The sequence below is a fragment of the Heterodontus francisci genome, chromosome 3 (genome assembly GCF_036365525.1).
Source record: "Heterodontus francisci isolate sHetFra1 chromosome 3, sHetFra1.hap1, whole genome shotgun sequence".
In the NCBI taxonomy this organism is placed as follows: Eukaryota; Metazoa; Chordata; class Chondrichthyes; order Heterodontiformes; family Heterodontidae; genus Heterodontus; species Heterodontus francisci.
In genome coordinates this window covers 118,715,387-119,187,486 of record NC_090373.1, presented here as the reverse complement: position 1 = coordinate 119,187,486, position 472,100 = coordinate 118,715,387, and the positions used below count along the sequence as shown (strand labels likewise).

The 472,100-nt window shown below is 43.6% G+C and overlaps 4 protein-coding genes across 13 annotated transcripts; 2 read left to right on the top strand and 2 right to left on the bottom strand.

Moving 5' to 3' along the window:
• The first annotated feature begins 32,050 nt into the window (after positions 1-32,050).
• On the top strand, positions 32,051-308,842 carry LOC137352748 (cytosolic carboxypeptidase 2-like). Of its 6 annotated transcripts, XM_068018516.1 has the most exons (28): positions 32,663-32,912; positions 56,725-56,814; positions 72,598-73,344; positions 83,513-83,674; positions 197,229-197,585; positions 200,035-200,158; positions 200,750-200,848; positions 206,019-206,122; positions 207,154-207,346; positions 217,571-217,725; positions 222,196-222,350; positions 230,543-230,729; positions 232,466-232,593; positions 246,472-246,545; positions 247,459-247,573; positions 257,489-257,632; positions 260,964-261,109; positions 262,618-262,716; positions 265,862-266,007; positions 271,718-271,788; positions 279,489-279,628; positions 280,858-281,005; positions 281,551-281,664; positions 291,100-291,153; positions 291,878-292,037; positions 304,516-304,609; positions 306,435-306,577; positions 306,814-308,842. In XM_068018516.1, exons 3-27 carry the CDS (start codon positions 73,080-73,082, stop codon positions 306,562-306,564), a joined length of 3,564 nt encoding a protein of 1,187 aa, XP_067874617.1. In that variant the 5' UTR covers positions 32,663-32,912; positions 56,725-56,814; positions 72,598-73,079; the 3' UTR covers positions 306,565-306,577; positions 306,814-308,842. The 6 variants fall into 6 exon arrangements, with proteins under 6 accessions (XP_067874634.1, XP_067874617.1, XP_067874623.1 ...); XM_068018533.1 differs by lacking the exons at positions 32,663-32,912; positions 56,725-56,814 and adding an exon at positions 32,051-32,103; XM_068018522.1 differs by lacking the exon at positions 56,725-56,814.
• Positions 308,843-325,059: 16,217 nt separating this feature from the next.
• On the bottom strand, positions 325,060-360,039 carry ccdc25 (coiled-coil domain containing 25). Of its 2 annotated transcripts, none has more exons than XM_068025725.1 (10): positions 359,817-360,039; positions 359,507-359,635; positions 334,786-334,833; positions 333,787-333,826; positions 333,524-333,575; positions 332,455-332,530; positions 329,362-329,465; positions 328,719-328,921; positions 327,331-327,376; positions 325,060-325,691 (listed from the first exon to the last, which is right to left on the bottom strand). In XM_068025725.1, the coding sequence occupies exons 2-10, from the start codon at positions 359,529-359,531 to the stop codon at positions 325,659-325,661; spliced, it is 627 nt and encodes a 208-aa protein (XP_067881826.1). In that variant the 5' UTR covers positions 359,532-359,635; positions 359,817-360,039; the 3' UTR covers positions 325,060-325,658. The 2 variants fall into 2 exon arrangements, with proteins under 2 accessions (XP_067881826.1, XP_067881834.1); XM_068025733.1 differs by having other exon boundaries at positions 359,939-360,030.
• A 147-nt stretch (positions 360,040-360,186) lies between these two features.
• On the top strand, positions 360,187-411,029 carry esco2 (establishment of sister chromatid cohesion N-acetyltransferase 2). Its single transcript, XM_068018505.1, has 12 exons — positions 360,187-360,373; positions 362,369-362,434; positions 363,059-364,112; positions 371,632-371,694; positions 374,541-374,616; positions 376,616-376,664; positions 384,027-384,171; positions 392,711-392,842; positions 400,748-400,837; positions 404,910-405,053; positions 407,395-407,579; positions 410,280-411,029. The coding sequence occupies exons 2-12, from the start codon at positions 362,382-362,384 to the stop codon at positions 410,410-410,412; spliced, it is 2,124 nt and encodes a 707-aa protein (XP_067874606.1). The 5' UTR covers positions 360,187-360,373; positions 362,369-362,381; the 3' UTR covers positions 410,413-411,029.
• A 4,826-nt stretch (positions 411,030-415,855) lies between these two features.
• Positions 415,856-447,163, bottom strand: pbk (PDZ binding kinase). Of its 4 annotated transcripts, none has more exons than XM_068025695.1 (8): positions 447,094-447,163; positions 435,341-435,453; positions 434,017-434,116; positions 431,179-431,321; positions 430,073-430,242; positions 421,650-421,779; positions 419,028-419,189; positions 415,856-416,157 (listed from the first exon to the last, which is right to left on the bottom strand). In XM_068025695.1, exons 2-8 carry the CDS (start codon positions 435,393-435,395, stop codon positions 415,946-415,948), a joined length of 972 nt encoding a protein of 323 aa, XP_067881796.1. In that variant the 5' UTR covers positions 435,396-435,453; positions 447,094-447,163; the 3' UTR covers positions 415,856-415,945. The 4 variants fall into 4 exon arrangements, with proteins under 4 accessions (XP_067881796.1, XP_067881804.1, XP_067881811.1 ...); XM_068025703.1 differs by having other exon boundaries at positions 435,341-435,455; positions 447,099-447,127; XM_068025710.1 differs by lacking the exon at positions 447,094-447,163 and adding an exon at positions 442,469-443,023.
• Positions 447,164-472,100: the final 24,937 nt, after the last annotated feature.

Here is a 472,100-nt window from a genome sequence, read left to right as displayed (position 1 = left end):
GATGAACGATCACTCTCCCAGCAGCCGGGGCCCTTTAGGCCTTGTGTGCACAGGGTACGACCGCCAAAGTCATCTACAGCTAAAGGGCAATCATATCAGCAGCCTTCCTACAGTCAGGCTGCGACCGCAGAAGTGGCACCGCGTAGGAGCATCCGCAAGCATTTCCAAAATGCACTGTGACACAAATGGGTCTGCACTGGTGAAACAACAATGTAGAAAGGCCGAAAACAAAATTGTCTTCATTAACATGTACGTTGCTTTTACTGTGTGAATGAAGTGTGACAGCATGTACTGATTGTGGCTCCTCCCATTACATCATTGGCCTTTCAGAACTGCTCATGTATGGAATAACCTCATTGCCATGCCAGTATCACTCATGTGTGTCTCCACGAATGCAGTAATATGGACAATGGCTCAGTATTCTTCTTCCAGTAATGGTGAATGCAAAGATGTTGCAGATGTGAACTGCTGCACAACAGGTGAACGAGGGTGCTGTGTGGTTTGCAGAGCCCACGGTGGTTCTGACAATGTGGAGAACCTTTGATCAATGAGGTGCTGCTGTGCATCCCTAGCTCACCGCTCGCCCTCTATGCAGTGCCTGGATGCTCTCTGTCCCCTCATGTGCCTTTCCTGCTGTAAGTCCTCAGAGTCCTCATCGTCCGAGGATGAGTCCTACTCATGTCTCTCCTCATCCTGAAAAGCCTTCCCCCATTGACTGTGTAGTTGTGCAGAGCACAGCAGACAGCAATGACGTGAGCTGTCCTTTCCGGTTCGTACTGCAAGGCACCACCCGATCTATCCAGGCAGCGGAATCGCATTTTCAGCATGCTGATCGCCTGCTCAATGGTGTCTCTTGTAGCTCCGTGGCTGGCATTGTTTCTCTCCTCTGCAGCAGTGCTGGGGTGTCTCACTGGTATCAGGAGCCATGTATGCAAGGGGTATCCCTTGTCTCCAAAAAGCCACCCCTCCATCTGAGCCAGTTCAGTGAACAGCAACGGCAGCTGGGACTATCGCAGGATGAAGGGATCATGGCAGCTGCCTGGAAAGCGGGTACAGATTTACATGAATCGTTTCCGGTGATCACATACGAGCAGCACATTGATTGAATGGAAGCCTTACGGTTTACGTATTCAACTGGTCACCCGGCAGGAGCCTTGAAGGCCACATGGGTGCAATCTATGACCCCTTGCACCTGTGGGAACCCCACAATGGAGCCGAAACTGGTGGTCCTCTGGGCCTGACTCTCAAGGTCCATTGTAAAGCAGATATAGTCACCAGCCCTCCGGTACAGGGCATCGGTGGCCTTCCTGATGCAACGGTGCACTGCTGACTGTGTGACCCCACAAAGGTCTCCGGTGGGCCCCTGAAATGAAGCAGAGGCATAAAAATCGAGAGCCGCTGTCACTTTGAGGGCCACAGGCATAGGATGGCCCCCGAAGACCCTCGGCTGCAGGTCATCATTCAGCAGGGCGTCGAGATGTGTCACCGCCTCTCTCGACATCCGCAGTTGCCTCTGACATTGGTGCTCTGACATCTGCAGGTATGTCATGAGGGACCTGTAGTGGCGAGCTCTCCTTGGGTGCCGCTGCTCATGACCGGGGGCCTCTATCTATGCTGCAACTGCCTGTTTTGCCTGTGGCGCATATGGATCCTCTCCAGAGGCACATCAATGAACATAGGGTGAACCTGACAGGACAGAGATTGATGTTGAGTGGTACATCGGGTGCTTTCATGCAGCAGCTATGTAGCATGGCATGGCATTTCCTATCTTAGCTCCCACTAAGAGTGGCACTGTATGATCACATAATTTTTGAACATGCTGCATCGATTGGCCCACCAGACATATAAGCTTCACAGGCCTACCGTTTCTGGCACTCTCCCTATATACAGGGTAACTCGAGTGCCATTGCTTCATCACTGACAGAGGCAATCAATAGCACAGAGTTGCCAACCATTACGGAGGGCAGAATCGCAGTGGCTCCCTACGCGTCTACAGACTGAGATCCCTGAATATCTGGACTTACCTTTGCTGGAAAAACCTTCTTCCTCTGATGACATGTTGGTTTTACTGTTCGTGAACGGGATGGCACGTGATGGCCGCTCATTCAATGTAAAATGTGGAAGTGTGCACTGAGAGGTGTCTGGCTACATAATCTGCAGAGGGAAGTACTGTTTTGAATATGGTAATTGGGGTGTCATCGCCAAACAGTGGCGGGGTGGGGGGGAGCCACACTGAGGTCCCCTCGCTGCCAGTAATATGCGGTGGGCCCTTCTCGACATCGGGGGTCGAAGCAGGCCTCTCCCTGCCGAATTTTACCGGCTCCCGCACTGTGACCCGCAGCAGCGAGGGGCCAGTAAAACTCTCCCCAATTCCTCAGGGTAAGATTTTCCCCTTGTGCTAGGTATAGCAAATTAATAGACACATTACAATTTCATTATACTGGGCACAGAGGAAATTTTCTAACATATCTAGTTCACATGAAATGAAATAAAATAGCTATGAACTCAGACTAATGCTATGCTAACTTTAGTAAAATAATTGTGATGAAAAGGTGGAGTAATATCAGGAGAAACCATCAATTAACTATTCCTCTGAATTCAGAGCTAATTGAAACATTTTTATCCCATCAAAAAGGTATGCTTAAAGGTCTTTTCCTACTAATTCTTTGCCACTTCCTCCTCCTTCAAGCAGTTTACCTTGTACATCCCTCTTCTTTAAAATCCTCACTCTCTTCTGGCCCCAAGCCCACCCAAGCTTCATCCTTTCTTTCCACAGTTTTGATTCCAATCCTTCACTATTCCTCTGCCTTCCTATTCTCCTATCACCAACCCTGACTTGTAGCCGCCTTTGATAAGCTCCACAGCTTGCTTCTGTGCCTCTTGCGGCATTCTCCAAACGACCCATCACTGCATCCTTACAAGATCCCAACTGCCCAATCGGCTTCCTCTCTTATTGACCAACATGTTGTTCCTGCCACCTTCAGGCTAGAGACTCTGCTCCAGGATCATATGAGACCCAGGAGATAAAATGGCCCAGGCATCACGTTGGCATGTGACTGCGAGTTGGTTGCTTGTTTCTGTCCTACACAACATATTTATGTCCCCAGTTAAAATTGGGGTAAAGTGTACACAGTTATACAATCATCGAGGTCTAAAAAATGAGAAGGAAGTGGAGGACCCATAGTCTCAGGACCAGTTAAAAGAAATCCTTGCTGCAATGCAGAAACAGATGACAGATTCTATTAGTGACTTCTAGGTCAGTGAATGCCACATCCACCCAATGCATTAACACTTCCCTCCACAATCCAGTGCCCATATAATTTCAGCAACATTGACCTCTGCACTAACCCAACTGCATGGATGCCTATCATTATTTGATAGCATTTTGTTCAACAACATCAAGAGAGGAAACTATTGAAATAATGTGTAACCAATTTCCTGACAGCTATTAGTGTACGTGGCTAGTTTTTTTTAAACCATAAATTCTATCCCCTTGATGACAGTGGATGCTTCCCCAGTGGCATAAGTAAATGAATTTTCTGGATGCCAGTAGCACCCAATCGGAATTTAAGTGGCAGTGTACAACGAAAGGTAATTGTGGTTTTCGGAGGCCAATAATCAGAGCCTTGGGATATCACTACATGGAAGAGTTGATCTTCAACAGCTTCCTTAATTTTTTTTTTATTCATTCATGGGATATGGGCATTGCTAGCTAGGCCAGCATTTATTGCCCATTCCTAATTGCCCTTGAGAAGGTGGTGGTGAGGTGAGCTGCTTTCGCAAACCTCTGCAGTCCTTGGGGTGTAGGTACACCAACAGTACTGTGAGGAAGGAAGTTCCAGGATTTTGACCAAGCGACAGTGAAGGAATGGCGATATAGTTCCAAGTCAGGATGGTGTATGGTTTGCAGGAGAACTTGCAGGTGGTGGTGTTCCCATGCATCTGCTGCCCTTGTCCTTCTAAGTGGTAGAGGTCGCGGGTTTGGAAGGTGCTGTCAGAGGAGGCTTGGTAAGTTTCTGCAGTATATCTTGTAGATGGTACACACTGCTGCCACTGTATGTCGGTGGTGAAGGGAGTGAATGTTGATGATCGTGAATGGGGTGACAATCAAACGGGCTGCTTTGTCCTGGATGGTGTTGAGCTTCTTGAGTGTTGTTGGAGCTGCACTCATCCAGGCAAGTGGAGAGTATTCCATCACACTCCTAACTTATGCCTTGTAGATGGTGGACAGGAATTTGGGAGACAGGAGGTGAGTTACTCGCTGCAGAATTCCTAGCCTCTGACCTGCTCTTCTGGCCACAGTATTTATGTGGCTGGTCCAGTTCAGTTTCTGGTCAATGATAACCCCCAGGATGTTGATAGTGGCGGATTCAGTGATGGTAATGCCATTGAACATGAAGGGGAGATGGTTAGATTCTCTCTTGTTTGAGATGTCATTGCCTGGCACTTGTGTGGCACAAATGTTACTTGCCACTTATCAGCCCAAGCCTGGATGCTGCCCAAGTCTTGCTGCATCTGGACACGGTTTGCTTCAGTATCTTAAGGAGCTGTGAATGGTGCTGAACATTGTGCAATCATCAGTGAACATCCCCACTTCTGACCTTTTGATGGAGAGAAGGTCATTTATGAAGTAGCTGTAAATGGTTGGGCCTAGGACACTACCCTGAGGAAATCCTGCAGTGATGTCCTGGGACTGAGATGATTAACCTTCAACAACCACAACCATCTTCCTTTGTGCTGGGTAAGATTCCAACCAGTGGAGAGTTTTTTCTCTGATTACCATTGACTCCAGTTTTGGCTCCTTGATGCCATACTCAGTCAAATGCTACTTGATGTCACTCTCACCTCACTTCTGGAGTTCAGCTCTTTTGTCCATGTTTGGAACAAGGCTGTAATGAGGTCAGGAGCTGAGTCACCCTGGTGGAACCCAACTGAGCGTCAGTGAGCTAGTTATTGCTGAGCAAATGCCGCTGCATAGCACTGTCAATGACCCCTTCCATCACTTTGCTGATGATTGAGAGTAGACTGATAGGGCGATAATTGGCCGAGTTGGATTTGTCCTGCTTTTTGTGGACAAATGACCTTCGCTCCATCATAATTCCAAAGTGGAGCTGTCCCCATACATTCCACCAGGTACATCTTTATTTAAAACTCCTCTGATAATGAAGCAGTCCAGGCCAGCCAACAGCATGTGGATAAATTCTGGGCTTGGGATGACCAGTGCTAAGTAATGTTCACAGTATGTAAGTGCCAGACAAAAGAAAGCACAGTCTCAGTCATCTCTCCCTGACCTTCAATAACATCACATTGTCAAGTCCTTCACTTTCAACCTCTTTGTGGTGGTGGGGGGTGGGTGGTCACCATTGACCAGAAATTTATGTTTGCCAAGCATATCAACACCATGGCTATTAGAGCCCTTTGAGCTGAGTGCACCTCTCTCCTCATAGCCTCTTCATCACCTACAAGACTTAAGTCAGGAGTGTAATGGAATATTCACTACTTGTTTGGAAGAATGCAACCAAAACAACACTCAAGAAGCTTGACATGCAGGATAAAGCAGTTCATTTGATTAGTTTTCCTGCCACTGGACTCAATTGTGTCCCCCTCCATCACTGGTGAATTATGATTGCAGAATGTGCATTCGCTTGGGGGCACTGCAGTAACTCACCGAGGTTACATGACAACGCCTCGCTTCCCTACCACAGGAAAAAGAGCAGCAATATTATGGGAACAGCATAATCTCCCAAGTCATGCACCATCCTGACTATATTATGTGTGTGTATATTCTTTATTGCTGGGTCAATTTCCTGAAATTCTGGGCCCAACATTATTGTGGGAGTGCCAACACGACAAGGGCTGTGGCAGTTCAAGAAGAAGGCCCGCCACCACTGTCTCAGCTGAATTAGGGATGGACAATAAATCTGGCCTTGTCATTGTGGGAGAATGGGGGCAGCAGAAACCAGTCTGGCAGAAGGTTTCAAATTGTCCTGTTGGCTTCTCTGCTGCCTGGAGATAAGTTGACACGTCTGCATCGCTCTCTGTCGGAGATAAATAGACAGGGAGCCTGCCAATAGCTAGTAACAAATATCTCTGACACCCATAAGCTGACTTTATTTCATCAATGATTGAAAACTGAGAAGACTGAGTATGCTGATTATCAATATTGTGACTTTGCCGCTATTATATCATATTCCTTCCTTTTGTCTCCAGGACCTTCACTCATAGAGCAAGTGGTGCAGGGCATCATGAGGACAATTTCTCAGAGGACTTCATTCCCTCTGAGGGTGCACCCTCACAGGCATACAGCCATACACCAGCACAGATGCTTGCACATCCGTGGGCCCACTTAAAGAGTTAGTTACATTTTCATCTGATGATTCACGACTCACAAATGAGCACAAGCAAACACTGATGCCAGGGACAGCTGTGGATAGTCCACATCGGAGTGGCACAATTCTCTCCAAGCCCTGCTCAGCTGGACACAGAGACTGAACCCCAGGGACTATCATTGAGAAGGAGAATACTAGAGATACATCAGCATCTCAGCCCGGTACTGACAGATGTGCCACGCACTCTGTCCATAATAATGGAGAGGATGGACGAGTCCAGATCAATCACTAGTGGATGGGTGACACAGGGAATAGCGAGAATGTCTGCCATGGAGAGAGAGGCTGCCTCAATGGAGCTTCAGGCACAACTCTCAAATGATTCTTTACAGACCATGACCAGAGCCCTGCAGACTTTGGATGCCAACTTATCTGCCACCTTAAACAAGATGACAGATGCTTTATTCATGGCCTTACAACATGTCACTAATCTGCACCAAGTTGGTCTCCAGGAGAATGGTAGCAATGATGTGACACTGGCCCAGGAGAGGGATGGTGGCATAAGAGGACATGAATGTGGAAACTTCATTCAAAACGCTCCCATTTCTCACTCATTGCCTCATTTCCAGCCCATACACAACATGTTGCCTCATCTCCCGATGGCTGAGTCAGTCTCTGCACAGGTACAGGTGAAGCAATCTTTGGCAGGGCACTCAAGGGCTCCGATACCCAGAGGTTATAGGCTAAAACCATCCCAGCAGTCAGAGCAGAGATATGAGCAGCCTGTCTCTACCTCTGCTGAAACCACAAGGGGTGCACCAAGTAGAAGCAGTAGAAAACATAAGTTGAAGAAATTGTAATTCACCAAGGTCATGTACATGGGTGTTGACAAAATGTTATGTCATTAAGGTTTGTTTAATAATGCCAAAGAAATTTTATTGATTACCACCACTTCCACCTCTTGCTCAAGATTGCATCCCAAGTGTCAACTGTGTACCTCCCTCCTGTGCATTTCTCTCTTGTGCACTTCTGTCCTGTGCATTTCTCTCCTGTTCATTTCTCTCCTGTGCACCTCCCCCCTGTGCAGCTCCGTCCTGTGAATTTCTCTCCTGTGCATTTCTCTCCTGTGCACCTCCCACCTGTGCATTTCTCTCCTGTGCATTTCTCTCCTGTGCACTTCCATCCTGTGCATTTCTCTCCTGTGCACCTCCCACCTGTGCATTTCTCTCCTGTGCACCTCCCTCCTGTGCATTTCTCTCCTGTGCAGCTCCCTCCTGTGCATTTCTCTCCTGTTCATTTCTCTCCTGTGCACCTCCCTCCTGTGCATTTCTCTCCTGTGCAACTCCCTCCTGTGCATTTCTCTCCTGTGCATTTCTCTCCTATGCACCTCCATCCTGTGCATTTCTCTCCTGTGCACCTCCCTCCTGTGCAGCTCCGTCCTGTGCATTTCTCTCCTGTGCACCTCCCTCCTGTGCACCTCCCTCCTGTGCAGCTCCGTCCTGTGCATTTCTCTCCTGTGCATTTCTCTCCTGTGCACCTCCCACCTGTGCATTTCTCTCCTGTGCATTTCTCTCCTGTGTACCTCCATCCTGTGCATTTCTCTCCTGTGCAGCTCCCTCCTGTGCATTTCTCTCCTGTTCATTTCTCTCCTGTGCACCTCCCTCCTGTGCATTTCTCTCCTGTGCACCTCCCTCCCGTGCATTTCTCTCCTGTGCATTTCTCTCCTGTGCACCTCCATCCTGTGCATTTCTCTCCTGTGCACCTCCCACCTGTGCATTTCTCTCCTGTGCACCTCCCTCCTGTGCATTTCTCTCCTGTGCACCTCCCTCCTGTGCAGCTCCCTCCTGTGCATTTCTCTCCTGTTCATTTCTCTCCTGTAGACCTCCCTCCTGTGCATTTTCTCCTGTGCACCTCCCTCCTGTGCATTTCTCTCCTGTGAACCTCCCTCCTGTGCAGCTCCCTCCTGGGCATTTCTCTCCTGTGCATTTCTCTCCTGTGTACCTCCCTCCTGTGCATTTCTCTCTTGTGCACTTCTGTCCTGTGCATTTCTCTCCTGTTCATTTCTCTCCTGTGTACCTCCCTCCTGTGCATTTCTCTCCTGTGCAACTCCCTCCTATGCACCATCCTCTTGTGCACAGGCTGATCCCAGCACAGCACATCATCACTGCTGTGTATGGTGATGGCCTTCCTCCACTGATGTGCTGACAGACACACCCATGCACCTCCCATCCTGATCTTGTCACTTTGAAAGTCCAAGGTTGAAAAAAAAACTGTATACAGTATACCGTATATGTGTTAACCAATCCCTTATGCATGGTTGGTACTTGTGCATCATCAACACTAACACAAAGAGAAGAAAACACAACAACTGGGAGCTCAGCGCAGTTGTGCATTCCAGCTGGGCACTCATATGACCAATCTCTCTCTCTCTCTCTCTCTGGCTTAGTTCTTGCATTTTAAATGGCTTTAAAGTATTTTTCATGGATAAATACAGAATATTTGCACTAGTCAAATACTACAGATGCAACTTTGTGTGTAAGATCACTTCGCAGAGAGGCTTTCAACCAAACGTTGACACTACAGGAGAGTTATGTTTGAGCTAACCCTTGGTCACAAGAAAAACAGTGTCCATGGTACAGGAGAGCTGAAAGTGTTTGCTTGGCCCTAGGGACCTGCCCAAGGATGTGAAAATAAATTGAAACCAACAACTCTGCCAAACGTTCGTCAGAGGGAACTGAGATGGCAGATGTAATAAGTGAGCTTGTATTCAGATGGGACAATGACAAGTTTAAATACTCACCTGAACCAATGCTGAAACTTGCCTTTGTTTCACTGGTTGATTTCCAAAGCCCCAGGAAACAGTTTTGCACAAGTTAAATTTAGAGCCAAGTTAAAAACAATTTACAAAGACCTCATTAACACTTCCTAAGGACATTAATTGCACCGTTAAGTAGCCTCTGCCAGCAATAAGTAAACCCCCACTTTGGTGAGCAAGTTTCTCACCAGCATCCAAACACACCTCTGTTAATCCCGGAAGTAAGCATTTTGGAGTTAGTTGCAGTCCCAATTGAGAATTTATCAATTTTAACCCCCCAACCCACCCATTCCTGAGGTTCAATTACGCCCCCCCCCCCACCCCCCACCACCAACCCTTGTAGTTTATGATGTTGTTTGAACCCTCAGTTTGCTTTTAATTCACCGATAACTATTCAATTTTGCCTAATGTGTTACATATTTGGCTACAGAACAAGTAAAAACCTAGCATTGCTCCCCAAAATGCAACCTAGTGTGATTAGGCAATACCACAATGGACTATTAACATCAATACTAATACCAGAATTTATTGAAGAACACTTGTTTTTAATAGTTCTGTAGATATTGCATTTAAACATATCTAGAAGTTTAACAATTAAACAAAATTAAATTAACTTCAGATGTTAGAGAGCAAAAAGCCAGGTTGAAGTTAAAAGCTAGTTGTTGGTTTCAATTTATTTTCACATCCTTGGGCAGGTCCCTAGGGCCAAGCAAACACTTTCAGCTCTCCCGTACCATGGACACTGTTTTTCTTGTGACCAAGGGTTAGCTCAAACATAACTCTCCAGTAGTGTCAACTTTTGGTTGAAAGCCTCTCTGCGAAGTGATCTTACACACAAAGTTGCATCTGTAGTATTTGCAAATATTCTGTATTTATCCATGAACAATACTTTAAAGCCATTTAAAATGCAAGAACTAAGCCAGAGACAGAGAGAGAGAGAGATTGGTCATATGAGTGCCCAGCTGGAATGCACAACTGCACTGAGCTCCCAGTTATTGTGTTTTCTTCTCCTTGTGTTAGTGTTGATGATACACAAGTACCAACCATGCATAAGGGATTGGTTAACACATAGTGTGGGTTCTATATTGATAACTATGCTGCACATGTACCACTAGGAATAATCTTACATAGGTCTGCTCTAGATGATTACTCTCTACAGACTCACACAGAGTAGAAGTCACATGGTATATTGCATCATTTCCCATACACTGTTGTACATGGAAAACATAACCACACCTTCTTAAAGGTGTACCACAACATCTCCCTTTTATCTAAATAAAAATTATCCCTGTAAATAAATAAACCGTAACTATATACAATTCAGCAAACAGTGGCAAATTGCAAATGTATATCGTACAAGGCTGTAAATACAAAACTCATGGATTCATAAGTCTCGATAACACAGTGGTAGTTTAATCGTATGCCCTAACTTGGTAACTGTATATCTGCTCTCAGATTGCTGAACAGTTTCACATGGGCTCTTCTCCTTGGAAGTAGTGTGTATAGACTTTGCTTGAGACTTGGTTTTAGATCTCGTCCTGATCGCAATGGAATCATGCAGTGATCCAGGATCATGAACTTCTCTGATCTGACCTCTGTTTCGTCTCACTGTTGTACCATTGGGTGTAATAACTTCATGTGAACATGGTTCTGGACAGATCTTGGAAACTTGTGCTGGACTCCACGTACCATTTGTAGGATAGTCTATTCTGACTTGCTGTTTTACTGACAGACTGGGTAACTCTCCACCTGCACAGCTGTCGTGTACATCCTTCATCCTCTCCTGTTTGTCCAAATATGCTTCTCAGACTTCTGGATTGTTGGAATGATGGTAGCTAGGCAGATCTGTTTGTACCTGTCTTCCGAACATCAATTCTGCCAATGAAATGGTAGAACTTAAAGGAGTTGCTGTAAGCTGCAGCATTGCTATATTTAAGTCTTGATTAGTCTTCCTGTTCTCAAGAATGAGAGACTTTACTGTGCAGATCATACTTTCCACTAAGCTATTAAATCTTGGGTAATGAGGTGAAGAAGTAATGTGGTCTATGCCCCATTTCTGACACAAATCAAGAACTGGCTTTCCAGTATATTGAGGCCCATTGTCGGCCCACTCTTTGGGTGCTCCAAACAGACTGAAGATTGCATTTAATGAGCTGGATTTTGTGCTCAGCCTGAAGGCAGGTCTTATGGCGGGACGCCCGTGGAATCGGAGCAGAATCGTCCACCATGGAACCCGATACCGTAATGCCAGGTTTCGACCTTCCCGAAACAGGATCGTACTTTAAATATGTTATATACTGTTTCGCATTGATTAGAACGTAATTCACCATGGTCCTACCATCCACTCACAATCTTTTGCTTGACATGCGGCACTCACATGCCTTCACTTTTTCATCTTCGAAAAGCTGGAGCCACTGAGGCAAGAGTCCTCGGTGCCTACAAAGGTGAGGAAGTAACGCCTTGCAATCCTGTTGAATTATTTTCAACATCGGACACTTTCACTAAGGTTAATCGGCAGATGTGAGGGGAGGTTGGAACTCTGCAAGTAAATACTGTTGCGGAGGTGGGGGGCGGGGGAGGGGAGAACTCTGCAAGTGGATACACTGTTTGAGGGGATGGGGAAGAACTGGGAAACTTTATAGATTGCTTTTGTCCGAGGTCCCTTTAGGCAACTCAAATGGTATTCTGATGGTCATGATGGCTTGCATTTATTTATAAGTTGTGCGGGCAACGTCAAGCCATAACATAGAGCGCATGCCGGAATACTGCTGAAGCAGGAATTAACACAAATCTCTGGCCAGTTAGGTGTACTTGACCTTTTTAAGGAATCCAACGTTACCAAGAGCACAGAGATGGGTATGATCCACCCTGTTTTCCTGTATCCCCGTGCTGTGATGAGGTATCTCCACCAGAGGCGGGCCCAAGAGGCAGGCACGGCTCAAGAGGAAGCTCCCAGACACAAGCAGCAGCAGCCACCAAGATGCAGACGAGCCCAGATAAGCCAGTGAGTCCATAGGACTCAGATGACATAACTGCAGATGTCTGAGTGCCAGTGCCAGAGACTGTGGATGACCAGAGAGCTTGTCACACACCTCTGTGCACTGCTGAATGATGATTTGCAACCAATGGGCTTTGACGGTCACCCTATGGCCGTTGCCCTCAAAATTAGTGTGGCCCTAAACATCTACGTTTCTGGATCATTCCAGGGGTCCACTGGTGATATGTGTGGGGTCTTTCAATCCACAGTGCACTGCTGCATCAAAGAGGTGACTGATACTCTGTTCTGGAGGGCCGGTGACTATGTCCACTATAGGACAGATCCTGAGAGTCAGGCCGAGAGGGGTAGTTGATTTGGGGCCATTGCGGGATTTCCACAGGTGCAAGGTGTCATCAATTGCATGCCTGTGGCCATTGAGGCTCCCATGGGCCAACCAGCTGCCTTCATAAACAGAAAGGGGTTTCATTCCATCAAGGTCCAAATAATGTGTGGCCACAGAAAGCGCTTCCTACAACTGTGTGCCCGCTAGCCGGGCAGCTGCCATGAGTCATAAATACTGTGCCAGTCCCAGGTGCCACTGCTTTTCACTCCCCCAGCTCACCTTCAGTGGATTCTCGGGGGTAAGGGTTACCTCTTGATATCATGGCTTCTGATGCCAGTGAGGAACCCCACCAATGATGCTGAAGGGCGTTACAATGCCTGCCATGGCTCCTCCCGAGCGACCATCAAGCAGGCCATCAGTATGCTGAAGATGCGGTTCCACTGCCTCGAGAGATCTGGTGGAGCCCTACAATATGCACCAGACAGGGTTGGGTGCATCATTGTTGTTTGCACAACATTGCAGTACAGAGGAGGAGACCTTGCAAGATGAAGAAGTAGGTGAGCGGGCCACATCCTTTGACGACGAGGACGCAGAGGGCACACAATGACAAGCACACATGGGAAATCAGAGAGCACTGATGGAGGCCCAACATGGTGAGCAGCTGCAAGGGAGGAAAGACAGAGACTGATAATTGAGCACTTCCAGAATCCGTGAACTTCAATAAATACATTTGAAAACACAACCCACTATCATACGTGTAGTCTGTAGTCCTCTGTCTCCGTAACATCTGTCTCTACAGCAGGACTGGCAGAAATAAACAGAGCCATTTCCCGTGTGACATCATTTGTGCAGTTACATCTCATGCATATTGGCATGGTAATGATGTCAATGTTCACACTGGTAATACCGTAAGGTTTATGATGTAATTGAAAGACACATAATCACTCCCTGGTGGAACGTGGTTTTCAGACAATAAAGGCTGATGATTGGCAGGAAAACATTTAACTAAAGTACACATGACATATCTGTCTCACAGGTTAATACCCATATGTGTCAAGTTGTCTTTTTAATATGTTCACGGGTGCTCCTTCGTAGTGTTACCTCACCACTGGCTGCAGGACTGGAGGCAGGCTGCTGATCAGGACACCCTTTGGCATGGGATGACTTCGGCGGTCATCCTCTGGGTGCCTGAAGCCTGGAGGGCTCTGGCTACCTGAAGAAATCCTGCACTAGTGCAAGACTGTCCTCAGGCGTCACGGCTGCTGGAGCTGGACTCTGGCAGAGGGGCAGAGGAGCCGGAGTCCAAACATGAATCCCCCAGAGGGAAGACCCCAGATGTGGAGCGCAGCCTCTCCTCCTCCCTCTCAAGGCTCATTGGAAACTCACTGCTCACCAGAGAAGGACAAGGAGCAGGAGACTTTCCATGCTGCTGGTCGTTCTCTTGCCCTGCCACTGCTGAATTAAAGACACGGCCAGGGTGAGGGTTTGCAGGTGATAGAGCATCTGTGGGATGTGGCTCTCCTCTCGATGGATGATGCATGCACTCATATGCCTGAGACATGGCAGCAGTCATGACATGGATGGACTCCTCCATCATCTGCTCATGGCTACGCATGGCCTCTGGCATCTCCGCAACATGTTGCCTTACCTCTCCCTGCAGCTTCAGCATGCCCTGTGCTGTCGACACCAGAGGCTCGTCATCAGCCTGGGGCTCAGCTCTCATAATGAGTCTAACTGTCATGGGTCTAAACTGGGCTAAGATAAAAATAAGGGAGACTGGTTTCACTTATGCAGTCAATAATCAGCAATCATTACGATATGACCTTCCTATCATTAGAATGGCTGTGTCATCCATGCACTTGTACACTTGTAGGCAAGCAGATCGCAGCAAGCTATATGGAACTGCAAAACTTACCTTGGCTGAGTGTAGGAGGTCATTGACCCTCTTCCTGCACTGGACCCAGTTACGATGGATGACCCCACAGCTGCTAATGTCCTCTGCAATCTCAGTCCAGGCTTGTTTGGTCAGGAGGGAGGACCTCTTCTTGTCATCGCTGGGGAAGAGGACCTGTTGCCTTTCCCTTGCAGCCTGGAGGAGAATCAGCAGGGAGGCATCACTGAACCATGGGGCCACCCTTGCTCTTATGTCTGCCATTTTGGTAATGGTGCCCAGGGAGATGTTTGCTGAGATGCAAAATGAATCCAAAGCGAAGCTGCAATGAACTGGTCCTGAATGCAAGGTGAGTAAATGCAGGGCTTGCAGCTTTTCAAAGATGGTGCCAGCACCTGATCCAATATCAGGAGATGCCATTCATGGCATCGCCAATGCTGCCCCTGCACGTGATTTGGGGGTGGGGGGGGGGGAAATGGCCGCCGTCACTCTGGTAAGTGGTTGCCCTCCATGTAATCGCAGCGGCGCAGCCGCGTATGCCACATGTGGGACGGCTGACAGTTTGCACACCTGCGGCACAGCCCAATGTGTGTGCCACAGTAGAACCAAACATGTCATGCATTTGACGAATAATGGGAAATTTGGAAATATGATCAGTTACAACCAGAAAATCACCACCGTGAATGTGCTTACATTTTTAAAAATATTTTTTGAGGACTCGTGTTTAAAACTTGTGGAAATGGATTCATTTGAAAGACTGAAGAGATTCCATAGCTGCTGGACTTTGTTTTCTTTTAAAAGGTCACTGGAAGGACTTGAGATTTTTTTAATAAACAAATCCTTACTGGAAGTCACATGCCTTAAGATAAGTAAACAGCAGGAGCCTTGGTGACTAGGGGAGTTGTTTACAGAAAAGTGACATGTCAAGATTTATGGTGGTCAAGAGTTGGTTTCGCTTTGGATATTGCTTTTTGTCAGTTGGGGGTAGGCATGCTAAGAGAGAAGCCACCACCTCTTTGAGAAACCCTGAGACTCCAATATGGGAAATAGAGAAAATGATGCTGCATTTCTCCTGAAAAGTCTGCCAGACTAATCCTCGACGTCGCCTGTGTGGATTGGACGCCAGACAAAAGGGCATTTCATATCTTATCCTTTTTTTCTTCAAGAATAAACAAGTATTTGGCCAAAGTATTTTTTGTCTTTTTTTGTAAAGAGATCTCTGCAGAGAAAACTTCTTTATTTTTTCTTTAACTGGTGTGTGTGTGTGCGTGCGTGTGTGTGTGCTTGTGTGTTGGGCTAATTTAGTAGGGAACTTTCATATTTCAACCTGTGTGTTAATAATCTTTGCATCTTTATTGAATAAATCTTGTTTTGTAATAAACTGATAATTTTGTTGTTTATTAAAGAAACCTGGTTGGTGGATTTTATTCAGAAACTAAAAATAGAGCATATAATTGGCCGTATCAGTAACTGGATAAAACATTTAAGTATATATTGTGACCCATGGAGAAGTGGAACTGGAGAAAGACAGTGCACTCCTCCAGCCTTGGTCATAACAATTGGCATTCCTGACTTTCCTTGATAATGGATTCGATTTTATCATTCATTCCAGGCCAATAGACTATCTCCCTGGCTAGTCTTCTGCTCCTATCAATTCCCATATGTTACTGGTGCAATTGATGGAATATATCAGCTCGGAACGATTCTGGAATAAGAACTTTGCTTGCCCTTGAAGTTGACTTCTTGGGAAATCCCAAGCTCATCCCTATAAGCCCAGAATGGTCTGATGTTCTCGTTCACATCATGGATAGAGTTTGGCCATCTTTCTATAATGATCCTCCACAGCTCTTGAAAAGTAGAATCTGTTGCCGTTTCAGCTTGCAATTGGCCACATTTCTGTTGTCCGAAATGTACCAATTTGATATGTAGAACATCTTCAAGTCTGACATCAGTCAAGGCAACTAGTAAATTGGTACATCCTCAGTATTTTCTGGGTTGGGTAACTTGCTGAGTATATTAGAGGTAACCATGAGTTTGCCTGCTTTGTATCTTACCTTGTTGTCATAACGCTGTATCTTGGTGAGTAAGCATTGCACTCTTGGTGGAGCTCTCATCAATGGCTTCTTCAAGATCATCATAAGTGGTTTGTGGTCTGTTTCTACTACAAATCTCTTCCTGAATAGGTAAGTATAGAAGCACATAACACCAAAGACTAAAGCTAACATTTCCCTTTTAATATTAGAATAATTGGCTTGAGCCAGTGCCATGCCCAGTTATGGCATATCCTATTCATAACTTTAAACATTGTTACAACCAGGTGAGAAAGAGGTCGAGGGTTCCTTCTCAGCCTTCACCTGGTCTTACTGTAACAGGGTTTAATTTTAAACACACCATGTTTTTAGCCACCCCTTAGTGAATCCTTGTTCACCGCTTCCCAATTATAAGGCAAAGAAACCAGCACAAACAGGCTTTCTTAGATTTAAAGAAGAAAAGTTGTAATTTATTAAACTTAAACTCTAATTCGGTTAGCACCTATGGATACATGCCACACCACACACTAGCGTGCATACGCGATACACACATGCAAATAGAGACAGAAAAGAGCAGAAGAAAAATAAAGCTTGAGGCAATATCTGAAGAGTTGTTGTTGCAGTTCTTTGAGCTCACTGTAGAGTCCTTGATTGTAGGTAGATCTTGCCTTTCGTTGGGGCCCAGTATTCTTCTTAAACCTTATTCACTGTAGGAGACTTTTTTCTCTTGGTTTCATGTGTCTTCATTGGATTCAGAGTCTTGTGAGAAAGAGATGGGAGCAGACAGGAGAGAGATCTTTTCAGTCCAGGAGCAAACAGCTTTCTGCCCAAACTATTTGTACAAATTCAAAAAACTCAAGTTGCCCAGCTGGTTAGTCATGTGACTAGCTGGTTTGCTCATGTCCGTTTGTGTATTCGGCCATCTTAACAGTCAACCTGGAACGTAAGCTCCCCCACCTTCAACACCTGGTGATCAAAAGTCCATTGTGGGTTGAAAATGTCAGGGAATAGCTGCTTTGCCCTTCCAAACAAAGTCTGTTAATATGCAAATGTCTTTTCCAGCCACGGCAAATCTGTTTAACAAGTCCTTTCTTAACTCCAATAACAGTTTAAAATCAATATTCATGACAAAATTAATATGCCTCATTCTTGGCAGGTGGGGGCCTCACATGACACCTCCACACCCATCAGAATGAAATGCGCTTTGAGAAAAGCGCACTTCATTAAAAGGGTCGAGAGAAAAGTGTAAGATACAGAAAAATCCATGCATTTCTCTCATTCCTTCCCAATCATTCATAAATCCATAATTTTTTTTTGTGAAGTTTCTCTTCTGTTTGCCCATTTCCATGGCTGCCTAGGGTCTTTGTTCCTGCTGAGGTCATTTTTTTTTAAAGAGTCAGTCGTGAGCAGGACTATCCTGAACTCACTTTCAGTGCTTTCCTGAATCTTGCAAAGGCTTTTGACTTCAGAGGATGGGTGGTTCGCTTTTTTTCTGACTGTGGGGGAGGATTCTTTGGTAATCTCGCTTTTGTTCCAGAGGACACTTGCCTGCAGGGTATTTGTGCCGACTCTACTGCACTCCCCTGCGACACTTCAACTTGGTGAGGCATCACCCTCACAGTTTCTATGCCCCCTAGAGGTCTTAATTTGTTTCTGCAGGTTCCTGTCAATGCTGTTAGCAACCCTGCTGGGGTGCTTCTAGTGTCTGCATTTACGTAGGAGGATGTGGGGTCTAACCTTTCACATTTTCCGGGGTTGGCTGACTGGACAGTAGAGTTTTCATCCGGGATTACTCCTGGACTTCCTTTAACCTGCCCTCTTGGTCACTTTTTCCCCTTCTCTTTCTAACCTTTTGCCAGCCTTGTGCCTGCCTGTCCCTTTTTGTTCTCAGCGGGGGTCCCTTACAGTTCACCAGCCCTCTGCTGGAGGGTCCTCCTAACACCGGTACAGGACTTAGGGGTGCAGGTTTCACTGTAGGTTGGGGTTTCCCCTCAACCTGGCACATGTGGCAACTCCTGCAGTACTCCACCACATCTTTATGGAATTTTGGCCAGTCAAACCACTGTCTGATGTGGGCTTTGGTCTTTCGTATACCAGCATGTACTGCTACTGTAGTCTCATGGGCCCTTCTTAATATTTCTGTCCGGTACCTCTGCCACACCACTAACTAGTGAACTACTGTTCACTCTTTGCCCTCAGGTCTGTGAGGAGAACATCAGTACCTCATTCTTTAAATAGTAACAGTCAGGGCAGCCTGTGCTAACTCTTGCAATACTGGATCAGCTCGTCGAGCCTCAGCTAGGGAAAATCCATTTAATTCATTCCCTGGGTCTCCTAACTTTCCAAAGAAAGTCTCAGACAGACAGACCTGGTCAGCTGCCTGCAGTGCCAATGCAGTCTTCTCTGGGGGAGCTGGTTTGATCATGGCCTGATCCACTACACATTCAGGGAAACTGCAGGGGTCCATCTCCTGCCACCGTCCTGTCTCTCTGACCTCCTGCGTTCTTTCTTTCACTACCGGGGTGGGGCGGGGGGGGGGTGGTGTCTACCACCTTCACCCTTGCTAGATCGTTACCTAGGAGCAGGTCAACGCTGTCCACAGGCAAACTAGGGACAACCCGATGGTCACCGGTCTCGAAACTAGGTCGCATTCCAGGTTCACCCAATGTACAAATACAGGCATATACTGCCCTCCAACACCATTCACCATCATTTTGGTATTCACTGCACTCTGGTAAAAGGGATCCAATGGCCCCTGTGTCCCTGAGAATCACTATGGGCTTGCTTGCTCCACACGAGGGGTATGGGGTTACTCTCCCTTCAGACACAAAACCCCGATAACCCTCAGGAACCCTACTAAATTTTCCTGCATTTGCAGCGGTAGACTCACTCTTACTGCAGTTAAAGCCACAGCTTGTTCTGCTGTGCTTTCCATCAGGTTCTCTTCTTCACTGAGCAGGTGGATCTAACCATCTTCAGCTGATTAACCCTATAGGTTTTCCCTTTAGTTTCCAGCAGTCAGCTCTTAAATGCCCTACTTTATTATAATGGAAGCACACAGGTCTCCAGGTATCCTCTTTATTTAAACCCATGAAAAGCATGCTGCTGGTTATTCAAATTGTCCATACACCCATGGGTTAAGAAACATGAACATCTTCCTTGTCAAAAACACAATGATTACGGACAGTAAAGTGAAGGGAACTGGGGTTTCAGTCTTCTCTCAATTCTGTCCATAACAGCCAGTGATAACGTTTTGGAGCCGAAAGCTATCGGGCGCCCTTTCTGCAATATACATGGCCCGAGGCCCTTCTGAGAAGCATCGACTTCTAGAGTGGTCACTTCTGCTGGGTCATAAAATTGAAAAACTGACACATCTTCAGGCTAAGCGATCTCACAAACAACGGATCAGATCTAGGCTCTGCAGTCCTGCCACATCCAAACGTGAATGGTGGTGGACAATTAAACAACTAACTGGAGGAGGAGGCACCACAAATATCCCCATCCTCAATGATGAGGGAGCCCAGCAGTTCAGTGTAAAAGACAAGGCTGAAGCATTTTCAGCCAGAAGTGCGGAGTGGATGATCCATCTCGGCCTCCTCCTAAAGTCCCCAGCATCACAGATGCCAGTCTTTAGCAAATCCGATTCACTCCACGTGATATCTAGAAACAGCTGAAGGCACTGGATACTGCAAAGGCTTGGGTCCCTGACAACATTCCGAGAATAGTAATAAAGACATGCGCTTCAGAACTAGCAGCGCTCCTAGACAAGCTGTTCAAGTACAGCTACAATACTGGCATCTATCCGGCAATGCGGAAAATTGCCCTGTCCACAAAAACTAGGACAAATCCAACCTGGCCAATTACCGCCCTACCAATCTATTCTCAATCATCAGTAAAGTGATGGAAAGGATCGTCAACAGTGCTATCAAGCAGCACTTGCTCAGCACAGTGGTGCAGTGGTTAGCACCGCAGCCTCATAGCTCCAGCAACCTGGGTTCAGTTCTGGGTACTGCCTGTGTGGAGTTTGCAAGTTCTCCCTGTGACTGTGTGGGTTTCCGCCAGGTGCTCTGGTTTTCTCCCACAGCCAAAGACTTGCAGGTTGTTAGGTAAATTGGCCATTGTAAATTGAACCTAGTGTAGGTAGGTGGTAGGAGAATGGTGGGGATTTGGTAGGGAATATGGGATTAATGTAGGATTAGTATAAATGGGTGGTTGTTGGTCGGCACAGACTCGATGAGCCAAAGGGCCTGTTTCAGTGCTGTATCTCTAAATAAATAAAAAAATTTTAAAAATCTGCTCACTGATGCTCAGTTTGGGTTCTACCAGGGCCACTCAGCTCCTGATCTCATTACAGCCTTGGTCCAAACATGGACAAAAGATCTGAACTCCAGAGGTGAGGTGAGAGTGACTGCCCTTGACATCAAGGCATCAAGGAACCCTAGCAAAACTGGATTCAATGGGAATCAGGGTAAAATTTTCTACTGGTTGGAGTCATATCTAGCACAAAGGAAGATGGTTGTGGTTGTTGGCGGTAGTGTCCTAGGTCCAACCATCTTCAGATGTTTCATCAATGACCTTCCCTCCATCATAGGGTCAGAAGGGGGCTGCTCACTGATAATTGCATGATGTTCAGCACCATTCGCGACTCCTCAGATACTGAAGCAGCCCGTGTCCAGATCCAGTAAGACCTGGACAACATCCAGGCTTGGGCTGAAAAGTGGCAAGTAACATTCACGAAACACAAGTGCCAGGCAATGACCATCCCAAACAAGAGAGAATCTAACCATCTTCTCTTGATGTTCAATGGCATTACCATCGCTGAATCCCCCACTATCAACAGCCTGGGGATTACCATTGACCAGAAACTGAACTGGACCAGCCACATAAATGCTGTGGCTACAGGAGCCTAGGAATTTTGCAGTGAGTAACTCACCTCCTGTCTCCTCAATGGCTGTCCACCATCTACAAGGCACAAGTCTGGAGTGTGATGGAATATGCTCCACTTGCGTGGATGGGTGCAGCTCCAAGAACTCTCAAGACGCTCGATGCCATCCAGGGCAAAGCAGCCTGCTTAACTGGCACCCCATCCACCACCTTCAACATGCACTCCCTTCATCACCGATGCAAAGTGGCAGCAATGTGTACCATCTACAAGATGCAGTGCAGCAACTCGCCAATACTCCTGCGACAGCACTTTCCAAACCCATGACCTCTATCACTTAGAAGGATAAGGGCAGCAGATGCATGGGAACACCACCACCTGCAAGTTCCCCTCCAAGCCATACACCATCCTGACTTGGAACTATATTGCTGTTCCTTCACTGTCGCTGGGTCAAAATCCTGGAACTCCCTTCCTAACAGCAATTCATCAGTATTGGTGTACCTACACCCCAAGGACTGCAGCAGTTCAAGAAAGCAACGCACCACCACCTTCTCAAGGGCAATTAGGAATGGGCAATAAATGTTGGCCTAGCCAATGATGCCCTCATCCCATGAACGAATAAAGAAAACAATGATTTCTTCAGTTTGTCAAACACAAACTGATGATCCTCCTGCCAAAGAAAAGGAATATCTTTCTTAAGTAGACCTCTAAGTGATGAAGCTTTTTGCACAAAATTTGGGATATACAGAGTTAAATATTTGAAAGACCCAAAAATATTTGGAGATTCTTCCTTGTCCCGAGGTATTGGCAGAGCACGAATATCTTTCAGTTTGCTGGGATCAGGTCGAATACCTTTACTTGAATAAATTGACCCAAAAGAATTGGTCTGGTGTATGTTAATCTTGCATGAGTGACTATTGAACACAAACCCCTCTCTCTTTGCTGCCTGCCTGAGACAGTGTTAATTTTGGTCATTGTCACATCATTGTGGGAACAGTGATGAAATATGTAATGAACTGGAAGAATTATGAAATAAAAGTTAACTCTTGAACTGAACAAAAATGGACACATTTGTGCTCCATGCAAGATGGAGTAGAGGTCAGGTGAACCCTCCTGTACTGTCAATAAACATGTTTGTCTATTGAAGATGAAACCCATTATCCACATCTGAATTAGCTTTAGGGAAAACACATTGAAATGTAAAACAGCCCATTTCGTGCTAACAACTCTTATCTGCAGGAATGGAGCTAACAAAGACTTTTACAGAGTGACTGACTCCGCAGCCAAGACTAAAATACTAGGTGTGATATAGCACCACATTTGCAGAATGGCCCACATTTAGACGCCATCATGTAACAACGGTTCCAATATACCTGAACATTGTATGAATCACCCAGGGGAAAGAACCCTTAATCACCTGACAGACACCCCAACCTGACAAGTTTCTGCCTGAAAAGGTATCTTTCTGGTGAGAGAGAGGGTAAACAGCGAGAGAAAACCTTTTCCAGCCAGAACATTTTTTGGTTATTGGGTAAAAATAAATACTTATCTATCTTTTATAAACCACGAGAAAACCTATCATTTGTCTATTTACTTGACCCTTAAAACACTCTGGGTCTGAAACACTATTTGTAAAAAATACTATCTCCAGTCAGTTGAGAGGTGAAAAGTGCAAGGCACACATAGAAACATAGGAACATTGGAGCAGGAGCAGGCCATTCAGCCCATCGAGCCTGCTCAGCTATTCAATGTTATCATGGCTGATCATCCACTTCAATGCCTTTTTCCCAGATTATCCCCTTATCCCTTTATGTCATTGGTATTTAGAAGTCTTTCAATCTCTACTTTAATCATACTCAATGACTGAGCTTCCACAGCCCTCTGGGGGTACAGAATTCCAAAGATTCACAAACCTCTGAGTAAAGAAATTTCTCCTCATCTCTGTCCTATGTGGCTTCCCTCTTATTTGGAAATTGTGTCCCTTGGTTCTAGACTCCACAACCAGGTGAAACATCTTACCAGCATCTACCCTGTCTATCCCTTTAAATATTTTGTAGGTTTCAATGAGATCACCCCTCTCATTCTTTGAAACTCAAGAGAATACAGGCCCGGTTTCCCCAATCTCTCTTCATAGGACAGCCCCGCCATCCCGGGAACAAGTCCGGTGAACCTTTGTTGCACTCTCTCTATGGAAATAATACCCTTCCTAAGGTAAGGGGACCAAAACTGCACACAGTGCTCCAGGTAGGGTCTAACCAAGGTCCTATACAACTGAAGCAAGACTTCACTATTCCTGTACTCAAATCCTCTTGTGATAAAGGCTAACATACCATTAGCCTTCTTAATTGCTTGTTGCACCTGCATGTTAGCTTTCTGTGACTTATTGACAGGGACACCCAAGTCCCTTTGTACATCTACACTTTCTAATCTCTTACCATTTAAGAAATACTCTGCACATCTTTCCTCCTGCCACATATTCCATATATTCCATCTGCCACATTCTTGCCCACTCACTAAGTCTGTCCAAATCCTCTTGAAGCCGCTTTGCATCTTCCTCACAACACACATTCTCACCTAGTTTTGTGTCATCCATGAACTTGGAAATATTCCATTTGGTCCCCACATCCAAAACATTGATATATATCGTGAACAGTTGGGGCCCAAGTACTAATCCATGAGGTACCCCACTAGTCACAGCCTGCCATCTCTCACCTGTCCATAACATCATGCTCTTGTTTGGTCTTCCCCACAGTAGCTATCTCGTTCACAATGCAAATGCATCCTGGTATTTGGCTGTTGTTGTGATCCATATGCTGTTGAAAAAGATCTTGGCTTATGGAAAGGCCAAAAGGAAGTCACTGAAAACAGTAACATTCAAATGGAGTGCGGAATGTGTTCAACACCTGGGAGTGTTTTGCCAGCTGAAACGACCAACACCCATTCTTCACATCAAGCTTGGAAATGTTCTTCCAGGGTGGTCATCTTCCCTGTTGGTAACTAATCCAATGTATTGTAAATAGGGTTAAGTCCCTACACACCTGTAGGCCTGCAATTGCTGGTCCAGTAGTCAGAACGTTATAGAATACTTGGGATATCCACGCTGACTGATTGTGTTGACAGTCTAGCATGATGGAACCCAAACACAGAATTACTTTTTTAAAATTCATTGCTGGGATATGGGCATCACTGGCTGGGCCAGCATTTATTGCCCATCCCCAATTGCCCTTGAGAAGGCAGAGGTGAGCTGAACCGCTACAGTCCATGTAGGGTAGGTACACCCACAGTGCTGATAGGAAGGGAGTTCCAGGATTTTGAACCAGCGACAGTGAAGGAATGGTGATATAGTTCCAAGTCAGGATGGTGTGTGGTTTGGAGGGGAACTTGCAGGTAGTGGTGTTCTCATGTATTTGCTGCCCTTGTCCTTCTAGCTGGTAGAGGTTGTGGGTTTGGAAGGTGCTGTCGAAGGAGCCTTGGTGCATTGCTAGAGTGCATCTTGTAGATGGTACACACTGCTGCCACTGTGTGTCTGTGGTGGAGGGAGTGAATGTTTGTAGAGAGGGTGCCTATCATGCGGGTTGCTTTGTCCTGGATGGTGTCGAGCTTCTTGAGTGTTGTTGAAGCTGCACCCATCCAGGCAAGTGGAGATTATTTCATCGCACTCCTGACCTGTGCCTAGTAGATGATGGACGGGCTTTGGGGAGTCAGCAGGTGGGTTACTCACCACAGGATTTCTAGCCTCTAACCTGTTCCTGTAGCCACTGTATTTATATGTCTACTCCAGTTCAGTTCCTGGTCAATGATAACCCCCTGGATGTTGATAGTGGGGGATTCAGCGATCGTAATGCCATTGAATGTCAAGGGGAGATGGTTAGATTCGCTCTTGTTTGGGATGGTCATTGCCTGGCACTTGTATGGCGCGAATGTTACTTGCCACTTATCAGCCCAATCCTAGATTGTCCAGGTCACGCTTCATTTCTATATGGACTGCTCAGTATCTGAGGAGTCATGAATGGTGCTGAACATTATGCAATCATCAGCGAACATCCCCACTTCTGACCTTATGATTGAGGGAAGGTCATTGATGAAACAGCTGAAGATGATTGGGCCCAGGACACTACCCTGAGGAATTCCTGCAGTGATGTCCTGGGGCTGAGAAGATTGATTTCCAACAACCACAACCATCTTCCTTTGCGCTAGGTATGACTCCAAACAGCGGACAGTTTTCTCCCGATTCCCATTGACTCCAGTTTTGCTTGGGCTCCTTATTTATTGACCCATTATAAACTGTAAGCTAGGTGTTTGTAGGTGTCACCATGGCTTGCCATGTCTTCGTGTACATATTCTTGAGAATTCACAGAGGGATTATGTTTGCACTCGCCCCTGTATCAACCTTTGCCCATATCAAATGTTTGCCTTCTTTCCCAGGACATATAATCTGTACAGATGCAAATGCTTCCAATGGTGTGATGGAGTCAATACATTCAGCAACATTCGTTGTGTGAAAAGTTTGTTCTCACATCCCGTGGAACCCTGATCATCATCATCATCATCTATATGGTCATTTCCATTTGCTACCTCATGGATTTGTCTTCTTTCATATTCAGCATGGTCCCTGTGCTTATTAGGCTGTGGCACCTTCTTGTTGTCCGCTTGACTCTTGTCACGATTCTCGTTCGCCCCATCAGGTTTGGCTCTCTTGGATTGTGGTTGCCAGTGCCCCTTTGTGCCACATGCTTGGCACACATTATAGAATGCTGGATAGCTCTTTGACTCATGTAGGAGTCCGCATCTCTCACATGATTTTCCAGACTTAGAACCTTTGGCCAAAGTACCAATCAATGCGGTAGAACACAAAGATTGCAAACTTTGTTGTCCTGTAATAATCACTTTGTACACGCGTCCGACTTTGACTTGTGCATCAATGGCGTAACCTTTAGTTTGCTCCAAGAGATCCTTCTGGTATGCCTCGATCGGCATTGACGCAATGACTAATTCAATGATTCACTCTGTGCGTTCTGTTTCTGAGAAGTTGCAGTCACGTTCCTTGTCTCGGTACCTGAGCACAAAATGGTCAATAGATTCATGTGGTTGCTGATGAAAAGGCAAGAACTCAAGACGGTGAAGACAGAAATTAAGCTTGCTCCTCAGTTGATCTTCCAGCATAGATCAAATCTTACTGAGATCTTTTATTCCCCATCTGTGAGCCCAGATTTATTCAGCCGGTGCAAACCTTCGTTGCCTATAGCGATGCAAATTTCACAGCTTGTTTGTCTGGCTCAGTTACATCCAAGTTGACGAACTGCAACTTGACTTGCTGTTTAAACAATTTAAACTCAAGACAAGATCAGTTGCTTTCCAATTAATGGATGGAAACTTGGTAGTCATCCTTACAATGCTTGTGAAAATATCAGCTTTCTCCACAGTTAAAAAAAACTTCCTTGATGTCAAGGAAAAAAAATTACTGCAGCAGCAATTTTTTTTAAATTTCCAAAATATACTTTATTCATAAAAATCTGTAAAAATTACATTCCCAAACAGTTTAAAACAGCATCAAGTCAAAAAATACAAACAGTGCAAAGGTGATCAGTTTCCTTCTATACAATCATGAGTTACCTCACAACTCTTCCATTTCATTGTCATGCCATATACATTTTTACATTTACAGCACACAAAATTTTCCCGATACAGTTCGAGGGGTTTCCCATGGATCCAGCCTGCAGTTCCACAAGTTACCACAGCCCAGTAGAACGTTTTTTTTAAGGCTTGGATTGCATGGCGCTGCCTCAAAGTTCATACACTTTCTGATCACCCCGTCCACAAATGGTGATCTTGGTGCAAAACAGCCCGACGACCAAAAAGACAGTAATGTATGTGTGTTATTTAAATGGAGAGAGATTGCAGAACTCTGCAGTACAGAGGGATCTGGGTGTCCTGGTACATGATTCACAAGAAGTTAGTATGCAGGTACAGCAAGCGATTCAGAAGGCAAATGAAATATTGTCATTTATTGCAAGGGGAACAGAATATAAAGGAAGTGAAGTTTTGCTACAGTTGTACAGGGTGCTGATGAGAACACATCTGCAGTACTGCATACAGTTTTGGTCTCCTTACTTAAGAAAGGATTTAATTGCATTAGAAGCAGTTCAGAGAAGCTTCACTCAACTGATTCATGGGATGAAAGGGTTATCTTATGAGGAAAGGTTGGACAGGTTGGACCTGTGTACAGTGGAGTTTAGAAGAATGAGGGGTGATCTTATTGAAACATATATCCTGAGGGCTACAGCTTTTCTATTCTTCCTGCCAAAGTGGACTAGTTCACATTTTCCCACATTATACTCCATGCTGAACCCCGGGGGTTATCATTGAGAAGGAGAGTACTAGTGGTGCATCAGCAACTTAGCCTATACTGACAGATGTGCCATGCACAGTCTCCACGGTAGCTAATGGATTGGTGGCACAGGGAGTTGCACGAATGTCTGCTGTGGAGAGACAGTCTGCTTCCATGGAGCTTCAAGCAAGGCTTTCAAATGATTCCATGTAGGCCATGACTATAGCCATGCAGACTTTGGATGTCAACTTTTCTTCCACCTTAAACAAGATGACAGATACCTTATCCATGGCCTTACAAATTGAAATTACTGGGTCAAGTGTGCATCAATTATTTTATTATAAAAGTACGTTTTGGCCTTTAGTGGTGTCTCAGACTGTTGTTTCCTGTGCTGCCTGAATTTCGATCTGATTGGTTGCAGATGGTGTCATTCTTGGATGCACTGTATATATATATACTGTATATAGTAACTGTAAATAATAACAAAGTGATTCTTGACGACGCAGCCGGCCGCTGACGTCATCCGACTGCATCAAGCTGCGCACATGTGCAAACAGGCTCCTGCTCTCTGCACGTGCGCAGCGTTCCGCGTTGCCAGGACTGGTTGGCGCATGCTCAGATGACATCATTCCGTAACGCGGGGAAGTGAGGGAGAGCGCGGGGGGAGGGGGAAGCGTGGAGAGTGCGGGGGAAGCGGGGAGAGCGCGGGGGGGAAGCGGAGTGAGCGCGGGGCGGCACAGTGGCGCTGTGGTTAGCACCGCAGCCTCACAGCTCCAGGGACCCGGGTTCAATTCTGGGTACTGTCTGTGTGGAGTTTGCAAGTTCTCCCTGTGTCTGCGTGGGTTTCCTTCGGGTACTCCGGTTTCCTCCCACCGCCAAAGACTTGCAGGTGATAGGTAAATTGGCTGTTATAAATTGTCCCTAGTGTAGGTAGGTGGTAGGGCATATGGGATTACTGTAGGGTTAGTATAAATGGATGGTTGTTGGTCGGCACAGACTCGGTGGGCCAAAGGGCCTGTTTCAGTGCTGTATCTCTAAAAAAAAAATCATTGATTTTCACCAAGCTGGTCTGCAGCAGACTGGTAGGAGTGATGTAGTGCTGGCCCAAGAAAGGGATGATGGTGAAAGGGGACATGAAAATGGAAACTCCACTCAAACTGCTCCCAGTTTTCACCCATTGCCAGCACCCCGCTTCAGCCAGTACCCAACAAGGTACCTCGTCTCCATACGGGATGCACCACATTCAAGCAGTAGCGAAGCGTAGGTTGAAGAAGTTGTAATTCACCAAGGGTAAGTACATGGGTGTTTGACAAAATGTTATGTTGTTAAGTTTTCTTTTATAATGCCACATAAAATTTAATGATTTCCACCACTTCCACAACTTGCCCATGATTGCATCCTGAGTGTCAACTCAAATCACCTTTTCACTTGTTTCATGATGACTGTCAATGCATGTCGGGACCCGTTGGACAGATGTGCAATGAGTGGATGAACAATTGAAGGACATGTTTCGTGTAAAGGGAGGAGGGCATGTTGGTGCTAGTGGTGGGAAATGGACCATGAAATTTCATTTGATATGTTTTACACTAAGTGAACCTTTGCGATATTAGAACATCCCTGGCAGCAATAGGAACATAGTAACACAGGAGCAGGAGTAGGCCATTCAGCCCATCGAGCCTGCTCCACCATTCAACACGATCATGGCTGATCATCCACTTCAAGGCCTTTTTCCCACACTATCCTCATATCCCCTTATGTCATTTGTATTTAGAAATCTGTAAATTTCTGCTTTAAAAATACTCAATGACTGAGCTTCCACAGCCCTCTGGCCTAGTGACAGGTGCACCATCTTTATTATCCTCCTCCTCTAAATTCTCCTCATATAAAGATGACTAATGAGCTCCTTTGTCTTCCTTCAATTGCAAACCTCCCTCCTGTGGATCTCTCTCCTGTGCATGTGCTGATCCCACCACAGTCGTCGTCATGGATGTGGATGGCAATGACCCTCCTCATCTGATGTGCTGTCATAAACATCCAAGTGCCTCCCATCCTGAGCTTATCAATTTGAAATCCTCCAAGGTTGAAAAAAGTTGTATTTACACAAGTACTCTCTGCCAGAGATTTGCCACAGGGGACTGAAGCAGCAGGTGCAGTAAGTGAGCTTTTATTCAGTTGCAACAATGACAAGTTTAAATATCCACCTGAACTGCTGCTGAAGCTTGCCTCTGTTCCTCATGTCAGTTTCCTAAGCCCGGGAAACACATCCTGCTCAAGTAAAATTTGGAGTCAAGTTAAAAATAATTTTAAAATACCTCATTAACATTTCCTTAAGGGCGTTAATTGTGCCAATAAATGCCCGCTTGCATCCAATTAGGAAATCCCCGACTTCGGTGAGTAGCTTTCTCCCTGACATTCAAATACACCTCTGTTAAATCTAAAAGTGGGCACATTGGAGCTGGGTTGTGCTTGCACTCTAAAAATCAATGATGGGGGAGCCCAGCTCATCAGTGCAAAAGACAAGGCTGAGCATTTGCATCCATCTTCAGCCGGAAGTGCCAAGTGAATGATTCATCTCGGCCTCCTCCTGAGGGTCCCAGCTTCAGACAGTCGTCAGACAACTCGATTCGCTTCACATGACAACAAGAAATGACTGAGAGCATAGGACAGAGCAATAGCTATGGACCTTGATAATAACCCTGCTGTAGTACTGAAGATGTGCTCCAGAACTAGCAATGCCTGTAGCCAAGCTATTCCAGTACAGCTGTAATACTGGTGTCTACTGAACACTGTGGAAAATTGCCCAGATATGTCCTATCCATAAAAATTACCGCCCCATCAGTCTACTCTCAATTGTCAGCAAAGTGATAGAAGGTGTCGTCAACACTTTTATCAACTGGCACCTACTCATTAATAATCTTCTCACCAATGCTCAGTTTGGGTTTTGTCAGGGCCACTTGGCACCAGACCTCATTACAGCCTTGGTCCAAACATGGACAAAGGAGCTGCATTCCAGAGGTGAGGTAAGAGTGACTGCCATTGACATCAAGTGTGCTATCAAGGAGCCTTAATAAAATTAAAGTCAATGGGAATCAGAGGGAAAATTCTCCATTGGCTGGATGCATACCTAGCACAAAGGAAGATGCTAGTGGTTGTGGTAGCTCACCTCATGACTCCCCAAAGTCTTTCTATTATCTACAAGGCACAAGTCTGGATTGTGATGGAATATTCCCTGCTTGCCTGGATGAGTGCAGCTCCAAAAACACTCAAGCAGTTTGACACCATCCAGGACAAAGAATTCTGTTTGTTTGGCAACCCATCCACCGCCTTAAACATTCACTCCCTCCACCACAGCGCATAGTGGCAGCAGTATGTACCATCTACAAGAAGCACTGCAGCAACACACCAATGCTGCTTTGCCAGCATCTTCTAAATCTGTGACCTCTACCAGCTAGAAGAACAAGGACAGAGAAATACAGAGAAATACCACCACCTGCAAGTTCCCCTCCATGTCACATACCATCCTGACTTGAAAATATATCCCTGTTCCTTCATTGTCACTAGGTCAAAATCCTGGAACTCTCTTCTCAACAACACAGTGGGTGTATCTACATGACAGAGACTGTAGCAGTTGAAGAAGGCAGCTTACCACCACCTTCTCAAGGGCAATTAGGGACGGACAATAAATGCTGGCCTTGCTAATGATGCTCACATCTCACGAACGAACAGAAATTTTTTTTACAGCGCATCCCTAGTTGCATTGAGAAGGTGATGGTAAGCCTTCTCCTTGAACTGTTGCAGTGCTTCTGATGATGGCACTCCCACAATGGTGTTAGCTAGGGAAGTAACTAAAGAGGATGCTTCCTTCAGGAAGTCCTATGGAAATATCCTAGACCCATGATAACTGGACTCTGCCAAGCACAATCTTTGGCAAAGCATGACGACATTGACCTTGGAAACATTTAGGATACCTTATTTCATAAACTTCCTCAATTCACAGAAAGATTAAATGGAATTGTCCCTTTCTGAATGTATTTACATGCTGCTCTTCACAGTATGGCCTTCAGTGCTGCATCTGGAAATATTCTATGACTTGGCATTGCTGAGGCCATGTTTCTCGTAGCAGTACAGCTTTAAGGTGAGCAACAGTCCTTTAGCAGATGCTGGTGAGATAAACTGCCCTTTGACTTCAATGCTTTACCAACATGTCATTTACTGAGCAGCTGCAGCACGGTGATACAATATAAAACAGTTGACTTTGCATAATGGCACGTGGTCGATCTTTAGTGCTACAGGCACACCCAAGTCAACTGTGTTCCCACTGCCAAGACGCTGGACAGCGTTATGTATTTAACAGCTATAGGCACCAGTAACTATTGATTTAATACAGATTGAACAATAGCATATTGCTGTTTGGATTTCAGCATAAAGCCAGTCATAGCTACGATACAAGAGGCACTCCAATTTACAGAAGAATAACTTTTAACTGCAAAGGATATTCAGTCCTAAATTGGGTAATTTTTCATTATTTCTTGAAATATATACTTGCCAGAAAGAATAACATTAAAAAATTATTATATATATTTTCTTAAAAATAACTATGAATTTTTCACTAAGTATAATTAAAGACAGTCACTGACAAATAGCTTCGCTGTTGTCGGTAGTCCCTCTTTTGCCAAATCCTGCAACCGTAAACAAATTGTTTCCATGGCACTGTGCTCCATATTTTTTGTGCTCTCCAGCAATGCTTTATTCCATTACAGAAGACAACCTCTCGCCTACTAAATGGTGTTCCTTACAGGCTGCCTCTTTAAGAAAGAGAATATTTAACCAGTCTGCCAATAAATCACACTGTAGTCTGCCTTTGCTCCATGGTGGCTATGAGACTTTAATGAATAAATCACTGGAACACCATGACAGTGGTTTGTTAATCATATACCCTGTGCATTACAGTCTCACTTGGTGAAGCTGAAAGTAGAGACGGTCTCAGTTCAAACAGTGTTTGATGCTTTTTCAAATGTTCAGTTTAATAAAGTCGCCAATTTGATTTCGAATGAAACAATTAATTCAAGACCAACAATGTTGTTGTTGTTGTTGCTATAGTCCCAGAGGACCATAGACATCTCTCTCCATTAGAGAGAGACAGTTGGTGATGTATAGCTTGAGGGTCACCACTCCTTAAGCTTGGGGTAAGGTGAGGAGGCACGCCTCCATGAACTACCACAGCCGGTATGGGGATTAAACCCATGCTGTTGGCGTCTTTCTGTATCACACTGTAGCTGTCTAACCAACTGAGCTAACCGACCCCCCCGAAACAAGCAATGTAAGTAAAAAAGAACTACCAGTACTTTTTTTTTACAGCACTTTATAACTTGGTGAATGATAATTAAAAATCTAAGATATCAGGTCAGCGCTAATGGCTTTTTTATTTTCCTACACCTTGTGATAATTTTGGTGTTAATTCAATTCAACTCAATTTTGATGATTCACTGAATGCCATAACTACATGTGAAATGCAAAACGGCAACTTTCAACTGGAAAATTTAGTGATACTTTGAATGGCAGGTTCATGAGCCACAGCTTTCTGTTGTGCATTGTGTCTTCAGTTTTTATACATTGCTGAAAGGCAGGAAACATGAATTGTTGAATTTTCAGAGACTTTTAATTTCTGTTTGATACTTTTCTGTTAGATAGATTTCATGAAGTAAAAATAAACTTAAACAAAATATTCTGCAGGCAAAATAGCATTGAAAGTTTTTGGGCTGGCATGGTTACAGTTGCTATGGTTTAGATCGCCAGCAGAAGCAAAAATTGAAAACATTATATGGTTCACGTGATTCCTAGATAACACAGTAAAGGACTTAAAAATATACTTTAGAATTTATGTACCTGATTTTAATAATAATAATGTGACAACAATAATAATGTGATAAGTGGGTAGAGACTCCTAATTCCATCCATGTAAGACCAGGGCCAGGATTTTACCAGCCCTCTCGATATTGACTGGGAGGCAGATGTCTGGTAAAATGGTGGTGGAAGGCATTGAGAGCGAAGCCCAACATCTTCCTGCCATCACAGGATATTTTGAAAGGCAGGAAAGGCAGTGGTTTGGCAACTGCTGACCAGAGGCCGGCAGCCAATTAAGGAAATTAACTGGGCTAGTAATGGGCATTTTACATCTCCGGCAGCATTTTAATGGTGTCGGAACGGCCTCCTGCCACATGGGGAGACTGCCAGGTACATTGAGGCGGCTTCCCAGTGGCTTCCTGGGGATGGGGGGGCAGGGGGTGGGGCCTTCCTTTCTAAATGTCCAATGGCCCGTGAAGGAGCCCCCTAGTAGCAATGGCCGTCCCTGTGGCTCCAGTGCTGCCACTGGAGGATTCACCCCACCAATCTCTGGGCCTGCCTGCCTGGCTCTGGCACATAAAGTTTCTTCCCTGTGTTCCAAGGGCACCTCAATAGGGAGGCGCCCTATCCCTCCTTTTGCGGCCTCAGCAGCAGCTACCATTATTGGTGGCACTGCCGAGGCTGCTGAGCTGCTGCCCCTTTGATTGGGTCAACAGTTCAGAGAAGCAGGCTGCCATCTTTAATGGGATTATGGTCCCGGAATCTTTTTAATTGGCTAAACAAAACAAAGAACAAAGATAATTACAGCACAGGAACAGGCCCTTCGGCCCTCCAAGCCTGCGCCGATCCAGATCCTCTCTCTAAACATGTCGCCTATTTTCTAAGGTTCTGTATCTCTTTTCTTCCTGCCCATTCATGTATCTGTCTAGATACATCTTAAAAGACTCCATCGTGCCCGCATCTACCACCTCCGCTGGCAATGCGTTCCAGGTGCCCACCACCCTCTGCGTAAAGAACTTTCCACGCATATCCCCCCTAAACATTTCCCCTTTCACTTTGAACTCGTGTCCTCTAGTAATTGAAACCCCCACTCTGGGAAAAAGCCTCTTGCTATCCACCCTGTCTATACCTCTCATGATTTTGTACACCTCAATCAGGTCCCCCCTCAACCTCCGTCTTTCTAATGAAAATAATCCTAATCTACTCAACCTCTCTTCATAGCTAGCGCCCTCCATACCAGGCAACATCCTGGTGAACCTCCTCTGCACCCTCTCCAAAGCATCCACATCCTTTTGATAATGTGGCGACCAGAACTGTACACAGTATTCCAAATGTGGCCGAACCAAAGTCCTATACAACTATAACATGACCTGCCAACTCTTGTACTCAATGCCCCGTCCGATGAAGGAAAGCATGCCGTATGCCTTCTTGACCACTCTATTTACCTGCGTTGCCACCTTCAGGGAACAGTGGACCTGAACACCCAAATCTCTCTGGACATCAATTTTCCCCAGGACTTTTCCATTTACTGTATAGTTCACTCTTGAATTGGATCTTCCAAAATGCATCACCTCGCATTTGCCCTGATTGAACTCCATCTGCCATTTCTCTGCCCAACTCTCCAATCTATCTATATTCTGCTGTATTCTCTGACAGTCCCCTTCACTATCTGCTACTCCACCAATCTTAGTGTCGTCTGCAAACTTGCTAATCAGTCCACCTATACTTTCCTCCAAATCATTAATGTATATCACAAACAACAGTGGTCCCAGCACGGATCCCTGTGGAACACCACTGGTCACACGTCTCAATTTTGAGAAACTCCCTTCTACTGCTACTCTCTGTCTCCTGTTGCCCAGCCAGTTCTTTATCCATCTAGCTAGTACACCTTGGACCCCAAGCGCCTTCACTTTCTCCATCAGCCTGCCATGGGGAACCTTATCAAACGCCTTACTGAAGTCCATGTATATGACATCGACAGCCCTTCCCTCATCAATCAACTTTGTCACTTCCTCAAAGAATTCTATTAAGTTGGTAAGACATGACCTTCCCTGCACAAAACCATGTTGCCTATCACTGATGAGCCCATTTTCTTCCAAATGGGAATAGATCCTATCCCTCAGTATCTTCTCCAGCAGCTTCCCTACCACTGACGTCAGGCTCACCGGTCTATAATTACCTGGATTATCCCTGCTACCCTTCTTAAACAAGGGGACAACATTAGCAATTCTCCAGTCCTCCGGGACCTCACCCGTGTTTAAGGATGCTGCAAAGATATCTGTTAAGGCCCCAGCTATTTCCTCTCTCGCTTCCCTCAGTAACCTGGGATAGATCCCATCCGGACCTGGGGACTTGTCCACCTTAATGCCCTTTAGAATACCCAACACTTCCTCCCTCCTTATGCCGACTTGACCTAGAGTAATCAAACATCTGTTCCTAACCTCAACATCCGTCATGTCCCTCTCCTCGGTGAATACCGATGCAAAGTACTCGTTTAGAATCTCACCCATTTTCTCTGAGTCCAAGCATAACATTCCTCCTTTGTCCTTTAGTGGGCCAATCCTTTCTCTAGTTACCCTCTTTCTCCTTATATATGAATAAAAGGCTTTGGGATTTTCCTTAACCCTGTTTGCTAAAGATATTTCATGACCCCTTTTAGCCCTCTTAATTCCTCGTTTCAGATTGGTCCTACATTCCCGATATTCTTTCAAAGCTTCGTCTTTCATCAGCCGCCTAGACCTTATGTATGCTTCCTTTTTCCTCTTAGCTAGTCTCACAATTTCACCTGTCATCCATGGTTCCCTAATCTTGCCATTTCTATCCCTCATTTTCACAGGAACATGTCTCTCCTGAACGCTATCAACCTCTCTTTAAAAGCCTCCCACATATCACATGTGGATTTACCTTCAAACAGCTGCTCCCAATCTACATTTCCCAGCTCCTGCCGAATTTTGGTATAGTTGGCCTTCCCCCAATTTAGCACTCTTCCTTTAGGACCACTCTCGTCTTTGTCCATGAGTATTTTAAAGCTTACGGAATTGTGATCCAGCTACTGCTGGAAAAATCTCCTCCACGATCCCATCGTTGACTAGCGCAGGCATTCTGCATTCTGCAAATGCAAAATCTGCATTTTGTCCCCATGGTGGGACCCACGGTATGCCAGCAAAATTCTGGCCTAGGTTTTATGAATTGGGGCTCCTGGTGCTGAGGTTTTTCTGCTGAGAGTGAATACCTCAGAGGTCAGCATTGCCGAAGATTTTTCCAAAATCCCATGAAGCATGCTGACCTCAATGCTTGAATTCCTAATATGCACTCCAGCACAGGAGTGTGAATCCGTAAAATGCCTTACTGGGATGCATAATATAAGCGATTAATGACAGTATTAACTCTACAAGTGCTTTCAAAAATAAAAAACCTGTTCCCCAAACCAGTGCTCAGATCAAAGCTTTTATGTTTTAAAGCTACAGATTTGAGGTAGAGCAAGTGGAATAAGCAAAATCCATGTATTGAGTACCATGCAAAAGGTGAAAAGAGAGGACATAGTACAATCCATGAGTTGAGGGATATGTAAATTGTGACAAGGAAGGATATATGCATAAGTATAGGCAGTATGTGGAGGAAGGCTGTGGAAGTGGCAGTGTGGGGAAAACAGAATTGTCCAAGGGACAATTTACCCCTCCCCCTCCAATCATCCCCATCTCCTTCTCTCCTTGCTCACAGACGTCTTGTTTAATTTGTCCTGTATTCTTGCTGCTTTCCCAGTAATGAATTAGGAACCAGCAGAATTTATTTTCAACTGATTAAAGCATTTATACGACACAGATACAATATAAACACGTAAAAGTGCTTCAAAAGGTAAAAACCTATTTCTCACTTCAGTGCTAGGAAATGGACTATTATCTTTTTAAGGGTAGGGAAAGTATGTAGGGGACAATAAGAATCAAACAAGGAAGACCACTAAAGGCAGTTAATGTGGAGGCCATAGGTATAAGTGGAGAAGGGGCAATGGAAAAGGGAAGTAGAAACGATTGTAGAGATAAAGGAGGAGGAGGAGGCAGAGTGGGGAAGATGATATAGAGTGAAGAAACGTGCAAACTAAAGGGCTACTAGTGAGGGATGGAGAAAATGGTGAGAGGATCTTATGCTCATCATCTCACAAACAGTGGAAGAGATGAAAACTTTATATATATGTACATTTCTTATCCGTCACAGCTTGTCGAATACAAGTTTCTATTCATTAAGAATTTCACTATGAAGCAGGCTTCAGCTACCAGTATGCATTTGTGTCTACAACTTGAATATTTTTCAATATGATTGACAGCAAGATTATCCATTTATGGAGCCAGCGCTATTGCTCTGCCTGCTTCAAGATACTACCAAGAAGCCTGAAACGGTATTATGGCAGGAGTTCATTTGAATTAGAATTGGTGAGCTGACAGGCAGCACCCCAATTGGGAGAGGGAAGTGACATTTCAAGCTTCCTATGCGGAGCTGAGCTGGAATTGACCATTAAAACGCTGGAGCAATCCTGGGGTTTGTGGGTGGGGTGGGGGCTTTTGGTGGGGTGAAGGGGACTGCGAGGTCGGCAATGGGGGAGAAGATATTTGCGGGACAAGGAGGAGCATTCGTGTATCTACTGACCCTGTCAGTTGCACCATGACTTCTGTCCCACTTTGAAGCAGACTGCAGCCGTCTCTTTAATTGTAGGAGCCCAATTTTAATATTTAAATGTGGCTCCCATCTGCTCCAGACAGGAACCCTGGTTGCTCATTTCAAGTCTTGCTAGAATATTGTGTTAGGTGGGCCTTTGGAACGATTTCAGCAGGCAATTTTTTTTTAAAAAAGCATTTTGTCCCTGTTCATACTGAAAATCAGGGCAGTAGCAAGATGAACATAAACACCCAGTCAAAGATTTTGCCTGTGATTTTTTTCCACCACTTGTTGGAGTCCTGAACCTTCAGTTATGTGGCATTTTTTTCTAAAATACCAGAAAAGCATAAGTTAAGGCCAGTGGAAAGGGCAGCTTTAATTTTTACGTCCTTATATATAAGATTCATATATTGAAATTATCTTTACATTCATTCACATTTAATAGACAAAAGAAGTGGTTAATTTCACTTATTAAACAGAATAGTGTCATTGCTATATATTCAGTCATATTCAGCAGTCCATAAAAAGGTCAGAGCTACAGGGAGAAGGCCAGGGAGCGGCACTAGGTAAACTGCTCTTTTGGAGTGCCGGCACAGACATGACGCATCGAATGGCCTCCTTCTGTGCTGTAACAATTTTGAAATTGTGACTCTGTGATTCTTACATGCGTATGTGGTCATCATGTTCATATCCCTTCATAGTAACAGTGTAGCATTACTTTGCTGGTCTTTTTCATGTTACATAACTTTTTGCAGACTTCCTGTCAGCTTCTCATTGTTTTCAACATTGGGTTCACCTGGTACCAGTTGGGCTGCCATGCTGGTTGCTGGCATCAAAACCAAATGTGTTTTTGTAGCATTACATCAACAAGGGCCCTCATATATCTATGAGTCATAAAGAAAAGGCTGTAAATTTGCAAAGGACTCACCACGCTGTGATAAGTTAACATTTTAGGTTCTGACACAGTTTCTCTTCTCTCAATGTCAACCTGTCTTTTCTTGTTTTAAATGCTGACAGACAGGTCATGTATTTACAGCAGTTTCTGTCTTGTTTTACATTTTGAATATTTGCAGGATTTTGTTTTTAATTTCCCTGTGAATGAAGCTCAGCAACTTTGGCAGTCAACTAGAACAGAAAGGTTTTCCTGCCTGCTGTGCACCTGACAGCTGGCTGAATGAAATTTTCAGCAGATATCGGGAAGCAGCTTGGACCCCCGAAGAAAGGGCACAATACTTAAAACAAAACAGATTAACCTCCTTGAAATCGCTTGTTTTCTTACTGACTCCATAAATTCCTGCAGTGTAAGTGCTGGAGACTGCTGGTAAAATGACCCCACTGGAAATGCCAGGATGGCTTCTCGGGGAATTTTCATCCTTTTATCTTTAAAAAAAAGTGAGATATGCTCACATATTTGTGTGTCGAGTGTGCTGTGGGACGACCTTAACAGCAGACCACCTTAAGGCGCTGTAAGTGAAGATCACCAGAAGATGTAATGTTGTGTCACACATGACCAATGAGTTGCGGTGGAGCCCAACAGAGCAAGACATGTTTAGATGTAACTTGTGCAGTAATTGTTTGCATATATATGTTCTAGTTAAGTTATAATAAAACACATGTTTATGGTGTAATATTACTTGTAGTCCTGTGAGTCTTACAATAGATCATACACCAAAGGATCAAGTAATACTACAGGCTGGCAACATTTGGGATATATCTTTTCTGAAGAATACACCAAGAACAAACAAAGAACAGCAGGCAGCCTACCTGGAGTGGCTGAAGATCCTAGACAGTAGGCAGCAGGAGACCCTACAAAACTGCAGCAAGCTAGGCTACAGACAGGACCCCAAGAGGTGTTGAAACTTTATGAGTACAGCAGGCAATTTGCCAGGAGACTGAAGCTTTCACCTATCTGGTAATGGGTAGAAAAATTTGAAAAGCAGTAGCTGAAGCTATTACTGTTTTACCTTTCTGGGTTTTTTTGCTTCATGGGTGGGGCCTAAGCCGAGAAGTGTGGGAAGAACTGGACAAAGCAAAAGCCTGGTTGTGGCAGCTGCTGGTACAGCAAACTCCAGCCCTCTTAAAAATAACTTCTGTTTTAAAAAAATGACAGCTTACAGTTTTAAAAAAATTGAACAGCTGTGTCAACATAAAGTTGATCCATCGATTTAAAAATAAAACCAAACTGTGTAAACAACGAAAGCTTAGTCTCTCACTCCTAAAAGGGGCAGGTCTGCAAAAAGGAATCTGTCTTAAAAAGGTAACAAAAAGAAGTGGGCCTGTGAAAAAGAATATCTGTGAAAAAGCCTGTAGTTAATAAAAATCAGGCTCATCAAGACAATGGCTTTCAGAAATCTGGTTATGGTCTGGAAGGTTCCTGAATTTAAACTGCTCTGACAGCAAATGGAGCTGTGCTTCCTGTATCAAGGGCTGAGTGAACCAGAGAAACAAGCTATGAAGAGTACGATCGCACTGGGCAATGAAGGTTTGCAATGGACCAGTACGTCAGGATTGTCAGCTGAGCATCAGAAGGACCCGAAAAAGCTATGGACATTCCTGGAGCAGTAACTCAAAGTGAAGGTAAATTTCCGAGTACGTAGGCTTGAGATATGACCTGCCAGCATAGGCAAGATGAGTTCACTAACCAGTTTGTTGTAAGGTACCGAGACAAAACGCAATATTTTGATTTCACAGATATTGAACTGTTGGAATGAGTTATAGAGCTGGTAATTGCATCCAGCCCACTAGAGGCCTTTCAAAAAAACCTGCTGGAAAAGAAGAAAGGGTACACCACAGGTACACTACTTAATGATGGAAGGAAATTTGAAGCCATCATGGCTGAGCGCCAACAGTTATGAGTGTTGGGGGTAGCTACTAAAATTGGTATGGTAACCAGGGCTCAGAAGTCTGCTACACCTATGGCAAATGTGGCCTGACAATTTGCAGTTGTCTGCCATACCAGCCCCAATGCAAGGCTTGCGGCATGCAAGGACATTGGGGAAGGCAGTGTAGAAGGCCGAGCTTAGATACTGCACACAGGAATGGTGGTAGATCACATGCAGAGAGGACGTCTGCAAGACAGGATGGCAAATGCAACAAAAGGTATGCCAACACACAACAAAAGCCCAAGCAGGTACATCAGGTCAGTAGGGAGACAGATTGTCAGAAGGACATGGGTGAAGAATGCACTCATGCTACAGGGAGCAAACATTCCACATAATTAATATGGATCAACATGTCAATACTATTACGCAATCTGAGGCATTCACCATGACTGGGACTGTGTGTCCACAGAAGAGTGGCAAGCATAAGCTCAGAGTGAAAATCAATAGCGGAGGCAGTGCAAATATTCTGCCCATCTGTATAGTGAAGGACACATACTTGAAATGAGAATCTATGGTGCAACCCACCACAGCTAGGCTGACTGCCTATAGTTGCTCTCCAATCAAGTGCATTGGAACAATAACCTTACAGTGCAGCTATGGAAGCACTGAATGGCTACCACAAATTCTTTATATTGTAGACACAACTGGACCAGCTGTCACAAGACTTCCAGTATGCTGAGATTTATGACTCATCACAATACGCAGTCAGCACTGCACTGGAATGTACAGAAGGTTGCAACGCAGATTGTATTGAGTTGTTAGACACCTGAAAATACTTTACCCAGACTGGGTTTGATGCAATCAGCGATTTCATGGGTGATGCCATATTGCCCATGAGGGAGCATGCAGTTCCTACTATTGATGCGCCAAGGAATTGCAGCATCCACATTCAAGAGAAGCTTAAAGTGGAGCCGAATGAGATAAACGCGACAGAGTTATCTGCCGAGGGCACCAGCATTCTGATTGGTTCAGCTCCATTACCTGTGTGCTGAAGAAAGATGGCAATCTCAGGATTTGCTTAAACCCACAATGACTGAATTTATCCCTCAAGAGATGCCCACATAAAATCCTGACCCTGGAGGAATTGAATCCTAAGTTCACTGGTGTTAAGTATTTTTCAAAGCTCAGTGTGAAGCATGGCTGCTGGTCTGTTCACTGTGTCAAGGGGCAGCTGCTCACAACTTTTAGAACGCCATTCGGGATATACTGTTTGGTCTGTGCATCAGCCAGGACATTTTCCAACAATACATGGATAATGGAAAATGTCCTGGGCTGTATCTGTGTAGCGAATGATATTACGGTGATGGGGCGGACCAAGGCAGAGCATGACCAAAACTTGCATTTGCTAATGCTGGCTGCTCATCGTTGAGGGCCTTGTGTTTAATAACAACAAGTGCCAGGTCAACATTGGACACATTAACTTCTTTGGGTCAATATATTCCACCACAGGAATACATCCAGAACTAGATAAAATTGAAGATGTCAGAGTCATGCCAACTTCCCAGGACCGGGAAGACCTACAACCGTGTCTATGGTTGTTCAAATCTTTGGCCCTGTATAGCTCCAATTTCGCTGAGCAAACAGCAGCATTTTGGGAACTGCTGCGTAAATATGCCCCTAACTTGTGGCAGGAAGACCACCAGCAGGTATTTGAGTCTTTAAAGTTAGCTCTGTCAAATCAAGACAGCGTGCTACAGTATTATGACCCGACCAAAGAGACCATGCTTGAGGTCGACATGTCCCAGAAGGGATTAGATGCCTGCATCATGCAGGAAGAAAAGCCAATTGCCTTCATGTTGAACAGTTTGTCACAAACCCAATCCAATTACTCTAATATCGAATGTGAAACGTTAGCTCTGGTTTTTGGTATCGTTAGGATTCACACTTACCTGTTCGGAAAACATTTTACCGTGGAGACTGAAGGTCCAGGGCTATGATTGTGATGTCCGATATAAACTGGGCTGCAAAATGGTCACATCGGATACCCTGAGCAGGTTGCCTAACCTGAATAAAGATGCAGATGTCTCGCTGGATTTGCACGTCCATGGTGTGGATACTGAGATTGAGGATGTCCTCCAGATCAACCGCGTGAGTTTTTGACCTCACAAATGTAAGCAACTAACAGATGAGATGGCACATGATACTACCTTATCGATGTTGCAGAAGGTGATTGTGGAATCACAGAGTCACAATACGTGACAATGCAGAAGGAGGTCATTTGGCCCATCGTGTCTGCACTGGCTCTCTGAAAGAGCAATTCCCTCAGTTCCATTCCCCTGCCTTCTCCCCATAACCCTGCAAATTTTTCCTTTTCATATAACTGTCTAATTCCCTTGTGAATGCTTCAATCAACCGTGTTCTCAGGCAGCGCATTGAACACTCGCTGCGTGAAAAAGTTTTTCCTCATGTCACTTTTGCCTCGCTTACCAAATAATTTAAACCCGTGCCCTTTCATTCTCGATTCTTTCATGAGTGGGAACAGTCTCTCTCCATCTACTCTGTCCAGACCCCTCATGATTTTGAATACCTCTATCAAATCACCTCTTAGCCTTCTCTTCTCCGAGGAAAACAGCCCTAACTTCTTCAATCTATCTTCATAATTGAAATTCCTCATCCCTGGAACCATTCTCATGAATCTTTTCTGTACTGTCTCCAATGCCCTCACATCTTTCCTAAAGTACGGCACCCAGAACTGGATGCAATACTCCAGCTGAGGCCGAACTAGTGTCTTATACAAATTCAACATAACTTCCTTGCTCTTGTACTCTGTGCCCCAATTAATAAAGCCCATGTTACTGTATGCTTTATTAACCACTTTCTCAACCTGTCCTGCCACCTTCAATGACTTTTGCACGTATACACACAGGTCCCTCTGTTCCTGCACCCCTTTAGAATTGTACCCTTTATTTTATTTTGTCTGTCCATGTTCTTCCTACCAAAATGAATCACCACATTTCTCTGCCTTGAATTTCATCTGCCACCTATCTGCCCATTCCACCAACTTCTCTATGTCCTTTTGAAGTTCTATACTATCCTCCTCACAGTTCACAATGCTTCCAAGTTTCGTATCAACTGCAAACTTTGAAATTGTGCCCTGTACACCAAGGTCTAGGTCATTAATATATATCAGGAACAGCAAGGGTCCTAACACCGATCCCTGGGGAACTCCACTACAAACCTCCCTCCAGCCTGAAAAGCATCCATTATCCACTACTCTTTGTTTCCTGTCACTCAGCCAATTTCGTATCCATGTTGCTTCCCTTTTATTCCATGAGCTATAAGTTTGCTCACAAGTCTGTTGTGTGGCACTGTATCAAACGTCTTTTGAAAGTCCATGTACACCACATCAACAGCATTGCCCTCATCAACCCTCTCTGTTATCTCCTCAGAAAACTCCAGCAGGTTAATTAAACATCATTTTCCCTTAAGAAATCCATGCTGGCTTTCCTTAATTAACTCACACGTATCCATGTGACTATTGATTATGTATTGTATTATTTTTTCTAGAAGTTTTCCCACCATCGAGGTTAAACTGACTGGTCTGTAGTTGCTGGGCTTATCTTGACACCCTTTTTTGAACAAGGGTGTAATGTTTGCAATTCTCCTTTATTCTGGCACCACCCCCGAGTCTAAGGAAGACTGAAAATTTATGGCCAATGCCTCTGTTATTTCCATCTTCACTTCCCTCAGTATCTTTGGATGCATCTCATCTGGTGCTAGTGCTTTATTCACTTTAAGTATAGTCAGCCTATCTAATACTACCTTTTTATCAATTTTAAACCCCTCTAGTGTCTGACTTAATTCCTCTTTCAACATTGCCTGTGTTGCCTCTGCTTCCTTGATAAAGACAGATGCAAAATATTAATTTAATACCTGAGCTGTGCCCTCTGCCTCCATGTATAAATCCCCTTTCTGGTCCCTAATCAGCCCAACTCCTCCTTATATCACCCTTTTACTATTTATATGCCTGGAGAAAACTTAGGGATTTCCTTTAATGCTAGCTGCCAGTCGCTTTTCATGCTCTCTCTTTGCTTCTCATTTGCTTTTTCACTTCCCCTCTGAACCTTCTATATTCAGCCCGGTTCTCAATATTATTTTCTACCTGGCATCTGTCATAAGCACACTTTTTCTTCTTTATCTTAATCTCTACCTCTTTTGTCATCCAGGGAGCTCTGGATTTGTTTGCCCTAATTTTCCCCTTCGTGGGAACATGACTTGACTGTGCCCAAACTACCTCTTCTTTGAAGGTAGCCCATTGTTCATCTACCAGTTTTCCTGCCAGCTTTTGACTCCAATTTATTCGCCCCAGCTCCATTCTTACCCTATTGAAGTTAGCCTTCCCCCAGTTAATTATTCTTACCCTGCATTGCTCTTTGTCCTTTTCCATAGTCAGCCTAAACCTCATGATACAATGATCACTATCCTCTAAATGCTCTCCTACTGATACTTGATCCACTTAGCCCGCCTCACTCCCAAGAACCAGGTCTAGCATTGCCTCCTTTCTCATTGGACTAGCAACATACTGTTGTAGAAAATATTCCTGAACACACTCGAGGAACTCTTGCCCCTCACTGCCCTTGCACTACTATTATCCCAGTCTGTGTTTGGATAATTAAAGTCCCCCATTATAACTACCCTATAATTTTTGCACCTTTCTGTAACTACCTTGCAAATTTGTTCCTCCCCGTCCTTCCCACTAGCTGGTGACCTATAGACAACACTGAGCAGTGTAACCACACCTTTTTTGTTACATAGCTTTAGCCCAAATTTATTCTGTCCTCGACCCCTCTGGGACATCCTTTTTCTCCAGCACTACAATGCTCTGCTTAATCAATACCACCACCCCTCCCCCTTTTTTCCCTTTCCTATCTTTCCTGAACACCTTCTATCCAGGAATATTTAACACACAGTCCTGCCCTTCTTTGAGCCAGGTCTCTGCTACAGCCACAACATCATATTTCCACATGGCAATCTCTGCCTGTATCTCACCAGTCTTATTAATCACACTCTGTGCATTCACATACATACACATTAACCATGATTCAGACTTTATTACTTTGTCCCTTACTCTGACCCTACCTAATACATTACGACTCCTCACTCTCGTGCAATCTATCTCCCCCAGTTTTCTGTGCACCTTGGTATTCCTCTCTGATACTTGCTCCTGGTTCCCACACCCCTGACAAGTTACCAGTTTTGCTTCCCTCCAATCTGATCTCCCTCTTAGGTTCCCATCCTCTTGATAATTTAATTTAAACACTCCCCAACAGCATGGGCAAATCTCCCTGCGAGGATATTTGTCCCAGTCCTGCTAAGATGCAACCTGTCCATCTTGTACAGGTCCCACCTGCCCCGGAACTGGTCTCAATGTGTCAGAAATCTGATGCCCTCCCTCTTACAACAGTTCTCCAGCCACGCGTTCAATCGCTCAATTCTCCTCTTCCTATGCTCACTTGCACATGGGACTGGGAATAATCCTGGGATTACTGCTTTTGAGTCCTGCTTTTTAATTTCCTTCCTACCTGCCTAAATCTACTTTCAGGACCTCATCCCCCTTCTTACCTATGTCATTGGTATCAATGTGGACCACGACCTCTAGCTGTTCACCCTCCCCCAGAAGAATGTCCTGCAGCTGCTCCATGACATTCTTGACCCTGGCACCAAGGAGTAAACACACCATCCTGGAGTCATATTTACTGCTGCAGAAACACCTGTTTGATCCCCTAACGAATCCCCTATCACTACTGGTCTTCCACTCTTCTTCTTCCCGTCCTGTGCAGCTGAGCCACCTGTGGTGCCACAAAGTTGGCTCTGACTGCACTCCTCTGAAGAACCATCACCCTCACCAATATCCAAAATGGAAAACAGATTAGTGAGTGAGATCATATCAGGGGACTCCTGCACTACCTGCCTGGTTCTCTTATACTGCCTGGCGGTCACCCATTCCCTAGCTACCTGAATTCTCCTAACCTGTGGTGTGACCACCTCCCTAAACATGCTATCCACATAGTCTTCCACCTCGCGGGTGCACATCAGTGACTCCAGCTGCCGCTCAAGTTCCGAAACCCGGAGCTCAAGCTTTTGCAGCTAGTACTACTTCCTGCAGATGTAGTTGTCTAGGACACATGGTGCGTCCATGACTTCCCACATGCCACAGGCTGTACATTCCACTCAGCAGAGCTGCTCTGCCGTACCTTAACTTTACAGACTATTTCTTACAAGTAGAATAGCTCACCAGGTACTCACCAACCAGCTCCTTCCACTGCACCAAAGCAAGAACCAAATACTGGAGGGTTAAAAAAGTAGCAACAAAAGTAGAAATATGGAGCACCTCCTCCCCCCTTCACCAAAATGGCACTCACCAAATTTGAATTTCCACACTCAGCTTGCAAGATGTATACCGTTTGTAGGCTGAACCCAGTCCTCTGTATTTATGTACTTTTGAAACTGAAACTACAGCAACCAGATTTGACTGGTCAGCTACTTAACTATCAGCTACTCTGCAGTAGAGACTGTTAATCCTGCCTAAGACTGTAAGAAACTTACTTTACTTTCTTAATCCTACTTTAGTTTCTTAACCTACTTTATCTCGAGGTTAAATCCCAGTTAAATGCTGAATGCAGTCCAGACTTTTATAAAGATAACAACACTTAAAGTCCCCACTCACCAAACTCAAATCTCCACACTCAGCTTGCAATTTGCACACCAGGTCTGACACCATACAGGTGTCAAATGTGTCAACCAAATCAACAGGAGGATTCCTTGATCCCATGTGAAGCACCTTCACATCCATGGGCAAAGATTGGCACAGATCTATTTCACCTTCAAGGTAATGTTGTCCTCCTTGTTAGAGATTACTTCACCAATTTTCCGATCATCAGGCAGCTACGAGATGCATCAAGTGCAGTGACTGCTGATATGGTCAGCCTATTTGGCATGCTGGAAAAAAGTATCTCCAATAATGGGTTGCAATTACAAGAAGACCATATGAAGACACGTGTGTCAGGTGGGGAGTCTGTGACATGACATCATTACCACATTATCGCATGGTGCCCATCATCAAATCGCTAACTTTAAAGTGTAGGCGGGACAAGATCTCAAGGTTGCAATGCTACACCTCTGAGCTACTCCATCGGAAATGGGCTTACCGTTGCCTGCAGCCTTGATGTTTGGAAGGCAGGTAGGAACTACCCTGCCCAGTCATCATCTCTCTAAATTTTCCACAGTAAAGGATATACTTCAGTATAAGCAAGGTGTTACGGACAGGTGGAAAGGGGTGTGGGTGGTTCCCACTATTCAACTCCCAACTGACCGCAATCGTATTTTGTTTAAAATGATGAGTTAGTCTCTGAGTATTTTTTAGGGTCAAATAAACAGACAAATGACAGGTTTTCTCGTAGGTTAAAAAAACAATTTATTCTTACACAATTCCTGAAATGGTCACAACCTCACCCATGCACACATTCACTCACACACATACACAAGAATAGATAGATAGAGTGGAAAAGAGTGAGTTCTTTAAAGAAAGGTAGGTGTATTTGGTTTATGGTAAACCTGTTGAATCTTCTAAGGAGGACATTCTCTTTTAAAGGTGCAGGCCTGGGTGTTTATAGTCTTGAACTTTTTGATGTGTTGTCTATTTCTGGTGGATAGGACTTCAGACTAGAGGTGGTGGTCATTTTCAGTTCTCTGCTGCAGCAAGTTGAAGTATAGAATTAGCATCAGGGCTTCTTCTATGTGCTGGTCCGATCTTTCAGCATTTGGCTGGACTGCTTTCTAAAGGTGTTGGCTTGATCTTCCCTCTCTCTCCAGAGGACTAACTTTTAAGGTCAAAATCAATCCCATTAGAGTTCCTGTTATTTGACACATGACCAGTATATGGAATCCATGGCTATCTATTGAAGTCTGAATGGGTACCATTCTGTTATGATGTGGCTACTTCACTCCTATTCATCCTGCTTTTGTTGTAAGACATTCATCCTGAGGGGAAAGGGGGTTACGTCAATGACATTCTTTGTCTCAGGAGAAGCCCATTCCATTCAGGAATGTCTCTTGATTGTTTCAGGATGGGCATAGTTGACACCTCTTAGTCTGGAATGTATCCTTTTGTCCTTTCGAGACAGTGAAGCAGTTGTTGAATACACAGGCCTTCTGACCTTTGCTGGCCATCTTTGCAGCACATTGTTCACTTTTTTTAAAGGAAAAGTCAATTTCAAAGAGTCCACATTGGATAAAGTTTGTATCTCAAAAGTTAGGAATATGATATGTCTTTATTAGGCATAACAAACTGAAGATGAATTAATTGCACAACAGGCACACAGGACCAGAATTAGCTTGATTGCGAGTAGGTCAGAGTCCTCAAACATTCATTGAGAACTTGGTATCCTACAGAGGCTGCGAGGATATGCGACCAGCCCAAATTGTGCAAAGTCCAGACACCCAATAGTGTGACTCTCGGATGGAACTGAATTCAACTCAGGGAGCTGTACAACAACACTGCATGTGGCAATGTCGCATCGTGGACACGTTCAAAGACAAAGTCTGAAGATGTACATACAGAGGCTACAAAATGTGTATAGTTAGCCCGAACCACAACATCATTGTTTATTATACTTATGTTTTTATCTTTGGAAAAAAGGGGGATATTATGGATGACCTTAAGAACAGACCACCTTAAGGAGCTGTAAGTAAAGATCACTGGAGGAAGTAATGTCGTGTCACACATGGCCAGTGAGCTGTGGGTGGAGCCCGACAGAGCAAGACATGTTTAGATATAGCGCTTGCAGTAACTGTCTCTATATATATGTTCCAGTTGAGTTATAATAAAACCCTCATTTACTTTGTAATATTACTTGTAGTCCTGTGAGTCTTAAAATAGATCACACACCAAAGATCAAGTAATAATAGTGGTCCAGATCATTATTGCATTTGCGATGACTAAAGAGTACCTGGAATCATAGACAACATTATTCGTGAGTTGGGGGAGGGCATAAGTCAGCAATTACATTGTTGTGAAGGCAGGAATTTCTGACTGGGCTGAATTACAATGGGATTCAATGGAGAGGTGCCCCTCCAATAATTCCATTCAGTTTCAGGGTGGACAGAATCTTTTCTGCACCCTCTCCAAGCCTTAATATCATTCCCGAAGTAAAACACCCAAAGCAGTGGGCATCATTTTCCTGGGTCAGTGGATTGCTAGGGTGCAACAAGTAGCAGGAAAAAATGGAAGAAAAATCATTACAGGATTGCACTCCAATTTTCTGACATTCACTGCATCCCTGATGGTCCTGTTGGAAACAAAATATCCCTTTAAAGTCGAACTGTGGCTGAACACATGATTTAGATTTAGCATTATTCCTTTGCTTTTGAAAAATTCAGTATGAGACCTTGATCTCAGTAACATTTAACAATTGATTTAAAACAAGCTGTTGCTACTACATTGAAGATTGCAATTGTTTGAATTGTTCTTGTGTTGCAAGATCTTTGCAAATTCATCAAGTACAATACACACTACGTATTACTCAAAGCAAAGCAAAACTGCAACAATTTTGCTTCTTAAATGTTATTCTACTGCTTGCCAAACTGATTGGTTGAGATAAATATTCCACCAGTTTTATTTTTTAAGTTTTTTACACAAAATGCTAAATTATGAGGATGGGCTGTAAAACAGAATTTATTTTATTCTTGAGGGGAGCCAAGTTACATCTTTTAAAATGTAGAAAGCTGTGAATAATGTAGATATTAAAAGTTATTTAACCTAAACAGAATAGAAATTTACAGAAGTAAAATACTGCTGAGGCTGGAAATCTGAAATAAAAATAGAAAATGTTAGAGATATTCATCAGATCAGGCAACATCTGTGGAGAAAGAAACAGAATTAATGTTTCAGGTCAATGGCCTTTCAGAATACAAAATCAACACGTCAACACGTCTCGAGTGAAACAATGTACAAAAGACTATTGTCAACATTGTCACCAATGACTCCGGACCTTATGAAGTCTCATGACATCAGATCAAACATAGGCAAGGAAACCTCCTGCTGATTACCACCTCTACTCCACCCCCCCCACCACCCCGCCACCACCCCCCAATCCCCGTTCCCCCCCCAACCCCCGTTCCCCCCACCCCCACTTCAGCTGATGAATCAGTACTCCTCCATGTTGAACACCACTTGGAAGAAGCACTGAGCATTACAAGGGTACAGAATGTGCTCTGGGTGGGGAATTTCAGTGTCCATTACCAAGAGTGGCTCAGTAGCCCCACTATTGATCGAGCTGGCTGAGTCTTAAAGGACATATCTGCCAGACTGGGCTCGCAGCAGCTTGTGAGAGAACCAACAAGAGAAAAAAATCTATTTGACCTTGTTGTCACCAAGCTACCTGTTGCAGATGCATCTGTTCATGATTCAATACTGTTCAGTATTAGTAGGAGTGACCACCCCACAGTACTTGTGGAGATGAAGTCCCATCTTCAAACCGAGGATCCCCTCTATTGTGATGTGTGGCACTACCATCATGCTAAATTCAGAACATGAGGCACTAATGAGGTGCTTTGTGCCATCAACAGCAGCATAACTGTATTCAACTACAATCTGTTGTATGATCGCCTTAAGAATGATGTCCCTTTAAGAACTCAGTATGTAAATGAGCTAAGTACCAGGATGTAGTCACGTAACTCAAAGCCAGAGTCACTCTGCAACTGTAATACCCAAACAAAGGTTCTGTAAATAGTTTGCTCTGTACTGTATATAATAGTTCAGCTGTTAATAAATCTGTTTGAGATCTTCAGCAAACTGGATGCCACGCATCTCATTTATGTTGCACCAGACAACATAAAGAACACATTACACAATCTACAACCTCATGGCCTGGCATATCCCTCTCTCTACCATTACTATCAAGCCAAAAAATACACCTAAAAATTAGATGCTGGTGAAGGTACAACACAGGACTACTTGCATGCCAAACAGCAGAAACGATCCCACACCAACAGATCCGATCAAAGCTCTGCAATTCTGTCACACCCAGTTGTGAATGGTGGTGGACAATTAAAAAACTAGCCAGAGGAGGAAGCCCCATAAATATGCCCATCCTGAATGATGGCAGAGCCCAGCACGTCAGTGCAAAAGACAAGGGTGAAACATTGGCAACCATCTTCAACGAGAAGTGCTGAGTGGATGATTCATCTTGACCTCCTTCTGAGCATCCCAACATCAGAGATGCTAGTCTTCAGACAATTCGATTCACTCCACATGATGTCAAGAAATGGCTGAAGGTACTGGATACAGCAAAGGCTATGGGCCCTGACAACATCTCGATGTAGTACTGAAGACGTGTGCTCCAGAACTGGGCACTTAACCAAGCTGTTCCAGTACAGCTACAACAGTGGCATCTACTTGACAATGTGGAAAATTGCCCAGGTATATCCTGTCCAAAGGAAAAGCAGGGCAAATCCAATCTGGCCAACTACCGTCCCATCGGTCTACCAACATTATCAGCAAAGTGATAGAAGGTGTCGCCGACAGTGCTATCAAACGGCAATTACTCAGAACAAGTCACTCATCAATATTCAGTTTGGGTTCTGCCAGGACCATTCAACTCCTGACCTCATTATGGCCTTGTACAAACATGGACAAAACAGCTGAGTTCAAGAGGTGAGATGAGAGTGACTACACTTGACGTCAAGGCAGCATTTGTCCATATGTGGCATCAAGGAGGCCTAGCAAAATTGAAGTCAATGGAAATCAGGGGGAAAAGCTCTCCATTGGTTGGAGTGATATCGAGCACAAAGGAAGATGGTTGGGGATTATGATAGCCAATCATCTCCGCCCCAGGACATTGCTGCAGAAGCTCCTGTGGGTAGTGTCCTAGACCCAACTGTCTTCAGATGCTTCATCAATGAGCTTCCCTCCATTATAAGGTCAGAAGTGGGGATGTTTGCTGATGATTGCACAATGTTCAGCACCATTCACAACTCCTCAGATACTGAAGCAGTCCGTGCCCATATGCAGCAAGATCCTGACAACATTCAGGCTTTGGCTGATAAGTGGCAAGTAACAATCACGCCACACAAGTGCCAGACAATGGCCATCTTAACCATTTCCCTTTGGCATTCAATGGAATTACCATTGCTGAATCCCCCACCATCATAAATGTTGCTTATCCTTTCTTAGGGGGTTAACATTGATCAGACACTTAACTGGACCAGCCATATAAATACTGTGGCTGTAAGGGCGGTCAGAGGCTGGGAATTCTGCGGCGAGTAGCCCACCTCCTGACTTCCCAAAGCCTGTCCACCATCTACAAAGCACAAATCAGGAGTGCGATGGAATACTCTCCACTTGCCTGGATGGGTGCAGCTCCAACAACACCCAAGAGGCTCAACACCATCCAGGACAAAGCAGCTCACTTAATTGGCACCCCATCCACCACCTTAAACATTCACTCTTTTCGCCACTGATGCACAGTGGCAGCAGTATGACCATATACAAGATGCATTGCAGCAACTCACCAAGGCTCCTTTAACCAGCACCTTTGAAGCTTGTGCCCTCTACCACCTAGAAGGACAAGGGCAGCAGTCACATGGAAACACCACCACCTGCAGGTCACCCTTCAAGGATCGGTACTTGGGCCCTAGCTGTTCACAATAGAAATCAATGACTTGGATGTGGGAACCAAATGTAATATTTCCAAGCTCGCGGAAGACATAAAACTAGGTGGGAATGTGTTTCGTGGGGAAGTTGCAAAGTGGCTTCAAGGGGATTTGGACAGACTTAGTGAGTGGGCAAAAACATGGCAGATGGAATATAATTTGGAAAAATGTGAGGTTATCCACTTTGTAGGAGGAATAGATGTGCAGAGTATTTCTTAAATGGTAAGAGATTAGAAAGTGTAGATGTATACATGCACGTGGGTGTCCTCGTCAATAAGTCACTGAAAGCCAGCATGCAGTTGCAGCAAGCAATTAAGAAGGCTAATGGTATGCTAGCCTTTATTGCAAGAGGATTTGAGTACAGGAGTGGTGAAGACTTGCTTCAGTTGTATAGAACCTTGGTTAGATTGTACCTGGAGTACTGTGTGCAGTTTTGTTCCCCTTACCTTAGGAAGGATATTATTGCCATAGAGGGAGTGCAACGAAGACTCACCAGACTTGTTCCATGAAGAGAGATTGGGGAAACTGGGCCTGTATTCTCTAGAGTTTTGAAGAATGAAAGGTGATCTCATTGAAACCTACAAAATACTTAAAGGCAGCATTTGACCGAGTATGGCATCAAGGAGCCCTAGCAAAACTGGAGTCAATGGGAATCAGGGGGAAAATTCTCTGCTGGTTGGAGTCATACCTAGCGCAAAGGAAGCTGGCTGTTGTTGTTGGAGGTCAATCATCTGAGCTCCAGGACATCACTGCAGGAGTTCCTCAGGGTAGTGTCCTAGGCCCAACCATCTTCAGCTGCTTCATCAATAACGTTCCTTCAATCATAAGGTCAGAAGTGGGGATGTTCGCTGATGATTGCACAATGTTCAGCACCATTCGCGACTCCTCAAATACTGAAGCAGTCCGTGTAGAAATGCAGCACGACCTGGAAAATATCCAGGCTTGGGCTGATTAGTGGCAAGTAACATTTGCGCCACACAAGTGCCGGGCAATGATCATCTCCAACAAGAGAGAATCTAACCATCTCCTCTTGACATTCAATGGCATTACCATCGCTGAATCCCCCACTATCAACATTCTAGGGGCTACCATTGACCAGAAACTGAACTGGAGTAGCCATATAAATACCGTGGCTACAAGAGCAGGTCAGAGGCTAGGAATCCTGAGGCGAGTAACTCATCTCCTGACTCCCCAAAGCCAGTCCACCATCTACAACGCACAAGTCAGGAGTGTGATGGAATACTCTCCACTTGCCTGGATGGGTGCAGCTCCAACAAAACTCAAGAAGCTCGACATCATCCAGAACAAAGCAGCCCGCTTGATTGGCACACCATCCACAAACATTCACTCCCCCCACCACCGATGCACAGTGGCAGCAGTGTGTACCATCTACAAGATGCACTGCAGCAATGCACCAAGGCTCCTTAGACAGCACCTTCCAAACCCGCGACCTCTACCAGCTCAAAGGACAAGAGCAGCAGATGCATGGGAACATCACCACCTGCAAGTTCCCGTCCAAGTCACACACCATCCTGACTTGGAACTATATCGCAGTTCCTTCACTGCCGCTGGGTCAAAATCCTGGAAATGCCTTCCTAACAGCATTGTAGGTGTACCTACCTCACATGGACTGCAACAGTTCAAAAAGGCAGCTCACCACCACCTTCTCAAGGGCAATTAGGGATGGGCAATAAATGCTGGCATAGCCAGTGATGCCCACCATCCCATGAGGGATGGACGGGGTAGATGCAGGAAAGATGTTTCCCCTGGTTGGGGAGTCTCGAACCAGGGGACAACAATTCAAAATAAGGGGGAAGCCACTTAGGACAGAGAGGAGGAGAAATTTCTTTACTCAGAGGGTTGTGAATCTTTGGAATTCTCTATCCCAGAGGGCTGTGGAAGCTCAGACAATGAGTATGTTTAAAGCAGAGATTGGCAGATTTCTAAATACAAATGACATAAGGTGATATGGGGAAAGTGTGGGAAAAAGGCATTGAAGTGGATGATCAGCCATGATCGTACTGAATGGTGAAACAGGCTCGATGGGCTGAAAGGCCTGCTCCTGCTCCTATTTTCCTATCTTCCTAAGACACACACCATTTTGGATTGGAACTATATTGCAGTTCCTTCACTGTCATTGATCAAAATCCTGGAACTCCCTTCCTAACAGCACTGTGGGTGTACCTACATCACATGGACTGCAGCGGTTCAAGAAGATGGTTCACTGCCACCTTCTCAAAGGCAATTAGGGATGGGCAATAATGCTGGCCATTCTAGTGACACTCACATCCAAGAACAAATTTTTTAAAAACTAGTTCGTATGTTCAATAGACTTCCAGTAGTTAATTGTTCCACAGCATATTTTAAATGAATTTTTAAATCTCTGGTTTATAAAAAGAACTGCGAATTATAGAAATAGCTGACAGTGTAGGACATTGATGATCAAATATTATGAAACATTAATGTTCCAGTCCTGTTGCGATCTTCTATGAGATACAATTGGTTTGGAAAAGGATAAACAACATTTAGGAACATATAAAACAATGATGGACAAGAAAAGACCCATTTGTCCATTCAACCTGTTCCACACAACTGTGATGCCTTGTGCAACATGATGGACTGAATTTTATGTGCCCGCTGCCAATTTTGGCAGTGGGCATAAAAATAACAGCCCACACAGGTCATGGAGTCATCGCAGTCTTCCGTGTTGTGGCTTATTTAAATAGCCGGGGCGGGCCGCCTCCCCCAATCACGTGGAGAGGGCGGGCTGTCTGCCCCTGGCAATTGTGTCAGCTGCCTGTGTGCAGGCGCTAACACCATTTTTAAAGGGCTACCGGCAAATTTAAATGTTTAAAGGTGAAGTGAATAAAAATAAATAAATACATTTATTTTGCCCTTCTCCCACCCCCAATAATAATTAAATTAATTATTTTCCTTCCGCTCCCACCTACCTTTACAATCTGACCTTCCCCCGCCAAACTGTACAAACTTTCAACTCCAACTCTTCCCACCATCCCCCACACCCATGACGTTACTTTGACCCCGTTTCCCCCCTCCCTCCCACTTCCGCACTGATAAACTTACTTCCTCCCCCCTCCCCACCAGTGTGGCGCCTCATTTCCCCGGATGGAGATCCGAAGGTGCGGGAGTGCTGGCAACCAGGCCGAAGATTGCAGTGGGAACTCAGGAGGCGACGTGAGTTTCATTAATTCATTCCTTTTAATTTATTTCAATATTCAAACTGCGGTTTCTTCTTTCCCAATCTTGTTTCCCTGTTCTACAAATTAATGTTGTCTAGAAATGGTCCAGTTGTAGGTCATTGCCTCAGGTAATGAGACAATCAAAATCAATCTCATCCATTGTCTTAATTTTTTTTTACAACTGCTTTAATTTCCAAATACATTGCATTTTGAAAAGCTTCACATATTCGATCTGCTCATTTTATAATGTTTGAAAATATATATATAATTATACAAAGTTATAATTCAAGATTCCATCATAAATTTAATAATGGGATATACAAGTTAATTATAGTACTTTTCAGTGCATTTCACCTTTAGCATCATGTCATTCATGAAGAAAAAGATAGCAAGTGAATGTGTGATGAGGAATTGCATCTTTCCTCATGTGGACAATATTGATTTAATATTTAATTAAATATTTAGGTGATATATTCTTTGCTGGATAACGCTTAGGCAACATTAATTTGTAGAACAGGGAAGTAAGATTGGGGAAGAGCTTAACATTTAGCTTAACATCCCTGAAAACACTAAAACTGATACACTCAAAACACAGAAAGATCAAGGCAGGGAAAGGCCATTTTCCATCTATCCACTATCGTGCTTTTCAAACAATAATATGTTTCTTTTCAAGGTTTCTGTACAGTCTTACCTTGAAGATGCCTAAACTTCTTGGAGTAGGTTGTCAAGTTAATTATCAACCGCTCCTTATAGAAACTATCTGATTTAATTTCCATTAAAAATCAATGAAGATGAAAATGAGGCACTTTTGATAACAGTGGCTGATCCACATGATCAGTTTTACGTCTGGACAATCTACTGCTTTGCCTCTACAACTTGCATCGGTAAACTCTTCAAATACCTAACTACCCTGTCAGCAAACTAATGTTTGCTTTCATCTTGTCTCAATCTACCTCCTCTCAACTTAACCTCATCTCCCCTCATTCAGCTGTCTTATACCGACGCAATGTACTCTTCTACATCTCTGAGCCTTATGACTTTTTTTACCCATCAATTATAGCCACCTACAGTCTTCTCCTTTTCAACAAGAATCCAAGACCCTTGCATCTATCCCCATAAATTAAATTCTCCAACACCCTTATTATTTTTGTACCTTATGTTGCGTCTTTTCCAGCTCAGCTCTATATCTTTTGTATGGGTTCCAATATTGCAATATTCCAGGTGGTGTTTTCCATATAACGGTAGGTTTGTTTTACTCTCTAATTCTCTTCCTATGAAAACAGATATCACAAAGGTCTTTAAAAGCTGATTTTCGGGCATTCAGAAGCCAATTTGTATAGTATGCATCCCGTCTCTAAAATAGATGTAAGAACCCTGAAGACTCAGGAAACAGTTAGATAAAACAATTTCAAGTTAGGCTATTTTAAGCCAACAAGTTTTGCTGTCGTTAGAACTAGATACATGAGTTAGAAATTAAGCAAAGACAAAGCTAAATAATAGAAATAGAGGAGAAACAGAATGGAGAAGAAGAGAATATTGGATATAATGGCAAAACAATTAAGTTAAAGCATTTAAAATTGTATCTTGATTTGAAATTATTTTTCAATGTGTATTTGTGTAAAGAGGTCAATGTTACAATAGTGTAAAATGCAGTTCCATGTGCTCTGATTTCATATACTTTTTACGATTAATATATGACGAATCGAGATAAAATACAACCATTATCCCATTTTTGCTAATCAGAAATGTTTATTGTATTTGATATGTAATAAATTGTAACCTGTACTGGGTGAACGTTTCCTCAATGTTCAAAGATGTAGCAAATTGTCAACGTGTTTATCAAGACTAAGAGCTAAAAATTCAATTGCCTCGAAAACGGAAGCGGGAATCATGATGCGTGATTAATCCTCACCGTTTCAAAGTAATGCAGCACACCTCAGCAGTGGGCTAAAATTCATATGTGGCTAGCACCACTTAAACCTAGCCTGCAGCAGATGCTGGAAGTCATTATGGAAGAGTTTAGGAGCAGAAAGAGGAGTGAAAATGGCCAGTAACCATGCCTCGAGCTTCTCCGATGCAGCACTGGAGGCCTTGGTGCAGGAGGTGAACAAGAGGACGTAGACCCTCTTCCCTCAGGGAACCAGGAGGCCCTCCAGACAGTTAGCCATTGCAGTCAATGCCAGTAGTCTAGCCCTAAGGACCTGGATGTAGAGCCGCAAAAGGTTCATGGCCTCACACGAGTGGTCAAGGTTAGTGCATGCATCTTCACATGCCATCTCCTTACAAATGAAACATTTATCTCATACATTGCTCCAATCACCACTCCATTATCTCACCTCGCAACAATCTCCATCAAGCACAACCCAACCCCAACATTGATTGCCTCACTTCGTCCTCAAACACCAAGCACTGCTATAAGCCATTACACACATCTCACAGCTTGCACACACTATTCAGCTGTGGCAGGCATATCACCCAAGCACATTGCACCACACACACTTCGCTCTGGATAAGGTTGCCTACATTCAAAAGCAGCAGCACCTAACTGGCAGGGGACAGGCACAACTGCATGCCCTCACCTCATGGAGGAGACGGTACTGGCAATCATTGGTGCCAGTGGCGGGGCTGAAACCATAGAGGGTGACATTATGTTCCTACCTAATCCTTCTCACATCCTACCTCTCCCTCATCCCACAACCTCTTTTGATTTACAAGCTGGTAGTGGTTTAAGCAAGGAGCTTTTCCTTTCCCCATGCCATTTCCTCGCCCTAATCCCACCCTTCTGCCTTTATCTTTCTAGATACCTAAAAGCTGCCACTTGGACAACAACTAGTGCAGGATCGTGAAGTGGAAGAGGAACAAGAGACTGAGGAAGAAAAAACATCACACTCACAGCCACCAATTCAGATACTGGCAATGTGCAAACTTTAGAGGGTCTTCTTCTTCTTCTTCTTCTTATGCAGTCCCTCAGGAACATGGATGATTTTCTTCCACTCCAGGGTTGTGGATCCTTAGTTGACTGAATAATCCAATTCTGGATCGCACACTGTGCCACAGGTCGTGCAGGTGGTGTTTGGTGAGGCAAGTGAATGGGATGCTTGGGTTTCCAAATGCTCCTGTTTAGAGGGTAGCATAGAGGTGGGATCTGTATGTGGTGAGTCAGCAGACACAAGTGGGCTGCAATCAGAGCAAGGAGAAAGGATAGCATGAGCTGTAGGGCGAGGTCACACATGAGCTCTGTTGCAGAGGACTCAGATGAGTACTTTAATGGAGTGGCCTACAGGAAAAGACTGATGGGCTTGCACAAAGAAATTTGTGGTGCATTGGAAAGACTGCTGTCATTGTCAAGGAGCAAGGAGGAGCCCAGCTTCAACTTGGCACAGGGCTTTGCACAGAGCTTGGGGCCCTTCCATTCCAGTGTGGAAATGGTGATTGTCATGCAGGCCCCCACCTGCCAAGAATGAGGCATATTAGTTTCACCACATGGACATTAAATTTCAAACTGTTGCTGGGAAGAAGAGAAGGTCTATTACAAGAGCTGCCAGACTGGCTGGAAAGACAGTTTTGCATATTGACAGACAGTACTTGAAAGGACAAAGGGGCTATTCCCTGCTCCAATTTAACCCACAATGGGCCTTTGATCACCAGGTATTGTGTGTAGAGGAGACATTCCAATGTCTGCTGGGACAAGACAATCCACAAGGGCCAGGACTGATTAGGCCAGCTGGTCACATGACTAACTAGGGCAGGTTTTTAAAAACTTGCCGCAGAGAATTTGAACTGAGAAAGCTCTTGGCTCCTGGATTGAAAAGAGCTTCTCCTGTCTGCTCCCATCTCTTTCTCACCAGCTTCGGAATCCATTGAAGATACATGGACCCCAAGGGAGAAAAGTCTCCTACTGTGAACAAAGTTTAAGAAGAATACTGGGCCCCAACGAAAAGCAGGAATTACCTACAATCAAGGACTCTACAGCGAGCTCGAAGAACCGCAACACCTCTTCAGATACTGTCTCAAACTTTTTCACTTTATTTTTCTTCTGCTCTTTTCTGTCCCTATTTGCATGTGTGTATCACGTGTGCATGCTAGTGTGGGCGCATCCTGTATCAGTAGGCGTTAACCAAATTAGAGTTTAAGTTTAGGTTTAAGTTTTAATAAATTTCACTTTTCTTCTTTAAACCTAAGAAAGCCTGCTTGTGCTTGTTTCTTTGCCTTATAATTGAAAAGTGGTGAACAAAGATTCACTAAGGGGGAGCTCAAAACATGGTGTGTTTAAAATTAAACCCTGCTACAGTAAGACCGGGTGAAGGCTGAGAGGGACCCCTAGACACTTTTCTCACCTGGTTGTAAGTGATAGAGTCATATAGTCATACAGGCTCTTCAGCACATTGTGTCTGTGCTGGCCATCAAGCACCTAACTATTCTAGTCCCATTTTCCAGCACTTGGCCCGTAGCCTTGTATGCTCTGGCATTTCAAGTGCTCATCTAAATACTTAAATGTTGTGAGGGTTCCTGCCTCGACCACCACTTCAGGCAGTGTATTCCAGATTCCAACCACCCTCTGGGTGAAAAAAATTTCCTCAAATCCCCTCTAAACCTTCTGCCTCTTACCTTAAATCTATGCCCCCTGGTTATTGACCCCTCTGCTAAGGGAAAAAGTCTCTTCCTATCTAACCTATCAATGCTCCTCATAATTTTGTATACCTCAATCATGTCCCCCCTCATCCTTCTTTGTTCTAAGGAAAAGAACCCTAGCCTTTTCAGTGGAAAGAGAAGCAGAATTAATGTTTCGGGACAGTGACCCTTCTTCGGAACTAGCAAATATTAGAAATGTCAAAGGTTATAAGCAAGTGAGCCAGGGGTGGGGCAAGAGATAACAAAGGAGAAGGTGTAGATTGGACAAGGCCACATAACTGACCAAGAGGTCATGGAGCAAAGGCAAACAATATGTCAATGGTGTGTTGAAAGACAAAGCATTAGTACAGATAGGGTGTTAACGAACTGAAGATTGAGCAGCAGCAAGTAAAAACATGAAAAAAAACAGTGGGTAAGCAAACTGAACAAACTACAATGAAATGAAATAAACAAAAGAAAAAAATTGTAAAAAATGTAAAAAAGAAAAAATAACGAAAAATAAAAGTAAAATGGGGGGCCCGTCATGCTCTGAAATTATTGAACTCAATGTTCAGTCCGGCAGGCTGTAGTGTGCCTAATCAGAAAATGAGATGCTGTTCCTCGAGCTTGCGTTGATGTGGCGAACATCAACAAACAGTGCGGAGTTTGCAAGTTCTCCCTGTGACCGCGTGGGTTTTCGCCGGGTGCTCCAGTTTCCTCCCACCGCCAAAGACTTGCAGGTGATAGGTAAAATGGCCATTGTAAATTGCCCCTAGTGTAGGTAGGGAATATGGGATTACTGTAGGGTTAGTATAAATGGGTGGTTCTTGGTCGGCACAGACTCAGTGGGCCAAAGGGCCTGTTTCAGTGCTGTATCTCTAAATAAAATAGTAAATAAAAAAACATCCTAGTGAATCTCCTCTGCACCCTCTCCAGTGCAATCACATCCTGCCTATAGTGTGGTGCCCAGAACTGTACACAGTACTCCAGCTGTGGCCTAACTAGCATTTTATACAGCTCCATCATAACCTCCCTGCTCTTATATTCTATGCCTCGGCTAATAAAGGCAAGGATCCCATATGCCTTCCTAACCACCTTATCTACCTGTGCTGCTGCCTTCAGTGATCTATGGACAAGTACACCAAAGTCTCTCTGACACTCTGTACTTCCTCCTCTGTTAGTCCTCCCAAAATGCATCACCTAAATGATCAACACCATGAGAAGACTTAAGGACCTAAACATGATGCAGTGCCTTGAAATAAAAGCAAAATACTGCAAATGCTGGAAGTCTGAAATAAAAACAAGAACTGCTGGAAATACTCAACAGGTCTGGCAGCATCTGTGGAGAGAGAAACAGAGTTAACGTTTCAGGTCAGTGACCCTTCTTCAGAACTGACAAACATTAGAAATGTAAAAGATTTTAAGCAAATAAAGTTGGGGGTGGGGCAAAAGATAACAAAAGAGGTGTTGATAGGACAAAGTCACAGAGAATAACTGACCAGAAGTTCATGCAACAAAGGCAAACGGTATGTTACTGGTGTGCTGAAAGACAAAGCGTTAGTACAGAGAGGGTGTGAATAGGCTGAAAAGCACAAAGCACTCCGAGCACAAACATTAAAAAAAATTTTAAAAACAGAAACAGTGGGTAGGCACAGTAGAAACAAACTAAACACACTAAAAAACCTAAAATAAAATAACCAAATAAAAAAGAAAAAAGAAAAAAATAACTATACATAAAAAGGGGAGGCCCGTGATGCTCTGAAATTGTTGAATTCAATGTTCAATCCGGCAGGCTGTAGTGTGCCTAATTGGTAAATGAGATGCTGTTCCTCGAGCTTGCGTTGATGTTCACTGGAACACTGCAGCAAAACCAGGACAGAGATGTGAGCATGACAGCAGGGGGGAGTGTTGAAACGGCAAGCAACCGGAAGCTCGGGGTCATGCTTTCGGACTGAGCAGAGGTGTTCCGCAAAGCAGTCACCCAATCTGGTCTCCCAATGTACAAGAGACCACATTGTGAGTAGTGAATACAGTGTACTAAATTGAAAGAAGTACAAGTAAATCATTGCTTCACCTGAAAGGAGTGTTTGGGGCCTTGGATAGTGAGGAGAGAGGAGGTAAATGGGCAGGTATTACACCTCCTGCGATTGCAGGGGAAGGTGCCATGGGAAGGGGACAAGGTGGTGGGGGTAGTGGAGGAGTGGACGAAGGTGCTGCGGAGGGAATTATCCCTTTGGAATACTGACAGGGGAAGGGAGGGGAAGATGCGTTTGGTAGTGGCATCACGCTGGATGTGGCGGAATTGACTGAGGATGATCCTTTGGATCTGGAGTTTAGTGGGGTGGAAAGTGAGGTTAAGGGGAACCCTGTCATGGTTCTGGGAGGGAGGGGAAGGGGTGAGGGTAAATAGGTAATGAGCCAGACACGGCTGAGGGCCCTGTCAACCACAGTGGGAGGGAATCCTCGGTTGAGGAAAAAGGAAGACATATCAGAAGCACTGTTCGTGGAAGGTTGCATCATCAGAGCAGATGCATCAGAGACGGAGAAACTGGGAGAATGGAATGGAGTCCTTACAGGAGGCAGGGTGTGAAGAAGTGTAGTCGAGGTAGCTGTGGGAATCGGTGGGCTTATAATGAATATTAGTAGACAGCCTATCCCCAGAGATGGAGACAGAGAAATCGAGGAAGGGAAGGGAAGTGTCGGGGATGGACCATGTGAAGGTGAGAGAAGGGTGGAAATTAGAATCAAAGTTGATAAAGTTTTCTAGTTCCGGGCGGGAGCAGGAAACGGCACCAAAACAGTCATCAATGTACTGGAAAAAGAGTTGAGGGAGGGGGCCTGAGTAGGACTGGAACAAGAAATGTTCGACATATCCCACAAAAAGACAGGCATAACTAGGACCCATGCGGGTACCCATAGCAACACCTTTTACTTGAAGGAAGTGAGTGGAGTTGAAGGAGAAGTTGTTCAATGTGAGAACAAGTTCAGCCAGGCGGAGGAGGGTGGTGGTGGATAGGACTGGTTGGGCCTCTGTTCAAGGAAGAAGCGGAGAGCCCTCAAACCGATCTGGTGGGGGATGGAGGTGTAGAGAGATTGGACGTCCATAGTGAAGAGGAGGTGGTTAGGGCCAGGAATGATGCAGTGCCTGATGGCCGATGGCCAATGTCTCAGCTTCCATTACAGCACAAACAGAAGTCACACAATTTCTCAGTGTTGCAGTGGAGGTAATGAAATTTCAAGCTCGTGCCATGCAAGCTCAGACTGCTGCCATCATGGCTGCAGATACCAGTGCTCAAAGGGGCTTGCAGGGATTCACAACAGTGCAGCAATCTGTGTTCCAGTAGATTACTAGGATTGCTGAAACGCCACAATAGGGGAATGGAAGTGGCTGTGTGGAGCAGGAATCTGCTATCCTCTCTCAGGATGACAGCATTCAAGTTTCCACCATTGCCACTCCACCAGTGCCCTTGTCAGCCAACCAGCCCAGACTTTCGCCATCCATGCTGAGATGGTACAATCCTAAGCCTGGCCTACTAGGCCCAGAGCTGCTTGAGGTTGTCCTGCAAGTTTATCTGCAGTCTTTTCCACTGAGTGTCAGCAGCCTTCCACCAGTCATGCTGTAGCCACTGAATAGTTCTTTGTAGGAGCACTAGGCCAGGCAAAGACACCCGCAAGCAGGGAGATGGTGGTGTAGTGGTAATGTCACTAAACTAATAATCCAGATGCCCAGGCTAATGCCTTGGGGACCTGGATTCAAATCCCACCACAGCAGCTGATGGAATTTAATTTCAACCAATTAATAAATTAAACTAATTAATAACAGAAAAATCTGGAGTTGAAAGCTATTCTTAGTAATGGTACCTTGAAACTATTATCAAGTTTTGTAAAAACCCATCTTATTCACTAATATCCTTTAAGGAAGGAAATCTGCTGTCCTTATGTGGTCTGGCCTGCATGTGACTTCAGACCCACAGCAATGTGGTTGACTCTTAACTGCCCTCTGAAATGGCCTAGTAAATCACTCAGTTCAAGGGAAATTAGGGATGGGCAACAAATACTGGTTTTGCTAGCAATGCCCACATCCCATGAAATAATTTTTTTTAAAAAGACAGGCCCTCAGGGAATGCACGAGGGTGAATAGTTGACTTTTGTATTGAATATTGGATGTTTTGTTGGATAAACTTAGTACGGAATTGATGTTTTGTGGTGGCTTTTATTCCAGCATTGTGGCCAAGAGGACACTATGATGGTCTGTCACGTAGGGATAATAAGACTTTTGTATCAGGGGAATTTGTGGTTGTGCTCACGGGAATCATAGTCAAATGACATGATCATGGACAGAATTCCTGGAAAGAAGACGCGCCAGTTGCCTCCTCCCTTCCTCTTTTCCTCCTGCTTCCCCTCCTCTCCCTCCACCTCATTCTCCTCCTCTACTTACTCCTGAGCTGCTCACCATATCCCTGTTGGCAAGGGCTGTGCCCTCATGATGGCCAGTTTGTGGAAGATACTGCAGATCACCACAAATGGGGACACACACACTCAGGCAAATACTCAGGGCTCTTCCAGTGTGGTCCAGGCTGTGGAACCATTGTTTTAGCACCCCAGTGGCCTGGTTTAGGATGTTTTATGTCGCAGCATGGCTCTCCAGAATGGCTCTCATTCTAAGCATGTTGGCCAGGTGTGGTTGTTTTATGAAGTGGAATCATGAGCCAGGTGTAAAGCAGATAGCCCTTTTTGTCCAGCAGCCACCCTCTGGTTTGACATGGTGGCCAAAAGACTGAGCTGATAATTGACTGTTGCAGAATGAGGTGAGGTAGAGTGACTGCCCTTGATAGCAAGGCTGCATTTGACTGAGTGTGGCATCAACGAGCCCGAACAAAATTGAAGTCATTGGGAATCAGGGGGAAAACACTGCACTGGTTGAAGTCATACATAGCACAAAGGAAGATGATTCTGGTTATTGGAGGCCAACCATCTCAGCCCCAAGACATCGCTGCAGGAGTTCCTCTGGGTAGTGACCTAGGCCCAACTATCTTCAGCTACTTCATCAATGATCTTCCCTCCATCATAAGAAGTGGGGATGTTCGCTGTTGAATAATTAATGTGGAAGTCAATACATGTGTACAAACAGTTCACAATTATCCTATTTCATTATGTACATAGCTTATACCTTATATAATTTTTCTATTTAAGGAAAGGGGGATGTTGTGATCTTGCCTTAATACTGATTAACATACTACTGAATATATAAATAGTTTGGTATACATCATTGCAGGAAGTGATGCAACTTAACATGTGATACATTAGTTAGAGCAGTGTTAGTCAGTAGATAGCACGTGTATTGAAGAGCTCTCCTAGAATCCAGATATTCTTCAATAAAGAATCCTTTGTTTAGTTTACCAATCATTTGGTACATTATGTTAGTAGCCAATAACACAACACTCTCTCTCTGCATGTAATTGTGATCCTCTCTCTCCCTACATGTATCTGTGATTTCCTCTGTCGTATGTGCGTGTTTATTCTTTCCCTGTCTCTATCCCTATGATTCTCTCTCTCTTTCCCTGTGTGATGGTCGTTCTCTGTAACTTTGTGTATCTGCGTTTCACTCCCTTTTTACGTGTCTCTGTTCAGGGTGAGTGCTGCGGGTTCTTAACTCTGGGGTGTTACTCTTGCTGATTTTCAGGCTCTTTTTTCCCAGAAATCTTCATCAGTCTGCAGGGAAAGTTTGTGATGCAGCAGATCCAGCATCATAACCTTTTTACAAGTGTTAACGGAATTTCAGATTTTTGTGTTAAAACATGGGAATCTGTTTTTTAAAAAACAAAAAAAGATTTCATGGATATTGAAACATTTAAAGATAGCTGAACTTTATGGATTTTTTTTTAAAAAAGAAAAAGGAAGGTCAACAAGAGGTTCCTGGTTTTGACCAGTAAACAAATACTGGGAAACCGGTGATTTCAAGTAAGCACCACAGGGGGGTTGACTTAAGAGCTATCTTTTGTTGTGACAACAGAAAATTTATGATTAGCATGAGACTTGCTTGGAAAACTATAGGCTGCAGGAAGATATTGATGGTCTGGTCAGATGGGCAGAAAAGTGGCAAATGGAATTCAACCCAGAGAAGTGTGAGTTGATGCATTTGGGAAGTCAAACAAGACAAAGGAATACACAATTAATGGGAAAATATTGAGAAGTGTAGAGGAAGTGAGGGACCTTGGAGTGAATGTCCATAGATCCCTGAAGCTAGCAGGACAGGTTGATAAGGTGGTTAAGAAGGCAGATAGAATCCTTTCCTTTATTAGCCGAGGTATAGAATAGAAGAGCAGGGAGGTTATGCTGGAACTGTATCACTCATTGGTTAGGCCACAACTTGAATACTGTGTACAGTTCTGGTCACCTTATTACAGGAAGGATGTAATTGCACTAGAGAGGGTACAGAGGAGATTTACGAGAATGTTGCCAGGACTGGAGAAATGCAGCTATGAGGAGAGGCTGGGGTTGTTCTCCTTGGAACAGAGGAGGCTGAGGGGAGATCTGACTGAAATGTACAAAATTTTAAGAGACATGGGTAGAGTGGAGGTGAAGGGCCTATTTACCTTAGCAGAGAGGTCAGTGACTAGGCGGCATAGATTTAAAGTGATTGGTCGAACAATTAGAGGGGAGATGAGGGAAATCTTTTTCACCCAGAGGGTGGTGAGGGTCTGGAACTCACTGCCTGAAAGGGTAGTTGAGGCAGAAACCCTCAACTCATTCCAAAGGAGTCTGGATATGCACCCCAAGTGCCGTAAGCTGCAGGGTTACAGACCAAATGCTGGAAGGTGGGATTAGAATGGGTGGATCAATTTTTCAGCCAGCACAGAAACAATGGGCCAAGTGCCTCTTTCTGTGCCTTAAACTTTCTATGATTCTAAGTAGTTTCATTTTTGAACTGTTAAAAGTCAGTGGACTTGGACTAAAGCAGGCAATAGGAATTTGAGATGAACCTGCCAGGAGTTCAGAAGAAAGCTATTACCTGTCTTTCAAGAATACCTGCAATTGAAAAGCAAACGCCTGTATGAAGTGGTACTCTTGCCTCCTGCATTTTTAAGAAACCCTGAACGGTTGCAGAAACCTTGCACCTTTAAAAAAAAAGGATTTTGCATCAACTAAAACCTCTGTTGCTGCACACCTGATGGAAGACCTATGTGAAGCTTTCTGCAGTTGAATTGCTTTGAATACCTACCCAAAGCAGATTGTTCATCAACCTCACCTGGAAAGACTCCTAGTGGCTGCTAACTATTCAACTTTAGGAAACCTCGACAAACCAAAGGACTTCCCTCCCTATCTTTTCAGTAAAAGTTATTTTGTTTTATTCCTTCTATTTCTTTGTAGCAGCTGTGAACAATAATCCCTTTTTTCCCGGTTAACCAGTTTTCGGATGTCTGAGAGTGTGTGTGAGGGCTAGGATAATAATACGGGGCTTTCATATTTCAATTCACATATATATATTTACTTCATTGTTGGTTAAGACTTGGTTTTATAATAAACAGATAATTTGTTATTGTTTATTAAAGAAACCTGGTTGGTGTGCTTTATTCGGCAGACAAATAGAGTATCTAATTGACTGTTTCGGTAAATGGGAAGATTTATCGATATGTTGTGACCTGTGGAGAAGTGGGACTGAATTAACAGTGCACTCCTGCTGCCTCAGTCGCAACACAGGAGCCAACATTGTGGTGTTGTTGGTTTTCAAAACAAGATGTTCCTGACTGTTTGAGGACCTCAGTGTACCTGAATGCAGTGACACCATCCCTTTACATACTATGGGATAATTTTGACATGGTGATAGTGTTAATAGAGTGATATCAGTTCAGCCACTCATTAAACATCACTTCTGAGATGACTTGAATGGAAATGAAAATGTCGAGAGATGTATAACAGGCAACTAAATTGATATCGTCCATTTCACACCAGCGCCAAAAGTAAAAATTACCCATGAAGTTTAACAGGAGAGCTTTGACACCTGGGCTGATTTCTGACCTCAGCGTGTATTTCACTGAATGACACCAAGCAATGGAAATGTTTACAACCTGTTTGTCAATATTTCTTCTCACTATTATATGAGGTGTTACATGAAGGCACATTCTTTCTTTGACTTCTTTATAGGCTAAAGTGACTACATCAAGATTAGGGAAGGGAAAAAAATAACTGACATAAATATTTTTATTTGGTTTCTGGAATTTTGGCAAGTATAGGGAGCCACTCTCCTTTTCTAACATTTTATAAACACACATGAGCTAGCTTTGCTGCAAATAGTGAAGCTGATGTCTGCTCCAATTTAGAACTTAATACCCATTGGTCCTATAAATGCTATACATTAATGTAAAACTATTAGCATTAATAGAGTAAAAAAAATTACTTGGTTATTAACGGCATCAACTAAACAAACATTAACAGCTGCAAAATAACCTCACTCTCAAGTGGCTCATATTAGATCAAGCTGATTGATGAGTATATTGGAACGGCACGCCAGACAGAACCGAGATTATGTAACCCCCATGAACAGATATGCTCTGTGTATTTCCAAGCTTGCAGCCCAAAGCTCTTATTGCACCAGAAAGAATGACTGTACTAATATTTACTTTGGAATTATATTTTTCAACCAAAGTTTTAAACAGCTGCTTGTTACTTGTTCCTACTGACAGAAAGTAAATGTTTTCTGAAAATTGTACTACCAATGCAACAGGTATGAACTTAATTCTTTGAGAATTAACCTACTTTTGAATTTGAAAAATTCCAGCATCCTCTGATAATGTCATCTTGAGCACCAGTTGACAGTCACACTTAGATAGTGATAGGACAGTACTTCTCAACCAGGTAGATAAGTGCATTGCCCTTGAAGAAACTGCCCCTCTCATGTACACAAAGAAGGAAAGGGCTAATGATTCAATTCCCCATACCCATGGATGTGTTGCAAGATTCAAACAAATAGCCCAGGTGATCTCATAATAGCAACTTTTATTGATATAGCAATTTTTAAAAAAACACCCCAAGGCAATTTACAGAAGGCCTTTTTTTTAAAAAAAAGAGCAGATACCGAACCACCGTGGAACAGTTAGAAAAGAAAAACCATTGGGTTGCCAGTGCTGCACTGATTCCTGACCTAAAAATGAGCCCACACAAATTTCTACCCCAGTGTTAAGCATTTCCAATTAATATTGCGGCTAGAAATGATTGGATAAAATCAGTGCAAAGTATTATCAGTGAAATAGCTGTTTCACATAGAGAATTTGAAGTAATTAGTAGGCACAGGAGGCTTTTAGCCCATCTCTTTGATCTGAATTGTCAGCTTAGTTGTTAGCATCTTCCACTCTGAGTCAGAAGATTGTGTGTTCAAGTGGTACTCAGGGCTTCATTTTATTCCTGGGGTTGTGCTGCATTGTTGGAGGTGTCCTTTCTTTCAATGAGACACTAAATTCCAGCCCACAGTGTATGCCGGTTCAGGAAGATATTGAAGATCCCATGGACTATTTGGAGGTGAGCACTAGGGTCTCCTGTTGTTCTAGCAAAGAATCCCCCCTCAGCCTACACCACCAAAAACAGATTAACTGGTCATTCATTTCCTTGTTGCATATAGGACCTTGTTGTATGTCCATATAACTTTGAACTCCTACACTTGAACAATGCGTTCTGATTAACGCCAGTACAAAATCCTTTAGAGTAACTGTAACTTATGTGGACATCTTGTACTGACACATATTCAGTCAGTTGGCAACAATAATTTTAGTAACAACTGCTAGAATGGCAATAAACAATGTTCCAGGCATTGAAAAACATTAAATGAGGTCTACAGTTGCTGTATATCTTGAGGCAGACTCTCCCAATGGCTTAGTTCGAAAATGCACTGCCTGGTGTTACACGTCATAACAAAGACCTGGATGAACCCAAGTTCAACCTCTGATATCTATAGAGTTTCCTGATCGAAGTTAGCGGAACATTTGGAGTACTATAACTAGTCTTGGCACCCCTGGGTAAAGGTCAGTAAAAATTAACAAGATTCCCCACTCCTGATTGTTATTATTCAAGGATACCTGCTGGAAAGTGAGTTGTTATGGAAATTAAGTGAGCACTGGATTGAGTTTGGCTGTAATGTCCTCCACAGTACTGAGATTCATTCTCTAAGCTACACATGAAGTGTGGTCACTTGGGTGAGAGATTAAATGCTACTTGTGCCCATGCAGCTATATGCAGCAAGAGTCAGCACTTTAGAGAGATGGGGAAAGAGGAGAAAATTAGGCAGTAGAAACAAACATTTTAGAAGGTACACATTAAGCATTAAAGGGCAAACTTCCTGAATTCATTCTGAAATTGAACTTTGCCCACATGAAGAACATATCAGAAATTGTGGCATTCTCCATTTGATTTTCTATCTGTTAATGGGGAATATGTTTCCTAATATGTGCACCCAGTAGGCAAGGCACTATAACCGGGAATACCGATTCGGAAAAGCAGCCCTTAAAGAATGAGCTACTAAAAAGTCTAAGTGGATGTTCCTATATTTGATCATTATTCCTTTATTTTCAAATAGGGTACGAGGCTGGGTGGCACAGTGGCGCAGTGGTTAGCACCGCAGCCTCACAGCTCCAGCAACCTGGGTTCAATTCTGGGTACTGCCTGTGTGGAGTTTGCAAGTTCTCCCTGTGTCTGAGTGGGTTTTCGCCGGGTGCTCCGGTTTCCTCCCACAGCCAAAGACTTGCAGGTTGGTAGGTAAATGGGCCATTATAAATTGCCCCTAGTATAGGTAGGTGGTAGGGAAATATAGGGATAGGTGGGGATGTGGTAGGAATATGGGCTTAGTGTAGGATTAGTATAAATGGGTGGTTGATGGTCGGCACAGACTCGGTGGGCCGAAGGGCCTGTTTCGGTGCTGTATCTCTAAATAAAAAAAAAGTATTACAGATAACACAGGAAACTTTGTAATCATGCAGAGTTTATATTTGTGTTCATTTAGCTAAGTGTCAATAGGGATTTTACAAACTTAGCTTGGAAAACATTGCTAAATACTCTTACTTTACCAGTTCCTTCATCAACTCTTGGGATTAGGTTCTTGCTGTTGTTAAGTAAAGCAATTTGCTAAAGTGATGGTAACAATAAACAACTAAATATTACAATTGATTTGCTTTTGCAGATTCTGGCAATATACCAGCAGCTGTCCATAGCTTGAGCTTACTTATGGAGGAGGTTTAACTGCTGAACAGAACAGTTTTTGCTGTAACCTGGGAAGTACTAAAGCACTGTAACAGAAAATCCAGATCATGCATTCATTTTGGATATGCTGCATGTTCCAAGGACAGACCAGAAGTTTACTTTTTTGTAAAGTATGACTAGTGTGTATTGTGTGAGTTCATGTATAAATACTTGAACTTTCAATGCTGATTTGTGCATTCAGACCATGACCTTTAGCAAGAAACTTGAAGAATCAAGGGAAAATTATTTTGAAGCAAAATAAACCACAAGCACAACTACCCAAGGAAATTAGAAAGTCAGTGCTGACAAAAACAGTATTAAAACTTCAAAGCAGCAAAACTTCATCAGGACACGTTCAAACTTATCATGTAGAAATGGGTTTTCTCTCTTTTAACTAGTCCATTTTGGAATGAATTCAACATTATGAATACTCAAAGATTAAGTAGGAGAGTTCTTTTGAATGATAATAGAAGTTCTCCTGATGAACTGTCTGTTTCTAAGGATGTTTTAGGCTTGAGGCCTAGAAATAGAAAACTCACCAGCCATAGTCATCTCTGTCTCATGCTGACTTCATGTTCGTGTCCAGTGGAAAAGGAAGAGTTTGCTAGACCTTGGATCATTCCAAGGGTGGAGGATGGTTTGTCAGAGGGTGAAGATGAAGAGCCCAAAAGAAAATCAAATATCAAAGGTACAGTAAATGATCAGCTAACTCAGTAGTTGCATGGTGAAGATGCTTACTACTATGCTGATGGATATGATTAATACTTTGAACACATTTGCCAAGTTCCCTGTTCTCATTCTAGCTATACTGTTGTTACGACCAAGGCAGGAGGAATGCACTGTTCATTCTAGTTCCACTTCTCCATTGAGTGACAACATATATTTAAATTTTCCCACTTATCAATACAGTCAATCATATACTCTATTTTTCCCAGAATAAAACACACTAATCAGGTTTCTTTAATGAACAACAAAATTATCAGTTTATTACAAAACAAGTCTTAACCTGTAATAAAGTAAAGCATAAACACACAGATTGAAATTTTTAAGTTCCTTTTTACCTTAGCCCCTCACACTCATACACAGACACACATTTATTTTTATTTAGAGATACAGCACTGAAACAGGCCCTTCAGCCCACCGAGTCTGTGCCGACCATCAACCACCCATTTATACTAATCCTACACTAATCCCATATTCCTACCACATCCCCACCTTCCCTATATTCCCCTACCTATACTAGGGGCAATTTATAATGGACAATTTACCTACCAACCTGCAAGTCTTTGGCTGTGGGAGGAAACCGGAGCACCTGGCGAAAACCCACGCGGTCACAGGGAGAACTTGCAAACTCCGCACAGGTAGTACCCAGAATTGAACCCGGGTCGCTGGAGCTGTGAGGCTGCAGTGCTAGCCACTGCGCCACTGTGCCGCCCCAAATATATATACACAGATATACATATACACAGATTAACTGGAAAAATAAAAGGAATTTTTGTTCAGAGCTCTGTTACAGACAAAAAAACACTTGGGCTGAATACTAGCAAATTCTTGAAGGAAACAGCAGTTGATCCGCAGGAGGTGGTGGAAGCAGGTATGATGATGACATTTAAGAGGCATCTTGACAAATACATAAATAGGATGGGAACAGAGGGATACGGTCCCCGGAAGTGCAGAAGGTTTTAGTTTAGGCAGGCATCAAGATCGGCGCAGGCTTGGAGGGCTGAATGGCCTGTTCCTGTGCTGCACTGTTCTTTGTTCTTTGAATTACGTTGTGTTTCAAAACTGGCATACAGTCTAGCCTCCAAGTACACATAGATAGGTCACTGGGATCTTTTGGAACAGTGCTTTTCAGGCAGCGTTGAGAATTAATTTAGCAGGCTTTTCTTTGAAGATAGATGAGATGAGTTGACACAATGGACTTCTCAGGGTCTTTTAGAGAGGTTCTGGAAAGCTGAGCTGGGGTTGTGGAATTTTTGCCTTCCTTGGGAATTCTCTTCTCCTTCTGCAGTCTTGACTCTTTCAACATTCAGCAAGAATCTGGTCTCTTCCTCCATGACACTTCTTCAGCAGGCTTGTCCTGTCAAGGGGCGCATGGCAGTCACTTCTCAGCCCACATCTTCTGCAGTTACCAGGGTTTCTGTTCTATTTTTAACTTGTGTCATGTGACAACCAGTAAACGTTGTTGCCAAACTAGTTCTTTCAGTGTCCTCTTGATAACCCTCTTGAAAAAAAACTGGTCCAGCATTTCTTCAGCTTGATTATGAATATCTAAAAAAAATATTTTTAACAAAAAGAGAAGCACTTTCTTAACACTGTGAATTAACAATCGGGTGGATATTGATACTAAAGAGTATAGTTTATAGCCTGTTAGATCTAGAACAGCTGAGAAGAAGATTTCCATTTGGCTGAGAATTACCTTCAAACCTCCAAGAAATGATTAGTTTGCAGTCATTTCAAACTATTACTTTTGCATTCTGAAACTAATAAAAATGATAAATTTGAAAAAAAAACTATTACAAACCCCTTAGCAGCAATTCAAACTTATTAATAACCAAAGATGTGCCATGTTCTTGATTATGTGTGGAATACTTGTTTTAATATATGAACATACGAATTAGGACCCGGAGTAGGCCATTCGGCCCTTCAAGCCTGCTCGTCCATTCAATAAGTTCGTGGCTGAACTGATTACTCCACATTTCCACCTGCACCTATAACCTTTCACCCCCTTGCTTATCAAGAATCTATCTACCTCTGCCTAAAAATATTCAAAGACTCTGCTTCCACTGCCTTTTGAGGAAGCTAATTTCAAAGCCTCATGACTCTCTGAGAGAAAAAATTTCTCCTCATCTCTGTCTTAAATGGGTGACCCCTTACTTTTAAACAGTGACTCCTAATTCTAGATTCTCCCACAAGGGCAACATCCTTTCTACATCCATCCTGTCAAGACCTCTCAGGATCTTATATGTTTCAATCAAGTCGCCTCTTACTCTTCTAAATTCCAGCAAATACCTCATAGGACAGCCTGCCCATTCCAGGTATTAGTCTAGTAAACCTTCTCTAAACTGCCTCCAACACATTTACATACTTCCTTAGATAAGGAGACCAGTACTGTACACAGTACTCGAGATGTGGTCTCACCAATGCCCTCTATAGCTGAAACATAACCTCCCTACTTTTGTATTCAATTCCCCTCGCGATAAACAATAACATTCTATTAGCTTTCCTAGTAAGTTGCTATACCTGCATACTAACCTTTTGCAATTCATGCACTAGGACACCCAGATGCCTCTGCATCTCAGAGCTCTGCAATCTCTCACCATTTAGATAATATGCTTCTTATTTATTCTTCCTGCCAAAGTGGACAATTTCACACTTTCCCACATTATATTCCATCTGCCAGGTCTTTGCCCACCTACTTAACCTATCTATATCCCTTTGTAGCTCCTTATGTCCTATTTACAAGTTACTTTCCTACGTACCTTTGTGTCGTCAGCAAATTTAGCAACCATACCTTTGGTCCCTTCATCTAAGTCATTTATATAAATTGTAAAAAGTTGAGGCCCCAGCACAGATCCCTGTGGCACACCAGTCGTTACATCTTGCCAACCAGAAAATGACCCATTTATGCCTACTCTCTGTTTCCTGTTAGCTAGCCAATCTTCTATCCATGCCAATATGTTACCTCCTACACCATGAGCTTTTATTTTCTGCAATAACCTTTGATGTGGCGCCTTATCAAATGCCTTCTGGAAATCTAAGTAAAATACATCCACGAGTTCCCGTTTATCCGCAGCAAATGTAACTCCCTCAAAGAACTCCAATAAATTGGTTAAACATGATTTCCCTTTCATTAAACCATGTTACTCTGCCTGAATACTTTTCACAAAAACATGTTGTCTCTGTCTGATTACCTTGAATTTTTCTAAATGCCCTGCTATAATGTCTTTAATAATAGCTTCTAACGTTTTCCCTCAGACAGATGTTAAGCTAACTGGCCTGTAGTTTCCTGTTTTCTGTTCCCCTCCCTTTTTGAATAATGGAGTTACATTTGCTATTTTCCAAACTAAACCTTCCCCAAATCTAGGGAATTTTGCAAAATTAAAACTAACGCATCAACTATCTCACGAGCCACTTCTTTGAACACTCTAGAATGAAGTATATCAGGACCCGAAGACTTGTCAGCCCGCAGCTCCAACAATTGTTTTCAGTACCACTTCCCTGGTGATTGTCATTTTCATGAGTTCCTCCCTCCCTTCCATTACCTGACTTATAGCTAATGCTGGGATGTTACTTGTATCCTCAATAGCGAAGACCAATGCAAAATATCTGTTCAATTCATCTGACATTTCCTTATTATTCATTATTAATTCCCCAGACTCAATTTCTATAGGACCAACACTCACTTTGTTAACTCTTTTCTTTTTTAAATATCTATAGAAACTCTTACTATCAGTCTTTATATTTCTAGCTAGCTTTCTCTCATACTCTAATTTTACCTTCCTTATCAATCTTTTAGTTATTCTTTGCTGTTTTTTTTATATTCTGTCCAATCTTCTGACCTGCCACCCATCTTTGCGCAATTATCGGCCTTATCTTTAAGTTTGATGCTATCTATTAACTATTTTAGTTAACCACAGATGGCGGGTCCCACCCTTGGAATTTTTCTTTCTCATTGAAATGTATCTATTCTGTGTTTTCTGAAATATCCCCTTAAATGTCTGTCACTGCATCTCTATTAACCTATCCCTTAATCTAATTTGCCAGTTCACTTTAACTAGCTCTGCTTTCATGCCCTCATAATTGCCCCTATTTACGTTTAAAATATTAGTCTTGGACCCACTCTTCTATCCCTCAAACTGAAAGTAAAATTCAATCATATTATGAATGCTGCTGCCTTGGGGTGCCTTAACTATGAGGTCATTAATTAATTCTATCCCGTTGCACAATAGCAGGTCTAGTATAGCCTGCTCTCTGGTTGTCTCCAGAATGTATTGTTCCAAGAAATTATCCAAAAAACATTCTATGTACTCATCATCTAGGCTAACTCTGCCCATCTGATTTTTCCAGTCTATATGTAGGTTAAAATCCCCCATAATTATCACTGTACCTTTCTGACAAGCTGCCATTATTTCTTCCTTTATACCCCGTCCTACAGTGTGGTTAATGTTCGGTGGCCTGTTGAGAAGGTTGGATAAAATCCACAATAGGGAGAATTGTACACAGGTTGCGGAGAGGATGAGATTAGTTGACTAAACAATGTTTGTGTTCCATTATTTCTTGTGGTCTTATGTGGCAATTAGAAAAAGAAAAAGTGGTTCATTTTCTAATGCTACCATGTCTCATGAGTGCTGGAAAACAGTCTTACCTGATGGTAGGTAAATAGTGGGGGACTGAGCTATACAGTCAGCTTCAGTTCTGATCGAGTTAGTTGACCTCAGCTGGAGTGCTACAATTGTCTACAGAGAGAAAAAGTTAGTAAAAGATTTTTACCCTTGACTCTTGTTGGAAAATGCCTCCACCCCCTCCACACTATATCCACAATGTCGCAGGCCACATCCTCAATCATACCAAAGCCTCCGAGATCCACTGACCTAGTGAATTGATATTAAGATTCTCACCTTCAAATTCCTCCATGATCACCCCAGCTGAACAATCACCTCCAATTATTTATTCATTCCTGCAGATACCCTCCACTGTACCAACATTAAACCTGCAACACCTGCTGAGATGTATCACCTGGTCGTAACAGTCCTGTACACTAAAAGCAGGACAAATCCAACCCGGCCAATTACTGCCTCATCTGTCTACTCTCAATCATCAGGAAAGTAATGGAACATGTCTTTGTCAATGCTATCAAGCGGCACTTGCTTAGCAATAACCTGCTAAGTGACGCTCAGTTTGGGTCCCGCCATGTCCATTCAGCTCCTGACCTCATTACAGCCTTGGTTCAAACATGGACTAAAGAGCTGAAAAACTATTTCCATTGGTCCATGACCTGGTAAATAGAAGATATGTTTTTAAGACCAGCACCAAAAAATGAAGAGAAAGGTTAGGAGGTTTATTTTTACAAAGAGGGTTGAAATGACCTACCAGAAACAATGATGGAAGCTTTTAAAAGTGAAGTGGATAAACACTGGGGTAAAAACAGTAAAAAGGATGTGAACAGGGCAAGGTAATGGAATTAACTGGATAACTGTTTCAGAAAACCAGAACAAGGATGATGGACATACAGGGGGAGGCAGTGGCAGAGTGGTATTGTCACTGGACTAGTAACCCAGAGACCCAATGGGTATTGCTCTGGGGACATGGGTTCAAATCCCACCGCAGCAGAAGGTGGAATTTGAATTCAATTCATAAATAATGATTGCCATGAAACCATTGTCGATTGTTGTAAAAACCCATCTGGTTCACTAATGTCCTTTAGGGGAAGGAAATCTGCTGTCCTTATCTGGTCTGGTCTACATGTGACTCCAGACCCACAGCAATGTGGTTGACTCTTACATGCCCTCTGAAATGGCCTAGCAAGCCACTCAGTTGTACCTAACCGCTACGGCCAATAAAAAGGAATGAAACCGGATGGACCACCCGGCATCAACCTAGGCACCGGAAACGACAACGGCAAACCCAGCCCCATCGACCCTGCAAAGTCCTCCTTACTAACATCTGGGGGCTTGTGCCAAAGTTGGGAGAGCTGTCCCACAGACTAGTCAAGCAACAGCCTGACATAGTCATACTCACGGAATCATACCTGACAGAAAACGTCCCAGACACTACCATCACCATCCCCAGGTATGTCCTGTCCCACCGGCAGGACACACCCAGCAGAGGTGGCGGCACAGTGGTCTACAGTAGGGAGGGAGTTGCCCTGGGAGTCGTCAACATCAACTCTGGACCCCATGAAGTCTCATGGCATCAGATCAAACATGGACAGGGAAACCTCCTGCTGATGACTGCCCTCCCTCAGCTGATGAGTCAGTACTCCTCCATGTTGAACAGCATTTGGAGGAAGCACTGAGGGTGGCAAGGGCACAAAATGTACTCTGGGTGGGGGACTTCAATGTCCATCACCAAGAGTGGCTCAGTAGCACCACTACTGACCGAGCTGGTCGAGTCCTAAAGGACATATCTGCTAGACTGGGTATGCGGCAAGTGGTGAGGGAACCAACAAGAGGGGAATACATACTTGACCTTGACCTCACCAATCTGCCTGCCGCAGATGCATCTGTCTATGACAGTATCGGTAGGAGTGACCACCGCACAGTCCTTGTAGAGACGATGTCCCGCCTTCACATTGAGGATACCCTGCATTGTGTTGTGTGGCACTACCACCGTGCTAAATGGGATAGATTTCAAACAGATCTAGCAATGGAAAACTGGGCATCCATGAGGTGCTGTTGGCCAGCAGCAGCAGCAGAATTGTACTCAACCACAATCTGTGACCTCATGGCCCAGCATATCCCCCACTCTACCATTACCATCAAGTCAGCAGACCAAAACTGCTTAAATGAAGAGTGCAGGAGCAGCACCAGGCATACCTCAAAATGAGGTGTCACCCTGGTGAAGCTACAACTCAGGACCATCTGCGTGCCAAACTGCGTAAGCAGCATGTGATCCCATAACCAACAGATCACATCTAAGCTCTGCAGTCCTGCCACATCCAGTCATGAATGGTGGTGGACAATTAAACAACAAACCGGAGGAGGTGGCTCCACAAATATCACCATCCTCAATGATGGGGGAGCCCAGCACATCAGTGCGAAAGATAAGGCTGAAGCATTTGCAACAATCTTCAGCCAGAAGTGCCGAGTTGATGATCCAGCTCAGCCTCCTCCTGATGTCTCCAGCATCACAGCTGCGAGACTTCAGCCAATTTGATTCACTCCGCGTGATACCAAGAAATGACTGAAGGCACTGGATACTGCAAAGGCTATGGGCCTTGACAATATTCCAGCAATAGTACTGAAGACCTGTGCTCCAGAACTTGCCGCGCACCTAGCCAAGCTGTTCCAATACAGCTACAACACTGGCATCTACCCTGCAATGTGGAAAATTTCCCAGGTATGTCCTGTACACAAAAAGCAGGACATGTCCATCCCGGCCAATTACCACCCCATCAGCCTACTGTCAATCATCAGTAAAGTGATGGAAGGTGGCATCAACAGCACCATCAAGTAGCACTTGCTTAGCAATAACCTGATGAGTGACGCTCAGTTTGGGGGCCACTCAGCTCCTGATCTCATTACAGCCTTGGTTCAAACATGGAGCTGAAATCAAGAGGTGAGGTGAGAGTGACTGCCCTTGACATCAAGGCAGCATTTGACCGAGTATGGAATCAAGGAGCCATAGCAAAACTGAAGTCAATGGGAATCAGGGGGAAAACCCTCCGCTGGTTGGAGTCACACCTAGCGCAAAGGAAGATGGCTGTGGTTGTTGGAGGTCAATCATCTGAGCTCCAGGACATCACTACAGGAATTCCTCAGGGAAGTGTCCTAGGTCCAACCATCTTCAGCTGCTTCATCAATGACCTTCCTTCAATCATAAGGTCAGAAGTGGGGATGTTCGCTGATGATTGCACAATGTTCAGCACCATTCATGACTCCTCGGATACTGAAGCAGTCCGTGTAGAAATGCAGCACGACCTGGACGATATCCAGGCTTGGCCTGATAAATGGCAAGTAACATTCGCACCACACAAGTGCCAAGCAATGACCATCTCCAACAAGAGAGAATCTAACCATCTCCCCTTGACATACAATGGCATTACCATCGCTGAATCCCCCACTATCAACATCCTAGAGGCTACCATTGACCAGAAACTGAACTGGAGTAGCCATATAAATACCGTGGCTACAAGAGCAGGTCAGAGGCTAGGAATCCTGAGGCGAGTAACTCACCTCCTGACTCCCCAAAGCCTGTCCACCATCTACAAGGCACAAGTCAGGAGTGTGATGGAATACTCTCCACTTGCCTGGATGGGTGCAGCTCCAACAAAACTCAAGAAGCTAGACACTGTCCAGGACAAAGCAGCTCGCTTGATTGGCACCCATCTACAACATTCAGTCCTTCCACCACTGACGCACAGTGGCAGCAGTGTGTACCATCTGCAAGATGCACTGCAGCAACGCACCAAGGCTCCTTAGACAGCACCTTCCAAACCCGCGACCTCTACCAACGGGAAGGACAAGGGAAGCAAATGCATGGGAACACCAACACCAGCAAGTTCCCCTCCAAGTCACACACCATCCTGATTTGGAACTATATCGCTGTTCCTTCACTGTCGCTGGGTTAAAATCCTGGAACTCCCTTCCTAACAGCATTGTGGGTGTACCTACCCCACATGGACTGCAGCTGTTCAAGAAGGCAGCTCACCACCACCTTCTCAAGGGCAATTGGGGATGGGCAATAAATGCTGGCCTGGACAGCGACCCCCACATCCCATGAATGAATAAAAAAAGGTCTGAAAATTCCTGTGATCCTGCTTTGCTGATGTAAATCCAAGCCTTTAACTTGGCTTTCTCCTCTTTTAGATGTTTATCAACTTGCTGTGCATTTGAAATATTTCCTGTTTTAAAATCTTTAATACATGATGCTAAAACTTACTGCCGCCGATAATAAAGTACAAAGCTTAACAGTTTGAATAATATCTAAATAAATGGTTTACTTCTTCCACTAAAATAACAGACAGACCAATGTCAAAGACCATTTGAATCATTTAAAGAAGAACTTGACTTCTGTAACGACTTGCATAACCTCAGGATTTCCCAAAATGCTTCACAGCCAGTTAAGTACTTTTGAAGCCAAATCACTTTTTTAATCTACGGAAATAAAGCAGCCAGTTTGCACGCAGCAAGGTCCCACCTCCAACAGTGAGATAAATGACTACATAATCTTTTCTTTTAGTCATGCTGGTTGAGAAATAAATATTGGCCAGGATACTGTTGATCCCCTCTGCTCTTCCTTGAAGAGTATACTAATCTAAATTATAACTTGGGAGTATCCATTTTTTTCTTCTATTCAGATTTTTAAGGTAACTCAGATGCAAACAGAATAGCTCTTTTTATATCCCAGAAAAGAGTAACTGAGAAATCCTGGATTTTGAATAATTGACCACTCAAATTTAAAAAAAGTATCATTAGTCATCGACGTAATGCACAGAAAATCATGGGAAGCTGCTGCACAAATTTTTGTATTCACTCCCAAAGATAATACTCTTTTACCCAAACTTTGAAGATGAAAATCTATTCCAGTGTTATAGGTAACAAATATCATTTTCCCTCTTACTCCTCCATTCTTGAAGCTAGTGACTTCTGCTGAGGTATAGCCTACTTCAGGCTGTTCATGTGTGAACTAGGGCAGTGTCAGTAAGCTCTTTCACCAAAGTGGGAGCACCATAAACAGGTCTAACCCTAAGCTTATTAACACATCCATATATTTGTAGTGCTGTCAGCAAGGGTCACTGGATAGCAAATCAGTGCCACTCCAGACCTGGGAATTCTGGTCAGTATTAACTCTCCATAGCCTTTGGGTGCTGACGCAAATTATAGTGCTCCCATTGTCACTTTAGCTAGTTGACAAGATTTCTTATTTGGTATGGTTCAGTGCCTCACAACATATTTATCCACTATGCAATTAGGACTTACATAAACCATTTATTGGTAAGTGTCCAGCATTGATGATTAGAATGGGAAAATGTAATTAAAGGGGTAATTTTCCTACTGGGTACTTCTACCAGGGATGGTCTCCTGCTGGCACTGCACATTAGAAATTCAGCCATTTGCTGCATGCAATTTTCCATTCATTTGGAACAGAATTGGACAATTATCCCTTAAGTGTAAACATATTTTCTGTTACAGACATGGCTTTCTGGAAAAAATCAGTCTCTGTTGGTAAATATATTTCACATGACAGGACTCGCATTATCTCCCAGAGAAGGAATCCACAAATTGAGTCCACGCTGACACAAAAAACAGGTCTCTACTCACAGATCAAGAAAAACGTGGCAATGTCCAAAACAGGTAACCCTAAGCTTATTAACACATCCATATATTTGTAGTGCTGTCAGCAAGGGTCACTGGATAGCATAGGCTATGGAGAGTTAATACTGACCAGCACCTGCAAAATATGGTTGTTAAAACAAATGCCTTTCATTAAATAAAATTACAGACACTTTTATTTGAGAAATACTGTGCATTACTTTACAATTTGCCCAGGCATGCGCCATGGAGAGGTCACTCCATAGTTGCCTCACAGCGACTGAAACAACACGGAAGGCAGCAGTTACGGGTTATAAGTCCAGATAAATTGGCGTAGAAACTGGGCGCCACGGGTTGCCTTTGTCGGTGGGAGAGGTCATTGCACCTCACTGGACAGCTACCGCCCGCCTCAAACCGGGCAGCCCCCGGTCAATAAGGTTCTGTCCCGCCACAGTCTGCCTGCTTCAATGGGTGCTTGGAGCTCAGGGTCATTGCCCGAAAGGTGGACTGATACACCGCACCAAACAACATGAAAAAAGGAAAGAAGGTACCAGCCCTTCGCTTTGCAAGCTGGAACGTCAGAACTATGTGTCCTGGCCTGTCGGAAGACCTTACACAAATCAACGATTCTCGGAAGACCGCCATCATTAACAACGAGCTCAGTAGACTCAATGTGGACATTGCAGCACTTCAGGAGACTCGCCTCCCCGCGAGTGGCTCTCTAGCAGAGCAAGACTACACCTTCTTCTGGCAGGGCAGGGATCCTGAAGAACCAAGACAGCATGGAGTGGGCTTCGCCATCAGAAACTCCTTGCTCAGCATGATAGAGCCTCCCTCAAATGGCTCGGAACGCATACTGTCCATCCGACTGCTCACCACCTCTGGTCCAGTACACCTACTCAGCATCTATGCTCCAACACTCTGTTCCACACCTGAAGCTAAAGACCAGTTCTATGAACAACTCCATAACATCATTAGCAGCATCCCCAACACCGAACACCTATTCCTGCTGGGGGACTTTAATGCCAGGGTTGGGGCCGACCATGACTCATGGCCCTCCTGCCTTGGGCGCTATGGCGTTGGAAGGATGAATGAGAACGGGCAGAGACTGCTTGAGTTGTGTACCTATCATAACCTCTGCATCACCAACTCGTTCTTTCACACTAAACCCTGTCACCAGGTTTCATGGAGGCACCCAAGATCACGTCGTTGGCACCAGCTAGACCTCATTGTCACAAGGCGAGCCGCCTTAAACAGTGTTCAAATCACACGCAGCTTCCACAGTGCGGACTGCGACACCGACCACTCCCTGGTGTGCAGCAAGGTTAGACTCAGACCAAAGAAGTTGCATCATTCCAAGCAGAAGGGCCACCCGCGCATCAACACGAGCAGAATTTCTCACCCACAGCTGTTACAAAAATTTCTAAATTCACTTGTAACAGCCCTTCAAAACACTCCCACAGGGGATGCTGAGACCAAGTGGGCCCACATCAGAGACGCCATCTATGAGTCAGCTTTGACCACCTACGGCAAAAGTGCGAAGAGAAATGCAGACTGGTTTCAATCTCATAATGAAGAGCTGGAACCTGTCATAGCCGCTAAGCGCATTGCACTTTTGAACTACAAGAAAGCCCCCAGCGATTTAACATCCGCAGCACTTAAAGCAGCCAGAAGTACTGCACAAAGAACAGCTAGGCGTTGCGCAAACGACTACTGGCAACACCTATGCAGTCATATTCAGCTGGCCTCAGACACCGGAAACATCAGAGGAATGTATGATGGCATGAAGAGAGCTCTTGGGCCAACCATCAAGAAGATCACCCCCCTCAAATCTAAATCGGGGGACATAATCACTGACCAACGCAAACAGATGGACCGCTGGGTTGAGCACTACCTAGAACTGTACTCCAGGGAGAATGCTGTCACTGAGACTGCCCTCAATGCAGCCCAGCCTCTACCAGTCATGGATGAGCTGGACATACAGCCAACCAAATCGGAACTCAGTGATGCCATTGATTCCCTAGCCAGCGGAAAAGCCCCTGGGAAGGACAGCATTACCCCTGAAATAATCAAGAGTGCCAAGCCTGCTATACTCTCAGCACTACATGAACTGCTATGCCTGTGCTGGGACGAGGGAGCAGTACCCCAGGACATGCGCGATGCCAACATCATCACCCTCTATAAAAACAAAGGTGACCGCGGTGACTGCAACAACTACCGTGGAATCTCCCTGCTCAGCATAGTGGGGAAAGTCTTTGCTCGAGTCGCTCTGAACAGGCTCCAGAAGCTGGCCGAGCGCGTCTACCCTGAGGCACAGTGTGGCTTTCGTGCAGAGAGATCGACTATTGACATGCTGTTCTCCCTTCGTCAGATACAGGAGAAATGCCGTGAACAACAGATGCCCCTCTACATTGCTTTCATTGATCTCACCAAAGCCTTTGACCTCGTCAGCAGACGTGGTCTCTTCAGACTACTAGAAAAGATCGGATGTCCACCAAAGCTACTAAGTATCATCACCTCATTCCATGACAATATGAAAGGCACAATTCAACATGGTGGCTCCTCATCAGAGCCCTTTCCTATCCTGAGTGGTGTGAAACAGGGCTGTGTTCTCGCACCCACACTTTTTGGGATTTTCTTCTCCCTGCTGCTTTCACATGCGTTCAAATCCTCTGAAGAAGGAATTTTCCTCCACACAAGATCAGGGGGCAGGTTGTTCAACCTTGCCCGTCTAAGAGCGAAGTCCAAAGTACGGAAAGTCCTCATCAGAGAACTCCTCTTTGCTGACGATGCTGCTTTAACATCTCACACTGAAGAATGCCTGCAGAGTCTCATTGACAGGTTTGCGTCTGCCTGCAATGAATTTGGCCTAACCATCAGCCTCAAGAAAACGAACATCATGGGGCAGGATGTCAGAAATGCTCCATCCATCAATATTGGCGACCACGCTCTGGAAGTGGTTCAAGAGTTCACCTACCTAGGCTCAACTATCACCAGTAACCTGTCTCTAGATGCAGAAATCAACAAGCGCATGGGTAAGGCTTCCACTGCTATGTTCAGACTGGCCAAGAGAGTGTGGGAAAATGGCGCACTGACACGGAACACAAAAGTCCGAGTGTATCAGGCCTGTGTCCTCAGTACCTTGCTCTACGGCAGCGAGGCCTGGACAACGTATGCCAGCCAAGAGCGACGTCTCAATTCATTCCATCTTCGCTGCCTTCGGAGAATACTTGGCATCAGGTGGCAGGACTATATCTCCAACACAGAAGTCCTTGAAGCGGCCAACATCCCCAGCTTATACACACTACTGAGTCAGCGGCGCTTGAGATGGCTTGGCCATGTGAGCCGCATGGAAGATGGCAGGATCCCCAAAGACACATTGTACAGCGAGCTCGCCACTGGTATCAGACCCACCGGCCGTCCATGTCTCCGTTATAAAGACGTCTGCAAACGCGACATGAAATCGTGTGACATTGATCACAAGTCGTGGGAGTCAGTTGCCAGCATTCGCCAGAGCTGGCGGGCAGCCATAAAGACAGGGCTAAATTGTGGCGAGTCGAAGAGACTTAGTAGTTGGCAGGAAAAAAGACAGAGGCGCAAGGGGAGAGCCAACTGTGCAACAGCCCCAACAAACAAATTTCTCTGCAGCACCTGTGGAAGAGCCTGTCACTCCAGAATTGGCCTTTATAGCCACTCCAGGCGCTGCTTCACAAACCACTGACCACCTCCAGGCGCGTATCCATTGTCTCTCGAGATAAGGAGGCCCAAAAAGAAAAAAAAGAAAAAAGACTTTACATCACATCTTTGGCATTGATTATTTCAAATATCTACAGAAAAGTTGTGAAAAGCCCTTGATGCTGGCTGGAATTTGAACCCCAAGATTTGAAAATGTCATGATGATAAAAATGTAATGAGTGGCACTATTGACACTAGTCAGATGCAGTCTTCTGAAAATAGACAATTTTAAAAGCAAATCCAATTTCCTAAAGGGAGCCAACTGTTAGTCCATTTTTCTAAATGGGCATAACTACAGATTAAAAGAAAAGAGAATAAATGGTTGAGTAAAGTGGTCCAGGTGCACCTATTGAAACTTATCTGTAATAAATGTAATTATTTTCAGGCACTCTTGGTGGGTTTATCTTTGAACCAAAACGAGTGGGTGTATTTGGTTCTATGTTGGAAAACACCAGATTTGCCAATGTAAACTGGGCCAGATGTGCATTCTTCAGGTGGACTGCATGTTACAAAACCTCTGGAAATAAATTTTCCACTCCCACAGCTAGTTCCACATCTGTTCACTTTAATATGTGTACTTTTACATTATGTTCTCCATTTCCAATCTGTCACAACAAAGCTAAACAGTTTCAGTGCTGATTTCTTTTCCTCACCGTGCATTATTCAAGTGCAAACATATAAATACCTGAAATATGTCCACTTACTGGCATATTTGAAATGCAACTCGTTTTGTTACTGTCTTGAACCGTTTAGGGAGAAGCAACCTGGGAATTGATATTTTGTAGTGAACTTTTACTACATTTAATATATGTTATTTACTTCACTTTTTAAGCAAAATCTCTAAGTTTACAGATAGTATCAAAAATAGAAGGCAAGACAAAGAATAAGAAATAATGCAGCAAGATTCAGAAGATTCCATTATCTTTTAGATAAATGAACCAGTATGTGGTAGGTGCAATTCCATGTGGATAGATGTAAAATAATTATGGAAGAAAGCTGTTTAAAAAAATCCGCAGCACAGCATGTTGATTGGGAAAGAGATTTAGGGGTCCTAACAGACAAATCATTGGCATAAATCATTCAGCATAACATTGATTGTTGCAAAACACACCAATTGTGTGTATTCTGGGAAGTCAATGCCTATTCCAACAATCTTGCACTTGAGTAGCTGATTCCAACACTTTACAGTTTCTGGATAATTATGTGATGTAAGATTCTTAAATTAACAAGAGAGACATAGAGAACTGAGCATGTTTTCATTGGAAAACATATCAAATGGAAATATGGATGAAATTTTCTCAGTACATTCTGGGAACCTCACCCACATCCGGCACTTATCCCTTATTCATTTGAGAATTTACTCAGAAACTTACCCCCATAATCCAAGTTTCTAAAAATACTGAGATGAATAAATAAAATAGTTGTAAGTAGGTTATTTCACGTGATCTGAAAGCACATAGCTACAGGGCAAATTTAAGAAGCTTCAAGATAGTGAAATTAGAAGGAATATTTTTGCTATAGGCCAGTAAATATGTGGAATAAACCCCCGGCTTAAGCAGTATTGTTAATTAATAACTTCCAAAGGAAAGGAATGAATTTCCAGTTAGGAATGGGATTGAGTTCTGTCAGAGCTGCTTTAGTACTAGCATTTATTTCATTTGGATTCCAAAAAAGTGGCATCCATGTCACCCTTCAGCATTTAGACAATTATTCTGACAGCAGATTCATCGGTCTTGATCTTCAAGCCAGGGTCAGGAACTCAATGCCCGGATAATTTCCGTGTCCTGACCCCACACCTCCACACCTCACGCAACACTATTTTTAAATGCTAATGGCGTGATTGGGCAGGAGGTGAGCTCGGGGCCCAATTAGAGGCGCTGAGCAATTCCAGGAGGCAGGAGCTGCCTGTCTGGCACCAGAGGCAAAGGCAAGTGGAAGCCATGATGGGGCCTGTTGCTGCCTTGCTGAGGAGAGCAGGCAGTTCCTCAGAGTGACAACACCAAATATTAAATAGAACGGAGATGAAACAGCCTAAACAGAGGTACTGCGCACGTCCCTGTGCAGGATACCAGGCAGGGTTTCTAATAATTTTAAACATTTATGTTGAAGGAATTTGATTACCAAAGAAATTCTCCGGACTCAGACCTTGAGCATTAACAAATTTTATTGCATGATATCATGGGGGGCACACCTTTCCTAATCACGGTCCGGTGCTTCTCCAAAGCACTCCAGATCTCCGCGGATTTATATAGTACAACAGATGCCGAGCTGACAGTTTCCCAATTAGTTACAAAACCACAAGATAAGCACAGGACAGCCTACGTGACTATACACCATGCAGAATCCGAGGTCAGCTTCGCATAAGGCTGTACATAAGAAGCTATTATTTTCCTTAAGTTAATGCATACTCCAGATACCACATTCGCCCGTTGATAACGTCTGTGTGGGTTGCGGTTTTGCTTAGCAGGTTGCTGCAGACAAACGAGCCATTAAAGCAAAGAGCTGTAGACCCCAAGGTCAGCAAAACTGCTACCACAATCCCTCCTTTTTGATCATAAGATCAAAGGAGCAGGTCCTGGGGGATTATCCGGTGGTGGAGGCTCGGAATCAGAAGGGTAGTCCTCAGGGTCTGATTGGGGCACTGCCTTGTCATCCTCTCCTCAAGCAGTTTCTTATTCCCCTATCTCCCTGGGAACGTTAGGCTGAGCCACCCTCGGACAAGGGGCGTGGGCTTGCCTGGTCAGTATGTTTCTCACACTAACTGTTCCTTAGGAATGTGTCATGTCTGGGTAATGAGATAAGAAGAGTGTTGCTGAAGCACAATGTCTCTCTCTGCTATTGCGCTGTACCAGCTGCAAGGCCAAGTTGCCTCTGCAGCCCTGAAGTTATGAAGTCATTTCTGATAAGCTGTCCCTCCCTGCAGCACTGAAGCTAGCTTGTTAGCAATACATGATTGATTAATTATTTCATCTTAAATTTCCCCATAAAATTCTGTTCTTAAAATTCTGTTCTCACAGTCCCCCCTTTGATTCTTCAAAACACTTTTAAGAATCCTTCCCTTGATCCCACCTAGGTGCCTTTGATGGTCTCTATTTGTCTAGAAACAGCCTTCAACACCCGGAGGGGTCGCACTCAATACGTTGCCTGCTTGTGCCACAAGAGGGGCCTGCGGGAACTCTGTAAAGGCATAAGTTTTGCAGGGGCTTCAATTACTTGTTTACAGCATAAAAGGTGGTACATTTGCACAATTACAATTTCATTTAAGCATTACTGTTACATAATCGATTGTACAAACATAATACAATTCCATTCTTAGAGTACATTGATCATTCATTAATTCATTTTAAGTATATATGAAAAGGTTATACAATTACCCTTTTATGGCATAACTAATTGTCCCTCCTTTGACAGAGCAAGTTCAAACACTAATTGCTTTTCGGGTAGCTGTCCAACCTGTGTTCATACATCCTCTTACATCGCCTAATTAATTTCTAAAGTTGCCAAATTAAGTAGGTCACATATAACACCATGATACCCAAAACCATTATCAGGACATGGGAGATAATTCTAAACCAGGGGTGTATCTGCACGTCTGACCCCCAGTTCCATAAGTCCTCCTGCCATTTATCTCGTCAATCTCATCTTGTAGCATCTTCGACTGTTGTTCTAGATTGTAGTACACTACAGCAATGACTACTAGCTGCTGTCTCTCTTTACCCAAGCCTGTGGGCAATGGCTGAATAGTATATTCATAGTCCCGGAGGTAATTTGTCAAATCCTCCTTAATACTTTCTGTCACAGTTATCGTTTCAGTCTTTTGTTTATGTATCTCTACCAACTCTATCTTCCCTACTCGGGTTGGTATTTGTGGGTTGAACCAAAATGTAGTGTTGCTCACCGGCCAAGTCCGTTTATGTCCATACTGGTACTCCTTCGCTGTGGTGGTTAAGCAATATCTCCCCTTTTCCATATAGGCCACATGGGTTAACCCTGACAATGCTTTCCTAGTCTCCATGGTGCAATTTACAGTGGCATTAAATCCACATTTTGATTCTGCCATTTTATTTATAGGATGAGGACATATGACCACCTGGTTTTCCAGACTACACTCAGACAATGGACAATGTTGTTCCAATTACCACTTTTCCAATTTCCATAACATTTCCATAACATAGGGTAATATATCATAGTATTTTATGTAATCTTTTCCCCTCATCACCACTATATTTTCTACTTTGTATAATTGCATCCCTAACTTATCTCAGAATTACAGGTATTCCCAACACTACTCCAATACTCATAGATCCTGTATTTACACACTCCTGACCTTTCCATACCTTAAGTTTTCTGAGTTGGCACCTGGTAATTTTATCATTTGTGTGACTAGCTAAGTCCTCCAACTGGGTGTCATTGATCCAAACTGGCACCTGTCCTGCATCAATTTGCCTCCAATCTGAGATATTCAATATTACCGGTACCAACTCAAGCTTTATATTATCATATACAATTTTAGTAGTTTTTATTATCGCAAGTCCATTTTCTGGTCCTGCAGTTAAGACAGGGCAAGGGAGACCAGTCACTTGTGACTGCTGGGTCGTAACCTTACTCGTCGGTAATTCGGATGTGGGGGTAATCGTGGGGGTTGGTGCTTTTTGTCTGTTTAATCTCACAACCTGGAATAGGAACTGTCCTTTTTTTTTAGAGCTTTAATATCTTGCGCTAGGGGGAGTTCGAGGATTATCTGCACTCACTTTTGCTCTATCTCATGCTTTCCCTGTGTTACTACTATTCCCAAATAAGAAACCTTTTCCTTCATTATCTGTGCCTTTTTCAGCTTAACTTTCACTCTGACCTTCTGGAGGAAGGTGGAATATCGATCTTTCTTTTGGGCCTCCTTATCTCGAGAGACAATGGATACGCGCCTGGAGGTGGTCAGTGGTTTGTGAAGCAGCGCCTGGAGTGGCTATAAAGGCCAATTCTGGAGTGACAGGCTCTTCCACAGGTGCTGCAGAGAAATTTGTTTGTTGGGGCTGTTGCACAGTTGGCTCTCCCCTTGCGCCTCTGTCTTTTTTTTTTTTTTTTATATCGATCAATTATTATAAAATCCCTGGGAGAGACACGTCCAGGTGAACTGTTGTCCCTGGAACGTAAACTTAAAGAACCCAATGCTAATATCCAACACAGTAAACCACTTAGACTGTTTTGTTTTTTTTATTTTCTAAAACTTTGATTGTCCTCTTAAATATCAGATAAATTTCCCTTTGAGTGCTTTAAATAACCACTCATATCAATTAAATTTTGTTTATTGATTCCAATCTCTTATGCCCAGACTTGGTTGTACTTTTTGTACGTTAAAGACAGAAGTGCTTGCAACTATCTTTCCTTCTCAAGCACTTTGTCTCATTGATAAAGATGCTATGGCATTTGATGTCTGCAATTAAATTCTTAAATTCTCAAAGCTGCTGGATCTCTTGCTGTGGCATCAGTTCTCACATGGCCTTGGAACCTGCTGTCACCTGCTTAAAAAAAACCACAAAGAATCCATTGTGGCTCTGCCCCTGAGCCCAATGGGTTAATTTGTCCACTTATATCTGTCAATTTAGAAATTTAAAATTTAACAATGTCCAATATGTATAAATTTTACTCTCAGCAATGCAAAAAGCTGCAGCAGGGTTAAGTTCTTTGTTTGTCTCCAAGGGGGTGGAGCAAAACATTCTCAACTGCGTCACTTTACGTAACCTTACTTTTCTGATCATAAAGAACTACTGTCCATTTTAAACTTTTTTTTCAATCCTTTTGGTATCCTTAGGATTTGAAAACAACAAAATCATTAGTAACATTATCAACTTCAAAGGAAAACATCTCCTTCAGGAAAGACAGCATTTTAGATCAAACTGCAATTGTTTTCAAATTTTTTGCATCTTTTGTAAGAGGTTTCTAATGCCAGGATTTTTTTTATAACAAAGATGATTCCAAATTCCAATTCACTGCAATAAATATTTAAAAACCAAAACTGCCAATGTTATATGAACGAGTCTTGTGTACGGAACTGAAGGCTCCTCCAAAACTTGACATAATAAACTTGAAAGTTCATTGTGGCCACAAATGAAATTTCCAGTTTTTCAACTTAACAGGTCAATTAATCTTAACAGTATTAATTTAATTCAGACTTATTAACTTATAATACTTATTAACTACACACAGAACAGAATAGCACGTGCTTATTTTAAAAGATAGGTAAATTACGTCATTTTTCTTGTTCTTCAGGCGCCTTTTCAAATGACTGTAATAAAACAAAAAACTAAAGAAAAAGTTATTTAACATTCTTATAACAAAAGATTTAACACCAGCTTTTTAAACAGACATAATCTTTTCTATATCTCCTTTGTTTATCCATCTCTCTCTTAAACCAATATCCAATTCCTGACATTTGCTACTTAAAACAGTCAATAAAACATGTCTTTAATTTAAACTCCAGAAACTAGAACAGATTTTAAACTGGAACTCCAATTAAAGCAGGAGTTGTAAACTTCAAATTGGATTTCTGCCAAACATCTTCAGACCTTCAAGGCTGAAGCTTATCTCTTAGAAAATTGTTCATTGCCTTTTCACAGTTGCAAAACCAACTTTTAAAATAATAAAACTTTAACTTAAAATATAATTCAAGTTAACACACTTAACAATCACTTTTCACACTCATTCAATTCCAAACAACTTAATAGACTCATGCTTTCAACATTAAAGCCAGACAACAAAGAGTTAACGACAGTCAGTTCTATGGAACACAATTTGTACAGAACACAAGCTGTACATCCCAGACATTCAATTCATTCGTGGACGCTTCCAACATTCACACGTTCGAATCAAAAACACAGTAACTTGTTTTTACTCTAAAACATAGTCTTTTATGTCACTCTGCCATAAACTTTGTCAATGATTTTCTTCTTTCTTCAGGCTTAGGGGGCTGATGGCCTTTCGCAATTCTTTAAATTTATCTAAACACCGGAGCATGTAAGCATTATCCCATGAGGGGTCGCCGCACCCACTCTCAACACATGTCCTCCAGTAATCAATCTTTTCCAATTTAAAGGAGCCTCCATAAGGCCAGTTGCCGTGGGACCACCCGTATAGATTGGAGGTGAAAGGAATAACATATCTACTGTCACCTGTCTCCCTCCAAACAATATCGGCCGGTGACCCTGGCGGAACCAGGGGGTCTCCTACCTTCGTTTTACATTGCACGTATTTACCGTGGCGCTTCTGCGTCTTCCTCGAGGGGGCAAACGGACGTGGGCCGCCCTTCTCAGTGGGACATGGTTTACTTGTCCCCGGGGCCGGCCCTTCTTTCTTACGTTTAGAACTCATCGACCCCATCATCACTTCCTCAGTTCCGAAGCGCGGATCTACGATCTGTGGAGAAATGAACAACAAACCAAACAAAGACAAACTTGCACTGGCGCCATTGTCAATCCCTCAAGGTCACCTTAATTGATTACTATTCCCGAACGTTCTACAGCAGCAGTCTTTCCAGTTCCGTCTTGTCACAGCGTCTTTCCCTAACTTGGGATCAGCTTGTGGACTCAGGTCAGGATCACGCAGTCAGCCGCTTCTATAATTTAGGATCACTCAGGATCCCGTAATTAAAGGATCCTGCCGACTACGCCAGATTGTTGAAGAAATTTGATTACCAAAGAAATTCTCCGGACTCAGACCTTGAGCATTAACAAATTTTATTGCATGATATCATGGGGTGCACACCTTTCCTAATCACGGTCCGGTGCTACTCCAAAGCGCTCCAGATCTCTGCGGATTTATATAGTACAACAGATGCTGAGCTGACAGTTTCCCAATTAGTTACAAAACCACAAGATAAGCACAGGACGGCCTACGTGACTATACACCATGCAGAATCCGAGGTCAGCTTCGCATAAGGCTGTACATAACGAGCTATTATTTTCCTTAAGTTAATGCATACTCCAGATACCACAATCGCACGTTGATAACGTCTGTGTGGGTTGTGGTTTTGCTTAGCAGGTTGCTGCAGACAAACGAGTCATTAAAGCAAAGAGCTGTAGACCCCAAGGTCAGCAAAACTGCGACCACAATTTATAAAACACTTTCTCTTTGCCCCACAGCGAACCCAACAGCTGTGCAGTAACATGCACCAGACCGTTCAGGTTCACCAGAATCCCCTTCCTAAATTACGGTGCCAACCTCCAAGACCTGTTAACAAACTCCTAAAGGAACTTAATGGGTCCTTAATTGGAGGTGAGCGGCTTTTCCATTCCCACAAGCCTGCTCCGCCATTCAACAAGATCATGGCTGATCCGATTGTAACCTCAACTCCACATTCCTGTCTACCCCCAATAACCTTTCAGCCCCTTGCTTATCAAGAATCTATTTACCTCTGCCTTAGAAATATTAATATTCTTAAAAGCAGCCATTCCAATGCCAGCTGCGTTCTGGGCAGCCAAATATTCCAGAAGCAGTCTCAAACAGGTGTTAACACCTTATTTGAATCTGCAAAAGGACGAACACCTCTTTCAGGCATGGACCCTGGACGCCTTTTTTTGCCTATACAAATATGGCATGCTGCACTATTCCAGTTTGTTATGAGCATACATTTCTGGTCCACCATATTGGAGGCATAATTGCCCATTTCGCACCTGAAAAGCAGGCACAGTGCCAACCAATTTCTAAGCTCTAGTCTCTGACCAACATTCCTCCCTCAGTGAACATCACCAAATACAGATTAATTGGTCATTCCGTCTTTTGCTGTTTGTCAGACAAAGCAATGTGCAAATTGATTGCCATAGCTGTCTACAGGAAAATGGTCACAACAACTTAAAAGTAATCCCTTGGTTGTAAAGTACTTGGAAATATCCTGAATGTATAAGGTGCTATAAATGTAAGTTTTGTTTTCCCCCTAAATTCAGAAGCTGTTAACCAGACACATAACTGGCTATTGGCCAAGTGCTGGAAAATGGGATTAGAATAGATAGGTGCTTGATGGCCGCCATGGACACGGTGGGCCGAAGGGCCTGTTTCTGTGCTGTATAACTCTATGACTCTATAGCTGAAACAATCACACAGCTTATACTTGAAATGTGCCATTTAATTATATCTTAAAAATTATCAAAGACAGAAAAACAGACCTTAAAATATAATATTGATTTAGGGTGGGATATGACTTCTGTAAGTGCAGTTTTTTTTGCATCAGCAGTAATATTTTCTTTTCAGTAAGGATCCAGAGTGTGGACCCATCAGGTTTTGCAGATTTACTGTTCCACATGCATTATAAAGTTATTTATGTTTGATGGCATAGTCTGCATTGAACTTTCCATTCCCATTGCCTTTATATATTTCCCAAGCTACGATCCATGGTCAGACTGGAATGTCATCACATTCTTCAGCTATTCTAGAATTTTCTATAACAGAAAACAAGGTTCCCCTCACATAACAGATGAAAGCTTACTAGGTCTATTGTTGAGGCCATTGCCTTTCACCTTGAAGAACACACGTAAATGAAAGGCAGGAGTGATCCAGCTGCTCCCAAAAGCCTTAATTGACTCTTCAAGAAGTGATCAAGGCAACAAGGGTTTGGCAGGGCTCTTCGTAAAAATTAAAAACTAATGTACAGCAAATCATACACCTTTATGAGACGGATTCAAATTAAGTTCAATTCTCATCTATAAATGAAGTTTTCTTGCACTTTTTAAAAGAATATTTTGTTGATAAGTATAACGTTAGAAAACATTCGGAGTTTGATGTAAAAATTGTGGGGTTTGGCGTATTGCCAGTTTTTAAGCAAAACATCAGATTTAAATAAAAACAAGAAATGCTGGAACCACTCAGCAGGTCTGGCAGCATCTGTGGAAAGAGAAGCAGAGTTAACGTTTCGGGTCAGTGACCCTTCTTCGGTTTTTAACTTTTAACACTTACCTTGCTGTGTGTGTCCGACCCGGACCCGGCCCGACTCGGACCCGGCCCGACTCGGACCCGGCCCGACCTGACCCGAGCCCAAAGGCCGGACCCGGGAAAGCGGCCCGACCCGAGCCCGACACATGTCGTCAGGTCCCATCGGGATCGGGTCAGGTAGCAGGCCTTTACTTCTCTGTATTCCCTTCAATAACTCAAGATCCTTTTTGAAATAGGGAAACTGTGACTGCACGCAATACTTCAGATGTGGTCTCACCAAGGCCAATTACAGTTTTAAAATGATCCCAGCAGGTCTGGCAGCATCTGTTCTGATGAAAGGTCACAGACCTGAAATGTTAACTCGGCTTCTCTCTCCATAGATGCTGCCAGACCTGCTAAGTATTTCCAGTACTTTCTGTTTTTATTTCAGATTTCCAGCATCTGCAGTATTTTGTTTTTATTTAAAATGATCTCTCTGGATTGACAGCTGATATCCCTTGCTATGCATCTCAATATTTTGTGTCCTTTTTTAACTGCCTGAGAACATTGTGATGGTGATTTTCCTTTCCACTAAAACCACAATGTTTCTTTCCTGTTCTGACATCTTAAGTACTTTCTTATTCAGCACACAGTCCACAGTAACCTTCTCTCTGCCAAATCCCATAACCATTTAGCACCGCAGCCTCACAGCTCCAGCGACACGGGTTCAATTCTGGGTACTGCCTGTGCGGAGTTTGCAAGTTCTCCCTGTGTCTGCATGGGTTTTCGCCGGGTGCTCCGGTTTCCTCCCACAGCCAAAGACTTGCAGGTGATAGGTAAATTGGCCGTTGTAAATTGCCCCTAGTGTAGGTAGGTGATAGGGAATATGGGATTACTGTAGGGTTAGTATAAATAAGTGGTTGTTGGTCGGCACAGACTCGGTGGGCCGAAGGGGCTGTTTCAGTGCTGTATCTCTAAATAAAAAAAATAAAAAAAATAAATAATTACATAACTCTGCATTAAATTGCATCTGCCATGTGATATGACTGACTTATTGTGGAGGCAGAGAAAGGGAAACAATCACAAGACCGCTTGAAAGATGTTGAAACCTGGACCTCTCCTGAACAATAACAAGTGATTCCCTAATAAAGAGTAAGAATACCCCTTCCCCTGACCTTACATCTGCTGCATGCCATTTGGAATAAACAACAAGTCTCACAGTCAAACCAGCACCTTCTCACATGTCTGCAGTATCATATTTCTGACTCACATCAGATATTTCTATTCCTTCACCGGCTGATTAGCACAATGTGCTAGTCTTGTCCCTGCTCTCTCCAAGGCAGACTGCAGGCATACCCAAACTGTTGCTTAGGGAGCTGCTGCCAACACAGCCATGGCACAGCAGCACAAATTAATTCTCTGTGGACAGCATCTTTAAATAAACAAGAAGATCACAAATCATGTCTTCAGACACATGTAGAATAATTTTAAAACTTACCATTGTTCATCAAAAGGTGCTCAGATAATAACTTTGCCCGATAACCTGCAAAAAAAATTCTTGTCTCTCCCACGGCACTTGAATGGTGCCTGAAACTTTTAGGCCTAGACTTCCTTGTCTCATAATGGCTGGGGCCAATACTGGGTCTTCAGACATTCCCATGTGCTCCCATGTGGCATTTAATTTATTTTACTTAAGCCCGAGAGCAAGTTTAGCCACTGATCTCCGGGTTGTGGCCTAGTGCACCTCCAATACCCCGCTGGGAGAGGAGGTTTGGTGTCACCATGTGTGAGAGGACCAAAAATCTCTTTTTGCATAGGCTCACCAGTTCTATAAATGCAGTGACAAGGAGGCAGGTCATGTCAATAGCTGGAGTTAGAGCGTCACAATATTCTTCTGAAAATTCCCCTTTCATCTACTGACAGTGCTGACTCATGCTGGGGAAAAGTCCCACATGAAGCAGCCACTCTCTAAAGCCTCACTCAAGTGAATACTGTTGCGGGGGACGACTTACCAGGGGTAAGCAATGGGGTACAGGTATCTGGCACAGAGTCTGTCCCTGTTGCTCAGAAGGGAAGGGGGAAGAGTAGCAGAGCATTAGTCATTGGGGACTCCATAGTTAGGGGAACAGATAGGAGGTTCTGTGGGAACAAGAGAGACTCACGGTTGGTATGTTGCCTCCCAGGTGCCAGGGTTCGTGATGTCTCGGATCTTGTTTTTGGGATCCTTAAGGGGGAGGGGGAGCAGCCCCAAGTCGTGGTCCACAAAGGCACCAACGACATAGGTAGGAAGAGAGATGGGGATTTAAGACAGAAATTCAGGGAGCTAGGGTGGAAGCTTAGAGCGAGAACAAACAGAGTTGTTATCTCTGGGTTGTTGCCCGTGCTACGTGATAGCGAAGCGAGGAATAGGGAGAGAGAGGAGTTGAACACGTGGCTGCAGGGTTGGTGCAGGAGGGAGGGTTTTGGTTTCCTGGATAATTGGGGCACTTTCTGGGGTAGGTGGGACCTCGACAAACAGGATGGTCTTCACCTGAACCAGAGGGGTACCAATATCCTGGGGGGGAGATTTGCTAGTGCTCTTCGGGGGGGTTTAAACTAATTCAGCAGGGGAATGGGAACCTAAATTGTAGTGCCAGTGTACAGGATGTTGAGAGTAGTGAGGTCAGGGATAAGGTTACAAGGACGCAAGAGGGCACTGGCAAGCAAGAACCTCGTTTAAAGTGTGTCCACTTCAACGCCAGGAGCATCTGGAATAAGGTGGGTGAGCTTGCAGCATGGGTTGGTACCTGGGATCTCGATGTAGTGGCCATTTCGGAGACATGGGTAGAGCAGGGGCAGGAATGGATGTTGCAGGTTCCGGGATTTAGATGTTTCAGTAAGAACAGAGAAGATGGTAAAAGAGGGGGGGGGTGTGGCATTGTTAATCAAGGAGAGTATTACAGCGACAGAAAGGACATTTGAGGACTCATCTACTGAGGTAGTATGGGCCGAGGTTAGAAACAGGAGAGGTGAGGTCACCCAGATGGGAGTCTTTTATCAGCCTCCAAATAGTTCCAGAGATGTAGAGGAAAGGATAGCGAAGATGATTCTCGACAGGGGCGAGAGTAATAGGGTAGTTGTTATGGGGGACTTTAACTTTCCAAATATCGACTGGAAATACTATAGTTCGAGTACTTTAGATGGGTCAGTTTTTGTCCAGTGTGTGCAGGAGGGTTTTCTGACACAGTATGTAGACAGGCCAACCAGGGGCGATGCCACATTGGATTTGGTACTGGGTAATGAACCCGGCCAGGTGGTAGATTTAGATGTAGGTGAGCACTTTGGTGATAGTGACCACAATTCGGTTAGGTTTACCTTAGCGATGGGCAGGGACAGGTATATACCGCAGGGCAAAAATTATAGCTGGGGGAAAGGAAATTATGATGCGATTAGGCAAGATTTAGGATGCGTAGGATGGGAAAGGAAACTGCAGGGGATGGGAACAATCGAAATGTGGAGCTTATTCAAGGAGCAGCTACTGCGTGTCCTTGATAAGTATGTACCTGTGAGGCAGGGAGGAAGTTGTCGAGCGAGGGAGCCGTGGTTTACTAAAGAAGTTGAAGCGCTTGTCAAGAGGAAGAAGAAGGCTTATGTTAGGATGAGACATGAAGGCTCAGTTAGGGCGCTTGAGAGTTACAAGCTAGCCAGGAAGGATCTAAAGGGAGAGCTAAGAAGAGCAAGGAGAGGACACGAGAAGTCATTGGCGGATAGGATCAGGGAAAACCCTAAGGCTTTCTATAGGTATATCAGGAATAAAAGAATGACTAGAGTTAGATTAGGGCCAATCAAGGATAGTAGTGGGAAGTTGTGTGTGGAATCAGAGGAGGTAGGGGAAGTGTTAAATGAATATTTTGCGTCAGTATTTACAGTAGAGAAAGAAAATGTTGTCGAGGAGAATACTGAGATTCAGGCTACTAGGCTAGATGGGATTGAGGTTCACAAGGAGGAGGTGTTATCAATTTTGGAAAGTGTGAAAATAGATAAGTCCCCTGGGCCAGATGGGATTTATACTAGGATTCTCTGGGAAGCTAGGGAGAAGATTGCAGAGCCTTTGTCCTTGATCTTTATGTCGTCATTGTCGACAGGAATAGTGCCGGAAGACTGGAGGATAGCAAATGTTGTCCCCTTGTTTAAGAAGGGGTGCAGAGACAGCCCTGGTAATTATAGACCTGTGAGCCTTACTTCGGTTGTGGGTAAAATGTTGGAAAAGGTTATAAGAGACAGGATTGATAATCATCTTGAAAAGAATAAGTTCATTAGCGATAGTCAGCATGGTTTTGTGACGAGTAGGTCGTGCCTCACAAACCTTATTGAGTTTTTCGAGAAGGTGACCAAACAGGTGGATGAGGGTAAAGCAGTGGATGTGGTGTATATGGATTTCAGTAAGGCGTTTGATAACCTTCCCCATGGTAGGCTATTGCAGAAAATACGGAAGTATGGGGTTGAAGGTGATTTAGAGCTTTGGATCAGAAATTGGCTAGCTGAAAGAAGACAGAGGGTGGTGGTTGATGGCAAATGTTCATCCTGGAGTTTAGTTACTAGTGGTGTACCGCAAGGATCTGTTTTGGGGCCACTGCTGTTTGTCACTTTCATAATTGACCTGGAAGAGGGTGTAGAAGGGTGGGTTAGTAAATTTGCGGATGACACTAAGGTCGGTGGAGTTGTGGATAGTGCTGAAGGATGTTGTAGGGTACAGAGGGACATAGATAGGCTGCAGAGCTGGGCTGAGAGATGGCAAATGGAGTTTAATGCGGAAAAGTGCGAGGTGATTCACTTTGGAAGGAGTAACAGGAATGCAGAGTACTGGGCTAATGGGAAGATTCTTGGTAGTGTAGATGAACAGAGAGATCTTGGTGTCCAGGTGCATAAATCCCTGAAAGTTGCTACCCAGGTTAATAGGGCTGTTAAGAAGGCATATGGTGTGTTAGCTTTTATTAGTAGGGGGATCGAGTTTCGGAGCCACGAGGTCATGCTGCAGCTGTACAAAACTCTGGTGAGACCGCACCTGCAGTATTGCGTGCAGTTCTGGTCACCGCATTATAGGAAGGATGTGGAAGCTTTGGAAAGGGTGCAGAGGAGATTTACTAGGATGTTGCCTGGTATGGAGGGAAGGTCTTACGAGGAAAGGCTGAGGGACTTGAGGTTGTTTTCGTTGGAGAGAAGGAGGAGGAGAGGTGACTTAATAGAGACATATAAGATAATCAGAGGGTTGGATAGGGTGGATAGTGAGAGTCTTTTTCCTCGGATGGTGATGGCAAACACGAGGGGACATAGCTTTAAGTTGAGGGGTGATAGATATAGGACAGATGTCAGAGGTAGTTTCTTTACTCAGAGAGTAGTAGGGGCGTGGAACACCCTGCCTGCAACAGTAGTAGACTCGCCAACTTTAAGGGCATTTAAGTGGTCATTGGATAGACATATGGATGAAAATGGAATAGTGTAGGTCAGATGGTTTCACAGGTCGGCGCAACATCGAGGGCCGAAGGGCCTGTACTGCGCTGTAATGTTCTAATGTTCTAATGAATGTTCTTCCTCATGTGTAAAGCTGGACAATTAATGTTGGCAGGCTGTTCCGTCATAAGGACATTAGAGCAGAGCCTGATCCTGCTCCCATCCACTATCCACACAAGCACACTTTCCAGCAGGTTAATACTCATGTTCTGATGAAAGGTCACAGACCTGAAATGTTAACTCTATTCCTCTCTCCACAGATGCTGCCACATCTGCTGAGTATTTCCAGCACTTTCTGTTTTTATTATAATCATAATCAACCCAAGCTGATTTTTCTCTTCATAGCCCAAAGATATTGAGGATAATTATAGCACCACAACCTCTGCTTTCACTGATTAGATAACTCAGTACAGACTGTGGATCATATCTAGAACTTTAGGATCTTTGATCTTTTTTGTCTCTACGAAAAAGATTTTGGGACTAAGTTATTTAAGACTTGTGTGTTAAGACAAAGTGAATTTGCACAAGTTTTTCAAATAATGAAGCCACAGGCTGCAGGCATTGTGGAATGTCACATGTGATACAGTTGGGGCCCGTTGTTGTCTCCCACATCCATTAGGCACTGGTCATATTGAGAATAGTAACAAATGCTAAATGGAGGGTTGGTAGACAGTTTTATTGCTGGGCCTGTTGACAAATCACTGAACAACCAACATCATGGCCATTTCTCTGGCTGGCAACAGAAAGAAAAGAGAACAAAGGAACACCTGGGTCAGTCAGATTTTAACCAAAAAAATTGTGAGGTGTAAGTCAAAGTGTTTGAGCTGGAAGTTAATATGCAATAAGATTATTGTAAACAGTTAAAAATTCCCTACAAAGCATGGTAAGTAATACCACAAAAGGGACAGGGCGCAAGGGAGCATAACTATTCATACCTGTCACAAGTGTTTCAACCCAGCTATGGAAGAAGTACACGTAAAGGGATGTGCAAGCTTGTAACAATGACTATGAATCTATATGGTTCAGTGCTACACAGGGCATGCTTTTATCAGCTCAGCCACTGGGGGTAGCACAGATGAAATATATTTAAATCCTGGAAGGATAAAATTGGATAGTGCTGGCCTAACAGTGTGAACTACATCCAGGGACTGATCCCTGTGCTCCATATTCAGGTAAGTATCTTTTTAAAAGATAACCCTTTAAAAGGTGGCCTCCAGCTCTCCCTTTAAGGACCACTGGCTGGGTCCCATGTAGACTTAGTTATCCTGAATGCAGCAGGCCTGCTGCTGGCTCTGTTCGGGGCAGCTAAAGTTTTGAAAGGGGTCCTGAAGCAGGCGTTGTATGTCTGATTTGCATGGGAGATGGCAGCATAGTGGTAATGTTACTGGAGTAGTAATTCAGAAGCTCAAGTTAATGCTCTGGGACATGGGTTCAAATACCACCATGGCAGCTGATGGAATTTAAATTCAATTAATTAACAAATTCAAGTAATTAATGAAAAGAATTTGGCATTGAAAGCTAGTCTTAATAATGGTGCCACTGATTTTCACTAACATCCTTTAGGGAAGGAAATCTGCCATTCTTACCTGTGACTCCAGACTCACTGACTCGTAGCTGGCACCCACATCCATGAAAGAATAAAAAAAAGGACCTAATGCCTGTTACAGGTGTGACCCCTAGAGCAGAATTTTACGCCCCCTCCCCCAAAAAGCGGGAAGGTGGCGGGGGGGTGGGGGGGGGCTTTCCTGACCCACTCTCGTCTCTGCCACCATTTTACGCAAGGCGGCGGCGGCGGTGACAAACAGCCCGCCCGCCCCAGGCCAATCTAGGGGGATTTTATTTGTGGCTGGTCGGGCGTCCAGGCCCAAGAAAAGCTGCCTGTTAAAAGCAGGCAGCTCTTTGACAGCCTTGGGGTGGGGGTGGGGGTGGGGCACCCTGTGCCGACGGATGGCTGCCCCTACTGCCCCAGCTGCCCCAGCTGTCCCCAAACCCACCACGTCCCCCCCGTCCCCCCAGTCGACCACTCTTGCCTTGCCGGGGCCCGACCGATCACCTGGCGAGAAAACAAAAACTTATCTTGGTTCCGGGGCTTCCCGACATCTTCATCACAAATATGGGCTGCAGTCCCAGCAGTGGCCACCGCTCCAAGTGGCACTGCTGGGACAGAGAACTGCCAGCCATCCTGATTGGCCGACAGCTCTATTAGGCGGGACCTCTTGCATCAAGCAGGTGGAAGCCCTGCCTCAGAACAAATAAAGGCCAGGGACTTGCAAAATGCGGGTCGAATCCCCATGCCAGGCGGAAGAGGGCTCGCCACCGACTTTTCAGTCGGTGGACAGCTCCTGTCCGCCAAGGATAAAATCCTGGCCCTAGGTGCCTATACTGGAGCTTTACGAATGCATAAGTTCCACCATACTAGATGCTTCGATGCTCATTTTACGCTTGTAAAAAGGTGCAGCATTAATGACTTTCTAAGCTTGGAGATCTTTAATTTGGCTTCGATAGAAAAACAAAAGTTTTGCTTCTTTTTGAGCATCAAAATGCAATTTAACATTGGATGAGGGAAGTACCATGGTTGATGTAGGAAGTATCATAATAGTATAGTAAGAATGCTCTTCTGTCTAGGGGATTAAAACATGTTGTTGGGGCAAAGTGAGGGAAGCTTAATAATGCATTTGTCATGTGCTGCACTAGAAGAGGAAGTGCTTGTTCCTGAAACTGTGTTGAAAGTGGAAAAAGTATTCCAATCTTCAGCAGTGATGCCCATTGCCTTGTTCAGCACGGTGTTATGTATACATATATAAATACATATGTATAATAGAAGTATATTCTCACTTTCAGCAATGTCTCAAATTAGCACTAATTAGCAGTGATAAGCACTGGAAATGTTCGTTAAATGTTTTGCTCAAAAAAGAAAATAAACATAAAGAAATTGATCTTGTATAAGGCTCTGAGCTGCAGATAAATTTTACTCTAGGGACCAAATTGTACTGATTCTGCTGATTTCTTGCCAATTCAATTGTCCTTTGTTTGGTTTCAAGAGCCAACAAAAACCTCAGTGGAGCTAAACTTGGTTTCATGACTCTTGTTTGCCCACCTGAGTTCACAGAAAGGTAATGTATGTTTAATTTTACAAAAATAAATAAAAACTGATGAAAGAGCCACCCTGCTGTTATTTTAGCCAGCAATTCAGTGAAACTCAGGAAAAATATCAAAGCCACAGTATCAAAGGAAAATAACTTTGAAAAAGTAAGCTAAACTCAGCCTCCCTGTATGATTAGCCTCATGCTTTATAAGTTAAAGATACACTCTTTGCAGATGTTAAATGTGAGCAATCAAGCTACAACCTAAATTCTCCAAGTCCATGATGCCGGCAGTTGTCTTTCTTGCCACTAGCGCCTATCTGGATTTCACAGGCACTTTGGGAGCTTCCCAGGCAACAGTCTAGACACCTTCATCTTCAGACAATCTGTGTGCATGATAACTTGAAGGAGAACAGAGTCAGAAACAAGAGCAATAGTGTAAAACAAGTGATAACAAATCCGCAGGCCATTTTTACACTGGGATTATGCTGGGGTTCATTTCTAGAGGAATAGAATACAAAAGCAGAGAGGCAATGTTAAATTTATGCAGAACTTTGGTTAGACCACTCTGAGTACTTTGCGCAGTTCTGGTCTCCATACTACAAAGATAGATAATGGAGATAATTTTAACCCATCAGATTGGGTAGGGGGAGGAGTTTAATAATTAAAGAACAGAAAACTCGACCCAATCTACCTCCAACTTCCGGTTTTAGCAATGACTGAAGGTGACTAATCTGCACTCTGGGGCGGGCCCTTCAGCTTCATATTTTAATGAGGTCATGTGCATCAGATTTTAACTCTGACTGTCAGAGTTTCCCAGGCCCTGGGAAACCAGCAATTAACTGGAGGCGAGAACAGCTCGATCCAACAGGTAAGTTCCATTTCAGTGCTAGTTGTGACCCTGGCCCACCAAGCAAACCTGCTTCCATTCCCACGATCAGACCTTTGCAATTAAACCCCCCCACCCCCCGTCTGAACTCTCTGACCCCCAACCTATTTCTCTGCGCCACAGTGCGACCTGCACCCCCCCCCCCCATCCCCCTGATGCCTCTAGCCCCTCTGATGTCTTCGAACCACCACTGCCCTGACCCATAATCACTCCTCTCCTTCATACTGTGCTCCCCAATGTGCCCCCTCGACACACAATACCTTCCTCCAGCCTCTCCACTTCCCGGCTGTGATCTCATACCACAAGCAGACCTGTCCGACAGACAGCCAGCTTCACAATCTGGTTGACTGCAGCCAGGAAATAGAATCCAGAAATGTTAATCCAGTCCTGTTGTTAAATTCTGCAGGAATTCCGGAAAGCCTGTATTTCCAGGTTTCCGGGCCACTAAACCATCTCTCACACCCCACATCCTACTCCTGGCTTCCTCCCACCTCCCCATAAGTATCAAGCCTGTTGAATCATTGGAGAATTACATAGGATTACATAAGATATACGGCACAGAAACAGGCCATTTGGCCCAACCAGTCCTATCTGGTGTTTATGCTCCATTCTAGCCTCCTCCCCTCTTTCCTCATCTAAATCTACCATTGTAACACTCTATTCCTTTCTCCCTTATATTCTTGTCTGGCTTCTCCTTAAATGCATCTATAGTATTCACTTCAGCCACTCTCTGTGGTAACAAGTTCCACATTCTCACTTCTCTTTGGACTGTGGGCGACACAGTGGCGCAGTGGTTAGCATCACAGCTCCAGCGACCCGGGTTCAGTTCTGGGTACTGCCTGTGCGGAGTTTGCAAGTTCTCCCTGTGACCTCGTGGGTTTCTGCCAGGTGCTCTGGTTTCCTCCCACAGCCAAACCCTTGCAGTTGATAGGTAAATTAGCCATTGTAAATTGCCCCTAGTGTAGGTAGGTGGTAGGAGAATTGTGGGGATGTGGTAGGGTGGTTGTTAGTTGGCACACTCAGTGGGCTGAAGGGCCTGTTTCAATGCTATATCTCTCTATGACTCTAAAGCAGTTTCTTCTGAATTCCCTATTGGATTTCTCAGTGACTATCTTATATTGATGGCCTCTAGTTATGCTCCTCCCCACAACTGAAAACATTCTCTCTGTATCCACTCATCAAGAGATTTGCAAGGATGCTGCCAGAACTGAGAGGTTGCAACCATCAGCAAAAGTTGATCATGCTGAATCCCTTTACTGTGGAAAAGAGGAGATTAAAAAAAGAGCTGATAGAGATCTTTAAAATTATGGTGGTGTTCAATCAGATGGATGAAGAGAAGTTATGAGTGATTCCAGAACAAAGGGATATAAATATAAACGAGTTACTAACAAATCAAATAAAAAATTTAGGAGGAATTTCTTTACACGATAAGTGGTGAGAATGTGGAATTCATTGCCAAATGGAGTGGTTGATATAGATAGCATTGATGCATTATAGATGAGGCTTGATGTATACATGAGGGAGAAGGCATCAGAGGGATATGGGGACCGGATGGGAAGAGGGAATTAGAGTGGGAGGAGGTTCATTTGGAGTATAAACACTGGCATAGACCAGCTTTAGTTTCTGTGCTGTAGATTCTATGCAATTTTATATAAGATACTGCATTTGATTCTGTCGCCTTCAGCAAACAAGCTGGAGCTCTGGTGGGGATATTGTGCTGGGATCTGAGACCTTCTTGACTGAAATATTTCAGTGGCACCTCCAAAGCACCAGTTGAAAATGCGACTTCGGCGTCCTTGATTTGTCCCATGCAAGAATTGATCAGCTGCATCTGCAGCTATTTCCCACAGCTACTTGCTACAAACTGTCACTGGCAGGGCCAAATTGGGCCTAGAGCTCACTCTGCATAATTAATGAAGCTGACATCATGAAATCTGGTGAAGTTGCCCTGGTGCAAATTCAAGAGGCACTCATTTACTGCACTCCAGACTCATCATTTCTGTGCTAGAAATGGAAAACTTAAGTTTCTGCCTCATTGAAGAGAAAATTTAGGCCATCCAGAATAACCTATTGCTGACATTGGCAGTTGCGACGACCAGGTGAGAAAGAGGTCTAGGGTTCCCTTTCAGCCTTCACCCAGTCTTACAGTAACAGGGTATTATTTTTAAACACACTGTTTTTTGAGCTCCCCCTTGGTGAATCCTTGGTCACCGCTTTCCAATTATAAGGCAAAGAAATGAGCACAAACAGGCTTTTATAGGTTTAAAGAAGAAATGTGAAATTTATTAAACTTAGACTTAGGCCAGAATTTTATGCCACTCCAACATATGGGATGGTGACGGAGGCAGAGAGGGGTGGCGTAAAATGGAGCGGGAGGCTCTGGGAGGCTTTCCCGACCCGCTCCCTCCTCCGCTGCCCTTTATGTAGGGCGGTGGGCCCGAAAAACAGCCTGCCCGCCTCAGGCCAATCAAGGCCCTTAAATGGCCACTTAAGGGCCTTCGCTCGCCTCCATGAAGATTTTACGCGTGGCAAGCAGGCATCCTGGAGCCGGGAAAAGCCGCATGGGAAAACCAGGCAGCTACTGATCGTCCTGGGGGATGCCCTGTTCATCGCACCCTTCCCCCCAACCGACTACCCTTGCCTCACCGGGGCCTGACGGATTGCCCCCGGCGAGGCAACCGAAACTTACCTTTACCTTTCCTCCCGGCTCTACGTCTTCTTATATCTTCGGCTGGGCTGCAGCCTCAGCAGTGGCCACTGCTCCCTCAAGCGGGTGGAAGTCCCGCCTCAGAACAATGAAAGCCTGAGGACCCGTAAAATACAGAACAGATCCCCAGGTGAGGCGGAAGTGGGTTCGCCACCGACTTTTACGTTGGAGGCCGGTTCCCGTCTACCCACCATAAAATTCCGGCCATAAATTCTAATTTGGTTAATGCCTACGGATACATGACGCGCCCACGCCAGCATGCATATGCGATACACACATGCAGTTAGGGACAGAAAAGAGCAGAAGAAAAAATAAATTGGACAAGTTTCAGGAAATCTCTGAGGAGGGTTTTTTGTTACTGTGCTTCGAGCTCGCTGTAGAGTCCTTGATTGAAGATATGGTCTTGCTTTTCGTTTGGGTCCAGTATTCTTCTTAAACCTTGTTCACTGTAGGAAACTTTTCTCTCTCTTGGGTTCACATGTCTTCAATGGGTTTTGGAGTTCCATGAGAAAGAGATGGGCGCAGACAGGAGAGGAGGTCTGCCTCAGTCCAGGAGCAAATATTTTTTTGCCCAAACTGTTTGTACAAATTCAAAAAACCCAGGTTACCCAGCAGGTTAGTCATATGATGAGCTGGTTTGACCATATCCGTTTGTGTATTCGGCCATCTTATCAGTCAACCTGGAATGCGAGCTCCCTCACCTTCAATGTCTGGTGATCAAAGTCCATTGTGGGTTGAATGTCAGGGAATGGCTGCTTTGTCCTTCCAAACACCGTCTTTAATATGCAAATGTCTTTTCCAGCCATGGCTAATCTGTTCAACAAATGCTCCCCTCACTCCAGTAACAGTTTAAAATCAATGTTCATGACAAAATTAATGTGCCTCATTCTTGGCAGGTGGGGGCCTAGCATGTCACCTCCACACTCAGCAAAATGAAATGCGACTTGAGAAAAGGCGCATTTCATTAAAAGGGTCAAGAAAAATGTAAGATACAGAAAAAAACATGCATTTCTCTCATTCATTCCCATTCATTCCCATTCATTCATAAATCCTAAAACTTATTACAACCTGTCTTCTCTTGGTGCCAGTGCTGCTTTAATTGCCCCCTTTTTGGCATCCCAATAAACATGTGTTTTTTTTTTGAGAAGTTTCTCTTCCATTTACCCATTTCCATGGCTGCCTAGGGTCTTTGTTCCAGCTGAGGTAATTCTTTTTTAAAAGAGTCAGTAGTGGGCGGGTCTATCCTGAACTCTCTTTCTGTGCTTTGCTGTGTCATGCAAAGGCTTTTGACTTCAGGGGATGGATGGTTTGCTTTTTTTCTGACTGTGGGGAGGATTCTTTGCTAATCTCCCTTTTGTCCCAGAGGACACTCTTGGCTGCAGGTATTTATGCAGACTCTACTGCACTCCCCTGTGGCACTTTGACTAAGTGAGTCACCCTCAGTTTCTCTGCACTCTAGAGGTCCTTTTTTGTCTCTGCAGGTTCCTGTCAATGCTGTTCGCAACTCTGGTGGGGTGCTTCTAGTGTCTGCATTTACGTAGGAGGATGCGGGGTCTAACTTTTCAAATTTTTCAGGATTGGCTGACCAGACAGTAGGGGTTTTCATCCAGGATTCCTCTCGCACTTCCTTTTACCTGACCTCTTGGTTACTTTTTCCCCTTCTCTGTCTAACCTTCTGACAGCCTTGCACCTGCCTGTCCCTTTTTGTTCTGGGCGGGGGTCCCTTACAGTTCACCAGCCCTTTGCTCGAGGGTCCTCCTAACACCAGTAAAGGACTTAGGGGTGCAGGTTTCACTGTAGGTTGGGTTTTCCCTCAACCTGGCACATGTGGCAACTACTGTAGTACTCCACCACATCTTTGTGGAGTTTTGGCCAGTCAAACTGCTGTCTTATGCAGGCTTTGGTCTTTTGTATATTGGCATATACAGCCGCTGTAGTCTCATGGGCCCTTCTTAATATTTCTCTCAGGTACCTCTGCAGCACCACTAACTGGTGAACTACTGCCCACTCCTTGCTCTCAGGTCTGTGAGGAGAACTCCCTCATCAGTACCTCATTCTTTAAATAGTAGCAATCAGGGACTCCCTCTGCTTCACTTTCAGACTGGGCAGCCTGTGCTAACTCTCGCAATACTGGGTCGGCTCGCTCAGCCTCACCTAAAAAATCCATTTAATTCATTCTCTGGTTCTCCTAACTTTGCAAAGAATGTCTCTGACAGGCAGACCTCATGGTCATCTGCCTGCAGTGCCAATGCAGTCTCCTCTGGGGGAACTGGTTTTATCATGGCCTGATCCGCTACACATTCATGGAAAGCGCAGAGGTCCGATTCCCGCCACTGCCCTGTCTCTCTGACCTCCTGCGATCTTTCTTTCACCTTTACCCCCGCCAGATCATTACCTAGGAGCAGGTCAAACCTGTTCACAGGCAAACTAGGGACAATCCTTCCAGTCATCGGTCCCGAAACTAGGTTGCACTCCAGGTGCACCTGGTGTACAGGTAGAGGCATACACTGCCCTCCAATACCATTCACCACCATTTTGGTGTTCACTGCACTCTCTGGGGGAAAGGTCAGGCCTTTTCCCAGTAAAAGGATCTAGTGGCCCCTGTGTCCCTGAGAATTACTATGGGCTTGCTTGCCCTACTCGAGGGGTATGGGGTTACATTCCCTTCAGATACAAAACCGTGATAGCCCTCAGGAATCCTATTAAATTTTCCTGCACTTGCAGCCGTAAACTTCCTAGGTCTCACTCTTACTGCAATTAAAGCCACAGATTGTCCTGCTGTGCTTTCCATCAGGTTCTCGTCTTCACTGAGCAGGTGTGCCCTGATTAACCCTATCGGCTTTCCCTTTAGTTTCTAGCTGTCAGCAATTAAATGTCCTGCTTTATTACAATGGAAGAACACAGGCCTCCAGCTCTCACTCTGGCTCACAGCACCTTCGTTTTTGACAAGAGGAGGGCCTTCCTGTGTCTCCTGCTTTCCTTTCTCTCCCAGGACTGCTTAGGCTGCTATCACCTTCCCACCCTTTGTCCTTTTCAGATTTGTGGGGGTGATTAGGAAAGTTTATCCCCTGGGAAACCGACTTATAAATTAAAGCAAACACAGCAGCTAGAACAGCCACTTGCCAGGTTTTCTGGGCCTGCTGCTCCTCTACATGGGTTTTTATGGAGTGTGGAAGAGAGTATTTAAATTACTCTAACAGAACTACTTCCCTGAGATTCTCATAGCTGAGCTGTACTTTAAGAGCCCTCAGCCACTGGTCAAAAGCCAGCTGCTTACTTCTTTCAAACTCCAGCTAAGTTTGATTAGCTTGCTTCTTGAGGGTTCTAAACTTTTGGTGATAGGCTTCGAGTACTAATTCATATGCCCCGAGGATAGCATTTTTGGTCAGTTCATAATCTGATGAACTCTCATCAGGCAACAGAGAATAAACCTGATGGGCTTTCCAGTTAGCTTGCTTTGTAGTAAAAGAGGTCAGGTCTCAGCTGGCCATTTTGGCTGCCTTGCCAGTTTCTCAAAAGATACAAAAAACATTTCTACATCTTCTTCATTTAATTTTGGGATTAATTGAATGAGTTTTACCAATTCTGTACCCAGCCCTGAATTACGCTCCTCCAAATTGGCCATGCTTTCACTGGGGTTACTCTGTTGCTTCCTAGTTAACTCATGCTGCTTCAGCTCTCTTTCTTCACATTCCTTCTGGAATATTCTTTCTCTCTCTCACCTCACTCTTTCATTCTCTTCATGTTCCTTTTGAAAGGCTCTCTCTTTCTCTTTCCCTGTCTTCGAATTCAAGTTTCTTTTGTTTCAATTGTATCTTTACTAGCAGTACCATGTCTGGGTCGGCTTCTAACCCTGTTTCTGCTTCTTCAGATTCAAGGGAAAAACGGTTGTCCACTAATCTTAGGAGTTCCGACTTCCTAGCCTTGCCACGTACAGTGACCCACACTGCTCAGCCATTTTCCTCAACTCCTCCACAGACAGTGCTTTTAACTTATCTCAAGTTACTTCACCCTGGCTTGGAAAGCTACTTGCTTCAGTTGCAGACATGTTAGTATTTAATCACACAAGAAAACCTGTATTAATCTTGCTCTTTTTTGATTGGGAACAATTTGGCTTCCCACTTCCAATTTCTCTCATTTGTCTGTGGGTCAATCCTGGATCAGCCCCCAAAATGCTGTTACGACCAGGTGTGAAAAAGGTCCCCTTTTAGCCTTCACCTGGCCTTACTGTAACAGGGTTTTATTTTTAAACGCACTGTGTTTTGAGCTCCTCCTTGATGAATCCATGTTCAACAATTTCCAATTATAAGGCTTGAACAAGCACAAAACAGGCTTTCTTAGATTTAAAGAAGAAAAGTGAAATGTATTAAACTTAAACTCTAATACGGTTAACACCTAAGAATACACGACGCACCCACATTAGCATGCATATGCAATACACACATGCAGATAGGGACAGAAAAAAGCAGAAGAAAAATAAATTGGAAAAGTTTCAGGCAATCTCTGAGGAGGTTTTTTGTTACTGTGCTTCGAGCTTGCTATAGAGTACTTGATTGAAGATATGGTCTTGCTTTTCATTGGGGCCCAGTATTCTTCTTAAACCTTGTTCACTGTAGGAGACTTTTCTCTCTCTTGGGGTTCACGTGTCTTCAGTGGGTTTTGGAGAAAGAACATAAGAGCATAAGAACTAGGAGCAGGAGTAGGCAATTCAGCCCCTCGAGCCTGCTCCGACATTCGGTACAATCATGGCTGATCTCATCTCAGCCTCAACTCCACTTTCCTGCCTCTTCTCCATAACCCTTCAACCCATTACTAATTAAGAATCTGTCTATCTCCATCTTAAATTTACTCAATGTCCCAGCATTCACCGTACTCTAGGGTAGTGAATTCCACAGACTCACGACCCTTTGAGAGAAGTAATTTCTCCTCATCTCTGTTTTAAATCTGCTAACCTTTATCTTAAAACTATTCCCTAGATTGCCCCACCAGAGGAAACATCCTCTCTAATTCTACTTCGTCAATCCCCTTAATCATCTTATATACCTCAATTAGATCTCCTCTCATTCTTCTAAACTCTAGAGAGTAGAAGCCTAAACTGCTCAATCTCTCTTAAGACAAACCTCTGTGGAATCAATCCAGTGAACCTCCTCTGAACTGCCTCCAATGCAATTACATCCCTCCTCAAGTAAGGGGACCAAAACTGTACGCAATACTCCAGGTGCAGTCTCACTAATGCCTTGTACAGTTGCAGCAACCTTCCCTACTTTTATACTCTATTCCTTTAGCATTAAATGCCAAAATTCCATTTGCCTTCCTTATTACCTGCTGCACCTGCATACTAGTTTTCTGCGATTTATGCCTCTGCACCAAAGCACTGTGAAATTTCTCTCCATTTAGATAATTTGCCTTTCTATTCTTCTGACCAAAATGGATAACCTTACACTTATCCACATTAAACTCCATCTGCCAAATTTTGGCCCATTCACCTAACCTATCCAGATCCATTTGTAAATTTCCTATTTCTTTATTGCAACTTACTATCCCGCCTATTTTAGTGTCATCTACAAATTTGGCTATAGTACCTTCTATCCCTGCATCCAAGTCATTAATATAGATTGCAAATAGTTGGGGCCTGAGAAAGAGATGGGAGCAGACAGGAGAGGAGATCTTCTCAGTCCAGGAGCAAATAGCTTTATGCCCAAACTGTTTGTACAAATTCAAAAAACTCAGGTTGCCCAGCAGGTTAGTCTTGTGACTAGCTGGATTGACCATGTCCGTTTGTGTATTCATCCATCTTAACAGTTAACCTGGAATGCGAGCTCCCCCACCTTCAATGTCTGGTGATTGAAAGTCCATTGTGGGTTGAATGTCAGGGAATGGCTGCTTTGTACTTCCAAACACCATCTGTTAATACGCAAATGTCTTTTCCAGCTACGGCTGATCTGTTCAACAAGTGCTCCCCTCACTCCAGGAACAGTTTAAAATCAATGTTCATGACAAAATTAATGGCAGGTGGGGGCCTAGCATGACTGCAGGCAAACACTTAACACATGCATAAACATTCATTTTGTCTATTATTATTAGATATTAGCCTTTTTATACATTTATACATTTAGTAACATTGTTGGCCAGGGAATGCCATATGAGTGCATTAAGCGATCAGCAGCTAATATTGTCATAGGTTAATTTTGCATGAATTCGGGCCCAATTTTAATTCCAGGTGCGTTTAGGACAGGTCAGTAGTGAAATGCATTGGAAATTCACCGCTAGTGCAGAAATGAGGCCAAAAATAATTCCCAGGCCTCATTAAAATACCACTGGCCCACATCCTGCCTAGAATGGACAGCAAGTGATGGAAAATTGTGCTGGGAGGAGACTGTCCGCTGACACAGGATCAGGGTCTGGTGCATCTTGCAGAGTTCTTGCGTTCAAGGTGGAGAAGGAGTCGGAAACAGAGAAGGAGCAGCAGCTCCCCTCTCAGGAATAAGGTAAAATCCTGACTACATCATCGGAACCTGACATTTGTACATAAGATCCCTGCTGACTTTGGGCAGGTGTCCTTGCCACCTGCACTCAGGAGAGCAGGATAAAGTCATGCATAGTAGGATCTTGGCATGTTTCCATTGGGTAAATCACCTGAACAATTTTAACTGCCTTCCAGACTTAAAATTACCCTTTTTATGCTGGTTACAAGGACTATTCCTTTCCGAGAAATTATTTTTTTTTATCCTTATGACAATTCATTTATTAAACTCCTGGCATTGTGTATCTGAAACTTACAAGTAGCTCAAAACAATATTCCTTGATTTTGTTCATTAATCTGCTGCAAATAGATAAGGTCTAATTAATCTGTTAAAATAAATAAACACATATCTTCAAGTTTCTGACAGCGTACATTCAGTATAATTATTAGGAAATTCAAACTGATGTATACTCCATTGTGTACCTCAAAAGTTACATTAGCAAAGGGTTCTTTGGCTTGGTCTAGGTACATGGTTCGGTCTGCTGCACAGTGAATTGAATTAAATTCCAGGTTGCTGTTGGATGTATACCATGCCGAAATTGTTTTGAGGTCATCTTAATTTAATCCCACTCCTTCCATTAGCCCATTTCACGACCTTCCATTTTTATTTTTCACTAACATGTCCAGCTGCTGCATTCTATGTAGTTGCCAAACATGTGAACAATACTATAAAGAGGGGCCTCTTTTTAGAAACCAGAGCCCAGAAATTCCAGCTGTGTTGTTGCACTGTCAGCATACTGGGATTTCCGCTCATCTGTTTGATCTTTCTTTAACCCCATCCCAAATCTTGGTCATTTAAGTATCATGGGCAGCCAAGACCAGGACCGGGTGCGACTGAGGTATCTATCCTTCAGAACAGGTGGGATTTGGAGCAGCCCAGCTCAATGTAACTGAAGATTCAATGACTTGCAATTTTCTCCTCAGATAGTCTCTCATTGGATCTATTGCCATTTAAATACATCATAGTGGGGGCTACATATGGCCTTCTTCGGCTCAGGCATACTTATCACTAGCCATTGCGGATGGATGTAACTGGCAAAAAAGTAACATCAGAGTGGAAGGGGATGAGGCAGAAGAAGCACCATCTGAAGTCCCCTGGTGGTTACCTTGACAAGAAGTAAGGGGTGGAAAAGGTGGATATGGATGCCATCCCAACATCCTATCCCTCTGCACTTGGAATGTCAGATACTCAGCCTCAAAATAAGTTTTTTTAAATTCATTTGTGGGATGTGGGTGTTGCTGGCAAGGCTAACATTTATTGCCATTCCTAATTGTCCTTGAAAAAGTGGTAATGAGCCACCTTCTTGAACCACTGCAGTCTGTTTGACGTAGAGTGGAATTTGTCAGACTGGATGTTTAAGAACATAAGAAGATAGGATAATATAAAAGGTCCGAAGAAGGGTCACTGATCCGAAACGTTAACTCTGCTTCTCTTTCCACAGATGCTGCCAGACCTGCTGAGTGAATCCAGCATTTCTTGTTTTTGTTTCAGATTTCCAGCATCCGCAGTATTTTGCTTTTATATTAATATAAAAGGTCATTTTGCACACCGTGGAATCTATTCTTTCCACAGACCATCAGCAATTGGCCCTGTTTTTGGAGGCATTTTAACGAGGACCAGCACATGGGTTTAGATGTGGGTGTGGGGTTAAGTTTGCTAAACATGTCAGCACATCGAGAAGCTGGCTCCAATTCGATGACTTCTGCGATTAACTTGGGCACATTTCCTTGCTTGAACACAACCCGCTCTGGAGAGGCAGGTTAGCTGTCAATATATGTTAATCACTCAATTGATGCAATATTTCAACACACTTTCAAAGTTAATGGTGCATCCATGGGTTTTGTGGGCTACCTGAAATTCTCCATTGAAATTAAGACAAGAATACAATGGCAATTCACATGACTGATTTAAACACATGCAAATACTTCAATAAATACTCAGTACTCACATATCTTTTCTCCCCTGGTGGTGGGAAAGGGTTTGTTCACGATATTTTTGCTGGGAGTTTACTTTCTACATTTTGAAGGCTTTCTCAATCAGATCTGGATGGGTGTTGCCTTGGCAGCCTTAGATTGGACCTCGGGCAAGGAGCAATATGACCATCAGCAACAACAGGCTGCTGTTGACAACCTGCAGCTGGACAGCAGACAGGGGAGCAGCAGAGAGGTGCAGCTCACAGGATCCACTACCCGTATAACAGGGTATACAGGCAGTGGTTCAGCTTGTTGGAACAGTAGTGGTTCAGGAGGCTCAGGTTGCTCTGACAGATGGTGGCAGACATTTGCTGCCTCCTGAAGAAAACCTGTTCCTGCTGGACCTGGTGGCCATACAGTACAATGGCTGTCAAAATGACCACTATTTGCCTCCGGATCCTTCAAGGGCTCTGCCGAAGACATATCCAGGATATCCCAATCTGTTGCACACAAATACATAAAGCAGGTGACTAATGGGTTGTTTGCCAAGGGCGGCAATTACTTGAACACTTGTGATGGCAAATGAGCAGGTGCTTGTGTTTTGGGGCTCTGGCTGGCTTTCCATAGGTGCAGGATATCATCGATTGCACACACGTGTCAGCCTGGGTACCCACAGAACAACCAGGACTGAACCGCAAGAGTTTCAGCTCCATCAGTGTTTAGCTGGTGTGCAACTACAACAAGATTTTTATGCAGGTGTGTGCAAGATTCCCAAAAGCTGCCATGATGTTTTCATCCTGTGGCAGTCCAAGCTCCCTGTCATCTTTGGACTTGCAAACAGACTTCCCTGGATTTCCTGCAATTCCCCAAACAAACATCCTTGTCTTACACCTGGATTATGTATCACATTTAGATGGAAAAGGTTGATCCCCACTTCTCACCTCACCCTCCTCAGCATAGAATCGTACAGCACAGAGAAGTCCATTTAGCCCATCATGCCTATGCCGACTCTTCGAAAGATCTATCCAATTAGTCCCACTCCTCTGCTCTGTACCCATAACATCTGTCTGTCGGTCACCCAAGTGCAAAGACACTCAAAGGCAGTGATGTCTATAACAAGATCATCCATGGACCCGAGGGATCTTGAGAGCAGATTGAAAATATTTTCCAGTGACTTGAGCCAGTAAATTGAAGATTTTCTCCCCTCGCCCACATGATATGGGCCTTGGGTTCTCCTGACTGCTACTTTCCAGAAGCAGACAATAGCCAGTGACTAAGGGCCATATCTCTTAGTACTGTAGCTGCACTCTTGTTTTGACTTCTGCCCCAATCCTGCCAGAAAAATAATCTGTTTGCAGGTCAAAAGATGACAGGGAGCTTGGACTGCCACATGACAAAAACATTATGACAGCTCCTGGAAATCTTGCACACACCTGTATAAACATCTTTTTATGGTTACACACCAGTTGAACGTTGATGAAGTTGAAGCCTTGCGGTTCAGTCCTGGTTGTTCTGTGGCTGACAAGTTGTGCAGTCGATGACATCCTGCACCTATGGGAAGCCAGCCAGAGCCCCAAAACCCAAACACCATTGAAAAGGGAGGAGGTGTTGCTGAGTAGCAAGAGATAGATGTTACATTAAAAAGTAAGGTCTCAAGAGTGGTTATCTCTGAAAGCAAGAATTAAGCCAATCCTTCAACTTTACAGTCTGTGGCCCTGAATTTATCTGGGAATCTCCCACTATAACTTTCATGAGCGATCAGCAGAATGGCTGCAGAAAAGATGTAAATGACTATTATCGGCTGCTCATGTGTGACCGCACATTCTCCCCTTACAGGTGCAGAACAGTTCTGGCATGCCATACCCTTAGGGCTCATCTTCTGTCTCCCCAATGCCTGTCCATCATCTACATGGCACTCTCCATTTGCCTGGATGAGTACAGCTCCAACAACACTCAGGAAGCTGGACACCATCCAGGACAAAGCAGGCCGCTTGATCGGCACCACATCCACCACCTTCAACATTCGCTCGCTGCACAGTGACAGCAGTGTGCACCATCTACAAAATGCACTGGAGTAACTTGCCCTGGCTTCTTCAACAGCAACCTCCAAACCTGTGACCTCTACCATCTAGAAGAACAAGGGAAGCAGGCACATGGGAACAGAAGCAACTTCAAGTTCCCATTGTAGTTACCCACCATCCTGACTTGGAAATATATCTCTGTTCCTTCACTGTTGCTGGGCCAAATATCCATGAATAAATATAAAAACAATTAGGAGATGTGACAAAAAGGATTGCCAAAGAGGTTGATTTTAGCAGTCTCTTAAAGGAGGAGAGAGAGTAAAGATTTGGAGAGGTTTTGGGAGGGAATTTCAGAGTTTAGGCCCTAGGCAACTGAACACACAGTCACCAATGGTAGAGTTATGGGGGAGGTGGTGGTGTAGTGGTATTGTCACTGGACTAGTAATCCAGCAGTCAGGCTAATGCTCTGGGGACATGGGTTCAAAGACATGGGTTCAAATCCCACCACGACAGATGGTGAAATTTGAATTCAATTAATAAATCTGTAATTGAAAAGCTTGTCTAATGATGACCATGAAACTACTGTTGATGGTTGTAAAAACCCATCTGGTTCACAACTGTCCTTTCGGAAAGGAAATCTGCTGTCCTTACCTAGTCTGGCCTACATTTGACTCCAGACCAACATTAATGTGGTTGATTCTTAGAATGCCCTCTGAAATGGCAAATTCAAGGGCAATTAGGGATAGGTAATAAATGCTGGCCAAGCCAGAGACACCCACGTTCCATAAACAAATAAACAAAAGTTTAAAAAATTGGAAATGTGCAAGAGAACAGAATTGAAGGACCACAGAGATCTTAGAGGATTGAAGGGCTGGTGCAGTTTACAGATAAGGAGGGGTGAAGTCATAGAGGGATTTGAAAACAAGAATGAGAATTTTAAAACCAAGTCATTGCTGGACTGGGAGCTGGTAGGTCAGCAAGCACGGGGATGATGGGTGAACAGGACTTGGTGCAAGTAAGGACACAGGCAGCAGAATTTTGGATTATGGCATTTATGAAGGATGCAAGATGGGAGTGTACCCCCGAGAGCATTGCAATAGAAATAACAAAGGCTTGGATGGTTCAGCAATAGATGAGCTGAGGTAGGGGCAAGGATGGGCAATGTTATGGAGGTGGAAGTATATGGTTTTGGTGATGGAGATAATGTGGATTCAGTAGTTCAGCTGAGGTTCCAATTGGATGCCAAGCTTGTGTAAGGAACGATGGTGGGGGTTTATGCCTCCTTCTAAGGCAGGAGCAGACTTGGCAGCAAAGCTTTGTTGTGAATTGACGTTATTGAGATAAAGTTTATTCAGTTTTAGATAAACCAGAGTCATAAACTCAGGCAGTGATTAACAGTCTAACACAGATCCTACCCATATTAGACAATGGATGGCTGGAGCGCATGACTCTTGCAGCTTTTGGTCTTCAAGTTTCCTGTCTCTCTCTCTCTTGCTTGTCCCTTGTTGATTGCAAGGTTCTCTCAGCCATAAAGGGACAAAGACAAGACATCTTTTATCCTGGCTGCTTTCCAATTAACCCTCCCTTTCCCCAATCATCTTTAGCCTTGTGTTAAAGGATGTCTTTCTTAGACAACCAAGAATCATTCATTTGTTGTTGCTAACCCTTCTGATTTACTGAGGTAATACCCCTTTTGTCGACTATTTTGTTTCCATGCTTTTCCATTCCATGGTTTCTTATCTCATTGGGGGACAAATCTACATTTTGCTCTAACTGAAGCTGTTTTCACTGTCTGCTTTCAACGTCCTTTATTTGCTGCAAGTAAGCTTTCTAAATCTTGATAATCTCCCAGGATTCATCTGCCTTGCCATCATGCATACATTGTACTCTTTTCCTAAGTTTTCCTCCCTATCATACTACAAAGAAGGGTTCTAATAAAGCTAAATGTTAGTTGATAATAACAAGTCAGTTGTTAGTTTATAATAGCTAGATTTTAATAATTAGTATCCTGGTTAATAACTTTTTTGTAACCTAATAATCTTACAATTGTGAACTGTTCAATTCAGCTTCAGACAGTGGCCAGGCAGAGGGTTGGAGTCAAAGGCTAGAGAATGGAGTTTGTGGCAGGGACCGAAGATAATGGCTTCAGCCTTTCCAATATTTAATTAGAGGAAATTTGTGCTCATCCAATAGTGAATGTTGGACAAGCAGCATGACAAATCAGAAACAATGCAGGCGTCGAGCGAGATGATATTCATAGAATCACAGAATCATTACCGTGCAGAAGGAGGTCATTCGGCCCCTCATGTCTGTACTGGCTCTCTGAAAGAGCAATTCCCTCAGTTCCATTCCCTGTCTTCTTCCTGTAACACTGCGCATTCTTCCTTTTCATATAACTGTTGAATTCCCTTTTGAATGCCTCAATTGAACCTGCCTTCACCACGTTCTCAGGCAACGCATTCCAGACCTTAACCACTTGCTGCATGAATAAGCTTTTCCTCATGTCACTTTTGCTTCTCTTACCAAATATTTTAAATCTGTGCCCTCTCGTTCTCAATCCTTTCATGAGTAGGAACAGTTTCTCTCTATCTGCTCTGTCCAGAGCCTCATGATTTTGAATACCTCTATCAAATCTCTCAGCCTTCTCTTCTCCAAGGAAAACAGCCCTAACTTCTCCAATCTATCTTCATAACTGAAATTCCTCACCCTGGAACCATTCTCGTGAATCTTTTCTATACTCTCTCCAATGCCCTCATGTCTTTCCTCAAGTGTGGCGCCCAGAACTGGACGCAATACTCCAGCTGAGGACTCACTAGAGTCTTATACATGTTCAACATAACTTCCTTGCTCTTGCACTCTATGCCCCTATTAATAAAGCCAAGGATACTGTATGCTTTATGAACCACTCTCTCAACCTGTCCTGCCACCTTCAATGACTTATGCACTTATACGCTTAGGTCCCTCTGCTCCTGCACTCCCTTAAGAATTGTACCCTTTATTTTATATTGTCTCTTCATGTTCTTCCTACCAAAATGAATTACTTCACATTTCTCTGCATTGAATTTCATCTGCCAAATGTCTGCCCATTCCACCAACTTCTCTATGTCCTTTTGAAGTTCTACACTATCCTCCACACAGGTCACAATGCTTCAAAGTTTTGTATCAACTGCAAACTTTGAAATTGTGCCCTGTACACCAAGGTCTAGGTCATTAATATATATCAGGAAGAGCAAGGGTCCTAACACTGATCCCTGGGGAACTCCACTACAAACCTTCCTCCTGTCCGAAAAACAACCATTAACCACTACGCTTTGTTTCCTGTCACCCAGCCAATTTCGTATCCATGTTGCTACCGTCACTTTTATTCCATGAGCTACAAGTTTTCTCACAAGTCTGTTGTGTGGCACTGTATCAAATGCCTTTTGAAAGTCTATGTACACCACATCAACAGCATTGCCCTCATCAACCCTCTCTGTTACCTCCTCAAAAAACTCCAGCAAGTTAGTTAAACAACATTTTCCCTTAAGAAATCCATGTTGGCTTTCCTTAATTAACTTGCATTTGTCCATGTGACTATTGATTTTGCCCTGAATCATTTTTTCTAGAGGTCTTCCCACCACCAAAGTTAATCTGACTGGCCTATAGTTGCTGGGCTTATCTTTACACCCTTTTTTGAACAAGGGTGTGACGTTTGCAATTCTCCAGTCCTCTGGCACCACCGCTGAGTCAAAGGAAGACTGAAAAATTATGGCCAGTGCCTCTGTGATTTCTACCTTCACTTTCCTCCAGTATCCTTGGGTGCATCTCATCTGTTCCTGGTGTTTTATCCACTTTAAGTACAGACAGCCTATCTAATACTTCCTTCTCATCTATTTTAAACCGTTCTAGTATCTGACTTACCTCTTCTTTTAACATTGCCTGGGTTGCATCTTCTTCTTTGGTAAAGACAGTTGCAAAGTATTCATTTAATACCTCAGCTATACCTGCTGCCTCCATGTATAAATCCCCCTTCTGGTCCCTAATTGGCACCACTCCTCCTTTTACTACCCTTTTACTATTTATATGTCTATAGAAAACATTGGGATTTCCTTTAATGCTAGCTGCCAGTCCCTTTTCATGCTCTCTCTTTGCTTCTCTCATTTGCTTTTTCACATCTCCTCTGGACCTTCTATATTCAGCCTGGTTCTCAACAGTATTTTATACCTGGCATCTGTCATAAGCACACTTTTTCTTCTTTATCTTAATCTCTACCTCTTTTGTCATCCAGGGAGCTCTAGATTTGTTTGCCCTACATTTCCTTGACTGTGCCCAAACTATCTCTTCTTTGAAGGTAGCCCATTGTTCATCTACCAGTTTTCCTGCCAACTTTTGACTCCAATTTATTTGCCCCAGCTCCATTCTTACTGCATTGAAGTTAGCCTTCCCCCACTTAATTATTCTTACCCTGGATTGCTCTTTGTCCTTTTCCATAGTCAACCTAAACCTTTTTATACAATGATCACTATCCCCTAAATGCTCTCCTACTGATACTTGATTCACTTGGCCCACCTCATTCCCAAGAACCAGGTCAAGCATTGCCTCCTTTCTTGTTGGACTAGCAACATACTGTTGTAGAAAATTTTCCTGAACACACTCTAGGAACTCCTGACCCTCACTGCCCTTTACATTACTATTATCCCAGTCTATGTTTTGATAATTAAAGTCCCCCATTTTAACTACCCTATAATTTTTGCTCCTCTCTGTAATTTCTTTGCAACTTTGTTCCTCCATGTCCTTCCCACTAGCTGGTGACCTATAGACAACACCGAACAATGTAGCCACACCTTTTTTGTTACATAGCTTTAGCCCAAATTTATTCTGTCCTCGACCCCTCTGGGACATCCTTTTTCTCCAGCACTACAATGCTCTGCTTAATCAATACCACCACCCCTCCCCCTTTTTTCCCTTTCCTATCTTTCCTGAACACCTTCTATCCAGGAATATTTAACACACAGTCCTGCCCTTCTTTGAGCCAGGTCTCTGCTACAGCCACAACATCATATTTCCACATGGCAATCTCTGCCTGTATCTCACCAGTCTTATTAATCACACTCTGTGCATTCACATACATACACATTAACCATGATTCAGACTTTATTACTTTGTCCCTTACTCTGACCCTACCTAATACATTACTACTCCCCACTCTCGTGCTATCTATCTCCCCCAGTATTCTGTGCACCTTGGTATTCCTCTCTGATACTTGCTCCTGGTTCCCACACCCCTGACAAGTTACCACTTTTGTTTCCCTCCAATCTGATCTCCCTCTTAGGTTCCCATCCCCTTGATAATTTAATTTAAACACTCCCCAACAGCACGGGCAAATCTCCCTGCGAGGATATTTGTCCCAGTCCTGCGAAGATGCAACCTGTCCATCTTGCTCAGGTCCCACCTGCCCCGGAACCGGTCTCAATGTGTCAGAAGTCTGATGACCTCCCTCCTACAACAGTTCTTCAGCCATATGTTCAATCATTCAATTCTCCTCTTCCTATGCTCACTTGCACACGGGGCTGGGAGTAATCCTGAGACATTTGCTTTTGAGGTCCTGCTTTTTAATCTCCTTTCTAGCTCCCTAAAATGTGCTTTCAGGACCTCATCCCCCTTCTTACCTATGTCATTGGTACCAATGTGGACCACGACCTCTGACTGTTCACCCTCCCCCACAAGAATGTCCTGCAGCCGCTCCATGACATCCTTGACCCTGGCACCAGGGAGGCGTGCTTTCAGATAATGTCGCCAAGGGGCAGCATATAGAAAGGTGTATTCTCTGACCCGAGCACTTTATAGTTTGATTACTAATTCCTTTGGCACGTATTATACTGTTTCCCTCTTAATTTTGCATCGATACGAACGTGAAACTATTTTGCACAAATGCAAAGTGGCCATAGATTTCCTAGATGCAGTGCATATTAAATCCTATAATCTCCCTCATTCGCAAGTAGTTGTATTAAAAGACAAAGCATTAATCCAGAGAGAGTGTTAATGGCAGAATAATGAACAGCTCTGTCCAAAATCAAAAACCTGAAAAACAAGTTTAAGGCAGGCACATGGTTAAAACAAAATGTAAAAATTTTTTAAAAGGCAGTCATGCTCTGAAATTGTTGAATTCAATGTTGAGTCCAGAAGGCTGTAGAGTGCCCAATTGGAAGATGAGGTGCTGTTCCTCGAGTTTGCGTTGAGGTTCACTGGAACACTGCAGCAGGCCAAGGACAGAAATGTTCGCATGGGAGCAGGGTGGTGAATTAAAATGGCAATTAAAATCCTATAAATGTCTCATTCAATTAATCCTGAGCTATTTCAACACCATTCATGAACTATGCATGTTGCCCATTTTTCCTCCTTTTACATCTGTCTGCATTTAAATTCCATCTGCATTTTTTAGCCCACTCACATATCTTGTTCATCTCATTCTGTAGCTTCTGGGCATCCTCTTTTGATTCCGTTGCCCCTCCAAGTATAGTATCACCTACAAATTAAATCAATACGTATTGTGTTTCAGAATCCAAGTCATAGATGAAAATTAGAAACAGTAGTGGTCCCAAGAATGAATCCAGGGCATCCCACTCAGTAATTCCCTGCATCTTTCTAACCAGTACCCATTGTTTTCCACTCTTCAGCAAGAAGCCAGATCACCAACCTGGATCCCAAGATATCCTCTTAATTTTGCATGGATACGAACGTGAGAATATTTTGCACAAATGCAAAGTGGCCATAGATATCCTAGATGCAGTGCATATTAAATCCTATAATCTCCCTCATTCGCAAGTATTAATGCAGAAGGGGGAAAAAACTTAATATTGCACTTGTTATAATTGTTATATTACATTGTATAAATATACATTTTTATATAAATATACTGAACAAAATATTGCTGTACACCAGTAAAACAGGTTTGTAAATTATTTTCTAATGTAATTTGATGCAGAAAATTCTTTCCATATGAACAAATTAATCTGCAGTTAAAACTGCTGGAAATGCTCAGCAGGTCGGACAGCATCTGTGGAGAGAGAAACAGACTTAATGGGCTTGACTTTCAATTTTGGGTTGGGAACCCGATGCCCGGATAATTTCCGGGTCCCGACCCTGTGCCACATTGAAAGTGTGAAAATAGATAAGTCCCCTGGGCCAGATGGGATTTATCCTAGGATTCTCTGGGAAGCCAGGGAGGAGATTGCAGAGCCTTTGTCCTTGATCTTTATGTCGTCATTGTCGACAGGAATAGTGCCGGAAGACTGGAGGATAGCAAATGTTGTCCCCTTGTTCAAGAAGGGGAGTAGAGACAGCCCTGGTAATTATAGACCTGTGAGCCTTACTTCGGTTGTGGGTAAAATGTTGGAAAAGGTTATAAGAGACAGGATTTATAATCATCTTGAAAAGAATAAGTTCATTAGCGATAGTCAGCACGGTTTTGTGAAGGGTAGGTCGTGCCTCACAAACCTTATTGAGTTTTTCGAGAAGGTGACCAAACAGGTGGATGAGGGTAAAGCAGTGGATGTGGTGTATATGGATTTCAGTAAGGCGTTTGATAAGGTTCCCCACGGTAGGCTATTGCAGAAAATACGGAAGTATGGGATTGAAGGTGATTTAGTGCTTTGGATCAGAAATTGGCTAGCTGAAAGAAGACAGAGGGTGGTGGTTGATGGCAAACGTTCATCCTGGAGTTTAGTTACTAGTGGTGTACCGCAAGGATCTGTTTTGGGGCCACTGCTGTTTGTCATTTTTATAAATGACCTGGAAGAGGGTGTAGAAGGGTGGGTTAGTAAATTTGCGGATGACACTAAGGTCGGTGGAGTTGTGGATAGTGCCGAAGGATGTTGTAGGGTACAGAGGGACATAGATAGGCTGCAGAGCTGGGCTGAGAGATGGCAAATGGAGTTTAATGTGGAAAAGTGTGAGGTGATTCACTTTGGAAGGAGTAACAGGAATGCAGAGTACTGGGCTAATGGGAAGATTCTTGGTCGTGTAGGTGAGCAGAGAGATCTTGGTGTCCAGGTACATAAATCCCTGAAAGTTGCTACCCAGGTTAATAGGGCTGTTAAGAAGGCATATGGTGTGTTAGCTTTTATTAGTAGGGGGATCGAGTTTCGGAGCCACGAGGTCATGCTGCAGCTGTACAAAACTCTGGTGAGACCGCACCTGGAGTATTGCGTGCAGTTCTGGTCACCGCATTATAGGAAGGATGTGGAAGCTTTGGAAAGGGTGCAGAGGAGATTTACTAGGATGTTGCCTGGTATGGAGGGAAGGTCTTACCAGGAAAGGCTGAGGGACTTGAGGTTGTTTTCGTTGGAGAGAAGGAGGAGGAGAGGTGACTTAATAGAGACATATAAGATAATCAGAGGGTTAGATAGGGTGGATAGTGAGAGTCTTTTTCCTCGGATGGTGATGGCAAACACGAGGGGACATAGCTTTAAGTTGAGGGGTGATAGATATAGGACAGATGTTAGAGGTAGTTTCTTTACTCAGAGAGTAGTAGGGGCGTGGAACGCCCTGCCTGCAACAGTAGTAGACTCGCCAACTTTAAGGGCATTTATGTGGTCATTGGATAGACATATGGATGAAAATGGAATAGTGTAGGTCAGATGGTTTCACAGGTCAGCGCAACATTGAGGGCCGAAGGGCCTGTACTGCGCTGTAATGTTCTAATTCTAAAAAAAACATCTGTGTCGCTCACATGACGCAACTGTCAAATGTAAATTCCGCAATTGGGCTGGAGGCAAGCTTGGTGCTCAATTAGTGGCTGAGCATTACCAGGAGGTGGGAGTTGTCTGCAGACCACGAGCACCAAAGGCAGATGGCTGCCGTGATGGGGCCTGCCACTGCCTTGCAGAAGAGAGGAGGCCACAGGCGGAGGGCCAGCAGCCTCAACGAGTACAAAAGTGGGCAAACGGCCAACTGAAAGATACTGCATCCAATCTGGAGCAAGATCCCCCAGGTCCTAAAGGTTTGCAGCTTAAAAAAAAACCTTCATTTGTGTCCACATTGAATCTGACAGTTGTGCATTAACATGAACCAAACCGGCCCATTAACAAGCTCCTCAAGGAGCTTAACAGGCTGTTAATTGGAGGCAAACGGGCTCCTGACTTAACCCCACCCCCACCCCCCATGCCCTCACTATAAATGCATGCGTGTCCCTGTGGTGGAGGACACTGACATGCTATCTGGGAGCACTATTTTGAAAGCACGCCTGCTCTTGTTCCACCCCCATTGGCAATTAAAAATGCTGGCCAACAATTTTAGGTTGATGATCTTTTGTCCGAACAGTCGAACGGTCATCAACCTGAAACGTTAACTGTGCTTCTCTCTCCACCGATGCTGCCTGACCTGCTGAGTATTTCCAGCATTTTCTGTTTTTATTTCAGATTTCCAGCATCTGTAATACTTCTGCTTTTAAATTAATATGTAGCCTTGTTTTTGGCCAATACTTTGTTATATGCCTAAAATCTGTATTTAATACTGTTACGACCGAGGCGGGAATAATGCACTGTTAATTAAGTCCCACTACTCTACAGGTCTCAGCATAATAAAGTTTCCCACCTACTGTAAAAATAGCCAAATTAATCACTTTTTTTTTTCATCCGCAGAATAAAACATGCCAAACCAGGTTTCTTTAAACAACAACAAAATTAACTATTGATGTATAAACCAAATTTTAAATGGTAATGAGATGAATCATTATATTTATGAATCTATATGTATGAAAATAATTTATAACACCTTAATCTTCCTAACCCTCATGCATACAATTTAATTACCAACAGTTAACCAGGGAAAATAGAAATATAGACTTTACAAGAGTTTCTTAGGAATAAATAAACAACTGGGTTGTATCTTCTGGTCATATTTTCCTGGATCGATGAGGTGTCCCAGAGTCAAATAGTCAGATGCCACTCGATGTCTCTCCAGGAGAAATTAATGAACAGTCTATGATGGGTAGGCATTCAAGGCAGTTCATCTGCAGCAGGTGTCACACAGATCTTTCAGCAACAGGTTGTAGCAACAAGTCTATTTAAATTTTAAAGTAACAGTCTAACAGTAGAAACTTCCTTGAGAATTCAGAAATTTGCAAAAAACACAAAAGTTAACAGGACTTACTTTCAGCAAAGGAGCCATCTCCACAGAGCACAGCAATTACAGAAGTCACTCTTCAAACAGGAATTCTTCAATGGAGGCAACAGCAACTTGTCACACCTAAAACACCGGCTTTCTTTCTCCAAAACAGTGTTTCTCCACAGAGTGCAGCAACCCCTCCTTTCTCTGCATCCCTTCCTCTTTGATACAGGAATTATTTTTCAAGAAAGAGAGTTTTTGGGCTGTATTCCTAGCCAGTTTCCAGCAGTAACTCTTTTGGCTGCTCACAGCCCCCTGTTTTTTTCTTTCACTGCCAAAATGGAACTGCAAGCCTTTCTCAATAGGAGTCATAAGATCGCCATAAACTTTCTGTTGTTTGGATATTAGTTTAAAGCCTGCGTTCTTCAAACACTCAATGTCAACGCTCAAGGCTCACAGAAAACACCCTTCTCTCAGTTTTTAAAGGCACACAGATCTCATAGTTTTTTTTAAAAAGCACAAAAGCGCTTATGACACCTCCACCCTTGGTGAAATGAAACGCCATTCTTGAATGCATTTCATTACATTGTAAACCAAAAACTAAAAAAAATTTAGACATATTTTCGCATTCATGCCCTCATTCATTTCTTTGTACCGTGATTACTCATGTAACGCAACAAGATTAAACTCATGACAAAGCATCAGCGATAACATTGTTTTTTCCCGAAATGTGTACAATTTTCAAGTGATAAGGCTGTAACAATAAACTCCATCTAAATATTCTGGCATTTTAGTTTTTAATTTTTTCCACAAACGCTAATAGATTATGGTCAGTATACATTAATGTTTCTCTGTAGTCTTGGTGGACATATACTTCGAAATGTTTAAAAGCCAGCAAAAGTCCTAATGTTTCTTTTTCTACGGTGGAATACTTCTTTTGGTGGTGATTCAACTTTTTTGACAAGTACCCTACTGGTTTTTCTATGCCCGATTCGTCATCCTGCAATAAGACTGCACCAATCCCCAGGTTGTTAGCATCAATTGCTACCGTGAAGGGTTTAGCAAAATTTGGAGTAGCCAACACTGGTTCATCAGTCAAAATTGCTTTTAGCTTTACAAAAGCTGCCTGTCATTCACCTGACCATACTACTTTGTTTTGTTTTCTTTTTCTGTAGCAAGTTGGTTAATGGAGCAGCTACAGCACTAAAAGGGCGGCACAGTGGCGCAGTGGTTAGCACCGCAGCCTCACAGCTCCAGGGACCCGGGTTCGATTCCAGGTACTGCCTGTGTGGAGTTTGCAAGTTCTCCCTGTGTCTGCGTGGGTTTTCTCCGGGTGCTCCGGTTTCCTCCCACAAGCCAAAAGACTTGCAGGTTGATAGGTAAATTGGCCATTATAAATTGTCACTAGTGTAGGTAGGTGGTAGGGAAATATAGGGACAGGTGGGGATGTTTGGTAGCAATATGGGATGAGTGTAGGATTAGTATAAATGGGTGGTTGATGTTCGGCACAGACTCGGTGGGCCGAAGGGCCTGTTTCAGTGCTGTATCTCTAATCTAATCTAATCTAATCTAAAAATTCGGGAAAACTTTCTGTAGAAACCACACATCCCTAAAAATCTCCTGATTTCATGTTTAGTCTTAGGGATAGGAAACACCACTAATGCTTGTACTTTTGCCATACTTTTGACTGTACTTTTATAATCACTGTGAATGGATGATTATGCCAACTGAACAATGCTCATGGAAAGGTAACTGCTGGCAAGGGACATAGCACTGAAGTGGCATTTGGCAACCTTCTGAAGGATTTTTGAAGACACAACACATATTCAGTTGTTTATGTACCCTCCTCAGCTCTGAATGTTAGGTTTTGGTTTGAACATGGTGAACATGATGCATTATCCAGTCCATGATGCTATGAAATGCAATGGTGGGTGTGCAACAAGGGTCTGCAAGTCACGTCCCTGAGTTTTCTTCTCAGGACACTAATGAACATTTTGCTCATTTAGCTAGATTCTTGTGTGGCTCTAAGCATGGTCTGATTTTCCTCTGGAGTACCATCAACAGCAGAGGGCAGAAACTTGAGCAGAGAGTCATTCTGCTGGGTCCCCACCACCAAACTCTCTACCACAAGTGAGGGTGCAAAATGAATATATACAAGGAAATATTGATGGGTGTATTCCAAAGACATGATCATAACGAGAAGATATCATTGATGTAGTTCCCATTAATAACACCAGAACTATGTTGAATGGTCGGAAATTTGGCACTGCCGAAAAGAGCTGTTATCAATTCTAGGATGAGTAATTACACTCTGCCTGAAATCCTGAAATTAAAATTAAAGTCTTTGGGTGCCCAGAGGCAGCTGCCCACACTTCACTGCTGTAGGTTCCAAAGGTTTGTAGCAGTGGTATTCCACCCTGACCAGCTCTTCCATACAGATGAAAATCCCATCCAAATTGTTTAAGTAAAGGTAATGCTGAGAAATCAGTCAGAGCCAGCAACACAGCCATGAGATGAGCAGAGATCTTGCCGCGTTAAAGTTGTGGAGGTGTTGACATTGAGAATATCACCATCCTCCTGCATAGTCCCTTCACTTCTTCACTCACTCTTTGGCTGACCCAATGGCCATCCCTCCTCTCTTCTCCTTGATCCATAGTGCCCTGCTACTGCTGTGATTGCTCACTGATATTTTCTTGCATTTTTTCCAAGTATATAGAATTATAGAATAATAGAGCACAGAAGGAGACCATTTGGCCCATTGTGTCTTTTTAGTAGAACTATCCAATTAATCTCACTCCCCTGCTCTTTCCCCATGGCCCTGTAAATCAGCCTGAATGGCTACATTGTCAGCTTGGCTTACTTGGTAGCACCCTCCCCTCCAACTTGCACTCCATGTCTTGAGCACATAATCTCCAATCTACGTCAGTGAAGTACTAATTAAGGGAGCGCTGCATTGTTGAAGAAGGTGTAATTTGGATGAGACATTAAACTAAAGTTATGATGGCTCAGGTGGATGTTAAAAAATACCATGGCCTGTTCAAAGAAAAGCAAAGATTTGCCTGGCATCCTGGTCAACATCCTTTCTCCAACCAGTGCCATCTAAAATTGATTAATTGGTCAATCATCTTTCATTTTCTGTATGTAGCAGCTTGCTATTTACAAAATGACTAGCATGTTGCTCTTCATAACAGCAGCTACTGTATGTCAAAGCAATTTGTTGTGTGTGAAGCACTTCAGGGAATTTCAGAGAATGTGATAAGGGGTTCCATAATTGCAAAATCTTTATTAAAGCAGCAGAGCAGAGCTCATCCAGTTACATTCACTAAAATGTCACAGTTGTAATATATTCCAGCAAACAACGGGGGTGAAATTGATTTTTGACAATAACGCAAAATGAATGATTGCAAATCAGCGCTTCATTTTACAAGCCACACCATTTCATTTTCATTGAAGTCAATTTTTCATGCTTATATCTAGAAAAGTTCAATTGTCCTCTTAAATCTCTTATATATTTGATAATTCTAGTTTCATGCTGGAAGTTGCCTTAGGATATCATTTGCAAGTGGTATTGACACTGTTGTACACTCAGCAGCACTGGAGATTAAGTTACATCAGTGAAGATGAATTCCCAACCATATTAAGTTTAATCCAGGAGATTAATTAAGCAGTGATATTTCAGTCTGCTGTCTTTATTTCTGTAACAAACTGTGATTCTGTGGCATATAAATTATTAACCAATACTACTCCAATGAATCTATGCCCTTTACATTTAGTGCACTGAGTGATGAAAGCTGTCTAGATACAAGGCATATTTTTGGCCTATAATATAAATACTATTATCGGCCTGAATTTTAATAGTGAGCCACAAATCAAGGCGGCACGCTTTGAAATCAGCGGTCTGCCCAAGCGGAGTGGCTGTCGCTGAGCCCCTGCAATATTTCGCAAGGGGGCTTATTTAAATGGAGGGGACAGAATGGCTGTCCCTGATGATGTAGAGAGGGCAGCCCCTCCGTCCCTGGCAATGGCGTCTGGCACCACCGCACAGGCGCTGGTGCCCTTACCGGCAATTTAAATTTTTAAAGAGCACGGCACATTTACTTTTATTAAAAACTGTTAATTAAACATCAAAGTCCCTCTTCCACTCCTCCCCTCCATGATCAAACAAGATATTTATCTCCCGTTCCCCCCCGAAAAACCATTTTTGCCAGTACCGACCTTTCAACCCCAAACTTCATCATCTTTATCCTTCAACCCCTTCCCACCATCCCTCAACCAATGGAAAGAGTTTTCACCACATCCACCCCCCCCATCCCATGCCCTGATAATTTAATTCCTCCCCCTCCCCACCAATGTCACACCTCGGAACTCAGAATGCAGTTCCGAAGTCGCGGGGGTTCCGGCCAGTGGCCGAAAAATCGGCGTGGGACGGCCGCCAGGACAAGGCAAGTTAATTTGTATGTGTTTTAATTTATTTTAATATTAAAATGAAGCCCCTGCCACACCGAGACCTCACCGTCGCTGGTAAAATGCAGTGGGGCCTTCCCGGCGTCGGGGGTCATGGCGGGCCTCTCCTGGAAGAATGTTCCAGGCACCCCTGCTACAACCCCCAATGTTGGAGGGCTACTAAAATTCAGCCCAATCTATCATCAAACAATTTTCTTTCTCCACATTGCCTGTAATCCTTATAGATAACTATGGAATATCATATGTTTCTGATCAAATTTGCAGAAATGGACCAGAAGGGAAATTCGATGTAGATGTAAAGTGCAGTAGCTGCAATATCCTGATTTCTTCCGCTTTCCTTAATCTTGGTCTATTACATCCATCCAATCAGTACTGGTTCCTCTTCTCCATTGAATCACATGGGGTCTGCACTGGGGAATTTTTGCATATGAGCCCCGAATGTAAATCCACTCTTCTGCTCTCTCCCCGTCCCATTTGGTATTCCTCTGTTTAAAGCAATTATCTGATTCCCTTTAGAAAGAATTTATTGACTCTGCTTCAACCACAGGGACTTCCGCATTCTAACCACCTTCTGTTTAAAGAATATTTTCTAACCTTGCCTTTAATTCCTTTTATCAGATTTTCATAAATTTGTTCCCTCTTGTTACCATTTCTCTTTATTTTTATTCATTCATGGGATGTGGGCGTCGCTGGCTAGGCCAGCATTTGTTGCCCATCCTTAATTGCGCTTGCGAAGGTGGTGGTGAGCCACCTTCTTGAACCACTGCAGTCCATATGGTGTTGTTACTCCCAAAGTGCTGTTAGGAAGGGAGTTCCAGGATTTTGACCCAGCGACAGTGAAGGAACGACAATATATTTCCAAGTCAGGATGTGTGTGATTTCGATGGGAACTTGCAGATGGTTGTGTTCCCATGTACCCTCTGTCCTTGTTCTTCTAGGTGGTAGAGGTCCTGGGTTTGGAAGGTGCTGTTGAAGGATCTTTGGCGAATAGCTGCAGTGCATCTTGTAGATAGTACACACTGCTGTCGTTGTGTGCCAGTGGTGGAGGGATGAATATTTAAGGTGGTGGATGAGGCGCCAATCCAGTGGGCTGCTTTGTCCTGGATGGTATCATGTTTCTTGAGTGTTGTTGGAGCTGCACTCATGCATTTGCCTTATCATAACCTTTCAGAATTTTGATGATCGCTATCATGTCACCCCTTCACCTTCTAAGCTCTTGTGAAGAGACACTTAACTTCACAAATAAAAACAGAAAATGCTGGAAACACGCAGTATGTCAGGCAGCATCTGTGGAGAAAGGAGCATAGGTTTGACGTTTGAGGTCAATGACCTTTCATCAGAAATGAATATTCTAATCCTTTCTTTGTCAACTTCAGTATGATGAAGTAAGATCCTCATTTGTTTCAAAATCAGGTCCTGAGGTAATAGGATACTGTTCTGAGTAACTGCACCATCCATTCCCCCTTCTCCCATTGCATATTGTTTTAATTGCTGCAATATCAATTTTGCGATTGGTGCTCATGTGCCAATCAATTAGCATTTTTTATTTCTTTAATCACTAAACATTGCTTAGGTACAAGAAACAGCTGTGTGATGCCACAAAGATATAATGGGACCCTAAATTTCCAAGAGGTCAGGGCGTAGATCCGATATTTAATGTCCGTGAGAAGATCAGTGGTGATGGAGAATTGGGTGATCCCTTAATAAACGCCAATTCTCGACATGAAAATGAATGGAGGGGATATCCTGCATGGATGCCCACTTGATTTGTTTTAACTGGGTGATATCCACCTGAGTCTGGATACTCTGGCAGAGTCAGGAGCGCAGGTCACAGGCACATTTAAGATTCCTGCTCCATTATCCTTACAGTGACAGAGTGGCATCGAGGAATTTCAATCCTCAAATGCGTAATGTCTGACTTAGAGATACAGTCCATGAACGAACGGAATTACATCAACCTTAAAACTTCCAGCTAACGTGAATCAATACAGTGCATTTGATACATTTGTTTTTAGTGCTTATCAAAAACTTGTCAATTTTTTAACTGAGGAGCAATAATACTAATGTGCCAAGTATACATCAGTAAGTTTACAATACACAGAAAAAGTTCCTCATTCATACTAAATTGATCAGTTGCCCAGTCAGAAGTAGATAGATCTATTAGTTTGTCCTTTCTTCAGAGCCAGCAATTAAGAGAAATACTCTCAGCTTTTCCAAGAATCAAACACCATAATATGCAGTCATATGGCTCATGTTCTAAACTACCAGCCAACAATCCAAAATGTTTACTTGAATTTTACTCAAAAGTAATTAATTCTAAGTAGAGATAAAATATATGTATGTGTAATATTTCTCTATGGATATAATTTACAGAGATATTGGAAATGATATTGGTCCCTATCATGTCCTTTTCCTGGGCAAAAAATTGATCTCTCGCATTCGTATCCCCAGTGGAAGCGTACTGGCAGCCACTGGCTTCTAAATGTTTAGGGCACATGCCTGAAGCAGGCAGTAGGTCCCGTGAATAAGCCACACAATATCCAAATATAAAAATCTGCTCAGGTTTTCTGGTCTGCAGCAGCCTAATGTATTTTTTAAATTACATTAGTGTGGAGCCAGGAGGAGTAGGGTTGTTCCCCTTGCCTCCACAGCAATACTTTCCCCCCTTCAGTTTGCCCCACCTCACTCCCATTCCAGAAATTTCCTGAGAGGTGACCCTGCATGGGAACCGAACAAACTTTCCAGGGCCCTCAATTGGCGAGCAGCCCAACTGTCGCTTGTTGGTTTCAAGTAGTTGAGGCCTGCGGCCTAATCTGAAGTGAGCTGCAGGCCGACATCTTTGGGCATGCATAGCAGGAATCGATTTCCAGTGCAAATTGTAATCATTATAATTTTATGAAAATATCTTCAAATGTGACTTCAAGATTTGCTTTAAATAAACTAATATTAAAAGAGATGGGATTGAATTTTTACAGGGTTGATTTCCTGTTATCCACGCCCAGTGCAACCTCGGAGTGGTGTGGGAAATAAGCAGCCAGGAATTTCACCAGAAACAGGCAGGAACCTCATTACTGTACGCATTCTAGTAAATCTCCTCCACATCTTTGCCAAGGCCTCAATATCTTTCCTAAAGTGTGGTGTCTAGATTTGTATACAATACTACAGCTGAGGCCTAACCAGTGCTTTATAAAGGTTTAGCATAACTTCCTCGTCGGGTACATATTCAGAGTAACACTGACAAGAGCAATAATAGCACAGATTGCAACAGATTGTTTAAGAATCAGTAGGATGTGCACAGGAGGAGATAAATGACAATAGTTTCAAAAAGTACTGCAGATCTGAAGGTGGGTGGATGGAACTAAGGAACTAAGAAAATTAGAACAATATTGACAAGCAAAGTAGTGAAACAAAAGTGGGACATATTTAAAGGAGAGACCAATAGCGTTCAGGAAAAGAAAAAGTCACCAAAATTAAGAACAAAGTAGCTACAAATGAGCTCCCATGGATAAATAGAGGTCAGGATGAAACTGAATGTGAAGAAAAGACATACATAAAGTACATAAAAACAGCAAAGGAGAGGATGACAAAATGGAACATTTATGAAACACTTAGAACACTTAGGAAAGAGTTATAAAGAAAATTGGGAAGGCAAAGAAGAAATAAGAAATGAAAATAAAATATAAAAATAACAAGCACATGAATATCAAAACAAGAACTAAGATCAGAATAGGGCCACTAAGGTAAATAAGATAAACTCAGAGATGAGACTGAAGTGACAGTGAAAGTGAATAGATACATTGCTTCAGGTTTCTGTGAAGAGGCTAACAAAGTGGAAATAGCAACAGTAGAATAAATCAAAAGAGATACTAGAATAGTTAAGGTAGAAAGAAAGGAGATAATAGGCAACCTAGCCAAACTTAAAGAGGACATAACCTCAGATCCTGATGGATTTCACCTGCAGATACTTACAGAATAAAGAGATATCAGAGGCACTAATATTGTTACGACTGAGGTGGGAGGAGTGCACTGTCTTTTCTAGTTCCATTTCTCCACAGGTCACAACATATATTTAAATGTTTACCCAGGTACCGATATGGTCAATCATATACTCTACTCTTTAACCCGAATAAAATACACCAACCAGATTTCTTTAATAAATAACAAAATTATCAGTTTATTATAAAACAAGACTTATCCAGTAATGAAGCAAAGTATTAACACACAGATTGTAATATGAAAGTTCCTTTTTACCTTAGCCCCTCACACACATACACATAGACACACTGAAAATCAGAGAACACAAAGCATACAAAGGTGCTGAATGTAATAAAAAATCTAAAATGGGGTGAGGGCATAAATATAAGATAGACACTAACTAATCAGTTAAAAAATTAAAAAGGAATTTCTTTACACACAATGGTGAGACTGTGGAACTCTGCCAGATGGAGTGATAGTGGCAGATCATACTGACGCATTTAAAGTTAGGTTTGATGGATACGTGAGCAAAAAGAAAATAGAGGAATACAGAGACAAGGTGGAAAGAGATAACTAGAGTGGAAGAAATCTCAAGTGGTGTATAAACTCCTGCACATACCAGTTGGACAGAACAACCCGATTTTGTGCTGTAAATTCTGTGTAATTCTATACAACCATCATCAAATATTTCAAGCCTGCAGCCATTTTTCCACAGCTGAAATGCAATAAATAATCAAGAGCCTTTTATTAACATGTGGCGATCCCCATACTGGGAATATTTACAGTTGTTAATTTTATATAATACTTTGACAATACTTGTGGCAATTTGGAAAGCAGAATAGTAGAGCTCTTTGGAGCAAAAGACTTTCCGTATGGCAGTGGTTCTCAAGCCTTTTTGGTTGAAGGATCACTTTTCAAATGGTAAGTAATCACAGAGACCCCCCATCTAAATTGTAATATTATATAATATTCATAATGTGAAAGTCCTGCATGTAAAGAGTATTTCAATAATACTTTTAAGAAAACAGGTATTTACTTACAGATGTCAGTGAGATGGTTGTGCCTGCTTCTCACTGCTGAGTCTGTCTGTCTTGATGTACTGTTTTGAGAATGACAGTCGTAAATCATACTCCACTTACAGGCAGGACCCGTACTTTGTTTTCATTGGTGTCATAGCAGAAAATGTATGTTGTAGGAAAAAGTAGAAATGCTCTCATTGCTTCTTTTACCAATGCTGGGTACTCTGCAGCAATGGATGGCCACACTGGGAAGGTGCTTGTTCCTGAAACTTAAGGCTGGATTTTATGCAGGAGGTGGGGCTCCCAGCTGAAAAGACGGGGGAACCCCACCTCTTCATTTGTTCTGACCCCCGGAGCAATCCTCCGGTCTTTTGGGGTCAAAGTTAAGGAGGCAGGTATCCCGTCCCTTTAAACTGAATAGGGACAGGGATCTCGCCTCTAAGAGCTGCCAGCTAATCACAGAGGCTTCAGACCCAGGCAGAGTGTTGGAACCCCAGACCCGAGGTAGGAGAGGCGGGTCGCCAGGGCCAGTCTGGAAGGCACTGGTGAGGGGATGAGCATTCAGTCCAGGGGGAGAGGAGTACAGGGGGTGGGGGGGGGGGGGGGGGAGGGCAGGTAGAGTGGTTCTCAGGGGGGTCCTCCAAAGGCCATGAATTGCCCATGAAGGAGGGACCCTCCCCCCAAGCCCACAGGGAGGGTGCCTCGTTTTATAAGGCATCCTCTCTGTGCGGCAGATGCTCTCCACCCCCACCCCCATCCACCCACCACCCCCGCCCCCACTGCTGGCAAGATCTGAGCGGCGGAGGGAAGAGTCCCTTATTTGGCCTCTGGGCAGGAAGACCGACGTCGGCCTATCCCTGGGAAGATTGGGTCCAGCAATCCCAGTGTCAGGTTCCATGGTGGCCACTGTCTCGCCTGTTCTCCTGCTCACCCACAGCTGCCACGGAACCCAACGCAGGCTGGGAACAAAATCCAGCCCTTAATTTTCAGCGAGTAGCCACAGGACAGTTTTACCAGCTCCGCTTCTGTTTTTCCATTCTGATTATGAATTGAAATCTACTGATATAGGATTTCTAAATAATTTAAAACCTTTAACTACCATTTTAAACACAAGAGACAATAGTGCCACTGATACACTAACAAGGTGTACCGATAACAGAAATATTAAAGTAATACTGTAAAGTATTTAGGTTTTACTGAGATACAAAAATCCAGCACCAGACAACCAGCAGTGCGGGAATGAAAGCAGAGTGTTGAGTGCATGGTGGACTTCATCAATAAACCTTTTGGGGACAGTATTCGGAAACAGTCTCAGGATAATCAGCTTCCACAACTCATTGCCCAGCCCTCGAGACAAGTGGCAGTGATAGTGGAGGCTGATGTGCTAACCAGCAGCTTGTCCTCCTGTATGCACCCAGGAACATTTGGTGGCTTCAGGGATGGAAGAGGCAGAGGAGAGGGAGGTGGGATTGCTGATGATATCTGTTATTTTTATGCAAACTGAAGCTGCAAAGATCAGCACCAGAACTTTGAGCCTGAATAATTCCACCGCTGTTCAGAGCATCTGCTGGCCGCAATCACTAGCTCCTCCCCCTCTTCACAGCCATCACTCAGCCACATCATCCAAGGTCACAGACCGCTCTCTGATTCAATGACTGGGACATCCAAACGGTTCAGCTCCAGTGGTCACTTATTAGTCCGGTTACTGGTGGCCCCCGTTACTTGGACATTTTGGCTCTGGGACCGAGTCAGTAAGCACTTCAACATTATTTTGTGGACCTCTGGAAAGTCCTACAGACCCCCAGGGGTCTGCAGACCCCAGTTTGAGAACCAGGACACCAGAGAGAACTCCCTGTTGTTCTTGGAAACATGCTGTGAGAGCTTTATCATCCACCTGAAAGTTTAATGTCTCATCCAAAAGACAGTACCTTCAATAATACAACGCTCCCTCAGTACTGCACTGAAGTGCCAGCCTAGCGTTATGTGAGTAAAAGTATTCTCATGAATATAGTTTCTATGTTCAATGTGGAAATTACAGAGCCAAAGGATACTTTTTTGTTATGTTTGTAATTTTTTGGGATTGCCACACCACAATAACTCGTTTTTTTTTCTACTACCAGACTTAATGACTATGTGTATGAAGTACTATGTTTGCCAAAACATCCTGCTAGCTGTTTGCAGAGAGTCTGTTGTTATGGGAAGAATTGAGAGAGAACTGAAACCACCGTTCTTTTCCCTTCACTGTCCATAATAAGTGTGTTTTTGAAAAGGAAGGTATGTGTGTTTCTTAACCCCTGAGTGCATGGCCAATTTGAATAACCAGCAGCATGCTTTTTGTGGGTTCAAATCAAGCTGATTATTTGTATTCACACATTCACCCCGAAAGTCTGACATTACGTCACTCACTCACTCACAAATAATACACACATATTCTTTATAAAGAAAGCCATTAAAAAGGACAGTGCACTTTTACAAATTACAAGCAAAGGAATAGTTCATAAGTCATTTCATTTGGCTCGTCTTTTTTTTATTCATTCATGGGATGTGGGCGTCGCTGACCAGGCCAGCATTTATTGCCCATCCCTAATTGTCCTTGAGAAGGTGGTGGTGAGCTGCCTTCTTGAACCGCTGCAGTCCATGTAGGGTAGGTACACCCACAGTGCTGTTAGGAAGGGAGTTCCAGGATTTTGACCCAGCAACAGTGAAGGAACGGCGATATAGTTCTAAGTCAGGATGGTGTGTGACTTGGAGGGGAACTTGCAGGTGGTGGTGTTCCCATGCATTTGCTGCTCTTGTCCTTCTAGTTGGGAGAGGTCGAGGGTTTGGAAGGTGCTGTCTAAGGAGCCTTGGTGCATTGCTGCAGTGCATCTTGCAGATGGTACACACTGCTGCCACTGTGCGTCGGTGGTGGAGGGAGTGAATGTTTGTAGATGGGGTGCCAATCAAGCGGGATGCTTTGTCCTGGATGGTGTCAAGCTTCTTGAGTGTAGTTGGAGCTGCACCCATCCAGGCAAGTGGAGAGTATTCCATCACACTCCTGACTTGTGCCTTGTAGATGGTGGACAGGCTTTGGGGAGTCAGGAGGTGAGTTACTTGCTGAAGGATGCCTAGCCTCTGACCTGCTCTTGTAGCCACGGTATTTATATGGCGACTCCAGTTCAGTTTCTGGTCAATGGTAGCACCTAGGATGTTGATAGTGGGGAGTCAGTGATGGTAATGCTGTTGAAAGTCAAGGGGAGATGGTTAGATTCTGTTGGAGATGGTCATTGCCTGGCACTTGTGTGGCGCGAATTTTACTTGCCAATTATCAGGCCAAGCCAAACCGGGCACAAACATAACTGCATAAGAGGGAAAAAAAGAAGAAAAAAAACTATAGATACAGAATAACACTCCCTCGACATCGTTCAACTAAGGACAGGTACAGCATTAAGAAAAAAAAAGGTTCGGATGCAGAGTCTTGCTGCATTTCTACACGGACTGCTTCAGTATCTGAGGAGTCACGAATGGTGCTGAACATTGGGCAATCATCAGCGAACATCCCCACTCCTGACCTGATGATTAAAGGAAGGTCATTGATGAAGCAGCTGAAGATGGTTGGGCCCAGGACACTACCCTGAGGAACTCCTGCAGTGATGTCCTGGAGCTCGGATGATTGACCTCCAACAATCACAACCATCTTCCTTTGCGCTAGGAATGACTCCAGCCAGCGGAGGGTTTTCCCCCTGATTCCCATTTATCTCAGTTTTGCCAGGGCTCCTTGATGCCATACGCGGTCAAATGCTGCCTTGATGTCAAGGGCTGTCACTCTCACCTCACCTCTTGAGTTCAGCTCTTTTGTCCATGTTTGAACCAAGGCTGTAATGAGGTCAGGAGCTGAGTGACCCTGGCAGAACCCAAACTGAGCATCACTGAACAGGTTATTGCTAAGCAAGTGCCACTTGATGGCACTGTTGATGACACCTTCCATCACTTTACTGATGATTGAGAGTAGGCTGATGGGGCGGTAATTGATGGGTTGGATGTCCTCCTTTTTGTGTACAGGACATACCTGGGCAATTTTCCACATTGCAGGGTAGATGGCAGTGTTGTAGCTGTACTGGAACAGCTTGGCTAGGGGCGCGGCAAGTTCTGGAGCACAGGTCTGCAGTACTGTTGCCTGAATATTGTCAGGGCCCATAGCTTTTGCAGTATCCAGTGCCTTCAGTCGTTTCTTGATATCACGCGGATTGAATCGAATTGGCTGAAGTCTGGCATCTGTGATGCTGGGGACTTCAGGAGGAGGCCGAGATGGATCATCAACTATGCACTTCTGGCTGAAGATTGTTGCAAATGCTTCAGCCTTATCATTCACACTGATGTGCTGGGCTCCCCCATCATTGAGGATGGGGATATTTGTGGAGCCACCTCCTCCAGTTAGTTGTTTAATTGTCCACCACCATTCCCGGCTGGATGTGGCAGGACTGCAGAGCTTAGATGTGATCCGTTGGTTATGGGATCGCTTAGCTCTGTCTATCCCATGCTGCTTACGCAGTTTGGCATGCAGATAGTCCTGTGTTCTAGCTTCACCAGGTTGACCCCTCATGAGATGTGGGAGGTCCGTGACGCTTCCAGCTTTCCGGACGACTACATCTGCAGGATGTGTACCCAGTTGCAGCTCCTGACAGACCTCATGGATCGGTTGGAGCGGCAACTTAGGAGCATGCAGGTGGCAGAGAGCGTCATAGACAGGAGTTTTAGAGAAGTGGCTACACCCAAGGTGCAGGCAGATAGATGGGTGACCGCTAGAAGGGGCAGGCAGTCAGTGCAGGAATCCCCTGTGGCTATCCCCCTCTCTAACAAGTATACCGTTTTGGATACTGTTGGGGGGGATGGCCTATCAGGGGAAAACAACAGCAGCCAGAGCAGTGGCACCATGGCTGACACTGTTGTTCAGCAGGGAGGGACAAAGCGCAGAAGAGCAATAATTATAGGGGCACAGATAGGCGCTTCTGTGGATGTGAAAGAGACTCCAGGATGGTATGTTGCCTCCCTGGTGCCAGGGTCAAGGATGTCTCTGAACAGACAGGGGGCATTCTGAAGGGGGAGGGTGAACAGCCAGAGGTTGTGGTACACATCGGTACCAACAACACAGGCAGGAAAAGTGTCGAGGTCCTGCACAGGGAGTTTAGGGAGTTAGGTAGAAAGTTAAAAGACAGGATCACTAGGGTTGTAATCTCGGGATTACTCCCTGTGCCATGTGCCAGTGAGGCCAGAAATAGGAAGATAGTGCAGCTAAACACGTGGCTGAACAGCTGGTGTAGAAGGGAGGGTTTCAGATATCTGGACCATTGGGATCTCTTCAGGGACAGATGGGACCTGTACAAGAAGGATGGGTTGCATCTAAACAGGAGGGGCACAAATATCCTGGCTGCGAGATTTGCCAGCATCACTCGGGAGGGTTTAAACTAGTGTGGCAGGGGGGTGGGAACCAGAGCAGTAGGACAGCAAGTGAAATAAATGAGGGGGATCTAGTAAATAAGGCCAGTAAGACTAAGAGGAAGAGCAGGCAGGGAGATGTTGCGGAGCATAGCGGGACTGGTGGTTTGAAGTGCATTTGTTTCAATGCGAGAAGTATAACAGGTAAGGCAGATGAACTTAGAGCTTGGATTAGTACTTGAAACTATGATGTTGTTGCTATTACAGAGACTTGGTTGAGGGAAGGACAGGATTAGCAGCTAAATGTTCCAGGATTTAGAAGCTTCAGGCGGGATAGAGGAGGATGTAAAAGGGGTGGGGGAGTTGCATTACTTGTTAAGGAGAATATCACAGCTGTACTGCGGGAGGACACCTCAGAGGGGTCATGCAGCGTGGCAATATGGGTGGAGCTCAGGAATAGGAAGGGTGTAGTCATGATGTTGGGGGTTTTCTACAGGCCTCCCAACAGCCAGCGGGAGGTAGAGGAGCAGATATGTGGACAGATTTTGGAAAGATGTAAAGTAACAGGGTTTTAACTTCCCCTATATTGACTGGGACTCACTTAGTGCTTGGGGCTTAGATGGGGCAGAATTTGTAAGGACCATCCAGGAGGGCTTCTTGAAACAATATGTAGATAGTTCAACTAGGGATGGGGCCGTACTGGACCTGGTATTGGGGAATGAGCCCGGCCAGGTGGTCGAAGTTTCAGTAGGGGAGCATTTCGGGAACAGTGACCATAATTCCATAAGTTTTAAGGTACTTGTGGATAAGGATAAGAGTAGTCCTCGGGTGAAGGTGCGAAATTGGGGGAAGGCTAATTAGAACAATATTAGGCAGGAACTAATTGGGGGCGGCTGTTTGAGGGTAAATCAACATCTGACATGTGGGAGTCTTTCAAATGTCAGTTGATTAGAATCCAGGACCAGCATGTTCCTGTGAGGAAGAAGGATAAGTTTGGCAAGTTTCGGGAACCTTGGATAACGCGGGATATTCTGAGCCTCGTCAAAAAGTAAAAGGAAGCATTCGTAAGGGCTGGAAGGCTGGGAACAGACGAATCCCTTGAGGAATATAAAGACAGGAGAAAGGAACTTAAGCAAGGAGTCAGGAGGGCTAAAAGGGGTCATGAAAAGTCATTGGCAAACAGGATTAAGGATAGTCCCAAGGCTTTTTATACATATATAAAGAGCAAGAGGGTAACTAGGGAAAGGGTTGGCCCACTCAAGGACAGAGAAGGGAATCTATGTGTGGAGCCAGAGGAAATGGGCGAGGTACTAAATGAGTACTTTGCATCAGTATTCACCAAAGGGAAGGACTTGGTGGATGATGAGCCTAGGGAAGGGAATGTCGATAGTCTCAGTCATCTCATTATCAAAAAGGAGGAGGTGTTGGGTGTCTTGCAAAGCATTAAGGTGGATAAGTCCCCAGGGCCTGATGGGATCTACCCCAGAATACTGAGGGAGGCAAGGGAAGAAATTGCTGGGGCCTTGACAGAAATCTTTGCATCCTCATTGGCTACAGGTGAGGTCCCAGAGGACTGGAGAATAGCCAATGTTGTTCCTTTGTTTAAGAAGGGTAGCAAGGATAATCCAGGAAATTATAGGCCGGTGAGCCTTACATCAGTGGTAGGGAAATTATTAGAGAGGATTCTTTGGGACAGGATTTACTCCCATTTGGAAACAAACAAACTTATTAGTGAGAGGCAGCATGGTTTTGTGAAGTAGAGGTCATGTCTCACTAATATGATTGAGTTTTTTGAGGAAGTGACAAAGATGATTGATGAAGGAAGGGCAGTGGATGTTATCTACACGGACTTCAGTAAAGCCTTTGACAAGGTCCCTCATGGCAGACTGGTACAAAAGGTGAAGTCACACGGGATCAGAGGTGAGCTGGCAAGATGGATACAGAACTGGCTCTGTCATAGAAGACAGAGGGTAGCAGTGGAAGGGTGCTTTTCTGAATGGAGGGCTGTGACTAGTGGTGTTCCACAGGGATCAGTGCTGGGACCTTTGTTCTTTGTAGTATATATAAATGATTTGGAGGAAAATGTAGCTGGTCTGATTCGTACGTTTGCGGACGACACAAAGGTAGGTGGAGTTGCGGATAGTGATGAGGATTGTCAGAGGATACAGCAGGATATAGATCGGTTGGAGACTTGGGCGGAGAAATGGCAGATGGAGTTTAATCCGGACGAATGTGAGGTAATGCATTTTGGAAGATCTAATGCAGGTGGGAAGTATACAGTAAATGGCAGAACCCTTAGGAGTATTGACAGGCAGAGAGATCTGGGCGTACAGGTCCACAGGTCACTGAAAGTGGCAACGCAGGTGGATAAGGTAGTTAAGAAGGCATACGGCATGCTTGCCTTCATCGGTCGGGGCATAGACTATAAAAATTGGCAAGTCATGCTGCAGCTGTACAGAACTGTTCGGACACACTTCGAATATTGCGTGCAATTCTGGTGGCCACACTACCAGAAGGACATGGAGGATTTGGAGAGGGTACAGAAGAGGTTTACCAGGATGTTGCCTGGTCTGGAGAGCATTAGCTATGAGGAGGGGTTGGATAAACTCGGATTGTTTTCACTGGAACGATGGAGGTGGAGGGGTGACATGATAGAGGTTTACAAAGTTATGAGCGGCATGGACAGAGTGGATAGTCAGAAGCTTTTTCCCAGGGTGGAAGAGTCAGTTACTAGGGGACATAGGTTTAAGGTGAGAGGGGCAAGGTTTAGAGGGGATGTGTGAGGCAAGTTCTTTACACAGAGGGTGGTGAGTGCCTGGAACTTGTTGCCGGGGGAGGTGGTGGAAGCAGGTACGATAATGACGTTTCAGAGGCATCTTGACAAATACATGAATAGGATGGGAATAGAGGGATACGGTCCCCGGAAGTGCAGAAGGTTTTAGTTTAGGCAGGCATCAAGATCGGTGCAGGCTTGGAGGGCCAAATGGCCTGTTCCTGTGCTCTACTGTTCTTTGTTCTTTGTTCTCATTTTGAGATATGCCTGCTGCTGCTCCTGGCATGCCCTCCTGCATTCGTCATTGAACCAGGGTTGGTCTCCTGAATTGATGGTAATGGTAGAGTGGGGGATATGCCGGGCCATGAGGTTACAGTTTGTGGTTGAGTACAATTTTGCTGCTGCTGATGGCCCACAGCGCCTCATGGATGCCCAGTTTTGCATTGCTAGATCTGTTTGAAATCTATCCCATTTAGCACGGTGGTAGTGCCACACAACACGATGCAGGGTATCCTCAATGTGAAGGCGGGATTTCGTCTCTCCAAGGACTGTGCGGTGGTCACTCCTACCAATACTGTTATGGACAGATGCATCTGCGGCAGGCAGATTGGTGAGGACGAGGTCAAGTATGTTTTCCCCTCTTGCTGGTTCCCTCACCACCTGCCACATACCCAGTCTAGCAGATATGTCCTTTAGGACTCGGCCAGCTCGATCAGTAGTGGTGCTACCGAGCCATTGAAGTCCCCCACCCAGAGTACATTTTGTGCCCTCGCCACCCTCAGTGCTTCCTCCAAGTGCTGTTCAAAATGGAGGAGTACTGAGTCATCAGCTGAGGGAGGGCGGTAGGTGGTAATCAGCAGGAGGTTTCCTTGTCCATGTTTGATCTGATGCCATGAGACTTCATGGGGTCCAGAGTCGATATTGACAACTCCCAGGGCAACTCCCTCCCTACTGTATACCACTGGTGGGTCTGTCCTGCCGGTGGGACAGGACATACCCGGGGATGGTGATGGCAGTGTCTGAGACATTGTCTGTAAGGTATGATCCCGTGAGTATAACTATGTCAGGCTGTTGCTTGACTATTCTGTGGGACAGCTCTCCCAAATTTGGCACAAGCCCCCAGATGTTAGTAAGGAGGACTTTGCAGGGTCGACAGGGCTGGGTTTGCCATTGTCTTTTCCGGTGCCTAGGTCGATCCGTCCGGTTTCATTCCTTTTTATTGACCTTGTAGCGGTTAGATACAACTGAGTGGCTTGCTAGGCCATTTCAAAGGGCATGTAAGAGTCAACCACATTGCTGTGGGTCTGGAGTCACATGTAGGCCAGACCAGGTAAGGACAGCAGATTTCCTTCCCTAAAGTACATTAGTGAACCAGATGGATTTTTACAACAATCGACAATGGTTTCATGGCCATCATTAGACTAGCTTTAATTCCAGATTTATTAACTGAATTCAAATTCCATCTTCTGCTGTGGTGGGATTTGAACCCATGTCCTCAGAGCAATACCCTGGGTTACTAGTCCAGTGACAATACCACTACTCCACTGCCTCTTGGGGAAAGGCTTGCATTGTGGGCCCGGTGAAGAAGGCATTTTCACTCCTGAAGTGTACTTAGGTGGATTTGATCGCCGGAGTTATATATCAAAGAGGTGGATTTTCAGCAAGTCATGAAATTAGTTGCTGTAGTCTCATTACCAGGAGGTCAGTTTTCTGTACTGGTGGACTTGAAAAGGAACTGGCTTGGAGACCTTAAGATGTTACAGGCTCCAGTGTATTTAAGGTACAATGGTACTGGATTGTCTGCTCTTATGCAGCTGGTGGTTTGCAGACGGACCTGTTTCTCCCTGGTGCTTGGAGCAATAAGATCTGTTATGTGGTTAGTTTCAGGCAAGTGGCCACATGATCAACGCTTCTGTTGCTCACCCAGAATAATTTAAATTTCGAAGCCTTTGCTACACAATGGGGGATGGATGAGGGCTATTCACACCTACTAATGATTTAACTGTTTTCTTATAGCTGTCTTTTTTGTTAAGTTTCGAGCTTGGAGACAGTGGCCGGAATTTTACATACCCCCTGAGAGCGGGCTGGAGGCGGTGGGGTGGGGGGGGCGGCGGGGGAGCGTAAAATTGTGTGAGCTTTCCCATCGCCTTCCAGCCCATGCTGCAATTTTACGAGCCACGGGGGAGGTAACAAATGGACCACCCACCCCAGGCCAACTGAGGCCCTTAAGTGGCCAATTAATTGCCACTTAAGGGCCTCCTCCCACCGCCTCAACGTGTGGGCACTTCTTCAGCTTTGGAGGCTACCCAGTAATACCAGATGGCCTCCTTGTGACCCTAAGGGGGCCCTCCTGTTCAGGCACCCTGTGCCCCATGAAGGGCCCCCCAGTAACTCCCACCATCTCCTCTGGTGCACCTTCCCCTACCCTCCTGATCGATTCCACCCCTCTCGCCGGGACCCAGTCGATTATCCCTGGCAAGGCCCGAAATCTCACTTACCATTTCTGGCGCCGGTGTCCATGATCTTCCTGAAGCAGGGTGCAGTCCCAGCAGGGGTTATTGCTGCTGGTGGTGCTGCTGGGACTGAGGAGCCCCCTGATTGGCTGGCAACTCTTAGAGGTGGGACTTACTGCCTCAGAGGGGCGGAATTCCCACCTGAGGCCAGTTAAGGGCCTGGGCCAAGTAAAATTTCTGTGTGGTTTCCAGGCCTGGTGGAAGCAGACTCACTCCTGACTTTTAAGCCAATGGGTGGGGCCTCCACCCCAATGCCAAACATCCAGCCAGTGAGTCTAGGAGTCCATAGATATTGAGTTTTGGGTCAGACCACAAACAATAGGAGCTTTGAATTCCATAAATGGTTTCGTCTTGGTATGTCCATCAAAGGAGGCACTCGACCCATGATCATTCAATTCGGAACCTTCCGGATGCATGTGATACTTCTAAGTCTGGGTCAAAATTGCAAAGTCACCTGTCCCTTGACAGTCATCTTATTGCAGCATTTTAATGTCCATTGTGGTTCATTTAAGAAGAAAATTCAGCTCCAGAAAATTCTATGCTGAATACAGTCCATGTTTAAAGTTATGAATCGGACATGCCTTAACTGGGCATGACACTGTTTAAAAAGGCCGAGACAATTTCAAAAATACCAGCCAACACACCTTTTGCTTGCTTGCAGTTTTTGGGGGGTGAAATTTGAAAACCTATGCTGCTTTCAAAGTTCTTCCAGACCCTTTGAACCTTACAGGAAACAAAGGAATTGCAGGAATATAAAGAGTTAATGTATCGGCTCAAAATGCTCACCCCATTGGGATGATCACCTTCCCCCCACCCCCACTCATATTCTTCAATACACTCTTTCTCCAGAAATACATCTCATTGGCTCTTGACCCAATTTGTTGCATCGGTTTTCAAAGAAGGAAAAGTACAATCCTGTGGAGTTGATGTATCCTATAGAAAGATTCTCAAAAAGTTCCTCCAAACTCATGAAAAGAATTTTCTTTCGTTACTTTCTGATTATTCAGCATTTGAACTATTGGACCTGTGGCACACTATTATAATAATCATTATGGGTCTAGCCTCATTAATGCTCATTGTTAATGATCAAACTAACGAACAATAAAAGCCAACTATGGTATCCGGAGCCAAAATAGGACATTTTTCAGAATTAGGTCAGTACAAATAATCATATAACTAGAATTACAGCCTAGCAACAAATGATTGAAGACACATTTTACAATCTTGGCATAAATCCTTTTTTTGTAGAATATGGCTATTACTTATGAGCCTGCCTTGGGAAGCCCACGCTGTTATTGTTTTTTTTATTTGTTGGCTTGGTGTGCCTTATAAGTAGTTGGAGAACATTTTAGTTCCTGAGAATGACAGAGCATACCAAGTGATTGGCACAAAAATATTGGGGTCCATTATAGAACACATCCAAGTTTTAATTCCGTTGAAATTAATGGAATGAAAATTGGGTACATTCTATATAGGACGGGTGATCCATTCTTCCAGATTACCATATGCAGTGAAGATGAAAATTTATCCCAGTATGTGATTAATGCACTGTGTGGTCAGGAATTGCCATTTCTAGGCTTATACTTGGCTCCCTGCATTTGGCTCACCAGTCAGTGTAAAGCCAGTAAAGATATAAAATGGAATCCCTGGAAGCATTTATACCATATGACCTGATCCAAAATCTGCAAAGAAAGTTCCCTTCATGAAGAAACTGAACAGTTCCACCATCTTCATAATGATCTGGCAGCTTTGAATATATGCACACTCAACACTGATTACAATACTTCATTTACTAATCTTCTCTATCAGCCTAGTGTACTTGATACCTTCATCTTTGCAATGGCCCTGACTGTGATCTTCACCTATGCTTACTTGTGGCCCTGCAATAAAGGCTTTGACGCTCAGGTTCAATTACCTGTGGTTTACTGAAGTGCGGTAATGGACTCAAGTTTACATTATAATAATATTACTTCTACTGGCTGATATTTCTCTTCTGGACTGATACTTGAGACTGGTGGTCTTTGGTAGAACCTCATGCTCTGCTTGCATAATCTGAACAAAGATGTCTTCTTCCAATTGTTCTTCAGCAAGGGCTCAAGTCCAGGAATAAACTGAGAAGAGGTAGGGGAAAAGAGTCATGGGGCTGGATTTTAAAGGCTCTCTAACACCGGGAACGGTGGCAGGGGAGAATGAAGATAGCAACGGAGGAGGCCCGCCACCGACTGTGACGCCTGCAGGCCCCGTTCCAATCTTGGCGGCAGTGGCAAGGCCTCGTGGTGGCCACCCTGCCCTTAGCAACGGGACCATGATTTCCATATTTAAATGAATTTGCATACCTGATTTAATGAAGGCCTCATCACCACCTTATTTGCCACACCGATCTTCATTTGGGCGGCCAGCAATGCTGCACCTTCAAATCCCCATTCGGGGAAATGAGGCGCGATACCTGTGGAGAGGGAGGGAGGAGGAACTTTTCTCAGTGCGAGGGGTGGGGGGGAGCGAGGTCAAACCCCTCGGATTGGTTGGGGGGAATGATGGGAAGGGGTAAAGGACAAAGGGTCAGATCTTTGGGGGAAAGGTCATTTAATGACGGTAGGTATTCCAGGGGTGGAAAAGGCAGAAATGAAGTTTAAAGCCAATTGGGCGGGGGTTCAAATCATTTAATAAAATTTACATTAACTGGCCTTTTAAAAATTCAATTTGACATTTGGGGCTTTAAGCCTTTTAAAAATGGCGCCGGATGCCATTGCCAGCGACGGCTCGCCTGCCACTCCACATCATCGGGGGGGGCGAAGGGGGGGTGGTGGCGGCCACCCCGGACATGGTAATGAGCCGCTGCGTTTGGAATCGTGGCGGCTTTGCGACGTGGGCCCCATGCGTGCGGCCCGCAAATTTTCACGCCCGCTATCTACTTCAGCGGCAGGCTTTTAAAATGCAGCCCATAGATTCATGGGGTTGAAATTTATGAGTGTGCCACAAATCACAGTGGCACGCTTTGATCTCGGCGGTCTTCAGGCGCAGATGCGCTATCGCTGAGCCCCCGCGATATTTCACGCAGTAGCTCATTTAAATGGAGGGGTGGAGCGATCGCCCTCGATGACGTAGAGGGGGCCGCCACTCCATCCCCGGCAACGGTGTCCGGCGCCACCACTCAGGCACTGCGCCATTTTTAAAGGGCTTCAGACCCTTCAGTTTCATTTATATTTTTAAAGGTGTATAAAAACTGCAGAAAAAATTAAATTTATCTTTGATTCCCCTCTCTCCCCCCACCCCCCCCCGCCACTGACTTCTCATTAAATAACTGGACATATACCCCCAAAAACCACATTTGAATATGCCGAACTTTCACCCCCCCACATTCAGAACCTTTGACTCTCAACTCATTCCCACCATCCCCACACCCAATCGGAGTGGTTTTCCCAGCTCCCACACCCCTCCCGAGCTGAAAATTTCACTCCTCCCCCCCCCCTCCCCACAAGTGTCACGGAGTTCCGAAGGCAGGGGAGTTGCCGCCGGTGGCCATAATATCGGCGTGGGACGGCTGCCAGGACAAGGTGGGTTAATTTTAATCATTTTAACTTAATTATAATATTAAAATGAAAGCCCCGCCGCTGAGCGGTGGATGGGAGGGGCTGCACCGAGACCTTGCACCCCCTCCCCACAAGTGTCCAGGCCCCCCACCCCCACCATGGCCCCCGATGCTGCAGGCCTCATACCATTCAGCCCATGGAGTCATTATAGAACAGAGGAGGCCATTTGGCCCATCGAGTCAGGCTCATTCCCTGCTCTATCCCCATAGCCCTGCAAGTTTATTTCCTTTAAGTGCCTAACCAATTTCCTTTTGAAAGCATTGCTTGTCTCTGCTTCCTCCATAGGCAGAGAAATGTTTTTACTCAGCAAGTTATGATGATCTGGAATACACTACTGAAAGGGTGGTGGAAGCAGATTCAACAGTATCTTTCACAAGGGAATTGGATGCATACTTGAAAAGGAAAACTTACCTGGGTTATGGGGAAAGAGCAGGGGAGTGGTAATAATTGTATCGCTCTTTCAAAAACCCCACACAGGCATGATGGGCCAAATGACCTCCTTCAGTGCTACATCATTCTACCATTCTGTGTCATGTTGGGATTTTATTTTATAAAATACAATCCTATACACTGTTCTTTTTTGGGGTGAATCATCCATGTGCTTTATTAGGTTACAGAAATCTTGCATGGTCAGTGCACATCTGCCAATTCTTGACTTTAAGATAAACATCTATAGTCACCATCGAGACCTCCCAGATGCTAACCATAGAGTTTTTACTGTGAGGCTGTGAGTATCGTTTGGATTTGTTTAAGATGTTCTACACTATTTAAATCACAGCAGGCTGGATTTGGTCACTGAATCATCAATGATTGTATCAATTTGTTTTACACACCACATATGGTCAGAATCAATCTAAGATATAGGGACCCAGTTTTGATATACTTTACATAAATGAAACGTAGCCGAAACATAAGAATGAAACAGCTGAAGAATAGCCTTTTGCAGCAAATGAGGAATAGCAAGCAAATGATTTTAATTTATAATTAGAACACTCTCTTGAATCAGGCATCTATATAATTAATGCAGGAAATGATCTGAGATCCTGACTGTGGTACCAAAATGTTTGGCATTAGCTTTTGTAAATAATGTTGTTGGCCGCCTTTGGTAATAAAAATAAGGGGTCATTCATAATTCTCAGTATTACTGATGGCAGCAAAGTCAGGGGGAGAAAGCAATGTTTTATGCACATTTGAAGAGGCTTTATGTTTTATTTTTGCACTGCAAATTGTACTTCCACTAAAGTATGAATCACAGCTAGTCATCTGACATTCCCCCACTGTTTTTCTGGGGGGGAAGTGTATTTTTTTATTTAGAGATACAGCTCTGAAACAGGCCCTTTGGCCCACTGAGTCTGTGCCGACCAACAACCACTCATTTATACTAACCCTACAGTAATCCCATATTCCCTACCACCTACCTACACTAGGGGCAATTTACAATGGCCAATTTACCTATCACCTGCAAGTCTTTGGCTGTGGGAGGAAACCAGAGCACCCGGTGAAAACCCACGCGGTCACAGGGAGAACTTGCAAACTCCACACAGGCAGTACCCAGAATTGAACCCGGGTCGCTGGAGTTGTGAGGCTGCGGTGCTAACCACTGCGCCACTGTGCCGCCTATTACGTAAAATGTATACAGGCCCAATATCTGTTAATGAAAATGAGTACTGGTTAGTAGTGAAAAGAACATATTGTGAAAAAATGATTGATTAAGCAACAATAACATCGCACCTTTAATGCAGAAAAGCTTCCCAAGATGTTTCATTGAGGAGTCTTGGGATGCTTTCATTATCTTATCTTCACAGATTAGAAAATGAGAAATGATGGAAGCTGTGTAACCATTGGCAGGCAGCATTAAGGAGAATGAGTGAGACCCACAAATCCCCCTTTATAAAAGGACCAATAATGAAAAGTCTAGAGGACAATATCTGGGGTTTTCCAGACCAGGAATCTCATAGGCCTCAACACTGCCCCGTAGCTGATCTGTACTCTAGGTTCATCCCATTATCCAGGTTGATCAATAGAAAGGAAGTTAGCTCCGCCGTCTCCCACATCATGAACCATGTCTGGGTCAGTATCTGCCACAAACAGGCCCCAACATCCTGGGCTGTGACCGGGGGGTTTCCCATTTATGCTTAATCCTTTGCCAGAATATCCCAAAATCTGCCACAATGTCGAAGTTTCATAAATTTGGATTACCTTCTTTGGATCAAAGTAAGTAGTTGGGTCAATGGTGCTGAATTTGTTAGTCCCGCAACACATGATCCCACTCACAGGACATAAAAAAGCTCAGGTTGCAGTTCATAGGAGAACAGATCTGCTTATGGAAATTGCCTTTCTGCCATGAACACAAAATAAAAGTGTTGTGAGAGCCTGAACTGCAACGTAGTTTATCACCTCAATAACACTAACATGTTTGATCAAGTTTTGACTCGTTACCAGGTATAGCAGTGAGAGTTTATCTGCTATTATTCCTAGTTAACCCTTCCTAACAGCATTATGGGTGTACCTACACCACATGGACCTGCAGCGGTTCAAGAAGGCAGCTCACCGCCACCTTCTCAAGGGCAATTAGGGATGGGCAATAAATGCTGGCCTAGCCAGTGACGCCCACATCCAGTGAAAGGATTTTTAAAAAAATTTAAAATGCCAGATATTAATTTGGTGATATAGCACTGAACAATTCTGGAAATAAAGAAATGTTTTCACATTTGTGCTTCATTATTTATATAAATTTGAACTGATTTTCTATTTTAAAACCATATATAATGACACTGCTTTCAGCAAGTTTTTTTTAATAAGTGTTTCATTTTCTTGGTTATGGCCTTTCTTCTGATCTGCAATAAGTTTCTGCCCCTTTAATATTTCTTGCTGCCTCTGTTGGCGCTACATCAGTGACCCCGCTGCAAAGGTTTTGGGAATCTCTGACTCAGCATTTAATAGGTTTGCTGGCGACAGCAGGAATTTGACCAGGAAACCATATGTAATGAGACCTGACCCAAGAAAATATATTGTGGGCTGTTACTCAAAAAGGCGACTGAAATGAACATTGCAGGTGGGCTCAAGAAATAATGGGCTACATTTCTGGAGACGAAAGAGTTGACGAATATTGGTGGGAAGGCTGCTACATCTCTCAAAAAGGAACTGGTTGTTGGGCTAATGGGGTTTTCATGTTCTCACAAGAGCAGATTACCGAAGAGCTCTCAGTCTCTCTAATTTGCGTTGTTCACGCCAATGTTTGTCTGGAGCTGTTTTGAGGATTGGCTTCATAATTGTAAATACTGTACTTCATTAGATTACCTCAAAAGGTGTCATTTATAAGTCTACACTGTCGCCCCTTCCCCCCCACCCCCACCCCAACAATCTCCTTTTTTTTCTAATGATACCCAAAACAGAAGAACAATATAATGTTCTTATACTCTCCAAAGTTTCATTTCTTGTTGATAGTTAACTCCAAATAGAATGTTGTTTGGATGTGTAAAGAACCATATGGTAAAAATTGGATTGTGCCATTATTCAGACACGGGGATCGCAATTCATAATCTGCTGATGCCAGTTCCAGTGGAGATGGGCATCATGCAAATTTACTGCTGTCACCTGATTTACTTGATAGTAGTATAGGGCCGAGTGGCTCCCATGCTGCGAGCTGCCTCTGTGCTCAACAGGGAACCTCACAGCATTCACAGAGAGCATGTAGTGCAGCCAGCCTTCTGTTCTTAAAGGTAATATGTCCCTCTTAAAGGGAAGCTGCACTGAATTACAAGAGACTGCTGCTTACTAATATTGCTGCAACTGTAAGCAAGAAAAATGGAATACCAGGGGAGACACCATGGTTCCATGGTGGGGGGTTGTTTGGGGCCAAGAGGCCCTCAAGGACAACCCTCAGAAGGGATTAGGAGTAGGTGACCATGGAGGTCAATTTCCGGCATCTGGCCCTGAGGAGCTGGCAGTCGTGCCACAAGAATCGAATGACGCTACGTGGGTGGTCAAGGTAAGTGAATACATCTCCACATAGGAATATACGAACATAGGAGCAGGTGTAGGCCATTCAGTCCATCGAGCTTGCCCCACCATTCAATATGATCATGGCTGATCTACCACTTCAATGCCTTTTTCCCACACTATCCTCATATCCCCTTATGTCATTTGTATTTAGAAATCTGTCAATCTCTGCTTTAAAACATACTCAATGACTGAGCTTCCACGGCCCTCTGGGGTAGAGAATTCCAAAGATTCACAACACTCTGAGTGAAGAAATTTCTCCTCATCTCTGTCCTAAGTGGCTTCCCCCTTATTTTGAAATTGTGTCCCCTAGTTCTAGACTCCCCAACCAGGGGAAACATCTTAGCCGCATCTACCCTGTCTATCCCTTTAAGTATTTTGTAGGTTTCAATGAGATCACCTCTCATTCTTCGAAACTGTAGAGAATACAGGTCCAGTTTCCACAATCTCTCTTCATAGGACAGTCCCATCATCCCGGGAACAAGTCTGGTGAAGTCTGCACTCTCTCTTTGGCATTAATATCCTTCCTAAGGTAAAGGGACCAAAACTGCACACAGTACTCCAGGTGGGATCGAACCAAGGTTCTATACAATTGAAGCAAGACTTCACTACTCCTGTACTCAAATCCTCTTGTGATAAAGGCTAACCTACCATTAGCCTTCTTAATTGCTTGCTGCACCTGCATATTAGCTTTCAGTGACTTATTGACCAGGACACCCAGGTCCCTTTGTACATTAAAAATAAAAACAAGAAATGCTGGAACCACTCAGCAGGTCTGGCAGCATCTGTGGAAAGAGAAGCATAGTTAACGTTTCGGGTCAGTGACCCTTCTTCGGAACTGACAAAGTGGTCACCCAGTCTGCGCTTGGTCTCCCCAATGTAGAGGAGACCACACTGTGAGCAGCGAATACAGTATACCACATTGAAAGAAGTACAAGTAAATCGCTGCTTCACCTGAAAGGAGTGTTTGGGGCCTGGGATAGTGAGGAGAGAGGAGGTAAATGGGCAGGTATTACACCTCCTGCGATTGCAGGGGACGGTGCCCTGGGACGGGGACGAGGTGGTGGGGGTAATGGAGGAGTGGACCAGGGTGTCGCGGAGGGAACGATCCCTTCGGAATGCTGACAGGGGAAGGGAGGGGAAGATGCGACTGGTAGTGGCATCACGCTGGAGGTGGTGGAAATGGCGGAGGATGATCCTTTGGATATGGAGGCTGGTGGGGTGAAAAGTGAGGACAAGGGGAACCCTGTCACGGTTCTGGGAGGGAGGGGAAGGGGTGAGGGTAGAGGTGCGGGGAATGGGTCGGACACGGTTGAGGGCCCTGTCAACCACTTTGTACATTTACACTTTCTAATGTCTTAACATTTAATAAATACTCAGCACATCTATTCCTCCTACCAAAGTGGATAACCTCACATTTTTCCACATTATATTCCATCTGCCCTGCTCTTGCCCATTCACTAAGTCTGTCCAAATCCCCTTGAAGCCACTTTGCAACTTCCTCATGACACACATTCCCACCTAGTTTTGTGTCATCCGCAAACTTGGAAATATTACATTTGATCCCCACATTCAAATCATTGATCTCTATTGTGAACAGCTGGGGCCCAAGTACTGATCCTTACGGTACCCCATCAGTCACAGCCTGCCAACATGAGAATGAACCATTTATTCCTACTCTCAGCTTTCTGCCTGATAACTAATCTTTAATCCATGCCAGTATATTATCTCGATCTCATGTGCTTGAATTTTGCTAACCAACCTCCTGTGGGGGACTTTATCAAAAGTCTGAAAATTCAAGTATACCACGTCCAGCGACTCCCCTTTATCAATTCTGTTAGTAACATCCTCAAAAACTCCAACAGGTTCATGAAACATGATTTCCCACTCATAAATCCATGTTGACTATGCCCAATCAGATTATTATTATCCAAGTGTCCATTTATCACACCCTTTAGAATAGATTCTAGCATTTTCCCAATGACTGATGTAAGGCTGGTCTGCAATTCCTTGCTTTCTCTCTCCCTCCCTTCTTAAATAGTGGTGTGACATTTGCTACCTTCCAATCTGCGGGAACCGCTCCAGAATCTATAGAATTTTGGAAGAGGATCTCCAATGCAGCTACTAGCTCCATAGCTACCTCTTTCAACACTCTGGGATGTAGAATATCAGGTCCTGGGGACTTATCAGTCTTCAGTCCCATTAATTTCAACAATACAACCTTCTTACTGATACTAATTTCCTTCAATTCCTCATTCCCCCTAATCCCTTGGATCTCTAATTCTGGGAGATTTCTTGTATCTTCCTCAGTGAAGACAGACACAAAGTAATCAATTAGCTTCTCTGCTATTTCTCTGTTTCCCCATTATAAATTCTCCTGACTCTGCCTGTAATGGACCCACATTTGTCTTAGCCAAACATTTCCTTTTTACTTACCCGTACAAGCTTTTACAGCCCGTTTTTATATTTTTTGTTAGCTTACATTCATATTCTATTCTCCCTTTCTTTATCAGTTTCTTCATCCTCCTTTGCTGTATTCTAAAATCCTCCCAGTTCTCAGGTTTACTACTATTTCTGGCAACTTTATAGGCCTTTTCTTTTAATCATACAATCCTTAACTCCCTTTGTTAGCCACAGTTGACTGCCTTCACTTTTGGGTTTTTGTGCCTTGAAGAAGTGTATAGTTGCTGTAAACTATGTAATAATTCTTTAAAGACTATCCGTTGCCTGTGTACTGTCATACCTTTTAATGTATTGTCCCAATCCACCTCAGCCAATTTGCCCCTCATACCTTCATAATTTCCTTTGTTCAAATTTAACACCCGGGTTTCAGATTGAACTACCTCACTTACAAATATAATGTAAATTTTTATCATATAATGGTCACTCATCCCTAAATGTTCTTTTACACCAAAATTATTAATTAGCCCTTTCTCATTACACAATACTAGATCTAAAGTATCCTGTTCTCTAGTTGGTCCCTCAACATACTCCTCTAAAAAACCATCCCTAACACACTTCAGAAACTCGTCCTCCACAGCATTTGTGCTCATTAGGTTTACCCAGTCTATGTACAGATTGAAGTCACCCATGATTATTGTATTACTCATGCTACATGCTTCCCTAATCTCCTGATTAATGCCATGCCCACACTACCACTACTGTTTGGTGGCCTATAAACAACTCCTACCAATGTTTTCTGCCCCTTGCTGTTTCTTAGCTCCACCCAAACAGATTCCATCTTTTGTTCTTCAGATCTGAAATCCTCCCTTAGTGATGTACTGATCCCATCCCTTATTATCAGCACAGCACCACCTCATTTCCTTTTTGCCTGTCCTTCCTAAAGGTGGAATATCCTTGAATATTTAGTTCCCAGTCTTGGTCACCCTGTAGCCATGTTTCCGTAGTGGCAATTAGATCATACTCATTTACCTCTATTTGGGCCTTTAAATGCCGCGTGCATTCAGGTAGAGTGCCCTTAACCTTGTGTTCTTGACATTCTGCATTCTAAGCCTAGTTGATGCTCACATTTGTTTTGCCTGCCTTCTAATGTCACCTGCTACTTTTTTATCTCCTGTTACCAGCTTTACTTCCTTCCAATTTGAGCTACCCCTCAGGTTCCCATCCTCCTGACAAGCTAGTTTAAACCCTCACCAACAGCACTAGTAAATCTCCCTGTAAGGATGTTAGTTCTAGTCCTGTTAAGGTGTAGCCCGTCCATCTTATACAGGTCTTACCTGCCCCAGAACCGGTCCCAATGCCTCAGAAATCTGATGCCCTCCCTCCCACACCAATTCTCCAACCACGTGTTCAATTGATCAATCTTCCGATTCCTATGCTCACTAGCACATGGCACTGAGAATAATCCTGAAATTACTGCTTTGGAGGTCCTGCTTTTTAATTTCCTTTCTAACACTAAAATCTGCTTTCAGGACCTCATCCCTCTCCCTACCTATGTCATTGGTACCAATGTGGATCACAACCTCTGGCTGTTCACCCTCCCCAGATGGAAGTCCTGCAGCCGCTCCGTGACATCCTTGACCCTGGCACCAGGGAAGCAACATACCATCTTGGAGTCACGTTTACTGCCGCAGAAATGCCTGTCTGATCACCTGACTATCGAATCCCCTATCACTATTGCTATTCCACTCTTCTTCCTCCCCTCCTATGCAGCTGAGCCATCCGTGGTGCCACAGACTTTGCTCTGGCTGCACTCCCCCAAGGAACCATCGATCTCACCAATATCCAAAATGGAAAACTGATTAGTAAGCAACATAGACTCAGGGGACTCCTGCACTGCCTGCCTGGTTCTCTTAGACTGCATGGCGGTCACCCATTCCCTCGCTGCCTGCAAGTTCCTAACCTGTGGCGTGACCACCTCCTGTACATGCTATCTACATATTCCTCTGCCTCACAGATGCACAACAGTGACTTCAACTGCCGCTCGAGTTCCGAAACCCAGAGCTCAAGCTTCTGCAGCCGGTAACACTTGCTGCAGATGTGGTGCATCCATGACTTCCCACATACCACAGGACGTACATTCCACTTGGCCGAGCTGACCTGCCATAACGTAACTTTAAAAACTTTTTATTACAATGAGAAGTAAAATAACTTACCAGTTACTTATCAATCAACTTCTTCCTCTGCACTGAAGAGAGAGGCAGCTACTGGAGGCTGATAAAAGGTAGAAGAAAGAAAAAAAGAAAGGAGCCCCTCCCTCATGCACCATTACACTCTGTGCACTCAAATTTATTTCCTTCTTAATTTATAGTTCCCCTCCTTCCCGAACTCCCTCAATTACCAAATTCCCTTCTTAATACTCTGTACCCTCCAGCAGCACTCAGTGCAGATAAGCAGCACTGAGAGTCCCCTAAATTTATACTCTGAAAACAATGCTGTGTCAGCTCTCTAGAGCTCTGCTAGAGCTCAGAAACCAGTTTAAGCTAGTTACCTAATTAACTAACTACAGCTACTTTCAAAGTGTTTCTAAACCCCTATTTAAAACTGCAAGAAACCTAACATACCTTTTTCCTGAAACAGGAATTTCAATTAATTGCCAGATGTAAACAAAACAAAACAAGAACTAGTCTTGAGAGATTAACCCTTAAAATTCACTCACTTACCAAACTCCCTTCTTCACAATCAGTGCAGACCTCTTACATACTGCTCCACTAACCACTCACGTTGCTCAATGCACCACACCCCCAACACTCAGCCATCAGCAGGTCCTGGACCTGCCTAACATCCAGATACTCTGCCTCACCCTCATGCACCTTCCAATGCTGGGGATTCATGCCCACCTCTTGCTGTCTCCACATCACCCAAACTTAGTGCTACACATTCTGCCCTTTCTCTTGCAGGACAAGGTGACACATAATAGAAGGGATCAGAGCAGAGCCAGTGGGAGACAAGGACGCCTGCATCGCCTGAGCTGCACTGAGGAGATGGCTCTCTGCATCATGGGGGCAGCAGCGACAGAGCCCATGGCTTCCGGCATCACTGAGAATATTAAGGATGATGGTATCTTCCTGCCTTCTAGAATCATAGAATGGTTACAGCACAGAAGGAGACCATTCAGCCCGTCATGTCTGTACTGGCTCTCTGCAACAGCAACTCATCTCATTCCAGTCTCTTGCCTTTTCCCCATAGCCCTGCAACTTTTTTCTCTTCAGATTGTCTTTTGAAGGCCTTGATTGAATCTGCCTCCACCACACTTTCAGGCAGTGTATTCCAGATCCTAACCAACCGCTGTGTAAAAAGTTTTTTCTTATGTCGCAGTTGCTTCTTTTGCCAATCACCTTAACTCGGTGCCCTATGGTTCTGGATCCTTCTGCCAAATGGGACCAGTTTCTCTTTATCTACTCTGTCCAGACCCCTTATGGTTTTGAGCACCTCTATTAAATCTCCTCTTAATCGCCTCTTCCCCAAGGAGAACAGAACCAGCTTCTCCAGTCTATCCAGGTAACTGAAGTTCCTCATCCCTGGAAGCAGTCTCATGGATCTTTTTCTACACCCTCTCTAATGCTTTGACATCCTTCCAAAAGTGTGGTGCCCAGAACTGGGCACAATAGCGGCACAGTGGCGCAGTGGTTAGCACCGCAGCCTCACAGCTCCAGCGACCCGGGTTCAATTCTGGGTACTGCCTGTGTGGAGTTTGCAAGTTCTCCCTGTGTCTGCGTGGGTTTCCTCCGGGTGCTCCGGTTTCCTCCCACATGCCAAAGACATGCAGGTTGATAGGTAAATTGGCCATTATAAATTGCCCCTAGTATAGGTAGGAGGGAGGGAAATATAGGGACAGGTGGGAATGTGGTAAGAATATGGGATTAGTGTAGGATTAGTATAAATGGGTGGTTGATGGTCGGCACAGACTCGGTGGGCCGAAGGGCCTGTTTCAGTGCTGTATCTCTAAACTCCAGTTGAGACCTAACCTGTGTTTTATACAGGTTTAACATAACTTCCTTATTCTTATACTCTATACTGCTATTTATAAAGCCCAGGATCTTTGTTTTATTAACCACTTTCTCAATCTGCCCTGCAATCTTCAACAATTTGTGCACATATACCCCCAGATGCCTCTGCTCCTGTACCACCTTTAGAATTGTACTTTAAATTTATATTGCTTCTCCTCATGCTTCCGACAAAAAATGAATCACTTCACTCTTTTCTGCATTAAATTTCATCTGTCACCTAACATGCCCATTCCACCAGCCTGTCTATGTCCTCTTGAAGTTTATCATTATCCTCTTCACAGTTCACAATCCTTCCAAGTTTTGTGTCATCCGCAAATTTTGAAATTGTGCCCTGTTCACTCAAGTCTAGGTCATTAATATATATCAAGAAAAGCAGGGGTTCTAACACTGACCCCTTGGGGTACCTCACTATATACACTTACCTCCAGTCCGAAGAAAAACCTTTCACCACTACTCTCTGTTTCCTGTCACTCAGCCAACTTCATATCCATGCTGCCACTGTCCCTCTTATTCCATGGGCTTGATCTTTGTTGACAAGCCTGTTAAGTAGCACTTTATCAAACGCCTTTTGGAAGTCCATGTACACTACATCAATCGCATTACCCTCATCAACCTTCTCTGTTACCTCATCAAAAAAACTCAAGCAAGTTAGTTAAACACAATTTGGCCTTAACAAATCTGTGCTGACTTTCCTTAATTAATTCAAATTTGTTCTTATGATGCTATGGTCACTGTACCCCATTAATTTTGTCCCAAATTATTGTTTCGAAAAGCTTTGTCACAGCCACCAGCTCAGATATTGGCAATTCATGTAATTTAAAGCTTAGTATAGAGCTGGGATGAGCACATAGTGAATTGCCAGGCATGAGTGGGCTGCAGCCAGGCCAGGGATAAAGGAATGTTTGTATGCTAGCTCACTGGAGGGCGAGGTTGCAGATGAATTCTGCTACAGTAACTCAGATGAGGACCTTGATGGGGCGGTACAGGAGAACGCTGATGAGGATGAACACTGTGATATGTATGTATTGACTGGCCTGCCAGACGACCTCCTGTCACTGTCAAGGAGCATGGAGGAGTCCAGCTCCAAGTTGGTAGTAGACATCGAGCAGAACTCACCTTCTCCACAGCCTCTGCTCCATCTTCCTGTTGTCCTGCAGACCCAGGGGCACTGCCACTGCTGCTCCCATACCTGTTGCAGCCTTTGTGTGGACAAGTCACCAAATCCTTTGCCGTCCCTGTGAGGATGCAACTACACTCCCTGCCAAATCCAGGAACTCACCATAACATTTCCAAAAACACTCCAGACTACTTTGAGAAACTTTGCAATAGCAGAAATTCTTCAGAAGTAACTTACTTGCAAATTTGGTGCCTGGTCCTTTAAGTAACGATAGCAGAGGGACCATCTTGCAGCTGAACATTTGACGTTTTATGACTGATGTGTGAATTCATTGAATGGACTTGTGTGGAAAACATTTTGTGAATGAGCATCACATCAGTCGGTTGGGCTGTGAGACATCATGATAGCATGGATTCATTTGCTAGCGGCGCTCAAAGGGAACACCTGTGTGAGTGCCATTCTCAAGGTGGTGGTGCCATGCTTGCCACACCAGAAACAGGTGGTGGCACAGTGCACACCCCCATGAGGCTGATTGACTAGAGTAGCACTGCCTCCAGTGGCACTACTGATCCGAATTTCACACTCCATGTCTCTTCTCTGCGACTGTTCCTAAAAAAGCTGATTGTTGCTTCAGGGATTCCTGCATGATTGTCATTTCTGTTTATTCTTTTTTTCTTTTGGGCCTCCTTATCTCGAGAGACAATGGATACGCGCCTGGAGGTGGTCAGTGGTTTGTGAAGCAGCGCCTGGAGTGGCTATAAAGGCCAATTCTGGAGTGACAGGCTCTTCCACAGGTGCTGCAGAGAAATTTGTTTGTTGGGGCTGTTGCACAGTTGGCTCTCCCCTTGCGCCTCTGTCTTTTTTCCTGCCAACTACTAAGTCTCTTCGACTCGCCACAATTTAGCCCTGTCTTTATGGCTGCCCGCCAGCTCTGGCGAATGCTGGCAACTGACTCCCACGACTTGTGATCAATGTCACACGATTTCATGTCGCGTTTGCAGACGTCTTTATAACGGAGACATGGACGGCCGGTGGGTCTGATACCAGTGGCGAGCTCGCTGTACAATGTGTCTTTGGGGATCCTGCCATCTTCCATGCGGCTCACATGGCCAAGCCATCTCAAGCGCCGCTGACTCAGTAGTGTGTATAAGCTGGGGATGTTGGCCGCTTCAAGGACTTCTGTTTATTACACTTCAGCAATTTGATGTTCAGCTGCAGTCATGAGCTTTCATGGCTCTTCAAAATCAAACAAAGCTTTTAGGAATCTATCCAAAGTAATCACCAAGCAGCACAGAACCTTTAACCCCCTGCCATGTGGTATTTGATTATGCTGACCTCACCATATGTGGAAAACTGAGAAAAATAGTGTTAAGGCAGACTACAGAGTAAGAGAAGAGCACTAATATAACATACACTAGATGGGAGTTGCAGAAAAAAACAACTGATTTGAAACTGATGATCAGCGTATTTCTTAATTATTGAGATGAGCGAAAAAGTTTGTTCTGGGTACATGAATTGAGCTTGAGTTTCTTTCAGCTCTGTGTTGTAGCCTGCTTATTTTCACATACTTGCAAATTGATAGATTTGTGCTGTTTTACTGTATTTTCAGAAGCTTGAATTTTTTTTTGACATGCCATCATATAACAATGAGAATTCTCATCAATTTTATCAACACGACTGACTCTGTCAGATACACATTCCTCTTCCTTTATTACTTTATTTGCTGCTTTTTATCAGCTGTTGGTCTGCCATTTGCAATAAGTTAATTCCTTTTACTTCTTTGCTCACACATTTTTCTCTTTTCATATTTATTAGGGTATCAGATCTCTCTGTTTACTCCATGATTCCATGCTGTCCCTAGTTAAATTGCTAGCTGGATGATTGGTCCCCACACCACTCATTCTCCTATGAGCAAACATTATACAGCATATATGGCCTCTGTTTAACACCTTCCCAGCAGTGCAAGTAGGATTAGCAACCAAATGTTATGAAAAAGCAGTCCGTATGTCTTCCACTGTTGCACTGCTACAGTGTCCCCTGTTCACTTAGTTCATAGTGTGAAGAGTTTGTGGTAAGACATTTTTAACCTCTCTCTGTACATTATATATATATATGGGGGTCAATTTTACCTTCCCAGAAATCAGTGATAATGGCTTCAAAATAGGTTTTGTAGCTTTACCATATTAATGTCAGCATCGTTAGCCATGACAATGTTGCTTACATCATTTTGAAAGGGTCCTACTACTGGGCACCCAAAGCATCTACCTGTTTCATCTGGTGGGTCCTGTTTTATTATGCTGTGGCCCACTGCTGGGCTGTGTCCACCACAACATTTTCCCCCTCTCTGCTCCCCCACCTCAGCCACCCAGGATCTACCTGCAGCATCCCAGTCAACTGACATGCTTGTAGGCCGCAGCCAGCAAACTGCCTTGGGAAGTGATTTTGGTGTCCGCAGCTCACTGGAATGATTCAAATGAGGACAGGGCTTCCAAATAAAATTAAAATAATTGATTCAAGTACATATGGGGACACTGTAATGGCTCACGAAGAAGGACCACCACCACCTTCTCAAGAGCAGTTAGGGATAGACAATAAATGCTAGCTTTGCCAGCAATACGCACAAGTGAATGCAACAAACCCTTTCATCTGAGCTTCCAGATCCAGGACAACATACATGCAGTTCTGTGAGGAGCAGTGCACAAGCAGACCTTTTCCTCTAGGGAGGCTGTCAGAGAGCTGTGCCATTTCCTGAAATGTTTTTCATACTAATTACAGTAATGTAATTGATCATTTTACAATTACTACATAAAACAAATCTATTTTTTCAACAAACTTCCAGTGCCACGGGAATAGCCATGATAATGTGGAGTGATAATTTAAGCTCAGGGATGTATTCTTCACATAGTTAAACTACAAGTTTAGACGTGCAATTTTCAGAAAATATTGCAAAGCCTTTTGTCTTCAACCATGGCTTGTCTTCTGTCATATTTTTCTTCAACACTTAAGAACTGATCTAAATTCATTGTCCAAGACATTTATAGACCCTATTGCTAATTACATCCACATCAGTTTATGTGTTAAAGAAGCAAAGGGACCTCTGGTGATTGGATGGTGTAAAAGAAACAAGCACCGTTTATGCAAGAATAAATGCAAATTTGGAGGCAGTAAGGCCAAACTTCAGTCATGCAAAAAAGTTATCTTTTCCATCTATAGATGATGGACCCATAAAGAAATTTAATTCGATGAAGGCACTAACATTGCAATGGGAGAAATGGATGAACAGCATTCAGGCTTGGGCTGATAAGTGGCAAGTAACATTCGCATCACACAAGTTCCAGGCAATGACCATCTCCAACAAAAGAGAATCTAACCATCTTCCCTTGACATTCAACCGCATTACCATCACTGAACTCTCCACAATAAATGTCCTGGAGTTACCATTGACCAGAAAATTAACTGGACCAGCCATAAAAATACTCTGGCTACAAAAGCAGGTTAGAGGCTGGGAATTCTGCAGTGAGTAACTCACCTCCTGACTCCCCAATGCCAGTCCACCATTTACAAGGCACAAGTCAGGAGTGTGATGGAATACATTCCACTTGCCTGGATGGGTGCAGCTCCAACAACACTCAAGAAGCTCAACACCATCCAGGAAAATGCAGCCTGCTTGATTGGGACTCCATCCACCACCTTAAACATTTACTCCCTCCACCACTGCCACACAGTGGCAGCAGTGTGTACTATATACAGGATGCACTGCAGCAACTCACTAAGCCTCCTTCGACAGCACCTTCAAACCCGCAATCTCTACCACCTAGAAGGACAAAGGCAGCAGATGTATGGGAACACCACCAATACTTAAGAACTGATCTAAATTCATTGTCCAAGACATTTATAGACCCTATTGCTAATTACAATTTCCTCTCCAAGTCACACATCATCCTGACTTAGATCTGTATCACCATTCCTTCACTGTCGCTGGGTCAAAAACCTGGAACTCCCTTCCTAACAGCACTGTAGGTATCCCCACACTAGATGGACTGCGGCAGTTCAAGAAGGCGGCTCACCACCACCACCTCTCAGGGGCAATTAGGGATGGAAAACAAATGCTGGCTTTGCCAGCGATGCCCACATCCCATGAAAAAATAAAAAAGAATGTATGCAAAGCACTGAACAAGGATGAAATAAGTATTCTTGATGATGAACAAAAATATTAAGAATCTGGAGGTAAAAGTACACTTAACTGCAAAGATCATCACAATAAAAGATAGTTCTATATGGAGCCTGAAGTTTTTTTTAGAGTGAGAAGGAGGATATAATTGTTTTACTAGACTTGATTAAAGCCAGAGGAACAGTATAAATGTCATATTGGAGTACTTCAAGAGACTGTAAGTCTCAAAGGGAAGAATATTACTAGTAAAGTAGCGTCTGTAGATATTGAGATCCATCAATTTGAATAAAAATTTGCCATATAAAAGGCTAGAAATTAAGATCTGATATGAAATAATTAAGCATTATAAAGATTAAATTGAGAAAATAGAGAATGCAGGTCGAAGTGATTTTAATTGATTTAAATAAATGAATGTATACTATAATGAGAGTGAACGTGGGCACTACTGCAGGAGTGCTTGGACTTGAATTAGGTACTAGGACCAATATGCATCGTGGGTAATTCTGAATGATAGTATCTTTAATTGGATAGTTGGAACCAGCAGTGTTCCTTCATGAAAAGGCAAAATACTGCAGATACTAGAAATCTGAAACAAAAGCAGAAAATGCTGGAAACACTCAAGAGGTTAGGCAGCATCTGCGGAGAGAGAAACAGAGTTGGGCTGAATTTTATGGGCCTCCTTGGGATGGGAACGGAGGCAGAGGAGACCATAAAATTGCATAGGAAGGCGCGAGGTGGTATGCCCGTCGCCTTTCCGACACTTTCCAATTTTGTCCGGGGCAGGGAAGGACGAGGACAACCTTTCACCCCCAAATCAGTTGAGGCCCGTAAGTGATCAATTAATGGCCACTAAAGGGCCTCTTTCCGTCTCCACCTCAATTTAATGGAAGGTGGAGAGGACCGCTGCAGTGGGGAGACGCTGCCAGGTAAAACCGGGCGGCCACCTAACGGGGTTGGGCGGGTCCCTCCTTTGGGGGCAATCCAGGGCCCCCAGAGGGCCCCATGGTGGCAATGGCCACCCCTATGGGAAGACTCCACCCCCCCCCATTCTAACAACACCCACCCCGTCACCAGGGCCTGACTGAATGGTCCGGGCGACCAGGGTCTTCTCCTCCTTTCGTACTGCTAGGCTCCTGCATTAATAGCAATGGCTACTGCTCCCGGTGGCACTGCTGGTAATGCAGAGCTGCCGGCCTTTTGATTGGATCGCAGGTCTGGAGGCAGGGGCTGGTCTCGTAAAGGGACGGTGTCCCAACAGTGGGCAGTTAATTGCCTGGCCGCGGTTAAATAGCTATAGGGATTCATTGGAGGGCCAAGGCAGGGTCCCTCCAACTTCTGGCCCGCTGCCAGGACCCCCATTGCAGGAATAAAATCCAGCCCAATGTTTGAAGTCGACGACCGTTCATCAGAACTCTAGGGTTCCTTCATGTATTGGTGCTGTGGCCTCAACTGTTTTCCTTTGATATTTATGAATGGTGTTGATGCGTGAGTATGAATAGAATGTCCAAGTCTGTAGAATGAAACCAGTTATGTAGAACTCAGGATGTTCTGAGAAAATTCAAAGAGCAAATATCAAGATAAAGAGAAAGGAATATCTAGAGAACAGTTCCTGTTCTCAAAGTATTTCTGTATCTGAACACACCAGTACTCATATGTGGAGGGGTTTCCAATACCAGGCAGCTCCAGATGATCCTTCAAGATTTAGCAAAATTGTTACATTTATAATAAGAATAATTCCCTTGATTGACTTGTGGATTGTTGGTGAAAGGCCCCAACATTCAATATAGTATTAAGTTGGAGACTGCTCACAACCTACAGTCCTCTCATAGTGTAATAGCTGAAATATACCTTGATCTCCTTTATGCTTCCTCCTTCAACAAGGCAATGAAAATCTTGTTTCCTTTAATTAGGTCAAGGCAATTTATATAATATATAAGAATGTAAGCAATAGGAGCAGGAGTAGGCAATCTTACTTTTTTCTTGATTCCCTCATAAATGTAACCAAGAAGCATTGCCTTGACCTTTGATGGACTTTTCTGGTCTCCCTTTCATGTCGCCCAATCTCTTTCATTGCAAAGCTGCCTTTGAGAAGCCCAGTTTCCTCTTTTGTGCCAAACAATTCTTTTCCCGAAAACCACTGAAAAGGAAAGCTTGCTCTCTGAGAAGTGATCCCTCTCTCATATCAAACCTTCAATCTCTCTCCATAGCATTGTATCTTGCCTTTTTCTATTTTATCAGTAACTAATATGGTCACTATTCTGAACATTCTTCTATTGTTCCTTCTCAACTTCAAACACACCTTCTTCTGAGGTCCTTTCTGTCTGCTCAGGTGGGCGTAAACGATCCTATGCAAAGGGTGATGGAGGTTTGGAACTCACTTCCACAAACGACATTTGATGCTAGATCAATTGCCAAATTTAGAACTAAAACTGATAAATTTTGGTTAAGATTTAAGGTATATGGGGCAAAGGTGGATCTATGGAGTTAGGTCACAGATCAGTCATGATCACATTGAATGACAGAAGAAGATCAAGGGACTAAACGGGTCTACTCCAGTGTTCCCTCTTAGCTGCACTAGCACATGGCAGTGCAGCAATTGGAATGTGCCGTGTAGTGAACAAACAGACCGCGCACAATGTTCCCCTTATGGTGCCCGGCTGCACATCAATCCTAAAGGGATCGCACAGTGCACAGCAAACAAAAGTTAGAGAGAACATTGGTCTACTCCTGTTCCTATATTCCTATGGCATGATTTGAAGAAGAGCAGGGGAGTTCTCTCTGGTGTCTGGACAATATTTATCCCGCAACCTTCTTTGGCCTCCTTATCTCGAGGTGGTCAGTGGTTTGTGAAGCAGCCCCTGGAGTGGCTACAAAGGCCAATTCTAGGGTGACAGACTCTTCCAAAGGTGCTGCAGATAAAACTGCTTAGAGGGAGAGATACATGACTGAAACAGGCCTTTCGGCCCACCGAGTCTGTGCTGACCATCAACCACCCATTTATACTAATCCTACATTAATCCCATATTCCCTACCACATCACCACAATTCTCCTACTGCCGACCTACACTAGGGGCAATTTACAGTGGCCAATTTACCTATCAACCTGCAAGTCTTTGGCTGTGGGAGGAAACCGGAGCACCCAGTGGAAACCCACGCAGTCACAGGGAGAACTTGCAAACTCCACACAGGCAATACCCATAACCGAACCTGGGTCACTGGAGCTGTGAGGCTGCAGTGCTAACCACTGCGTCACTGTGCCACCCTGTCACCCCGGTTGTCAGGGCTGTTACGCAGTTGGCGCTCCCCTTGTGCTTCTGTCTTTTTTCCTGCCAACAGCTAAGTCTCTTCAACTCGCCTCGCCTCAACCAACATCATTAAAAACAGATTATCTGGTCATTATCACATTATTGTTTGTGAGACCTTGCTGTGCACATATTGGCTGCCACATTTCCTACATTACAACAATAACTACTTTTCAAAAGTATTATTTGGCTTTAGGATGCAATTAGGTTGTGAAAGGAATTATATAAAAGGAAGTCTTTTGTTCTTTTCACACCTTCTAAGGGTAACTAGAGACAGGTAATAAATGTGGTTTTGCTAGTGTAGTCCACATCCAGTAAAAAAAGAAGCCAGATGTTATGCGCTTTCATGTATGAATGATTGTGACAATTTGAATAACATAGAAAAAGAAACAATTTTTTCTATATAGTTGTAAGAATGGGAATAGAACTTGCCTGCAATTCTTCAGTAAAAAAACAACTTTTGAGATACTGTCAGCAGATGTTGGCAACTCTAGTTCATGTAATTTCTGCTGGTTTTGTATTTGGCAGAAACAACAGCACTGTTTAGTGCCTGAGTTCTTTCTAATCTTTATTAAAAACTTATGGTGCTTTATTAACTTGCAATTATAATCCATGTCTGATGCATGTTTTGAGTTTCTAAAGTAAAACTTTATCCTGGTTCAACTCCATGAAATTTCTCTGTTAGTAGGTGGAATAGAGTAAAATTAAGGTGGGATTTACACGCAATCAAAACCAAATTTTATTATTATTGTGGGTTTTACTGCAATTTAGATTAAATCAGCAACAACCTCTTTCAGTACAAGCCTAATTATTTATTTTCAACATTTTGTACTGTGGCTGCAGAATGGAATGTTTCAAATCACACTGTCCTGCAACTTTCATTTCATGACAATAATCCAAGGCTTGTGGATACACTTCAATGTTAGACTCATAAGCAGTTTCAGAAACTTATTTTCACAGCTGGCTGTGACTCAGTGTACTTTTCCTTCTGAGAAGTGTTATGCAAGTCTGCAGTCATTGGTTAGCTTGAGTCCAATTTGAAAGGTTCCATTAAGGTTTAACCCTTTAAATGCCTACAAAATTTAGACAGATTATAATGACATGATCGTAAACTTTACACAGGTGGACAATGGCACATTATACACCCTGCACTCACTGACTAACAATGAATGCTCAATACCACAGTCAAAATAATGTTCTGACTTTGCATTGGCGCCAGAGAACTTTGCGAACAATGCATGTTGGAAATTCGAGCACATTGTCAAAAAATTGTCCCTAGTGTCTATTATAATACATCCCTGCACATATTCACAGTGACTAAGAATGGATAGATAGTGACATGGAGTGCTTTATAATACATTCATTCCTGCACGCACTCACATTGACTAACAATTGAAGGGTGGGATGGCTGGATGCCCCAATTTAGTCAAGGAGAAGTGTTGTGTGTTATTGTTGTATTTAGTAGCATAACTGGGACATCTTGGAGAAAGTCTCAGACTCAAAATAAGGTCAACTGAGAACTGTTTACATAATACTATATACACTCTCATCAAGCCTCCTAAACTAACATCCTGCTGTCTTCTCTCCAGCCTAACTTCATGTGTATGACATCATCACTCTTACAGGGGGAGGGGTTCTCTCACTGTCTCCAGCATTAACTCTTTACATCCTTATACTACAAGATGTTTGCGTGTGCCCTTCCATTAATCGCAATGAGAGAAGAAACTAGCAAAATCCTGGAACTCCCTCTCTAACAGCACTGTGGATGTACATACACCAAATGGACTGCAGTGGTGCAAGAAGGCAGCTCACCACCACCTTCTCAAGGGCAATTAGGCCAGTAACATACATCACAAGAACGAATTTAAAAAATGATTTTGTCCAAAGCACATGAGCAAAAAAATCTGCAGCCGTTGGTAACATGGCAAATGACAAAACCCACAAATTACATTTTTTAATTAATTCTTGGGATGTGAGCATCACTGGTTAGGCCAGCATTTATTGCCCATCCTTAATTGCCCTTGAGAAGGTGGTGGCGACCTGCCTTTTTGATCCAATGCAGTCTATGTGGTGTAGGTACATCCACAGTGCTGATAGGAAGGGAACTTAAAGAGAATATTTTGGTACTTGTGACCTTGAATTGTTTATACTCCTTATGCTTGCAAGCTACCTTCAGTCCCAAAATTGCAGCTTAATCAATAATGATACCTAAGCTCTGCATCCCTGAGTTTATAGCTGCAGCTGTGCTATGTCCTCTACTCAACCTTTCTTCAGCATATCCTTGCCAAGGGAAATGCTGACAACCTCCATGCTGCTTGAGGACACTGCACCACCTGTTGTCTAATCCAAGAAACAACAGCAATAATAAGCTCCTGGAGGAGCCAGTGATGAGGCCTGTCTGATTCAACCACCAAACCAGACCTGGTGCCACAGAAGCTGAACTATTTTTGAAAGGCTTGAAATTTTAAGAACTACCCAGCACATTCCTTCTAATATTATTCACTTTTGTTAATACTTATTGATGGGACACAAGCCTAGAAATTGCAGTTAGTGTGTCATTAAGAAGTTAACTAAAAGGGAGTAACAATGCCTGCTGGTTTACAGACAGCTTTTGTGCTTCAGTCTGTCGGCTAAAATGTGGGTTTTATCTCCCAAACAGCATACCAGCAAAGCAGAAGGGAGAAATGCCAGTCCTCTTAATTTTTCTGTGAACTGCAATGAGGAACTAGCACTGCGAAAGCTGCCTATTGAAAAAAGTTGCAGTAACATTGGATATTACGGATTATGTCTTCTGGTTCCCATAAGTGAGAAATAATCACACTTTAGATTTAGAAAGACTGGAACTCTTTGTTTATTTCATGGGGTGGGGTGGGGTGGGGGGAGGTAGTGGCGTAGTGGTATTGCCACTGGTCTAGTAATCCAGAGCCCAGGCTAATGCTCTGGGGACATGGGTTTGAACCCCACCATGGCAGATGGTGAAATTTGAATTCAATTAATAACTCTGGAATTAAAAAGCTAGTCTAATGGTGACCATGAAACCATTGTTCATTGTTGTATAAATCCATCTGATTCACTAATGTCCTTTAGGGAAGGAAATCTGCTGTCCTTACCTGGTCTGGCCTACGTGTGACTCCAGACCCACAGTAATGTGGGTGACTCTTAAATGCCCTCTGAAATGGCCTAGCAAGTCATTCAGTCGTCAAGGGTAATTAGGGATGGGCAATAAATGCTGGCCTAGCCAGCAACACCACATCCCATAAACAAATTTTTAAAAATTTAATTCAGCTTCCATGCCTTAAAGCAGTGTAGTGTTACACATCACATGACTCCAGTGCAGTAGTGAATGTGGCTGCCTGGAGCACACTTACCCATAACAATTAGTTCCTAGCTATTTACAAATAATATAATAATATATAACATCCTTCTTTCTTTAAAAAACATAATGCCTTTATAACTGTTCCAATCATTAACATCTTTTTCTAAACTAAAGAAGATTTACAATCGACTTTTAGAAATAAACTGAACCCTTTTTAGAGTATTTTTTTATAGCTTGTTTTCTTTACCAAAAATATTATTCACAATATTGCTTAGGTGGAAAGTTGTTGTGTCTCCATCTTGTAGACTTGTCATTCGTCGCTTTCAGTGATGAGTTGGCATGCTATGCCTCCTGGTGTCATATGACTCATGCTTACTGCTGCTAATGTTGTGTCATTTGCTGGTGATGTTGTTGATGTTGTCTCACTGGATAGTGATCTATCCAATGTAATTGATGGTCTTTTCTGTTTTCCAGCTCAGACATAGTGTAGGTGTGTAGGTCAAATATGGACTCTGTGCTTTCTCATTTGCTTACCGGTTTGGTCTCAATGATATATGACCTTGGAGTCACAGCTTCATCAACATCTTTTGCTGGGCTCCAGGTTTTCATGATTGGATCCTGCACATGTACAGTTTGTCCTTTCAACAGCTCAGGTAGGGATTTAGCATACTTGTTGAAGTGTTGATCTCCTCTTACCTGTGCTTCAGTGAGTTTTCTCACTTCCTCCTGGTCACTTAGAGGATGTATTTTGCCTGGCTGAGTTGTCTTATACTTTCTTCCATTCAACAGCTCTGTGGGTGATTTCATGTCAGCCTTGAGAGGTGTGGATCGGAGTGACAATAAGGCAAGGTTTGGGTCTTCCTTCATCTTGGCATTTCACAAGGGTTCTTTTGACTGTCTGGATGTGTCTTTCTATAAGCCTGTATCCCCATGCATAGTGTGGTGCTGAGATGATGGTGTTGAATACATACTGTTCAGTGAATTCCTTAAATTCTCTGGAGGTGAATTGTGTACCACTGTCACATATTAATCTTTCAGGAATCCCTTGCTCAGTGAACAGAACTTGTACTGCTGAGATGATTGTTGTGGCTCTCAAATCTTTCACCTTCTGGATAAAAGGAAATTTTGAGTAGTAGTCTGAGACTATGAGATACCATTCTTGATTATGTGTGAATAAATTGGCTCCTACAGTACGCCATGGTCTGGGTGGTACTTCAGTAGCCATCATCTCCTCTTTCTGCTGTGTATTTCTGTACTTCTGGCATGTAGATACCATATGTCTTTGTATGTGCCTATCCAGTACACAGCTGATCTGGCTCCGAGCTTACACTTCTTCATTCCCATGTGGCCTTCATGTATCTTCTGTAGAATTTCCTCCTGCATTGTTTTTGGGTATTATTATTCTGAATTCAGTGATCCTAATGCCATTTAATGTCAAGGGAAGGTGGTTAGATTCTCTCTTGTTTGAGATGGTCATTGCCTGGCACTTGTGTGGCACGAATGTTACTTGCCACTTATCAGCCCAAGCCTGGATATTGTCCAGGTCTTGCTGCATTTCTACATGGACTACTTCAGTATCTGAGGAGTTGCAAATGGTGCTGAACATTGCGCAATCATCAGCGAACATCCCCACTTCTGAGCTTATGATTGAAGGAAGGTCATTGATGAAGTAGCTGAAGATGGTTGGGCCTAGGACACTACCCTGAGAAACTCCTGCAGCAATGTCCTTGGCCTGAGATGATTGACCTCCAACAACCACAACCATCTCCCTTTGTGATAGGTGTGACTCCAACCAGTGGAGAGTTTTCACCTTGATTCCCATTGACTTCAGTTTGTCTAGGGCTCCTTGATACCACACTGGGTCAAATGCTGTCTTTATAACCAGAGCAATCACTGTCACCTCACCTCTGTACTGTCGAAAGGGCATGTTGAATGTTGTCAACAGAGAAGATTCCTCATCTAGCTTCATGTTCTAGTACCATTTCTGGCATCAAGCTCGCTGAAAACTTTTGCCCCTGCCAGTGCTGGTGTGATCTCTTCCAGTGTTGGAATATGGTAGTGATTCCTCGTTATGACTTTATTAAGATCTTTGGGATCCAGCCAAGTTCTTAGCCTTCCCTCAGGCTTCTCTCTTATCCAATCCATAGGCTCTATGACTCTGGCGTTCATCTTCTTTTCTTCCATTTCTTGGAGCTCTCTTTCAAGCTTTCCTTTTAATTCTCTTGGTACTTTACATGGGGGATGAATCTCTGGTTTCATCGCTGGGTCAATAGTGATGTGATACTCAAAATTTTCAAAGCATCCAACCATTTCATCAAAACACTCTGGGTATATTTGTACCAGATCTTCTTTGCTTCTGATTGGAGCTGCTCTTCGGTGGCTGTACTATCTTCAATCATCAGTGCCGCCTCCTTCACCTCGTGGTTTACTGAGAAAATCTGCAGCTCTTCGCAACTGCTCAACCCCAGGATAGCAGGACCATCTGTTCCAGTGACGTTGAACATACATCTTTTCCTTTGTGTGTCCCTCTGATTTAGGTTGTTCCTAGCCGTCGAATCTCAGTTCCCCCATATGCTGTTAGCATGACATAGTTCAGTTTCAGAACACCTTTTTTTGGATAACCGTTTTCTTCCAAATTTTTAGGAAAGATCTTCTGGTATAGTCTGAGCGGGATGATGTTACTCTGTGCTCCCGTATCAAGCTTCACCTCCAGATTTATCGTTGTGGGCTCATTTCTCACCCTCTTCCTGATCTGAATGGTTGTGTGAATTTCTTTTCTCTAGGGTCTGTCGAATCCAGATATTTCATGCAGTTGTGTGATTCCCATGCCTATCGTGTTCTCAAGCTCATGGCCATCTTCCAGGGTATGGATGTTTTGGTTTCTTTCCCTCCTCATTCACCTGTTGCTCTGTCTCTGGTGGCTCGTCTACCACCTTCTTCCTTTTTTAGAACATAGAACATAGAACAGTACAGCACAGTACAGGCCCTTTGGCCCACGATGTTGCGCCGAACCTTTAACCTACTCTAGGATCAAACTACCAACATACCCTTCATACTACTATCATCCATGTACCTATCCAAGAGTCGCTTAAATGTCCCGAATGTATCTGCTTCTACTACCACCGCTGGCAGTGCATTCCACGCACCCACCACTCTCTGTGTAAAGAACCTACCTCTGACATCTCCCCGAAACCTTCCTCCAATCACCTTAAAATTATGCCCCCTAGTGATAGCCCTTTCCACCCTGGGAAAAAGTCTCTTGCTATCCACTCTATCTATGCCTCTCATCATCTTGTACCCCTCTATCAAGTCACCTCTCATCCTTCTTCGCTCCAATGAGAAAAGCCCTAGCTCCCCCAACCTTTCCTCATAAGACATGCCCTCCAGTCCAGGCAGCAACCTGGTAAATCTCCTCTGCACCCTCTCTAAAGCTTCCACATCCTTCCTATAATGAGGCGACCAGAACTGAACACAATATTCCAAGTGTGGTCTAACCAGGGCTTTATAGAGCTGCAGCATAACCTCGCGGCTCTTAAACTCAATCCCCCTGTTAATGAAAGCCAACACACCATACGCCTTCTTAACAACCCTATCAACTTGGGTGGCAACTTTTCTGCACATCTTTTCCCTGTGATTGGCCCTTCTGCAAGCTCTGCAGATTGATCCATATGCCAGATATTTCCTTCTCTCTGTGAATTCATGTGGTCGTCCACAGCTCCCACAAGTCTTTCTCTCTGTCTGGTATGCATTCTTTTGTTGCTGTTTCACTGCATCAACACTGCTGCCTTTCTCTTGGTTTGCCTGAAGGCTAGTCATTTGGGTAATCAGTGTCTTCATCTGTCTGCTCATGGCTTCAAGTGCCCTGACAATGTCTACAGCCTGCAATATTGTGAACTTGTCCTTTCTGATTAGAGCTTTTTGTACTTCAGGGTATGCAGAATCCAAAATTAGCTGATCCTTCAGCCTTTCATCTGTGTCCTTAAATTTAAATTTTCAGGCTGCATTTTTCAGTTTTATTACAAAATTGTCAATAGGCTCACCTAATTCCTGTCTGAGGCCTTGAAATTCATATTGATAGATCCGATGATTTGATCTTGGCTGGAGATGAGTGCGCTGGAGATGCATACGTTTTGTCTGGGTTTCTGCTGTCCTCTTCACTGCTCCCAGCTATTAAAAATTTTTAATTCTTTATCTCCTCCCCACAGAAGGATATAGCTGCCCCTCTCTTCACCCCTTGTCTTTTAGAAAACTACTGAATGCCAATCTGCACTTTTGTTTAAACTTCTCAAATGCCTCTACAACATCATCAGCTTCCCAATGCATTATGGACTGTAGCTGCGCATCCATTGCTGTGCCGGCTGGCATTTTGTTTTTTGTTTTTGCACGATCGAGTTTTTTGTTCTCTCTGGCACTAATTTGAGTTGATTTTTCCCTATCTAATTCAGCAGTAAATTCATTTTAAATGTTTTAGGCTTACTTACAGACACCTACTGCCATCACATTATGTCTTCTGGTTCCCATAATTTAGAAATAATTACACTTTAGACTTGGAAAGGCTGGAGCTCTTTATTTCTTTCGGCTCTCCATGCTGCCTGGTAAGGAACTGCCTTAGAGCAGTGTCGTGTTATGCATCTCATGGCTCCAGTGCAGCAGTGAATGTGGCTGCCTGCGGCACACTTACTCATAACAATTAGTTCCTAGCTAATTAGTTCCTAGCTCTCTACAAGTAATACAACAATATGTAACACAGATTGAGAAAAGCCAGTTTTATGCTAGAGACCACAAGGTCTACTACAAAGGTTTCTGGAGAGATAGGACTCAATTTTTGGGGCTGATGGCAAACCTCCTCTCTCTACCTAAAAATGCCTGGTACATGAGGCCAAGAGTGATGCTGTAAGGAGGCAGAATTAGCCAGCCACCAAAGTCATACACATGGCTGACTTATATGGCCCTCTATCAATGCAAAGTGCAAGCAAGTTTAGCACCACCTGAATCCATTGAAGCCCTGTAGTCAATCAACCTACTTAATTCTTCCGCAAGTGAATCACTTAGAAAGAGTGGTAGGTTAGGTGTCACAAAGCTTAAACGAGCACCAAGTACTCTGCCAATTCATGCTGCCAGGGGCAATAAATACATTACACCTGATATGAGCACAACAATGAGTAGTTTTTTTTGTTGGTAAAGCAGAACCCTTGCGTAAAATGGTAATAAATCGTACTCAGTTAACTGAGCAAGAAACTTTTGGACAAGGTAGTTTGGGCACATTTCTTTGGCAGATATGGTTTCCTCAATTATGAAATGTTGTGACATTCATTGGAAGGCATCTGGATTTAGCACCTAGGGCACCAGTTATTCTTGTTGGTACTCCCCTCACTTTCTTATTGGCTTTTTACCTTTTTATTCTGTCATGGTTTTGCTATTTCGGTCTTCATGTTGTGGCACAATTTTAGGGGGGAGTAATGGAGTATGCAGTAGATGAGAATTATTCTGGAAACCCTGGGGGAATCACAGGTTGTACTGTGAGGCTGCCCCCAATCAGACCAGACTTTGAATTGCAGTCTAAACCCCTCTCCCCTCAATGCTACTACTATCCAAATCCTACTGCTGTGGATGTGGTTCCAATTTGTGCATACTGTGGGCAGGAATTTGCACTTAGACAGGGATTCCCACCCAAAGTTTACCAGTAGCAGCTGAAATCCATTCAGCTAGCAACACCACTCAAGTAAGAGCTGTGTTGAGCAAAAACGAAATGGCACACTAAAGGGAAAGCTGAAAAGTGGAGGGATGAGTGAAAGGGAGCGAAGTAGTGGGTAAAATAAAGCAGGGAAATGGGGAAAAATGGAATAGGGCAAGGATTGAAAAAATCAAGAAGCCGAGAACAGTACTTAGGGAGAGGAAGTAGGCAGGAATAGTACAGTGGTGGAAAGGAAGAAGCTGGGAGCATTGCTCAGGTCAGGAATGGGGGAAGCCTGGATTGTTGCTTTGAGGTGGGGGGAGGAAGGAGAGTGCCAGCATTAATCGCAGGAAGTGGGAAGTGAATGTTCCACCATTAACTGGGAGGAAAAGAACCAGCGTTAACAGGGAGACAGTAGCGAAAAAAAGAAAGATTTGTATTCATATAGCATTTTTCACAACCACCAGATGTTTCAAAGCGCTTCACAGCCAATGAAGTACTTTTGAGGTGTAGTCACTGTTGCAATGTAGGAAATGCAGCAGCCAATTTGTGCATGGCAAGCTCCCACAAACAGCAACATGACAATGAGCAGATAATCTGTTTTTGTGATGTTGATTGAGGGATAAATATTGGCCTTGCACTTTCAGCAACTTGCCACACAAAAAATTTAAAAACCTAAATGTGCAAGGGCACGTCTAATCAACAGCAGACACCGTTAGATGCCCTACTACAGCAAAGTCTAGGCCATTATAACAAGTTTAATTGTGTAGCTGCAGTATCTTGTATGAATGCATCATTAATTTCCCTTTTCAGTGGCCTTTTTGAACTTGTTTTTGATTGGGAAAGAATGTTCAGGGCAGTGCTGAACACAAGTGAATGGTTCATTTGTACTTTGGCTTGGCATTACAGAATTTATTTTAGTCCTGTCTGCTTTCTTTGATAATATTAGCAAAGGCAGGAAATTCAAGTTTTTAGTGCCAAATTAGGTACAGCTCAGTGCTGTGGACCTCTGTCCAAACTCATTTTCTGCAAGACACTTAACATCAAAGAGAAGGGACTGTCATCCTATCAGCCTACTGTGTTTTAAAAGCCAGCTTTCAGAGGTGAAATGTTAACTCATTGTACAACTCATTGTCCCCAATTTTGTTAATCATTATTGAACGGTGAGAATAAACACAAACTATAATAACCATTACATTTTGTTTTGATTATATGTCTGTGTACTGGTTTTAAAATTCATCTGAAAATAAATTTTGAAGTTCAATAATTTTGTTACATATTAAGCCGGAATCCAGACAAACAAGTACCATAGTTTTGAATTGGAGTTCCAGCCAAGCGCGAATGACCCAACAGACTTTGCTCGAGTGAAAAACAATCACAGACGATCAAGGGCGTCACATTTTATTTTTGGAATATTTTGGAAGATGTTGAAATGTTAAATAGAACAAGCGAATCAATTCTGAGAAGGGGCACTTTTTTTTATTCTCAGGATGTGGGTGATGTTGGGAAGGCCAAATTTACTGACTATCCATACTGACCCTGAGAAGGTGGTAGTTAGTCTTCTTCTTGTACTGTTGCAGTCCTTGCTGTAGCACTGCTCCCTCCATGATAACATATCTTGCATGACTTTTTACCATTGTTACGACCAGGTGCAAAAGGTGTCTAGGGATCTGTTACTATCTTCACCTGGTCTTATTGTAACAGGGTTTAATTTTTAACACACTGTGCCTTGAGCTCCCCCTTTGTGAATCCTTGTTCACAGCTTTCCAATTATAAGACAAAGAACTAATTCACACAGGTTTTCTGAGGTTTAAAGGAAAAAGATGAAATTTTATTAATAAACTTAGACTCTAATATGGTTAACGCCTATGGATATATGACACGCCCACGCTAGCAGGCACACATGATACACACATGCAAATAGGGACAGAAAAGGGGAGAGGAAATATAGTAGAGAGGGGGTTTGAGGCAATATCAGAAGAGTTTCTTGTTTACTGTGCTTCGAGCTCACTTGATAGTAGGTAGTCTTGCTGTTCATCGGGGCCCATGTTCTTCTTGAATCTTGTTCACGTAACAGAGTTTTCTCTCTTTGAGGTTCATATGTTTTCACAAGATTTCCGATGCTGGTGTGAGTGAGATGAGAGCAGATAGGAGAGAGATGTTCTCAAACCAGGAGCCAGGAGCTTTTTAAGTTCAAATCCTCTGTTGGAAGTTCAAATTCAAAACCTCAAACGGTCAGTCAGTCATGTGACCAAAACTAGTCTGACCACTTCTTCTGTGTACTGGGGAAGCAATGACTGGGTCCCCATTGTTCCAACACTGCCAGTTACTATGCAAATGTATTTCCAGTCAGGGGCTTACAATTTTAACTTTTAATGTTCATGTGATGAAATCATGTGTGCCTCAGTCTAGGCAGGTGGGGTGGGGGGGGTTTGCCTGACACCATGTTCACATACAGAGGACCCAAAGTGGGTAGTTTTCAATAATCTGGCAGAGTGGATCACCCACCAGTTGCAGAATTCGCCTGATTTTCATCAAACAGTCGGTTCTATCACTGCTGGGCAAACCCCTCCACCAACTTAGGGCTCAAGTGGCAAAGGTGAAAATTATTCCCAAGCAGTTGTATCAACACATGGTCATATCATGCCAGAACTGATTAGACCTGGCCCTATAAATGTATTGATTTTAGCATAGTTTAAATGAAAGTGCTTTGAGGTAGTGGACTGGTTGACAACTGGGTTAGAATGCTGCTATTTTATTTTTGGGAGGTGTGTTCAAATGCAGCCTAGATTGGTGGAATGAAAATCATCTCATTCTGCTGGTTGTAAGTGCCCCAAATGAATTTTGGCAATCCCTGCTCCATTCACAGGGGAAAGAGACTCACAGCAGAAAACTGTAATAAAGATAGAGAAGTTGGTCCAATATCAGTTGCGGGAAAACAGTTGAAATTCATAATGCAAGGTCAAGATCAAACTAATGAATATTAGAAATGCATGGAACAATCAAGGATAGCCAGGTTGCTAAAGAAAAGTTTTGTTTGACAAATTCTGTATTTCTTTTGAAGACGTAACTGTTTTTATCGAAAAAGGAATGACAGTAGATGCAGTGTATATATATTTACAGAAAACATATGCTTTCTGTATGAATTAATATCTTTTTCAATTATAGGATGTAGGCATTGTTGGCAAGGCCAGCATTTATTACCCATCTCTAATTGTCCTTGTGAAGGTGGTGTTGAGATCCTTTCTTGAGCCACTGCAGTCCATTTTAATCCAGCAATGATGAAGGAACGCCGATATATTTCCAAGTCAGATTGTTGTGTGGCTTTGAGGGAAACTGGAGGTGATGGTGTTCCCATGCAGCTGCTACTCTTGTCCAGTGGTAGAGGTTGCAGGTTTGGAAGGTGCTGTTGAAGAAGCCTTGGTGAGTTGCTGCAGTGTATCTTGTAGATGGTACATACTGTAGCCACATCTTACTTCTCATAGGAGGTTTGTTACAAATTTTCAAGGTTATAATGTAAGAGGAGCTTTAACAAAGTGGATGGAATGTTGATTGATGGGACAATAAATAAAGAGTTGTGATTAATGGGTGTTGCTTGAATTGGAGGAAGTTTGGAAGTGATGTACTCCAGAGGTCAATGTCTGTGCATATATATTGGAGTTGGGTACAGGGAATGTGTCATCAATATCTACTAACAACATAAATGTATGGAGTACAGCAAACAGAGAGATGTATGGTAAACACCTTTAGGAGGACATAGGTTAGTGGAATGGGCAGACAGATGCAATTTACACTAGAGATATGTGTGTTAATGCATTTTAGGAGGCAAATTAAGAAATTAGAACAGAAGCACAATAAAAGCGCACTGAAGGTTGTGAAGGAACAGAGACCTGAGGATACCTTGAAAGTCCAATGAAAGGAATTGAAACCATCAAAAGAACAAAAGCTTGGTGGGTTTTATGAAAAGTGAAATAGAATACAAGTGCAAAGTAATGATCAATTTATACAAGGAACTGAATACAAAGGTGCTGTGTTTTGGGCTTGTACAAAAATAAATTAAAGCCATAGAGAGCATGCAATGCCAGTTCACCAAGATGATTCCAGCAATGAGATACTATAGTTCTGAGGACTACAGACACCAAAATTATTTCAAGTGGAACACAAAAGGTTAAGAGGATATTTACTCGTGGTTATTTAAATTATCAAGGGTTTTGATAGAATGAATAGAGAAAGAATATTTCCTCTGATTGGGTAGTCGGGGACAAAGGTCATCAACTTAAAATAACCAATAAAAGAACGAGGAGATTTGGAAATATTTAATTATTTGTACACAGCAGTTAAAGCATGGAATTCAGAGTACAATAATACCAAGGCATTTGGAACAGGTGGAAGTGTGCCTTGACCATACGATTGGGGATTTGGGCGGCACAGTGGCACAGTGGTTAGCACCGCAGCCTCACAGCTCCAGCGACCCGGGTTCAATTCCGGGTACTGCCTGTGTGGAGTTTGCAAGTTCACCCTGTGTCTGTATGGGTTTCCTCCAGGTGCTCCGTTTCCTCCCACATGCCAAAGACTTGCAGGTTGATAGGTAAATTGGCCATTAGCAATTGCCCCTAGTATAGGTAGGTGGTAGGGAAAAAATAGGGACAGATGGGGATGTGGTAGGAATATGGAATTAGTGTAGGATTAGTATAAAATGGGTGGTTGATGGTCGGCACAGACTCGGTGGGCCAAAGGGCCTGTTTCAGTGCTGTATCTCTAAACTAAACTAAACATAATCTTACAGTAAATTCACACCGTTTAATGGCAGTTATAATTTAAGTACAAATCTTTTCCTCGTAAAGTGTACAATGTTTTTTATGTTACTCCTGTCTATGTCTGATATATATGGGATGTAAATGTGACTGAATTCAATAGAAAGAGCATAATTTGGCTGCAGTCTTCTCTTAAGGATCCGTTCTAATATAGCTAGGATTACAGGAGAGCCACACTCAAGTAGAGGTCTGGAATCTTACAGTGACACACTCCTTTTTTATCTACTTGTGTCCTTCTCGTCTCTGTTCGAAGATTGATCAGATGACATCCCTGTTTGCCATGTCTTCATCAGTCACCCTTGGAACCCACAAAAATCCTCTTCCCCTGAATTATACCATGTCAGTGGCAGCCAGAGAACCTTGTATAGTACCTGCCAACAACAACACACCATCAGCAATAAAGACCCCTGAAATGCCAACACTACGCACAGGCTGTTTTGCTGCAATTCATAGGTAATTTATTACCTGATATTTAACCAATATGATTACAGTAATTTTCCTGGTCATGCCAAAAAAAGCTGAACATCGACAAAGAGATCTGACCCACTGTACGCTCCAATCATTTCATAATGATGTTTATGCTCAAGATTTCTTTTTAATTTTCCTGTTCATTTTCTCACAGTTCAGTGCCAATGAAAGGCAGTCAGATATGGAAAAGCAAAATACTGCAGATGCTGGAAATATGAAATAAAAAAAAGAAAATGCTAGAATTACTCATCAGCTCTGACACAGTCTTTGGAGAGAGAAACAAAGTTAATGGACGGAATTTTCCCAACCCTGTGAAGGAGGCTTTGGAGTCCGGGGGTGTGTGGAAATTCGGAATGATGCGAGTCTGGTCGGCTCTCCGACATTTTCCCACCTCCATGCACTTTTTCCAGAGCTGGGTCCCCAGCAGCAACAGCTACCCATCCGTCTGCAGCGGGTACCTAATTAAAGTCAGTAGGGCCTCAACTAGTGGAGATTTTTTGATAGGAAGGTAAGGTTGCAATCATCTCAAGGGCACTCTCCGCACCCCACCACACCACTGTGTCAGGAGTCCAGCAACGCATCAGAGGCAGCTTCACGATGGGAGGTCGGAGCGCCACCACATGGTCTTGCAGATACATGTATAAAGAAGCAGAAAAGTTGTGTGCAGCACATCCACAGGCATTTGGAGCTGTTTCCACTGCACATTGATCCCCAAGATAGTTCTGGATGCTATATATAGGATGCTGTTTGGACCTTTAGATGATCTTGTGGTCCCCTTTCCCTCTCCATCTACCTGAGCAGTGTTCACCCTTCCCAGTGGGGCTGCTGGCCAGCGCTCCCTTTGGTCCCCTCGATTGGTTCTCCCACGTCCTCTTGTCGCCCGACATCCAAAATTGTATGGCAAATGCAAATGGGGCCTTGTAAATGGTTATGTGCCGTAAAATTAAACTGGCGGGCATGCTACCGAAACACGTGGGTCTGGACCCGGCAATAGTCCTGCTGTCGGGTTTCAGCCACCCGTGGGAAAATTCAGCTCAACGTTTCAGATTGTTGAGTTCTGATATAAAAGCAAAATACTGCGGATGCTGGAAATCTGAAATAAAAACAAGAAATGCTGGAACCACTCAGCAGGTCTGGCAGCATCTGTGAAAAGGGTCACTGACCCGAAACGTTAACTCTGCTTCTGTTCCGAAGAAGGGTCACTGACCCGAAACGTTAACTCTGCTTCTCTTTTCACAGATGCTGCCAGAGCTGCTGAGTGGTTCCAGCATTTGTGTTGAGTTCTGATGAAAGGTCATCGACTGGAAACGTTGGGCTGGATTTTGCAGAGGAAGTGGGTCTCCTGGCACCAAGCCGAAAAGGTGGGGGGATCTCCGCCTCAGCCTTTTCGTGCCCCTCCCCCCCCACCCCCCCCGGAGTAATACTCCATTGTTCGGCTGCCTAAGTGTCCCGTGGCAGTATCTCCATCCCTTTAAAGACGGGGATCCCGCCTCCAAGAACGGCCAGCCGATCACAGGGCCGGCAGCTCAGAAGTATCGGCAGCATGACCGCTAGGGGTGGCGACTGCTGGTACTGCAGAGAGCTTGGACCCAGGCCCAGTCCTGGAACCCCGGACCTCAGGTAAATGAGGCGGCGTTGCTGAGACCAGTCTGGAAGGTCCCCAGGAGGGTGGGTGAGAGGGTCATGGAGGTGGAGGTTTTGCTGGCGGGGGTCCTCCATGGGCTGCAGATTGCCTACAAAGTAGGGACCCACCCACCCCAAGCCCTCATTTTACAAGATGATCTCCCCGCATGGCGGTGGCACTCCCTCACCCCCCTCTGCTGCTTAGATCCCAGTGGTGGCAGGAAGAGCAGTTGATGTACATACACTCCAAGGACTGCAGCGGTTCAAGAAGGCAGCTCACCACCACCTTCTAAAGGGCAATTAGGGATGGACAATAAATGCTGACTGAGCCAGTGACACCTACATCCCCCAAAATAATTTTTTAAAAACTCTCTACCAGGACAGATACACTCACATCGGTAGGCTTTGTTGCGCATGTACAACAGATGGCACAATCTAGTTAGCATTACACAAACGTGCAGGAGGAGGTAATGGAGACAGTGACAGCTGCAGCCACTTCCCTGCAGAGAAGTGAGGAGAGGCCCAGAGAAACTCAGCCTCCTGCAGATGGTGAGCCTCAAGTGTCATCAGCAAAGCAGCAGATGCTTCAGTAGCGGCGGCAAGTATGTGAACATCTGTCAGAGTTTCCAGAGGCAGTGAAGTCCTGTGCACAAATGATGAAAGAGTCCATCCATGCCATGAGTGGTGCTATTTCTCTGGCATGTGAGTGCATGGTGCATGGCGTCCTCCATTGAGGGAGTGGTGACCCTCATGGGGAGACACATGAAGCATAGCACTGAGTGGATGCAGGGGGTGTGCATAGCCTCATCAATGAGATGTTTAGAGCGATGGGTGGGTGAGATGGGCCAGCCTTGCATTTCCTTGTTGCCAGGAGCTGAACCATTCCAGACAACTACAGGAGTGCATGTGGGGCCTGAAAGGGTTGAGGAGGGGCAGGCTGAAGGCAAGGGGATCTCCTCTCAAGGCACTTCAATTGCTGAAAGGCAGATCCTCGGGCCCTTTGATGATGACACCAACACTGTATGTTGGTCTGATGAGTGAGGCAATCCCTCCATGGATACAGGTGGCCCAGAATGTACCAGGCTGCAGTCGGGCTCAGGCACCCAGAGGATGTAGGCCGTGGCCATCTAATGCACTGGAGCAAGAAAGACAGCAGCCTGCCCCCACAACAACTTCAGGGACAGGGAGAGCATCTTGTAGAAGTGACTGTAAGCAAGCACATAAATGCACAGGTCAGCACTTGGGGTTTCACTGGATGATAATTATTTGTTCAATGCAGAACCCTTGTGTTGATTTTTGTACACCAGTTGGCTGCGGCCAGATATGGAATCAAATATATGGATGGTGTGTAAAGGTGAGCACTTCATGACCGCTTGCATTGACAGAGGCTTTGGCATATAGTGCTGATGAGTACAGAGAGATGGTAAAGGCTTTTTAAGAAAGACTAGCAAGGCCACATCTGGAAGAGAATGTCTTGGTTTGGTGTGTAATATTACTAGTTCCTTGGTGTGTGATCTGTTGTTAAGAGTCACAGGACTACAAGTAATATCCAAAATTTACTTGGGTTTATTATAACTGAACTGGAACATATATACATACATAGAGTTACTGCATGAGCTAGTCTTGAACATGTCTTACTATCTCAGGCTTCACCCGCAACTGACTGGTTATGTGTGACTCAACATCACTTCCTCTGATGACCTGCACTTGCAGTCCTTAAGGTGGTCCACTCTTAAGGTCATCCCACAACATGGTGGTCCCTTACACTTGACTTCATGTGAAGTGTCTGCTGATCAGAGAGGCACAAGTTTTCCTGCCACACATGTTCTGTGAGCTAGGGCCTGTGATGCCATCTTCATTGGCTGGCACCTGTTGATATGCCTCATGCTTATCATCCTCCTCTGAGGTTGCCTGACTGGCCTGATTGGTTGTAAATTTGATATATTGGCCAGCCCGATGGCAAAAATCTACAACTGCATGCAGAGTGGGAGATGTCATGTAGATCTCCAGACCATCCCCGAAACGGACCACAGGCCAAATTGCTGAGTGCCAACGTCACCTTTAACACTACAAGCATTGGATGTCTGTCACCTCCCATTGGCATCAACTCCTGATCCAGCATACCACACAGCTCCACCACCTCCTTCCTGGAGAGATGCAGTCTTTGCAGACCTTGGTGCTCAGATACCTCAATTGAAGCTGGCCTCTTGACCCCATGCGCCCTCCTCGTCCACATCCTGGCCACCGCACAGATGCTCCATCTCTGCCACTCTCCTCCTCACTGGAGGAGTCAAAGTCTGGAAGAATTGACCCTATAGTTAAATGAAGCCTCCACTGTGATGAGCCTCTCAAGAACCTTGTCCTGCCTCCACTGACTGCTGTGCATCTGGAAGACACCTTTCCACCAACAGCACTGCACTCTTTGCAGTGCCTCCAAATTTGATAGTGTCGCGTCTTCAAGACACAGCCTGCAGACAGCTGCGAAGTATGGCTGCCAGTTCCCTCCACAACTCAACTGCTGCTCAGAGCTTGCCTCCTTTGAGTAGGTGAAACTCTGAGCCTCCGTGCATTCCATGTGTCGTTTGTAAAATCGGAGAAAGGTAGGAAAATACCTGACAATTGGCTGTTTCATGACCTTAATTACCTGCCTGCTGCTGATGTGTCTTCCACTAATCCATCCCACCACTCACATTTTCAAAATTAGTTGTCGGCGGGACAATGCCGGGGAGTCAGCCCAACGTGGGCCCATGCCATTTTACCAGCCGCCATCACACCCCCCCCCAACCCCCCGCCTCCATTACTGCTGCCACAAGGCCAGTAAAATTCTGCCCATAGTTTTTGTAACTAAAGATCACATTTAGGTGGTACTGTACAGCGCTGGTCACTTAACTGTGATCTTGCTTTCAAATTTTTTTCTCTTTGTGTCCTGGTGTAAATTTTATCTCCTACTGACTACTTTAGCTGGGCCCTGCTCGTGGCCTGCAATTTCAGCCTCACTGCCAGATTTCCTGCCTGACTGAGATATGTTGCTGGCTCTGATTTCTGGCAGCTCCATACCCCAATTCCTTGCCCCTATGCAGCAATGGCTTTGCTCTCCAAAGTGTCAAATTCAACAGGATTAGATTGCAAACATGCTCACACAGCCAGGCTTAAAAAACAAACGGCAGTGGAAAAGTCTTGACAGATTTTGTTTGTAGACCCCAGGGCTGACTATCTCTTGGCTACCTATAACAAATTAACCTGAATTTATGAATGAATGCATCAAAATATCCTGCAATACATTTTTGAAGCAACTTAGTCCCAGGTAATAAAATGAAGGGCAAGTATGTCATTCTTAATTATAACAAAAAATTGCACAACAAGGAAACAAAACTTGTTAAATTTAATATTATAGTTGCTGAGGTTGATTTGCAGTTAAGCAATATTCCTTGCCAAGATACATAAATAAATTAGGCACTTATTATGAGGTTTTGATGATTGTATTTGCATTCCAATATTGCCCTTCTTTCTTTGGTTTATTGGTCCTGTTTCAGTTAGAGTATGAGAATGTATTTAAATTTCTGAAACACAACTCCTCAGAGCAACTATTCAAGCTCATCAGTTGTGAAGATTCCCCGAGACAAACTGGCCCAGTTGTATAATAGGTGATAATGTTTATTTTTTTAATGCCTATTTCTATAGTTGCAGACTGCAGTGACCGGAAGAACTTTGTAAATGTTGATGAGTGCATAATTAGTTCAATTAAAGTTGCATGTTGTCTGTGTTCTTTTCTGTTGACTTACTTAGGAATAGCAGTTCTGTTTCAAACATTTAAAATAAGTAAACAAGCAAGAAGTAGCTACTTTCAGGTCCCACCCTCTTCCCCTAATATTCAACCTTCTCCATAAGTTTTACAGTGCAGAAAGAAATAAAGACCTCAGAAAAGTACATCACTATAAATAGTAGAATTGAAAACGGAATTTAATACCGTTCATCAGGCTTTCTAAAGAGGAAAATCGATAATAAAACCTGTCATGTCTCAAGGTGATGCTGTTATTGTTAAATGTCATAAAATGTTAGCTGTTAAAACAGCAGCCATATAGTAAATTTAGAGCTCATACTGAAAAAGCAGGTCAAATCTGTATGCAGTTGTAGGTTCTTGCCATTGAATATTGTTGTGAAGCAGCCCAAGTTTCTCCCAACCAACAGTCATTGTTTAATTTCATATCTTCACACTCGTTCCCATGAGGAAAAACTTTTTCATGCAGTGAGAGGTTAAAGTCTGGAATGCACTGCCTGAGAGTGTGATGGAGGCAGGTTCAATTGAAGCATTCAAAAGGGAATTAGACTGTTCTAGGAAAAGGAAGAATGTGCAGGGTTATGGGGAGAAGGCAGGGGACTGGAACTGCTGAATTGCACTTTCAGAGAGTCGGTGCAGACACGGTGGGCCAAATTGCCTCCTTCTGCACTGTAACAATTCTGTGATTCTGTGAATAGTGCAGAGTAATGGAAAGATTCACAGGCTGATTAACAACCTGATCGGCCACATTGTGAATGCTCCTTCCATAGCCATCAAGTCTTGGAGTGGGAACTCAAACCCAGAGTCTTCTGGTGCAAATGCAAGAGTGCTACCAACTGAGCCACAAGAACACTAACAGCCATGATCGTATGCAAAAATAAAATATTATGGATGCTGGAAATCTGAAAAAAAACCCAGAAAATAGTGGAAATACTCAGCAGGTCAGGCAGCATCTGAGGAGCCATGATGGTATACATTAGTAAATGGGGTCTTTCTTAAGGTGTTAAAGTAAAATTTAGAACTTTTTAAGAATTCCTTTGGCCCCTGATAGTTTCCTAGGGCTGCTCTCACCTAAACTCCCTGTTTGTGATCCTTCATCTTGACTCACCTGCCCAAGTAGATCTCCTGGACTTGTTGGGCAGAATGACCTGACTCTGTGCTGTACTAAATATGTAAAAATTATCAGAAGCTCATTTATTTACCCAGGCCCAAGAGCTCGATTACTGGCTGTTATTTATTAAACTGCCATCCCTCTACCCATGCCTCTGCTTTACCTGCTAGGCACACCCCACAACCACAACCCTCTTCTGTGGACCACATACCCTGCTCACTTTTTCTATGTCCACATCTCCTGCTCAGCTACTTATCAGTCTATCACCACCACCCGCCCACCCACCAATCTGGCACTTGCCAGATCATCAAGCTCTGCAACTGCCACGGTTTTCCATGACCCATCCATCCAGTTCTCTTGTCACCTGCCAACTCACAAACATTAGTGCCATATTGCTGACCTTCCACTTGCCTTAAATTCATCAGGTCAACCCCACTAATAATCTAAACATCCTTCGCTGCTCCATCTCATGCCTCCTGTCTCATTTACCTCTTTTATCGCACTCCTCTTCCTGCTCCCTTGCTCCAGTTCCCCCTCCCCATTCTTCCTTTTCTCTCAATCGTCACTTTCCCTCTGACCTACTTCCATCTCCGGCCTCCTCCCCTCTCCACCTCCCTAGTGCATTCTCCCCCTATATTTTTTTGTCCATCCTTTTCTCCAGCCCCATCCCCTTCTCTCTTACCCTTCTCTCCAACTCCTCAGCCTCCCTTGTCTCCTCCTCCTTCCTCTCCCCTCTCTCTCCCGCATGTACCTTTTGCATTTTAGTTCTTCTTTGTGCAGAAACTTTGTATTTTGCATTGAGCGTACTTAATAATTTCAAAATGCATCATCCTGCCATTTCATAATACCCCATATCTGCTCTACCTCCTTACCCAACAAAAAAATGTTTTTTTGACATTTGGAGCTGCATTTTCACAGGAACTCTCTTACTCATCCATCATAATTTTGGCAGATGAGCCATGGAAACCCCAGATAAATGGTGCAGACAGTATTTATGCTTTTTATCTTAGTTTCCATGGCTCTTCCGCTGCAGATATTGAGCATGAGCGTAAGAACCCCTGATAGAACTTCACCCCTTTAATAAAAGCTCTACTTGTGGAACCCCATCACTGATTGTTCCACCTTGTTTTTTTGATTTAAATCATTTTCTCGATTGAAACAGAATAGGAAGTAACTCAAATGGCAATACATAACCTTAGTTTTCCTTCCTCAAAAGATTAATTCCTCCACAAATTCCTCCTATTCATGGAGGAGAAATTTACCCAGAAAGAACGGGCTGAATTTTGTCTGAACATCGGGTTCCGTGGTGGGGAGTGCGAGGGTGGGGGAAGGGGGTGCCGGATGATCGCAGCAACAGCGGCCTGCCACCGAGCCCGATTGCCAGGACCAATCCTCCCGGCGGCAGTGAGGCTCCACGGCGGCCACACCCCCTGTCACTCGGCAACAGGACACAACTTTAAATATTGAAATTACCTTTATGCATACATTTAAATCCTATTCCCATGATCTTACCTTCGGTTCTGGATATTCAGTGCACTCACGCACCTTCACTTTCCCTTCCAGGGAAAGCTGCCATCACCGAGGTGGGGAAGGGGGGAAAATCAGAGCATTTGTAGTGTAGTTGTGGGGGGAGGTGGAGGAACAGGGTCAACTCTGTATTTTTAATGTGGGAGGGGAAGGGGTGACCTCTGCACTTTGTGCAGTTGGCGGTGGAGGAGGGTGGTGGGGGAGAGGGGTCAACTCTGCAATGTCAGTGTATTGTGGGGGGAGGGGGGCGGAAATCAGGCCAAACATTTATTTTCGGTGTATTGGGGGGGGGGCAGCTCTGCATTATCTGAGCAAGGCTGGCATCCCTTTAAAAATAGCTCCAGCGCCTGTGCAGAGACAGCTGACGCCGTTCACGGCGTTGCCGTGGCTGCCAGCCAAATGATTGGAGTGGGCGGCCACCCTGCGTATTTAAATGAGCCACCATGCTCAAGATCACGGTGGTGTGGCAGCGTGCGGCCCGCATGTGCAAGCTGCCACTTTTATCGCCCTCCGCCGCTACTAACGGCGGGAAAATAAAATCCAACCCAACAAATGCAAGAATATTAAACATAAAGCAGTAGAGACACAATATTAATTATTTACTTATTTATTTTTAGATTTAGAGACAGATCAGTTTAAATGTGTTACAAAATCACCTTCATAAATGTTAAATGGAAGAATGGAGCTGATGGCGTTTGTTTTCCATCAATAAGAATCAATTTTATTTCCTTTTCGACAACTATTGGTGTGTATTATTTCACTAATGCATTTCCTCAACCCCTTTTTAAATCTACTGTCCAAGATGCCTCAGCAGTTGTACATTTAGTGCTGAAGGTCACTGTATTTGCAGGGTGACCCTGAAACAAATCTTGAGCAGGGGCTCAGCTTTGGTATAACACAGCCAGATGCAGATTAAAGCTATTTCTAGTCCACAGTGGTCTATAACTCCAACTGCACAAGACACCCCTACCATTTCCCAGATCAACCATTTGTGTGCCATTTCAGCAAAATTACTAGTTTGATGCAAAATCTGGGGACTTTTGTAAAGTAAAAGAAAGTTTTACATAAAACATCTACATGGGTTCTTTCATGATTAATCAGATTTTTACATCTTTATAACTGCTCCCCGTTAAGAATGTGGAGAATGGCCTGGTTGCTTGTGGATCATTCTGGGATGTTGCCTGGATACCTTTTGGAGATCAGAGAATAATGCAGACCTTTCCCTCAGGGTATTATGAAACTGAGGTAGAATCCATGATAGGTTATATTGTACACAAGCTCGGGAATAATTGGGTCAGATGGTTCTTTCTCATCCATTCTTTCGGATTTTCTTGTATACCCACTATTGGTTGTGACAGCTTTTCACCTTCTAAAATGAGCAGACGCTGAGATGGCTCCAATGGTCACATAGCACACATATGTTGTCACATTCAAACTGGTGATTAAATCCAGAGATTAAATCATTTGGCCTGGGATCAGCATCAACTGGAGGTCCAGAGTTTCCTCAGAGCAGCTTTCGCTCTGCCGCCTTAACTTCACGGTAAGCAGAATTCCCATTGATAACACCTCTTGCATGTATGGTTGGAATGAAGTCTATGCACTCCTATGTTTGCAAGTAAGCGTCCAAGATACTTTAACAAGTCCAAGTACCCTCTTTAAAAAGTGGTGTTGCAAAGGTGTTCAAGTAAATGTAGTAACGGCTAAGAAGGAATGTGATTTATCTGCTTGCTCCATGATCTGAATCAAGTCTCAGTAAAGCTAGAATTACGTAACTTTCAAAATTCTTAAGGAAAATCTTTGGAAGAGTTAACTTCACTGTTTTACATTAATGTTTATTGCTCTGCTATTTTAAACATTTTATTATATTATACCCATGCAGAATTGTTAAATATTGCAAAAGTACTTGTGCATCAAAAATGTAATGAATCTTTTAAAAGATTATAGTACCTTCTGATTAAAAATAAATAAAAATTACCGTTGAAGCTTGCAATTTTATGTTCCAGCACTGAATGATAATATATTCATTGATCAGGAATTAAAGTATGACTGATCTCATTTTTATATATTGCTTTCTGGAAATATTTCAGAAAGAATTGAATTAAATCTGTTCCTGTTGTCTTTGTGCACAGACCAGACGTGCCAAGAATCCCTGAAGAAGCAGTCGGAAGCAGAACTGGGGTGTAGAGTAGTGGAAGCACTGGAAACATCAACATCGGACAGAACAAGAAGATACAATGTGAACTTTGAAGAGCAGAAAAATGGCCAGTGTGGGATCACTGAGGACTTAATACAAGCACTTCCCCTCAGTTTTCTGTCAGGCACTGAATCACCAATTAGAACAGTCAGACATCTCAGTCTACCAGACTGCCATAGAATTTGGGGAAGTGATACGAAGAATGCTTTGAAACGGTGCTATAAAATAAAAGGCCTGGAGGCATCAATGAAAGAAATATTTCATTCCAGACTACAGCAATCTGAATTTCCAGGTATTTGGGTTTATTTCATATTATGTCCATCATGCTGTCCATTTAGTACTGTACTGTAACATCTTACACAGAAGTAGGAAATGTTGGTATTCTAGGAGAATCAATCAGAAGCTTGCCTTTTTGACAGGTACAGAATAAAAATGAGAAAAAGGTTAAGTTTTGACAAGAACCTTTTAAGGACCATCTTTGTGTCAGCCCACTTTTAGGTCTAAACTTTCTGCTGCTCCGCCACTGATTTTGCAGTATAATTTCAGCAGGCAGGACCATAAGTTAGTGCAAGGGCACGTTCCACTGGAAGATTTTAACTGTGGCGGCCCAGTGTAAACTGCATGGCACCAGCCTAAAAATGTTCCTGGTTTGCTTAAGGTGTTCCAGCTGCCAGCATCTCAGTAGCAGCCTGCAGATGGGCAGCTGGAGTACCTGCCTGTTGAAGACTGGAGTCCACTTTCAATATGAAAAATGGGGTCCTATAACATAAATTTGGACTCTGCCATATTGAGATACAAATAGGCGCAGGAGGCTCTTTAAAAGTACAGCCCAAAACCAGTTTCATCTTTTATTTTTGCAGGTGTAGGAGAAACAAATCAGGCCCAGGCCTCAAGTTGCTCCAGGCCTTACATTCAGGGACAAATGTTAATAGCAGCCTCATTGGATCCAGATTTTCTTTTTGTGTCCTTCCTAATTTCCCTTCATAATTACAGTCATTTCCTTAAGTGACTACCCACTGTCAGTTAACAGCATGCAGCTAAGACCAATGCAGCAATGTGTTGCTCCACCCTTATGCTGAACCTGCGCCTGACTTTGGGATGCCTATATTAAATATGCAGTTTTTATTCATTCATGGGATGTGAGCATTTCTGACAAGGCCAGCATTTATTGCCCATTCCCTAATTACCCTTGTGAAGATGAGCTGCCTTCTTGAACTGCTGCAGTCCATGTGGGGTCGGTACACCCACAGTGCTGTTAAGAAGGGAGTTCCAGGATTTTGACCCAGTGACAGTGAAGGAACGGCGATATAGTTCCAAGTCAGCATGGTGTGTGGCTTGGAGGGGAGCTTGCATGTGATGGTGTTCCCATATCCCTGCTGCCCTTGTCCTTCTAGGTGGTAGAGGTCACGGATGTAGTATAAGCACCTGTAAGGGTTAATTCCTGAGACAGGATGAGCAACCCCTCCCACTGTAAGGGTGATGATGTAACAGTCACCTGATACTGGGCTTTGGAAGAAGCGAGAAGCGGCGACGAAGGGTGCTAGCTAAGGAGGCTTGAGGTGAGTGTAAATAGTGTTGTGTAAATAATAAGAGTTATTAGTTGACCTTATCCAAACTCTGAGACTTTCTCTACAATGTCCTTGCTACACTACAACTACAACAACAACATGCAGCAACAGATTTGAAAGGTGCTGTCGAAGGACCCTTGGTGAATGTCCGCAGTGCATCTTGTAGATGGTACACACTGTGTGCCAGTGGTGGAGGGAGTGAATGTACACAGTGGTGGATGTGTCCTGATTAAAGGCGAAAGTGCTGTTGTTACAAACTGGAGCCTGCAGCTAAATCCAGCAATTCATTTTTACTTGCTTTCTTTTGCACTGTTTTTCTGGGAAATTCAATGCGGGTGAAACTCCTGAAGTGGGATTCCTGTACTGGCATTCCAAAGTTAGGAGTAACTTAGCTTCCTTTGCAGCAAATCCCTGAGGCATCTACAAGGCATGATAGAAACTTCCAGGAGTAGCAGAGATCCTGCACAATTGATTCTCTGACATTATTTGGGAGTTCCAGTAGTCTCCTGCTGAAGTTACAGTGGAAGATCAGTGGAACCTCCACAAATTTTCAGCCTCCATGACTGTGGACTAATTCTTGCCTGCATGATCACAGTGGTGATGTCGCACTGGCAGAGTTAAGGATGATCCAGATGGCCAAGTGTAAGCAAAGTAGAACTAAAAAGGAGAATGTGGCATGGTGGCGATCTACTAATTTGCATAATAGTCCAGATCTTAATCCTACTGAGTTTTAGGATACCGTATAAGGAACGCCAATACGCCAAAGCACTTCACTCAAATGTAACCAGTCAAAAATCGACACCGAGCTAAAGAAGGAGGTGTAAGGACAGGTGACGAGAAGCTTGGTCAAAGCTTGGTATTGCATAAGGTCTTAAAGAAGGAGAAAAAGCTAGAGAGGCAGAGAGGTTTAGAGAGGGAATTCCAGAGATTAAGGGCTAGATGGCTGAAGGCACGGCTGCCAATAGTGGGGAGAAGGAAGTGAGGGATGCACAAGGGGCCAGCATTGGAGGCATGCAGAGTTCTCAGAGGGTTGTAGGGCTGGAGGAAGTTCAAGAGATAGTGAGGCCATGAAAGGATTTAAACATGAGTTTGAGAATTGAACATGGTCATCATTTATGAATTCAAGAGTTCAATTTTGCTACTCAGCATATTGTATTTTCATTCTAATCACAGCAGGTGTCTATACCTTGGAAAACAATATCCAACTTGGCCTGGGGTCAAAGGATCCAACTATCAAGGGATTGATGAGAGATGGGGGCTCGCCATTCCTGGACCAAAAGCAGCTCAAGAAATTCAAGTATGTTCTCATGACATTTGTGACTCTAGGCTGTGCTATAATTCTACAAAATAATAACTAATGAAATGCACCAAAAGTAAATTTGGGACCAGTCCAAATAATTCAAATAATTCTCTATAATTATCACTATTGTGTAGAATTTCAATATCAAGTCAACTACCATGATTGTGCTGCTGGTCACATTCATCTATCCCTCCTACTCGCTTGTAATTAACTTACTACCCAAGTTATCACTTTCTGTTGTCAATTTCTGAGCACAATTAAAATTCTAATTCCCACACAGAATACTTCCACAAGTGACTGATTGGAAAATGTGATTTCCTTCCTATGAACTGCTCATAGGAGTGAAATTAAGATTTCACATCAAGACTGACTGAACCTTTTCTAGTTTTGCATCTCACGTCTACAATTTTTCTGGCTCCTGAAAAACAAGCAAGTTGCAATTTTCAACGGAGAATACATTGCTCATATCAGCTGTTGAAACCTTCAATAATTTTGATAAGTTTGGGTATGTGTAGCTGGTTGGCATGTACCAATGGCTTATAACTAAATTAAAGTAGGAGAGATGTTATTCTGTGTTTTCAATTTCAGGAAATACTCCAAAGAAGGAATTTTAGAAATTATTTCAAGAGAAAGAAACAGCAAATCAAGGGAAGGTAGCAACAAGACCAATGGAGTTCCATTGAACAGGTGACAGTTTTCTAACTTTAAGATAAATCCTTTCATTGATAGAAAATATAAATTTATTATAGTTGCCCAGACTCAGTATTTTATTAAGTATTTAAATACTGTTTGGAACCTTGAAAGACTTAATTTTAAAGTGATTTTATTTAAAATACAGAACAATCAACATTTTTTATTTTTTCAACGAGGAAAACAATTTTCTTTATATACTAGTTATACTTTTAAGGGTTACAGAAGATGTTTTGAAGTTTTACAGATTTCAAAGGAATCAGGAAAACATAAGTGGATGAATTTATTCTCTTGTATGTTTGACTGTGTCCTATTGGGATCTTTGGGTCACGCAAAAGTTAGTTAGGCCATAGCTGGAGTACTGTGTAAAGCTTTGGTCACCACACTATAGGAAGAATGTGATTGCACTGGAGAGGCTGCAGAGGAGATTCACCAGGATGTTGCCTGGACTGGAGCATTTCTGCTATGAAGAGAGACTGGATAGGCTAGGGTTGTTTTCCTTAGAGCAGAGAAGGCTGAGGTGGGACCTGATTAAGGTATACAAAATTATGAGGGGCATAGATGGGAAGAAACATTTTCCCTTAGCAGAGGTGTCAATAACCAGGGAGCATAGATTTAAGGGGCAGGAGGTTTAGAGGGGATTTGAGGAAAAACTTTTTCACCCAGAGGGTGGTTGGAATCTGGAACGCATTGCCTGCAGAGGTGGTAGAGGCAGGAACCCTCACAACATTTAAGAAGTATCTAGATGAGCACTTGAAACGCCATAGCGTACAAGGCTACGGGCCAGGTGCTGGAAAATGGGATTTGAATAGATAGGTGCTTGATGTTCGGCACAGACACGATGGGCCGAAGGGCCTGTTTCTGTGCTGTATAACTCTATGACTCTAAAAGGATTATGTGTCATAGTTTTGTGGGTGGGTCTGGAAAATTTGGCAGGAACCCCATATATTGAACCTAGCTTTGTGCTGGTTCCAGTTTTCAACCATCATTTGTGCCAGTTACTGGATATGCCAATCCAAATACAGGTGGGCACATTTAAATGAGGCACGAATGACAGAATAAAGTTAATACATCACATTTGTTGTCGTCATCGCCCCATAGGCACTGGACATTATTTACACCAGCTTTCAACAGTTACTCAATGTTGCTAGGTGAGGCACAATGCCTTAAGTTATATTTAAACCTTTAAGGCAGGATCAGAAATCAATTTAGGCACCATGGGTGGAATCTTCTCATCTTAGTCCATGTTGGAATGACGGGACCATTTTCGGTTCTGGAACCCAGCTCTCTGAATTGTGTGCCCAGCAGTTGTTCTTTACCAGACCAAACCAATTGTCATCTCATCACTGGCAATTTGACCAATTAGGGAGGGTGGGAGGATGACGCCTCCATTTTGTCAAAGGAATTCTAATTAAAGAGACCATGGTATGAGTCAGAAAAGCTCACCAGCACTTGGATTTATGAGGCTGCAGCAACCACAGGAATAGCGAGGAGAACTTCAGTGACAGGCACATTGTCAGTCATTGGCAATGCGTGTCCAACTGCTCTACTATAAAGGAGGTCTGGTTCCAGGAGACTGCAGATGTTAACAGCGACCTGCCATGAGAGCCTGAACCTCCTGAGGGACTGGTGCTCAGACATGTCGAGAGAGATGATCCTCTGCCTGTAGACCCTGTGTTGAGGGTCTCTCCCTGTTCCAGCTGGATCTTGGTGTCCCTCTGCCCTATGGAGGGGCGTGCATTGAGGATAATGCAGCTGCTGTTGTTCCTGCTGCTGCTGGAGCTGTTGTCGGTGATGCGGCCTCTGCTCTTGACCCTCAGCAGAAGTGGAAGGTGGAGCTGCATAAGCTGCTCCCATGCCTTGCTGGAGGCTGGCAGCTAGGAAGTGTAGCTGAAGGTGAATGATGTACTATACAGGTGAAGTGCCTTCCAAGCAGTTGGCAATCACTTGTCAAGCAATGAAAGCACGGTCTGAGAGAAGAAATGCTTTGAACAACAGCCTCTCACCTGTCCATGGCTGGAGTTCTTGAGTGCAAGCGATCAAAGCCTTCCCAGCTTGTCAGTTTCACTGAAGAAGCTCTTCCTGCTGTGCACTTGCCTCTGTGATCCTGGTGAGTTGCTGAGAGGTCAGGAAATGGCTCCCCTCACCAGCTGGAAAATTCAGGTTTCAGGGCTAAAGCAGCTTACGATTGGCTTCTTAACAACCTCAATCACTTCATAAATACTTACCTGACAGATCCAAGAGGGCTCCCCATTATCTTTCAATCCCACCTTGGGGAAAGCCGGACAAGAGTGGGATCACAACGGGATCCCAACCCGACATCAGTTTCCGGGACCTTCCAACCCCGAACCCACCTTCACCCCGAATCCGCCCCCCCCCCCGGGCTGGGAAATCTCTGCCCGATATTGGCATGTCTACCTATTGACATTGGTAGATGTTATCATTTTATTGGAAGCAGGAATTTTTAAAAATACCTTTGAGCATACCTATTCCTTTAAGGAGTTGCAGGTATCTGTCTTCTGCAACAGTTGCCATCGCCCTGCTCCCCACTTTACGGTGAGCACCTATGAGCAGACAGGAATATCTTTGGATGCCTGCCCAAAAAGTTTCAAAGAGAATGACACCATGAAATTTGTTGGGATCAGCACTAGGTCAGTCAGGCAAATTGAAAGCCTGCCCCACCGCACTTCTGCAGCTGAGCACATCACCACAGAAAATCTTGGTAAGTGCCTTGCCCACTGCTTGAGAATTTCCTCTTCCTCCCAAGTGATTAAAATGGCAAAACAATCCAAGACAGCTGTCACTTTCACAATCAGGGACACAGCCGGTAGATTTACAAAGAATAATGTTACATTATTTGCTACCCGTTTACAAACCTCTGTCCGTCTCTGGAAACAAAGGAAAGGAGAAAATAATATATAAATAGTACGTTATTGTAGCCTGAACAAATTCCAAAGCATTTTACAATTGATCAATTAATTGTAGCCAAAACTTTCACCACATGGATAGAGAGTGCTACCTCATCTTACCATGTCCTACTGGGCATTACTTTAGCTCCAGGGATGGGAACAAACTGTTGGCCATCGCTGAGAAGTGGGAAGCCCCCATCAAGTTTCTCTCAATCCAATAACCCAGCCTATTCAATGAAAATTAGAAATGTCCTATAAACTCAAGACCGAAGTCGCAATATTCATGAGGGAAACAGCATCAGCACTTTTGACCTCTTTCCTCAGGTGAATTTTTTAATCCCTCACGCATTACTGCACGATGTTGGAGATTAACTCTGTCATTTCCTTCAATATAATGTGTAGATGCTCTGAACATTTTCAAAGTAAGAGCGATCTCCCTTCCATAGGCAACCCCCATGAGCTAAACATCCCTGACCCTTGTAGCTGAAGCTGGGCATCTGATTTGTGCTGATTTGTGCTCCTTTACTATCATTGATACTTTTCCTCTTCAGGAATGCTTCATTCTCTGCAATGAATGTATCTGAAATAGTATCCATATGATCAAGAGTGTGTGACAGGTACTCATGAGATGGATGGATTTGCTAATCATCTCTGGTGTCAGCTATGTCATCTTGGGAGACGACTATTCAAAGAAAACACGTGTTAACCTAGTGTATGAAATGGCTGTGGACAGAGTTCCGGTGCAAATATATTGTGTGCCATGCTCCTGTTATTCAGAATCTGCCTGGGTCTCAATGACTAAATGACTTTGAAAGGGGAGGAAGAGGATGAATTAAAGAATGTTATTTGCCTTATTGAGATGGCATCAAGCTGCCAAGCATTTATTTTCAGGGCTGCCTCCTGGTGTTTGAGTCTTCTCATGAAAGCAGGGCTATCAGCAGTCCTTATAATTGTGAGATCTGATGCAAAGTCACAGACCTGAAATATTAGCTCTCCTTCTCTCTCCACAGATGCTGCCAGACCTGCTGAGAATTTCCAGTACTTTCTGTTTTTGCTTGTAATTCTCTCTGTATCTGTAGGCAGCCTTCCCCTTTCAATCCAGAAAAAGCAAATGTCGTTAGCATTTATATGAACAGCGAGTGTCTTTCCTTAAAACTTGTGTAAATGTATGGCAAAGTCGTACGTAAGTAGTTTCAAGTACCAGTTTGATTTACAGCCACAACATGCAGAGGTTTGGTGTGGCATCAGGAGTGTTTTTATATATTGGCCACAAAGCTCACCCTACAGCAAAAAAGGACATGGTGGTGCAGTGTGAAAAAATCAATGCTTCCTATCTTTTTTCAGTGCTGCATCAAATTAAAAGCAGAGTATTTTTGGCATGCATTGCTTTTACTGAATTAGTGTTGGCAAATTGGGCTCAGCCTTGCCTTGGCACTTCTCAAGCCCAGGAACTGCGTCCATGACCTGCAGATGACATTAGCTCATTTACCACCTCCTACCATGCTTGCCTCACATTGTGGTGCAAAAGGAGCACCTTATGAGCCCCCAAGATGGTTGCCCTAATTCTGATACAGCAGTTCCAAGGGAACATTCAGGCTGTTTTCACCCAAGGAGGCAGTTCTTACCATGTTCCCTTTGCCATATTCCACTCCTTACTTATTTGCTGCAGCCAAAAAATTGGATTCAAGTTCCACTGCTCTCCAGATATCCTGTCCTTCCACCCTCTCACCCCCACAACCCCCCGCCAATCATTTCCAGACCTCATGAAAATGCACAGGAAGCTATTCAAATTATGTTCAGTCATTGGTCTCGCTAAATGAGATGTGATCAGCTGGTCACTTTTCAACTGGGATCTCTGAACCAGCCCTGTAAGGGAATAGATGTTTTCACAGGAAACTAGAAGCAAGTAAACAATGGACAGGTGCCTACTGCAAAGTGCAAAGGAAGAAAGATTCTGATATGATTGTTGGGGAATCATTGAAAAGATCTGCTCAAAATAGGTAATTTTATCTGCATGTATGTGTTTAAAAGGCCACCAATGGATCAGGGAGAGGTAAGAAAACAGTGACAAAAAATTTCTGGATGTTAGTTTACAAACTTTTTTACTAACTTTTTTTAATCTGAAATAAATTTCATTTTGAGGAATCAATAAGATTGCATTTCATAATTTTACAGGATTTGATAAGGAATAGTTTCCAGTAAATTAGTTTCAATTGGTATGCATTTATTCATTATCTTGATTGTATATCTCAATACAGACATGGTCCTTTTTGGCCTGTAGGATTTGGTCCATTATGTTCAACTCCAAGTCACATCATAAACTGTCCTGAAAATGAAGCACTTTGGCACAAGATTGAACAAGGTGACTGTGTTATTTCCTAGTAAGAGAAATATTTTCTATTTGATCTTTGGGACAAGACTGCAGTACAGATTTTGAAATGATCTATTTGAGGTCTTTAAAATGCTAAAGGGAATCAATGGGGTTCAAACAATAGACAGTAGATTCTAGGTCAATTGAAATGATCAAAACTGAGATTGATAGATTTTTGTTATGTAAAGGAATCAAGGGGCATGCAGTAAAGGAGTAAAATGGAGTTAAGATACAAATCAGTCATGATCTAATTGAATGATGGAACAGACTTGAGGAGCTGAATGGCCTACTCCTGTCCCTATGTTCCTTAACACCAATGGTAACGTATTCATTTTAGTATTGCTGAAAATAGAGGCAGGTTGTCGCAGCTTTTTGTCTTGCACTCATCAGGACAATCCGCAAGAATAACCAATGTAAGGGAAAACAACAACTTTATACTGTGTGACAAGAGAGTGCTGATCGGTTGGCAAGTGAACTCTGATTGGTACAGGCGTTGCCATGGAGAATGCACCAGTGACTGACAGTTAGGTGCCAAGCTTTGTTTGAAATTTAAACCAGGTAGCTTGACTCTGATTGGTCAAGGCGTTGCCCTGAGGAATGAACCAGCAAATGGTTGTCACTTATTTTGTTTAGCTGAAACAGGCGCAATGTGTGTACATGTTCTTTCTGTCTGCAAAGAATAGGGCCCTGTGTATTAATATATGTAGCTTCCAGTACACGCAAGTATGGGAAGTAAGCAATAATGTAATAGCAATCTACAGTTCCCCAGAGCCCAAACAATGCCCAGAAAGCATTGAGTATGAAAGGCTGACTGCTGAATTAAATGATGAGTATGCACACAGAAAATTCATATGTCAAGAATCACTGGGATGAAATAAAAAAATGGAAGAGTTGCACCAAATGTTGAGTCATATAAGTCTTTGAAATGCAGGGTGAGTTTTAATGTACAATTTTCAATATCTTCATATTTTAAAGCAATGTACAGTGTATAACACCTTTAAAAATGTTATCTTCATTATTAGCTTCTGACAATACTGCAGTGGAGTTAAGTAATTCACAACTTCCAAACAATCCTTCAAGATGTAAACATCTGGTGTTTGATTCAAGAACACATAGCAAAGGGTCAATTCCACACTCAATTCCAGAGGACTGGGCTCCCAGTCTGATTTTTGAGTCAAGATTTGAATCTGGAAACCTACATCAGGCTTGGAGAATGTAAGTATGCTCAGTTGTTGTATGCTTATTCCAAATTGTTCAGCAACATAACCTCAAAATTACCTTTGGTGATATTAGCAGACAAATATCTCATATGTTTTTAGGCTGTTTATCAACTATTCCAACAGATGTTAACCTATTTGTTTGAAATGACTTAACAACTCAGCTAAAATTGCCAACAAATGAATGTTATACAAATGCATTAAGGGCTGATCCACTAATATCACAAATGATAATTTCTAGGCTTATATTTCAACATGTAAAATATGACAACTTAAAATAATTTCCTCATTAGAAGAGTTTACATTTAAATACAAACACACATCAGTTTATTTCTTAGACAGCATGTTTATTAGAATATCAGTAAAAAATTTGACTCACTGAGTATAGCAGTGCCACTGGAGAGGTCAGTTGAGGATAAGGAGAAGGAGAAATGAGAGAAAGGAAAGGAGAAAGGAAAGTGTATCTTGAAACAATAAGAAGGACAATTAATAATAACCTACAATGTCTATAATATATTCAAAATCTTGGGTTTGTATGCACTGGCTGCCAACTATTTTTCACTACAAATTCCTATATCCGCATTTATAATAGAAACTGCCCATGTAAACTTGCCACAGTGTAATTACATGCTCCTACCAGTGGGTAGCACTGTAAAATGTGATGAGAAATCATAGAATGGTTACAGCACAGAAGGAGGCCATTAGGCCCATCATGCCTGTGCCAGTTCTCTGAAAGAGCAATTTAGCTGGTCCCACTCCCCCGCCCTTTCCCCGTAGCCCTGCAGATTTTTCCCTTCAGGTGCTTATCCAATTCCATTTTGAAAGCCATGAATGAATCTGCCTCCACTACCCTCTCAGGCAGCACATTCCAGATTATAACCCCTCGCTGTGTAAAGATGATTTTCCTCATGTTGCCTTTGGTTCTTTTGTCAACCACCTTAAATCGGTGTCCTCTGGTTCTCAACCCTTCCACCAATCAGAGCAGTTTTTTTCTGTCTACTCTGTCCAGACCCCTCGTAATTTTGAACACCTCTATCAAATCTGCTCTCAACCTTTTCTTCTCTAAAAGAAAGCTTCTCCAATCTATTCACATAACGGATGTTCCTCATCCCTGGAAACATTCTCATAAATCTTCTCTGCAGGCTCTCCAAACCCCTCACATCCTTCCTAAAGTGCAGTGCCCAGAACTGAACACAATACTCCATTTGAGGCCGTGCCAAAGTTTCATCATAACTTCCTTGCTTTTTGGACTTTATGCCTCTATTTATGAAGCCCAAGATCCTGTCTGCCTTCTTAACCACTTTCTCAACCTGTCCTGCCACCTTCAACAATTTTTGAACATATACCCCCAGGTCTCCTGCACCTTTAGAATTGTACCCTTTATTTTATATTGCTTCTCCTCGGTCTTCCTACCAAAATGCATCACTTCACATTTCTCTGTTAAATTCTATTTGCTACTTGTCCGCCCATTCCACCAGCCTGCCTATGTCTTCTTGAAGTCTATCACAATCCTGCTCACAGTTCACTATGCTTCCAAAATTTGAGAATACAAGCAAGGAGTCTGTCCAAGATTTACTTAATTAAGACATCACAATACATACACAGACGGTAAGACAAGTAACATTCGCACCACACAAGTGCCAGGCAATGACCATCTCCAACAAAAGAGAATCTAATCATCTTCCCTTGACATTCAACGGCATTACCATCGCTGAATCCCCCACAATGGGGCTACCATTGACCAAAAACTGAACTGGAGTAGCCATATAAATACCGTGGCTACAAGAGCAGGTCAGAGGTTAGGAATCCTGCAGCAAGTAACTCACCTCCTGACTCCCCAAAGCCTGTCCACCATCTACAAGGCACAAGTCAGGAGTGTGATGGAATACTCTGCACTTGCCTGGATGGGTGCAGCTCCAACAAAACTCAAGAGGTTCGACAACATCCAGAACAAAGCAGCCCACTTGATTGGCACACCATCCACAAATATTCACTCCCTCCACCACCGACGCACAGTGGCAGCGGTATGTACCATCTACAAGATGCACTGCAGCAATGCACCAAGGCTCCTTCGACAGCACCTTCCAAACCCGCGACCTCTACCACCTCGAAGGACAAGAGCAGCAGATGCATGGGAACATCACCACCTGCAAGTTCCCGTCCAAGTCACACATCATCCTGACTTGGAACTATATCGTCGTTCCTTCACTGTCACTGGGTCAAAATCCTGGAACTCCCAAACAGCATTGTGGGTATACCTACCTCACATGGATTGCAGCGGTTCAAGAAGGCAGCTCACCACTACCTTCTCAAGGGCAATTAGGGATGGGCAATAAATGCTGGCATAGCCAGTGACGCCCACATCCCATGAATGAATTTTAAAAAAAGGTTTAGTGAGAAGAAGGACCATGGCACCATAATTTGAAATAAAACCAAAAATAAATAGAGAAACCGTTCACATTTGCCAGAAAAGCACTTTGTTCTCCAACCATTTTGGAATTGAGCAATTTAGACAAAAGAAGTAATATAAGCTTTTCAAGTTAGATGAAAACATTTATGAAGGAGAAATAAATTTGGGTGGAATTTTGCAGCTAGGCAGCAGGTTCGCTTGTGCGGAAATCGACTTGCCACACATGATCATCTGTCATCCCCCCAATTAACAGTCAGGAGGTGCAGGGGCGAACCACTGAGGGAGTGGAGGTGAGCTGAGAAGTGGCGGAGGTGGCGTCAAGTCACGCTATGGCAGGTGCTGGCGCCATACTTAAAGGGCTACCAGCATGGAATGTAATGGAGACTTTAACAGAGGAAGGAAAGCGACAGTGAAAATGGCAGAAGGAAGACCCCAGGTGGCCCCACGGTTCAGCGATGCCTCCCTGCAGACTCTCTTCCAGGCTGCAAAGACAAGGTGGGAGGTCCTCTTCCCCAGGGACAGGAGGAGGAGTCTGACAGGACTCACCAAGCAAGCCTGGATAGAGATTGCAGAGGAGGTCCACAGCCATGGGTGCTCTGTGTGTACATCTTTAAGAGGTGTGGCTACAAGATCATGTTAGTCATGTAAGAGCTATGATGCAACACACCACTTGATTCTGAGTGTTTAGCAGTCTTGAGGAAACACCTGTACAGTGAACATCTGAATGTATTGGCTTCTCTCTCAGTACTCAATAATGAACCCACAATATTATGTTACTGATCCCATCTGAGTGGTCAGTCTTTGTGTACAGTTTATATAAACACAGAGGTTCAAGAAACACGCAACAGTGGGGTCACCCCCAGAATGTGGATCTAATTTAGTTTATGTTTAGAGATACAGCACTGAAACAGGCTCTTCGGCCCACCGAGTTTGTGCCAACCATCAACCACCCATTTATACTATTCCTACACTAATTCCATATTCCTACCACATCCCCACCTGTCCCTATATTTCCCTACCACCTACCTATACTAGGGGCAATTGCTAATGGCCAATTTACCTATCAACCTGCAAGTCTTTGGCATGTGGGAGGAAACCGGAGCACCCGGAGGAAACCCACGCAGACACAGGGAGAACTTGCAAACTCCACACAGGCAGTACCCAGAATTGAACCCGGGTCGCTGGAGCTGTGAGGCTGCAGTGCTAACCACTGCGCCACTGTGCCGCCCCAAGCACATCAGTGCCACAAGCACGTCAGTGACCTTATTTGTTCTGTCAAGGTGAGTATCCATATCTCTTTTTCCTTTGGGACTTGCTTGTGGAACACAACAGGCTGGGTTTGGTGGAGAGGGAGTGACCACCCAGTCGGTGACAATGGGGTTAGGAAGCAGCATATCCTGTCAGACTCATGGCTGCGTTTTGGTGAGAGGCACAGGCCTGCCTCTGAGGAGCGGGAGGGAGCCTCAGAGGGTGCACTGTCACATCATTCCCCTGCACCCTCCACCATCGCAGATACTCTCACAACAGTGGGTATCCTTTTGTGCTTAGATTCGTGACACAAGCAGGTGAACACAACACAGACGCATCCAAGCAGCTGAAGGAGGATGTGACAGCCGAGGCCACTGACAGTTAGGGGGTTGTTGGAGGCCAGTGTGATGCTGCACCCCAAGTTGATGACGTGCTGCTGGAGTCATCAGCAATACAGCAATTGCTGGAGCTGCAGCATGAGGTAAAGGAACATCCGGCAGAGATTCCAGAAGCTCTGGATACTCAACAGCGGACAATGGAGGAGTCCATCCAGGTCTTGAGTGCTGCCATGTTTCTGATGGGTGCATGCTTGTCGTCCTCCATTGAGAGATTGATGACCCTCAAGGAGAGCCAGATCCAGTGAACCACTTAGTGGATGCCAGAGGTGTGCACAGACTTGCACACTTTCACCTGATCCATAAGCTTTGTGCAGCAGTGGCATGGCAAGAGGGGGACGAGGTGCTTGGAGTCTCTGCCAAGTCCTTACACTTCTCAGGTCATTAGGGAGATACAAGTGTGCGTTGCAAGGGAGGAGGAACAGCTGTCTTCTGCTTCTGGAAGCTCTCCTCAGGGGACTGCTGGTGTTGACAGTGGATCCTCAGCTCCACTGCCAGTGACAGCAGTGCGTCACGTAGACACAACTACAGAGGAGGGTCCTGCACCTGTGCAGGAGGCCCTCAATGCGCTGGGGCCTTCTAGGCCTCAACAGCCAGAGTACAGCCACTAAGCCCTCCCAAGTCACAGGGCAGCAAGGTAAACAGCCTGCCTCCACCTCAGCTGCAAGCTCAGGAGGCCCACCACATAGGTGTGCACGTAAGAAATTTAAGAACACCTAGCTGCACTTGGGGTTCACGAGTAAATAGTGTATCAAACTGTTAAGCCTCATGTTTCTTGTGCCATTAATAAAGGATTAATGTACTTTGCCCTTCATCTCCTTCCATTTTTTTCTGCCCTTTGGGACTTCAGTTATACCATGTCTCCCTCAAGGGGCTGGTTGCGAGGGACCATGCTGCGTGCGGTGACCTTCAGCACCACTGGCATTGGGTGGCTACTACCTCCCACAGAGCTCAGCTCATCCTCCAACATGGCATACAGATCACTGATGGCCTCTCTGGAGAGGCGCAGTCCTCTGTGCACAGACATCTGAAGGTAATTGAGCCTCAGATGGTGAACACTCTCTGAAGGGGAACCACTTCTGCGTACAGCAGGTTACTCACATGACCCTCTGCACCATTCTCCTACGTCCCCACAAACTGGCAGACCCTCCTGTTGGACCTGAGATTGCTGATCTCCTGCTGCCTGACTGGACCTCCCTCTCTCTGCTGCTCCTTGTCACCGAAGGCTCCTAAGCCTAGGTGGATGATGCCCATGGCAGGTGGCCTCTCTCAGTTTCCAAAACCTCTTATGCAAACATCACCCCCCCCCACCCCCCACACCTACCCAGCCCACTCTTTGCCCCCACCGTTTCTTGTGCTCAAGTACCAATGCCCAGATGGGACTATGGCAGCACAACCTCACTGGCACCTTTTCCTGCCTTCAGCTGCCAGTGCTCATGCTGCTCCCCTCTCCCTGGCACGCCACGCTGGCTCTCTTGATAGCTGCCAGATGAAGCCAGTACTGTCCCCACTTGCTTGCTGTCTCCTTTTACTGGGCTGGGCACTAAAGTCCCGTGGTTCCTGTGTGTTGTTCGTAAAAAAAATTTTAAACCCTTAAAATTACTCTCAATTGACCAATTAATTGGATAAATTACCTTCCTGCTGCCTTCTAGCTATGTCGGCCGGCGTTGGGAATATCAGGCAGCGATATGAAAACTTTGGGCATCCGCTCCAACGTCTTTCATCCTGATATTCTGCCCCTGCCAGGGCCACTCGGCTCCTGACTTCATTACAGCCTTGGTCCAAACATGGACAAAAGATCTGAACTCCAGAGATGAAGTAAGAGTAATTACCCTGGATATCAAGGCAGCATTTGACCGAGAGCAGCATCAAAGAGCCCTGGCAAAATTGAAGTCAATGGGAACCAAAGGGAAAACTCTCCGCTGGTTGGAGCCATAACTATCACAAAGGAAGATGGTTGTGGTTGTTGGAGGCCAAACATCTCAGGCCCAGGACATCACTGCAGGAGTTCCTCAGGGTAGTGTCCTAGGCCCAACCATCTTGAGCTGCTTCATCAATGACCTTCCCTCCATCATAAGGTCAGAAGTGGGGATGTTCGCCAATGATTGTACGATGTTCAGTAACATTCGCAACTGCTCAGATACTGAGGCAGTCTGTGCCCATATGCAGCAAGACCCAGACAACATTCAGGCTTGGACTGATAATTGGCAAATAACATTTGCGCTACACAAGTGCCAGGCAATGACGATCTCCAATAAGAGAGAGTTTAACCACCTCCCTTTGACATTCAATGGCATTACGATCACTGAATCGCTCCATCAACATCCTGGGGGGTTACCGTGGACCAGAAACTGAATTGGACCAGCCATATAAATACTGTAGCTAAAAGAGCAGGTTAGAGGCTGGGAATTCTGCAGCGAGAAACTCACCTCCTGACTCCCCAAAGCCTGTCCACCATCTACAAAGTACAAGTCAGGAGTGTGATGGAATACTCTCCACTTGCCTGGATGAGTGCAGCTCCAATAACACTCAAGAAGCTCCACACCATCCAGGACAAAGTAGCCTGCTTGATCTGCACCCCATCCACAAACATTCAGTCCCTCCACCACCAATGCACAGTGGCAGTAGTGTGTACCATCTACAAGATGCACTGCAGCAACGCACCAAACCCACAACCTCTACCACCGAACAGGACGAGGACAGCAGACACATGGGAACACCACCACCTGCAAGTTCCCCTTCAAGTCACACACCATCCTGACTTGGAACTATATCGCCGTTCCTTCACTGTCACTGGATCAAAATCCTGGAACTCCCTTCCTGACGGCACTGTGGGTGTACCTACCCTAAATGGACTGCAGTGGTTCAAGAATGCTGCTCACCACCACCTTCTCAAGGGCAATTAGGGATGGGAAACAAATGCTGGCCTTGCCAGCAATGCCCACATCCCATGAAAGAATGGAAAAAGAAACCCCACACCTCTGAGTCCACCCTCAAAAAGCCCAGAAAATTCTGGCCAAAGGCCTCATCTGGTTTGTACAAAACAATGTGGTTTAAGGACCACACAAATTATATTTATTTAAAAAGTAACAGAAAGCAAGTTGTGGGTTTATAAATATTCATATAGTTCCTGCTATCTGCTGAAGATTCATTTTGTCTTAGCATTGATTACAAATTGATTAAAATTTGAAAAAATGATGGAAAATTAACATTTCTTGGATACTGAATATGAGGATATGATTTCAAAATGAAAACTTAATCAAAACCTCCTGAGAAGCCTAAACGTTATTCCCGTTATTAGCATTGACCTTAGTGCAGCTGCTAAAAGTGGTTTCATGGCATCTACGTGTTAAAGTTATTTTATTTGGCAGCGTGATGTGGCCTGGGCGAATATTTAAATCATGTTTTGAGATATTCTTCTGTGACATTAGCAGGCTGCAATACTGCGGAACAATGGCCACACAGTGCCAGTACTTAAAGTGAAACTCAACACCAATCTTTTTTTTTATTTGAAATTTTATTAACATCTATATGTATAAAATCCTCTGGCAAATATTTGGAATTATTCATTGCAGTTTTATGGAGAAATACAACAAATAATTCATAATATTTCACCACAGGCAGATTTGTCCCTCCTGCACCTCCACCCCCACCCCTATTACTGCTCATTGCAAAGTACTCTGAGAAGGGTGTATCATTAAAGTAGTTTGCGTGCCATGTAGTTGTCCTACAAAACCCAATAGTTTTACCACAAAACTTTCCACAGAACTTTGGCTCACAAAAGAATAATACCAGTCTTACCTTACGAGCAAAGCTTCTATGGAAATTTTTTTTAGCACAACTGCAGAACAGAAGGTTGGCTACAATTATGCATTGTGGGAAAGCAATGCAGTGGTATCTCTTTTCTGCCCCCTTCTCCATCAGTGCTCCTGCACACCTGAAGGTGAATAATTCATGTTGTAAACTGATTTCTTTCCACAATACAGCAAAATGCAGCTCCAAACATCTGGCAGTAGATCATGTCTGTGAGAGAACTTGAATTCTAAATTTAAAATCAACAGGGAAAATCGAGGCCCGGGGTGGTGGTGATGGTGGCGGCGGGTTGGTGTGGGATTCTTGGCGGCGGGACAGGCTTTGCCACTGGGGACTGTCCGTGAGCCACAGATTGCCCAAGCAGGAGGGCACCCCCTCCTCCCCCACCCCACATCAGCCCACAGGAGGCAGGGAGGCCGCCTGGTTTTACTGGGTGGCCTCCATACATGGCGGAGGGCCCCCCCCACCCCCCCGCTGCTGGTTAAATGACCAATTAATGGCCATTTAAGGGCCTCAATTAGCCGGTGGGTGGAAAGGCCATCCTCAACCTTCCCCGCTCCTGACTTAATCAGGTTGAGTTGGGAAGGCCACGGGCACTCCGCAACCCCTCCTCCCACTGCCTTCCCTCCCGATTCTACGGTGCCCCCACCTCCCAGCCTGCTCTCAAGGAGGGAAATTAAAAACATATGCAACTGGATTTATTTTAATAGTAAATTATATAAGAACAGATCACATTTTTAAACCAGAATAAGTGATACAGATTCCTAATGAGTGATGTTTGTGATGCATGCATAAGCTAACGACCTCAGCACTTTTTACTCCCCATAGCACCTTGCTCAAGCAGTGTGACACTGCACACCTCCCCCCCTCCCCCAGAGCAGAACACACACCACTTGATTTTAGTTTATTTCAACGTCAGTCAGACCTGTGTTCCGAGTTACAATGTATTTTTGTGTCAGTAAGCACCTGAAACCACCTTGCATCTAATTAAATATGAATTGTATAATTGCAGCCTAAGACTTTATGATTTTAATTAGCCATAATTACAGACTCATGGGTGGATAGTGAACCACAGCTAATTCCTTTCAAACTTCGGTGAAAATAAAAGTGCCCACATCTTTTGAAGCAATTGTCTGTTAGTTTTAGATTAGAGATACAGCACTGAAACAGGCCCTTCGGCCCACCGAGTCTGTGCCGAACATCAACCACCCATTTATACTAATCCTACACCACCTACCTACACTAGTGACAATTTATAATGGCCAATTTACCTATCAACCTGCAAGTCTTTTGGCTTGTGGGAGGAAACCGGAGCACCCGGAGAAAACCCACGCAGACACAGGGAGAACTTGCAGTTTTAGTTGTTATTTTTAGTTAATTTCTTTGGCTGATCTGAATTTGAGAAGATGAATGCTGAATAAGGGGGTGAATTTTACAGACCCCCGGTGTCAGGGGTCATGGTGGTGGGGGGGGGGGGAGGGAGGGGGAAGAGGGTGGGCCGGAAAATGCCTCCAGGAGAGGCCCGCCATGAACCTCAACGCTGGGAAGGCCTGGCCCAAGATTGCCGATGGCGGTGAGGCCTCAAGGTGGCCCCCCCCCACCGCCGCTCAGCGATGGGAGCCCAATTTAAATATTTAAATTAATTTAATTAAATGAATTAAGTACCTTCTTGCTCCCGCCTGCTGTCCCAGTGCAATATTGGTGCTGGTGGCCAGCACTCCCGCACCTTCGGATCCCCATCCGGGCATCCGAGGGGGAACACTGGTGGGGAGGAGGCAGCAGATAAGTTTCTCTGTGCAGGGGGTGGGGTGGGGGGGTCAGTCGCGGGGTTACAGTCAACTTATTGGTGTAGGGGATGGTGGGAAGGGGTAAAGTGTAGAGTTGATGCATTTTGCGGGGGGAAGGTCAGGTGCACAAGGTAAGTGTTTTGGCAGGGAAAGGGCAGGTAATTAAATATATGGTTATTGGTGAGGGTGGGAGAGGGACAAAATTAATTTACTTAATTTTTAAAAATCAATTCTGCTTTAAAAATTTAAATGTAATGATAGGGCTCGAAGACCTTTAAAAATGGCATCAGCGCCTGAGCAAAGGCAGCTGCCACATTGCTGGGGATGGATAGCCCGCCCCCTCCACGTCATCAGGGTGGTCGGTCCACCCCGGTTATTTAAATGAGCCACTGAGTTTAATATACAACGGTCCGTGACATGCGTCCTGCCCTGTTTTCGTCCGCTGCCGAAAATAAATTTCGGCCCAAGGATTTGAGCATATTGCATTGTGATCCACGTGTACACTGGAGTTTGTTGAACTTGGCAATATGGACTTTATAAACAAATGAATTGTGTATCTCTGCCTACAGAGGTCAGTATGAGTATGATTTGATGCTGGCGGTGGATATGTTCACCAGCAGACATACCCAATGGTATTACTTCCGGATTCAGAACACAGTGACAAATGTCACCTACAAATTCAAGATTGTCAACTTACTGAAAAAAGATAGCCTTTATAATTATGGTAAGCTGTTTGTTTTGCAAAATGCTATTCAAATTTGGCATTCAGTGTTAACCTTGCAGATCATAGATGGATAGCAAAGGCTAGAAATGTAAAATTGGGATATGTTCCATTTACCAAATGATCAAGAGAAAACATGGAATAGGCCATTTGGCCCATCAAACTCTCAGCATCTATGGACATGTACAATGCACCCTATGATAGGCTCCTACTCAAGTATAGTATTGTTATGACTGAGATGAGCGGAGTGCACTTTCTTTCTCTAGTTCCACTTCTCCACAGGTCACAACATATATTTAAATGTTTACCCAGTTACTAATACGGCCAATTATATACTCTTTTTATTTCAGAATAAAATCCACCAACCAGGTTTCTTTAATAAACAACAGAATTATCAATTTATTATAAAACAAGACATATTCAAAAAAGATGCAAAGCATTAACACACAGATTGAAGTATACAAGTTCCCTTCTAAGTTAGCCCAACGCTCTCACACACACAGGTTAAAGAAAAAAATAAAGAGGTTTTCTCTGCAGAGATCGCTTTACAAAAAAATACAAAAAAAACTTAGGCCAAATACTTGTTAATTCTTGAAGGAGAAGGAGAAGATATGGAATGATATCAGTTGTTCCTCTTCTGGCATCCCAAATACATGTAGATGGCTGTCACTGAGATCTTTTTGGAGCAGTTCTCTTCAGGCAAAGTCAAGGATTAGTCTGGCTTTCCAGGAGAAATGCAGCATCAGCTATCACACACTGGATTCTCAGAGTTTCTCAGAGAGGTGGAGAAAGGATGAGTTGTGTGCTTCTCTCAGCAGGCTGCAAACCCAACTGACTCAAAATAATATCCAAAACAAAACCAACTCTTGACCACCGTAAATCTTGATAAGTCACTTCTCTGTCAATAACTCCCATAGTCAGAAAGCACCTGCTGTTTACTTAGCTGAAGACATGTGACTTCCAGTAAGTGTGTTTTTAAACAAAGTGCCAAAGTCCTTCTAGTGACCTTTAAAAAAAAGAAAATCCAGCATATATGGAATCACTTCAGTCATCCAAAAGAATCCATTTCCACAATTTTAAAACATGAATCCTTGCAAAACTATTAAAAAATGGAAGTACTTTCATAACAGTATACATCTCATGAAAGCTGAGATTGGTATATCTACCATAGGATACGTGAATATTTTTAATTCCAAAAGATAACTGTTTGATCAATTTTGTCCTACCATTGCAATAGCGTACATCACACAGGAAAACAATGTTCTTGGAGATAAACATTCAACAATAACAGATAAAGGGCTGGATTTTATTATCACACCGCCGAGAGCAAAATGGCAGTGGTCCAGCTATGAGGGTAGCTGCGCGGCACTGCAATTATGCGGCAGGCAGCCATTTGGCAGAATGACTGCGGCTGTCTCCCCAATCATGTGGCGGGTGCGGCATTGGTGATGCCATTAACGGCACCTCCTGATGTTGGATCGCAGAGTCCCCTCCTCCGACCCCAACAATATCCACTTGCAGAATGCCACCATCCCCCCGACAATATCCACTTGCAGAATGCCACCATCCCCCCGACAATATCCACTTGCAGAATTCCCCCCATCGCCCCCAAATGTATTCATTTGCAGAATTCCCTCCTCCCCCCGCAACAGTATCCACTTGCAGAAATTCCCCCTATCCCTCCCAACAATATCCACTTGCAGAATTCCCTCCTTCACCCCACCAACTATACCCACTTGCAGAATTCCCTTCTTCCCTATCAACAATATCCACTTGCAGAATTCCCCCCAACCCCCCCAACAGTATCACATGCAGAATTCCCTTCTTCCCCATCAACAATAACCACTTGTAGAATTCTCCCCATCCACCCCTCCAACATTATCACTTGCAGAATTCCCTTCTTCCCTATCAACAATATCCACTTGCAGAATTCCCCCATCCCCCCCCCCGCAACAGTATCACATGCAGAATTCCCTTCTTCCCCATCAACAGTATCCACTTGCAGAATTCCCCCCATGCACCCCCCCCAACAGTATCACATGCAGAATTCCCTTCTTCCCCATCAACAGTATCCACTTGCAGAATTCCCCCCATGCACCCCCCCCAACAGTATCACATGCAGAATTCCCTTCTTCCCCATCAACAATATCCACTTGCAGAATTCCCCCCATCCCCCCCAATAGTATCACTTACAGAATTCCCTTCTTCTCCATCTACAGTATCCACTTGCTGAATTCCCTCCCCCCCACACAATAATATCCGCTTGCAGAATTCCCCCCATCCCTCCCAACAGTATCCACTTGCAGGGTTCCCTCCTTCAATCCAACATTAGGAGATGCTGTTAACAACGTCACCAATGCTGCCCCCACCACATGATTGGGGGGGATGGCTGCCGTCATTATGCTAGTTAGCCGGCCACTGCGTAATTGCAGTGGCGCGGCCGATAACCTCACAGGCGGGACCGCTGCCATTCTGCGCACCCGCCGTTGCTCTCGGCAGTGGGATTATAAAATTCAGCCCATGGATGAACAGAGAGCTTGGAGTTTACACAAACACTGACTTGAGAAACTGTGGGACGGTAATGTGAAGGTATTTCCAGTTATGAAACCAGAATGGCAACATGTATTAAAGGCCTGCTTGGGTCTGCAAATGAGACCCGACCCAAGCCCGACAGAACCACATCCAACCCCTTGCCTGACCCGGCCCGAGTCCTTTAATTTTTTCCTGCGCCGGACCCGACCCGACCCAACCATCAGTTAACTTACCTTCCATTTTTCACTTTGTTCCTTACCTGCACAAGCTTAAAATAACTGTAGCAAAACCACATTTAAAGTCCAAAAAGTAAATTAACATTAAAGTCACTTACCTGAGGTGGTGATAGCGTGTGTCCAATCCGCCCCGACCCAACCCGAGCCCGAATGCCAGACCCGGAAGTGCAACCCAACCTGACCCAAACCCGACACATGTCGTCGGGTCCCATTGGGTTCGGGTCGGGTAGCAGGCCTTTAACATGTATAATTAAGTTAACCATCCAATTAAACATATTTAAAAGGTGGGAAGCTGCATTTGCATTGAGGAAAAAAATAACAGCAATGAAATGGTAATTAAAAACAGAAATATTCAGACTTAGGAGAATGAAATTCGTTGGTTGCTAATTTGGGCATAGTGCAGTGAAAAGTCCACTACATCAAAGCCTTGGAGAGGGTGCAGAGGAGATCTACTAGAATAATACCATGGATGAAGGACGTCCGTTATATGGAGAGACTAGAGAAGCTGTGATTGTTTTCCTTAGAGCAGTGATGGTTCAGAGGAGATTTAATAAATGTGTTCAAAATTATGATCTGAAATGCACTGCCTGAAAGAGTCAGCAGTAAATTTCAAAAGGGAATTGGTTAGATATTTGAAAAGGAAAAATTGCAGGGAGTGGGAAAGAGCTGAGGACTGGGACTGACTGGATGGGCTGGATTTTACAAGCCCCTCGACACCGTGGGTCATGGTGGGGGACCTGTAAAATGCTTGTGGGAGAGGCCCGCCATGACCCATAACGCAGAGAAGGCCCCGCCGCATATTACTAGTGGCGGTGAGGCCTCGGTGCGGACCCCCGCCACTTGGTGGCGGGACCTTCACTTAAACATTAAAATAAATGGTAATGAACTTAGCTGGACCAGGTGGCAGCCCACGGCGATATTACGGGCACCAGCTGCAACTCGCGCGCCTCCGAGGCGAGACACTGGTGGGGAGGGGTGAGGACTAAAATTATCAGGGTGGGAGTGGGGGGGGGTGCGGGGGGGAGTGGGGAAAACTATTCCTATTGGTTGTGGGGATGGTGGGAAGGGATTGAGGGTCAAAGATGCTGAAGTTTGGGGAAAGTTCGGAATTTTAAAAAGTTTTTTTGGAGGGATGGGTCAATTTATATATTGAGTACTCAATGGGGGGGCGGTTGGGCGAGGGGATTCAAAGTTCACTTAAACTTTTATTGAAATTTTTATCAAAGCAGCACCTTTAAAGATGAGAATGCAACTGAAGGCTCGAAGCCCTTTAAAAATGGCGCCAGGGCCTGTGTGGTGGCGCCAAAGGCCATTGTCAGGGACGCAACATCCGCACGGAATGCACGCCGCCATCAGAGTGTGCCGCCACGAATTGCGGTACACTTGTAAAATTCAGCCCGATAGCTCTTTCAAAGAGCCAGCACAGGCATGATGGGCCAAATGACCTCCTACTATGCTGTATTATTCTATGAAAAGTAATTTGTGCTGTTCCAAAGATACTGAATTTTTAATAAGCTGGTGGATGGTATCTTTGCAATGGGATTCCAGCATGTCACAGCATTTCTTGGAGGAAAGAACAGATAATGTGCTAATTACAAAGTATAGGGAACATGAACAAAGAGGCAATCGCGTACATTCACTGGCACATAACCTTACATTTAAAGTCCACTGTGTTTAATCAAGCTTTTATTTGTTTCTCCATTAGGAATGAAACCTCTAGTTTACTCAGAAAAAGATGCAAAAGAGCAAAACATTGGCTGGTTTCGTTCAGGGCATCACATCATGTATAAACCATGGAATAAGAAAACCTTCAACAACCTTTTCCCTTACGCACAGCACTACTGCTTAGAGTTCCAGATAGTAAGTGGGAATTCCCACTGGGATAAAATCTGTGGGATTGAGTGAAATTGGTAGTAATGGAGAGATAACAACCTCAAAATGGGGTTCTGATGAAAGGTCACAGACCTGAAACGTTAACTCTGTATCTCTCGCTCTATAGATACTGCCAGACCTGCTGAGTATTTCCAGCATTTTCTGTTTTTATTTCAAAAGGGGGTTGGTCTGCCCACTGCTACTTTTACAGGACCCGATTGCTAAAGTGAAGGGAGGACTGGATCTAGGAGGTAAGTACCTTTCCACTTACCTGCAGCATCCAGTTTACCTGCTTCACCCACCCCTCAATTCTTCCAATCTCCACCCAAACCTTCAATCTCCTCCACTACCGACCCTTCCGAGCTCCCTCCCAGCCCTTTCGATCTTCCCCAACCCTTCCGATCATTTCCCTGCTGACCCATCCAATCTCCCCAACACCTACCATACCAATTTCCCCCTAAGGGCTCCAATCTCCGCCCGACTCTTCTGATCTCTTCCCAACCCTTTTGATCTCCCCTGATGCCGTCGCTTCTAATCTCCACCCAACAGCAACCCTTCCAGTGTCCCCTGACCAAGGTCTTCAATCTCCTCCCGAGGCCTCCTCCCTCTCTCTCTTTTGATGCCTCCTCCCTCTCTCCCTCCTCTCTGCACCCCAGCTGTGGTCTGCTGTCGAAGACCTACCCACCTGACAGCCAGTTAGTTGTTCAATTGGCCGGAAAACTGAGACAAAATATGTTAATCAGATCCTGCCATGAAATTTGGCAGGACTTGAGCGAAACCTCAGCTTTCCTAACCTCAAGACAGCACCCCTACCCTACTCCATCCACCAACTGCTCCCTCCCAACTCAGAGCCAATATGAGGACTATTGTATCTGTTCCAGTACCAAATGCACCAGTGTCAGATGTGATAAGGCACATGTAATACTTGTAGCATGCAGATTTACTTGACTAATTTTAATCCATTGATTGTTCATATTGTGCTCTTATCAGTGTGAATCAACCCACTGGAGTAGAATTTCCCTTGCTGCGGACTTCAGGTGACAAAGCTAATGTTTGATAGTCCAACAGTCCATTTTGAGAGCCGAGCTTCAGATGCATTCAGCAGGCAGGCTGCAGGCAGAAAACGAGTGCCCCGGGGCAGCTTGCTGGCTCCATCTGAGATATTGTAATAGCTGAGAAATGTTTGTGGAACTTAAAACTCTGAGTCCAAAGGTAGTATCAATATCTAAAGGGGCAAAAGTTCCAATGACATTAACACTACTTGATTGAAAAATTGGAAATTAATTACCCCCATTACAAATAAAAATTTCCAGTGTTGGAGTCATTATCACATCAGTGGCTGATATGAACTTACGAATTAGGAGCAGGAGTAGGCCACTCGGCCCCTTCGAGCCTGCTATGCCATTCAATTAGATCGTGGCTGTTCTGATTATAACCTCAACTCCACATTCCCGCCTATCCCCGATAACCTTTCACACCTTCCTTATCAAGAATCTATCTACCTCTGCCTCAAAAATATTTAAAGACTCCGCTTCCACTGTCTTTTGAGGAAGAGAGGTCCAGAGACTCACAATCCTCTGAAAGAAAGGAATTCTCCTCATATCTGTGTTAAATGGGCGATCTCTTACTTTTAAATAGTGATCCCTAGTTCTAGTTTCTCCCACAAGTGGAAACATCCTTTCCACATCCACCCTGTCAAGACCCCTCAGGATCTTGTATGCTTCAATCAAGTCACCTCTTACTCTTCTAAACTCCATTGGATACAAGCCTAGCCTGTCCAACTTTTCCTCATAAGACAACCCGACCATTCCTGGTATTAGTCTAGTAAACCTTCTCTGAACTGCTTCCAATGCATTTACATCCTTCCTTAAATAAGGAGACCAATACTATACACAGTGCTCCACATGTGGTCTCACCAATGCCCTGTATAACTGAAGCATAACCTCCCTACTTTTGGATTCAATTCCCCTCGCAATAAACAATAACATTCTATTAGCTTTCCTATTTACTCTCTGAACCTGCATACTAACCTTTTGCGATTCATGCACTAGGACATCCAGATCCCTTTGTATCTCAGAGCTCTGCAATCTGTCACCATTTAGATAATATGGTTCTTTTTTATTCATCCTGCCAAAATGGACAATTTCACATTTTCCCACATTTACTCCATTTGCCAGATCTTTTCCCATACACTTAACCTATCTATATCCATTTGTAGCCTCCTTATGTCCTCTTCACAACTTACTTTCCAACTTATCTTTGTGTCATCAGCAAATTTAGCAACCATACTTTCGGTCCCTTCATCCCATATAAATAACAAAAAGTTGTGCCCCCGGCACGGATCCCTATGGCACACCACTCATTCCATCTTACCAATCAGAAAATGACCCATTTATGCCTACTCTGTTTCCTGTTAGCTAACCAATCTTCTATCCATGCCAATGTGTTACCTCCTACACCATGAGCTTTTATTTTCCGCAATAACCTTTGATGTGGCACCTTATCAAATGCCTTCTGGAAATCTAAGTACAGTACTTCCACCATTTCCCCTTTATCCACAGCACATGTTACTTCTTCAAAAAACTCCAATAACTTGGTTGAACATGATTTCCCTTTCACAAAACCATGTTGGCTCTGCCTGATTACCTTGAATTTTTCTAAGTGCCCTGCTATAACATCTTTAATAATAGCTTCTAACATTTTCCCTAAGACAGATGTTAAGCTAACTGGTCTGCAGTTTCCTGCTTTCTGTCTCCCTCCATTTTTGAATAGGAACATAGGAAGAGGAGTAGACCATTCAGTCCATCAAACCTGCCCCCCATTCAATGTGATCATGGCTGATCATCCACTTTAATGCCTTTTTCCCAAACTGTCCTCATATCCCCTTATGTCATTTGTATTTACAAATCTGTCAATCTCTGCTTTAAACATACTCAGTGACTGAGCTTCCACAGCCCTCTGGTGCACCATCTTCATTATCCTCCTCCTCTAGATTCCAAAGATTCACAACCCTCTAAGTAATGAAATTTCTCCTTATCTCTGTCGTAAGTGGCTTCCCCCTTATTTTGAAATTGTGTCCCCTGTTTCTAGACTCCCCAACCAGAGGAAACTTCTTAGCTGCATCTACCCTGTCTATACCTTTAAGTATTTTGTAGGTTTCAATGAGATCACCTCTTATTCTTCGAAACTCTAAAGAATACAGGCCCAGTTTCCCCAATCTCTCTTCATAGGACAGTCCAACCATCCCGGGAACAAGTCTGGTGAATCTTTGTTGCGCTCCCTCTAAGGCAATAATATCCTTCCTAAGGTAAGGGACCAAAACTGCACACAGTACTCAAGGTGCAGTCTAACCAAGGTTCTATACAATTGAAGCAAGACTTCACTACGCTTGTACTCAAATCCTCTTGCGATAAAGGCTAACATATCATTAGCCTTCCGAATTGCTTGCTGCACCTGCATGTTAGCTTTCAGTGACTTATTGACCAGGACACCCAGGTCCCTTTGTACATCTACACTTTCTAATGTCTTACAATTTAATAAATACTCAGCACATCTATTCCTCCTACCAAAGTGGATAACCTCACATTTTTCCACATTATATTCCATCTGCCACATTCTTGCCCACTCACTAAGTCTGTCCAAATCCCTTTGAAGCCACTTTGCATCTTCCTTACAACACATATTCCCACCTAGTTTTGTGTCATCTGTGTACTTGGAAATACTACATTTGGTCTCCACATCCAAATCATTGATATATATTGTGAACAGTTGGGGCCTAAGCACTGATCCCTGCAGTACCCCACAAGTTACAGCCTGCCAATGCAAGAATGACCCATTTATTCCTACTCTCTGCTTTCTGTCTGTTAACCAATTGTTAATCCATGCCTGTATATTACCTCCTATCCCATGTACTTTAATTTTGCTAATCAACCTCCTATGAGGGACTTTATCAAAAGCCTTCTGAAAATTCAAATATACCACGTCCAGCAACTCCCCTTTATCAATTCTGTTAGTAACATCCTCAAAAAACTCCAACAGGTTCGTCAAACATTTATTCCCATTCATAAATCCATGCTGACTATGCCCAATCAGATCATTATTATCCAAGTGTCCATTTATCACATCCTTTGGAATAGATTCTAGCATTTGCTCAATGACTGATGTCAGGCTAACAGGTCTGTAATTCCTTGCTTTCTCTCTCCCTCCCTTCTTAAATAGTGGGGTGACATTTGAGACCTTCCAATCTGCAGGAACCGCTCCACAATCTATAGAATTTTGGAAGACGATCACCAATACATCCCCCATCTCCACAGCAACCTCTTTTAACACTCTGGGATGTAGAATATCAGGTCCGAGGGACCTATCAAACTTCAGCCCCATTAATTTCTCCAATACAACCTTCTTACTAATACTAATTTTCTTCAATTCCTGATTCCCCCTAATTCCATGATCTCTAATTCTGGGAGCTTTCTTGTATCTTCCTAAGTGAAGACAGGCATAAAGTAATCATTTAGTTTCTCTGCTATTTCTCTATTCCCCCATTATACATTCTCCTGACTCTGCCTGTAATGGACCCACATTTGTCTTAGCCAAATGTTTCCTTTTTACATGAAGCTTTTACAGTCTGTTTTTATATAATAAAGGAGTTACATTCGCTATTTTCCAACCTTATGAAACCTTCCCTGAATCTAGGGAATTTTTGAAAATTAAAACCAACACATCAACTATCTCACTAGTCACTTCTTTTAAGACCCTAGGATAAAGTCCATCAGGACCCGGGGACTTTTCAGTCCACAGCTCCAACAATTTGCTCAGTACCACTTCCCTGATGATTGTAATTTTCTTGAGTTCCTCCCTCCCTTCCATTTCCTGATTTACAGCTATTTCTGGGTTGTTACTTGTAACCTTTATAGTGAAGACCGATGCAAAAGTACCTGTTTAATTCATCTACCATCTCTTTATTTTCCATTATAAATTCCCCAGACTCACTTTCTATAGGAGCAATGCTCACTTTGTTAACTCTTTTCTTTTTTTAAATGTCTATCAAAACTCTTATTTTCTGTTTTTAAACTTTTACCTAGCTTTCTCTTGTATTCTAAGGGTTGCATTTTACAAGGTCACTACCGATCTTGGTGGAGAGGTTCAAAAATGGCGGGGCGCATGCGCAAGATTTACTCCACGGAACCGCCGCGATATTTAGCATGGTGACTCATTTAAATGGCTAATGCAGACTGCACCCCCCACCGATGACTTGGAGGGGGTGGGCGCTCCATCCCCAGCAATGGCGCCACTGTGCAGGCACTGGTGCCTTTTTTAAAGGGCTTAGAGCCCTTACTGACAGTTTCAATTTTTAAAGAGATAGTGCATTTGAAACTATTAAAAATAATTGGAGAAATCTTCCCAGCCCCTCTCCCACCAAACCACCCCCCTCCCCCCCACCCCCAGGGCCTTAAATATCATTCCTGCCCTCCCCCCACAAAAATACTTACCTTGAATATCTGACCTTTCCCCCACAAAGTTCAGAAACTTTTTCCTTTACACCTTCCCATCACCCCCTCGACCAATCAGGTATGTTTTTTCCCTCTCCCCCACCCACCCCCCACACTGAAATACATACCTCCTCCCCCCTCCCCACCAGTGTCCCGCATCAGATCTCTGGTCGGAGATTAGACTGTGCGGGAGTGCCAGCCACCAACTGGGAGCAGGACTACCGGCACGACGAGGTAAGTAATTATTCCTTTATTTTAATAAATTTAAATGTATTTAAATTTAAATATTGAAATGATGGTACCATTGCCAAGTGACGAGTGGACTGCCACGAGGCCTTGCCACCACCGGTAATATGGGGCAAGGCCTTCCCGGCGTCGAGGCCCGTGGCAGGCCTCTCCCGGAGGCATTTTCCAGCCCTCCCCGCTATGACCCCTATGTCGGGGAGCTGGTAAAATCCAGCCCTAATTTTTCCCTCTTTATCAATCGTTTAGTCATTCTTTGCTGTTTTTTATATTCTGTCCAATCTTCTGACCTGCCGCCCATCTTGGCACTGTTATATGCTTTTTCTTTAAGTTTGATACAATCTTTAACTTTTTTAGTTAACCACGGATAGTGGGTCCTCCCTTTGGAATATTTCATTCTCTTTGGAATGTATCTATTCTGTGTATTCTGAAATATCCCCTTAAATGCCTGCCACTGCATCCCTATTGACCTATCCCTTAACTTAATTTGCCCATTCACTTTAGCTAGCTCTGCTTTCATGCCTTCATAATTGCCCTTATTTAAGTTTAAAATACTAGTCTTGGACCCATTCTTCTCTCTCTCTCAAACTGAATGTAAAATTCAATCACATTATCATCGCTGCTACCTAGGGGTGCCTTCACAATGAGGTTATCAATTAATCCTATCTCATTGCACAATACAAGGTCTAGTACAGCCTGCACGCCGGTTGGCTCCAGAACGTGTTGCTCTAAGAAACTATCCCAAAAACATTCAATGAACTCTTTATCTAGGATAGCTTTGCTCATCTGATTTTTTCAGTCTCTATGTAAGTTAAAATCCCCCATGATTATCACCGTACCTTTCTGACAAGCTCCTATTATTTCTTCTTTTATACTCCATCCTACCATTTGGTTACTATTAGGGGGCCTATACACCACTCCCAAGAGTGATTTCTTGCCTTTATCATTTCTCATCTCTACCCAAACCACTTCTACATCCTGGTTCCTGAACTTAGGTCATCCCTCTCTAATGTGCAAATACCATCATTAAATAACAGATCCACCCCTCTACCTTTTCCTACCTTCATGTCCTTCCAAAATGTCATGTACACTTCAATATTCAGGTCCCATTCTATGTCATCCTGCAGCCATGTCTCTGCAATGGCTATCAGATCGTACTTACTTATTTCTATTTGCTGTATCAGTTCATCTGTTTTGTTTCGAATGCTACGTTCATTCAGATACAGAGCCTTTCATTTTGTTCTTTTATTATTTTTGTAATGTCTAGCCTTGACTGCTGATTTACTCTTGGATTTGTACTCTCTATCCCTTCCTGTCACAGTCTGTTTATGATTTCCATATTATCTGTAGGGGTAGCAACCTTTCTCTCTTGCTTGTCTCTACTCTTTGATTTACCACATCTTCCCAAATTTGATCCCTTGCCCCCATTATTTAGTTTAAAACCCTCTCTACTTCCCTAGCTATGTGGCTCACTGGAACACCAGCCCCAGCATGGTTCAAGTGTAGACCATCCCAACGGTACAGCTCCCACTTTCCCCAGTACAGGTGCCAGTCTCCCATGAACCAGAACCCACTTCTACCACACCAGTCTTTGAGCCATGCATTCACTTCTCTAATCTTATTTGCCGTATGCCAATTTGCACATTGCTCAGGTAATAATCCAGAGATGATTGCATTTAGAGGTTCTGCTTCTTAATTTGTGCTTAGCTCCTCATACTGACTATGCAGAACTTCCTTCCTTGTCCTGCCTATGTCTTTGCTACCTACATGGACCACAACAACTGGATCCTCCCCTTCCCACTGTAAGCACCTCTCCAGCCCCGAGCAGATGTCCTGAACCCTTGCACTGAGCAAGCGACACAACCTTCTGGACTCTTTGTTGCAGAGAACAGTGTCAATCCCCCTCAATATACTGTCTCCTACTACCACTACATTGCTATTTGATACCCCAATTTGAATGACTTCCTGTACCACGGTGCCATGGTCAGTTAGCTCATCCACCTGCAGCCCCCACTCTCATCCAAACAAGCTGACAGAACCTCAAACCTGTTGGACAATCACAAAGGCTGAGGCTCCTGCACTCCTGCCCTCTGGGTCCCCTTACCTGCTTCAGCTGCAGCCATACTTTCCTGTCCCTGACCACTGACAAAATCAGAAGACCTGATCCTAAAGGGTGTGACTGCCTCCTGGTACAAAGTGTCCAGATAACTTTCCCCTTCCCTGTTGTATCGCAGTGTCTGCAGCTCGGCCTCCAGCTCAATAACTCTGAGTCAAAGCTCTTCGAGCCGCAAACACTCACTGCTGCTGGGATCTAACACTGCGAGTGAATAATTATCCAATGGTTTGAAATATGTTGGTGGAGATTACAATAGACCTCAGTTTGTTGAGTACAGAATATCAATTGTTCTTGATCACTCTTTTACACTACTTCTTAAATGTTCTTTTCAGGAGTTTAGTAATAAGGATGATACGTACTATCTGGCACATTGCTACCCCTACAGATATACTGACCTAAAGGCTCATTTGGATGAAATAATAAATGATTCCAAACATTTGACACATTTTAAAAAGGAAGTTCTGTGTGAAACAAGAGCAGGAAATAGCTGCTTTTTACTGACAATCACTGACTATACAGGTGAGTCCCACCAAGCGTTCCATGTGCCTTACGCCGACTCATATAGTTCATTTATAAAATATCATTATTATCAGCTGCAATCAATACTAACAGTTTATATTTCCCATATATTGACTTGAGAAGATCATTAATATTTTATACATAAAACATAATTGGCATAGAACATAATTTTGTTTGTTACAACTATCTATATTCTCTTAAGTAACAAAGACTGAATGAAGATTAGAATGTGGAATAACAATATGTCCTTTTTCAAGATAGTATTTTTTTCATCATGGGATGTGGGCATTGCTGGCAAAGCCAGCATTTATTGCCCATCCCTAGTTGCCCCTGAGTAGGTGAACGTGAGCCCACTTCTTGAACCGCAGCAGTCCATGTAGTAAAGGTACTCCCACAGTGCTGTTAGGGAGGGAGTTTCAGGATTTTACCTACTGACGTTGAAGGAATAGTGACATATTTCCAAGTTAGGATGGTGTGTAACCTGAAGGGAAATTTGCAGATGGTGGTCCCATGAACCTGCTGCCCTTGTCCTTCCAGGTGGTAGCAGTCATAGGTTTGCAAGGTGCTGTTGAAGGAGCCTTGGTGAGTTGCTGCAGTTCATCTTGGTGCACACTGCAGCAACACTGTGCTGGTAGTGGAGGGAGTGAATGTTTCAGGTGGTGGATGGGGTGCCAGTTAAGCAAACTGATTTTTCCTGGGTAGTGTTGAGCTTCTTGAATGTTGTTGGAGCTCATCCAGGCAGCAGGAGAGTATTCCATCAGCCTCCTGACTTGTGCCTTGCAGATTGTGCAAAGGCTTTGAGTCAGAAGGTGAGTTACTCGCCATAGAATTCCCAGCCTCTGACCAGCTCTTGTAGCCACAATATTTACATGGCTGGTCCAGTTAAGCTTTTGGTCAATGGTAAGCCCCCAGCTCTCGCTGCAGGATTTGTAAAGATTCTTTTTTAGCACTCAGATTCAAGTGAGGTAACATTCAGCTTTCATGGGGGCACCAAAAGAGAAATAGCAGATTGGCCATCCATTATAAACCCCACCCAATTTTCAATTTTTATAGATGGTGGAAAGGAAATTCAAGCAGGGTATATAACAGGGGGCCAATTTTTTACAATTATGCACCCCCAACTAAGTTCAGTTTTACCCCCATGTTGTTATCCTGTATATTCAGCATTATGCCTTTAAAGGCGTTCCACTTGTTCTCTAATGAAGTTATGTTGAGCAACCTATCCCAATCCAATTGTATTAGTTGTTCTACACCTGGTTATAACTGGTTTAGTTTTACCTGACTCCCAGATTGTGTTGAACTTGATCATTCTGTGATCAGGAGTGTTATGACTTCCCTGTTCTGCTTGTCTTCTGATATATTAAAGACAGAAATTGACAAATTCTTGGATACTAAGGGAATCCAGGGCTCTGGGGATAGGACCGGAATGTGGAGTTTAGGTGGAAGATCAGTCATGAACTTATTGAATGGTGGAAGGGTTAAATGGGATACTTCTGTTCGTATATTCTTATGTTCTTACAAGTCGAGATGAACATTGACTATTGTGGTAAATAAAAGCAAAATACTGCGGATGCTGGAAATCTGAAACAAAAACAAGAAATGCTGGATTCACTCAGCAGGTCTGGCAGCATCTGTAGAAAGAGAAGCAGAGTTAACGTTTCGGGTCAGTGACCCTTCTTCGGAACCCTATTGTGGCTTCTTGGCAAACTGGGCCATGATTTTTTTCTTAACAACAGGTAAGGAAAATTCTGAAGCAAAGCTTGGTGTTGTGCTGACAGCAAGAGTCCACCCTGGGGAGACTCAATCCAGCTGGATGATGAAAGGCATTCTGGATTTTCTGATATCTGAGGAGCCTACAGCAAAGGTAGAGATTAAACATAATAGCCACATTTATTAAATGCTGCATTTTTACATTTAGTTTATCAAAGTTTCTGTTACATTACAAACAATAACTAATTTGGGGGCTCTTGTGCTCATTTTGTTTTGTCAAACTACTTATAGTTCTTTTGTATATTTGAATTCCTTCCTTTGAATTTTTTATTGTGCGAGTAGAACCGTTCAACCATTTCTGGAAGATATAACTCTTACTTCAGGAACATTTGCACAACACAAAGTGACTATTTTTTTTCTCTAACAACAAATGGAATCACTTTGGGATGAATTTTGTTGAGCTCCCAACGTCAGGCTCCGTGGTGGGGGTGGGGGGCCGGATGATCGCAGCGGCCCACCACGGAGCCTGACGCCAGGATTGCCGGGCCCGATTTTCCCAGCGGCGGCGAGGCTCCATGGTGGCACCCCCATGCAACCGCTTGGCGACGGGACTCAGTTTTAAAAATTGCAATATAGGACACGAATACATTAACATACCATTCTCTGCGATCTTACCGGCTGTCCGCGATCCTCCATGTGGCATCCAGCACTCACACGTCTTCACTTTCCTATCCAGGTAAAGCTGGCACCACGAAGGTGGGGAAGGGCAGAGCCCAGCATTTTTAGTGTATTAGGCGGGGGGGGTCAACTCTGCATTTCTAGTGTGGGGGGAAGGGATGACCTCTGCACTTTGTGCAGTTGGAGGGGCGGGGGAAGAGGTCAACGATTCAATTTAAGTGTTTTGGGGGAGGGGGAGGAACAGGGCTACCATTTATTTTCTGTGTATTGGAGGGGGTGGGGGAAGACGGGTCACACATTAATGTGCGATGTAGTGGGGAGGGCGGAGTTCTTTTGAACTACAAGAAAGCCCCCAGCGATTTAACATCCGCAGCACTTATAGCAGCCAGAAGTACTGCACAAAGAACAGCTAGGCGTTGCGCAAACGACTACTGGCAACACCTATGCAGTCATATTCAGCTGGCCTCAGACACCGGAAACATCAGAGGAATGTATGATGGCATGAAGAGAGCTCTTGGGCCAACCATCAAGAAGATCACCCCCCTCAAATCTAAATCAGGGGACATAATCACTGACCAACGCAAACAGATGGACCGCTGGGTTGAGCACTACCTAGAACTGTACTCCAGGGAGAATGCTGTCACTGAGACTGCCCTCAATGCAGCCCAGCCTCTACCAGTCATGGATGAGCTGGACATACAGCCAACCAAATCGGAACTCAGTGATGCCATTGATTCCCTAGCCAGCGGAAAAGCCCCTGGGAAGGACAGCATTACCCCTGAAATAATCAAGAGTGCCAAGCCTGCTATACTCTCAGCACTACATGAACTGCTATGCCTGTGCTGGGACGAGGGAGCAGTACCCCAGGACATGCGCGATGCCAACATCATCACCCTCTATAAAAACAAAGGTGACCGCGGTGACTGCAACAACTACCGTGGAATCTCCCTGCTCAGCATAGTGGGGAAAGTCTTTGCTCGAGTCGCTCTGAACAGGCTCCAGAAGCTGGCCGAGCACGTCTACCCTGAGGCACAGTGTGGCTTTCGTGCAGAGAGATCGACTATTGACATGCTGTTCTCCCTTCGTCAGATACAGGAGAAATGCCGTGAACAACAGATGCCCCTCTACATTGCTTTCATTGATCTCACCAAAGCCTTTGACCTCGTCAGCAGACGTAGTCTCTTCAGACTACTAGAAAAGATCGGATGTCCACCAAAGCTACTAAGTATCATCACCTCATTCCATGACAATATGAAAGGCACAATTCAACATGGTGGCTCCTCATCAGAGCCCTTTCCTATCCTGAGTGGTGTGAAACAGGGCTGTGTTCTCGCACCCACACTTTTTGGGATTTTCTTCTCCCTGCTGCTTTCACATGCGTTCAAATCCTCTGAAGAAGGAATTTTCCTCCACACAAGATCAGGGGGCAGGTTGTTCAACCTTGCCCGTCTAAGAGCGAAGTCCAAAGTACGGAAAGTCCTCATCAGAGAACTCCTCTTTGCTGACGATGCTGCTTTAACATCTCACACTGAAGAATGCCTGCAGAGTCTCATCGACAGGTTTGCGTCTGCCTGCAATGAATTTGGCCTAACCATCAGCCTCAAGAAAACGAACATCATGGGGCAGGATGTCAGAAATGCTCCATCCATCAATATTGGCGACCACGCTCTGGAAGTGGTTCAAGAGTTCACCTACCTAGGCTCAACTATCACCAGTAACCTGTCTCTAGATGCAGAAATCAACAAGCGCATGGGTAAGGCTTCCACTGCTATGTCCAGACTGGCCAAGAGAGTGTGGGAAAATGGCGCACTGACACGGAACACAAAAGTCCGAGTGTATCAGGCCTGTGTCCTCAGTACCTTGCTCTACGGCAGCGAGGCCTGGACAACGTATGCCAGCCAAGAGCGACGTCTCAATTCATTCCATCTTCGCTGCCTTCGGAGAATACTTGGCATCAGGTGGCAGGACTATATCTCCAACACAGAAGTCCTTGAAGCGGCCAACACCCCCAGCTTATACACACTACTGAGTCAGCGGCGCTTGAGATGGCTTGGCCATGTGAGCCGCATGGAAGATGGCAGGATCCCCAAAGACACATTGTACAGCGAGCTCGCCACTGGTATCAGACCCACCGGCCGTCCATGTCTCCGTTATAAAGACGTCTGCAAACGCGACATGAAATCGTGTGACATTGATCACAAGTCGTGGGAGTCAGTTGCCAGCATTCGCCAGAGCTGGCGGGCAGCCATAAAGACAGGGCTAAATTGTGGCGAGTCGAAGAGACTTAGTAGTTGGCAGGAAAAAAGACAGAGGCGCAAGGGGAGAGCCAACTGTGCAACAGCCCCAACAAACAAATTTCTCTGCAGCACCTGTGGAAGAGCCTGTCACTCCAGAATTGGCCTTTATAGCCACTCCAGGCGCTGCTTCACAAACCACTGACCACCTCCAGGCGCGTATCCATTGTCTCTCGAGATAAGGAGGCCCAAAAGAAGGAGGGGGTGGGGGAAGACGGGTCACACATTAATGTGCGATGTAGTGGGGAGGGCGGAGTTCTGGGTTGAACTTTGTACTCTCTGTGCAGGTCTGGCAGACCTTTAAAAATGGCACCAATGCCTGCCTAGAGGCAGCTGACACCGTTGCCGGCGTCGCAGAGCCTGGACCTGCCACATGATTGGGGGCGACGGACCACCCTGTGTATGGAAATGAGCCACCGTGCACTAGATTGTGGCAGCATGGTGGAAGAGTGGGCCTCCATTTTATTCGCCCACCACCGCTCCCGGCTGCAGGAAAATTAAATTCAGCCCTTTGGGTACTTTATAGAACATTTCTAGTTTTGCTGTAGAGCCCAGATATAACCCATTTCCATTAAAAGCTGGAAAGAAAAAGGAGGAAAATTTAATACATCAATCCAGGAGATAAAGTTAAAATATGAGATCAAAGAAAAGATTAAAAGGGAGTATATTTAGCTGAGCATTAAGACCACACAGGAGAACATGACCTTATATCAGAAAATCCCTTGAAAGCCAGTACTTGACTGTAAATCCACCCTTTTTAGCCCAGCCACCCATTGATGATTTGGTGCCAGTACTATCTAATGACTTGTGCTGTCCTGACAAGCACCACAGCCAGAAAGTCTGAAAGCTGACACTGCTAATGCTGAGTTTATTATTGTTGGACAGGTTACACATCACATGAGCTGACAGCAGCACTGTGTGAGAGGCAGATAGCGAGTACCATTACTCAGCCATCCTGATAGTGAGATGCCATTAGTGCAGGGCAATGAAGTGCACCAACTAGGATAAAGGTGCAGGTGGGAGCATAAACAGACCAATGAATGGAAAAATTAACATTTCAAATGTTTGAGTTAATTACTATTTTAAGTGTTTCTGGCATGCTTCAAGTACCTGAATGTGTTTTAACTGAAATAAAGAACTAAAGCACTTAGGTATTTTTAACCGATGAAAGAACTAGTGACAACCGTGGCTTTCTGCTGTATCCAAGCTTGGCATCATTACTTTCTAAATGATATCATCTTCTGTTTTACTCTTTTCTGACCTTTGGTAATGAGCTATTTTGTGGGTCTTGATCCTCACTTTGATTTCTCAATTTTCTAAAGTAGCTTGTTAAAATGCAAGTATCATAAGTAAAGAAACTACAGTTGTACCCCACTATATTCTTAACATAAAATTTGATACTTATTCACCCAGTGTTATCCATTTGCTCTGTATACAATATTCCTCATCCCAAAATTAGACTCCAGGTCTCAGGAAGCTGGTGGAAACTATTTTATTTCTGTCTAAGGAAAAAGAAGTCAGTATATTAAAATGCATACAATGTACAAATTTTCTTAGAAGGTTCAACATAGAGATAGAGGATATCATCTCTCTGTTTCAGTTGACAAACCATTTTCCTCAAGTTAGGTTCATTCTATCCCTGTTAGCTCTGGGAATGACCAAGATTATTCAGAGTTTGGAGCAATTTACAAACCTCTTCTTTGACCTCAGATTCATGCCACCATGAAGACCACCTATTTCCACCTCCGACTTTGCCCCTGTCTCAGCTCATCTGCTGCTGAAACCCTCATTCATGCTTTCATTACCTCTAGACTTGACTATTCCAATGCACTCCTGGCTGGTCTCCCACTTTCTACCCTCCGTAAACTTGAGGTCATCCAAAGCTCTGCCGCCCGTGTCTTAACTCACAACAAGTCCCATTCCTTATCACCCCACTGCTCGCTGACCAACATTGGTTCCAGTCAAGCAACGTCTTTGATTTTAAAATTCTCATCCTTGGCCGGGATTTCATAAGGATGCAGTGGCCCCGCCCACCGGATGAAAAGTCGGGGGAGAGTCCGCCTCCAGCAGGCCTGGAAACCACGCTGTTATTTTGCGTGGCCCAGGTTCTTAATTGAAAGAAGTTGGGGCTTTCGTCCCTCTGAGGCAGGAAGTCCTGCCTCCAAGAGCTGTTGGCCAATCAGAGGGCCAGAGGCTCTTCAGTCCCAGCAGTGCCAATGGGAGCGGTGGCTCCTGCTGAGACGTACCCAGCAAGAAGAGGAACATGGACGTCAGCCTTCAAAGAGGTAAGTATGGGTTGGGCCTTGGCAGGGAGAATTGGCTAGGCCCCGACAAGGTGGGGTGGTGGGTCGGAGAGCACGGCAGGGGGTGTAGTTTTAGTGTGGGTACCGGCAGCTGGCATTGAAGAAAATCCCACAGTTTTCTTTCGGCACATAAATAGTAAAAGGGTGGTAAAAGGAGGAGTGGGGCCGATAAGGGACCAACATGAGGATTTACACATGGAGGCAGAGGGCATAGCTGAGGTATTAAATGAATACCTTGCATCTGTCTTTACCAAGGAAGAAGATGCAACCTGGGCAATGCCGAAAAAGGAGGTAAGTCAGACACTAGAGGTGTTTAAAATTGATAAAGAGGAAGTATTAGATAGGCTGTCTGTACTTAAAGTGGATAAAACACCAGGACCAGATGAGATGCATTCAAGGATACTGAGGGAAGTGAGGGTGGAAATCGCAGAGGCACTGGCCATAATTTTTCAGGCCTTCTTAGACTCGGGGGTGGTGCCAGAGGGCTGGAGAATTGCAAATGATATACCCTTGTTTAAAAAAGGATGTAAAGAAAAGCCCAGCAACTACAGGTCAGTCAGCTTAACTTTGGTGGTGGGAAAAATTCTAGAAAGAATGAGCAGACAGGTGGCAGATGAAGTTCAATGCAGAGAAATGTGGAGTGATTCATTTTGGTAGGAAGAACATGGAGAGACAATATGGAATAAAGGGTACAATTCTAAAGGGGGTGCAGAAGCACAGGGACCTATGTGTATATGTGCATAAGTCATTGAAGGTGGCAGGATAGGTTGAGAGAGCAGTTATTAAAGCATATTGTATCCTGGGCTTTATTAATAGGGGCATAGAGTATAAGAGAAAGGAAGTTATGTTGAACTTGTATAAGACACTAGTTCAGCATCAGCTGGAGTATTGCGTTCAGTTCTGGGCGCCACAGTTGAGGAAAGACGTGAGGGCATTGGAGGAAGTACAGAAAAAATTCACGAGAATGGTTCCAGAGATGAGGAATTTCAGTTATGAAGATAGATCGGAGAAGTTAGGATTGTTTTCATTGGAGTAGAGAAGGCAGAGTAGATAGAGAGAAACTGTTCCTACCCGTGAAAGGATCGAGAACAAGAGGGCACAGATTTAAAGTATTTGGTAAGAGAAGCAAAGTGACATGAGGAAATACTTTTTCACACAGCGAGTGGTTAGGGTCTGGAATGCACTGCCTGAGAACGTGGTGGAGGCAGGTTTGATTGAAACATTCAAAAGGGAATTAGACTGTTATATGAAAAGGAAGAATGTGCAGGGTTACAGGGAGAAGGCAGGGAATGGAACTGAGGGAATTGCTTATTCGGAGAGCCAATGTGGACACAATGGGCCAAATGGCCTCCTTTTGCACTGTAACAATTCTGTGATTCTGTGGGGTGGCCCGTGCTGCTGGAGGGTCCTCCGTGGGGCACAGGGTGCCCATTGAGGAGATCCCACTCCAGCCCACAAGGAAACCGCCGGTATTACCGGGCGGCCTGCTCAGGTGGTGAAGTGGCAGTCTGCTGCTGGTAAAAACCAGTAGTGGCGGGAAGAGGCCCTTCAGTGGCCAATAATTGGCCAATTAAGGGCCTCAATTGCCCTAAGGGCAGGTGGGTCGCTTGCCACCTCCCCTGCCACTGGTGAAGTAGCAGCAGGGGCAGGTAGGTGACAGGCAATGCATCCCCCCGCCTCCCACTCGATTTCACTGCCCCTCCCCACCTCCAAGCCTGCTCCTGGGGGGATGTAAAATCCCAGCCCTTGTTTTCAAATCCCTCCATAGCTGCTTCCCTCCCTATCTCTGTAATCTTTTCCAGCCCCATAACATTCCAAAATATTTATGCCCCTCTAATTCTGGCCTCTAGTGCATCCCCAATTTTAATTGCTCCACCATTGGTGGCCGTGCCTTCAGTTGCCTAGGTCCTAACCTCGGAACTACTCTCCCTACACCTCTCTATCTCACTTTCCTCCTTTATGACACTCTTTAAAAGCTACCTCTTTGGCCAAGCTTTTGGCCATTTACCCTGATATCATCTTTGTGGTTCAGTGCCATATTTTGTTTTATAATGCCCCTGTGAAGCTCCTTTGGACATTTTCTTATGTTAAATGTGCTATAATAATTATAAGTTTTTGTTGGTGTTGTTGTCATCATATCAACTGCTAATGGTGCCATTAAACACCACTCACACCTTCTCTGGAAAAGCAGTTGCTATCATCTTTCCAAAAATTAAGGGCATGATTTTACCCCCCACCCCTCTGGCTGGTAGAAACTGGGCAGGTGAGCAATTAAAATCCCTCTTGGTTACTTACGCATCCTCAAGCTACTCAGATCCCGCTATTGCAATTTGTATGCAGGCTTCTAGACGAGTGGTTAAACCACTCTCAGCACCTCAAAATTGGCAGATTCAGGTCCGTTGACATCACAAGCCTTGACTACAATTTTAATTGAGGCTTGAGCAGGGAGTGAGTTATATGAGCAATAAGAAGTGAAAGATTTTTCTGAAAGCTTTATTTATGGACCCATTTTTATAAGTATTAATAACTCTTTTTTATTCGTTCGGGGGGATGTAGGTGTCTCTGGCTATGTAGCATTTGTTGCCCATCCCTAATTGCTCTTGAGAAGCTGGTGGTGAGCTGCCTTCATGAACCGCTGCAGTCCTTAGGATATAGGTAAACCCAAAGTGCTGTTAGGTAGGGGGTGCTAGGATTTTGACCCAACGACAGTGAAGGAATGGCACTATAGTTCCAAGTCAAGATGGCGTGTGGCATCTGTTGCCCTTGTCCTTCTTGGTGGTGAGGGCATGGTTTAGAAGCTGCTGTCAGAGAAGCCTTGGTGATTTACTGAAGTGCATCCTGTAGATGTGCAGTTCTGGTCGCTGCTCTACAGGAAAGATGTGATTAAGCTAGAGAGGATGCAGAAAAGATTCACAAGGATGTTGCCTGGTTTGGAGGGCTTGAGTTATGAAGAGAGATTGGATAGGCTGGGTCTGTTTTCCCTGGAGAGAAGGAGGCTGAGAGGGGACATGATAGAGGTGTATAAAATTACAAAGTGATTCCTGACAACGCAGCCTGCCACTGACATCATCAGGCTGCGCCATGGTGCGCACATGCGCAGACGGTCTCCTGCTCTCTGCGCACGCGCTGCGTTCCGGCTTGCCAGGACTGGTTAGCGCATGCACCGATGACGTCATCATGTAATGTGTGCCTCTTCGCACAATGCGCCTGGTTGGCCTCTGCGCATGCGCTTTATGCAATGCCAACGGGTATTCACGCATGTGTCAATCTTCTGATATTCACGCATGCGTCAAAGCTTGGGCGCGAGTTTCTGAAAGTGGAAGGAGGAGAGGTTTCGTCGGGCATTTTCTCGAATTTTATCGCAATTATTTAGTCGTTTTGGAGATTTCAGTTTGCTTCATTTTTATTAGAAAGAGGAGATTGCTCCAAGGTAAGTTGCTCTGCTGTTGTAAGTTGCTCTGAAAATATTTCCATTGTCTGGGGAATTGCATGTGCTCCAGACTCTGTTGTAAGTTGTTCTGAAAACATTTCCATTGTCTGGGGCACTGCATGTGCTCCAGTCCACTGCACTGCACTAAAATCCTTTCCATTGTCTGGGGCTGTGTGCAGGCAGTACATGTGGTTCAGTCCCTGTTGTAAGTTGCTCTGTACCTGCACCCATTAGAGCCGTGCACATGGACACATAGCCGCATGTTTCCCCATCCGCCCTTGAAACAACCATGCAGAGCCTTGTGAGACTCCGCAATTGCCAGCTGCTGCCTGTCAAGCAGAGAGGGCATCCAAAGCGGTCAAGCACTTGGGGAACATTCAGAAAGAAGAGACTGAGCACTGAAAGAAACAAGCATGCCGTGTTCAGTGGTAGCACAAATGTGAATGCTCTTGCTGTGTACACAACTGATGAGGTGGGAGTGCAGCCACACTGTTCTCCATCCTCAGTGTTGCTTGAAGGCAAAGGTAGATAAGAGCAAAAGAAATGGAAGGTGATGCTGATAGTAGTAGGCAGGATTAAGTGGGAGCGGATGGGAAGGCGCATGAGTAGCATAACCACTAGCAGGGAACAGCTGGGCTAAATGGCCTGCTTTATGTTCATCGTCCAAAAGAAATGTGCTTCTTTTTCCAGCACCCTCACATCGTTCATGTTTTCCCTGACAGCAGCATTGAACCATCACGAGATAGGGGCAGTAACATCATCCTGACTCCTACAGCTGAGGTGGGTACTAAGTGATTCATTGGCGGTGTTATCAGTACATGCCTTTACTGCAGAACATAAAGCATGCTCAACAGTAATTTCATTGGAGGGAGGGAAGCTCTGACACTGATGTTCTTTCCTTATTTCTTTTCACGTAAAATATGCCCTTGAGAAAACAATCCTTGAGACTTAAGGTCAGCAATCAAGCAACGAAGGCAACTGGATCATGCTGCGGAGCTTGTCACGATACGGAAAGAAACCTTGCATTTATGGATGAATTGGGAGCGCACATTGGGATGCGTTTGGGGAACATTCACCAAGAATAGACTGAGCTCAGACTCTTGTGACTTTGCCTTCTTCACATGGACAATACAGTAGTGGAATAGAGAGCCATGCATTCATTCACCACAAGGCTCTCCAGGAACAATCTCTTTAGCTGTGCATAGCAGAGACTCGGCCTGTCTGTCTCACGGGAATGCTGGCGACACAACACTCATGTATCCATGCACAGCAGTGCCTCGAATGTTTAATGCACTTAATAAATTTTCTCAATAATTGAACCTGGAATTGTTGAGGTTTTTGATGTTATTTTCCTGACTTTGCAACTGCACTTCAGATACTCAACTGCGGTGTGGTCCTTGCAGGGGGGGAGGGTGGGGTTGTGAAGGGGTGGGGGGGGGGGAGAGGGGGGGTTGTGAGGGGGAAGAGGGAGGGGGTTTGAGGGGGAAGAGGGAGGGGGTTGTGAAGGGGTGGGGGGGGAGGTTGGGGAAGAAGGGGGAGGTGGGGGGAGGTAGAGAGTGGGTGTGGGGGTGGTAGTGGGTGAGAGTTAAATTCAGAAGTGCCTGAAGAGGGGGATGCAAAAAGCAGGGACCAGACAGCTGCAATGCCTGAAGTACAGTTGAGAAGTAGGGGAGAAAGCGACTGGATGGGGGATCTGCAGCTGGAGAGAACGGCTGGACGGAGAGGGCCGGAAGCGAGAGGCCGTAGAGAGCCGCGGGGAGCGAGCGGCCGAAGACCTTGGTGTCGCCGGGTGCGGGTAAGCCTTTTGCCAAATTTATGGCGCATGCGTAGAAAAACCCCCCTCCCTCACGCTGCTGTCTCCGGCCGCTCCGCTTCCCTCCGTTACTGGGCCGTTTGCTCGCCCACTCGCCGGCCGCTCCGCTCCCCCCAGGCCCGCTCCGCTCCCCTCCATCACCGGCCCGTTCGCTCGCCGACCACTCTGTTCCTACCAGGCCCCCTCTGCTCCCCCCTCCCTCCCCGGCCCCAGCTCGTTCGCTCTCTCACTCCGCCATTGTGTGCTGACATGTGTTTGTTAGGTTGCCTCCGTGTGATTATTTGAGCAGCGCCATCTTTAGTCCTGGCAGCTGCCTAAAGTCGCAGTCTGTAACGTTTTAGTGGCACATGCTGCATTTGCGCATGTGCCACAACAGCACCCCCTAGCGGTAGCGTTGTCAGCAAATGCAGTCATAAAATTATGAGAGGCATAGATAGGGTAGATAGCCAGAGTCTGTTTCCCATGGTAGGGGTGACTAAAACTAGAGGGCATAGATTTAAGGAGAGAGGGAGGAGGTTTAAAGGGGATCAAAGGGGGAAATTTTTTACACAAAGAATAGTGGGTATCTGGAATGAGCTGCCTGAGGAGGTGGTGGAGGCAGGAACAGTAGCAACATTTAAGAGGCATCTGGACAGGTACTTGAATGAGCAAGGCATAGAGGGATATGCAATTAATGCAGGCAGCTGGGATTAGTATAGATAGGCATTATGGTCGGCATGGACGTGGTGGGCCGAAGGGCTTGTTTCTATGCTGTACGACTCTATGACTGTAGATGGACCACACTGCTGCAACTGTGCATCTGTGGTTGAGGGAGTGAATGTTGAAGGTAGTGGATGGGGTGCCAATCAAGCGGGCAGCTTTGTTCTGGATGGTATTGAGCTTCTTGAGTGCTGTTGGAGCTGCACCCGTCCAGGCAAGTGGAGAGTATTTCATCACACTCCTGACTTGTGCCTTGTAGATGGTGGACAGGCACTGGGGAGACAGGAGGTGAGCTACTCGCAGAATTCTCAGCCTCTGACCTGCTCTTGTAGCCATAGCATTGATGTGGCTGGTCCAGTTCAGTTTCTGGTCAATGGAGAGCCCCAGGATGTTGATAGTGGGGGATTCAGTGATGGTAATGCCATTGAACATCCAGGGTGATGGCTAGATTCCCTCTTGTTTGAGATGGTCATTGCCTGGCACTTATGTGGCACGAATGTTACTTGCCACTTATCAGCCCAAGCCTGGATGTTGTCCAGGTCTTGCTGCATATGGGCATGGGCTGCTTCAGTGTCTGAGGAGTCGCGAATGTTACTGAACATTGTGCAATCATCAGTGAACATCCCCACTTCTGACCTTATGATGGAGGGAAGGTCATTGATGAAGCAGCTGAAGATGGTTGGGCCTAAGAAACTACCCTGAGGAACTCCTGCAGTGATGTCCTGGGACTGAGATGATTGACCTCCAACAATCACAACCATCTTCTTTTGTGCTAGGTATGACTCCAAGCATTGGAGTGTTTTCCCCCGATTCCCATTGACTTCTGTTTTGCTCAGGCTCCTTGATGCTGTACTCGGTCAAATGCTGCCTTGATGTCAAGGGCAGTCACTCTCACCTCAGCTCAGGAGTTCAACTCTTTTGTCCATGTTTGAACCAAGGCTGCAATGAGGTCAGTAGCTGAGTGGCCCTGGCGGAACCCAAACTGAGCGTTAGTGAGTAGGTTATTGCTGAGCAAATGCCGCTTGATAGCATCTGTCGACGACCCCTTCCACCACTTTGCTGATGATCAAGAGTAGACTGATGGGGCAGTAATTAGCTGGGGTGGATTTGTCCTGCTTTTTGTGCGCAGGACATACCTGGGCAATTTTCCACATTGCCAGGTAGATCCCAGTGTTGTCGCAGTACTGGAACAGCTTTGCTAGGGGTGCGGCTAGTTGTGGAGCACAAGTCTTCAGTACTATTGCCGGAATATTGTCAGGGCCCATAGCCTTTGCAGTATCCAGTGCCTTCAGCCATTTCTTGATATCATGTGGAGTGAAACGGATTGGCTAAAGACTGGCATCCATGATGCTAGGGACTTCAGGAGGAGGCCGAGTTGATCATCCACTCAGCACTTCTGACTGAAGATGGATGCAAATACTTCAGCCTTGTCTTTTGCACTGATGTGCTAGACTCCCCCATCGTTGAAGATGGGGATGTTTGTGGAGCTTCCTCTTCCTCTCAGTTGTTTAATTGTCCACCACCACTCACAACTGGATGTGGCAGGACTACAGAGCTTAGATCTGATCCTCTGGTTGTGGGATTGCTTAGCCCTGTCTATTGCATGCTACTTCTGCTGTTTGGTATGCAAGTAGTCTTGTGTTGTAGCTTCATCAGGTTGACACCTCATTTTTAGGTATGCCTGGTGCTGCTGCTGGCATGCCCTCTTGCAGGCTTCATTGAACCAGGGTTGGTCTCCTGGCTTGATGGTAATGGTAGAGTGGGGGCTATGCTGGACCATGAGGTTACAGATTGTGGTCGAGTATAATTTTGCTGCTGCTGATGGCCCACAGCGCCTCATGATGCCCAGTTTTGCATTGCTAGATCTGTTCGAAATCTATCCCATTTAGCACGGTGATAGTGCCACATAACATGATGGAGGGTATCCTCAATGCAAAGTCGGGACTTCGTCTCCACAAGGACTGTGCGGTGGTCACTCCTACCAATACTGTCATGGACAGATGCATCTGCGACAGGTAGATTGGTGAGGACAAGGTCAAGTCAGTTTTTCCCTCGTTGGTTCCCTCACCACCTGCCGCAGACCCAGTCGAGCAGCTATGTCCTTTAGGACTCATCCAGCTCAGTCATAGTGGTGCTACCAAGACACTGTTTGTGGTGAACATTGAAGTCCCCCACCCAGAGTACATTCTGCGACCTTGCTATCCTCAGTGCTTCTTCCAATTGATGTTCAATGTGAAGAAGCACTGATTCATCAGCTGAGGCGGGCGGTAGGTGGTAATCAGTAGGAGGTTTCCTTGCTCATGATTGACCTGATGCCATGAAACTTCATGGGATCCGGAGTCAATGCTGAGGACTCCCAGAGCAACTCCCTCCCGACAGTATACCACTGTGCCGCCACCTCTGGTGGGTCTGTCCTGCCGGTGGGATGGTGATGGTGGTGTCTGGGAGATTGTAAGGTATTATTCGGTGAGTATGACTATATCAGGCTGTTGCTTAACTAGTCTGTGGGACAGCTCTCCCAATTTTGGCACAAGCCCCCAGATGTTAGTGAGCAGAATTTTGCAGGGTTGACGGGGTTGGGTTTTCCGTTGTCGTTTCCGTTGCTTAGCTCGATGCCGGGTGGTCCGTCCTGTTTCATTCCTTCTCTTAGACTTTGTCGTGGTTTGATACAACTGAGTAGCTTGCTAGGCCATTTCAGAGAGCATTTAAGAGGTAACCACATTGCTGTGGGTCTGGAGTCACATGTAGGCCAGACCAGTAATAATAACTATCTTAAATTCTGTTCTAACCTTCACCAAAACATTTTTGTCTACAGGAATTGCGACGAAGGTGCATCTTTAAAATCATTCCTATGCTAAATCCAGATGGAGTGATAGTAGGAAATTATAGGTAAAACATTTTGAATAATTACATTAAAAATAAATTAAATGTTTCCTCTTGAGTCCTTCAGTATTCTAAATGGAGATATAGTGCTCTATCTGGCATCTTTCAGTTGCCTTGTTTCTGTCTTGAGCTGGTATTTGGAGGCCACCTGGGACAACAGTTTCAGAAGATTCCATGTATATCCACTAGAGATGGTTTGAATGGAGGGTGCTCACCCAATGGGGGAAATTTTATGCTCTCTCCTGTGATGAACTTCCTTGGCTCTGCTGCCATAACCTATCTGGAATTGCAACAGAAACCCTCTTCACACATGTTAGCAGGGTTTCCAACATACATCCGGCTAAGTTACAGCAGCAGCAAGGAAATGTTTGGACTCTGTCACCTGATTGGGTAAACTATACATGGAAGCAGTTAGAAAACAGTTAGGCTTGATTGAGAATAAACTCACAATCTAACACTTCAAGTGGAGTTAACCACTTTCTCCCTTCAGTGTGTAATATTTTTCATTTTAACCAGATGTGAACAGTTTGAACCTGAGTTATGAAAGATAGAAAGAAGCAGAAAAACAAGGTACAATACTGGCTGAAGTTGTGAATGAACAGTCATGTTGAAAAATTGTCTGCATTGCATCAAGAAATTCATTGAGTCAGCTATTTGAAGGACTCAAGCTGCAATGTGACTGTTCAGTTGCTCTGCTTCTTTTTCCTTATGACATACATGTAACCATCAATCACTATTTACTCAGAATAATGTACTAATGACTGCAGAAGGCTTCTTAATTAATAGAAGCCTTTAAATATTTCTACTTATGCTGCAGTCCTCAAAGAATTAAAAGTAATAATTTGTAAAATTGAACTTTTCAGGCTAAGTTATTACAGATCATAATTGTTATTTACAGCATGTGTCCTCTTCATCCCAGATGCTCACTTTCTGCTCGAGACCTCAATCGGAACTATCGACATCCAAAGCAGGAACTCTTCCCTACAGTATGGCACACTAAAAAAATGGTTGAGGAGCTACAGAAAGACCATTACGTGAGTCATAGCTGATGGAGCTGAGAGATCATAGCATAAATTGCAGAAACATATGAAACTCTCATATAATAGTAACTTCTCTCCCCAACTGTTTGATTTTCCACTTCTCCCTCCTTCAGATCCCTACAATGCCACCCACTGGGCAATTAGGTGGAGGAAAACCTGCTCCCTCGCCTTTGGTGTCTTATTTTCCAACTTCTCTCCTTATAAGGAAGTGTCACCACTTTTCAGCTCTCCTCCAGGGGCTTTGCCAAAATGAAAACATGCTGTATTGAAAATTATAAATGTGATCCTGCACCCTAAATGGAAGGGAAACTTACCACACCTCTGAGGAATGTCTCAAATTGCTTTACATGTGATGAATTATTTCCAGTGACATGTAGAACAAAATATGGCAACCATTTTGCATGTAACAATGAGGTGGATGAGTAGATGATCTGTTTTTGATGTTGTTGGTTGGCCAGGCCATCAGAAGACCTCTTTGTTCTTTTCTGAATTGTGTCTTGGGGTCTTGAGCGTTCACCTTAATCAGTAGACAGGGCCTCAGTTTATTGTGCCATCTAAAGGATGGCACCTTCAATATTGCAGCATTTCACCTTTTACTGTAGTGGGTTGTCAGCCTAGTTTATGCACTAAAGTCCTACAACAAAAAGCTTGGTGGAGTTTGAACCCACAACTTTCTGACTCAGAAACAAGAGTGTGACCAGATAGAACAAGCTGACACACATATCCTGCTACCTACAGTGCAACACGACACCATTCTGCAATATAACACTATTAATTTATGTATTGCTATTTGAGATTGTATGTATGGTTTAATAATGCTTAAAATTAAAATACTAGTAAGCAATTGTTATGCTACATAAAGTTGCAAACAATTAATAGACTGGATGTTGATTTAATAGTTGAATGTTTTGCATATATGTAACTGGATGGTTCTGTTTGCCATCTTCTTTTTGGCCATGCTCTTGTATGTACTCAAATATTTCGACATAGGAGTACACATTCAGTTCAGGACAGACAGCAACCTCTTAAATCTGCAAAGGCTCAAGGCTCAAGGCTCGCACAAAGATCAAAGAACAGCTACTAACTGAACTCTTGTTTGCTGATGACTGTGCTCTCAAAGCACACACTCCACTTTGCCCAAGACTCAGAACACTGCAGCCTTACAATAAGTCTGAAAAAAACAGAGATCTTGTACTAACCTGCCCCTGGCCACAAACTCCAAGAACCCATAGTCACAATCAAGAATACAGCCCTCAACTCTGTTCAGAAGTTCTGCTATCTTGGGAGTATCTGCTCCAACAACAACACACTGGATGATGAAATCATTCATTGCCTGGCAAAAGCAAGCTCAGCATTCAGCTCGCCCCCACGGGCTTGGGAGGGAGCATGGAATCTGTCTCATAACAAAGATCAAAGTCTACCAGGCAGTGGTTGTCACATCACTCCTCTATGGCTGTGGTGCTTGGACAACCTACCATCGTCACCTAAAGTAACTAGATACATTCCATCTTCGCTGTCTAAGATCTATCTACAACTTCAAGTGGCAGGACAAAACCCTTAACACCAAAGTCCTTGCAAGGTGCCACATTCCTGGTATCGAGAGCATCCTCATGAGAGCTCAGCATCGCTGGACCAGCTAGGTGGTTCGCATGGAGGATTCCCAAATACTAAAGGCATATTCTTCAGCCAGCTGAGCATGGGAACCTGTGCCATAGGATGCCCCAAAGTTAGAAACAGAGGCATTCTGAAAGGCAATCTCAGAGCCTATAATTTGGACCCCACTATATGGGGGAAAAACAAACATGGAGAGATCTGGTTGGAGAAGTCTCTGTCATTAAGCAATCTCAACATTTGAGGAGAACAGAGTCAGGTCCCTCCAGGACAATCGAGCAGGCCGCAAAGCCAGTACCTTCACCCACCCCTCCAACAGTGACTTCATATATATTATTTGCAATCTGATCTGAAAGTCAAGATTTGGTTTAACATCACATATGTGACAAAACCAACCTAGACGGTGAACAACCAGTCTCCTTGCTGAACATTCATCCATCAAAGAGATGGGAGAATCCATCATCTGGATGGTGCACTGGCCTTCTACTTCTACCAGCTCACTTCAAATCCACTCCTGTTTGATGTTTTGGAATTCTCTTCTGTCTGCTGTCTGTAAGGATCCTATGTGAAAGGCATTTGAGAAGTTTGAGATGTAGGCTCTTAAATCTAAACAAAGCAAACTACATAGGTATAAGGGGCCAGTTGGCTAAAGTAGATTGGGAAACTATACTGAAAGATATGGTGACAGACAAGCAATGGTTAGCATTTAAAGAATCAATATATAATTTGCAACAAATATACATTCCTTTAAGGCACAAACTCCCCACAGAAAAAGTGCTCTAATCATGGATAACAAGAGGAGTTAAAGATTGTATTAGATCAAAGGAAGAGGCTTATAATGTTGCCAAAAAGAGAAGTAAGCCTGAGGATTGGTAGGATTTTAGAATTCAGCAAAGGAGAACCAAGAAATTGATAAGGAAAGAAATAAGAGAATATGAGATTAGACTAACAAGAGACATAAAAACAGATTGTAAATGTTTCTATAGGTATCGGTGGAAAGATAAGCTGCGGGGAGAATGTAGAGAGGCTGCAAAGAGATATAGACAGGCTAAGTGAGTGGGCAACAAGATGACAAACGGAGTATAATGTAGGGAAGTGTGAAGTTGTTCACTTTTGTCGTAAAAATAAAAAAGCAGAATATTTTTTAAAAGGTGTGAAACTGTTAAGTGTTGATGTTCAGAGTGACTTGGGGGTACTCGTACGAGGAACACACTAGGTTAACATTTAGGTGCAGCAGGCTATTCTAAAGACAAATGGCACGTTGGCCTTTATTGCAAAGGGATTGGAGTACAGGAATAAAGAAAGCTTACTAAAATTGTCCAGGGCTTTGGTGAGACTTCACCTGGAATACTGTGTGCAGTTTTGGTCTCCACATTTAAGAAAGGATATACATGCACTGGAGGCAGTGCATCGAAGGTTTACTAAATTGGTCCCTGGGATGAGGGGGTTGTCCTATGATGAGAGACTGAGTAAATTGGGCCTATATTCTCTGGAGTTTAGAAGAATGAGAGGTGATCTAATTGAAACATACAAGATTCTGAAAGAGCTTGATTGGGTAGAAGCTGAGAGATTGTTCCCACTGGTCAGGAAATCTAGAACATGGGGAGACAGTCTCAGGATAAGGGTCAATCATTCAGGACTGAGATGAGGAGAAATTACTTCACTCAAAGGATTGTGAATCTTTGGAATTCTCGATCCCAGAGGGTTGTGGATGCTCCATCATTGATTACATTTAAGGTTGGGAGAGATAGATTTTTGACCTCACAGGAAATTAAGGGATATGGGGAGTGGGCAGGAAAGTGAAATTGAAGCTCAGTATCAGCCATGATCATATTGAATGGTGGAGCAAGCTCAATGGGCCATATGGTCTACTTCTGCTCCTTTTTCTTGTATTTCTTGTGTATGTAAATAGGAAGAGATCAGTGAAAGTGAACATGGGCCCATTAAAGGCAGAGACAGGGGAAATTATAATAGGGAATAAGTAAATAGCAGAGACATTAACCAAATACCTTGGGCTGAATTTTATAAGCTCACCGCCGTTCTCGGTGGCGAGCTTAAAAAACGACATGGCGCATGCGAAACTTTCGCGCCACTGAGCCCGCGCGATATTTCAAGTGGGAGCTCATTTAAATGGAGGGGGCGCAACGGCCTCCCCCAGTGATGTCATCAGAGGTGGCCACTCCCTCGCAGCAGCAGCATCCGGCGCCACTGCGCAGGCACCGGCGCCATTTTTAAAGGGCTTCAAGCCCTTAGGAAAAAATTTAATTTTTTAAAGTTACATTTCTGTGCATTCTCTTTAAGAAAATAATTAAAAGCTGGAGGCCCTTTCCCAACCACCCGCACCCCCCCAACCCCCCCAATGTGTTTTTTATTGGCCTATATCTTGAAAATACCCAAACTTTACCCCCAAACTTTTCACATTTGCCCTTCGACCCCTTCCCACCATCCCCACAGCCAATAAAAAGTGTTTTTCCTGCTCCCCCCACTGGCCGGAATATCGCGTGGGATGGTTGCCCTGTCATGGTAAGTGAATTAACATTTTTTTTGATAAGTTTTAGTAGGCAAATGAAGGCCCCGCCACTTGGGGACCTTCTCAACATTGGGGGTCATGGCAGGCCTCTCCTGGAAGAGTTTTCTGGGCCCCGTCGCCATGACCCCGACCCTGGAGGCCTCATAAAATTCAGACCCCTGTAGCTGTCTTAACAGTAGAAGACACAAAAAACATTCCGGAAATAATGGGAAACTGAGGGTCGAGCGAGAATAAGGAACTTAAATAAATCAGTATAAGTAAAGAAATATTACTGGAGAAATTAATGGGACTAAGTGAATGACAAATCTCCTGGATTTGACAACTTATATCCTAGTGTTTTAAAAGAGGTAATTGCAGAGATAGTGGAGGCATTACTTTTGATCTTCCAGAATTCCTTAGATTCTAGAACAGTTCCCAAGAATTGGAAGGTAGCGAAATAACCCTGTTGTTTAAGAAAGGAGGAAAAGAGAAAACTGGGAACTATAGGACAATTAGCTTAACACCAGTAGTAGGCAAACTGTCAGAATCTATTATTAGGGATGTGCTAATGGGGCATTAGAAAATTGTAATATAATTAACAAGAGACGGCACAGATTCATGAAAGGGAAATTTTGTTTGATAAATCTGTTAGAGTTTTTTGAGGATGTAATGAGTAGTTTGGATAATGGGGAACCAGTGGATGTAGTATATTTGGATTTTCAAAAAACATTCAATAAGGTGCCACACGAGAGGTTATTACACGAAATTAGGACTCATGGTATTGGAAGTAATATATTAGCATGGATTGAGGATTGAATAATGGACAGAAAGCAGAGAGTAGGAATAAATAGGTCATTTTCAGGTTGGCAGGCTACAACTAGTGGTGTTCCACAAGGATCAGTCCTTGGGCCTCAGCTATTTATAATCTACATTAGTGACTTAGATGAGGGGAACTTGATAGAGCTTGATAGATTTTTGGGTACTAAAGGATATAGGGATTGTGTGGGAAGGCAGAGTAGAGATAAAAGATTAAAAGATCAGCTGTGATCTTATTGAATGGCTTAGCAGGCTTGAAGGACCAAATAGCCTATGCCTGCTCTTATTTCTAATGTTCTAATGTCTCAACTCAACTCCTAATGGGCATGGGTTACAGCAGAAAACTAACCACAAAAGGGTACTACATTAGCAATTTCACTCAGTTAAGGCATAATCATTGTTGATGTGGGACTGGGTGCCTAAAGTGGAAAAGTTCCATTCTCATTTACATGATCACCTTAATAGTGCAAATTGTATTGAGAAATAAAATGATGCCCAGGTTCATTTAATTTTAATATTGTGGGACAGGTGTTATGATCAACAAATGAAAAGAATCAAATCCACCAACTGATCCCAATTTAGGAAACCAAAAACCAAACAGACAAGATTTTATTTTTATAAATTTTTCTTTAACACTCAAACCAAAACCAACATAAATTAAACATGATTGAAGAGTTAAATCACAATCGATATATATCTTAAAGGTTACACATTAACTATCAGATGCAACAAGGATAAATCTCACAAGTCTTTTGACAATCATTTCAGCAAAATGGCACCGAACCGTCCCAAAGTTCTTTAGGTCTTTGAACACTTCAAGCAGATTCTAGATCCCGACTCCCCAAGATGCAAATGCCAGCTTCCACTCGATGGCAGTTTCTCTCCAATCTGAACCCTACCATACTGTTTCCTGAAGTTCAGTGTAAATTAATACCTTGAATCCATGCTTAGTGTAAGAGCACAACTTAGCTCAGAGGATGCTGCCTTTCCCTCAGGACAGTAGCACCAGGCAGTTTTCTGCTCACTCTGTCAGGTACCCCACTGGTGAAAGAAAGTCAGCAAGCCAAGGCTATGGAGGTTGCAAACTTAGAATCAGTCTCTTGCAGTCCATCCCAGGACTCAATGACACCTCTGTCCCAATAGGCTCATTATGATATAGAGCAGCCACCCATATCTCAAGCCAATGTCCCAGAGGACCTACTTGTGAGCCGGTTCCAAGTCAGAATGGACAAAATTTCTAAGGTCCTTACCGGTAAGCTGCATCCGGAACCCAATCGGTGTCCGCAGCTTGCTGATTTCGTACGGATGAGGCCCAAGGTCCAATTTCGAACGGGCCTTGGGCCAATGCCTTCAGGCTCACATTTTCACTGAGTTGTTAATCTCGCACCAGAAACCAACACAAGTTTAATTTCCACCTGTGTCTATAGTTGCACATTCATTAGATATTAAGAGAATTAAATTCTTTTCATGGTTTGACAATATGGCAACAATTACAATCCATAGTTCCAAAAACACATGGAAACCTAATGATCTGACAAATATTAATGGCACACTCAACCCTTTGTCTAGATCCTGTGTCTAGTCTAAATAACTGGCCTTCCCTGCCAAGCATTGTATTAGTTATATGTCTTTAGCAAGAATAGGCAGCAAATTGACTCACCTGGCTGGAGTCACCAGTCCTTAAATATATGCATGGAGTCCTTAGTCATCAGCAGTCACTGTCAAAGCTCACATAAGAAGGGTGACCACTGGAATAGGGTACTGGAGGGCTGATGTCCACAGAATGTTACTCCAGTACCGGGTCAGGACCTTCAACAGAAGATGGGGGAGGGTGGGGGGAGAAATGTTGTTTTTAAAAGTATGAATTGTTAGTAAATAAGGCTTGGTTCCAACTATCAGACTTGTGGTTACATTGATGGGCTTTTGAATTAGAATTAGAATTAGAATTAGAACATTACAGCGCAGTACAGGCCCTTCGGCCCTCGATGTTGCGCCGACCTGTGAAACCATCTGACCTACACTATTCCATTTTCATCCATATGTCTATCCAATGTCCACTTAAATGCCCTTAAAGTTGGCGAATCTACTACTGCTGCAGGCAGGGCGTTCCACGCCCTTACTACTCTCTGAGTAAAGAAACTACCTCTCACATCTGTCCTATATCTATCACCCCTCAACTTGAAGCTATGTCCCCTCGTGTTTGCCATCACCATCCGAGGAAAAAGACGCTCACTATCCACCCTATCTAACCCTCTGATTATCTTATATGTCTCTATTAAGTCACCTCTCCTCCTCCTTCTCTCCAACGAAAACAACCTCAAGTCCCTCAGCCTTTCCTCGTAAGACCTTCCCTCCATACCAGGCAACATCCTAGTAAATCTCCTCTGCACCCTTCCCATAGCTTCCACATCCTTCCTATAATGCGGTGACCAGAACTGCACGCAATACTCCAGGTGCGGTCTCACCAGAGTTTTGTACAGCTGCAGCATGACCTCGTGGCTCCGAAACTCGACCCCCCTACTAATAAAAGCTAACACACCATATGCCTTCTTAACAGCCCTATTAACCTGGTTAGCAACCTTCAGGGATTTATGCACCTGGACACCAAGATCTCTCTGTTCATCTACACTACCAAGAATCTTCCCATTAGCCCAGTACTCTGCATTCCTGTTACTCCTTCCAAAGTGAATCACCTCACACTTTTCCGCATTAAACTCCATTTGCCATCTCTCAGCCCAGATCTGCAGCCTATCTATGTCCCTCTGTACCCTACAACATCCTTCGGCACTATCCACAACTCCACCGACCTTAGTGTCATCTGCAAATTTACTAACCCACCCTTCTACACCCTCTTCCAGGTCATTTATAAAAATTACAAACAGCAGTGGCCCCAAAACAGATCCTTGCGGTACACCACTAGTAACTAAACTCCAGGATGAACATTTGCCATCAACCACCACCCTCTGTCTTCTTTCAGCTAGCCAATTTCTGATCCAAAGCTCTAAATCACCTTCAACCCCATACTTCCGTATTTTCTGCAATAGCCTACCGTGGGGAACCTTATCAAACGCCTTACTGAAATCCATATACACCACATCCACTGCTTTACCCTCATCCACCTGTTTGGTCACCTTCTCGAAAAACTCAATAAGGTTTGTGAGGCACGACCTACCCGTCACAAAACCGTGCTGACTATCTCTAATGAACTTATTCTTTTCAAGATGATTATAAATCCTGTCTCTTATAACCTTTTCCAACATTTTACCCACAACCGAAGTAAGGCTCACAGGTCTATAATTACCAGGGCTGTCTCTACTCCCCTTCGTGAACAAGGGGACAACATTTGCGATCCTCCAGTCTTCCGGCACTATTCCTGTCGACAATGACGACATAAAGATCAAGGACAAAGGCTCTGCAATCTCCTCCCTAGCTTCCCAGAGAATCCTAGGATAAATCCCATCTGGCCCAGGGGACTTATCTATTTTCACACTTTCCAAAATTGCTAACACCTCCTCCTTGTGAACCTCAATCCCATCTAGCCTAGTAGCCTGAATCTCAGTATTCTCAACAACATTTTCTTTCTCTACTGTAAATACTGACGCAAAATATTCATTTAACACTTCCCCTATCTCCTCTGATTCCACACACAACTTCCCACTACTATCCTTGATTGGCCCTAATCTAACTCTAGTCATTCTTTTATTCCTGATATACCTATAGAAAGCCTTAGGGTTTTCCCTGATCCGATCCACCAATGAAATCTCGTGTCCTCTCCTTGCTCTTCTTAGCTCTCCCTTTAGATCCTTCCTGGCTAGCTTGTAGCTCTCAAGCGCCCTAACTGAGCCTTCACGTCTCATCCTAACATAAGCCTTCTTCTTCCTCTTGACAAGCGCTTCAACTTCTTTAGTAAACCACGGCTCCCTCGCACGACAACTTCCTCCCTGCCTCACAGGTACATACTTATCAAGGACACGCAGTAGCTGCTCCTTGAATAAGCTCCACATTTCGATTGTTCCCATCCCCTGCAGTTTCCTTCCCCATCCTACGCATCCTAAATCTTGCCTAATCGCATCATAATTTATTTTCCCCCAGCTATAATTTTTGCCCTGTGGTATATACCTGTCCCTGCCCATCGCTAAGGTAAACCTAACCGAATTGTGATCACTATCACCAAAGTGCTCACCTACATCTAAATCTAACAACTGGCCGGGTTCATTTCCCAGTACCAAATCCAATGTGGCATCGCCCCTGGTTGGCCTGTCTACATACTGTGTCAGAAAACCCTCCTGCACACACTGGACAAAAACTGACCCATCTAAAGTACTCGAACTATAGTATTTCCAGTCGATATTTGGAAAGTTAAAGTCCCCCATAACAACTACCCTGTTACTCTCGCCCCTGTCGAGAATCATCTTCGCTATCCTTTCCTCTACATCTCTGGAACTATTCGGAGGTCTATAAAAGACTCCCAACAGGGTAACCTCACCTCTCCTGTTTCTAACCTCGGCCCATACTACCTCAGTAGATGAGTCCTCAAACGTCCTTTCTGTCGCTGTAATACTCTCCTTGATTAACAATGCCACACCCCCCCCTCTTTTACCATCTTCTCTGTTCTTACTGAAACATCTAAATCCCGGAATCTGCAACATCCATTCCTGCCCCTGCTCTACCCATGTCTCCGAAATGGCCACTACATCGAGATCCCAGGTACCAACCCATGCTGCAAGCTCACCCACCTTATTCCGGATGCTCCTGGCGTTGAAATAGACACACTTTAAACCAGGTTCTTGCTTGCCAGTGCCCTCTTGCGTCCTTGTAACCATATCCCTGACCTCACTACTCTCAACATCCTGTACACTGGCACTACAATTTAAGTTCCCATTCCCCTGCTGAATTCGTTTGTTGAAGATAAGTAGCTGATCTATGGCAAATTGTACATCAATATCTTCATTTCCTGTTTTACCTCGCCACAGATCATTTTGTATGTTGACCTACATGGCCACAGTCGAAAACCTAATGCTTTCATGTATGGCTGCAGCCAGACTGGAACCACGTATCCATTTGGAATACTCAACTACCTCAGAGAGAGGATATTTCCATGGCTGATCTCCCAGAAGGTAATTCAGAATGGGGTTCGCAGCTGCATTTTAACCTAATTGCAGACACTATTATAATTGGCCTTTTATGTTCATTGGCAGGAACCTGGTGTCTGTGAGCTAGCTCCCAGTGTTAATGCTGGTAAACCTGTTTCCATATAAAATGGATGTCTTGTGTTACCTACGATCTGTGCTAATGCCATTGTGTTGCTGAAGTGCAGGTCTCGAGCAGCTGATGAAAATCCATGATAAAACTTCCAAGGTTCATGAACACTGGAGGCAGGGTAAATCCAATTCTAACAGGTCCTTTGGGCCGCCATTCCCAGCAGTTATACATTCGGCTTGCAGCTGGTCACAAGAGACCAATGCTTCGCAACCTGTGGCATTAGCCCTGGAATCTGGCTTAAAAGACCAAACTAAAAGTTCCTTTTCTCTTTTATCTCCTGGACCTATTATTTCTCTATAGAAGTAATATTATTCACTTAGAATTGCAGCTTATGAATTCCATGTCCCTTTTGCATCAATGTGCTACAAAGTTAGCTAACAAGAGGGTCTGCGGATGTTGCCTGACCTGCTGCATTCTTCCAGCATTTTCATTTCACTTGAGACCATCACCTGGCAAAAAAACACTTCAGATTGTTGAGCTCACAGACAAAGTCATCGGAATTAGTATTTTAATCACTAAAGTACTGATCCATACAAAAGTGTTGGAATTCAGCATAACAGAGTCAATTAACTCTTTAACCCCTTCACTCTCAAATTCTGAAATGATTCAAAGTGATAACCATTATTGGTGAAAGTGGTTATATTTTATTTGTGAAAAGTAAAACTTTACACATGCCAATCTCTGAGCAGTGGTATTTTTTTTTAAATTTCCAAAATATACTTTATTCATAAAAATCTGTAAAAATTACATTGCCAAACAGTTTCCAAACAGCACCAAAAAATACAAACATTGCAAGGGAGATCAGTTTCCTTCAATACTGTCATGAGTTTCTTCCCAACCCTTCCGTTTCACAATTGTCATGTCAATTACAGTTTTACATTTACAGCAATTGAGAATATTAACGATACAGTTCGAGGGGTTTCCCATGGATCCAGCCCCTCAGTCCAGCTTGGTGGGGGAACCTTACACTGTGGTCTTTCCCCATTGAGCCTTTGCTGCGGCTGCCCCAAGCTTTAGTGCGTCCCTCAGCACGTAGTCCTGGACCTTGGAATGTGCCAGTCTGCAACATTCGGTGGTGGACAACTCTTTGCGCTGGAAGACCAGCAAGTTTCGGGCAGACCAAAGGGCGTCTTTCACCGAATTGATAGTCCTCCAGCAGCAGTTGATGTTTGTCTCGGTGTGCGTCCCTGGGAACAGCCCGTAGAGCACAGACTCCTGTGTTACAGAGCTGCTTGGGATGAACCTTGACAAAAACCACTGCATCTCTTTCCACACCTGCTTTGCAAAGGCACATTCCAGGAGGAGGTGGGCGACCGTCTCTTCCCCACCACAGCCAACGCGGGGGCACTGTGCGGAGGGGGCGAGACTTCGGGTGTGCATGAAGGATCTGACGGGGAGGGCCCTTCTCACCACCAGCCAAGCTACGTCTTGGTGCTTGTTTGAAAGTTCTGGTGATGAGGCATTCCGCCAAATGACTTTGACGGTCTGCTCGGGGAACCATCCGACAGGATCCACCGTTTCCTTTTCCCGTAGGGCCTTGAGGACATTCCGTGCAGTCCACTGCCTGATGGACCGGTGGTCAAAGGTAGAAGCACGAACTCCACATAACTATTCCCTGGTCAGTCCCCAGGTACCTACATGTCAGTCAATGTGACTCGTAATACCTCTACAATCCTTGTGCTCGGGGAATCTCCTTTATACTTTCTTTACACAGCAAAGCCTGTGAAGACTGATTTAACCCAATCATTATCATGCTATCATTTGAATGACCCAATTACCAAAGATGGCATTTATCCATCTAACTGCTCAAGTCAGGTAAGTGTCTCATGATTCCTGACATCATCTGTTTTTTCCTACTCTCGGATTCTTATCAGCACATTAACATTCCAATGCGAAACTTGGCTGAAGCAAGAAACACCTGGTGGTCTTGGTACTCAGCTATTTTGTCTCAGCTCTACCCACACCTGAGTGTCTGAAATTCTGTTAAGGATCTTTTAGTTCTCACACAACAGCCTGTCTGTTTTCAGGCTCTGCTAGATTTCTCCTGAAGTTTACCTTTTTACCATTGGGTCAATGAAGGCCCAAAAGACAGTTTCCCATCAAATCACCTCTCGGCTACTTTTATCCAGAGCATATCACAAGCTGGAATATAAAAAAAGCTCAGTAGAAGAGTCAGTATGACAATGAAATTAAAGGGGCATACAGCCAGTCATTGTTTTTAAGCTAGTTTTCATTAATTAACAATAAAACACAATGCTTTTCTTAAATGCTACTTTTAAATTGATCTTCCATGACATTGCACATAGGGAGCCAAGAGCAAGTTGAGGATTCAGGTCAAGCAGGGTTAATGGTTTAGGTGGTTGTTTCTCTCACACCACCCGTTTACCACTCAGAGACCAAAATTGCCCCCTACTACTTCAGAAAAAAGTCTAAATAGAGATTGGATAGCCTGAGATATTGGAAGGAATCTGGTTGTCTGAAGATGAGGGGAAAGTTTCTGGCACAGGCTGTGTTGCTATGGGAAGAGAGAAAGACCTCAGACCTGGAAGAGAGCCATGTTGACTGGGTAGATAAAAGGCTATACTAGGACAGGACAGGCCTCATCGTGGTAAGAAAATCTGTTTAAAACATGGGAAAAAAATAGTAACAATTGATCATTTTAAAAATGTTTGACAGCCTTGGGTACTGAACGAAGAGTGACTTTTAGGTGCTATGAGGTTAATTAAATTTTGTACAACGTTCTTCACCATATTTTGTCTAAATAAGAGCAGTTACAGATCGGTCATCCTTGGCTGAAGTTAATCTGTGTTGCTCAAAATCACATTCATGGTGTAAAATAAGCTCACAGCGGAATTGAAAAGCATTTTTGCGACATTTAACAGGGGCCTTCATTGAAATACTTCTTATGGGAGCATAAAGTTTTTAAAACTGATCAAGCATAATTATATTAATCTTTAACAATTTTTCTATATAATGTTTAACTAACTCTTATCAGTTTCCAGAACCTTAGGCCATCATTAAGCTTGCAAATGTTCTTTAGAATTTGGTTTTATCCAAATCCCTTTACTGAAGCTAGCCACATGTTTTCAATGGAAAACTCTTTAATAGTGAGCTTGAGTGAAATACTTCCTTTTATATTTTATATTAGGGACTAAACAATTTTTTTGTTACTTTTTGTATTATGAGGATCCAGAGAGGTTCGACTGGAAGAGCTGCAAATTTCATATCCATAAATGTAAAGAATCAACAGGACGTGTGGTGATGTATAGGCAGCTCGGCCTCAGCAACTCCTTCACCTTAGAAGCCTCATTCTCAGGAGCAGTAAAAGAACAGTAAGATAGTTACTGTGCCTCTAATGATCACACTTGTCTAAATATGTATAGATTTTAAAAACAAAAGAAGGTAAATTCAGTGATTCCGTGGTCACAGGAAGTCTGGGTCAGAAAACTGGACAACAATGTTGCAAACCTGTGCCTTCTGCTGAGAGTGTGTGATGGCTGAATCTACCCTAGAGTGACAAAGACAGGTGAAGTACCAGAGCACATTTTTAGACCAATGTGGTAATCCGCTGAATATTCAGACATCAGTTTGTTACAGTCCCCAGTCTCAACAGTGCAATTGGAGGCTACAATCTTTTCCCCAGGGAGGGAGGAAGGTTTGCATGAATTAACCCAATGTACTGGCAACTGTCCATTAACAGACAGTTGGCAGAGGACTGGGACTAGGGCTTCTTGCCTGAAGATTTGCAAGTGCCACAGAGGTTCAAATTAAAAAGCACAGTTGAGTAAGGTTTACCGGAGCTACTTCTCAATATTTTTAGTCTCTCGAGGACAATACTAGAATTTACTTCTTCCATCAATCCTTCCTGAGCAGGGGTTTGTTTTGCACTGTTGCACTTTTGATCTGCCACATGGAACATGTAAATGTGCAGTGAAAGAGTTATATTGTTTTTAAAGCCTTTAGAGTCATAAAGTGGCAGACATAAAGATGATACTTAATATGCAGCTATTGCGGGACTGTTCAAGATCCAGGCTCCTTTGATTCACTCCCCAAGAAGCCCTTGTTGGTTTCTTTCTTCATTGTGCATGAAGTCAAATTTGTCTTCAGTTCTTTAAATCTCCAAGGCCCAGAGGACTGATTATTATTTGCTTAAATTTTGAAACAGTCAAAAAGTTGTTATTTTGCATCAAGGTGGAATCAGCCTTGATCAATCCTCCAGAAAGACGTGAAGCTTTCAATGTTTAATGGAAGGCAGAGAATGGAGGAAAGAAGAGGCAAAAGGGAAGGGGAGGAGTAGATGGAGAAGAAAAGAAATGAAGAATTAGGAGGGAATGAGGAGGAAATGGGAGGATAGAGCCCTTGATTTTTTATGTATATGGATGGGATCTCATTTTTTGTGTGGCGTTTTCACTTCTTGCTAGTATAGGGATCTCACTGCTAGGGGTCTTTTTTGTGTGTAAGGATATCTCATTTTCTTGTGTATAGTGGGGGGCTAATGCTTTGTGTGTATGGGCATCTCACTCTTTATGCATATGGGGGATTCACATTTTTGTGTATGGGGGCTTGTATTCGTATGTCATTATATGAAGCACTCACTGATTTTGACAAGAGTATCTGGGCCCATAGTTTAAAAAGGTTAGGCATCCCTAATCTAGAGGAAGAGGAAAATGGAGGCATGGTGAATCTACAGAGAGAAGGTTGAAAATTATGGCACAATCTGCCGCCACTCTCATATAGTTTTAGCAGCAAGTTTAGACATGTACTGGTCTTGGAACAGGTTCTTGGGAAAATTCTCGAGCTGTAATTTCCATTTTCTGATGCTTGTTTCTCTTTTCTTCAGACTCGCTATTCGTCATTTCAATATAAAGGATTATATGTCAATAGGGAAAACCTTCTGTGAGGGTATTATGGACTATATTAGGCTGGATGAAAATCCCTTGTAAGTTCTGTAATTTATAAACTGTTTTAACACATCACAAAAATTTAGAGATCAAAGGACAGATTTTCTTGCCTGTTACCCCTGGTGGAATGCTAGATAGGAGCAGCACATCCCAAGTGCACTGTTTCTCTCCAGGCTGAGGAACAGCAGGATTTCCTGCCTTGGACCATTAACATAGCTCCTCCTCCCCAGGGTAGGCCTGCCCTAAGCAGGGCCTGGCAGTTGAGTATCAAGAAAAGAAAACAAGGCACAGTTGCAGATCTCTCAAGCCTGCAACTGCATATTGGGCCCCAGAAATTGGTGGCAGCAGCCAGAGGGTTCCAATTTCACTCCAACACCTTGAAATATCAGTAGAAGCAGAGAGAGTAGAGGCATGGATAGGATAAAAATTGAGCAGCAGGAGGCACTAAAAAGGCTGGTTATGCTTAGGGTAGAGAAGTCACCTGATCCACATCCCAGGTTGCTAAAGGAAGTGGGGGTGGAGATAGCGGAAGGGCTTGCCATAATCTTCCAATCTTCCCTGAATACGGGAGACGTGCCAGAGGATTGGAAAGTGGCAAAAAGGACACCCTTATTCAAGAAAGGGTGTAAGGACAGTCCGAGCAACTATAGCCTATGGAGTTTAACATCAGTGGTGAGTAAGTTTTTAGAAAAAACAATCAGGGAAAATGTCAATAGGCATTTGGAGAGGTTTGAATTAATGAAGGATAGCCAGTATGGATTTGTAAAAGGCAGATCGTGCTTGACTTATCTAATAGAATTCTTTGATGAAGTAACAGAGAATGTTGATGAAGGGAAAGCAGTGGATGTTGTCTATATGGATTTTAAGAATGCTTTTGACAAAGTACGAGATAAAAGGCTGGTTTACAAAATTGAGGCTCATGGAATAGAAGGGTCGATGTCCAATTGCATAAAAAATTGGCTTAAGGACAGAAAACAGCCAGTCATAGTAAATGGTTGCTTTTCAAACTGGAGGATCGTAGACAGTGGTGTTCCCCAAGAGTCAGTGCTGGGACCACTGCTATTTTTGCTATATATAAATGACTTGGATCTTGGAACACAGTAGAATCTCAAAATTTGCTGATGACACCAAACTTGGAGGTGCAGCAAACAATGAGGATGATATGAACTGCCTGCAACAGGACATAGATAGACTAGCAGAATGAGAAGGCAGGTGGCAGATGGAATTTAATACTGACAAGTGTGAGGTGATGCATTTTGGCAGAAGGAATAGGGAGAGGGAATATATACCTAATGGCACAGTTCTATAGAGTGTGCAGGAACAGAGGGACCTGGGGGTGCATGTGTGTAGATCTTTGAAGGCGGCAAGATATATTGAGAGAGTGGTTAGTAAAGCATATGGAATCTTGGGCTTCATAAGTAACAGCATTCAGTAAAAAAGCAGAGAAGTTATGCTGAACCGTTATAAAGCTCTGGTTAGGCCCCAACTGGAGTATTGTGTCACCACACTTCATGAAGGATGTGAGGGTCCTTGAGAGAGTGCAGAGGAGATTTACCAAAACGATTCCAGGGATGGAGGTTTTTGTTACAAGGTTAGTTTGGAAAAGCTGGGTTTGTTTGCCTTAGAACAAAGGAGCTTGAGGAGAGATTTAATAGAAGTGTATAAGGCTTATGACAGACTTAGATATGTTTGACAAGAAAAAACTGTTCCTGTTAACAAATAGAACAAGGACTGGGGATACAGATTGAAAGTTTTGGGCAAAAGATAAAGGGGGAATATGAGGAAGCACCTCTTTACACAACGGGTGGTAATGACCTGGAACTCACTGCCCACAAGGCTGGTGGAAGCGGAGACAATCAATGACTTCAAGAGGAAGTTGGATGGCCGCCTGAGAGAAATAGACCTGCAGGGCTACGGGGACTGAGCCGGGGAGTGGGACTGACTGCATAGCTCTATGGAGAGTTAGCATGGACTCGATGGGTAAAATTGCCTCCTTGTGTGCCGTAAATGACTCTATGACTCTACATGTGGAGGCATGGTGAAGGGTGGAGCGGGGGGTTGCAAGGAGAAGTAGGAATTTACAAAAGTTCATTGGTCTTCAATCTTCAGTCTGTCCCTGTGGAAAATCTGGTTGGTTGAGTGTGGGTGCAGACCACGACACTCTGTCCTTTAGGTAGATCTGCACTGAGATGTTTAACAAGCAGTCATACATGGAAATGAGAAATGACAGCAGGAATGCTCCCTCCCATGTCATTAACATAGCTCCCTTAATGAACCTACACCCACTACAGATGCAAGCCAAGCTCAGCCCCACCTTCAGCCAAGAAAGCCCGAACAATCCCAGGGCAATAGAAAAGGTACATTCCTCAGGCATGGATCAGAAAAATCAGAAATCAAACACTTTTTATCTGACATTTTCCCCATACCTAGCTAATACACAGTGGGGGTAACTTTGATTTTGTGCATTTGCATAAAATGCCTAATCTGGGGCCATCTTGGGCCTCCTGGTTCAGGTGCATGCTGATGGCACATTTCTGATTAGACTCTTGAAAACACACTTATTTCTAGGAACTGGAACCTTAGTGTTTATATTCAAAATACATGAACTCATTTGAGTACAAAGTTGTGGCTAAATTATACCATATTTCACTCAGCCACTTAGGACAGAAATTCTTACCTTCATCACTTGGGTGTTAATTTGGTGGAGCAAATTGCCGACCCATTACAGAGCCCTTACATATTTTTGTTTCTTGATGCTATTTTAGCAGATGTGTTATTTATTTTCATCCTCCACCCTATAATTTCAGAGCCTCTGTTTTAGGAAGCTGCCTTCATTGTACTGTCATTTTATTCTTAAAAATGTGAACAATTGGAAAAGAACCTATCTATTTTGAGCCACATTCCTCCCTGTAACAGAGATTGGAAAATGCTGCTGCCAACTCAATGTATTTGAATTCAAGATCTAATTTAAATATTATAGTATTATTGCTAATTAACATGGTGCACCAATTAATAATTTTACATTTGCACTGTACATATTCATTCATGGGATGTGGGCGTCACTGGCTATGATAGTTACTGGTAGATTTGTAATTTTAAGACAAGACCTTAATTCTCTGTAATGACAGTATTACTAATTTGTTAATAACCAAGATTTAATCCTCTACTAATTTATTTTTGCAGGAAACTTAATGAAGTAATTTCGAATTTGTCATATTCAATAACAATGAATCAAAGAGGAAACAGCACTCCCACAGTTGCTTCAGACCTCACTTTGTTTGCAGGAGAAGATAAAAGACAGAAATATGAGGAAATTACTGCAGATGATGGTAAATTACAAAACTATTATGTATTAAAAGGAAAACACACTCTAGCTGCAGTCATGTGTAAGCTATCTGCTTACTTTTAGATTTAATTTCTGTTTGGCTAGGCAGAATTGTAGGTTCCAGGTATGGTTTGAAGACTAGGTACAACCTGAAATAAATGGTTGATTAGAATCTGTGCAAATAAACAAATGAAGAAAACTTTGTCAAACATGTTTTTCATACAGTGTCCCTTTAAATGAGTATAATTGTTATTGACAGTTTCTGAAAACTTTGGACTTACTCTATCGCCCATGAATGACAACCTAAATTACTCCCATTTGTTCATTTCGGAATCTTAAAATGAACAGCAAGAGCTGAGAGATGAAAACTGCATGGTGTTTGAAATTAGATTTAGGCTCATTTTGAACCATATTTAGCTACTGGCATGTCCTATACTATGAATATTTATGAGCAAAGTGACATCAACAGGAAGTTCCTTCCCACAGATCTGTGCATTTTGTTAGCAATTCCTCAATGGGTGGGCCATCGTTTTTTTCCAGCAGGGGTCTGGTGTTCATTTGAAAATGCACACAGCTCAAAACTTTGACATTGTTCTTTATTTAAACATGCACATATTTGAATTTGAATTCTCTGAGCCTGTAGCTGTTTTCAGTCCTTACTACTCTTTAATCTTTCTATACCTAAACTAAACTAAACTAAACCTCTCTTTCACTCCACTTGTAAATTTTACCATAATTAATGTACCATTGTGTTTTCTAATAATTCTTAGTCTGTTGTTTTCTCCCTTTCCTTTTTTAAATCCGTCTCTTTTATTATCACCCAGGCCATACAACAATACAAAGAACCATAGAAAACTTAAGGCACAGAAAGAGGCCATTCAGCCCTTTGTGTCTGCACCAGCTGAAAATATTAGCCACCCAATCTATTCCCACCTTCCAGCACCTGGTCCGTATCCTTGCAGGTTACAACACTTCAGGTGCAGGTCCATGTACCTTTTAAATAAGTTGAGGGTTTCTGCCTCCACCACTGATCCGGGCAGTGAATTCCAGACACCCACCACCCTCTGGGTGAAACAGAGTTTCCTCATGTCCCCTCTAATCCTTCTACCAATCACCTTAAATCTGTACCCCCTGGTAATTGACCTCTCCACTAGGGGAAACAGGTCTTTCCTATCTAGGCCCCTCATAATTTTCTACACCTCAATTAAGTCACTCCTCAGCCTCCTCTGTTGTAAGGAAAACAATCCTAGCTGATCCAATATTTCCTCATAGCTGCAACTTTCAAGCCCTGGCAACATTCTTGTAAATCTTTTCTCTACTCTCTCCAGAGCAATTATGTCCTTCCTGTAATGTGGTGACGAGAACTGTATGCAATACTCCAGCTGTGGCCTAACCAGCGTTTATACAGTTCCAGCATCACATCCCTGCTTTTGTATTCTACACCTTGGCCAATAAAGGAAAGCATTCCATATGCCTTCTTCACTACTCTATCTATCTGTTCTGCCATCTTCAAGGACCTGCAGACATGCACTCCAAGGTCTCTCACTTCTTCTACCCCTTTCAATATCCTCCCATTTATTGTGCATTCCCTTGCTTTGTTTGCCCTCCCCAACTGTATTACCTCACACTTCTCCGGATTGAATTCCATTTGCCACTTTTCCGCCCACTCAACCAAACCATTGATATCATTCTGGAGTCTACAGCTATCCTCTTCACTATCAACTACACAGCCAATTTTTGTGTCATCTGCAAATTTCCCAATCATGCCTCCTACATTTAAGTCCAAATCATTAATATATACCACAAACAGCAAGGGACCCAACACTGAGCCCTGTGGAATGCCACTGAAAACCGCTTTCCATTCACAAAAACATCTGTCGACCACCACCTTTGTGTCCTGTCACTGAGCCAATTTTAGATCCAACCTGCCACATTCCTCTGTATCCCACGGGCTTTTATTTTTCTGACCAGTCTGCCATGTGGGACCTTGTCAAATGCCTTACTAAAATTCATGTAGACCACATCCACTGCACTTCCCTCATCAATCCTTCTTGTTACTTCCTCAAAAAATTCAATCAAGTTAGGAACACACGACCTTCCCTTAACAAATCCATGCTGACTATCCCTGATTAATCCATGCCTTTCTAAGTGGCAGTTTATCCTATCTCTCAGAATTAATTCTAATAATTTACCCACCACCGAGGCCAGACGGCCAGCCTATAATTATTTGGCCTATCCCTCGCACCCTTTTTAAACAACGGTACAATGTTTGCAGACCTCCAATCGTCTGGTACCTTGCCTGTATCTAGTGAGGACTTGAAGATGATCCTCAGCGCATCCATCCTGGTTTCCTTTAAAAACCTGGGATACAATCCATCCGGTCCTGGAAATTTATCCTATTTTTCAAGAATGTCAGACCCTTTAGAACTTCCTCTCTCATGTTTATCGTATTTAATATTTCACACTCCTCCTCTTTTACTACAATGTCTGCATCATCCCTCTCCATTGTGAATACAGAGACAAAGTACTCATTAAGAACCCTGCCCATATCTTCTGCATCCACGCATAAATTACCTTGTAATCTCTGATAGGCCTTCCCCTTTCCTTAATTATCCTCGTGTTCTTAATGTACTGATAAAACATCTTTGGATTTTTCTTGATTTTACCTGCCAATAATTTTTCATGTCCTCTCTTTGCTTTCCTAATTTCCTTTTTTACTTCACCTCTGCACTTCCTATACTCCTCTAGGCTTTCTAAAGTATTATGTTTTTTGTGACCGTCATCAGCTTTCTTTTTCTGCTTTATCTTAACCTGTATGCTTCTAGATAACCAGGAGGCTCTAGATTTGGCCATACCACCCTTTATCTTTGTGGGGACATGTCTACATTGTGCCTGTAGAATCTTGCTTTTGAATGCCTCCCACTGATCTCCCATTGATTTTCCTTCAAGTAGCTCTATCCAGTCCACTTTCGCCAGATCACCTCTCAGTTTCATAAAATTTGCCTTCCCTCAATTTAGAACTTTTACTCCTGTTTTGTCTTTGTCCTTTTCCATGATTAAGCTAAAACTAACTGTATTATGGCCACTATCTCCAAAATGATCACCCACTGTTACTTCATCCACTTGCCCAGCTTCATTTCCGAAGACAGAGGGCTGAATTTTACCAGACCCTCAACGCCATGGGTTGCCGCAGAGGGGCTTATAAAATTCTTGTGGGAGAAGCCCACCTCGACCCACAACGCCAAGAAGGCCCCGCCGCATCTTACCGGCAGCAGGGGACCTCGGTGCGGCCCCACCATCCATGCCGCTTGACGGCAGGGCCTTCATCTAAATATTTGAATGAGCATTGATGAAATGCTAATTAGTTTACCTGCCGACGGCGGCTGTCCTACGCCGATTTTACGGCCGACTGGCTGCGTCTCGCGCGCCTTCGGAACTCTGTTGGAGTTTCGAGACGAGATGCTGGTGGGGAAGGGGGAGGAATAAAATTATCAAGGTGGGAGGGGTGCGGGAGTGGGGAAAACCCTTATTATTGGCTGTGGGGATGATGGGAAGGGGTTATAGGGCAAATGTTAAGAGGTTAGGGGGGGAAGTACGGGTTGGGAATAAAGTTCCTTTTGATGATAATGCCCTGTAAACAAACATTGGGGGGAGGTGGTGGGTGGGAATGGGCCTCCAGTATTTATTTAATTTTTTATAAATAATGCTGCACAATATAACATTTAATATTAAAATTTCTCCTAAGGGCTTGCAGCCATTTAAAAATGGCACCGGCACCAGCGCAGTGGCACCAGACGCTGTTGACGGGGATGCAGCAGCTGGTGCCTCTATGTGATCGGGGGCGTCCGCTCCGCCCCCGCCTTTAAATCTTATATTGCGGGAGCTATACGGTGGCATTTCCGGGTCGGAAGGCCACCACTTTCACGGCGCACTGCCGCGGAGCATGGCACGCTGATAAAATTCAGCCTTAAATCTAGTATTGCGCCCCCTCTCATTGGGCTTGTTATGTGCTGGCTAAAAAAGTTCTCGAATGCAGTTCAAGAATTTTGTGCCCTCTGTTCCCTTCACACTGTTTGTATCCCAGTTTATATTTGGGTGGTTGAAATCCCCAACTATTTTTGCCCTATTGTTTTTGCGCTCAGTAATTTGCCTACATATTTGTTCTTCTATCTCCCTCTCACTATTTGGGAGTCTATAGTACACAAAGCTAAGAGTAACTGACCTGTTCTTGGGCTTCTATTAGTCACACTCTAAAAGGAGATATTTAGGAGAGGATCTGGATGGTTCTCCTTTTGTGTTTATGTCCTTTACAGAAAAGATCATCTGTTCAGCATATCATACCTGAGAATTGGACACACTGTTTGGGAGACGCTGCTTATAGAAATGCGGGCAAGTGCACTTTCACAATGCACCATGCATGATAAAGCCTTCCTAACTCACCACATCCGTCCTTTCTTGATTGTTGCCGCTGTCATTACATTATGTGTAGGCCTCTTGTAACAAGACACTTTGCCTGACCTTTACCGCTATACTCACGTCTTCTTTTATTTTTTGCCTCACAGGAGGGTGGCACATAATATGTATGAATCTCAGGCGGTGGTCCTTCCAACATGGTGCTTTTCTAATGCTATATGAGGACAAAGCACTGGAGCTTCTGGGGAGGCACACTACTGATGCTGTTGGGGAAGAAGTAGAAGGGCCAGTTATAGTTGTTGGTCTGTCTTGAGCATCTTTACCTTCCTTGTTTCCTTGATTAAGAGCACAAACACACATGCAAGCAACCTGTTTTTGTCCCTTTGCATGCTACACACCACACATCACATCTTCCCTTTCTCTGGATGAAATACCTCAAGATACTGCTGAGGAGGAGAAGGACATAAGCAGGCAGGAAACTCAAACTTCTATAAATCCCATCACATTGTTACCCATGTACCATTGACCATTCATCAGCCCAGGAAATCCACCAGTGTTCACACTAATTACTGGCCTCAGGCCTTGTGGGATCTTATGGGGTGAACAATTCCAACCATATTCTAAGATCTGGGGGTGTTTGGTGGGGTCAATTTCTCAAAGGATCTGGAATGTCTTTTTACAGGGTTTGTAGGATTTAACTGCACCCATTTGGTTAACCTTCCCACTGATCAGTGGACAATCAGATCTGGAAGAGCACAAGCAGCATTGCAAGTGTCTAACATCAAAATGCATTTCTCACTCTGGATGGCAACACATGTGAGCACTGGTCCTACTTGACTCTTTTGCTCAGCTGAGACCAAGGAAAGACCTAGTCTGAGAGTTTACTTCCCTGGCCACCCCCACCACCGAGCCCACACCCACACAATTGAACTAGTGTCTCAGGGGCCTACTGAATACATCTTAATTTGGGATGCCAGCTGTTAGTAATGATTGTACTATTTCCCATTTACACCTCCTCTGGACATCTTCTGTTTCTTTAAATGTCCCATTACCATCTCCTTTTGCCTTGCATCATTGCTATTGTCATTTCATCTCTCCTGCCTTATACCCTATCACAGACCTTTCCTTTTGTTCTTTAACCACGCCCCCCCCTCAATGCCTCTGTTCTTGCTTCAAACTTATTTCATCTCTAACTTTCTCCAGTTCTGACGAAAGATCACCAACCTGAGATGTTAACTTGATTTCTCTCTCCACAGATGCTGCCTGCTGAATATTTCCAGCATTTTCTGTTTTTATTTCAGATTCAGAATCTAACTTGATTCAATTTGATGCTGTAAAAGGAAGTTTCAAACTAAACAGCTATAATGCAGAGGTGAGACATATTAACAAAACTGTGTGGCTCTGTCAATCTAAACAGGTGTATTTCAATGTTGCTAGTATCACCCCAAATGCAACGTTGTTCCTTGTTAAATGTTTAACAGTTTTTAATGACACAACGTCCTATTAATTGATGCTGCTAAATTTACCATGTTCCAACATTGTCATCCAGAACGGAATAAGTTATTTAATGAATATTTATGGCGTTATTTATAAATAACAATATTATCAAAAGATCAGAGTTAATGTTTCAGGTCAGTGACCCTTCATCAGAAATGGTAAATGTTAGAAATGTAATAGGTTTTAAGCAAATAAAGTGGGGGGTGGGGCAAGAGGTAACAAAAGGCAGGGTGTTGATAGGATTCCCATGCAATCGCAGGAGGTGTAATACTTGCCCTTTTACCTCCTCTCTCCTCACTATCCAAGGCCCCAAACACTCCTTTCAGGTGAAGCAGCGATTTACTTGTACTTCTTTCAATTTAGTATATTGTATTCCCTGCAATGTGGTCTCCTCTATATTGGGGAGACCAAGTGCAGATTGGGTGACCGCTTTGCGGAACACCTCCGCTCAGTCCGAAAGCATGACCCTGAGCTTCCGGTTGCTTGCCATTTCAACATGCTCTCATGCCCACATATCTGTCCTGGGCTTACTGCAGTGTGCCAGTGAACATCAACACAAGCTCGAGGAACAGCATCTCATTTACCGATTAGGCACGCTACAGCCTGCTGGACTGAAAGCATGACAGGTCTCCCTTTTTATTTTTAGTTATTTTTTCTTTTTTATTATTTATTATTTTTTATTTGTTTATTTTATTTTAGTTTGTTTCATCAGTCATTTTGTTACCATGCGCCTACCCACTTTCTTTTCATGTTTGTGCTTTGGGTCAGGGCTGTTCATTTTTCTGTCAATTAACAACCTCTCTGCACTAATACTTTGTCTTTCAGCACACCATTATCATACTGTTTGCCTTTGCTCCATGACCTTCTGGTCAGTTATTCTCTGTGACCCTCTGTCCTATCAACACCCTGCCTTTTGTTATCTCTTGCCCCACCCCCACTTTATTTGCTTAAAACCTATTACATTTTTAACATTTGCCAGTTCTGACGAAGGGTCACTGACTTGAAACGTTAACTCGGCTTCACTCTCCACAGATGCGACTAGACCTGCTGAGTATTTCCAGCATTTCTTGCTTCTATTTCAGATTTCCAGCATTTGCAGTATTTTGCTTTTATCACAAGATCAATTGTGAATAAAATTCTGCATTCCTATGTGTTCCTTTGGCCTTAGATATGACCAAGGACAACTGAAGTCATCTCATTCTATAGCCTCATGTAAACTGTGGCAACATAGAGTCATTACGGAACAGAAGTAGGCCATTTGGCCCATCGAGTCTATGCCAGCTCTCTGTAGAGCAATCCAGTCAGTCCCATTCCCCTGTTCTATCCCTGCAGCCGTGCACGTTTATTTCCCTCAAGTGCCCATCCATCTTCCTTTTGAAATCATTGATCATCTCTGCTGCCACCATGCTCGTAGGCAGCGAGTAAAAAAAGTTTTTCCTCACATCGCCCCTGCATCTCTTGCGTGTGTGTCCCCTAGTCCTTGTACCATCAGCTAATGGAAACAGATTTTTTTGTCTATCTTATCTAAACTTGTCACAATATGCACACCTCTATTAAATCTCCCCTCAACATTGTTTGCTCTAAGGAGATCAACCCCAGCTTCTCCAACCTAACCTCGTAGCTAAAATCCCACATCCCTGAAACCATTCTGGCAAATCTCCTCTTCAACCTCTCAAGGACCCTCACATTCTTCCTAAAGTGTGGTGACCAGAACTGGACACAATACTCTAGTTGTGGCCTAACCAGAGCTTTATAAAGGTTCAGCATAACTTGCCTGCTTTTGTACTCAATACTCCTATTTATGAAGCCCAAGATCCCATATGCTTTGCTAATGTTATGATCAGCTGAGAAAGGTGTCTAGGTGTCTTTTCAGCCTTCACCTGGTCTTATTGTAACAGGGTTTTAATTTTCAAACACACCGTGTTTTGAGCTCCCCCTAGGTGAATCCTTGTTCACCGCTTTCCAATTATAAGGCAAAGAAATGAGCACAAACAGGCTTTCTTAGGTTTAAAGAAGAAAAGTGAAATTTATTAAAACTTAAACTTAAACTCTAATTCGGTTAACGTCTACGGATATATGCCGCACCCCACACTAGCATGCATACACGATATGCAAATGGAAACAGAAAAGAGCAGAAGAAAAAATAGGTAGAGAGGTTTGAGGCAATCTCTGAAGGGAGGTTTTTGTTACTGTGCTTCAAGCTCGCTGTAATCCTTGTTTGTTGGTAGATCTTGCTTTTCATTGGGGCCCAGTATTCTTCTTGCATCTTGTTTACTGTAGGAGAGTTTTCTCTCTTGGAGTTCATATGTCTTCAATGGTTTCCGAAGCTGGTGAGAAAGAGATGAGAGCAGATAGGAGAGAGATGTTTTCAGTCCAGGAGCAAAGAGCTTTTTAATAGATTTGCTGTTTTCTGCCCTTAACCCAATTTTTAGCCAAGCTGACACTGACCCTCCTATTCCATGAGCCTCAGTTTTATTAATCAGCCTTTTATGTGGTATTTTATCAAATGCTTTCTTAAAATCCATATAGACAATATCGATTCCATTATCTTGATAAACCTTCTCTATTACTTTATCAAAAAATTCAATTAGTTAAGCACGATCTGCCTTTTAGAAATCCATGTTAGCTATCCTAATTAACTCAAACCTCTCCAAGTGCCTGTTGATTTTTTCCCTGATCATTGTTTCTAAAACCTGACCCACCACTGATGTTGAACCGGCTAGCCTATAGTTATAAAGACTGTCCTTATACCCTTTCTTGAATAAGGATGTCACTTTTGCCACTTTCCAATCCTCTGGCACCTCTCCCATACCCAGGGAAGATTGGAAGATTATGGCAAGCCCTTCCGCTATCTCCACTCCCACTTGCTTCAGCAACCTATGTAGAAGAACCATACTGAGGAAATATAGACATGCATTCACTTTAAGTTTCATTAATTTTGAGCCAACTAGATTTTCTGAAGAAAGTGCAGTTGCATATTTCTACCAGCTTAGATTACATCAGTTCACTTGTACACGACATATCGGCATCTGACACTTATCTGCCTATTCTGCAGAATTGTTTATGAACTTATATTATGATATTACTGCTGCGTGAATAGTCGCTAGAGTATGATTTCACTCGAAAGGTCTTGGAATTAAACTTAGAATAGGTACATGTAGATCTTTGTTGTAAAGTATAAAAATAAGGGCTATATCAGAGCATCTACAATGTTTAGGTAAAAGCAAAATACTGCAGATACATCAGGAACTCTGAACCAAAAACAAAAAGTGGTGGAAGTACTCAGCAGATCTGCAGCATCTGTGGAGAGAGAAGCAGTGTTAATGTTTCAGGTCTGTGACCTTTCATCAGAACTAAATCCAGAATGTAAAACTGAAAAACTTTTTGTTTTTGTTACAATGTTTAGGTGCTATCTTCTCCTCACTAGGGCGCATTGTAACTACATAGTTTGATCTGTTGAAAGGGATAAAATAAGGGAGACTGCTTAATGGAATCAAAGGAATTCTAATGGTTAGAATAAGTAGCCTTTTGACATTTTCTCCATTTTTCCAGTTCAGTAAAGGGGAGGTGGTGGCGTAGTGGTATTGTCACTGGACTAGTAACCCAGAGACCCAGGATATTGCTGTGGGGACATGGGTTCAAATCCCACCACAGCAGAAGGTGGAATTTGAATTCAATTAATAAATCTGGAATTAAAAAGCTAGTCTAATGATGGCCATGAAACCATTGTCGATTGTTGTCAAAACACATCTGGTTCACTAATGTCCTTTAGGGAAGGAAATCTGCTGTCCTTACCTGGTCTGGCCGACACGTGACTCCAGACCCACAGCAATGTGGTTGACTCTTACATGCCCTCTGAAATGGCCTAGCAAGCCACTCAGTTGTATCTAACCGCTACAAAGTCAATAAAAAGGAATGAAACTGGATGGACCACCCGGCATCGACCTAGGCTCCGGAAACGACAACGGCAAACCCAGCCCTTTCGACCCTGCAAAGTCCTCCTTACTAACATCTGGGGGCTTGTGCCAAAGTTGGGAGAGCTGTCCCACAGACTAGTCAAGCAACAGCCTGACATAGTCATACTCATGGAATCATACCTTACAGACAATGTCCCAGACTCTGCCATCACCATCCCCGGGTATGTCCTGTCCCACCGGCAGGACAGACCCACCAGAGGTGGAGGCACAATGGTATACAGTAGGGAGGGAGTTGCCCTGGGAGTCCTCAACATCGACTCTGGACCCCATGAAGTCTCATGGAATCAGGTCAAACATGGACAAGGAAACCTCCTGCTGATTACCACCTACTGTCCTCCCTCAGCTGATGAGTCAGTACTCCTCCATGTTGAACAGCATTTGGAGGAAGCACTGAGGGTGGCAAAGGCACAGAATGTACTCTGGGTGGGGGACTTCAATGTCCATCACCAAGAGTGGCTCGGTCGCACCACTACTGACCGAGCTGGCCAAGTCCTAAAGGACTAGCTGCTAGACTGAGTATGCGGCAGGTGGTGAGGGAACCAACAAGAGGGGAAAACATATTTGACCTCGTCCTCACCAATCTGCCTGCCGCAGATGCATCTGTCCATGACAGCATTGGTAGGAGTGATCACCGCACAGTCGTTGTGGAGACGAAGTCCCACCTTCACATTGAGGATACGCTCCTTCGTGTTGTGTGGCACTACCACCATGCTAAATGGGATAGATTTCGAACAGATCTAGCAATGCAAAACTGGGCATCCATGCGGCGCTGTGGGCCATCAGCAGCAGCAGAATTGTACTCAACCACAATCTGTAACCTCATGGCCCGGCATATCCCCCACCATCAAGCCAGGAAATCAACCCTGGTTCAATGAAGAGTGCAGGAGGGCATGCCAGGAGCAGCACCAGGCATACATCAAAATGAGGTGTCAACCTGGTGAAGCTACAACACAGGACTATCTGCATGCCAAACTGCGTAAGGAGCATGCGATAGACAGAGCTAAGCGATCCCATAGCCAACGGATCAGATCTAAGCTCTACAGTCTTGCCACATCCAGTCGTGAATGGTGGTGGACAATTAAGCAACTAACTGGAGGAGGTGGCTCCACAACTATCCCCATCCTCAATGATGGGGGAGACCAGCACATCAGCGCAAAAGATAAGGCTGAAGCACTTGCAACAATCTTCAGCCAGAAGTGCCGAGTTGATGAGCCATCTCGGCCTCCTCCTGAAGTCCCCAGCATCACAGATGCCAGACTTCAGCCAATTCGATTCACTCCGCGTGATATCATGAAATGACTGAAGGCACTGGATACTGCAAAGGCTATGGGCCCTGACAATATTCCGGCAATAGTACTGAAGACCTGTGCTCCAGAACTTGCCGTGCCCCTAGCCAAGCTGTTCCAGTACAGCTACAACACTAGCATCTACCCGGCAATGTGGAAAATTGCCCAGGTATGTCCTGTACTCAAAAAGCAGGACAAGTCCAACCCGGCCAATTACCGCCCCATCAGCCTACTCTCAATCATCAGTAAAGTGATGGAAGGTGTCATCAACAGTGCCATCAAGCGGCACTTGCTTAGCAATAACCTGCTCAGTGACGCTCAGTTTGGGTTCCGCCAGGGCCACTCAGCTCCTGACCTCACTACAGCCTTGGTTCAAACATGGGCAAAAGAACTGAACTCAAGAGGTGACGTGAGAGTGACTGCCCTTGAAATCAAGGCAGCATTTGACCGAGTATGGCATCAAGGAGCCCTAGCAAAACTGAGGTCAATGGGAATCAGGGGGGGAAACCCTCCGCTAGTTGGATCCATACCTAGCCCAAAGGAAGATGGTTGTGGTTGTTGGAGGTCAATCATCTGAGCTCTAGAACATCACTGCAGGAGTTCCTCAGGGTAGTGTCCTAGGCCCAACCATCTTCAGCTGCTTCATCAATGACCTTCCTTCAATCGTAAGGTCAGAAGTGGGGATGTTCGCTGATGATTGCACAATGTTCAGCACCATTCGTGACTCCTCAGATACTGAAGCAGTCCATGTAGAAATGCAGCAAGACTTGGACAATATCCAGGCTTGGGCTGATAAGTGGCAAGTAACATTCACGCCATACAAGTGCCAGGCAATGACCATCTCCAACAAGAAGAATCTAACCATCTCCCCTTGACATTCAATGGCATTACCATCGCTGAATCCCCCATTATCAACATCCTAGGGGCTACCATTGACCAGAAACTGAACTGGAGTAGCCATATAAATACCGTGGCTACAAGAGCAGGTCAGAGGTTAGGAATCCTGCGGCAAGTAACTCACCTCCTGACTCCCCAAAGCCTGTCCACCATCTACAAGGCACAAGTCAGGAGTGTGATGGAATAGTCTCCACTTGCCTGGATGGGTGTAGCTCCAACAACACTCAAGAAGCTCGACACCATTCAGGACAAAGCAGCCCACTTGATTGGCACCCCATCTACAAACATTCACTCCCTCCACCACCGACGCACAGTGGCAGCAGTGTGTACCATCTACAAGATGCACTGCAGCAATGCACCAAGGCTCCTTAGACAGCACCTTCCAAACCTACAACCTCTACCAACTAGAAGGACAAGGGCAGCAAATGCATGGGAACATTACCACCTGCAAGTTCCCCTCCAAGTCACACACCATCCTGACTTGGAACTATATCGCCGTTCCTTCACTGTCGCTGGGTCAAAATCCTGGAACTCCCTTCCTAACAGCACTGTGGGTGTATCTACCCCACATGGACTCCAGCGGTTCAAGAAGGCAGCTCACCACCATCTTCTCAAGGGCAATTAGGGATGGGCAATAAATGCTGGCCTGGCCAGCGACTCCCACATCCCATGAATGAATAAAATAGAAACGGTCTCTACGTAGTGGGCTCTTTCATACTCTGTCCACATGGAAAAATAGAATCATAGAATTGTATAATTTTGCAGCTTAAAAGGAGGTAATTCAGCCATTGTGTCTATGTTGGCTCTCTGATGGAGGTATCCACTTAGTCCCATTCCCCTGTCCTCGCCCCACACCATTTAAATGTTTTTTGCTGTCAGACAGCTGGCTGTCTGCACGAAGCTGACACGAGCCACATTTGTGTTGGATTGAGACTCTCCACTAAGGATTCATTCCAAATTGATTTTGAAATACATTTTGATTTTAATTGAGGTCATTTTGATTTATTTGAAAATTTCCAAATGTTGGCTCAATTTGGATGATAAGGAACAAATATACCACACATGGCAAGTAATTTTGTAAGGTTTTTTTGCATAATATAAGGGCCTAAATGACTCAGATTGGGTGATTTTTTTTTTGTTCAATTCTAACAGTTCCTACCGTGGCCAAGGACTTTCAATCCCACTTGTCTGTTTTCTTAATTGTCGGGGGTAAATTTTTGTTCTTTTTACCCAAAACACTTTCTACCAGCTATTACAGATGCCTGTATGGAATTTAATTCAGGATTTACAAACTCATTCAGATAACAAACTGCCTGATGTTCCTATATGTCAGATATTCATTCCCTTGACCAGTATTGTGAATACCTTTACAACTTCATCTGCCTATAGTCATGATTTTATTACATTTTTCATAGCATGAGTTGAAAAAGCAGCCAAAACATCAACAAGCAAAGAATTTTCTTCAGCTGGAAGACAAGATGTCACTGGAGTCACTACAGCAATGCTACGCGCTGCTAAACCAGATGAACTTGTCTGAGGCTGTGCTCGAGTCAGAGTATGTATTCAGTTCACTGTAAGGATACAACACAATGAAAGCTGCATATAATTGTGTAAAAAGACTTTAAGATTTATAAGTTTGTGTTCCTTTCTGTAAGTTGCATGTATTTGTGTATAGAATGCAACCCTTCCAGTCCATTCGCCGTGTAACTCTGGCAGGGGTGAAGTGGGGCAGCAGCAGGGCAGCACATTAGATTAAGACCCAGATATAACATGCTAGGAGCTCCTGCATTTCATTCACAACTTGCCAAGGCTCCTTCGACAGCACCTTCCAAACCTGAAACCTCCACCATCTAGAAGAACAAGGGCAACAGATGCATGGGAACACCACCACCTCCAAGTTCCCCCCCCCCCACCCCAAGTCACACATCATCTTGATGTAGAAATATATCACCATTCCTTCACTGTCTCTGGGTGTACCTATGCCACACGGACTGCAGTGGCTCACCATCACCTTTTCAAGGGGCAATTAAGGATCGGCAATAAATGCTGGCCTTGTCAGTGATGCCCACTTCCCATGAACAAACTAAATAAAAAACTGGGCAGATCATTCCAGATCTGGATTTTATTTTATAGTTATGGTCTGGACCTCCAAAGATTGAGGTAATTTTGTGGTAACATTTTAGTACCTTCTTTACAAAAGGACAAGTGGTTAGCTCTGTCTACTTGCTGTGAGTTAGGAAGTCAACTCTCTCCTGGACCCACCCTCCTTTGCCGTGGTTTGTATATTCAGGGCTGCCAGGTGCCCAAGATGACTCCCAGAAGTGCAGGCGCCCACTATTGCCACATTAGTAAAGGAGCCTCCCCCTGATCAGGCAGACATTAGTAACCCCCATGGATCTTTGGTCCCCTGATCATTAGTTTGTTCCTTCAGCTTTATCACAGTTACTTTTTGCATGTTGTGCCTATGATATTTAATCATCACTATTTCACTGGTATCTCCCCAAGCCAGTGCCATTAAAATGAGAAACATTGAATTCAATCAGTCATAAACTATGAAGCCCGAGCCAGGCTTTGATGTTGTTTGTGGTGAACAAAATTTCATAAATGGACTGAACTTAAATTGCACCACTAACATTTTGTCACCAGATGGCACTGTTCAGGAGGCCCTTTACTGATCTGAAATAAAAGCAAGAAGTGCTCTTTCTTCTTGTTAATACCATCATAACAAAAATTTCTGATTAAAATAGATTAACATCTGAATGAAAATGTATCTACATTTTTCAGGACAAGTGAAGACAGTAATAGTGACTTTGAATCAGAGGTAACGTTTTATTCCAAAACGAGGAAGAAAAAAATACAAAGACCCTCAAAAGTCAGGACAACTCTCCCTGCCCTCTCCATCCGTCAGATGGGCAAGCACAGAAATAAGCAGGTAAACACGGTCATATTTTACAGAGTTTGTCGCTTAAAGTTGCAGTTAATTAAATAACTGCTGAGGTGCAAGGCAGTGGTAGCTCTGGTGGGAAGTCGTTTGATTGTTAACTACTCAACCGGAATGTGTTTTTCTCAAATATTATTAATTTTACCAAAATATATTAAGCAACTTCTGCCGGACTGTGTCAGTTGAGTGTACTTTCTAGGGGTGGGGGTAGGATTCAATACCCCCTCTCGACCTGGCTAGCATTGCCACAGTCTGCTACTGGGTAGGTGCCAGAAATGCATCCCTGGTGGCATGGCTGCCTGCCATTTAACTGTAAATAGACAGAGCTCCCCCTAATCACAGATGTTGAGATCAGTGCTGCAGGCACATTTTGGCAAGATGTGGCTGCCACAGATTTTCAGACCAATATCTTTAAACACATTCTTTTGAGATCCCATAAAAAACAATTGTCTGAACCTCTCTTGCCAAATGAAATAACTTTGAACACTAATCGAGGATTTTATTGCAAAATAAACAAGCCAATTGACAAATTACAGGTAAGTCGGGTGGCCCTGAAGAGCTATTCACCATTTGTGAACCAATATGCAAATCGCAGCAATGGAGGAATCCCAATGTTTGCTCAGGAACGTCTGATGGAAAGAACAGCAAAGGTAAAGAGCAAAGCTGTCATTAGAATGAAGTACTTTAAATGCTGAATCTGAATTTCTCTCTTGTTTGCTTTGTTTCTACAAACAAATGTTGACTGTTTAGAAATAACAATGTGATGCCACAACTTTACTTTGTATTTCGAGTGGAAATATGTGTTTGTAACTTTAAGATGATGAAGGACAGTATAGAGGGCCTTGGGATAGGAACAGATAAGATATGCCGGTGAATTCCATTGTGTCTTCTCCTGATCCAGCACCATAACATTGTTTTACGTGACTTTAGTAGATGAGAATAAGTCAACTTTAACAAAATTGACTTCAGCTATCTATGTCACTGGAAGGTCCAGAAGGCATCCCTTTATTTTGTCAGTGGCCAATACATGTCCACATGCAGTTAGACCTAACCATGGCATTCAGTAGGAAATATTGCTCCGAAAGGTGTCAGCCATGGCTCCTGGCACCACACCTGCTCCTGAGTCTGAAGGCTGTGAGTTCAAATCATACTCCAGACAGTTGAGTCCATAATCTAGTTTGATGCTTCAGTGCTATACTTTACAGTTGCTTTCTTTCAGATGAGATGTTCAGTAAGGCCCTTTCAGCTTGATGTAAAAGATCCTGTGGCATTATTCAAACAGCAACAGTGCCATGTCCAACCTACATAAGAAATAGGAGCAGGAGAAGACCATATGGCCCCTTGAGCTGGCTCTGCCATTCAATAAGAACATGGCTGATCTATCCACCATAACCCTTGACTCCCTTATAGTTCAAAGACTTGCAGGTTGATAGGTAAATTGGCCATTAGCAATTGCCCCTAGTATAGGTAGGTGGTAGGGAAATATAGGGACAGGTGGGGATGTGGTAGGAATATGGAATTAGTGTAGGATTAGTATAAATGGGTGGTTGATGGTCGGCACAGACTCGGTGGGCCGAAGGGCCTGTTTCAGTGCTGTATCTCTAAACTAAACTAAAAATCTGTCTCTCAGCCTTGAATATATTCAATGACTCAGCCTCCCACTGCTGTCTGGGATAGAGAATTCTAACGATTCACAATCCTCTGAGAGAAGAATTTCCTCCTCATCTCTGTCTTAAATGGGAGACACCTTGTTCTGAAACTATGCCTCCTCGTTCTAGATTCCCTCACAAGGAGAAACATCATCTCAGCATCTACCCTTGTCAAGCCCCCTCAAAATCGCATACGTTTCAATAAGATCACCTCTTATTCTTTTAAATTCCAATGAGTTTAGGTCCAACCTGCTCAACCTTTCCTCATAAGATAACCCCTTCATCCTAGGAATCAGCCTAGTGAGCCTTCTCTGAACTGCTTCCAATGCAAGTACATCCCTCCTTAAATAAGGAGACCAAAACTGTATGCAGTACTCTAGGTGCTGTCTCACCAGTGCCCTGTACAGTTGTAGCAAGACTTCCCTACTTTTATATTCCATCCTACTTGCAATAAAGGCCAACATTCCATTTTCCTTCCTAATTACTTGCTGTACTGCAGTATTCTGTAATCTCTCTTGATTTAAATATTATCTTGCTTTTCTATTCTTCCTGCCAAAGTGGATAATCTCACATTTTCCCACATTATATAATAAAACATATTATTTGGTGATTCAGCCTTGTCATTTGTGAGATTTTGCTGTGTGCAAATTGGCTGATGGATTTTCCTATGCAACATCAGTGACTACGCTTCAGAAGTACGTTATTGGCTGTGAAGTGCTTTGAGACATTCTGAGATCATGAAAGATGCTTTCATTGTTGTTTCAAGAATACAAATATTGGGCTGGATTTTGTAGTCCCGCCGCCGGGAGTGGTGGCGACCGTCCCCCACAGGACCCACACCTCTGTGATTTTGCAGCAGGCAACCAATTTACGTTTTCACAGCGGGCGTCTGCCCCAATCAAGTGTCGAGGATGGCATTGGCGTCACTGATGCAGAAGCAGGTGCTGTCGCCATTTTTAAAAGGCTTTCAGCCCTGTAGACAATTCAACAAAGTGCAGAGTTTAGCCCTCCTCCCCACTTCCCTATATACAAAGTGCAGAGTTCACCCTTCTTCCCTCCCTTTTTTTTATTCTTTCCAAAATATACTTTATTCATAAAATATAAACATAAAAATCTGTAAAAAATACATGACAAAACAGTTCCAAACAGCACCAAATCAAACAATACAAAGAGTGCAAAGGAGATCAGTTTCCTTCAATACATGAGTGAATTGCCTCACAACCCTTCCATTTCATTTTACATGCCATATACATTTTACAGCAAACATATATTTTCCGGATACAGTTCGAGGGGTTTCCCATGGATCTAGCCCCTCCGTTCAGCTTGGTGGGGGGACCTTACACAGTGGTCTTCTCCCATTGAGCCTTTGCTGCAGCTGCCCCAAGCTTTAGTGCGTCCCTCAGCACGTAGTCCTGGTCCTTGGAATGTGCCAGTCTGCAACATTCGGTCGTGAACAACTCTTTGCGCTGGAAGACCAGCAAGTTTCGGGCAGACCAAAGGGCGTCTTTCACCGAATTGATAGTCCTCCAGCAGCAGTTGATGTTTGTCTCGGTGTGTGTCCCTGGGAACAGCCCGTAGAGCACAGAACTGCTTGGGATGAACCTCGACAAAAACCACTGCATCCCTTTCCACACCTGCTTTGCAAAGACACATTCCAGAAGGTGGTGGGCGACCGTCTCTTCCCCACCACAGCCAACGCGGGGGCATTGTGCGGAGGGGGCGAGACTTCGGGTGTGCATGAAGGATCTGACGGGGAGGGCCCTTCGCACCACCAGCCAAGCTACATCTTGGTGCTTGTTTGAAAGTTCTGGTGATGAGGCATTCCGCCAAATGACTTTGACAGTCTGCTCGGGGAACCATCCAACAGGATCCACCATCTCCTTTTCCCATAGGGCCTTGAGGACATTCCGTGCAGACCACTGCCTGATGGATTGGTGGTCCAAGGGGTTTTTCCACAGAAACTTTTCCACGAAGGATAGGTGGTACGGCACAGTCCAACTGGATGGAGTGTTCCGCGGCAATGTGACCAGGCCCCTCCTTCGCAACACCGGGGACAGATAGAACCCTAGCACGTAGTGACACTTGGAGTTTGCGTACTGGAGGTCTACACACAGCTTGATGCAGCCGCACACAAAGGTAGTCATCAGGATGAGGGAGATGTTGGGTACATTGTTCCCGCCCTTATCCAGAGATTTGAACATCGTGTCCCTCCAGACCCGGTCCATTTTGGATCCCCAGATGAAGCGGAAAATGGCTCAGGTGACCGCGACAGCGCAGGAGTGGGGTATGGGCCAGACCTGCGCCACGTACAGCAACAACATGAACGCCTCGCACCTGATGACCAGGTGCTTACCCATAATGGAGAGAGATCGCTGCTCCCACATGCTCAGCTTATGTTGTACCCAGGCTACTTGCTCCTTCCAAGTTTTGGTGCACGCCTTGGCCTTTCCAAACCATATCCCCAGCACCATCAGGTAGTCTGACCTGACGGTGAAGGGGACAAAGGATCGGTCAGCCCAGTTCCCAAAGAACATGGCCTCGCTCTTGCCGTGGTTTACTTTGGCTCCCGAGGCTAGTTCGAACTGGTCGCAGATGCTCATCAGTCTGCGCACAGACAGTGGATCCGAGCGGAGGACGGCGACGTCATCCATGTACAGGGAGGCTTTTACCTGAGTGCCTCCACTGCCTGGGATTGTCACCCCTCTTATGCTCACATCCTTCCTAATAGACTCAGCAAAGGGTTCAATGCAGCAAACAAACAAGACAGGGGAGAGAGGACAGCCCTGTCTGACTCCAGAGTGGATCGGGAAACTTTCTGATTCCCACCCATTGATTGAGACTGCGCTACTGATGTTTGTGTAGAGCAGTTTGATCCAGTTGCAGATTCCCTCCCCAAACCCCATTTTGGAAAGCACCTCCATTATGTAGGTGTGCGATATCCTGTCAAAAGCCTTCTCCTGGTCCAGGCTGATGAGGCAGGTGTCCACCCTCCTGTCCCGCACATAGGCGATCGTATCCCTGAGTAGCACGAGACTATCAGAGATCTTCCTGCCGGGTACAGTACAGGTCTGATCAGGGTGAATCACCAACTTCAGAGTAGACTTGACTCAACTGGCTATGACTTTTGACAGAATCTTGTAGTCAACATTAAGCAGTGAGATGGGCCGCCAATTTCTGATTTCTGCCCTCTCCCCCTTCCGCTTGTAGATGAGGGTGATGGTGCATTTCCTCATAGATTCTGATGTGCTGCCAGCCAGAAGCGTATTCTCGTATACTTCCAGCAGGTCCGGGCCGATCCAGTCCCACAGGGCCGAATACAACTCAACTGGTAAGCCATTGCTTCTGGGAGTTATACTCGTCTTAAAGGACCTGACGGCGTTTGTCAGCTCATCCAGAGTTAGCGGTTTGTCCAGCCTCTCTCTCATGCTGTCATCTAAGACCTCTGTGATAGATGACAGGAAGGACTGGGAGGCTCTGCTGTCTGTGGGCTTCGCATCATACAGCCCAGCATAAAAGGATTTGCTGATCCTTAGTATGTCGGACTGCGAAGACGTTAACGAGCCATCCTCTTCCTTCAGAGCTCTCTGAGTGTACCTTTTGGAAGAAGTAATGTGAACACATCTCATCCTGCTCAATGGAGCGGACTCTGGACGGAAGATGATCTTGGAGGGCTCCATGGCAAAGAGTGAGGCCTGCTGACTCTTCATCTCATGGAGGTCCTCCTTGACCTCGACCCCCATCGACTGCAGCTGGAGCAGATTTTGCATACTTTTCTGGAGTTGGAACATTTCTCTCTGTCTCTCTCTCGCCCTCTGAACACCTTTGAAGATAAAGAACCTCTTGATGTTCTCCTTGATCACCTCCCACCAGTGAACTGGAGACTCAAAGAGGGGTTTCACGGTCCTCCAACCTTTGTAATCCCTTTTGAGTTCCTCAACGTTCTCTGGGGTCAGCAGTGTAGCATTGAGCTTCCATATCCCTCTGCCAACCTGCTGGTCATCCTGTAAGTGACAGTCAGCCAGTAAGAGGCAGTGGTCGGACAAGAACACCGGCTTGATGTCGGTGGATCTGACCGTCACAGCACAGGACACAAACTGGAAGTCAATCCTGGAACGGGCAGACCCGTCTGTTCTTGACCAGGTGTATCTATGCTGTGCTCCGTCTGCAGGTTTGCTGAAGACGTCGTGCAGTTTGGCATCTTTTACTGTTTCCATTAGGAATCTGGACGTAGCGTCCAGTTTGCTGTCATCTCTGCCGGATCGTCCAGCTGCATTGATGATGCAGTTGAAGTCACCGCCTAGAAAGACCGGCCTGGATGTCGCCAGCAGCAGTGGGAGCTGCTGGAAGTCGGTCAGCCGCTCGCTGCATTGAACCGGGGCCTACACGTTGATCAACTGGAGCGGAGCAATGTTGTACATTACATCTGCTATGAGGAGGTGACCACCCACCACCTACTTAACTTCGGAGATGGTGAAGTTACCTCCCCACAGCAAAATCCCAGGCCGGAGGAACGAGAATCATTACCCCCTGACCAGATCGATAGCCCGTGGGACCACAATCGCAACCATTGCCTGTAGGTGCTGAGGTGTGGTATTTCACACTCCTGCAGAAACAGTAGGTCGGCTTTGACCATGGCGAGGTAATCCAAGGTTGAAACACAACGCGTAGTGGATTTAATGCTATGCACATTAATTGAAGCTATCCTTATACCCATTTTTTTAAGTTAGTTGTTGCTTCCCATACCATTTGTCCTTGCTAGTCCCAGTCCTTCGGGATGTTCCTGCATAACCATAGTGTACACAAGCTGTTTCATGATCGTTGGGTTCAGAAACCCCTCCTGGTTTTTCATGCAGGGTTTGTTCTGCTGGGTGACATCGGGGGGGGGGGTCTTGTAGGCAGCAAGGATTGGGTTGTCCTCTGCTGTTCCCCTCTGTTCCTCCTCAAAAACATCACTGCTCCCGGCTTCCCGGAGCTGGAGTGCGCCAGACGTGTCGTTGCTCTCGGTGTCCCAGAGCTGGGATGTGCTGGGCATGTCGCTAGGTTTGGCGCTTTGGGTTTGGGGCGCACTGGGTCCATCACAGCTTCCAGTGCCCAGGGGCTGGGGGGCTTTATTTTCCAGCTCCTTTGAGTTCTGCCGCCTCTTTTGCAGGTGCCGTCATTCCGGCACTTCCTCGTCTAGTGAGGAGGAGCTGCTGTAGTCTGTCTCAGACTGTAGCCTCCTCTTGCCACTGGTTTGGGTGGTGGCCTGTTCCGCCTTTGGAGGTTTTTTCTTTGCGGTTTTCCTTTGTACCACTTGCCACTGACCTGTTTGTCCATCTGTTGCCTCCTCCTCCATTGATTCTGTCTGTGGAGAGGGGTTTCCGGGCACAGTGTGGGTGCTGGGTCGCTGGTTTCAGCTGCCTCCCCTTTCTTCTCCTTCTCAGGTAGACTTTCCTCGCTGCGGACAGGGTTGCTTGTTTCTTTTCCAGCACCAGACGCATTCATTGTTCCTTCTCCCGGCCTTTTCTTGGACCTTGCCACCTGAGCACAACTGAGGCAGCGTATGGGGCAGGTTTTGTAGAGGTGGCCTGCCGCACCGCACAAGTTGCAACACTTACTCTGCTTACAGTCCTTGGTCTGATGGCCTTCCTTCTTGCAGTTTTTGCAGAAAACCGTGCTGCAGTTAGCTGCCACGTGACCAGATTTACCACAGGTGTGACAAACCCTGGGCTGCCCAGCGTAGACCAAGAAGCCTCGACTTCCCCCGATAGCGAAGCTGGAGGGAAGGTGGATGATGGCTCCATTGGCATCGACCTTCAAAGTCACCTTGACCTGCCGCTTGCTGGTCCAAATCCCAAATGGATCCTTGACATCAGTGCTGCTGCCGGCCACCTCGACGCACCTGGCGAGAAAGATGAGTACATCCACAACGGGAACACGGGGATTATAGAGGTGAATTGTCACCACCCGGTCACGTTGTGACAGCAGCGTGAAGAGTGGCTCCGCTTTGAGGATGGACAGCGGCGCCTGGTTCCCTTTCTCCTTGAACACCTTCAGGAACTTGATGCATCCTGCCACATTCTTAAACGTCACGTCGAAATATCCACTGCTGGGGATGTCCTGCAGGCAGAAGATGTCCATAATAAAAACAAGAAATGCTGGAACCACTCAGCAGGTCTGGCAGCATCTGTGGAACGAGAAGCAGAGTTAACGTTTCAGGTCAATGACCCTTCTCTTTCCACCAGACCTGCTGAGTGGTTCCAGCATTTCTTGTTTTTTTTCCGGATTTCCAGCATCCGCAGTATTTTGCTTTTATTTTAGAAGATGTCCGTAGCTTGGAATCCACAACAATCGATGATGATTTTCTTGATGAAGAAGGGACGATCAACTGGTGCATATCCTTCCTTGTCCTTTACCACCACCCGAATGGTGTTACGCACTCCCTGGCCTGAAGCTCGAAGATTGGTTACAGCCATTTTACTCAAAGCATACCCAGGACAGGATCAAAGGGCACTGATAATGGTTTCTTCCCTGCCAGGTAAGAGAATCGGTGGCGGAGCTCGGATCACCGCGGGACGGGACTGACTCCTCCTGCCATGACCGATCCCCCTGGTAAGGCAACCCAAACTTACCCACACTCTCAGGTCCATGGTGTCAGCTGGGCTGCAGTCCCAGCAGTGGCCACCGCTCCCGGTGGCGCTGCTGAGACTAAGAGCTGCCGGCCGCTGATTAGCCGGCAGCTCACTGAGGCCAGACCTCCTCCCTCAAGTGGGTGGAAGTCCCGCCTTGGGCCAATTAAAGCCTGGGGATTCGTAAAATACGGGACGGATCCCAAGGCTGGGTGGAAGCGGGGTTGTCACCAACATTTACGTTGGAGTCCGGCTCCCGTCCGCCCACTTTAAAATTCCGGCCATGAACAGTCATGTCAAAGTCTCACTATATTCTGTTTCCTCCTCCCTTTAATGCTACTTTTGAACTTTTTGCTGTCTGATGTGTCTTGTGATGTTAGTTTTAGGACTAATGAGGAGAGAGTGGTAAGGATGAAACTTGTGGCTCAATTATGTTATTTTAAAGAGAAGTGCACACTCAATCTTCTATATTGAACCTGGATTCTTGTACAGAAAAGTGTGTTCTCTATGATTTATGTCTCTAATCATAGGCTGTGAAAGTAAACTGGTCAGTCATTACAGTTTGGGTGTTACACTATTATGTGACAAGAGTTCCTCTATTGTTTTCATTTGGATGCATGTTCTAACAAAGAGAGAGTTACAGAACAGAAGTTGTATTCTTTAAATATTTAACTCCTTTAAATGAATTAGGTTAAAATGGGATTCAGGGTTATAAGGACAGAGTTTGTTAATTGCTGTTTGAAGCATGATGATTTGTGAGCTGACTGCACCAAGGAAGCTAACCAATCATGTGTGATGCAAAGATTAGATAGATTGTCTAAATTATAATACTACATAATACTCACAATACCTGGCTGTACATGTATTTTAGTGCACGTTCTTTAAGTTGTATGCAATTAAATATTTTTTAAAACTCCCCACTCTTGTACAAGGCTGAACTCATCTGGCGCTACTACCAGCCACTCTACTGCAGTATACCTGGCAATCTCCTTGCCACTGTCAGCGCTCCTCCATGTGAGATGAGACAGCGAGCCCACTCTGTACTGCATGGGCTGGATTTTGTTCCCAGCCTGACGTTGGGTTCCATGGCGGAGTTGTGGGGGGGGGGGGCGTTGTTGGAGAATCGGAGTGGCAGCAGCCGCCACAGAATCCAACGCCGGGATTGTTGGGCCCAATCTTCCCGGTGGCGGGGAAGCTCTGTGGCAACCCTTCTGGTGTACTGTGAAAGGAGCCAACTTAGCATAGTTAAGTAATACATTTGCATGAATGAAAATATAAACCTCAGCGATCTTACCTTCAGTTCCCAATCCTCAGTGCAACGAGCAGCACTCACGCTCCTTCACTTACCCGTCCGGTGCCACCAAGGTGGGGAAAGGGTGAACTCTGCACTCTGATGGGTGAGGGGGAGGGGTGAACTCTGCACTTTGTTCATAGGGAAGTGGGGAAGGGAGCAACTCTGCACTTTGTTGAATTGTCTGCAGGGCTGGAGCCTTTTAAAAGTGGAGCCAGCCTCTGTTCCCGTCTCTTGTCACCACTTATTCACATACTGCTCCAATATTTTGTGGACCCCCTGGAAAGTCTTTAAGGACCCCCAGGTATCCGCAGACCCCAGTTTGAGAAGCACTAAAATATAAAAATATTTTGGACTTCCATCTGATTTACCTGAAGAGAGAAACTTTGTGGAACTTTTCTTCGAGAGATTAAACAGGTCAGATCCATAGAATTTCATGCTCTGTGAAAGGAACAGACTTGATGTGCCTAATGACCTTTACTTATTCCGAGCTTCTTTATATTCTTACTTAATGCCTAAACAACTGATATTTTACAGCGAGTAAAAGAAGTGGAAAATGCTGAGAAATTGCAAGAACAATCAAATTCTCATGTAAGTATCTCCCGCGTGATACAAGCCTCATATTAATTAAAGAATTTTCCAAATTTTAATATGTTACACTCAGTAAAGCTGTGCCCTTAGGTGACAATGGCTGTGAAAATTTTATACTAGCCCAAAAAGAGTGAACCTTTTGAGTCCTATTTTTCAAAGCACTTTTTAAACTCCAGCTTTAAGTTATTTACTTATTGGTTCACAATTGTCACTCAACTATTCCTATCCATGAAGGAGGTGCTCACAAGTCTTAGTCAGTGTCACACTGCAAGGTATCTGAGTGTGTTCTGGGATTAACCTCAGATTTGCCATTTTTTTCATATGAGCTCCATCTTCGTGCTGTAGATCTTCCTGACACCACGGTTGAGATAAGAAAAAATTATAGGTGTACTGTGTTTGAAGCATTAATGAGTTAGAAGGAGCTAGATTAAATTCAATTAACTTGCCATTAACCTGGGGTGGTCCTGTGATTTTTTTGCGTTTGCTATATTAGATCCCTCAGTATCCTACTGCCACTGTTAACTTCTTCCAGTGAGTTTGTCTGTTGGTGTCTTTAGTACTTACTATTTAAATTAAAATAGTTAAAGGCAAGCAACTGACATGGAATAAAACTAAAAAATACTAAAGCTAATCAAATTTCTTGATGAGATTTTTCTTTTAAAAAGGGTAATCGTCTAATTTAAGGACAATCAACTGAAAACTAATTGTGTAGTTTTTCTTTCAGTTACTGAAAAAGAATGAAGGTTTCAGTCATATCCCAGTTAGGAATCAGATATTTTTCTTCTGCACTGACCACCAGAGTAATGAAGGATTGAATAGATGTGCAACGGGAAGTAAGAGAGAACCAATATTTTCACAATGCGAGAGCAACTACAGGAACATTGGTAAGGAGAAAATGGGGCAGCAAGCGTACGTTAGACTGTTTCTAGATGACCTAAATGCACTGGCATACAGACTAGGGTAATCCCAGGTTAATCTCTGGTCTGTGCTGAGTTAACGGATCTAAGTGCAGCAGTGGAACTAGTAGTGTTGGCCTTAGTTCCTCCGGAATAGAGAGAGAAAATAATCAAACATCTTGGTCTTGATTGCCTCCCATTAATTTCTGCTGAAAAGTGAACAGCTCGCTTACAGAAAAAGTTGCCATTTGTAATTTTTTTTTTATTATACAGCACTGAAACAGGCCCTTCGGCCCACCGAGTCTATGCCAACCAACAAACACCCATTTATACTAACCCTACAGTAATTCCATATCTCCTACCTACACTAGGGGCAATTTACAACAACCAATTTACCTATCACCTGTAAGTCTTTGGCAGTGGGAGGAAACCAGAGCACCCGGCAAAAACCCACGCAGTCACAGGAAGAACTTGCAAACTCCACACAGGCAGTACCCAGAATCGAACCCGGGTCCCTGGAGCTGTGAGGCTGCAGTGCTAACCACTGCACCACTGTGCTGCCACTATGAAAGATACATTCGAAGGTGGAGCATGATCGATTGGTTTTCTTTCCTTCCTGATAATATTTTCATGTCGCATGAAGGCGCCTGCAACTTCACATGCACCTGTCATTTCGATTTCCATTCATTGTAACTTATGAAATAAGGCCAATTAACATGTATTTATTATACACAAAGGGAATAAAGCTGCACACGAATAAATGCCAAAGGTTTTGTTCAGTTGTTTTTGCAACATAGAATTTTCCTCCAGTTTTCACCCCCCCCCAAAATTGTTATATTCCTTCCTTTCCCTTAATTTTCACTTGGATCTGTATAGGTTCTTTCACAGTTGAGTAATTTTTAAAAATTCAAAGAAAATAAAAACTGAAAATTAAGAAACATATTCATGTACATATAAAAAACATGTCAAAAATTACCTTTAGTGGAATTTGCCTCTGTTTTTGGATAGTAAAATAGGCAAATAGACAGATTTCTATAAACTCAAGATTGCCTTCCGTAGGAACTTAATATTACTGCAACATTGGTACAATATTGGCCCAGATTATCCTGAAAACTTGCACCGTAGCAATGCATCTACGAGATATTAATCAACATCATTTTTCGAATGCAGATTTTCCAGGAGATTATGGCACAAGTGACTTAAACTATTTCTGAATGGAATGAAACAGGGTTGTATTCTAGCCCCCACTCTGTTTGGCATTATCTTTTCCATGCTGCTGACCTTCACCTTCCCTTCAGATATATGTTCGAACATAGGTACGAACATACGGTCTAGGAGCAGGAGTAGGCTATTGGTGGCCTTTATACCCTAGGCCCCTTTTATGCATTTTATGTCGAGGGGGCCCCTAACTTACCTGTAGTCCTGGCTCCATGTCCTCGGCTGGGCTGCAGTCCCAGCAGTGGCCACCGTTCAAGCGGGTGGAAGTCCTGCCTCAGAATTATTTAAGCCAGGGGACCCGTAAAATGCGGGACAGATCCCGAGACCAGGTGGAAGCGGGTTCGCCACCGACTTTTACGTCAGTGGACAGCTCCCGTCTGCCCGAAGTAAAATCCAGCTCTTTGACTCCCTTGTTTGTCAAGAATCTGTCCACCTCTGCCTTTAAAACATTCGATGACCCTGCCTCCACCGCTGTCTGGGGACAACAGCTCCACAGAATCCAGTCCCTCAGAGATAAAATTCCTACTCATCTCAGTCTTAAATGGGAGACCCCTTATTTTTAAACTGTGACCCCTAGTTTTTGTCTCTCCCACAAGGGGAAACATCCTTTCAACATCCATCCTGTTAAGTCCCCTCAGGATCTTATTTGTTTCAATAAGATCATCTCTCATTCTCCTAAACTCCAATGAATACAGACCCATTCTCTCCAACCTTTCATCATAAGATAACCCTGTCATCCCAGGAATATGGAAGGAGTCTACTTGCACACTCAGTCAGATGGCAAGCTCTACAATCTATCAAGACTGAAAGCGAAGACAAAAACACATTGTGTCCTGATCAGAGAACTCCTCTATGCTGATGTTGCGCCAGTCGTTCACATGGAAACTCACTACAAAGACTCATGGACTGTCTCTCCCATGCCTATAACTTGTTCTCCTTCACTATAAGCACCAAGAAAACCATGGTCATGGGACAAGGTGTTGCATCTCCACCCGATCACACTAAATAACACCCCACTGGAGGTTGTTAGCAAATCCTGCTCCCTTGGGTCCATGGTGACAGACAGCCTGTCCTTGATACAGAGGTTGATACATGCATGGGGAAAGCGGCTACCACCTTTGGCCGATTTGAGAAATGTGCATGAGAAAGCACTAAGCTGACCCTTAGGACCAAGCTGATGGTTTATTAGGCCGGTGTTCTCAGAACCTTGCTATATGGCTGTGAAACATGGGTGACTTACAACTACCAGGAAAAGAAGCTCAATAATTTCCATCTTCGCTGTCTGTGGTGCATTATGGGTATATTCTGGCAGGCCAAAATCACAGATGCAGCAGTCCTTGCAAAGGCAGAGCTCCCAAGTGTGTTAGCACTAATCAAACAGAGTTGGCTTTGGTGGATTGGACATGTCCGCAGGATGGAAGACGGTCGCATACCCAAAGACCTCTGTATGGTGAGGTAGCCAGGGCCAGACAACCAGCGGGGCACCCAAAACTCCACTTCAAGGATGTTTGCAAGGGTGACATGAAGGCCTTAAATGTTGACTATTGCACCAGGGAGTCACAAACTGGCGAAAAAGGGAAATGGCAACACATCCTGTGGACTGGTGAGCACCACTACGATGACCAGTTGCTACAGCAGCTTGGCAACAGACACCAATGTCAAAACAACAATTCACAGCACCACTTGGCAACTTCACGTGCAGCACTTGTGGCAGAACCTGGCTCTCAAGGATTGGCCTTCACAGCTAACAGCAAAGGTGCACCATGAGAAGACACCCCACCAAAATGGATTGTTTGCCATCTTTCGTAGATGGAAGGATGCCAACCAACGATACCACACCATATATGGGCCCTTTGCACTGCTCTGTCATTACCTTAGCTGAAACAGCACTTAAAGAAAATTTCTATAGCTCCAACCCCCTGGCCCCCCACTTACTAAAATTAATTTTGACTTTCCTGATTGGATGCTTGTCTTCTCGTGTAGTGTTGTAGTTTTTTGAAATTGCAATTGCATTGTACATTGTGCACTCTAGAGGCTGGTGTAGAACATACACTGTTGCTGGGTCAAAATCCTGGAACTCCCTTCCTAACAGCACTGTGGGTGTACCTACCCCACATGGACTGCAGCAGTTTAAGAATCTAGCACACCACCACCTTCTCAAGGGCAATTAAGGATGCGAAATAAATGCTGTCCTAGCCAGCAATGCCTGCATCGCACGAATGAATAAAAAAAAACACATGCTAGCAAAGCAAAAGTGAAACTAAGACAGTATAAAAAGAGAAGCCTTTATGTTCAGCTGCTGCAGTCTTAGTCTCTCTGTCTTTACCTCATAACCTATACCAAATTTGGCTAAACCTCATTCAAGACCCGAGAATATCACATTTCACTGCTGCTACTAGAAAATAATGCAGCTGGTGACCTAGCAGTGATGTGATTTCTCCAAGATTGATGTGGAAAACAGAGAGCTGTTTCTTTACAATCTTGCAAAGAGAAACATATCTCTGCAATTATCTCTAGCAATTTTTCAATTGTTAGAATTGTCATTTTATTGACTTTGTGTTTCTTACTTAGTATACTTAAAACTTGTTGAATATCTTGTTATGGTCAGGTGATGATCAAAGTGCTTCCCTCTTTTCCCTCTCCTTGTTTGACCACAACAGGTTTAATTTTTTTTTTAAGTGGATGTACTGGCCAATTCAGTGGGTGTTTGATTATTTTCTTGCTTTGATCATATCAAGAACCAAATGGACAGGTTTTTTTGCATTAAACAAAGAAAGAGGTTAACTTTATTGAACTTAAACTGAATTAATTAAAATAGTAAACTATGCTCCAACTTTCACACGCACGCACACACTAGAGATTCACACACCCAAATAGCTTACAGAATGGGGAAAGGTAGGTTGGTCAGGTGTAAGCCCATAGAAAAGAAAAGGGTATACAGTCTTTGGAGTTTGGTGATTCGGCTGGCTTCTTGCTGAATTCGGTGGCTTTGAAGCTTTTAGTTTGAAGAGATAGATGACTGATTTGGTGGGGCTCTTGGAGACAGCGATGTGGATGATTTCCTCCGAAAGACTTTCTGATTGTAGCTGGAGTATGAAAAGGTGGTCAGTTAACAGGCAGGATTTGAAGCTTGCAAGCTGAAAAGGAGAGAAAGAGAGAGAGAGAGAGGAAGGACCCCCACTTGGGTCTGCAGGTAGAAAAGTCCAGATGTTTTTCCTTGCTGCTACAGAGAAAACACTAGCTTAAAAACCACAGATGGGGAGGGACTTGACACAGGACAGTCACTCAGTGATTCAAGCATAGTAGCAGTATTTCTTCTTGCTAAAAGAAAAAGAACAAGCAGTTCCCTTAAACTTCCTGGGTCTTGGTTCTTGCCGGGATGAGCAGACATTTCGTCTCCATCCACACAGGCCTTGCAATATAGGATTGTTGTCCAACTCCTGGTCGACAGCGTCGAGCCAACAGGGTAACAGCAGCAAATGTTACAGACACCGATAGCGAGTACAATATATTTTATTAATAAGTCACATAAGAAACCAGTTACAAAGAATACGCAAACCTCACAATTCATATACACATTGCCCGTGTCTAGCCAAGGTGATTAGTCTCAGACTAGTCGGTTCTGTTACTGAATCCCTGACTCAGGGTTCTTCGTTCGAGTGTTGGTCCCCAGGGTTCTCACTCACGATCGTCCTGAGAGTCCAACCTTTATACCCTTGTCTACGTGACTTGTCGTGACTTGTCTCCTCTGTCCAAAATGACCCCGACTTCCTCTTGTGCGACCAACCGTCTCCTGATTCAATGATCACCTTTCTTTAAACCTGTTAACCCACTAGAACATTCTAAACTACGTTAATAATTCATTGCAAAGCTGGCTAGGTAAAATAGATAAGCTTTATGTCGAGATACACTCTTAACAGTCCCCCCTTTGATCCATTAGATTTACTTTTTTAGATCACTCTCATACTTCCTCACACTATACTATTTCTCATTTCCGCAAGGGAATATAAGCATTGGTTATAGCAATTCTCATTTGAAAATTCTTAATCAATCATTTCAGATACCATATCAAAACTAATGCAACCACTACCATTATACTAAAGATTAACATTATCACATGGGATATGATTCAGAACCATGGGTGCAGTTGGACATTGATCCCCCAGTCCCGCAGGTCACCCCACCAAGTGGTGACCTTTACCGGGTCTATCTCCTTCTATACGCCTCGTGAGTGTTGCACTATTTCAAAGAAGAACTGTACGATGATATTCAATCTGTCCCGTTCACGTTTAGATTCGATTTTAGATTCGATTTAGAGATACAGCACTGAAACAGGCCCTTCGGCCCACCGAGTCTGTGCTGACCATTAACCATCCATGTATACTAATCCTACACTAATCCCATATTCCTACCACATCCTCACCTGTCCCTATATTCCCCTACCACCTACCTATACTAGGGGCAATTTATAATGGCCAATTTACCTATCAACCTGCAAGTCAAGTTGGTAGGCAAAGGCTCAATCTCATTCTCGTACCTCTCCAAGTACTGTATCAAACTGTCCTTACACGTGGCCATAGATGCCTTGGAGGAAGATCCTCCACTCCTCCTGGTGCCGGCACCTAAAATAGCACCCCACCTCTACCACTGCCTGTAGTAACCAGTCCGGTTGTAAGACTGAAACAACCGAGACCACCCTCATCCCAACCCCCTTTGGGAGATTTGTCCAGAGACATGGAAGGGAAGGATTGGGATTTGAATGGGCTTTTTGACAGGCTAGTCCTACGGACCCCACCCAGAAGGAAAAAAAGGTCCTAGGCACCCTCCGCACCAAATGGGATGGCATAGGCCATCACCTGGGCCTGATGGTATGAGGAAACCAGGCCCAAAAATGATCTCAGCCCTTTAACATCAGTCGGGATAGGCAATTTTGCAATTGTTTTTTGACATTTATTTTCAATCTCATGTTTTCCCTGACTAATAACGATCCCTAAATAGGATACCCTTTCCCTCATTATTTGTGCCTTCTTTGGATTGAGTTTCAGTCGGTTAACCCCTAAGAATTACAGCAGTTCCTCCAAGAGCTGTATGTGCTGCACTCGGGTTTCTGTTTGTAGTAGCAAATCATCAACATACTGAACCAAGCATTCTGGGTGCGAGAAGTGCCGCAGAGCCTTGGCCAGCCGCTGGTGAAAGATAGATGGCCTATTGTGAAAGCCCTGAGGTAAACTGCTATCCTTTAAATGTGAAGGAAAATTTGTATTGACACTCGTTTACCAGGCGGATCGACCAAAATCCATTACTTATGTCAAGCACTGTAAAGTACTTAGCAGCAGGTAGTTGCGACATCAAGGTTTCTGGGCTAGTAGCTACTGTGGGAACGGTAAGCGGTGTTACTTTATTCAATTCTCAGTAATAAATGGTTAATCTCCAGGAACCGTCCGGCTTTTTAACTGGCCAAATGGGAGAATTGCTGGTTGACGCAATTGGTCTTAATACACCTTGCCGCAACGAGCTGTTAGTAACCTTCTCTATCTCGGCCTTGCCTTCCTTAGGGAAGCCGTACTGTTTCTGGGGTTTAGGATCTGGGCCCTCTATCAAGACTGGCCCTGCAATTCTCCCACATGCGTGTTTATGACTGGCAAAAGTTCCATCGTGCCGTCTTAGCAGCCCATGTACAACTATGTCAGATGTCATTTCCTCCAGTTTCATCCAGAGTTCGGCCATAGCATTTATCCGGTCTGCGTACTGCCCTGTGGGTATGTTGATGGGGCAGCCCTTCCTCACTTTCCAGATGCAACAGTTTACCGGATCAAATAGCAGGCCTTGCACCTTCATCAGATCTATCCCCAGAATGTGGTCATCGTCTCTCCCCAATTTCATAATAATGCATTGATGTTTAAATCTTACTTCCCCCATTTCAAAATCTAAAGGTTTGGAGAGGTCTGAGCATGACCAGTGAACACGTTTAAAACAATCTGTTCGGGGGTGCGCCCTGACGGATCAGTATCATGAAACCTATAAAATTCTAACAGGACTTGACAGGGTTGATGCAGGATGTTCCCGATGGTGGGGGGAGTCCAGAACCAGGTGTCATAGTCTAGGGATACGGGGTAAACCTTTCAAGACTGAGATGAGGAGAAATTACTTTACCCAGAGAGTGGTGAGCCTGTGGAATTGGCTACAACAGAAAGCAGTTGAGGCCAAAACATTGTATGTTTTCAAGAAGGAGTTAGATATAGCTCTTGGGGTAAAAGGGATCAAAGGATATGGGGTGAAAGCAGGAACAGGTTACTGAGTTGGATGATCAGCCATGATCATAATGAATGGTGGAGCAGGCTTGAAGGGCAAATGGCCTATTCCTGCTCATATTTTCCATGTTTCTATGTCTGTTTAGGATGGTTCTGGACCCTCTGGTGTCCCACCAAAACATTGCAAGGTGGCCTCTAACCCTGCATTGGACTACCGGCCTCTTGAAGTTGTCCCATTCCCCCGGCACACCCACTTTGCTGAGGCCTGGCACCATCAGTAGTCGTCCGCCGGATGGAGGGACGCCACTGGCTGGGGGCCCCGATCTCCTGGGCCCTCAAGGGGAAGGTCTTGTCTCGGACGGGGTGCCTCACAATTAGCCCTTCGTGGGGCTCTGCAATCCCTGGCAAAGTGCCCCGGCCTACCACAGTTGTAGCACCGGTCGCCTGGGGCATTAGTTCCGTCACTCTGTCCCCAATTTCCCCCTCTATCCCCATATGGAGGGGGAGGGCTATTGTGAGGACTGTGGTGACGCCCAACCCTTCTTCCCTGACCTCTGTTTCTCCCTCCATTCCTCCAGGCTACCCCTTGCTAGTTTTGGACTGCACTAACCTTCCCTTTTGTTTGTTTTGTTTTCTCCTCTTGCTTTTTATTTTCCTTTTCCATCACCTTTTCCCAAGCTCTAGTCATCTTGAGTTGGACCCGAGCCTCAGTGTGGCCAGCGTCCTTTGGGTCGAACCCATCACATGCATCTTGGTATGTTTCATTCGCATGGGCTATGATAGTACACTTCCATGTGCTTTGCTTTTGAATGGGCAGATTTGTCCTTACCAGGCCAGGCCCGTATACCCTATCAAAATTATTCCACAGGTGATTGGCAAATGCCATGGGATGTTCATTTGGGCCCTGCTGGCACTGTCTCAAACAAGCAGCAGGGTCTCCTCTGTTGAGGCCAGCTGCATTTAGAATAGCTGGCCTGATCTGGTCTGGAGTGCCCTCCCCTTGTTGTTTATCTTGTGATATGGCCGAAAATAGGATGGAACCTATGCTCATGCCAAGCAGTTTCACTTCCTCTGCATCGTCCAAGGCGTACAGAGATTCTAATTGAGTGACAGCGGCAAATGTGGCGTACGGGTCTCCCATCCTGTTATAGATGGAAATATCCTTTTTCATTTCAGACAGCTGTGTGATCGTATATGGGATGGTGTAACTTACTGCCCCTGGCTGTTGGGCTTGTGGTTGTTGTTGCTGTCCTAGAGGGGCTGGGACTGCCTGAGCTCCTCCCTGCCCTCCCTGCCCTGATTCTGATTGGCGGGTTGGTCCGCTGTCCATCGCGTCACCAGAGGATGCATCGGCTCTGGCGCAAGCGGCGGAGGCGGGGCAGATGCGTCCGCCGGGGGGGGTTCTTCTGGGGGTGGTTTATCCTAATCATAGCCATCATGGCCCCAGCCGTATCACTAGGCTTCCTCATCTAATCCTCCCCAGTCGGGTGTATCATTACCCAAGTCGTCATCATCCTGCCCCCTAGATTTATCTCCAAAGCACAAATGATCCCTCTTTGGACCGATAACTGATTTCTTAGCCTGTCTGTTTCTTTCTGACATTTAGTGTGGCTAGCCGCCTCGTGAACCCTGCTCTTCGAGGTCTGTTGCAGAACTTGTAGTGCAGCTTGGAGGTCTGTACATTTCTGCTCTACCTTCCGTTTTACTTCCTGTGCCTGTGTGGCATCTCGTTCCGCCTTACAGTGACTGGACTCCGTCTTCTCGGCCTGAGTCTGAAAACTACTCACATGTAACATGTAATTGGCACACTGTTGTTCCCAGCACTGTGCCTTTTCCTACCACTCGTCAGCCTGTTTCTCCATTTGTTCCAGGCAACATTTTAAAACTACCGCTTCTGCTTCCCTTTCTACTAATTCTTTCAGGCAACAAGTAATTGCTGCAGCCTTTCGGATTTCCGCAGCATTTCTTTTACTGTTATTCCCATGGGCCTTCGTCCATATTGATTCGGACATGGATCTCGGACTCGCATAATTATCCGTACAATAGTTCATCTATTTAGGCCACTCCTTATTCACATAATCGCACAACGCCACATACCACATGGGCTGCTGCTCCGTCATATTGTTGTCACCTACTGGTATATTTAAACTGCTGTTTTAGGTTTCGGACATGGCGGGGTCTCTCAAAATTCGAGCTAACCCTTCAATCTGTGCCCACCTAGGGATACCAAATTCTGTTCTCCAACTCCTGGCCAACAGCGTCAAGAGTCAACAAGGTAACAGCAGCAAATATTACAGACACCAACACTGAGTACAATATGTTTTATTATTAAGTCACATAAGAAACCAGTTACAAAGAATATGCAAACCTCACAATTCGTATACACATTACCCGTGTCTAGCCAAGGTGATCAGTCTCAGACTAGTCGGTTCTGTCACTGAATTCCCTGACTCAGGGTTCCCCGTTCGAGTGTTGGTCCCCAGGGTTCTCGCTCGCGATCGTCTCGAGAGTCCAACCTTTATACCCTTGTCTACGTGACTTGTCTCGACTTGTCTCCTCTGTCCAAAACGACCCCAACTCCCTCTTGCGTGACCAACCCTCTCCTGATTCAATGATCACCTTTCTTTAAACCTGTTAACCCACTAGAACATTCTAAACTACGTTAATCATGTCTTGCAAAGCTGATTAGGTAAAATAGATAAGCTTTATGTCGAGATACGCAAAACTAATGCTAAGTTCACTCTCAACAGGATACAGTGTTGCAAATTAGGGGGCCATCTTAAACCGCTAGCAAAGTCATCTTTTATCCCTTCTTTTAAAAATTTCTTTAAAAAAATATAAATTAAGATCATAGAAACAGGGATTCTTCAAAGAAAGATAACAGTGGTCTGGATTTTCTTCTGATCTCCAACTGCCTCTTTTAGTCCAAAAACAACTGGCAGTTTAACAGTTCAACATGAAACTTATCTTTTTCTAGGCAAGTCCCATGATAATCATAAATTCTGTCTTGACACAACACAACCTTACTGCTATGTTTACTTGAAATCACATGTTTTGCGTTACTTGTTTACTGGTCAAACCTTTTTGTTGACATTCCTTTTAAAAAAAACACCCAAAGTTCAGGCTCTTCTGTTTTAAAATATGGGGCTGAATTTTATGAGTGCGCCGCAAATCGCGGTGACATGCACTGATCTCGGTGGTCCACTCGCGCGGATAGCGCCATCGCTGAGCCCCCGAATGATATTTCACGCAGGGACTCATTTGAATGGAGGGAGCAAAGCAGCCGCCCCCAGTGACGTAGAGAGGGCGGCTGGTGCCATTTTTAAAGGGCTTCAAGCCCTTCAGGTAGAGTCAAATGTTTAAAGGTGCCGGCACCCAGAAATGACAAATAAAATTTCAGTGATACTTGCAAACCCCTTTCCAACACCAACCGCCCCCCCCCCCACCACCCCCGCCCACTGAGTTATCAATTAATAAAATAACCCATCCCTCCGGAAAACCAATTTTTACATTTATGTACTTTCATCACCCCCCCCACCCCCCCACCACCTCAGCACCCTTGACCCTCAACCCCTTCCCACCATCCCCACACCCAGTTGGAGCGGTTTTCCCCGCTCCCACCCGCCCTGAAATTTTCATTCCTTCTCCGTCCCCACCAGTGTCATGCCTCGGAACTCCGAACAGAGTTCCGCAGGTATGGGAGTTCCAGCCAGTGGCCGGAATATCAGCGTGAGATGGCCGTCGCTACCAGGTAGGTAATTATTCTTTCATTTTAATCCCATTCGCATATTAAAATGAAGGCCCCACCGCTTGGCAGTGAGGCCTCGCGCCGCCGGTAAAATATGATGGGGCCTTCTCGGCATTGGAGGTTATGGCAGGCCTCTCCCAGAAGAATTTTCCGGGTCCCCCCGCCACAACCCCCGCTGCCGAAGGGCTCATAAAATTCAGCCCATAGATTCCAGATGAATCAGTATCCACAATCCAACTATAATTTCTTAAAAGATATTTTACACAGAGAAACGGAAGCATTCACATAACAACAGTAAGTAAGTAATCAAAAATGTACTGAATTGGCCAGAACAACCACTTTCATAAAGAATTAAACCTGTTGTGGACAAGCAAGGAGAGAGAAAAGAGGGAAGCCCTTCGAACCCTCCTCACTTGACCATAGCAATTGCCTTCTTTATTGCTGGCTACTGTATAAACAGTGAATTTTTGCTTCGGTTGACTGTTTCTGCACTGTACAGTATTATATATTGTGGCCAATCAATGGATATAGTGATTGTTTAAATAGCTAAGCTTTCTATTTTTAAGCTTCTGAACCATAAGTTCCAGGCTTGTCTGTGAAGAAAGTGTTTGAGGATGGTGCTGATTCCATGCTTCTTTCCAAAGATGACTCAGCCTGGCTGACATTCTGGTAGTGGTACAATGAGTGGGCTCTGTCCAAGCCACATTGCTATGAAACATTATACCCAGGAACTTCTGCTGTCTAATGGCCTTGATTGATTTTGACAGCAGCTCAATTCTCACATCCTGTTTCTTTTTGTGCTTGCTTCTACTGGAGAATGGCATGCAATGTAGTTTTCTGGGAGTTCATCAGAATTTACCATCAGCATATCGATTCCTCCAGATCAAGGCACCAATGGTGTTTTCCTGATGTTATTGACGAGTTCATGGAGGATATCCAAATGGTGATGTCCTCAGAAAACTCTGAGTAAGCCCCAGTCCTCTGCTCAAGTGTTGATATTTCATTGGCATGAATGAAGAACAGGAGCGGACTGAGTACCAAGCCCTGGGGAATCTCCTGGTGGAAATTGCTGTCTCTACTCTGGCACCACTCTTGCTCTCTGCTAGGTTATTCAATCTCCATTGAATCAGCTCATTGTGAAGGTCAGGTTGGGCGATGGCAGTCCAAAGCAGAATCTCACAATTTCAAGCTATGATGTATTTTGTATAAAATATCTGTTAAAAAGTAAGAAATGTATATTGTTCCACAGAAACGACATCTGCTTTGGAAGGTGCCCGTGTAGTCAGCTTAACTCAAGATAAAAGAAATTCAAAATTTAATTCACCTCTGGCAAGCAATGAAAGGTAAGAAAAGAAAACACAACAGTTTAAAATGCAGGGTTCAGTATAAAATGCATCAAATCTCAGTCATGAGGATGATGCCATTTTATTTTAACATGTTTCCTTTTACCTATGATTAATAGCTGTTTGATCAGTTCCTTCTTCAAGCTGCCATACAAACTCCCTGATGTGATTACTTTGATATGATCCTGAGAAATAATTCAATATGCTATTACTGTACAGAGCAATCAATGAAAACAAAATCAATGTTGATTAGAAAGAGTACATTTTAAAACCCTTTCAAAAGGGATAGGGAATAAAAATCTTAAAACTGCATGTTGTGAATTCAGACTTACAGCAATTGTTTGGATTTTCAGAGTGGCAAATAGGAAGGTGCATAATTTAACAGATAGTTGTTTATATTTTAATTTGTTGGAACACTGATCTTAGTGTAGCATGATGGTACATTATATTGTGTAAATACACTGTGCTATAATATGATTCCTAATCATGATTTCCAACAATTGACTTTCCAATCAAATAATTGCAGTTGAGCTGCAATTAGCTTGGTTGCCTTTCCTCTTGGTTGGGATTAGTACTTAATGCAGAGAGACTTGAAAGAAAATAAAGAACTGGTATTTAAAATATATATTACATATATGCTATATATATAATATATATATGATAGCAACCCTTTAGCATTGAATGTTGGGGGACTAACCTTGAGTAGAAAGCAAGGTAGAGATAAATAGAAATAAAAAGAAACTGTCAATACTGGAAGTCTGAAATAAAACCAGAAATTGCTGGAAATAAACAGCAGATCCATCAACATTGACAGGCTTGCTGTGTATTTTCAGTATTTTCTGTTATATCTTAACAGCAGAAAGAATATTGATCTTGCTCCCCATAAACTACATGGTGAGTTCGCAGTTTTAGCTTTACAACTAGAGTGGGACCCAAGTAATAGCTCAATACATCTAACAGGAAAGACAGCAATTTAGTAGTCCAGATACACAGCTTTGTGGATTTAGGAGCAGAGTTTAGTGCAAAAATGGAAAACATTCAGCAGGTCAGGCAGCATCTGTGCAGATAATACAGAGTTAATGTTTCAGCTCTGTGTGACCTTTCATTGGAACTGAGTTCACTGCATCCAATTCACAGCCTGCACAATTTGTTGCAAGATTTACTCTAAGTCATCCATCTTCTTGTGGCTGACTGAAGTGTATCATTAGCTGCAGGACACCTGTCCAATTGGAAAGCTATGCATGGGCAACTAAAGAAACACTTTGAGTGAATTCTTCCCAGATCCTGTACCACCGATGGGACTGTATATTCAGCAAGTGGCTTATTGGAAAACCACAATATTTCATCCATTGAAGTATATTATAAAGAGAGCTAAGCTTTATCTTGTTTTAAATAGGTGTTAATTTTCTAGTTGGTTCTGGCACAATAAATAAATTCTAAAAATGGCAGTTCATTTTTTAAAAAAGAGGACAGAAAAATAATTCATCAAAGCTCTCAAACCACCAGCTGTAATACAGTGGAACATATCAGAAAGGAAGGTAATGTCTGTTTAGTCACTCGTATTAGGCCTGGCACACACTCATAATGAACAGTGAATTACCTCATTGCCAGCAAGTATCCTTTCTCATGAATCGTGTTTGGAAATAAAATCCTTGCTAAACTTGTAAATTTTAAAGGTATTAATTTTGGTCTTAATAAATTGGACTTTGATGACTGAAATTTTATTTACCTTTGGCTATAAACTTACTCTTCTATCAGGATGGCGTTCAGTAAGAGATCTGCATCCCACCAAAAAAAAATTCTATGTTGGCTTTATTTTCCACAGTCCTCAGAAACTAGGTCTATGGTGCCAGGCGTCACCATTTTCACAAAGACAAAGAACCAAAGCTCCTGTATCTACTTTGGTAGATATCTACGAAGAAGAACAAACCCACAACATATCTACTGTAGACTAACATAGACAAGCAGGTATGTATATTATTGTACAATCAATTCCATGTTACAGTCTACGTAACCATTCAGACCCCAAATCTAGATGTTCTTGATAGCACATTAACTGATATTCCAATCAACTCTGGTAGAACTTTTTACCTCATTGATAATATTTCAGAGCTATTTTTCTGAGAAGACTCAGAATAAAGTAGTCTTTGAACTGCATTTGATCTACTGCTCCATTTGTAATTAATATAACTATATCTTTCCAGGTGGTTGCTAATGTAAAGTGTTTTGAAAACATCAGGAACCCTCGGGAGCTCCACTTACACCAGAAAAGTGGAGTTACTCTGCACAAATCTCATCGAATCTGACAGAGCCTACTTTAAATAGCAACAAAGCTGGTTGCTGCAAATGCACTTCAAGGACATCAATACATGTCATGACATATGCAGTAATTTATTAGATGTTGGAAAGTCTTAAAAAGTCAAAAGTACCAGTGATGGCTTTGTTAAATGAGTAAAATATTATAACATGCTCTGAGTTAATTCATATATATTTATTTAATTGTATTCACTAGATAGATTCAGATAATGAAGACCCTTCGAACAATTTGATCTCTGCCTTTCAGAATGCCAACCACACTGATTCCCAATTACACCACCTAGTTATTTCTCTAAACGAATCCAGTGTCCTGGATTTAATTACACTTCCTGACCTTGATCACCTTATATAAAGAAATACTTTTTGATATTGTCCCTAAATTTGCCCTTTGTAACCCTAAATCTTTGTTCTCTTGCCCTGTGCCTGAAAGGATTGCTTCAGGTTTCCTTTCTCTATTTCATTGAGTATCTTATGCAACTATACAAGGTCATCGCTAAGATTTGTTGTGCAAAGCTGAAGTGTCCTCGTTTATCAGTTGTTCCTCATAGGTCTTCGTACTGACACTGGAGACCAGGTTCCTTGATCATCTCTGCACTTCCTTGGAGGCCAGTTGTTGTTGTAGATTATTGGAAATGTAACACAATAACAGAGACAGAATAGCGCAAAACTATAGAGGAATTTAAACAACAACTTGCATTTATATAGCACCTTTAATGTACCAATCATCTCAAGACATTTCACAAAGGCATAATCAAAAAAAAAGGATGAGTTGAGGAAGGAGATATTATGAGTGATGACCAAAAGTTTGGTCAAAGAAATTGAATTTTACAGCAGGATTGGGGCAAAGAATGATTAGGGAGAAAATTCCAAAATGTGAAGCCTAGGTGGCTGAAGGCATGGCAGCCAAAGGAACAGCAGCAAATGGTGGAGCAAAAGAATGGAATTTCAAAGAGTGTAGTCTAGATGTATAAAAGTACATCTGCCAAATGCCTGAGATTGTAGGAACTCATCAGACATTAGAACTAAATTTCAATCCTAAAACATGTACTACAATACCATATATATTGTTATATTTGATAAGAATTGCACCCTAATATAGTCCACAAGCTTCATAACATCAAGAATTCAGTTTTCTATATGATTGATAAATACATTGAACTAATAATGGCTAACATTCATTTTTTTTTCAACAGTAAAGGGATTTTATAAACCTTTAAGGAGATGCAAGTTTTTCTGCATTTCTGTATTTCTTTGATAAATTGTCAGGCAAAGCTAATCTTTTGATTGAAAACAGTAATTATGACCTCTACTATTAAGTTGTTTCTATGAAGATAAAGGAAACAGGATAGGAACAAACACATTGTTGGTTTTGAACCAGATCAGACCTCTAACTGAAGTGCTGTGTCTGAACTAGTCCAAATGGCTTGGGGTGACATGTTGACAAGAGCATTACCAATACTTGATAGTTTGTTGATTTTGTAATATTTTCATATATATAATATTTGGGGCGGCACAGTGGCACAGTGGTTAGCACCGCAGCCTCACAGCTACAGCGACCCGGGTTCAATTCCGGGTACTGCCTGTGTGGAGTTTGCAAGTTCTCCCTGTGTCTGCGTGGGTTTCCTCCGGGTGCTCCGGTTTCCTCCCACATGCCAAAGACTTGCAGGTTGATAGGTAAATTGGCCATTAGAAATTGCCCCTAGTATAGGTAGGTGGTCGGGGAATATAGGGACAGGTAGGGATGTGGTAGGAATATGGAATTAGTATAGGATTAGTATAAATGGGTGGTTGATGGTCGGCACAGACTTGGTGGGCTGAAGGGCCTGTTTCAGTGCTGCATCTCTAAACTAAACACTGAGACACAATTCCTCTCCTATCTCTGTGAAGAACATACATTAAAATAACTGTGCAAAATTAACACATTGCTAACAAACTTGAGTGTTAATAATGCTGTGTAATGTTATAAAGGAAATATATTCAACTGAATAATCTCAAATGTTATAGCTTTTTTACAGAATGCTAATAATGAAGAGTTTTCAAGCATAGATCTCATGAACAGGCAATACTGAGAAATGCCAGAAAGTATGTATATTACATCCTTTTGTAAAGAACTGTACAGATGAATTCCTAAGAACATACAAGCAGACATCTCGAGACTCAGTTTTCAAATTGACATTACAAACCTAAGAATTTAAGTCACTGATTTCTCCACACTGCAAGAACCAATGAGAATTTGGTTAAAGGCAGAAAATGCTGGAAAAACTCAGCAGTATCTGTGGAGAGGAAAGCAGAGTTAACATTTCAGCTCTGTGATCTTTCATCAGAACTGGGAAACGTTTGAAGATGTTTTCTGATGTGCTCACAGCAGCCTAAGTCTCAGAGATCTACCCTATAATCTCCAATGCTGGCAATAGTTTTCCAAGGCTTTCTGAAACCACATCAAACATTGTCGTTTCCCTAGGACAATGTCAGAATAGGGTAGAAACTCACTGACAATTTAGTCCCTCAGCTTTGGTCTCTTGTACAGCTGCTGACTTGATGTGGCAGGGGAACACCCTCCAAGCCACACACCATTCTGACTTGGAACTATATCGCTGTTCCTTCACTTTCACTGGGTTAAAATCCTGGAGCTCCCTTCCTAACAGGACTGTGGGTGTACTTACACCCCAAGGACTGCAGCATTTCAAGAAGGCAGCTCACCACCACCTTCTCATGGGCAATTAGGGCTGGGCAATAAATGCTGGCCTGGCCAGCAATGCCCACGTCCCATAAACGAATATATAAAAAAAATTTACAGGACAGAAACTTAGCAGGTTCAAGTTTCTGAAGTTCGTCTGTGTTAGTGTACTGTGCGTGAAGTAGGTGCATGGTACAGATACAAACAAGAGGGAGAATTAAAGCAAGGATAAACAGTATGATGGTGCAATACACTGAAGTCTGGATCAGAGTTTGATTAGAAATGCTAGTATCTATTGACTTCGACATGCTGATTTCCTACTGGGCTAGATTTTGATGTCAGTGACACAGCAACAGTACTCACTGCTGACATCAATTCAAGCTACGCATCAACCGACTGCAATCCCCATAGCGGGAATTTCACAGAATCACAGAATAATACATTGCAGAAGAGGCCCTTCGGCCCATCGAGTCTGCACCGATGCATTAAAACACCTGACCTGTCTACCTAATCCCATTTGCCAGCACTTGGCCCATAGCCGTTATGACATGCCAAGTGCTCATCCAGGTACTTTGTAAAGGATGTGAGGCAACCTGCATCTACCACCCTCCCAGGCAGGGCATTCCAGACCGTCACCACCCTCTGGGTAAAAAAGTTCTTTCTCAAAACCCCTTTAAACTCCCGCCCCTCACCTTCAACTTGTGACCCCTCGTAACTGACCCTTCAACTAAGGGGAACAGCTGCTCCCTATCCACCTGTCCATGCCCTCATAATTTTGTACACCCCGATCAGGTCACCCCTCAGTCTTCTCTGCTCCAGTGAAAACAACCCAAGCCTATCCAACCTCTCTTCATAGCTTAAATGTTCCATCCCAGGCAACATCCTGGTGAATCGCCTCTGCACCCCCTCCAATGCAATCACATCCTTCCTATAATGTGGTGACCAGAATTGCACACAGTACTCCAGCTGTGGCCTTACCAAAGTTCTGTACAACTCCAACATGACCTCTCTGCTTTTGTAATCTATGCCTCGATTGATAAAGGCAAGTGTCCCATATGCCTTTTTCACCACCCTATTAACCTGCCCTTCTGCCTTCAGAGATCTATGGACAAACACGCCAAGGTCCCTTTGTTCCTCGGAACTTCCCAGTGTCAGGCCATTCATTGAATACTTCCGTGTCACATTACTCCTTCCAAAGTGTATCACCTCACACTTTTCAGTGTTAAATTCCATCTGCCACTTTTCTGCCCATTTGACCATCCCATCTATATCTTCCTGTTACCTAAGACACTCCACCTCATTGTTAACCACTCGGCCAATCTTTGCGTCATCCGCGAACTTACTGATCCTACCCCCCACATAGTCATCTATGTCGTTTATATAAATGACAAACAAAAGGGGACCCAGCACAGATCCCTGTGGTACGCCACTGGACACTGGCTTCCAGTCACTAAAACAGCCGTCTGTCATCACTCTCTGTCTCCTACAGCTAAGCCTTATCAAGTTACCTTGTAACCCATGTGCATTTGCTTTCTTGATAAGTCTCCCATGTGTGACCTTGTCAAAGGCTTTGCTGAAATCTATGTAAACTGCATCAACTGTACTACCCTCATCTACACACCTGGTCACATGCTCAAAAAATTCAATCAAATTTGTTAGGCATGACCTCCCTCTGACAAAGCTATGCTGACTATTCCTAATCAAATTTTGCCTCTCCAAGTGGTGATAGATTCTCTCCTTCAGAATTTTCTCCAATAGTTTCCCTACTACTGACATGAGACTCACTCGTCTGTAGTTCCCTGGCTTATCTCTACAACCTTTCTTAAATAGTGGGACCACATTAGCTGTTCTCCAGTCCTCTGGCACCTCCCCCATGGCCAGAGAGGAATTAAAAATTAGGGTCAGAGCCCCTGCAATCTCCACCCTCACTTCCCACAGCATCCTGGGACACAAATTGTCCGGACCTGGAGATTTGTCCGCTTTTAAGCCTTCCAAAACCTCCAATACCTTGTCACTCCCTATGACAATTTGCTCAAGAACCTCACAGTCTCTCTCTCTAAGTTCCATATCTACATCCTCTTTCTCTTGGGTGAAGACTTTAATGTAAATGACAACGAGATTTATCAGACCTTTTAAAAGTGTTTATGTTGACCTTTTAACAAGATTTATCGGATTTGTTTAAAAAGTGATTTACACTAAAACAATGAAAAAGTCTGATAAATGTCAGATTTATGTTCTTAAAAAATTATTTACTTGAATCCATTTTAACATTTAAAAGATCATTTCTGGTATAGGCCTTCTCATTTAGCATTCATGAAATGAGAGGAGGCCTCTTAACACCTGGAAATACCAGGTCTAAAATTTTTCGGTGTGAATGCTTCCTTATTAGTGGGAAATTCACGCTAGTCCCCTACCTGCCATTTAAATCTACAGCTTGATGGTAGAAGTTTCAAGCCTTGAGGAGTAGCATACGAACATACAAATTAGGAGCAGGAGTAGGCCACTCAACCCCTCGAGCCTGCTCTGCCATTCAATAAGTTCATGGCTGAACTGATTACTCCACATTTCCACCTACCCCCGATAACCTTCCACCCACTTGCTTATTAAGATTCTATCTAACTCTACCTTAAAAATATTCAAAGACTCTGCTTCCACTGCCTTTTGAGGAAGAGAATTCCAAAGACTCCCGACCCTCTGAGAGAGAAAAATTCTCCTCATCTCTGTCTTCAATGGGCGACCCTTTATTTTTAAACAGTGATCCCTAGTTCGGGATTCTCCCGCAAGGGGAAACATCCTTTCCACATCTACCCTGTCAAGGCCACTCAGGATCTTGTATGTTTCAATCAAGTCGCCTCTTACTCTTCTAAATTCCAGTGGATACAAGCCTAGCCTGTCCAATCTTTCCTCGTAAGACAGGCCACCCATTCCAAGTATTAGTCTAGTAAACCTTCTCTGTACTGCCTCCAACGCATTTACATCCTTCCTTAAACCAATGCCCTGTATAGCTGAAGCATAACCTCCCATCTTTTGTATTCAATTCCCCTCGCGATAAACGATAACATTTTATTAGCTTTCCTAATTACATGCTGTACCTGCATACTGACCATTGGCGATCATGCACTAGGACACCCAGATCCCTCTGCATCTCAGAGCTTTGCAATCTCTCACCATTTAGATAATATGCTTATTTTTTATTCTTCCTGCCAAAGAGGACAATTTCACACTTTCCTACATTTTGCTCCATTTGCCAGATCTTTGCCAACTCACTTAACCTATCTATATCCCTTTGTAGCCTCCTTATGTCCTCTTCACAACCTACTTTCCTACCTATCTTTGTGTCATCAGCAAATTTAGCAACCATACCTTTGGTCCCTTCTTTTAAGTCATTTATATAAATTGTAAAAAGTTGAGGCCCCAACACAGATCCCTGTGGCACACCACTCATTACATCTTGCCAACCAGAAAATTACCCATTTAATCCCACTCTCTGTTTCCTGTTAGCTAACTAATCTTCTATCCATGCCACTATGTTACCCCCTACACCATGAGCTTTTATTTTCTGCAATAACCTTTGATGTGGCACCTTATCAAATACCTTCTGGAAATCTAAGTACATCCACCGGTTCCCCTTTATCCACAGCACATGTAACTCCCTCAAAGAACTCCAATAAATTGGTTAAACATGATTTCTCTTTCACAAAACCATGTTGACTGCCTGATTACCTTGAATTTTTCTAAATGCCCTGCTATACCATCTTTAATAATAGCTTCTAACATTTTCCCTAAGACAGATGTTAAGCTAACTGGCCTGTAGTTTCCTGCTTTCTGTCTCACTCCCTTTTTGAATAAAGGAGTTACATTCACTAATTTCCAATCTAATGGAACCTTCCCCTAATCTAGGGAATTTTGGAAAATTAAAACTAATGCATCAACTATCTCGCTAGCCACTTCTTTTAACACCCTAGGATGAAGTCCATCAGGACCTGGGGACTTGTCAGCCTGCAGTTCCAACAATTTGTCCAGTACCATTTCCCTGGTGATTGTAATTTTCTTGAGTTCCTCCCTCCCTTCCATTTCCTGACTTACAGCTAATACTGGGATGTTATTTGTATCCTCATTAGTGAAGACTGATGCAAAATATCTGGTCAATTCATCCGCCATCTCTTTATTATCCATTATTAATTCCCCAGACTCACTTTCTATAGGACCAACACTCACTTTGTTAACTTTTCTTTTTAAAATATCTATAGAAACTCTTACTATCTGTCTTTATATTTCTAGTTAGCTTTCTCATACTCTAATTTTACCGTCCTTATCAATCTTTTAGTCATTCTTTGCTGTTTTTTATATTCTGTCCAATCTTCTGACCTGCCTCCCATTTTTGCACAATTATAGGCTTTTTCTTTAAGTTTGTTACTATCTTTATAACTGTTTTAGTTAATCACGGATGGCAGGTCCCACCCTTGGAAATTTTCTTTCTCGTTGAAATGTATCTATTCCGTGTATTCTGAAATATCCCCTTAAATGTCTGCCACGGCATCTCTATTGACCTATCCCTTAACCTGATTTGCCAGTTCACTTTAGCTAGCTCTGCTTTCATGCTGTCATAATTGTCCCCATTTAAGTTTAAAGTTCTATTCTTGGACCCATTCTTCTCTCCCTCAAACTGAATGTAAAATTCAATCATATTATGATCACAGCTACCTGGGGGCACCTTAACTATGAGGACATTAATTATTCCTCTCTCATTGCGCAATACCAGGTCTAGTATAGCCTGCTCTCTGGTTGGCTCCAGAACATATTATTCCAAGAAATTATCCCAAAAATATTCTATATACTCCTCAACTAGGCTACCTCTGCCCATCTGATTTTTCCAGTCTATATTTTGACTAAAATCCCCCATAATTATCGCGGTACCTTTCTGACTAGCTGCCATTATTTTTTCCTTTATACCCCGTCCTACAGTATGGTTAACATTAGGTCACCTGTACACCACTCCCACAAGTGAATTCTTGCCTTTATGATTTCTCATATCTACCCAAACTGCTTCTACAGCCTGGTCTCCTGAACTTAGGTCATCCCTCTCTATTGCACTAACACCAGCATTATTTAACAGAGCTACCCTCCACCTTTTCCTAGCTTCCTGTCCTTCCTAAATGCCATGTACCCTTCAATATTCAAGTCACAATCTATGTCATCCTGCAGCTATGTCTCTCTAATGGCTATCAGATCGGACTTATTTATTTCTACTTGCGCTCTCAATTCTTCAGTTTTGTTTCAAATGTTTCGTGCAATCAGATACAGACCCTTTAGTTGTGTCCTTTTATTATTTTTGTAACCTCTAGCCTTATCTGTTGATTTACTCTTAGATTTGTACACTCTGTCCCTTCCTGTCACAGTCTGTTTATCATTTCCCATATTAATACCTTTCTTTCTTGCCTTGTCTCTACTCCTTGATTTATCATATCTTCCCAAATTTGAACCCTTGCCCCCATTATTCAGTTCAAAATCCTCTCTACTTCCCTAGTGATGTGGCTCACTAGAACACTGGCCCCAGCATGGTTCAGGTGTAGTCCGTCCCAACGGTACAGCCACCACTTTCCCCAGTACTGGTGCCAGTGTCCCATGAACCGGAACCTACTTCTACCACACCAGTCTTTGAGCCACGCATTAATTTCTTTGATCTTATTTGCCCTATGCCAATTTGCACATGGCTCAGGTAATTTTTTTTTTCAGAGCTACAGCACTGAAACAGGCCCTTCGGCCCACCGAGTCTGTGCCAACCATCAACCACCCATTTATACTGATCCTACACTAATCCCATATTCCTACCACATCCCCATCTTCCCTATATTCCCCTACTGCCTACCTATACTCAGGGCAATTTATAACAGCCAATTTACCTATCAACCTGCAAGTCTTTGGCTGTGGGAGGAAACCGGAGCACCCGGTGAAAACCCACGCGGTCACAGGGAGAACTTGCAAACTCCACACAGGCAGTACCCAGAATTGAACCCGGGTCGCTGGAGCTGTGAGGCTGCGGTGCTAACCACTGCGCCGCCCTAATAACCCAGTGATTATTACCTTTGAGGTTCTGCTTCTTAATTTGGCGCTTAGTTCCTCATACTGACAATGCAGAACCTCTTTCCTTGTCCTGCCTATACTGTTGGTATCTACATGGACCACGATGACCGGATCCTCCCCTTCCCGCTGTAAGTTCCTCTCCAGCCCTGAGCAGATGTCCCAAACCCTAGCACTAAGCAAGCAACACAACCGTCTGGTCTCTCACTTTTTGCTGCAGAGAACAGTGTCAATCCCCCCTAACTATACTCTCTCCTACTACCATGACATTCCTTTTTTCTCCTTCTACTTGAATGGGTTCCGGTACAATGGCGCTATGGTCAGGTTGCTCATCCACTCTGCAGCCCCCACTCTCATCCAAACAAACTGAAAGAACCTCAAACCTGTAGGACAATCATAAAGGCTGAGGCTCCTGCACTCCGGGTCCCCTTACCTGTAGCCACACTCTCCTGTCCCTGACCACTGACCAAATCAGAAGACCCTATCCTAATGTGTGTGACTGCGTCCTGGTACAAAATGGTCAGGTAACTTTCCCCCTCCCTGATGTGTCGCAGTGCCTACAGCTCGGACTCCAGTTCAATGACGGTGAGCCGAAGCTCTTCGAGCCGCACTTACTGCAGATATGTTTGCCCTGGATCACACTGGCATCCAGGAGCTCCCAGATGCTGCAGCCATGACACACACCTGTCCTGCCATCCTTATTGTGTTTTAATTAACTACTTAATTATTTTATTCAATTTTTAAAATTTATTTTCCTTTTTATGTATTTTATTAAGCTTACCACTAGTTCCTTTATTATTTTAAATTTTAGGATTATTATGGACCTTAAATCACTTACCAGATACTTACTAAACAGGTAGCGTCTTCCCTGCTCTCTCTGTTGATTGTGATGTCACTCTGATGTCATTTTCGATCTTTCCTTGCTCCGCTCCCACCGTGCTCCTCTCTCTCTCTCTGGTCTCCGGGCTTTTGGCGCGCTTTTTGAAACTCTGCTCCTGCCGTGCTGCTCTTTAAAATCAAGGGTGGCATTCTAGTGCAGTACTGAACGAGTGTCGGACTGTTGGAGGTGCTAGCCGAGGATGAGATGTCAAACCGAGGCCCCATCTTCTTGCTCCGGTGAAAGTAAAAGATCCCATGGCACTATTTCAAAGAAGAGCAGGGGAGCTTTCCCCGGTATCCTGGCCAATATTTATCCCTCAATCAACATGACAAGAGGAGATGATCTGGGCATTATCACATTGCTGTTTGTGGGAGTTTGCTATGTGCACACTGGCTTCCTGCCTTACAACAGTGACTACACTTCAAAAGGTACTTCATTGGTTGCACTTTGGTGGTCGTGAAAGGCACGATATAAATGCAAGATTTTTCTTTAAAACTACTTTAAAATAAAGTTTGGTAATGATATTTCAGCTCCTACCTTTATCCATGTGTATATGTAATCTTTGTTTTACTGTCTGTAAAATGATTAAGTGAAGGATAATCAGTGCTTTTTACTTCCTGGTTTGCTATCTGTGAGAACTCGTCAATGTGATTGACATATGTTTTGAATATGTTTGAGTAGGCAAATGAAGGCCTTGCTGCTTGGTAGTGGGGCGCTGCACCGAGGCCTCACTGCCGGCGCATGTAAAATGCAGCAGGGCTTTCTTGGCATCAGAGGGCGTGGCGGTCTCCCCTGCCATGATCCCCGACATCGAGGGGCTGGTAAAATTCAGCCTGCAGTATGTGTTCAGATTGAAGGATAGCACGTGATCAGATACATATCCAGCTTCATTTTAGCAGAGTTAATCAATATGGCATTAGTTTTTTGCATGGGACTCTGGTACAGGACCTGCTACTGTGTAGGGGGGAGAAAAAAATTCTAATATATGATCTTAATTGAGGGACAGTAGTTTTGTACTTAGTATTATGATCACACAAAGTTAAATAACTGGCTTACAGCCCAACTAATCATGTCTCAGAAAATCTTAAAGATTCAGACTATATTCTCTTTCATTCAGAATATTTTTCCAATATTCAAAAAACGCATGAATTCAGGAATTATAGACCAATTAAACCAAAAGTCCCATCCAGAGGGCCTGGGGAGAATACTCAAACATTTTACAGGATGCTATTGCTGGTCATCTAAAAAAGTAGAGACCATAAGGAATGGTCAGCATCGAGGTATGAACTATTGTTTCTAAATCACAAATTCGTTTTTTCTTGATTCCGATAACTAAACTACTGAGCAGCAAGTACCCAGTGGATATAATTTATTTCAATTCTCAGAAGCCATTTTGAAAAAATTCTGCTATAAAGTTTTAAAATAATATGGTTAATCAAATTGATAGAAAATTAGCTATACTGAAAACTAAATTGACAATGGAAACCAGATAGTAATGATAAAAAAGGCCATTAAGGGCAGAAGAGAATTAAGAGGAATTTTGCAACAGATATGGGTGCCCAGATATTTATTCAGAAATATGAAGATACCAAAAATGACACCAAAAACTGATGAATTAAAAGGGGCACACATTATTTTGCCACATGAACATTAAAACTTAAAATTGCAAGCCCCTGACAGAAAAGACATTTGCATAGTAACAGTGTTGGAACAAGGGACCCAGCCCTTGCTTCCCCAATACACAGAAGTGGTCAGACCAGTTTAGTCAGATGACAGACTGTTAGAAGTTCAAATTTAAAAAAAACTCCAAGAAATTTGAAAACTCAAAGCTGTTTGCTCCTGAACTGAGAACACCTCATCCCTGTCTGCTCTCATCAGCTTTGGAAACTATTGAAAACATATGAACCCAAAGAAAGAAAAGTCTCCTACAGTGAACAAGGTTTAAGAAGAATACTGGGCCCCACTGAAAAGCAAGACCACCTACAATCAAGGACCCTACAGCAAGCTCAAAGCACAGTAAAAAAAAACCCTGTTCAGAGATTGCCTCAAACCTCTCCATTTTATTTTTTCTTCTTGTTTCTGTCTACTTGCATGTGCGTATCACCTGAGCATTTATTTAACATGAAATTCTTAGGCCAGGAAGGTTTCATGTGAAATGAGATAAAGCACCTTTAACAGAAAAAATGCCAGCTTCACAGAGGCTTGGTCAGACAAAAATGGACATTAAGCCAAAGATAGCTGGAGGAGTGACCAACATCTTGGTCAGAGCTGTTTTAAAAGAGGAGGGAATTCCAGAGTGTGGAGCCTGAAGGCTGCCCATGGTGGGGTGGGGAGCAGAACTGGCAGAACACAGTTCTAGGAGAGTGGTTGCAATGCTGCAGGAAATTATGAAGGAATGGAGGGTTGAGACCTTGAAGGGATTTGTAAACAAAGATGAGAATTTTAAAATTGCAGTCGTTGAGAGACTGGGAACCAATGGAGGTTGACAAGGATTGGAATAATGGGTAAGTGGGACATGGCACAGGGTAAGACACAGGAAGCAAGATTTTGGATGAAAGTTTATGGTGGGTGGGAGGCTGGCCAGGAGAGCATTGGAATAGTTGAATATAGGGGAGACAAAAGATGGATGAGGGTGTTAGTAACAGATAGGCAAAGGCAGATGTTACAAAGGGGGGCAGTAGATGGTCTTTGTGATGAAAAAGATATGGGGTCAGAGGTTCAGCTCAGGGTTAAACAGGATAATATTGTGAACAGATTGGTCCTTCCTGATACAGTGGGGAAAGGAATGGAATCTGTAGCAAGGGTATGGAATTTGTAGCAGGGGCAAAAGACAAGGGCTTCAGACTTCCTACTCTTTGAAAAAAAACTTACATATGCAGCTCTGACAACACAAGAGGCAGTGCAAGGGTTGAATAAGGCTAGGGGAGGATACAGCTGAATTTTTCAGCATACATGTGAAAGCTGCCCCTGTGATTTCAGATGACCCCCAAGAGGTAGCATGTAAATGAGGAAGAGGGTGGGCTGGTGGCAAGGAGGATCCAGTTGTCATGGTCTGCTTAGGAACCAACAGCATACGTGAAGTTCTGCTGCGGGAGTTCCAGGAGCTAGGGTCCAAATAAAACTACCATGTAGAACCAAACTGTTTGCAATATCATCCTATTTAACCCTGATCTGAACTGCTGCCTCCATATCATTTCCATCACAAAGACCAGCTACTGCACCTTTGTAACCTCCGCCTTTGCCTATCTGTTGCTAAAACCCTCAAAGGGAATAATCTCTGGATTACTAACTCAGTGATGCACAAATTGGCATTAAAATCAGACAGATCAGAGAGTTGAATGCATGGCTCAAAGAGTGGTGTGAAAGACAGGGGTTTCAATTTATGGAGTACTGGTGTCAATACTCTGGATAATATTGGCAATACTGCTGTTCCATTGAATGGCTCCACTTAAACTGGACTGGGACCAGCATCTTACCGAATCAATAACAAGGGCTGTAGATAGGGCTTTAAACTAAAATGGTGGCAGGGATGGATTCAAGTGAGGTGAAATTCATAACTAAAAAGAGAAAATCAAGAACACAGAGCAGTATAGCGTTTTCAGTAAACACCATGCAACAGGAAGGGGCAAAAAGTTTAATGGCAATATTGCAGTGAATAAGGTCAAATCAGGGAAAATGGTAAAAAAATTAAAATTAAAGGTGCTTTATCTAAATGAATGAAGCATTTTTAACAAGTTAGATGAATTAATGGCATGAATACAGAAATCGGTTTGATGTAATATCCATTACAGATGTGGTTGCATGGTGACAAAGGTTGGGAACTAAATATACCAAGGTACTTGACATTACAAAAAAAAAAATCAGAAAATGCAAAAGAAAGTGGGGTAGCTCTAATAATAAAGGATGGCATAAGGACAGATCTTGGCTTGGAAAAACAGGAAGTAGAATCAGTATGGGTAGAGAGAAGAACTAGGGTCAGAAAACATTGGAAGAGTTTTTAGGTCTCCTAACAGTAGCTATACCGTTGAACAGAGTATTAACCAAGAAATATGAGGAGCTTGTGACAAAGGTAATGCAATAATCATGGAACACTTTAATCTTCATATAGACTGACCAAATCAAATCAGAAAAAGTAGCTTGGAAAATGAGTTTATAGAATACATTCCAGACAGTTTCCTAAAACAATGTGGGCCCAACCAGGGAAGAGGCTATTTTAGATCTTGTTTTGTGTAATGAGGTAGGGTTAATAAGTAATCTCAATAAGGGATCCTCTGGGAAAGAGTGATCACAATATAATAGAATTGCACATTGAGTTTGAGAGTGACGTACATAAATCCGAAATTGAAGTATTGAACATAAATGCAGCCAATTACATAGGTATGAGGAGCCAATTAGTTAAGGTAGATATGAAAATCAGATTAAAAGGTATGATGATAGATGAGCAATGGTGAATATTTAAAGAAATATTTCACAATTCTCCATGTATCTATATTCCATTGAGAACTAAAAATCCATGGGAAAAGCGATCCATCCGTGGCTAACAAAAAAGCTTAAGGATAGAATTAGAGTAAAAGAAGCAGCCTGTAACATTGCCAAGAGTAGTAAGTTTGAGGATTGGAAGAGTTTAGATACCAGCGAAGGATGACCAAAACATTGATAAAGTGGAAGAAAATAGAATGAGTAAACTAGGCAGAAATATAAAAAGAACTTCTACATGTAAAAGGAAGAGATTCGCAAAAGTAAGTGTGGACTGGTTAGAGATTGAGACAGGAGAAATTATAATGGGAAATAAGGAAATGGCAGAGACAATAAATAGATGTGTCTTCTACAGAGGAGACAAACACTAAGAAAAGCTAAAAATAGTGGGGAACCAAGGATCTAATGAGTGAGGAACTAAAAAGTAATTATTAATAAAGGAAAAGTACTGGAGAAATTAATAGGACTGAAAGCCAACAAAGCCCCAGGCCTGATGGCCTATATCCTGGGGTTCTAAAACAGGTGGGTACTGAGAGTGGATGCATTAGTTGTGATCTTCCCAAAATTCAGGAATGGTACCAGTGGATTGGAAAGTAGAAAAAAGTAACACCACCATTCAAGAAAAGGAGAAAACGGGAAGCTACAGGTCAGAAGCTTGACAGTCATCAGAAAAATGCTGGAATCCATTAAGGAAATGGCAACAGGGCAATTAGAAAATCAAAATATGATTGGCAGTCAACATGATTTTATGAACGGGTAATCGCTTTTGACAAATCTATTAGAATTTTTCCAGGATGTTAACTAGCAGGGTATATAAAGTGGAACCAAATGTAATATTTGGGTTTTCAGAGGGCATTCAATAAAGTTGCCACACAAAAGGTTGTTGCACAAGGACTCAATTTGGTGGGTAATATATCATGGATACAGAATTAGTTAAAGAATAGAAAAAAAGAGAGAAACTGGCCATTTTCAGGTTGGCAGGCAGTTACTAGTGGTGTGTCACAGGTACAGCAACCATTTGCCTTTATTGTAAGGGGGTTGGGATACAAGAGTAAGGAACTCTTGCTGAAATTGCAGTGCTTTGTTTAGGTCACACTTTAAGTACTGTGTGCAGTTCTGGTCTCTGTACCTTTTTGGTGGGGGGGTGGGGGGGGGGGGTACAGCGAAGGTTCACTAGATTGATTCCTGGGATGAGAGGGCTGTCCTATGAGAAGACACTCAGTAGAATTAGCCCATACTGTCTGGAGTTAAGAAGAATGAGAGGTGATCGCATTGCAACCAAAGAGATTCTGAGGGGGCTCGACAAGGTAGATGCTCCAGAGGCTCAGCCCTTGCTGGAATGTCTAGAACTGGGGGTGTCAGGCTCTAGATAAAGGACCGGACTGAAATAAGGAGAAATTTCTTTAGAGGGTTGTAAATCTTTGGAATTCTCTACCCTAGAGGGCTGTGGATGCTCAGTTGAGTATATTCAAGGCTGATATGAATAGATCTTTGGACTGTAAGGGAATCAAGGATATGGGGATCAGGTGGGAAAGTGGAGTTGAGGATCAGCAACAATCTTATTAAATGGTGGTGTAGGCTTGAGGGACCAAATGGCCTACTTCTGCTTCTATTTCTTATGTTCTTGTAAGCAACCATGGAACCAAGTGACAGCAATCCCACTGAGCTAGACAACTGTTCTGTTCCATGTCAAAGGATGCAGTGGGGTTAAAAAGGATGAGGAAGAATAGTGCACCACAGTCAGAGTCAGAAGATGGCATTTGTGACTTTGATTAGGGTTATTTCTGTGTTGTGGCTAGGACAAAAAGCTGCTTGGAGAGGTTCAAACATCAGAGTTGCTGGAAAAGTGGGAACGGATTTCAAAGGTGATGTGTTCAAGCACTTTGTAGAGTATGCAATAAATTGCACAGATGGCAAGGTTGATTCTATCCCTAGAAAGGAGTGACGGCGGTTTTAAATGAGAGAGTGACAGTACCAGGAGAGAACATCATTTACAGTGTCAGCCAGCATGGGCCATGACAAGAGGTTAGGTGGTCAGCAGTACACTGGGAATGCAGTCAAAGTAGGAGGTGGATCACAAAAATCAATGTGCTTAGAAAATGCATGAGGAGTGTTAGGAGAGAAACTGCTGAAAGATGTGGGTTCAAGGGTGGAGAAAGGCAGAGCCTAAAGGAAAGTTTGACTTTAATGGGCAAAGAGTGAAAATCAGCAGAATCTATGAGCTCCCTACACTACTTCTTGAAGGTGGGGGTGGAGGGGGTAGTGGAGAGGGGTTTAAGGAGACAGTTTGTAGTCGAGAAAAGCTCAGGTAGTTTCCTTTGCTCTCTAGAGTGATCCTATCGAGAGTGGTTTTGGTAGGAATTGCAGTCCGACCACACTTGATCTAGCCAAATCTGATGATGGATGGCTAAACTAGTTGTGTGTCAGCTATGCTCAAGACTGCACCCCTTAGACGAATGGGGGCTATACAAGGGGAAAAAAATCAGGATGCAAGTAAAGATTTTGAGGACAAAAGTGTCAAATGGTGGAGGACAGTGGTTTAGCAGTCGACAGCTGAAGGAGTATTGCAGCGAATGGAGGGCCAAAGGCTAAACAGGATTTAGAAATTGCAGTTGTAAATGATGTGAAGAGAGGGAAGTGGGGTTGGAAGGAGTAGCGAATGTGGATGGTAAGGATTATGAAGGAGCGAGTGGAGATGATCACATCTGTGATCAGGATCACAAAATGGCAAGGTTGAAGAGTGGCCAAAAATATGGGTAGGAGACAGTTTATATGGGAGAGGGGGGTTTAGGGAGACAGGAGTAGTGAAAAATTAGACCAGAGATGGAGATTGAATTCAGTGACTTTAAAATACAAATGCAGTCTCTAAAGCAAGTATTTCCTGGGGGAGGGAAAATACAAAATACCACCTAAATATATAAAATATGTGCATTAATTTACCTTATGAATGGGAATAAGAACCTGGTTTCAATAGGTTCTAGAATTGGAAAAATCTTTCATGTCGTTTTTAAAAATAAAATTGATGCACAAATATACAACAAATTTAATGGACAGCTTTTGCCACTGGTTAATGCCTACTTATCACTTGGTTTTGATTTCTAGTCAGCATTTAAACATCTTGCATCTTGCTTATCCAGAGGCATAAGCAAGTTTCTTATTGGTCTCCCAAAGCATTACAATCATGAACTTGGGTCAGACAGATTTGAACAAGGCAACATTATGCCTGCAAAGACATCTCATATGGTGTTGTGAATTCTTATCCTGTGCTTAACTATGAATTAATTTGGTAACCGAGCTTTCAATCTAGAGCTATAAATATTATCCATATTCACCAAACATATTACACATGAACACCAAATCAAAGGTCACTGAATGCATTAAAAATGAATTCAAACAATCCTACAGGTTTTCAAAATCCAGAACACTTTTTCCCCAGATTGGAGTAGGATTTCCCCATTATTTACTCAATCACAATCAGTCCATGAAAAATGGTGGGTTTTAAAATCAACATTTGGGAATGCAAATTGTGGAGGAAAGCTAAAAACACACAATTAAACCAGAAAAGAACTCATACATAGCCAAATATGTTTGTTTTCAGAAGTTCATTCTTTTCATCATGTATTCTGGGTAAGGCTCAACAACTCAAACAAAACTTTTTTAAAAATGTCTTAACATGTGGCTATACTACAAAGATCAAAGGGAGAGACTCTCAATCATGCGTAGACCTCATTACTAAGATCCAAGTCACATATCTAGTTTGCAAGAGTGAGAAGAGACTAAATGCGTCAAAGGTATCGCATGGAGTCAGAAATCCTAGCTCAATGATATACCTTTAGGGATAGCACCCAATGGACTTTACATGAAATCAGAGTCATAACCACAATCCTAAAACAAAGAAAAATAAGGAGTTAGACAAATGATAATTTTGTTTGAAAAAATTTAAGGAAAATGAAAAGACACCAGGTCAGCATTTATAAAGCAAAGATGGGCTAGCATTTCAGCTGTAGGACCCATTCCTAGTTTAGTTTCCAGTATTTTTATTTCATTTATTTTTAATTACACACATTTAGGGCGCATTCATAGTGCAGTTTTACACCAATGCAAAGTGGTTTCAATACAAATGTAATAGCACAATTCAGAATCAGGTGCTGATCTGACTCTTGAGCACAATAAAGAAAGAGGCAAGAGACCTCAAGTAGGTAATCTCACACTGCTTGAATTTTATACCAGGTACAACATAAATCAAACCATAAACACTCTTGTGGACAATACCCAAATAATCGACTTCTTTTTGGAAGAGACTTTATTATTTTAATAGACTCCCTTCGTGTTTTAGGTGTTTTAAAAGTTCCAGCGACAATACTCCTAGGAATAAGCTACTCTCTCAAATAAGAACCCATGCCAAGCTCAAGTCAAAATTGTGTTTTCACTTTTGAACTTCAATCAAATGGAGAAAAATTTACAAATGTCATCTTCCACTTGGTTGATCACAGGGCAAGACAGATATATCCTGTAACTCAATGGTACTGGTCCAGCAATCAATAATAGTCAAAAGCAGATTTTGGCAGGCCTGCATATCCTCCATTTTAAAATGTCTATATCTTAGGGTCCAGTGGACTTTACATGAAATCATCAGAGTCATAACCACAATCCTAAACAAAGAAAAAAAGGAATTAGGCAAATGATAATTTGTATAAACAAGAAAAACATTACACTCTGAATTTTCCACTTTAATGGCAGTTCTACAGATTCAAATGGTAGAAATGGAGGAGGAAGGAAGGAAGGAGTACTAAACAAATGATAATCTGCAACTACAAGAAAGAGATCAGAAAATCCTGAGCTTTTGGATGTAGAGCATGCCAGTAGCGAAACACACTGGCAAATGGTTTTTGAGCTCAACATTAGGATGTACCATTCCAAACTGCTGCACAAGGGAGTACACAGTGAAACAAATCCTAAATTCTTCATACAGGACTGGAATTAGTAAATGCAGCACCACTTCAACATTGTATTGTACTACAAAACAGAATTAAGCAATAGTAAAGGTGGGGGAGGGGGAGGGAAGAAAGAAAAGCCTTTATAAGAGGTAGCATAGAGAATTTTCATTCCTCAAGGACAGTAATAAGCATTCATATCTCACCAGATATAACTTTTGGTTGTTAGCCATGGCTCAGTGATAGTACCCACATCTCTAAGTCAGAAGGTGTGGGTTAAAGTCACACTGGATTTGAGCACAAAATCTAGGCTGATACTTAAGTGCTGCACTGTTTGGGGTGCTGTCTTTCAGATGAGACGCTAAACAGACTCTGACTTCTCAGCTGGATGCCAGAGATCCCATGGCACTATTTTAAAGAACAGCAGGGAGTTCTTTCCGGTGTCATGGCCCTATTTCAAAGAAGAGCACAGGCGTTATCCCCAGTGTCCTGGCCAATATTTGTTCCTCAACCATCACTAAAATAGACTACCTGATCATCATCACATTACTGTTTGTGGGATTTTGCTGCATACAAATTGGCTGCCACATTTCTTACATTACAAAGTGGTTACATTTCAAAAGCGCTTATGTAGCTGTAAAGCACTTTGAATGTGTTGAGGTCATGCAAGGCATTATATAAATGCAAGTCTTTTGTTTTTCACCAGAAAATTGATCTTCGGAAAGCAGATAACATTTGATGTGCTCATTCCATTTTCTAGTTCTAATAAACCTGATCCTTGTTAAAGGAATGAGATGCATTTCCAAAAGGAAAACAAATCAAAATAATTTTCAGAAGACTGACTATTTTGACCCTCCGGTTCATTCTGTAAACTGGTGATGCAGGTAATCCCAAATTATTTACGCTAAATATACATGTCCTAATGGTACAGTGATATTTAATGTCCCAGATTTTAGCCCTTTTCTGTGCTGAGCTAGCTGATCTCAATCAGGGTATGAATGAGATGCTACAAATGGCCTCAGTGACCATGGACTAGACGTGGGAAGTCAGCTTGGGCTCCTGTATTATCCGGCAACCCTGCTGGAAAGTGTGTGTTGGGTGAGGACAAGATGTTGTGTCATAGGTGAGTAGTCCACCAACACTAACCACCTGGATTCAAATGAAAAATAGTCATTTGGGAGAGGTACCAGATCCCTATGTTTACAGAACTCAATGTCTTCAGAAAAGGACAGGAGAAAATTGAAACAAAAAAAATGACATGCGTTCTGCACAAATTAACAGCAAGCAATGGAGAAACATGATTTTTGGGCCATGGTAATTGGTGCTGCAGTCTTCAAGTCCAATTACATTTCCTTACCTGATTGCTGCTCATGTTTTCAGACTTCATAAGTGCAGAATAGCACCTAAGGAGTTAATATAAACAGATTAAGCATAACTAACTTTTCTGTTGTATTAATTTGGGCTAGATGCCTTCTAGCTTTATCGAATGCCGCCTTTTTCCCCAGTCCAGCACCCTTGCCTTTTGTCAATGTGGTTATTTCCCAATTGTTCTCGGACTCAGTTATTTACTCCATTTCACGTCCTAGAATTAAATCAAGTAATGCGTCATCCTGTTGGACCATAAACATAATGACCTAGAAAACATTTCCCACTGTAACCACATACAATTACCTTTATTCCAGTTTATCTCCAGATAGTTCCAGCTATCCATTATTCTAGCAGTTATTCTTGAACTGTCTACAAATCTATCATCTCAACCATTTAGTTGACCTCCAATACAGATTAATTGTACTATTTCCCTTCCTGTTCCTTAACTCTATTCATATGGATTCTAGTTTCAGCACAAGTCCCTAGAACATTCTTATACTCTGGTGCGATATATGAACGGGACTTGGTGCAAGTAAGGACACAGGCAGCAATGTTTTTAGATGACCTCAAGTTTACAGAGGGTAGAATGTGGGAGGCTGGCCAGGAGTGCATTGGAATAGTCAAGTCTAGGAGGTAACAAAAGTATGGATCAGTGCTTTAGCAGCAGATAAGCTGAGGCAGGGGCAAAGTCAGGCACCAATACAGAGGTTGAAATAGGTGGTCTTAGCGATGACGTGAATCTGTGTGGTCAGAAGCTCATCTTGGAGTTAAATATGACACCAAGGTTGCAAACAGTCTGGTTTAGCCTCAGACAGTTATCAGGGAGAAGACTGGTGGTGACCAGTGAACCAAAGACAGTGGCTTCCCAATATTTAACTGGAGGAAATTTCTGCTCATCCAGTAATGGATATCAGATGAGCAGTCTGATGGCGAGGGGCACTGGAGGGCAAGACATATGTTGGTGAGGTAGACCTGGGTGTCATTAGCATATATCTGAAAACTAATGCTGCATTTTCGGCTGATGTCGCCGAGGGGCAGCATGTACATTAGAAATAGGAGGGGGCCAACGATAGATCCTTGGTGGGGGGAAAATACCAGAGGTAGAGGTAACAGTATAGGAGCTGGAAGAGACGCCATTGCAGGTGATCTATTGAATCATAGCTAGAGAATAAGAATGGAACCAGATGAATGCAGTCCCACCCAGCTGGACAACAGCGGAGAGGTGTTGGAGGAGGATGGTGTGGTCACCCGGGAAAATAAAATTTCATTCTGTCTAGAGACTTTGGAAAGGAAAAGCATTCACCAAACACGTTTTAAAAATATATTTAGGTGCAGTTATAGAAAACATGTGCTCTCTCCCACCATACCCATACAAACCTAAGATCTTCAACTTCTTTTCTCTTCTTCATCTCCTCTTTTTCCCTTCGCTTCATCTCTTGAATCTGCGCTTTTCTCTCATTCTGTTCTTCTCTGTTCCTGGATTCCTTTTCTGCTGCCAAATCTGGGAATCGCTCATCTTTGGTTTTCTCCAACCGGTTTAAGATTTCATTTATCTTTTTCTCCACTGTAATAATCTTTACCTGATGATAAAAATTAAATTGCGCAAATGACGACTACAAATACTAACTCCTTTGAAGAAAGCTGTATACAACAGCTTTTTGCTACCATTCAAACCATAAGAGAAACAAAATTCCATGAAGAGTCAAGCTGAAATTCATGGACAATACAGTTTAGTAGGTAAGTAGGTCCTTTAACTCATCCATATAAAGAGGCAAAATGTTCTTTTTAACACAAGTTTATTTCATGCTCATTTTACTTAACTATTCAATGCAGCAGTTTTTTTGATTGTTCCCAATTCCTAGTTTCAGGATTCTAATCTCAGGGATGTAGACAGAAGAATTTTAAAGGAAAAGTCACATTTCTGTCTAACAGGTCTCTAACATTCAGCATTAATAGTTGAGTAGTCAACCAGGCTTTTAACACTACCTCCCATTAGCTCAGCAGCAGGTGTTGCATTTACCTCTTTTTGCCGGTGGAATCCTATTTGTCCCACATCCATATCACCAGTCTTCTTCAGATTAGACCAGGGAGTGTACACAACATTTATGTTGTTCATTTTGCATCCTAATAAACAGAAACAATGTAATCATTACAGATATATAAATTAAATTAATACAATACATTATCATTTATATTTTGAACAAGAGATCATCCTGGTGACTGGTCTGGCTCTTAATGAGTTCAGTGGCTCATAGCAACTAAAAATTAGTCACCAACCAACAACAGAAGAAATAAACAAGCAAGTGTTAAAGACAGTAGATTATCTTTAGAATAGATTTTACCTCAGGAAAAGTTTCTGCGAGCATGTAGCACAAATAAATTACAATGCAGAAATAGACCATTTCACCCAGTCTGTTTTGGTGTTTATTTTACACACGAGCAGTAGTTCTATTCCCAAGTGCCTGCCCTGTTCCTATGTCCCTTCATTCTCCTTTACTTCAACTCAAGTTCTCTAAAGAAAAGAGGAGGAATGAAGATAGTGAGGTTGATCTGTACCTGGACTTTTATAATGTGCTTGATAAAGTGCCACATTATATACTGGTTAGCAAAATGTAAAAGGTGCAGTGGTGGTCTGGGTACAAAAGGGCATAATTTCATAGTTTGCAGATGACAAAACTTGGAAACGCAGTAAACAGTGAAAAGGATGGTAGGAAACTTCAGGAGGATGTAGACAAATTGGTGAAATGTGCAGACACCTGGCAGATGAAATTTAATGCAGAGAAATGTGAACTTGTGCATTTTGGAAGGAAGAATGAGAAAAGGTAATGGTACAAATGTAAAGCGAGTGCAAGAAGAGAGAGACTTGGTGGCAGGGGGTGGGGGTTCACAGACACAAATCATTGGGGCAAACTGATTAGACTATTTAAAAAAATAGCTTATGAGATCCTGGGCTTTGTAAATACTTTCATTTGTACAGAAGCAAGGAAGTTATACCAATCCTTCATAAAATCATTGGTTAGGCCTCAGCTGGAGTACTATGTCCAATTCTCAGCACCACACCATAGAAAGGAAGTCAAGGCCTTGGTGAACATGTAGAAAAGACCTATTAGAATGTTACCAGGGATTAGGGACAGTAGTTAGGTGGAAAGATTAGAGAAGCTGGAGTTTTTCTCGTTCGAGCAGAGAAAGTTAAGGAGAGATCTAACAGAGGTGTTGAAAAGGATGACGTTTTGATAAGGCTAATAAGGAGAAACTGCTTGCCCTGGCAAGAGGATCAAAAACCAGAAGGGCAGATTTTAAGGTAATTGGTAAAAGAACAGCCCTGGTAATTATAGACCTCTGAGCCTTACTTCGGTTGTGGGTAAAATGTTGGAAAAGGTTATAAGAGTCAGGATTTATAATCATCTTGAAAAGAATAAGTTCATTAGCGATAGTCAGCACGGTTTTGTGACGGGTAGGTCGTTCCTCACAAACCTTATTGAGTTTTTCGAGAAGGTGACCAAACAGGTGGATGAGGGTAAAGCAGTGGATGTGGTGTATATGGATTTCAGTAAGGCATTTGATAAGGTTCCCCACGGTAGGCTATTGCAGAAAATACGGAAGTATGGGGTTGAAGGTGATTTAGAGCTTTGGATCAGAAATTGGCTAGCTGAAAAAAGACAGAGGGTGGTGGTTGATGGCAAATGTTCATCCTGGAGTTTAGTTACTAGTGGTGTACCGCAAGGATCTGTTTTGGGCCCACTGCTGTTTGTCATTTTTATAAATGACCTGGAAGAGGGTGTAGAAGGGTGGGTTAGTAAATTTGCGGATGACACTAAGGTCGGTGGAGTTGTGGATAGTGCCGAAGGATGTTGTAGGGTACAGAGGGACATAGATAGGCTGCAGAGCTGGGCTGAGAGATGGCAAATGGAGTTTAATGCGGAAAAGTGCGAGGTGATTCACTTTGGAAGAAGTAACAGGAATGCAGAGTACTGGGCTAATGAGAAGATTCTTGGTAGTGTAGATGAAGAGAGAGATCTTGGTGTCCAGGTGCATAAATCCCTGAAGGTTGCTACCCAGGTTAATAGGGCTGTTAAGAAGGCATATGGTGTGTTAGCTTTTATTAGTAGGGGGATCGAGTTTCGGAGCCACGAGGTCATGCTGCAGCTGTACAAAACTCTGGTGAGACCGCACCTGGAGTATTGCGTGCAGTTCTGGTCACCGCATTATAGGAAGGATGTGGAAGCTATGGAAAGGGTGCAGAGGAGATTTACTAGGATGTTGCCTGGTATGGAGGGAAGGTCTTACGAGGAAAGGCTGAAGGACTTGAGGTTGTTTTCGTTGGAGAGAAGGAGGAGGAGAGGTGACTTAATAGAGACATATAAGATAATCAGAGGGTTAGATAGGGTGGATAGTAGAGTCTTTTTCCTCGGATGGTGATGGCAAACATGAGGGGACATAGCTATAAGTTGAGGGGTGATAGATATAGGACAGATGTCAGAGGTAGTTTCTTTACTCAGAGTAGTAGGGGCGTGGAACGCCCTGCCTGCAGCAGTAGTAGACTCGCCAACTTTAAGGGCATTTAAGTGGTCATTGGATAGACATATGGATGAAAATGGAATAGTGTAGGTCAGATGGTTTCACAGGTCGGCGCAACATCGAGGGCCGAAGGGCCTGTACTGCGCTGTAATGTTCTAATTCTAAATGAGAGTTCTTTCTATCTGGAATGCATTGTCTGAAAGTGTGGTAGAGACAGACTCAATAGTAAAGTTCACAAGGGAACTGTACATGAAGAGGAAATAAAATACAGGGCTATGGGGGTAGAGCAGCAGGAGTGGAATTAATTGGATAGCTCTTTCAAATTGCCTTTCTGAGGTGCATGACAATGATTACCAATTCTGCTAGTGCATTCCACAGCCTCACAATCTTCTTAGGTATAAAAACATTCTCATGCTCTGTCCAAAATCTTACATATAATCTTATAACTTTGCTCTTTTGTTCTAGAGCCTCAATCACTGGCATCAGTCTATTTCTATTTATTATGTACTCTGTCCCATCCTTAATTTTAAACATCTCCAGCAAATCACCCATATCCCCCCTGCTGCAATGAAAACAGCCCCACATAAATCATTACCTTGAATGCTATTGGCTTTAACTAGCTGAGCACAGTCAGTTAGTACTTCCTGGGGGATGCCATCAATTGCCTGCCCCTAAGACACAAAAATAAAATATTAACACTGCTTTATATTCCTCAACAAGGTTTGAGTAAAATTCAATTTGTGATCAAGTAGAAGATGAAATTGAAGCTTTTTTAAAAAAAAAACACATTGCTAAGGACACATTACTCAGATGAAATGATCTCTCGCAATGGGTTCAAGCCTTTTGATTAAATGCATCCAACGACAAATACATGTTCTTCCAATTGAAAGCACAATGCACTTAAATGATTTACAACACTCTTTACTAATGCATAGATCTTTGTAACAGAGAAACATAAATAATTTTGCAGTAGTCATACCCCATTCTTATTTTCCGAATTTCACACCACCTGACTTCTTCTGAAGGCATCAACCCATATATAGTTCCATATGCATTAACTGCCCTTCTGTAGCTCACACAAATGGTTATTCTTCACGTTTGAGTGTGGAAAACGATTGTTAACAGCTATTAAAATATAGAACAGCCAGTGCAATGAAGTCTGATCTCGCCTTTGCACAAAGACAACACACATGTCCTGGCTGTCGGGGGTCACTGGATAGCAATCAGGAGCAGGAATTCCAGTGGATTCTTCCCTTTCCTAGCTCAAGAAGAATACCAGTTGTCACTCCCCCAACATCTAGAGCTGTGGCGGAGATCAACTACTTCAGTACAGGGCAGAAATCAAGCCTGCGAGCCTTCAGGTCAGTCTCAGAAATTCATCTCCCCATCACCACCCAAGATTGATTTTAATAATTATATGAAATAGAAAATACAAATCAGACCCAAAGGATATAATTCATATTTCACATATGACACCGACCATAAATTACTCACAAGTGACAAAGGTACAAATGATCAGGCCACCTTGCTTGTGGCACATAAATTATAACTCAGTCTGAAAATTCAAACAGTATCATAATACACATAATATACTATATTGAGTAATTTTATGAATTGTTAAAGCCACTTTACTCAAAGGAAAAGGCATCCAGTTATGTTCATACCTTGTATAGTCGGAGGTACACATGAGCTGAAGACAATTTATCTACATGAAACCTAAAAAAGAAAACAATTCCAGATATACAAGTAGTAACCAGAACAAATAATTATGCAGACTCAGAACTGCAAATATTATCTGTACATTATTAATTGCAACACAAAGGATTTCATCATCAGTAACAAAATATTATAATGGAAATACAATGTTTAAATGTGGAAAATTTTGATAGAAATAAGGAAAATAGCAACTATATTAATTGTGGCATACCAAACATCTTCTGGCCATCCATACTTTATTAGGTCTTCATCTAAATTAAAAAAAATTACATAATAAGCTGCACAGAGCTGTATTATATAAAAAACCTCTGCCAGTTGGTTAGATATCTAGATGGTTTCATCCAATCCACTAAATGCTATTTAATCGTATTTAAAAACAGCGTTGAGTTGCTAATTGCTGTTCGATACAGTCACATGAATCTCTAAATTCTAAACCATTTATCACCCTCCCCATTAGTCATGAAGCAATGAAGAAGTCCCTGCTTAAACCTAGGCAAAAGACCAGAAAAGTAACAGCGTATTGCAAAAAGCAGCTGAAATTGTAACGGAAATAATCTCCCCTGCAGAATATTCTCAGTTCCCCAAAAACAGCATAGTCCATTGTTATTTTATCAAAGTCAAAAATAGCACAATGGGCCAACTGTCAACAGAACTCTATCCACCAAGCACATAACAGCCAAATGAACCTAAACGTCAGTGCCTGACATGCCATTTATAGTTTTCATTGACACAAACACAATATCATAGGAACAAGAGGAACAGTTTGCTGATGATAGCAAAGGAAGCCATGACAAACTGAGGAATAATGTAGGTGATTGTACGCAGACTTAGGCAGACTAGTTGGGGGCAGATGTAAACAGAGAAAATCTCAAAGTCAGGAAAGACTGTAGATCCATGCAGTACAGCTTTGTCTTCGCAGGTATAACTGATGATCTGCTTCTCTAAGCTATTTGTCCAATTTGACTGTGATAGCCAAACTACTCATCCCCATTTGCCTCCTGTGGCAAGCTATGCCAAAACCTGACCAGCCTCTCAGTGATGAAATATTTTCTTACATTTTGACTGGTATTCCTTTTCTTTGCTACTTTGTACTAAATCTAGTTTATATTAAAATTATACATATTGATCTAATTTCCTCTCAGATGATGAAAGTGATTAAGCCAGTATCGAGAAGCCATTTATCAAAGGGGAATAGAAAGCAGACACTTACTTTCATATTTATCCTTTCCCATATATATCGTATATGGTGAAGAGGCCACTGCAATAAAATAGAAAAGCTTTAATTTCATAAGTAATTGCATAGCAAAAACTGAAAAGTAGAAAAGCATACAGTCTATAAACAGCTATGACACTTAACTCGAAAATCTTCAGATTTAACCATATAATATAATCTCAAGACTTTAAATGATCCCTCATCACTTTTTAAAAAAATTATACACATTTATATTTGTAGGACATTATTTTATCCAATTTTCCTAACTCCACAAATACTTGACTGATAGGCTGCAGGGGTGGTCAGGTGGGGGTCTCATTTCCTTGATTTATAGAGCAGTACTAACAATGCCTAACAGATGCCAAGGCTAACAAAAATTTAAAGGGTGTTTATTTTCATTTTATCTGAAGGTGCTTAACCTCTGCTCAATGTCTCCCCTCAGTGGCCACAATAAAGACCAGATAATCTGTTTGTGATATAAAAACAAGAAATGCTGGAACCACTCAGCAGGTCTGGCAGCATCTGTGGAAAGAGAAGTAGAGATGCTGGTTGAGGGATAAATATTGTCCAAGACAAGGGAGAGAACTCCTCTGCTCTTTGAAATAGTGCCACAGGATCTTTTACGCCCACCGGAGAGAGCAGACACAATTTAGGGTCTCTTCTGAAAGACAGCACTTCTGACAGTGTAGCACTCTCTTACTACTGCACTGGAGGGTGAGCCTAGATTTTGTGCTCAAGTCTCTGGAGGAACAGAAGCTTCTTACTCAGAGGCTTCCACTGAGCCACAGCCTGTTATATGCATAATATTTTAGCCTCTAGATTAATTTGACTATATTATTTATACATGGTGTGATTTCAGACTCTAGCCAAGACCAAAGAAAATGCAGGGCAAAAGCACAAAAATGCTAAATAAAATTCACGTTTAAGAAGTTTTTTTTTGTAATTGTCCTACCCAGCATGTAAATACACCTTTCAACAATAACTTTAATTTATATAGTGCGTTTAACATAGTAAAATTTTCCAAGGTGCTTCACAGGAGCGTTATCAAACAAAAGTTGGCATCAATCCACACAAGGAGATATTAGGACAGATGACCAAAACTTTTGTCAAAGAGGTAGGTTTTAAGGAGCATCTTAAAAGAGGAAAGAGAGGTAGGCAGACGGAGAGGTGTAGGGAGGGAATTCCAGAGTGTAGGACTTCGGCAGCCAAAGGCTTGGTCACCAATGGCGGAACAATTAAAATCAGGGATGATCAAGAGGCCAGCATTGGAGGAGCACAGATATCTGAGGATTGGAGACATTACAGAAATAGAGAGAGGCAAATCCATGGAGATTTGAAAAAAAGGATGAGAATTTAATAACTGAGGTGTTGCCAAAACGGAAGCCAATGTAGGTCAGTGAGCACAGGGGTGATGGGTGAGCGGGACTTGGTGTAAGTCAGGACATGGGTAGCATAGCTTTGGATGATCAAGTTTAAGCAGGGTAGAACTGAGACAGGAGTGGAGTTGGACAATGTTACGCAAGTGGAAACAGGTGGTTTTACTGATGGCATGGATGTGTGGTCAGAAGCTCATCTTGGGGTCAGATTACACAGCGAGACCCAAGGGGAGGATAAAAAAAGCAGTAGCGGTGAGTGATAGCACAGCGAGACTGTTGACAGGGATAAGAGAGCAGTACCAGAGCACAGCGAGACTGGGGCAGGGGGGAGGATACGGGAGATTCTGCAAGGGGTTCAGAGTGAACTGACCATGTTCAGGAAAAAAAAAATCAAAGTGTGACATCACAGGAAAAGGAGGTTAAGTGATTGGTTGGTGAGTATTTCCATTTTTCTCTCGAAACTAGGGTATTCATACAAATTTTGTACTGGAAATTAAAAATTCCAATACGGGTTAAGTATAACAGTAAGTGAACTAAGAGTATTAGCATAAAGCAGGTGAAGAAGCATTACTTAAAATTAATAGTTTAAACAACGTACTAACTAAATTGCAAAAGAGGGAATAGGATTTTTGATCATGGATGCGCACCTGCGACCTGTTGCTTGCAATTCCTGTGCCATGTGGAAACTCCAGGACACTACACGTGTCTTGGGCGATAACATGCGTAGAAAGTGCCTCCAGCTGCTCGAGTTTGACCTCAGGATTTCCGAGTTTGAGGGGCAGCTGGAGTGACTGTAGAGCATCAGGGAGCAGGACAGTTTCTTGGATCCTACTTTCCAAGAGGTGGCCATTTCAAAGGCAGTAGGAGTTCAGGATAATAGGTGAGTGCCCATCCAGAAGACTACGAAGAGACAGGAGGTGCAGAAGTTTTTGGGGCGTGTGTCACTCTCAAACAGGAACTCAGCATTAGAGACTGCTGGGAGTGACCATGGCACAAATGGGCAAAGGAGTGTACAAAAAGGGACAGCAAACTGTAGAAGTACAGTTGTTATAGGAGATTCCAGTCAGGGCAGACAGGCATTTCTGTAACTGTTTTCGTGAGTCCTGCATGGGCGGCACAGTGGAGCAGTGGTTCGCACCGCAGCCTCACAGCTCCAGCGACCCGGGTTCGATTCTGGGTATTGCCTGTGCGGAGTTTGCAACTTCTCCCTGTGATCGCGTGGGTTTCCGCCGGGTGCTCCGGTTTCCTCCCACAGCCAAAGACTTGCAGGTTGATAGGTAAATTGGCCATTGTAAATTGCCCCTAGTGTAGGTAGGTGGTAGGAAAATTGAGTGAAGGTGGGGATGTGGTAGGGAATATGGGATTAATGTAGGATTAGTATAAATGGGTGGTTGATGGTCAGCAAAGACTCTGCGGGCCGAAGGGCCTGTTTCAGTGCTGTATCTCTCTATGACCCTATTTTGCCTCCCTGGTGCTAGGGTAAAGGACAGAGGGTGCAGGATATTCTGCAGGGGGGAGGGAGTAAGCCAGAAGTTGTGGTACATACTGGTACCAACGACATAGCAAGGGCAGATATTGAGGTCCTGTGGTCAGATTTTCAGGAGCTAGGGAGGAGGTTAAAAAGTAGGACTTCAAAAAGGTAGTAATCTCTGGATTACTCACAGTGCCACGCGCTAGCGTGATTAGACACAGGAAGATAGGGAGGATCAACGCGTGGCTGAAGCATGGTGGAGGATGGAGGGCTTCAGATTCTTGGGGCATTGGGACCAGTTCTGGGGCAGAAGGCACCTATTCAAAAGGGGCAGGTACCATCTCAAACAGGACTGGGACCAATGTCCTCGCGGTGAGGATCACAAGTGTGGTTGGGGAGGGTTTAAACTAAATTGGCAGGGGGATGGGGACCACCTACTAGAAGTAGAAAAGAGGAATAAGGTGCATAACGAGAGTGTGTTGGAGAGTACTAGAGAAGGGAAGTAGTTCCATATTAGATAGCAAACCGAGAAGGTCTACGAAGAACGCAAAGACAGAACTTTAGTGCATGAAAACACAAAGTGTAGTGAATAAGGTTAGTGAACTACTTGCACAGTGAAATACTTGTAGTATGGGAATATGATATAGTGGCAATAACAGAAATGTGGTTAAAATGGCAAGGACTGTGTGCTTAATATTCAATAATACAAAGTGTTCAGAAAAGTTAGAGAAGGAAAAAAGGGAGGTGGGGTGGCAGTACTGATTAGGGAAGACATTGTGGTATTGGAAAGAGGGGGGCATTTGGTTACGTTGAGAACAAAAAGGGTACGATCATGCTCCTAGGGATATTCTATAGGCCTCAAATAGTGAGTGAGAGAGAGAGAGAGAGAGAGAGAGAAAAAGAGAGAGAAAGAAAGAGAGAGAGAGAGAGAGAGAGAGAGAGAGAGAAAAAGAGAGAGAAAGAAAGAAAGAAAGAGAGAGAGAGAGAGAAAGAGAGAGAGAGAGATAAATAGAGATAGATAGAGGAACAAATCTGCAGGGAAATCACAGAGATGTGCAAGAACTATAGAGTGGTGATACTGGGGGACTTTAGTAACAAAATATCGATTGGGATAATGTTAGAGTAAAGGGAAAGGGGAGGAATTTCTGAAATGTGTTCAGGAGAACTTTCTTGATCAGTATGTTCTTGGTCCAACTTGGAAAGAGGCATTGCTGGATCTGGTTCTGGGAAATGAGGTGGGCCAAGTGGTGTAAGTGCCTGTGGGGGAGCACCTGAATAAGAGCGATCATCGTATCATTAGGTTTAAACATGTAATGCAGAAAAGCAAGGATATAAGGTAGAATGGCTAGATTGGGAGAGCGCAAATGTCAACGCAATGAGAAGGGATCTAACCAGGATAAAATGGAACTAAAGAATTCAGTTTTTCCTGTCAACGGAACAATGGTTTATCTTTAAGGAAGAGATGCTTCAGGTACAGGCTAGGCACATTCCAATAAGGGTGAAAGGCAGGGGAAACAAAAACAGGCCTCCTTGGATTTTTTTTTTTTTATTCGTTCATCGAATGTGGGCATCACTGGCTAGGCCAGCATTTAGTGCCCATCCCTAATTGCCCTTGAGAAGGTGGGGGTGAGCTGCCTTCTTGAACTGCTGCAGTCCATGTGGGGTAGGTACACCCACAGTGCTGTTAGGAAGAGTGTTCCAGGATTTTGACCCAGCGGCAGTGAAGGAACGGCGATATAGTTCCAAGTTAGGATGGTGTGTGGCTTGAAGGGGAACTTACAGGTGGTGTTCCCATGCATCTGCTGCCCTGGTCTTTCTAGGTAGTAGAGCTCACAGGTTTGGAAGGTGCTGTCGAAGGAGTCTTGGTAAGTTGCTGCAGTGCATCTTGTAGATGGTACAGACTGCTGCCACTGTGCGTCGGTGGGGGAGGGAGTGAATGTTTGTGAATGGGGTGCCAATCAAGCGGGCTGCTTTGTCCTGGATGACGTATAGCTTGAGTGTTGTTGGAGTTGCAGCCATCCAGGCAAGTGGAGAGTATTCCATCACACCCCTGACTTGTGCCTTGTAGATGGTGGACAGACTTTGGGAAGTCAGGAGGTAAGTTACTCGCTGCAGGATTCTTAGCCTCTGACCTGCTCTTGTAGCCACGGTATTTATATGGCTACTCCATTTCAGTTTCTGGTCAATGGTATCCCCCAGTATGTTGATAGTGGGGGGGTTCAGCAATTGTAATGCCATTGCATGTCAAGGGGAGATGGTTAGATTCTCTCTTGTTGGAGATGGTCATTGCCTGGCACTCGTCTGGTGCGAATTACTTGATGAGGGAGATAGCGATTATGATGAAACAAAAAAAAAAGAGGATTATGATGAATGTCAGTTGAATTCTTCGAGAGAGAACCAGGCCAAATACAATAAGTTGAGAGAGGAGGTGAAGAAGAAAATAAGACTGGCAAAGAGAGAATGTGAGAATCAAATGGCTGTCAACATAAAAGGGAACCCAAAAATCTTCTCCCAGCATGTAAATAGTATGCAGGGAGAAAAAATGCAGTGGGGTCTGTTAGGGGCAAAGAGGGTAATATATGCTTAGAGGCACAGGGCAAGGCTAGGATACTTGATGAGTATTTTGTATTGGTATTTACTAAGGAAAAGGAATCTGATAAAATATTGGTAGAAGCGTAGAGAGTAGAAGCAATGGATAGGGTAAAAATTGAGAGGGAGGTGGTACTAGAAAGGCTGGCTGTGCTTAGAGTAGATAAGTCACCTGCTCCGGATGAATTGCATCCCAGGTTGAAGTGAGGATGGAGAGAGTGGAAGGGCTTGCCATAATCTTCCAATCTTCCCTAGATGTTGGGGAGGTGCCAGAGGATTGGAGAGTGACAAATGTGACACCCTTATTCAAGAAAGGGTGCAAGGACAGTCCTAGTAACTACAGACCAGTTAGTTTAGCATCAGTGGTGGGTGAGGTTTTAGAAACAATAATCAGGGGAAAATAAAAATAAAATCAACTGGCACTTAGAGAGGTTTGAGATAAGGATAGCCAGCATGGATTTGTAAAAGGCAGATCGTGCTTGACTAATCTAACTGATTTCTTTGATGAGGTAACAGAGAAGGAAACTGAACTGGAGTAGCCATATAAATACAGTGGCTACAAGAGCAGGTCAGAGGCTAGGAATCCTGAGGCGGGTAACTCACCTCCTGACTCCCCAAAGTCTGTCCACCATCTACAAACACAAGTCAGGAGTGTGATGGAATACTCTCCACTTACCTGGATGGCTGCAGCTCCAACACTCGAGAAACTTGACACCATCCCAAGACACCCCATCCACAAACATTCACTCCCTCCAAGATCGACACACAGTGGCAGCAGTGTGTACCACCTACAAGATGAACTGCAGCAACTCACCAAGGGTCCTTCAACAACACCTCCCAAACCCGTGACCTCTACCACCTAAAAAGGCAAGGGCAGAAGATGCATGGGATCACCACCACCTGCAAGTTCCCCTCCAGGTCACACACCATCCTGACTTGGAACCATATTGCCTGCCGTTCCTTCACTGTCACTGGGTCAAAATCCTGGAACTCCCTTCCTTACAGCACTGTGGGTGTACCTACCCCACATGGGGCAGCAGCAGTTCAAGAAGGCAGCTCACCACCACCTTCTCAAGGGCAATTAAGGATGGGCACTAAATGCTGGCCTAGCCAGCGACACACACATCCCACGAACTAATAAAAAAAGGACGATAAAGGGAATGAGGTGGATGTTGTCTATATGGATTTTAAGAAAGCATTTGATAAAGTACCACATAAAAGGCTGGTTAACAAAATTGAGGCTCATGGTATAGGAGGGTCGGTGTCTAATTGGGTAAAAAAAATTTCTCAACGACAGAAAACAGCGAGTCGTGGTAAGTGGTTGCTTTGGAGACTGGAGAATAGTAGACAGTGGTGTTTGCCAAGGATCAGTGCGAGGATCACTGCTTTTTTTTGCTATATTGACACATTACTAGAGTTAGATTAGGGCCAATCAAGGATAGTAGTGGGAAGTTGTGTGTGGAATCAGAGGAGATAGGGGAAGTGTTAAATGAATATTTTGCGTCAGTATTTACAGTAGAGAAAGAAAATGTTGTTGAGGAGAATACTGAGATTCAGGCTACTAGGCTAGATGGGATTGAGGTTCACAAGGAGGAGGGGTTATCAATTTTGGAAAGTGTGAAAATAGATAAGTCCCCTGGGCCAGATGGTATTTACCCTCGGATTCTCTGGGAAGCTAGGGAGGAGATTGCAGAGCCTTTGTCCTTGATCTTTATGTCATCATTGTCGACAGGAATAGTGCCGGAAGACTGGAGGATAGCAAATGTTGTCCCCTTGTTCAAGAAGGGGAGTAGAGACAGCCCTGGTAATTATAGACCTGTGAGCCTTACTTCGGTTGTGGGTAAAATGTTGGAAAAGGTTATAAGAGACAGGATTTATAATCATCTTGAAAAGAATAAGTTCATTAGCGATAGTCAGCACGGTTTTGTGACGGGTAGGTCGTGCCTCACAAACCTTATTGAGTTTTTCGAGAAAGTGACCAAACAGGTGGATGAGGGTAAAGCAGTGGATGTGGTGTATATGGATTTCAGTAAGGCGTTTGATAAGGTTCCCCACGGTAGGCTATTGCAGAAAATACGGAAGTATGGGGTTGAAGGTGATTTAGAGCTTTGGATCAGAAATTGGCTAGCTGAAAGAAGACGGAGGGTGGTGGTTGATGGCAAATGTTCATCCTGGAGTTTAGTTATTAGTGGTGTACCGCGAGGATCTGTTTTGGGGCCACTGCTGTTTGTCATTTTTATAAATGACCTGGAAGAGGGTGTAGAAGGGTTGGTTAGTAAATTTGCGGATGACACTAAGGTCGGTGGAGTTGTGGATAGTGCCGAAGGATGTTGTAGGGTACAGAGGGACATAGATAGGCTGCAGAGCTGGGCTGAGAGATGGCAAATGGAGTTTAATGCGGAAAAGTGCGAGGTGATTCACTTTGGAAGGAGTAACAGGAATGCAGAGTACTGGGCTAATGGGAAGATTCTTGGTAGTGTAGATGAAGAGAGAGATCTTGGTGTCCAGGTGCATAAATCCCTGAAGGTTGCTACCCAGGTTAATAGGGCTGTTAAGAAGGCATATGGTGTGTTAGCTTTTATTAGTAGGGGGATCGAGTTTTGGAGCCACGAGGTCATGCTGCAGCTGTACAAAATTCTGGTGAGACCGCACCTGGAGTATTGCGTGCAGTTCTGGTCACCGCATTATAGGAAGGATGTGGAAGCTATGGAAAGGGTGCAGAGGAGATTTACTAGGATGTTGCCTGGTATGGAGGGAAGGTCTTACAAGGAAAGGCTGAGGGACTTGAGGTTGTTTTCGTTGGAGAGAAGGAGGAGGAGAGGTGACTTAATAGAGACATATAAGATAATCAGAGGGTTAGATAGGGTGGATAGTGAGCGTCTTTTTCCTCGGATGGTGATGGCAAACACGAGGGGACATAGCTTCAAGTTGAGGGGTGATAGATATAGGACAGATGTCAGAGGTAGTTTCTTTACTCAGAGAGTAGTAAGGGCGTGGAACGCCCTGCCTGCAGCAGTAGTAGACTCGCCAACTTTAAGGGCATTTAAGTGGTCATTGGATAGACATATGGATGAAAATGGAATAGTGTAGGTCAGATGGTTTCACAGGTCGGCGCAACATCGAGGGCCGAAGGGCCTGTACTGCGCTGTAATGTTCTAATTCTAAAGAACTTGGAGGAGTGGCAACAGTAAGGATTATACCGATCGACTGCAACAGGACATAGACTAGCAGAATGAGCAGACAAGTGGCAGATGGAATTTAATACAGAGCAGTCTGAGCTGATGCATTTTGCAGAAGGATAGGGTGAGGCAATATCGACTTAATGGCGCAGTTCTAAAGAGTGTGCAGGAACAGAGAGACTTGGGGGTATATGTGCATTTATCGTTGAAGGTGGCAGGACGTACACTGAGAGTGGTTAGTAAATCATATGGGATCTTGGGCTTCATAAACAGAGGCATATAAAACGAAAGCAGGGATGTTATGTTGAACCTTTAAAAAGCTCTGGTTAGGCCCCAACTGGAGTATTGCATTCAGTTCTGGTCACCACACTTTAGGAAGGATGTGAGGGTCCTTGAGAGGGTGAAGAAGAGATTTACCTAAAAGGTTTCAGGGTTGGGGGATTTTAAATACAAGGTTAGTTTGGAAAAGCTGGTGTTGTTCTCTCTGGAGCAAAAGGAGATTGAGGGAAGATTTGATTATAACAGACTGAGTTAAGTTAGACAAGGAAAACCTGTTCCCATTAACTGATGGCACAAGGACTAGGGACACAAATTGAAGGCTTTGGGTAAGAGATGCAGAGGGAATGTGAGGAAGAACTTTTTTTAAAAACGTAGAATGGTAATGACCTGGAACTTGCTGCCCACGAGGGTGGAGGAGGTGGAGACAATGATTTCAAAAGGAAATTGGATGGGCACTTGAAGGAAACAAACTTGCAGGGCTAAAGGGATCGAGCAGGGGAGTGAGATTAACTGGACTGCTCCGCAGAGAGCCAGCATGGACTCAATGGGACAAATGGCCTCCTATGAAATAAATGACACTTTGACTTGCAAACATCCTGGTTGAGCCTCAGCTGCCAGGGAGAGGCAGATAGCAAGTGGCTATGAAACAGAGTTTGTGGCGGGAACCAAAGGCAATGGATTTGATCTTCAAATATTTAGATGAAGGAAATTTCTGCTCATTCAGTACTTTCAATGCAGAAAAGTACCATGTACGATCTCCTGTCTGAACCGGATTAGCTAATTCCTCAGCTGGGATAGCAGCAGGGTACTAGAGTTGGGCTGGGCGTCATTCCTAATTTCTGAACAATGCCCAATGGCCTTTGGAAACTACTTGTATGTGGACTTCAGGTGGTTTTATTATAAGAAATATCTATACTAAGGAACTATGATATGGAATAGAGAAAGATGATACTGTTTGCTTGTATAAGCAATCTGATGGTATGCAACTAAATAATATAGTCAGCTGTTTATTACATGGCAAATAAAGCCTCAAAGTAATCCTACACAACAAATACAATAAGACTGTGCCCAGCTTTCTGTTTTGTGTGAATTCCCAGTTTCAGAATTGTTTGTTTCCAAAACAAAGGCAATATTTGTTTTACACAGGTAACCCAACTTAGATTGTGTGCACAAAGCAGCTTGGACTATTTATTTCGGAATGAGCATAAGGATTAGGAGTAGGCCATTCGGCACCTTTGAGCCTGCTCTGCCATTTAGTAAGATCATGGCTGATTGGATTTTAGCCTCAACTCACTTTCCCGCCTAACTCCAATCCCCTTTGACTCCCTTGTTAATCAAGAATTTATCTACCTCGGCCTTAAAAGTATTCAATGACCTTGCCTCCACCACTCTCTGGGAAAGAGTTTCACAGACTCACAACCCTGACAGAAAAAATTTCTCTTCATTGCCATCTTAATAGCCACTCCCTTAACTTATCTACATCCCTTTGCAGGCTGTGTCTTTCTCGCAACTTGCTATCCTACCTATCTTTGTATCATCTGCAAATTTGGCTACAATACACTTGGTCCCTTCATCCAACTCATTAATATAGATTGTAAATAGTTGAAGCCCAGCACTGATCCCTGTGGAACTCCACTAGTTACAGTTTGCCAACTTGAAAGTGACCCATTTATCCTGGTTTTCTGTTAGTTAATAATTCCTCTATCCTCTCTTCTCTTGTGCAGTAACCTTTTACATGGCACCTTTTCGAATGCCTTTTGGAAATCCAAATATACTACTTCTTTTGGTTCCCCTTTATCCACCCACCTCGTTACATCCTCAAAGAACTCTAATAAATTTGTCAAGTACCGTTCCCCTTTCACTCTGCTTGCATTATGATTTTCTAAATGTCCTGCTACTACTTCCTTAATAATGGATTCCAGCATTTTACCACTGACAGAGGTTAGGCTAACTGGTCTACAGTTTCCTGCTTTCTGTCTCCCTGCTTTCTTAAATAGAGGCGTTATATTTGCTGTTTTCCAATCCGTTGGGACCTTTCCAGAATCTAGCGAATTTTGCAAGATTACAACCAATGCATCCACTATCTCTGCCACCATTTCTTTTAAGACCCTAGAATGTAGGCCATCAGGTCCAGGAGATTTGCCAGCCTTTAGCGCCATTAGTTAACTAGTACTCTTTCTCTAGTGATAATGATTGCTTTTCGTTCTTCCCTCCCTTTTGTCCCACCCTCCTGATTTTTTTTTTACTATTATTGGCATCATTTTAGTGTCTTCGCCCATAAAGTGAGATAACAAAATATTGGTTCAAAGTCATTTTCCTTGTTTCCAATTACTAATTCCCAGTCTTATTCTCTACGGGACCAAAGTTTACTTTAGCTACTCTCTTCCTTTTTATATGGTTCTAGAAGTTCTTACTGTCTGTTTTTACATTTCTTGCTAATTTACTCTCAATCAATTTTCTCCCTTTTTTAAAGTCATCTATTGTTGGTTTCCAAAATTAATCTTCAGGCCTACTACCAATGTTCACAACATTGTATGCCTTTTCTGTCAATGTAATACCATCCTCAACTTCCTGAGTTAGTCATCCTCCTCATAGATTCTTGCTTTCCCAATTGCATATATCTTTGCTGAGAATTATGGATTACCTCCTTAAATATCCACCACTGCTTATCTACCATCTTATCTCTAAAACTGTTTTCCCAGTCCACTGTAGCCAACTCTGTCTTCAACTCTTTGTAATGGCCCTTAAGTTTAAGACACTAGTTTCAGGCACAAGTTTCTCACTCTCAAACTGAATGTGAAATTCTATGTTTTGATCACTTTTCCCTTTACTGACAGCATTAATTAATCCTGTCTCTTTCGTATTACCACATCTAAAAGTATCCCATTTCTTGATAATTTCTTAGAACACATTGTAGAACCCGTCTCGAATACACTCCATGAACACATCCTCCAGTCTACTTTTGCCAATTTAATCTGTCTTAATCTATACGAAGATTAAAGTCAACCATCATTATTGCAGTACCTTTCTTAACAGGCCCCATTATTTCTTGATTTCTGCTCTGTCCTACAATGTAGCTACTGTTAGGGAGTTTACAGACTATTCCCACTGGGACTTCTTTCCCTTGCAGCTTCTTTTCAAGGAAGAGGCATATAAATTTGCCAGGAAAAACAAAAGACCTGAGGATTGGGAGCAGTTTAGAATTCAGCAAAGGAGAACCAAGGGATTGATTAAGAAGGGGAAAATAGAGTACGAGAGCAAGCTTGCGGGGAACATAAAAACTGACTGTAAAAGTTTCTATAGGTATGTGAAGAGAAAAAGATTGGTGAAGACAAATGTAGGTCCCTTACAGTCAGAAACAGGGGAATTTATTATGGGGAATAAAGAAATGGCTGACCAACTAAATGCATACTTTGGTTTTGTCTTCACAAGGAGGACACAAATATCATACCAGAAATGTTGGGGAACACAGGGCTTAGTGAGAGAGTAACTGAAAGAAATCAGTATTAGTAGAGAAATGGTGTTGGAGAAATTGATAGGATTGAAGGCCGATAAATCCCCAGGGCCTGATGGTATGCATCCCAGAGTACTTAAGGAAGTGGCCCTAGAAATAGTGGATGCATTGGTGGGAATCTTCCAAGATTCTATAGACTCTGGAACAGTTCCTACAGACTGGAGGACAGCTAACGTAACCCCACTATTTAAAAAGGGAGATAGAGAGAAAGCAGGGAACTATAGGCTAGTCAGCCTGATGTCGGTAGTGGGGAAAATTCTAGAGTCCATTATCAAAGATTTTATAGCAGAGTACTTGGAGAACGGTGGTAGAATCGGACAGAGTCAGCATGGATTTACAAAAGGGAAATCATGCTTGACAAATCTATGAGAATTCTTCGAGGATGTAACTAGTAGAGTTGATGAGGAGCAGCCAGTGGATGTGGTTTATTTGGACTTTCAGAAGGCTTTCGACAAAGTCCCACATAAGAGATTAGCATGTAAAATTAAAGCGCACGGGATTGGGAGTAGTGTACTGCGATGGATAGAAAAATGGTTGGCGGACAGGAAACAAAGAGTAGGGATAAATGTGTCTTTTTCCGAATGGTAGGCAGCGACTAGTGGGGTACCGCAGGGATTGGTGCAAGGACCCCAGCTACTCACAATTTATATTAATGATTTAGATGAGGGAACTAAATGTAATATCACCAAATTTGCAGATGACACAAAACTGGGTGGGAGGGTGAGTTGTCAGGAGGATGCAGAGAGGCTTCAGGGTGATTTGGACAAGCTGAGTGAGTGGGCTAATGCATGGCAGATGCAGTATAATGTGGATCAATGTGAGGTTATCCATTTTGGTAGCAAAAACAGGAAGGCAGATTAAGGTAAGCATGCAGGTGCAACAGGCGGTAAAAAAGGCAAATGGTATGTTGGCCTTCCTAGCGAGGGGATTAGAGTACAGAAGCAGGGATGTCTTGCTGCAATTATACAGGGCCTTGGTGAGGCCACACCTGGAATATTATGTGCAGTTTTGGTCTCCTTATCTGAGGAAGGATGTTCTTGCTATAGAGGGAGTGCAGCGAAGGTTTACCAGACTGATTCCCGGGATGGCGGGACTGACGTATGAGGAGAGATCGAGTCAGTTAGGATTATATTCGCTGGAGTTCAGAAGAGTGAGGGGGAATCTCATAGAAACCTATAAAATTCTAACAGGACCTAACAGGGTAGATGCAGGAAGGATGTTCCCGATGGTGCGGGGAGTCCAGAACCAGGGGTCATAGTCTAAGGATATGTGGTGAACCTTTCAGGACTGAGATGAGGAGAAATTTCTTCACCCAGAGAGTGACGAGCCTGTGGAATTCGCTACCACAGAAAGCAGTTGAGGCCAAAACATTGAATGTTTTCAAAAAGGAGTTAGATATAGCTCTTGGGTCTAAAGGGATCAAAGGGTATGGGGCGAAAGCCGGAACAGGCTACTGAGTTGGATGATCAGCCATGATCATAACAAATGGCGGAGCAGGCTCAAAGGGCCAAATGGCCTACTCCTGCTTCTATTTTCTATGTTTCTATGTATACCCAAGGACGTTCTGTATGGTGACATAGCCAGAGCCAGACCAGTGGAGCCCCCAAAACTCTGCTTCAAGGATGCTTGCTAGCATGACATGAAGGCCCTAAACAACTATCGCACCTGGGATTCACTAGCTGACCAAAGGAGGAAACAGCGACACCTCTTGTGGGCTGACATGCGCCACCACAATGACCAGTGCTAACAACAGTTTGGCAACAGGCGCCAATGCCGAAAGCAACAACTCAAAACGTCACCTAGCAGCTTTACGTGTGGCACTTGTGGCAGAACCTATCTCTCAAGGATTGGCTGCCACAGCCATCAGCAAAGGTGCACCATATGAAGACACCCCATCTAAATGTATTGTTTGCTGCATGTCCATCACCTCTCGTAGATGGTAGGATGCCAACAAACCAACCTACCCACCAGTGACTTCTTTCCCCATCTATTTATCTCCACCCAAACTGATTCTGCATCTTGATCTTCTGAGCCAAGATCATTGCTCATTATTGTACTCATCTCATCCTTTATTGAAAGAATCACTCCCCCTCCTTTTCCTTTCCACCTATCCTTCCAAAATGCTCAGTTCCCAGTCTTGGTCAACTTATATCCACATCTCTGTACTGGCCATCAGATCATACGCATTTATTTCTACTTGTCATCAATTCATCTATATTGTTATGTCTGCTGCGTCCATTCAGATAAAGAGCTTTCATTTTGTCTTTTTACCATTTTTTCCCTAGTCTGACCCTATTGCTATTGCACTCATATTTGTATGCTGTCCCTTCCTGTACTCTGATTACCCATATCACTATCCTGCACTATGGCCTTGTCCTTTATCTTAAACTTCCTAAATTTCCCCTCACCTGAACCCCTCCCCCTGTAAATACGGATTGAAATGATATAACTGATCAATTTTCAGACACATACCATGACTATAGGTATGCCAGCTGTGCTATGAAAATGTACATAAGGCATGACATATTCAGTCAAACTGGCCACGGGTGAATTTGCTAGCTTGATCTTTGTGGGAACACAAGGGTTAAGGGAATGGAAAATAGAAAGGAAAACCTGGGCAATTCACTGTGTGCTGCATTCCTAAGGCAAGATACGGTCAGTAAATGACCAAAGGCTTGTAATTGCAAGGCAGCAGGATATGGTTAATAAAATGAAATCTGTAATTACAAGAAAGGATATGGGCAATAAAATGACCAAAAACCTCTAATTCTAAGAAATCAGGTATTGGATCTGTTCTTCTTGCAAACATTTCAATGGTACAAATACCTATGATTATCAAAATATGGAAGGATGAACGTCATTAAGGGAATCTTGTAACTTCTTCTGGTTCCATGGTCTTCATTACAGTCAGGGGAGCGAGGAACCTTAGAATCATAGAAAGTTTAAGGCACAGAAAGAGGCCGCTTGGCCCATCGTGTCTGTGCCGGCCGAAAAATGATCCACCTATTTCAATCCCACCTTCCAGCATTTGGTCTGTAGCCCTGCAGATTACGGCACTTGAGGTGCATAACCAGACTCCTTTTGAATGAGTTGTGGGTTTGTACCTCAACTACCCTTTTAGGCAGTAAGTCCTAGACCCCCAGCACCCTCTGGATGAAAAAGGTTTTCCCTCATCTACCCTCTAATTTTTCTACCAATCACTTTAAATCTACGCCCCCTTGTCACTGACCTCTCTGCTAAGGTGAACAGACCCTTCACCTCCACTCTATCCAGGCCCCTCAAAATGTTGTACATTTCAATCAGATCTCCCCTCAGCCTTCTCTGTTCCAAGGAGAAAAACTTCAGCCTATTCAATATTTCCTCATAGCTGCATTTTTCCAGTCCTGGCAACATCCTTGTAAATCTCCTCTGTACCCTCTCCAGTGCAATTACATTCTTTCTGTAATGAGCACAGAACTGTACACAGTACTGAAGTTGTGGCCTAAGCAATGAGTTATACAGTTCCAGCATAACCTCCCTGCTCTTATATTCTATACCTCGGCTAATAAAGGATTCCATATGCCTTCTTAACCACCTTATCGACCTGTCTTGCTACCTTCAGGGATCTGTGGGCATTCACTCCAAGGTCCATCACTTCCTCTGCACTTCTCAGTATTTTCCCATTAATTGCATATTCCTTTGCCTTGTTTGACCTCCCCAAATGCATCACCCTACACTTCTCCAGGTTGAATTCCATTTGCCACTTTTCTGCCCATCTGATCAGACCATCAATATCGTCCTGCAGCCGACAGCTATTCTCCACGTTATCTACCACACGGCCAATCTTTGTGTCGTCTGCAAACTTCTTGACCATGCCCCCTACATTTACATCCAAATTATTAATATACATCATAAAAAGCAAGGGACCCAGTACAGAGCCCTGCGGAACGCCACTGGAAACAGCCCTCCAGTCGCAAAAACACCTGTCAACAATTATCCTTTGTTTCCTGCCACTGAGCCAATTTTGTATCCACTTTGCTGCAATTCCCTGGACCCCATGGGACTTTTTTTTTAAAACCACATCAACTGCACTACCCTCATCTATCTTCCTTGTTACTTCTTCAAAAAAATTCAATCAAGTTGGTCAACAAGATCTTCCCTTAACAATCCATGCTGACTATCCTTGATTAATCTGTGCCTTTCTAAGTGACAGTTTATCCTGTCTCAGAATAGATTCCAATAATTTGCCCACTACTGAGGTTAGACTGACTGGCTTGTAATTATTCGGTCTATCCCTCGCTCCCCTTTTAAACAGAGGTACAGCGTTAGCAGTTCTCCAATCCTCCGGCACCACACCTGTATCAGTGAGGACCGGAAAACGATGGTCAGACCTTCTGCTATTTCCTCTCATGCTTCTTTTAAGAGCCTAGCATACGTTTCATCTGGCCCTGGTGATTTATCAACTTTCAAGGATGCTAATCCCATTAATACTTCCTCTCTCCCTATGTTTATCACATCCAATACTTCACACTCCTCCTCAACTACAATATCTGCCTCGTCCCCCTCTTTTGTGAAGACAGATGCAAAGTATTCATTAAGAACCATACCAACATCTTCCGCCCCTACACATAGGGTGAAAGTGCGAAGGAAGACACCTGGGTGATTGAGAGGAACAGACATTTATAGCATGGTTGGCAACAGAGGCCATCTACTTTGTGTTTATCACTAGCATCTGCTAGGCAATCTGTCCATGAGAGGTAGCATCACCATTGACCACTCACAGAGCTGACCATGCAGGGAGCAACGAATCCCTGATCGCCACAGGTTCTGAACACAAGTACAGAGGGGTATAAGAAAGGCATACCTTCCTTTGTTCTTAGAAAAAAAACATAGAAAAGTTATGGCACAGAAAGAGGCCATTCAGCCCAGCGTGTCTGCACAGCTGCAAAAACTAGCCACCACTCTAAACTCACCTTCCAGCAACTGGTCCATAGCCTTGCAGGTTACAGCACTTCAGGTGCCATTTAAATGAGTTGAGGGTTTCTGTCTCCACCATCGATCCAGGCAGTGAATTCCAGACAGCCACCGCCCTCTGGGTGAAAAGGTTTTTCCTCGTGTCTCCTCTAATCCTTCCACCAATCACCCTAAATCTGTGCCCCCTGGTATTTGACTTCTCTGTTAGGGGAAACAGAATTTTCCTGCCTACTTTGTCTAAGCCCATCATAATTTTTTACACCTCTATCAAGTCACCCCTCAGCCTCCTCTGTTTAAGGAAAACAACCCTAGTCTGTTCAATGAGAACAGAGAGTGCCCGAAATACTCAGCATGTCTGGCAACATCTGTGGAGAGAGAAACAGAGCTAACATTTCAGGTCTATAACCTTTCATCAGAGCCTATCCAATCTTTCCTCATAGCTGCAATTTTCAAGCTCTGGCAACATTCTTGTAAATCTCCTCTGTACTCTCTCCAATGCAATTATGTCCTTCCTATAATGTGATGACTAGAACTGTACGCAATACTCCAGCTGTGGCCTAACCAGTGTTTTATACAGTTCCAGCATTACATCCCTGCTTTTATATTCTATACCTCAGCCAATAAAGAAAAGCATTCCATGTGCCTTCTTTACCACTTTACCTAACTGTCCTGCCACCTTCAGGGACCTGTGTTCTTCTTTGTACAGCTGGACATGTCAGAAGTTACATCTTTGCCCCTGGGTGCCTGACCAGTGCTCCAGGTGTGAACATAGACTAGAAGGGACCAGCTGGGCTGGATAAGAGAAAAGCTTGTGAGTATTGTTCAGGGAACGTGTAACCCTTTAGTCTCCTGATTGAGTTAAAGTAGAGAGCTGGAGAGGAAGTGCCAGTTTTCTGTCGTTGAGTTAAAGAGATTGAAGGGCAAGACTGGGGACTGTGTGGAAGATTCAGCTTTGCAGATATCATCCAGATAACTGGATGTGTAAACCTTTAATCTCATAGTTTAAAGCAAGACAGGCCAGTCGTCCTGTGGACTAGGAAGATTCAGATTCTGTGGGGTATTCATAAAATGAGGACGCAACTGAATTGAAAGAGGTCAGTCTGTGAGTTTTGCTTTCCATTGATAGATCCTGTGTGGTGTTCGCTTGTTCACCAGCAATGAATATGCTATTCACATCCTTGTGATTTTGAAGCATAGTTCAATAAAATTATTTTGAGAATTTTGTAATCCTATACCTTTGCCTGTGTCATTTGTTAGTAAAGTGCTTCCATTAATTTTAATATTTTTATTTTGAGAACATGTGTGAAAACTGAAAAGATTCCATGGGTGTTTTGTTTTTAACCAAGTTCGCCAACAGGACAAAATGTTTGAAAGCCACCTGTGCTGGAGGCCATCTGTGAATTGGGCTCAGAAAACAGCAGCGCCTTTGGTGACCTAAAAAAAAATGGTTACAGAGAAGCCATATCAAGATTTATGGAGGTCAGGAGGTCGACTCACTGTTTGGGGTGTAAATATTAGTTTTCAGTTGAGTTGTGATATGAACCGTTTGAAGACAGCTGTCTTTTCCTGCCAAGGAGAAAAGAAATCACTTAGCTCACCTTCTGCTCTACCTCTCTGAAGAAATCATACCAGGATCCAGTGTGGGAAAAAACCCTAGTGCCATATAGCTCCTGAGGAGCTGAAAACAAAATCCTGTGACTCAAATGTGTGCATGCAAAAAAAAAACTTGATGCCACATTTTTCCTAGAAAGTCTACTAGAATAATTCTCCATCTCCAGAACTGACTGATTCTGAGACAACCCATTGACCCATCTCCGTACACCCGGATGCCAGACCAAAAAAGGGACAACTGACTTCCTTCCATACCTTAAAACCATAGAAAAAGTACAGCACAGAAGGAGGCCATTCAGCCCATCATGTCTGTGCCAGCTGAATAAACTATCCCACCAAACTAATCCTCCCTTCCAACACCTGGTTCATACCCCTACAGGTTACAGTGCCTCAAGTATATGTCCAGGTACTTTTTAAAAGTATTGAGGGTCTCTGCCTCCACCACCATTCCTAGCAGCGAATTCCAGACACCCACTACCCTCTGGGTAAAAAAGTTTCCCCTCTAATCCTTCTACCAATCACCTTAAATCATCTTTTATCTTTTTCATAAAGAATTAGCAAGTATTTGGCCAAAGCAGTTTTTTTTTGTCTTCTTTTGCAAAAGACCTCAGCAGTGAATTTCAGTATTTTTGTTTGTATGTGTGCGTGTATGTGAGGGAGCGTAATTGGGGAGTTTTTAAAAAGGGAACTTTTATATTTTAATCGGTGTGTTAATGCCTGCTTCATTTCTGGTTAAATCTTGTTTTATAATAAACTGATAATTTTCTTGTTTATTGAAGAAACTTGGTCGATGCATTTTATTCTGGGACAAAAATTAGAGTATATGATTGGCTGTATCGGTAACCGGGTAAACAATTAAATAGATGTGACCTGCGGAGAAGTGGAACTCGAAAAGCCAGCGCACTCCTCCTGCCTCGGTTGTAATACAGTATTTATTCTATTCGAGTCTGAATCCTCAGTAAATGGAATATGTGTGTGTGAGGGGTCATACAGGCAGTGGGATGGGGGTACAGGAAAAGATATTTATCACACAGTGATCAAGCAGGGAAAGACCTTCAGTGATATCATGCATGAGGGGAGAGTTAGTGTCAATCCTGGATATAAAGGGGGCGGGGGGGCCCTTTCTTTTATCTGACACTGCAGTTAAGGTAGCCTGGCCAGGTATGGGAAGAGGATCCCTCCTGAACAACTGATCAGTGGGAACTTGAGATTTAAAAAACAAACTAGGCGAGTCTGTGGGTATAGTTTGTAACATTGATTTTACAATAATATTCACTGGGATTTTAGTGCTATTTTACTTGAATTCTATGTAACCTATGTGTAATCTTGTAGGGCATGTTTAATTCTTTTTTGAAAGCCATACGGAGTAAAGCTAAAGGTACTCTAACGGACTCAAGAGTGTTGGCATTTCTTTCCTTAGTGGGTTAAATCCGTAGTAAAGTAGGACTAAACCTGTGAATAATTGTTTTTAAGTTGCTTGTCTTACAACCCTCCCACCTCCTCCCAATATTTAGCTGAAAGCCCTAGTTATTCGATTCGTCAGGACACTGCTCCCAGCATGATTCAAGTGAACCACGTCCCAATGGAACAGCTCCTTCTTTCCCTAGGTACTGGTGCCAATGCCCCATGAATTGAAATCCATTTCTCCCATACCAATCTTTGAGCCACACATTCAACTCTCAGATCTTATTGATTGGCTCAGGTAATAATCTCTGGATTACCTTTGTGCTTCTGCTTTTTAGTTTAGCCCCTAGCTCCTCATACTCCCTCAGCAGAACCTTCTCAGTCCTACCTATGTGATTGGTACTTATGTGGATCACAGTTGGATCGTCCCTTCCCACTCCCAGGAGATGCCTTAACCTCGGCACCAGGCAGGCACCAGAATCTTTGGGACTCAAGCTCTCAGATGCAGGGAACAATATCTGTCCCCTAACTATACATTCCCCTACCGCTACTACATTCCTTTTTACTCCTCCAACTTGAATGGCCCCTCGTACCACGTTGCTGTGGTTAGTTTGCTCATTGTCCCTGCTCTTTTCCACAGGCTGCAAGAATCTCGTACCTGTTGGACAAGTACAAGGGCCGAGGCTCCTCCAGTGCTACCTTCTGGATCCCCACACCTGCCTCATCAGCAATAACATTCCTGTCCCTGACCACAGATAAAATCTGAAGTACTTAACCCAAGGGGTATGACTGCCTCCTGGACCAAAGTGTCCAAGTAAATTTCTCCCTCCCTGATGTACTGCAGTGTCCAAAGCTCGGAACAAGTGCTGGAAAATGGGATTAGATTGTATGGGTGCTTGATAGTCAGCGCAGGTGCGTTGGGCCAAAGGGCCTGTTTCCGTGCTGTAAAACTCTATGACTCTATAACTCTGAGCCGATGTTCCTCAAGCTGCAGACACTACAGATGCGGTTGCTGTGGATCACACTGGTTGCAACATATCACCTGCCTTCACACCACAAGACTGAAGCTGAAACAGTTTAGGAGTGTTATTTGCACAGCATTTTTTCCTACCTCTTTTTTATAATCTGCATATTGTCAGAAGTATGTGACCGCCAAGTAATGAGATGTCACACTAAGACCCTAGAAAAGGACTTTGGCTTTGTTCTATCAAGTCCTAAAACTGAAGCTGAATACAAATCCAACACAGCTATAGTCTTGCATGACTATATTTCATGACATTTCATTTTATATCTCAAATGATGGATCTATTGCTGAAGCAGCAACAGAATGACAGTTCTGCCACCCATCAGTACAAGCCTGCTTAAACACCAGCCTAACTTCCTTCACTGCCTCTTAATTGCATACTTAAGTCAGATTCCCAGCATGATCAGCACCCTCTATAGGCAGTCCACTTCCACTGGAGGAAAATGTAGTACAGTGCTGCAGCTTAAAGGGCCTACATCTCTAACAATATGAATTACTACAATGTTTAAGACTGGTGTGTCTTCGGAGCATTTGACCTACAGATTTAAAAATACTTCAGTTGCAATGTTACTGCCTATAATAGGGAAAGGAAGAACCAACTTTGACTCCAAAAGAAGGAGGCCCAAGGAGGGCATGATCCAGGCTTGCTGGAAGGTGGTGGTCTTGGCAATAAGTGCTAACTCTTGCAAACGCTGTGAGAGAAGTTGTTCACTAATCTTCCATGGCAGCCTAGGTAACAGGAGGTAATTCACAGCATGCCAACACTGCATGCTTTTTAGTTAAAGCCATCTTAATTCCTGCATTGAACACCATCTACAATTTACTGCCACAGTAACTTCCAACCCCCCAACAACACTTCCTGCCCTTCCTTCTCTGGCATATGTTCCGTTATTCACAGCACAAGTACTTAATTTCCAGCTCGCATGCCACTAAACAGCTTTCGAATGCTTTCTGAAACCTAGGTTGCCCTTTATATAACATGCCTTAAAGAGAAACTGGCCCACAACCAAGGACAAGACAGTACCATCTCAATCCAGTTCCGAAGGGCCACTGACCCGAAACGTTAACTCTGCTTCTCTTTCCACAGATGCTGCCAGACCTGCTGAGTGATTCCAGCATTTCTTGTTTTTGTACCATCTCAATCCCTCAAGACTCATGACGCAAATCATCAGCCAGTCACCTTAGACCTACCGCCACTGTAAAAATTGTAGGGTAGGATTGAAATAACAAAAATAGCAGTAGACCATTGAGCCTGCTCCACCAATAATATCATGGCTGATCATCTACCGCAGCTACACCTTCCTGCACTATCCCCATATCCTTTGATTCCCTTTGTATCCAAAAATTTAATCAATCTCTGACTTGAATATACTCAACAACTGACTATTCACAGCTCTCTGTGGTACAGAATTCCAAAGGTTCTCTTGATTGAAGAACTACTCATCTGAATCCTAAAAGGTGAACCCTTTATGACCTCTAGTTCTAAACGCCCCAGCCAGGGAACATCCTCACAGCATCTATCCATTTCATTCTTAGAGGGCTTGAAAGGGAAGTAATGGCACACAAATACATACACAAAGGGGCGGTATGGTGGCCTTAAATAAGTTCGTCAGATTTTTTTCCAACAAGATATTTTTGCCATTGATGGGATATGATCAAAGGCAAAGCACATGAATGTTTGTGCAAGAGTACTAGAATAATCTCTGAAGTGATAGCTCCTGAAGATTGTGCAATGCCTACAGATCGAGTTGAGTATTTTGTTAAAGGAGGATTGTGAAGGAAGAGGTTATTTGGCAGTGGCTCAGATCATAGACAGTTGAAAACACCTCTAATGAGCTGTGTCTGACAGCTAACAAAACTCAGTTACTGCCTTGTGAAGGAAGTACAGCCCTCTGAAGCATTACTGAGTCAGTGACGTAGTCCCAATTTGATCAGCAGACAGGGAAGGATTGGCTTCAGCATGCAGGTACTGCTGACCCTTGGGGTGTCTGCTCTGCCTGTCATCTCTGAAATGGATCTCCTGATCCCTTTACTCATCATGACACAGGAGATCTAGAGGATAAGCAACTATTTCCCAAAGCCTAGCCTACAAGATTATACTTTGAAAAAAATTAAATATAACTTGCAGAAACTTAAAATACAAACTTAAAAGAAGTTATTCAAAAACTTGCAAAGATTAAGTGTATCCAATCTTACCAGGTTGCTCTTGGTCTCATGACTTTCAGCTGTGGCTCTGGCATGGGACAAGTAGCCCCCAGTGTTCGTTCTGCACAGGCGTTCTTTTCCGCCAGCAAAACACACACGTGCAAGTACTTTCGTTAATTACAACTGAACAGATCGATGCTGATCTGCATCATTCTTGAACTAATCCTGGGAAAACTATACTCTTTCGTTTGCCAACTAGGTTCTTCACAATTTGTGTTGGTGTTTATCTCCACACAAGCAATAGTCTGAAACAGAGGTCCTTATCCTTTATTTCCCCTTCAACCACCTATCTGACTTACTTACACATTTTTAATCTGTTTAACATGAATTAAGTATCCTCTTTAAAAAAAAACTTTGCAGTCACACAAAAGATGAATAAAAGAGGTTGGAATTTAATGGTTTTTTTCTACTTTTCTTGATGAATTTGCCAGTCTATACAGAGCAAAATACACAAGAGGAAAAATTAGATATGCAAGATGATGATATAAGTGAGCAGAATATGTAAGAACTTACTGTTGTGCTAAACATTTTAAATTCTGTTCCAGGCTGAACGCCAATGGGAATTAAAGCCACATGAAGAAAGCGTGGTTTAGTTTACCACTATTGGGTATGTTTAAATAAAAATATTCTGGTTTGTCGGGGCATTCTAAACGTATACACTAATTGTGGAGTGAGAAACAGAGTTAACATTTCAGGTCGATGACCTTTCATCAGATGTTCTGATTTCTCTGCACAGATACTACCTGACCTGCTGAGCATTTCCAGCATTTTTAGTTTTTATTCCAGATTTCCAGTATCAGCAGTACTTTGCTTTTCTACACAGTAATTGTGCCAGTCTTCAAGATCAGCACAGTATTCAATTTCTGATTCCTAAACCACACGACACATAAAAAATTCGTTACCGGAATGAATGAAAAATTTCCCAAAAAACACACACACACACACAAAGAGCAAATTCCAGTTAATACTGAGAGAAGCTGCTTGAAAGACTAGGCCGTGCTCAAAAAGTCGAACTCCCACAGGTCATGGGGGCCAATATAAACGTTCTGAACCGTTTCCAAAACACTGACAAAGCCGGACACGTTTGCAATGACCACATGCTAGTGCACTTACCGTTACTGGTGAAATAGTAAACCATTGTCCGGCAGCACACACCGGTTTTTGCTCAGGCTCAGTGTGACCGGGAAGTCGATAATGAGCCCGGCGCTGTGCCCACGTGATCACCGCAGGCGGCTCTGGGACCTGGAGAAAGATTTTCACAAAAAAAATTCAGGAGGAAGCAAACAAAACCAAGCAGCAAAAATCCCTATCAGCCAAGATGTCTTTTTTTTTGCAATTATTAATATGCATCAATGCCATGATGCTTATGATCCGTGTTTTGCTTAACAGTCGAGTTGAAGACATGTATAGATCAGATGTTAACCTGTCATTTCCTCTTGTGCATTTCCAGGAGTTTAATTTCCTCAATACGTCACTCTCTGGCAATACCAATTTAAACCAATGGTTTGGAACATCGGGCACTGATAGTTGATTCCATTCCATTACCATTTGAGGCTTTCTAAATTTACACCGTGCCGACCCTGATTCTGCACTTTTCACCCGGTCCCTTTCAGCAACGGTTTACACCGGGAAAGTGGCAGCAGCTCGGGGGGCGGGACTTCCTGTGGCTCCGCGCTGGTTGATCCAGCCCGGGCGCGATCTTGCACCAGATTGACAGGGCGCTCAACCAATCGCCGATGGAAAGTGATGGCGGGGATTGTGATTGGGACCAATCGGCGAAGCTTGGAGGAGATTCCAGGCGAAAGGCGCGCGGATTGTGTGTTGGAAGCTGGGGAGTGAGCTCGTGGGGCGGCGGTTTGAACCTGAGATATCGAGGAGAGAGAGAGAGAGAGAGCCGTAACCGGTCAGAGTCGTCCGGCGGCCGGAGAGCGAGGGGGAGGAGGGAGAGTCAGCTCGGCCGGAGACGCCTGAGTGAATAAGGTGAGGGTTGAGTTGAAAAAGCTGCGGGTCCCACCTGCCGCCAGTTCCGGCGGTCATAGGTTTGTGCCGGTGAAGCGAGTGGGTGAACTTTCTGGTGGGTAACAGTCTTCTCTGTGGGGAGGAGCATTCTCCCAATGCAGTCTCTCTGTAACAACAACAAACTGCATTTATATAGTGCAGTAAGACGTCCTAAGGCGCCTCACTGGAGAGATTGTCAAACGATTTCGGTTTTGACGCTGTGTTGCACAGCTGGTTTAACCATCTATCAGCGGATTTGGCTGTACGGTATCAGACTGCACACTTCTCTCTGCCAAAACTGCTACTATTCCAGGATCATCTCATAGAGTCATTTGTGGCAAAGAAGGAGGCCATTCGACCCATCGAAATCATGTCGGCTCTCGATGGAACTATGCAGTTAGTCCCACTCCCCGGTCGATCCCCATAGCCCTGCAAGTTTATTTCCTTCAAGTGCCCATCCAATTTCCTTTTGAAGTTATTGATTGTCACTGCTTCCACCACCCTTGTGGGTAGTGAGTTAAGAGAAGCAGAGTTAACGTTTCGGGTCAGTGATCCTTCTTTGGAACTGACAAATATTCCCCTAGCATCTCTTGCTCAAAACTTTCAATCTGTGTCCCCCAGTCTTTGTACCATTTGTTAATGGGAACAGTTTTTCCTGGTCTAACTTATCTAAGCCTGTCATATCCTTGTACACTTCAATTAAATCTCTCCTCAATCCCCTTTGTTCTAAGGAGAACAAGCACTGCTTTTCCAACACAACCCTGTAACGAAAATCCGCCATCCCTGGAACCGTTCTGGCAAATCCCTGCACCCTCTCAAGAGCTCGCACCCTTCCTGAAGTGTGGTGAGCAGAACTGGTGCAATACTCCATTTGGGGCCTAACCCGAGCTTTATAAAGGTTCAGCATAACTTCTCTGCTTTTGTATATCTGGAGAGCAAAGATAATCTCCCTGCTTTTCTCCACCACCACTGTCTTTTTAAATCCCTCTCTTCCTTGCTGTTTCCACTCTCATCTCCGATAGTTGCAAGAAGCTAGTAGGTTTCTTTGTCAATAAGATTGTCACTCTCTGTTCTCAGCTGTGGCTCAGTTGGTAGCGTTCTCACTTCTGAGTTAGAAGTTTTTGGGTTCAAGTCCTACTCCAGTGACCCATAACAGGCTTGTCTGTAAAGTTAGAACCCATGGAATAAAAGGGACAAATTTTAACATTATTGAAAAAGTATTTGAACAGGAAGAATATCTAAGGATAACTGGAATTACTTCTGCTGCTGCAATTTCTATCATCTAAAAGTGCCCAGAATGCTGCTGTTGTAACACAGTATGCCATGGAATGCAAGGCTTTATGTTTTAAGATCATGAACTTAACTGTCTGGATGTCACTGGCAGTACAAAGTAGCCAGTAGAGATTAGTTAATTTACGTAGTTAATACTGAGCACCCGAGTGTGTATATCGGACCCAGTTCACACAGTAGATTTATGGTGTCTAGTGACACTGAATCAGTGTACAGAATACATATATAGAGTCATACAGCATAGAAACAGGCCCATCGCATCCATGCTGACCATAATGCCTATCTATACTAATCCCACCTGCCTGCATTAATTCCATATCCCTCTATGCCTTGCTCATTCAAGTACCTGTCCAGATGCCTCTTAAATGTTGCTCCTGTTCCTGCCTCCACCACCACCTCTGGCAGCTCATTCCAGATATCCACTATTCTTTGTGTGAAAAATTTACTCCTTTGATCCCCTTTAAACCTCCTCCCTCTCTCCTTAAATCTATGCCCTCTAGTTTTAGTCACCCCTGCCATGGGAAACGGATTCTGCCTATCTACCCTATCTATGCCTCTCATCATTTTATATACTGTTTTATAAACATATATAATTTTATATAAGTTGTGTCCTTATTGCCTCATGTACTCCCTGACTGCTTTTGTATATGTAATGGAGTGTTTAATTTTGTGTTCAATTTTTTTCAGTCTTAGAGGAAAAATGTCTGCAGTTACTCCAAGAAAGAGGAAACATAGCTTTTCAAAAGATTATAGGTAAGTTGTGACATTTTGCTGTTTATAATTTGAATCTCTGATAATTAATTCCTAAAATTGCATAGTTTTGGAGTTATCTGTGCTCCAGGTTGAATGAAAAATGTCTTTCACTGGTGACCCTAGCCTATTCTGTTTATACTACACTTTCAAAACAGACTTATAAAAAAACTTTAAACCCTTATTCTAATTTAGTAGGAACTGATCACACACAGTGCTTTAACTCTATCTGTGATATAGGTTCTTAGTGATCCTAGAGAGAACATAGATTGAAATTAATTAAATTTTTAGAGAAGAATTATGGGGAGATGAGAAAGTGTGAGAAAAAGAAGCTAGTTGTATTTATCCATCTGTGGATAATTTAAATGGACTATGACATTTCAATTGTGCACAGTTTAGGATGACGAGTTGGTATTGTTCAACACACACTATCCTTTGGAAATGTGATGGCGTTTTCTATTGAATGTTATTCAGTTGTTATCACTCAGTTTTGTTACTGAGCCACATTGGTGCTGGGAATTATGAATGTACGAAAGTCATTGAATTCACAATGGAGTAAAGCTTCATAGCAAAATATTGATTTTGTATGATTTTAAGTGTCACTATGTCACTTTTTGTTTTTAACAGTCAGGATTATACTCCTATCAATGTAGCAATACTAGGAACACCAGCAAAAAAACAAATTCTTGATTTCGATAGCGTTGCCTGTTCGTCGGGAACGTCACCCCCTAAATTAACGACCTCGTCAACGTTAAGATGGTCACAAAAAGTGTGTAATTTTGATAAGGAAAATCTTTTTGACAACTGTGCTTCACAACAAATGTTATCTGTTAATCGGTGCCGAGGTGATTCACAGACGAAAGTTTCTGGGCTGTCTCCCAACGGAAAGGACTGTCCACAAAAAACACCTGTACCTGCCAAATCTTTCTATAGGAAAGGGAAGCAACTGTACCTTAACCCTCTTGAGAGAAAATTGGTTAGTGCAAACAAGCTTTCCAAGTGTGCCATTGTAGGTGAACAAATGGAGATGGAAAGTGCAAAGTCTCAAATGAAGAAACAAATTGAAACAAAAGTAAAGCTGCCAAATGGTTCCAGTTCTAAAACTTCATTGGGTTCAAAGGGGACCCGAATAAAACAAAATAAATTTGGATCCAATGTAACTACAGAATTGACTCATCCGAATGAAAATGCATATTATGGATCTATCAGCAGGACACTTCTTTTTACTTCCAAAGTGAATGGTCTAAAGGTACGGCAAAAGCCTAGAATCGACATGGGCGCAGCTTTCTTTTCCACGGGCAGAAGATCTCAGGTGTTGGTCAAGAAGAGGCTGCCAGACCCTGATGCCAAATCATTTTCATCAGATTGCAGCATCAAACATAAACGCAGTAAAAGCTGCACCAACAGTGATGTCAAAAAAGCTAACAAGGAAGCTCTTAAAGCAGTTAATCACAGCAGTGGAATAAGTAATGGGATTAGAGAGAGCACATATAAAATGAAAACCAAACCAGACGGGGGAAGAAAAGCTGAAAAGTATGTGCACCTGCCTGCCAAATTGGTCAATGTTTTGCTTACGAGAGAGGTGAAGGTGGTAGTTCAGAGAATTGAAGTCGCACAATTCAGGCATCCAGTATCGATTACCAAAGAGAAGTCATTGCAACAGGAAGATTTGACAACAAAAGTAAGATGCAGAACTTGAATTAAATTTTCTGTTATTTTTTGCCTGCTCTTTCCCCATCAATATTTCTGTTTTTAAGTTCTTGAGTGTGTTTCTTTGGGTTATTTAATACCCCATCCCACTGAATTCTTAATTTTTTTGTAGGGCTCCTATTTGAAGATGCAGATTGGGGTTGTCTAAGCTTTTGTCTTCATGAGCCATGTTGATGTATACTGTGGAATCCGGGGTACATAGAATCATACAATGGTTACAACACAAAAGAAAACCATTTGGCCTATTGTGTCCATGCTGGCCCTCTAAGAGCAATTCAGCTGGTCCCACTGCCCTGCCCTTTCCCTGTAGCCCTGCAATTTTTTTTTTCTCTTCAGGTGTTTATCCAATTCCCTGTTGAAAGCTGTAATTGAATCTGCCTCCAAAGCATACTCAGGCAGTGCAATCCAGATCCTAACCACTCACTGCATTTTTAAAAAAGTTTTTCCTCATGTCGCCTTTGGTTCTTTTGCCAATCACCTTAAATCTGTGTCATTCTCCTGAACACACATTAGAAATTCATCCCCCCCCCCCCCACAACACCCCATCCACATGCTGCCGCCCCCCCCGCCCCCATCTCTACCCTTTTATACTATTATCCCAGTCTATATTCAGATATTTAAAGTCCCTCATTATTACTACTCTATAGTTTTTGCACCTCTGTCCTGCAAATTTGCTCCTTTACATCTTTCCCACCAGTTAGCCTGTAGAATACCCCAATGGTGTAATAGTACCTCTATTGTTTCTGTACTCTAACCAAATAGATTTTGTCTTTGACCCCTCCAGGACATCCTCTCTCTCCACCACTTCAATATTCTCCATTATCATTACATGCACCCATTTCCTTTCTTTCCTTCCCTATCTTTCCTGAAAGCCTTGTATCCAGGAATATTTAGTACCCAATCATGTCCTTTTTTGAGCCAGGTCTCCATTATTATCACATCATATTGCCATGTGGCTATTTATGCCTGCAACACATCAGCCTTATTTGCCACTCTTCGTGCATTTACATACATGTACTGTAAACCTAACTGCATTCCACTTGGTCTGACTTCACCTAACACCTTACTATTTCTTACTCTAGTGCTATCTGTCTCTCCCAATCCTTTGTGAACCTTGTTTATCCTTTCTAATGTTACATCCTGTTTCCCATCCCCCTGCCAAGTTAGTTTATACTCTCTCCAACACCACTAGCAAACAGCTCCACAAGGACATTGGTCGTGGCTTTGTTGAAGTCTATCCCATCTGGCCTACATAGGTCCCACCTGCCCCTGTTTCCCAGGAATCTAAAGCCCTCCCTCCTGTGCCATCTGTCCACCATGAATTAATCTGTTCTGTTCTATTTTTATACTCACTAGTGCATAGTATGGGGAGTAATCCCAAAATTACTACATTTCAGGTCCTTCTTACTAGTCTCTTTCCTAGGTCCCAAAAAACTGCCTACAGAACCTCATCCCTCTTTCTACCTTTGTCGTTGGTACTGACATGGACTGCAACCTCTGCCTGTTCACCTGCCCCTCCAACCCCCTCAGAGTGCTATGCAGCTGCTCAGTGACACCCTTGACCCTGACACCAGGGAGGCAACATATCATCCTGTAATCACATCTGCGCCCATATAAACATCTGCCTGTTCCCTTAACTATAGAATCCCCTATGACTATTGCTTTCCTAATCTTTTTCCTGTAACCACCTCCACCGGTCCTGTAAAGTTGAACCAGCCGTCGTGCTGTGGACTTGGCCTTGGCTGCACTCCCCAGCGGAACCATCAATCTCACCAGTGTTCAGAACCGAATACTGGTTGAGCGAGAGTGAGATGCACTCAGGATTCCTGTGCTACCTGCCAGGTCTGTCTTGACTGCTTGGCAGTTACCCAATCCCACTTCGCCGACACATCCTTAAACTGTGGGATAAGAGCAGGAGTAGGCCATTGGGCGTGCACCGCCATTTAATAGGATCATGGCTGATCATCCACTTCAATGCCTTTTTCCTCGCACTATCCCCTTATCCCTTTCTGTTATTGGTATTTAGAAATCTGTCAATCTCTGTTTTACACATACTCAATGAGTGAGCTTCCACAGCCCTTTGAGGTAGAGAATTCCAAAGATTCACAACCCTCTGAGTAAAGAAATTTCTCCTCAGCTCGATCTTAATTGGCTTCCCCCTTATTTTGGAATTGTGTCCCTTATGAAGCCTGGCGACCTGACCCGAACCCAGCGAGACACAACTACATAGGTTGGGTCTATATTCCAAGTCCAGCATTCGGGCTCGGGTTGGGTCGGGCTGGACAGTGCTGCTTCCAGGAAGTCACAGGATCATGCTTACTCATGATTACCCACAAGTCCATCTGCAGGGATAGCCTGCTGTTGGAATGGATCAACGATATTCGGGTAGGGTGTGGAAAAAAAATTAAAGGTCTCGGGCTGGCTGTGGTCAGGTCGGGCCCAGATCGGGTTTTAATTTTATACCCGAGCCAGGCTTTAGTCCCCTGGTTCTAGACGCCCCAACCAGGGGAAACATTTTACCTGCATCTACCCTATCGATCCCTTTAAATGTTTTATAGGTTTCACCTCTCACTCTTAAACTCTAGAGAATACAGGCCCAGTTTCCCCAATCTCTCTTCATAAGACAATCCAGCCATCCAGAGAACGAGTCTGGTGAACCTTGGTTGTACTCCCTCTATGGCAATAATATCCTTCCTAAGGTAAGGGGACCAAAACTGCACACAGTACTCCAGGTGCGGTCTAACCAAGGTTCTATACAATTGAAGCAAGACTTTGCTACTCCTGTACTCAAATCCTATTGCGATAAAGGCTAACATACCATTAGCCTTCCTAATTGCTTGCTGCACCTGCATGTTAGCTTTCAGTGACTTATTGACCAGGACACCCAGGTCCCTTTGTACATCTACGCTTTTTGATCTCTTATCATTTAAGAAATACTCTGCACATCTATTCCTCCTACCAAAGTGAATAACCTCACATTTTTCTACATTATATTCCATCTGCCATGTTCTTGCTCATTCACTTAGCCTGTCCAAATCCCCTTGAAGCCGCTTTGCATCTTCCTCACAACACACATTCCCACCTAGTTTTGTGTCATCCACGAGATTGGAAATATTACATTTGGTCCCCACATCCAAATCGTTGATATATATGGTGAACAGCTGGGACCCAAGTACTGATCATTGCGGTACCCCACTAGTCACATCCTGCCAATGCAAGAATGACCTGTTTATTCCTACTCTGGTTTCTGCCAGTTAACCAGACCTTAATCCATTCCAGTATATTACCTCCTATCCCATGTGCTTTAATTTTGCTAACCAATCTCCTGTGGGGGACTTTTATCAAAAGCCTTCTGAAAATCCAAGTATACGATGTCCACCGACTCCCCTTTATCAATTCTGTTAGTAACATCCTCAAAAAAACTCCCAACAGTTCGTCAAACATGATTTCCCACTCATAAATCCCTGTTGACTATGCCCAATCAGATCATTATTATCCAAGTGTCCAGTTATCATATTTTTTAGAATAGATTCTAGCATTTTCCCTACTACTGAGGTAAGGTTAACAGGTCTGTAGTTCCCTGTTTTCTCTCTCCCCTTTCTTAAATAGTGGTGAAACATTTGCTACCTTCCAATCTGCAGGGACTGTTCTAGAATCTGTAAAATTTTGGAAGTTGATCACCAATGCATCCACTATCTCCATAGCTACCCCTTTCAACACTCTGGGATGTAGAATATCAGGTTCTGGGGATTTATCAATCTTCATTCCCATTAATTTCTTCAATACAACCTTCTTACTAATAATTTCCTTCAATTCCTCATTCTCTCTAGTCCCTTAGATCTCTGATTCTGGGAGATTTCTTGTATCTTCCTCAGTGAAGAGAGACAAAGTAATCATTTAGCTCTCTGCTATTTCTGTATTCCCCATTACAAATTCTCCTGACTCTGTGTGCAATTTGTCTTGGCCAAACATTTCCTTTTTATGTATCTATGGAAGATTTTACAGTCCGTTTTTATGTTTTTTGCTAGTTTTCATTCATATTCTATTCTCCCTTTCTTCATCAGTTTCTTGGTACTTCTTTGCTGTATTCTTAAAATCCTCCCAATCCTCAGGTTTACCACTATCTTGGGCAACTTAATAGGCCTTTTCTTTTAATCTTATACAATCCTTAACTTTGTTAGCCACGGTTGATTGCCGTTTCTTTTTGGGTTTTTGTGCCTTTAAGGAGTGTATAGTTGCTGTAAACTATATAATAATTCTTTCAAGACTATCCATTGCCTATGTACTGCCATACCTTTTAATGTATTTTCCCAATCCACCTCAGCCAGTTTGCCCCTCACACCTTCATAATTTCCTTTGTTCAAATTTAACACACTGGTTTAAGATTGAACTACCTCACTTTCAAACATAATGTAAAGTTCTATCATCTTATGGTCACTCATCCCTAAAGGTTCTTTTACAAAAAGATTATTAATTATCCCCTTCTCATTACACAATACTAGATCTAAAATAGCCTGTTCCCTAGTCGGTTCCTCAACATACTGCTCTAGAAGACCATCCCTAACACACTCCAGAAACTCATCCTCCACAGCATTAGTGCTCATTAGGTTTACTCCGTCTATAAATGACTTGGATGAGGATGTGGAAGGCTGGGTTAGCAAGTTTGCCGATGACACGAAGGTTGCTGGAGTTGTGGATAGTGTGGAAGGCTGTTCTAGGTTGCAACGGGACATTGACAGGATGCAGAGCTGGGCTGAGAAGTGGCAGATGGAGTTCAACCTGGAAAAGTGTGAAGTGATTCATTTTGGAAGGTCGAATTTGAATGCGGAATACAGGCTTAAAGACAGGATTCTTGGTAGTGTGGAGGAACAGAGGGTTCTTGGGGTCCATGTCCATAGATCGCTCAAAGTTGCCACCCAAGTTGATAGGGTTGTTAAGGCGTATGGTGTGTTGGCTTTCATTAACAGGGGAATTGAGTTTAAGAGCCGCGAGGTTGTGCTGCAGCTCTATAAGGCCCTGGTTTGACCACACTTGGAATATTGTGTTCAGTTCTGGTCGCCTCATTATAGGAAGGATGTGGAAGCTTTAGAGAGGGTGCAGAGGAGATTTACCAGGATGCTGCCTGGACTGGAGGGCATGTCCTACGAAGAAAGATTGAGGGAGCTAGGGCTTTTCTCATTGGAGCGTAGAAGGATGAGAGGTGACTTGATAGAGGGGTACAAGATGATGAGAGGCATAGATAGAGTGGATAGTCAGAGACTTTTTCCCAGGGTGGAAAGGGCTATCACCAGGGGGCATAATTTTAAGGTGATTGGAGGAAGGTTTCGGGGAGATATCAGAGGTAGGTTCTTTACACAGAGAGTGGTGGGTGCTTGGAATGCGCTACCAGCGATGGTAGTAGAAGCAGATACATTAGGGACATTTAAGCGACTCTTGGATAGGTACATGGATGATAGTAGAATGAAGGGTAGGTAGTTAGTTTGATATTAGAGTAGGTTAAATGTTCGGCACAACATCGTGGGCCGAAGGGCCTGTATTGTGCTGTACTGTTCTATGTTCTATATGCATATTGAAGTCACCCATGATTACTGTATTACTCATGCTACATGTTTCTCTAATCTCCATGCCCCGCACTACCACTACTATTTGGTGGCCTATAAACAACTCCTACCAATGTTTGCTGCTCCTTGCTGTTTCATGGCTCCACCCAAACGTTCCACACTTTGTTCTTCCGATCTGAGATCCTCCTTTACTAATGTACTGATTCCATCCCTTATTATCAGTGCAAGACCACCTCCTTTTCCTTTTTGCCTGTCCTTCCTAAATGTCAAGTATCCTTGAATATTCTGTTCAGAGTCTTGGTCACCCTGCAGCCCGTTTCCGTAATGGCAGTTAGATCATACCCATTTACCTCTATTTGTGCCTATAAATCATCTACCTTGTCGTGAATGCTGTGCGCATTCAAGTAGAGTACCCTTAACCTTATCTTCTTGACATTATTCTGTATTCTCAGCCTAGGGATGACCACCTCTAGAAACGTGCTATTCATGAAACACTTAAGTCTCGCAGATGCACCACAGTGACTAGCTGCTGCTCAAGCTAACTAATTAACAGAAGTAAAACATGTATAAGATTTAAATCTTTGTTCCTATTAATTGACATTTACCTCAAGATCTTGATGCAGACTATGGACTTCTGATTTAGGATTTACGTGTCAATGTGGCAACCGATGTTAAGAATGGCCCTTTTCAAATAATGAGACGTGCAAAATTTAAACAAGACAAATTAGTGAGTTAAATGTAATGAACACATATAGGACTGAGTTCCCTTAGTTTTGAGGAGGGGCACAACACATGTGAGCTGCAGTTTGAACACCCTGGTGCAGATGAACAAATTTTTCAGTATCGGGCTACTCTATATTTCTTCTAACATTGTATTTTATTTTTTAGGCTGAAATTATTTCTTGTTTTTTTTCTGATTATTCACTTGTATAAATTGGATTTGGCAGAGTAAGTGACGATTTAGAGTGAGTGATGCTATTCATTAGATAATGTTTATGGAAACTCAGCGTGATATCATGCTTCAAGAACTTTTCTTTAGGAGAGCTGTGTTTTAGTTTCATCTTGATGGTTCATTATGTGGCTTATGTAGGGCAGTGTGAAAATGAGGTTGTCCTGCCATATTGCAGGGAATTTTTAAAGGGGCAGTGTTGACGCTTCGTCCATTACAATGGTGGCTATACTTCAAGAGTACTTCAGTCACTAAAGCAATTTGAAAGGTGCTATATAAATGCAAAACTTTTTCTTTTACACTTTCTGTGCCAGATCTTTACACTTTTACTTCCTGCTCATTTTATCACTGAGAGGTGTTCCAAGAGTGACATCTGATTGTCTGTGTCTGTCACAGCCGGGCATCCCTTCATTTGTACCGAGCTGTAATGAAATGTATGGTATATTTGGCTGCTGTTTGTAATGAAGCAGATAAATAGCCAAACAAGCTGCTTGTTTATTTTATGGAATGGCCGACATGATATGAATGCCTATTAAAATAGAGTAGCATGAATAATGAAGTTATGGAACTGAGTGATTTTTCATATTCCAAAGACTCTGTTTAAATGAATTACAATTGAATTATGAAAAATACAACAAATTTATATATCTATGTCTGTCTGTCTCTGTCCTGCTGTCCATCCGTCTCCCTCCCTCCTTCTGTCTCCCTCCCTCCTTCTGTCTCCCTCCCTCCTTCTGTCTCCCTCCCTCCTTCTGTCTCCCTCCCTCCTTCTGTCTCCCTCCCTCCTTCTGTCTCCCTCCCTCCTTCTGTCTCTCTCTATCTCCCTCCCTCCCTTCCTTTCTCTGTCTCCCCCTCTGTCTGAATCCCCCTCTGTTTGTCCCTTTTCTCCTCCCCCCCCCCCCCATCTCATATGACTATATATGGTTCTTTGAACTTCTATCTATAATTGACAATTATGTGTTGGTTGTTCATTGTTACAGTGGTTTGACCAGTTTCATGATTCAGAGTCTGAAAAGGATAAACAAGAAATTTTGAATGCTGAGGTAAGCTATAGTATAATGTTGAAATCCAATATGGACTGGTGAGAAAACTGTTTCTGACTGGAAGGATTCTATGTGAGAGGACTGCACAGCTACCATAGAACCATAGAAAAGGTACCGCAGAGAAAGAGGCCATTTAGCCATGGTGTCTGTGCCGGCTGAAAAAACTAACCACCCATTCTAATCCCACCTTCCAGCACCTGGTGCGTAGCCTTGCAGGTTACAGCACTTCAGGTGCAGGCTCAGGTACCTTTTAAATGAGTTGGGGGTTTCTGCCTCCACCACCAATCCGGGCACGAATGCCAAACAACCACCACCCTCTGGGTGAAAAAGTTTTTCCTCATGTCCACTTTAAATCCTTCTACCAATCACAAATCTGTGCCTCTTGGTAATTGACCTCTCCGCTAGGGGAAACTGGTCCTTCTTGTCTACTCTATCTAGGCCCTTCATAATTTTGTACACCTCAATTAAGTCGCTCCTCAGCCTCCTCTGATCTATGGAAAATAACCCGAGCCTATCCAATCTTTCCTCATAGCTGCCATTTTCAAGCCCTGGCAACATTCTTGTAAATCTCCTCTGTACACTGTCCAGAGCAATTATATCCTTCCTGTAATGTGGTGACCAGAACTGTATGCAGTACTCCAGCTGTGGCCTAACCAGCATTTTATACAGTTCCAGCATTATATCCCTGCTTATGTATTCTATACCTCAGCCAATAAAGGAAAGCATTCCATATACCTTCACCACTTTATCTACCTGTCCTGCCACCTTCAGGGACCTGTGGACATGCACTCCAAGGTGTCTCACTTCCTCTACCCCACTCAATGCCCTTCCCAAGTGCATTACCTCGGACTTCTCCGCATTGAATTCAAAAAAACAGAAAATGCTGGAAATACTTATAAGGTCCGGCAGCATTTGTGGAGAGAGAAACAGAGTTAAAGTTTCAGGTCGATGACCTTTTCATCAGAACTGGGAAAACGTTTTAAGCATTTTCTGTTGTTTATTTTAGAGTTCCAGCATCTGCAGTATCTTGCTTTTGTCTCTCAAATTTGGATGACTTTGTTTCTAAATAGTCAGGCTGCTTGTCCAATATGCAGTCCTGGGTGAGCAGAAATTTCCTCCAACTAAATATCGGGAATACCGAAACCATTGTTTTTAGTCCTTGTCACAAACTCTATTGCCTAGCTGTCGACTCCATCCCTCTCACTGGCAACTATCTGAGGTTGAATTGGACTGTTTGCATCCTCGGTGTCATATTTGACCCCAAGATGAGCTTCTGACCACACATCCATGCCATCATTCAGGCCACCTATTTCTACCTCTGTAACATTGCCTGACTTTGCCCCTGCCTCCCCTCCTCTGCTACTGAAACACTCTTCCATGTCTTTGTGACCTCCTATATTTGACTATTTCAATGCACTCCTAGCTAGCATCCCACGTCCTAGCCTCTGTAAATTCTGCTGCTAATGCCCTAACTTGCTAAATCCCATTCACCAATCACTCCTACTCTCCTACATTGGATCCGGGTTAAGCAATGTCTCTATTTTTAAAATTCTCATCCTTGTGTCCAAATTCTTCCATGCCTTCGCCTGCTACCTATCTCTGTAATCTTTTACTGCGCTCCTCTAATTCTGGCCTCTTGAGCATCCCCAATTTTGATGACGTTGCCATTGGTGGCCATTCCTTCAGCTGCCAAGGCATTAAGCTCTGAAATTCATTCCATAAACTTCTCCATCCCTCTACTTCTCTTTCCTCCGCGTAAGATGCTCCTTAAAACCTACCTCTTTGACAAAGCTCTGCCCCACTAGCCCTTAATTTGGCTTGGTGTCAATTTTTGTTTTATAATGCTCCTGTGAAGTGTCTTCGAACATCTTAATTATGTTAAAGGTACTATATAAATATGAGGTGAAGGAGAACAGTGTATGGGTGTAGTGCTTTTTTGAGACAGTGATTATAATATATTGTTGGAGCAGCATATGGATATTTACTGTGTACCTGGCCTATGTTTATACCTGACCTCCGAATGCTTGATGCCATCACTGGGTGACAAGCTGACATAATTAACCTTGTTGAGAGCATTAATTCCCTTTCATAACCCCATACTAAAAAGAATGAGTTTCTTTTTGCCTATTTCAGGCCTCTAAAATACAAATGGGCTTCCATGCATGGACAAAAGTAATTAAGTTTTTTAAGGAAAATGCTCTACCATTCTAGAATGTTTTATTGCCACGTTAGGCCAATGATAGGGTATGGGCTGCCATTGTCATTAGCTCATGTTTAGTTAAGTCTTGGAAGAAGAGTTTCTTAAATTGCATTCCTCATACAAGTAGTAAACCAGGGCCAAAGCCCTCTGAACATCTAAGCTGCATTGGCATTCCGATGCCAAGTGTAAGTGAATGTGGAACTGATCTGTGCCTCTTTCAAGAAGTATGGCATTTGTCTGCTTCACTCCTCGCTAACAAAATATTATCACTTTGCCGTGATTGGTCTCTTTAAAAAAAAAACTTGTTAGCATCAAAGGACACTATCTAGTGTGCTGTTATTGTTTTTTTTAATATTGAGTTGGATTTTAGTCAGTATCTATTTAGGTTAAACTGAATTCCATGAAAGTTTTATTTTTGCATTTCTGTGAAAGGAATTATATTTTAATGGTTCTAAGTAGCAATAAGGAATGTCAACAAAATTGCATTTATATTTTTCACATCTTTCACATTCTCAAGATATCCTGATTCCTTTCACAGATACCACACTTAAGAATGCTTATAGCATTTGTTTTTGAGTTTGGCTTAACTTTTTAAAAAGAAAAGATAATACGTTACATCATATTTAATTTTACCTTTCATCTTAAGAGCTTTAGTACTCGTGAAACTATTTTGGGATTTCAAGATGGGAGCACCTCTGAAGGAAATACTGACAAAAATGAAGGTAATTGATTCAGTCATGACTAGGGCTCAATATGAAATGAGACCGTGTGATGGTTCGTCTTGATGCTAATTTTGGATTGGCTAAGGTACTGATGTCCACTTTTGAAAGAATCTCTGTATTTCTCCTTTACATCCATTGATATCTTCCTGGAAAATGGACATGTATGGTTGTTGAGTAGAAACGAAACTGCTCTGCTGTGATGCTTGCCAAGCTCCAGTCTCGCGTGAAGAATGTTCATTTGAGATGACAATGCTTGTAGAATCTAACATGAGTCAGTGCCTTTAGGAGAGAAGGTGATAAAATGGATGGCTGGAATGGATGAGACTGTACCTCTTAAATTCCATGTTGGTATTCAAAGTATAGTTGAAAATAATAGATTCACAATCAAAATTGGTATAGTAAGATATGCTTTCTGTTCTAATTTTGGATAACCTTTCAACATTATTGTAGTTTGTAAAAGTAACAATTGGGGATAAAAACTAGGAGATATAACTGAGCACTTGCAGTAAAAATTGAAAATGCTGGAAATTCAGGGCAGGTTGCTTAGTATCTGTAAAAAGAAAAGATATGTTTCAGATTTAAAGTCTTCATTAGAACTGAAAACTAAGAAAATTAAACTGTAAGATTAGAAAAATACAGTGAAAGTAAAAGATGATGGAGACCAAAAAGATATTTCAGTCATAGAAAGGGTGTTAATGGGTGGAATGATTTGCAGAATTCGTCATATAAAACTGTTGGATGGTGTCAAAGATTATCAGTGAAGCACTGGAAAAATATTGAATGAACAAAATATGTGGATAGAATGTCTTATGGACTGTTTATATTTCCATTTTGTGGGTTGAAAAATATTGGCATTTTGTTCTTAACTAGAACATGTAAACTTTTAGTTTAGGATTTCTTTTCAATTAGCCACTTAAAGTACTCTGGCCTGCATTTTGCAAGAGGTTTTGATGGTGAACTGTCAGGAGTTCGCTGTTATTAGCCCTCTGAAAACTGACTGCAACTTCAGGATTTAGTGCATGAGAAGGCTGTGCTGTGAACCACCTCCACACACCCTTATGGAGCCAGCAATCAGTGAAATCAATTTGTATGACAAGAAATTCCCCTTTCCCACTCTCATCCCTGTTGGACTATCATACAAAGTTGCACCTTGTACGGTCAGGTGCAACTGAGTTTATAACGGGAAAATGAATAGTAACTATTGCTGAACAGATCTGGCCCTGAAAAAAAAAAGTTTATATTTGTGGATTGTTGTTAAATGTCTCCATTATGATTATTTTAAAACTAATATTTAAAAGAAGTTCATGACATTTTAGCTTCAGTTATATATACAGTATGTAAGAACATAAATAGGAGCTGGAGTAGGCCATTTGACCCTTCAAACCTGCTCTGCCATTCAACAGGACTATGGCTGATCTACCTCAACTCCAACTTTCTGCACTATTCTCCAATATATGTCCCAATCTCTATTTGCTCTATGTAAAAAATTTTTAAAGTGATCTGATTTTAGTGCTTTTTATTTCCTGCTTGGCATCTGTGGGATTTCATTAATTGGCTGCTTGGTCAGCTTAATGATTTTACTGCAGCTCCTCGCTGGGAATCCCCCCCCCCCCTTAAGGGGGGGAATATGGATTTGAGGTTACAATCAGATCAGCCATGCTCTTGTTGAATGGGGGAGCAGGTTCGAAGGGTCGAGTGGCCTACTCCTGCTCCTAATTCGTATGTAGGAACACTACAATCCACTGCATGGCGAGATGGGTAAAGTTCTCATCACAGAGATCGTGTGATCTCTCATCACTTCTTTCTTTGACCTCAGCAGTGAGCACTTTTGTTCATCATTGACTGCAAAATACAGGCCAATATGTTGTAAATATACAAACAAATGTTCATTTTAATTGTCATTACAATACATATTAAAGTTTTGAGTTTTGTGATTGTAATATTTTTGGTTAGTTGAGCACTTTTTATAAATGTAATGAGCATGTTTTGTCTTTTTTAGGTTCATCTGCTGTCTACCCCATTTTTAGTACTTGTACTGGCAGTAAAAGGTACAGACTTGCCATTAGATCTGAATATGTGTTTATGGTACTAAGTTTGCCTTAGATTATGGCCATTATATCCTAACATATGCTACCTCTTAAATTCCTGTGTCTACTAATTTATTAGAAGCATTTGTTTTAAATAGGTTACTGTCTCTGCTAAAATTGCAGAGGCAGTAATTGGAGACAATTACATTAGTGACCAAAAGCTAGTATCCCATTGTGTATTTTTAGGCAGTGGTCTTTCTAGACTTATCGATACAAATATGTGTGTGGTAATACATTTTGGTGGGAAAAATAAGAAGACCAGATACTGCTTAGAGAAGTGTCTAATTTGGGTGGAAGAATAAAGGTGTCTGGGGGTACCAAGGCACTGATCACTAACTAGCGATGCAGGCTAATAAGGCCATAAAACCTCAGGTTTGTTAATAGATGGGTAGGATTGAAAAGTAGAGAAGGTGTGTTAAACATGTATAGAACCTTAGGTAGAATACATTTGGATAACTGTGAATAGTTCTGGTCTCTCTTATGAAAAGGATTTAGAGGCACTGGAGAAGGTGTTTTAAAAAAAGATTTTCTAGGATGATACCAGAACTGACAGGTTATACCCAACAGGCTGGGGCTCTTTTTTTTTCTAGAAGAGAGCAGATTGAGGGTGTGACGTTTATGGAGGTCTTCAAGATTATGAAAGATTTGATAGGGTAGATGTCGAAGATATGTTTCCACTTGCTGGTGAGACCAGAAATATGAAGTTCCTAATAAATGCAGTAGGGAATTCAGGAGAAATATGGTGAGAATGTGGAATTTAGGGAATTGTTGAGGCAAATGACATAGATGTATTCAAGGAGAAGCTAGATAAGCACATGAGGAAAGAAATAGAAGGATATGTTGAAGTGGTTAGATAAAGAGGGATGGGAGGAAGCTCATGTGGAGCATAAACATTGGCATGGGCCTATCTCTAATCTAAATACTTTGTAATACTTTTAAATGTTGGCAAGTTATACATTAGCGATTATAAATTTCAAAGTACCAGAAAGTATTGTATCTTAAGTGGAAATTATTTTATTGTAATTGTTATGACCAGGTGAGAAAGAGGTCTAGGGGTTCCCTTTCAGCCTTCACCTGGTCTTACTGTAACAGGGTTTTAATTTTAAACACACTGTGATTTGAGCTCCCTCTTGGTGAATTCTTGTTTGCTTTCCAATTATAAGGCAAAGAAATGAGCACAAACAGGCTTTCTTGGGTTTAAAGAAGAAACATGACATTTATTAAACTTGAACTAAACACTCTAATTTGGTTAACACCTAAGGATACGCACCGTGCCCCATGCTAGCATGCATACGTGATATGTACATGCAAATAGAGACAGAAAAGAACAGAAGAAAAGATAAGTGGAAAGGTTTGAGGCAATATCTGATGAGGGTCTTTTTGTTACTGTGCTTCAAGCTCACTGTTAAGTCCTTGTTTGTAGGTGAATCTTGCTTTTCGTTGGAGCCCAGTATTCTTCTTAAACCTTGTTCACTGGAGGAAACCTTTCTTTCTGGGGTTCATGTGTCTTCAATGGATTCCAAAGCTGGTGAGAAAGAGATGAGCAGACAGGAGAGGCTGCGGTGAGCCAGCCACGAGAGGTCTTTTCAGTCCAGGAGCAAATAGCTTTCCGTCTTCAAATACTGTTTCTCCAATTTAAAACTCCCCTAGTTGGCCAGCAGGTGGTCACGTGACCGACTGGTTTGACCAGGTCTCTTCTGTGTATTGGGAAGCAGGGACTGGTTCCTTTGTTCCAACACTGTCTGCTAATATGTAAAAAATGTCTTTCCAGCCAGTGGCTTGGCAACCCCTGGTAATAGGCTGCCTTTTCTTCCCAGCAACGATTTTAAAATTTAATGTCCATGTGGCGAAATATATGTGCCTCATTCTTGGCAGATGGGGGCCTGCATGACACCTCCACACTCAGGAATGAAATGCGATTTGGGGGAAAAAAAGGCGCATTTCATTAAAAGGTTTGAGAGAAATATAAGATACAGAAAGAAAAACCATGCATTTCCCTTATTCATTTCCATTCATTCATAACTCTTAAATCTTATTAAAATTGTCTTTTCTGGATGCCAGTGCTGCTTTAATTTCCCCTTTTTAGCATCCCAGTAACCATGTGGTTCTTTGGGGAAACTTTTCTTCAGTTTTCCCATTGCCATGACTGCATAGGGTCTTGGTCCCTGCTGAGGTAATGTTTTTCCTCAGGAGAGTAGTAGTGGGCGGGTCTATCCTGAACACACACACACTCGTTGCTTTGCTGAGCCATGCAAAGGCTTTTGACTTCTGGGGATGGGTGGGTCCCTTTTCCTCTGACTATGGAGGAGGATTCTTTGTTAATTTCCCTTTTGTTCTCTGGGACATTCCTGCCTTCAAGTGTGTGTACAGACTTGACTGCACTCTCCTGCGGCACTTCGACTAGTTGAGGCATCACCCTCACTGTTCTCTGCCCCCTAGAGGTCTCTCTTTGTCTTGGCAGGTTCCTGTTAATGCTTTTAGAAACTGGTGGGGTCTGGAGTCTGTACTTACATAGGAGGATGTGGGGTCTAACTTTTCACGTTTTTTTGGCATTAGCCAACCGGACACTAGGGGTTGTCATCCGGGATTCCTCCCGGACTTCCTTTGACCTGCCCTCTTGGTCACTTTTTCCCCTTCTCTTTCTCAACTTCTGCTAGCCGTGTGCTTGCCTGTCCCCTTTTGTTCTCGCTGGCGGTCCCTTACAGTTCACCAGCCCTATGCTAGAGGGTCCTCCTAACACCGGTACAGGACTTAAGGGTGCAGGTTTCACTGTAGGTTGGAGTTTCCCCTCATCCTGGCATATGTGGCAATTCCTGCAGTACTCCACCACATCTTTGTGGAGTTTTGGCCAGTCAAACCGCTGTCTTATGCGGGCTTTGGTCTTTCGAATACCGGCATGTACAGCCACTGTAGTCTTATGGGCCCTTCTTAATATTTCTCCCCGATACCTCTGCGGAACCACTAACTGATGAACTACTGCCCACTGTTTGCTCTCAGGTCTGTGAGGAGAACTCCATTTCCTCATCAGTACCTCATTCTTTAAATAGTAGCAATCAGGATCCCCCTCTGCGTCACTTTCAGATTGAACAGCCTGTGCTAACTCTTGCAATACTGGGTCGGCTCGCTGAGCCTCAGCTAGGGAAAATATATTTAATTCAATCCCTGGGTCTCCTAACTTTCCAGAGAAAGTCTCAGACAGACCGACCGACCTCGTAGTCATCTGCCTGCAATGCCAATGCAGTCTCCTCTGGTGGAGCTGGTTTGATCATGGCCTAATCCACTACACATTCAGGGAAACTGCAGGGAACTGTCTCTTGCCACGGTCCTGTCTCTCTGACCTCCTGCGGTCTTTCTTTCACTACTAGGGCTACCACCTTCAGACATGAAACCCTGATGACCTTCAGGAATCCTATTAGCTTTTCCTGCACTGGCCGTAATAAACTTCCTGGTTTGCACTCGTACTGCAGTTAAAGCCACAGCCTGTTCTGCTGGGCTTTCCATCAGGTTCCCCTCTTCACTGAGCATGTGTGCCCTGATTAACCCTACCGGTTTCCCCTTTAGTTTCCAGCAGTCCGGTTTTAAATGCCCCGCTTTATTACAATGGAAGCACACAGGTCTCCGGGTCTCATTCTTGCTCACCGCACCTTCCTTTTTGGCTGGAGGAGGGCCCCCTGTGTCTCCTGCTTTCCTTTCTCTTCCAGGACTGCCTGGGCGGAGTTCACCTTCCCATCCTTTGTCCTTTTCGGATTTGTGGGGGTGGTTAGAAATGTTTCTCCCCTGGAAAACCGACTTATAAATTAAAACAAACTCATTGGCCAGAACGGCCGCTTGTCGGGCTCCCTGAACCTGCTGGTCCTCTATATGGGTCTTTATTGAGAATGGGAGAGAGTTTTTAAATTCCTCTAACAGGATTACTTCTCTGGAAGTCTCATAGCTGAACTATATTTTAAGAGCCCTCAGCCACTGTTCAAAAGCCAGCTGCTTACTTCAGATAATTTGATTAGCTTGCATTTTGAGGGTTCTAAACTTTTGGCAAAAGACTTCAGGTACTAATTCATATGCCCCAAGGATAGCATTTATGGTCAGTTCATAATTTGATGAACTCTCATCTGGCAACAAGGAATAAACCTCATGGGCTTTTACCGTTAGCTTGCTTTATAGTAAAAGAGATCAGGTCTTAGCTGGCCAGTTTCTCAAAAGACACAAAAAACACTTCCACATCTTCCTGATTGAATTTTGGAATTAGTTGAGCAACTGTTAGCGATTTTGTACCCAGCCCTGAATTCTGATCCTCTGTATTGCCCATGTTTTCACTGGGGTTACTCTCACCTCCGAGTTAACTCAAACTGCTTCAGCTCTCTTTCTTCTGATTCTTTCTGGAATATTCTTTCTCTCTCTGCCTTTCATTTCCTTCGCGTTCCTTCTGGAAGGCTCTCTCTTTCTTCCTCTCCTGCTTCTCTCTCTCTCTCTCTCTCTCCCTTTCCTCAATTGTCTCTTTGCTAACAATACCCTGTCTACTTCTAACACTGCTTCTGCTTCTTCAGATTCAAGGGAAAAATGGTTGGCCACTAGCTTTAAGAGTTCAGACTTCCTAGCCTTGCCACATACAGTGATCCCATACTGCTCAGCCATTTTTCTCACTTCTTCCATAGACAGTGTTTTAACTTATCCCAAGTTATTTAACGCTGGTTTGGAGAGCCATTAACTTCAGTTGCAGACATGTTAGTATTCAATCACATACAACCACAAGAAAACCTGTATTAATCATGCTTTTTTTTGATTGGGAACTATCTGGCTTCCCACTTCCAATTTCTCTTGTCTATATATGTGCCTCATTCTTGGCAGGTGGGGGCCTGCATGACACAAAGCACAGATTAGCTGACAGTATTGAAAATAAAATTGTCTTTGTTCAATTGGCATGGAATTCTTTCAATCCTTACACCCAGGCAATCTGAAGTTTAACATAAACACTGAATTGACTTTCAAGACAGAAGTCTTTTTTCTTAATGGGTGTCTATTCAAAGATAGTATCAAGATTTGCCTAAATTACTGCTTCAGTATTAGCAAGCTGAAGCTTTGAATTGTGTGCATATTTGTTCCCAGCTGTTAAAATTATGAATTGTTTAAGTTCCATTTCTATTAAGACAAATTATGTTGATTAATAACTACTTTCATGTCAATTGATAATGATTAGTTATAATTGTTGTAAAGAATGGTGAGAAAGATGCAGGGTAGCAGAACTCCAGCCACAGGATGAGTATTGCTGACAAATTTGTATCTACTGTTGTAAAAGCAAATTACTGCAAATGCTGGAAATCTGAAATATAAACAGAAAATGCTAGAAATATGCAGCAGGTCAGGCAGCATCTGTGGAGAGAGAAGCAGAGTTAACATTTCAGGTCTGTGACCTTTTTAATCATTTTATACATTTTATATTCTATGAAACATTCTCTGGTGCATACTATGGCAGGAGAACCTTAGATTGTGGCCTTTCCCCATTGAGTCATTGGGGCGACTACCACAAGCTTTAGTGCATCCATCAGCATCTAGTCCTTGACGTTGGAATGTGCCAGTTTGTGACAATTGGTCATGGACAGCTCATTGCACTGGAGATCAGCAGCTTTTGGCCCGACTAAAAGTATGCCTTTCACCAAATTGATGATCCTCCGGCAGCAGTTGATGATTATCTTGATGCGCGTCCCTGGGGATAGCCCATAGAACACAGAATCCTGTGTTATGGAGCTGCTTGGGATGAACCTAGACAAAAACTACTGCATCTGTTGCCGCGCCATCTTTGATGGTGAGGGCCCTTCTTGCAACCAGCTAAGCTATGTCTTGGTACTTGTTTGAAAATTCTAGCAATGAGGCATTCTGCTAAATGACTGACAGTCTGCTCAGGGCGCCATCCAACAGGATCCGCCATCTCCTTTTCCCGCAAGGTCTCGAGGACATTACATGCGGACCACTACCTAATGGACTTGTGGTCAGAGATGTTTTTCAGTACAGACTTTTCCATGAGGGTCAGTCCCATTCTTCACATCATAAAGGATAGATAGAATCTCAGCACTTAGTGACACTTGGTGTTTGCGTACTGAGGGTCTGTGCACATCTTGATGCAGTGGCACACAAAGGTGACTATTAGGATGAGGGCAAAGTTGGGTACATTTTCCCCCCACCCTTTATCTAGAGATTTGTACACTGTGTCCCTGTGGACACAGACCATTTTCAATATCCAGGTAAAGTGGAAGGAGGCTCGGGTGACTGCCACAGTGCAGGAGTGGGGTATGGGCCAGACCTATGCCATGTACAGCAACACCGAGTGCACCTCGCACCTGATGACCGGGTTCTTGCCCACAATAGACAGGGAGCGTCACTCCCTATGTCCAGTTTCTGTTTCACCTTGGCTATACACTCCTCCCAGTTCCTCCAAGCCATATCCTTAGCACCTTTGGGTGAATGGGACAAATGATCGATTGGCCCAATTCCCAAAGAGCATGGCCTCGCTCTTGCTGCGATCTGCTTTGCCTCCTGAAGCCAGTTTGAACTCTTCTGAGCAGAAGACAGTGGCATCATCAGGTTTTGACCTGAGTGCCTCCACTGCAATTCACTGGTGTGACTTCTTCCATCGTCTTGACTGTCACCCTGACAGTGTTGGCACCCTTGGTTTATAGCTTGGGTGTTGATTCCAGCCATAGCTAATGGTTGAGTCTTCACAGTATTGGTGGTAGGCCTGAGCCAGCATGAAGATTCTTCAGTCAGAGAAGAGTGTGAATGTTGTTTGGGAAGTAGCCCGAAGTCAGCATTGAGAGCCACCTAAAATTTCTTTTAAACGAAGACTTGCAACTCCAGACAACTGGATGCCTCCCTTGATCTTGGCCAAAAGACAGAGAAACAAGAACAGGGTCAAGTCGATGGCAAGTGTGTGGTTAAGGAGGGAAAGCTAGGTGATTGGGAGCAACCTTGTTTGGTGTCAGCATGGAAATTGAAGGAGCATATCATAGGATTAATGGACAAGGTAAATTTAGTGATGGCTGGAAGGGAATGACGAGGCATGGCAGTTTGGAGAAGGGAAGCGAAGACTGCAAAAAGAATCTTTTTTTTTACTTTTTTTAAAAATTAGTTCATGAGGTCCTTGCCTTTGATGTCTGAGAATAACTGGAGGGTGCAGTGGGGAGGAGGCAGACAGAGGAGACAACTATTTGTGAAAAAAAGCCATTCCTACTTTCCCCTATTGATTACCTGCTAATATTCTCAGAGCAACATGAAGGTCAGAACTATTTCTGTAAATTAAGTGTCTCATCTTGATTTCTTTTCCTTGTTTAGACATGAACTGTTGAAAGAAGAGGCTACTTTTGTTGGATCCAGTATCCCTTTTGCTGCTGTCCCTAGGATGCCCTGCCATGCACCTCTCCAGAAGAACAAAAGAAAGAAAGATTTTGACAAAGTATTCAGCGACCAGCTTATAATAGTAAGCTTGAATTAGCATCACATAAAGCGTGCAGAAGTTGATGAATGCCTACAAATTTTTTATTTTAAAATAATGAGTGAAAATAATATAATTTAAAATCAGATTAAGGACTTAACAAAGGGAAAGTGAAAATTCATATATCTTCAAATTTGAATCCAATTTACAGAAAATCTGCTGTAATCATGTTCACTTGTGAATGGACTATCTGGTCTAATTAATATAGATTTTAGCTAATGAAAAACATTGTAGTTTACACATTAATATCACATACAAGTGAAAGAGCAGAATAGCTCTGAAGGAGCTGGTGAATTAAATTATTTCTTTGAGGTTATTGAAGTTATTTCAACTTCAACTGAAGGTTAAGAGAAACATTTCAAAGCTGTGCAAGTTGTTCAGAGCATAGAAAAAATTGATTATTTTCACTAGTGAATGGGTGATGAGGGCATAAACTCAGGATTATCATTAGAAGATGAGGTTTTTAAATCTGGGTTTAAAGTGGAAACCACAATTGCTTTTGAAACAGATTGTATAAGCCATTTAAGAAAAAATGAATGTTTGAAAAGAAAGAAATCTGAGAATATAGAAGGACAAAAAACAGATTAGAATAGATAGTGCCAGCTAAATAGCAAGCAGCGACACAGGTGCAAAAGACCAAATAGCCCCCTCCATGTTGTAATTCCTGTAAACTCGGTTACAGAACCTTCCCCAATCTTTCAACCTATGTTCTGACTATTCTTTGAGGCCTTGTGCAGAGTCAAACGTGTTTGGCTGTGCCTAAAATGGTTCAGCCAAAGATGTGCATTATGTTTGATATGTAGGAAGTTGGTTCAGTACTTTTTCCACCATTGTCTCTGAACATTAACCAACAGTGGGCAACATGTTTCCAGGCCTGAGGTACCTGTTGAGTGTAACTGAATTATGAGTCTGAACATATTTTTAATCCATTTTAGTTAGTGAAAATAGTTTCATCCTTTTAATTGTCTGTCTGAATTTTTTGTGTGGGTTGGGGTGGAGGCATGATGATAAGTAAGCAAGTAGTAGTTGGGCATAGATTTAATCTTAGGACCATTCCTCTTTTGGGTCTCTTCATATTTTAAGATTATTTTGCCTTGTAACTTGAATCATTCTCATTGGGTAAATCCCAACTGCCCATGCATTGAGTGTCTATCCTTACCTTGAGATCAAGGTTGAGACCAAATCATTAAATATATTCAAGAAAGAGTTAGATATATTTCTTCAGGCTAATGGGATCAAGGGATAGGGGGAGAAAGCGGGACCAGGTTACTGAGTTTGGATGATCAGCCACGATCATATTGAATGGCGGAGCAGGTCGAAGGGCCGAATGGCCTACTCCCTATTTTTCTATGTTTCCATCTAGGCATGGCTCTGGTAATCCACCTAGGTAAATGAACAGAAACCTTGTTTAGTGACTGCTTTTGCCTACTGTATTATCTTATCCAAAGGATTCCTTATCCACTGTTCCCAAGTAGTGAAGTTTCACAAAAATGTCATTTAAAGTTTAAAATATGAAGTGAATTTATTACACATTAAGTAAATAATCTAAGTTATATATTTGCCGTATAACATCTGTTCTTTAACTCCTCAAATAGACAATCAATGATTGCAACTGTAAAAATCAGGGGAGGCGGTGGCACAGTGGTAATGTCACTGGATTAGTAATCCAGAACCCAGGCTAATGCTCTGGGGACATGGGTTTGAATCCCACCTCGGCAGATAGTGAAATTTGAACTCGGTTAATAAATCTGAACGATTGTTGTCCTTTCACTAAGGTCCTTTCCTTCCTTTAGGGAAGGAAATCTGCTCTCCTTACATGGTCTGGCCTCCATGTGACAACAATGCCTTCTGAAATGGCTTAGCAAGCCATTTAGTTCCTAGGCAGCAATGCCCACATCCCAAAATGAATTTAAAAAAAATTAAATGATTCCTTGTAAATGGCTTTTAGATAGTGGTTTTCCTGTTTTCCAGAAATATTAATCTGTTCCTTCTGAAATTTTCACTTTTCTCTCATAAGTCTGAAAGAGTGGGGCTCGAGGCCCTCACTTACCAGACATCCGAGGCAGTGGCAGACCTGCGAGGAACTGGGACCGAGCGAAATTATATAAATTAAAGAGCAGGGCTCAAGGCTCTCGCTTACTAAACGTTCAGGTCAGCAGCAGGCTCTCTGGCTGTGTCGGCGCACGCTCTGTTTGATAAGTGGGAAAAAAACTACCAGTGACCTCACTGGAAATCTGTGGGATGATTGGTCAGTAGGTGGCAGCTGTTGTTGCCTGTGGATAGCTTAGATTGAGCAGAGTTTTAAAAAAAAAAGGTTATTTTTTTAAAAATAAAGCCCTAGGATAACTACCTGTAATTTATTAGTGATTTACACAGAGTGCAACTGTGAGTTGTGTGTGGGATTTTGCTCGCTGGGATGGGGAGGTGCTCTTTGGGTCTCTTTCTTTTTTGCCTTTCCAGCCTCCATGGTGCAGGGGATAAAGCTGATTTGCAAATAACTGGTAAGTTATTACACTTACTGCACTAGCAATAATTGATTGTAAAGCTGAGTAATGGCAGGGCAGCTCGGCCAAGTGGAATGTGCCTCCTGTAGTATGTGGGAAGTCGTGGCCGCACCATGTGTCCTTGACAAACATCTGCAGGAAGTGTCTCCAGCTGCAGAAACTTGAGCTTCCGGTTTCGGAGCTCGAGCGGCGGCTGGAGTCACTGTGGCGCATCCGCGAGGCGGAGGACTTTGTGGATAGCATGTTTCAGGTGTTAGTCAGCCCAGTGCTTAAGAGAGCACAGTCAGAGAGGGACTGGATAGCTGCCAGACAGACAAGAAGGTCAGGGCAGGTAGTGCAGGAGTTTCCAGAGGGCATCCCACTTTCTAGCCGGTATTCAGTTCTGAGTACTGATGGGAAGGAAGGTTTCTCTGTACATTGCAGTGACAGACATGATCGGAACACCATGGGTGACTCATCTGCGCAGGGAGGGAAGAAAAAGGATGAGAGCAATAGTGGTAGGGGATTCTATGGTTAGAGGAACCAATAAGCATTTTTGTGGTCGCAGATGTGATTCCAGGATGGTATGTTGCCTCCCTGGAGCAAGGATCATGGATATCACAGAGTGGTTACAGAACATTCTGGAGGACGTGGTCCACATTGGTACCAACAATAGAGATAGGGTCCTGCAGGCTGAGTTTAGGGAGTTAAGAAAGAGTTTAGTAAGCAGGACCACAAGAGTAGTAATCTCTGGATTACTTCCAAGACCACATGCTAGTGAGTATCGTTATAGGAAAATATACCAGTTGAATGCGTGGCTGGAGAGATGGTGCAGGAGGGCGGCTTCAGATTTCTGGGGCATTGGAACCAGTTTTGGGGAAGGTGGGACCTGTACAAGGTGGGATCTGCACGTGAACAGGACTGGGACAAATATCCTTGCAGGAAGGTTTGCTAGTGCTGTGGGGGATGGTTTAAACTAGATTGGCAGGGGGATGGGAACCTGATCGTAGTCTTAGGCCAGTTTCAGGGCAGGGAACAGGATGCAGAAAACTAGCAAAATTAGCGAGTGACTCTGAAAGGCAGAAGAAGCAAAGATTAAAAAGTGTGCAACACTGGAATTTGGCAGTGTTAAAGGATATTTATTTAAATGCAAGGAGTATAGTAAATAAAGCCGATGAGTTGAGGTCAGAGATAGACACATGGCAACATGATCTTGTTGCTATAACGGAAACTTGGCTTAAAGAAGGGCAAGAATGGCAGCTCAACATCCCTGGATATAGAGTTTTCAGGCATGATAGACAGGGAGATAAAGAAGAAGGGGTTGTAGCATTATTAGTTAAGGGATCAATAACAGCTTTGAGGAGGGATGATATGATAAATGAATCATCAAACGAGGCAATATGGGTGGAGCTCAGAAATAACAAGGGGGCAGATGCATTACTGGGAGTGTACTATAGACCCTGAAATAGTGAGAGGCAGATTTCTGAGTGCAAAAACTTTAGGGCAATAATAGTTGGGAATTCCAACTACCCCAGTATCAACTGGGATACAAACTGAAGGGCACAGAGGGGGCGCAATTCTAGATTTAGTCTTCGGTAATGAAGCTGGGTAAGTGGATGAAGTAATAGTGGGTGACCATTTGGAGATAGTGACCATAACAGTTCGTTTTAGCATAATCATGGAAAAGGACGAAGATAAAACAGAAGCAAAGGTTCGAAATTGGGGGAAGGCAAATTTTACGAAACTGAGAGGTGACCTGCCGAAAGTGGACTGGATGCAGCTACTTGAAGGAAAACCAGTGGGAGGCATTCAAGACTAAGGGTGGCACTGCCAAATCTAGAGCCCCCTAATTATCTAAACGCTTACAAGGTAAGTTAAAGCAAATAGAGGATAGAGAGGAATAGAGAAAGCGCAGAGGTGTAGTAAAAAAGGAAATTAGAAAAGCAAAGAGAGGACATGAAAAATTATTGGCAGGTAAAATCAAGGAAAACCTGAAGATGTTTTCAGTACATTAAGAGCAAGGGGATAACTAAGGAAAAGGTAGGGCCTATCAGATAGGTACAGAGGAGCTTATGCGTGGTTGCAGAAGATGTGGGCAGGGTTCTTAATGAGCTTTTTTGTCTTTATCTTCACAAAGGAGAGGGTTGATGCAAACTTTGTAGTAAAAGAAGTGTGTGAAATATTAGATACGATGAGCATAATGGCAGAAGAAGTGCTTGAGGATCTGCCATCCCTGAAAGTGGATAAATCACCAGGACTGGATGGATTGCATTCAAGGATGTCAAAGAAAGCCAGGGAGGAAATAGCAAATGCGCTGAGGATCATCTTCAAATCCTCACTAGACACAGGCGAGGTACCAGATGATTGGAGGTCTGCAAATGTTGTACCATTGATTAAAAAGGGAGCGAGTGATAAGCCAGGTAATTATAGGCCAGTCAGTCTGACTTCGGTGGTGGGTCAATTGTTAGTATCTATTCTGAGATACAAGGTAAACTGTCACTTAGAAAGGCATGGATTAATCAGGGATAGTCCACGTGGATTTGTTAGGGGAAGGTCATGTGTTACTAACTTGATTGAATATTTTGAGAAAGTGACCAGGAGGATTGTTGAGGGTAGTGCAGTGGTTGTGGTTTACATGGCATTTAGTAAGGCATTTGACAAGGTCCCACATGGCAGACTGGTCAGTAAAATGAAAGCCCGTGGGATACAGGGGAAGGTGGCAGGTTGGATCCAGAATTGGCCCAATGACGGGAAACAAAGGGTAGTAGTCGATAGATGTTTTTGTGAATGGAAAGCGGTTTCCACTGGTGTTCCACAGGGCTCAGTGTTGGGTACCTTGCTGTTTGTGGTCTATATTAATGATTTGGACTTAAATGTGGGTGGCATGATTGGAAAATTTGCTGATGACACAAAAATTGGTCATGTAGTTAATAGTGAGGAGGAAAGCCGTGGATCCAGAATATCAATGGTTTGGTTGAGTGGGTGGAAAAGTGGCAAATGGAATTCGGGTATTGCATTTTGGGAGGGCAAATAAAGCGAGGGAATATACAATAAACGGGAGGATATTGAAAGGGGTAGAAGAAGTGAGAAACCTTGGAGTGCATGTCCACAGGTCCCTGAAGGTGGCAGGACAGGCGGATAGAGTGGTGAAGAAGGCATATGAATTGCTTTCCTTTATTGGCTGAGTACGAAAGCAGGGATGCGATGCTGGAGCTGTATAGAGCATTGGTTAGGCCACAGCTGGAGTATTGCATGCAGTTCTGGCCACCACATTACAGAAAGGACATAATTGATTGGGAGAGAGTATGGAGGAGATTTACAAGAATGTTGCCAGGGCTTGAAGATTGCAGCTATGAGGAAAGATTGGATAGGCAAGGGTTGTTTTCCCTGGAACTGAGGAGGCTGAAGGGTGACTTGATTGAGGTGTACAAAATTATGAGGGGCCTAGATAGAGTGGACAGGAAGGACCTGTTTCCCCTGGCGGGGAGGTCAGTTACCAGGGGGCACAGATTTAAGGTAATTGGTAGAAGGATTGGAGGGGTCATGAGGGGAAACCTTATCACCCTGAGGGTGATGGGTGTCTGGAATTCGTTGCCAGGTATGGTGGTGGAAGCAGAGACCCTCCATTCTTTTAAAAGGTACCTGGACATGTACCTGAGGTGCTGTAACCTGCAGGGCTATGGACCAGAAGCTGGAAGATGGGATTAGTTTGGGCAGATAGTTTATTCAGCCGCGCATACTCGATGGGCTGAATGGCCTCCTTCTGTACTGTACTTTTTCTATGGTTCTAAGTCAAAAAGCTGGCGCAGGCTGTAATTCTGAGATTTTCCAATTACCAGCTGCTCTTCTGAACAGAGCAGCTCCTTTTTCATATCCAGGTAGATTTTGAAAAACAGGCACTCATATTCAATAGGGAATGAGTCTAATATAAACTGAACAAATCATAAAGTCAGTATAAAGTTGAACATTATGTTAGATTGTCTTTCAAGAAAACTAAAAATTTGCAACATGGGATAAACTTGAACAATTCTGGCCTAGTTGTTGGACTCCGTATGCTTAAATTATTTGAGTTTTAAAAAGATAGCCACTAAATAAAAACTTGACAGAAATGTGGGTGTTTTTTGCCCCAAGCATAACTAAGACAAATTTTTTTTTTTAATCCAAAAATCAAGTTAAGCACACATTCAGGAGAGCACATTGGTTCGCTCTCAATCACCCATCAGTTGAAGTAGTGTGCACTCATTTCTGAGGAGGATTTGTGGTACTGATTTCTTCTCTCCTCTGCAGAAAATTCCAAAGTCAGATTACAATATTGGTGGTTAACCCTAAATGGTTTTCTCATCTGATTTCAAGTCACTGTAACTGAGAAGAGCTGTGACATTTACAAGAATTAATTCTGCAGTAGGATTAAAGAGGCTCAGTCTACAAAAGTACATTCAAAGAAATCCATTGTTGATTTGACAGGTGGAAACTCCAATTTTATCTTTGACTCCTGCTGTAACTTTTATCACTTTTATCAGATTGTAGGTAATTTAAGGTTAATCATTGATCTGCCTAGTTTGTGAAGCAGGGAACCTAGTTTCTGGTTATCTGGCAGTGTTATCCCTAGCCAGTTGAAGACCAATGTAAGAAACATTTTAAGGCTTACAAATTTACTGTGCTTTGACTTCATAATACATGGGGTGCCTCATCCAATACCATTTTGCAAAACCCAAGAAAATGTGAAATAAATGCATGTCGGGCAGTATCTGGGCAGAGGACGGTGGGTTTCAGGTCAATGACCTTTTGAGAACCAGGAGCTATTCTAGATGGTCAACTTATGGAGGGATAGTGGAGAAAAGTGGGTCTCACATCACATCAGATGTGGAAGTTGCACTCTAGATATGTGAAGAAGGCACTGCTAAGGCAAAACAACCTTGATATTTTTGTATGATGCAACTGAATGAGGTTTTTTTTGTATGTAAAATGCAAATATATTGAGAGTAATTTTACTTCCTTACTCCATTTTCATTTTATTATGCCTCTGTTTATTGGCCGGGAAAAAATGCACTTTTCAAATAAGTAGATTCTACAATAAACCACAGTTTAAATTGCCTCAGTTTTCCATAGTGAGCTCAATTAAGAAAATTTTCCATGTTAACATAGAATGTATCGTGACCCATTACTTCTTGAGGCATGCTTTAAAAACATCATCCATGGCACTCTTGCCTATGAGTTAGTTATTTGGAGGGAGTGCATGGTAATCCATACAAAAGAAATAGGAACCAGTAGGTCATTTGGCCCTTTTTAAGCCTGCTTCGCTGTTCAACAAGATCATCATTGATCTACCTTAACTCCACCTGCCCATACTATCCCCCTAATCCTTAATTCCTTAGTACCCAAAAATCTATTGACCTGTCTTGAATATACTCAATGAGCATCTGGGGTAGAGAATTCCAAAGACCAACAACTCTGAATAAAGAAATTTCTCCTCATCTCAGTCCTAAATTACAAAAGTAAACACTGCTACAGCACATGATCTTGTGTAAATTGCTGCATTTTCTTTCAGATGAGCCTCTAAACAGGCCCCATCTGCCCCTTCAGCTTGTAAAAGATCCCATGGCACCATTTGAAGAAGAGCATGAGAGTTCTTGCAATGTCCTGGCTAATATTTATCCCTCAACCAATGTCATTAAAATAGATTAAACTGGTCTTGTATCTCACTGCTGCTGGTATGATCTTGCTGCGTGTGGATTGGCTGTCGTTCTGCCTGCAAACCAACAATGATTATCATCAAAATACTTAGGAAAATGTAAAGTGCTTGAGATATCCTGGGGACATGAAAGGTGTTGTATAAATGTAAGTGCCATCTTTTAAGAATCTAAGTTGTTTAAGTAATTTTAGGAAATTAACCAGTAAGAAGTACTCTGAAATAAGATTGCATTAAAGCTAGGCAAATTTTAGGTACTTTAAATAATTTAGAAGTTCTAATAATACTGATGGCCACATGTAGTGTTTTATTTGTGTAGATTTATTGAATTCTTAACTTTGCCATTTTGCAGGATGCAGGTCAGAAGCATTTTGGAGCTATCATTTGCAAGTCCTGTGGGATGATTTATACAGCAGCCAGCCCTGAGGATGAAGCACAGCATATTCAGTATCACCAAAGGTTCCTGGAAGGGCTCCATTATGTGGTACGAAAGGTTTTATTACATTTTTTTTCTTCTTATGCAATTTTGTCCAAAATCAAGGCTTTACATTATGCTAGTTGATCTCCCATGCCATTGAATCCTGAGTGTCAGGAGTGAGCATAGTCTTCAGGTTTAGTGAAATTAGAGGGAGGAGAGATAATTGGACCAAGGCTTGCAGACATTATCATGTCCCCATTTTAAAGTCATTACATTCTGTCCTTAATCCTATAATGCTTAATCGCTATATTTATAATGGAAATTACCTATGTAAAGTTGCCTCTGTCACATGACCCTGTGCTCCATTGGGTGGAGGGTAGAACCATAGAAAAATTATGGCACAGAAGGAGGCCATTCAGCCCATCATGTCTGCACTGGCCAAAAAATCTAGCTGCCCAATCTAATGCCACCTTTCAGCACCTGGTCCGTAGCCTTGCAGGTTACAGCACTTCAGGTGCATCTCTAGGTACCTTTTAAAGAGTTGAGGGTTTCTGCCTCCACCACCGTTCCTGGCAGTGAATTCCAGACACCCACTACCCTCTGGGTGAAGAAGTTTTTCTTCATGTCCCCTCTAATCCTTCTACCAGTCACCTTAAATCTGTTTCCCCTTGTAATTGATCTCTCTGCTGGGGGAAACAGGTCCTTCCTGTCTATTCTATCTAGGCCCCTCAATTTTGTATACCTCAATCATGTCACCCCTTAGCCTCCTCTGTTCTAAGGAAAACAACCATAGCCAATCCAGTCTTTCCTCATAGCTGCAAGTTTCAAGCCCTGGCAAAATCTAGTACTTCCCCCCCCTCATTATGCTTATCGTATCTAATTATTTCACATTCCTCCTCTTTTATTACAATGTCTGCATCATACCTCTTTGTGAAAACAGAGACAAGAAACCCATTAAGAACCCTGCCCACATCTTGTGCATCCATGTGTAAGTTCCTTTGTACATCTCTTATAGGCCCTACCCTTTCCTTAGTTATCAACAACAAACAAAGAACAGTACAGCACAGCACAGGAACAGGCCATTCGGCCCTCCAAGCCTACGCCGATCTTGATGCCTGCCTAAACTAAAGCCTTCTGCACTTCAGGGGACCGTATCCCTCTATTCCCATCCTATTCATGTATTTGTCAAGATGCCTCTTAAACGTCGCTATTGTACCTGCTTCCACCACCTCCCCTGGCAGCAAATTCCAGGCACTCACCACCCTCTGTGTAAAACACTTGCCTCGCACATCCTCTCTAAACTTTGCCCCTCTCACCTTAAACCTATGTCCCCCAGTAACTGACTCTTCCACTCTGGGGAAAAAGCTTCTGACTATCCACTCTGTCCATGCCGCTCATAACTTTGTAAACCTCTATCATGTCGCCCCTCCACCTCCGTCGTTCCAGTGAAAACAATCCGAGTTTATCCAACCTCTCCTCATAGCTAATGCCCTCCAGACCAGGCAACATCCTGGTTAACCTCTTCTGTACCCTCTCCAAAGCCTCCACCTGCTTCTGGTAGTGTGGCGACCAGAATTGCACGCAATATTCCAAGTGTGGCCTTACTAAAGTTCTGTACAGCTGCAGCATGACTTGCCAATTTTTATACTCTATGCCCCGACCGATGAAGGCAAGCATGCCGTATGCCGCCTTGACTATCTTATCCACCTGCGTTGCCACTTTGTGACCTGTGGACCTGTACGCCCAGATCTCTGCCTGTCAATACTCCGAAGGGTTCTGCCATTTACTGTATACTTCCCACCTGCACTAGACCTTCCAAAATGCATTACCTCACATTTGTCCGGATTAAACTCCATCTGCCATTTGTCCGCCCAAGTCTCCAACCGATCTATATCCTGCTGTATCCTCTGACAATCCTCAACACTATCCGCAACTCCACCAACCTTTGTGTCGTCCACAAACTTACTAATCAGACCAGCTACATTTTCCTCCAAATCATTTATATATACTACAAAGAGCAAAGGTCCCAGCACTGATCCCTGCGGAACACCACTAGTCACATCCCTCCATTCGGAAAAGCACCCTTCCACTGCTACCTTCCGTCTTCTGTGACCGAGCCAGTTCTGTATCCATCTTGCCAGCTCCCCTCTGATCGCGTGTGACTTCACCTTTTGTACCAGTCTGCCATGAGGGACCTTGTCAAAGGCTATACTTAAGTCCATATAGATAACATCCACTGCCCTTCCTTCATCAATCATCTTTGTCACTTCCTCAAAAAACTCAATCAAATTAGTGAGACACGACCTCCCCTTCACAAAATCATGCTGCCTCTCGCTAATAAGTTTGTTTGTTTCCAAATGGGAGTAAATCCTGTCCCGAAGAATCCTCTCTAATAATTTCCTTCCCACTGACGTAAGGCTCACCGGCCTATAATTTCCTGGATTATTCTTGCTACCCTTCTTAAACAAAGTAACAACATTGGCTATTCTCCAGTCCTCTGGGACCTCACCTGTAGCCAATGAGGATGCAAAGATTTCTGTCAAGGCCCCAGCAATTTCTTCCCTTGCCTCCCTCAGTATTCTGGGGTAGATCCCATCAGGCCCTGGGGACTTATCTACCTTAATGCTTTGCATGACCTCCTCCTTTTTGATAATGAAATGACTGAGAGTATCTGCACTCCCTTCCCTCATAATCCACCAAGTCCTTCTCTTTGGTAAATACTGATGCAAAGTACTCATTTAGTACCTCGCCCATTTCCTCTGGCTCCACACATAGATTCCCTTCTCTGTCCTTGAGTGGGCCAACCCTTTCCCTAGTTACCCTCTTGCTCTTTATATACGTATAAAAAGCCTTGGTATTTTCCTTAATCCTGTTTGCCAATGACTTTTCATGACCCCTTTTAGCCCTCCTGACCCCTTGCTTAAGTTCCTTCTTACTGTCATTACATTCCTCAAGGGATTCGTCTGTTCCTAGCCTTCCAGCCCTTACAAATGCTTCCTTTTTCTTTTTGACTAGGCTCACAATATCCCGCATTATCCAAGGTTCCCAAAACTTGCCAAATTTATCCTTCTTCCTCACAGGAACATGCTGGTCCTGGATTCTAATCAACTGACGTTTGAAAAGCTCCCACATGTCAGATGTTGATTTATCCTCGAATAGCTGCCCCCAATCTAAATTCTTCAGTTCCTGCCTAATGTTATAATTAGCCTTACCCCAATTTAGCACCTTCACCCGAGGACTACTCTTATCCTTATCCACAAGTACCTTAAAACTTACGGAATTATGGTCACTGTTCGCGAAATGCTCCCCTACTGAAACTTCGACCACCTGGCCGGGCTCATTCCCTAATACCAGGTCCAGTACAGCCCCATCCCTAGTTGGACTATCTGCATATTGTTTCAAGAAGCCCTCCTGGATGTTCCTTACAAATTCTGCCCCATCCAAGCCCCTCGCACTAAGTGAGTCCCAGTTAATATAGGGGAAGTTAAAATCACCCACCACTACAACCCTGTTACCTTTACATCTTTCCAAAATCTGTATACATATCTGCTCCTCTACCTCCCGCTGGCTGTTGGGAGGCCTGTAGTAAACCCCCAACATCGTGACTGCACCCTTCCTATTCCTGAGCTCCACCCATATTGCCTCGCTGCACGACCCCTCCGAGGTGTCCTCCCGCAGGACAGCTGTGATATTCTCCTTAACAAGTAATGCAACACCCCCACCCCTTTAACATCCCCCTCTATCCTGCCTGAAGCTTCTAAATCCTGGAACATTTAGCTGCCAATCCTGTCCTTCCCTCAACCAAGTCTCTGTAATAGCAACAACATCATAGTTCCAAGTACTAATCCAAGCTCTAAGTTCATGTGCCTTACCTGTTATACTTCTCGCATTGAAACAAATGCACTTCAGACCACCAGTCCCGCTGTGCTCAGCAACATCTCCCTGCCTGTTCTTCCTCTCAGTCTTACTGGCCTTATTTACTAGTTCCGCATCACTTATTTCACTTGCTGTCCTCCTGCTCTGGTTCCCACCCCCCTGCCACACTAGTTTAAACCCTCCTGAGTGACGCTAGCAAACCTCGCAGCCAGGATATTTGTGCCCCTCCAGTTTAGATGCAACCCGTCCTTCTTGTACAAGTCCCATCTGTCCCTGAAGAGATCCCAGTGGTCCAGATATCTGAAACCCTCCCTTCTACACCAGCTGTTCAGCTACATGTTTAGCTGCACTATCCTCCTGTTTCTATTCTCTGCTGTTAATGTACTGATGAAGCATCTTCGGGTTTTCCTTGATTTTTATCTACCAATAATTATTCGGGCTGAATTTTAATCGCGCGCCGCATTCCTCGGCTGCGCGCTTTCAACTCGGCAGCCTTCCGACACGGAAGGGCCGCTAAGGAGCCCCTGCAATATTTTCATGCGGGGGTTAATTTAAATAGTGGGGGGGGGGGGGGCGGAGCGATCGCCCCCGATGGCGCATAGGCAACTTTTTTAAAGGGCTTTAAGTCTTTAAGGTTCCTTTTAAAGGTGCAGCAGTGTTAAATTTTTGTGAAAAAATAAGAAAGATGTGGTTGGCCCTTTCCCAACACTCCCAATGGTCACTTCAATGCCCGAAATGACCTGGTGGAGAGTGATATAAGTTTCAGGGTGGGAGGGATGGAGGAACGGGGACATCAATTTTTATTAGATGTGGGGATGGTGGGAAGGGGTTACAGGCCAAATGTTAGAAGTTCTCTCCTTGCAACTCCATGCAGAGTTCCGAAGGCGCGTGGAGCATGAATGGCGGCCATAAAATTGGCATGGGATGGCCGCCACCTGCAGGTAAGTACATTTACATCTTATTAACGTTCATTTGCATATGGAGATGAAGGGCCCACCCTCGGGCTGCGTTTGTTCTCCCCCACCCCCCACCGGCAATATGCAGCTGGCCCTTCTCGACTTCATGGGTCGAGGCGTGCCTTTCTCCGTTGCATTTTACCGATCCCCACACCATTGAGGGGCCGGTAAAATTCAGTCCTTCATGTCCTCTCTTTGCTTTTCTAGCTTCTCTTTTTACTTCACCCTTGCACTTTCTATACTCCTCTAGGATTTATAAAGTATTAAGTTTTTTTGATATGGTCCTAAGCTTTTTTTTTTCTGCTTTAACTTACCCTGTAAGCTTCTAGGTAACCGGGAGCTCTCGACTTGGCTGTATCACCTTTTATCTTTGTGGGGTTAATTATAGCCTCATCAACTATTGTTATGTGGATATAGGAACTTATATGAAAATGGAAAATTGTAGGATTTTAAATAATTACTAGTTGATCACCTGTGGCATATGGTAAATTTGAGAATATGGTCATTCTTTTTACTTGTCTCTGAAGTCATTGTGTTGTCGTCTTATAAACAGAAAATGCTGGAAGTACTCAGCAGGTCAGGCAGCATTTATGGAGAGAGAAACTGAGTTAATGTTTCAGGTCTGTGACCCTTTGTCACTCGCTTCTCTCATTTTTCTCTCCCTCCCTTATATCTTTTCCCTCTCCCTATCTCGCTCCTCCCCCTCACCCCACCTTTTAGGATGGGAGTCAGTGAGTGGCAAGATGAAGTGAACAAAAAGAGCCAAGAATGGTTGTATTTGCAGGGAAAAATTAGGTCCTTTATTAGCTTCCTTCCCATCCCCATCTCCAGTCACTCATGATTCTGTGCACTGCTCTTGCATTCCCCTCCTACCACTTCAGGATCCCTATGTCTTTCACTTTTGTACTGGGGGATTGGTGGCAGCGCTGCATTGTCTGAGGTGCCAACTTTCGGTTGAGACATTAAACTGAGGCCCCATCTGCTCTCTGAGGTGGACACAAAATTTATCCCTCAATCAACATCCCTAAACAAAACATCTGGTCATTATCACATTATTGTTTGCAAGAGCTTGCTATGGCCATATTTCCTACATTACAACAGTGACTACACTTAAAAAGTACTTCATTGGTGGTAGAGTTCTTCGAAATGTTCTGAGATGAAAAGTGCTGTTATAAATGCAAGTCTTATATTTTTTAGTTGCATACTCAATACCTGTATTTCCCTTGTGCCTGGCTTCACACTCACTCACCTCACGTTAAACCTCTGTCTACTCCTACTCCCTTCACCTACCCCCCAAGTGTGAGTGGCAAGTGGTCAGAAGCCACCTCTCCTCAACATTTTCTTCCACCTCTCCCTATCTGTTCCCTTCAGACATTGTTTGATTTCAAAAAATAAATCAAATTCGAATGAAGAAAGAAACTGTCTTCCTATTTTTGTCTCTTTCCCACTCCTACTATTTCTCTTATCCTTTTCTTTGTCTGCTGCTCCCTCTCTTTCACCCTTGGAGCAGGACTGTTTTAAAGAATATATGCCCCAATTCCACAGATATGGAGGTTTGAGTTTTGCAAACAGGTCCTTATTTCAGAATAAATGAGTGAACGCCTCTGAAGATCACTGGTATGCAGGGGTGCGAACTGTAGGAGAAATCTTGTGTTCTGCCTGCCTACCAAGATCACCAGGGTGGGAGTGTTGTTAGGATATGAAAAACACACAGCAAGGAATACTTAAAAAAAAAAACTTGAGGGCGTAACAGATGGGTAACCAGTTAGGGAAAGATTCATGTGAAATTGAGGTGTGTCCCGGATTTCACTATGCCTTGTTCCTTCACACTTTATGCAGCTGATATGCTTCAGTCATAGAGTTTCATTAGGGAATACTTGCATGCGGCTGCAAACAGACAAAGAAGAAGGAAGGTTCCAGCCTTGTGGTGCAAAGTACAGGCATCTTGTATAACTGAATGAGATAGAGCAAACAAAAGGTTATACTGTTAATGGGTATTCATGAGGTTTCCATGGTCTGCCAATGCGATGAAGCTCAGAAGAGGTCAAGTTCCTCTTTATCACTTTGGGGGGGTGGGGTGGGGGAAGGTGGATGGCACGTTGGTGTTACTGTGGGAGAAGGAATGGCCACGCATTTCATTTTCCAATGTGACTGCTTTGGCGACAGCAATTCAGAGATTTGGCAGCTGTTAGATTTCATAGCATGGGTTTTGTTGCACAGAATACTCTTGGATCAGGGGACAACAATGTTTGGATGTGCTCAGTGGGCCTAGTTTCAACTGAAAGATAAAACATCAAAGAAAGTGTTTGATCATTTTAGGTTAGCTTTGCTGATAAGCGACTGAATTATACCTTGCATTTACTTGATCTTGTTGAACATTGATGTTTAATAGAGTTGCTGACATAGAGATTTTAAAACATTCAGGAATATGAATGTTTTCAGAAAAACCCATGAAATTTTGATTCTTTGTTCCCAGTTTATTATCACAGAATGACTATCAATACTTCTGTGTAACTTGACTCAAAATTCTGTTTCTCCCATTATTGTTAGCATCCAGCCTCCATTGTATGATATTTTAATACCTTGATTTACTTTGATAACCTCTTGCTCATTGATTTGCCTTATGCTCAACACCATTAATTTCTGGCCATAAATTTTTTTTTTATACACTGTTCTCAACAGAACCCTTGGCTCCTTGCACTGGTGACTGGCTTGATTTATTTGGACAGTCAGTAGCAGTTAGATGTTTTTTAGGGTTATTAAATAGTGTGCCCTTAATTGTTCCTGGCTACATTGTTGGTGAGGTTTTGAAAACTAGATTCAGTGGCAGTCTTAATAAAAATGATGGTGTTAATCATGGTGAAAATGGGATCAGATTTAGCTGTAATATTCTCAAATGGCATACTAATGTTCATTCACCAACCATGAAGAAGTGCTATTTGGCTGACTTGTTGGAGTGCTGGCATAGTCTATGGGAGAATACATAAACATGAATTACTATTTGCAAGGATGGGCTAGGAAAATTGTGGCAATATCAAGAGTGGACAACGCCATGTCACTTAACTATAACATTCCATTCTTTTGAATTGTTGAAACGTGAAACTGTAGTATTATAAAAATATATTTCTATTCACTACAGGGATGGAAGAAAGAGCGTGTGGTGGCAGAATATCTGGACGGAAAGATTATATTGATTCTGCCAGATGACCCTAAATATGCTCTTAAAAAGGTGAGAAAAAAGGCATGATAATGATGGACTTTCTTCCAAAGCCTGTAGTATATTGGTGATCGATTAAATGTAAATCATGGGGACAGTTTTCACCAGAGTAGCTTGATGTCAATTGGAACAAAATCAAACTATGCAATTTATTCCTTTTAGTAATTTAGTTCAAATTTGTTGCTAAGTACTGAATTCCTACTTTAATATTTTAGTTTAATCTAGATGTTTGGACAGTTTAATAATCTAGGCTGACACTTTAGTGCAGTCTTGTGGATTGCTGCCTACACCAACACAGTAACTGCCATGTTTTCCTATACAACAGTGAGTACAGTTCAAAAAAATAATTGTGAAATGCCTTTAAAGCCCGAAGATGGGAGAGGCACTCTATAATTGTAAGGACGGTCCCTTTGAACGGGAAATGGAGAAAGTCAGTACCTGGGGGCACAAATCATTGAAGGTTGAAGGGCAGGTTGAGAAAGTGGTTAATAAAGCATATGGAATCCTGGGATTTATAAATGGGGGCATAGAGTCCAAGAACAAGGAAGTTATTATAAATCTGTATAAAACAGTGCTTTGGCCTCAAATGGAGTATTGTGTCCCGTTCTGCGCACCACACTTTAGGAAGAATGTTCGAGAGGGTGCAGAAAAGATGCACGAGAATGGTTCCAGTTCTGTGGATATGTTGGAGAAGCTGGCCCTGTTCTCCTTGGAGAAGAGAAGGTTAACAGGAGATGTGATAGTGGTGTTCAAAATCATTAGGAGTTTGGACAGAGTAGGTAGGGAGAAACTGTTCCCATTGGCCAAAGGATCAAGAACTAGAGGACACCAATTTAAGGTTATTGGCAAAAGAACCAGAGGCGACATGAAGAAAAACTTTTCTTATGCAGCAAGTGGTTAGGATCTGGCATGCACGGCCTGGGAGTGGAGGCAGATTCAATCGAGGCCTTCAAAAGGGAATTGTACAATTATCTGAATAAAAATTTGCAGGGCTATACAGAATAGGCTGGGGAGTGCGACTAGATGAGTTGCTCTGGAGCAGAGTTGTCCGACATATGGCCGTGGGCCAGAATCTGGCCCGCCAATCCTGTGTGACTGACAGCCTGTGGCTTGACTTTGATTGACGGATCTCTGGGACTGGCCAATAACTATTGGAGGACTGGCATTGCTTGGCTTTGAGTCACAGCTCTCCTATTAAAGTGCACATCAGGTGGAGGGGGTAGGCGGGACCTGTGATTGGTCACTGTATTTGAGTGACAATGGACTTCCCAGGCGGGTGAGCGCTGATTGGCCGTTTGGGCACAGGTGCACCGAGATTGGCCGTTCCTGCTGTTTTCGGGCACATCAGGGAGTGGGCAGGTGAATGGGAATGGCTGCTGCGAGGAAGAGAGAGGCCAGAGGAGACCAGGAAGCAGGCCAGCACAGAGCCAGAGGTGTGGGGCACAGCAGCGCTGAGGGGAGCACAGTGAGAGAGAGAGAGAGAAGGGGGGAGAAAGAGAGAGTCAGGCAGCCCTTTAAACCAGCATCAGCCCAGGGAGCAGAGAGAGGGGGAAGCAGTGGGGGGGGGGGGTGGGAGGTGGTGTGTAAGAGGGAGGGGGGGCATGGTGGCGGTAGGGAGGGGGACACTTGGGGGGAGGGGTGGGTGGGAGAGAGGGATGGACACAAAGGGGAGAGAAAGAGAACAAGATCACTCCTGACAGTTGGACATCTATCTGAATACTCCACATCGCTACACAAGTGTCTGGGCAGGCATTGACTACTTCTGCAAACAGAAACAATGCCAGGTATCTCTGTAAATCCGTGTTCAACATAGTCATGCGAAAGTAAGTTAATAAATTAGTCTTCTCATTTAAAGCTTGTTCACAAAAATGCAAATTTTTTGTTGTTTTGATTAGTAGTAAGAAAAATTTACAATGCTTTCATCTTACCGAAATTTGTTCAACAGCCCCCTATGTAGGACAAAAATTGCAATGTGGCCCCTTGTGTGAAAAGGTTGGACACCCGTGCTCTCGAGAGCCTGTCCAGACACGACGGGCTGAATGGTGGCCTCCTGTGCCATTGACATTCATGATTCTATCATTGGTGTAAAATGCTGCAGAAACGTCCAACAGGAAAAGCATGGGTAGCATTGTACAGACATAGAGGTTGTCATACATGTCTTTGGCTGTGGCAGTCTCAGTGTTGTGACATGGTTGGAAGCCGGACTGGAGGAATTCAAATAGGAAGTTCTTGAAAAGATGGCAGATGGCTGGGAGGTGATGGCATCCTGGAAAATCTTGAAGAAAAGGATTTTGAGATTGAGCAATTAAAGTAGGATTGAGGGTCATTTTTGTTTTTGAATGGGTTTGATGACACTGGCTTTGGGGGAAAGGATCAACATCTGTGGAAATGGAACTGCTAATATTGATTAACATGGGGGTCAGGAGTGGGAGTTGAATGAACAGGTGTTGGATCATAAGGAAATCAAGGTGAGGGGGAAGTCTTGTGGAAGAGATTGAATTGAAGAGGGCAAGGGTGAAAATGGAAAGTGGTTAGGGATTAGGGCTGTGCTTGTTGGCAGTTTGGGGGTGAGGAGAAGATATCTGGGAGATAGGAAACAGCAGTGGATGGTTTCCATTTTAAAGGCATAAATAAATCCACTCCTCACATTTGGTATTAGAGGTGTCAGGAGAAAAATAAAGTTTGAGGAGGTAGTTGTGTATTCGAGGAGCTGAGATGTTGACTTGCAGGATGATTTTGGAACACTTACCTCCTGATCTCATTGCAGCCTTGGTCCAAACATGGACAAAAGAGCTGAACTCCAGAGGTGTGGTAAGAGTGACTGCCCTCGCCATCAAGGCAGCATTTGACTGAGTATGACATCAAGGAGCCTTAGCAAAACTGGAGTCAATGGGAATCGGGTAAACTCTGCACTGGTTGGAGTCATCCCTAGCGCATAGGAAGATGGTTCTGGTTGTTGGAGGCCAATCATCTCAGTCCCAGGATATCACTGCAGGAGTTCCTCAGGGTAGTGTCCTAGGCCCAACCATCTTCACAGCTGCTTCATCACTGACCTTCCCTTCACCATAAGGTTAGAAGTGGGGATGTTCGCTGATGATTGCACAATGTTCAGCACCATTCACAACTTCTCAAATACTGAAGCAGCCCATGATCAGATGCAGCAAGACCTGGACAATATCCAGGCTTGGGCTGATGAGTGGCAAGTAACATTCGCACCACACCAGTCACACAAATACTGTGGCTATTAAAACCAGTCAGACGCCGGGTCTTCCGCAGTGAGTAACTCACCTCCTAACTCCTCAGTGCCTGTCTGCCTTCGACAAGGCACAAGTCAGGAGTGCGATGGAATACTCTTCACTTGTCTGGATGGGTGCAGCTCCGGCAACATTCAAGAAGCTCTGCACCATCCAGGACAAAGCAGCCCGCTTGATTGGCACCCCATCCACCACCTTCAACATTCACTCCTTTCACCACTGATGCACAGTACCATCTACAAGTTGTACTGCAGTAAATCACCAAGGCTTCTTCGACAGCACCTTGCAATCTCGTGACCTCTAAGAACAAGGGCAGCAGATGCATGGGAACAGCACCACCTGAAAGTTCCCCTGCAAGCCACACGCCATCTGACTTGGACCTATGTTGTTGTTCCTTCACTGTCGATGGGTCAAAATCCTGGAATTCCCTTCCCAACACCCCAAGGATCGCAGCGGTTCAAGAAGGCAGCTCACCACCACCTTCTCAAGGGCAATTTGGGATGGGCAATAAATGCTGGCCTAGCCAGTGACACCCACACTACCGTGAAAGAATTAAAAAAAAGTTGGTGGTTTTAGAGTGACTTGGACAGTGAAGCTTAATATGATTGAGCCAGATCTGGCAATTGATGGCTGAGCAGTTTGTGTCCTGAGTAAGATCAAGTTGGCTCCCCTCTTTTTTTAAGAGAACAAAGGTGAGATGTACTGGGGTAACAAAAGGAATGAGTAAGTGATCTACTAGAAATAGGGGCATCAAAGATTGCATAAATCTGGCTGTTTTTCCTTGTGTCTTGTATTTTTATGTAATGACTGCATGCTGTTTTTTTAATAAGGTAGAAGAAGTGCGAGAGTTGGTGGATAACGAACTGGGGTTTCAGCAAGCCACATTAAGCCACCCAGGACGAAGCAAAACCTATATGTTCATCTCTAATGAGAAGAAGATTGTTGGCTGTCTTATTGCAGAACATATCCAACAGGTAAAGCTTCTGTCTGCATACTACTGAGATGGTGTACATGTTCATAAAAGTGGCTTGTTGGTGAGACTGGGCCATGAAATAAAATCTTTTATTTGCATCTACATCACTGGTATCAAGTAGTGTTAAACCAACACATGGAAAAGGTCTGATTAAAGCAAAAACTTTGCTTATCCAAACTACTTGCTACCTGCAGAAAACACAATCAAATGCACCAATGTAACTTCATCTTCCATATTTTTTATGCTAAGGTGTGCAATAAATGCTGGTCTTGCGAGTGATGCCCACATCCCAGGAACGAATTTTTAAAAAATGCTTGAGCTGTTGCCTGTGCACTAAAATCTCTCAGTCCACAGCGCAATCACTTCCATGACTCGATCGCCCCTTCATATGAGTGCTGTTAGAGCCCAGATACCCTTCGAGTCTTCCCAGACCCCAAATTATATTCTCTCTCAACATTCTCAGACCCCACATTACCATGTCCCACTCATCATGACTACAGATGATTCATCCCTTTTTGCACCACCTCCTTCCAGTTTATCTCAAACCACAGCAACCTCCCCTGTTCCTTCCTACACTCTACTGATTACTACTTACTGTATTTCTGCCTGCTGACTTAATACCGAACAGAACCTTCTCTCCCAACAACTCTTAATGTAGCACCTCTGACAAATACTGACTCAAATCCAACCCAGTATTTGTTGCCTCCCATCTGACTGAGCCTGCGGAACTATTAAGTCATGGGATATTGAGTACATTAATAAAGAAACATGAGTGAGGAGCTACATGGGATCGTGCAGAAGGGAGAGCAGACATGAGAGACTTAGAAACAGAGTCAGAGTGATAGACACAACAAGATAAGCATGTAATAACCATGTAAAGAGAAAGACCAAAAGAGTAATATAGAAGGGATGTGTTATGACTGCAGGTGAGATAAATTAATCAGACAAGGTATTTCTCATAATAGCAAAATACTGCAGATGCTGGAAATCTGAAATACAAAGAGTGCTGAAATACTCAGCACGTCAGGCAGCATCTGTGGAGAGAGAAGCAGAGTTAATGTTTCAGGTCAATGACCTTTCATCAGGACAAGGTACTTCCCATTAAAGGCCTGCTCAAGTCACAAAAAAGAACCCGACGGAACCATGTCGGACCAGAGCCCGACCTGGCCCGAGTCCCTCCATTTCCCCCCGCCCCCCGAGCCTGACCCGACCACTGCAATGTTCCCTTTACTTATCTTCCAACGCTCAGTCTTCAGGAAGCTGCGGCATGAGCGTGATGACATCACAGAGACGCTCATTGCGCAGACTCGAGTTTCCCTGCTTGACGTCCCGGACTCGCAGCTCAGTTAAGTGTTTTTTTTTAAAACACTGACCTGCAATTCTTACTACAACCCTGACCCGGCCCACTCAGACCCAGCCCGACCCAACCAGAGCCCAAAGGACGGCCCCGAAAGAGCAACCCGACCCGAACCCGACATGTCGTCGGTTTCGGGTCAGGTAGCAGGCCTTTATTTCCCATTATTTGCAACAACTGACTGCAAAGGATACTGCTGCACCCCTGGTGTCCAGTGTTGCTAAGAGCCTGAAAAGGTAGGGGATTTGAAAGAGATTCATTGGTTATTTATGCTCTCTGCTTGTGGGGCCTTGATTTGTGCAAATTGGCTGTCCGTATGCCTACAGGACAACATTGACAACTCTTTAATAATTGGCTATTAAGTGCTTTGGGATGTCCTGAGAATGTTAAAGTACTATATGAATGCAATTTTTTTTATTTCTTTCTCGGTACATTATCTGTGGCTGTGCTCATGGGGTACAAGACAAGTTAGATGAGGAGTGAAAAAATGATTGGGTGTGAGCTGGAGACGATATGGAGTAGGACACAAATCTGAATGAAAGTAATAGTGGAATTGTTTTTTCTCTCTCTAGGATTGAGAAAATCTAAGGAGGGGTGTCACCATTTAACAGTTGAAAAAAATAAGTGTTCTCCTCCTGTCCACTGTTTGTAGGTCAACAACAGTATTCATTAATTCACGTACATGATTGGTCAACACAATTAACATTTACAAATATGACTACCAACACATTAAACATCAAGGTTAGGTAGATACATTATCTTTTTTTAAAAAAAAATCATTTATGTTCTCATGAGTTTGCTTCTGTTGCTACTTATTGAAATGAGATTTAAGTTTTAACGTGCTGTCCAACATTGAGCAGTGATTTTTTTAGGCACTGGGGTACAGCTGTAAATTTTCTATGTATGAAACAATAGCGGAATACAGTTTCTAGGGATTCACTTATTTTGAGTCACTTTGCTGTTCAATTTTCCTGTGGTACCGCCAAAGGCTTTTAGGGTGCTATCTGAGTCTACAGACCAGAAAAAATCTGAGAACCAAGAACTATTTGAATATCATCGTGCCTGGCGATGCTGTACAATTCCAGAAGAGGCTATCTGTGGCATAAGCAGAATTTGGGTCTTCAGTTTGATGCGGAGAAAAGAGATTGCCAGCAGAATGGTGGACACTGTCCGGTAAGCAGTCCCTGTTCTTAGTGTTGGGGATACAACCCAGGTTAGCCATGAAACTAACGTGTTTGTTTGTGTTTCCACATGTTTAGCAGTCATTTTATCCTGCAAATGTCGCCAATCCTTTTTAGAAATACAATGCAAAGAGCACTACTGGTATCCAAATTTTCAATTATGTACCAGCAACAAGGAACTTTACCTCTCACGATTTTCTGACAGGGTTGGTGGCAGGTGAGGTCCCTCAATGCCAGCTTGTTTTTGGAAAATTCACCCCATAATGTCAAAACATGAATACTGCAGGAACATCAACATTATTTGCCTTCAATTTACTTCAATACCTAAATGAGCATCAATTACTGTGGAATTTGCAAACTTATTTATATTGTTGTTGGTTTTGTGAATGTTGACACATATTTAGAGTTCAAAGTAGTCTGAAGACCAGTCATGGTCTTTGTCATGAATGCTGCGACCACTGCCCTTGATTCAAATGTACAACAGAATCTTTTCTCTGTCTTTAACATGAGTCATCATGCAGGACTTTATAAACTTCATTGTTACCCAGAGATCTGCTCCCAAGTAAAGAAGTGGACGTGCTCAACAGAAGGAGCATGAGTGGAGTAGTCATGAAGCTGCTGTCGTAGTGATGAGACATCTGATTTTTCTAACCTCTACTCAAAAAGTGGCAAAAAGAGACTGGGCCTGGGCCCTAAGCATTGGAATGTCCTCCCTAAACCCCTCCATCTCTCCTCCCTCCTCTAAGTCGCTCCTTAGCTCTTTGACTGGGCTTTTGGTCACCTGTCCTAAAATCTGTGGCTCGGTGTCAAATATTGTCTGGTAACAGTCCAGTGAAGCGCCTTGGGACCTTTTATTATGTTAAAAGTGCTATATAGGTGCAAATCGTTGGACCAGCCAACTACATCAGCATCGGGTATGAAGGAACCATTCCTAGGACCAACCTCTGAACAAGCACTTGGGGGTCAGGACCACTTCAATCCCATGGAACTCATTGATAATTAGCAACAAACAACCTCACTTAATCCTCTCAATGGGGAAGTGGATAGGAGTAATGAATACATTGAAGTGTATCAGATGTGAGTTCATTTTAATAGTTTTGCTTGTTCTCCCTATGCAAGAGTTACAGCATAAAGCTGGTGAAATCCTTTCCCAATATTAGAAGTTTGAGTTATGAGGAAACATTATACATGAGACATTATTCTCTGCCAGCTACTGATTCAGCATTTTCAGAATCTGTTGGACTTCCCCAGTCTACACATTTTTGCCAGTCTGATGAAGTTATTTGCTGAAAACACACTTCCCTAAACATGTTCTGCCAACTTTAGTTGCATGAAGTAAATAGATTAAGATTAAGATTAGAGATACAGCACTGAAACAGGCCCTTCGGCCCACCGAGTCTGTGCCGAACATCAACCACCCATTTATACTAATCCTACACTAATCCCATATTCCTACCAAACATCCCCACCTGTCCCTATATTTCCCTACCACCTACCTACACTAGTGACAATTTATAATGGCCAATTTACCTATCAACCTGCAAGTCTTTTGGCTTGTGGGAGGAAACCGGAGCACCCGGAGAAAACCCACACAGACACAGGGAGAACTTGCAAACTCCACACAGGCAGTACCTGGAATCGAACCCGGGTCCCTGGAGCTGTGAGGCTGCGGTGCTAACCACTGCGCCGCCCTACAGTTTAGTATGGCAGTAACTCAGCGCGCACAACTAACTAATAAATGATCAGAGTAAAAGCCTTCCAATAAAACTGAAAGATTAATAAATCCTGACAATCAGATGTCCAATACAATTCTATGTATTGTTACTGGTCTAGTATTCCAAAAACCTGGGCAAATAATCCAGAGATTAGAGTTCAGACCCAACCATGTCATTTTGAGAATTGGAATTAAGTTTAAAAGATCTGAAAGTAAAAATGACCATGAAGCTGTTGGGTTGCCGTAATTGTCACTAATCATCTTTAGGGAAGAAAACCTCACACCATTAGCTGATTTGGCCTATACGTGACTTAAGCCCCACAGCAATGTGGTTGACAATGCAAGCCACTCAGTTGTGTCAAAACTGCTACAGTACCACCACTTCCTCAGGGCAGCTGGGGATGCCCACATATTACATAGGATATACAGTATAGAAACAGACCATTCGGCGCAACCACACCATGCTGGTGTTAATGCTCCACTTATGCCTCCTCCCATTCTTCCACATCTATCAGCATTGCCCTCTGTTCCCTTCTTGTATATGCTTATCTAGCCTCCCCTTAAATGCACCAATATTGCCTCAGCTACTCCCTGTGGAAATGAGTTCCACATTCTCACTCTAGGTAAAGAAGTTTCTTCTGAATTCCCTGTGATTTTATTGGTGACCATCTTATATTGATGGCCTCTAGTTTTGCTCTTCCCCCACAAGTGGGAACACTTTGTGTCTATTTCACTGAAACCTTCCATAATTTAAATAACCTCTATTAAATCACTCCTCCGTCTTCTCCTTTCAAGAGAAAAGAAATCCAGTCTGTTCACCCTTTCCTGATTGGTATAACCAAAGAATGGATTTTTTTTTTTAAATATTGGAAACATTGCAAATAAAATTTTTATCTTTTTAGATTCCCTTATTTCCGTTTATAAAAAGCACCTTATATTTTGCATACTTAACATTTAAGATACTTCCATCTCTTTCAGAAAAACTTTCATGTATGGAACGTACCTGAATAAGAACGAAATTGCCTTTTCTGATCCAACACCGTCTGGCAAGCTTTTTGCAACCAAATACTGCAAAACCCCAAATTTTCTTGTTTATAACTTCATTGGATAACCTGAAAAACTAAAGTTTTGACTTTTGGTAACCATATGCCATCTGATGGATTCAGCTTTGCCTCTGCATTTGATATTGTAGATAACATTTATTGGAAAAAAAAACTCAATTTGACTTTTAATTTAGGCTAATAATCTCAAATGTTTGATTCTAGAAATGTTGGTCTTTTAGAATACTTTGCACTGTTTGCTATGTACTTTCTTGAATGAAATTTTGGAGTTTTCACAATGTTAAGTGTTACAAGATGTTAATTATGTCATGTTCAAATGGATTTGTGGAAACTTTCTAATATGCTAAATCGATCAGATCGTGAAATGTAAATACAGGCTTTGAATTTTTTGTTACTCACCTTTCCATTAAACTAACAACATATAGTACAGGGTTTTCATGGTGTAAAATTAGCTTTGAAAGCAATAAAACATCTGCATCATAACTTGTGAATTTCTGAAAATTGACCAAATGTCAAGTCTGTATATTTTAGAATCTTTTGGCCCCTCACATCATTTGATCCAACACAATTCTAAAGGTAACATTTGCATCAGTAGAAATTAGTTCGCGTTTTCTGCTTGTTTGATCAAAAGAACTAATATTTGTGTCCTACCATAATAAAGTCTTTAATGAAGTATCTGCTGTCATTATTTCCCTATTACTGTTTCAATATTTTACGATCGATCAATCCAAAGATTTTCTCTGTTTTCATATAAAGGGGAAACACTTGATATGTTTTGAAAATGCAATGAACTGGAACGGGACCAACATCCTTGCTGGGAGGTTTGCCAGTGGTGGGGGTGGGGGCAGTTTAAACTAATTTGGCAGGGGAATGGGATACAGACTGGAGGTACAATAAGGGGTGATGCACAGTCAAATATAGAAGAGAAACTGAGTCAGTCTGTAAGGCAGAGCAAATATCGACCTGTTAAGGCACAGGTGAAAAATGCAAGGCTGGATTGCATCTATTTTAATGCAAGGAATCTTACAAGTAAGGCAGATGAATTGGGGCATTGATTATCACATGGGATTATGATATTATTGCTATCACAGAGACATGGTTGAAGGAGGGGCAGGACTGGCAGCTCAATATTCCAGGGTATAGAATCTTCAGGTGTGACAGGGTGGCGATAAAACAGGAGGTGGCATTGCACTGTTGATTAAGGAGTCAATTACTGCAGTAAGGAGGGATGATATCTTAGAAGGTTCCTCAAATGAGGCCATATGGGTAAAACTTAAAAAGAAAAAGGGGGCAATCACTTGGCTGGGAGTGTACTACAGGCCTCCAAATAGTCAGGGAGAGATAGAGGAACAGATATGTAGGCAAATCACAGAGAGGTGTAAAAATAATAGGGTAATAATAGTAGGGGATTTCAACTTCCCCAATATCAACTGGGCTAGTCTTAGTGCAAAAGACTTAAAGGGGGTGGAATTCTTAAAATGCATACAGGAGAGCTTTTTGAGCCAGTATGTAGAAACTCCTACAAGAGAAAGGGCAGTACTAGACCTAATTCTAGGGAATGAAGCTGGACAAATGGTAGAATTATCAGTGGGGGCGCATTTCGGGGATAGTGACCATAACTCTAAGATTTAAGGTAATTATGGAAAAGGACAAAGACGGACTGGAAATAAAGGTACTGACTTGGGGGAAGGCTGATTTCAGTAAGATAAAACAGGATCTGGCCAAAGTGGACTGGGAAAGGCTACATCAGATCAGTGGGAGTCATTCAAAGAGGAAATAGTGAGGGTTCAGAGCCAACATGTAACCGTTCAGGTGAAGGGTAGGACCAAAAAGTCCAGGGAACCCTGGATGTCAAGGGATATAGAGGATTGGATCAGGGGAAAAAAAGTAGGCTTATGGCAGATTCAGAGTGCTGAAAACAGCAGACGCCCTAGAGTATAGAAAGGGTGGGGGGGTACTTAAAGTAATCAGGAGAGCGAAGAGGGGACATGAAAAAACACTGGCGGGCAAGGTAAAGGAAAATCCTAAGGCATCTTGTAAGTATATTAAGGGCAAGAGGATAACCAGGGAACGAGTAGCGACCAAAGTGGCAATCTGTGTGGGGAGCCGGAGGATGTAAGTGTGGTTTTAAACTATTACTTTTTATCTGTGTTCACTGTGGAGAAGGATGATGTAGGTGTAGAGATCAGGGAGGGGGATTGTGATATACTTGAACAAATTAGCATTGAAAGGAAGGAAGTATTAGCTGTTTTAGCAGGCTTAAAAGTAGATAAATCCCCAGATGAGATGTATCCCAGGCTGTTACGTGAGGCAAGGGAGGAGATAGCAAGGGCTCTGACACAAATTTTCTCTGGCCACAGGAGAGGTACTGGAGGACAGCAAACGTGGTACCATTATTCAAGAAGGGTAGCAAGGATAAACCAGGTAATTGCAGGCTGGTAAATCTTAACATCAGTGGTTGGGAAACTATTGGAAAAAATTCTGAGGGACAGGATTAAGCTCCACTTGGAGAGGCAGGGATTAATCAGGGATAGTCAGCATAGCTTTGTCAGGGAGAGATCGTGTCCAACTAACTTTATTGAATTTTTCGAGGTGACTAGATGTGTAGATGAGGGTAAAGCAGTTGATGTAGTCTACATGGACTTCAGTTAGACTTTTGATAAGGTCCTGCATGGGAGATTGGTTGAGAAGGTAAGAGCCCATGGGATCCAGGGCAATTTGGCAAATTGGATCCAAAATTGGTTTAGCGGCAGGAGGCAGAGGGTGATGGTCAAGGGTTGTTTGAGAGTGGAAGCCTGTGACCAGTGGTGTACTACAGCGATTGGTGCTGGGACCCTTGCTGTTTGTAGTGTACATTAATGATTTAGACGTGAATATAAGAGGTATGATCAGTAAGTTCGCAGATAATTGGTGGTGTCGTAAATAGTGAGGAAGAAAGCCTTAGATTACAAATGATATTGATGGGCTGGTAAGATGGGCGGAGCAGTGGCAAATGGAATTTAATCCTGAGAAGTGTGAGGTGATGCATTTTGGGAGGACTAACAAGGCAAGGGAATATACAATGGATGGTAGGACCCTAGTAAGTACAGAAGGGCAAAGGAACCTTGGTGTACTTGTCCATACATCACTGAAGGTAGCAGCATAGGTAGATAAGGTGGTTAGGAAGGCATATGGGATACATGCCTTTATTAGCCAAGGCATAGAGAGGGAGGTTATGATGAAGCTATATAAAACGCTAGTTCGGCCACAGCTGGAGTAGTGTCCAGTTCTGGGCACCACACTATAGGAAGGATGTGATTGCACTGGAGAGGGTGCAGAGGAGATTCACCAGGATGTTGCCTGAGCTGGAGTGTTTCAGCTATGAAGAGAGACTGAAAAGGCTAGGGTTGTTTTTCCTTGGAGCAGAGAAGGCTGAGGGGGGGACATGATTGAGGTATACAAAATTATGGGGCATTGATAGAAAGGAAGAAACTTTTTCCTTTAGCGGAGGGGTCAATAACCAGAGGGCATAGATTTAAGGGGCAGGAGGTTTAAAGGGGATTTGAGGGAAAAAAATTTCACCGAGGGTGGTTGGAATCAGGAATGCACAGCCTGAAGAGGTGGTAGAAACAGGAACCATCACAACATTTAAGTATTTAGATGAGCACTCGAAACACCATAGCATACAAGGCTACGGGCCAAGTGCTGGAAAATGGGATTAAAATAGTTAGGTGCTTGATGGCCAGCACAGATGCGATGGGCCTGTTCCTGTGCTGTATGACTCTGATGGGGAATTATGGTAATGGGAGTCCAGAGATTGTGAATGTTTCCCCTTTCCCAAAAGGGAGCATCCTGAAGTGCACTGTATAAACTCAGTATTTTTCTGGAAGTTTGAGAAACTGTTGCATAAAACATAACATGGTTAAGAGGGTAAAAAAAGCTAGTCCATAATTGCTGATAGTGTGAATGTTATTGAGCTGTTGTATTGAGATCAGTTTGGCTTGCATTTGTGCTGTGATGGAACAAGTAAAAATATAATAGCGTACCAGGATATATAGCCATAACAATGGAGTACAATTTGGGAGGTTATGCTAAGGATTTAAATGATTAGAGTTTTAACTGGGTGAACTGCTTTCCATTTTGGTTACCATACGAGAATATGAAGAATTACTCCTTTGCAGTGCAAGATCTAGTTTTTTTGCAGCATTCGCACATCGGGCACTTCTCGAGCCAACATACACAAGGTTCTTCGAGTAGGGATTCTCAACTGGGGGTCTACATCCTCCTACGGATGTCAAATCAGCACTGTTTTTAAAAGTCCTATTATGTGATTAAAAATTCTTTTGTGCTATAGGAGCACATTTCATGCAATTGCACACTTTCAGCTTAGGAAGAAGCTAAATAAAATGCTGCTACCACTGCTAATGTTGGAGGAGTCCCAGCCCTATTTCCCCAGCTGTTACAGTGGGTTCTTTTCCTGTTGTTTTGTGCAGCATATGCTCTCCTTCCAACCACATTTAAATTATGTATGCAAAGCAACAGGTTGAAGTGGATTTATATCTGTTTTGTGTGGTAATGGGCTGAAAATTAGCCAGTGGGTCAAGGAACATTTGGCTGCCTTTTACATAGCTGACCACTGCTTGTCTGTGGCAACTGTTTATAGAGCTGATGCCAAGACTGGGAGCTCATTAGTCAACTGAGGTTTGGACAGCTATGAAAGTTGATGAAAATGGTGTATTTCACATGACAGATTGGGAAGTGAGCCTTGATCCTGGTACACATCATAGATGGTGGTATCTTGTGTATAAATTTGCTACTGCTTTTAACCATGTGACAGGAACCACTCAGTACCAGCAACAAGCTTCACAATAAGTGAAACAAATGGATAATTTTTTTTTTTAAATACAGAAAAAATACTTGGGGGCATCTGTGGAATTTTTAACATGGGCAGGAGCCTCAGCAGCTAACAGGTTGAGAATCCCTGTTCTGGAAGCTATATACAAAGCAGCAGCCTTCAACTCTGCATTCTCAAACATTATCTTTTGACTTAAAAGGGCATGAATTTCCCTCTAAATGAACAGCACAGATTCTGTGGTTTGACATCCAACATGTAGGATTAGAAATTTTTTAAAGGAAAAATTACTGAGGGTTCATTAATAAAAAAAAACCTTGGAAGAGAACTGCTTCTTGTAATCACAGGATTTTGATGGTGTGGTCTATTGACTCTGCTTTAATACTGCTAGAGCACGTGATACTTGAATATGAAGTTAAAAAGCAATACTAAGATATTGTACTCAAATGTTATCTGGAACAGCATCTTCAACAAAAATGAAGGGGATACTCCTAGAGAATCTGGCAAGACATACATTTCAGCTAAGCCCATATGCTACACAAAGCATTTGAGTTGAATCTGTTCAGACTGAAAGCAGTACTTGGGATGAGGAGGTCACATTCTGCCAATAAGTAATGTAACTGGATAATGCTCACTTCATAATATTCAAATCAGATAAAAACTTTGAAAGTATACCTTAAATAATGCTAGAGTTTAATAGTTTGAAGTTAGTACAGAATTAAAAAAATAAAGATAGGTTGTGCAAAAGCATTTTACAATGAACTTTTCCTTTTGGTTGCTGTCTCCAATTCCTCCACTATCTGTGCAGCAGAGGGACGTTTTTTAGGATTTTCATTTGTGCAAACTAGGAACAGCTCAATTGCCTCCCTGTAGGAATCATCCAGTTCTTCCACATTGAGTGCAGGTCTTGTTCCCAAAGCTGTATAATAAGCATCCTCATCCAAACAGTCTTCATCAGAAGAGTCTATAGCAAAGCAAAGATGAAACACATGAAATTGGGTACAACAGGCTGAATGGCCTCCTCTGTGCTGTAATTGTTCTATGATACATTCTGTACAACACCTTCTGGATTATGTATATTGGCACTGGGGCCAAGAACAACTTTATCTGGCCTGATTTGCAATAGTTGTAATCTGCAGCAATGGTATTTTCAGAATTACTATGGATTGTAAGGGACTTAATGTAGCAACAGTGCTCTACTGCATAGCTTCAAAGGTGCAGGAGGCATTTTTTGATAACATTCCAGTAATTTCCAGATATACTCCGTCCACATGTAACATCGTAAAAGACCAGGTTTCCCAGAAACATGGCCATTTTCATCTGTTGTACATTAACAGCCATCTTACACCATCCATGGTACTTTAAAACTATCTGCAATAAGAAATAAAGTGCTCAAAATTTGATGATTAGTGTTTCTATTTCTTATCATGCTTCCTTAGTGACCTAAAGTATGTTTTGCAGTATGTGTATACACACATACTCAAAATCCAATCTGACCATCTGTGAGCAGGTTGTAGCTGATTAAGTGACACTCAATAGCACTCTCGACGACACCTTCCATCACTTTGCTAATTGAGAGTAGACTGATGGGGTGGTAATTAACTAGACTGGGTTTGTCCTGCTTTGAGGACAGAGCATACCTGGACAATCTTCCACATTGGCAGGTAGCTGCCAGCGTTGTAGCTGTACTGAAGCATCTTGGCTAGAAGCACGGCTAGTTCCGGAGCACAAGTCTTCAGTACTACAGCCGGGATGTTGTCAGGGCCCACAGCCTTTGCTATATCCAGTGCATTCAGGTGTTTCTTGATACAAGATCATAAGAAATAGGAGTCAGCCATTTGGCCCCTCGAGCCTCCTCTGCCATTTAAGAACATGGCTGGTCTGATTGTGGTCCTAGCTCCACTTTCCTGCCTGTCCCCCATAACCCTTGATTTTCTTGTCAATCAAAAATCTGTCTAACTCAACTTTGAATATATATTCAATGACCCAGGAAAATAGGAGCAGGCTCCAGCCTGTCGAGCCTGCATCGTCATTCAATTAGATCGTCGCTGATCATCTACCTCAATGCCACTTTCCCTATCCCCTTATCCCTTGATGTCATTAGTATTCAGATAGCGATCGATTTCTGTCTTGAACATACTTAATGATTGAGCTTCCACACCCTCTGGGGTAGAGAATTTCAAAGAGTCACCACCCTCTGAGTAAAGAAATTCCTCATCTCAGTCTTAAATGGCATATCCCTTATTCTGAGACTATGTTCCCATAGTCCTAGACTCACCAGCCAGGGTAAAACCATCCTATCTACATCCAACTTATCACACACTGTAAAGAATTCATAAGTTTAATTCTTCAAAATGCGAGAATATACCAGCCCAGTTTCCTCAATCTCTGCTCATAAGAAATCCCGCCATCCCAGGGATTAGTCTGGTGAACCTCCGTTGCACTCCTTCTATGGCAAGTATATCCTTCCTTAGATGAGACTAAAACTGTACTCAATACTCCAGGTGCGGTCTCACCAAGTCTCTATACAATTGCAGTGACTTCTTTACTCAAAACCCCTTGCGATGAAGGCCAACATAGCCATTTACCTTCCTAATTGCTTGCTGCATCTGCATGCTAGCTCTTAGAGACTTAGGAACAAGGACACCCAGGTCCCTTTGGACGTCAATACTTGCCAACGTCTCACCATTTAAGAAATCCTCTTTTTCTACCAAAGTGGATAACTTCACACTTATTCACATTATATTCAATCTGCCATGTTCTTGTCCATTCACTTAGCCTGTCCAAGTCCCCTTTGAAGCCTCCTTTCATCCTCCTAACAACTTACAGTCACACCTAGTTTTGTCTCATCAGCAAATTTGGAATTACATTTGGTTCCCACATCCAAATCATTTATGTAGATTGTGAGTAGCTGTGGCCCCCAGCACTGATTCTTGCAGTACCCCACTAATAACAGCCTGCCATCCTGAGAATGACCTGTTTATTCCTACTCTGTTTTCTATCTATTAACCAATCCTAAACTCCAGCGAGTATAGGCCCAACCTGTTCAACTCTTCCTCATAAGACAAACCCCTCATATCCCAGGAATCTGCCTAGCGAACCTTCACTGAACTGCTTCCAATGCAAGTATGTCCCTCCTTAAATAAGGTGACCAAAATTGTACACTGGAGTGAATTGAATTGGCTGAAGACTGGCATCTGTGATGCTGTGGGTTTTAGGAGGAGGCAGAGATAGATCATACACTCAACACTTCTGGCTGAAGTTGGTTGCAAATGTTTCAGCCTTGTTTACTGCACCAACATGTTGGGCTCCAACATCATTGAGGATGGGAATGTTCATGAAGCCTCCTCCTTCTGTTAGTTATTTAATTGTCTACCACCATTCTCAAACAAAAAGTCTTGATGTTGGTTGGTTGAAGGCCAGGACACTAGGTATCCCTGCCCTTCTTTGAATTGTGCCATTATCATCGACCCTTAATATACAGACAGACAAAGCCTTGATGTAATGAATTATTCTCTTGGCATTGGACTAGAGTATTAGACAAGCTTTCACGTTTGGCTTGAATAGATTTGAATTTACAACTTTCTGAATCAGAGGCAAGAGTAATATAAACTGAGGCAAGACGACACTCGTGGTAATTCTGCAATTCCCCAGCAAGGAATGGATCAAAGGAAACAAATGGACACAGCCTGTGATTTTCTGTCCATTCACTTTAATAAATGGAAAACCATAAACTTTGCAATCACAATTTTGTAAGATCGATTCCCTCAAACAGCCAAATCATCCCATAACTATATGACAAACCAGACCTACAATGCACGATTGTAAGCTTACCTTCAGAAATATTTACGTGAGGCATAGAAAGGGTCATCATTTCCCACAATGTGAGGCCATAGGCAAAGATGTCTGATTTGTCTGTAATTAGACCATTTTCTTCCAGAGCTTCTTTTGGTTTCCATGGCTCAGTCCCAATATATGTTACTTTGGGATCACTTACTACAAAGAAATTTTTAAAAATACACTCTAGACAGTGAAACTTTTGTTACAAAATCTCTAACTTAAAAGGTTAGCATTTAAACAGATAGCGCCAGAGATTCTAATCTCTGCACCCAAAAGATCAAAGCTAATACAAACTGAATACTAGATAATCGGAAATAAAAAAAATTTTAAACTGAAAAGGCACAGGTCAGCCAGCATCTGAAAGAGAAATGTTGATGTTTCACGTGACCCTTTATCCAAGTCATGTGATGATATGCCCAACAGCCCTAAAAGGGTCCTACTTAAAATACTTCTATATTGAGATAAATACCAAAATGAAAGGAGTCCACAGGCCAAAACTGACTATTGATACCCCAACTGAGCAAATTCCATAGACCGTTTGATAAAGTTCCATATGAATAAATCCTAATTAAATAAAAAGCCACAGGAATAACATGGAACAGGAGCAGCTGATTTTTTAAAAAATTGGAAATAATACACATCAAAAGGCAAATGTTAAGGGTCGTCCAAATGGATTCAAATTTACTTCTAATTTACATTTGTGACCTGGAAACCAAAACCAAATCAAATTTGTTGAGTTGTTTGACATGAAGTAGAAACATCACAGGAACAATATGTATAGCAAATGATTTGCAGTAGGATTTAAATCAATTATGCAATTAGGTAGCCAACTGGCAAAGAAGCATTTACTCTGAAAGGATTACACATTAGTCAAAAATGTACATTGTGATTAATAGAATTAAATGATCACAGGTACACAGAAAGGGAACAAGTATTAACTGTAAACTCATTACTTTCAATGCGGCACAGCAATTCAAAAAACAATTTGAGAATTTTCAGAAGCTGTAGTAATACTTTTACAATGCATTTGTCAGTTATGGGGAGTGGTGTAGTGGTAATGTTACTGGACTAGTAATGCAGAGGCCCAGGCTAGTGCTCTGGGGCCATGGTTCAAATCCCACCACAGCAGATGGTAAAATTTGAATTCAATTAATAAATCTGGAATTAAAACGCTAGTCCAGTGACCATGAAACCATTGTCGATTGTTGTAAAAACCCATCTGGTTCACTAATGTCCTTACCTGGTCTGACTTGCATGTGACTCCAGACCCACAGCCACTCAGGGATGGGCAATAAATGCTGGCCTAGCCAGCAATGCCCACATCCCCTGAACGAATTTTTAAAAAGTCAAAACTCAAAAAAAAAACTAGCATTGGACAGGGTATAAAGAACAAGACTGATCCCAAGTATAATGGGGATGAGATCTGGGAAAAGAGTTAGAGTATTAAGAGGATTGAGCTGAATAAAGTCTTTCAAGAGGTGACTGTGTGGGAAACTCAGGAGGTACAAAACAAAGTTAACAGCTTAGAAAAGAAAAATGTTGAGAACCATTTCAAGGTAAAGAGTAACGATAGGTCATGTGTTCACAGGTTAAAAATGTCAATCAGAAAGTTCACAGCATGAACAACAGAGAATGGACTTCTGGGTACAGTAGAGAAAGCTCTTGGGAGACATTTAAGAGACAGTTGGATGGCCTAATTGGGAAGGAAAACTGTAGGTTTTTCCGAAATGGATGAGCTTTGATGGGCCGAGTGGTCTTTTCCCTCTTTTAGCATTTTCTCATGGTAACATAGGAATAGCTGCACCAATTTAGTGCACAGCCACTTTTAGATGAACTGTAAACTGGATATGCATTTGTCTTTAAGCCAGGTAACACAATAAATAACCCACAGAATTAAAATAACAGCCGATGTCCAAACATTCCTTTCCACTAAGTCAATATATTTTGAAATCAGTGGTAACTGAGGAGCAAAATTATGTTTAAAACAATCCTGTTCTAGGAACCCTGCTGATCATTAACACTCACAAAAGATGTTAAATCTCTGCAGCCTTTTTTATTGGCTCTTATGGTTTTATTTCCAGACCAAAGAAAAATACATTTTAAAAAGGTCACATACATCAGTTCTCTCACTGGTTTTTAAAGATTCAGACAGACTCCAAATGCAATGAATATTAACCATAGAATCTTCAATATATCAGTTCAGCTTTTTCCTTTCAACATTACACAAATACATTTTTTTTGTTGCCGCCGTGCTAGGAAATTGGTCAAATCCAAATAGTTTAGACTGTGTCTTGGTCTTTACTGCTATGCACAAAGGAAACACTGACAGTAGTTTCATAATTAAATAACAGCAATAATTTAAAAATATAAGCACCGTGCAATCAAAATGTTTCCATTAAACATGTGTGAATGTACACATATGTACAATGGTTTCATAAAACACATTAAGAAAGCAAAAGGAAAAAGATGTAATTGAAGATAATTTAGAGCAGATTTGTCACCTATTTTCAAAATGTACCCATTTTGTGATGTAGCACAACACATTTTCAAGTTAACCATTATTCAATACCACATTTCCTAACAGCCTCCTAATGAACCATATCACTTTTCACGTACCTTGCATGTTCTCATCTAATTTGAGTGAAACACCCACATCACAGATCTTAATGGTCTCAAAATCTTTTTTAATGACGATATTGCAAGATTTGATGTCTCCATGCAAGAGTCTTTGCTCATTGTGAAGATACTAAAAGTTTCAAAGGTAAATAAATATTTAAATCCTTAGGAGCCACGATTCTGCAGAAATGCAATTGACATATCAAAATGTTCCTGAGACAACAAAAACAGGCCTAGATTGAGAACATTCCATTCTAACTGCTCCAATTCCACTTGCATCCTACATGAAGGCAACTTTAAACTTGAAACATTGCTATTTAAACAGAAGTGCCATTGCTTACTATTTTGAAAAATGAAGTCTTAGTATGGCAAATTCCCAACTGCTTCCCTTTCTAAAGAGTCAAGATGTGGCAGTGTGACAGGAAGGAAAAGACTGCACATTAACCTCAGGTATCCCAAATAGTTTAGATCTGCCTAAATAGATGAACTCCCAGTTTAATGCATAGTTGTGGTTACCACATAACAGGATCATACTTAGAGTATTGAGCAAAAGCCTATTAGTTTTGCTAAAGTTAAAAACTTCAGTCCACTTACATTAATGAAGAAATAAACAATTGATCAATTAAATCAAAGTGGTTTGACAACAGCCATGACATTAGTAAAGTACATTATTGTACTGGAGGTGACCCAGGACGTTCAGTTAGGGAAAGGCACAGGAGTAGAGGAAAAATCTACAAAAGAGCCAATTAATTTGGACTGCTCCCATTCATTGCATTGGCAAAAACCAGGGCAGAAGGTCAATTACTCATTTTGAGCTCTCAATGCAAAAATCAATTAAGAAGCCAAAATGGTTAGATCTTAACACTGCCTTAAACTGTACTGGAATTAAACTTATACATGAACAAATTCAAATACAATATTAGAAAACAGTGCAATAATCTGGTACAAAAACTGAATTTTATAAAATCCAGTACTACTATGTCCATCCATCAAGATCCACACATCTTAAAAGCTATTAATGACTTTATACCCATTAATTTCATTGAGGACATAGTATTATCTGTACTTTGGCACTGTTTATTCAGCTTGTTCATTACAGCATGCATTTGCTCAATGACTTTTGCTGGAGAGTGGTGTGTGGAACAAAGTAATCTTTAGATACTTAGTTATTTTGGGAAAGCAAGATAATAGCTGACAATTTTTAAAAAAAAATACAAAATTGAGATATGGGTGAAACTGGCAAGACCTCATTTATCACCCATCTGTAACTGCCATGAGAAGTTAGTGATAAACCTTTTTGAACTTTTGTTTTTATAATTGTGTGCTTGCTAGGTTATTTCAGACCACATTAAAAGTTAAGTATGCATGTGAACTAGAAAAAGTAGACAGACTGGGTAAGGATGACAGGTTCTCATTCCTGAAAAACAGCACACCAGCTGTGTTTTTACAATAATCTTGCCATCTTGTGGACGTTTATTTCTGGTATCAGCTTAGACATTAGCAAACTTATTGAATTCAATTGCATAACTACACCCCTCCTAAAACACTGTGCTCCCTGAACTTTAAAAACTCTCATGCATCCCTCACTCCCTTCATCCAACTATCGGTGGCCGGGCCTTCAGCTCTCCTGAATTGACTCTTTAAAGCCCACTTCTTTGACCAATCATTCCTCCTAACGTCTCCTCTTTTGCCTGTAGTTTTTTTTCTGATTACATTTGTGAAATGTAGGAAACACAAGGAGAGCAAGTATAAACTAACTGATAATTTTTAAAGGGAGTACAGGAACAGAGACACCTGGTTGTTCAAGTACACAAATCATTGAAGGTAGCAGGACAAATTGGTAAGACTGCTGAAAAAGCATATGGGATCCTTGGCTTTATAGAGGCACACAGTACAAAAGCAAGGAAGTTGCGTTGCACCTTTATTTATAAAACACTGGTTTCCCAGCTGGAATATTGTGGCCAATTTTGGGCACCACATTTTAGGAAGAATGTCAAGACCTTACAGAAACTATAATGTTACTAGGGATGAAATAGTTCAGTTATAGAACCACAGAAAAATTATGGCACAGAAGCAGGACATTCAGTCCAACGTATCTGTGCTGGCTGAAAAAAGCTAGCCGCCCAATCTAATCCTACCTTCCAGCACCTGGTCCGAAGCCTTGCAGGTTACAGCACTTTAGGCGCATGTCCAGGTACCTTTTAAATGAGTTGAGGGTTTCTGCCTCCACCACTGTTCCGGGCAGTGAATTCCAGACACCCACCACCCTCAGGGTAAAAAAGGTTTTCCTCTTGTCCCCTGTTACGACCAGGTAAGAAAGGTGTCTCGGGGTCCCTTTCAGCCTTCACCCAGTCTTACTGTAACAGGATTTAATTTTAAACATACTGTGTTTTGAGCTCCTCCTTGGTGAATCCTTGTTCACTGCTTTCCAATTATAAAGGTAAAGAAATGAGCACAAACAGGTTCTCTTAGGTTTAAAAAGGAAAAAAGTGAAATTAAAACAAAAATTCTAATTCGGTTAACACCTACGGATACACAACGTGCTCATGCTACCATGCACATGCGATACACACATGCAAATAGGGACAGAAAAGAGAAGAAAAATAAAGCAAAAAAGTTTGAGGCAATCTCTGAAGGGGGTTTGTTACTGTGCTTCGAGCTTGCTATAGAGTCCTTGATTGTAGGTGGTCTTGCTTTTCGTTGGGGCCCAGTATTCCTCTTAAACCTTGTTCACTGTTGAGACTTTTATCTCTTGGGGTTCATGTCTCTTTAATGGGTCTTCAGTTCCATGAGAAAGAGATGGGAGCAGGCAGAAGAGATGTCTTCTCAGCCCAGGAGCAAACAGCTTGCTGTCTTCAAACACTGTTTCCCCAATTTAAAACTCTTTTAGCTGGCCAGCAGATGGTCATGAGACTGACTGGTCTGTGTATTGGGGCAGGGACTAGTGCCTTTGTCCAACACTGTCAGCTAGTATGCAAAAAAATTATTTCCAGCCAGGGGCATGGCAATCCCTTGTAATAGGCCTTCTTTTCTTCCCAACAACAATTTTAAAATTTAATGTCCATGTGGCGAAATATATGTGCCTCATTCTTGGCATGTGGGGGCCGACATGACATCCCCTCTAATCCTTCTACCAATCAACTTAAACCTGCGCCCCCTGATAACTGACCTCTCCAAAAGGGAAAACTAGTTCTTCCTGTCTGCTCTATCTAGGTGCCTCATAATTTTCTACACCTCAATTAAGTCACCCCTTAGCCTCCTCTGTTCAAAGGAAAACAACCCTAGCCGATCTAATCTTTCCTCATGGTTGCAACTTTCAAGCCCTGACAACATTCTTGTAAATCTCCTCTGTACTCACTCCTCTCCAGAGCATTTATGTCCTTCCTGTAATGTGGTGACCAGAACAGTATGCAATACTCCAGCTGTGGCCTAACCAGCATTTTATACAGTTCCAGCGTCACATCCCCGTTTTGTATTCTATACCTCAGCCAATAAAAGAAAGTATTCCATATGCCTTCTTTACCACTCTATGTACCTGTCCTGCCAACTTCAGTGACCTGTAAACATGCACTCCAAGGTCTCTCACTTCTACACCTCTCAATACCCTCCCCATTTATAGCATATTCCCTTGTTTTGTTTGCCCTCCCCAAATGCATTCCATCACACTTCCCCACATTGAATTCCATTTGCCACTTTTCTGCCCGCTCAACCAAACCATTGATATTCTGGAGTGGAACTATCCTCTTCATTAACTACGCGGCCAATTTTTGTGTCATCAGCAAATTTCCCAAACATGCCCCCCGCATTTATGTCCAAATCATTAATATATACCACAAACAACAAGGGACCCAATACTGAGCACTGTGGAACGCCACTGGAAACCGCTTTCCATTCACAAAAACATCCATCAACTACTACACTTTGTTTCCTGTCAGAGCCAATTTTGGATTCAACCTGCCACGTTCCCCTGTATCCCATGGGCTTTCATTTTTCTGACCAGTCTGTCACACGGGACCTTGTCAAATGCCTTACTAAAATCCATGTAGACCACATCCACAACACTACCCTCATCAATCCTCCTTGTTCCTTCCTCAAAAATCTCAATCAAGTTAGTAAGACAAGACTAGTAAGACTAGGATTCTCTGGGAAGCTAGGGAGGAGATTGCAGAGCCTTTGTCCTTGATCTTTATGTCGTCATTGTCGACAGGAATAGTGCCGGAAGACTGGAGGATCGCAAATGTTGTCCCCTTGTTCAAGAAGGGGAGTAGAGACAGCCCTGGTAATTATAGACCTGTGAGCCTTACTTCGGTTGTGGCTAAAATGTTGGGAAAAGGTTATAAGAGACAGGATTTATAATCATCTTGAAAAGATGAAGCTCATTAGCGATAGTCAGCACGGTTTTGTGACGGGTAGGTCGTGCCTCACAAACCTTATTGAGTTTTTCGAGAAAGTGACCAAACAGGTGGATGAGGGTAAAGCAGTGGATGTGGTGTATATGGATTTCAGTAAGGCGTTTGATAAGGTTCCCCACGGTAGGCTATTGCAGAAAATACGGAAGTATGGGATTGAAGGTGATTTAGAGCTTTGGATCAGAAATTGGCTAGCTGAAAGAAGACAGAGAGTGGTGGTTGATGGCAAATGTTCATCCTGGAGTTTAGTTACTAGTGGTGTACCGCAAGGATCTGTTTTGGGGCCACTGCTGTTTGTCATTTTTATAAATGACCTGGAAGAGGGTGTAGAAGGGTGGGTTAGTAAATTTGCAGATGACATGAAGGTCGGTGGAGCTGTGGATAGTGCCGAAGGATGTTGTAGGGTACAGAGGGACATAGATAGGCTGCAGAGCTGGGCTGAGAGATGGCAAATGGAGTTTAATGCGGAAAAGTGCGAGGTGATTCACTTTGGAAGGAGTAACAGGAATGCAGAGTACTGGGCTAATGGGAAGATTCTTGGTAGTGTAGATGAACAGAGATCTTGGTGTCCAGGTACATAAATCCCTGAAGGTTGCTACCCAGGTTAATAGGGCTGTTAAGAAGGCATATGGTGTGTTAGCTTTTATTAGTGGGGGATCGAGTTTCGGAGCCACGAGGTCATGCTGCAGCTGTACAAAACTCTGGTGAGACCGCACCTGGAGTATTGCGTGCAGTTCTGGTCACCGCATTATAGGAAGGATGTGGAAGCTTTGGAAAGGGTGCAGAGGAGATTTACTAGGATGTTGCCTGGTATGGAGGGAAGGTCTTACGAGGAAAGGCTGAGGGACTTGAGGTTGTTTTCGTTGGAGAGAAGGAGGAGGAGAGGTGACTTAATAGAGACATATAAGATAATCAGAGGGTTAGATAGGGTGGATAGTGAGAGTCTTTTTCTTCGGATGGTGATGGCAAACACGAGGGGACATAGCTTTAAGTTGAGGGGTGATAGATATAGGACAGATGTCAGAGGTAGTTTCTTTACTCAGAGAGTAGTAGGGGCGTGGAACGCCCTGCCTGCAGCAGTAGTAGACTCGCCAACTTTAAGGGCATTTAAGTGGTCATTGGATAGACATATGGATGAAAATGGAATAGTGTAGGTCAGATGGTTTCACAGGTCGGCGCAACATCGAGGGCTGAAGGGCCTGTACTGCGCTGTAATGTTCTAAAAAAAATAAGACCTTCCCTTAACAAATCCATGCTGACTATCCCTGATTAATCTGTGCCTAAGTAGCAGTTAATCCTGTTTCTCAGAATTGATTCTAATAATTTACCCACCAAGGCAGACAGAGCAGCCTATAATTATTTGGCCTGTCCCTTGCACCTTTTTTAAACAATGGTATAACATTCGCAGACCTCTAATCCTCTGGTACCTCGCCTGTATCTAGTGAGGATTTGAAGGTGATCCTCAGCGCATCTGCTATTTTCTCCCTGGCTTCCTTTAACAATCTGGGATGCAACTCATCCTGCCCTGGAAATCTATCCACTTTCAAGGATGTCAGACTCTCTAGTACTTCCTCTCTCATTATGCTTATTGTATCTAATATTTCACACTCCTCCTCTTTTACTACAATGTCTGCATCATCCCTCTCCTTCGTGAAGACAGAGAGAAAAAAATAATTAAGAACCCTGCCCACATCTTCTGCATCCATGCATAAGTTCCCTTGTACATCTGATAGGCCCTACCCTCTCCTTAGTTGCCTCTTGCTCTTAATGTACTGATAAAACATCTTTGGGTTTTCCTTGATTTTACCCGCTAATAATTTTTCATGTCCTCTCTTTGCTTTTCTAATTTCCTTTTTTTACTTCACTCCTCCACTTACTTTAGAAAGCCTAGAGTATAGCATTAAGTTTTTTGTGATCGATAAGCTTTCTTTTTCTGCTTTAACTTACCCTGCATGTTTCTAGATAACCAGGGGGTTCTAGATTTGGCCGTACCACCTTTGTGGGGACATGCTTACACTGTGCCTGTAGAATCTCACTTTGTTGATGTGGAAGTGATGTTTAGTTTTGGCAATGATCAGAATATGGAGTTTGAAGCTCAAGTCTCGGTCACAAGAAAATGCCTAGATCGTAGGCAGTTTGGTTCAGCCTGAGCGAGCAGCCGGTAAGAGGATGGAGTCAATGGCAAGGCTGTAGATGGTGATTGAAAATTTTGTTTAATCATTAGAAATTCAGCTCATCCATTACTCAATATCAAGGAGGTAGTCTGAGAGCACGGAGATAGGGGTGGAATCAAGAGATGTGGTGCACTTGTAGAGCTCACGTCATCCTTGGAGAAACCATTGGATTACTTTCCTTAGGGCAGAAATGTTTAAGCGGAGGTGTTAAAAATCATGAATTATTTTAATACAGTAAATGAGGAGAAACTGTTTCAAGTGGCAGAGGGTAGGTAACCAGAGGAACACATTTAAGGTAACTGGCAGAAGAACCAGAGGTGACATGAGTGAAAAATGTCATCTGGAATACACTGTCCAAAAGGAGGGTGGAAGCAGATTAAAGATCTTTCAAAAGGGAACTAAGTAAGTACTTGAAAAGGAAAAATTTGCAGCACTATGTAAAAAGTTCAGGAGACCAAAGGAATTCAGGGATATCGGAAAAAGCAGGTATATGGAGTTAGGTCAAAAATCAGCCATGTCTCATTGAATGGCGAAGCAGGATCAGGGTGCTGAATCCAGGGAGCTAATTCGATAGCTCTTTCAAAGAGCCAACAAAGGCATGAATGTTCTCCTGTGCTGTATCATTCTATTATTCTAACTTGCCATGATGTGACAAACTCAAATAAGTAATCCAGTACCCTAACCACTACACAAAAGATGGGGAGAGCGCGACTGCTGTTGACATCAAGGCAGCGTTTGACTAAGCATGGCATCAGTGAGCACTAGTAAAATTGAAGCCAGTGGGATACAGGGGAGAAAAAAAAACACTCCACTGGCTGAAGTCATACCTAGCACAAAGGAAGAGGTTTGTTGTTTTTGGAGGTCAATCATCCCAGCCCCAGAACATCACTGCAGGAGGTCCTCAAGGTAGTATACTTCACCTAACCATCTTCAGCTGCTTCAATTACCTTCCCTCCATCACAAGGTCAGAAGTGGGGGTGTTAGATGATTAATGTTCAGTTCCATTTCCAACACCTGAGAGCGCAGTCCATGCCCACATGCATCGACCTAGACAACATTCAGACTTGGGCAGATAAGTGGCAAGAAACATTTTCACCACACAAGTGGAGGGTAATGCCCATCTCCAACAACAGAGAAATTAACCATCTCTCCTTGGCATTCAACAGCACTACCGTTGCTGAAACCCCCAACACCAACATCCTAGGGGCCACCATTGACTTGAAACTTAACTGGACCAGCCATATTAATACGGTGGCTACAGGAGCAGATCAAAGGCTGGGAACACTCTGCCAAATATCTCACCTAACCGCCCAAAGTCTGGCCACCACCTACAAGATACAAGTCAGGAGTGTGATGGAATACTCCCCACTTGCCTGGATGATTGCACTCATAGTTTGACACCATCCAGGGCAAAGCAGTTTGCTTGATTGGTAACCAATCCACCAGCTTAAACATGCACTCCCTCTACTACAGGCATACTGTGGCTGTAGTGCATACCATCTAAAGATGCACTGCAGCAACTCGCCAAGATTTCTTCGACAGCACCTTCCAAACCCATGACCTCTTATCTAGAAGAACAAGGACACATGAGAACACCACCATCTGCAAGTGCCCCAAGTCACACACTATCCTGACTGAAAAATATATCGTCATTCCTTCATTGCCAAAATCACAGACCTCTCTCCCTAACAGCACTGTCGTTGCACCCACAATACATGACTTCAGTGGTTCAAAAAGGCAGATCACCACCACCTTTTAAGGGCTAATAGAGATAGGCAATAAATGCTGTCCCTTTGCTAGTGATGCCCACATCCCATGAACAAATACAAAAAATCATTACCTTCAAGCCATAAGCCACATGCAATGCTACTTTAAGGATGGTAGAAGCAGGAAAAGGTCCTTTGCTATTTTCACTCCTTTCTTCTATCAGGTCATTCAGAGATTTCTCTCCTCCAAACTCCATAGCCAGACACGGAGTCCCATCATTTGCTTTAGTAAAAGCTCTGTATCCTGTGGACAGAATTCCAGGGAAGATATAAAGAGAACAAAATTTATAGCAATTCTTACTTTTAAAAAAAGTGAAAACGCAAAGCTTAAATCTTCAATCTCATGAGGTCCAATAGTTATTTTCCTATAAAACTTAGTTAAAAAGGTGTTTAAAAGTGAAGCATTGAGATGCCCATTCAAAAAGGGATGACAAAAGCTATTACACTAAGAGTAATGACTGAACTAATTTAGCACCTTAGAACATCTGAAAAGGCACTGCACACACCAGATTACTTTTCAAGTGCAGCTACTGTCACATATAGGCAAAGGCTGCGTTTGCTGACAACATAACCAATAGGTGGCGCAGTACTAGTACATGCACAATTACAGTCTCTTCCACATCCCCGCCCCCCACCCCGCTCTCCAGCTGCTTGCTCCCTGCTTCCACCCCATCCCCCCCACAGCCGCTCACTCCAGATCTTGCCACTGCTGCCCCCCCCTTGGCCAATCGTACCCTGTTCCTCGCTTCCCCACTCCACCCCACTCTGGCTGCTTGCTCGCTCCCGACTTCCTGCCTCCCCTCAGCCACTCGCTCCAGACCTTGCCACAGTTCCTGCCCCTTGGCCAATTATACCCTGCTTCTCGCTCCAACCCCCATCCCACCCTCCAGCTGCTCGCTCGCTCCCCACAACACCCCTCCACCCCCCACCCACCCTCTAGCTCCAGGCCGCGCCGCTTCCCTCCTCTCGGCCACTCACTCCCGTTCGATCGTTTTCCGCCGCGCCGTCCGAAGAAGCAAGGCGGCTGCGAGGGGTGACGGAGTGATGTATTTACAAGAAACCTTTTATGGTACCAATGCTGGTGAGTAAACGTTCAGTTTTGTTTTGAGTCAATTACTTACACAGTTCATATTGTCCTTTCTCAGATTTTTCTCCAATTAAACACATAAAACAGACCTACCAACAATATTAGGATGCTCAATATCTTTCAGACGTTTGGCTTCTTCCTGAAGTCTCTTCAAATAAACACTTTTCTGCTTCACATTACACATAGAATTAATCTTTTTCACAGCCCATGGAGAATTTGATTTACCTGTGGGGGATCTAAACACAATATTTTTTGAGAACGGTATGACCGCAATGCCACTATTTTACGTTTCATTTAAAATTAGCCATAATACAACAAGTGTGCAGGGACAAGTCATTTTTCTTCATAATGTTATGAATACTATAAATGTTCACAGGCCTCTTAGCTTAATGTAAATGGTGGGAAAAATTCAAACTGTGTCTTTCTGATACTACCAATACTTAACTAGCATGTACAAGCCTCAACAGTTCTCAAAATGGTTTTTGGACTAACATACAACAATTAGGATGTAATCAAATTATTGAACAAGGGTAACAGAGATACCAGGCTTTTAGTCAGAATGATATTTCACATGAAGCCATCAAGACTCATGAAATTCATAGAAAATTGACTAAATGATTCAAAAATGACTTCATCTTGGAAAATATATGTGATAAACAACGCTCCATAAGAGTAGCAACTGACATTTTGCAAGGGTCAGGATTCCTTGTTTAAGCTATTCATAAACAATATGCAAAAGTAGAAAATCTGCAGAGGACTGCAAGCATTGGCCAGGTAACTAACAAAGGAGATTAATAGCATTTAGAGGGATGTAGGCAAGTGGGCGGGTCTTATTTGGGTTGGTAATCCCTTGGCAAGGGTGGAATAGAAAGATTAATCATAGTATTGATTATCCAGTAAAAACATCAACATTAAAGTATTAAAGGGGCTATTTTGTGATGTTTCTTTAGAGAGTTTTAATGCAAGGCAAGATAAGTTATTTTTAAACTCTGTATACTAATTGATACAGAGTCTTGTTTGACTGTGACATTATTACCTGTAATGGCGATTTCAAACATGCTATTCAGGGTCAAGATACACAAGACCCAAAAGATGGGCTAGTCGCATGAAGTGATAAATCCAGGTCAAGCAGTAAATCATAGCTGCTGCCATTCTCTGAATATATTTGAGAAATGTATTTTTTTTGTTTTCATAACATTCAGTGCTATCAATTGCCTTTCAATGGGATTTTCATAAACAGAATCTTACAGGTACATTTAGCGAGGTATTCTGGGTGAAATAATAATGGTTTTCCAGTACCCTTATGACCCCTCACCTACTAGCCCTGGCACCTCATACTCCACTGACAGGATGTAGAAGTGCGCTGTGCACTCGCTAGGCTTGGTCTGAACATCCAATAGATGCTATACAGATAGCTGTGGCACTTACAGACTCCACCAAGTCATGCGTTACTCCTTCTCCTGGCACAGCAAAGTAAAAGCCACACAATATATTTAGGATGATTGAAATGAACAGCAATCCAAATTTCACTCTCCAGTAGTGTTAAACCGAATTACGGGATTTAGAATAAGGTGAGCAGATTTAGACATTCTGCCTTCAAATAGACACCGATGAGCCGAAGACTTAAGACTCAGTTATGGAGACTCAATAAAGAGCCTAATTTTCTTTGAAAAGCAAAAATAAATTGGGACAAGTAATTAACATGCCAAGAGGCATGACCAATGTGGATGTAGGTAGCTTGGACAATTATTAAACTACAGAATGAGTACAAAACTGGCAAGGCTCTTGTGATATCAGCTGTAAGACAGTTTAAAACCCCAGGTTTATTTTACTGATGGTTTACCTATGGTGGACTGGTTCACTCAGGAGACAGAATGGTTTAGGATCACTTGCACTAAAATAAATTGAACACGGTTGTCAAGATGAATAAGATCAGTAATATGATTTACAGTTTACACCCTGTGAATTGCTCTGAAGAGTTGTTTTCTGAAAAGACGAGTTCTTAGAAGAACAGTTAGGACCCGATGTTTCAGGCAACATACTCCGTCCATCTTTACTTTGAGTTCTCTGCTGCACCAGGTTGAAATGTAGTATTAGCAGCAAGGTTGCTCTTCTCGTTAGGCTGGATCTTTCAACAGCCCTTGGCTAGACTCCTTCTGTGAGGTTGTTGTGATCTCTCTTTCCAGAGTGTTGCCTTTTAAGGTCAAAATTAATCAAATTAGAGTCTATGTTAATTGACACATGGCCTTCTTCCCTGGTGTAACCACACAATGGGCCAGGATGTGGAATCCATGGCCATCCATTGATGTCTGGATGGGTATAATTCTGTTATGTTGTGGCTACTTCCCACCTTTTGTTTCAGAAGAACCCATTCAATTCAGGACGCTCTCTTGATGGTTTCAAGATGGGTGTACTTGACACCTCTTCGACTGGAATGTATCCTTTTGCCCTTTCAAGAAAGTGAGACAATTTGAATATACAGGCCAAGTCAGCTGACCTTCGGCAGTAATCTTATAGTACATCATTCAAGAGGAAGTTGGATGGTCACCTGAGAGAAATAGACTTGCAGGGCTATGAGAATCGAGCCAGGGAGTGGAACTGACTGCATAGCTCCGTGGAGAGCTGGCATTGATTTGATCGGCCAAATGGCCTCCTTCTGTACCTTAAATGACTGGCTTTTTAAAGGAAGTCAATTTTAAAGATTCCACATCAAATAAAGTTTATATCTTAAAAGTAGGAACATGATGTGTCTCTATTGGGCATGACAAGGTTTAAGATAACATTGTTTATACTACATGTCCCATTTATGTAGAAAAAGAGTTTAAAACCCAGGCGACATTGTAGGCAAAGCATTTTACCAAAATTATTCCTTAAAGGTATTTTGATAACGTATACTTCACTTAATTATTTTTCATCCTTTCGTTTACTAACCTTTTCATGAGGTAAACATTAACTCCAGTGCCGTAGCCTAGCTTCTTCATAAAGGGAGAAGCAGGAATGACCAAAGAAGCATGATTCTCATTCCTAGAACCTGCCAATGGTTCAAATTTAATTATAAAGTAGCATATTTCATTTGTGTATATCCAATGCAAATTTCAGATTAATTCTAGGTAAGTAACTGAAGTTTACTACAGCACTTATTAAAGAATACAGATTAATTGCAAGTACCCTTTGCATGCATACAAAACACTTGATTGCAACAAATACATTGTCAATGCTACTGATTCTGGAACTAATTGCTGGTCAATTTCTATGGATTTACAAAAGCACTATAACTGTGCTGAAAACAGCAATTCACTAGATGACAAAGAATCTCAAATAATTCTCTATTTACTATGGTAATTGTTGTAACACAAGAACAAATTTAAGCCACACTAGTGTAAAAGCTAAACCTTCCTCAGTTTTATGGTCACAAATTTAGTAAGAACACAAAAATTACTCCCATAAAGGGAAAAAAAAAACTTTCATTTGTGTAGCATCTTTCACAACCTCAGGCACATCCCAAAACACTTTACAGCCAATTAAGTTCTTTTGAAGTGCCAATTTGCACACAAGCTCTCACAAACAGCAAAGTGATAATGATCAGATAACCTGTTTTTGTGATGCTGACAGAGGGATAAATATTGGCCAGGTCAGCAGGGTTAACTCCCTTGCTCATCTTCAAAATAGCATCACAGGATCTTTTACATGCACCCGAGAGGGTAGATGGGGCATCGGTTTAGCATCTCATCTGAAAGTTGGTACCTCCAACAGTGCAGCACTGCCTCAGTACTACACTAAAGTATGTCTAGAATTTTGTGCTCAAGTTGTGGAATGGGACTTGAACCAACTACCTTCTGACTCAGACGAGAGTACTACTAATTGAGCCACAGCTAGCACAACTTGGAGGTAGAAATAAACACAGAAAGTACTGGAAATACTCATCAGGACAGGCAGCATCTGTGGAGAGACGAGCAGAGCTAATGTTTCTGGTCTGTGACCTTTCATCAGAAGGTCACAGACCTGAAACATTAAACTCTGCTCGTCTCTCCACAGATGCTGCCTGACCTGCTGAGTATTTCCAGCACTTTCTGTTTTTATTTCAGATTTCCAACATCCGCAGTATTTTACTTTTACAACTTAAGAGGTAGAATGTGTACAATGGTTTGAATTATGTGGTACTGCCCATTTTTCTCCACTTAAAATGTCACTGGAACCACAGAGATAAAAATTTTGTCTAACAATCAACATTTTTAATAGTTCAGTCAGTTCATACCTGATTTTTTACTTTCCTGCTGGCAAGGAGATTTGAAAGGGCAAACTTCATCCATATTTTCTATTTCAAACCAGAAGTTTCCCCAAAAAACGAATCTGTATGTCTTTCAAACACTGCAAAGAAAAAATAGTTAACAGTTTAGAAAACTCTTGGTCACTGAAGTTTCTAATAATGGCCCAGAATTTGATCGGATCATCATGTGGTATGCCACTGGTTAGACCTGTTCCTGCATTCTCAAGCTCAGTTTATTTTAGTGCTGTGATCTGATAACGGCGCAACGATGGTAACATGGCATCTGGGATCTTAGTGAATGTCGGGACCAATGAGATTAAAGGATTGAGAAATAAACCAACTGTCTCCAACAATAATTCACTACCTGAAGGAATGAGACTCCACATATCTAACTGTTTATGTTCAAAGCCAACAGAGGTTGATTAGCAGTCATCAACAATTATCACATTGCTAAAAGGATACTTATGCTATTAATTACTAGACTTGCAGTGAGTCTAGTAGGCAATTAACATGCAAATACAGCAACTTCATGAAGCTCACAGTGATATTAAGTAAGAGATCTGTTTTCACAAAGCTAGTGGAGTTGCAACACAAATCGTCTAGCAACTTGTGACGATTCCAGTCCATTATCAAAGATTTTATAGCAGAGCATTTAGAGAACAGTGGTAGAATCGAGCAGAGTCAGCATGGATTTACAAAAGGGAAATCATGCTTGACAAATCATTAGAATTCTTCGAGGATGTTACTAGTAGAGTTGATGAGGGGGGAGCCAGTGGATGTGGTTTATTTGGACTTTCAGAAGGCTTCGACAAAGTCCCACATAAGAGATTAGCATGTAAAATTAAAGTGCATGGGATTGGAGACAGTGTATTGCGATGGATAGAAAATTGGTTGGCGGACAGAAAACAAAGAGTAGGGATAAACGGGTCTTTTTCCGAATGACAGGCAGTGACTAGTGGGGTACCGCAGGGACCAGTGCTAGGACCCCAGCTATTCACAATATATATTAATGATTTAGATGAGGGAACTAAATGTAATATCTCCAAATTTGAAGATGACACAAAACTGGGTGGGAGGGCGAGTTGTCAGGAGGATGCAGAGGCGCTTCAGGGTAATTTGGACAAGTTGAGTGAGTGGGCTAATGCATGGCAGATGCACTATGTGGATAAATGTGAGGTTATCCACTTTGGTAGCAAAAACAGGAAGGCAGATTATCTGAACGGCTATAAACTGAGAGAGGGGAAACGCAGCGAGACCTGGGTGTTCTCGTACACCAGTCGCTGAAGGTAAGCATGCAGGTTCAAAAGGCGGTAAAAAAGGCAAATGGTATGTTGGCCTTCATAGCAAGAGGATTCGAGTACAGGAGCAGGGATATCTTGCTGCAATTATACAGGGCCTTGGTGAGGCCACACCTGGAATAGTGCGTGCAGTTTGGTCTCCTTATCTGAGGAAGGATGTTCTTGCTATAGAGGGAGTGCAGCGAAGGTTTACCAGACTGATTCCTGGGATAGCGGGCCTGACGTATGAGGAGAGATCGAGTCGGTTAGGATTATATTCGCTGGAGTTCAGAAGAGCAAGGGGGGATCTCATAGAAACCTATAAAATTCTAACAGGACTTGACAGGGTAGATGCAGGAAGGATGTTCCCAATGGTGGGGGAGTCCAGAACCAGGGGACATTGTCTAAGGATACGGGGTAAACCTTTCAGGACTGAGATGAGGAGAAATTTCTTCACCCAGAGAGTGGTGAGCCTGCGGAATTCACTGCCACAGAAAGCAGTTGAGGCCAAAACATTGCATGTTTTCAAGAAAGAGTTAGATATAGCTCTTGGGTCTAAAGGAATCAAAAGGTATGGAGAGAAAGCAGGAACAGGTTACTGAGTTGGATGATCAGCCATGATCATAATGAATGGCGGAACAGGCTCGAAGGGCCAAATGGCCTACTCCTGCTCCTTTTTTCTATGATTCATAATTCACAGATTATCTCTTCCTCGCCACAAATTGCAGGCTGATTTACACATCAATAATGGCATGCGTCGTTCAGATTGTTATTTTATCTGCAAATTCTGAGCCATTACCTTTGGTGGGGACAAAATAATCATTTTGATGCAAAATTTTATTGAAGTATAATTTTTAAACAATGGTTTTCTAATAATTATACCAATTAAACCAAAAGCACCCAATTTTAAAGAAAAATTATTTGAATTACTCCATTTGATCAGCGACGAATGCATGAGTAAGCTGCTACCATATCAGAGCCCAATCATACTGCCTCGAACCTTGTAACCCTCATATACATCCTTAAACAAATCTAATTACAACAAATATAAAAACCAAGAATTTACTGTCGTTGATTGTCATCAAATGATTAATACATGTGCACAGCATTCCTTCATCTGCTATTTTAGCAGAGATGATAAACTATTTACATTAACATTAACTGTTCAGTAGCTTTTAAAAGGATTGCTACTTCAAAGAAAAAGGCACGCTTAGAATTCAGGAACTCTATCATGATCATCTATTTGACAACTGTTTGTACAATAATCACAACATGGCTATGTAAAAAAATCTTAAATATTTATCAGATACTGTTATAAAGAACCAGGTAAAACAACAATTAACAGATATAGACACTACCTTTTTCAAAAAATTCACCCCGTTTATGCAAAATACAAGTTTGATTATTATACAAACATATGAAATTGAGACAGAAAAAGACAAGCTGGTCCATCAAGTCTACCCCACCCCATGATAGCCAGACTGCCTTATGGCTAAAGGGGAGGCAGTGGTATAGTGGTAATGCCACTGGACTAGTAATCCAGAGGCCTAGACTAACGCTCTGGGGACATGGGTTTGAATCCCACCACAGCAAATGATGAAATTTGAATTCAATTAAAAAATCTGGAATTAAAAGCTAATCTAATGGCAGCATCCAGCCAGGGATCAACCCTGGTTCAATGAAGAGTGCAGGAGGGCATGCCAGGAGCAGCACCAGGCATACCTACAGCTGATGAAGCTATAACACAGGACTACATGCATGCCAAACATCGTAAGCAGCATGCGATAGACAGAGCTAAGCGATCCCACAACCAACAGATCAGATCTAAGCTCTGCAGTCCTCCCACATCTAGATGTGAATGACGGTTGACAATTAAACAACTAACAGTAGGAGGAGGGTCCACAAATATCGTCATCCTCAATGATAAGAGAACCCAGAACATTAGTGCAAAAGACAAGGCTGAAGCATTTACATCCATCTCAGCCAGAAGTGCCGAGCGGATGATCCACCTTGGCCTCCTCCTGAGGGCCCCAGCATCACAGATGCCAGTCTTCAGCCAAACCAATTCACTCAGCCGAGTATCAAGAAATGGCTGAAGGCACTGGATACTGCAAAGGCTATGGGCCCTGACAACATTCCAGCAACAGTACTGAAGGCTTGCGCTCCAGAACTTGCCGCACCCTTAGCCAAGCTGTCCCAGTACAGCTACAAAATTGGCATCCACCCGGCATTATGAAAAATTGCCCAGATATGTCCTGTACACAAAAAGCAGAACAAATCCAACCCGCCCACTTATCGTCCTATCAGTCTACTCTCAATAATCAGCAAAGTGATGGAAGGGGTCTTCGACAGTGCTATCAAGCGGCACTTGCTCAGCAATAACCTGCTCACTGACGCTCAGTTAGGGTTCCACCAAGGCCACTCAGCTTAGTCACTAAGCAAGTTCAAGACAGAGATCGATAGATTTCTAGTTGCTAATGACATCACAGAATATGGGGATAGTACAAGAATATGGCATTGAGGTAGATGATCAGCCATGATCTAGAATAGCAGACCAAGCTTGAAGGGCTAAATGGCCAACTCCTGTTCCTGCGACCTCTTTACAGCCTTGGTTCAAACATTGACAAAACATCTGAATGCCAGTGGTGAGGTGAGGGCGACAGCCCTTGACATCAAGGCAGCATTTGACCAGGTATGGCATCAAGGAGCCTTAGCTAACCTGCAGTCAATGGGAATCGGGAGGGAAACTCACTGTTGGTTGGAGTTATGCCGAGCACAAAGGAAGATGGCTATGGTTGTTGGAGGTCAATCATCTCAGTCAGAGGACATCACTGAAGGAGTTCCTCAGAATTGTGTCCTCGGCCCAACCATCTTCAGCTGCTTCATCAATGACCTTCCCTCCATCATAAAGGTCAGAAGTGGGGATGTTCGCCGATGACTGTTCAGTACCATTTGCGACTCCTCAGATAATGAAGCAGCCTGTGTCGAGATGCAGCAAGACCTGGACAACTTCCAGGCTTGGGCTGATAAGTGGCAAGTAACATTTGTGCCACACAAGTGCCAGGCAATGACCATGTCAAATGAGAGCATCTAACCATCTCCCCTTTATGTTCAATGGCATTACCATCACCGAATCCCTCACTAACATCCTGGGGTTTACTACTGACCAAAAAACTAAACTGGACCAGCCACATAAATATTGTGGCTATAAGAGCAGGTCACAAGCTGGAAATTCTGCAGTGAGTAACTCCCCTCCTGTCTCCCCAGTGCCTTTCCACCACCTACATGGCACAAGTCAAGAGTGTGATGGAATATTCTCCACTTGACTGGATGGGTGAAGCTCCAACAAAACAAGAAGATCGACACCAGCCAGTACTAAGCAGCCCGCTTAATTGGCACCCCATCCACCACCTTCAACATTCTCTCCCTTCATCACTGACACAGTGGCGGCAGTGTACACCATCTATAAGATGCACTATAGCAACTCAGCAAGGCTCCTTTGACAGCACCTTCCAAACCCACGACCTCTACCTCCTAGGTAAAGGGCAGCAGACGCATGGGAACACCATCACCTGCAAGTTTCCCTCCAAGCCACACACCACCCTGACTTGGAACTATAATCGCTGTTCCTTCACTATCGTTGGGTCAGAATCCTGGAACTCCCTACCTAACAGTACTGTTGGCGAACCTACACCTCAGCGGTTCAAGAAGCCAGCTCACCCTCACCTTCTCAAGGGCAAATAGGGATGGGCAATAAATGCTGGCGTGGTCAGCGATGCCCACATCCCATGAATGAATTTTTTAAAAACGGATTTCTTCCCGCCCCCACCACAGCATGCATGCAATCTCCTGGGAAAGGGGCAAAGAAAATTATCCTGTTCGTTATTGCTGACCTTTCAGCATTATTATTTACTTATTGGAGAAAACTATTTATTTACAGAGCTAACTGTTAGACCTGGGCCACATTAACCTATCCACAGCCAAAAATAACAAGGCATGATTTATCTGTTTATAGAAACTTCACCATTTTAACATAAGTAAAACAGTAGGAAAAAGAATGCTAAAAATATTTTTCGTATTCAATCATTTAGTTTTTTAAAAAGCGTAGTTTAATTTCTCAGACTTGGCCGCACTTTAGTTTCATTTAATTGTGCAGGTCGGGTCTCCAGCTTAGCTGAATTTCTCAGGCCTCAGTTTTTCATTATATTTATAAAATGACCAGGCTAAAGGAGTTAGGTGGCACTAAATGGAAGCAGGGAGACATTGATAGATTAAATGAGTGAACAAAATTGTGGTAGATGAACTTCAATGTGGGGAAGCGAGAGGCCATGCACTTTGGACCCAAGAATGAACCAGAGTATTTTCTAAATGGAGAAGAAGCTACAAGATCTGTGCAGAAACAGAGATTCAGAAGTACATGCACAAAAACACTAAAAGCTAGTGGGGAGGTAGAAAGAAAATTGAAATCTAATGGCATTTTGTCTTTTATCTTAAATTATGTTATAGTTATTTACAGCTCAGGTTAGATCCCATCTGGAGGACTAGGACTTGGAAGAGTGTTTGATTTCTCTGCTCGAGCCTCTCCTGTTGGGCTTGACTTCTGGGATTCTGATTCGATTTCCACTCCTAAACCAGAATTAGTTCACTTTTTGTTCCAGAAACAGCCCAGGAAAAGGAACTGAGCAAGAGCCAAGCACCGTTTCCTGCTCCCGCCCTGAACTGGAAAACTTTATTAACTTTGCTTCCAATTTCCACCCTTCTCTCACCTTTACATGGTCCATCTCTGACACTTCCCTTCCCCGACTTCTCTGTCTCCATCTCTGGGGATAGGTTGTCTACTAATATCCATTATAAGCCCACCGACTCCCACAGCTACCTCGGCTACACTTTTTCACACCCTACCTCCTGTAAAGACTCCATTCCATTCTCCCAGTTTCTCCGTCGCATCTGCTCTGATGATGCTACCTTCCATGACGGTGCTTCTGATATGACCTCCTTTTTCCTCAACTGAGGATTTCCCCCCACAGTGGATGACAGGGCCCTCAACCGGGTCCGGCCCATTCCCCGCACCTCTACCCTCACCCCTCCCTCCCAGAACCGTGCCAGGGTTCCCCTTGTCCTCACTTTTCACCCCATCAGCCTCCATATCCAAAGGATCATCATCCGCCATTTCCGCCACCTCCAGCGTGATGCCACTACCAGTCGCATCTTCCTCTCCCTCCCCGTCAGCATTCCGAAGGGATCGTTCCCTCCGCGACACCCTGGTCCACTCCTCCATTACCCCCACCACCTCGTCCCCATCCCATGGCACCTTCCCCTGCAATCGCAGGAGGTGTAATACCTGCCCATTTACCTCCACTCTCCTCACTATCCCAGGCCTCAAACACTCCTTTCAGGTGAAGCAGCGATTTACTTGTACTTCTTTCAATGTAGTATACTGTATTCGCTGCTCAGTGTGGTCTCCTCTACATTGGGGAGACCAAGCGCAGACTGGATGACCGCTTTGTAGAACATCTCCGCTCAGTCCGCAAGCAGGACCCTGAGCTTCCGGTTGCTTGCCATTTCAACACTCCCCCCTGCTCTCATGCTCACATCTCTGTCCTAGGATTGATGCAGTGTTCCAGTGAACATCAACGCAAGCTCGAGGAACAGCATCTCATCTACCGATTAGGCACACTACAGCCTGCCGGACTGAACATTGAGTTCAATAATTTCAGAGCATGACGGGCCCCCCATTTTACTTTCATTTTTAGTTATTTTTTTCTTTGTTTTTACATTCTTTTTTACAATCTTTTTTTGCATTTATTTCATTTCATCTTAGTTTGTTCAGTTTGCTTACCCACTGTTTTTTTTCAGGTTTGCACTTGCTGCTGTTCAATATTCAGTGTATTAACACCTAATCTGTACTAATGCTTTGTCTTTCAACACACCATTAACATATTGTTTGCCTTTGCTCCATGACCTTTTGGTCAGCGATGTGCCTGGTCCAATCTAGACCTCCTTTGTTATCTCTTGCCCCACCCCCACCTCAATTGCTTATAACCTGTGGCTTTTCTAATATTTGTCAGTTCCGAAGAAGGGTCACTGACCCTAAATGTTAACTCGGCTTCTCTTTTCACAAATGCTGCCAGACTTGCTGAGTGGTTCCAGCATTTCTTGTTTTTATTATAGGGGAAACATGTTCCCAGACTCGGTCTGGAGTCCATTTCAGGACCTACTCTGACTCAATTAACATTCACAGTGCGCCTGGGCTCTGCTCTCACTCCCGGCTTCATTCAATCACCAAACTGTGGTTGTTTGGAAATGGGAAAAGCCATGAACAGTGAGGGCTTGGCACAGAGTGGAGTTGCCCCCTAAACCCACCCCACAGGGCGGTTAACAATAAGCCTTTTCTACACCAACCCCCTCTGGGCGTTTTACAATGACCCAGATGATACCCTCCCCCCCGGCACGGTTAACAATGACCCGGAAGTTTCCCCCTCCCCCGGGACGGTTAACAATGAACCGGCCGTTTCCTCCTCCCCACCCCCACGACGGTTAACACTGACCCGGCCGTTTCCTCCTCCCCACCCCCGGGACGGTTAACACTGACCCGGCCGTTTCCTCCTCCTCCCCACCCCCGGAACGGTTAACAATGACCCGGCCGTTTCCTCCTCCCCACCCCCGGGACGGTTAACGCTGACCCGGCCGTTTCCTCCTCCCCACCCCCGGGACTGTTAACGCTGACCCGGCCGTTTCCTCCTCCCCACCCCCGGGACGGTTAACACTGACCCGGCTGTTTCCTCCTCCTCCCCACCCCCGGGACGGTTAACACTGACCCGGCCGTTTCCTCCTCCTCCCCACCCCCGGGACGGTTAACACTGACCCGGCCGTTTCCTCCTCCTCCCCACCCCCGGGACGGTTAACACTGACCCGGCCGTTTCCTCCTCCTCCCCACCCCCGGGACGGTTAACAATGACCCGGCCGTTTCCCCCTCCCCACCCTCGGGACGGTTAACAATGACCCGGTCGTTTCCTCCTCCCCCGGGACGGTTAACACTGACCCGGCCGTTTCCTCCTCCCCACCCCCGGGACGGTTAACAATGACCCGGCCGTTTCCCCCTCCCCACCCCCGGGACGGTTAACACTGACCCGGCCGTTTCCCCCTCCCCACCCCCGGGACGGTTAACACTGACCCGGCCGTTTCCCCCTCCCCACCCCCGGGACGGTTAACACTGACCCGGCCGTTTCCTCCTCCCCACCCCCGGGACGGTTAACAATGACCCGGCAGTTTCCTCCTCCCCACCCCCGGGACGGTTAACAATGACCCGGCCGTTTCCCCCTCCCCTCCCCCGGGACGGTTAACACTGACCCGGCCGTTTCCTCCTCCCCACCCCCGGGACGGTTAACAATGACCCGGCCGTTTCCCCCTCCCCACCCCCGGGACGGTTAACACTGACCCGGCCGTTTCCCCCTCCCCACCCCCGGGACGGTTAACACTGACCCGGCCGTTTCCCCCTCCCCACCCCCGGGACGGTTAACACTGACCCGGCCGTTTCATCCTCCCCACCCCCGGGACGGTTAACACTGACCCGGCCGTTTCCTCCTCCCCACCCCCGGGACGGTTAACACTGACCCGGCCGTTTCCTCCTCCCCACCCCCGGGACGGTTAACAATGACCCGGCCGTTTCCTCCTCCCCACCCCCGGGACGGTTAACACTGACCCGGCCGTTTCCCCCTCCCCCGGGACAGTTAACACTGACCGGGCCGTTTCCCCTCCCCACCCCCGGGATGGTTAACACTGACCCGGCCGTTTCCCCCTCCCCCGGGACGGTTAACAATGATCCGGCCGTTTCCCCCTCCCCCGGGACGGTTAACACTGACCCGGCCATTTCCTCCTCCCCACCCCCGGGACGGTTAACACTGACCCGGCCGTTTCCCCCTCCCCCGGGACGGTTAACACTGACCCGGCCGTTTCCTCCTCCCCACCCCCGGGACGGTTAACAATGACCCGGCCGTTTCCCCCTCCCCCGGGACGGTTAACACTGACCCGGCCGTTTCCTCCTCCCCACCCCCGGGACAGTTAACAATGACCCGGCCGTTTCCCCCTCCCCCGGGACGGTTAACACTGACCCAGCCGTTTCCCCCTCCCCACCCCCGGGATGGTTAACACTGACCCGGCCGTTTCCCCTCCCCACCCCCGGGATGGTTAACACTGACCCGGCCGTTTCCCCCTCCCCCGGGACGGTTAACACTGACCCAGCCGTTTCCCCCTCCCCACCCCCGGGACGGTTAACACTGACCGGGCCGTTTCCTCCTCCCCACCCCCGGGACGGTTAACAATGACCCGGCCGTTTCCCCCTCCCCACCCCCGGGACGGTTAACACTGACCCGGCCGTTTCCCCCTCCCCCGGGACGGTTAACACTGACCCGGCCGTTTCCCCCTCCCCACCCCCGGGATGGTGAACACTGACCCGGCCGTTTCCTCCTCCCCACCCCCGGGATGGTTAACAATGACCCGGCCGTTTCCCCCTCCCCACCCCCGGGATGGTTAACACTGACCGGGCCGTTTCCCCCTCCCCACCCCCGGGACGGTTAACAATGACCCGGCCGTTTCCCCCTCCCCACCCCCGGGATGGTGAACACTGACCCGGCCGTTTCCTCCTCCCCACCCCCGGGATGGTTAACAATGACCCGGCCGTTTCCCCCTCCCCACCCCCGGGATGGTTAACACTGACCGGGCCGTTTCCCCCTCCCCACCCCCGGGACGGTTAACAATGACCCGGCCGTTTCCTCCTCCCCACCCCCGGGACGGTTAACACTGACCCGGCCGTTTCCTCCTCCCCACCCCCGGGACGGTTAACACTGACCCGGCCGTTTCCCCCTCCCCCGGGACGGTTAACACTGACCCGGCCGTTTCCTCCTCCCCACCCCCGGGACGGTTAACACTGACCCGGCCGTTTCCCCCTCCCCACCCCCGGGACGGTTAACACTGACCCGGCCGTTTCCCCCTCCCCCGGGACGGTTAACACTGACCGGGCCGTTTCCCCCACCCCCGGGACGGTTAACACTGACCCGGCCGTTTCCCCCACCCCTCCCCCGGGACGGTGAACACTGACCCGGCCGTTTCCCCCTCCCCACCCCCGGGACGGTTAACACTGACCCGGCCGTTTCCCCCTCCCCCGGGACGGTTAACACTGACCCGGCCGTTTCCTCCTCCCCACCCCCGGGACGGTTAACACTGACCCGGCCGTTTCCCCCTCCCCACCCCCGGGACGGTTAACACTGACCCGGCCGTTTCCCCCTCCCCACCCCCGGGATGGTTAACAATGACCCGGCCGTTTCCCCCTCCCCACCCCCGGGATGGTTAACACTGACCGGGCCGTTTCCCCCTCCCCACCCCCGGGACGGTTAACAATGACCCGGCCGTTTCCTCCTCCCCACCCCCGGGACGGTTAACACTGACCCGGCCGTTTCCTCCTCCCCACCCCCGGGACGGTTAACACTGACCCGGCCGTTTCCCCCTCCCCACCCCCGGGACGGTTAACACTGACCCGGCCGTTTCCCCCTCCCCCGGGACGGTTAACACTGACCGGGCCGTTTCCCCCACCCCCGGGACGGTTAACACTGACCCGGCCGTTTCCCCCTCCCCACCCCCGGGACGGTGAACACTGACCCGGCCGTTTCCCCCACCCCTCCCCCGGGACGGTTAACACTGACCCGGCCGTTTCCCCCTCCCCCGGGACGGTTAACACTGACCCGGCCGTTTCCCCCTCCCCACCCCCGGGACGGTTAACACTGACCGGGCCGTTTCCCCCACCCCCGGGACGGTTAACACTGACCGGGCCGTTTTCCCCACCCCCGGGACGGTTAACACTGACCCGGCCGTTTCCCCCACCCCTCCCCCGGGACGGTGAACACTGACCCGGCCGTTTCCCCCTCCCCCGGGACGGTTAACACTGACCGGGCCGTTTCCCCCACCCCCGGGACGGTTAACACTGACCGGGCCGTTTCCCCCACCCCCGGGACGGTTAACACTGACCGGGCCGTTTCCCCCACCCCCGGGACGGTTAACACTGACCGGGCCGTTTCCCCCACCCCCGGGACGGTTAACACTGACCCGGCCGTTTCCCCCTCCCCCGGGACGGTTAACACTGACCCGGCCGTTTCCCCCACCCCCGGGACGGTTAACACTGACCCGGCCGTTTCCCCCTCCCCACCCCCGGGACGGTTAACACTGACCCGGCCGTTTCCCCCACCCCACCCCCGGGACGGTTAACACTGACCGGGACGGTTAACACTGACCCGGCCGTTTCCCCCACCCCCGGGACGGTTAACACTGACCCGGCCGTTTCCCCCTCCCCACCCCCGGGACGGTTAACACTGACCCGGCCGTTTCCCCCACCCCCGGGACGGTTAACACTGACCCGGCCGTTTCCCCCTCCCCACCCCCGGGACGGTTAACACTGACCCGGCCGTTTCTCACCTTCTCGCGCCGCTCAGCCGATTTGAAATCCCTCAATGCACCACGGGAACGATGGGGATATGACGGCTGGGCTTCCGCGCATGCGTGCGCCTGGGAGCTGGCAGGTTGGAGTAGTTGTTGTTGATGATGTTCTGCTTTTGGCGTTGTAGATTCAAGTTCATCGCTGTTCCATTCATTACAGAGCTTGAGTTCACAAAGAAGAGGAGTAAAGGGCAGAGGTTTACAGTGGACGTCTGTAATTCAGATCTGTTGCACTTTGGGATTAGCTCATATTCTGGCAATATGAATTGCAATTTAGAATGTCACTCTCCCTCTTCAGAAAATCACAGAATAATTACAGATGTAGTCGGTCATTCAGACCAGATTAATTTATCTATCCAGGGAAACACTTCATTGATGACTGTATCCACGTTGTTTCCTGCCCTCGTCCCAAACGTGAAAACTTCAATTTTGCTTCCAATTTCCACCCTTCTCTCACCTTTACATGGTCTATTTCCAACACTTCCCTTCCTCGACTTCTCTGTCTCCATCTCTGGGAATAGAGTGTCCACTAATATTCATTATAAACCCACCGAGTCCCACAGCTACCTCCACTACACTTGCTCACACCTGCTTTCTGTAATGACTGTTCCATTCTCCCATTTTCTCTATCTCTGACGCATCTGTTCTGATGATGCAACCTTCCACAACAGCGCTTCTGTTTTGTCTTCCTTTTTCCTCAACTGAGGACTCCCCCCCCCACTGTGGTTGGCAGAGCCCTCAACTGTGTCCAACCCATTTCCCACAGTTCTGCCCTCACCCCTTCCCCTCCCTCTCAGAACTGCAAAAGGGTTCCCCTTGTACTCACTCGACACCCCACCAGCCTACACATCCAAAGGATCATGTTCTGCCATTTCCGTCACTTCCATCGTGATGCCACCACCAAACACATCTTCCTTACCCTCCCCTGTCAGCATTCCAAAGGGATCGTTTCCCTCTGTGACACCCTGGTCCACTTCTCCATCACCCCCGACGCCTCATCCCCTTCCCACAGCACCTTCCCATGCAATCACAGGAGGTGTAATACCTGCCCTTTTACCTCCTCTCTCCTCACCCTCCAAGGCCCCAAACACTCCTTCTCGGTGAAGCAGCAATTTACTTTTACTTCTTTCAATTGAGTATACTGTATTCTCTGCTCACAATACAGTCACCTCTACACTGGGGAGACCAAATGCAGACTGGTTGACCGCTTTGCAGAATACCTCTGCTCAGTCCACAAGCATGACCCTGAGCTTCCATTTCAATACCCCCTGCGCGCCTCCCCCCCCACCCTCCACTCTCATGCCCACATTTTTGTTCTTGGCCTACTGCAGTGTTCCAGTGAACATCAATGCAAGCTCGAGGAAAAGCACCTCATTTTCCGATTAGGCATTCTACTGTCTTCCGGGCTGAACATTGAGTTCAATAATTTCGGAGCATGACCACACCATTAGCACGCTTCCTTTGCCTTTGCCCCATGACCACCTTGTCAGTTAATGTCTCTCCCGCCCTCTGCCCTATCACACACCATCCCTTTTGTTCTCTTTCCCCCACCCCCACACCTCCGCTTCACTTGCTTAAAACCTATTACATTTCTAACCTTTGCCAGTTCTGATGAAAGGTCACAGACTTGAAACCCTAACTCTGCTTCTCTCTCCACAGATGCTGCTTGACCTGCTAAGTATTTCCAGCACTTTCTGTTTTTATCCTAAAGTAACTGTTTACTAGTGTCATGATCCAGTCTTTTTTTCTCTCTCTCGGAAATATGTGGTGTGTCTTTAGGACAGCAAAGGATCAGTACTGCTTTAAGAACAAGCAGGCCTCAGGAGTTACCAGGAAGGTGCACTTTGGTTGCCGTTGGACACAACCATACAGAGAAGGAACCAATGAGCTTCAGAGGGTGCATCCTGGTTGCCTTGGATACAGCCAATCGGACTGAGTATCGAAAGATATTTTGTTATAATTTAATTTTGAACTGGCTTTAGTGGAAACAGGCAGTTCTAACAGAGGACACAGACAGACTGCTGTGTGTTAGCACCTGAAAGGAGTGCTCTCAGACCATTTAAACTGAAGGAAGAGAATATAGTCTGCTTATTTATTATTCTGTCTCAAAATTCTAAAAAGACAAGCCAAAACAGAGATCTCTGGTAATTTAAACTGAAGGACGAGAAGTTAGACTGTGACAATCTTTTATCCCTCAAAAATTCTAAAGCCAAAGTGATTTATTAAAAAGTGTTTGCAAGTTACTTGTAGAAATTCATCACTGGGGAAGGAAAGCATCAATTTCGACTCCTGGATTAGACTACAGACTGTTCTATTGTTGAAGAATCTTTTTTCCCCATCGGACGGCTGTGAGGACTTCAAGCAATCTTGGACTGTTCCACATCCAGCAGGAGTGTAAATCTGCAAGGACTCTAATTTTTTCTATTTTTAACTGTTGTTTATATCTTAGTAGTGTTTAAGAATTTAGTTTTTCTAATTAAGCAGTTAATTGTTGATTTAAAGACACCTGGTTTGGTTAGCCCCATTCGGGGCTTAATAGATGGTACAATTTGGCTGGGTCTATCTTTAATTTGGAAAATTTAAAATGATATATTAGGAGATCTGTCGAGGGACGGGATTGAGTTAACAGTGCGTTTCTCCCACCACAATCAGAATCGGATATTTTGATTAGGGGCTTTGACTGGAGTAGTCAGTCGTAACACTAGTTTGAACCCAAGCCCCCTTTTTTTATTCACGTGTGGGATATTTAGCATCGCTGATGAGGCCAGCATTTATTGCTCATTCCTGATTGTCCTTGAGAAGGTTGTGGTGAGCAGCCTTCTTGAACCACTGCAGTCCATGTTGTAACGAAAGTGTTTCCATTTTTTTTTATATTTTATTTTTTGAAAACTTGTGTCAAAACTGAAAAGATTCTATGGATTTGTTTTTTTTAAACAGGTTTACCGAAAGGACACTTGAGATGTTTGAAAGCTACCTGTGCTGGAAATCATCTGCTTTGGGCTCAGTAAACATCAGAACCCTTGTTGACCTGGGGATAAATGGTTACAGAGAAGCCACATGTCAAGGTTTATGGAGGTCAGGAGGTCGACTCTCTGTTTGGGGGGGTTGGATATTTTCAGAGGTGTGAACTGTTTGAAGACAGCTGGTGTTTTCCTGCCAAGAAAAAAAGAAACCATCCAGCTCACCTCCTTCTCTACCTCTGAAGAAATCCTGCAAAGATCCAGTATGGGAGAGCTAAAATTCCTGGTGCTGCAAAACTCCTGAGAAGCTGAAAAAGTCCTGTGATTCAAGTTTGTGCTGGTAGAAAGCCCTGATGCCACATTTCTCCTATAAAGCCTACTAGAATAATTCTTGACGTCTCCAGAACGGACTGCTTCTGAAACGATCCCAGTGACCTGTCTCCCCAAGACCAAAAAAAAGGAACAACTGACTTCCTTCCATAGCTTCTCTTTTTTTCGTCAACAATTAGCAAATATTTGGCCAAAGTAGTCTTTTTTTTGGTAACAGACCTCTGCAGAGAGAATTTCTGTATTTTTTCAATGTGTGTCTGAGTATAATTGGGGAATTTAAAAAATGGAACTTTCATATTTCAATCTATGTGTTAATGCTTTGCTTCATTACTGGTTAAGTCTTGTTTATAATAAACTGATCATTTTGCTGTTTATTAAAGAAACTTGGTTGGTGTATTTTATTCTGGGATAAAAAATAGAGCATATGATTGGCTGTGATTGTAAACATTTAAATGTATGTTGTGACCTGTGGAGAAGTGGAACTAGAAAAGACTTGCAGATTGATAGGTAAATTGGCCATTAGCAATTGCCCCTAGTATAAGTAGGTGGTAGGGAAATATAGGGACAGGTGGGGATGTGGTAGGAATATGGAATTAGTGTAGTGTAAATGGGTGGGTGGTTGATGGTCGGCACAGACTCGGTGGGCCGAAGGGCCTGTTTCAGTGCTGTATCTCTAAACTAAACTAAACTAAAAGACAGTGCATTCCTCCCGCCTCGATCTTAACAATGTAGTGTAGGTACATCCGCAGTACAGTTAGGAAGGGAGTTGCAGGATTTGAACCAGAGACAGTGAAGCAGTGGTGATTTAGTCCTAAGTCAGGATGGTGTGTGACTTAGAGGGGAACTTGCAGGTGATGGTGTTCCCATGTGTCTGATGCCCTTATCTTTCTAGGTGGTATGATCTTTCAAAACTCTTCAGGAATTGTCCCCTTGGACTGGAAAATTGCCAATGCCACTACACTATTTAATAAAGGTAAGAGAGGTTGGTTGGCATCCTTTCATCTCAGAAAGATGATGGACAAGCAGCAAACAATCCGTTTAGGTGGGGTGTCTTCTCTTGATGCACCTTTGCTGATGGCTATGAAGGTCAATCCTTGGGAGGCAGGTAAGAGAGAAAATTAGGAAATTATAGCCTTCTTAGCCTAACTTCTGTTGTGGGGAAGTTACTAGAATCTATTATTGGGGGCAGAGTGGCTGAACACTTGGACAAACATGACTGATCAGAGAGAGCCAGTATGGATTTGTAAAGGATAAGTCATGTCTAATGAACCAAGTTGAATTTTTTTAAGGTATATAATGGAGTTTCTATGGATGTTATTTATATGGACTTCCAGAAGGCATTCAGTAAGATTCAACATAAAGACTTTTAACAAAAGTGAGAGTACATAGAATTGGAGGCAGTCTACTGACATGGGTAGAGAATTGTTTCGATGGTAAGGGACAGAGTTTAGGGATAATGGGTGTGTACTCCAATTGGCAGGACATGACCAATGGTGTCCCTCAGGGATCTGTGCTGGGGTTTAGCTATTCATTATATCTATAATTGGCTTGAATGAAGGAATAGAGAGTCATAATAATCCTGGATTTCTGATGACACCAAGTTAGGTCACACAGTAAATACTGTAGTTGGGAGCAGCAAGTTGGAAAGAGACATTGATTAACTGAGTGGGCAAAACTGTGGCAGATGGCGTTCAATGTATTGAGATGTGAGATCATCCACTTTGGACCTAAGACAGATCAGAGCATTTTTCCAAATGATAAGATAGGAACTGCAGAAGAGCTGAGAGATTTAGAGGACTGAATACAGAAATCATTAAAAGCTAGTGTTAGGTACAAAAAATAATTTAAAAGGTTAGTGGAATGTTGACCTTTGTCTCAAGAGGACTGGAATACTGTTATATAAAGCTCTGGTTAGACTCCAGTGTACAATTTTGGGTGCCACACCTCAGGAAGGATATATTGACCTTGGAGGAGCCAATGCAGATGCAGTTTCTCCATATTGTTAACTGATTAAAAAAGGTTAAATTATGATGACAGGTTTCATAGACAAGGCTTGTATTCCCTGGAGTAGAGAAGATTAAGTGGTGATCTTGTTGAGCTGTTTGATTAAAGCATTTAGATAAATAGGTAGGATAGATAAAGGGACACTATTTCCTCTGGTGGGGGTTCTAGTGAAGTGATTTATGACTTTAACCCCTTGTAGGGACTAAACCAAATCAGGAGCACATCCCCACGAATCTCCCTTAAACAAGTTCAAACCAGACAAATTCTCAGACACTTATTTGGGTCCAAAGAATTGCACTAGCTTTCCCTCAAGGAAAGAAAACCAACAGAGAATTTTACCATTTTTCAGATAGCCAACTTTAAATATTTTTATGGCTAAGTCATAAATATCCCAGATATTATAAGGGTCTGGGGAACTCTCTTCAATTCCTATCTCTCCACTTAAAGAGTTGTATACAGAATACTAGCTGAGATGATTTATTAAATTTTATATATTTATTAAAGAATTTAACATGCAATAAACTTCTTAAGTGGATAAGTATATCACAATATCAAACATTACTGAGAGATGTAACACATTCTTATTTCTAACATAGAATCCAAAGTTTGACCTTGCTAATGTTACAGCAAAATTATCTTAGAATATCCATCAAAATTTAAAGTAAACTTGTACCTTAATTCCCCGAATAAGGCATGGAATGAGATGTTTGAGGATTCAACACTCCTAAGTGTTTGCTTCATAACCTTGTATTTTTATACCATTTTAAGGTGTCATCTGACTTTTGCTTTAGATGTGACCTTTCTCTGTTCCCTTTTAAAATCTATATCTTTAATTTAATGTTTTACTGGAATTTGAAGTTTGTGAACTTTTATCTGGTCAAAATGTTCATAACTGTGTTTATCTGACCTCTCTTATTCCTGTGATTACATTCCATTTATTGTTAATTACCCTTTCCATGGTGCTCCAAAGCAACCTCCAGAGCCGACCTGTCTGAACAACAACCCCATAAACCAATTAGCTTTTATTGCTACCTCTTACTGAGGTCACACAGGATATTTCAATGCGTGTGTTTATCTCCCAAGCCCCTGGTAACAGAAATTCTATTCTAACAGAGACCTTGAAATGTTTGACTCTACCATCTTAAAGGAGAACTTCAGTGAACTCTGAAAACTAACCATTTATTCAATCTTTAACTCTAAAGGCATAATACACTATTTCCAAATTCTACTTAATCAAGCCCATTATACCTTCATCCCAGAACAAGGGGGCATCACCTTAAAATTAGCACTAGGCTGTTCAGAGATGATATCAGGAAGCCCTTCTCCTCCAAAAAGCTGTTGAGGCTAGATCGATAGAAAATAAGAAAACCGAAATTGATAAAAATGCTAGGCAAGGGTATTAGGGGTATGGGACCAAGACAGGTAGATGGAGTTAAAATATAGATCAACCACAATTTAATTGAATGGCAGAATAAGCTCAAATAGCTAAATGGTCTACTCATCTTCCTATTTTCCGAAGGCCCTTGTGTTCATATCTCTCCATAGCCTCACTGCTTCCCATCACTATAATTTCTTCCAGCACTGCAACCTTCTGAGAATTCTATGTTCCTCCAATTCTGGCCTCTTGTACATTCCTGACTTCCTTGGCCCTACCATTGGCAGCTGTGCTTCAATGTTTAGGTCCTAAGTGCTGGAATTCCCTCCATAAATCTTTCCATCTCCTGACCTCTCTCCTCTAAGATGCTTCTTAAAACCTAATTCTGTGCAAGCTTTTGGTTTCCTGTTCTTTGGCTCAGTAACAATTTTTGTCTGATTATGCTCATGTGAACCTCCTTGGGATGTTTTACTACGCTAAAGGCACTATATAAATTGACCGTTTTTGTATATTTTCCAATCTTAAGTATCTTTATAAGATCATGGCTGGAATTTAATGGCGAGGTGGTGTCCTGCCCACCTGCTGGAAAGCTGGGGGTGAGCTGGCCGACAAGCCACACTGCTATTTTGTATGGCTCAGGCCTTTAATTGGCTTCAGTCGGGGCTTGCTCTGTCTTGCATTCTACTATTTTGACTGTGGTACGAGATAAAGGCCTGCTCAGGTCAGGAAAAAAACACCCGACCCAAACCCGATAGAACCACATCGGACACTAGCCCGACCCAGCCCGAGTCCCTCCATTTTTTCCTGCGCAAGACCAGACCCGAGCCCGACCCACCCACTGGAATGTTCACTTCACCTACCTTCCAATTCCGAATCTGCAGGAAGCTGCAACATGAGCGTGATGGCGTCATAGAGACGCTCACTTGCTCACTGCGCAGACTCAGTTTGCCTCCTTGACATCCCGGACTCCCAGCTCAGGTAGGCTTTTCAACTTTTGACACTTACTAAACTCAACTTCCCAGCAGAGTAAAATGTAATACTTACTGCGTGTGTCCGACCCGACCCAGCCCGGCCCGACCTGAACCCAAAAACCGGACCTGGAAGAGCAACCCGACCCGACTCAAACCTGACACATGTTGTCAGGTCCCGTCAAGTGTGGGTCGGGTAGCAGGCCTTTAGTACAAGATTCTATCAACTTTTTTGATTGTTGCTCTGCATTAGTTAGACATGTTGAGTGTCAAGTCTACTAAAACTCTTAAGACACTTTTAATTTTAGTGCCATCCATTTTCCTTTCTACATGCAGTACTTTATACTTGTCTGCATTACATTTCATTTGCTAAGGCATACAAAGCAGCGAAAACTAGTGGTAGGCCAGAGGATTGGGAATATTTTAGGAACCAGCAGCGGATGACTAAAAAGCTAATAAAGAGGGAGAAAATTGAATATGAAAGTAAATTGGCAAGAAATATAAAAACAAACAGCAAGAACTTCTATGGGTTTATAAAAAGAGAGTAGCTAAAGTGAGCGTGGGACCCTTGGAGGATGTGACTGGAGAATTGATAATGGAGAACAGGGAAACGGCAGATAATTTAAACCAATATTTTCAGTCTTCACAGTGGAGGACACTACAAACATCCCACAGATATCAGATAAGTAAGGAGCTAATGGGAGGAAAGATCTTGTAACTGTCTCTATCACGAGAGACAAAGTGTTTTGCAAACTAATGGGACTAAAGGCAGACAAGTTGCCAGGACCTGATGGCCTGCATCCAAGGGTTTTAAAGGAAGTGGCTACAGAGATAGTGAAGGCATTGGTTGAAATATTCCAGAGCTCACTGGATTCCGGGAGAGTCACAGCAGATTGGAAAACCATTAATGTGACACCCCTGTTCAAGGAGGGAGGGAGACAAAAAGCAGGAAACTATCGGCCAGTCAGCCTAACATAGGTCATTGGGAAAATGCTAGAGTCCATTATTAAGGAAGAAATAGCAGGACATTTAGAAAAGCTTAACGCAATCAGAGTCAACATAGTTTTGTGAACGGGAAATCATGTTTGACAAATTTGCTAGAGTTCTTTGAGGATATAACAAGCAGAGTTGATAAAGGGAAACCGGTAGATGTAGTGTATCTAGATTTCCAGAAGGTGTTCGATAAGGTGCCACATAAAAGATTATTGCACAAAATAGGAGCTCACAGTGTTGGGGGTAAGGTATTAGCATGGATTGAGGATTGATTAACACACAGAAGACAGAGAGTTGAGATGAATGGGTCTTTTTCAGTTTGGAAAGATATAACTAGTAGAGTGCCACAAGGATCAGTCCTAGGACTCCAAATATTTACGATCTATATTAATGACTTGGAAGAGGCAGCAGAATGTAATATATCCAAATTTGCTGACGATACAAAAATAGGTCGGAGGGCATGTTGTGATGAGGACATAAGGAACCTGCAAGGGGATATAGATAGGTTGAGTGAGTGGGCAAAAATTTGGCAGATGGAGTTGAATGTAAGAAAGTGTGAGGTCATGCAGTTTGGTAGGCAGAATCAAAAGGCAGACTATTATTTAAATGGAGAGAGACTTCAAAAAAGTGCAGCACAGAGGGATCTGGGTGTTCTTGTGTATGAAACATAAAAAGTTAGCATGTAGGTGCAGCAATTAATTAAGAAGGCAAATGGAATTTTGGCCTTTATTGCGAGGGGGTTGGAGTTTAAAAATAGGGAAGTCTTGTTACAACTGTACAGGGTGTTGGTGAGGCCACACCTGGAGTACAGTGTATAGTTTTGGTCCCCATATTTAAGAAAGGATATACTGGCATTGGAGGAAGTTCAAAAGAGATTCACTAGGCTGATTCACGGGATGAAGAGGTTGACTTATCAAGAACGCTAAACAGGTTTGGCCTTTATTCATTAGAGTTTAGAAGAATGAGGGGTGATCTTATTGAAGCGTACAAGATTCTGAGGGGGCTTGACAGGGTAGATGTTGAGAAGATGTTTCCACTAGTGGGGGAATCTAGAACTAGAGGACATAGTTACAGAATCAGGGGCACTCATTTACAACTGAGATGCGAAGGCATTTCTTTCTCAGAGAGTAGTGAATGTCTGGAATTCTCTACCACAGATTGTTGCGGAGACTAGATCACTGAAAGTATTTGAAGAGGAGGTAGATAGATTTTTGAAATATCGGGGAGTTGAGGGCTGTGAGGAGCTGGCATGAAAGAGGAGTTGAGGTCTGGGGCAGATCAGCCATGATGTTATTGAATGGCGGGGCAGGCTTGAGGGTCCGAATGGCCTACTCCTGCTCCTACTTCTTGTGTTTTTATGTTTTCTGCTCACATGCGTATTTTGTCCAATTCATTCTATAATTTTTCGGCTTCCTCCGTAAAATATATTACACGGCCTAGTTTGATAAGCACTGTGAATTTAAACATAAACGTACCTATGGACTGTTATAAATGGGTGGAAGGTTATCGGGGGTAGGTGGAAATGTGGAGTAATCAGTCCAACCATGAACTTATTGAATGACGGAGCAGGCTCGAAGGGCTGAGTGGCCTACTCCTGCTCCTGATTCGTATGTACATATGTATGGGTTGAAATTTACGCCACCCCGGCGGGCCAGATGGTAGCCTGGGGGGGTGGGCGGCATAAAATTGAGCGGGAGGCTCCGGGAGGCCTTCCCGCCCTGCTCCCGCCTCCGGCCAACTTTATGGCGGTCGGGGGGTGCGGGAAAATGGCCCACCCACCCCAGGCCAATTGAGCCCCCCTCCACGGGTATTGTATCCATTGTAACTGGGTGTTCTGGGAACGTGAAAGGCTGCCCAGCAATAGCAGCCGGCCTATCCGTGCCCCGGGGTGGGGGCGGAGCAATGGCAGTCGGGCACCAGGTGCCCGATTGAGGGCCGCCCCCACCCCCAACCCACCCCCGGGACCCAAGCCGCACCTCCCCCCCTTCAAATGACCTCCCTTGCCTCGCCGGCATGACCGATCACCACCCCCCCCCCCACCCACCACCCCCCGGAAAGGCAACTCCAACTTACCTGCAGTCCCGGCTCCATGGCGTCCTCCTCGGTCAACTGGGCTGCAGTCCCAGCAGTGGCCACCGCTCCCAGTGGTACCCGGGGACCTGTAAAATGCTGGTCGGATCCCCGGGCTAGGCCGAAGCGGGTTTGTCACCGACTCTTACATTGGTGGCGAGGTCCCATCTGCCTAAGGTAAAATTCAGCCCTATGTATGAATAAATCTTTTCCATTTTGTTTTCTTTTGAACCTGGGATTTGGGTTGGCTCCCTAAAGCTGGGCTTGCTTTGTTCCTGAATATCATCAGGTCTCTGCATGTGCACAAGGTCTTTGCCTTCTTGGGGGCCTCTGTATGTGTATGCTACATCAGTGGTCCCCAATGCCACTTTGCACCTCTCCAGCTCAGGCTATCCTGTTACTTTTAGGCTGCATACTTTTTCTGTCCATTCCTGCTCATCATTAACTCACCAGAATGCTTAGCTTTGCTTGTCCTCCTGTTTTTCTTTCCTTCACTGGCCTATATTTATGCTGCAGGTGTGTTCTGAACCCAGACTATTGAAATCAATATAATTTGTACAGTGTGACTTCATCTCTTCCTCAATAAAACCTTAACTATTCTAAGTGGCGGCAAACCCAAGCTTCACCTCCAGGTGGTGCCAGACCTCTGCTTCCAACAATGGTACCTGACTCTTCTTTCCTCAAATGCTGCAAGGCCCTAACTCCTTCCACATGTGCCCTAAAGTTCCACCTCTCCTCTCCCACCCTCCTTTAGAGCTGCCTAATTCCAGCCTTCCAGCTGTTCTCCCAAACCCTGGCCTTACCTCAGGGCACCCGCTGCCTCTGTTGATACTACTCCAAATACTGATTCTCGGCAGACCTTCCTCCCTGTCACTCCCTGCTGACATCAATCCTCAACATGTCAGTTTCTCTCTCAATTGCCTGTGTTATAAAACAATGGGAAAAAAGCAGATAAATAGTTACAGGAAAAAATGGATTTATATGGGACCTTGTCAATTACTTTTGTTTGTTCATTGGTGTCATCTTCCCAGAAGGTTGACTGCCATGGATCTCCACCTCCGTCTGTCCTGTGCTGTCCTTACACATTCTGCATAGATCAACTACATCCAATCCGTTGTATCTGTCATCTATTTTCTTCTCTGCTTCCCTCTCCTACGTTTTTCATTGATCTTTCCTTCCAATAATTATTTCTGTCTTCCTTCTGCTCTAATGATGTGTCTGAAGTATTGTATCTTTTTCTCTTTGATGTTGTGCACTAATTTCCTCTTTTCTGCAGCCACTTCCAGCACTTAATCATTAGTCTTTCTGTCTGTGTAGGATATGTAGAACATCCTCCAATATGTCCACATCTCGAATGCATTCAGCTTATCAATAGACTCTTTGTTTGTTGTCCATGACTCCGAGACATATAACATAACTTTACAGATTTATTATTTATGTAAGTGTTCTAACTTGTAAACAAACATAACCGTCATTCTGTGCCAGGAACATTCCTGAAACAGCAATGAGATGAACAACATGTTAATCTTTGTGTTTTTGTTATTGTATTGGTTGAAGGAAAGATTTTGAATGGGATACCTTATGCACAGCCTTGTAATGTTCCTGTCCTAAAACAGCACATCCTTTGACTCACCATCAGCAAAGTGACAGGAAATCTGGTAATCCAAATTATATTGGAAAACTAAGAGATTTTCAGTGTTTATTTTGTGATCTTCATCATCCTTGTTTATTTCCCAAGTAAAGTGAATGAATCATTGCAAATGTCAGAGTAAATGTTTGATGCTGGGTTGTTGCCATGAGAATGCAGTTGCATGGATCCATGAACCATCTGTAAATGTTTATCCAGCTGTTTATCCTTAATTACTGCAATTACTCCATCGTAACCTTATGAAAAAGCAGAAAAAAATCAAACAAAACTCAAATTGGACTTTAGGCCTAAGGTAGGTTTACTGTCAAAAAGTCTCTCTGCCTAAATCTAACATTATAAAATGTCTGTTACTGAAAATGTTTTATTTTCCAGACAATCCATTTCCGGGTTCCCAATTTGCCATCAGAGCATTTTTTTTCAGTCTATATGGGGAAACCTAGAATGAATTTGTACTTGCAGATAACCCGGTTTTATGAGAAATGAACATCTGAATGACTAAACAAAACTTACATTGAACCACTTGAGCACAATAAAGAAGCCAACTACATATTTGTATCCCTTTAGTAATTTATTTATAGAATGTAGAGAGACCTGGCCAAGAGACACGGGCCATTTTTCTGAATTTGTGCTGCCAGCGGGGATTGTACTCAAATGTTCTTTTAAGACCATCATCTCTCATGGTGAGTTACATGTGTATGTATTTTGGTAAAAGCACCAAAAAGGCTATAGGAGGAATTTCACTGAAACACAGTTTTAGTCTATTTTAGTCTATTAGACTATTTTAGTCATTTAAGTGGTTTTAAGTGTTTTTAGTTCATTGATTTGTTCTGTCTAACACTTGTCACCAGAAATGAACTACATTTATACTGAGATTCATTAGTTCATGTGTCAGCTTGATTCATTCGGTAGCTTTCCTGTCTCTGAGTCAGAAGACTGTGGGTCAAAGTGCCATTTCAGGAATTAAGGACAAAATCTAGGCTGATAAATCAATGATGCTGTATGAGTGCTACATTATCAGAGGTCCTGTCCTCCAGATTAAATGTTAAATCAAGGCTTGGTTTGTTTTGTGATTCAGGTGGATGTTAACAATACTATGGCACCATTCAAACATGAGTTTGAAGTTTACCCAATGGAAATGGAAGGCAGAAAATTAGGGGCGAGTGTGTCTGGAAGGCAAAGGAAACAATGGATAGAAAATTTTCAAGAGTTTGGCAGTGTTCAAGGGTAAATACTTCAATGCAAGGAGTATAGCAAATAAAGCAGACAAGCTGAAGGCATAGATAGAAATGTGGCAGTATGATATCATTGCTATTACAGAAACATGGCTTATAGAGGGACAGGAATGATAGCTCAACCTTCCTGGTTACAGGATTTTCAAATGAGATCGGGGGATAAAAAAGGAGGAAGGGTGGCAATTTTGGTTAGAGAAGCAATTACAGCTGTGAGGAGGGATGATATGTTAGAAGGATCATCAATTAAGGCCATATGGATTGATCTTAGGAACAAAAAAAGGAACATTCACACTACTGGGAGTGTACTATAGACACCCAAACAGTCAGAGGGAGACAGAAGAGCAAATATGTAGGCAAATCTCTGAGAAGTGCAAAAACAATAGGGCAGTAAGAGTAAGGGATTTTAACTACCCCAATATTAACTGGGATAGTTTTAGTGTGAAAGGAATGGAGGGAACAGAATTCTTCAGATGCATTCAGGAGAACTTTTTTAGCCAGTCTGTAGCAAGTCCTGCAAGAGAGAGTGCAGTTCTGGACTTGTGTGGCACGAATGTTACTTGCCACTTATCAGACCAAGCCTGGATATTGTCCAGGTCTTGCTGCATTTTTACACGGACTGCTTCAGTATCTGAGGAGTTGCGAATGGTGCTGAACATTGTACAATCATCAGTGAACATCCCCACTTCTGACCTTATGATTGAAGGAAGGTCATTGATGAAGCAGCTGAAGATGGTTGGACTTAGGACACTACCCCGAGGAACTCCTGCAGTGATGTCCTGGAGCTCAGATGATTGACCTCCAACAACCACAGTTGGTTTTAACATAATTATGGAAAAGGTCAGAGATAAAACAGGAGTTAAAATTCTAAATTGGGGTAAGGCTGATTTTACTAAGCTGAGAATTGATTTAGCAAAAGTGGACTGGAAACAGCTACTTGAAGATATAATAGTGACAGAGCAGTGGGAGGCATTCAAAGGAGAGATTCAGGGTTTCAGAATAAACCTTCCCACAAAGGGAAAGGGTGGGACGGCCAAATCTAGAGTCCCTTGGATGTCAAGGAGCTTACAGGGTATGATAAAGCAGAAAAGTAAAGCTTTTGTTAGACACTGAGAACTCAATACTACAGAAAGCCGAGAGAGAGGTGTGAAATCAATAAGAAAATAAGGAAAGCAAAGAGAGAGCATGAAAGGATATTGGCAAGTAAAATCAAGGAGAACCCAAAGATGTTTTATCAATGCATTCAGAGTAGGAGGATAACAAAGAAAAGAGCAGGGCCCATAAAAGACCAAAAAGGTAACCTATGTGTGGAGGTGGAAAATGTTGGATAAAAACAAAGTGCTGGAGATACTCAGCAGGTCGGGCAACATTTGTCGAGAGAGAAGCAGAGTTAACGTTTCAGGTCTGATATCAGGCTTGGCTCATTGGTAGCACTATTGCCTGCGTCAGAACAAAGAACAAAGAACAGTACAGCACAGGAACAGGCCATTCGGCCCTCCAAGCCAGCGCCAATCTTGATGCCTGCCTAAACTAACACCTTCTGCACTTCCGGGGCCCATATCCCTCTATTCCCTTCCTATTCATGTATTTGTCAAGATGTCTCTTAAACGTCGCTATCGTATCTGCTTCCACCACGAAGACAGATTGAGGGAGCTAGGGCTTTTCTCATTGGAGCGTAGAAGGATGAGAGGTGACTTGATAGAGGGGTACAAGATGATGAGAGGCATAGATAGAGTGGATAGTCAGAGACTTTTTCCCAGGGTGGAAAGGGCTATCACCAGGGGGCATAATTTTAAGGTGATTGGAGGAAGGTTTCGGGGAGATGTCAGAGGTAGGTTCTTTACACAGAGAGTGGTGGGTGCGTGGAATGCGCTGCCAGCGGTGGTAGTAGAAGCAGATACATTAGGGACATTTAAGCGACTCTTGGATAGGTACATGGATGATAGTAGAATGAAGGGTAGGTAGTTAGTTTGATATTAGAGTAGGTTAAATGTTCAGCACAACATCGTGGGCCGAAGGGCCTGTACTGTTCTATGTTCTATGTTCATCTCCCCTGGCAGCAAGTTCCAGGCACTCACCACCCTCTGTGTAAAAAAACTTGCCTCGCACATCCCCTTTAAACTTTGCCCCTCACACCTTAAACCCATGTCCCCTAGTAACTGACTCTTCCACCCTGGGAAAAAGCCTCTGACTATCCACTCTGTCCATGCTGCTCATAACTTTGTAAACCTCTATCATGTCGCCCCTCCACCTCCGTCATTCCAGTGAAAACAAGATTGTGAGTTTAAGTCTTACTCCAGAGACATGAGTACATAATGTCAGATGACATTTCAAATGCAGTAGTGAGGGGGTGCTGCACTGTCAGGTGCTATTTTTCAGATGAATTGTTAAACGGATGGCTGTAAAAGACTCCCCTGGCACTTTTTGAAGAAGAGCAGGGGAGTTCTCCTGGTGTTCTGGTCAATATTTATCCCTCACTAAAACAAATTATTTGGTCATTTATCTCATGGCTGCTTTTCAAACATGCTGGGCTGGATGTTGCCAAGATCGTCAGGACCCCAATGTTGGGCTGAATTGTGGGTCGGGAACCCATAAGTGGCCACGGGGAGACAACGGTCGTGATCTTCCTGGAGGCGGCCAATTAAGAGGCTGTCTCCAGGACCCCTGTCCAAAGAACAAAGAACAAAGAAAATTACAGCACAGGAAGAGGCCCTTCGGCCCTCCAAGCCTGCGCTGATCCAGATCCTCTATCTAAACATGTCGCCTATTTTTTAAGGGTCTGTATCTCTTTGCTTCCTGCCCATTCATGTATCTGTCTAGATACATCTTAAAAGACGCTATCGTGCCCGCGTCTACCACCTCCACTGGCAACGCGTTCCAGGCACCCACCACCCTCTGCGTAAAGAACTTTCCACGCATATCCCCCCTAAACTTTTCCCCTCTCACTTTGAACTCGTGACCCCTAGTAATTGAATCCCCCACTCTGGGAAAAAGCTTCTTGCTATCCACCCTGTCTATACCTCTCATGATTTTGTACACCTCAATCAGGTCCCCCCTCAACCTCCGTCTTTCTAATGAAAATAATCCTAATCTACTCAACCTCTCTTCATAGCTGGCGCCCTCCATACCAGGCAACATCCTGGTGAACCTCCTCCGCACCCTCTCCAAAGCATCTACATCCTTTTGGTAATGTGGCGACCAGAACTGCACGCAGTATTCCAAATGTGGCCGAACCAAAGTCTTATACAACTGTAACATGACCTGCTAACTCTTGTACTCAATACCCCATCTGATGAAGGAAAGCATGCCGTATGCCTTCTTGACCACTCTATTGACCTGCGTTGCCACCTTCAGGGAACAATGGACCTGAACACCCAAATCTCTCTGTACATCAATTTTCCCCAGGACTTTTCCATTTACTGTATAGTTCACTCTTGAATTGGATCTTCCAAAATGCATCACCTCGCATTTGCCCTGATTGAACTCCATCTGCCATTTCTCTGCCCAACTCTCCAATCTATCTATATTCTGCTGTATTCTCTGACAGTCCCCTTCACTATCTGCTACTCCACCAATCTTAGTGTCGTCTGCAAACTTGCTAATCAGACCACCTATACTTTCCTCCAAATCATTTATGTACATCACAAACAACAATGGTCCCAGCACGGATCCCTGTGGAACACCACTGGTCACACGTCTCCATTTTGAGAAACTCCCTTCCACTGCTACTCTCTGTCTCCTGTTGCCCAGCCAGTTCTTTATCCATCTAGCTAGTACACCCTGGACCCCATGCGACTTCACTTTCTCCAGCAGCCTACCATGGGGAACCTTATCAAACGCCTTACTGAAGTCCATGTATATGACATCTACAGCCCTTCCCTCATCAATCAACTTTGTCACTTCCTCAAAGAATTCTATTAAGTTGGTAAGACATGACCTTCCCTGCACAAAACCATGTTGCCTATCACTGATAAGCCCATTTTCTTCCAAATGGGAATAGATCCTATCCCTCAGTATCTTCTCCAGCAGCTTCCCTACCACTGACGTCAGGCTCACCGGTCTATAATTACCTGGATTTTCCCTGCTGCCCTTCTTAAACAAGGGGACAACATTAGCAATTCTCCAGTCCTCCGGGACCTCACCCGTGTTTAAGGATGCTGCAAATATATCTGTTCAGGCCCCAGCTATTTCCTCTCTCGCTTCCCTCAGTAACCTGGGATAGATCCCATCCGGACCTGGGGACTTGTCCACCTTAATGCCTTTTAGAATACCCAACACTTCCTCCCTCTTTATGCCGACTTGACCTAGAGTAATCAAACATCTGTCCCTAACCTCAACATCCGTCATGTCCCTCTCCTCGGTGAATACCAATGCAAAGTACTCGTTTAGAATCTCACCCATTTTCTCTGACTCCACGCATAATTTTCCTCCTTTGTCCTTGAGTGGGCCAATCCTTTCTCTAGTTACCCTCTTGCTCCTTATATATGAATAAAAGGCTTTGGGATTTTCCTTAACCCTGTTTGCTAAAGATATTTCATGACCCCTTTTAGCCCTCTTAATTCCTCGTTTCAGATTGGTCCTACATTCCCGATATTCTTCCAAAGCTTCGTCTTTCTTCAGCCACCTAGACCTTATGTATGCTTCCTTTTTCCTCTTAGCTAGTTTCACAATTTCACCTGTCATCCATGGTTCCCTAATCTTGCCATTTCTATCCCTCATTTTCACAGGAACATGTCTCTCCTGCACGCTAATCAATCTCTCTTTAAAAGCCTCCCACATATCAAATGTGGATTTATCTTCAAACAGCTGCTCCCAATCTACATTCCCCAGCTCCTGCCGAATTTTGGTATAGTTGGCCTTCCCCCAATTTAGCACTCTTCCTTTAGGACCACTCTCATCTTTGTCCATGAGTATTCTAAAACTTACGGAATTGTGATCACTATTCCCAAAGTAGTCCCCGACTGAAACTTCAACCACCTGGCCGGGCTCATTCCCCAACACCAGGTCCAGTATGGCCCCTTCCCGAGTTGGACTATTTACATACTGCTCTCGAAAACCCTCCTGGATGCTCCTTACAAATTCTGCTCCATCTAGACCTCTAACACTAAGTGAATCCCAGTCAATGTTGGGAAAATTAAAATCTCCTATCACCACCACCCTGTTGCTCCTACATCTTTCCATAATCTGTTTACAAATTTGTACCTCTATCTCACGCTCGCTGTTGGGAGGCCTGTAGTACAGCCCCAACATTGTTACCGCACCCTTCCTATTTCTGAGTTCTGCCCATATTGCCTCACTGCTCGAGTCCTCCATAGTGCCCTCCTTCAGCACAGCTGTGATATTCTCTTTGACCAGTAATGCAACTCCTCCACCCCTTTTACCTCCCTCTCTATCCCGCCTGAAGCATCGATATCCTGGGATATTTAGTTGCCAATCATGCCCTTCCCTCAACCAAGTCTCAGTAATAGCAATAACATCATACTCCCAGGTACTAATCCAAGCCCTAAGTTCATCTGCCTTACCTACTACACTTCTTGCATTAAAACAAATGCACCTCAGACCACCAGTCCCTTTGCGTTCATCATCTGCTCCCTGCCTACTCTTCCCCTTAGTCATGCTGACTTCATTATCTAGTTCCTTACAGGCTTTAGTTACTACCTCCTTACTGTCCACTGACCTCCTCATTTGGTTCCCATCCCCCTGCCACATTAGTTTAAACCCTCCCCAACAGCGTTAGCAAAAGCACCCCCAAGGACATTGGTTCCAGTCCAGCCCAGGTGTAGACCGTCCAATTTGTAATAGTCCCACCTCCCCCAGAACCGGTCCCAATGTCCCAAAAACCTGAACCCCTCCCTCCTGCACCATCTCTCAAGCCACGCATTCATCCTGACTATTCTTTCATTTCTACTCTGACTAGCACGTGGCACTGGTAGCAATCCTGAGATTACTACCTCTGAGATCTCCTGCCATTTTTAATCTTAAGCTTAACTTAGTCTTAACTTAGATAAATGAAAAAGGAACGAAAAGTTTTTACCAATCACACGAAAAAAAAAAGAAATAGAAAAAGCCTTACCTTATCTGCACACCACCGAGCCCTTTTTTTTTGGTTAGAGGAGGAGGGCGGGTGGGAGACACTACAGGTGCAGTGTCTCGGGTTCAGCCGCTGCCCAAATATATCGGACTCACTTACCCAGCTGCCACCTCGCTCTCCCTGTCGCCGCTGCAAAAAGAAACTGCCGAAACAAAAAGGTAAGTTTATATAAGTTGTAAACTCACTTACCCAGCTGCCATCTCACTCTCCCTGTCGCCGCTGCAATTAAGGACTGTGGGTGGACCAGGGAACCGGTTGGCCCAATAGGATGGGTACAATGATATCTGGCTGGCAGCCTCACAGGAGTTGTGCACGCTGCTGATGTAGGTAGGAGAACACGAGGGCACCTCAAGATGGAAGCGCCCTCTAAAGAGTTATAAAAGTGTAAAAAATGTTGCCACAGCTGCCAGGCTCTCTGTATGGAGGGGGAACCTTTCCACAGAATGGCCAAGCAATGGCCAGGCTCCGGCCTCAGTGGGGAGCCCATCTGCCAGTGGGAAGATCCCGACAGTGCCACCGATTTGACCCAAAGTGGGGACTTAATTGAGCCTAATTAGCTACCTGCCCTACCAGGTGGGTTGCTGGTGTTGGTCAGACCCCAGCGAAATTGTTTGGAGGTTGGATTGCACTGAGGAGCAGCCCCGATGCGCGATTCTCTAATTTTGCTCCCGGTCCCTCCTCCAAACCTATCTCCGTGGGACCAGGAAGATTCAACCTTCTGTGTTCGAATTTCCTGCTGCAATTCCTTACATTACCACAATGACTATACTTCAAATCTTCATCATTGGCTGTGAAACTCTTTGGGACATCCTGATGTCATGAAAGGTGCTGTATAAATATGTTTCTTTCCTTGATTTAATGCCCCCGCCCCAAACCACACAAACCACAAGAATTGCTGTAGCGGACACCAGCACTGAGAGTGAGGTATTTACACCTAGACATGGAACAGGGTCATTACCTCATACTCGCCTGGTACAAAAACACAGCACATCAACTGGTCAAAAGTAATTTAGAGAGGGCAGTGTGTGTTATGGGCATCACAGTAGAAGAGCAGAGGCAAGCAGGCCCATCTTCAAGATTAGAATACTAAAGAAATAGCAGAAGTTTTACAGATCAGCTGCGTAGTTTGCTAGATTAGAGACTGGGAAGAGAAAACCCCCTCTCCACCCCCCTGAGATCAATACTTTGCTGATATTGTAGTTCACTTTTGGGGAAACGCTATTTGACATTTTAGCTGTGTATGAATCATCAATGATCAGGAATTTAGACAGATTGACAGCATTTCAAAGAGATCTTACTGTGTCTATGATGAGATATTGACTATTCAAGTGGCTTTGCCATCAGTCCTGGCAACCCTTGGGAGAAAATCCAGTCAAAAAATGATGTAAAGGTTGACAGAGCTTACAGATGTTCATTGAATTGTCACCCAGAAACAAAAGCTGCTTGGAGCAGCTGCAGAGCATTGTAGATTGTAACTTGGGTCATGAGTGCATGGACTTTGGTCTTGAGCCAGTCATGATATTGGAGAATCCAGGTCACATGCCCACTCCACTTACCTTTATACGGATCATTATAAAATGAACTAGTTGCCTGTGGAGGTACAGCAGAAACTATAGCTCACCCTATTTCAGTCTGGCCTTTGGCCTCGTGCTTGAGACATGCACGCCATGTGGGACACTCAGTTCAGGTCTGGAAACTGGCCTAAACAAATCCTCCCTTTTTTTAATATTAATTGGTTATTTTGTGTTTACCTGCAGCTTCCTGCAATCAATTTTCAATTAAAAGAAACAGAGGAGCATCAAAATGATTATCAAATTTCAAATTTTATTTTGCATTACCTGAGGTAAGTTTTCAAGCAAATTCTTGATTTGAATGGAAACAGTTACAGTGATACACAGGGACAGCAGAGTACTTAGTTGTTATAGCTGACCAAACTGACTGAAGTATGAAAAGGGCATCAGAAATGGAAATTGATAAAGTCATCACAATTAAACAAGTGTGTCATAAAAAGGTTCTGCTGATGGGGCATCTTCTGAAAAGGTGCTTTTATCACTATTACTGAATTGATCTCAGTGCTATTGTAAAAGATTTATCATAAATTCCTATCATATCTTCCAAGACAAGACAGAGGGGAAACCTTTACCTTTGTGTAAAACAGTTCCATTCTAATTTTCATTGGTTTAAGACTTGCTAGAATCCCAAGTGTAATTTTTACATGTAATCTTATTTGCATATAAGTTCCTTGTGTCAAACCGTCTCATTCCAATAGAGGGAGCTCAAGGCAAAATCAATAATTAACTGTACCTGATCCAAAAGCTCATGAATGGATAACTGCTAGCTGGAAACAAACCCTCACACAAAAAAACACAAAAAAGTTCTGTCAGAGGCCTTTGCCCTCAATGTGTGAGGGCCTTTTAAAAGCCCTACTGCCCACAACCTGCCAGCGGCACGTGCATGAGGTCTGTGCCTTAAGCATAGCTAACATAGCGCCTCACCCGGGCGATAATGGGCAGGTAGCACAGCTGCTCCGCTGATGCTGTGCCTGTTTCGGGTGGAGGTCAAAGATTGATTCTACTGAAGGCAATCCTAATGTTGTGTCTCAAACACAGCCTCTAAAACAATTCTAGCATTAACTTCTAAATTTGCCTCTTCACAGGTGGTTTAAAAATTTAGATGCAAGATCAAAAAATTGGGAAGGAGTCTATCGCCGCATGTGGAATATCCAAGATACCAATACTGGATAAATTCAAGCTGAAATGAAGTTGGTGCAGTGATCCCATATAGAGTTGGATAGATTGCCCAGTTTGGATGCATTTGATCCATTCTCCCACGTCACGTTAGATTGTTGACCATACATTTTGGACTCAAAATATATGGATAGTTATAAAACTGGCTTGAATATTACAAAAAAACCATTCAACTGTTTATACAGAGAATTCATTGAAGTGAACTATCTTATTTTAAAATGCTGGCTGATCTTCTTTGGCATTGCTCATGAATAGTCTGGCATTTACAGCACAGTTATAATGTTAATGTGTTGGATCATAAAGGCCTTTAATTGATCTCAGTGCTATTGTAAATGATTTATAATAAATACCTAAAATACGCCCAGCTCAAAAACGTATCTATAAGGAAGGGATAATAGCACGAGATGCTAAAGGATCTCAACCTGTACATTGGATCATGACAAAATTGAGGCACTTTGCACTGCCTAATAAGGCCAGCTGCAGAACCAGGGAAAATTGGTCTGCTGGCCTCCTTAAAATAGTAGCAGTGAGCTACAGGCAGGGAACGGGGGCCCCTGAGGCAGATGACCAATCATGGGATTGAGCGAAATTAACCTGTTTGGGACGCCAGTTGAGGGCCTAAAGTGAATCCAAAAGGCTTGGGAGGCAGTTAGGAGGGGACGAGTTGACAGTGCCCACAGTTTTAACATGGGTCTGGGAGGAGGACTCCTCTATAAAGTAGAAAGCAGCCAAACACCTATTGCATCTGGCATGGTCTGAAATCTTTATGCAGTTACTGTGGTTTGCACAGATAAACCATCATTCTTGAAGGAATGCAGTGAAGAATGACTACTGTAAGCTCTGAGACAGTAAAGAGGCTATTGACCTCTAATTTCAAAGTTGTGTTTAAAATGGTAAAAAGTAATTGCATCTATTTTTAAAAATGTAGCTTAATCTGTTACCCAGTGTTTAATTTTATTTTCTTCCCACACTTTAGTCCCCTTTATGCCACCTATCCATTGCATAACTTGAGGGTAAAATGACAAATTTACTCTGAGGATTTTAGTAATTCTGCTCTTGATTCAGCTGCTGGGTAATGCACAAGCCTAACCATCCACCCTTTCCATCACCAGCATACCATGGCTGCAGTAAATTGTTTACAGACTGAAGTATAGCAACAGACCAAGGCTTTTCAGCAGCAGCTGTTAAACCTCAACCTCCACCACTGAGAAGGAGAAGGGCAGCAGATGCATGGGAACTCCATCACCTCGAGTTCACCTGCAAGAACCACAGCATACCAACTTATATCGCTGTCGCTTCAGCGTCACTGGATCAAAATCCTGAAACTCTCTACCTAACAACAATGTGGGATCTCCTTCCCCCACATGGAGTGCAATGGTTCAAAAAGAAGGCCCACTAACACTACCTTAAGGGAAACTAATGATGGGCAACAAATGGGCATCAACAGTCGCATTCCAAGAATTAATTTTAAAAAGTAGCTAAAAGTGTCTAACCCTCCTTTTTTTCATTCTTGCCTCCCTTTTTTCAGAAAAGAAACCACTTGACAATTACTGCATTTGACAAGATTTGGGCCTGGATTTTGCATCAGCAGTGCAGTGACGGCGCTCACCGCTGACAACTAATAAATCTCTGCATGAACCTGCCGTGATCCCAGTGGTGAGAACTTCGGCTGCTTTGAGAGAGGATTCCCTCCTGGTGTGGGTTACAATGAGGCCCAGTAGGGCAGGCTAGTGTGGGCGAAAAAGGCAGGCAGTTGTAGGCGTGACTTACAGTCAAAAACTGGGGGGAGAAAAGGCTGCTACAATAAAATGGCATCGGAAAATCATGTTAAAAAAGACATTGAAAAATCATGTTTTTAGTCGGCATAATTAATTTTACAAAATTAAAAATGTAAAAATTTTTTAAACATACAATAATTTTGATCAGATAAATAATTTTAAGAGTTATTTAAAACATCTGATAGATCATTCTAAAATATCATAGATTTTACTTTTTAACAAGATTTATCAGATTTTTAAAAGGTTTCATGTTAAGAAATATTTTAAAAATCCATTTTTACTTTTAAAATGGGGTGGGTCTCAGTAAGTATTCTTGAATTGAGAGAAGACTCCTTTTGCTTCAAAATACTGGTGTAAAATTTAAAAGTGTAATTAATTTGGAATTAGTGGGCTATTAGCCCAAATTTGCATTGGTTACTTACTTGGCATTTGAAACAGCGAGCTCTTGGGTGTACCGTTGGTTAGCCCACTGCAACTTTGGGATTAGCACTGTATAGTGCGCATGCACACTCTGGAAGTTGTGACATCTAGTAGCAGAAAATGTTGAATGTGTCACCACTGCTGGCAGTGCAAAATCTGGCCCATGATTCACAAAAATGAAAATGCACAGAACTGAATTCAACTATATGACATAGGGGAGAAATTGGTTGGAGGCTGGGAGACAGAGTAGGGATTTGTTTATTGATCTACTGGATGTGGACATCGCTGGAAATTTCAACATTTATTATTCATCCCTAATTGCCCTTTGGAAAGCGGTGGTGAGCTGCCTTCTTAATAACCGAATGACTTCCTA

What these genes read in the sequence shown, in the direction of transcription:
- pbk (XM_068025695.1), bottom strand. Translation starts at nt 435,395, where the DNA reads ATGGATGAAGTTTGCCCTTTCAAATCTCCTTGCCAGCAGGAAAGTAAA. An exon ending in GCAGGAAAGTAAAAAATCAG is followed by an intron (nt 434,117 to 435,340) that starts GTATGAACTGAC and finishes AACCATTGGCAG; the next exon opens with GTTCTAGGAATGAGAATCAT. An exon ending in TGAGCATCCTAATATTGTTG is followed by an intron (nt 430,243 to 431,178) that starts GTAGGTCTGTTT and finishes TTCTGTCCACAG; the next exon opens with GATACAGAGCTTTTACTAAA.
- ccdc25 (XM_068025725.1), bottom strand. Translation starts at nt 359,531, where the DNA reads ATGGTTTACTATTTCACCAGTAACG. An exon ending in TGTACCTCCGACTATACAAG is followed by an intron (nt 332,531 to 333,523) that starts GTATGAACATAA and finishes TTTGTGTCTTAG; the next exon opens with GGGCAGGCAATTGATGGCAT. An exon ending in GATTCCACCGGCAAAAAGAG is followed by an intron (nt 328,922 to 329,361) that starts GTAAATGCAACA and finishes TTTTATCATCAG; the next exon opens with GTAAAGATTATTACAGTGGA.
- esco2 (XM_068018505.1), top strand. Translation starts at nt 362,382, where the DNA reads ATGTCTGCAGTTACTCCAAGAAAGAGGAAACATAGCTTTTCAAAAGAT. An exon ending in TGGAAGGGCTCCATTATGTG is followed by an intron (nt 392,843 to 400,747) that starts GTACGAAAGGTT and finishes TATTCACTACAG; the next exon opens with GGATGGAAGAAAGAGCGTGT. An exon ending in AGAATGGTGGACACTGTCCG is followed by an intron (nt 407,580 to 410,279) that starts GTAAGCAGTCCC and finishes CATCTCTTTCAG; the next exon opens with AAAAACTTTCATGTATGGAA.
- LOC137352748 (XM_068018533.1), top strand. Translation starts at nt 73,080, where the DNA reads ATGAATACTCAAAGATTAAGTAGGAGAGTTCTTTTGAATGATAATAGA. An exon ending in CATGGCTGATCTCCCAGAAG is followed by an intron (nt 257,633 to 260,963) that starts GTAATTCAGAAT and finishes TTGTATTATGAG; the next exon opens with GATCCAGAGAGGTTCGACTG. An exon ending in CCTCTGGCAAGCAATGAAAG is followed by an intron (nt 304,610 to 306,434) that starts GTAAGAAAAGAA and finishes TATTTTCCACAG; the next exon opens with TCCTCAGAAACTAGGTCTAT.